The sequence below is a fragment of the Ambystoma mexicanum genome, chromosome 4p, assembly GCF_040938575.1.
Source record: "Ambystoma mexicanum isolate Mex_15411 chromosome 4p, UKY_AmexF1_1, whole genome shotgun sequence".
Classification (NCBI taxonomy): domain Eukaryota; kingdom Metazoa; phylum Chordata; class Amphibia; order Caudata; family Ambystomatidae; genus Ambystoma; species Ambystoma mexicanum.
The window spans coordinates 1,129,909,665-1,130,486,380 of record NC_090927.1 but is presented as its reverse complement, the minus strand read 5'-3'; the positions used below and the strand labels follow the sequence as shown (position 1 = coordinate 1,130,486,380).

Sequence of the window (576,716 nt, the reverse complement as noted above, 5' to 3'; positions counted from 1 at the left end):
TGCAGGTGCTGAGACAATTCGAGTTCTATAACACCCGACAAGCTAGATGGGCACACTTTTTTGCTCAATTTGATTTCAACATCACCTATATACCTGGATCTCAAAACCAGTTGGCCGACGCTTTATCTCGTCTCAGTGACTACTGTTCCAATGAAGATTCATTAAAAAAATTTATGTTCCCCCAGACTAAGCTCATCCCTTTACTCTCATCCTTTTTACAACAAGTTTGAGTAGCCTCTATCGAACCTATTAGTGCTAAGGACCTATTCAGGAATACCCATTATGTAGAGAAAGAAGGACTCTACTTGGTAGAAGGGAGATTGTTCTTACCCACTCGGAAATTAAGAAGATCAGCGCTTACGTGGTGTCACGACTCAAGAACGGCCGGACATCGCGGTCTGAAAGGAACGATGGATCTCCTTAAACGATCTTTCTATTGGCCAAGCATGAAGGAAGATACTGCTCAATATCTTCAATCCTGTACCACTTGCCTCCGGAGCAAGTTTCAGACACAAAAACCTTTGGGACTGCTGGAGCCTAATCCAGTACCGCCGGGTCGATGGATCCACATCTCCACGGACATTATCGTGGACTTGCCAGTTTCGCAGGGGTGTTCCTGTATAATGGTGACAGTGGACTCATTCTCGAAGTTAGCTCACTTTTCTCCCTTGCCTGGGGTATCTACAGCAGCTGAAATGGCCAATGTTTTCCTCAAAGATGTGTTCCGCCTCCACGGCCTACCTACTAAGATAATCTTAGATCGAGGGAGTCAGTATACTTCTCGCTTCTGGAGGGCTTTATGTGAAGGTCTGGGCATAGAGAGGGCTCTATCATCAGGTTTCCATCCCCAGACCAATGGGCAGACGGAGCACCTCAATGGCACCCTGGAGCAATACCTCCGTTGTTTTATCAACCAGCAACAGGACAACTGGGTGGCATTGCTGCCAACTGCAGAGTTTGCTTATAATAATTCCATTCACACAGCCCTGGGGATAAGCCTGTTTTTCTGCACCTATGGTTATCACCCTCATTCCATCTTGCTGTCCTTCAGGATCAGTTCAAAGGTCCCATCCGTTGAAGCCTCCTTCGCTCTGATTCAGGAAGCCCATGGTAAGACCAGGATTAGCCTCCAGGAGGCTTGTGACCGGAATAAGTCCCAGGCCGACAAACATCGCAGGCCGGTACCAGATTGGAGGGTAGGGTCTAAGGTTATGCTCTCCACCAAATATTTGCCCCGTTGGGTACACCCCTCCAAGCTGTCTCCTAGATATATAGGAGCCTATGAGATAACATATAAGGTTAATTCTGTGACATTTTGTCTCAAGCTTCCTAACGGCCTGCAACGCATTCATCCGGTATTTCACTCCTCTCAGCTATGCACATTTCGACCAGACCTATGGGGCCGCACCTCCAGCAAAGTAAAGGTACCTCCTAACCCTTCCAGTGATGAGTATGAAGTTGCCCAGATATGTGATTCTAGATATCATCGAGGAAGACTGGAATACTTAGTTAACCGGAAGGGATACCCTTGGTCTGAAAACTCTTGGGAGCCCAAATCCAAGGTGCAGGCCCCTCTCTTGGTGCGGAGAAAGAAAGAGGCGAAGGGACGGGAGTCTCTGTATGTACTGTGGGGCCTCCACACATTTATTAAGAGACTGTCTGGATGTACCACCCAGAAGATCGGGAAACGAGCGCCCTCGGTAGGCGGTAGGACAAACTACCGAGGGGCTTCTGCAAGTCCTTATACCACTCTTTCCGTGACATCATCAATGATGGCTGAGGAGTCCCGGCTCATAGTTTTGACTGTAAGATTAAAGGTGGGTGATAAATAAATTGATTCCTAAGCCCTATTGGACTGCGCGGCAGCAGGGAATTATATAGACTCTCTATGGGCTGACAAGATGGGCCTGTCGAGAGTAGCCAAGAAGGTAGATCAAAAGGTGGAAGGGGTGGACGGTGAACCTTTGAGCTCCGGTCCCATTACGCATACCACAGATGAACTTAAAGTGATTATTCAACAACACTCAGAAAGACTATCTTTTGACATAATACATGCGGCTCATTTTCCTCTCATTTTCAGCATAGGCTGGCTCCGGAAGCACAATCCCACAATCAATTGGACCAAGAACATGTTAAGCTTTCACTCCACCTATTGTAAATCGAACTGTCTTCCAGAACCCAAGTTCGAAACCATCAAAACTGTGTGTTGTGCTTTGACCAGTGCCATACATTGTCTACCAAGTTATCTGGTAGAGTACTCAGGAGTAGTAACAGAAAAGAGCCCATTGGAACTCCCCCCTCATAGGGCTGAAGACTGTAGCATTGTTCCCACACTCCGGGCATTAGTTCCCTTTGGCAGAATGTTTCCCCTATCCTTGGGTGAAAAGAGGATCCTCAGAGACAACTTGGATAATGACCTTATCAACGGATTAATAAGACCCTCCAAGTCCCCTGCAGGGGCATCGTTCTTCATACCCAAGAGAGATTCCAAGGATTTGAGACCTTGCATAGATTACAGAGGCCTTAATAAGGTAAACATTAGAGATCGTTACCCCATGCCACTCATAGCCGAGATAATGCAGGCCGTCCGGGGAATCTACAATATACATCAAATTAGACCTTCGGAACGCATACCATCTGCTCCGAGTCAAGGTGGGGGAGGAGTGGAAGACGGATTTCCATACTCCTTTCGGTCTCTTTGAATATCAGGTAATGCCTTTTGGTCTCGTCAATGCCCCGTCCATATTTCAGAGATTTATGGACCGTCTATTTTCAGATCTACTATGTCAAACTACCATCATATATCTTGATGACATATTGATCTTTTCACGCAATCCGGTAGAACATGAGGAACACGTCCAGGAAGTCTTTAGCAGGCTGCGAGAAAATCACCTATCTGTGAAATTAAAAAAATGTGTCTTCTTCGTCTCTTCCATCACATACTTGGGATTTATCCTTTCGGATCAAGGCATCATGATGGATCCTGAGAAGGTAGCCGCCATTCTCGAATGGCCTTCCCCCACTATGGTCAAAGAAGTTCAGAAGTTCCTTGGTCTTGCCAATTTTTACTGAAAGTTTATACCCGGATTCTCCCAGATGGTTTTGCCAATCACCTCATTACTTAAGAAGTCTTCCACTCCATTTCGATGGTCGCAAGCAGCAGAAGACAGTTTTAGTCATCTGAAGCACTCCTTTTGTTCTGCGCCTGTTTTGCGTCAGCCTGACCAATTTCAACCTTTCATTTTGGAAACAGATGCATCCTCCGCAGCAGTGGGAGCTGCCCTTCTGCAGATGTATGAAGACAAAGAACATCCTATAGCCTACTTCTCTAAGACGCTCAATGCCAGTCAAAAGAATTACTATGTGATAGAAAGGGAACTGCTGGCAATGAAGTTGGCTTGCTTAGAATGGAGGGATTTACTCCAAGGAGGAGAACACCCATTCACTATCCGCATTGACCACAAGAATTTGCAGGTGCTGAGACAATTCGAGTGCTATAACACCCGACAAGCTAGATGGGCCCACTTTTTTGCTCAATTTGATTTCAACATCACCTATATACCTGGATCTCAAAACCTGTTGGCCGACGCTTTATCTCGTCTCAGTGACTACTGTTCCAATGAAGATTCATTAAAAAAATTCATGTTCCCCCAGACTAAGCGCATCTCTTTACTCTCATCCGTTTTACAACAAGTAAGAGTAGCCTCAATCGAACCTATTAGTGCTAAGGACCTACTCAGGAATACCCATTATGTAGAGAAAGAAGGACTCTACTTGGTAGAAGGGAGATTGTTCTTACCCACTCGGAAATTAAGAAGATCAGCGCTTACGTGGTGTCATGACTCAAGAACGGCCGGACATCGCGGTCTGAAAGGAACGATGGATCTCCTTAAAAGATCTTTCTATTGGCCAAGCATGAAGGAAGATACTGCTCAATATCTTCAATCCTGTACCAATTGCCTCCGGAGCAAGTATCAGACACAAAAACCTTTGGGAGTGCTGGAGCCTAGTCCAGTACTGCTGGGTCCATGGATCCACATCTCCACGGACTTTATCGTGGACTTGCCAGTTTCGCAGGGGTGTTCCTGTATAATGGTGACAGTGGACTCATTCTCGAAGTTAGCTCACTTTTCTCCCTTGCCTGGGGTACCCACAGCAGCTGAAATGGCTGAGGATTTCCTCAAAGATGTGTTCCGCCTCCACGGCCTACCTACTAAGATAATCTCAGATCGAGGGAGTCAGTATACTTCTCGCTTCTGGAGGACTTTATGTGAAGGTCGGGGCATAGAGAGGGCTCTATCATCAGGTTTCCATCCCCAGACCAATGGGCAGACAGAGCGCCTCAATGGCACCCTGGAGCAATACCTCAGTTGTTTTATCAACCAGCAACAGGACTACTGGGTGGCATTGCTGCCAACTGCGGAGTTTGCTTATAATAATTCCATTCACACAGCCCTGGGGATAAGTGTGTTTTTCTGCACCTATGGTTATCACCCTCGTTCCATCGTGCCGTCCTTCAGGGTCAGTTCCAAGGTCCCATCCATTGAAGCCTCCTCGCTCCGATCCAGGAAGCCCATGGTAAGGCCAGGATTAGCCTCCAGGAGGCTTGTGACCGGAATAAGTCCCAGGCCGACAAACATCGCAGGCCGGTACCAGATTTGAGGGTAGGGTCTAAGGTTATGCTCTCCACCAAATATTTGCCATGTTAGGTACACCCCTCCAAGCTGTCTCCTAGATATACAGGACCCTATGAGATAACATATAAGGTTAATCCTGTGACATTTCGTCTCAAGCTTCCTAACGGCCTGTGACGCATTCATCCGGTATTTCACTCCTCTCAGCTATGCACATTTCGACCAGACCTATGGGGCTGCACCTCTAGCAAAGTAAAGGTACCTCCTAACCCTTCCAGTGATGAGTATGAAGTTGGCCAGATATGTGATTCTAGATATCATTGAGGAAAACTGGAATACTTAGTTAACTGGAAGGGATACCCTTGGTCTGAAAACTCTTGGGAGCGCAAATCCAAAGTGCGGGCCCCTCTCTTGGTGCAGAGATTTCACCGATGTCACCCAGGCGCGCCAGGGGAGCGGGTCTCTGGAGGGGGCATACTGTCATGCCCTTAGGGAGGTGGAGAGTTTGGAACAGGTGGAGACGGTGCTTCCATTAATTCCCCCCCCAGGTTATCACACGCTTCTGTCTGCGGTCTAGTTGTTTTTGCAATACAACCGCAGCCGGAAGTATTTCCCCAGTTCCTTCCCGACGGCGGACACGTTGCAACGTTCCTGGATTTCCTCCTGTGTTGTTATGCTCCTTGGTGATTTCTCCTTTGCGGTGCTTATCATTCTCTGGATAGCTTCTCTCCTCTTCTGCTGCCTTCTTCCGTTCATTTGTGCTTGCACCATTCCGTTAGCAGAACTTATTTGCCTGTGTCCTTACCTCCTCCTGCTAATCTCCCGATCAAGCACTCACCTCCTGAAGGGTAGCCAATTCCCTTAAGTTGCCCTTTCTGAGACGGACAACACTTCCACCTTTGGGGTTTTTTGTGCCTAAAGGCTTTTTCCCCATTCCCAGGCGGCTACGGGAGTGGAGTCACCGATCCACTTACTCCTAGTGGTCACGGTGGCTTCCTTCTGTGGCAGGCCATACCTAAATTGAAAAAAAGGAGATACCGGTACGGAGAGGGAAAAAGAAGTCGGACTCCAAGTGGATATCTTCAGGTGAGGAGGAAGGGGAGACGGTGTACTCAGAGGAAGAGGAGGACATTTCCGACCCTGTTGATAGAAGGGGGCACTTTGGGGTTGAAGATAGGGTAGAAAGGCAATAGTTTCCAAAGCAATGTTGAAGTTCAAGGATGTACTTTCAAATGTATGGAGTGGGGTCTTAAATTGTCAATAGGGCTCTTAAAACCAGGCCATGAGGACAAAACCAGTGCACGTTTCATCTTACTGCTTGGGTGGCTTGACAGTGTTGAGCAGGACTTATTGGCACTTTCCAATTGGCCGAGTTGGTTTCCAAACTTTTGAGTTGGGTGTAGCCAATGGATCGAGTGGGTTTAGGGATGGTTGAATTGGTTTGACGCGGTCCAACAATGACATGTGGTTCTGTAGTAGTAATCGGTTTGAATCGGTTGAACAACAGGCAGTCAGTGGTTCAGTCGGCAGCACAAAATGGTTGGGTCGGTTTGACCGGGTCCATTGATGTGATACTATTCTGCAGTGGCAATCGGTTTAAAGATGTCTGGAGTGTAGGCAGGCGATCCTTTAGTCAGCGGCTCAAAGCGTTTATTAAAGTTATGTCATAGGCAGCTCTGTTTGTCTAGCAGCGACTCAAAAGCAAACTGAAAGCAGTCAAGTTAGTTGAAAATCTGTACTAGGCCCTGACCTGTTCCTTTGCTTCTTTGTCCTGTCTAGGGTGTCCAGGGATATGGTGAGTCCTTCTTCTGCCCTTCTGACCAGAAAAGGCCTTGTTCAAATAGAAAGTCACTTCAAATGGTCCTCTAAAGTAGGCGAGAGGAGGGTATTGCTCCGTCCTTGTAGTTCATTATATTGACCTCTATTGCCGTGGACTTTGGGCAGACTGTACCCCAACAAAGTCTGAATTGAAGGCTTCTTCCACTGGTGTTGAAGGAAGATGATTCCATTAAGGGAGGAGTTACCCCCCTTATATAGTCACCTTCCAACAGCAGAGTGGTCAATTTCAACACTGGCTGCTGCAAAAAAAATCTCTGCTTGTTGATACCAGTCCCATTGTGCTTTGTTTGCAGGAAGTGTGGAGAGGGCACATGCAGTGTGAGTGGCGCAAGAAATTACAATATGGTGGAACACCTCTCTTGGCTGTAACATTTCTTCTGGGCTACTCTAACTCCTCCTTCTCCCTGGCTGCCATACCCAAAGATACTCAAGTAATTACCACCCTGGTGTGACCACTATGTTGCCCTCTTAGGGCTTTCTTTTGTAGCAATGGTGCCCGCCTTACGCCCTGCATTTATCTAGTGTTCTATGGGGAGCGTGTCAAGGCTTCCAAGAAAGAACAAAGGGAGGCTCTAGGGTTATACCCAAATAGTATTCTTTGGTGAAGTACAGTACCAGTCAGTAGTACACAAAACTCTGACAGTTGAATGAATTGCGAGAAACCAGGTTGGCAAAAAAATGACATCAAAAGGTTTTCAAGCAGTGGCACAGACGGCCTCAAGAACATACACAGTCTCAAAGATAGTGCAAGGGTTTTTATTACATTTTCTGGGGGTGGTCAAGCTAATGGTCACCCCTCTCCCTCTCATCTTCTCTTGGGGTCTCTCCAACCTAGCCCAGGCATCCCTAATCTGCAAGATGATAGGGGAGGAAGGATAGCTCATGGGCAGCGCGTTTGCTTTGGAAGCAAGACAACGCAGTGCAACACAGGTTCCAATCCTGATCCCACACTTAGAAACCATTCACTGGTATTAAGTGCGTTATAAATTAACAATAAATAAATATATATATGCTAACTAGAGGTCTGTAACCACTACTGTCTGGCATCTTCCCTGGTTAGCAGTGAGGGTCTGTCTATCTGGTGTCCTCTGGGGTTCCTCTAGGGGTGCCCTAACCTAACACTCTCCAGGTTTGTCTATGGGACTTAATGGTTTTCCTGTGCCAATCAGAAACAGTGTGGTAAGTTCTCTCACTTCCTTACTCCCTTTCTCTTCTTTCCCCGATATTACTACTCCTCTCTCGTCCCTCTCGCACTCTCCTCCAATACCCCCTCTCTCCTCTCCTTTTCATCTTCTGGCCGTCTCTACTGTCCTTCCTTCTCACTCTATCTCCCCCTAGCTCCTCATCTTCTCATCATGCCTCACTCTAGTACCCCCCCTCATTCTGTAACTCAAGGAAATGGTGCCCTGCTCAACCTTCCAGGGATCGGACAGGGATATGATGACCTGCTCACCTTCCTTACTAACCCCACTCTCTCTCACCTCACCACTACACACAATCCTTTGTCTACACCTCTACACCTAACCTTACCACTCTCTCTGCCTTTATCTTGCAGCTAACTTCGTCCCCCTTTTCACTTCCCCTTAGCCACTACTCCTTCTGCCGCCTTGCACTCTCTTTGCACCCTCATACCACACACTCTCTCACTTTCACTCTCCCTCTAATTCCCCTACACCCCTTCCTATATCGCTCTAGCTTTATTGATCTCTCTCTCTCTCTCTCTTTCTCTCTCCCCCTCTCTCTCTCTCTCTCTCTCTCTCTCTCTCTCTCTCTCTTCCTCTATTTCCCATTCACTTTTGACACACTCTCCTCAAACTACACTTTGCAGCACAACTGGAAACACTCTCTCTCTTACAAATACCACACCTGTACGTTGCTCAAACTCTGCCACCAACTCTTCAGCACTGCGCTCCTCCGTCTACACACCACCTGCCCTCTCGGTCCACCTCCACAACTCCTCGACTCCTGCAACCCACATTCTGAATTTCACTGGCTCTCCTTTTATGCTGTTTGCCTTCTGGTTCTAACCCCTCCCCCACCAATTGGTCCAGCACTCCACTGACTCAGTGGGCCTGTTGTCTGTGCCTGTCTTTCCCCAAGGGGCTGGTTTACACAGGAAAAAGGCTTTTAAAACAACTTAAAGTCCGTCCCTTTTTTCCAGCAAAGTTTTTCTAAATGTCTTTGATGGTTTCTCTGCTGTTTCTCTGGCATGCTGTGGGTCTGAACATTTGTTTTTCTTTTGCTGCTTTGAGTTGTTTGCCTTTCTGAAGCTGTGGGTGTTATCTGTGCATGATGACTCTGCAAGTCCATCTAAGTGGTCACGTTTCGGGTTTCTCACTCGTGTTGTTCTGGTCCGGGTTTTCTTCGTTGCTCGCAATTTCAATGTGGGAGTTGAGAGAAGAAAAAGAACATTTGCCACAAACAGTACTGGGTGGCATTGTGTGAAAGTGAGTGGTACCATCTGTGGCATGCATGGCACATGAGGGGGCTTCAAAGACTGGGACTTTGCCAACTCTCACTCCCCAAGTCTGGGACAGGGATGGCTCTGACTTTAGTCCTAACCCTGTCACATACTGCCACCCTTTTTCCATAGCCCCCTCCTCCTTCACCTATTTTTGACCCTTTCCCGGATGTTGTTTGGGTCCTTCTCACCTCACAAACACGTTGGCACTGTTAGGAGGGCATGGTATCAACAGTAAGACATACACAAGTGACCACAGTTCAAGGGGGTTTATTGAACTTTCACAAAAGGGTGATAAACACCTATCTAAACCTAAATCTACAGATGGGAACAAGCAACGACCATCAAATAATACTAATGCAGTCCTAGAGGGGTCTTGTCAAAATAAAATGGCCAATACTAAAAAAAAAATCTATTGCCAATCCTTACCGTTAATTTACAAATCGTGTGGGGGAATGTTCATGGAAAAGAAAGAAGTGTTCACAAAATGATATGTCAGGATGTTCGGGTCGTTGGCCTCCCTTCCCCACTTTTTCAGCATGGGGCAAAGAGGTTCACTGGAGCAAAGCACACACTCTGGCTTCTTCGACACAAGGATATTGTTCTATTTCCAGCAACTGGGGCCTTCAGTTCCCAAGTCTCTTTTCTCATCAAAGTCTCTTGATTCAGAGGGCCTGATGTACAAAAAATAAGATACACACTTTTTTTCTTCTTACAAGTATTTAACACGGGTGCTTTACCCTAGAGCCCCCCTCAGCCGAGCTCAGATCCCTGTTATTTTACTATTGGTAATGCAGATCCCCCTCTTCCGGGCTCAGAGCCCTGGTATCGCAAAGTTCAGAGAATATAGGTTTTCTCGTGTGACTCTCGGTTCACCCCGGATTCTCCTCAGCCGGGCTCAGATCCTTCCCCTTTTCTAATTAGTCTCCCTTAGCTGGGCTCGGACCAATACTTTTTACAAAGTTCAGAGAATATTCGTTTTCTTGGGTGACTCACAGTTCACCCCGGACACCCCTCAGCCGGGCTCAGATCCTTTTTCCAGTTAGTCTCACTCAGCCAGGCTCAGACCAATCGTAGGTTTCCTTGGTTTATTGAAGAATTTTGAATGTGCACAGGATTTAGGTTGACCCGTTTCATGACCATTTCAATACAAACTTCAGTTTTTACAATATAGTCACCATTCAGTTGGATACCTAACAGAGACCTTCGAATGAGCACCCACGAGGCGCCGGACCACTCTGTATATGGTATCTCGCTTGGCTTCCCCAAAGTTCATTCACTACTTTGGTTACCAATTATATCCACGTCGCTCATCACATGTGTTTCACACACTGTCCTCTTTAGATTCCTTCATACAATGTTGCTGCTTGCAACCTTGGTTCAAACACAAGCTGGTTTGGTATCAGTCTCTCCGACTCACTGGCTGTGCTATCTTTACTGACGCTGCTTTTTTATAGGCACCAAGGACAGTACCACGGCAGCAAGCGTTCCTCCCTGTCTTGGTTATCGACGCGGGAGAGCCCTGAGTACCTTCGATGCACAGTGTAGTTTTTCAGGTGCTTCTCATCTCTGGGTCTTGCTCAGTGATCCAATGGTACCTCAGCAGAACTGTCTGTCTATCTACCCCCCATGTAGCTGGCCATGGGTATAGAAGAGGTTAATCAACAGGGTCTGGATATTATTAGGGTGCTTAGTTGGCTGGAGCACAGTAACTAACTGGTAGGATGGTTTCCTCCCGTTGCTTTGGGCCGGAGTAAAATACCCAAAACTGTTCATCACCAGGTCTACCCTGAGGTTGGTCTCAATTATGATCATCTTATTCGTGCGGACACCCAGTAGTTGTAGGCACTATGACCCTCATAAGCATTTTCCCATGTTGATGTTGGAGTTGGTGGGCATGCCTGATTGGTCAGTGCATGGAAGGTCATACCCCAGGACACTGCTATTCTCTGATAGTACTCTGCTGGGGTAGAAATTGAGAGAATCTTCAGCTCTTGTGCCCCCATATTCTCACTTCTCCAAGGAGGTGGTCTCTCTCCTGTTAGCGGCCTTGTATTGGGCCTGAACGATCCCACAATGACAACATGTGTCACAGATGGCCTCAAGAACACTTAAAGTCTCAAAGGCAGTTCAATGTTTTTATTACATTTTAAGGGGGTGGCCCAGCTAATCCCTCTTTCTCTCATCTATCCAAGGGCTCCCTCCACGCTATCCAAGGTTCTCTAATACCCAAAATGATGGTCCCTAGAGATTTGTAACGGCCAGCATTGAGCACTTAAATGCAGAAGCCGTATCTATCTGGCTCCACAGGTTCTTCTAACACTTGCCAGGTTGTCTATGGGACTTATTTTTTGTTTTGTGCAGTCGCAAACACCCTGGTCCATTCTCTCACTTCCTTACTCCGTTTCTCTCCTTCCCCTGATCTTACTACTCCTCCCTCCTCTCTCTCCAATCTCCTCCAATGCCCATTCTCCTGCCCTCTCTCCTCTCTTAGTCACCTTCCATCCCTCTATCTTGTCCCACCAATGTTCCTCACTTTCACGCTATTTCCTCCTATCACTTCTCCTTCTCAAAATTCCTCACTCTATTTCTCTCACCCAGTGGTGTCGCCAGGAATCAAATTTAGGAGAGGCACAGAGGGGGCCAAAGACAAAAGTAGGGGGGCACAGAAAAAGTAGGGGGAGAACATGATCACTGGTCGTCTTGGATAGGAGGGGACAAGGGGGGGCACAGGGTTTCACAGGGGGGGGCCTCAGCCCCCCCCAGTGATGCCACTGCTCTCACCCCACCTCAATCTGCTACTCTCACCCCTCCTCCTCCTTATGCTACTCAGGGATATGGTACACTGCTCACCCTTCTGTACCAATCTCTCTCACCTCTCCCCAATCTGCACTTCTGTGCCCTAACTTTACCATAGTCTATCTGCCTATGTATTGCAACTACCTTCACCCCTATGCTTCACTCCACCCTCACCACTGCTCCCACTACTACCTTGCACTCTCTCAGCACCTTCATACCACACCCTCTCTCTCTCACACCCCTCCCTCTAACTTTCTTTCTCTCTCACTTACCTTTTATAACCCCTTCACACTTCACTACACAACACAACTGGTACCACTCTCACTCCCAAATACCCCGCCTGCACTCTGCTCTAACTCTGACACCAACTCTCAGCATTCCACTCCCATGTCTGTCCTACACCGGGTCTGTTGGTCCAACTCTACCTTCACACCTCCTGACTTCATGCCTGCAACCCCACACTGGCCCTCGTTACGACCCTGGCGGAAATCGAAAAACGATGGCGGAAATGCAATACCGCCATCGAATAGCGCTCGGTGCGATTATGACCCGTCACCGTAAAGTACGATGCCATTAGCGACACCGTAGTGAACGCCAACGCTAACTGCACCAAGTACGCGCATGCGCGCCATGCGAAACCGTAATTACCACCATGGCGCAACGGTACGCGAATTCTGACCCTAGCGGACATTTACCTAACGCCATCAAGCATGGCGGAAAGTACCATTCCGCCATGGTGAGAAGTACGGCATCGCGAACCAACCGTAAAAGGCCCTACTGAGTGCCCGTACACCACTCCCTGGCCACATTGCACAACTCCTCGTAGGTGCAATGAAGTCACACAATGCAACCAGTGAAATGTACAAGTCACCCATGCATGCCAACGAACAAATGAATGTAGGGGCTCCAAGTGCCTTGTGAGTGGCCATCCATATTTGCCATGGCACCATTGCCGTACTGATGCAGCACAGGCATGTGAAGGTTCAAGTACAGCAACATGAACTGAAATATGAGACAAACAAAAACAGGCCCCCCATCGCTTGACACCAGCGTAAGGCAACATTCAAAGCAGTATCCTGAGTGAGACTGCCCCAGCCCTGTACTCCTGCCAGTAAACAAACCAACCATCAGCATAAGCATGTACCACACAAGTTGGCAGAGTGACGGAGCAGCCAGGCTCATCTCAAGAGGGGCCAATGGGAGCTGCAGGGCACAGATGGCACGAATACAGAAGCTATTCCAATGGACATGACCTCAGTCTCCCTCCAAGAAACGCACGCAAACACAGGCACCTGTGACCAGCCATATTCTGATAATCACATCATTCCACCAATCCACCTGGCTGACCGGCATCTGTTACACAAAAGCTAATCCCCCGCCTCTGAGCATGACATCATTAAAACAGTCATAATGGCAGCCCCTATCCCTGACCTCACTGGGCTTCGTAGGCAAACGCGCCCGGTACAGTACCACGCAACTATACTCAGAAGCCGGAACCCAATGCAGATCTTCTCACAATACATCGCTCCACAAATAGGAATATGCTACATTACTTGCAAAGAATAACGCTACACGGTCAATATCATAATCAAAATTTAATGCACAACAAAATCACCAAGCCCATACAGCTATTAGGTCATGAACTCCAAAATATATTTCATCATTGTGGGCTGCATCCGCAATAAATGACCAGCCTCTTCTTGTGTGACGCCCTGTTCCTTCATGGTACACAGGGGCTACATTCACGTTCAAAAAGGCAACATGGAAGCGCCTAGAACCGCAGGGCCGTCCCATTAGGTAGGCACTAGTCCAGCTGAAAGGTCGATATGTTGCTCCTAGCCACTAGTACTGCGTAAGGGCATGTGGCCCATTGGCGATCGTCCCATAAGATCATAATGGTGCTCCACTGATTAACACGAAGCAGCAGGTGTCGGGAGTAAAAGCCATCTGCAGGAGTGGCATACAGATGGCAGCGGCAAAAGGGGAGGAGATACCTGTCACCCAAATGAAATGAAAAAGAATAGTATGGGCATCAGAACTTCATTTGAATTACTCACTTCAATGATCACACTAAACCCACAGCCATATGCATGCTAGCCCACTCCAAAGGATTATTCCCACCCAAAAACCACTTGCGAATCATAACTATATAAATCGAGGTGAAAACACTATTACAAACGAGTGTTTGTGTGCATGCGTCTGTTAAAACAGAATCCATTAGATGGGATTAGTAACGTGCATAGACACAAGTGTTTGAAGGCGCGTCGAGACAGGGAGGGTTCAACAAGGGCAGATAGACAATGGTCCCACTATGGCAGCCCTGCATCACATAGCGCAGGGGAAGTGGATAGATTCCAAAAAGCCATGTACATGGCAAACTCTCTATTAAATCATCTGTCCATGCATCCATACATCATTCCCTCATCCCGGTATGAAAACGCCTGATTATTTACTCACATAACATGTGAAATTTCCATTGAGTCTGTGCGTAATGCAGTCTGCAAAATCCACTGTGCTCCAGCCCGGAATTCCAGTGTTGTGAAGTAACATGTATTTGGGAACGTCCTGCCTTATCGTCCACTACACTATTGCGCATCCCATACTATTCAGTACAGTGCTGCATGAGGGTCCACCGTTAATCGAGTACTACATTCCACTGACCCTTCACAAGTTTGTTCGCGACTGCAAAGATAGTATGTGAAACAATGGGACCATAGCAGAATGAACATATGAACCAATATTTCACTGCCATCGGGGTTAAATACATGATTGCAATAGCAAGATGCCATGCGTCGAATTGCAGCGTTGTGTGCGGCTATACAGCCTGAAAACACATAAATTGCACACCCAACCCCCTCCCACAACCACACCCACTCCAAAATGCTACCGGCAGGACTAGCGATGTTGGCCCTGGGGGACCTGATAGCACTGCAAGTACTCCAACTTCAAGAAGAAGACGAACACCAACTACTACAACAACCGGCCGCACAGAGGAGACGCAGGAGGAGGAGGAGGGCAAGGCAGGGCCAGCAAGGCCCACCAGCACAGCCACTACCACCACGCAGGCAGCCCGCAATCCCACGCCTCCGAGCACATCCGTTCAACCTCACTGATGAGCAGATCCACACCCTCTACCGTTTGGACCGGGACACCATAACCGCCATTGTGGACATGACACACGCTGACCTTGTCAGCATGATAGATAGCCCAACCGCCATCCCACCCCTACTGAAGGTGGTGTCTGTACTCCACTTCCTGGCCACAGGCACCTACCAGCACACAGTCGGACAGTTGCATGGCATTTCACAGCCACTGTTGTCACGGACACTATTGCAAGTGCTCGATGCCCTCCTGAAGCACGCAGACCACTACATCTCTCTACCACGCTCGGAGCAGGAAATTACGAACACAAAAGTGGGATTCCATGCACTTGCCGGCATACCGGGTTGCATTGGTGCCATCGACTGCACCCATGTGGAATTGGTTGTCCCACATGCCATGGAGGCCCAGTACCGCAACCGAAAACAATATCATTCTCTTAATGTACAAATGGTGTGTGACTCCAACAGGATCATTACACATTGTTGTGCCCGATTTCCTGGATCAACCCATGATTCTATGGTCTTGAGGAACTCTACAATACCACGCTACATGGAGCGACACGCAGGGAACAGATCCTGGCTACTCGGTGAGTCTCATTTCATGCATGATAATGTGGGGTATGTGATGCGGCAATGACCTGGCAGGAAGGGTGGGGGAGATGCGTACGTAGCAATGTCATTCCACAAACATCCTTTATTGTCCACATACAGGTGATGCCGGGTATCCACTGAAGAGATGGCTCCTTACACCACTCCGGAACCCACAGAACCAGCATGAGGAGGAGTACAACCATGCCCACTCACGTACCCGTGTAGTCATAGAACAGGCATTCGGCCTACTGAAGGGTCGTTTCCGCTGCCTCAGCAGGTCTGGCGGGGCACTCCTGTACCGCCATGAGAAGGTTGCAAAGATGGTCATGGCATGTGTCATGCTACACAACATGTGCGTACGTAGAAATGTGCCCATGCCCCCTGACGCAGAACTGCAAGCACCTGAAGATGGTCATGATGAGGGTGGGGATGTGGCAGCACCTCAAGGAGTCCGCGAGGCACAGGAGGGCCGTGAAATTTGTCAGATTATCATAGATTCATGCTTCTAGCACTCACGCCTGGTGGCTGATACATGGACACGGGACTTGTGGCACTGTGTGTGTCTGGAACATGCACAATATGGACTGTACGCCTATAAAGGCCTCGTACACAAAGATCAATGTCCACACATCTCATTGGATGATTGTGAAATGTTTATAGCATATGTGAAATTATGTTACACACCCCATCGACCCGCCACCCAAGTAAGCCCAACACACCCCCTCCCCCCTCCTACCTCCCCCCCGAACACCAGTGTCCAAAGATGCTCATTGTCAGTGGGCAGACGCTATTGCAAGCCCCCTCTCCGGGTATCAGGGGCACCCCTGCCTGTGGAGCGCAGGTTCCTCCCAGATCTACGTTGGGGGCTGCCCTGGACGGAACTTGCAACGGATGATGTCTCTGCCTGCTCACGTCCATGCATGTCCCTAAGGGTTTGTGAGAGCTCAGTGAGCACACGGCGCACAGCGGCAAGTTCAGCACATACGTCTTTGGACGTCGCATGCAGTTCCCCCCTCAGGCTCTCGGTGCTTCTCTCCATTTGTACTCTCAGGCTCTCGGTGCTTCTCTCCATTTGTACCCTCAGGCTCTCGGTGCTTCTCTCCATTTGTGCCCTAAGTGTCTCAGTAGATGTTTCTATGGCTGCCTTAGTACCCCCACATTCATCAGCATGGTCCTTGAGGAGCGTGGCCAGTTGCTGCTGTTGCACGATCACCTGGTCGAGGGACTGTTGCCTCTGCTGGGCCATGCCCATTTGCGGTGGTGTCACAGAGGGGCTGATCACCTCATGTTGCCTTGACACAGGGCTTGTGGGGGATGGCCAGTCGTCGTCTTGTGGGTGCCCCTGCGTGGTATCCTCATGGTGTACGGGATGAAACAAACAGGGGGATTGAGACAGGTCATGGATGGATCCTACATCGACATCACCGTTTTCTATGTCGGAGCATGCTGCCATTAATGCAGTGTCACCTATGGTGCTGCTGCCACCAGAAGCAGTGCCTTCTGTGGCATCCATTGGGGGGACCTGTGGTGGTGCTGTTGTGGGCATGCTGGCTGCTGGGGTGCCTGTTGAAGTCCCCTCCTGTGTGCTGCCACTTGATTTGTGCTGCTGCTGTGTCTTGATCCGTGCAGCTGAGGTGGAGGGTCTTTGGCCGTTGGTCTTGGCCCTCTTTGCAGGTGTGCTGGTAGGGGTGTCCTGGAGCTCGTCGTTTGAATCGGACCCTGTGGTGGAGTAAAGGAGGGCGAGCGTTATTAATGGGTCTGTGGAAATTGGAATGGCAATGTATCACATGCATTGGGGTGGTACCTTAGGGTGATTTGGGTCAGGGCCTTGGAGGTGGTTTCATTTTTGTGTGGATTGAGGATGCAGTTGTTTTGCAGCCTGCAGTTAGGGTGTGCCTGCTGCACGTGTAGAGGGTGTTTTTAGGATTTTTAATTATTTATGTATTTAATGTGACTTTTAAAGTGCGCTATCAGGCCAATGTATGTGGACGTTCTCCTGGACATGTGTTTCTGTTGCACTATGTGGACACATGGTACTTCACATGATTGGACATTGTGGATTTAGCATTGTTTTATTTGGCCCACCTACCTGATTCTTCGGATGTCTGCACTCCTTTCTCCATCCCTCCGACTCCCTCTATACTCTCCATTCCAATGGTGGAGGCACAGATTTCTTCCCAGGGGGTCAACTTGATGGGTGATTCCGATCCTCCCCCGGTAGCTGTGGCAATGTTACGGTTGGCGGATAGTATGCTCCGTACGCGTATCCGCAAGTCGTCCCATCGCTTTCTGCATTGCTGTGGGTTGCGGGGTGCGGTCCCCACCGCACTTACCCGCTGTGCCACCAGGGCCCATATGGCCTTCTTGTTCGCAAGTGCCGTCCTGGTCATTTGCGTCGAGAAGACGACGGCAGCATTCTCCTGGAGGGTCTCTGTGAGCACGGTGAGTTCCTCAGGGGAGAAGTGGACCTGCCGCTTGCGGTCGCACGCTTTTTTCGCTACTTTTCCCATTTTTATTGTTTTCACTAGGGTGGATGACGGGTTGGGATGTGTCTCAGGGTAGTATTTTTAATGGTTGTGTGGGAATTCTGATTTTATAGGTGTACGGCGTGCTGTTTCCCGTTCCGGGACCATGTTTTTACTTCCGTTTCCGTATATTTACGGTCACCGTATTTTCCGATTGCCGCTCATTACGGTGACCGCTATGATGGGTGGCGGAATTGCACCTAGGGCGCCGTAGGACGGCGGTGAGGGGCAATTTGGGGACATTTCCGCCATCGCGGACTTTGCACTTCCGCCATGGCGTAGTGCTCGTGCCCGATGGGTCAGAATTAGCCGCACTTTACTCCGTCATGCAATGGCGGAAACGCTATTTACGCTATGGCGGTCAGGTCAGTTACTTTCCGCCAGGGTCGTAATGAGGGCCACTGTCTTTTACTTGCTTCCCCTGCGTGCTTTCTAATTCTAACCTTCCCCCACCCATTGGTTGATTTGATTGTATTCTTATAAAGCGCTGCTAACCCAAAGGCCTCTACACAAAAACAAAAACTTACAAACAACATGAATGGAATAAATAACAGAATAAATACATAGGAACAGACCACAGACAAAAACATCAGGGGGATAAGTAAATAAGGAAGCATTAGGGAGAAATGTAAGTAAAACACTACGAATCATAAAAAAAGAAAATTGAGGGATCCATTAGAACAAGGCACATCAAGTTACTACTAAAGAAATAGAAAAACAGTAAATTAGACAATAACCTCAAGATTCGTAGAGCCATAGGCAAATATTTACAAAGTTTCAAATACATGGGCTGGGTACCAGCTCCACATCCCACCAAAATACAGTCACTATTCCCTTGGGAACACCAATTGGCCCAGTCAATTCTGCGCAAGAGTTTCAAATCAGAGGAGCGCATTACGCCAGGCCCCGTCCTTGCACGTAGCCAGGCAAGGACTTTTTACGGAGTGCGTCGCTGGGTTAATTCTTAGGTGATCTGGGGACATTACAAATAATAAAGTTCCAATTGCCCAACACAAGGACCTTAATGTCTTCATTCTCCACAGATGACATGTTAGATTTCCTAAGGCGCACTGTCCTTAGGTCTGTCTTTTTAGGCTTCTGCGACTCCTGATAGCCAGCTGAACGTGCTGGCACAGATACAGTGGAGGATTCCGGCAGAGCCATTCTGGGATCCTGTGGTGACTTATTCACTAAAGGAGAGAGGGAGGATGATGCATCTTTACGAGGGAGGCACAGGTCAACTCCGACACCAGTACATGGGGCCTTCGTCGGGTGAGCAGGATTACCGACTTCTTTATGAAGAGGATCTGTCTGAGTAGAGCAGGTTACTTTAACCGTAGGCCACACGCTCATGAATGGAATGTTATCTGCTTCAAGCCGATCAGTTTGAGAGGAGCAGGACACTTTAATATTAGACGACACAGTCATAGATGGAGCATTGCCTGCATGCACATTTCTAAAGAAGAAAAACGCATGATATTTTTCTGCAGAACTATCTCAGGACGCGAGCCAGGTGTCAAAATCCTCCGAGGTGTTACAGTTATTCAGCTCAGTTACGAGAGTCTCTTTCCAAAGTCTCCAGTGCTCAAACATAGAAATCATATCAGTGTTCTTCACTGAGACAGAGGGCAAAGGCGAAGTGGGGGTAATATTGTTCATACTCCCCCCTGGGGAATGGGGAGCCAATATGGTGCAGGGTGGCCAATCCCCATTGGTTTCAGAGATTGAGGAAGGCACTTGGTAAATCTTGTTGGTGTTGTCTTTACAACTAAGCATTTCCGGTGTGGTCGAAGTAAGTGGGCCGGGGTTGTTAACCTTCAAAATAGAGCTCTTAACACTGGGCCTCATTCCGAGTTGGGTGGTAAGGGAAAAATGATGACGGTAAAGGAATACCGGCATCGTTTCCCTTTACGGGCCATTCTGACCCACCACACCGTTATTTACGGCGTCGTAAAGTACGATGCCGTAAATAGCGGTTTAGTGGCACGCGCACGACACGCCATGCCGTAATTAGCAGCATGGCGTAAACCGGAGCTGATCCCAAGTAAAGCGGACATGGAAAAAACGGCCTCCACAAGACCGCAAAGTACCTTACCGCCATGGAGTAAATACCGGCATCGCTGAGAAGGTGTAAAGGACCCTGAGCAGTGTTTCCAAGAGGAACAGGTGCACTCAATCAGCACAGGTGGAGGCAATGGAGTCTGGCACAGCACAAAAGGAGCACACCCACACACCACACCCCCTCCCACACCAAAATGATACCGATTGTAGCAGCATTTCTGGAGCTGGCGGCCCTGCTTGCAAGGCAAGAACAACTACAACAGCAACAACAACAACCACAGCCACCACCACAGAGGATACACAGGAGGAGAAGGAGGGTGAGACAGGGCCAGCATGCCCTACCGGTGCGGCCACCATTACCACGCCGGCAGCCCCCAATCCCCCGCATCAGAGCCACCCCCTTCAACCTCACACCAGAGCAGATCCACACCCTGTACCGGCTTGACTGGGACACCATTACCAGCATAGTGGACATGATACATGATGATATCGTGAGCCGCATAGAAATACGCACTGCCAACCCCCCTCAACTGAAGGTAGTGTCTGTTCTCCACTTCCTTGCCACAGGCACCTACCAGCATACAGTGGGGCAAATGCATGGCATTTCACAGCCCATATTTTCACGGATACTCAAAGAAGTGTTGGATGCCCTCCTCACCCACACAAGGGAATACATATCCCTACCCCAGACTCCCCAGGAGATCTACGACACCAAAGCTGCCTTCTATGCTCTGGCAGGCATGCCAAATTGCATAGGTGCCCTCGACTGCACCCACGTTGAATTGGTGGTCCCGCATGCCATGGAGGTGCCGTATCGCAACCGCAAGCAATACCACTCCATCAATGTCCAGATGGTGTGTAATGCCAGTAAATCCATCACACATTGCAATGCCCGATACCCCGGATCAACTCATGACTCCTTGGTTCTGCGGAACTCAACACTACCACGCTACATGGAGCAACATGCCGGACGTCGTGCCTGGCTGCTTGGTGAGTCATCTGAATGGGCCATGGCGTTGCTTTGGGGCTGTGAGTAGTTCTGGGAAGGGGGGGGGTTCATACTCTACCTGCCTGGGAAGGGTGGGATGCATGCTCATCCCAGTAATCATCTGCGGCCATGCATGACCAGTACAATTTTCAAAAATTAGGGCACACACGATTACCTCTTTTCCACTTCCATGCAGGTGATGCTGGCTACCCTCTGAAGCCGTGGCTCATGACCCCCGTCCGCAACCCACAGAACAGGCACGAGGAGGACTACAACAGATCCCATAACCGTACATGCGTGGTGATAGAGCAGACCTTCAGGCTCTTGAAGGCACGATTTCGTAGCCTCAGCCGTTCAGGTGGGGCACTCATGTACAGCCACGAGAAGGTGTCCAAGATCACCATGGCATGTGTAATGCTACACAACATGTGCATCCGTCGGAACGTGCCACTGCCCCCTGACGTGGAAGTGCCACCACCAGATGACGATGAGGGGGAGGAGGTAGGAATGGCAGGACAGCAGCCGGGTCCCGATGCACAGGAGGGACGTTCTGTGCGTCAAGCATTGATTGGACAATATTTCTGACTCACAAGTCAGCTGAGGGTTTCAGGATGAGAGGACATTGGCCACGGGGTGTGGGGATACATGTACACCATGTACTGTGCGACATTAAAATACACAAGCAAAATGATCAATGTCCACTCTGTTTTAGTGAGTGAACAACCAGTGTATTATAAATTTATTTCTGAAAGTGTACAACAAAACCACCACCCTCACCCCCCTCCCCCCAACTCCCAATAACACACCCTCACCCCCTCCCCCTCCCCCCAACTCCCAATAACACACCCTCACCCCCCTCCCCCTCCCCCCAACTCCCAATAACACCCCCTCACCCCCCTCCCCCTCCCAAATGTGTGTGCCAGGATGTTCATTGGCCACTTCCGGAGCCAGGGGGATTCATGTTCTGGCGGCGGAGTGTCCGCATTGACCGGCGGACAGGGCTGGTCTGTGTGGATGAACTTTGTGATGGTGGGTACTCCCACTGGGGCTGTGGTCTTGGGTGTGCTGCCTCCAGGGCATCAGCAATCCGGCCCAGCACCTCACAGAGGCGGTTGGTGTTTGAAGTGATTACCTCACCCAGGGCCTGCAGGTCATTGTGGCATTGTGATTGCGATTGACGGTTGTCCCGTAGGAAGTCCTCCAGCAGGGCTGTGATGCGCTGCCCGTGCACTCCATCCGTGGATGGTGTGGCAGATGTGGTAGCCAGCCGTGGTGTTGACCGTGCAGGGCTCTGTGGGCTTTCGGCAGGGGAGGAGGATACAGGACAGGCAGGTGGTGCTCCTTGGCCTGTAAGGATTGGGGTGTCACTCTCCCCAGAGTCGCTGAGTGCGACTTGTGTGTGAGATGGTGTTTCCGGGCTGTACGCTGTGTCACATGTCTCCCCCACGTCAGATAGGTGAACCGATGTAGGGCTCTCCGGCCCGTCGATGAGGCACATGGCAGCGTGCTCCCCTGCCACACTGGATTCCTCCGAGTGGACTGTGGGGTATGTGTCCGTTCCCAGTGCAGGCATGGGTAGGGGTGTGGGTGGGTTTTGTGCAGCCTCCATGGGGGTTGCTGGTGCAGATGGTGTTGCCTGTGGCCTCCTCCTTCCTACAGGCTTCCGCTGTCCCCTGCCTGTGGCCCTGGAGGTGGAGGGCTGGGTGGCTTCATGGCCCTCAGTTTCATGTCCGCTGCCTGTGGGGTGGAAGAGAGAGATGGCATTAGCTATGATTTGGGGGTCAGCATTGCTTCAAGGCTATGGTATGAGAATGGTGTTGCAGCGTTTGGGTGACATTTGGGTGGTGAGTGGGACATAGATCTGGGCTAGGATGGTAAATGCATGCAGGTGTCTGGGTCAATCAAGCTGGCAGAGTACTGTGCTGACTCACAGTGACTGCCTCTTTGTGTGCTATGGGCAGTATGGGTTGTAGCCTTGCAAGTGGCATCAGCCTGGGTCTCACTTGTTACGGCATGATTGGGGGGGGGGGCATATGTGACATGACTGCTTGCCCATCCCTTGGCGGTGGCTTAAATTGGGAATGCATTTACTGTCTTCACTCATGACACTCACCTCCATCTGCGGATGACGGGGCACCGCACTCCATCTCGCCGACCCCCTCGATGGATTCAGGGCCCATCATGTCGGCACAAGTTTGCTCCCAGGGCATCATCTTGATTGGAGATGCTGGGCCTCCTCCTGTCTCCAGGGCCTGGGTCCTGTTGGCCGATAGGATGGCCCGCACCCTGAGACGGAGGTCGTCCCATCTTTTGCGGCAGTCCCTTGTTGTGCGGGGGGTGTTGCCGACAGCGCTCGCCCTCTGGGCAACCAGGTCCAATATTTGTTTTTTTCTTGCTATGGTGGCCTTGCGCATATCAGAGCTGAACACCACTTCTGCATTGGCATGCAGGGTGTCTACCAGGACCTGTAGCTCATCCTGTGTAAAGCGCTCCTTGCGGAGGCGTGCGGCTCCTTTTTTGAGTGCTTTCGGCATGATGTAGGTGAATGCTGGAATGTCTCAGGTTCAGAATCTTCCTCCGGGTCCTGTATCAAGGGGATGGCAATGGATTGTGTTTTTAAAGATGGCCGCCGCGCTCCTTCCCGTTCCTGTGCGATGATGTAATTTCCGTATCCGTTAATTAGCGGTGACCGTAATTTACGGTGTCCGTAAATTACGGTCACCGCTAATAACGGACAGCAGAGCTTCGGTGGCGGTGTTGTAACGACCGTCTCGCTTCATGCCGCTAAGGGGTTTTACGGGCCCTTTAGCGGTATGCCACGAGGGGATTTACCGGCATGCCGGAAAGCTTGTGCCCGCGAAGTCGGAATGGCCTGTAAATTGCGGCGTTCTACCAGACCGGACTCGGTCTTTCCGCCATGCCGGTAAAAACCCATACTTACCGCATACCTCGGAATGAGGCCCACTGACTTTGCCATGAGCTGAGTGACTTTTATTGGATATGCCCATAGTTACTGGGCTCCTTGAGAGAGGGGCCGGACCGCCATCAGAGATCATGCAGGGCTCCTCGGGAGAGCCCAGGGAGTCTGGCAATGGCTTAAAATGCCTTGTACGAATGCGCTCTCTTCTATGACAGCTATAGGCTAGGACTTCAGCAAGACGGTCTTTTTTATGGGCTGGCATGGAGACCGGTGAATCAGCCATAGAGTTAATTGAAATGTCATACAGCAAGACTGCAGCTACTGACCAAGCGCAGTGTGCTTTTAAAGTGAAAGAAAAAGAAAATGCTGTTTAAAAACAAGCGGTCACTGACTATGAAACAGTGAAAGTATACCTGCAGGCAATAGACGAGGCAGCCGTAGGCTCAGAGCACCAGACCAAACTTTTCGTGGGTGCAACAGGGCACGGCAGAACACGGCGAAACGAAGCACAAGAACAGTCCCCCTCCAGGACTTCACCAGTGCTCACCAAACTCTGTGGGCCAGTGTGTGCCTGCCGTTCACAGAGGACTTGGGCTACACAGTTAAAAAGCTTAAAAAAACCTGTAAGCCTCTTTCCGTTTTCCAGCATGGTTTTTCGTAACAATCTCTGATAGCATCTCTACTGTCTCTCTTTCATGGTGTGTGTCTAAAAGTTTGTTTGCCTGGTAATCCACTCCTGACAGTGTCTCCTCCTGACAAGGTCATGATTCTGACCCTGTCTCACCAGTAAAGGTAAATAGTCCCACAGGCCACCATATCAAACCATATATTGCATATATTTATTTATTTATCTGCCACCAAACATTGGGGTTGTGCAATTATATATAACTAGTAGAAGTACCGGTTCTCTGAACGTGTTCTGTAGACAGACATGATAACATTGATCCTGTAGGTTGCTGTTCCGATTCGCTTATCGCTTGATGTGCTTTGCACCCTGAAGTAAACTGCACTGAGAAAGTGCGCGTATGCCTGGCTGACATACCCCGGAGCAGACATTGGGGAAGGTGAGAGTTGGTGTGCTGCTGCATACTGGGACCTTCTGTTCTCTCTCCCCATCTGCGCCTCACCCTGGCATGGTGCAGTTTGTTGCAGCGCATTGCGGTGCAAATATCTCGAGAACCTTGCATCCTAGGGCCTTAAAACAATGTATTTGAGGTCACACAGGGACCTCATGTTTTGTTCCTCATGTTTGAACTGTTTGAGAAACAACATATTTTGTTTCCCTTCCCAGTGAACATGGTTTACAGCTTTGTCGGCATGCACCAACTCGCAAAAATCCTCTGGAAAAGTTATTTCACCTGATACAGCAAACATTTTTGTTTCCTTTACCGCTGAACATGTTTTGCAGTATTGTAAAGCTTGTTTAGAAACAACATTTTTTGTTTCCCTTCCCGGTGAACCTGGTTTACGGCATTGTGGGCAGGCACCATCTCGCAAAAATCCTCTGGAAAAATAATTTAACATGATGTGCCAATATGTGTAAACTTCTGGAATGCTACCTGCCTTCCCCTCTCAGGTCCGTTCATCTCTCATACATTGTTTTTCTTTCAATTCCCAGTAAACATGGTTTACTGCTTCGTTGGCAGGCCATAAACCAATAAACAAATTCTTACTTTTGCTGAAATCCTGGGAAAGGAGTGGGGTGTCCAAATGTAACATAGTGTGAAGGCATAACGAAACAAGACACAGACAACAGATTCAAAGTTCAGACAAAATACTTATATTAATTAATGATAGTCTGTGTCCTTGATTTCAACTTAAAATTCTGTCTGTGTCTGTGTCCAAAACCTATGCTTGCCCTCACATCGAAAGATACATAAAGTGTAAGGATGTCAGCAACCACAAAAATAGTGATCAAAATAAAGATCTCAGATTCTTCCAGCTCCTGGGCATGTAGTATAGCCATTCTTTAAGTTCAAAGCACCTTCCAAACCAAACCTCGATGATCCTTTCCCCAAGTGTATCAAAGTCTCAACAAGGATCTTGGGGTTCACTTCCCCAAGTTCAACACAGTTCCAAAATACGGCCTTGGAGTTCCCTTCCCCAAGTTTAACATAGTTCCAAAATTATATTCAGTTCTCTTGTTTTTCAGTTTATGTCCACACCAACTTTGCAGTTCAAATAGGGCTTTCCATTCTAGGCACAGTTGTCGGACCATGCGGTCCACCCATCACAGGTCACGCAACCGAAAAACCCTTGGTACTTCATTATAGTCACTGGTTCTTTTTAAAGTTCCTTGTAGGCACAGGCTATCTCTTTATACCTGCATCATTTAGCTATTTGCAGCACTTTCGTCTTTGGCAGCCTTCTAGGCTCTGCCTCCACATGACTTTAACAACGTTCACTGTGGGGAGACTTTCCTTGACTCCTCAACACACTTTCACACTTTTTTAATAATTTTGTCTTCCTTGTACTTCTCACCGGTTTTCAAAAACCCTGGTTACTGGCTCTCCTTTATTTCTTATTCTTGCAATGTTCATTGACTTCTTGATTCGACTTTCATTATTGTCTGAATTTTATTTCACTTTCCTTTCATTCACCCCATAGGTTACACGTGCTTCATGCAACTTTACTTCGGTCCGGCATTGAAAATTGCAGGTAATATTAAGCAGCTTCTTTGGGTCTCATAAAACTCTCCTTTGGTCTCTTGACCCAACAAACATTTGCCTTTCTGCAATCGGCATCCACGCATGCCCGAACCCAAGCCCCTGGAATCCCCGTCATGACTTTCCCTCCCCATCATTCACCGCTATCCGGCAACTCCTCTGGGTGCCTTCGGTTCTCTTCTTGGCGTTCGCTCGCTCCCCGTCGCCCCCACCGAGAGCTTCGGCAAGCCCGGGACACCGTCTCCTGCATGCTGGGCTCTCTCTCCCAGATGGACTTCGGCAACCTGGGTTCTCTCTCCCAGCTGGATTCCGGCAACCGTGGTTCTCTCTCCCAGCTACATTCTCTGTGCTTCTGATTTATTTCTCCTTATACACACCTGTGGCGTGGCAATTGGCTTCAGGTGTAAGTCCTTTGCCTGACCCCAATTTATGGGAGTTGACTGACGTGTATACTGATGTTTCACAGCACTCTTCCTCATCTCAGTGCTAGAGTAGTAAAGTCACATGTCAGTGTGTACTGCTCCTAAACGCTTCTTCCTCGCCCCAGTACTAAAGTGGGTTAGACATGGGGAAATGCTTTACTCTAGGGTTGGTTCTCAGAAGTAAAAGGGGGATACCATGTCTCTCCTCTGGCTATTCTCTCCCCAATCCCCAATGGCCCTCCACCCATGTGATCCTCCCTCACTTCTCCAACCCCAATGTCAGGATCCAAAAGTGTGGCCATTCCCTTGCGAAGTGAGAAGAGGATCCAAGGGAAGCAGGTGTGAGGAAACCTTCACGATTCTCACATACCCTTCCCCTATGTGGGTTGGACCAGGATATTTCACAGGCAAACCCAGAAAGAAAGGCTACGGGACTGCTTTTCTGTGGTGTCCCCCAGGGATCGGCGCTCTCTCCCATACTTTTCAATATGTACATCCGTCCCCTCCTCCTTCTTATATTGTCACTTTAGTTCAAATACTACTCTTATGCCGATGATACGCAGATCCTGGTTCGGCTTGACCTTCCCAGGGCCCACACAGTGTCTCGGCTACAGGGCTGCTTGGAAGATCTTGGCACCTGGATGACCGCAAATTGGTTAAAACTCAATGGATCAAAAACTGAGGTGATGGTGGTGGGCACCTCCAGCCCCCACTCTTTCTGGACCTTGAAGTTGTGGCCTATTTCATTAGGTAGCTGCCCTACGCCAGCGACCTCAGTTAAAAATCTGGGTGTCCTGCTTTCATCTTCTCTCTGCATGGCACCTCAAGTAGCTGCCGTATGCAAGTCTAGGCATTTTAAATTGCGTATCCTCCGCAAGGTGATACCCTTCATTCCCATTAAACATTGTGCTCCCATGGTTGCTGCTTTGGTTCTGAGCACCAAAGACTACTGTAACTCTCTTTATCTGGGCCAGCCGAGTTACCTCACTAAGCGCCTTCAATTGCTTCAAAACTCTGCTGCTTGGGCAGAGATGTGTTCCCCCCTGCCCGCGTACCCATGTGACCCTGCTTCTCAGACAACTACATTGGCTGCCGATTGAGAAGCATATTCTTTTAAAATCTTTGTGTTTGGTACACAGTGCCTTCTATCAACAGAGGGCTGAATACATACAGGAAACATTTTCCTGTTATGTGCCATCCCGGCTTCTGCGCTCTCAGTCAGCTCTACTGATTTCTGTTCCTCGAGTCTCCCAGATTGGCGGCCGCGCTTTTTTCGTGATGGCCGCAAAAACCTGGAACAGTCTTCCTCTGCATCTCTGCGCTATTGATAATCATCTGGCCTTCCGCTGTGCTCTAAAGGCTTGTCTGTTCTAGTTCCTCCCGCTGCTGCACCTTCTGCTCCTTTCAGCGCCAAGAGACCTCCGGGTGAATGTGTGCTTTAGAAATGTTTCTAGCATACCATAACATACCTTGCTTTCGGCCTTTCCGGTGTTCCAATGAGAAGCAATATGGTTGGAGGTCCAAGAACCACTGCATCACTCTACGGTTAGATTCCTTTCTCCGACTAATACACACCAAGGGGGGGGGGGTGATTGGTTATTAATCGGAACCTGAGACCCAATAAATAATACTTCAAATGTATCACTGCCCACTTGATTGCCAATTCCTCCTACTTGATGACTGAGTCGTTTTTCTTCCTGTGGAACAGCTTCCTACTGATGTACAAAATTGGGTGCTCCAAACTGTCATGATTTTGAGACAGGACAGCTCCTAACCCCATTAAAGAAGCATCAGTTTGAAGGATAATCTCTTTGGTGAAATCAGCTATTTTCAAAATGGGACTCTGGCATAGGGCTTGTTTTAGGGTCGTAGAACAGATCTTGTCTTCCTCCTCCCATCTGATCTTTTGGGGCTCAGCTTTTTTCAATGTATTCATGAATCGTGTTGTTTTACTGGAAAAACCTGGGATGAATCGGTGGTAAAAACTGATTAGCCCCAAAAAGGCCCTCTGGCCGTTCTTGCTTTTTGGAATGGGGGTATCGAGAACAACTCTCACCCTCTCCTATTGTGGTTGTACCGTACCATTTCCGACAATGTATTTAATCTCAATTGGTCCAGTTTACATTTTCTGGTGTAGCGGTAAGCCCTGCCTTTCTTAACACTCTCATGACTTTGGAAAGGTGTACAAATGATCTTCCTATGTCTTGCTATGTATTGTAAGGAAGGCATGGTAGCAACAGTAAGACAGACACAAGTGACCACAGTTCAAGGATGTTTATTGAACTTCAAAAAGGGTTTGAAAAATGCCTATCTAATCCTAAATCTACACATGGGAGCAGGCTACGACCATCAAATAATAATAACGCAGTCTCGTAGTGGGACCTATGTGATGGCTGCGACCCCCATAATGCGATGGCCAAAAATGCTGACTGAAAAAAAATCTAAACCCTCTTTACAGCACATACATATGCGGGGGGACACCCCCTGGAACTCCCTATATTACTATTATATCATATAACCCCCACATATACATGTGGTGTAAGGGGGTCTAAAAAAAGTCAGAATTTCGTCCGTCGCAATTATGAGGGCGACATTTTGGGCCATTAACCTCATAGTGTCTTGTCAAAATAAAAAGGCCTTTACTAATAAACCTATTACCAATCCTTACCTCTAAATAGCAATAGTGTAGGAAACAATGTTATGAAAAGAAAGTGGTGTTCATAAAATGATATGTCAGGATGCTCAGGCCGTTGGCCTCCCTTACCCATATTTTCAGCACGGGACAAGGCGGTACACTCAAGCTTAGCACAGTTTCTGGTTTGTCTAGCACAAGGATGCAGTTCAATCATTTGCATCAGGGCCTATCGTGCCCAAGTCTCTTTACCTTTAGTCTTTTCATTCAGAGGGCCTGATGAGAAAAGCAAACAATACGTTATTTTTCTCTTCCAGACTATCACAAATACTCAAGTACTTAGGCAATTCGCTATTCACCTCGGACCCCCATCAGCCGGGCTCAGATCCTTTCACCACAATGTTTGTACATTATTCATGCATCTAATTCCTCGCAAGGTTTTCTTTTTCTAATGACGCACAGTTCACCCCAGATCCCCACAGTCGGGTTTAGATTTCACATCCCCTCGGTCGGGCTCAGATTCCTTTCAACACAATGTTCATAACTTTACACATACTTGCTTTAACCAAAAGCTTTTAGCGGATCTCCCTCTGCCGGGCTTGGACCAACTTCCTATACGATTTCATCAACTATCGAAGACTTTCCAATATGCATACGGTCTTGCTTGACATGATGCAGGACCACTTTGATTTCGCAATTCTTTATCAATTTCAGCATTGCCCACCTTTCAGCTGGTTACCAAACAAAGACTTTTGAATGAGCACCCACATGGTGCCGGACCACGGTGTCTATGGTATCTTCTTTCGGCTTTAAGGTTCAATCACTCATCCACTGATTAATTTTCATTATACAATGTGGCCGCTTGCAACCTTGGCTTCCACACAGACCAGTCTGGTATCAGTCTCCACAACACACCAGCTGTGCTGCCTTCCCCGGCGCTGCTTTGTTTTAGGAGCCAAGGACAGTACCATGGCAGAAAACAATTCTCTCCGCCTTGACTATCGACGTGGAAGAGTCCCAGGTACCTACAGTGGTTGAAGTGTACGAAACGAAGTAGTGCAACTATGTTCCCTGCTTTCCTGCCCCTGCTTCCCACAAACCCCATTGCCACAACCCCTCCCACACACAATACTCCCACCCCAAACACTTGCACCTGCTGTTTAAGGGAACGATCAGTGCAGTTCAGTGAAGGTGAAGGTTTCAACTTCTTCCTACACTTTTATTTTAAAACAAAACCATTCCGGAACAGTTTCTTTTTAAAATAAAATTATAGGAGCTGTACAAGGTAATTTAAAAAAGTATAGGAGCACTTCTCCCGACCGCTCCCGCTCACTTCGACCACTGGGTACCTCGACATACTATGTAATGTTCTTCAGCCTTGATACCTGGTCTTACATTTCCTATTCTCCAAGGTAGCGGTCTTTCCTTGAAAAGGTCAAGGGCACTTCACTTCTTGCAATACTCTTCGGGTTTGCTGTCTTTCACCTGTATCAAACTGCCATATTGGAACCACTGCTTCCTTGTGTGATTTGCCTTGCTCAGTGTGTGCTATCGTGCTCCGCCTTTTATCCATGTGGGGAAGTGTGATGGAAGTCAGGTGTGTGTTAGTGTCAGTGATTGCCTGAACCTGCCTGACCATTGTATTGGGACATGTCAGGGATACGGCTTGGGTGTTAGTCTGTTTTCTTTCACTGTGAGCTGTCCATGGCAAAGTGTTTGTGTTGGGAAAGGGGGGGGATTCCTAAGTATCCTACCTGGTAGCATGGGAAAAGGTGTTACAGAGAAGGGGATACCGGGTCTCGCCATCCAGTGTCCCACTTCCACTCCCGGAGGACCCCTCACCCAGGTGATCCTCCCGCACTGGTCCACCCCCAGGAACTGGATCCAAAAGCGATGGCCGTGTCCTGGCCACCTAGATGACATATCCACGGGGACCAGCGGCTGAGACACAATCAGGTTTCTCACAGTATCACAATGGGCCTCATTATGGTAAATACTTACGTGTCCTGTGGCAACCTGCCGGTAGCACCGGCACGGTTACCACCGGACCCGTAAGTATTTAAAGGCGGCTGACATCCCGGTGCCACCAGGAGATTACAACCCAGGCGGTGCAAAAAGCCAGGCGCTGATACATTTGAAGTCCCCATTCCCATACTCTATGGGAGTGAGGACCACAGAAGCACCGGCACCGTTGCTAACCATGCGGGTGCTACCGTCACCGGTCTGCCTACTGTGGCGATGTGGCTGGCAGGTTCAGACCCATCAGGCACGGTGGCTCTGGCAGGCAGACCTGTAATATGCCGGCCCGGAAAAAATAGTGCCGGTAAGCTTACCGGCTACCTTATTTGCAAACTGGCAAGGTTCAAAATGAGGCCCAATGTCATCTATATAGCCTCCTCAAAAATCTGAGTATGTGCTGTAAGATTTTGTCCATCAACCTCTGAAATTTTGCGGGAGCACCATGTAGACCAAAGGGCAGGACTTTGAAATTTAATAATCGTATGGGAGTACCAAAGTCAGTTTTCTCTTTATCAGGTCCATACAACGGAATCTGACAATATCCTTTCATTAGATCTATTGTTGACAGATAGATAGAATTACCCAGCCAATCAATCAGATCGTCTATACGGGGCATTGGGTAAGTGTCAAAGGCAGAGATGACATTCACATTTCTAAAGTCTATATAAAACCTTCATCTCCCATCGGGTTTTGCCACCAAGACAAACGGGGAGGACCAAGGACTATTGGAGCATGATCTTCACTTCCTGGATGATGGAGTTTTTCCAGGCTTCGGATAATCAGTAAGGTTTTTAGTGTACCACTTTGCCTGCCGGAGTACGGATATGATGATAAATATCCATTACTCTTGTGGGTTCCTCTTTAAACACATCAGAGAATTGTTCTATAAGGTCATACAGATATTTTTAACAGTTGTTACTAAGATTGGGTGGAATTAAGGTATTGTTAGTTGTATTTTCTGCTAATAGTCAGGATAGTATTGCAGCCTGGGATTCTGAAGGATTTTTTTCCCCTTCCTTTAAAAAGTTTATGTGGTAGACTTGGATCTTAAGACAGTGGTCTGGCTGTGAGATCTTATGATTATACACACACCCATTTGTTTCAGAAGCACACATGGTCCATGCCACTTAGATATAAGTATATTTTCAGAAGTGGACAACAGTATGATATGATATGATAGGTTATTTATAATGCGCTTATTACCCAGGGGTTTCCAAGCGCGGTCTCGGGATCGAACCTGTGTTGCTCCGTATCGTCTTGCTTCCAAGTCAAGCACGTTGCCACTGAGCTATCGTCCCGAGACAAGTACCAGTGAACCCATAGACGTAGGACCCTTTAAGACGATGTAGCAATACTTAGAGATGGATGGGGATGCAGAATGTTCTCAAACATCAATAATCAAACCGACTCAGGAAGTTGCCAAAACTTGGTTTTATTTGCAATTATCTAAAACAGGGAGTCACAACAGACATCAACGGATGTTCGCTCGATTTCTCTCAAAGCATTCTATAAAAAACACAACTTTTATTGTCAAAACTCATCATTAACGACATCACACTACGTGGCAAACTACCAAAACCTACTTGGGGATGTGATAGGCTCTCAAGGAACATCTAAGTATACATTCCATACTAACGGGGGAAGTGATTAGGTCTTTAACATCAGGTGGACAACTAAGCCCTCCTCTAGTGCAAGTCATCTTCATCATCACAAAATATATGACGATCAATTGGTTATACAAACTATAGGGCTCTTTGATACGTGGCTCTCTACAATTGGCTGGCATGCCTGTACCCTTCTGGAATATTCCACACGCTAGCAGCACGCAGGCTAGCACTCCAGGTGCAGGGAGGGTCGGCGTGATCATGCCCCCCCTCCCAATTAGCCCAACATCTATCAGCACTCTTGCAGTTTGCCAGTCAATTAAGGCTTTGAACTTGGCCTAGCAGAAGCCCTCTTTGCCTGAGAATAAAAGGGAGTATAGACATAGTTTTTCTTCTGGTTTCGGTGTAGCTTGACCCAATGTATATTTTGATCTGACCATGTGACTGGAGACCACGTTTTCAAGCTCTTTGCTGTATTTAATACTATTAAATTATGAACTCTTGACACCTTCAGTGTTTTTCCATTCCATCTCACAGAGGTTTGTTTCTTTCTCACGTTCATGTAACTACTGGATGGACAACCAGGCTCACGGTGGCCTCGACTTCTTGGTGCTGGGCCAGCCAAGCCTTTCTTGAATTTCTCCTTCGCCATCATCTACTTTCCAACTGCGCCACGCTGAAACCCTTTCCAATCACAGGGTTTCAAGCCTTTCTAAAATGCATCATGGAACATCCAGATTCTATACATTTCTTTGTATATACGTTGGCGCGTCGCTGCAAATTATTCACTATGTAGCCAGCCTTAGGATCACTTTGTCTACTTGCGTTGCTGCATCTGTTCAAGTGTATACTGATTTTGCATTTTCTTCAGCATTACTGTAACATGAGCAGCTTCATCTGAAGCCCAAAATGTTGCTCATCTTTAACACGTCCTCTACAGATCTTATAGAATGTTTATGTCCTTTCGCCTCATGCATCTTTTCAGGGTGCGTCATTTCTGCTTCATTTGATGTCACTGTTAGTCCCAAAATGAGTTACTGCGAGTAAATGAAGAATATACCAGTCACAAAACAAATATATAACAATATTTTATTCTTGCTTCAAGCGGGTCTCTAGTTCCGCTATGTCCGCGAACAGCCATAGAGAAACTGAACATTCATATGGGGGTCAGACAGTCTTAAGTACTCTTCAAAGATGGCTTTGGTTGCTGGAATAATACATAGTATGCACCCACGTAAAAGGGGCATTTATCATGGCAACATGTGATACATTGCTCTGTGTCACCTCTGTACAATTTACTGTCTCAGAGCACTAAGGTTCATCTTGTTCCCAACGCACAGAAACATTCCTGGCCACTCTTATCTGTGTTTTCTCTCCTTCCAAGAAGGACACTTTGCATTCGGCTCAGTACTTCAATTAGCCCTACAAAGGATGTGCATGGTATGCCATGTTTCCTAAATATGGTCGCACAATTAGCTTCGGCAAGCTTGAGACAGGTAGAGACATAAACTATTCTTTATCTCTCTCTCTGTCCGTGTCTGCGTGCTCAAGGTTTGTAGCTGGTAAATTCCATTAGCCAAGCATTCTTTACAGAGATGCATTCACCAGCCTTTTGGGCTGTGATAATTTTTCTGCAGGCAACATGAAAAATGATAAGTGAGTAGAATAACCAAAATGGAGTCTGAGGACCACACTTCAATGTGTGCGCCTCGGCTAACTCAAAATGACACAAAATTGATGTATTTTCACAAACCCTACTTTTAGCCGAAGCTAACAAATTGAAGTCATAAATCATACGACATAAGACATAAGACACAACCCACAATGGCTATGTGTTTTTTTTCCACTTTATTTTTATTGAAAGATTGCAACAAAAGAAAAACAAGTCCCCCAAAAGACAGAGCCACTCAACAACTAAACCCCCTCCATTATCCCCCCACCCTAACCCTCCCACCACCCCCCCAAACTACGGGTTGACTAGGCTCATGAAAATCCTCAGTGATGCAAACTAAGAGCATGGACTGAACACACAACGCATCTGTACTTTTAGGCCAAGCTGGCGGCGGAGTCTCCGCGTACACCCAAGCACATTGCCACTGGTAAAACAATCCGCAATCCCTCCCTGGCGACATGACATATAGAACTACAAAACAGTTCATAGTTTCAGGTATTCACAGTCCGCACTGAGTATAACCACAGTTCAATCCTGCAAAAAAGATGACATAGAATCATTGACAATAGCAGAGAGTTTCTCGTACTCAAAAATAGCGATCAACTTGGTAAACCATTCTGTCTTGAAGTGCCCAGAACTTACCGTTCGTGCAGTTAACGACGGACAGCAGTCATCTGAGGTCAAGAGGCCTGCACCCTTATCCAGTGAAGAAACTGGTTACGGCACCCTGCCCCGAGGCAGATGGAGAGCTCGGCGTTCACTTACCTAAGGTGAGGGCGTTAACCTTTGGGGTTCTACAGGAGAAGAGAAAGGGAAGAGGAGAGAGGCACCCAATAACCCCAGTTCATTAATCCCATATTTTCTATCTGCAGACATCTTACTCTTCGAGTCAGACATACAGTGCACAGAGGTCCAGCCCAAAGAGAGCCAACCGTGTGTTACACATCACCTTTGAAGATACGGCATTCACCCAGTCAAGACCGGCGCCTCTGCGGGAATCAGGTGAGCGTTACAGAACACAAAGCCTACTGCAAAACTCCCACCCAGGCGCTATGGAAACCTCGGATACCGACCAGCTAGTCCAGTTACTTGGGGAACTAAGAGCAGAAGTGCATGCAGCCCGTCAGGAAACAAATGCTCTAAGAAGGGAACTGATTATTTCCAAGGAGCGAACAGACGATCTCGCTAGACAATTGCTACAGTCACAAGCCGGACAAACTCCGTTACCCGCATCAGGGGCAAATCTTCCTTCAACATCCTCTACGAACCCAGTGCAGATCAACCTACCTGGGAATGTCCCTATGGCTCCGCCCGAACGATTTTCTGGTGACCCAAAGAGGTTTGCAGTATTTATTAATCAGTGCCGGTTGCACTTCTTATGCCGGCCAGCAGCCTTTCCAACTGATCAAGCTAAGGTAGCTTTCGTGCTTTCGTACCTTAGTGGCAATGCGGCAGACTGGTCGATCCCTCTAGTTAATCAAGATGATCCGGTTCTCCATGATTTTCAAGCTTTTCAGCTCAGTATGGAAAAACTGTTTGCAAGACATTCACAGGGGCAGGCCTTGGACAATGAGCTCCTTTCATTGCGACAGGGTAATCAAGACCTTTTGGCTTATATTGCGTCTTTCAACAGACTGATAGTGGAAACTCGATGGCCTGAGGACAAAAGGATTACGCTGTTTTATAGAGGTCTACGTGGAGAGCTCAAAGATGTGTTAGCCCAAGTAGTGAATCCCCCGCAAGACTGTTCGGACTATATTGACTTAGTCGTTCAAATTGACCACAGACTGCAGAACAGGAAGGCCGATCGTTCCAAGTTTGATGCTCGAGTATTTTCCAAACCACCAACTCCTACCAAAGGAGTAGACTCCGGGGAACCCATGCAAATAGGGGGCCTGAAAGGACCACTAACACAAAAGGAGCGGGAAAGGAGAAAACAGCTGCAATTATGCCTCTATTGCGGAAACTCGGGGCACTTTCTTCGAGACTGTCCGGTGAAACCAGCCAAGAAGGCAGTAGGAGCTGCAGTTACCAGGGTCACAAACTCTGAGCAGGGAAACGACCTCGCCCGACAAGAATAGAGGTCCTCTTGCCGAGCGTTAAAACCAGTTCAGTGACCTCACATTTCGTGATACCTATGGTCCTCATTAGCCCTGAACAATCGGATCGATTACATGCGATTGAAGCTTACGTCGACAGCGGTGCCATCGGCAATTATGTGGATCATGAAATGGTTTTGAGGATGAATCTGACTCTTTGTCCAAAGGCTGTAAAGGACGTCATTACTACGGTGGATGGTACGGAGATAGCCTCCGGACCAGTAACGCATACCACCCAAGAAGTGACGCTAGTAAGTCAAGATGGACACCATGAGAAGATCGTGTTCGATGTGATCAAGGCCCCTCAGTTCCAGATTATTCTAGGAATTCCTTGGTTAGAGAAGCACAATCCTCAGATCGATTGGCGAGCAAGAACGGTTCAGTTTCCAGAATGTGTCTCTACTTGTCACCCTCGACCTGGTGTTGCACTGGCAGCAATTTCCTCGGAGGCTCCCCAGTTACCTCCTGAATACCTAGAATTCCAAGATGTTTTCCGGAAGGATCAGGCTAACTCTCTACCTCCTCATAGGTCTTATGACTGCCAGATAGACCTGATACCTGGATCTACTCCTCCTTGTAGTAGAATGTATGCCCTCACCGAGCCTGAGAATCTTCACCTCCGACAATACCTGGATCAATACCTAGCGAATGGGTTTATTCGTCCTTCCAAGTCCCCTGCTTCCTCAGCTTTGTTCTTCGTTCCAAAAAAAGAAGGGGACCTTAGAACTTGTATAGATTATCGCGCCCTGAACCAGATCACCGTTAAGAATAGATATCCGTTACCTTTGATCCCTGAACTCCTGGACCAAGTCAGAAAAGCATGCATATACACAAAGCTGGATCTTAGAGGAGCCTACCACTTGGTACGAGTAAAAGAGGGCGATGAATGGAAGACGGCCTTCCGCACCAAGTATGGGCTATTTGAATATCAGGTCATGCCCTTCGGACTTTGCAATGCCCCGACCGCCTTTCAATATTTTATGAACGATGTCCTCAGAGAGCTCATAGATGTGTGTGTTGTTGTTTACATTGACGACATCCTCGTTTATTCTTCATCGGAAACTGAACATCGGAAACACGTGAAAATGGTCCTCGAGAGATTGCGTCAACACAAACTTTTCGCTAAGTTGGAAAAATGTGTTTTCAACGTGACTGAAGTTGAATTCTTGGGATTCATATTATCACCTAGCGGAGTGCGTATGGATTCAAAGAAGGTCGATGCAATTCTCAAATGGCCATCGCCATCCTCCGTAAAAAAGGTGTTCAAAGCATGTTAGGCTTCGCTAACTTTTACCGCAGGTTTATCCCCGAATTCTCTCGAATAGTCCAGCCCATCACCGCCTTGTTAAAGAAAAACAAACGTTTTGAATGGTCTACCGAGGCGGAACAAGCTTTCCAGAATTTGAAGACTAGATTTATCTCTGCACCGATCTTAAAACATCCTCGCCCAGAACTCCCCTACATCGTTGAAACTGATGCTTCGAGCCTTGCCATGGGGGCAGTTCTATCACAAAAGGACCCGGTAACCAATCAGTTGCATCCCGTGGCATTTTGGTCCCGCAAATTCTCGCCTCCTGAAATCAATTACACTATTACTGATAAGGAACTGCTAGCTATCAAGTCCGCCTTTAAGGCTTGGCGGCATTATCTTCTGGGGGCCCGACACACCGTTACTGTGATTACAGATCACCGAAACCTGCAATATTTGAAAACCGCAAAAGCTCAATCCTCTAGGCAACTCCGTTGGGCACTATTCTTTGCCGAGTTTGACTTCATAATTACCTATCGACCTGGTACAAAAAACGGTAAAGCTGATGCCCTTTCTCGGATGGGAGTGGAAGAACATTTGATCAATCCTAAACCTGTACCTTTCATTGCCGAACAAAGAATTCTAGGTATAATCGCCACACAATCCATAGAGGAAGTTAAGGATAAAGCCAGGCTACTGGTAACTCCAGCAGACATACAGAATTGGCATCTGCAGGGAAAGGACTTTACGGTGAAGGACAACCTATTATATTTCCAAGAACGGTTATACCTGCCCAGCACAGATTTACAGAAAAAGGTAATCTCTTGTTATCACGATTCTTTAATGGAAGGACATCCCGGTATGACCAAGACCTCGGAAAAGATCAAGCGCTACTTCTGGTGGCCGTCTTGGAAAAAAGATATCAGAGACTTTATAATGTCCTGTGGAGTATGCGCCCAAAACAAGAGTCAAAAGGAAAAACCAGCCGGCATCTTACGCCCTATTGACATCCCGCCTCGCCCTTGGCATACGCTTTCTATGGACTTCATCACCGATCTACCTCCATGCTCCGGATACAATACGATCCTAGTAATCGTGGACCTATTCTCCAAGATGGCGCATGTCATTCCACTCAAAGGCTTACCAACAGCAGCAACTCTGGCCCGAGAATTTCTCGAAAACATCGTCCGACTGCACGGTTTTCCTTCAGTTCTAATTTCGGATCGAGGTAGTCAATTTATTTCTCATTTTTGGCGAAGTTGCTGTCGGTCGGCTCAAATTGATGTGAGACTTTCGACCAGCCACCACCCTCAAACCGACGGACAAACCGAGAGGACCAATCAAACTCTGGAACAGTATTTGCGCTGCATGCTACAACAAACTGAAAAAACTTGGAAAGATATCCTTTGGATAGCCGAATATGCCTACAATAACTCTGTCCACTCGGGAACTGGGAAGACCCCGTTTTTTCTTTTATACGGTAGTTTCCCTCGAACCTCGGAGTTGGATCCACTCCAAGATCTTGGAACACCAGCAGTAGACCACCTGCATTCTACAATCACCCAAGCCTTTAAGGAAGCCGTTTCTCACCTTCAAAGGGCTAAAGAACAATACAAGAAAGGAGCAGACCAACATCGGAAGGAAGCCCCCCAATATCAAGTAGGAGATCAAGTCTGGTTATCCACCAAATATCTACCTCTAAAAGGACCACGCACATTCAACCCAAGATACCTTGGTCCCTATTCCATCACTACCATAGTAAATCCAGTAGCGGTCAAGTTGGACTTGCCCCCTCACATGAAGATACATCCGGTCTTCCACGTCTCTCTATTAAAACCCGTGCAACCTCAAACCCGACTAACTACATCTCCAAAACCTATTCTAGTTGATGGAGAACTCGAGTTTGAAGTCAAAAGCATCCTGGATTCCAAGATCTCCAAATCTAAACTATTTTACCTGATTGACTGGAAAGGCTACGGTCCCCAAGAAAGATCCTGGGAACCTACAGAATATGTCCACGCGCCTCGTCTAATCAAAAGATTTCATCCAACATTTCCTAACAAGCCCAAACCCCCGGAGAAGCCCGGTTTGGGAGGGGCCTTGAGGGGGGGTGCTGTCATGATCTCTGCTTCCAAAAGATCAGGACTTGCCCGACTCCCTTGGAAGCAGACCCATAACCCCGGTTCCGAGTGCCAGCCAGTCCCAATTGGGACCTATTGGACCCTGTCCTGGCGCCAGTGGCACCAGTCTCATAAAGATGCCCAGTCCCAGCGCTGGAAGCGCCGGGCTCATAATGCTTGGGTGGACTTACCTGCAGCAGACCATGCTGCTTACTTACCTGCCAGTTGAACCCCTGATCCTCTTCTGTTTGGGACTACTTTTCCTGTTGGGTGGGGCAGGAGCCACTCCCTAGGTTCAGAACACTGGAACTCTTCTGGAAAGCAGGAACTCTTTTCTTACCTAGGCGTGGCTGTGGAAGGAGACACCTAAGCACTACAGGAGGCTATTTAAACCACACCGATGCATGAATCTTGCTTTGTGTTATTCTGCATTCTCTGCAGCAGAACGCTCATCGTGTCTTCTGCTTCTGATCCTGGGCCTAAGGGAACAAAGGCTTACCATCCTGGAATCCAGTCTTCAGCAGCACCTGTAAAGACAAAGAAAGAACAGGTTAGCACTACGGTCTTCAGTGGCAGCGCATCTCTTACCTGGTCCATCGGCTGTCACCAACGCCTCGCGCTGCATTCCGGCATCTGAAAGACAAAGGCTTACCTACTCTTCGCATGCTCCGGAGGTCTTCACACTGCATTCCGGCATCTGAAAGACAAAAGCTTACCAGCTCTTCGCACGCTCCGGAGGCCTTCGGCGCTGCATCCCGCATCTGAAAGACAAAAGAAGGTGCGTTTAAAGACATTGGGCAACTTTATTACTCACGTGCCATTACTCCTTCCCACGCCGAATCCAGTGGGTATTCCAGCACCCTTCAGCTTCTCTAAAGCTCCGAACTTGTACCTGCAAGATAAAAGGGACAGTTAGTGCGCATCGTGAAGCAGGCTACAAGTGCTTACTTACGTGCTTCCAGGCGCTTCTATTCCTCACGCGGGTTCGATCCTCAACTCTCATCAGCCCGCCATCCGCCATCGCCGGAACCCTGCAAAACAAGAGATATCATTACAAAAGACTTTTAAGACATTTGAAGTGCCCAGAATTTACCGTTCGTGCAGTTAACGACGGACAGCAGTCATCTGAGGTCAAGAGGCCTGCACCCTTATCCAGTGAAGAAACTGGTTACGGCACCCTGCCCCGAGGCAGATGGAGAGCTCGGCGTTCACTTACCTAAGGTGAGGGCGTTAACCTTTGGGGTTCTACAGGAGAAGAGAAAGGGAAGAGGAGAGAGGCACCCAATAACCCCAGTTCATTAATCCCATATTTTCTATCTGCAGACATCTTACTCTTCGAGTCAGACATACAGTGCACAGAGGTCCAGCCCAAAGAGAGCCAACCGTGTGTTACACATCACCTTTGAAGATACGGCATTCACCCAGTCAAGACCGGCGCATCTGCGGGAATCAGGTGAGCGTTACAATGGCCCCCATTACCCTCGAGAAGGAACCCACCTCCTTATCTGGCAAGGGAGTGCCCAGAAGCACCTCGAGTGGGTGCAGGGAAGGACATGTTCCCAGGATATCTTTAATCCAGCTAAGAACCTCTGCCCAGTATGAGCGAATAACCGGGCACTCCCACCACATGTGAAACCAGGTACCTTTGTTGGAACACAATCTGGGACACCATGGGGACGCTTCCACAAACATCTTGGAAAGGGCCACCGGAGGACGATGCCAAGAGTGCAAAATCTTAAAATTATGCTCCGTGGCCACCGTATACAGCCCCCCAGGAGGCATCGACCTAAACACCGACTGCCAAGTTCGATCATCCAAGGACAAGCCCTACCACTCCTCGCAGACACGTCTGAATGACTGCCTTCCTGTTAGATTAGAAGAAATAAGCACATTATAGATCTTGGAAAGGGATCCTTTCCTAGACTTGGCCTCTGCAAAAACCCTCTCAAACGGGGTTAAGGGGCGCGACAAGTCAGCCATCCACCGCGCCTGGGTGAGGATACCCTTTAGCCTCAGATACTCAAAGACTGTGAGCGGCTTGCTCTCAAACACCTCCGCCATTCGGTCGAATTCCAAGAAGGAACCCTTGCAAAACAACTGAGCAGCCCTCTCCAACCCCTGATCAGACCAAGACTGCGTTTCCCGGAAACCCTTCCTGTCCAGCTCAATCGGGGGACCCCACAAGGATGACAGGGGAGAAGGCCAAGAAGCAAGAAGCCTATTGTCGTTAGATGGCTTCCAAACCGACCACAAGATAGCAAGAACCGGGTGTGACGGTGTGACTTAACAGGCCCTGGGATAGAGCTCGCGGGAGCCCACAAAAGGTCCCTAACTTTTCTTGGATGAACTTGAACATCTTCCACATACGTCCAGTATGTTCGTAGATCGTCCCTCAAATGCTCCAGCATAACTCGCAGCTGAGCTGCTTTAAAATACCCTTGAAAGTCTGGGAAACCAAAACCCCCAAAGGACTTGGGGAGGGTGAAGGTAGCCAAGCTTACTCTGGGTCTCCTCCCATTCCAAATAAAACAAAGGACACGAGATTGTAAAGAGGCAAATAAGGAATCTGGCACCAGACAGGGAAGGGACATGAAAAGATAGAGAAGCCACGGGAGAATATTCATCTTAACCACCACCATTCGCCTAAACCATTAAAGAGTCAAGGGGGCCCACCTTAAGAGATCGCCCTGGATTTTTGTCTGAAGGGGTGGAAAGTTTAGCTCAAACACCTTGCCTAGGTCCCTGGGAATATTAACGCCCAAATATCTGGTAGATTCCCTCTCCACACGCACCCCATATACTTCCTTTCTTCCCTCGATTTCAAGATCCGCCCCCCCCCATCGGCATGATACATGACTTAGACAAATTGACCTTTAACCCAGAGAAAGACCCAAAATGACGAATAAGACCCAACAGCCATGGGAGAGCCACGCGGATATTTGTCAGATACCCTAAAATATCATCCGCAAACAAGGACAGTTTGAATTCATGGTCTCCACAATGTACCCTCGTAAGTCCCCTGTCAGCCCTAATTGAAATGGCAAAAGGCTCCATTGCCAACGCATATAACAAAGGGGGGAGGGGACACCCCTGCCGAGTGCCCCGGGAGAGCAAGAACCCCGTGGACATGCAGCCATTGACCAACACCCTAGCAGAGGGACCATTGTACAACGCAGCGATCCACTTACAAAAATTAACCCCAAAGCCTATTTTCCACAATACCCTCCCCATGTAAAGCCATTCAACATGGTCGAAGGCCTTCTCAGAGTCCAACGACAAGAGATAGGCCACAAAGGCGCCGTCGAGGAAGGTGAGCGCCGAAAGATCCTGGTAGATTTTAATTTGAACGCCTTTCCAGTCAATGGGACCCTTCCTGCGTGCTAAGTCCAAGATCTTGGCTTTTTCAGCATAGTAGTGAAATTTCACAAGAACCGTACGGGGCTCACCTGCACATCCCCCAGCTCTGTGGGCCCTGTCAATTGTGGGTTCGCTAGTATATTCACCATCAAAGAGACTACTCACAATCGCCTTGACCCCTCTCACGATGTCCGCCTGAGACTCCCCCTCTAGTTCCGGCATACCAAAGAACCTCAGATTGGAGCGCCGTTCCCTATTTTCTAAGTCGTCCAGCTTGAGGGTGACCTTCTCCTCCCACCTCTCAAGCTCAGCCAACCTCATATCAAATTGTGTCTCAAAGAGGTCTGCAGAGGACTGGTTGGCTACAAGTGCCTGAACACGATCTTCCACTGCGTCAAACTTCTAATACAGAGAATCCAGGCGTTTGTTGACATCTGCTCTAAAGCCTTGTATCTCCTCCAGCAGGACTGCCATGTTGCGGCCCACTCACAGGGCATCTGATGCCTCCAACTGGGCCCCAGCCTGCATGGTGACCTTCTCCGCCTTTTCCGCTACTACACTCCGGTATTTTTGTAGGACCCGCGCCCAGTCCATCCAGGGGGGGTCAAGGGGGCACTCCAGGCAACAAAGGAGAAGGAAGCAAAAAAAATAAATAAAAATGAAGGGGCAGTTGTGCCAAGGTCTCCGGCCCGGCCTGGATGGCCTCTACCCTCCACCTACTCCGTCACACCAGGAACGAGGTCCAGGCCCCGAACGACGGCACACACAGCTTAGGGTAAGGCAAGGTAAGCACATCCAGGCTACACTCACCACCGCCGCCCAGATCGAGCCTCCAGGATGCCGTCACCCTCTCCAACAGGGCGCTGCCAAAAGTCACGGGGAGCCTCCCTGAACTCCCTAGGGGGCTCGCTGCACACGAACCCTTGTCCAGGCCCAGCGGTCCGCTTCAGCCTCTACCGTTCCCGAACCCCCAGGGAGAGGGGAGGGAATCCCCTGTTGCGGGCTTCTCCAAGCAGGTCCTGGCCGCGGGCACAGCTCCAGCCGCGCTCTGAGCGCCGGCCGCACCGGAGCACTGGAGCCTTCACCTGGGTTCAAGAGGCAGCTCCACCACCTACTTCACACGCTTCCCGGGGGGCGCAGGGAGGCAGCCGCCGCTCCAAATACCAATACTCCGGTCCCACAGTCTGGACCAAGAGCCCGCCTCTGGAGCTGCACCTCCCCCAGCGCAGGGCCAACGTCTCCCGTGTGGTGCGCCCGCCGGAGAAAAACAGCAGGCCTTGCATGCCTCAGGATGAATACTGCTCAACCGCAGTCCTCCAGGTCAACGGAGCTCCGGAAACGCACACCTCCGACTCACCCCAGGTTCAGCCTGCCTTCATGGGGGTCGGAGTCCAACTTCAACGGGGCTGGGAGCTCAAACCCCAAAGTTTTAGCGCCCCGGGACCGAGACCCACCGAGAGAAGTCAACACATCTCGGCGCCCCTTGGCGGCTGCCACAATGGCTATGTTAATGTTAATGTTAAAGGATATTTGTACCTATCACCACCGGAGTGGTCCCCTGGCTCTCTGGCGGGTCTGAAAAAAAGGGAGGAGTCGGGGGGGCAGTTAGTGGGATGAGCTGGAGTGCAAGAGAGCAGTGATGTTCTGTTGGCGGCCTCAGCCCGGAATTCTGTTGGCTGGGTTTAGGGTGTTATACTGTCGGAAGACGTTGTGTGCTGTTTTGTGGGTCTATGTGTGCTTTGTTTTGTTTTTGCAGTTTAGTGAAGTTTGTGCAGATTGTTGTGTTGTAGGTTTGTGGTTGTGTTTGGTTAGAGTTTGAGAGGTGTATGCTGTCAGTCAAGAATAGGATCAATTTAAAAACCCTCTCCCTCATGCACAAATGCCTTTCTAATTCGGCCTCGGATTATCTAGCATGCCCATTCTCCAGAAACACCTCAGACCAACCTACCAGCCGTTCACGCCCACTGCCTCAAAGTGCCAAGATTCAATCTTCAGAATGCTGGTGGTAGTAGCTTTCCTGTGCTTGCGACCAAACTTTGGAACACTCTGCCGGTTGACCTAAGATCTGAAGTGTCCTACTTTGGCTTTAGAAAAAATGCAAAAACATGGCTATTCTCCCAAGAAACCTACCTGCTGCACTAATTACCACCTTGTAAATATCTGTAATGTCTTCTTTTTAACCACTGTACTTGATGTTTCTTACTTTGTACCTATGTAATGATGCAATGCACCCTGATACCTCAGGGTCTGGTGTGCTATATAAATAAATAAACAAACAAACAAACATACATCATCATTATCACATATATCAATAGCCATAAATGTCTAATCTCTACATCCTGCATGATCAAGGCATTCGTCCTATCTCTAGAGCAGCAGTTACCTAATAAAGAACCTAAAACCGGTAGGCACTCTATGCAACAGCAACAGAACAAGAATATTCCAACAAAAATGGCATGTGCAGAGAATATCTTCCAACCTCAGGTTCTGAATATTATCCAAGCCCATGTCCTAATGTCCCAATCTCCTTCATTGACATGAATTTCAGAACTTAATGTATGCAATCTTTTGATAGCCTGGAATACAGTAGGGAGGAGTCAGGTGAATAAACACAGCATGGTGATCCGACCATTTTCCAAACTCCTCCATGCTCAGCTAACATGACATCCAAGACCATTCTATTTTGAAGAGCTACTAGATTAATAACCCTTTGTTCTAATGTCATATTAAACATTATATCAGTTGTTTCATTAATAGTATCCAGTGTTTTCCCCTTCAATCAAACAGCCATCTGAGTAGCCAGTAGCACCAGATAGGGTTCTTACCAGGGAGACTGGATTTCTGCTCAAAATCTTTTATGAGGACGTAGTTGCCAGGTCGAATGCAGTGACCAGGTTCCACATATTTATCGGGCAGTGCTGCACGAAACTGTTGGTGAATCAAACGCAAATAATCAGACAATAGTGGGTACTCGATATCGGGCAACCTTTTAGGTCTAGGTGCATTCCATACATTAGCAGGTCTCCCCATCACTATTTCATAGGGAGAAAGTCTGGTTCTTGCCTGAGCAGTGGTTCTCATAGATAACTGCGCTAATGGTAGGGCATCGGGCCATTTCAGTTTGCTATGTGCACACACCTTTGCTAGCTTGATCTTAAGAATGCTGTTATGGCATTCAATTAAACCGGCACTCTGAGGATGTCTTGTGGAATGGAATCGCTTCTTAATCTGTAGCCCCTCACATACCTATCGTATGATAGCAGCAATAAAATTAGGTCCATTATTGGACCATATTACTCTAGGGATCCAAATCTAGGAAAGTATTCTTTTAGCATGACTTTTGCAGTGGACATGGCAGTATGGTCCTTCAAAGGGAAAGCCTCCACCCATTTGCTAAATGTACATATCACTACTAACACATACTTGTAGTTTTGGAAGTGTTCCATTTCAATGAAGTCAAAATGAATCACTTAGAATGGCATGGAAGGAGGTCCAAAACCCTTAGGTGCCGGTGTTCCCTTTCCAATGTTGTGTTGTAGACAGATCATACAGTTCTGAACTAGTCAATCTGCAATCTTGGGAATATTTTCATTATTCCAAACTAGGTCTAGATGTTTACAAATACCTTTTGCACTAATGTAAGCTGGCCCATGTGCCATAGTTACTACAGCTGTTACATAAGCGTTGGGCAGCATCCATCTCTGCTTCTCGTGATCAACCCAACAACCATCATTATCTAACCCTGCAGGGCCAGAACCCCACAGTTCAATTTCTTCAGCTGTGGCTTCGGCCTGAATTTCTTTCACGCTACAAATTCCCTCTTCCATCATCCCATTCTTGGAAACCCACCTAGCAGAATCCAACACATACATTCCTGATTGAGTGTCCGTGGCAGTTTGTTTGGCTATCTTGTCTGCAAATGTGTTCCCCCTCCCAATATCGTCAGTCACTCTCTGGTGTGCTGCGCATTTCATTATGGCTAGTTGTTTAGGGAGAGCCAATGCTGATAATAGATGTATTATCAAAGGACCATATTGAATTTTAGTACCATGAGATGTAAAAAATCCCCTCTCGGCCCATAATCTCTCAAAGTTATCAGGTGTACTGACTGTCAGTATAAACATTTACTCCCAGCCCCTGGGATATCTCACACACTCTAGTCAAAGCAACTATTTCTGCAGCCTGGGCAGAATTGTGAGGAATTCTCCTGCTTTCGATAACTGTGCCTAAGGTGGTAATTGCATAAGCGGCGGTAGAAGTGCCATATGGGAGTTTGAAACATGAACCATCACAAAATATTTACCCGTCAGGCGATGGCAAGGGTGTGTCACTCAAGTCAATTCTCCCTTTGGTGTCATGTTCAGTGACATAAAAAAATCATGGGTCGTGTCATTATTACCATCCTCCTTTAGAGGAGGTAAAAGTTCGGCCGGATTCCAAGAACAGCATCTCTTAATTTTGATGTGGGGTGCAAATAGAATAAGCTTGTATCTCGTGAGCCGGGCAGATGTGAGATGCTGAGTCTGCATTCTATTCGGTAGTATATCTACTGAGTGAGGCACTATCACGGTTAAGGAGTGACCCAAAGCCATGCCTTCACTTTGTTTTACTGAGGCGGCGGCAGCGGCCACAGCTTTGAGACATTTCGGTAAAGCGCATACAACAGGGTCTAACGTGGAGGAAAAATAGCTGCATGGCCTGTTCCTTCCTCCATGTTCCTGTGTCAAAACGACCAAAGCACAACCGTCTCTCTCATGCACAAATAATACAAACTCCTTGCTATAATTTGGTGTGCCCAATACTGGTGCGGCACATAGCACAGTTTTGAGCAGATCAAAAGCATTTTGACAATCTGTATCCCAAGGTAGAGGTAATGGTATGTCTTTTCTTGTCAATGTCAACAAAGGTTTAATCAAAAGTGAAAAATGTGGAATCCATTGGCTGAAATAGGAAGCCATTCCAATAAAAGCCCTAACTTCTTTCTGTGTGTTTGGTATCATCATATCAGAGATGTTTTGTATTCTTTCAGGCGGAAGGTGCCTTCCTTCCTTCGACAGGAGATAGCTTAGAGAGGCAACCTCCTGTTGACAATATTGACATTTCTTCAAAGAGGTTTTATGACCATTATCGGCTAAATGCTTTAATAACAAAATAGTACCCTCCTTACAAGCACTTTCTGAATACGCAGCAATAAGTAAGTCATCAATGTATTGCACAAGTATACACGAAGAAGGTATTTCCAGCATGTCTAGCTGTTCCTTGAGGGCCCTGCTGTAAATGCTAGGACTCTTAAGTGTACCCTTGCAGTATTCATGTGAAAGTAAAGGAGCGTCCTCCAAGGGAGAAAGCAAATAAGTACCTGCTATCTGGGTGAATGGGGATGCTAAAAAATGCATTTTTCAAGTCAATGGGCCTCATTACAAATCAGGCGGTCCGGAAATAACGGTGGCGGTAAACCCGCCGCCACCGTTGTTACTGGACCGCCTGATCCCTACTCCTGCAGGCGGGAGGTGATGTTCCCGCCAGGTTTGACCTGGCGGGTTTAACACCGCCCGCCTGCAGGCGGACGAGGAAACACCGGCAGCATTACAAGATGCTGCCGGTGTTTCCATGATCCCCATTCCCATTGAGTCCTATAGAACTCAATGGGAATGGGGATTAACACCATTCCGCATCCGTGATTCCCGGGAAACCGGAGTTGCAATGCCCCGGTAATTCCGGGAATCACGGAGGCAGAATGGTAATACGAGTCCGCCGGTAACCAGGCGGTTTTACCGCCTCAGTTACCGCCGGACTCGTAATGAGGCCCAGTGACTGAGAAATACACTGCTGTTGCAGGAATCATATTCAGAATTGTGGTGATGTTGGGAACAATGGGAAACTGTGGTGCAACTACCTTGTTAATCGCTCGAAGGTCAATAACAAAACGGTAGGGTAAAGCATTGTCACCTTTCTTATAAACAGGCAAAACAGGGCTATTTCATGCGATACCAGAGATTTCTTCTATCACACCTTGATGTATTAAATCAGAGACAATACTTTTAAGTGCCTGCTCACCAGCGATTCAAACTTTATACTGTGGAATGCGAGGCAATGTAATACCGGTTTTTAAAACAATACTCACAGGTTCAACATCTAGAATTCCTACATCATTGTCATTCATCGCCCATAAATGTGTAGGTATCTGGTGTAGCTCACTGGGTAAAGGTAAAGCCTTGAATTGTGAGGTGGAATTCTGCTGGGAAGAGATGGTCAAGTATACTCCACCTGGAGAGCAGTAAATCACTGCGCGCAATTTCTTCAATAAATTCAATCCCAGCAGATTTTCACCTCAATTGGTTGTCCATAAGAATGGACATGAGTCAGTGAATGGTGCTAAAGAAATCGGCACCGGTTTAGAGACCGGGCTTACTACTGGGGTACCAGAGAACCCCACTGATACATTTTGTTGCCTTGACAGGGGAATATCCGGAACCGTTACATGGTCAATAGAGCATTTGTGCGCTCCCATGTCCACAAAAAATGTGTGCATCCTATCCCCAACTTTCATTTCTATGTAGGATACTTTCTGGTCTACGGGGATAGGAGTAGGTTCCAGACCCTGCTTCGGGCTGTCCTAACGAAACAAAACATAGTCAGATGTAAAGGCTTCAGAAAAATATCTGTGTGTAGCGTTGTGAAAAACGTTTGTTCTTCTAGTATTTTGTTGCCCATCTTGATTCCCCACATTGTTATCATATTGCTGGTTTTGGGAAAACTGATTTCTTTTCGGTCCTTGCATGCCATTGCCACGTGCTCTCGGCCTTCTACCTGGCATTCCATTTGCCTTTTGCTGGAGGATCGGCAATTGTGCCCTCCTGCTTACAATTTACACATTGGTTTACATTTACAGTCCCTGTTTGTGGGGTAAACTATCCTCTCTGTTGAGCAGTTCTCTTGCTGCAAGAGCACCCTAGTTTTTATGTCAACCTTTTTCTTTTCAATCTATTCTCGTAATACTGAGCCTTATGTAAAATTTTGGATTGCAACTTAGTCAGCCGTGATTTGAGACTGAATGTCGGGCAGTAGCCCTCGCACAAATGTATCAACAAACAATATTTTTCCTTGTTCTGTATGCAAATCCCTACTGAAATCCTCACCACTGAAATCCAAAAACACTTGCTCAAATCTGTTAAAATACTCTGTGGCTCCCTCTGTCTTCCCCTGCATGCATGTATGCGGTTAATTTGTCCCAAATTATTCTTTTCTCAGGCACCAAAGTCTTAAGTTTGGTTACAATGTGATTCAGTAATATCGATATGTTCTGTGGAGGTTTCTTGACTGCTTTTCTTGACCTATCAGCTATTTTGAGTGCAGCCCATGTATCGCTCATAACTGGTACATCGTCTACAGATCTAACCTGTTTCCATAAATCTGCCTGCAACATGACAGGAAATAACAGGTCTATGGGCCTCATTACACGGACGGCGGTAAGGGTTTACCGGTACCGGTAAGGGCACCGGTAAACCCTTACCGCCTTACTACGAGGTCCCTTTGCGGGTAGGTACTTTAACGCCTGCTGTTAAGCAGGCGTTAAAAATCAACCTGCAAATGGACCAGGGTGCTAATTACGGTACCGCAATTTGCGGCACCGTAATAAGCGCCTTCCCCATTCCCATAGAGCCCTATGGGGCAAAAATGGCAATGGGGAAGGGCAATGGGGGAAGGGGGAATTACCGCCCAGCCAACCTTGGAATAGGGCGGTAATTCCCCTTTCCACCAAGGCAGTGCCGGTATTTTACCGGCATGGACCAAGGTGCTAATAGCACCTTGGTCCTCCGCCTACCGTGTAATGAGGCCCTATGTCTCCTAAAATGAAAGCCGACGAGTTCAATACAGACTCTATTTCTTTATTCTTCTAATGTCAGGGATAGACTGTTTAAGAGTGTTCACTTCCTGTCTTGAAAATGGGACATGCACAAATTCCGAGATATTGTGTGCGGGGTAATTGTTGTAGCAGCGCCGTTAATGTCTGCTTCCTCTTTCTGGGGCACAAGAGTAGGCAGAACTTCTCTCATGGTAGCTGCACAGTGGGAATCACAGATCGTTTATTAAGAAGCAAAGCTAAATTGAGGGACAAGGAGGTTAGGGGAGTGTCATTTGAAAACGTTTGTTTGCATATGACCATAATATCTGCAAGACAACAATTTATTTTTAAGACATTCGTCTTGCAAATATTCAACAAGAACCTGTAATACCTTTCTTTGTATGGAGGGAGAATATTGACTAAAGTGACATGAATGTTTATAGGGGAGATAGAGGCATCTGTAATCCATGTAAGTGCGTCTCTCGTGCAAATGTGCATTTCTTCACTAACAGTTTTTGGTGCGGTTGAAAATCTTTCTTGGACATAGGATGGTTGTTGTATCCCTCTATCTAATTTTAAATGGTACAGCTGATCTAGTTCACGTTTAAAAGAAAATCATTTTGACATGTGTTCCCGTATTTTCAATGGTGTGTCTCTAGTACATGACAAGAAATTAAAATCCTGCAACTCCTGTAGGACGGCGGAATCGGTAAGATCGCCCCAAATCTGAGTATTGTCCCATTTGTTCTAGTAATACCTTTTGTTCAGGGACACCTCCATGATCTGTCAAGGAGCCTGAAGTGGCTGTTTCGTCACCGTCCTGTATATATAATTCTGCCCATTGCTGTAAAGCCTTTCTCTGCCCAAGGGGTACTGCACTACGGGTTACAGCCCTCTGATCGGTAGGCGCTAAAAGAGGAGTGTCGGAAGTGGCAGAGGTTGCTGGTGGAAAAACCGGGAGTAATTCCTGTGCTGGCCAACGTCAGATCGTGTATTGGGTGCTGGTAATGGTGGCTGTGCTGGTGTAGCAGGTGGAGGGACATACAGAGGAGGTGCGGTAGGAGTCGTTCACCTTTCATTCAGTAGTTTGCTTATTAATTCATCAGATGCATGCAATTCTTTTGACAGGTATATTTTCTGTACTTCTAATTGGAATCCTCTTTCCATTCCCCTCTCAGCCTCATTTTGCTTCTGTTGATCGTGCGCTAGTCCCTTTTCAGCTTCGGTAATGTGTCTTTGTGCACATTTCTCCCTACCTTTGAGGCATTGGGTGGCTTCTTTTCGCAAATCCCTAACCGCATCAAAGGCAGCAGGCCTCGCTTTCTTCCTCAACAGTACTGACTCTGGGAAAATGGAATCTCAATTATTGGGAGGAGGTTTGGGGAACTGGTGGTGGTATATGAGTGCTAGTCCTCTGGAAGATTGCACAAGCCTGAATAATGTTTTTAATGTCAGCATGAATTCTGGGTCAGCAAAATGTATTTGTTATTTGAGCCTGAGTTTTGGACTGTCCCAGATGGCCCCCTGCCAGATGTGAATGTGCTATTTCTTGGACCACCTGTTTGTGACTTTTAGGGAAAACCAACTAGGTTTTTGTTCAGGCATCTAAAGTGGTGTCTCCTCTATATAGAAGTCCATGTTTCAAAAAGAAAAAAGACCCCCCTATTTGGCTCAGACAGGATTTGTGAGAATGCTTCAGTCAACAAGGGATTGTTCAGGGTTGGGAGAGCCATCAGATGTTTCATCGGCCTCTCCAAAGCCTTGCATTCCTCTATCTGTTCCTTCCATCCCAGATTCCTCCTTAAGTCTAGGGAACATCACTTTCTCCATTATCCCTTGGACAATCGTAATCCCTTGCTGAATGTGGAATGGGTCCTTCGTATGATTTTGTAACAACACCTTAACATCACGTCTAAAGTCTGGGTCTATAACTCCATCTAATTCATCAATCCCAAACCTCCATGCCAGCCCGCACTTGGCTGCTAGTCTGATGTATGTATCAGGTGGTGGAATGAGTATCAAATCAGTGGTTATTAGTCGTCTTTCACCTGGAAGAATAGTCTAGTCCCTGCTGCTACAAATATCAAACCCAATAAACCCCTTAGTGACTACTGAGGGGTCTGATGCTTTAGCACTTAGATTTTTCAAGTTTTAGGCTCCCCCAAATTGTATCGGTTGAGCCGCATCCCACCACTGACACCATTTGTGAAGGCATCATGAAGCAAGACACAGATACCAGAGTCAATGGTCAAACTGTCAGAACACATGCATTGTGGACCCTATGGAGCCGCTGGTGCCGTGCATACAGCATGATTCTATGATGGCTTAGATGGCTAATAACTGCGCAGTCTAGTGTTTTCCAAGGTGGCCACTGGCGCCCTATGCGTCTGCAACCCAGCAAAATATAGGATCAGTGGAACACCACAGCTCCACATCTCAACAGGTATTTACCTGCATCCTTGACGCTCCCTTGTCGAATTTCCCTTCCTGCAATATCCTTGCTCCTCCTCTCTCTCATTTTCTCCTGCCTTGCCATTATTTGTTGCCTTGTTCAGTCTGGCATTTCCCCTCCCCAGCTGTCATAGCCTGACTTCAGCTAATAACAATAAGATAGAGACTGGTCTGACAGTTCAGAAAACTGAAAAGATTTGGATTTAAATTATTCAGTACTGCTAAAATGAATTTATTAGTTAACACAACATATCAAAAAAAGAAATGAATAAACTACATGTTAAAACACAACACACTTTTGATTAGTTCATTAATTTGGAATCTCAGCAATGATGAAATGGATAACAATGTACACACAAATGTACTTTAGATTCTAAACATGATTGGTTTCTAGTTCACTAACATGAGAACAAGAAGTAGTGTGTGAACCTATTAGTCTTTTAAATCTGTTATCACTGTGCCAAACATCACAGGTTATCATCTCAACATGTTTCTGTTAAAAAATAATTAGTGTTGAACATTCATCAGGAGTTTCATTACCCAAAGATATAGATTAATTCGCTGTGGTGATTGGAATCATTCACAATGAGTGTTGCTTGTAAGTACTCTTGGTCTGTCAGATAAAAACAAACATGAATAGTGTGAGCGATGATTGCTATTCTGGCTCTATAATTAGAGCATAAAACCTCTTTAGGTAGATTCATTACCTGCATCGGTTCTGTGGGGGCAATCAACACCGTTTTCAGTTGGTGTGAGGACCAAGCTGTGTCCTGTGTCGTGCCTGTTAGGGAGAAAAGCATAAACATATGCCTTTACATTACGTAAGGCTACCAGGGTTATAAACCCGTACTGTGACAGAAACCTTGTTTTTTGTTTAGACTGATTATGATCATGATGTACTCACCTATTGGTGGTGTTGTTGTAAGGGTACTCCGCTGTTGTTGTGCTTGGCGTTGGTAGCGCATGCTACTAAAATTATGTGATGGTGCCTAGTTAGTTTGTCTGTCTCTCATGCTTCAGACGAAATGTTCTAGCATATAGCGACGATTATGCAACCACATAGGCCTACAGAACCCCTCCACTTTCTGCCCACCAATATGCAGCCATTCCCCAGAATTGCAGGTGTTTGAACACAGAGTACTTGCATACCTAGCCAAATTGGAAAGAGACAAACCTAAACCATTTCAAAACCTGTCCCGAATCGAGAGAGAAGCCATGGAAATGCTGGCCAAGAACCAGAAGATTATTATTAAGAAATCAGACAAAGGAGGAGGCATTGTGGTCCTAAATAGGGAGGACTATGTCAATGAGTGCTGCAACCAACTCAGTAATACCAACTACTAGACATGACTGCAAGAGGACCCAACCAAATATCTGCAGGTGAACATCGCGACCAAAGTATCCAAGGCGCACGAAAGAGGATGGATTTCAAAACAAGAAGCGGAATTCCTCAATAACAAAAAACCTGCCATACCCACATTTTACTGCCCCCCCCAAAGATACATAAAACATTGGACAAACCACCAGAGAGACCAATAGTGTCTGGCATTAACTCAGTGTTAGAACTATTATCAACATTCGTGGACCACTATCTCAAAGGATACGTGGGAAAAAATGAAGTCCTACCTCAAAGACACTACAGAGGCCATCAGACAGTTTGAAAATCTGGAATTTAACCTGACAACTTCTGTACTCATAGGGCTCAACATAGTCGCATTGTATACTAATATCCGACAACAAGCTATGATAGATATGATGGAAGAAATGTTGCTCACAAGAACTGATGTGGACCCATTTCCCACATCATTCATCCTATGGTGCATTGAGCTAGCACTAAGAAGCAATTATTTTGAATTTGAAAGCACATTTTACCAGCAACCAGACGGCACAGCAACGGGTGCCACCATGGCACGAAGCCTAGCCACCCTGTAAGTCGAAACCTTCGAAAAAATCCATATTTATAATGACACCAATCCATTCAAAAGACACATCAAGAAGTTGACACGGTATATCAACGATATACTCATCATTTGGGAGGGCTCTAAACAACAAACCAATGAGTTTTTCAACTGGGTCAACTCCCTCAATCTACATTTAAAATTCACAATGACAGTGAATAACCAGAATAGCAACTTTCTGGAACTCACCATCTTCCACCAAGACGGCAAATTAACAGTAAAACCATATCATAAACCAACAGACAAAAACTCATTATTGGATTACAAAAGCCATCATGTCAAACATCTATGTGACAACCTGCCCTTTGGTCAGTTCCTTAGACTGAAAAGGAACAGCTCACAGAACATCACTTTTGAGGAAGAGGCCCAGATACTCAAGACCAAACTCCGAAAGAAAAGCTACCCCAAGAAAATGATTAAGAGGGCGTCCAAAAGGGCTAGCAACAATAACAGGGAGGCCCTCCTCGAAGGTAAAAGAGAGAAACCACAAGATGAAAGACTAGTGTGTGTGAGCATGTTCACTGATCTGAGCCTTAAAATCAGGAATATCATCCAGAAACACTTTAGAATTTTCAGCACAACTAAGAAACCCCTTGAACCACCAGTCTTTGCGTACAAAAAGACTACCTCTATTGGCAGCAGAGTCAGCAACAGCAAGCTAAGATCAGATCCAGTTCCAACACAGAGCTTGACTACACTCTGGGGGATGGGAAGACCAACAGGACACCACCCGTGTGGTAACTGTGGAGTGTGCAAACTAACAAAAAAAAGCAAGGAAGTGGGCATCGTAACTAACAGAAAATTAGACCAGAGGATGTTCGCTAACTAAAATACAGACCATGTAATTTACTTAATCAAATGTCCATGTGGATTACCCTATGTGGGAAAAACAAATAGAAAAATAAAAACCAGGATAATAGAACACTGCAGCTGTCTAAAGAATAAAACAAAAAAGAGCCCATGGTGAAGCATTTCATGGACAAGGACCATGGGCACGAAGACTTAACATGGACAGTACTGTAAGTGTTCAAAGGTGACAACTCAGCACATATGGAAAATCTGCTATTTTAAAAAAGAGCAGGCGATGATTTACATCTTGGGAAGTGACTCCAGAGGACTGAACGAGGCCATCGAATGGCATAAAATAAAAGTCTGACCTGGGCCTGGCACAGAATAGATTCCTGTACATAGACACAGACCAATTACGGCTCCATGCACCTATGAGCCACCAGTTACTGGAGATCCCAATGGAAGATGAACAGTACCACTCACCAGCCACCAGTTTTCCAACTAGTTTAGATCAGTATGTCTTGATGGAGAACAAATGGTGCACCTATTTACTCATGATACTGCCCTACTCTATTTAGGCATTGGAGCGTATCCTAGGTAACCACACCTTTTCACGGATCGCAGTAAGGACACAACCTGAAATGACGGAGAGAGCGAGCTGCAATCATTCTACACTAAAGGGACTATTAGACTCCAAATCAGAAGGAAGACCTGCCCCTCATGACAAATGATTATAAAATACACATTCCAATTTACAGCGGATTCGCACACTCCAAGATGGCACCCACTCTGGAACATGGCCTAACAACATAGAGAATGTACTCAGCACGCTCTCTTTAGTGATCTGGTAACCTAGCAACCAATGCTTGTTGCCCGTAGACACAGCAAGAGCAACAACGCGTGGGAACCATCGCAGTTACAGCAGGACCTCTAGAGCAGATTGTACGACATTGGGCTCGATGACACGCGCACATCCATGATCCCCAATCCACAACGTAATGGAATACAAGAGAATCTACTAACAATAAAAAGGTAACGCACCGAGGAGCACTCCAAATGCATGCTTTAGAATACTGAGCATGGACTACACACATCTTTACTATCCCAATCTACTCTGCTAGTAGCTTTGTTTCCCAACAGCTGACCTGTTTGGATACAGACGCACAAGTAAAAGCGCTAACCAAGAAGGAATCCAAGTGAAAACGGTTCTCACCGACGTGAGAGAGTGTGCACCCTGCCTCATCAGTTAGGAAGCACAAAAGAATGCTTGGCACAAAAGGTAATATCCACCTAACTATCTTGTTTCAGTCGATTTCGTCACTAAACATTTCGTCTGAAGCATGAGAAGCAGACAAACTAACTAGGCACCATCACAGAATTTTTGTAGCAGGCAGTACCAACGCCTAGCACAACACCCGCGCAGTACTCTTACAACAACACCAATAGGTGGGTACATCATGATCATAATAAGTCTAAGTAAAAAAACAAGGTTTCTGACAGTACGGGTTTATAACCATGGTAGCTTAATGTAGGCGAATGTAAAGGCATATGTTTATGCTTTTCTCCCTAACAGGCACGACACAGGACACAGCTTGGTCCTCACAACAACTGAAAACAGTGTTGATCGGCCCCACAGAACCGATGCAGGTAATCAGTATACCTACAGATGTTTTATGCTATAATTATAGAGCCAGAATAGAATCTTAGCAATCATAGCTCATACTATTCACATTTGTTTTTGTCTGAAAGGCCAAGCGTACTTACAAGCAACACTCATTGTGAATGAGTCCAATCACCACAGCAAATTAATCTATATCTTTGGGTGATGAAACTCCTGATGAATGTTCAACACTAATTTTTTTTTAACAGAAACATGTTGAGATGATAACCTGTGATGTTTTGCACAGTGATAACAGATTTAGAAGACTAATAAGTTCACACACTACTTCTTGTTCTCATGTTAGTGATCTAGAGGCCAATCATGTTTAGAATCTAAAGTACATTTGTGTGTACATTGTTCCCCATTTCATCATCGCTGAGATTGTAAATTAACGTACTAATAAAAAGTGTGTTGTGTTTTAACATGTAGTATATTTATTTCTTTTTCATATGTTGTGTTAACTAATACATTCATTTTAGCAGTACTGAATGATTTAAAATCCATATCTTTTCAGTTTCCTGAACTGTCAGAACAGTCTCTATCTTATTGTTATTAGAAGATATATGTTCCTGGAAATAGATAGAGACAGCACTTTGTAATTTGTTCTATGAGTGCACACCGAGGCTCCTCCATATTTCTGAATAGCCTGACTTCAGCCATTCATTCTTTTATGCCTCATTTTGTCCCTTCTACTCAAACTCCCTTTATTCATCCTCCTGCTACTCCAGACATATCTCCATTCTCCTGCCCTGCACCTGCTGCTAGCTGCTTTCCAGCAGCCTACAACTGAGAGTCATTATAGTACATGTGTCTTGACGCTACAACTCTTCAACCATCAGGGGGAATCTGCACAAGGGTATTTTCAGGGCTTGCCCCTTTTCCCCTCATTTGCACCTGACAGCTGGACTCTTCCTTGCTCACCCGTTTCACAGGAAGATCAAGAGAAGGGAACTGAACGCTTGGTCTGCATCCACATTGTACAAGAATCGCTATATGCACAACACAGGGGTCTTAATTCTCACACAAACAAAATACTTTTATTAACTTAAATGTCAGGATGGGAAAAGGCCTAACTTGCCCTATCGTAAGGTGGGTTTCCCTAAGTAAAGAAACAAATGATCGTCTGTGTCCTTGAGTTAAACTTACAAATCTGTCTCTGTCCAAAACCTATGCTTGCCCTAATATCTAAAGAGACATAAAATGTAGGGATATCAGCAACCACACAAATAGTGTTCTAAATATAGATCTGAGCTTCTTCCAGCTCCTCAGCTTGTAGTATAGCACTTCTTCAAGTTCAAAGCACCTTTCAAACCAAACCTCACAGATCGTTTCCCCAAGGGTAACACAGTCTCAACAAGGACCTTGTGGTTCCCTTCCCCATGTTCAACACAGTTCCAAAATAAGGCCCCGGATTCCATTTCCCATGTTTAGCACAGTTCCAAAATGATATTCAGTTCTCTTGGTTGCCAGTAAGCTTTCCACACCAACTTTTCAGTTCAAATAGGGCTTTCCGATCTAGGCGCTGTTGTCGGACCACATGGTCCACACATCACAGGTCAGGCAACCGAAAAAACATTGCCACTTCATTATAGTCACTGGTTCTCTTTAAAGATCTTTGCATGCATAAGCTCCCTGTTTATACCTGCAACATTTCGTTATTTGCAGCACTTTCCTCTCTGGCAGCCTTCTGGGCTCTGCCTCCACGTTACTTTAACAACATTCACTGTGGGGAGACTTTCATTGACTCCTCAACACACTTTCACACTTTGCAATAGTTTTGTATTCATTGTACTTTTCACTTGGTTTCAAAAAGCCCTGGTTACTGGCTTTCCTTTAAATATTATTCTCACAATGTTCATTGACTTCTTGATTCGACTTTCATTATTGTCAGAATTGTATTTCACTTTCCTTTCATTCACCTGATAGCTTTCACGTGCTTCACACAACCTTTCTTCAGTTCGGCATTCAAAATTGCAGATACAATTAATTTCATGTGTTTCACATAACTTTACTTTAGTTCGGTATCTAAAAATTGCAGGTAATTCAGCAGCTTGTTCAGGTTTCATAAAACTCTCCTTTGGTCTCTTGACCCCAAAAAACATTTGCCTTTCTCCAATTGGCATCTTCGCATGCCCGAACCCAAGCCACTGGAGTGCTCTGGCGTGACTTTCCCTCACCGTCACTCACCGGTATCTGGCAACTCCTCTGGGTGCCTTCGGTTCTCTCCTTGGCGTTTGCTCACTCCCTGTTGTCCCGTCGGGAGCTTTGGCGAGCCTGACTCGCCTTATCCGAACCTTCCTGCTGTACGCTGCAGCTCCCTGGAGTATTTAGTGTCCCCCAGCTCCATCGGGGTACATGCAGCTCCTACCTTTCAGGTCTCTGACCCTTCTCGCAGCCCAGTTCGGCTGCCCCGTCTCTCCGCTTGTCCTGCAATCCCTGGTGCCCTTTTCACCGAGCAGGCTCCTTTCTCCGCACGGGACATTGTCTCCTGCATGCTGCGCTCCCTCTCCCAGCTGGATTCCGGCAACCTGGGTTCTCTCTCTGAGGTGGAATCCAGGAACCTGTATTCTCTCTCCTAGCTGGATTCTCTGTCCTTCTGCTTTATTTTCTTTATGTACACCTTTGGCCTGGCAATTGTTTTCAGGTGTAAGCCCTTTTCCTGACCTTAATTAGTGGGACTTGCCTGAGTTGTATACTGATGTTTCACATCCCTCTTCCTCGTCGTAGTACTAGAGTTGTAAAATGACAGGTCATTATGTACTGCTCCTAGTCACCTCTTCCTTATCACAGCACTAAAGTGGTTGAGACATTTATAGCCTATAAAGACCGTGGGAGGGTAGGGTTTATTCTCAGAAGTAAAAGGGGGCTACCATGTCTCTCCTGTGGATATCCTCTCCCCAATCTACAAGGAACCTCCACGCAGGTGATCCTCCCTTGCTTCTCCACCCCCAGGGTCAGGACCCAAAAGCGATGGCCTTTCCCTGGCCACCTGAGAATAGGATCCAAGGGGAGTAGGTGTGAGGAACCCTCAGGTTTCTCACAGTAGCCAGTAACGTCCAGAGGGTCCTAACAGTAAGTATGCCAAATTTGGTGCAGATTGGTGAAACGGTGTGGAATTATATAAGGAGCAACGCTTCACCAAGCCACATACCCACAAATCCTGCCACAAACCACATAAAAATGTTGACTTATATATATATATATATATATATATGTATATATATATATATATATATATATATATATATATATATATATATATATATTTGTGTCAGGGTTGCCTATGGTTAAACGCAGCCCAAGGCTGTTTTCAGGAATGCACTTGTTACTTTGTAACTGCCATGTTTCCAAAATACAGGGAAGCTGCTGGGGGTTTCAATAGACAGTCCCGGCAGGGTTACATGTTTGCACCATACTTTTCAGCATGGAGCATTATATGAAAGTGAGCCTGAATAGCAGACCTCAATTTGTGAGGCAGAATTACCAGCATCGTTTTGTTTAACAAAAGTCAAAAAACCACAGGATAGCCTACCAACACAAATGGAATTTTGTCACATGCCTTCCAGCCAAAAATGGCCCACTGCAAAACTTTGGATTTTCCGCCTACATAGCCATTAACCACCTGAGAGGCCTGTGATATGGCTGCAACTTGCGAACTGCCCAAAACACAACAAATGCCTCTTTCTCAATTATGGCCCAGCTTGCCTCCAATAAGGTGGTTCAGAGGGTTAAACTCTCATTGCTGCGATCTGTGTTTGATCTGCAGGTCACAGGTTCAAATCCCAGTAAATGAGTACCAATTTCGATTGGGTAATAATAATAATGTATGTAAATATGTCCTATGTAAAGCACTTTAGATTAAAGCAATATATAAAAATCACATTATTATTGTTACAACAAATTATTATTTTAGTCAGTGGCGTGCTAATGCAGGCAAAGGTATGGTCGACCCCTTCTGAGTTTAGCCGTGCTAAAACTGCTCTAGTTCCAAAACTGCAGCTGTGTGGCTGGATAATGAATTACTATCCATAAACCAGGATCTTTGGAACTGGCTCTGCTCAAACTTTCATTTAGATTCTCAAAGGCTGTCTAGCAGGCAGGAGTCCAATTGACTTTGTTTGGCATCTTCTTTTAAAATCATTCAAGCGGCGGGCAGTGGATCCATACCCCTTGATCAAAGACCATTAGTACCCAGTGAGGCAAAGCAATGCTCCCACCTAGGTTTGAGTGGTAGGAATGTTCCAATCATGGACCATGTGCATGTATCATTGAGGATGCACTTTCTTACTGCCACCCACAGGTGAGTCACAGTAAACCTCACTATCTAGCATTGTGAAGCCTTTTTTTTAAACGTTTCTATTGATTTCATACAACAATTAACAACAGAAAGCAAAACAACGTTCAAAAACTCCATGATTCTCCAAAAACCCATCCCCCACCCAACGACCCTAATACATTTACCTTCCATAAACTCCTTTCAGCTATGTGGATTCAGGGCCTGAAGTCTCAGATTCTGATCTCGCTGCAGAAAGCAGGTTTTGTTTATACCGACCCCATATGTCCTTAGGTCTTCAGCTCTCATGTGCCAACAATCTGTAATCTGACTGCCCACCATGACAAAACATAATGTACTACACATTATGGTGGTCCTCTCTCCCACACTATCGCTATCCACTCTTTTGCCAAATGTAGCAATAGCCCAGTCATGGGTATTATATGCCCTGGTAAATCCTTTGTATATCCCAATAAATCCCAATAAGGCTACCAGCGATGTAAGATCTATTCTCTCCCCAGCAATCTCACTCAATACTTGAAGCACCTCTATCCATAAACCCATAACTGGTTGGCAGTACCAAAAAAGATGTATAAAGTCAGCCGGTGCATTGGGTGCATCGCAAACAACCATTAGAACTATACAGGAAAAAGTGTATAACTATACAGGGAAACATTACTAATGGTTACTGGTGTATAGTAAGTTTGACGCAAATACTTAAAATGCAATAATTTATAACAGCAATTGAGGACGATATTCCTAGTTTGCCCACAGACGTATTGCCAAATATTGGCTTTTGAAAACTCTGATGAAGTTTCCCACCCCAGGCGGGCCGTCTCCACCCATCCCACCTTATTCGCTATAACTCTTTAGTATAGGTCGAAGACCAGTTTCCCAGTGGCCTCAGCTAATATGACATAGTGAAGTAGCGGTGCAGTATCCGGTGCTCTCGTGAAGGAGACAAACAATTCACGTTTCATAGTCTAATGTATAAAATAACATCCAATGATGAAATGTCACCCAACTCCTTAAGCCTTTCCAAGGTAATAAACTGGTCTTGAGGATGTAGAACCTCCGGAGGAGGTCTCTCTCACGGGGTGGGGACCACAGTGGAATAATACGCGGGAGCCAAAGGTGTGACACAACCTTCCTTTATTAAAAATTGGCGGCAACTGCCGCAACCCATCCCTGTCCCTCCCCTTCCCCTGACGTCACGTCCTGGACGTCGTATGTTGAGACCGCAACGGCGGCCGGCCCCCCACACAACGATCTGGGTGGGCTGACATCTCCCCCCTTTTTAACGTGAAAAAACCCTCCTGTCCTCTTACCCCATTTCTCTGATGAGACGAAGCGGTTTGATGTGGCTTCTCTGGGGCCGTCTCACTTTACTCGGGGTCACCCCTTCCCCTACACGTGTTACAGGGTGACTTTCAGCTTCCGACTCCTCACCGTCTCCGTGGTACGGTTCCTCCTGTGGGCAGCATTCTTCACTGTCTCTGCCCCATTCCCACCGATCTTCTTGGTTCGGTGTTACCCGTTTAAACTGTGAGCTATTTCGTGTTACCGACGTGCAGTCGCTTCTCTGTGCCGTGACCATCGTCCCTTTCTTGTGCGTCACGATGAGAGGGGTAGGTGCGAAAGTGGCTTCCTCTTTTCTGTTCTTTGGTTGTCTGAGCCATACTTCGTCACCAGGCTGCATTGGATTCTCACGAGCCCTTAGCTTCCTGTCCATTACTTCCTTCATTTGAGCCTTGCTTTTCTCATCATTGATTCTTGCCTCTTGTTCCAGGCTGGTCGGTTCCTTTGGTCTCGGATCCTCTGGTAATCTTGCGGTGATTGATCTCCGGAATAGCAGATCTGCCGGGCATATCCCAGTCGTGCTGTGGGGTGTATGTCTGTACTCTCTGAGCAAGTGATTGAGGGCCTGCTCAAATGGTTTGTTTTGGATGTGGGCGATCTGTAGGGTTCTCTTGACATTGGCCATTAACATTTCGACCATGCCGTTTGCCTGCAGCTATTGAGGGGTTATCCGTTGGTGTTGGAATCCCATGTATTTTGCAAATTTTTGGAACTCATGACTTATGAATGTGGGACCGTTGTCCGATTTTATGACCTTGGGAATCCTATAGGCTGACACCATTTGGTCGAGTGCAGGGATGACGCTTGAGGTTGCGCTGCTTTCCACGATCTGTGCGTCAGGGTATCGTGAGTGTTCATCCATGAGTACCACTACATGTGTACCATCGCTCAGCGGTCCGAATAAGTCCACTGCGAGCTGCTCCCACACTTTGTTCGGAAGTGGCGACATTTGTAGCGGATTTGGGTGCGGAGGTGGAGCTACCTGTGCGCAAATTTGGCAGCCCCCACGATGGTGTCTACCAGGCGGTCAAGCTGGGGGAACCACACCTTTTGTCGGAGGAGTCGTTTCGTGGCCGCTACCCCGATGTCCTTCGTGGGCCACATGTACCGTCCTCTCCCGGAGAGTCCTTGGAACGACGACTTTGCAACCTTTCAGCAGTACCTTGTCTTCCACCACCGTTAGATCGTCACATACTTGGTGCAGCCATTTGATGTCTTCCTTGATTTCGTCCGTTTCTGATTTTACTAGCTGCCTCATGAGGGCCTTCTTGTTTGTCTGCAGGCAGTGCCTTGCTAATCGTATCGCCGGGTCCGATTCCGAATGCTCTCCTATTTCTGCCCAACCTACTGGCAGCGGTTGCAGGTGGTGTATGACGTAGTTGATGTATGCATCTGCGATGGAGGGTCGAGATGCGGTCGATGTCGTGGGGTGACGGGAAAGATAGTCGGCCGGATTTGCTTCTTTCCCGGGCTGATGTCTTACTGTGAATTGGTAGTCTTGCAGTCTGAGGCCCCATCTGGCGATTCTCGGCGGCATTGTGGCTTTGGGATTGCCATAGATGGTAAGTAGAGCCTGGTAATCTGTGACTATCGTGAACTTCTTCCCGAACAGGAATAGGTGGAAATACTTGCAAGCCCATACTACTGTCAGACTCTCCTTTTCTGCTTGCGAGTATGCCTGTTCTGTGGTCGTTAGACTCCTGCTGGCGTAGGCTACTATGTGAACGTTGTGTGGTTCCTCTGGACTCTTTAGCGTCAGTAAAGTGCCGAAGCCCACCGGGCTGGCATCCATGATTACTTCAGTGCCTCGGCTGGCATCGAAATATGCCATGTCCTTTGCCTGCAATATGGCGCTCCGGATAGCTTCGAATGTCTCTTGGCACTCCTTCGACCAGATGAATGGTGCTTCTTTACGCATGAGCAGTCGGAGCGGATTGCTTACCGTGGCATAGTCTTTCAGATATCTGGAGGAATAGCCAGCCAGGCCTAAGAATGAGCGCAGATCCGTCGTGTTCACAGGGGGGGATGCAGAGTTCAGAGCTTCCACTTTTTCCGGATCTGGCCTCATGCCCTTCTCCAAGAAGATGTGACTGAAAAACCTTAAAGATCCCTTTGAGAATTCACACTTTGCTTTGTTAAGTGTTAGGCCGGCTTCCTCCATTGCCTGACACACTCTGTGGAGTGCCCTGTTATGTTCTTCCTGAGTTTTGCTGTAAACGCGGACGTCATCTGAATAATTCAGGCAGTTTGGGACGTGTCGAATTACCTTGTGAATTTCTTCCTGGAAGATTTCAGCGGCAGATGAAATGCCAAAACTGAGCCTTTTGTATTGAAAAAGGCCGAGGTGAGTCACAAATGTGGTGATGTATCGGGGTTCAGCTGCAATTTCAATCTGGTGGTAACCTTTTGTCAAGTCTAGTTTCGAGAAGACTCTTGATCCATGGTGGGCTGACAGAGGAAATACGTCTTGGAATCTGTTTAGTTTAGATTCTACTGTTTCATACACTGTACGTAACCCCTCTCACTGGTTAGTGGCACCTCTGGGATATGCACAATAGGGAGCAGAGGAGAATGTAGTATACTGTCCTTCAATTTGTTCTCTATCCTATGCCATGCCATGCATATATACAATATTCCTCTTCTTGGGTGAGTGGGGAGGTCTTTTAAGCATCACTGCTCTAAGTAGCAAAGGTGTGGCCAGAGCCTTCTCAATTTGCACATGTGGCCTCTGTCAGCGGCACAGGGCCTCGGCGCACCTGCTTTCAGCTATTGGGTTACCCTGACCCCTGATGGCCTGGATGAGTTGTGTTGATGCAGCTCCAGGACTCCAGAGATAGTTACTGGAAGAGTTGTCTGGTTGTTGTGTTGTGGGAGGTTAACTCAGGGTTGTGTTGTGAATACATACTCATACAACTTATGTCATTTTTAATGGGAAGGGCAGTGGGGTTATTGTTGCAGCTGTTGGGGGGATTTTAGTTGCAGAGCAGTGGGGATAGCAGTTAGGGGATAGCAGTTATTAGGTTGGAGATTTCTGTCACTGGAGACACAAATTCTTGAAATGTTGGTTCATGGCAAGATCATTTTTGGGATGTGGTGAATGGTGCGCAGCTGCAGTACTTTGAAATATAGGGGAAATAAAATTCAATGCAGAATAAGAAATCAACCATCTATGACCATTTCATCTAACTCATTATTTTCTATCATATCTGCCTCGATCATTTGCTTTCATTGAAATCATTAGAGTTAAAAAATCTTATCAGGGATAATAGGAAGCGCATGTACTGAGTACTAAAATCTGTACTAGGGAATTTCACGAGATAACCAGGTCTAGTGCCTAGCCTTCTACTCTCTGAAATAATCTGTGTGTACAGTTTAAAGGATTGTCTTTGTTGCTGTGTTGCAATCCAGTCTTTATTCCAAAGCGTATGTTTCACCCATGTTGGGTTGTTTATTAAAATTTCCTCTGTGACATTCAAATCTTTTAATATCTTATCACAGATTAGTTTCCATTCTATGAGGACTGGCTCAGATTTTCAATGCTCCCTTAATCATAGCAAATTCCCTCACTGGTTTCTCTTGTATGCATTTCCTATATAATGCCAAACTTTTCCACGTGTCCATCGCAACCCCAGCTCCATTCTTATCACCTGTATTGGTATTGATTTAGGCAGTCTGAATAATTTCTTCCAAATTAGCCCTTCTAATACTGACCATACTGTTGCTGAAAAAGCAAAAAAAGTTTCCGTGCCATAGGTCAGTATCGGTACCACTTTCATCCGGTAAAATGGCACCACGGGTTCCAAGGAAAAGGTCCCACATTTTCTCAGGATTTTACATCCCTGTGCTGCCAGATTTGCAGCTTTATGTCTGCAGCACGGTTTCCCTTGGGGCATCTCTAACACTATTATTTAGCTGCATCCCCAAGTACACCAGTGTATTAACATTCATACGCACTTTTTTTTCCAAGGTACCATGAGCATTTAGTCCTCTTCCCTGTCCCCGGCGGTTGGAAAATCAAGATTCTTGATTTCGATACATTGATTTTTAACCCATTCTCATCCGTATAGCTTTGTAACGCATTTTATTGCCTTTGCAGACCTATTAGGGTCTAGTCAATCAACACCAGGTCATCATCGGCGTATAGCAATCTGCTCACCAAATAACCATCAATTGTAGGTGGAAGGCTTCTTACCGATTGCATTTGTTTACGAAGATCTGAAGTAAATAGGTTAAACAACTCTGGTGCTAATGTACAACCTTGATTCAGTCCCTTTTTAATAGGGATCCTCCCTGACAATGTTCCCTTCTCATCCAACTTCACCCTTAGGGATGTATCCGAAAACAGGTCCATAATTGGATGGAGGATTTCAGTTGGTCACTCCCATGCTTTTAATTTCACCCAAAGCCTATTTCTGTTGATAGTATCAAAAGCCTGGGTCAGATCTATAAATGCTAAATACGTTTTTTTCTTTGTTTTAATCCCTCAGAGTTTTAATATATTGATCAGAAATACATTTAGTGATGTTCCCATCTCCTTCACAAACCCTGCTTGTAAGGGATCAAAGTTCTGCAAATCAATTGTCCACTTCTTTTAGCACCAAGTTCGCAAACATTTTACCTGCTACATCAAGTAAGGCGATCGGCCTGTAATTTTTCGGTTTGCTCCTATCACCCTTTTTAAAGATGGGAACTATTATTGTTGTTTTCCAAGAGCTAGATACCCTTTTGTGTCTTCTTACCATGCAGAATAATTCCAGCAAGAAAGATGCCCAACCTTCCCCATTCTTTTTTAACATTGTATTTGTCATACCGTCTGGGCTTGGGGCTCTAGGGTTACATGCTTTCTTTATTAAGTTCACAATATCCTCTCTTCCCAATTATTTCAACCATACCACCTTATTTTTTCCATCCATTTTTTTCTACTACCCCCTTCGGGCCATCATATAGGTCTGTAAAATGTTCTATCCACCATGCAGCTGGTATTGTGTTCATCAATAATGCTGCCTGTATTCGTATTCATTGAATTAATCAAGTGGCAGATTTCCCTTGTGTTTTTAGATTACCTTTTAGAAAGTATCTTTTCTGCATCGTGCTGCAAGATCCAATGCTTTCTAACTTTCATCCAGTTTTTGCACCACTCTTTTAGCTTCTTTATTTTTAAATTCTTTATCAGCTCAGTATCATTTAGCTTCTTTAATTTGTTCAGGCTTGCCTTTAACTCTCTTTTTTTCCCTTGCCACCTCTACATCACATATTTGCTCATGGGCAAAGGTTTTTGTTAAGCCTGTTTTCCTTGGCACATTAAACTGTGTCAATATGGCAGTATATTCCCCACCTACCCTCGCTTGTTCTTCCTACCCACCATTATTTTCACTTAGAAGCTCCATAGTCAACCAAGTGATTTTCTTCTTATTCATCAACACTCTATTACCACTCGGCACTACCCCAACCTCTACTGGGTACCTCTCATTGTTCCTACCAAACCAGATGTTAAATGTTAAAGGATAGTTCCGGGACTTTTTTTTTATTGTCCCTACGGTTCGGCCATGTGTTTTTAAGCATAAATCGGTAGATTGTAGAAAACTTTCCTATGGACCTTACCCGACTTTTCGTCCATTAACGCACTCGAAATCAGCCGCCATTTTCTGATAATACTATCATTTCCCCCCATCGCCCTGGCTCACCTGCTTTTGCGGCACTAAATCAAATCCCCCGCCCCTGAAACAGACTTTATCAAAACATTCATATTCCCCGCCTCTATCCGTGATGTGACTGTGCTGCGTAGGCAAACGCGCCCAGGCGTCTTCTACGCGACTCCACACAGAACCCGGAAACAAACACAGATCAGCTCACAACACAGCGCGCCACAATTCGGAATATGAAACTGTACTTTTAAATCAAACCGCAAGATTGTAAATTTGGTAAAGTACATTTATTTGACATCAAATGTTTAGAGAATATTCAGCGATTTGCATTTTTATTTGCTCACGTTCCAAAAAGTTCGTTTTGAGGCACGCGATGTTCCTTTGCTGTACACAGGGTCTTAGATCATCTCACAATATAGCACCACAATTCGGAATATGAAACTGTGGTTTAAAAGCAAACGGCAAGATTGTACATTTGGCAAAGTACATTTATTGGACATCAAATGTTTAGAGAATATTCAGCGATTTGCATTTTTCTTTGCTGTCGATCCAAAATAGTTCGTCTTGAGGCAAGCGATGTTCGTGTGCAGTACACAGGGTGTTGGTTTACGATAAAATAAGCTCTTCGGTCGCACTGATAATCGCATGGCTGTTCCAACAACGAGGCACTAGGCCACCACAATGGTCTGTATGTTGCATCTAGCCGTTAGTACCGCGTAAGGGCATACTTGTACTTGGCGATTGTCCCATAAAATGGTTAGGGTGGAAACGTTGTTCACGCGGAGAAGCAACTGGCGGTTGTAAAAGCCATCCGCCGGTGTCTGGTACTCGTGACACATACAATAATGAAGGATGTACCTGTTTTAAAAACATAAAAAATGAAATTAGTCTCACCATCAGATCTTTATTAAAATTATTCATTTTATATATTCGGTCGGGAAATTATTTCATAGCTAGGACAGTGCAACTTGGTATTATATGTAAAGGGGGGGCCGTAGGATACTGAGACAGTCCCCCAGTGCAGGGGTTGACAGGGAGGCAGTGCAGGTGGAGAGTGGAAGGGCCCAGGACCGAGGTCGCAGACAGTGGACCAGTTGTAGCAGGGGAGAGGGAGAGAGAAAGCAGAAGCAAAGAGGAAGGTTTTGAGGTGCTTCCGTAAAAGGAGATGGTTCTCCTCAAGATAGTGCGCGGTACAAAACAATATGCCACACAGAACGAACAAGTACAATTTAACCTGTCTTTAAAGCTACTGTATAGTAATTAAATTGCGGTATAAACTCATCTAAAGAGTTACTTACATTATATTTGCATTTTCCATTGTGTCTGTGCGTAGGGCAGCCCCGAAATACCACTCCTTCTATGCCGACGTTATTTCTTCTAATGAACGAACATTAAATGGCTTTCGTTTCTGAAATTATATTCATTATCGTTTACGTTATTGCACCACACCACCAAAAAGAAGTCTTTCGGGATGGTCCCGGCCTGTCAAGGTCAAATAACAATAGAACCTTATACTGAGTCGTGGGCCATTCCGGCACCCGAGCAAATAATCAAAGCAGCTGACCTTCACTTTGAACGAGCACACATTCCTAGTTAGCTACATTCAGTGTAAGGCCATCTCACAGGACTTGAAATTTACACTCCATCTTTGCATTTTGTCTGCGTGCATTTGCAGCCCCAGAGAACCATAAATACGGAGACATTCTATATTTTTTGAAAAATGATTTATATTACTGTTTGGTTAAATTTAATGCGCAAATGAACAAGGTTGGATAGACACATTGCATGTACACTGAGCAATCACTTTTATTTACACAATACATAGCTACACATATTCAATGGGCCTGCGACATGAGGAGACTCCAGAGCAAAGTCACAGGTGACACCCGGGTGGTTCGCACAACTGGACGGTGAAGGGAGGGGCAAGGGTGGAGAGACACATTGCATGTACACTGAGCAATCACTTTTATTTACACATTACATAGATACACATATTCAATGGGCCTGCAACATGAGGAGACTCGAGAGAACAGACAATCAAATTACAATCATTTAAACCGTGATGTGTATTTCTCAATGAGCTCTGCTTTAGGTGGACATGGAACAGAGGCAATGTTGGGTGGCAATGCAGTTGTCCCCTGCACAGGTTCGTTCACAACTCCATGTATGTGCCTATCTAGGACATCAACAATAAGTCTCTCAATAAACTCATATTGCATATCCTCAAACACTGGTTTGATCACCCATTGTTTACTTCTTTTAGTGAAGGCCTTATTGTAGCGAAGGGTCCCTAAAGTTCCGGTCGTCCTACTTTGTTGACGGCCAACATTATGGTTATGTGTCAAGACCGCTAGAAGAGTCCGATTTATCATGCCCTCCATGCCAAAATGCAATCGTTTTGGCCTGTACTTTAGGCACATATTGTGGAACACCTCCAAATCTCCTGTGTGGCAGAATTCAGTGAGTCCCCTCAAATCTCTTGTTATAGTTTTATCAAATACAATCTTTTCAATGGCTTTGTGAGTGGGTGATGAAGGAATCAACCACTTCTTCTTCCGTGCCTCCTCTGTGGACAAATGGCCATGTTCACAATTGTGGAAATGTTGGTTTGTGGTCCAGCGGTGAAAGTTGCTACAGTGTAGCATTACTGACCGCCATTTTTCCAGTAGAATTTCCAACGACCCTCCACATGTTTTTGAGCTCCACCAAAGATGGTTGCTGATTGACTTGGACCACTGTGAAATACCTTGCATATCTTTTTTTTTACCTGCAGCCGACATTTTTTTATTGATTGTTTTTGCAAGATGCCATACGTCAAATTGGTGATTTATATTTTTGTACTCTTCTCTCATTGTCTTGGCAATTGAAACGTGTCTGTCCGTGGCTATCAGGTCGATCACCATTCCCCGCGATTGTAGTTCTTGCAATGATGCTACAAAGCCAACTTTCTCCATGGCCACTGAGGATGTACTTTGTGACACCTGCACGACCACCGAACTCACAATTTTCTTACTTTCCATGTCCTGAAAGTGGTAGGTGCAGTACTTGGCTGAAAATCCTGGGCTGTCGCACTGTCCATCACCGGCTAGCCTGAACCGTTTGCCCGCGAATGTACTATCAATAGACATTTTTTCCATTCTCCAAGCTTCGCTAATGGCTGGAAATAGATAATCGGTTTGGTATTTGTAGAACTGAGTTTTCGCAATGAAATGGATTCCCACAAACTGAAAGAAAGACTCTAACTTTTTAAAACTTGAACCACTAAAAAGTGCAGCCGCTGCACAAAGTAGATTGCCTGCTGGCAGTTGCCCCAGCATGGGTTGTGCAGACCATGAAAAAGGATGATATTTTGTACAGGTGGCATGTATTTTAAGGTTAGTGCCTCGAATTGCACAAGTCACATTAATCAATGGCTCCCCACATACTTCTCCACCAACCGAATGCCCACATTTCATACGAATAATAATATCAATCAAACAACTATCGAATACAATGAATTTGGCCTCTTTCCTTATACTGTCACTCTGCATCCCAGCTGGTTCGGCCTGTAACGTTGAGGACATGTCACTCACATGAAAGGTAGAATCTCTGATATCGTCTTCCGCTATGTTCAGTGATATTGATGGTGTTTCATTGTCGTCCACTTCATTCTCTTCCATAGCAACATCTGTTCCTTCTCCGGCGATGGGTGAATAAAACAATTTCTTCAACTTTCTCGCGGTCTTAGTTTTTGCGGGTGTGGATTCTGTGAATTGATCTCCGACTGCATCCGAACTACCAGGAGGACATTCACTATCAATGGCTGGTGCTGGTATAGCTCCGTTGTCAATCACTTCATATTCTTCCCATTGGCACGATGCATCTCCAGTCTCAAGTCCCTGCCAAAAGGTTTGACAAGCAACATCTCTCGTTCGCTTCACTGTCTGTGTAGATCTAGTTCGTACACCCACTCGCAACTAGAGGACAGATTGGAAAAGGGATGTTCAGTTTAAACACAACTTACAGTATTGAACTATTAACAGTGAAAAACAACATAATATAGTGACCAGGACACTAACCTTCTTTTGCTTTCTTTTCTTTGAAACTTTCTTGCCTCGAACTTCAACATCAGGACGCTGTTGCTCCGACTCGTGTGTGCATGTCTCCACTTCCTCTTGCGCTGCAACGACTATATTTTCATGATAAGCACATCCATCACGCACTGACGCTCCATCGACTCCCTGAAACATAGAACTTTCATTAGTATGTATAATAATATTGAAAACACAAAATGTACTTGGGGACCAATACCCACGTACATCTCAATAGCAAAACACGAATAAACGCTTTGTGTAGAACATTCAAACGACAATTATTCACGCATTGTTGATCTACTTAGATGGAACTGTCAAGATCCATACCTCGGGCTCCTCATAGACTTCCATTGATGAAATTATTGAAGATGATGCTTTAGTAACTCCCTGAAACACAGTAATTGCATTAGTATGGTTTTCTATTTTGTTAAAAAGAACATAAACTTTGTGCAGGCGTCAACGGCTCATCTAAATAGACCTGCAGAAATGATCAGTTGTCTAAAATAAATAATGGATATCTAAATATGATTCGATTTGCTCGATCGTTGGAAGTGTCACCACCCAGAGATCTGCATCAACTACTAGGGGTGATGTTCTTGTAGAAGAAGCTCCGTCATCTCCCTGAAACATAGTACTTGCGTTAATAAAGAAGGAAGTATAGCGGATGTAATCACGTCATATGATTTCGCTTGATCGAACTGTCAGTATCCATACCTCAAAATGCATAAGAACATCAAGGGACGATGTAACTGCAGTGCACACTTCTGCAAGCTGTTGCGCTGACCCGTAACTGCATGCTCCCCCTTCTTCTTGGACTAATGCTCCTTCGACTCCCTGAAACATAGGACTTTCATTAGTAATGAACACAATATTGAAAAAAGAAGACACATAGGAGGGCAACGACAGAAGGACATACCAATGGCTAAAAACGAAAGAAACATTGTGTGTAACAATCACGCTAGAAGAATGCAAGATCTGATGATCTCCATCGATGGAACTGTCCGGAAACGTACCTCGAGCATCTGAGTGACATCAACGGTTGTCGTCAATGCGTTGGACTCCTCAGCATCTCCCTGAAAGACAGTTCTTGCATTATTTTGGATAACAATAATTATAACTGAAAACAAAGACTAGAGGACGAGTACAAGGGTGTACCATTAGGTAAAATAATTACACGATAAATTAAAACTATTGATTTACATGCCTAAAACAAGTCAGTGGCAGAATAGCTAAGTAAGATTACCCGATAGGCGCTTGAAGTGGCTGATGACTGCAATATCGACACGGATGGAGAATCTTCCGCCTTCATATTGAGTGGATACATAAATGGGGAAATTATTGTTAGCTAATGCTACACACTACCGCAAGGCCGAGAGCTAAATCCGTAAACTTGACTCACCAGTGGAGGGATGTGGACGAATAGAGTGGGAATAGCGGTTGAGAGCAATTTTCGCTTTGCTCGCGGTGTGTTCTTCTTTATTAGCAATGATGTGGAGTACATGTCTGAGCTAAAGTGCCTGCTGCAGATGCGGTATCGATCACCCCTCTTGTCCGCAAAGACTTCTAGGACTCTACTTTCAAGCTCAGACTGTGGATATCCGCAATATCGGACCCATTCTCTTATCTGATCTATTGTCTTAGGGAAAACATGCATTATAGTACCTTCAGATTTATTATGGGTCTTCGAAGGGCAACCGCCAATGGAACAGGCAGGCATTGTGGAAAGTTCTGAAAAGTAAAGATCAACAATTCTCTATGAATACCAATGTGTTAAAAAATTAAATGACACATAAAAGGTTCAATGCAAGGTTCGTTTTGGTTCTTGGAACTATACACGTTATTCACATGCGGATAAGTATTTGAATAACTTTAAAAAAATAGAAAAATAATTTGACTAAACTCAGAACATGTGACTAGTTCCTTGCATGTACTGTCTTGAACGAAAAGAAAACATGGATGCAATTTGATGACTACTAGCAAATAGATATAAATTAAAAAATTGGACGCAAAATGATTATGGTACATGGCCTTACCTTGACGAACAAACAGTTAGATGCAGGGATCAGAGTAGTTTCTTGTCGTCGAACAGGGAGCAGTTCACAGGTTGCAAACTGACGAGTTTCCTCGAAGTGGTCACGGAAGTTCGCAGAGACGAAGAGCGGATAACCAGCACCTTCACGGGTTGACTAGCAAAGCGCAAAGAAGTTCTCATTAGAAATATGAAGTGGGTTATAAAGAATTCGAAACAGGGGTGTGTTTGTGAATGAATGACGTGTATATGTCGTGGCATTATGCGGTTTGCAGGGGGGCGTCCAGCGTGAGGGGGGATGCTTGGCAGGAGACACGGGGTCTGGAGGTAGACATGGGAACAACAACCCATGCTCTATAGACCACTTTGAAGTGTACATGGTCTTTGGCACCTCTTGGCCTTTATTGCTCCCTGACAGCTCCACTTGCCAGCACAAGTACCCCGGTGCGAACTGCCTTTGATAGGGCGGGGGGTGGATTGGGGCGGTGGTCGTGCAGACAAGACACAGGAAGACTCCTGAATGGAGACACACTTATGTGGATTGCAGGGGGGCATCCAGCGTGAGGGGGGATGCTTGGCAGGAGACACGGGGTCTGGAGGTAGACATGGGAACAACAACCCATGCTCTATAGACCACTTTGAAGTGTACATGGTCTTTGGCACCTCTTGGCCTTTATCGCTCCCTGACAGCTCCACTTGCCAGCACAAGTACCCCGGTGCGAACTGCCTTTGATAGGGCGGGGGGTGGATTGGGGCGGTGGTCGTGCAGACAAGACACAGGAAGACTCCTGAATGGAGACACACTTATGTGGATTGCAGGGGGGCGTCCAGCGTGAGGGGGGATGCTTGGCAGGAGACACGGGGTCTGGAGGTAGACATGGGAACAACAACCCATGCTCTATAGACCACTTTGAAGTGTACATGGTCTTTGGCACCTCTTGGCCTTTATCGCTCCCTGACAGCTCCACTTGCCAGCACAAGTACCCCGGTGCGAACTGCCTTTGATAGGGCGGGGGGTGGATTGGGGCGGTGGTCGTGCAGACAAGACTCGTTTGCCGCAGGGCCTCACCAAGGAGAGGCCATCTAACTGCATGTAAGAGGCAGGCTGCAGGATCTAGTACATGGAAGGCAGGGGGGTGAGTTTATAAATACCTCACCCTCCCAGGAGAATATATGGGTGCAGTTCACCCTGGAGACCCTGGATGCCTAGGCAGTTAGTCAGCAGCAGGCTGGCCTGTGGTGGCAAGGCGGCACGGGCCAGAGGGGGTCATCTCTGTACCCGGTGCCCAAAAGGATGATTTATTATGATCAACCATATTGATTATTTACCTATAACCACGTTTTGTATCAATAAAATCCAACGGCCTTTTATTGCCAACGCTTGAACAAAGTGGTGTGGTAAGTATTTTTGGGGGAGGAGGCAAGGCCGGGAGGCTTGATGCCAACCCGCAACATAACATATGTATGTCTGCTGCATATGGGTTCAACGGTTATGTGGATTGAAGGTGGGCGGCCAGCGTGAGGGAGGATGCTGGCCGGAGACATGTGGTGTGACAAGACAAGGCACAGGAAGACTATTCAATGGAGACACACTAGATTCATTTAAAAAATCAAAACAACCATTGTTAAAATATATGTTGGGTTTTATTTTAGATCTTAATTTCAATTGAACATAAATAATAAACATTACACATTGTAAAGTTCCGGTTGCAGAACATCCAGGGAAAATCCGCGGTATTGTCCACTGTCGCTGGGGAAATGTTGTCTAATGGCAAGTACCGCACAGGCAGGTATTACTCTCCGAACGCGGTGTCCGAGCCTCCCGTGAAGCCACCAAGTGAAGCAACGATAGGCCACCAGCCTGTACCACCTGTGAAAAAGAAAGATGCAAACTGTATTAAAATGACAAAACTTTCTTATCACTGTCGATTCAGGTAAAAAATGTCATTCTGCTTTGAAAAAAATTCTATCTAGAAAATGCAGAATATGGAACCAATTTACATGCATTCGAATGATATGTAGATGTAATTTTATATGTGGGAGACGACCATGAAATAGTAGTGGCATCACTGACATCAAAACCAGAGTATACTTACTCGTTACTCGGATTACGCGGACGAACAGTGCCGCGAAGTTCGTGCATAAGCACCATCATCATCCTCAACACGGTCCGTGAGAGGCAGGCTTCCCTGAACTCTGGCAGCTCGGTGATGCATTGCGGGCTTGGCTCGCCTTCCGAAATGTAGGCCGAGCACCCGGAATTTTCACGGCAGCAGCAGTTCTCCTCCTCAGTTGGCATTAGCTCGCACCGATTGCACGTGCACCAGGTGGAGACGCCGTCCATGCGACATGGTCCAGGCTCTTCATCCGTTGACTGGTCCTCCCAACTGCCGTCCGAACCCCCATCGTTTTCGCGTGCTTGCCTTTCCAGTAGTTCCTCCTTGGTGTACTCGGGCTCGTACATATACGGCATTATTGTAGCCATTGTGTGGTAAAGAAAGTAAAATAATTTACAGAGATGATACAGGTGTTCACAAGGCCTAGAAGCGGCGAAGGTAGCTGACCAGAGCACAGAAACGAGTCACAGAATACTCAAAGTAACACAGAGAGAGGAATGGAATCGAAAATCTGCTGCTGTGTGTTGTGAAACAGTGTGTTTATACTTATTGAGGAAAGAGGCGTCCTGCCATTTCCATGGCGACACTTCATTAGCTGAGGCGCAGCGATTGTTGACACGAAACGTGCTTTGGCGTTGCAAAATGGGCGGTACGCGTCTGCTGATGTCAGGCTCAGGGGCGGGGGATTTGATTTAGTGCCGCAAAAGCAGGTGAGCCAGGGCGATGGGGGGAAATGATAGGATTATCAGAAAATGGCAGCTGATTTCGAGTGCGTTAATGGACGAAAACTCGGGTAAGGTCCATAGGAAAGTTTTCTACGATCTACCGATTTATGCTTAAAAACACATGGCCGAACCGTAGGGACAATAAAAAAAAAGTCCCGGAACTATCCTTTAACTTTAAAATGTTATGATCCCTCTGATTTGTATCAATAACCTTAAGCGTTTGGATGCCTGATAGTCTATTTTCAGAGACAAAAATGTAATCAAGTACCTGTTTTTCCTTATTCCTCTTCCAAGTTGATTTTGCCAGTTTGTCCCCTGTTACTTGACCATTTAGCATATGGTTGTTTCTAGATCTTAGTTCTTTACACCAATTAATCCTCTCTTCTCAGTACCTGATAATGTGACACTATCTTCAGATGTTAACTCATTACAATGGTCAAAATACTGTATATTTAGGTCTCCACACACTATTACTGATACATTCGTCCCTTTTTATAGAGACGCGTCTATCAACCCCAAGACTATGGATTAAAAATCCTCAAAACCCTTTGCCTCATTATTCCAATACAGATTAAACAAAGTGGTCAATGCCACCGAATTACGCTTAAAACCCTCCATCTTTAATGTTCAAATTTGGTTGTATGGGTCTATTACTGTTATACCACTTGTATTTTTGTATGGCAGTCAACAGCCCAGCCATATGTCTCCCTTTAGGTCCTCTTATAACCTTGTTTAAATAGATTGTGTATCCTTTTAGTATTGGGGTTTTAGATAGCCAAGTCTCTTGAAGACATATTATGTCTATTTTTCCCCAGTCAAGTTTTGATTTTCCGCACAAATGTCCAAATCCTCTTGTATTCCAACTTCCCAGGGAGCCTTCCTGGTGTTTGATTTCCGGGCTTAATTATGTCTCTCTCCTTCTTATTGGTCATTTTTCTTGCCAATCACTCGACCCCTCCCCTTCTTTGCCTCATCTCCTCATTTGATGCCTGGTACATCTCCCCCAAGCCAATGCATACCTAAGCACTCACAGGCCTTCTTCGGCTCAGTGAAGAACCATGACTTGCCATTCTCCATCAGCTTCAGTTTTGCAGGGTACAGCAGCATACATTTAATCTCTAGTCCCATTAGGTACCTTTTCAGTGCCTTTATGCACTTCACTGTTGTAATCCACCAATATCAGCAGTTTTAAATTTCCATATTGGATAGGTCCTGCACACATTGCAGTCTGTAATACCGCATCCCGGTCTCTTAAGCCAATTAACCTACCCACAACTGATGGAGGTGGAGTCCCAAGTGTGGGCCTGACTATCTGGTACCCTGTTTGAGCTATTTCAAAAGACAAAATCTGTGACAGACCACCAGGTGTGAACAGGTTTCTAATACATTTTTCATGAAAAAACTCAATGCTCGGTCCCTCTGCCCCTCGGGCAAGCCAACTAACTTAACTTTGCTCTGAGAGCACCCCTCTGCATCCACTGTGCCTTATTGCAGGCTTTTCATTATAGTTTCTAGACCCTTCACGTTAGCCTTGTGATTGCATACTGCAGATTACAGTTCCTTCACTCTTCATTCTGCTGTTGCAACCCTGTCACTTTCATCATGCCACCTGAGAGCGATGTGACATAATTTTCCACAGCCTATATCATGCCTGCCAATACGTCCTTAGAGTCCAGTACTGCTGCCAAACCATTGGCTGGAAAAGCCTGACTCTCTTCCATCGCTGATCCAAAACAAAATACCGTTGTTCCAGTTTCCTCAACAGTGCCTCTCTGCTGATTAGGCTTTCCACTTGATGCTGCAGTGTATTCCGCCACCCTAGGTGACCACCTTTCCCTGCTATGCCTATTTCCCTTGCTCTTTTTATGGTGCTCAGCACAATAGCACCTTCTCCGGGCTCCAATTTCATGGTGATTCATTTACAGGACTCACCTAGATTTTGTGCAAATGTGCGCCGTTCCTCCTGGAACATCACTAATGTCATCATTGCTTTATGAATGCACATTCAGGATCATCAGATTTTCAGTCGCTTGGAGCTCATGAATAAACCCGGCCTACAAGTCATCCTGGGTATTGTTTGGTTATCCACTCTGAATTCCTGCAGGATTGAGGTGGTTTATTGGACCTTCCACCTTACCCATTGGGGCACCAATCTATTTTGCAAGCAATAAATCCAGCCTACTCTGGTCATGCATTGACTACTGTGGGCTTAACCAGATCACGTTTAAGAATCACTATCCTGTGCCTATCATTCCCAATCTTATCGAGAAAGTCTGAGATGTCTTATTGTTCAGCATGCCAGTTTTCTGGGGAGTGGACAATCCGGTACAGTTCTGAGGAGGTGTGTAGATGATTGCTTTTAAGAAAACGTGCAGCCATTTCAAGTACAGTCATGCCTTTAAACACTTTGTTGGTCATTCCAAGGTTGGTGCTAGGGGAAAAACAATGCTGTTAAAGGATTACCGGCATCGCTTACCGCTACGGGCTATTCTGACCAGCCAGACCGCTATTAGCGGCATCGTAAAGTACGGTGGCTCTAATAGCAGCAGGGGCGTGGGCACGCGAGCCATCATGCTGGCAATAGCGGCATGCCGTAAACTGGAGGAGATCACAAGTGAAGCGGACATGCAAATAACGGCATCATGAACGCGTTAAAAGTGGTTACCGGCATGCCGTAAATACCGGCATCTCTGACCTATTGCAAAATGCCTTAAGCAGTATTCCCAACTGCCACAGGTGCACACAATCAGCACAGGTGGAGGCAATGGAGTCCGTCCCAGTACAAAAGGAGCACATCCACACACCACACCCCCTCCCACACCAAGATGATTCCTATAGTAGTAGCATTACTGGAGCTGGAGGACATGCTTGGATTGCCACAACATCAACAACAACAACAACAACAACAGCCAGCACCACAGAGGAGACGCAGGGGGAGAAGAAGGGTGAGACAGGCCCAGCATGCCCCATCAGTGCAGCCACCGTTACCACGCAGGCAGCCCCCAATCCCTCGCATCACAGCCAGTCCTTTCAACCTAACCCCTGAGCAGATCCACACTCTGTACCGTGTGGACCGGGACACCATCACCACCATTGTGGACATGATACACACCGACATTGTCAGCCTCATTGAAATATGCACCGCCATCCCCCCTCTACTGAAGGTAGTGTCTGTGCTCCACTTCCTTGCCACAGACACCTACCAGCACACAGTGGGGCACATGCATGGCATATCACAACCCTTATTTTCTCGGATTCTGAACCAAGTGCTGGATGCCCTCCTCAAGCACACAAGGGACTACATATTCCTACCACGGACTCCCCAGGAGATATTTGATACAAAAGTTGTCTTCCATGCACTGGCAGGAATGCCAACTTGTGTAGGTGCCCTCGACTGCACCCACGTGGAGTTGGCGCTCCCGCATGCCATGGAGGTGATGTACCGCAACCGCAAGCAATACCACTCCATCAATGTGCAGATGGTATGCGATGCCAGCAAGATCATCACACATTGTTGTGCCCGATATCCCGGGTCAACTCATGACTCTATGGTCCTGCGGAACTCCACGCTATCACGCTTCATGGAGCGATATGCTGGACAACGTGCCTGACTGCTTGGTAAGTTGCAGGACTGGCACATGGCATTGAAATGGGGGGAGAGATGCACACAACAACATGCTGCCAATGTTGATGTGACTGCACGATGTGTATATCACTGAACACTGTGCCCCAAAACATCACAAACGCTATATGACACCCAAATCCGTAGGAATGAAGTAAGGTCGACACCTATCACTACATGACTAATAGGAAACCACCCCACATCCCACAACACGTGCACCACTGATATGCGTCCCTCACTCTCCGTAACGCCATCCAGCACCATGCAGTGCACATTCAATATGTTGCTGTCTCCAGCAAATCACCACACAGGACAAGCATCCCTGGGAGTGCATTGAACTGAACCAACTAGGGAATCCACTGTCTGCCACAGGGCCGCCACACCCACAGGAGTGCTGCATGTCACCATGAGAATGAACAGCGCTGATTGGCCAATATTGCACAGACTAATGCCAACGCTCCCTCTAAGTAAATCTCACAGAACACAACACATCACAAATTTGACATGAACACAGTATGTGTACACGATGCATGTGCTACAAGACGTCAGTGTGCACCATGTATCATCTTGAAGATGCAACCCACAACATTATTTCATGGCACAGGACACATTGAGGGACTGAAGATGGCGTAAATACATCCAGGGACATGTGCATGTGGCCAACGATAATCTGCAGGCATGTGTGACCAGTACAGCTGTCCATCATGAATCGCCTAACATTTACCTTTCATTGCCTCTCATGCAGGTGATAGTGGCTATCCCTTGAAACCGTGGCTCCTCACCCCTGTCCGAAAACCTACAGAACCGGCACGAGGAGGACTACAATCGTTCCCATACCCGCACCCGTGTGGTCATCGAGCAGACCGTTGGCCTGTTGAAGGCACTATTTCACTGCCTCAGCCGGTCGGGTGGGGCACTCCTCTACAGGCATGAGAAGGTGGCCAAGATCATCATGACATGTGTCATGCTGCACAATATGTGTATCCGCCGGAACGTGGCCCTGCCCCCTGATATTGAACTGCTACCACGTGATGATCATGAAGATGATGTGGCTGGACATCATCTTGGTGCCGATGCACAGGAGGGACGTGCTGTGCGCCAGTCACTGATAGCACAATATTTCTGACACACATGGCAGCAGAGGGTGACATGATAGTTGGACAGAGGGCACAGGGTGTGGTGGTACATGTACACTATGCACTGTATATGAATAAATGACACATGCGCAATGAAGAATGTCCACTCAGGTCTTGATTTTCACACAACGGGTGTATTAAATATAACAATGATAACAAAAGTGGAAAAACGCTCCACCACCCTAACCCCCCTCCCGCTCCCCCACAACTCTCCCACACACCCTCCCGCCCCTTCCACCCTCCCCCCACAACTCCACCACACACCCTCACCCCCTCCCCATCCCCCCACAACTCCCCCACACACCCTCACCCCCCTCCTCCTCGCCCCACAACTCCCCCACACATGTCCCATTGAGTCACCAATGCCTACATGAGGCTGTGCTGATTATCAATTGGCACTCCCTGGTCCAGGTGGCGGCATGTCTTGCCAGCGCAGGGTACGTGCCGACCTGCGGAGCGGGCTCGTGTGGGTCGAACTGGATGATGACGGTGTGGCTGCCTGCTGGGATTGGGTAGCCGGATGCCCTGCCTCCATGGCATCTGCTATGCAGCTGTAACGCTCACCTGAATCCCTCGGAGGCGCAGGTCCGGGCTTGGAGATTTCAGTGTCTTCTAGGGTCACGCGCAGGCCTCTGGTAACACCCTGGATAGACCCTCTCCTCACCGTAATTTTGACCTGGAGGGTGAGGTGTCTGCAAGCAGGAGAACAAGGGGTTAATGTATGTCTGGTTGGCCAATCTGACCTTCCCCTTTTCTGGACTCCCCACGTTACTCGTAGGCTGAATATGCTCACCTTATATAGGTGAAAGCGGAGCTCTCCATCCTGCGTCTGTGCAGGGGTGCTGATGCCAGTTGCTTCACTGGTTAATTGCCCAGCCTCTTGATTGCAGAGGATGAAGTCAGGGAGCAAGGCCGTCGTTAGCTGCACGAACGGTGATTGCTTGAATATGGAGTTTTATTTATATGACCCCTTAAATGTCTCTCGCCATTGCAGGTCCAGTATGTAGATAAGGTAAGCGAGAAGAATGCCGGAGCTCGTGAAGGCACGTAAGTAAAAGAATGTTATTCGAAGTTAAATGCACTTCTTAATGTCTCTTTTCCCTTTCGAAGTTAAATGCACTTCTTAATGTCTCTTTTCCCTTTTTCAGGTAGCCGTAGCAATCGGCGTGGAGATGGACGCCGAGGTACGTGCCGGAGAATGGGCAAGCCGATGACAGCTAGAAGGCACGTGAGTAGTGATGGCGTACTGTGCCCCTAATGATGTCCTTCTTGTTTTAGCAGGTGCGGACAAACAGCGTCTGACGAAGATCGAGGCGTACGTGGCACAGGTGAGTAGAATAATCACGGAGGTTCACTAACCAATGTCCTTTGTTTCCGCAGGATTGCCGGAGTATGACGAGTGCGGCACGCGGCCTCAGGATGCTCCGATGGACGAGGTAAGTGCTGCGCTGGTTTTGTCTTGTCCTAACCTGGTGTCCTTGTTCACTTTCAGACGCTGCTGAAGACTGAAGACTGATCTTCCGGGAGGTAAGACTGAAGATTTCTTATTCACAGATGCAGAAGCTGAAGATTCTCTGGAGCTGACACGGTGAGCGTCCTGCTGCTAGTGCAGAATAACGCGAAGCACGTTGCACTGATCGGGTGTGGTTTAAATAGGCCACTGGAGTGCTTAGGTGTCTCCTTCCACAGCCTCGCCCAGACAAGAAAGAAGTTCCAGCTTCCAGAACAGTTCCAGTATCCAGTCCCAGGGAGTGGTGCTGGCCACACCCAGAAGGTAAAGTAGTTCCAGCCAGGAATGGATGAGGATATCATCCTACAAGTAAGTGAGCAGCATGGTCTGCAGCAGGTAGGTCCACCCAAGCACCATTCCTCTCAATATGAGCCCGGCGCCTCCTGTGCCGGGACTGGGTTCCCTTATGAGCCTGGCGCCACTGGCGCCAGGACAAGGTCCAAAAGGCCCCTGTGGGGACCGGCAGGTGCCTGGAATGGAAGTTGTGACCCTGCTTCCAAGGATGTTGGGCTGGGTCTGACTCCTTGGAGACAGCGGTCATGACAGCACCCCCCTTCAAGGCCCCTCCCAAGCTTGTCTTCTCCGGAGGCTTTGGCTTGTTGGGAAAAGTTCGATGAAACTTCCTGACTAGACGAGGTGCATGGACATATTCTGAAGGCTCCCAAGATCTCTCCTGGGGGCCAAATCCCTTCCAATCAATCAGGTAGTACAGTTTCGATTTGGAAATTTTGGAATCCAAGATGTTTCGAATTTCAAATTAGAGTTCTCCATCCACCTGGATTGGCTCTGGAGGATTAGTCAAACGGGTTCCGGGTTGCATAGGTTTAAGGAGAGAAACATGGAAAACGGGATGTATCTTCATCCGAGTAGGTAGCTCCAATTTCACAGCCACCGGATTTATCACAGCCGTGATCGTGTAGGGTCCTAAATATCTTGGGTTGAAGGTGCGTGGTCCTTTTAGGGATAAATGCTTCGTGGACAGCCAGACTTGATCTCCTACTTGGTATTGAGGGGCCTCTTTTCGATGTTGATCCGCTCCTTTCTTATATATTTCCTTGGCTCGTTGAAGGTGAGCTGTGGCTTCCTTAAATGCTTGAGTTATTGTCGCATGCAGATGGTCTACAGCGGGCGTTCCGAGAGCTTGAGGTGGATCCAAATTAGAGGTTCGAGGATGACTTCCATACAGCAGAAAGAAAGGGGTTTTTCCAGTTCCTGAATGGATTGAATTGTTGTAGGCGTATTCAGCAATCCAAAGGACATCCTTCCAAGTGCCCTCCGATTGTTGCAACATACAGCGTAGATATTGTTCCAGAGTTTGGTTAGTCCTCTCAGTCTGCCCGTCAGTTTGGGGGTGATGGCTGGTGGAAAGTCGTACATCAATTTGCGCTAAACGACAACAACTTCGCCAAAAATGGGAAATAAATTGGCTCCCTCGATCGGAGATTAACACTGAAGGGAACCCGTGCAACCGGACGATGTTTTCAAGGAATTCTCGGGCCAAAACGGGAGCTGTTGGTAAACCTTTCAGTGGAATAAAATGAGCCATTTTTGAAAAAAGGTCCACGATTACTAGAATTGTGTTGTATCCGGAGCAGAAGGGTAAATCCGTGATAAAATCCATTGAGAGAGTATGCCAAGGGCATGGTGGAATGTCTATTGGGTGTAGCAGACCTGCTGGTCTTTCCTTTTGACTCTTGTTTTGTGCGCAAATGCCGCAAGAAGCCACAAAATCTTTAATGTCTTTTCTCCAAGTCGGCCACCAAAAATGTCTTGATTTTCTCTAGGGTTTTGCCCACCCCTGGATGTCCTTCTATTAGAGAATCATGGTAGCAGGTGATGACCTGCTTCTGTAAGTCAACACATGGCAAATATAGTCTTCCTTGGAAATACAATAGATTCTGATCTATCGTAAAATCTTTCCCTTTCAGTTGCCAATTCAATGAATCTTCAGGAGTTATTAGTTGACTGACTTTTGCTTCGATATCTTCAAGGGATAGCGTGTTGATTACTCCCAGTATCTTTTGTTCGGGGATTATTGGTACCGGCTCTGAATTAGCTGAGTGTTCGTCTACCCCTATTCGGTAAAGGGCATCTGCTTTTCCGTTCTTATTCCCTGGCCGATACGTGATCACAAAATCAAATTCCGCGAAGAATAATGCCCAGCGGAGTTGTCTCGAAGATTGGGCCTTGGCTGACTTCAGATACTGGAGGTTGCGATGATCAGTGATTACAGTGACTGTGTGCCGGGCTCCCAGGAGATAATGCCGCCAGGCCTTAAAGGCGGACTTAATTGCCAGAAGTTCTTTGTCCGTAATTGTATAGTTGATTTCGGGGGCCGAAAATTTGCGGGACCAAAATGCCACAGGGTGTAATTGGTGTGTTTCGGGATCTCTTTGTGATAGCACAGCCCCCATTGCGAGGCTGGATGCGTCTGTCTCGACGATAAACGGAAGTTCTGGACGAGGATGCTTTAAGACTGGAGCGGAGACAAATTTAGCTTTCAATTCTTGGAAGGCTTGTTCGGCCTCTGGAGTCCACTCGAATTTTTTATTCTTTTTCAGAAGGGCCGTGATGGGTTGAACTACTCGGGAAAATTCTGGAATGAACCTCCGGTAAAAATTAGCGAAGCCCAACATGCTCTGTACTCCTTTCACGGAAGTTGGGGACGGCCATTTGGTGATAGCGTCCACCTTTCTTGAGTCCATGTGAACTCCATTGGGTGACAAGATGAACCCCAAGAAATCGACTTCCTTTACATGAAAAGTACACTTCTCCAATTTAGCAAACAAACGGTGTTGGCGAAGTCTCTGTAGAACCGCTGTGACATGTCTTTGGTGCTCAGCTTCTGAGGATGAGTATACCAGGATATCATCGATATAAACAATTACGCATACATCAAGAAGTTCTCGGAAAACGTCATTCATAAAGAACTGAAAGGCGGCCGGTGCGTTACATAGTCCAAAGGGCATTACTTGATACTCAAACAATCCGTATTTAGTGCGAAAGGCCGTCTTCCATTCGTCACCCTCCTTAATGCGTACCAAGTGGTAAGCTCCTCTGAGATCTAACTTTGTGTATATGCAGGCTCCTTTAACTTGGTCCAATAATTCAGGAATCAGAGGCAAAGGATATCTATTTTTGACTGTAATCTGGTTCAGGGCGCGATAAATCGATACATGTTCTCAGGTCACCTTCTTTTTTCGGAACGAAGAACAAAGCTGAAGAAACTGGAGATTTCGAGGGACGAATGAATCCATTAGCCAGGTACTGGTCCAGGTATTGCCTGAGATGGAGATTTTCTGGCTCAGTGAGAGCATATATTCTACTGCACGGAGGAGTAGATCCAGGTATTAGGTCTATCTGGCAGTCGTATGACCGATGCGGGGGCAAGGTATTGGCCTGATCTTTCTGGAAGACGTCGCGGAACTCTTGGTATTCTGGAGGCAATTGGGGGCTCTCGGAAGCGATGGCTGCTAGCCTGATATCGGGTCGAGGGTAGCAAGTTGGGGCGCATTCTGGAAACCGGATTACCTTGGCTCGCCAGTCTATCTGAGGATTGTGCTTTTCCAACCAAGGAATACCCAGGATTACTTGAAACTGCGGGGCCTTGATCACATCAAACACGATCTTCTCCCGATGTCCATCTTGGCATAGCAACATCACTTCCATGGTGGTGTGAGAAACCGGTCCGGAAGCTATTTCTGTACCATCCACTGTAGTGATTATGTCTTTAACCATCTTAGAACATAGAGGAAGATTCATCCTGGTTGCCATATCTTGATCTACATAGTTACCGATCGCTCCGCTATCAATGTATGCTTTAATTGCATGCATGCGATCTGGTCGATCTGGACTTATGAGGACCATAGGCATTACCAAATGCGAGGTCAAGGAACTGGTTTTAACGCTCTGCAAGCGGACCTCTACACTTGTCGGGCGAGGTCGTTTCCCGATTCTAGTTTTTTAACATTCTTATCGGAAGCTCCTACAGCCTTCTTGACCGGTTTCACTGAACAATCACGAAGGAAATGTCCGGAATTCCCACAGTAGAGGCACAGCTGTAATTGTCTTCTCCTTTCCCGTTCCTTTTGGGTTAATGGTCCTTTAACAACCCCTATCTGCATGGGCTCCACGGAATCAGTTCCTTTAGCGGAGCTCTGAGGTCTTGAAAATTTTTGGGTTTCAAATCTGGAACGATCGGTCTTCCTGTTCTGTAGCCGGTGATCTAATTGGACTACTAGGTCAATATAATCGGAACAATCTTGCGGGGGATTCATCACCTGTGCTAAGACATCTTTAAGTTCTCCACGCAGCCCTCTGTAGAAAAGCGTGATTCTCTTATCCTCAGGCCACCTAGTCTCAACCACCAGTCTGTTAAAAGATGCTATGTATGCTAGGAGATCCTGATTCCCTTGTCTTAGTGATAGGAGTTCATTGTCCAAGGCCTGCCCCTGTGAGTGTCTTGCGAACAACTTTTCCATACTGGTCTGGAAATCTTGAAAGTTATGGAGGATCGGATCATCTTGTGTCACAAGAGGAACGGACCAATCTGCAGCACTACCGCTAAGATAGGAAAGTACGAACGCTACTTTGGTTTGGTCAGTTGGGAATGCGGCGGGTCTACACAGAAAGTGCAAGCGGCATTGATTGATGAATACTGCAAACCGTTTTGGATCACCTGAAAAACGTTCAGGCGGGGCCAAAGGCACATTCCCTGGCAGATTAATTTGCACCGGATTATTTGAGGTTGTAGGAGTGTAGCTCCCTCCCGAGGCAGGCAGAGGCGTCTGTCCCGCTTGTGTGTGCAACAACTGTCTGGCCAGATCATCCGTTCGTTCTTTTGAAACGATCAACTCCCTTCGTAAAGCATTTGTCTCTTGGCGGGATGCCTGTACTTCAGCTCTCAGTGCCCCAAGCAATTGGGCCAACTGATCTGTGTCCGAGGTTTCCATTGCGCCTGGGTGGGAATTTTGCGGTAGGCTTCGCGTTCTGTAACGCTCACCTGAATCCCTCGGAGGCGCAGGTCCGGGCTTGGAGATTTCAGTGTCTTCTAGGGTCACGCGCAGGCCTCTGGTAACACCCTGGATAGACCCTCTCCTCACCGTAATTTTGACCTGGAGGGTGAGGTGTCTGCAAGCAGGAGAACAAGGGGTTAATGTATGTCTGGTTGGCCAATCTGACCTTCCCCTTTTCTGGACTCCCCACGTTACTCGTAGGCTAAATATGCTCACCTTATATTGGTGAAAGCGGAGCTCTCCATCCTGCGTCTGTGCAGGGGTGCTGATGCCAGTTGCTTCACTGGTTAATTGCCCAGCCTCTTGATTGCAGAGGATGAAGTCAGGGAGCAAGGCCGTCGTTAGCTGCACGAACGGTGATTGCTTGAATATGGAGTTTTATTTATATGACCCCTTAAATGTCTCTCGCCATTGCAGGTCCAGTATGTAGATAAGGTAAGCGAGAAGAATGCCAGAGCTCGTGAAGGCACGTAAGTAAAAGAATGTTATTCGAAGTTAAATGCACTTCTTAATGTCTCTTTTCCCTTTCGAAGTTAAATGCACTTCTTAATGTCTCTTTTCCCTTTTTCAGGTAGCCGTAGCAATCGGCGTGGAGATGGACGCCGAGGTACGTGCCGGAGAATGGGCAAGCCGATGACAGCTAGAAGGCACGTGAGTAGTGATGGCGTACTGTGCCCCTAATGATGTCCTTCTTGTTTTAGCAGGTGCGGACAAACAGCGCCTGACGAAGATCGAGGCGTACGTGGCACAGGTGAGTAGAATAATCACGGAGGTTCACTAACCAATGTCCTTTGTTTCCGCAGGATTGCTAGTGCAGAATAACGCGAAGCACGTTGCACTGATCGGGTGTGGTTTAAATAGGCCACTGGAGTGCTTAGGTGTCTCCTTCCACAGCCTCGCCCAGACAAGAAAGAAGTTCCAGCTTCCAGAACAGTTCCAGTATCCAGTCCCAGGGAGTGGTGCTGGCCACACCCAGAAGGTAAAGTAGTTCCAGCCAGGAATGGATGAGGATATCATCCTACAAGTAAGTGAGCAGCATGGTCTGCAGCAGGTAGGTCCACCCAAGCACCATTCCTCTCAATATGAGCCCGGCGCTTCCTGTGCCGGGACTGGGTTCCCTTATGAGCCTGGCGCCACTGGCGCCAGGACAAGGTCCAAAAGGCCCCTGTGGGGACCGGCTGGTGCCTGGAATGGAAGTTGTGACCCTGCTTCCAAGGATGTTGGGCTGGGTCTGACTCCTTGGAGACAGCGGTCATGACAGCAGCCTAAGACCTGGCGGAGGGCCGAGACCTCCTCGCAGAGGCGGCTGCTGTTATCTGCAATGGATTTGTCCATGGAGGCAGTGCTCTCCGTGATCGACCTGCCTAGAGAGGCAAAGTTCTCATGCCACTCCTGCCAGTCTGTTGTCCTCGAGAAACTGCTGCACAAGGGCAGTTAGCTGTTCTGACCGCTGCGGCCCTGCGGGTGCATTTTGAGGTTGATGCTCCCTGGCTGTCCTGCTCAGCCTCCACACTTGGCAAAATGGGACTGATGTTCCCTTCCATCTGCTCCTGACCAGACTGCTCCGGGGTGGTGGCGTGGTCACTTTCGAGGGACGATATTTGGGGGATTCCGGTGGACAGGACGTTCGGACCACTTCCAAAGCATTGTCTTCAACGGTCACCCAGATGTCATCCTGCGGGTCGTCCACAGCCAGGGGTGCTGTGGCTGCCACCTCCCCAGCCAAACTGGACTCCTCTGAATGTGGTGCCTCGCCTGATTCCTCAGGATGGCCAATGGGTGGTGGTGGTGCTTTGCCCTCTATGGGCCTTGGCGGCACTGGTCTAATGGCTACCTGGGGTGTCTTGCCTGTTGGTGCACGGCGGCCCCTGGGCTGTCCCCTCGAGGTCAAAAGGGCGGTCTGCGTCATCCCGGGACCTCTTCCGGGGTGTTGTCTTGGCAGGGGTTGCGTCCTGCCCATCGCTGTCATGGTCAGAGCCTGTGAGGGTCGAAGAGAGGGACGGCATGAGTGATGTTTTGATAGGCATCATACATACATCTGGACAATTGATCATCCACACAATTGGGGGTAATAGGCATTTGTGTTTGGATGAGCATGTTGTTTGATACATGGGTGGGTTATGCAGGCATACGTCAGCGTCACTCATGTTGGCCAAGAGCTATGCTATCTGACATGCACATTATTTGGGGCCTGCCCGCTGTGTGACTCATGCCCTTTACATCTTTGTGTGGTATGTGTCAGGTACGCCATTGCCTTGCAGCAGGCATCTGCATGTGTCTGTGATGCGTCCGCCTACTTTGCTGGGAGTGTGTGTGTTGGACCATGGCTTGACTCTTTGGACTGACATATTGGTTGACTTTCATCAGACTCGTCATTACCATGTTTAGTTAGGACACTCACCTCCATCACCCGATGTGGCGCCACACTCCATCTCGCCAACACCTTCGATCCCCTCCATCCCGATCATGCTGGCGCAGATGTCCTCCCATGGGGTGAACTGGATTGGTGAGCTGGGACCTCCTCCTGTTCCCATTGCCTGGCTCCTGTTCACTGAGAGAATATTTCGAACTCTAAGTCGCAGGTCGTCCCAGCGTGATGGCAGTCTTTGAATGTGTGTGGGGTGTTCCCAACAGCACTGACCTTCTGAGCAACAAGTGCCCAGATCGCCTTTTTTTAAGTATTGCCTCCCTCTTCATGTTGTTTGAGAAAACTATCCCAGCATGCTCCTGCAGTGTGTCAACCAGCATCTGCAGCTCATCCTCATTAAATCTCTCCTTCCGCAGGCGGGCAGCTCCCTTCTTCAGTGCCTTGGGCATAGTGTTGTGATAGTAGGATGTTTTCACGACAACAGCAGAGTCCAACGGGTCCTGTGTGGTGAGCGTGGCGATGGATTGTGTTTTTAAAGAGGGCCGCTGCGCTCCTTCCCGTTCCTGTGCGATGACGCTACTTCCGGTTCCGCTTATTAGCGGTGACCGTTATTAGCGGTCATCGCTAATAACGGTCACCGATAATGCCGCATTGGACCTTGCCGGTAGTGGTATCTGCGCTATGTTTGATGCCGCTAAGGGCATTTAAGGTGCCTTTAACGGCATGGCGGTAATGACCTTGCCGGCATGGCGCAAAGCTCGTGCCCCCGAAGCCGTAATAGTCCTCTATTAGTGGACTGATGACTGCCCGGACACGCTATTTACACCATGCCGGTAAGGACTGTTACTTACCTCCAAACTCGGAATGAGGGCCTTTATCACGCTTGTGTTCATGACTTTTGTGGGGTTTACATAGCCGTGTGCTTGGATGATAAACTGATCTATTTCTAAAATAGAAAAGATCATATCAACTATGTACTTGCGGTACTACACTTGTTATGAAAACACTGCTTATATACTAAACTGTTGAAATGGCATTAACATATAAAAGAGTTTGTGGGATATCCTTTTACCCCAGTGGGATATAAATGGACCGGGAAGGTTCAAGCTCTCCTGGAGTGATCCACATCTACCAATCTCAAAGATCTCCATTGATTCCTGTATTCGCCGAACTTTTAGCAATGATTTGTTAAGATTTCTCGCAGCTGGCTCAACCTTTAAATCAACTGACTTAGAATCCATTCCCTTCATTTTGCAACTGGCCATGCAGGAAACTTTTGCCAATCTCAAGAAAATCTTTCTGTCCGGCACCCATTTTGGTCAAACTTTATACTTACAAGCCATTCGTTTTAGAAGCAAATGCCTCCAGGTGTGCCCCTGGCGATGTCCTGTGACCGATCACTCATGAAAACTGAACAAAGCGGAGAGTGTCAGAATGCACCAAAGTATCAACCGAAAAGGATACAATATTCAAAAGGATACAGGAGGTAGGGTCTTCCGGATCCCTGTTCACCCGACTTGATAGTCGTGAAGTCAACAAAGACCTTCCAAATGATACAACCCTCTGGCTGATAAAACAGGCAGAGCGATGGATCACTGGAAAGGGCGTGGGTAAGGTATAGTAATCCAGCCTAGGACAAATTAAAGTATCATGAATAACTGCTCCAACCTGAGTATGATGAGTTAGATAATGACAGGAATGATCACACTGACCTGTATCTCTGGGTAGAACAATCCAGAAGTCTCTTGATGGATTTGAAATGAAGAACAAAACGACAGGGAAGGGAAAATTAGTAAGGGAGACTTATCCCGGACGGAACGAGGCTCACGCTAGATACGGGTTGAATTCACCACAGGATAGCGTCCAAAGTTCAGTTCAAAGTCACTTCCAATAATCCTTGAAAGGCTTCCTTCCCACTTAGGGATCAATCATTCTGTTAATTCCACAGATGCAGGAGTTAGAAGAAAATAGTGTTTGAAGACAACGTGAGCGTGTGGATTTACACGCGGGCAGGAATCGCGCAGCCTGGGCCAGCCGCGTGTGAAGACAACGTGCGCGTGTGGATTTACACGCGGGCAGGGTTCGCGCAGCCTTGGCCAGCCGCACTTGAAGACGAAGAGCGCGTGTGGATTTTACACGCGGGCAGGATTCACGCAGCCTGGGCCAGCCGCACTTGAAGACGAAGAGCGCGTGTGGATGTTACACGCGGGCAGGATTTACGCAGCCTTGGCCAGCCGCGTATGAAGACAAAGAGCGCGTGTGGACTTTACACGCGGGCAGGATTCACGCAGCCTGGGCCGGCCGCACTTGAAGACGAAGAGCGCGTGTGGATGTTACACGCGGGCAGGATTTACGCAGCCTTGGCCAGCCGCGTATGAAGACAAAGAGCGCGTGTGGACTTTACACGCGGGCAGGATTCACGCAGCCTGGGCCGGCCGCACTTGAAGACGAAGAGCGCGTGTGGATGTTACACGCGGGCAGGATTTACGCAGCCTTGGCCAGCCGCGTATGAAGACAAAGAGCGCGTGTGGATTTTACACGCGGGCAGGATTCACGCAGCCTGGGCCGGCCGCACTTGCAGACGAAGAGCGCGTGTGGAATAGCACTCGAAGGGATAGCTCCAGGAATCAGCGTGTGGCGGAACACACGCTATCGAAGGCCCAAAAGTAGCTGTAGGAATATACCAGGATGTAGATCAGAGGTTCAGCTACACGACGCCAATAGAGACGATCAGAAGCAGCGAGTGAAGTTTCTACGCTGCTTAAATACGTGATACCGTAGTTCACGTGACGAAGCAAAAGTCACGTGAAGTTAGCGACGTGAAAAGTGTAAACGTCGTTTTCCCGGTAACGTATCGAATAGCCTCCATTTGGAGTAGAACGGTCTAGCTGTTCTACGAGCGTAGCGTCCAGCATGCATGACAGAGAGCAACTATGCCATTTATGATCAAGAGCTTCTGGCCATCAAAGACAGATTCACTCAATGGCGCCATCTGTTGGAAGGAGCTCTACACCCTATAAATCCATATAAGTACTTACGGACCATAAGAATCAGACATTTTTAGAAGTCCGAAGTCTTATCCCCCTGCACGCCCACTGAATGCTGTTTTCACCCAATTAATTTACAAATGCCCCTTGTCATCACAGCTCAACAAAAGTGAAAGTTGATTCCTTGTCCACCACCAGTCCAAAAATCCCACAAACCTTGTGGATTCTCTTCCCTTTCGGCAGCCCGTTCAATTATCCACCACTGGGCCACTGCCAGGGGTAGAGAAGCAACTCACTGTATTGTTGTGAGTTTTCAATGTAATTCATCTCGTTAACAACACCTGCGCTACTCCCAAATCCAGAAGGCACATTACACATGCAAGATCAACAGTACTTACGCCCACCAGACGCCTCAAGTGATCTCACAATTCAAAGCTTTGTGGACATCCCAGACATAGCAAGATGAAGCAAATGGTTGCTTGTTTCGATGGTCCCACGTGGAAAAGGATATTGAAGTTTATGTACAGGAATGTGCAGAGCAAAAGGAAAATCGACAAACACTCATTGGCTCCCTGGATTATAACTATGGGTTTTATCATTGAGTTATTTCAGTACTGTGAGAGCACTGTTATCTGTGCAGTTATCAACACCTATTTCATTCCACTCACAATCCTACCCTCTGGAGAAATCCCTGCTCCTCTGTTTGTACAACACATCATTCACTTGCATGTCTTGCTTGACAAAGTGGTCTTGAGTTAGGGAGCTCAGTTCATAGCAAATTGTGGCATGCCCTGGCTGAGTATCTAGGTTTCTAAGTACACCACAACACTACTTTCAACCCACAAACTGATGGCCAAAGGTAACAGACTAACCAAGTTATAGAACATATCTGTGCTGTTTCACATCAAAAGTCCACGGCAACTGGAATTAACTCCTTTCATAGAGCAAATTTGCCTACAACAGCCATCATCACATACCCACTGACAAATGTTTCGATTGCCTGAACAGTTGCCAAACACACGTGTTCCCTGTCCCACTGGCTGGAACCATTCCCTTCACAGCAGCACACGAGTTAGCCAAGAAAATGTTATCCATCCACCACACAACTCAGCATACACTAGAACATGTTGAAGATACCTTCAAGAATCTGGCTGATCATGAGAACCAGCTCCTAGCTGTTCTGTCCACAATCACGTTTGGCTATAAACAAAGCACATCCAGATCTCAAAATGTCACCACAAGCTCACGCTCAGCTTCTTGGTCCTTTTAGGATCCTAAAACCTGTTTCTCTGGTAGCTGCCAAATTGCACAGCCCCAATAATTGGGGAATAAATCCTGCCTTTCATGTGTCCCATCTTAATCCTGCATGTCCTACAAATCAGCACACTACTCACACACTTCCTGTTTACGGTTGTGCTGCTCCTGAAATTGTATGGTTCTTGGTTCACACAAGCGAGGGCGCAAGCACAAATACCAACTTCACTGGCATTTCCTCGGCCCGAAGAATGCGCTTGTGTACCTGCCCTTCCTGTTTTGTCTCTGCGACTTTGTAGGCTCTTCTGTCAGTTCAATTCCCAGTACCCAGCATACTGTCTGGACTTACCTCAGGCTCTCTCACAGTTCCATAGCTCGTAGGTCTTGGTGCACCATGGAGGCCCCACAGGGATTAACTCTATGTATGCTTCTTAGCAAGTGCCCAGCTATCAGCAGAAACATAGCCCACTGGTGTATGCAGCCATCTACAGCAGCTGTCTCTCTGCTCACTCCCTTCACCTCTCAAAGACAATTGTATCTTGTTGGCCTGTTGAACCCTAATTCTTGCCTGTCATCTCTTGTGATTCCTTCCGCCAGTGTGGTTACGTGCTAGACTGTCTAGCTTTGGTAAGCCTGGGGTCTGCAAAGAGTTTGAGCACCTCAACGGTAAGTAACTCAAGGTGAGCCCATTTGTTTATTGGTACTTAGCTCTCTCTCCAGTCCCAGAGATGTTCGATTGCGTAAGGTTATGCCACAGCGCTGCCTGCCTCTACAGTCAATCCTCGAGAGAAGACACCCACTCCTGCCTTGCACAGTTACAGCTCATGTGCCTTTCTGATACACCTCATTGTCTTCTGGGAAATGTTTGTATGGGAAGGTTTCTGCCGGCTCACATCAGTTCCTGTGTGGTACTGGTGTGGTATTGGTGAGTAAGAAGCCTGACATGTGCTGCAAAAAACGTTTGCCCGCCTAATTTACTCTTCCACCCATTGGCTGAGCAAATTAAAGGGCAAATCTGTTGCACGCTTCTTCCTTTCAGGATGAACTGTCAACACATGGACCAGCCTGCCCCAGGAAATACGTTGGACAGGTGGCGAGAGCCTTGACATCTTCACAGACATGGGAGGACTGGTTTTCTTCAGAGGGGCTTCATTTCAAAGAAGAGATGCTAACTGGGGTGGCTTCCTTAAGAGAGGCCTTTATCAAGGAGACCCTTTGATCTGTCAGAGCCAGGAGATCGTCTGGTGATAATATAGCAAAAGAGAGAACACTTGTTAAAATGACAGTGGTAGAGAACGGGTAGGTGGCGTGTCAGCGTAAAAATCCCCTAACTGGATTTCACATCTGTATTCTTTGCAATTATCTTGGGTGAATTTTGGGACAATCTGGCTTGCAATCGTAATGAAATTTAACCAGTTCAAAGGGCCCTATTAAGGTTGGAGATAAGCATTTGAGAACAGTGGGAAACTCGTTCCTCACACACCTCTGAGGGGCAAGATGTGTGACCTATTGCAAGACCAAACCCTGCCTGCTGGTGAAGAGACTGGTGCCAAGGGGTCTACTGCCATGTTTTGTGGAAAGCCTGCTGTCCGTAACATTTGGGGACGCCTTAGGCCCAGGTAGAGCATGAAAGGACCCTAAAGCTTCCAGATACTCAGTACTGCAACTCACAGTGTTTTCAACGTCCACTGGCTTCACCCCATTGCGCATTCCGTTGCTCACAGCAACTTTTCAACAAAGAAGAATATGAACCTGTCTTGCGATTGGCCGCCCTCAGACCCCTGACTGAACGGCCTTATGATTATTGCAACTGGTTGCCTTCTGTGCCCGAACCGCCTGCAACACCTAGACGAAATCTTCTGCTGCAAGAATGAGCGCCAAGAAGTCAGATGGATGCTGTTGAGCCTGTTTGAAGAGACAAAGGGCAGCAAACTTGTGTACTAAATGCCCCATGCCAAGGCTTTCTGGGCACCTAAACCCCTGGTCTTTATCTTGCGCCCCAGAGATTTGTTAGATCTCACTTTCCTACCTTACTCCAAGACATTTTTAAAAGTATACAATTTTCTTTTGTGTTTTTATTGTTCTAGCTGTGCTGACCTGAATTGCTTTCCATTCTGCACTATAATACACAGTGCTATAGTCTTACTTTTACTTTATTGTGATACAATCCTAAATTAGGATTTTACACAAATGCAAAAATCATAAAAAACATAAAAACACATGATAATGACACAATAAAACACAATACGAAGGAGGAGAAAACAGCAATATAACATAAAACAACCCATAACATATCATATCATATTGAATCCTAACCTAGGCATATGATGTGTACTTGCCTTACAGGAGTGGGTCTTTAATGTTTTATTAGGGGCATACTTTTACAGAATCTTGCTTGGACATTTCTGTTTTTTGGTATTTGCTGTACTATTGTTGCTTGGATGCTTCTGCTGCTGACTCATCTCTTGGAAGATAGAGATGAAGGAACAATACAATTCACTTTTTATCTATTGTTACCTTCATAACTGGGGCACTACTTGGCTAATTTCTAGAACCGGCCTTGGGCTTAGGGTTTAGAAGACCTTGCTTTCCCCGTGTACTGCAGCTGGAAAGATTTGGCTGTGTTCCAAAATTGTGCATTGTATGTAGGAGAAGACAATCCTGCTATGAGCGTTTTCCCCTCAAACACAAAGATCCCAAAAAAGGAACTTCGGCTCTTATCATGAATAGGAACATTGTAATATGCATCAAAACTGGAGTTTTTCGATGGAATATTTACCGATAAAATTGTATTGAAAAAACTCATCGAAATATTTTTTATTTGACGGGTCCACCCTACTAACTACCCCTTCCCTATAATTATAATTGTTCTTTTATAAAACGCTTAATATCGGCGACCAATATTTAAGTGCAAGCCCGGGATTCGAACATGTGTTGCTATGTGTTGTCTTGCTTCCAAGACAAACGCGTTGCCCCTGAGTTTACCTCCCCGACCTATATTTGTATACCTAGCCTAACCTCCCTACCCCTTTTAGCCCCTTACCCCGCTCTATATTTCGATGAGTTTTTACGATGGACTTTTTTTGGTCAAAATTCCATCGAAAAAACTCCTGTTGGCAAAACGACACTATACCCTACTCTCCTGGGTAGAGAAACAAGGAAAGAAGCTGCCTTGTCATGGTCCCAGAATTGAACATGAAGTAGATGAATGGACACTGCCACTCTCTTTTCCTGCACAAATTGAGATTCCTAACACAACAACTAATGATATAAAAGAATCATCTGCTTTGTTTAAAGGAAGAGCAGTGTCAAGTGTGTTCTTTAAAAAAAAAACATACATACAGAATAGGCAGTCTATGTTACGATTGAGTGTAATAATATAGAGACGTTTTGTGATGGGAGTTGTTTCATTTCAGTGTTTTTCGTTGATGGGAGCCTTACTCGGATAATAGTGATAGCTTTTTTGTTCAAATCTTGCACAGATATTCAGGGTCACACTAGGGGTCAGCAGGGACTACCAACACAAAATGTGCATTTCTAGAACGTAAGTACCAGTCGCTACAGTATTTGCTGTATTCTTCTAATTTGTCATATGCACTTTCATGACCAATTTTATATTCTCATGTGAGTCAAGACATTTCTCAGTCTGAGTGCATACATTGGATCTCTTCTAGGATAATGCTTTCAGGTGTCAGCAATGAAAGGGAACAAAATAGTAGCAATATGTTTCTTTCTCACAGGTGGAAATAATGTTGTCCTTTTGTATTCACACACATTTTCAGCATGCACTGTTTTTAATATCATGTATTATTTATTCGATAATAACGAGGATGGAGTGATATGTGCACTGCACACATCCAGGATTACATCAGAATACATTGCATTGCAGTACAAGACCCCTCAAACCTTTGTCGCATAAGGATCCAGGAAATGTCAGAATGACATAGCGAAGAAGCACAGGCCTCCACTTTTACATGCAGAGGTAGGTTTAGGTTTTCTGCTTCCTTAGCGGGCATTGCATGTCCATTGTCTGCAAGATAAAAGCTTTAAGCCCTTTTTCAGATATAAACCCCAGTATTAGAAATCTAGGAATCGACAAGAGTGGCATATTTTCAAATTTTCATAGGTATAAAAATAAAAAGTTATGTACATCTGTAAATTGAGGCTTGGCCACGGTAGAGGGCCTTAAATGAAGCTGTATGCACGCGTTGTGCGCTGGAGCTGGTGGAGTAAGTGGAGAATACTGCGTCTATGCAAATCATGATGCGACCTCTGAGTGGTGGATGTTGGCCAAGGTCAGCTGTGCCTGCATGGTGGGGTACGACCTTCTGGACTGGTACAAGAGATTTCCAAATACTGCGGTGATGATCAACACACCCAGCAGCACTCCTCCAAGGACTATGGTTTCCACAGGCGGGAGAGTCCCTCTGTCTGCAAGAAGAACAGATTGAGAAACTTTTAGTGTTTTTTTCTTCTTATCAAGGTGCTCTGATAGCAACTCTTACTGGTGAAGCCAAAAAAAGGAAGCAGGACGATTGATTGTAATCAAGATGAACAGAGCAACATGAACAAAGAAGGGCCTGCACCGGATTCTGCACCGGTAATTAGCGTTGTAACCCTTCATCTGAAACCTGGCTTCATGGCTCGTGGCAAGCCAACGTTCATGGCTGGGCAGAAACGTGATAAGCATTTTGGGAATAAGGCAGTGGTTGAAATGTTGTGGTCAGAGCACCATCTGACAGGGCTGCCAGAGAGGGATCACAGTTTAAAAATAGAGGTAGTCCATCTTGCAGCTTTCAACAATCACCTTTACTGCCCTCTCGCATATCCTTCCCCCCAGAATTCTTCGTCCTACCCCTCAAGGCTCATGACCGCGGGGTAGTTTTTGATAGCGGTCTCAACCTCATCCTGTTCATTACTACCCCACTGCTACCTGGGTCAACGTCTTGAACATCCATGAAATCTGGCAACACCATATCTGTTGCTCCGCCAAAACCATGATCTCCACTCTTCGCATCAGCGGGCTGGACTACTGCTTCAGTCTCCTGGTGTGATGCGCCTCTATTTATTTGTCCCTGTTACAAAATTATTGAATGTAGTAGCTCACACTATATTTAACCAACTTTGCTAGACTATGTGGGTTAACTCTCTATGCAGCACTGCCATCGTTTGCCAGACTCCTTTTCCAAACACAATCACAGTCACCTCACCCACCCGCACCAGTTTAGGTACCTATATCTCCCCCTGCTGCCCCTACTCCCTACATCATGTTCTCCATTCCCCTGCACCCCCCCGACCTCTGCATTCCTTGCATACGCTATACGCCCTCCTGATTCAGCTTTTGTACTCCCATTGCTCCTTACTACTGGATTTGTATGCCCCCTGCGATCAAGAGCTTCAGAACAGTCCATACATCTAAGATTACTTTAATAAAGCAACCCTTCACCCTGAAAGGAGACCCTGAGATGTACAGTCACATCATGTCCTTAGTCCCCCAACTCACCCCTACATGTACACAGTCACAAAGAACTAATGCTATATTGATGCTTTATTGTGCTCTGTGTGATGCGAACACATCCTTCCTCTACGACCAGCAACAACTGGTCTATGTATCCAGTTATCACATTGTTAAAACACCCAGTGATAGAAGTGATCCATGCACTGCTATTTATTTGTATGTAGTTTTCATACAAGCTCTATTTTCCTGTCTCTTTGTCTCAGATCAATATAAATATATTAGCTGTGAAGTTAGCGCAGTGAGTTAAGTGCTCATGTCTGTGTTCAGCCTGTAGGGAACATGTTTCAATCTGATTATGCTGAATCAGCCTTTCAGCCCTTCATGCTTCCAAGGTTTATAGTAACTGTGACAGAATGGATATATGGTGAGGGTGGAATAGCCAGAGCGTTTTTATAATATTCATGACCTCAGATTCAAAATATAATCATATGTGTCAAGCTGGTGACACATGCTTGGTTGTGGTATGGTGTATACTAAGATCACACAATTATACTGCCACAGCAAATGGATATCTTACAAGTGTCAGCCTTGTGAGAACGACTTCAGCTTGACAGACCTGATGTGTATTATCCACCTGACCTGGATGACCCCACAACGGCCATGTGGGATAATGTCCAGGAAGTTGCCTCTTAGAGCCTCCTGCAGTGAGGGAAACACCTTCCTCCCAGAGCACAGGCACCCTACCCAGCAGATCTCCAGGAAGTTGGTGCTTCAAAGGCGGCAATGAGATAACAATGCTATACTCACATTAGTGTGCTGGCCACAGCCATCCCATTGAAGTCAGCAGAAATTGGAAGTGGTCAGAGTTGGACTAGCCAGAGGGGAGAGGGAGGCTGGAAGAGGGGTTTCACCATCTTGTTTGATGTTAGGGCTCTCTACAACTTCCTTTCCACTGCCAAATTTACTGAAGGTCAAGACACTCTGGGTATGATGTCAGAAGGCAAATGACACTTGTTACAACACCCTGGATTGGATCCTATATAGCAGGCTTGCTTTGGGCCCACTGAGACATGTTGGCTTTATAGGGAAGAGGAACCCTCTCCTTCTTTTGTTCATCTTTGGACTCTTAATTCAAGAAAGATTCACTGGACATCTGATGGCAATAGTGTCTATTCCAGCATTTTCTGCCAGGGAGGTGAATACAAAAGGACTCCAAGGCAGAGGCAAGCTTTGCTCCCTAACCATCCCCACGGAACAGTAGGGGTGAACTGCTGTGGACCAGGGGCTTTCTACTGGCTGTTGCACTGGAAGCAGGATCCTGCTCGCTGGATCTGAAGGACCCCCTGTTGGTGCCAGCCATCTTCCTGGATTTGGGGACACAGAACCCTGTCCTGGGGTCCCTGGGAATTTCCTTCCTGCAACATGGAAGTCCATAAGTAGCTTGGGTTCTTTTTACTCACCTCAAGATGTCTGAGAGATGACTCTACTAAGCTCGATGCACTATGAGCTGCTACAGGTCCTGTGTGGCTGCTTTTGGCACTCTCCGAACCTTCGAAGTTCTTTCGGCGCATCAAGCCATTCAGACACTGGCTTGACCCATTAAGGATCCATAAAGGCAACTGAATCACACGCCGAATCGACCTGCTGGAAGCCATCCACTCACCTGTCTTGAATACGAACTCGACCCACCAGAAGCATCCTTTCACAGCCGACTCTACCGCTGTCCGGCCCCATTGGAAGCCATATGACATGTACTGACATTGACATGTATTGTGTATTGACATGTACTTACCGCATTGTTATGTTTTTTTATACTCTGTATGTAACGTAAGCTTAAGTAACTTTGTACCTGCTGCGCCCGGCTACCCTTGGGTTTTGTGCGCATTATCAAATAAACAAATCAAATCAATCAAATCATATACTCGTCCATCCTGAATGTTGACTCGACCAAATGGGAGCCCGTACAACAAACCGACTAGACAGTGACTCTCCATTGGCGGAGCACAATTCCAAATGTCTCGACATTGGTATGACCGCAGCAAAAACACCAAGAAGCTCAGCTCAACAGTGTTGAGCCCCTCAAAGACAAAAGGTAAGGTATTTGGAAGGGAACCTGTCCTCTGGGTCCATTTGAAAGGACCAAAGTGACGTTTAAGCCCCCATCTATACCGTCCAAAGACATATACTTGAAAAATGTACATTGCTGTTGAGTCTCCTTCCTGAAAACCCCTGCTTATCAACCCAGATTGCCGCTTTACATCAAAGGTCTTCAATCTCTATGTTTCTTTTACAGAGGTGGATTTTTCACGTTTTCAATTCGATAATTGCATTGCTTTCTTTTAAAGATCTTATTTTTCTCGAATGTTGACTGGGCATTATTTTATTTTGGATGAATTTTTCTAAAGTTGTTTGGATTGGTACTGTTATCAGCTCAAACAGCTCCTGAAGAGATATCCTGCCATCGGTCTGCTCTACCAAAAGAGGTGATGGAGGTATACCTGTCAGGCTGTGCCTGTTTAATCTTTATCATTGAGATCACTGCTGGTTTTGCAATAGGGTGGTGCTGAGAAGGCCGTTTAGCCACCACTCATCCCTCACTCCTGCAGAGCAGCAGTTATTTCATCAGAGTACCATGAAAAACTAGGCAAGAATGACCGCCCCCCCTTAAAATTGCAGCCCTTAGAAGCAGGAGTAATTTGGCACAAAGGCTATACAAAAACATGATATTCGTTTTCGTTCTTCTCTCGGAATTGTTATCAGTGTTAAAAATATTTGCTGTGCTATTTTCCCTAATCAATTTGTCTTGTAAACTAGCACTCACTTTGAAGGTGCAAAACCTTTTATTAGATTGTCTAACACTCAGAGGTTAAGAGGGAGTGCAAGTAGAAAGAAGAAATGTGTGAGGTTTATGGAGAGAGACAAAGTGGGTGTGAAAATATGACAAGAAAGAAAGAGAGAAGTGTTCTCATTTACCATAGAAAGTCTAATAGAAAACAAATATTTCTTTACTGTCTATGGACATGTGACCCAGAGTGTGGAGTCATGGGACATGAAATAGAAGATGACCAGAGAGGAAGTGTGGTGTGATGAGCAGGATGTGCAGCAGAAATCAACGCAGGAGAACGATGGAAGGCTATCGCAGTTCTAGCAAACTGAATCTGAACCTATCGTACAGTGCTCAGTTGTTGAGAGACCAGGTCACAGATGAACTGGTATGGGAAAGCCAGACAATGAGATTTCACAGTCAATGGAAAGGGTTTGGAGAATGTGACCCATCTGTCAACTGTGTAGAAAACAACCTCTGAGAGCGAAGGAGATGCTGTACCCTGAGAATCTCTGGTATTGGAGTGGTCACGGAAGTAGAGAGTCTGGAATGAGACTGCTGAGAAGAGTGGCTGGGGAATACAGAGGAATTGAGAGCTGCAGAAAGGGAGCTTAAGGCCATAACCTGGAAAAGATAACAAAAATGGGGGATATGTCATAAAAGGGACGGAGCTGAATTATTGGACGCTAATCGCTCCCTCTCCCCAACCAGTTATCTGCAAGTTTTAGGTAAGAAATCTGTCTGCATTAACCATGTGTGATGAAGAAGAGATATAACATTGGTGAGCTAAGTCACAGCTACTTGCTGGAACATCCAACAAGATAAAATTAAAATGGTTTTAATAGGGGCCCACTAGCAATGCTCCTGTAAGTATATCGATTTGAATTGATTAATGGTGCCTGTAATACACTGCTAAGCAAACTGCATCTAGGTACCAACAGCTGAGAGAATAACTGGTCTGAAGGAACATCAAATAATTACATCAAAATATTTGTTTGGACAGCTTTCCTAAAGGTAATAAATTACAAATATCAGACTGGAACGCATTCCAACACCTAGGACACTGGAGTGCAAATCCTCTTTCTCCTCTACATTTGAAATGGCTCCTGGTAGTGATCAGAGAGATTGTCTAGATGAACTAAAGAATCAGGAGGGTTGATAAAGGCAGGTTTATTCCACCACGTAAGATGGTGCGGAATCATCCAGAATGACCAAGTGTATTAGACTGAATGGGTGATTTGGCCAAATTGCGGCCGTTCGAAAATTCCGAACGGCCGAAAAGTTTGACCAAATCATCCATGCAGTCCAAAAGCCACAAAAAAAGAAGGAAAAAAAAGGAGGGCTGTGGGGGTGTCCCAAGCACAGTTGCTCACTATATTGTGAGCGGTGGCTGCAGTGTTGTCCCCCGAAGCCATCCCAAAAGACAAAAAAAAGGAAAGGACCCTGCGGCAAGGGTTCCCGATCATGGAAGTGAAAGGGAACAGGCGGTGCAGGGACACTGCGAGTCAGCGGCTGCAAGGTAAGGAGGGGTTTTGGGGATGGGAGGGATACTTCTGATTGGCTCACCCAGGGTGGAGCTATGGGCAGCATGGCTATACTGGGTTCTGCATTGTCTCGAACTGCTGTGTAATGTAGGAGAAGTTGAATAACCCCATCAGCTGAAGGGAAAAAAACCTTGTAAAAATAACCTGCATCGGGATGTGGGTGTTGGGTGACTCAGCTGGAGTGCTGCGAGGACTAGCAGCAATGAAAGGGAAAGAGCAAGTATGAGTCTTTCCCAGAATGACAGTGCATTGTCTAGAAGCAGTCCTGAGGTCACAGGTCCACCTTGTTTGGATTGTCGAATTTTCTCACACCATACATGGAGATCTCATACCATAAATGGAGAGACTCTTCCCGGAGCAAACAAATCACAAGACCCAAGGGGTTCGAACATCTCTGGCACAGAGTGCCAAGAGCATCCTTAGGACCGATCAGTCCTTGTGGGCAGGGACCGCCAGACATGTATGAGAATCTCTGGATTAGAAGTCAGGAGAGTACCTTAAAATGGGCATGACTTTGCACTTAGCCCAGGACACCAAACTGCAGTTTGCCAAAGTCCACTGGAGCTGGCAACCTAGGATTTCCACTCCACCAACTCCCATCACCACATGCTGCTTTCCACCAACAGTGGATGGTGCAAGTACAAAGAGTGAAGGGGTAGGCAGCGAGATAGACTCACAGCCCCAATCAGGGTCACAGGGTTGTGACCCCTGATAAGTTCTCTTGTGATTTGTGCAGTCTGAGAGAGGAGGAATCACAGAAGGCGTCACATCTTTTCTTCACGATTTTGTGCCTGGAGAATAGGAGTCTAGATCAAACACCTGGTCCTATTAGTGCCAACAAGGGGCATTGCCTGGCCGAGAGAAGAGACCACAGAACCCTCAGCATGTCACACAACATTTGGAGAGGAATCCAAAGGAAGAATGCAGAGATTTGAGAAGGAAATTAAACCCTACATTTGAGCAGCCTACTCGTGTCCTGGTGTTTCTTCCAAAGTCAATCCCACAAAGCGGTGGCAGAAGTGGTATCCAGAGAACACCATGGACGCCCTTGTGAATTCTTTAACCGAAGGCCAACAACAGTTACAACAGGCTTTCCAACTTCAGACGCAATAGTCACACACAGACAGGTATGCGTTCCATCAAGCCCTGCAACTGTTAGAAATACAGCAGACAGGGGCCAAAGCAATGTGACACAACTCATTGAGGTAGCACCATTCATTATGGTCCAATCTAATATTCCAATATCTGTCCTCCAGTCATATACCTTGGCAGGGGATACTATGCATTTCTTCATTGATTTAGAGATTGTGGCCCGGATCGCTTTATAGCCCCAAAACAGATGGGGAAAGTAAATGTCCCCCTTGATGACCAGGGTCACGAAGAGTGCTTCTTGAGCAGCTAATCGCACTAAGGACACACCTTCTGTGGTTATTAAAAAATCCATATTAGAAAGGATGGGTTTTGACGAGGAAACATGCCATCAGAAATTCCGAAGGACTGGCTCAACAATGGGGGGACCCTGCGGTATGTGTGTGATATAATCAATTCTTTGACTGTGTGCTTGTGGCTAGCTCAGGACCGGATTACCAGCAGGGGGGTGTATTTATACATTTCCTATTGAAATCCATCCTGTTTTTGAAGGACCCAACCAACCTCTAGCTTTAGCAGTAGAGGAAGTGTGTGGTAGCACCACAGGAGGTCCGGGTACGAGTTGGGAACTGCCTAATCCAGTACCGTTGCCACTAGTTATTAATGAACATGGTCCAACCTCAAATTGTTTTTTTCCTCTTTCGGGGTACATTCTGACATTGTTGTTGATAGCAGTAAGTCCAAATGTAGCCCCCCATTATTTAGTGGCCCTGCTGGGAATTCCCATCAGGATCAGTGTAATTTGATGGATGCTGAGTGTGCCTGGTCTGAGCTGCAAATGGGCCAAAATTGAGATTGTGGCTCTTACATCTCTTACATCTGATCTTAAAGTAGAAATGAGAGAATTGAGGCAACCAAATAGATGAACAAGTGGTTGTACCCCCAATATCAGCAGAACGAAGGGGGCTTCCATCTACTAGACAAAACCTTGTCCTAAAGGCTGTAAATAAAGCAATTAAGAAACATGCCAAAAACCATCCCAGTCCCATTGTGAGTACATCCAAATGGTTAAAGGTCCCTGAAGCTATTGCCACAGCTGTGCCAATTAACCTGAGGTCAAGTGCTGAATTGTAAATCCAATCCCGCGATCCCTTGGCACTGGCAAAAAACAATCGGAGGAGATTGTACGACCCAAGGAAGATGCTATATATTTAAGAAATGTACCAAAGTTACACCAGGTGGGGTGGGAAGACAGGGACAGCCTTATTAGCAAATCTGCCCACTGGTTAAGACATACATTACAGTACCTTTCCGTGATCAGATCAGATCTTTTAAACACTGGGCATTTCTGCCAAGATTCATATAGGGGGCTGGACTATATTGAATTGTCTTTGGTGAACGATTATTTGAGGGCGGGATTGCTGTCAATTGACGCCAGGACAATCTAAGTGACTGACTTGAAAATTGAAATAAGGGGAAGACCACAACCACTGATACAATCAAGAGGCAATAATTTCAGTGGAATGCAAACTATGGCCTCCTCAGTAATGGTTGCTCAGCCATCCTCAGTTTTGTCTCGACATCCCCTGCCCTCCCCACCAAGAGGCCTGGATGTAGCTAACACCCACGTTAAGAGTAGGCTTGTGTTATTCCATTAAGTGTTAAGGATGAGATTGCTCATCCTAGGTGAATGGGAATCTTCATTTGGCTCATTTTCTTAGCAGTTAAGTGGTTAAAGAAAATTAAAATGGCATCTTGGAATGTTGCGGGTCTCCTGAGACATCTGAATGACCCGGATTTGGTAACGTCCATTAGAGAATTTGATGTGGTGTGCTTTCAGGAGACATGGGCTGCTGAACAGTGCATGCTGGATGGTTTCAATCCCGGCATCCATACCTTTGAGTGGTGTAGGGTGACCAAGTGGGGAGCTATGTGTCTGGATAAATGTGCACTTAATGCCCATGTTTTTGAGGTTGAGACACAATCTCGCTATCTGCAGTGTTTATCTTTTGAGCTTAATCCCTAATTTACATTCTACAATTGTGACATCTGTAATAGGTCATATGGCACCAAGGGCATGGACACTTTGAATTGGCAGTAGGGGTTGGTGGTGGAACATCAGAAGCACAGGGGCAAATTACGCACTGTAGAAGCAGGCAATATGAATCTTCAATTAGAGCCCTGTGAAGAACTAGCCTAATTCAATGATGAAGATGTTATCTGGGGAATATCGGAATGTGTTGCCCCCATGAAGAAACCAAAATATAAATATGCACGTCAAACCACAGAACTACTCTTTCGAGTAGGGCTACAGTCTTGTAATGGACGGGACCCTCCAGATGCCCGCCATCCTCAACATATATTAGTGGTGACATGAATAGTCACACTGATTACATTGGGGTAAATTTGGACACCTGGGGCATGGTCACATCTTTTGAGGTGCACAACACAAGAGAAGAGATAGTGATCATCATTTGTTAGGTATGACTTTGGGTGTATATCTACCAAATAAAGTGTTACCCAGTGCCGCTCAGGAGATATATACATCCAATAATAGGCCTAAATTGAGATGGGGTGAAGCAGCATTAGTTAATAACTTCAATGAGTCATACCATCAAGCGATGCCAGATTTTGAGACTGTAAGGTTTGTTGGGCTTGAGGATATAAGTTTTATATTTAGGGCGGCCTCTCAAATGTTGGTTATTTTCAGTAAATGGCACACCAAACCGGTGAAGGAAATTAAGGATTTACAACTACAGAAAGAGGGTTGGTGTGACTGTGAATGCAGGGCCCGCCAAAGTTAGGCAATTGGGAGCACTAAAAAATAGAGCTTCCGGGTCTGCGAACGAAATCTACATATTAAGCAAAGAATATAAGAAAATTCTAGCCAAGAAAAAAGCACTATGCTTCTTGAACCTCTGAGACTTACTAAAAAAACTCCTTGGCCGATAAAGACACCAAGGAATTTTGGAAAATCGCGACAATGGGTCTGGCCGTGCTGCAAAACCCTGTGCAAGTGGCAATCACAGAAAGTGCATGGTTTGACCAGCTCTCAGGATTATATCAGGAGAATAGGTTAAACTTTGCCAGTCATTCGGAAATACTTAATGGCATTGGTCTTGCGTGTGCATATATCCCACCACTTACTATAAGCCTTGAGGAAGTGGCTCAGGCAATGAAATGCCAGGTCTCAGGGAAAGCCTTGCCCTGATTATATGCCAGCAGATTTGTTTAAAAGCAGACCAAAAATGTGGGTGCCGTATTTGCACAAGTTGCGAAATGTAATTTTGCGGACTGGTTTCAAACCCCCTGTTTGAGCCTTGTTGAAATCGTGCCCATATTTAAAAAGGAGGAGTGCGCTGACCCAGGTAATAATAGGCCGATTTAGTTGCTATTTATTAGTAGTAAAATCTTTGGTAAAATCTTAGTTACAAACCAAATTGGAAGGTTAGGTTGCTGAGCAGGATGCGATGATCCACTTGCAAGTGGGATTTGTAAAAGGCCTGAGCACTGTCGACCAAATCCTAAAACTAATTTATATTTATAAAAAATATGTGAACTTAAATAAGAGCAGCCTCCATCTTTTATTTGTTGGATTTAAAGGTCGCTTCTGACAGCATCCCAAAGCTCACCTTGTGAGGGGCCCTATTTAATAAGGGAGTTCCATTAGATTTGTTAAAAGCAATGATGGAGCTCTATGCCGACTCTCCAGCCAGACTAAGATGGGATCTTGGGGGTGAGACAACTGATACCATTAAAGTAATGAAGTGTGTCAAGCAAGGTGGCACGCTCGCCCCCCCCCCTTTTTTTGTTGTTGATGGGATGCTAGATGACTTCCCGATGGGGACCTCAGATGCTCCTATATTAGCAGGAGAGCAAATCGAAATCTTGTTCTTTTCTGACGATATTGTCCTCCTCTCACGCACTCCAATGGGTCTTAAGAAAAAGGTTGCACATTTTGTTACATTTTGACATTTAAAGGGCTTGTAGGTCAATGTTATGAAACCTAAATACATGAAGTGTGGTAGATCCGGGGGGGGGGCAGAGGGGGGCTGTTCCCATATGGTACCTGATATTAACGGGGCACGCATTGAAGAAGTCAGTAACTTTGACTACCTTGGCGTAAACATCTCCAATGATGGGAAGTGGGATAATCCTGTGACAAAGGCTGACCTCAGCTTGGGGATAAAATGTAATGGCATCTTGGCTTTTGCCAATAGAGCAAAGTGTAACTCTGTACCTCCAGCTGTGGAAATCTACAGAGCCCAAGTCTTGGCCGGAATCTTCACTGTGCATTAATCTGGGGTTCAACCAAGGTTGAAGCCGTGACGGTGACAGAAAACAACTTCTTGAAAAAGCTATTACAACTCCCGAGTAATACCCCTAGTGTTCCTTTACATATGGAATTGGGCCTCCTTTGTATATCAGACTTGATTGCCCTCAAGCCGATTTTATTATGGTTACGTATTTGGTCGGTGGAGTACCACCAGAAATTCTGTGATACGAGAGATGTGCTGTCTTAGAATAATGTGACTTCTCTCAGATGGTTTTGGCATATAAAGGAATTTGCTTATAGGTTGGATATGGACGAGCTTTGAACTAGCCCCAAGCTTATCGATGTGACATGTAACGCTACTGTTATTGATACAGATACAATTTATTTGGGGTGAATATGTCACAAAGTGCCATGATCTGTCTATGCGGTATGAATACCTAATGTGCAAAGACGATACACCTAATGTGTACTTATAGACGATCCTTTGAAGTGCACCCTACTATTAAAGATGCAGCTTGGAAATCTACCTCTGGCTACAATTAAAGCAAAGTGGGATGGCAAATAAATTGTCTCCTATATGTCCCTGTTGTCCCCTTGAGAGTGAAACCCTCCAGCATTTTCCCTTTTTCTGTCCACAATATAACGCTATCAGAGGAAGGAATTTAAAAGCTTGCCTGCAAAATCACGGTATGACCACAATGTTTGCTACTGAACATCTTTGCAAATGTGCTACATTTACTGATGTTATTTATGCAGTCTCAACCTTTATAGCCAGTGAATGGAAGAAGAGAGATTCTCTCCTGAGGATAGTGCAATAATTCATCAAAAAGGTTTTTAAAAGAATTTCTGCATTGTTTGTATATGATGTTTTTCTGTGTATTTCTCTTCCTGATGTATTTTATCTTGTATGTTGTTTTTAATTATTTCTTGTAGCATTTGCTCTATTGTGACACAATGTATAACTTTTATGTAATTCATTTCTGAATAAAGTTGTTATGAGGATGATGATGAGAATCCAGGATTTAGCTGATAAATGGCTGCAAACCCTGACCAAAATGGCTGACAAAATGGCCTTGAGGGGATCTCCCTGCCTGAAAGGCGATGAAGGGAGGAAACCAAGGGTGACAGAAGAAAAATGTATCACAGTTACCCCGAGGGCACAGCCCGAGTACACCTTTCTGCCATAGTGTCTGGTAGCGTTATGATTGGGGTGAATGAGACCATGTTTCCTGGCTGTGTTTTAAGAAGACAGAAGCAGAGTCAATGGAAATTGGAGCCTTTGATATATGCATCAGAGAAACCGCTAATGGCCCTTCTGGATGACAAACCCACCCAACCGCTCGGTGACAGCAGCAACCTACAAACAGCTGAGAGTGCTTAGGAGGCCATTTTTTATGGCTTTACTGCATATATGCAGAGTCAAAGAAGTACCAGACCTAAGATGTATTACTGCAGGTATTTGATCAAGCCATCAAGTTCAGGGCAGTGGTCCTACCATCTTTTCCTGTTCCAGTTGTGATTGGGTATGATGTGCCCAGGTTTATGACACTTGTGCTGTTGCTAGAGGATGGATGGCATAAACAAGCTTCCTTTGCAGTAGAGGACATTAGATCTTTTAACAAATCACCGCTCAAAAAGCAGAATAGAGTGGCGCCCAGAGAGGAAGGCTTGAAGGATGAATCACAATGAGGTCAGACAACCCAAACTAGCAGTTGCAACCAGAGGGGCACAGCTTATATAAGGCCCAAAACACAGATCCTAGCTTAGGGCACACTTGGGAACAAGAGGAACGAGGTTAAGAACCACGAGTGGAAGAACCCTGTTTTGTGAAGGAGAATGAGCTATACCCACAGTGGTCCCCAAGAGACATAGCCCTCCAACACAGCAGGTACTGGTACCAACAAGGTTTTGATTTTCCATGTTGCAGATGGCCCACAGACTATAAATGACACAACATAATGTACCATAAGATACCAAGAATCTTTACGCAACCACTTAGAAAATATGGGCTTAGTACCGTGTAGTCAATAATGATCCAGATGTTTCCTAAAGTATAATTTTTTAATTCATTCACTTATTCAAGCACAAGTCACAAAAAACATTTATTTTTAAAACACATATACACAACATAGCAGTGTACAATAATACAATTATTCCACCTCACAGAATCAAGCTCACAAATGCTTGATACAAAAAACACAGTGGCAACTTAATTTCTCTTGTTCCCCACTGTGTCAGTATAGCCCAATTTATATAAGTTTCTGTCCTCAGTGTTGCAAGTAACTGGACATTCTTCAGGGGCAGAAATGTGTCTTGTGCTTCAGGTAGTTCTTTTTCATTCCTCTACACACCAGATTCCTATATCTGTGAACATGTTTGGGTCCATTATCATAGCAAAATGGTAGCCGAGAAGTTTTCAAAATGAAAGCTGCTGTCCTTCTGTGCCAGCCGTTGGATTTCTTATTTGCATGGAATTTCCCATTTGAAGTGGAAGGCACTAGAGACAGATTGTCCCTGAGTTGCTTTGGGTGTCTCTGACTTAAAGAAAGCAGCTAGTACACACAAGAAATCCAACGGCTGGCACAGACGGAGAGCAGCTTTCATTTTGAAAACTTCTCGGCTACCATTTGGCTATCTGAAGAGACCCAAACATGGTGGGTCTGCCCAGGGAAATAATTATGAACCTGGCAACCAATTTTAGATACTCCATCCTGAAGCACATATACCAGGTTTTACAAATAAAGCAGCTTCAGACTTCTGTGTACCATCCCAAAACCAATGGAATGGATGAAGGATAAAATCAAACCATTAAACAAATGATCTGGAAGACCATCTGCCACACAGGAATGAATGGTGATTGATTTTCACCTCTTTTATTGATAACTCTGCATAGTACTCTATGATCTTCCATGGGATTCTCACCTTTTGAACTCATTTATGGACATAATCCTCTCACCCATTCCAATCACGCATCTTGCCAACTTATTAAACAAATTTGTATTTTTATTTTATTGGATTTGTATAGTGCTATACCCCAAAGTGCTTAACAAAAAAGCAATGGTACAAAGTATGTAATAACAAGTCCAAATGAAATAATTATAAGGAAAGTAGATGAGCCTTAAGGCTAGTGAGGAAAAGAGAGTAAGAGGGGAGGATCAAATGTCAAATGGGAGTTTGTTCCAAAACTTAGGGGCTAAGAGTGAAAAGGAGCAAAAGTAAGACTGAGCACAGGGAGTGTAGGCGACAGAGAGAAGAAATTGCTTCTAGGAACATAGAGAGTGAGAGTGGGAATAGAAAGAGGTCAGAGATGAAAGAGAGAGAGGAGCCATTCCGTGAAGACTTTTGAAAACAATACAAAGACAATGAAATAATAGGCGGGGTTGAAAGGATAGCCAACAAAGAGACTGAATAGAAACAATAGAGTCATAAGGGGGAGATGAAAGAGAAGAAAAATTGATGAGTTATAGATAGATGTAAGTGGAGCCAACCGATATAAGGAAGGTTAAGTAAAAGTGAGGAGCAGTAGAAGAGTCGGGAGACGATGAGAGAGGAACCAACATTTTTATGCTGTTAAAAGAGAGAAAGGGAAAAGCACGTCAGACTTCATAAAGATGATAAAAGTAGGAATGAGCCACAGAAGAAATGTGCGAGGAAAAGGATAGGGTGGAGTACAGAATGACTTCCAGGTTATGAGCAGAAGATGAAAGAGAAAGAGGAAAAGAGATGTAAGGAGGAGGGTGTGTGTAGCAGGGAACAAAATTGTCTTGGATTGGGTGAGATGTAGAAAATGTTCAGACATCCATGATTGAATGGACAGAAGACAGGAGGAAAGGTTTTAGTGAAAAGTATCAGAGTAACTGGAAAACAAGAGGTCAATTTGGGAATTGTCATCATAAAAGTGATGCAAAATACTGAAGGAATAAGTGTTGCCAGTGGGATTGTGTATAAAGAAAAGAGAGGAGGGCCAGGAACCGAGCCATGGGAACATGACATGAACCCAAAGCGCTGGTAGGCTTAATCATAAAGGAAATGAGCGAGTGTCCATAGATGAACACCATACAAAAACTCACAGGCCTCACATGCATGAAGGATCTGACCCACAGCAACACTCTGTCCACATAAAAGAGGGACACATTGCAGAGCATACTACAGGCTAGACGAGAGGTATTCTCTCACCTGCATGGCCATCACACCTGGACAGAAAACTGTATTAGAACCAAGCCAGAGGCGTGGTTCTAATACTGACTTTCCCAAGTTGAATACCCTGAGTTGAATAAGAAATTGCAGAAATGCTTTAGATGCTCCATAGGCCACTTGTGCTCCCAATTGTTCTGGCCCTCAAACCCAATGAAACCGTATGCTTCTGTATGGATTTCACAAAGCTAAAAGAGTATTTCCATATATTATTCCTATCTCATACTTCGTGTGGATGAGCTGATTGACAGGTTGGGACCAGCACAGTATATAAGCATGAACAACCTCACAATGGAATATTGGCAGATACCCCACCAGCTTCACGGCAGTGAGAAGACCATTTATACAACACCCGAGGCTTGTAGCAGTTCATAAACGTTGTCTTTGGGCTACAAGGGGTTCATGCAACCTTCCAACAGTTGATGGATCATCTACTCCTGAACCATGGGATCTATGCTGCTGCATATTTAGATGATTTCATTGTATAGAGTACTAGCTGAGAAGAAAACCTAAAACTCCTTGACAATCTATTTTCAACACTACAAACTGAAGGTGAACAGAAAACCATGATAGCTTCCACCCAAAACAAATATCCTAGATACTTCATCGTAGGCACGGTAGTCAAACCCCAAATACACAAGGTGTAAGCCAATTAGAAACTACCCTACCCAAGAACCCTTAAGGAAATACAGGCCATTCTGCAATTTATTGGTTATTATTGGTGCTTCATATCCCATTTCTCTATCACATTAGCCCCACTCACTGACCTTTTGAAGAAGCCACTGACCGGAACTTCAAGGCCCTGTTCCTCCTACAAAAATATGCTTTCAGACTAGGTTTGGGGGACATTTTCTCACAGCACTTTTGAAATTCAGGGTTAGGTCGTCCATGGAACAAGATACTTACCTGTAACTGTTGTTCTCCAGCATGGGTCTGGCATGGATTCACATGCTCATGAATATTCCCCGTCGTCAGGCTGGGAATCCTCGGTAAAGAAAAAATCAGTATCAGTTTTGTTTCTGATCTTTCTTTCTTAGTAGTAACCAATCACTGATCTCTGGGTCATACTGCCCCCAGCCAATGACTACCCTCTCCCTAAGCCCCGCCTCTGGCAGCCATCCTCAGATTTGGTAGCACGCCAAGTGGCAGTATGACCAAGTGAAGAGCCGCAGAGGGGTAGGTGGGAGGGTTCGCATGTAAATCCATGCCAGACCCATGCTGGAGAACAACAGTTACAGGTAAGTAACTTGTTCCTTCTCCAGCATGGGGTCTGGCATGGATTAACATGCTCATGAATAAAAAAATACATAGCAGTATACACATGCACAACCAAGGGGGGTGGCAACAGGCTCAACATTAAGCAATACAACAACTCAACATTAAGCATCTCTTACCTCCTCACCAGGCTCACCTTAAGCGAACAGGTTGCAGTAGAATCTTGTGAAGGTGTGCGTCGACCTCACGTAGCAGCCCTGCAGATGTCCAGCAGGGGCACACCAGACAGGAACGCCGTGGTAGCAGCGATCACTCTGGTCGAATGGGCTCTCGGACGGCCGGCAGCGGTCGGTTTGCCAACCGGTGACAATGCATGATGCTGCTGGAGAGCCATCTGGAAATGGAAGTCTTCAAGTGAGCCTTCCCTTGATTCACAGACCCAAAGTTCACAAATAGCTGTGACGTCTTCCGAAAACTCTTTGTGCGGTCCACATAGAACTTCAGCGCTCTAGCTACATCCAGCGAGTGCAAAGTCCTCTCGGCCGGCGTCGAAGGCGACGGGAAGAAAACTGGTAACACCAAGGGCTCGTTGAGGAGGAAGTCCGACGGCACCTTGGGCATGAAGGAGGGGTGCATCCTAAGCACTACCCTTGTGTCATGAAAAGTCAAGTATGGAGGCTTGCAAGATAGGGCCTGAATCTCTCCCACTCGTTGTGCAGAGGTGATGGCCACGAGGAACGCTGTCTTCCATGACCGGAACTTCAAGGGCACCGAATGCATAGGCTCGAATGGGGCTCCCATGAGCCTGGTCAGCACCACATTAAGTTCCCACGCCAGGGCAGGAGCCTTCACAGGCGGGAATGAACGGAATAGTCCCTTCATAAATTCCTTTACCAGGCGATGAGACCACAAGGACGCCCGTCCCGTAGTCCTGGTATATCGGGAGATGGCAGCCAGATGTATTTTTATGGAGGCGTGAGCCAGTCCAGCTTTGGCCAGCGACAGTAAGTACGGCAGCACTTGAGGGGCCGTAATCCGCAGAGGGTTAATCTTCTGTGCACGGCACCAGACAGAGAACCTCTTCCATTTATGACCGTAACACTTGAGAGTTGAGGACGCCCTGGCCTTTGCCAGAATCTCTCTGCAATCAGCCGGGATATCGTACCATCCAAACTCTAGCGCTGCAGGAGCCAGGCCTGCAAGTTCAGCGACTGTGGGTCGTGGTGTAGAATGGCGCCTCCTTCTCTGGAGAGGACATTGACAAGTCCAGAAGGTCCGGGAACCAGACCTGCCTTCGCCACGCCGGTGCGACGAGGATCATCCTGCACCTGGACTTCTTGAGCTGGCTGATGAGGCGGAGCAGCAACGGCAATGGAGGGAACGCGTATAGAAACAGGCCGTCCCAAGGGAACGAGAAAGCATCGCCCATGCTCCTCGGCTGTGGGAACCTGCTGGCAAACCTCTGGCACTTGGAGTTCGTCGCCGTCGTGAACAGGTCGATCTGGGGTTTGCCCCATATTTGGAAGAGTCGATCCACTTGATCCTGGCGCCGTTCCCACTCGTGGAACGAGCGCAGCTCCCTGCTGAGTGAGTCGGCGATGGTGTTTTTTATTCCTGCCAGGTGGAAGGGAACCAGAAACATCCCCTGGGCGACGGCCCAGTGCCACAGATCCTGGGCCTCCTTGGATAGGGCTGGGGATCTGGTGCCTCCCTGCTTCCATATGTAGAACATCGTGGTGGTGTTGTCGGTGAAGATCCTCACCAATTTGTCCTTGAGGGACGGGAGGAACGACTTGAGCGCCCAGAACACTGCACGGAGCTCCAAGATGTTGATGTGAAGAGCCCTCTCCTCCGGGAGACAAAGGCCTCTTGCGTGGAGATCTCCGGTGTGGGTCCCCCAACCCTCCAGAGAGGCGTCCGTAGTCACCGTCTCCTGAAACGCCGGGGTTTGAAAGTCCTCGTCGAGGCGGATCCTGTCCTCGAAGCAGTCCCCCGCCTGAAACCAGCGGGCATCGAGGAACTCCTGTAGCGGGCGAATCCGAAGTCTGCAAAGGGGTACAAGGTAGATGCATGAGGACATCATCCCGAGAAGGGACTTGATGGACCTCACCCTGGCCAGGTCCGGGGCTAACAGTCGCCGTACCTTGCCCAGGATGGTTTTGGTCCTCTCCTCTGAAGGGGAGGCCAATTGCTCCACTGTATCGAGCTTCGCCCACAAACGCGGATTAGCCAGTCATCCAGGTAGGGGTAGACGTGGATCCCCTGCAGGCGTAGCCCCGCCGCCACTGGTGCCAGGCACTTGGTGAAAACCCTGGGTGCCGACTTTAATCCGAACGGTAGGGCTCTGAATTGGTAGTGGCGTCCTTGAACCACAAACCTGAGGAACTTCCTGTGCCTTTTTAGAATGGGGATGTGGAAGTAAGCATCCTCCAGGTCCAGCGACGATAGGAAGTCGCCTTACTCCAGCTGTCCCAGTACGTGCTGGAGGGTGACCATCCTGAATTTCTGCGCCTTGATGTATTTGTTTAAATGACGCAGGTCTAGGATGGTGCGCCAACTGCCTGTCTTCTTCCTGACGAGGAAGTACCTTGAGTATACTCCGGAGCCCCGGACCCTCCTGGGGACGAGCTCGATGGCACCTTTCTTGAGCATCGCCTTTACCTCCAACAGCAGGGACGTGATTCTCCTTCCTGGCCACGGTAGGAATGCAAGGGCACTTCTTTAGGAATTCCAGCAAGTGCCCGTTGGCCAGGGTGTCCAACACCCAACGATCGGTGGAGATGGACTCCCACACCCTGACGAACTTCGTCAGTCGGCCTCCCACTGGGGTGCTTCAGTGGGGGCCCGACCACCCGGCCAGGTCAGTCTTGCTTGGAAGTGGCCTTGCCGCCTTGGCCTCTTTGGCGACGACAGTGGGAACCCCCTTGCTTGCCGCGACCTCTGTAGACCTCCTGGGAAGAGGAGCGGGCCGCCTGGCGGTGGGTGGAGGAGCCACTGCTGGATCCTTTGGAGGCACCCTGTCTGCCTCCACAGCTCCGAAAGGGCCATCGCTGCTGAAGCACCCCAAGGGCCCGGGCCATCTCCGAGTCGGTCTTGATGGCCTGTAGAGACTCATCCACCGCCTTACCAAAGAGGTTGTTGCCGTCGAACGGCATGTCCAACACTCTGGTCTGGACGTCCTGGCAAAAGTCTGTCGCCTTGAGCCATCCTCGTCGTCGGAGGCAAACTCTGTTGCCCAGTTGGCGAAATCCGGTATCGGCAATGTCCGTTGCCACCGTAATGGCGTGATCTGACGCCACCTCGCCCTCCTGCAGAATTTCTAGGGCCTCCACCCTTTTGTCATCAGGCAGGAAATCTAGCAGGGGAGCTCCCTGTCGTAGCGGGCCACGATCGCTAAGGCACTGGCCGCCTTAATCGTCGTCGCCACCGACGAGATGACTCGTCGTCCCATAGAGTCCAACTTCTTACCCTCACTGTCCGGCGGGGAAGTGGAAGTTGAAGCCGCTGCGCCCGCTGCCTTCTTCTTAGCCGCTGCTGAGACGACTGAGTCCGGCATGGGCTGGGCCCTGAGGCACAAGGGGGCGGCATTGGGGACTCAGTATTTCTTCTCGTACCTGTCCCTCTTGTCGGGTGTCGGGGCAGGGTTCTTGAGGACAGCAAAGCCCTCGTCCCAGATGTCGTTGAGTAAAGGCATCCCGAGGACCGTCTTCCTCTTAGCCTCTTGTCGTTGGTACAGAAACCCCTCCTTTTTCTGTTCTTTAGGGCATAGCTGGAAGAGCTCGGATGCCCTGGTTATCATGGCGTGGAAAGAGCCAACCTCGTCGGCTGGGGACGCCCGCAGGCGGGTGACGACAGGATGTCTGCTGTCTCATCACTGCCGTCGTCGTCCGTCCCCGTCGCCGTATCCGTCACCGTATCCTCTCCCGGCGAGTGGGATGAGGGGTCCACCGGCCTCGCGGGCACGAAGGGCGGAGAGGGGTGGACTCTCCTCCGCTTGTTCGGAGGGTTTCCCGACGGGCCTGGTTCTGGATCCTCCGTCGGGGTCCCTGGTAATCTCGTCCTTATCTGGGTACATAAGGATTGGATTGCCAACAAAATGGCCGCCGAGCTATCCTGGGGCTCGGGCAATGGCTGCGACGGACAGGATGGCCGCTCCACTGGGCCCTGTTCGTCGTCCTCGTCGCTATCTTCGATCACGTCAGCAGCGACCGTCCCCTGGTATCGAACCTTCTCGCACCTCTCGTTGAGGTTTATGAACCTCTCGTTGAGGCCTATGGACCTTTCTTTGACACCCCTCTCGGTCTCCACCAGTTCCTCCTCAGAGGCTGATTCCGAGTCTGTAACGGCCACCGCCCCCCCCCTCTTTTTCAGCCAGGGGCTCCGCGGGGGTCTTAGCGGTGGGCTGGAAAGAGGATTCCCTCCGCGGCGGCAGGGATACTCTGGGCCCAGAGGCTGTTTCCATTGGCGTAGTGTCAGCCGGCTCCGCCAGGGTCGCAGAGACCACTTCAGTAGAGGCCTTAGCCGGGTGGATCAAGGCCCTCACCACCTTAGGTGCATCCTGGGCCTTCCCTTGGGGGGAGGGTCAATGCCTCGCTCCCCCTTTGAGATCGACCGGGTCCGCTCCAGCAGCCTACCCGGGTTCTCGGACTTCCTCTTCCCCGAACCAGAGCGCTGGCTCGTGGTCGAACGTGCCGGGGAAGTAGCACCCTGCTTGGCAACCGAAGAGCCCAACCTTTCAGCGCTCCTGGAGCCCGCGGACTTGCGGTGCTTGGACTTCTGTTGGGCCCTCGTCGCCGGGGCGCCCTCAAAGAACTTAGAAGCCCGCTCAGACTTCTTCTTCGCCTTCTCACTTGCTGTGCCCTTCTCCAGCCAGATGGCGAGGCGGGAACGACGATCTTGTTTGGTCCGTTCCGAAAGGTTCTTGCAGAACGCACAGTCCTTCTCCACGTGCGTCTTGTCCCCATGGAGGCAGCAGAGACATCGCGAATGCTCGTCCTCCTTGAAAACGTTATACAATCCGCATCCAGGGCAGTTCCTGAACTGCTTGGATCCGGGCGTCGAGCTCCCTTTGTCCTGGGCCATGTCCGTTGAGGTAGGCCGCAGATCTTCCGGAATCCTCCAAGACGTGTAAACTCAACGAAAACTTCACCCTTGAGGGGCGTAGAAGAATTCCATAACGGGTCCCCGTTATCGGAAGTAGAAACGGTGGAGCTTGAGGCTTGATTAAACCAAAAAATGAGAAAATCTCCTGAAAAAGCGTGAAAACGCAGTAAAAAACTCGAGAGCTAAACGCGAGGACTCCCAACACTTGAGCGTGCGGTAAAAATCTGAGGATGGCTGCCAGAGGCGGGGCTTAGGGAGAGGGCAGTAATTGGCTGGGGGTAGTATGACCCAGAGATCAGTCATTGGTTACTACTAAGAAAGACAGATCAGAAACGAAACTGATACTGATTTTTTCTTTACCGAGGATTCCCAGCTTTACGACGGGGAATATTCATGAGCATGTGAATCCATGCCAGACCCCATGCTGGAGAAATTGAGGTTTCAGAGGCATGAGCGCTATACTCCTTGGTAGCTGTGGAATTATGTACTGCTTGGTTTCCCCCTCATTGCCTCCATGGATTTGGGTATGCTGCCATCTTTTCCCATTGTCTTTCTTGCGCAACTGCCACTGCTTAATCTTGCTGCTCCCAGCCTTACCCTGCACTGATCCCAAAGTTGTAGGCCTTGCCTTGCAATATCCTCAGAGTGCTCTGTCACTCCCTAGCACACGTGCCAGTCGCATTGCCCTACTCCCACTCTTAGAGCTCCCACATTCCCTGCTTTCTCGCGCTCCCTTGCTGGGTTCCCTGGGAGTGCTCCTCAACAGGTGGTTGCCAGCTAAAGCCACTCTCCTTGGAGCACACCGCATGGAATTCTGCAGCTGAAGACTTCTGCTCCACACCTGGTGTGAAAAGAGCTCTAAGATGCCAGGACTAAACAGACAGGTAAAGACAGAGATCCAACTAATACCAAAACGTTTGTGGAAAATGAAAATATTGGAAATCTTTTTCTGCTTTTGTGAATTGAGTCTGCTGTCATCACTTGAAAAATTGTGCAGGACAAATTAGTGAAAATATATACACAGAGAGCAAAGAGATCTTTTACGAGTATTAATAACTACACATATGGCACTGCACCACCATTTTATTTTATGTAACATGCTTTGCATTGACTGCTTCAAAGCCCATGGAAGAAGGTAGTCATTGTTTTTGTTTAGACAAAAGAGAAAGGTATTCTTGAGCAAATACTATTTTGTTGCTTTCAGTCAGTCAGTCGCCAACCCTATTCTTTTTAAATCCCTTGACGCACTGCTTGACTGCATCATGCCACATTAGAAGTCCCTTGAATATTAATAGATATTAGCAGAGGGAGATCGTTATTGACCACCTTTCAGCTAATCAGAATGTTCAGAGTGCAGTCAATATCTACAGGTATTGACCGCACTCTGAACGATTCTGACTTCAAAAGCACACAGGGAAACAACAATGTAATTTCCCAGCAACATTTCCTACATCAAAACACTCTCGGAGGACCTTTTTTGTGCAGGCATATTACTTTTACTTTCTTATAGAGAAACAGTTCATTTGTACATGACACCGAATGCATGGTCATGCTAATCCCACTTAGTTTAAGCAAGTTTACAACTAAAATGGTAATCTTGTTATTTAAATACTACAACATAAAATCAAATTTGATTTACTAACTTGGTTTGTCTATTTAATTTACTCACTATTAAAGTAATGATTTTTAGCACCAAAACTCCAAAACATGTTTTGCTTCTACTTTATCGCTTTGCATAATGCCCTGTTCCCAAACGTACAGGCCGTGGCTTGGACTCGGTCCATAACTTGGTAGCAGGTCATTAACCCACGATAATGACTCCTCCCTCATTCTATACGGCTGTTTTATCTTAATGATGTTATCCTTGTACTGTTGATTGCATCCACATACATGTTTATTTAGATCTTTTAAAGCAACTCTTATCCTTACTTATTAAATTGTGTTTTTTTATGTTCCTTTGTGATTTATAAAATGTCACACCACTGTCAGTCATTCATATTACGAGGACCAACCACATCTGCTGCCAACGTGGGCCTCTACAGAATGGTAAGTGAAATGAAACAGTAAACTGATGTGTAATCCCTGGGAAAAACGGCAGGCGGTGGACGACTGTTACATGAAACATCTGCTCAAAAAGCCAGTTTGAAACAGGAGACTTTTAAGGTGTTTACTGAAGATTAGATGGTGCTTGACACTTGCAAAGCATTGGGAAGAGGAAACCATAGCAAGGAAACCTTGGGTGTCAGGGGCTCTGCAGCCAAATAGCTCAAAACTATACTTCGGGGGCAACAATTAATCCAAGGCCTATGATCTCCATGAAATCTGGCAACACCATATCGCTCCGCCAAAACCATGATCTCCACTCTTCGCATCAGCGGGCTGGACTACTGCTTCAGTCTCCTGGTGTGATGCGCCTCTATTTATTTGTCCCTGTTAAAAAATTATTGAATGTAGTAGCTCACACTATATTTAACCAACTTTGCTAGACTATGTGGGTTAACTCTCTATGCAGCACTGCCATCGTTTGCCAGACTCCTTTTTCAAACACAATCACAGTCACCCCACCCACCCGCACCAGTTTAGGTACCTATATCTCCCCCTGCTGCCCCTACTCCCTACATCATGTTCTCCATTCCCCTGCACCCCCCCGACCTCTGCATTCCTTGCATACGCTATACGCCCTCCTGATTCAGCTTTTGTACACCCATTGCTCCTTACTACTGGATTTGTATGCCCCCTACGATCAAGAGTTTTAGAACAGTCCATACATCTAAGATTACTTTAATAAAGCAACCCTTCACCCTGAAAGGAGACCCAGAGATGTACAGTCACATCATGTCCTTAGTCCCCCAACTCACCCCTACATGTACACAGTCACAAAGAACTAATGCTATATTGATGCTTTATTGTGCTCTGTGTGATGCGAACACATCCTTCCTCTACGACCAGCAACAACTGGTCTATGTATCCAGTTATCACATTGCTAATAAAACACCCAGTGATAGAAGTGATCCAGGCACTGCTATTTATTTGTATGTACAGTTTTCATACAAGCTCTATTTTCCTGTCTCTTTGTCTCAGATCAATACAAATATATTAGCTGTGAAGTTAGGGCAGTGAGTTGAGTGCTCATGTCTGTGTTCAGCCTGTAGGGAACATGTTTCAATCTGATTATGCTGAATCAGCCTTTCAGCCCTTCATGCTTCCAAGGTTTATAGTAACTGTGACAGAATGGATATATCGTGAGGGTGGAATAGCCAGAGCATTTTTATAATATTCATGACCTCAGATTCAAAATATAATCATATGTGTCAAGCCTGGTGACACATGCTTGGTCGTGGCATGGTGTATACTAAGATCACACAATTATACTGCCACAGCAAATGGATATCTTACAAGTGTCAGCCTTGTGAGAACGACTTCAGCTTTGACAGACCTGATGTGTATTATCCACCTGACCTGGATTACCCCACAACGGCCATGTGGGATAATGTCCAGGGAGTTGCCTCTTAGAGCCTCCTGCAGTGAGGGAAACACCTTCCTCCCAGAGCACAGGAACCCTCCCCAGCAGATCTCCTGGGAATTGGTGCTTCAAAGGCGGCAATGAGATAACAATGCTATACTCACATTAGTGTGCTGGCCACTTTCATCCCATTGAAGTCAGCAAAAATTGGAAGTGGTCAGAGTTGGACTAGTCAGAGGGGAGAGGGAGGCTGGAAGAGGGGTTTCACCATTGTGTTTGATGTTAGGGCTCTCTACAACTTCCCTTTCCACTGCCAAATTTACTGAAGGTCAAGACACTCTGGCTATGGTGTCAGAACGCAAATGACACTTGTTACAACACCCTGATTGGATCCTATATAGCAGGCTTGCTTTGGGCCCACTGAGACATGTTGGCTTTATAGGGAAGAGGAACCCTTTCCTTTTGTTCATCTTTGGACTCTTAATTCAAGAAAGATTCACTGGACATCTGATGGCAACAGTGTCTATTCCAGCATTCTCTGCCAGGGCGGTGAAAACAAAACGACTCCAAGGCAGAGGCAAGCTTTGCTCCCTAACCATCCCCACGGAACAGTAGGGGTGAACTGCTGTGGACCAGGGGCTTTCTACTGGCTGTTGCACTGGAAGCAGGATCCTGCTAGCTGGATCTGAAGGACCCCCTGTTGGTGCCAGCCATCTTCCTGGATTTGGGGACACAGAACCGAAGGAATCACCATGTCCTGGAGTCCCTGGGATGTTCCTTCCTGCAACATGGAAGTCCATAAGTAGCTTGGGTTCTTTTTACTCACCTCAAGATGTCTGTGAGATGACTCTACTAAGCTCGATGCACTATGAACTGCTACAGGTCCTGTGTGGCTGCTTTTGGCACTCTCCGAACCTTCGAAGTTCTTTATGCACATCAAGCCATTCAGACACTGGCTTGACCCATTGCCACAGATGGCATCGATCAAACCGATAGCCAACTCATCTCCGTAAAGGCAACTGAATCACACGCCGAATCGACCTGCTGGAAGCCATCCACTCACCTGTCTTGAATACGAACTCGACCCACCAGAAGCATCCTTTCACAGCCGACTCTACCGCTGTCCGGCACCATTGGAAGCCATATACTCGTCCATCCTGAATGTTGACTCGACCAAATGGGAGCCCGTACAACAAACCGACTAGACAATGACTCTCCATTGCGGGAGCACAATTCCAAATGTCTCGACATTGGTATGACCACAGCAAAAACACCAAGAAGCTCAGCTCAACAGTGTTGAGCCCCTCAAAGACAAAAGGTAAGGTATTTGGAAGGGAACCTGTCCTCTGGGTCCATTTGAAAGGACCAAAGTGACGTTTAAGCCCCCTTCTATACCGTCCAAAGACATATACTTGAAAAATGTACATTGCTGTTGAGTCTCCTGCCTGAAAACCCCTGCTTATCAACCCAGATTGCAGCTTTACATCAAAGGTCTTCAATCTCTATGTTTCTTTTACGGAGGTGGATTTTTCACGTTTTCAATTCGATAATTGCAATGCTTTCTTTTAAAGATCTTATTTTTCTGGAATGTTGACTGGGCATTATTTTATTTTGGATGAATTTTTCTAAAGTTGTTTGGATTGGTACTGTTATCAGCTCAAAGAGCTCCTGAAGAGATATCCTGCCATCGGTCTGCTCTACCAAAAGAGGTGATGGAGGTATACCTGTCAGGCTGTGCCTGTTTAATTTTTATCATTGAGATCACTGCTGGTTTTGCAATAGGGTGGTGCTGAGAAGGCCGTTTAGCCACCACTCATCCCTCACTCCTGCAGAGCAGCAGTTATTTCATCAGAGTACCATGAAAAACTAGGCAAGAATGACTGGCCCCCTTAAAATTGCAGCCCTTAGAAGCAGGAGTAATTTGGCACAAAGGCTATACAAAAACATGATATTCGTTTTCGTTCTTCTCTCGGAATTGTTATCAGTGTTAAAAATATTTGCTCTGCTATTTTCCCTAGTCAATTTTTCTTGTAAACTAGCACTCACTTTGAAGGTGCAAAACCTTTTATTAGATTGTCTAACACTCAGAGGTTAAGAGGGAGTGCAAGTAGAAAGAAGAAATGTGTGAGGTTTATGGAGAGAGACAAAGTGGGTGTGAAAATATGACAAGAAAGAAAGAGAGAAGTGTTCTCATTTACCATAGAAAGTCTAATAGAAAACAAATATTTCTTTACTGTCTATGGACATGTGACCCAGAGCGTGGAGTCATAGGACATGAGATAGAAGATGACCAGAGAGGAAGTGTGGTGTGATGAGCAGGATGTGCAGCAGAAATCAATGCAGGGGAACGATGGAAGGCTATCGCAGTTCTAGCAAACTGAATCTGAACCTATCGTACAGTGCTCAGTTGTTGAGAGATCAGGTCACAGATGAACTGGTATGGGAAAGCCAGACAATGAGATTTCACAGTCAATGGAAAGGGTTGGGAGAATGTGACCCATCTGTCAACTATGTAGAAAACAACCTCTGAGAGCGAAGGAGATGCTGTACCCTGAGAATCTCTGGTATTGGAGTGGTCACGGAAGTAGAGAGTCTGGAATGAGACTGCTGAGAAGAGTGGCTGGGGAATACAGAGGAATTGAGAGCTGCAGAAAGGGAGCTTAAGGCCATAACCTGGAAAAGATAACAAATATGGGGGATATGTCATAAAAGGGACGGAGCTGAATTATTGGACGCTAATCGCTCCCTCTCCCCAACCAGTTATCTGCAAGTTTTAGGTAAGAAATCTGTCTGCATTAACCATGTGTGATGAAAAAGAGATATAACATTGGTGAGCCAAGTCACAGCTACTTGCTGGAACATCCAACAAGATAAAATGAAAATGGTTTTAATAGGGGCCCACTAGCAATGCTCCTGTAAGTATATCGATTTGAATTGATTAATGGTGCTTGTAATACACTGCTAAGCAAACTGCATCTAGGTACCAACAGCTGAGAGAATAACTGGTCTGAAGGAACATCAAATAATTACATCAAAATATTTGTTTGGACAGCTTTCCTAAAGGTAATAAATTACAAATATCAGACTGGAACGCATTCCAACACCTAGGACACTGGAGTGCACATCCTCTTTCTCCTCTACATTTGAAATGGCTTCTGGTAGTGATCAGAGAGATTGTCTAGATGAACTAAAGAATCAGGAGGGTTGATAAAGGCAGGTTTATTCCACCACGTAAAATGATGCGGAATCATCCAGAATGACCAAGTGTATTAGACTGAATGGGTGATTTGGCCAAATTGCGGCCGTTCGAAAATTCCGAACGGCCGAAAAGTTCGACCAAATCATCCATGCAGTCCAAAAGCCACAAAAAAAGAAGAAAAAAAAGGAGGGCTGCGGGGGTGTCCCAAGCACAGTTGCTCACTATATTGTGAGCGGTGGCTGCAGTGTTGTCCCCCGAAGCCATACCAAAAGACAAAAAAAAGGAAAGGACCCTGCGGCAAGGGTTCCCGATCATGGAAGTGAAAGGGAACAGGCGGTGCAGGGACACTGCGAGTCAGCGGCTGCAAGGTAAGGAGGGGTCTTGGGGATGGGAGGGATACTTCTGATTGGCTCACCCAGGGTGGAGCTATGGGCAGCATGGCTATACTGGGTTCTGCATTGTCTCGAACTGCTGTGTAATGTAGGAGAAGTTGAATAACCCCATCAGCTGAAGGGAAAAAAACCTTGTAAAAATAACCTGCATCGGGATGTGGGTGTTGGGTGACTCAGCTGGAGTGCTGCGAGGACTAGCGGCAATGAAAGGGAAAGAGCAAGTATCAGTCTTTCCCAGAATGACAGTGCATTGTCTAGAAGCAGTCCCGAGGTCACAAGTCCACCTTGTTTGGATTGTCGAATTTTCTCACACCATACATGGAGATCTCATACCATAAATGGAGAGACTCTTCCCGGAGCAAACAAATCACAAGACCCAAGGGGTTCGAACATCTCTGGCACAGAGTGCCAAGAGCATCCTCAGGACCGATCAGTCCTTGTGGGCAGGGACCGCCAGACATGTATGAGAATCTCTGGATTAGAAGTCAGGAGAGTACCTTAAAATGGGCATGACTTTGCACTTAGCCCAGGACACCAAACTGCAGTTTGCCAAAGTCCACTGGAGCTGGCAACCTAGGATTTCCACTCCACCAACTCCCATCACCACATGCTGCTTTCCACCAACAGTGGATGGTGCAAGTACAAAGAGTGAAGGGGTAGGCAGCGAGATAGACTCACGGCCCCAATCAGGGTCACAGGGTTGTGACCCCTGATAAGTTCTCTTGTGATTTGTGCAGTCTGAGAGAGGAGAAATCACAGAAGGCGTCACATCTTTTCTTCACGATTTTGTGCCTGGAGAATAGGAGTCTAGATCAAACACCTGGTCCTATTAGTGCCAACAAGGGGCATTGCCTGGCCGAGAGAAGAGACCACAGAACCCTCAGCATGTCACACCACATTTGGAGAGGAATCCAAAGGAAGAATGCAGAGATTTGAGAAGGAAATTAAACCCTACATTTGAGCAGCCTACTCGTGTCCTGGTGTTTCTTCCAAAGTCAATTCCACAAAGCGGTGGCAGAAGTGGTATCCAGAGAACACCATGGACGCCCTTGTGAATTCTTTAACCGAAGGCCAACAACAGTTACAACAGGCTTTCCAACTTCAGACGCAATAGTCACACACAGACAGGTATGCGTTCCATCAAGCCCTGCAACTGTTAGAGATACAGCAGACAGGGGCCAAAGCAATGTGACACAACTCATTGAGGTAGCGCCATTCATTATGGTCCAATCTAATATTCCAATATCTGTCCTCCATTCATATACCTTGGCAGGGGATACTATGCATTTCTTCATTGATTTAGAGATTGTGGCCCGGATCGCTTTATAGCCCCAAAACAGATGGGGAAAGTAAATGTCCCCCTTGATGACCAGGGTCCCGAAGAGTGCTTCTTGAGCAGCTAATCGCACTAAGGACACACCTTCTGTGGTTATTAAAAAATCCATATTAGAAAGGATGGGTTTTGACGAGGAAACATGCCATCAGAAATTCCGAAAGGACTGGCTCAACAATGGGGGGACCCTGCGGTATGTGTGTGATATAATCAATTCTTTGACTGTGTGCTTGTGGCTAGCTCAGGACCGGATTACCAGCAGGGGGGTGTATTTATACATTTCCTATTGAAATCCATCCTGTTTTTGAAGGACCCGACCAACCTCTAGCTTTAGCAGTAGAGGAAGTGTGTGGTAGCACCACAGGAGGTCCGGGTACGAGTTGGGAACTGCTTAATCCAGTACCGTTGCCACTAGTTATTAATGAACATGGTCCAACCTCAAATTGTTTTTTTCCTCCTTCGGGGTACATTCTGACATTGTTGTTGATAGCAGTAAGTCCAAATGTAGCCCCCCATTATTTAGTGGCCCTGCTGGGAATTCCCATCAGGATCAGTGTAATTTGATGGATGCTGAGTGTGCCTGGTGTGAGCTGCAAATGGGCCAAAATTGAGATTGTGGCTCTTACATCTCTTACATCTGATTTTAAAGTAGAAATGAGAGAATTGAGGCAAAAAATAGATGAACAAGTGGTTGTACCCCCAATATCAGCAGAACGAAGGGGGCTTCCATCTACTAGACAAAACCTTGTCCTAAAGGCTGTAAATAAAGCAATTAAGAAACATGCCAAAAACCATCCCAGTCCCATTGTGAGTACATCCAAATGGTTAAAGGTCCCTGAAGCTATTGCCACAGCTGTGCGAATTAACCTGAGGTCAAGTGCTGAATTGCTAAATCCAATCCCGTGATCCCTTGGCACTGGCAAAAAACAATCGGAGGAGATTGTACGCCCCAAGGAAGATGCTATATATTTAAGAAATGTACCAAAGTTACACCAGGTGGGGTGGGAAGACAGGGACAGCCTTATTAACAAATCTGCCCACTGGTTAAGACATACATTACAGTACCTTTCCGTGATCAGATCAGATCTTTTAAACACTGGGCATTTCTGCCAAGATTCATATAGGGGGCTGGACTATATTGAATTGTCTTTGGTGAACGATTATTTGAGGGCGGGATTGCTGTCAATTGACGCCAGGACAATCTAAGTGACTGACTTGAAAATTGAAATAAGGGGAAGACCACAACCACTGATACAATCAAGAGGCAATAATTTCAGTGGAATGCAAACTATGGCCTCCTCAGTAATGGTTGCTCAGCCATCCTCAGTTTTGTCTTGACATCCCCTGCCCTCCCCACCAAGAGGCCTGGATGTAGCTAACACCCACGTTAAGAGTAGGCTTGTGTTATTCCATTAAGTGTTAAGGATGAGATTGCTCATCCTAGGTGAATGGGAATCTTCATTTGGCTCATTTTCTTAGCAGTTAAGTGGTTAAAGAAAATTAAAATGGCATCTTGGAATGTTGCGGGTCTCCTGAGACATCTGAATGGCCCGGATTTGGTAACGTCCATTAGAGAATTTGATGTGGTGTGCTTTCAGGAGACATGGGCTGCTGAACAGTGCATGCTGGAAGGTTTCAATCCCGGCATCCATACCTTTGAGTGGTGTAGGGTGACCAAGTGGGGAGCTATGTGTCTGGATAAATGTGCACTTAATGCCCATGTTTTTGAGGTTGAGACACAATCTCGCTATCTGCAGTGTTTATCTTTTGAGCTTAATCCCTAATTTACATTCTGCAATTGTGACATCTGTAATAGGTCATATGGCACCAAGGGCATGGACACTTTGAATTGGCAGTAGGGGTTGGTGGTGGAACATCAGAAGCACAGGGGCAAATTACGCACTGTAGAAGCAGGCAATATGAATCTTCAATTAGAGCCCTGTGAAGAACTAGCCGAATTCAATGATGAAGAAGATGTTATCTGGGGAATATCGGAATGTGTTGCCCCCATGAAGAAACCAAAATATAAATATGCACGTCAAACCACAGAACTACTCTTTCGAGTAAGGCTACAGTCTTGTAATGGACGGGACCCTCCAGATGCCCGCCATCCTCAACATATATTAGTGGTGACATGAATAGTCACACTGATTACATTGGGGTAAATTTGGACACCTGGGGCATGGTCACATCTTTTGAGGTGCACAACACAAGAGAAGAGATAGTGATCATCATTTGTTAGGTATGACTTTGGGTGTATATCTACCAAATAAAGTGTTACCCAGTGCCGCTCAGGAGATTGTTGGGCTTGAGGATATAAGTTTTATATTTAGGGCGGCCTCTCAAATGTTGGTTATTTTCAGTAAATGGCACACCAAACCGGTGAAGGAAATTAAGGATTTACAACTACAGAAAGAGGGTTGGTGTGACTGTGAATGCAGGGCCCGCCAAAGTTAGGCAATTGGGAGCACTAAAAAATAGAGCTTCCGGGTCTGCGAACGAAATCTACATATTAAGCAAAGAATAAGAAAATTCTAGCCAAGAAAAAAGCACTATGCTTCTTGAACCTCTGAGACTTACTAAAAAAACTCCTTGGCCGATAAAGACACCAAGGAATTTTGGAAAATCGCGACAATGGGTCTGGCCGTGCTGCAAAACCCTGTGCAAGTGGCAATCACAGAAAGTGCATGGTTTGACCAGCTCTCAGGATTATATCAGGAGAATAGGTTAAACTTTGCCAGTCATTCGGAAATACTTAATGGCATTGGTCTTGCGTGTGCAGATATCCCACCACTTACTATAAGCCTTGAGGAAGTGGCTCAGGCAATGAAATGCCAGGTCTCAGGGAAAGCCTGTGCCCTGATTATATGCCAGCAGATTGCACAAGTTGCGAAATGTAATTTTGCGGACTGGTTTCAAACCCCCTGTTTGAGCCTTGTTGAAATCGTGCCCATATTTAAAAAGGAGGAGTGCGCTGACCCAGGTAATAATAGGCCGATTTAGTTGCTATTTGTTAGTAGGAAAATCTTTGGTAAAATCTTAGTTACAAACCAAATTGGAAGGTTAGGTTGCTGAGCAGGATGCGATGATCCACTTGCAAGTGGGATTTGTAAAAGGCCTGAGCACTGTCGACCAAATCCTAAAACTAATTTATATTTATAAAAAATATGTGAACTTAAATAAGAGCAGCCTCCATCTTTTATTTGTTGGATTTAAAGGTCGCTTCTGACAGCATCCCAAAGCTCACCTTGTGAGGGGCCCTATTTAATAAGGGAGTTCCATTAGATTTGTTAAAAGCAATGATGGAGCTCTATGCCGACTCTTCAGCCAGACTAAGATGGGATCTTGGGGGTGAGACAACTGATACCATTAAAGTAATGAAGTGTGTCAAGCAAGGTGGCACGCTCGCCCCCCCCCTTTTTTTGTTGTTGATGGGATGCTAGATGACTTCCCGATGGGGACCTCAGATGCTCCTATATTAGCAGGAGAGCAAATCGAAATCTTGTTCTTTTCTGACGATATTGTCCTCCTCTCACGCACTCCAATGGGTCTTAAGAAAAAGGTTGCACATTTTGTTACATTTTGACATTTAAAGGGCTTGTAGGTCAATGTTATGAAACCTAAATACATGAAGTGTGGTAGATCCGGGGGGGGGTGGGCAGAGGGGGGCTGTTCCCATATGGTACCTGATATTAACGGGGCACGCATTGAAGAAGTCAGTAACTTTGACTACCTTGGCGTAAACATCTCCAATGATGGGAAGTGGGATAATCCTGTGACAAAGGCTGACCTCAGATTGGGGATAAAATGTAATGGCATCCTGGCTTTTGCCAATAGAGCAAAGTGTAACTCTGTACCTCCAGCTGTGGAAATCTACAGAGCCCAAGCCTTGGCCGGAATCTTCACGGTGCATTAATCTGGGGTTCAACCAAGGTTGAAGCCCTGACGGTGACAGAAAACAACTTCTTGAAAAAGCTATTACAACTCCTGAGTAATACCCCTAGTGTTCCTTTACATATGGAATTGGGCCTCCTTTGTATATCAGACTTGATTGCCCTCAAGCCGATTTTATTATGGTTACGTATTTGGTCAGTGGAGTACCACCAGAAATTCTGTGATACGAGAGATGTGCTGTCTTAGAATAATGTGACTTCTCTCAGATGGTTTTGGCATATAAAGGAATTTGCTTATAGGTTGGATATGGACGAGCTTTGAACTAGCCCCAAGCTTATCGATGTGACATCTAACGCTACTGTTATTGATACAGATACAATTTATTTGGGGTGAATATGTCACTAAGTGCCATGATCTGTCTATGCGGAATGAATACCTAATATGCAAAGATACATTTATGATGGAAGAATATCTATCTCTCATAGACGATCCTTTGAAGTGCACCCTATTATTTAAGATGCAGCTTGGAAATCTACCTCTGGCTACAATTAAAGCAAAGTGGGATGGCAAATAAATTGTCTCCTATATGTCCCTGTTGTCCCCTTGAGAGTGAAACCCTCCAGCATTTTCTCTTTATCTGTCCACAATATAACGCTCTCAGAGGAAGGAATTTAAAAGCTTGCCTGCAAAATCACAGTATGACCACAATGTTTGCTACTGAACATCTTTGAAAATGTGCTACATTTACTGATGTTATTTATGCAGTCTCAACCTTTATAGCCAGTGAATGGAAGAAGAGAAATTCTCTCCTGAGGATAGTGCAATAATTCATCAAAAAGGTTTTTTTAAAAGAATTTCTGCATTGTTTGTATATGATGTTTTTCTGTGTATTTCTCTTCCTGATGTATTTTATCTTGTATGTTGTTTTTAATTATTTCTTGTAGCATTTGCTCTATTGTGACACAATGTATAACTTTTATGTAATTCATTTCTGAATAAAGTTGTTATGAGGATGATGATGAGAATCCAGGATTTAGCTGATAAATGGCTGCAAACCCTGACCAAAATGGCTGACAAAATGGCCTTGAGGGGAACTCCCTGCCTGAAAGGCGATGAAGGGAGGAAACCAAGAGTGACAGAAGGAAAAGGTATCACAGTTACCCCAAGGGCACAGCCCGAGTACACATTTCTGCCATAGTGTCTGGTAGCGTTATGATTGGGGTGAATGAGACAATGTTTCCTGGCTGTGTTCTAAGAAGACAGAAGCAGAGTCAATGGAAATTGGAGCCTTTGATATATGCATCAGAGAAACCGCTAATGGCCCTTCTGGATGACAAACCCACCCAACTGCTCGGTGACAGCAGCAGCCTACAGACCGCTGTGAGTGCTTAGGGGGCCATTTGTATGGCTTTACTGCATATATGCAGAGTCAAAGAAGTACCAGACCTAAGATGTATTGCTGCAGGTATTTGATCAAGCCATCAGGTTCAGGGCAGTGGTCCTACCATCTTTTCCTGTTCCAGTTGTGATTGGGTATGATGTGCCCAGGTTCATGACACTTGTGCTGTTGCTAGAGGATGGATGGCATAAACAAGCTTCCTTTGCAGGAGAGGACATTAGATCTTTTAACAAATCACCGTTTAAAAAGCAGAATAGAGTGGTGCCCAGAGAGGAAGGCTTGAAGGATGAATCACAATGAGGTCAGACAACCCAAACTAGTAGTTGCAACCAGAGGGGCACAGCTTATATAACACAGATTGTAGTTTAGGGCATACTTGGGAACAAGAGGAACGAGGTTAAGAACCACGAGTGGAAGAACCCTGTTTTGTGAAGGAGAATGAGCTATACCCACAGTGGTCCCCAAGAGACATAGCCCTCTAACACAGCAGGTACTAGTACCAACAAGGTTTTCATTTTCCATGTTGCGGATGGTCCACAGACTATAAATGACACAACATAATGTACCCTAAGATACCAAGTTTCGTTACGCAAACACTTAGAAAATATGGGCTGAGTACCGTGTAGTCAATAATGATCCAGATGTTTCCTGAAGTATAATTTTTTAATTCATTCACGTATTCAAGCACAAGTCACAAAAAAACATTTATTTTTAAAACACATATACACAACATAGCAGTGTATAATAATACAATTATTGCACCTCACCGAATCAAGTTCACAAATGCTTAATACAAAAAACACAGTGGCAACTTAATTTCTCTTGTTCCCCACTGTGTCAGTATAGCCCAACTTATATAGGTTTCTGTCCTCGGTGTTGCAAGTAACTGGACATTCTTCAGGGGCAGAAATGTGTCTTGTGCTTAAGGTAGTTTTTTTTCATTCCTCTACACACCAGATTCCTATATCCGTGAACATGTTTGGGTCTCTTCTCATAGCAAAATGGTAGCCGAGAAGTTTTCAAAATGAAAGCTGCTCTCCCTCTGTGCCAGCCGTTGGATTTCTTATTTGTGTGGAATTTCCCATTTGAAGTGGAAGGCACTGGAGACAGATTGTCCCTGAGTTGCTTTCAGTATCTCTGACTTAAAGAAAGCAGCTAGTACAAACAAGAAATCCAACGGCTAGCACAGAGGGAGAGCAGCTTTTATTTTGAAAACTTCTCGGCTACCATTTGGCTATGAGAAGAGACCCAAACATGGTGGGTCTGCCCAAGGAAATAATTATGAACCTGGCAACCAATTTTAGATACTCCGTCCTGAAGCACATATACCAGGTTTTACAAGTAAAGCAGCTTCAGACTTCTGTGTACCATCCCAAAACCAATGGAATGGATGAAGGATAAAATCAAACCATTAAACAAATGATCTGGAAGACCATCTGCCACACAGGAATGAATGGTGATTGATTTTCACCTCCTTTATTGATAACTGCATAGTACTCTATGATCTTCCATTGGATTCTCTTCTTTTGAACTCATTTATGGACATAATCCTCTCACCCATTCCAATCACGCATCTTGCCAACTTATTAAACAAATTTGTATTTTTATTTTATTGGATTTGTATAGGACTATACCCCAAAGTGCTTAACAAAAAAGCAATGGTACAAAGTATGTAATAACAAGTCCAAATGAAACAATTATAAGGAAAGTAGATGAGCCTTAAAGCTAGTGAGGAAAAGAGAGTAGGAGGAGAGGATCAAATGTCAAATGGGAGTTTGTTCCAAAACTTAGGGGCTAAGAGTGAAAAGGAGCAAAAGTAAGACTGAGCGCAGGGAGTGTAGGGGACAGAGAGAAGAAATTGTGTCTAGGAACATAGAGAGTGAGAGTGAGAATAGAAAGAGGTCAGAGATGAAAGAGAGAGAGGATTCATTCCGTGAAGACTTTTGAAAACAATACAAAGACAATGAAATAATAGGCGGGATTGAAAGGATAGCCAACGAAGAGACTGAATAGGAACAATAGAGTCATAAGGGGGAGATGAAAGAGAAGAAAAATTGCTGAGTTATAGATAGATGTAAGTGGAGCCAACCGATATAAGGGAGGTCAAGTAAAAGTGACGAGCAGTAGAAGAGTCGGGAGACGATGAGAGAGGAACCAACATTTTTATGCTGTTAAACGAGAGAAAAGGAAAAGCATGTCAGACTTTATAAAGATGATAAAAGTAGGAATGAGCCACAGAAGAAATGTGCGAGGAAAAGGATAGGGTGGAGTCCAGAATGACTTCCAGGTTATGAGCAGAAGATGAAAGAGAAAGAGGAAAAGAGATATAAGGAGGAGGGTGTGTGTTGCAGGGAAGAAAATTGTCTTGGATTGGGTGAGGTGTAGAAAATGTTCAGACATCCATGATTGAATGGACAGAAGCCAGGAGGAAATGTTTGAGTGAAAAGTATCAGAGTAACTGGGAAACAAGAGGTCAATTTGGGAATTGTCTGCATAAAAGTGATGCAAAATACTGAAGGAATAAGTGATGCCAGTGGGATTGTGTATAAAGAAAAGAGAGGAGGGCCAGGAACCGAGCCATGGGAACATGACATGAACCCAAAGCGCTGGTAGGCTTAATCATAAAGGAAATGAGCGAGTGTCCATAGATGAACACCATACAAAAACTCACAGGCCTCACATGCATGGAGGATCTGACCCACAGCAACACTCTGTCCACATAAAAGAGGGACACATTGCAGAGCATACTACAGGCTAGACGAGAGGTATTCTCTCACCTGCCTGGCCATCACACCTGGACAGAACACAGTATTAGAACCAAGCCAGAGGCGTGGTTCTAATACTGACTTTCCCAAGTTGAATACCCTGAGTTGAATAAGAAATTGCAGAAATGCTTTAGATGCTCCATAAGCCACTTGTGCTCCCAATTGTTCTGCCCCTCAAACACAATGAAACCGTATGCTTCTGTATGGATTTCACAAAGCTAAAAGAGTATTTCCATATATGATTCCTATCTCATACTTCGTGTGGATGAGCTGATTGACAGGTTGGGACCAGCACAGTATATAAGCATGAACAACCTCACAATGGAATATTGGCAGATACCCCACCAGCTTCACGGCAGTGAGAAGACCATTTATACAACACCCGAGGCTTGTAGCAGTTCATAAACGTTGTCTTTGGGCTACAAGGGGTGCATGCAACCTTCCAACAGTTGATGGATCATCTACTCCTGAACCATGGGATCTATGCTGCTGTATATTTAGATGATTTCATTGTATAGAGTACTAGCTGAGAAGAAAACCTAAAACTCCTTGACAATCTATTTTCAACACTACAAACTGAAGGTGAACAGAAAACCATGATAGCTTCCACCCAAAACAAATATCCTAGATACTTCATCGTAGGCACGGTAGTCAAACCCCAAATACACAAGGTGTAAGACAATTAGAAACTACCCTACCCAAGAACCCTTATGGAATACAGGCCATTCTGGAATTTATTGGTTATTATTGGTGCTTCATATCCCATTTCTCTTCCATATTAGCCCCACTCACTGACCTTTTAAAGAAGCCACTGACCGGAACTTCAAGGCCCTGTTCCTCCTACAAAAATATGCTTTCAGACTAGGTTTAGGGGACATTTTCTCAGAGCACTTTTGAAATTCAGGGTTAGGTCGTCCATATTGAGGTTTCAGAGGCATGAGCGCTATGCTCCTTGGTAGCTGTGCTGTGGAATTATGTACTGCTTGGTTTCCTCCTCATTGCCCCCATGGATTTGGGTATGCTGCCATCCTTTCCCGTTGTCCTTCTCTGCGCAACTGCCACTGCTTAATCTTGCTGCTCCCAGCCTTACCCTGGACTGATCCTAAAGTTGTAGGCCTTGCCTTGCAATATCCTCAGAGTGCTCTCTCACTCCCTAGCACACGTGCCAGTCGCATTGCCCTACTCCCACTCTTAGAGCTGCCACATTCCCTGCTTTCTCGCGCTCCCTTGCAGGGTTCCCTGGGAGTGCTCCTCAACAGGTGGTTGCCAGCTAAAGCCACTCTCCATGGAGCACACCACATGGAATTCTGCAGCTGAAGACTTCTGCTCCACACCTGGTGTGAAAAGAGCTCTAAGATGCCAGGACTAAACAGACTCAGTCCTCTGGGAACATAGAAAGAAAGGGCATTGCTGACAACTTTGCAGACTGGGAGACAGGTAAAGACAGAGATCCAACTGATACCAAAACGTTTGTGGAAAATGAAAATATTGGAAATCTTTTTCTGCTTTTGTGAATTGAGTCTGCTGTCATCACTTGAAAAATTGTGCAGGACAAATTAGTGAAAATAGATACATGGAGAGCAAAGAGGTCTTTTACGAGTATCAATAACTACACATATGGCACTCACCACCATTTTATTTTATGTAACATGCTTTGCATAGACTGCTTCAAAGCCCAAGATTAAAATCCACTACATGAGAAGAGGTGCGAGGTGGAACATCAACTATTGTTTGAATAAGGTACTTTTCAATACGAAAGTCTTCATGCTACCATGGAAGAAGGTAGTCATTGTTTTTGTTTATACAAAAGAGAAAGGTATTCTTGAGCAAAGACTATTTTGTTGCTTTCAGTCGACTGCCAACCCTATTCTTTTTAAATCCCTTGACGCACTGCTTGACTGCATCATGCCACATTAGAAGTCCCTTGAATATTAATAGATATTAGCAGAGGGAGATCGTTATTGACCACCTTTCAGCTAATCAGAATGTTCAGAGTGCAGTCAATATCTACAGGTATTGACCGCACTCTGAACGATTCTGACTTCAAAAGCACACAGGGAAACAACAATGTAATTTCCCAGCAACATTTCCTACATCAAAACACTCTCGGAGGACCTTTTTTGTGCAGGCATATTACTTTTACTTTCTTATAGAGAAACAGTTCATTTGTACATGACACCGAATGCATGGTCATGCTAATCCCACTTAGTTTAAGCAAGTTTACAACTAAAATGGTAATCTTGTTATTTAAATACTACAACATAAAATCAAATTTGATTTACTAACTTGGTTTGTCTATTTAATTTACTCACTATTAAAGTAATGATTTTTAGCACCAAAACTCCAAAACATGTTTTGCTTCTACTTTATCGCTTTGCATAATGCCCTGTTCCCAAACGTACAAGCCGTGGCTTGGACTCGGTCCATAACTTGGTAGCAGGTCATTAACCCACGATAATGACTCCTCCCTCATTCTATACGGCTGTTTTATCTTAATGATGTTATCCTTGTACTGTTGATTGCATCCACATACATGTTTATTTAGATCTTTTATAGCAAGTCTTATCCTTACTTATTAAATTGTGTTTTTTTATGTTCCTTTGTGATTTATAAAATGTCACACCACTGTCAGTCATTCATATTACGAGGACCAACCACATCTGCTGCCAACGTGGGCCTCTACAGAATGGTAAGTGAAATGAAACAGTAAACTGATGTGTAATCCCTGGGAAAAACGGCAGGCGGTGGACGACTGTTACATGAAACATCTGCTCAAAAAGCCAGTTTGAAACAGGAGACTTTTAAGGTGTTTACTGAAGATTAGATGGTGCTTGACACTTGCAAAGCATTGGGAAGAGGAAACCATAGCAAGGAAACCTTGGGTGTCAGGGGCTCTGCAGCCAAATAGCTCAAAACTATACTTCGGGGGCAACAATTAATCCAAGGCCTATGATCTCCATGAAATCTGGCAACACCATATCGCTCCGCCAAAACCATGATCTCCACTCTTCGCATCAGCGGGCTGGACTACTGCTTCAGTCTCCTGGTGTGATGCGCCTCTATTTATTTGTCCCTGTTAAAAAATTATTGAATGTAGTAGCTCACACTATATTTAACCAACTTTGCTAGACTATGTGGGTTAACTCTCTATGCAGCACTGCCATCGTTTGCCAGACTCCTTTTTCAAACACAATCACAGTCACCCCACCCACCCGCACCAGTTTTGGTACCTATATCTCCCCCTGCTGCCCCTACTCCCTACATCATGTTCTCCATTCCCCTGCACCCCCCCGACCTCTGCATTCCTTGCATACGCTATACGCCCTCCTGATTCAGCTTTTGTACTCCCATTGCTCCTTACTACTGGATTTGTATGCCCCCTACGATCAAGAGCTTTAGAACAGTCCATACATCTAAGATTACTTTAATAAAGCAACCCTTCCGCCTGAAAGGAGAACCAGAGATGTACAGTCACATCATGTCCTTAGTCCCCCAACTCACCCCTACATGTACACAGTCACAAAGAACTAATGCTATATTGATGCTTTATTGTGCTCTGTGTGATGCGAACACATCCTTCCTCTACGACCAGCAACAACTGGTCTATGTATCCAGTTATCACATTGCTAATAAAACACCCAGTGATAGAAGTGATCCAGGCACTGCTATTTATTTGTATGTACAGTTTTCATTCAAGCTCTATTTTCCTGTCTCTTTGTCTCAGATCAATACAAATATATTAGCTGTGAAGTTAGGGCAGTGAGTTGAGTGCTCATGTCTGTGTTCAGCCTGTAGGGAACATGTTTCAATCTGATTATGCTGAATCAGCCTTTCAGCCCTTCATGCTTCCAAGGTTTATAGTAACTGTGACAGAATGGATATATGGTGAGGGTGGAATAGCCAGAGCGTTTTTATAATATTCATGACCTCAGATTCAAAATATAATCATATGTGTCAAGCCTGGTGACACATGCTTGGTCGTGGCATGGTGTATACTAAGATCACACAATTATACTGCCACAGCAAATGGATATCTTACAAGTGTCAGCCTTGTGAGAACGACTTCAGCTTTGACAGACCTGATGTGTATTATCCACCTGACCTGGATTACCCCACAACGGCCATGTGGGATAATGTCCAGGGAGTTGCCTCTTAGAGCCTCCTGCAGTGAGGGAAACACCTTCCTCCCAGAGCACAGGAACCCTCCCCAGCAGATCTCCTGGGAATTGGTGCTTCAAAGGCGGCAATGAGATAACAATGCTATACTCACATTAGTGTGCTGGCCACTTCCATCCCATTGAAGTCAGCAAAAATTGGAAGTGGTCAGAGTTGGACTAGTCAGAGGGGAGAGGGAGGCTGGAAGAGGGGTTTCACCATTGTGTTTGATGTTAGGGCTCTCTACAACTTCCCTTTCCACTGCCAAATTTACTGAAGGTCAAGACACTCTGGCTATGGTGTCAGAACGCAAATGACACTTGTTACAACACCCTGATTGGATCCTATATAGCAGGCTTGCTTTGGGCCCACTGAGACATGTTGGCTTTATAGGGAAGAGGAACCCTCTCCTTTTGTTCATCTTTGGACTCTTAATTCAAGAAAGATTCACTGGACATCTGATGGCAACAGTGTCTATTCCAGCATTCTCTGCCAGGGCGGTGAAAACAAAACGACTCCAAGGCAGAGGCAAGCTTTGCTCCCTAACCATCCCCACGGAACAGTAGGGGTGAACTGCTGTGGACCAGGGGCTTTCTACTGGCTGTTGCACTGGAAGCAGGATCCTGCTCGCTGGATCTGAAGGACCCCCTGTTGGTGCCAGCCATCTTCCTGGATTTGGGGACACAGAACCGAAGGAATCACCATGTCCTGGAGTCCCTGGGATGTTCCTTCCTGCAACATGGAAGTCCATAAGTAGCTTGGGTTCTTTTTACTCACCTCAAGATGTCTGTGAGATGACTCTACTAAGCTCGATGCACTATGAACTGCTACAGGTCCTGTGTGGCTGCTTTTGGCACTCTCCGAACCTTCGAAGTTCTTTATGCACATCAAGCCATTCAGACACTGGCTTGACCCATTGCCACAGATGGCATCGATCAAACCGATAGCCAACTCGACTCCATAAAGGCAACTGAATCACACGCCGAATCGACCTGCTGGAAGCCATCCACTCACCTGTCTTGAATACGAACTCGACCCACCAGAAGCATCCTTTCACAGCCGACTCTACCGCTGTCCGGCACCATTGGAAGCCATATACTCGTCCATCCTGAATGTTGACTCGACCAAATGGGAGCCCGTACAACAAACCGACTAGACAATGACTCTCCATTGCGGGAGCACAATTCCAAATGTCTCGACATTGGTATGACCACAGCAAAAACACCAAGAAGCTCAGCTCAACAGTGTTGAGCCCCTCAAAGACAAAAGGTAAGGTATTTGGAAGGGAACCTGTCCTCTGGGTCCATTTGAAAGGACCAAAGTGACGTTTAAGCCCCCATCTATACCGTCCAAAGACATATACTTGAAAAATGTACATTGCTGTTGAGTCTCCTTCCTGAAAACCCCTGCTTATCAACCCAGATTGCCGCTTTACATCAAAGGTCTTCAATCTCTATGTTTCTTTTATGGAGGTGGATTTTTCACGTTTTCAATTCGATAATTGCAATGCTTTCTTTTAAAGATCTTATTTTTCTGGAATGTTGACTGGGCATTATTTTATTTTGGATGAATTTTTCTAAAGTTGTTTGGATTGGTACTGTTATCAGCTCAAAGAGCTCCTGAAGAGATATCCTGCCATCGGCCTGCTCTACCAAAAGAGGTGATGGAGGTATACCTGTCAGGCTGTGCCTGTTTAATCTTTATCATTGAGATCACTGCTGGTTTTGCAATAGGGTGGTGCTGAGAAGGCCGTTTAGCCACCACTCATCCCTCACTCCTGCAGAGCAGCAGTTATTTCATCAGAGTACCATGAAAAACTAGGCAAGAATGACCACCCCCCCAGCCCCCCCTCTTAAAATTGCAGCCCTTAGAAGAAGGAATAATTTGGCACAAAGGCTATACAAAAACATGATATTCGTTTTCGTTCTTCTCTCGGAATTGTTATCAGTGTTAAAAATATTTGCTCCGCTATTTTCCCTAGCCAATTTTTCTTGTAAACTAGCACTCACTTTGAAGGTGCAAAACCTTGTATTAGATTGTCTAACACTCAGAGGTTAAGAGGGAGTGCAAGTAGAAAGAAAAATGTGTGAGGCTAATGGAGAGAGACAAAGTGGGTTTGAAAATATGACAAGAAAGAAAGAGAGAAGTGTTCTCATTTACCATAGAAAGTCTAATAGAAAACAAATATTTCTTTACTGTCTATGGACATGTGACCCAGAGCGTGGAGTCATGGGACATGAAATAGAAGATGACCAGAGAGGAAGTGTGGTGTGATTAGCAGGATGTGCAGCAGAAATCAATGCAGGGGAACGATGGAAGGCTATCGCAGTTCTAGCAAACTGAATCTGAACCTATCGTACAGTGCTCAGTTGTTGAGAGACCAGGTCACAGATGAACTGGTATGGGAAAGCCAGACAATGAGATTTCACAGTCAATGGAAAGGGTTTGGAGAATGTGACCCATCTGTCAACTGTGTAGAAAACAACCTCTGAGAGCGAAGGAGATGCTGTACCCTGAGAATCTCTGGTATTGGAGTGGTCACGGAAGTAGAGAGTCTGGAATGAGACTGCTGAGAAGAGTGGCTGGGGAATACAGAGGGATTGAGAGCTGCAGAAAGGGAGCTTAAGGCCATAACCTGGAAAAGATAACAAATATGGGGGATATGTCATAAAAGGGACAGAGCTGAATTATTGGACGTTAATCGCTCCCTCTCCCCAACCAGTTATCTGCAAGTTTTAGGTAAGAAATCTGTCTGCATTAACCATATGTGATGAAAAAGAGATATAACATTGGTGAGCCAAGTCACAGTTACTTGCTGGAACATCCAACAAGATAAAATGAAAATGGTTTTAATAGGGGCCCACTAGCAATGCTCCTGTAAGCATATAGATTTGAATTGATTAATGGTGCTTGTAATTCACTGCTAACCAAACTGCATCTAGGTGCCAACAGCTGAGAGAATAACTGGTCTGAAGGAACATCAAATAATTACATCAAAATATTTGTTTGGACAGCTTTCCTAAAGGTAATAAATTACAAATATCAGACTGGAACGCATTCCAAAACCTCGGACACTGGAGTGCAAATCCTGTTTCTCCTCTACATTTGAAATGGCTTCTGGTAGTGATCAGAGAGATTGTCTAGATGAACTAAAGAATCAGGAGGGTTGATAAAGGCAGTTTTTTTTCCACCACGTAAGATGTTGCGGAATCATCCAAAATGACCAAGTGTATTAGACTGAATGGGTGATTTGGCCAAATCGCGGCCGTTCGAAAATTCCGAACGGCCGAAAAGTTCGACCAAATCACCCATGCAGTCCAAAAGCCACAAAAAAAAAGAAAAAAAAAAAGGAGGGCTGCGGGGGTGTCCCAAGCACAGTTGCTCACTATATTGTAAGCGGTGGCTGCGGTGTTGTCCCCCGAAGCCATCTCAAAAGACAAAAAAATGGAAAGGACCCCGCGGCAAGGGTTCCCGATCATGGAAGTGAAAGGGAACAGGTGGTGCAGGGACACTGCGAGTCAGCGGCTGCAAGGTAAGGAGGGGTTTTGGGGATGGGAGGGATACTTCTGATTGGCTCACCCAGGGTGGAGCTATGGGCAGCATGGCTATACTGGGTTCTGCATTGTCTCGAACTGCTGTGTAATGTAGGAGAAGTTGAAAAACCCCATCAGCTGAATGGGAAAAAACCTTGTAAAAAAAACCTGCATCGGGATGTGGGGGTTGGGTGACTCAGCTGGAGTGCTGCGAGGAATGAAAGGGAAAGAGCAAGTATGAGTCTTTCCTAGAATTACAGTGTATTGTCTAGAAGCAGTCCTGAAGTCACAGGTCCACCTTGTTTGGATTGTCGAATTTTCTCACACCATACATGGAGATCTCATACCATAAATGGAGGGACTCTTCCCGGAGCAAACAAATCACAAGACCCTGGGGGTTCGAACATCTCTGGCGAAGAGTGCCAAGAGCATCCTCAGGACCGATCAGTCATTGTGGGCAGGGACCACCACACATGTATGAGAACCTCTGGATTAGAAGTCAGGAGAGTACCTTAAAATAGGCATGACTTTGCACTTAGCCCAGGACACCAAACTGCGGTTTGCCAAAGTCCACTGGAGCGGGCAACCTAGGATTTTCACTCCACCAACTCCCATCACCACATGCTGCTTTCCACCATCAGTGGATGGTGCAAGTACAAATAGTGAAGGGGTAGGCAGCGAGATAAACTCACGGCCCCAATCAGGGTCACAGGGTTGTGACCCCTGATAAGTTCTCCTGTGATTTGTGCAGTCTGAGAGAGGAGGAATCACAGAAGGCGTCATATCTTTTCTTCAAGATTTTGTGCCTGGAGAATAGGAGTCTAGATCATAAACCTGGTCCTATTAGTGCCAACCAGGGGCATTGCCTGGCCGAGAGAAGAGACCACAGAACCCTCAGCATGTCACACCCCATTTGGAGAGGAATCCAAAGGAAGAATGCAGAGATTTCAGAAGGAAATTAAACCCTACATTTGAGCAGCCTGCTCGTGTCCTGGTGTTTCTTCCAAAGTACAATCCCACAAAGCGGTGGCAGAAGTGGTATCCAGAGAACACCACCGACGCCCTTGTGAATTCTTTAACCGAAGGCCAACAACAGTTACAACAGGCTTACCAACTTCAGATGCAATAGTCACACACAGACAGGCATGCGTTCCATCAAGCCCTGCAACTGTTAGGAATACAGCAGACAGGGGCCAAAGCAATGTGACACAACTCATTGAGGTAGCAGCATTCATTATGGTCCAATCTAATATTCCAATATCTGTCCTCCAGTCATATACCTTGGCAGGGGATACTATGCATTTCTTCATTGATTTAGAGATTGTGGCCCGGATCGCTTTACAGCCCCAAAACAGATGGGGAAAGTAAATGTCCCCCTTGATGACCAGGGCCACGAAGAGTGCTTCTTGAGCAGTTAATCCCACTAAGGACACACCTTCTGTGGTTATTAAAAAATCCATATTACAAAGGATGGGTTTTGACGAGGAAACATACCATCAGAAATTCCGAAAGGACCTGCTCAACAAGGGGGGGACCCTGCGGTATGTGTGTGATATAATCAATTCTTTGACTGTGTGCTTGTGGCTAGCTCAAGACCGGATTACCAGCAGGGGGGTGTATTTATACATTTCCTATTGAAATCCATCCTGGTTTTGAAGGACTCGACCATCCTCTAGCTTTAGCAGTAGAGGAAGTGTGTGGTAGCACCACAGGAGGTCCGGGTACGAGTTGGGAACTGCCTAATCCAGTACCGTTGCCACTAGTAATTATTCATGAACATGGTCCAACCTCAAATTGTTTTTTTCCTCCTTCGGGGTACATTCTGACATTGTTGTTGATAGCAGTAAGTCCAAATGTAGCCCCCCTATTATTTAGTGGCCCTGCTGGGAATTCCCATCAGGATCAGTGTAATTTGATGGATGCTGAGTGTGCCTGGTGTGAGCTGCAAATGGGCCAAAATTGAGATTGTGGCTCTTACATCTCTTACATCTGATCTTAAAGTAGAAATGAGAGAATTGAGGCAAAAAATAGATGAACAAGTGGTTGTACCCCCAATATCAGCAGAACGAAGGGGGGTTCCATCTACTAGACGAAATCTTGTCCTAAAGGCTGTAAATAAAGCAATTAAGAAACATGCCAAAAACCATCCCAGTCCCATTGTGAGTATATCCAAATGGTTAAAGGTCCCTGAAGCTATTGCCACAGCTGTGCGAATTAATCTGAGGTCAAGTGCTGAATTGCTAAATCCAATCCCGCGATCCCTTGGCACTGGCAAAAAACAATCGGAGGAGATTGTACGCCCCAAGGAAGATGCTATATATTTAAGAAATGTACCAAAGTTACACCAGGTGGGGTGGGAAGACAGGGACAGCCTTATTAACAAATCTGCCCACTGGTTAAGACATACAAAACAGTACCTTTCCGTGATCAGATCAGATCTTTTAAACACTGGGCATTTCTGCCAAGATTCATATAGGGGGCTGGACTATATTGAATTGTCTTTGGTGAACGATTATTTGAGGACGGGATTGCTGTCAATTGACGCCAGGACAATCTAAATGACTGACTTGAAAATTGAAATAAGGGGAAGACCACAACCACCAATACAATCAAGAAGCAATAATTTCAGTGCAATGCAAACTATGGCCTCCTCAGTAATGGTTGTTCAGCAATCCTCAGTTTTGTCTTGACTTCCCCTGCCCTCCCCACCAAGAGGCCTGGATGTAGCTAACACCCACGTTAAGAGTAGGCTTGCGTTATCCCATTAAGTGTTAAGGATGAGATTGCTCATCCTAGGTGAATGGGAATCTTCATTTGGCTCATTTTCTTAGCAGTTAAGTGGTTAAAGAAAATTAAAATGGCATCTTGGAATGTTGCGGGTCTCCTGAGACATCTGAATGACCCGGATTTGGTAACGTCCATTAGAGAATTTGATGTGGTGTGCTTTCAGGAGACATGGGCTGCTGAACAGTGCATGCTGGAAGGTTTCAATCCCAGCATCCATACCTTTGAGTGGTGTAGGGTGACCAAGTGGGGAGCTATGTGTCTGGATAAATGTGCACTTAATGCCCATGTTTTTGTGGTTGAGACACAATCTCGCTATCTGCAGTGTTTATCTTTTGAGCTTAATCCCTAATTTACATTCTGCAATTGTGACATCTGTAATAGGTCATATGTACCAAGGGCATGGACACTTTGAATTTGCAGTAGGGGTTGGTGGTGGAACACAGAAGCACAGGGGCAAATTACGCACTGTAGAAGCAGGCAATATGAATCTTCAATTAGAGCCCTGTGAAGAACTAGCCGAATTCAATGATGAAGAAGATGTTATCTGGGGAATATCGGAATGTGTTGCCCCCATGAAGAAACCAAAATATAAATATGCACGTCAAACCACAGAACTACTCTTTCGAGTAGGGCTACAGTCTTGTAATGGACGGGACCCTCCAGATGACCGCCATCCTCAACATATATTAGTGGTGACATGAATAGTCACACTGATTACATTGGGGTAAATTTGGACACCTGGGGCATGGTCACATCTTTTGAGGTGCACAACACAAGAGAAGAGATAGTGATCATCATTTGTTAGGTATGACTTTGGGTGTATATCTACCAAATAAAGTGTTACCCAGTGCCGCTCAGGAGATATATACATCCAATAATAGACATAAATTGAGATGGGGCGAAGCAGTATCAGTTAATAACTTCAATGAGTCATACCATCAAGCGATGCCAGATTTTGAGACTATAAGGTTTGTTGGGCTTGAGGATTAAAGTTTTATATTTAGGGCGGCCTCTCAAATGTTGGTTATTTTCAGTAAATGGCACACCAAACTGGTGAAGGAAATTAAGGATTTACAACTACAGAAAGAGGGTTGGTGTGACTGTGAATGCAGGGCCCGCCAAAGTTAGGCAATTGGGAGCACTAAAAAATAAGAGCTTCCGGGTCTGCGAACGAAATCTACATATTAAGCAAAGAATATAAGAAAATTCTAGCCAAGAAAAAAGCACTATGCTTCTTGAACCTCTGAGACTTACTAAAAAAACTCCTTGGCCGATAAAGACACCAAAGAATTTTGGAAAATCGCGACAATGGGTCTGGCCGTGCTGCAAAACCCTGTGCAAGTGGCAATCACAGAAAGTGCATGGTTTGACCAGCTCTCAGGATTATATCAGGAGAATAGGTTAAACTTTGCCAGTCATTCCGAAATACTTAATGGCATTGGTCTTGCGTGTGCAGATATCCCACCACTTACTATAAGCTTTGAGGAAGTGGCTCAGGCAATGAAATGCCAGGTCTCAGGGAAAGCCTGTGCCCTGATTATATGCCAGCAGATTTGTTTAAAAGCAGACCAAAATGTGGGTGCCGTATTTGCACAAGTTGTGAAATGTAACTTTGCGGACTGGTTTCAAACCCCCTGTTTGAGCCTTGTTGAAATTGTGCCCATATTTAAAAAGGAGGAGTGCGCTGACCCAGGTATTTATAGGCCGATTTAATTGCTATTTGTTAGTAGTAAAATCTTTGGTAAAATCTTAGTTACAAACCAAATTGGAAGGTTAGGTTGCTGAGCAGGATGCGATGATCCACTTGCAAGTGGGATTTGTAAAAGGCCTGAGCACTGTCGACCAAATCCTAAAACTAATTTATGAAAAATATGTGAACTTAAATAAGAGCAGCCTCCATCTTTTATTTGTTGGATTTAAAGGTCGCTTCTGACAGCATCCCAAAGCTCCCCTTGTGAGGGGCCCTATTTAATAAGGGAGTTCCATTACATTTGTTAAAAGCAATGATGGAGCTCTATGCCGACTCTTCAGCCAGACTAAGATGGGATCTTGGGGGTGAGACAACTGATACCATTAAAGTAATGAAGTGTGTCAAGCAAGGTGGCACGCTCGTCCCCTCCCCACCTTTTTTTGTTGTTGATGGGATGCTAGATGACTTCCCGATGGGGACCTCAGATGCTCCTATATTAGCAGGAGAGCAAATCGAAATCTTGTTCTTTTCTGACGATAGTGTCCTCCTCTCACGCACTCCAATGGGTCTTAAGAAAAAGGTTGCACTTTTTTTACATTTTGCATTTTGTTACATTTTGACATTTAAAGGGCTTGTAGGTCAATGTTATGAAACCTAAATACATGAAGTGTGGTAGATCCGGGGGGGGGGTGGGCAGAGGGGGGCTGTTCCCATATGGTACCTGATATTAACGGGGCACGCATTGAAGAAGTCAGTAACTTTGACTACCTTGGCGTACACATCTCCAATGATGGGAAGTGGGATAATCCTGTGACAAAGGCTGACCTCAGCTTGGGGATAAAATGTAATGGCATCCTGGCTTTTGCCAATAGAGCAAAGTGTAACTCTGTACCTCCAGCTGTGGAAATCTACAGAGCCCAAGTCTTGGCCGGAATCTTCACGGTTCATTAATCTGGGGTTAAACCAAGGTTGAAGCCCTGACGGTGACAGAAAACAACTTCTTGAAAAAGCTATTACAACTCCCAAGTAATACCCCTAGTGTTCCTTTACATATGGAATTGAGCCTCCTTTGTATATCAGACTTGATTGCCCTCAAGCCGATTTTATTATGGTTACGTATTTGGTCGGTGGAGTACCACCAGAAATTCTGTGATACGAGAGATGTGCTGTCTTAGAATAATGTGACTTCTCTCAGATGGTTTTGGCATATAAAGGAATTTGCTTATAGGTTGGATATGGACGAGCTTTGAACTAGCCCCAAGCTTATCGATGTGACATGTAACGCTACTGTTATTGATACAGATACAATTTATTTGGGGTGAATATGTCACTAAGTGCCATGATCTGTCTATGCGGTATGAATACCTAATGTGCAAAGACGATACACCTAATGAGTACTTATAGACGATCCTTTGAAGTGCACCCTACTATTAAAGATGCAGCTTGGAAATCTACCTCTGGCTACAATTAAAGCAAAGTGGGATGGCAAATAAATTGTCTCCTATATGTCCCTGTTGTCCCCTTGAGAGTGAAACCCTCCAGCATTTTCCCTTTTTCTGTCCACAATATAACGCTATCAGAGGAAGGAATTTAAAAGCTTGCCTGCAAAATCACGGTATGACCACAATGTTTCCTACTGAACATCTTTGCAAATGTGCTACATTTACTGATGTTATTTATGCAATCTCAACCTTTATAGTCAGTGAATGGAAGAAGAGAGATTCTCTCCTGAGGATAGTGCAATTATTCATCAAAAAGGTTTTTAAAAGAATTTCTGCATTGTTTATATATGATGTTTTTCTGTGTATTTCTCTTCCTGATGTATTTTATCTTGTATGTTGTTTTTAATTATTTCTTGTAGCATTTGCTCTATTGTGACACAATGTATAACTTTTATGTAATTCATTTCTGAATAAAGTTGTTATGAGGATGATGATGAGAATCCAGGATTTAGCTGATAAATGGCTGCAAACCCTGACCAAAATGGCTGACAAAATGGCCTTGAGGGGATCTCCCTGCCTGAAAGGCGATGAAGGGAGGAAACCAAGGGTGACAGAAGAAAAATGTATCACAGTTACCCCGAGGGCACAGCCCGAGTACACATTTCTGCCATAGTGTCTGGTAGCGTTATGATTGGGGTGAATGAGACCATGTTTCCTGGCTGTGTTTTAAGAAGACAGAAGCAGAGTCAATGGAAATTGGAGCCTTTGATATATGCATCAGAGAAACCGCTAATGGCCCTTCTGGATGACAAACCAACCCAACCGCTCGGTGACAGCAGCAACCTACAAACAGCTGTGAGTGCTTAGGAGGCCATTTTTTATGGCTTTACTGCATATATGCAGAGTCAAAGAAGTACCAGACCTAAGATGTATTACTGCAGGTATTTGATCAAGCCATCAAGTTCAGGGCAGTGGTCCTACCATCTTTTCCTGTTCTAGTTGTGATTGGGTATGATGTGCCCAGGTTTATGACACTTGTGCTGTTGCTAGAGGGTGGATGGCATAAACAAGCTTCCTTTACAGTAGAGGACATTAGATCTTTTAACAAATCACCGCTCAAAAAGCAGAATAGAGTGGCGCCCAGAGAGGAAGGCTTGAAGGATGAATCACAATGAGGTCAGACAACCCAAACTAGCAGTTGCAACCAGAGGGGCAGAGCTTATATAAGGCCCAAAACACAGATCCTAGCTTAGGGCACACTTGGGAACAAGAGGAACGAGGTTAAGAACCACGAGTGGAAGAACCCTGTTTTGTGAAGGAGAATGAGCTATACCCACAGGGGTCCCCAAGAGACATAGCCCTCTAACACAGCAGGTACTGGTACCAACAAGGTTTTGATTTTCCATGTTGCAGATGGCCCACAGACTATAAATGACACAACATAATGTACCATAAGATACCAAGTATCTTTACGCAACCACTTAGAAAATATGGGCTGAGTACCGTGTAGTCAATAATGATCCAGATGTTTCCTAAAGTATAATTTTTTAATTCATTCACTTATTCAAGCACAAGTCACAAAAAACATTTATTTTTTAAAACACATATACACAACATAGCAGTGTACAATAAAACAATTATTCCACCTCACAGAATCAAGCTCACAAATGCTTGATACAAAAAACACAGTGGCAACTTAATTTCTCTTGTTCCCCACTGTGTCAGTATAGCCCAATTTATGTAAGTTTCTGTCCTCAGTGTTGCAAGTAACTGGACATTCTTCAGGGGCAGAAATGTGTCTTGTGCTTCAGGTAGTTCTTTTTCATTCCTCTACACACCAGATTCCTATATCCGTGAACATGTTTGGGTCCATTATCATAGCAAAATGGTAGCCGAGAAGTTTTCAAAATGAAAGCTGCTGTCCTTCTGTGCCAGCCGTTGGATTTCTTATTTGCATGGAATTTCCCATTTGAAGTGGAAGGCACAAGAGACAGATTGTCCCTGAGTTGCTTTGGGTGTCTCTGACTTAAAGAAAGCAGCTAGTACAAACAAGAAATCCAACGGCTGGCACAGAGGGAGAGCAGCTTTCATTTTGAAAACTTCTCAGCTACCATTTGGCTATGAGAAGAGACCCAAACATGGTGGGTTTGCCCAAGGAAATAATTATGAACCTGGCAACCAATTTTAGATACTCCATCCTGAAGCACATATACCAGGTTTTACAAATAAAGCAGCTTCAGACTTCTGTGTACCATCCCAAAACCAATGGAATGGATGAAGGATAAAATCAAACCATTAAACAAATGATCTGGAAGACCATCTGCCACACAGGAATGAATGGTGATTGATTTTCACCTCTTTTATTGATAACTCTGCATAGTACTCTATGATCTTCCATGGGATTCTCACCTTTTGAACTCATTTATGGACATAATCCTCTCACCCATTCCAATCACGCATCTTGCCAACTTATTAAACAAATTTGTATTTTTATTTTATTGGATTTGTATAGTGCTATACCCCAAAGTGCTTAACAAAAAAGCAGTGGTACAAAGTATGTAATAACAAGTCCAAATGAAATAAATATAAGGAAAGTAGATGAGCCTTAAGGCTAGTGAGGAAAAGAGAGTAGGAGGGGAGGATCAAATGTCAAATGGGAGTTTGTTCCAAAACGTAGGGGCTAAGAGTGTACAGGGAGTGTAGGCGACAGAGAGAAGAAATTGCTTCTAGGAACATAGAGAGTGAGAGTGGGAATAGAAAGAGGTCAGAGATGAAAGAGAGAGAGGAGCCATTCCGTGAAGACTTTTGAAAACAATACAAAGACAATGAAATAATAGGCGGGGTTGAAAGGATAGCCAACAAAGAGACTGAATAGAAACAATAGAGTCATAAGGGGGAGATGAAAGAGAAGAAAAATTGATGAGTTATAGATAGATGTAAGTGGAGCCAACCGATATAAGGGAGGTTAAGTAAAAGTGACGAGCAGTAGAAGAGTCGGGAGACGATGAGAGAGGAACCAACATTTTTATGCTGTTAAAAGAGAGAAAGGGAAAAGCACGTCAGACTTCATAAAGATGATAAAAGTAGGAATGAGCCACAGAAGAAATGTGCGAGGAAAAGGATAGGGTGGAGTCCAGAATGACTTCCAGGTTATGAGCAGAAGATGAAAGAGAAAGAGGAAAAGAGATGTAAGGAGGAGGGTGTGTGTAGCAGGGAAGAAAATTGTCTTGGATTGGGTGAGATGTAGAAAATGTTCAGACATCCATGATTGAATGGACAGAAGACAGGAGGAAAGGTTTTAGTGAAAAGTATCAGAGTAACTGGAAAACAAGAGGTCCATTTGGGAATTGTCATCATAAAAGTGATGCAAAATACTGAAGGAATAAGTGTTGCCAGTGGGATTGTGTATAAAGAAAAGAGAGGAGGGCCAGGAACTGAGCCATGGGAACATGACATGAACCCAAAGCGCTGGTAGGCTTAATCATAAAGGAAATGAGCGAGTGTCCATAGATGAACACCATACAAAAACTCACAGGCCTCACATGCATGAAGGATCTGACCCACAGCAACACTCTGTCCACATAAAAGAGGGACACATTGCAGAGCATACTACAGGCTAGACGAGAGGTATTCTCTCACCTGCATGGCCATCACACCTGGACAGAAAACTGTATTAGAACCAAGCCAGAGGCGTGGTTCTAATACTGACTTTCCCAAGTTGAATACCCTGAGTTGAATAAGAAATTGCAGAAATGCTTTAGATGCTCCATAAGCCACTTGTGCTCCCAATTGTTCTGGCCCTCAAACCCAATGAAACTGTATGCTTCTGTATGGATTTCACAAAGCTAAAAGAGTATTTCCATATATTATTCCTATCTCATACTTCGTGTGGATGAGCTGATTGACAGGTTGGGACCAGCACAGTATATAAGCATGAACAACCTCACAATGGAATATTGGCAGATACCCCACCAGCTTCACGGCAGTGAGAAGACCATTTATACAACACCCGAGGCTTGTAGCAGTTCATAAACGTTGTCTGTGGGCTACAAGGGGTGCATGCAACCTTCCAACAGTTGATGGATCATCTACTCCTGAACCATGGGATCTATGCTGCTGCATATTTAGATGATTTCATTGTATAGAGTACTAGCTGAGAAGAAAACCTAAAACTCCTTGACAATCTATTTTCAACACTACAAACTGAAGGTGAACAGAAAACAATGTTGGCTTCCACCCAAAACAAATATCCTAGATACTTCATCGTAGGCACGGTTGTCACCAGGATTGGTGATATCCTCGTCAGAGAACGTATAATCCGATTCGCCACCCTCCCCTAACTCCTCACCTTCGTCTCTTCTTCCAGTACCCTTCTTCCCTTTACTTCTTGGTCGCTCCTTTTTTTTATGTAGGTAGGGGCGCCCACGGAAGGAAGCCACCGTGTACCCAAAAAGGGTTTCCGGTGCTTCCTCCCGGGAACGCCGGTAAGGCGAAAAAGCCAAAAGGCACAAAAAACCCCGAAGCGACCTGCGTGACTCTCCTTCGGAATGAGCTGGAATGTGTTGGAATGCAGTCGGCTGAAGCAGATACTCCGTGGTATTAGGATGAAGCTCCGAAGGAAGGTAGGCAGTCCTTAAACAGGCCGGGATCTGGTACACGGGGAATCACAGAGGAAGGTATCCGAATCAGAAGAAATCAGCAATCCAAGAAAACAGGCCTAGGTCTGGTACACAAAGAGGCTGGCAGGAGGAGAAAAAACAGGAAGGGCAGAAGGCAAGACAAGGGGAATAGGAAAAAGGACCCGATAGAATTCGGGTATCCAGCAGTGAGTGAGAGCAGGCGAAAAAGGCAGACAGCACTAACGGAGGAAACCGGAAGCGTTGCAACGCGTACACAACCCGGAAGGAGCTGTATTTATACTCCGGGCTGCGTAAGCGCGCATACGCACGGGCGGAACTGAAAGTGGGCGTGACAGGCTACCAGCGTGCACGGCCGGATAATGTCCGCGCCGCCAGCGGTTCCACAGGCGCCAAGTACCGCGTGGCATGACAGTATGCCCCCTCCCAAGGGACCCTCCCCCTGGTTTGCCCGGATGGAAAAAGTGGAATTTGCGCAACAGTGTAGGGGCAGAAATATGGGAGAGGGGTTCCCAGGAATTCTCAGAGGAGGGGAAGCCCTTCCATCGTACAAGGTATTCTAGTCTGCCTCTATGATATCTGGAGTCGCAAATTTGAGCTACCTCGTATTCTTCCGGAGTGGAATCCTGAGGAACATTAACTCCCTCAGCTTGACGCCTCCAGGTATCAACATGAAAGGGCTTAAGCTGAGACGCATGAAAGACAGGATGAACTCTGTTCAAGCTGGCAGGAAGTTTAAGACGGAAGGCCACAGGGTTGATCCTTTGTACAATCTTATAAGGCCCTAAAAACCTCGGGGATAGTTTGGATGGATGGGCCCAACGAGGTAAGTATCTCGTAGAAAGCATTACCCTGGAACCAACCTCCCAACCTGGCACGGGTTGACGATGTCTGTTGGCTTGGGACCTATAGCGTTCCTGCGCTGCCTGAAGGCTTTCCATAGCCTTCTTGTGTATCTCTTTAAGGCGGGTGAGTGAGGAATCTACAGATGGTATATTAGTAGAAAGACAGGAGATAGGAAGAATAGACCGGGGATGGTAGCCATAAGTACAGAAAAATGGACTAACCCCAAGAGCTGAGTGTACGGAATTGTTGTAGGAGAATTCGGCCAGAGCCAATAACGAGTGCCAGTTGTCTTGTTGGGAATTAGTAAAACACCTTAAGTATTGTTCCAGAGTTCCGTTTAGCCGTTCAGTTTGTCCATTAGACTGGGGGTGAAACCCCGACGTGAGAGCTCTTTCAATCCCCAGACGCTCACAGAGAGCCTTCCAGAAATGAGAGGTGTACTGACTTCCCCTGTCAGAGATGATCTTAGAGGGCATACCGTGCAGTCTAAAGATGTCTTGGAGAAATACTTCGGCCATGTTGGCTGCAGTGGGAACTCCGGGCAAAGGGGAAAAATGAGCCATTTTTGTGAAAGAGTCAACCACCACCATTATGCATGTGCACCCCTGTGAGATGGGAAGATCCACAATGAAATCAGTAGAGATTGAGCTCCAGGGGCCGTCAGGCACAGCACAAGGTTCGAGTAATCCTATAGGTCGTTGACGAGGGGATTTACTTCGGAGGCAGATGATACAGGATTGTACATAACGATCCACGTCCTCCCTCATTCTAGGCCAGTAGAAATGACGACGAAGGAATTCCAGGGTGCCTGTACCCCCCTGATGCCCAGCAAGTTTTGTGTCGTGACACCAGTTCAAGGCCATCTTGCGAAAGGCAGGCGTGGGTAGATAGAGTCTACCTTTGACCAGGTAAAGACCATCTCTGATTTCGTACGTAAAGCCTTTGGCATGTCTCTCTACTTCAAAGCGCCCTCCCGATTCATCTTTTACCTGACTGAGGAACGTCGAAACCATTCCGATGCTTCTGGGTCGGGGAAACATGTGTTCACGAGGAGACTCGGAATCGGGTAGGTAGTCACAACGCCGTGAAAGAGAGTCAGCCAACACATTCATCTTTCCTGGGATATAAGTGATGTGAAAATCGAATTGGGTGAAGAAATGAGCCCATCGGGCCTGTCGGGTGTTGTAGCACTCGAATTGCCTCAGAACTTGCAGGTTCTTGTGATCAGTCCGGATTGTAAATGGATACCTGCCTCCCTGAAGGAGATGCCGCCATTCCACACAAGCCGATTTCATTGCTAGTAATTTTCGTTCAATGACCGAGTAGTTTCTTTGACTGGCGTTAAGTGTCTTCGAGAAGTAGGCGACAGGATGCTCTACTCCCCGAACCTCTTGGAGAAGGACAGCTCCTATGGCAGCAGCAGAGGCGTCGGTCTCCAGAATGAAGGGCAGCTCCTGGTCAGGCTGTAGAAGTATGGGTGCGGCACAAAAAGCGTTCTTAAGATCCCCAAAGCTATCCTCGGCCTCAGCCGACCATCTGAACGGCTCAGAAGATTTCTTGAGGAGAGTAGTGATGGGCAGGATCTTCTGGGAGAAATTGGGAATGAACCTACGATAGAAGTTCGCCAGACCCAGGAATCTTTGAACTTCTTTCACTGAAGAGGGTGAAGGCCAGTCTAGGATGGATGACACCTTGTGGGGGTCCATTGAGATACCCTGACTGGACAAGATATAACCCAGATAAGGTATGGATGAAGCGGAGAAAACACATTTAGCAAGTTTAACTGACAGGTGATTGTTCTTAAGCCTAAGGAAAACTTCCTTGACATGTTCCTCGTGTTCTTTGGCATTGTTGGAAAAAATTAGAATATCGTCAAGATACACTAGAGTTGTTTGGCACAACAAATCGGAGAACAGTCTGTCCATAAACCGTTGAAAAATAGAAGGGGCATTAACCAACCCAAATGGCATGACCTGGTACTCAAAGAGCCCAAACGGAGTCCGGAAGGCAGTTTTCCATTCATCTCCTTTGTGTACTCGGAGAAGGTGGTAGGCGTTCCTTAAATCGAGCTTAGTAAATGTTGTTGCACCGTGGACGGCTTGTAAGATTTCAGTTATCAAAGGCATTGGATAACGGTCCTTAACAGTGACTTTATTTAAGCCTCGATAATCAATGCAAGGTCTTAGGTCCTTCGAATCTTTTTTGGAAACGAAAAACAAGGAAGCTCCAGCAGGAGACTTTGAAGGTCGGATCAGTCCATTAGCCATGTTATCGTCCAGATAACCTCTGAGATATTGCTTTTCCTCCAGTGACAGAGGAAACATCCTGCCGAATGGTACTAAAGCTCCTGGAGTTAGTTCGATGCAACAGTCCTCAGGCCGGTGTGGAGGTAGTTCAATAGGTATCTTTTCTGTCACCACCTCTGTGAACTCCCTTAGATAATGGGGCAAACAATGGACAGACTTGGTTTCACAACTATTAGATGTCTTGACAGTTTCGAATCTTGGCTCGGGTAAACATTCAGCTCTACAGAAGGAAGATTGAAAACTCAATAGATTTTTTGACCAGTCAATGCTGGGGTTGTGCTTGCGTAGCCAGCAGATTCCCAGAATGATGGGGAAGTGCGCGGCTCTGATGATGTCAAAAATAATTCTTTCCGTGTGCTGTTGTACCGACAAGGTGAGTTCCTCGGTGGTGTGGGTGATCATGCCTGAGCTCAGAGGTTCACCATCCACACCTTCAACCTTCTGGTCTTCCTGTTTGGCAATTCTTTTAAGACCTTTTTGTTTGGCCCAGTGAATGTCGATGAAGTTGCCGGCAGCACCACAATCCAGTAGAGCTAATGTAGTCACATCTGTAGACTCTAGTTTGAGGGTAACTGTGAGCACCATAAGACGAGAGTCTTCAGGGATTTCGGGAGATGACACAGATAGAGAAACGTAAGGACTAGGACCAGCCCCTCGGTAGTGAGTCCCAACACTTACCGAGGGCGAGCGTTTCCCGACCTTCTGGGTGGAACCTCCGGACAGTCTCGTAACATATGAGTAGAAGCTCCGCAATACATGCAAAGGCAGCCGTCCCTGCGCCGTTTGCGTTCCTCAGGGGTAAGCGGAGCACGCGCTGTCCCAATTTGCATGGGCTCCTCCTTGGAGGAGCGTGAGAAGGGTACAGAAGGAGACGGGTGTGTTTCCAGAAGAGGGGGAGCATATGTCTTGGTCTTTCTTCTTTCCATCCGTCGTTCGGTCAGGCGGAAATCTATCCGGAGGGTTGCCGTAAGTAGATCCGCAAAGGATACAGGTCTTTCTATCCTGGCTAGCTCATCCTTTAAGTCTTCTCTCAGACCTCGCCGAAAGATTGCATATTGAGCCTGTTCCTGCCACCCGGCTTCAGCTGCCACCTGTTTAAAAGTTGTAATGTAGGTTAGCAGATCCGAATTTCCTTGACGGATGTCCAGCAGATCCTCTGAAGCCAGGTAGGTACTTTCAGTACGTAGAAAGGTTTGTTGTATCAAGCCCTTGAAAGCATCATAATCCTGTAAGACTGGATCCGGCAGGTTCACCAACGGAGTAGCCCATGCCAGGGCATTACCTGACATGTGTGTTATCATAAACCCCACCTTGGCATGGTCCGAGGAAAAGGTCTGAGGGCGGAATGAGAAGTGCAAATGGCACGCATCCAAAAACTCTTTTACTTTTTTTGGAGTGCCATCAAACTTGCCCGACACAAGGGGGAGCGGTGGAAGGTCGGTGGAAGGTCGTTCTCTCTCTGTTATTCGTTGCTGAAGGGTGGCATTGGCGGCCTTGAGATTCTGCATTTCCATATTTAAGTTCTGGACTGCTGCTACAAGTTCCTGTACTTGCTGTGGTGTAGCCATCTCAACTTCAATTGGGCGTTGCAAACTGTCACCAGGATTGGTGATATCCTCGTCAGAGAACGTATAATCCGATTCGCCACCCTCCCCTAACTCCTCACCTTCGTCTCTTCTTCCAGTACCCTTCTTCCCTTTACTTCTTGGTCGCTCCTTTTTTTTATGTAGGTAAGGAAGCCGCGTGTACCCAAAAAGGGTTTCCGGTGCTTCCTCCCGGGAACGCCGGTAAGGGGAAAAAGCCGAAAGGCACAAAAAACCCCGAAGCGACCTGCGTGACTCTCCTTCGGAATGAGCTGGAATGTGCTGGAATACAGTCGGCTGAAGCAGATACTCCGTGGTATTAGGATGAAGCTCCGAAGGAAGGTAGGCAGTCCTTAAACAGGCCGGGATCTGGTACACGGGGAATCACAGAGGAAGGTATCCGAATCAGAAGAAATCAGCAATCCAAGAAAACAGGCCTAGGTCTGGTACACAAAGAGGCTGGCAGGAGGAGAAAAAACAGGAAGGGCAGAAGGCAAGACAAGGGGAATAGGAAAAAGGACCCGATAGAATTCGGGTATCCAGCAGTGAGTGAGAGCAGGCGAAAAAGGCAGACAGCACTAACGGAGGAAACTGGAAGCGTTGCAACGCGTACACAACCCGGAAGGAGCTGTATTTATACTCCGGGCCGCGTAAGCGCGCATACGCACGGGCGGAACTGAAAGTGGGCGTGATAGGCTACCAGCGTGCACGGCCGGATAATGTCCGCGCCGCCAGCGGTTCCACAGGCGCCAAGTACCGCGTGGCATGACAACGGTAGTCAAACCCCAAATACACAAGGTGTAAGCCAATTAGAAACTACCCTACCCAAGAACCCTTAAGGAAATACAGGCCATTCTGCAATTTATTGGTTATTATTGGTGCTTCATATCCCATTTCTCTTCCACATTAGCCCCACTCACTGACCTTTTGAAGAAGCCACTGACCGGAACTTCAAGGCCCTGTTCCTCCTACAAAAATATGCTTTCAGACTAGGTTTGGGGGACATTTTCTCACAGCACTTTTGAAATTCAGGGTTAGGTCGTCCATGGAACAAGATACTTACCTGTAACTGTTGTTCTCCAGCATGGGTCTGGCATGGATTCACATGCTCATGAATATTCCCCGTCGTCAGGCTGGGAATCCTCGGTAAAGAAAAAATCAGTATCAGTTTTGTTTCTGATCTTTCTTTCTTAGTAGTAACCAATCACTGATCTCTGGGTCATACTGCCCCCAGCCAATGACTGCCCTCTCCCTAAGCCCCGCCTCTGGGAGCCATCCTCAGATTTGGTAGCACGCCAAGTGGCAGTATGACCAAGTGAAGAGCCGCAGAGGGGTAGGTGGGAGGGTTCGCATGTGAATCCATGCCAGACCCATGCTGGAGAACAACAGTTACAGGTAAGTAACTTGTTCCTTCTCCAGCATGGGGTCTGGCATGGATTAACATGCTCATGAATAAAAGAATACATAGCAGTATACACATGCACAACCAAGGGGGGTGGCAACAGGCTCAACATTAAGCAATACAACAACTCAACATTAAGCATCTCTTACCTCCTCACCAGGCTCACCTTAAGCGAACAGGTTGCGCAGCACTGCTTGGCCGACCCTGGACTCCTCCCTGGAGTCCCGATCGACGCAGTAGAATCTTGTGAAGGTGTGCGTCGACCTCACGTAGCAGCCCTGCAGATGTCCAGCAGGGGCACACCAGACAGGAACGCCGTGGTAGCAGCGATCACTCTGGTCGAATGGGCTCTCGGACGGCCGGCAGCGGTCGGTTTGCCAACCGGTGACAATGCATGATGCTGCTGGAGAGCCATCTGGAAATGGAAGTCTTCAAGTGAGCCTTCCCTTGATTCACAGACCCAAAGTTCACAAATAGCTGTGACGTCTTCCGAAAACTCTTTGTGCAGTCCACATAGAACTTCAGCGCTCTAGCTACATCCAGCGAGTGCAAAGTCCTCTCGGCCGGCGTCGAAGGCGACGGGAAGAAAACTGGTAACACCAAGGGCTCGTTGAGGAGGAAGTCCGACGGCACCTTGGGCATGAAGGAGGGGTGCATCCTAAGCACTACCCTTGTGTCATGAAAAGTCAAGTATGGAGGCTTGCAAGATAGGGCCTGAATCTCTCCCACTCGTCGTGCAGAGGTGATGGCCACGAGGAACGCTGTCTTCCATGACCGGAACTTCAAGGGCACCGAATGCATAGGCTCGAATGGGGCTCCCATGAGCCTGGTCAGCACCACATTAAGTTCCCACGCCAGGGCAGGAGCCTTCACAGGCGGGAATAAACGGAATAGACCCTTCATAAATTCCTTTACCAGGCGATGAGACCACAAGGACGCCCGTCCCGTAGTCCTGGTATATCGGGAGATGGCAGCCAGATGTATTTTTATGGAGGCGTGAGCCAGTCCAGCTTTGGCCAGCGACAGTAAGTACGGCAGCACTTGAGGGGCCATAATCCACAGAGGGTTAATCTTCTGTGCACGGCACCAGACAGAGAACCTCTTCCATTTATGACCGTAACACTTGAGAGTTGAGGACGCCCTGGCCTTTGCAAGAACCTCTCTGCAATCAGCCGGGATATCGTACCATCCAAACTCTAGCGCTGCAGGAGCCAGGCCTGCAAGTTCAGCGACTGTGGGTCATGGTGTAGAATGGCGCCTCCTTTTCTGGAGAGGACATTGACAAGTCCAGAAGGTCCGGGAACCAGACCTGCCTTCGCCACGCCGGTGCGACGAGGATCATCCTGCACCTGGACTTCTTGAGCTGGCTGATGAGGCGGAGCAGCAACGGCAATGGAGGGAACGCGTATAGAAACAGGCCGTCCCAAGGGAACGAGAAAGCATCGCCCATGCTCCTCGGCTGTGGGAACCTGCTGGCAAACCTCTGGCACTTGGAGTTCGTCGCCGTCGTGAACAGGTCGATCTGGGGTTTGTCCCATCGTTGGAAGAGTCGATCCACTTGATCCTGGCGCCGTTCCCACTCGTGGAACGAGCGCAGCTCCCTGCTGAGTGAGTCGGCGATGGTGTTTTTTATTCCTGCCAGGTGGAAGGGAACCAGAAACATCCCCTGGGCGACGGCCCAGTGCCACAGATCCTGGGCCTCCTTGGATAGGGCTGGGGATCTGGTGCCTCCTTGCTTCCGTATGTAGAACATCGTGGTGGTGTTGTCGGTGAAGATCCTCACCAATTTGTCCTTGAGGGACGGGAGGAACGACTTGAGCGCCCAGAACACTGCACGGAGCTCCAAGATGTTGATGTGAAGAGACCTCTCCTCCGGGAGACAAAGGCCTCTTGCGTGGAGATCTCCGGTGTGGGTCCCCCAACCCTCCAAAGAGGCGTCCGTAGTCACCGTCTCCTGAAACGCCGGGGTTTGAAAGTCCTCGTCGAGGGGGATCCTGTCCTCGAAGCAGTCCCCCGCCTGAAACCAGCGGGCATCGAGGAACTCCTGTAGCGGGCGCATCCGAAGTCTGCAAAGGGGTACAAGGTAGATGCATGAGGACATCATCCCGAGAAGGGACTTGATGGACCTCACCCTGGCCAGGTCCGTGGCTAACAGTCGCCGTACCTTGCCCAGGATGGTTTTGGTCCTCTCCTCCGAAGGGGAGGCCAATTGCTCCACTGTATCGAGCTTCGCCCACAAACCCGGATTAGCCAGTCATCCAGGTAGGGGTAGACGTGGATCCCCTGCAGGCGTAGCCCCGCCGCCACTGGTGCCAGGCACTTGGTGAAAACCTTGGGTGCCGACTTTAATCCGAACGGTAGGGCTCTGAATTGGTAGTGGCGTCCTTGAACCACAAACCTGAGGAACTTCCTGTGCCTTTTTAGAATGGGGATGTGGAAGTAAGCATCCTCCAGGTCCAGCGACGATAGGAAGTCGCCTTACTCCAGCTGTCCCAGTACGTGCTGGAGGGTGACCATCCTGAATTTCTGCGCCTTGATGTATTTGTTTAAACGACGCAGGTCTAGGATGGTGCGCCAACTGCCTGTCTTCTTCCTGACGAGGAAGTACCTTGAGTATACTCCGGAGCCCCGGAGCCTCCTGGGGACGAGCTCGATGGCACCTTTCTTGAGCATCGCCTTTACCTCCAACAGCAGTGACGTGATTCTCCTTCCTGGCCACGGTAGGAATGCGAGGGCACTTCTTTAGGAATTCCAGCAAGTGCCCGTTGGCCAGGGTGTCCAACACCCAATGATCGGTGGAGATGGACTCCCACACCCTGACGAACTTCGTCAGTTGGCCTCCCACTGGGGTGCTTCAGTGGGGGCCCGACCACCCGGCCAGGTCAGTCTTGCTTGGAAGTGGCCTTGCCGCCTTGGCCTCCTTGGCGACGACAGTGGGAACCCCCTTGCTTGCCGCGACCTCTGTAGACCTCCTGGGAAGAGGAGCGGGCCGCCTGGCGGTGGGTGGAGGAGCCACTGCTGGATCCTTTGGAGGCACCCTGTCTGCCTCCACAGCTCCGAAAGGGCCATCGCTGCTGAAGCACCCCAAGGGCCCGGGCCATCTCCGAGTCGGTCTTGATGGCCTGTAGAGACTCATCCACCGCCTTACCAAAGAGGTTGTTGCCGTCGAACGGCATGTCCAACACTCTGGTCTGGACGTCCTGGCAAAAGTCTGTCGCCTTGAGCCATCCTCGTCGTCGGAGGCAAACTCTGTTGCCCAGTTGGCGAAATCCGGTATCGGCAATGTCCGTTGCCACCGTAATGGCGTGATCTGACGCCACCTCGCCCTCCTGCAGAATTTCTAGGGCCTCCGCCCTTTTGTCATCAGGCAGGAAATCTAGCAGGGGAGCTCCCTGTCGTAGCGGGCCACGATCGCTAAGGCACTGGCCGCCTTAATCGTCGCCGCCACCGACGAGATGACTCGTCGTCCCATAGAGTCCAACTTCTTACCCTCACTGTCCGGCGGGGAAGTGGAAGTTGAAGCCGCCGCGCCCGCTGCCTTCTTCTTAGCCGCTGCTGAGACGACTGAGTCCAGCATGGGCTGGGCCCTGAGGCACAAGGGGGCGGCATTGGGGACTCGGTACTTCTTCTCGTACCTGTCCCTCTTGGCGGGTGTCGTGGCAGGGTTCTTGAGGACAGCAAAGCCCTCGTCCCAGATGTCGTTGAGTAAAGGCACCGCGAGGACCGTCTTCCTCTTAGCCTCTCGTCGTTGGTACAGAAACCCCTCCTTTTTCTGTTCTTTAGGGCATAGCTGGAAGAGCTCGGATGCCCTGGTTATCATGGCGTGGAAAGAGCCAACCTCGTCGGCTGGGGACGCCCGCAGGGGGGTGACGACAGGATGTCTGCTGTGTCATCACCGCCGTCGTCGTCCGTCCCCGTCGCCGTATCCGTCGCCGTATCCTCTCCCGGCGAGTGGGATGAGGGGTCCACCGGCCTCGCGGGCACAAAGGGCGGAGAGGGGTGGACTCTCCTCCGCTTGTTCGGAGGGTTTCCCGACGGGCCTGGTTCTGGATCCTCCGTCGGGGTCCCTGGTAATCTCGTCCTTATCTGGGTACATAAGGATTGGATTGCCAACAAAATGGCCGCCGAGCTATCCTGGGGCTCGGGCAATGGCTGCGACGGACAGGATGGCCGCTCCACTGGGCCCTGTTCGTCGTCCTCGTCGCTATCTTCGATCACGTCAGCAGCAACCGTCCCCTGGTATCGAACCTTCTCGCACCTCTCGTTGAGGTTTATGAACCTCTCGTTGAGGCCTATGGACCTTTCTTTGACACCCCTCTCGGTCTCCACCAGTTCCTCCTCAGAGGCTGATTCCGAGTCTGTAACGGCCACCGCCCCCCCCCCTCTTTTTCAGCCGGGGGCTCCGCGGGGGTCTTAGCGGTGGGCTGGAAAGAGGATTCCCTCCGCGGCGGCAGGGATACTCTGGGCCCAGAGGCTGTTTCCATTGGTGTAGTCTCAGCCGGCTCCGCCAGGGTCGCAGAGACCACTTCGGTAGAGGCCTTAGCCGGGTGGATCAAGGCCCTCACCACCTTAGGTGCGTCCTGGGCCTTCCCTTGGGGGGAGGGTCAATGCCTCGCTCCCCCTTTGAGATCGACCGGGTCCGCTCCAGCAGCCTACCCGGGTTCTCGGACTTCCTCTTCCCCGAACCAGAGCGCTGGCTCGTGGTCGAACGTGCCGGGGAAGTAGCGCCCTGCTTGGCAACCGAAGAGCCCAACCTTTCAGCGCTCCTGGAGCCCGCGGACTTGCGGTGCTTGGCCTTCTGTTGGGCCCTCGTCGCCGGGGCGCCCTCAAAGGACTTAGAAGCCCGCTCAGACTTCTTCTTCGCCTTCTCACTTGCTGTGCCCTTCTCCAGCCAGATGGCGAGGCGGGAACGACGATCTTGTTTGGTCCGTTCCGAAAGGTTCTTGCAGAACGCACAGTCCTTCTCCACGTGCGTCTTGTCCCCATGGAGGCAGTAGAGACATCGCGAATGCTCGTCCTCCTTGAAAACGTTATACAATCCGCATCCAGGGCAGTTCCTGAACTGCTTGATCCGGGCGTCGAGCTCCCTTTGTCCTGGGCCATGTCCGTTGAGGTAGGCCGCAGATCTTCCGGAATCCTCCAAGAAGTGTAAACTCAACGAAAACTTCACCCTTGAGGGGCGTAGAAGAATTCCAAAACGGGTCCCCGTTATCGGAAGTAGAAACGGTGGAGCTTGAGGCTTGATTAAACCAAAAAATGAGAAAATCTCCTGAAAAAGCGTGAAAACGCAGTAAAAAACTCGAGAGCTAAACGCGAGGACTCCCAACACTTGAGCGTGCGGTAAAAATCTGAGGATGGCTGCCAGAGGCAGGGCTTAGGGAGAGGGCAGTAATTGGCTGGGGGTAGTATGACCCAGAGATCAGTCATTGGTTACTACTAAGAAAGACAGATCAGAAACGAAACTGATACTGATTTTTTCTTTACCGAGGATTCCCAGCTTGACGACGGGGAATATTCATGAGCATGTGAATCCATGCCAGACCCCATGCTGGAGAAATTGAGGTTTCAGAGGCATGAGCGCTATACTCCTTGGTAGCTGTGCTGTGGAATTATGTACTGCTTGGTTTCCCCCTCATTGCCCCCATGGATTTGGGTATGCTGCCATCTTTTCCCATTGTCTTTCTTGCGCAACTGCCACTGCTTAATCTTGCTGCTCCCAGCCTTACCCTGCACTGATCCCAAAGTTGTAGGCCTTGCCTTGCAATATCCTCAGAGTGCTCTCTCACTCCCTAGCACACGTGCCAGTCGCATTGCCCTACTCCCACTCTTAGAGCTGCCACATTCCCTGCTTTCTCGCGCTCCCTTGCTGGGTTCCCTGGGAGTGCTCCTCAACAGGTGGTTGCCAGCTAAAGCCACTCTCCTTGGAGCACACCACATGGAATTCTGCAGCTGAAGACTTCTGCTCCACACCTGGTGTGAAAAGAGCTCTAAGATGCCAGGACTAAACAGACTCAGTCCTCTGGGAACATAGAAAGAAAGGGCATTGCTGACAACTTTGCAGACTGGGAGACAGGTAAAGACAGAGATCCAACTAATACCAAAACGTTTGTGGAAAATGAAAATATTGGAAATCTTTTTCTGCTTTTGTGAATTGAGTCTGCTGTCATCACTTGAAAAATTGTGCAGGACAAATTAGTGAAAATATATACACAGAGAGCAAAGAGATCTTTTACGAGTATCAATAACTACACATATGGCACTGCACCACCATTTTATTTTATGTAACATGCTTTGCATTGACTGCTTCAAAGCCCAGGATTAAAATCCACTACATGAGAAGAGGTGCGAGGTGGAACATAAACTATAGTTTGAATAAGGTACTTTTCAATACGAAAGTCTTCATGCTACCATGGAAGAAGGTAGTCATTGTTTTTGTTTAGACAAAAGAGAAAGGTATTCTTGAGCAAAGACCATTTTGTTGCTTTCAGTCGACTGCCAACCCTATTCTTTTTAAATCCCTTGACGCACTGCTTGACTGCATCATGCCACATTAGAAGTCCCTTGAATATTAATAGATATTAGCAGAGGGAGATCGTTATTGACCACCTTTCAGCTAATCAGAATGTTCAGAGTGTAGTCAATATCTACAGGTATTGACCGCACTCTGAACGATTCTGACTTCAAAAGCACAGGGAAACAACAATGTAATTTCCCGGCAACATGTCCTACATCAAAACACTCTAGGAGGTCCTTTTTTTGCAGGCATATTACTTTTACTTTCTTATAGAGAAACAGTTCATTTGTACATGATACCCAATGCATGGTCATGCTAATCCCACTTAGTTTAAGCAAGTTTACAACTAAAATGGCAATCTTGTTATTTAAATACTACAACATAAAACCAAATTTGATTTACTAACTCGGTTTGTCTATTTAATTTACTCACTATTAAAGTAATGATTTTTACCACCAAAACTCCAAAACATGTTTTGCTTCTACCTTATCGCTTTGCATAATGCCCTGTTCCCAAACGTACAGGCCGTGGCTTGGACTCGGTCCATAACTTGGTAGCAGGTCATTAACCCACGATAATGACTCCTCCCTCATTCTACATGGCTGTTTTATCTTAATGATGTTATCCTTGTACTGTTGATTGCATCCACATACATGTTTATTTAGATCTTTCATAGCAAGTCTTATCCTTACTTATTAAGTTGTGTTTTGTTATGTTCCTTTGTGATTTATAAAATGTCACACCACTGTCAGCCATTCATATTACGAGGACCAACCACATACGCTGCCAACGTGGGCCTCTACAGAATGGTAAGTGAAATGAAACAGTAAACTGATGTGTGATCCCTTGAAAAACGGCATGGGGTGGACGACTGTCACATGAAACATCTGCTCAAAAAGCCAGTTTGAAACAGGAGACTTTTAAGGTGTTTACTGAAGATTAGATGGTGCCTGTCCCTTGCAATGCATTGGGAAGAGAAAACCATAGCAAGGAAACCTTGGATGTCAGGGGCTCTGAAACCAAATAGCTCAAAACTATACTTCGGGGGCAACAATTAATCCAAGGCCTATGATCTTTGCTTTTGGACAGTCTGTATCTCAGGTACTATTTGCAGACATAACTGAGGAAGGTTTCCCAGATTTCTTTGCAGGTGATCGGAACCAGCTCAAATCCATGCGGTTCTGACCTTCAAACTACTGACTAATGTAAGAGCTTGATGGCAGGGGTAATTTGATCTTGCTGGCTAGGGCATGCATTAGCCAGTCCACTTCACTAGCACACTTAGCAGTCTGTGTATTGCCTTGACAGGAAGGCCAGTGTGTAATGTGTTTTGCAAATCACAGAGTAACTGGCGATCTCACTTACAAAGTTGGTGCTATGCTCCTCGGGCAGGTAGAGGGACACATTCATAATGTATTTTTGATCTATGTTACAAGAGCTTCAAAACAAGATTTGGTCATTACATTTCACCTTTGCCTCTGTGGGGGAGGGATGGCATCTAAAAAGACTGGCTCAAGGAAAGGACAACCTCGGGTGACCAAGAGGTACCAAAGCTCATGTCAGCTATGCTGCATTCATCCCTCAATGTTAAACCCGCCATGAATAGGAGTTATAGCCTTGTCAGTGGAATAACATTGCCCACCGCACCCAGCTGAGAGTAATCAGTATAGATTTGAAAATTGCAGGCCATTACATTTAAATATATAGTTAGTAAAAAAAAAAAGAAATGAGGCAGATCAGATCCATGTAGGACCCCACATGAGAGTTTCAATTTTGAGGATCAGAGGTCCACCACTTTCCCTTGTGTGTACCTATCTGATGTGAAAGAAATGAGTCTTCAAAATGTAGCCTTTACTATTACTGTAGTTCCTGCAGCATACATTGCTCATCTTCAATTTCAGATTATTTGTGTGTAGCAGCCAAAGGACGCCATTTTCGATAACAGACAGTTCCAGATGCCATATTCCCTAATCAGGACAACACTCCTATTTCCCTCATGTGATTTCTTCTTCTCTGCTTCCTCGGCCTCTGTTCAGAAGCAAGGGATGCAGAGGAAGCCGGGTGAATTTGTCTTTGGCCTGCATGCACTCAGCTGCCGGCTTGTGACAGTGACAGGTTTACTGCACAGCATGGCACTGCTCCGACTGTTTCAGCTATCTTCTCTGCACTATTGTCGTTTGTTCATCCACTGTCCATCATCGCACTTCCCTGCATCAGATCAGCAAGTGCAGGGAAAACTGTGTAGGCACAGTGGACAAGCACAGCTCTTCAAGTAGATGGAACTAATGCTACATCATCCCCCTTTGTCCGTTTAATACAGGTAATATTGAATGAACCTTGCTGGTACATTTTTCTTGTGGTTGGCACACCCTTATCTCTTCCGACTTCAAGTCAATGCCTTCCATTTTAACTCCTCGTTTCTTATCATTAGTTGTGGCACAGGTGTGTTGCTTCGCGTGATCTTCCCTTTTTTCCTCAAGTTCACCTTTGCTTTCTTGTTGTGGGATGCTAAGTTCTCGCTGGGAATCATTGTGTTAGTTTCCATGGCTAGATCCATAGCCCATCACTTCCTTCCTCACGAGAGGCATTCTGCCTCCTTTGGTACATTGACAACTTGGACATGTTCCACGCTTTGCCTCCTTCAGTGACTATGGTGTTGTGATGTGTGATGATGGACTTCGTGGGTGCACTATATTTGGAGGAATTGTCTCTGTTCTTGTGTGGTGGGCTTATTTCGAATATGTCTCCGACATTAACATGCCTTCTCGACACTGCATTTACTTTGTCAAAGGTTACTCTGTTTTCTCCTGGTGTTCAATCCTTGGTGATGATTCTCTGAGACCATATGATCCTCATTTCTTTACTACTGTTAAAATGGTTAGTACATTCAGTGTCACAGCAGCAGGCAACAGCGGCAGGATATCTTTATTTTCTGATTAAGATCTTAAAAGAATCTGCTTAAAAATAAGGAGCGTCAATTCATTGAGGCTCAGTGGGATCCAGGGCTGGACTGGGAACCAAAAGTGGCCCTGGAATATTTTTTCAAAGTGGCCCCATATTTCACCCAGCGAGCGAGCATAGCGTGTGAGCCCAACTCTTCTATGAGCGGATTCAGAGTATCCTCCAAGAAAATGAAAATGAGTCAAAATGAGTGCATTTAAAGCAGCTTTTAAACATATATGGATTAAATGGTCATCTTTTAAATAAGTTACCAACAAGTACATCTTCAATGATAGAGGGACAAACCACAAGTGCAATATCGGTCTGAATAAAAGTAATCCTGGAGAGGTTATTTTCTCTCATTGTAGTCATGCGTTGTTTTTCAGGGCACAACTAGAGGATACATGTGGGTGGGCACACTTTTTTCCGAGGGTGGCTGCTACCCTGCTTGGGTGTTTTTGAGTCCGGAAAACTTGCTCAAGTGTTTGACTACAAGGATTTCACCTAGGTTATCATGTACCAAGTGCAGACGCTTACCCACAAGACCACATAACTGGGATTTTGTTTTACTAGGTATATTTCACTATAGATTGTTGGGATTAAAAGGTGGGCACCTTTTACACTTTGCCAGCGTACTTATGGGAAAATCTACCCTCTCATGTCATTTTTCTGGTGTTGATTAATGTTTTTTTAATGCCATTGCTCTTTGGTGTGATGCACTTTTTTCTAAGGGGAAAGGTCAATTGATCCAAACATGTATATTTCCCTTTAAGTTATGTACACTTACTGTGCGTATATTGATAGGTGCCAGCTTTTGATATTTGCGATCGGGCCAGAAGTCCCCACACCTAGTGATGTGAGGGAGCCGTACGCATCTCCTAGTTAAAACACCTCATTTTACTCCACATTTTGCAGCAGTAATGGGAAAAAAAGCCATATGATTTACAGGAAGATATAAAGATAACATCTCAGCAGCAGTCACCTAACCTTCTCAGTTGCCGTTGCAATGTTCTGTTATGGGATCCCCTGCTTCGCCTTTCAATTCCTGCATCCAGCCAAACAGTTGTGGCCTGCTCACCCCATCCAGTGAAGGCTCAGGGGGTACATTGATAAGGGTCCCTTCTCATTTTGTCTGCCACCCCAAAATAAAGCCTCTCTCCTGATATTGCCATATGGGTAAATGTTAACAGTGACAAATCATATACTGGACGTCTCATTGTATTGGTCTCCTGCCTTACTCATGGCAACGTGTTTTTAATGTAACTTCCTATGATACCTGTGTGTATTAAAGACTTATTCTGTGATATAAGTTTCTGTAATATCACGGGTCACCATTCATGCAAATAAGGGGTCCCGCACATCTTATGTAGTCCAGGGCCCAGAAAATCCTAGGGCCGGCCCTGGGCTGGGTAATAATTGTTCATGGAAATATTTTATGCAAAATGCTTTGTCGAAAGGGCTATGTTAACAACAATTCACTAACAAATGTACCAACACACTTGGGCGTCATTACTAGTCTCAGTACCAGAAAAGAAAATGTAAAGCTTGTGTCTATCAGTCTTTTTTTCAATTTCCTTTCAACCAACTCCAAGATGTCATATCGCCTTCACTCCGTCTGCGTAATGTTGCCACCAGGAGTATAATAGGTTAGAGAAGACTGAGGGTTAAGTAATGCAGTGTACAATAGATCTAATTCTAATGAAACCCGTGAGATGAATCAGTCCTCTCACACAAGCAGCTCAGTAATGAAGTAGGAGTCAGTAAATCAGACAGAGACGCATGAACTTTATGTTGTAGGTCAGGTTGCATGCACCTCAAAAGACGCCAGTCACCCTCAAAATCTCAATGAGATGGATTCCCCATTATACGATGTGCTCGGCCCTCAATAAACACCTCAGCATCCACATTACACACTCTTCTGCTCACATTATCATCTCACTCACATCTAAACCTAGGTGACCCTGAATGCATCTCTGATCTGATCCTCACACAGTTCTTTTGTAAAAAGACTCCTGATTGCACTACCACGGTATGGAGACAACACAATTAGCAAGTCAATTACAAAGAAAACCAACTACCTATTAAGTCCCATTCAGTGCCATCTAAGTCACCCTGAGGCCTCACGCACATACACATAGAAGTTCCATTTATACAGAGCTTGCTGTCACCTTGTAATGACTTCTTAGCACTGTAAATACCAGCTAGTGCTGGCCCTCTTCGATAGCAATCATGTCATAAACTTCTGAACGATGAAAGGAAGAGTCAGCCCTGATAATAATCAAAAGCTCCATAAAACCCCTGATAATACCCCACTTGCAAAGCACTGCTGAACATATACAATGTGCAATATCAATAAAGCTCACAACAAGAACCTTTTATGTAATGCACAGCCCGGTGTATGTTCTGTTGGAACTTACATGATGAGTTGGCTGTTATTAGGCTGTACAATAGTAAGCATTTTAAGCACCTCAGGAGAGTGAAAACCAGTCGTGCTTCAAACCTGTGGACTGCATGTAGATCGGTTGCACACGTCCCTCACTGTCCACCCTCCCCACAGCACGCCAAAGCACCCCAGGCAGGTTTCTGAGCCATAAACTCCATCTAGACACCACTGCCCACAACCACCCCATCTCCCCCTCGAAATGTTCCCTCTGATCACCTTTCTTGGTACAGAGAATCTTTGGGCAAGGACCTCCACTCCATTGACACAGGTGCACATGTGAATTCTATGCAGACCGTGCTCTGGCAAGATCAGCATCAGCTCCAGCCAGTAGTTTATAAGAACTTATGAGAAACGTAGTGAGATAATGGGAACAACACCAGTGACATGCTTATGTCGATATCTCAAAAAAAGTACGAGCATCAATAGAAAAGGATTTATCTCCGGTTAAACGAGCTGTTGCATTTAATGCCACAGTTTCCTCTACAGCTCCCCGTGCTGCTGGACAAGGAACCCACATGCTCTGCCAAAGGTCATACAATTTCACCCCAGGGCATTCTGGCTCACAGGCTACGTGGAAATCCAAGGCCTTATGCTAGATCTGGCACGCAGATGCCTGCTTCACGCCCTCCGACCTTCAGAATGCACCCACCGCTGCAGTGTGTCAAGAAAGGGTGCTGTCTACTGCACCACGAAAGGCAATGCATTAGAGAGCATTACATCATTTGAGCATTATATAATTTTTAAGATTAAATACAAACTTGTTGCAGGCTGACAACGGTCCTTTTATATGTCTGCAACACATCACCCTACTTCCACCCTCTGCCAGCTTCCGTGGCCATTCCCACAAGAAAGTAAATTTTCAGGACCCCCCCAACCCCCACACCCACACTGCGCCAGCGCTCCGCCAGGCGGGTCCTGACCTCCGCCACGTCTACACACATGGCAAGTGAGTGTACTGGATTTCAGAAGGCAGGCCAGAATAATGCGACTCACAGCGCTATGATCTTGAGTCAGTCATTCATTCTCCAGTCTAGTGCAAGGACAGCCTAGTATGTGCTCCAGCGGCAGAGTGTGGGCGTTTAGTGAGGAGGGTGACGGTCCCCCAGGGAGAAGGTCCCTGCTGCTTGCTACATGTCAGACACTGGAAGTCAAGTGCAGCTTATTACTGAGCTGCAATTGCAAACATGCATCCCATAATTATCCAGGCTTTGGGAGTCTGCAGAGTCGGTTTTGTCTACGGCCCAATAACAGGGCTCTGGGGAATTATTTGAAGGCTGGCCAGGCAGCGCAGCAGGTTAACTTTACTGACGATCTCACACTGCACGTTGATGATATATATCTCGAGTCGAGATGCATATCATCAACGTGCAGTGTGTGTCTCGCTTCTTACCTGACAATCGATCGATCTTGTGGCTTGCCATTGCCGGGCCTCATGCAGTCCGGACCAGCTGCCTGCCTGTAGTGCCTGCTAATGTGTGCACTCTGTGCAGCAGGCTGGGCTGCAGGTAGGGCACGTGCGGTTCCAATCTGGTGTCCAGCCCAGGAGGCCCTGCGCAGGGGCGGGCCCAGCCCAGATGCTGCCTGGGGAAAAATAAAATGACGGTGCCTCAGCCTAGGTCAGTGGTGGCAGCCAATTCAAGGCAAACCACCCAGGCGGAGTCACGCGATGTGTAACACATGTATCCTTCCGCTCAAAAAGAGGCCCTACAGGCCAGAGGCCTACCGGGGGATGTCCCGGTGTCCCGGTGGGGCAGACCAGCCCTGGTGGGATCTCCTTGACAAGACAGTGAGGGAGAATCATCCAAATAATTTCTGGGGGTTAGTAACAAGTGGGGTTGAGGGTGCCAAGGTGGGAGTTGTGGGCGCTATTGAGCCGGAACAATGGGTTATCCATTTCAAGGAAGTCTTTTCCGACCCAGTGGTGAGGGCACTTTTAAGTTCCCCAAGCTGTATAGTTGAGAGGGAGCTGTTTCAGGTGCCGATATTTTCTCTTGTTGAAATTGAGGCACAACTAGAAAACCCCAAAAAAAAGGTAAAGCAGGTGGCCCAGACAGGATTAGGCCGGAAGTATACTGTGAAGTGAGTGATTGGTGGCCACCTATTCTTGTCCGGTCTTTAACTCAAGTGCTGCTGTGAGCACCCCACCAGTTTCCTGGAAAAGCAGTTTAGGAGTCACTCTGTTTAAAAAAGGTGACATACTGGACCCTCATAATTACCACCCAATTGCGTTAATCGACGTTTCCAACAAGATTTTCGCTGGGCGCTTGGTAGCTAAATTGTATGAATTGGTTCTGGAAAATCATGTTATCCCAGATGCTCAGGTAGGTTTCCGTAAAGGGTTCTCCACTATCGATCAGTGTTTCATTCTAAATGAGATAGTGGAGAAATATGTAAAAAGAAGGAAATCCTGCCTGTTTACTGCTTTTCTGGAATTATCCAAAGCATTGAATTCTATTGGTCGAACATTATTTTGGAATAGCTTAAACATTATTGGGGTGCCTGCCGGGCTTTTGCAAGCTATTAAGGTTCTCTAAATGGATGTCATGGGTGTCCGTCAGATGTGATGGACATTACAGCTATTCAAGGGAATTTATCACTAAAGGGGGTCAAGCAAGGATGCACCCTGGAAGCTCTTTTATTTTCCTTATTTCTCTGCAATTTGAATCCCTCTGCTGCCTCGCTAGCTTTAATGCCTCTGTCATTCGATGGCATCCAATTTAGTGCGTTGTTATACGTAGACGACACAGTTTTGATAGATTTGACAGCCAAAGGATTGCAGGCGAGTTTGGAATATGCCAAAAGTTACTTTAAAGCACATGGTCTTATGCTGAACCTGGAGAAAAAGAAAGTTGTGGTTTTTGGTAAGAAAAATAATAATAATTGTAAATGGGTGCTTGAAAATGTTTCATTCGATGTAGTCAACAAATATAGATTTTTAAGTTTGATTTTTGCAAATAGTGGCACATAGAAAAGCCATATAAGTACAACCACTAAGCAGGAGGACTTCTGTGCTTTTAAATGCTTAGACAAATGTCTCCAGGTGATGCAGGCCAAGATTAATACGGCAGTTCTTAATGGTGCTGAAGTTTGGGGCTTGTCTTTGTGTAGGTGCTTAGAGAAGTTTCCAAGTGCGGAACTACGAAGGATTGTGGGTTTGCCTGCGAGTACCCGCGCAGATGCATTGCGATATGAATTGGGGCTGGTTAATATCTCTCTTTTAGCTGAGCCCCGGTCCCTGGACTTCTTCTTGTAGAGCCAGTATGTTACTCCCACAATTTCTGATCTTGGTGCCGCTTTGAGGGAGCTTTGCAGTCATTTTTCTAAAGTTTGTGACAGCTAATATAATTGTTGGACTAATTTGATGGTCCACTAAAAACTGACGGAACGCGGATGCACTGGGTGCCTTGTCAATCATACAGCAGGGCTGAAGAGATGGAATTGGGTGCTTTTCAGGAAAGAATAGGTAAGTAGTCTTCGTTAAAATGTTATGCTCCTGCTCCACAGTATCTGAATTCTGCTTCCAAAATAGTTAAAATTACATGCACCTGAAAGCCGCAGATTACTGTTAATAGCTCAAACTAATGTGTTACGGCTTAGAGCCAGAGCCGTATGGTTTGGGTTGGGAAAGATATGCCCCTGTGGTTTGGAATGTGAGAGGGATCTATTTAATTTTTTAACGGTTTGCAGGTTTTTAAGGAAACGTTGGCTTAGGCCTCTTTTTAACAGGAATAATATAAGAATATGTGCAGGGGAAATGTGCTTTTCTATGACTAACAATGATGGAATGTTTTTATCTGATGTAGCTAATATTATAAAGTATGCTTTTAAAGAAATTAAAGAACCTAGGAGTGTTGTATTTTAGCTTTGTTCGCTGTTTAACTGAGGGCATTTGAATTTGCTAACGATGCTGCATATTATGCTGGTGGTATGGTCGGTTTTGTATATATTGTTGTGATTTTAAATTTGTTAATGATGCTCTGTCCGAATACATTTTTTTATTTTGTACAACTGTGTGTCCATGAAGAGTTAAATTTAGTGTATGCATTTTGCCCTCTAAGTTTCGAATGGGGTAGTTCCTACAGTGGAGTTTTTCATTTTGTGTGCACAGAGATCGTCTTCTGCATTGCTTCATGACGGTCTGTACCATGTTCTCTGGCTTGTTGCATAGACTCCTGAATCATTCTGTCTGCTGTATCCACCTGTCAATTTCTACTTGAATGGTATTGCGTGGCTCAGAGAAGCCATATGCTGTTTTTCATTGAGTTCCACCATGTTGTACTATGCAAATTGGACTCTGTTGTCTGACACCATTGTTTCTGGACACCCTTCCCTGTGAAAGACTGTGGTAAGAGCCTCATTGGTTGTTGCTGTGGTTATTGCTTACATGACACTGGCCTCAACCCACTTTGAGGTGTAACCTACAAGAACTAGAGCATACGTTTGTTGAATGAGCATTTTTTCCAAAGGATCAATTAAATCTACTCACATTTTCTACCACGGAACTCGTGTTGGACTGATTTCATCGATGGGGTACCCATAATTAGGTGTTTGTCGTCTTCCTGACATGCCATACAAGCAGTCACGTACCCTTCCATTGCACTTCCCATGGCCGGCCATGAGTAATGCTCTTGCTTTCGATGCTTGGATAATGTGCTCCACTGGTGCCCTCATGGGCTGGGGACAGCATGTGTCAGAGTTTTGGAACATAAACACTGTGTTGCTCTTCTTTCTAAGCCTAGAACTTGGAAAAACAAAATTGCCCAAAGTGCCTTGCTCGGCCGACTCATGCAGCGTCACGCCGGTCAGTCAACGTTGGCACCGGCCGGTGCTCCACTGCTTGCTCTGCGTGCCAGAACAACTTTCGGGCAGCATAAGAAGGTACCGGAACCTACCGGCAGCGCTGTTCAATGAGTAGGTAGTGTATGCTTGCATTGCACTGTGCCATGCTTCGCTGTCTCTGTGTGCTTCTCTGCCAGTGACTCTTATTTCCCCACCCTACCTCCTTGTGCCTGCCCTTCTCCTTGGTCTCTGTCCTCTCCCCTTTTGTGTATGCGTTCCCCTATTTCATGTTCTGACTGCCTGCTTGTTACTGGGTCCTCTGCCTGTTCCATTGGACTTGTTTTTCTGGATTGTGCCTCACTTTGGACTCCTCACCTCTGACTATCTGTTATAAACTCGGTACGCTTCTGGCTTGGATACTCGCAAGGTCTGTCTACTGCCTTGATTTGGAACATTTTGTCTTCCTCCATTTCATGTAGTTCATGCTTGTGTCAACGTGACTTGTCCTTCCTTTCATTATTTGTTTTCTTTTTCTAGCGCCTTGTGCCGTTGGGCATGTTCCTTGATCTATGGACACAGTGCACTGAGGAGAAGCATTCAGTTACCAATTAGGTTCAAGCTAACCTTCTACTGCGGGTATCTAAGCGGGTAGATATTGTGTTATCACTCTGAATATCTACCTTTCCTTTCTGTGTACTGGCATCTCCCCTTCGTCATGCAGCCCAGGGGTTTAAGGCTTTGGAGCCGTTTCTTCCTTCCAACTTGTCACCTACAGCCTTGGAATATCTTGTATTCTTGAGCTTCTGGGTGATAGGTACATAGGTGGTCAGGGTTACCTCACGTATCCTGTACACAGTCCAACCTTCTACAACAGGTTACTGTGTACCTGACAGTAAGGTCCCAATGAGTGACACAGGAGGTATCAGCTTGTCGTTCCTGTGAAGCAATCCATTTTGTTGAGATAGTTCTGTGACTATTTTGCTATGTGGGTGCATGCATGGAGGCAGGACCTTCTTTGGGACCACCCTTTTTTGGTGCATGAGGCAATGAGCTGCACAGTGTGGTCATCTAGGGAGTGTTTTCCCCACTTGTGGTCTAGGATGCTAGCTTAAGTGGCTTTTTCTGCATCCTGAACAGTAACTACTATGCTGTCATTTGCATTGTAGTCTGTGTTGCCTGTAACTGGTAAGGGTTGTCTTGACAAGCAGTCGGCCTGTGTGTTCTGCTATCCTGGAGCGTACTCAACTGCAGACATGTATTCCTGTAGTTTGCCAGCGAACCAGGCCAAGCACTGGGTGATTTTGGTGTTGTTGCCTGAAGTTAAAATCTGAAGAAGCAGCTTGTGATCAGTTCGGTGAGGTGAAACATCTTTCACAAATGTGGTTTCTGAAGTGTTCGGTGGCCTAGGCATATTGAAGAATTTCATGTTCTATGACTGATTCATTTCTTTCTGATCCAAATAGTGCCCTGGATGCAAACACCACCGCTGAGTCCACATCCTTCCCATTCCTCATCATCATGGTGTCTAGACCATATACACTAGCATCCTTGATTATGATGGCAGGCTTATCCTGTATGAATGAGCATAGTGTGTGGGCACTCAGACTATTTGACTGTATGGTGTTGAGTGCTGCTTGGCACTGTTCTGACTGCTCATATGGGGCTCCTTTCCTGCAGAGATATTGGAGGAATTCTGTCTTGGCAGAGAATGCTTCTACAAACGTGATACCTAGGTAGCCTCAAGAATGAGCACAGATATGCCTTGTTGATGGGACTGGGGGAATTGGCAATAGCATCCAAGAGGGAGATTTCTGGGCGAATTCCAGAGGCAGATTCTGTGTAACCCCGATAGTCCACCTAAGGTTTCTCAAAGTTTCATTTTTTATTTCTGAGAATTAGCCCATTGTCTTCAATCTTTTGTTGTACTTTGATCAGAGCAAAACCATGAGAGTCGCTGTCCTGCCCATAGAGTAGAATATCTGTGGGTGATAGGCCGAAAGGCCTCCTGGTGTATTAGACCGTACCTTCTGGGGTGATGAAGGCTGTGTAGGGGTTGGACTCTGGATGAAAACTGACTAGATGGTATGCAGTATTTAGATCCAGTTTCGAAAAAAAGCTTAGCTTCTTGAGCCAGTAGTAGAAACTTGGTGATATTCTGCAATGGGTAGGAATCTGTGACTATGTTGGTGTTGAAACTGCAGAGGTCCACGCTTGGCCAGGAGCTTTGGCCGCTCTGTTTCTTCGAGGGTATGACAGGATTTAACTATACCATAGCTTTAACTGGTTAAATGCTGCCCTGCTGCAACATCTCATCGAGCAATTGTTCCAGTTCTTTGCGCACTGTCTGGGGAACTGGACATTCTTTGTGTTTGATACTAATGGCTCCAGGAAGTTGAACTATCTTGTGGATGTACTGACCAAGGGTGCCTGTTGATTTGCGTAAAGTAATGTGATAGTGAGCGAGTGGGTCTAAAACTCTTGCGTGCTGCTGGATGGAGAAGACTTATTATGTGGATTGTGGATCTAATGTGATTCCCAGAATCTCTGGTCATCCCAACCTAGGACTACTGGTCCTTTGGTCAACACAAAGACCTTCACTGTGGCCAACCAGTCTTTGAAACATACTGTGCTACGGCTATACCCAAATATGTCTATTTTGTGTCCTATCCCTGTGGGTCTGGTTCATGAAGTCTGATCCTACTTTGAGGGAATAACATAAAGTACTTAACTTGTGGCAGTATGGTGTTTTCAGATCCAGAGCCTGAAAGAATACTGGTCGGGGCGCTGTTGATCCTGATGTCGCAAAATAGTTTCCATCAGGGTCTGGCGTTGTCCCAGACGCACAATACCCGATTTGCAAGCCGTTCGATGGGTTCTTCATCGTCTGTAGTGTCTTATACAGCTGCTACTGTGTGAGATTGCCTACAGTTGTAAATAGTCACACATTTTACTATCTTGTGGCATTCTATGGATTCAGTACCTGCGGCAGGGCAAACCCTATCATTTGCAAGGGGATTGTGGCCTTAACAATGAAAGTACTCATATGTAGATTCTCTTCTTCTTTAGTCAGGAGGACATTTGCGTTGGTTTTCATCTGTAGGTCTGCAGTCCATGGATTGTCTTCCTCTATCCAGACATTGCTGCTTACCTGCACATGAATCTTCTTTGATTTGTTTGTTTGACTCCCTTGATGAAGAGTAGGGAGTGTTCAATAGTATTTGCAATTGTGATGGCTTGTTCAAGCATAGGGTCTTCACTTATTCACAAAGCTTCCTGTGTTTTGGGATTGTACCAAAGTTCTATCAAAATGATTTCACTTGACTTTTTCTGACATGTTTCAAACCGCGTATGTTCTCGGCAGTTCTTTCAAGGCAGTAACAAAGTCATCTACAGATTCTGATGGCAATTGCAATGTAATGTAAAACCTCTGACGTTCAAGCGCTATGTTGGGTACCTTGCCAAAACTGTTGTCTAATCTCGCTTTTGCGTGTTCAAATCCATTGCCATGTATAGATCCATCTAGTTTCTCAGCTGCATCTGGCAGAGCAAACAAACATTGGCCCGAGGTGCCCAAAGGTTTGAGAAGCAACGCAGACTTCCATTGAGGGGTGAATTCTAATCCATCAATAACTTCCAGAAAGGTGTGGAATTGTGCTCACGTCAGGTCAGTGGTTAACCGGGGATCTGAAGAAAAGTGGGTGGTGGAGTAACCCTGCGCATGCTACTGTAGTGCGCACAAGCACCAGAATACTAGATATAAGCTCGATGAGGCAACACACTTCAGGTGCAGATGACACTGTGCTCCACTGTGGAGGTCGTTGAAGCAATTGTATGGTTATTGCTCACCAGCATTTATTTAATGCGATACTTCAGTCTCTGGTACGCAGTGAGACGTCTAAGCATGAGCACTGCAGAGCAACCAACCATACTCTTGTTAGTGTTTGCTCGTTCACACCCCGTCATCACGCTCCTCTGTGTCATGTCAGGAAGCGGGGGGAAAGACGAGGAGGCATAGTGAGGTGAGCAAACCTCTTAAAGGAGCTGGAGCTGATGTTACATTGGAGCCATGAGGCTGTCGCTATGACAGGTCACCCACAACATTTGCTCTTTCAGTGAACAATAATGTGCAGGGAGGAGAGGGTCGATAAACTGAAGGAGGTGGCAGGTGAAGTGGCAGGACACCAAGGATTTTTGTGTGCAGCAAGGACAAGACACACAAGTCAGCTTTTCATAAGATGCGGACACATGGGGAGGATGACGGGAACCCAGGCCATACCTCCCAACCTTTTGTGTCACCAAAGCAGGTGAAAACAAGCAATTTTTCGTTTTGGCGGATGAGAGACCATATAAGTGAATGGGCTTATGAGGGACTTGGCGGGTGATTCAGCTGCTTGCAAGGCTGGTGACACCCGCCAAAAGTGGGTGAGTTGAGAGCTATGCCAGGTATTCTTTTTCTCCACATTATACATGACTGTTTTTCCAAAGAATCCTCTCCACCGCCCCTGCAATACTGGTCCATCAGGACAGCCCACATGATGGGCAAGGGACAAGAACATATGATTGTAAATGGGTGTCTATCAACAATCGGCATGTAGTTCACCTGAGGGATTCAGTGTGGCATCATAGACAATACAATATTTATTCTCGATATTTCTGACGCAGCTTAGAAACTGTCGATGGAATCCCTGCTGTTGATAGCTACCCTTCTACATCAATTATACATAGACTGGTAATCTGACAACTTCATGGGTAATTCCCCCCAATAAAAAGAACAATTAAACATGTTGCCTAATATTTACAATGCCCGGTTGAGGTGCATTCTGTGATGAATACGTAACATAGCAAGGGACATTATGCTACACAGCACCGACCAGTATTCAATCCTTTACCTTTTATACAAAAACACTACACACGTTCCCTCTAGCTATTCTTTTCCCTTCCCTCTCCCATAAATAGTGTGACAATTGGCAAAACCGCCCTGTTTCTACTTGTCAAGCCCTCCTAAAATATGTACCTACATTCCACAGTTTTTTCACCATTTAAACCTCGTAGAAATATGGAAGTTTTAAAAAGATGAAATGCAGAATTGGCAAATACACATGGCAGATGCAATAAAGATTACCCCTGCTAACTGCGCAGGGAGTATTAATTCTATTAAAGACTAGGAGGCGAGCATTATGCTTCAACTTCTTTATTTACTACCCTTCAGCAGTTTCAACAAAACTATTTCAACCAAACCAAGAATGTTCATATGTCCATATAACTTTCGTTCTCCTGAAACTACAAATCCCAAAGTCTCTGTAGTCCCTCCTTCCAGCTCAGCTATGACCACATCCTGTCCCTGAGCTCCTCCTCTCTTTTACGTGCTCTGAATGGCTTGTAACCAGAACTTTCTCGTCCCGCCAACCGAGCAAGGACTTTACGAACTCCAACAATTAACTTCACCACGGCTTAATCCTTCTAGTTCATCCTTCAATTATTCTTCTGCTCTTCCCCTAGAGAGAACATAAACATAACATCAGGGTGGCAGCTAGTTTGTCATCATATCCACACATTATTACCATACAATATGATTATCAAACTGTTGAGGGTGGGAACTAATGCTCGCCTCCTAGTCTTTAATAGAATTAATACTCCCTGCGCAGTTAGCAGGGGTAATCTTTATTCTATGACAAGACTGGAGGCGAGCATTATGCTTGTTCAAAGCTGTCCCAACACTGTGCTCGCTAAACTCTCAGATGGTTTAAGATAAAATACCCTGAACGTTCGATCATTCGCCCAGTCAGCAGCTGCCATAATATCCTGCAATGGAACTCCCGTCCTGTATGCTTTAGAAGCCATGGCCCCTCTCACTGAATGCGCCCCATACTGCTTCAAATCAATACCTGCTGCTAGCATCACCTCTTTAACCCATCTCGCTATGGTAGCTGTCTTTACCGCCTGAAAAGGCCTCCTGCGCGCTATTAGCAACTGATTTGCGTCTGTCGCTCTCACTTCTGCCGTCCTGGCTTCGTATTCTTTTATGCAACTAGCTACACACCACTTGTTATTATTTGGAAAATAGGGATAGTGCACTGAAGCTGTGTTCGACTTAGTCCTTTGTACTACTATAAAGGTCACCCCTTCTGGTCCAAATGTCCTTCTATTAATCTCTAATGCTCTAACGTCTGATACCCTCTTACAGGATATGAGACATAACAGCATCGCCAGTTTACCTGATAACTGCTTGAGAGACAAGTATCTATCTCTCGGCCAGCTTTCCAATAATTTCAATACTCTCGCCACGTCCCATAAAATTGTATATTTGGGAGCGGGTGGCGCTCTGAACTTAACTCCTCTAATAAGCCTGCATACTGCTGGGTGTTCGCCTGCTGGCACCCCTTCGATCGGACTGTGACCTGCCGAGATCGCTGATCTGTATACTCCGATAGTACGGAAAGCTTTCCCATCCTGCAACAGGTGTGCTAGGAAATTTAGAATAGCTACTACAGGTGCAGAAATGGGATGAAAACCTCTCCTTCTGCACCAATCCGTCCACCTGGCCCAAGCCGCGTCGTAGCTCCTCCTAGTTGATGGAGCCCAGGATTCGGCAATAAGTTCCGCCGCTTGCATCGAAATGCCCGGCAGTTCCCATCGTCTCCGGATATCCTGCAGGCGATGAGCGGGAGTGTCCCCCTCACTCTCAGAGGATGACACTGCCCAGCTGGGTCCGTGAGCAATCGCTCTCCTTCCGGAAGGACCCTCGGCAGATCTATCAGGTGTTCTATCAGCGTCGGGAACCACACCTGCGCTTTCCACAACGGTGCTACTAGTACTAGCTCCGCTCTGTCCCTCCGACACTTCGCCAGCACTCTGTTCAGCATCATAAACGGAGGGAATGCGTAATGCGTGCCGCCTGCCCATTCTTGTAGGAACGCGTCCGTACCTTTGACGTCTGGATCCAATCTCCAGCTGAAATAACTGGGTATCTGTGCATTCAGGCGCGACGCAAACAGGTCTGTCTGCAAAGGTCCCCATCTCTGGACCAACATCTGAAACACCTCTGGATCCAACCTCCAATCGCTGGAGTCCGTGAGGTATCGCGAGTTCCAATCTGCTACTACATTCAGCTCTCCGGGCAGATACTCCGCCGTCACTGATGTCCCTGTCCTCAGGCAATAATGCCAGAAGTCCTTTGCTCGCTCGGCTAGCATCCTGGACTTTGTCCCTCCTAAGTGGTTTATGTAGCGAACTGCTGAAATGTTGTCCATCTTCAGCAGGACGCAAGACTTCACTTTGTCTCTTGTGAACGTCTTTATCGCGAAAGAGCCCGCTAGGAGCTCTAGGCAGTTTATGTGGAGGCTGAGCTCCTCTACACTCCATTTGCCTCCAGTCTGCAACTCTCCGCACCGGGCACCCCATCCTAGACGACTGGCGTCCTATTCTATCACGAGGTCCGGCCGGTCTCTGAATATGGCACGCCCATTCCAGGCGTCCATATTCTGCAACCACGATTCCAGTTCCGTTATAGATTCCTGATCTAGTGGTATCGATTGATGATACCTCAACCCCTGCTGCAGGTGTCTTATCTTTAACCTCTGTAATGCTCTGTAGTGTAAGGGACCCGGAAAAATGGCTTGGATAGAGGCTGCTAGGAGGCCCACTACTCTCGCCAGGCTTCTTAGAGAAATCACTTTCTTCGCTAGACATGCTCTGATCTCTCTCTTGATGTCTCGTATTTTCCTCGCTGGCAGCTCCAGGGTGGCTTTCCTTGTATTCAGGATGAAGCCGAGAAAATCTAACCTCTGCGCCGGCTTTGTATCTGACTTCTCCTTGTTCACTAGGAACCCTAGGGACTGCAGCAGGTCTAGTTCCCACTTCGCCTGGTATTCCAGCGCCTGACGATCCTCTGCAAGAAGCAACACGTCGTCCAAGTATATAATCAGCCGAATGCCTTTCTCTCGAATGGCTGCGGCGACTGGTTTCATGAGCTTCGTGAACGCCCAAGGCGCCGACGACAGCCCGAATGGCATCGTCCTGAATTGCCAGAACTGCTTCTTCCAGCGAAAAGCTAGGAATCCCCTGAACTGCTCCTGTACTGGAATTGTAAGGTATGCGTCCTTCAGGTCTAGCCTGGTCAGCCAGTCCCCCTCTCTTAGGGAGTCTCTGAGCTGATGGATCCCCTCCATCTTGAAATGATGGTAGACTATCCATCCATTCAATTCTTTCAAATTGATCACTGGGCGTACTTTCTCTTTCCTGTGAACGAGAAACATATTGCTGATAAAGCTCGGGGCCCCGGGGCACCTTTCTATGGCCCTTTTCCTCTCTAACTGCGCTAGTTCGGCATTGAGAGCCTCCTGCTCCGCTTTCGCTAAGTGCGGGCGCTGGGGGATAGCGGTCTGTACTGGATCTTGAATAAACTCTAGCTGCAGACCTCTGACGGTTTGCAAAATCCAGGCATCGCTGGAAAGCGCACGCCAGTTTCCCCAGAACATACATGTCCTCCCTCCCACCGGAGGATAGGTTCTCGCTCTCACCTGGTGTAAACCCTTGACCCCCTCCGCAACTTCTTCCTCGTCGCCCTCTGGGGTTTCGACTTCTGGCTGGGAAGAACGTGTCTTGCTGCCTGTTCTCCCAATACTGTGCTCTGTAATTCGAGGGTCTTCTACCTCCTTGTTGGCGACCGGTCGAGCGACCCCTGTGTCGACCGGTCCCGGCAAAAACTCTCTGTGGGAAGATTCTTCTTATGGATGATTTCGCTTTCTCCAGTGAGGCGTAAGTGCCTACAAAGCGGCCCATTTCCTTTCCAAATGTCTCCCCAAACAGGAAACCTTGGGCGGCCTCTCCAGCCTCGTAGGATGCCAGGTCACTAAGCTTCGAGTCTATCTTTAGAAGCAGTCCTCTTCTTCTCTCGGAGGCTATGGCACAGTTCGCGTTACCTAGTAGGCAAACCGCTCTCTGCGCCCAACCTGCTAGGGCTTCTGGGTCCACCTCTTCGCCCGTGTCCCTTGCCCTCTCTGCTAGGTCCATGATCTTGGCGAGGGGACCGGCTAAGTCCAGGACTTTCTCCTGGCAGCTCTTCCAGGATCTGTCTATCCCCTTATGGGGATCTTTATTGGTCTTTGAGACAAAGGTGAGCATCTTAGGGTCCAACTCGGGAGCTTCCGCCACCTTCCCTGGTAGATCAGGTCGAGGGCACTCTGCTCGTAGACGCTGTCTCACTTCCTTACCTAAGGCCTTCCTCAGCCTCGCCGTCATATATTGAGCCACTCTTGGAGAAGGCTGCCAGTCGGATGATCTCGGATTTCTAATGGCATTCCGGATCGAACATATCGTCTTGCTCCTCCTCGAGGTGCTTTTCTTTGCGGGTCTTCTTCCCCCCGCTGGGCGTAGCCCAATCTTCCTCGACTGGGTCCTCCTGCTCTTGAGGAGGCAGAACTCCCTCCTCTGACTCTTCTTCTGAGTCGAGGTCATCATCTCCTTCGTTTTCTTCCCCAGGAGAGGGGGTCGCGAGGTCCGGCACGGCCTGACGCTGCAAATATGCTTTCTTAAGCTTCGCGAAGGCGTCGGCGAGCTCCGGGGCCTTATCATTCGCCCCATCCGAAGGGCCCTGGGGGTCTGCAGAGGCTTTTCTCTTGCGGGCCTGGATACTCCCCATATACCCTGTTCCTGAGGGTTCGATGGGCAAGCTGCGAGACCTCATGGTGCTTTCTTTAGGCTGATGAAGCATTGCTTCCAGGGTCTCCAGCCTCTCCTGTAAGGGTCTCACCCCTTGCGCCACTGCATCTACTAGGGAACTCCCCAGCACCTCCTTGAAACTGGCAGCCAGGTCAAGTGGCTGCTCTTCCTCGCTCCATTCGAATTCGGACATGACAAGGGGTGCTCTGTGCCTTGGTACCTGTGAGAAGGTGTCTTCGCTGCCCACTTCCTAGTAGCTGCTTGTCAGGGTTCCAAATTCCCTTTCTTTAAAATTGTTTTTTTTTTTTCTTTGTGGCTGCACCGGACTACTGAGATACTTCTTATGCCTGAGGTGGCTTTGGTTCACTGACAGTCTTTATGAGGCTTCTGCCTCGTGATGAGATCTATCTTATGCCTAAGGTGGCTTGGGTACACTGACCGTCTTTATGAGGCTTCCGCCTCGTGTGCGTGTGCTGTTAGCCCGCTCAATCCACACGGGAGCTGAAGCTGCCTGCTTCCTCCTTCAGCTCTCTTCGTATCAGCCTTTGGCGGCTGCCGCGCTCGGCGCTTGGCCCCGCCTCCGCGAGGGAGGGGCCAACGCTCCTTATCCGCCGCTCTGACGGCTGCCTGCGCCCGGCGCCTGGCCCTACCTCTGCGAGGGAGGGGGCCAGCGCCCGAGCGAAAACTGCGCTACCTCCCAGGGAGGGCCAGCGCGGGTTCTGGGAGCTCCGCGGCTCGCCGGCGTACCCCTGAAGTGCCGAGAATACGGCATGGGGCCAAGGCGGCCGCCGGAGCTCCTATAGCGTCCTCGGAGTGGTACGCCGTCCTAGGAGAAAACCCGAACCGACGCGCTCGTCTGCCGACGCCGTCCGAATATCGCTATGCGCTAGTAGAGCCTACGCTCGCGCTTCCTCATAAAACTCACTGAAACTATGACATATCAGAGTCGTTTGCTACCTAAAGCCAAATAATAATAATATCTAGACATCAGTTATCGCAATGCATATACACGTTAACTGGGAAGTAGAGAGAACGTGACTTATCTGCATGAAGAGCAGTAAAAGAAGAGGAGGAGCTCATGGACAGGATGTGGTCATAGCTGAGCTGGAAGGAGGGACTACAGAGACTTTGGGATTTGTAGTTTCAGGAGAACGAAAGTTATATGGACATATGAACATTCTTGGTTTGGTTGAAATAGTTTTGTTGAAACTGCTGAAGGGTAGTAAATAAAGAAGTTGAAGCATAATGCTCGCCTCCAATCTTGTCATAGAATCATTACAGCAACGCCCAAGCCTTGCTCGGAAGATCTGTCTAAAACTAAAAAGCAGAAAGGAAGAAAACACCAATGAATATGAAACCCAATTATGAAAAAGAACATTCCACAATGTGTTGTTAAAAAAAGATGCACATTGGTAAACAAATTAAAAAAGGAGAGGCTCTTCTGGGAGTTTGGTCTCTTCTGGGAACACGGAGATATGACTGATTGAATCAGTTTGGAAATCACTTTTAAAATAAAAGGAATAATTAGCATTCACCGAGAAACAACATTAATGTAGATAAAATGTTTTGTAAAGATGCAAACCCCTTCATTGCAAGTTCAGAAGAGTGGAAAATGGTATAGTAAATATCTCGCAGTAACCCCTTCTTTTTTGGCGGTTAACTGAATTACGGCGAGTTTTGCAGCACCACCAAATTCTGTCTTTGGTGGTGAAGTAGAAGATTTACCCAGTGTCGGAGGTAAATGTCTAACTTTTCCTCCCAAAACGGATTTATTCTGGCGGAATAAATGTTTGAGGCAAAGTAGGCCAAAAAAGTAGTCCTCCAGACTTCAAAAATGGGGATGAACACTGCTTGACCACCACTAGTAATCTTTCCAGTAAATCCAGAGAGCCGAGTGGAGATAACAGTAACCGAACTTGGCAGTTGTTCCATCGGAATAACTGCTGAACTGGTAACGAGGGGGAAAGAAAATCTGCTGACCATGACATGTCTTAAAACCGTTTATATTTTGTATTCGCACCCCGGGAAGGGCCATTAGCCAATCAGGTGGCTTGAACAGTGGGCGAAAATATACATTCTCTGCCTACCGTGCCAGCCACCAGAGCCACTTCCCTCGGTGGCGCCATTTTTTCTTTATGTGGGGAGGCTCCTCTCCCCCAAACCCTTCATTCAAACAATGATCTCTCTGTCACCCCCTCCCTCCACACTTACCTGTTGGACCGTAGCTTTCAGCTCTGGTTCACCCCACCTCCGCTCTGGCCGCTGCCATGGAAATGGAAAAGGGAATTAGTTCCTTTCCCCTATGGCGGCGGCCATCTTTTTTTCATGTTTCATTTTTTTCCGCTCAGGTTGATTGGCTGCACAAGCAGCACCTATCTCCTAAATGGGGGCAAAAAGTAAGCCTTCACACCCCAGATGAACCCCAAGGTGAGAATGGCTTTCATGCCCCTGCAGGTGGGCAGACATGGCGGGTAATGGCCCACAGCCCTCACCCAGGTCCTCGCGCATGTCTGCCCCCAGCCAGAGTGTTAAAGCCATATTCAACTGTTATGAAATCACCCCCTCCACCACGGCCCCCGTTCTCAGATCACATGAGTCATCACAATCTGCATCTCAATGTGGTGTTCCCCTTGTGCCTGTTCAAACACAAAAGATGCCCAGGGAATGTTTTAAAAGAGGCCCATAACACTGTATTGCCCTTAGCCAATGCCTCTTCTTGGACAAGGTAGTACAAGGCAGCTCAACAAGGTCCCACCAGCGGAGTGGCACAAAAGAGCCCTTACAGACTACAAGTCTAGACCCAGCAAAATGGTGCTTTGCGAAGGGTGGCAGAAATCTGAGTCCCGGATCAACTCTTAGAATATCCCGTTCTACACACATTTATGCACCACCGAGAATCAGGATTGTGTGCTTTTTTGTTGTGTTAGTTTAGCGAAACGTCTTCCTGTTTATACACCAACATTCTTCCCTCCTAAACTGGCTTTCCTCGAAGGACAAAATAAACCAAACACTATTTCATGATGTTTATCAAGGACATAAAAGACTAATAAATAGATGACGGCACATATTCAGCTTTCACCAGTGCAGCTCTTTCCTCTAGCAAAGTTGGCTGCACATGCTGCTTCTCTTGTTGCTTTTGCATTACAGATGCATGAAAGTTACCCTTGGTAAACAAGCCATATACGGTTTCATTGGAGTTCTAACACCCACTACCCCAGATTTAGGGGTTCTAAACGCACCTTTTGTGGACCTAGAGTTTCCCCCTAAACACACCCCATTGAGGTTTAGGCAGGCCCTTTTCTTTGGTGCCCTTGAGGATCTGCTCATGAATCTTTATTTTAGCGATAGTTTAATCTTTTTATTCACTTTGTACGATTCAGGCATGTTCAGAGAATGAGCTATACATCATGCCACTATTAGTTTCCGGTAATCTTCATAACTCGTAGTCCTAAGTTTCCTCAACACAGTACTTAATTCTGAAGGCACCGGTTTACTGACAGATTTCTGACAGGAGTCTGTTTTCAGTATTTATTTTTTTCTTTATATCCATCCGTGATATAAGAATATAGTAAAACCCCTAAAACCTCCTGACAGTTACCAAGGCAGAGGCGATCTGTTGATTAGTGAGGTAGAGGTGGATGTAAGTACTGTGATGTGGAAAAGTAGGACTAGGAGTAATGAAGATTACTGCTAAATAATCAGAGCATTAAAAGTAATCAGAGCATTAACCCCATGCCTCTCTATCTTGTCGCAGTACATGGAAAATCGTCCCTAAACGTATCACTCAAAACACAGAACACTTCAACACCTAGTAATATTTTACTGCTACATCCAGTGATCAAGCAAAGGAGGCTTGAAAACACCCTGTACCATTTGATGATAGCGCCAGTAGAGGCTTCATACCCTTGCCTGAGGTCCCGAAAGTCAGAAAGTGACTGTCTGTGTACCTGATGCAGACATTCTGAAGCCCAAAACATTTCTGGGGTTGCTTGTGTTTCGTGCAGAGGGGACCTGGCCTAGCAGTTCGGGCTGGGCTGCTACCATTGGCGGCAGTACCTGACTGATTTGCATATGGCTGGACCCCTTTTGCAATGGCACAGACAGGCTAAAAAACAGTGGTGTGTAAGGTTTCCCAGAGCAGTGCCAGTGGTTAAGATTTATTCAAAACCTTCCACCTATCCCTTTTTTGGTTGTAGTTTGTCACCCTATGTGTAAGAGGGTATGCTCAGACTTGGGTCCCTTGCTCACTGGGCCACAGGGGACCAAGCTGCACCTCACTGATGAGACCTAACCAGGTCAAAACATGTCTGGGGTTGCGTGTGATTCTGTGCAGAGGGGACCTGGCCTAGCAGTTAGGGCTGGGCTACTACCATTGGTGGCAGTACCTGACTGATTTGCCTATGGCTGGACCCATTTTGCAATGGCACAGATGGACTAAAAAATGGTGGCGTGGAAGGTTGCCCAGAGTAGTGCAAGTGGGCTAGATGTATTCAAAACCTTTCACCCATCACTTTTTTGGTTGTAGTTTGTCTCCCTCTGTGAGAGAGGTTATGCCCAGACGTGGGTCCCTTGCTCGCTGCACCATAGGAACCAAGCTGCACCTCACTGAGGAGGCCCAAAAAGGGCAAAACATTTCTGGAGTTGCTGCGTAGGCTCACTTCCGTTGAGTTCAACGGTGGGGAGCTGGAAGGGTCATAAATTAAGTGATTGCCTTTGTGCTTGCAGGACCGCTCTTGAAACAACCTCACACATTTTGTGTGCCCTAATTATGCCATTTTAGGATCTAAGTGGCTAAGTGGTTGAGGCCACTGTTACAGGGGGCAGGTATAAGCATCTTCAATAAATCCTTGTTTGGACCTACAATACAGCTGGCCCAGTGGTTGTCTTTGGGGTGGCTCAATTTATATGAAGATCATGGGCACTTGGGTGGTATCAGGTGGCTCCCTGAGGTCATGTAGTATATAACTCCACCCCCAGACTATTGTGTTTTAATAGCTCCACAGCTATAGTGCCACCTACTTTTACTGGTGAACACCGCTATTTGTAATCAAAAGGTTCCTGTATGAATATGATCATTGTAATATTAACATAAAACTTTCTCAGGGGGCAACAGAAACTCCATCAACATGGACTGAGGGGGACTGACCTTTACACAAAGTGGAACACTTTTGAAAGGCAAGACAGCTGCCCAACGACCATGGGGCTACTGCTATAGGTCCCCATGAGCAGACCAATGTGGATTTAAAGATGTGCTTTGATTGGAAATAGTGTGCACTCTCCGGCTTCCCTGCATGACTTCCTGTGGGCCTACAGCACAAGGGTTCACCAGAGACAAATTCTAAGCGAGGAGGTAAACAGAAGGGGAGGCAACTAGAGAGGTTTCAACTGAAATTAGGGACAACTGATCTTTTCTGCTGGCAGGATCTTCGATTTTGGCAGTGTCCGTACAGCCAATGCAAGTTTGACTTTCAAATACATCCCGGTTTCCAGCTTCAGTACATTCCTCCTGGTTCGGGACAAGCTGACCACCCAAGTTAAAGAGTAGTCAAAAATCTCGCCACCGTGGTGGTCTTTGGCATACTGATCGTGGTTATCCTCTGAGACAAGAGCGTCTTTATTTTTCACCAATGTGGTTGTGGCTCTTCCCAGGAATGCGTTGATTTCCTTAATCAAATTGTATGCATCACCTGTTATCATTGCGGGGCTATGAGGTCTAGGCTTGTCACCTATCTCGCAGTCTAAGGTGGGCAGTACCACTAGCCTCTGTTTTACGGTAAGAATTTTCCTCTTGATTGCACAGGACTATTTCCTTGTTGTGGAGGGTGAGGGGGCAGGTGAGACAGGGCTAGGGGGAGGGGAGACAACCACATCTGTCGCCACAGCTATTGTTGACATGTTGATGCAGGCAGGGTGTGGACAACAGAAGAAACGTGTCCAGATCAAGGTTCCAATGCGGGGGGCTTACATTTTCGCTTCATCCCTTCTGAATCTTCAATAGCTCTGTTGAGGATCACACTCTTGCTTGCAGATGCTCGGTGAAGGTTCCTTCATTGGACCCTGTCATACCTACCCCATATTGTTCATCTGACTTGATAACCTTCGGGATGGAGTAATTGTCAGAAACAGGGACGGGCGATGCCACAACAGCTTCGCTATTAAAGCCTACTGGATGTTCCCTCTTTAGAACCCAGGGGGAGGGGCCATCATTCAAGTTCCCAACTGTGAGTTCCTGTTTTGTCTCTGATTGTCTGCAGTGTTTGGTCATAGCCAGAACCATTCCTTGCCACCTCATTACAACATAATTTTAACTCAATGGATACTGAGCCTGATGAAACAACCAGAGCAAAGTCCTTTTCCAGACCCACTGTCACGTCCACCAGGGTGCACACTGATGCAAGCAACTACCCGCAGTCACTCGCAATCCAACAGAACCTTAAACACTCACATGCTCACACACGATTCCACAGGCAAAGGCAACGGTTCCCTACCAGTACGTTTGGTAGTTCAGGTGTTTACCGACCCTCCCTCCTCTGGCAACTGAAATGGAGGTACCCTTTCCTCTGGCGCAGTTATCGGCGCAATCGTCAAGGCAAAACGGACTAGGTGTCACGTGATCGGCAGCCAGTATCACGTGACTCTCCTGCATGTCGACCGTGGCTTCGTGGATCTGTCACATGACTGCTGCTGTTTTTTTAGAGCCCGCTGAGAACACGGAAACGGTGCTTCTCAGCTGCTTATTCAAGTACTGCGTGGCGCTTTGTATTCTACTGGATTTTCGGAACCTACGACTACGGACCTCTTTTGGATTTTGTTTCTGGCCTCTGCCCCTGAACTGTTACGTCGCCTTGGACATATCGATTGCCTTCCTCCTACCGACCTCAGACTTTGCTTAATGGTTTTCCTACGGATTTGTTTCAACGGATACCACATGGATTGACTCCCTTTTGATCCTGGTGTGTGTGTTTCCCATGGTTCACAACTTTATTGGCTCCTGCCAGACCGCAACATAACACCTGTCCGCTGGTTGTCATTTGAGACCCCTTTCATATTTCCTACCTGGTGCCAAGTCCCCTCTACTCCTTCTTTGCCAGTTCATATGCATCCTTAGGTAAGCAGTGTTTATATCACCTGTGTATTCTGTTTGCCATTATTGCACTGCTTGATTACTTGCCTATTGCCTTTCAGCGCTCAAGGGGTCTCTTCGGCAGTTCCTAGTTCCACCTTGACGACCTACCACTCACCTGTGGCTGCAAAGACTTCACAGGCAGTGATTATATTCTGCCTGTGAGGTACTTGGGGACGGAGGTATCACATAATCTGCACGACCATCAAGGTTTCAGAACACCCACGAACAGTACCTGGAGTGAGATCACGTCGTCAGCGCACTCAGATTCCAGCTCCTAGCTCCGATTATCTTCATTCAGGGCTGCCAAGCCACCTATCCAAGGCACCCAACCCATCTTGGATCCACCTGTTAAAGAGGTCCTCACTGTGAGATTATGTAATTGTGAACAGGTGCTCCTGGAGCTGGCAGTTACAAAATATTTCTCCAAGTTCTGCTGAAGGCCCAGGCGAAGGGAGGAGGGCTTCGAGGGGAGCCCTATCATGCCCAAACTACTGCCATGGAACCCGTTATCCCATCATTCAAATGATCACCAACCAGGACAGTGAAAGATTGCTGACCCCCGAAGAAACTGCCAAAAGCTATAATCTTGGCTATGCAAGATCCCCCCATGCCACTGCCCCTTGTGAGCTTAATGCTTATGCTCACTGCCAGATGACGCTGTCCCAGCCAGAGAACTGAAAGCAGCCCATTATGCCTGGCAAAACCCCTGATCCCCACATGGCGTCCACCGCACTGGTGGCATGTGAGCAATGTATAACGGGAATTCAACACTCCCTAGGAAGGACCCTAGAACACGCATCCAATGCCTCAGGGGGGACATGGCTAAGTGTCATGGTCATGGGGGGCTAGGAAGTGCCACAGTATTCCTCCATGGGGTACCCAAACTGTCAGCTAATAAGCGAGAACCAATGGATGCCCTACTGAACAAATGTTTATACTGGCTTCGTTCGACCAGGGGTTGTGCATTTGTCTCTAGGGACACTTTAGTGGGCTGCCATAGAATGAATATGGATGGTGGTAACCCCCATGATTCAGTGAAAATTGACTTTCGGGACCAGAAAGTGGCCAGCAGTGTTCTGGCCAGAGCAGGGGATTACCTCTGGTTTGCTAACAGTGGGATTGCAATCAGCAATAATCACCACAATTACAATATCAACATAAAACTTGTTCAGGGGCCTACAGAAACTCTTATCCATCAACACGGACTGAGGGGGACTGACCTTTACACAAAGTGGAACACTTTTGAAAGGCAAGACAGCTGCCCAACGACCATGGGACTACTGCTATAGGTCCCCATGAGTGGAACAATGTGGATTTAAAGATGTGCTTTGAGTGGAAACAGTGTGCACTCTCCAGCTTCCCTGCATCACTTCCCGGAAGCCTACAGCACAAGAGTTCAGTAGAGGCAATTCTAAGCGAGGAGGTAAACCCTCACCCAGCATCTAGGTGAGGGTTCACCTCCTCCGTACCCTGGAAATGTTGGTCTACCTAGATGCACACTAACCAATCATGTCCTATCTGGTGCGAATCTCACACCCTTGGGGTTAAGGCGAATCAGGAAGCAATGTGGGCTTGGGACTGCGGATCGTGTTGTGATCAAATATGTTTTTTTCCCCCTATTTCGGAACTGTTATGCCCTAGATTTTTGTTAATTTTCTCCCATTCTTCACTTATGACAAGATGTATTATGGAAACTTAAGCAAAGTTGTGTTAGGAAGTACCTTGATGTTCTCTAGGCCGAATAAAGTTATTTGATTGATTGTTTTGTAGTCGTTCACTGAGTTAACCAGCAATAAAATAGACATGTAATGAAACCCCAGCTGAGGTATTTTACACAATTATGAGGTCAGTGGGCAAACCCACTAAGCTACAGAAAGGGCTACATAGTTTGGAGATGGGTGGGAGTAAGGTGTTTAGAACAGGATAGTGCATGTCAGTACAGCAAGGAGGATAGATGAGTAGAGGAAGTTGAGGAAGTGGCACAGAGCAAAATGAGGTGGGAGAGAGGGAGAAGGAAGTGGTGGAGCCTGAGGGGAGGCGAGCAGAGAGGAGGTGAAAGAGGGTAAAAGGAGCTATAAGGAAGACGTAGGTGGAGTAAGAAAGGCAGCTATTCGGGGAAGGTTTTCCAGTAGAGTTCGTCTCGGGGTTAGTTGGTCTCACTAACCCAAGGGAAGAAGTCATCCCTTCCGAAGCTTCTCTTGTCGACCAGAAAAAGTAGTTTCAGCACATCAGCAGGGCTTCACCAGACAGTTCAACGGTCCAGGAGGATGCAGCAAGCTTCGTTCATGGTTTATTCGTCGGGTTGTTCTTCCCAGTGGTCAACACTGTCTTCAGTCCCAAAACCCTTGCCTTTCAAGCAGGTTTCTCCCATTCATGCACAGCTGTCACTCAAACAGCAGGGTGGCTGTCCTCCAAGGACAGCCAGCCAGCCAGCCAATTAGGACTGGGTGCATTTAGGCATTCCTAAAGACAAAGGACAGGGGAGTTTCGGAACCTCCCTCACTTCCTGCCCTTCCAGACACACTGGAGCCAAGGATAAATGGACAAAGGGCTCAAAGTTGGCTTGGTGCGCAGATAAAATCCCAAAAAAGGCCCCACAAACAGAAAATGGTGAAAGAAGAAGACAGGGCCATTTTGACCAAATGGTCACCCATGGGTGCTATACTGCAGCTGAGGATTCAGCCTGCGGTAGAAAACCACTGCCACCAGCCACTTAAAGAAGTGCAGGTAACATCAAAAATGTTACATGAGTAGGTAGGATAAGGGGCTACTAAGTAACCCCCCAGCACTTCACATAAGATGGCGTGTGCTGCATCTACAAAGAGAAAAAGTAAGTAAAGTCAATTTCACTTTACTGTTCTTGGGAACAGTAGTTCACACAAGAAAAGGTGTGTAAACCTTATGAAAAACCTAAAGGATTTCTCTGAGGCACTGCACTGAAGGTGCTGTGTGTTACCACACAAAAAAAGATGCCTGTGGAGTTTGTCAGACTCCAGAAACAAAGTAAACATATTGGGCCTCATTACGAGTCAGGCGTTAAGGGGTTAACGGCGCCGTAAACGGCGCCGACCCTTAACGCCTGATTACAAGGTCCCTTAGCGCCATGGTGATTTTAACGCCTGCTTTTTGCAGCCGTTAAAATCCATGGCGCTAAGGGACCATGGTGCTAATTACGCCACCGTAATTTACGGTGGCGTAATTAGCGCCTTCCCCACTCCCATTATGCCCTATGGGGCAAAAATGGGAATGGGGAAGGGTAAAATGGGGAAATGGGGATTTACCGCCCCACTCACCTTGGAATGGGGCGGTAAATCCGCCATCCACCATGGTGTAAACGTAGTTTACACCATGGTGGTAAGGGTACGACCCAGGCGGTAACTTACCGCCTGGGTCGTAATGAGGCCCATTATCTAAATCAGGTCAAAACACATGAGAGAGTGAGAAAAAGGGCTCACTCACTCCAAGGTTAAAATTAAAAAGTCCTAAAGTCCAGCAAAAGAGCTGGGGGTCTCTAAGGTTGAAGGGAATTAGCACAGAAGTTACTTACCCCTGGTAACGTTCTTTCGACTGGATGTTCCTCCCACTTATTACTCATCTGTGACACTTGTTGTCCATCTTCAGCTCCTTCAGAAAAATAAATCAGCAGAGGGCGCTGTGCGTTGATGGCATCAAATCGATGTCCCTCGAAGGCCTCTGTCGAGGATGATGTAATCGAAGGGCTATATAGCATGTGCATCGCCCGTTGGCCTCAGTTCTGTTTTTCCCCCTTTTGCAGCAGATATACCTGTAAAACACAGGAGTGACCGTACTCAGCCTTGATGGAACGTAAGCTGTAATAGAAATAGAAATTCTACTGAGGGGTAGGATGGGAGGGCGATGAGGAATACGTCGGAGGAACATCCAGTCAAAAGAACATTACCACGGGTAAGTAACTTGTTCTTCGAATGAATTGTGTCCTCCCACGTATTCCTCATATTTGACAGACTCCCAAAAGCAGTATTTGGTTTGGAGGAGGGAGTAGAATTAGACTTCAATTATTTTCATGGACAGAGTGAAGGACTCCCTTGCCAAAAGTACCCTCCTGACCAAGGGAAGAATCCAGGCAATAATGCTTAGTGAATGTGTGAATGGAAGATAGCGTTGACGCTACACCAATGTTTCTAATTGGTACGCCCCTTTGCAAGGCTGCAGATGTAGCCATGCCCCTGGTGGAATGGGGTCTTAAACCTTCAGGATGGTGTTTTCCTGCCAGCCTGTAACATTTGGATATAGCCAGAATTATCCACCTGGATAAGGTCTGTTTAGTAACAGCCTGACCCAGCTTATGTCCTGTATATCCAATGAAGAGTTGGTCAGCAATACGTAATTTAGACATTCTTGAAATGTAAAAGGTTAACGCTCTCTGGGGGTCTAACCTATGTATTCTTTCCTCATCCTTGCCAGGATGCGGTGGGGATGGAAAGAAGGTAGAACAAATGAAAATCAGAGATAATTTTGGGCAAAAAAGAAGGTTTGACCCTGAAAACAACCATATCCTTGTAGAAAATAGTAAATGGTGGCTTGGATGAAAGTCTCTGCAACTCACATACTCTACGGGCTGATGTCAGAGCTACCAATAGAAGAACCTTCAAGAACATGTGTGCAGATGTTCAAAGGGTGCACACATTAGGAATTTTAGAACCAGATTTACGTCCGATACTGCAACCTGGAAAGGAGATGGGGGAACACAGTGGTGAGCCCCTTTAAACAGTGTGTCACCAGTGTAAGTTTGAAATAGGAACATTCCTCCTTTGAGCGCTTGAAAATGGACAACGCTGCCAAGTAATAGTACCAATCTGGAGCCCTAGATTAGCTAAGGATAGAAGAAAGGATAAAACATCTGATGTGTTACATAGAAACGATCTACATTCTTTTCCTTGCACCAGTTGCAGAATTTATTCCAACGGCAACGTTACAAAGACTTAGGGCCTCATTACAAGTCCAGCGTTAACCGTGCCGGTAAAACTGGCAGGTTGCCACCAGACTTGTACAGTTTACCGGCACCTGGCTTGCCGGAAACACCGGGGCATTACAACCCCGGCGGTCTGGGAAGTGAGGCGCCGGTAAAATGTTGTTCCCCACTCCCATAGAGTCCGAAAGGACTCTATGGGAGTGGGGAACAAAGAAGCGCCGGCACCGTTAATAATGGTGCTTGTGCTTACTGTGGCTGCTGTGCCCGGCAGGGTTAGAGCTGCCGGGCACAGCGGCTCCGGCAGGCAGACATGTACTTTGCCAGCCCGGAAACAATGGTGCTGGTAAGCTTACCGGCACTGTTGTTTCCCTACCGGCAAAGTTGAAATGAGGGCCCTAGTTGCTGGCCTTCTAGGTTGTCGCATTCTTTGACGTGATGGTAACCGGCTTTGAGTATAGATGATACACGGGTGTCGCTTGCTGCTTGTTTACATCAGGCATACACAAAACACTCCTGGTGTCTGGTTTAAAACAGGGAGCAACTTGGATATTCCATTATTGGAAACACACAGGAGGATTGATATACTGCAGTTACCCTTAAAGAGGGTGGAGAGCGACCTGATTGGGCCCCCACTTATGAGTAATGGATCAAGTATAAATTTTATGTGGTGGTGGCTCTTGAAGATTTCATCATTCATTTGAAAGACAGTCTAGTCCTGAGGAAGACAAGCGCCGGCACTATTGTAGCTCTGGACGCCGGTTGGTCGAAACTAGGAGAAGGGAACGTCCATGTGAAGTAGGAAACCAATAAGATGATTGGGACCTCCTCTAGTAGACAAATGACTGTTCTATATGTTGCCCTTTCTCTGTATTGAATTTTTGAAGATATAACAGAGAAAAGTAAAGCATTGTAGGGCTTCAGACATGGTTTTTAGCATTGTTTTGGGGGGTTATTAGGTGAAGAAGTGTCCATGTAGTACCCAGGCTTTGGATCCCCCGTTCAGTATAGATTGAATTGCTTGTTTTGCACGGTATAACTAATTGTATCATTACGAGATTGAAAAGTATTTTTCTATGCATACATGCTTTTATGTTAGATTGAATGAGAACATGTTTTTTATGTAATTGAAAAGCAATTTTCGATGTATATGTGTTTTTCTGTCCAATTGAATGAGAACAATGGTTTTATGATATTATTATACAAATAAAACATGTGATTTTTGCAGAACTCTCTGTCCCGACTGCCTGGGTCCAGCTAAAGCCCTGTTTTGAATTAATGTTAGCTTCGTGAGATACCATGCTTGCAGTTTCATTGCTACTTATTCCCCAGGTGTCTGCGATAGGGGTGTTCCCACACATAGTTGAGACTTCTGGGTGAAAGCAACACTTCCATTACGTCATCTTGGAGGTCCCAATCCCTATATCTCAGCCTTTCAGAAACCAAGCGTAAAGGTTGAGTGTCTTGACCTCTGAATGAAGAACCCGACTCTCCTCTTGCGAGAGAAGGTCATCTCTTTGTGGAAGATGCATCGGAGGACAGATGAACATGTCCAGAAGTTCCGGGAACCTCGTCCTCCTGGCCCAATCCGGGGCAATTAGGATCATGTGTTTCCCTGAACCTTCTCTGCCTCCTGATTACATGAGGAAAGACGGGGACTGGAGGAAACGCATACGCATCTAGGCATCTCCTAGAGCTCCTCTTGGGGGAAATTCCCTGGAGCAATATCTTTTGCACTTCCGGTTGACCTTGGTCATAAACAGATCTACTTGAGGTGTTCCCCAAAGGGTGAAGATCTCTTGAAGGACTTCCTGAGCAGGTTCCTACTCATGGGAGACTGTGCTCTGCCTGCTCAGAGCATCTGCAGCCCTGTTCTCCCCCCCGGCTAAGTGAACTGCTGATAGGGAGATTCCTTCTTGAAATGCCCAGTACCCAAGCTGCATTGCCTCTCTGCACAGTGGTAGTGACCCTACACCTCCTCTCTTGTTGAGGTAGTACATGGCCACTGTGTTGTCCATCATTATCAGGACATTATTTCCCTGAACAGAGGGAAGAAAGGCTGTCAGAGCTAGTCTGATTGCCCTCAGCTCCAAAAGATTGATATGTAGTTTGGAATCCGATGGAGACCAAAGACCACTGACTGTCAGATTGTTGGCATGGGCTCCCCATCCCGTGAGTGAGGTGTCTGTTACTACTGTAATCTCTTGCCATGGTTGTCAAAAGGGTTCTCCCTTCAGAATATTGTCCTTGCAGGTCCCTCACAGAAGATCCTGAGAGACCCCGGTTGGAATATGAAGTCGGTCCAACATCTTTCCTCAGAACTTGGACCATTCAGTTCTTAGAACCCTTTTAAGGGATCTCATTCTCAGGTGGGCCTCTGGCATCAGAAAAATACAGAATATCATGAGGCCGAGCAACCTCAAAAAATCGAAGGCCGTGAAACAGTGGGCACTTTGAAATTTGGTTGACCATCTGTAGAATGTCTTGAGCCCTCACCTCGGGTGGCAAGCTCTTTCTTAAGGATATATCTAGAACAGCTCTGATGTACTGGAACGTTTGGGAAGGTGTCATATGGGACTTCTTGTAATTGAGGGAGAAGCCTAGTCTGTGAAGAGAGTGGCAGGTGACGTTGCGATGATCCCGGGCTTGTTTGGGAGAAGGTGCCCTGATTAGCCAATCGTACAGGTTGGGGTAGACGTGAATCCCCACTCTCCTGAGACTCGCTGCCACCACCGCCATCAGTTTTGTGAAAACCCTTGGGGCGGAGGTCAGCCCGAATGGCAGAACTTCAAATTGAAGATGAAAACGAGAACCGCAAACCTCTGGTGTTTTCGGTGCTTGAGATGGATTTGCACATGAAAATAAGCATCCTGAAGGTCCAATGACACACACCAATCCTGGTGTTGGAAGGCCTGAAGGATCTAAGAAAGTGCGACCATCTTGAACTTGTCCTTCTTGAGGAACTTGTTAAAGTATCTTAAATCCAAGATGGGTCTCAGTCCTTGGTCCTTCTTGGGTATAAAAAAAATAAGGGGAGTACCATCCCTTGTTCCTCTCCACTACAGGCACTGGTTCTATAGCACCTTTCTCTAGCAGGGCTAAAATTTCCTGCACAAGGAGCGGATCCAGAATCCTCAAAGAGTAGTTCCCCGGTGGATTGTTCTGAAGTCTCCTTATGAAAGGAAGGCAGTAACCGTGGGCTACAGCCCAAGCATCTGAAGTAATGTTTAGCCATTCTTCTAGATGCTGAGACAGTCTGCCCCCCACTGGAGAATCATGACTCAAGACCTCAGAGAGGTTTTGAGGCAGCTGATACAGTGGCTGTTGGTAAGGAGGCTGCTCCTTGAGCTAGCTTTGCACCTCTGCCTCGTATACCACGAGGAAATCTTTTCTTGTCCCTTTGACTGGCCATTCCTCTTGCCCTTCCAACTGAGTAGTAGCGAAAAGATCTACCCCTCCAAGGTTGCCGACTAGGACAAAAAGGTTGAGGTTGCCTAATAGCGGTGCCTAAAGATTTGGCTGCCGCCTTTGAGGTCTGCAACTTCTCAAGGCTCTTATCAGCCTTGTTGTCAAAAAGGTGAGACCCGTCAAAAGGCATGTTTCGAACCGTGCAAATCTGTGCATAATGGTGCTGGTAGCCATAGTTCTGCTGATACTATCCGCAGAATTCAAACCTGATTGAAGAGACTCATACATGGCCTCTCTGCCGTCTCTAAAAATATTTTAAAAGCTGTCTCTTTCATCCCCTTCAGGAATGTGCTCTGCTGCCATGGAAATACAATCCCATAGAGTGTACATAAACTTTGCGAGGGCACAAGTTGTGCTGGCAGATTTTAGTGCCATCCTCCCTGCAAAGAATACCTTCCTTGCCCATCCATCTACCCGTTTGTCATCCCTATCAGGAGGGATGGTAGGGTACGCCGCTTATTTGGAAATAGCAATAGCTGCCTGCACCACCAGATTCTCGGAGTGGGGTGTTTTGACAGGTTGTCAGGGTCACTACTGGAAGGGCGGCATTTCTTAGTTAAGTTCTTATCAACTGCCAGATTGGACTCTGGAGTCTCCCAGTTCCTAGACACCCTTTTCTGCAATGCCATATGGAAAGGCAAGATGGGATCTGATTGTGGACCTTTGTCAAGAATGTCAGTAAGGTCGTCCTGTTCATATGTTAATGGAGGCCTACTCCAACCCATGTTTTCCATCACCTTTGACATGAGCTGCCTGTAAGATGCATCTGCATGCCCCCAAGCCTTTGGCTTCCCAAATTCAAGTTCAGGCGAGGTATTTAGCCCACTTGCAGTTTGCAAATTGTCATAAAGGTCCTTTATTCTGGACTCTTCTGAGATGAAACTCTCGGGTACATTTGGTGTACCATATTGTAGGCCAAATGGGGCTTCATCATCATCGGACCTCTCCTCTTCTTCAAAAATCGAAGTAAGAGATTTAAAGAATTCTTTTTTAGGTAGTGGAGCATATATTTTGTCTGGAAGTACTGTTTTTGTCAAATTTGACTTCGACGCCACAGAAGCCGTCGATGCTTTGTTTTCATCGGCTCCTTAGTAGAAGGGCCGCTCAACCTCAACAGCACAGCTGGCAAGGGTGGCGTAGCTGGCGTCGAAGGCTTCGGTGTAGATGCCGATGTCGAGGGTTTGGCGAGCGTCGACGGTGCCGCTGGTGTCGAAGGTGTTGACGACCTCGACTTTTCCTTATGTCTCGAATGATCCTTCGATTAAATATTGGATTGAGGCCTAGAAGGTTCACGATGTGGATCAGGCCTTTTTCCAGGTTCGAGGGTGCACAGAATTTAGAACGAGACCTTTCCTTTCCGGCTTCTTTCGAAGGCTTGGTATGAGCATGGCATTTTTGTTTTTCAAATATCTAAAGCATTTCAGCCCTGAAGGCTTCCCACTCGGCTGCAGTGGATTTCTTAGTTGGACAACCATATCTTTTGGGGGAAGTGTACGATGACAAAGTCAACGAAGGCGACCTACGGTGCCTTCTCTTCGATTTCTTTGCGGACAAAGAAGAGTGTTGTGAGCCACTCCTCAACCTGGACCGCTTGGCCTTCTTCCTCTGAGAAAAGTCGCCTTCAGGGATCGGGTAAGAGATTTTGTAGGGGTTTTGCCTACCTTTAGCTTCCCCTTCCATTCCCTCAAGGCTTTTCCAGTCATGTTCTGGCACTTCCAACAGTCGAAGGTATCGCGGTCTGCTCCGAGGCACCACAAACAGGTACAGTGTGGATAAGTGAGGGACATTTTTGATCTGCAATCCCGACACTTCTTGAAGCCGGACCTCGGAGTCGATGATGAGGACATAGTAACGATAGATTGACAAAGACTAACAAAGACATCACTGTCGCGGAAAAACGTAACCGAGGCCAAAGGGTGCTGCGTGTGCTATATATGTCTTTGATGACATCATCCTCAACCAAGGCCTTCAAGGGACATCGACTTGACGCCATCGACGCACAGTGCCCTCTGCCAAAAATCTTTGCCGAAGCAGCTGAAGCTGGACAAAAAGTGTCAAAGATGAGGACTACGTGGGAGGACAAAATCCATTCGAAATGAGAATTCTCCCTAACACTCGTCCCTCCCAGACTAAGGGACAGAGGGATCTAATTCACTCCTGGATGAATCTCCTAATCCAGACAGTCATACTTTCTGGAGAGACCATCAGCATTTTGGTGATTACACCCTGACCTGTGTTCTATGGTGAAATCAAACCCTTGGAGGCTGATTGACCACCTTAACAATTTTGGATTCTCCCCCTCGATCTGCATTAACCATCCCAAAGGTTGGTGGTCCATCTGAATGATGAAAGCAGAACCATGCAAGTATGGCCTAAACTTCTTCAGAGACCACACAATGGCAAAACACTCACGTTCAATAGTTGCCCACCTTATCTCACGGTCCTTCAGTTACCTACTGATGAAGCAGATTGGGTGTTCCCTGCCTTTCTCATCCAGCTGACTCAGAACTGCACCTATACTGTATTGGAAGCATCTGTTTGGACAATGAAGGATTACTTGGAGTCAGAAGCTCTCAAGACTGGAGCTTGACAAAGGGCTTTCTTCAGTCCTTCAAAAGCCTTAATGCACTACTCATTCCACCTGGTCTTCTTGGGGAATTTGGGTGAGGAGATCACATTCAAGGGAGGAACTATGGTCCCATAGTTATCTATGAAGTTCCTGTAGTACCCAGTGAGACCTACGAAGGCTCTCCCTTGGGTCTGAGTAGTAGGAGTGGCCCAGTCTTGTACAGCTTGTATGTTGCAAAGCAATGACCTTATTTCACCTCCTCCTACCTCATGTCCGAAGTGGCGACCCCTTTACTCTGACCAGTTTGACATTTACCGGCCTTCATGGTCAGATGGGCCTGTTCCAGAGCCTGCAAAACATATACTAGGTGGTGAAGATGCTCCTCCCAAGTGGGGCTCAACACTGCAATGTCATCCAAGTATGCCACGCAGAAGTCCTCTTACCCATTCAGAACTTGATTCACCATCCTCTGAAATATAGCAGGTGCATTATTAGTCCAAAAGGCATAACCCTAAACTGGTGGGTGGAAAATGCAGTTTTCTCTTTGGCATGGTCTGTCAGAGCTATTTGCCAATAGCCTGAGGTCAGGTCAAATGTACTGAGAAATTTGTCTGAACCATGTTTGTCCACCAGTTCATGTGTCCTGGGTAAAGGATGGGCATCAGTCATGGTGACTGCATTAAAAGCTCCACAAAGAATCTCAACTCTGTGGTTCCTGCTTTTGGCATTAGTACAACTGGACTAGTCTATGGACTTGTAGATGGGTCAATAACCCCAAAATCAAGCATCTTCTTGACCTCTTCCTTTATGTGGGATCTTACATGTTCTGACATTCTGTAACCCCTGCTTTTGCCAGGGAGAGTGTTACCAGTGAGTAGATCATGCTGGCCCCAAGGAGTCAAGCCTGGTGTCAGTGAGAACAGGGAGGCAAACTGATTAAACAGAGCCTTGCACTCCTCCTGTTGTTGTAGAGTCAAATCTGAAGACAGTTTTACTCCTTCAATTGTCTAATCTGAGTGTTGTCCCCTGAGGAGATCAGGGAGAGGCTCACTCTCCTCCTCCTCCTCCTCTTGATAAGAGGCTAGAAGCAAAGCTCATAGTTCTGGTCTGGAAACATACGCCTTCAGATGGTTTGTGTGATAGACCCTTGGGGCCTCCTTGGGATTGCCCAAGTCCATTAAGTAATTGACCTCTCCAGGTTTACCACAATCTTGAAGGGTCCAAACCATTTGTCCTGTAAGGCCCTCTGCCTTGTAGGTACCATAACCAAAACAAGCTGGTCTGATTAAACTCCACCATGTTGGCCTTCTAGTCATGCTAGTGTTTGACCAGATACTGACCTGCTTTCAGGTTATCTGAAGCGTCTGTCATCATGAGTGCCATCCTCTTCCTGAGGCCTAGGACATAGTCAGTGACTGTCACTGGCTGTAGGGAAGGAGCACCCTCCAAACCTCCCTTGATCAGGGCCAAAGGGCCTCTGACTGGATGACCATAGAGAAGTTCAAAGGGGTTGAACCTAACCCCTGCCTGAGTGACTTTACTATAAGCAAAGAGAACAAACGGCAATAGAAGGTCCCACTTTCTTCTAAGGGGTTCCACTAAAGCACCTATCATGCTCTTTGTAGTTCTGTTAAACCTCTCCACCAATCCATTGGTTTGGGGATGGTAGGCTGTTGAGAACCTGTAGGTCACTCCACAGTTCTTCCATGTGGTCTGCATGTAGTGGTACATACGATTTGATCCCCTGTCAGAGATGACCTACTTAGGAAAATCTACCCTGGTAAAGATACCAAGGAGGGCCTTGGCCACTGCCTGAGCATTAACAGTTCTCAAAGGTATGGCTTCAGGATACCTGGTAGCATGGTCTACCACAACCAATATAGATCAGTTGCCTGAAGACGTTGGAGGGTCTAGGGCCAACAATGTCAATCTGCACCCTCTCAAAAGGGACTCCCACCACAGGGAGGGGCACTAAAGGTGCCACACTCTTGGACCCACTCTTATCAGATGTCTGACAAGTGTGGCAGCTATTACAGAATTTCTGTACATCAGCCCCCATGTTGGGCCAGTAAAAGTACAGAGATAGCCTCTCTTTGGTCCTCTCGAAACTCAAGTGGTTAGCCAAAGGACTCTCATGTGCTAACTGTAAGAACTTCTGTCTCACCTCCTGGGGCGCTAACACTACCAGTGTACTGGCAGTGCCCCAGGAGGTACCTCCCTGGGGTAGACTCAGTTGGTTCACTGTAGATGAGGCCATCAGCCCAGTAAAGCCTATGCTTCCCTGGCTCTTGCCCTTCCTGCTGGGAAGCAGTCTGCTGGCACAGACCTTCTAGAGAGGGACACTCTCTTTGTCCTCTGCTGAAGTCTTACCTAGAGGGTCCACCTTCTGCAAATGAGGTCTGCAGCTCAGGATGGTCTGAAGGATCCAGATCTCCAACGCAGGGAAGGTTTTCTTCCAGCTCTGTGTCACCAGTAGCTGTCTCTTCAGAGTTTAGTTGGTCCTCCCACACAGCCTCAGCTGGGAAAGGGGTCACTGGGGTGACCTGGGACTATCCTCTGGGGGGGTGTACTTGTCGTGTGAACAGGTTTAGGTTTAAGACATTTCTTTGTCCCAGAGACTTTAGATTTCTCTTTTGTGTCTTTCTTTTTCCTGGAAATGGACGGGTGGCCTTACTGTGGACTGGAGGTATTGGAAATCCCCTCAACCTCAAACTGAGCGTCTCTCAAGGTTGCCTCTTTGGCCAATCTTGTGTGCTCATGCTTCATTTTGCTGGGAGGCCTGGGGGCACTCGATACAACTCCAAGAATTGTCAAACCATTTCCCAACAGGACTCTCCCTGGTACTTCATTCTGTACACTAACAGGAATTCTAAAAGTCATTTCATTGTACTGGATGAGAGCTGGCAGAATAGGAACCATTTGGATAGGGCCTCTTGCAAGTTTAGTGGGACCTTTGGGTGCCTTAGCTACATCCTCAGGTTTGAACAAACTTTAATCTCCCACTGTAATGCTTGACCCAGTGTCTCTGATGGCAGGTGTCTCCTGACCATTTACAAGAATACTGTCTTTATAATATTCTTTTGTATTATCTGGTATCGAGTTGTACACATCCACCTTATGTTGTTGCCACAGACCCAGGAACACTAAAAAAACACTGTCTTGAACTCCAATGGGGTCTTCAGCCAGTAGTTGACATTGTGCAATTGCCATTTAGGCTTCTCCCTCTGGGATGAAGGCTGAGGAGGCAGTGTGGACCCCTGAAGGTTTACCCTTATATCTGGGATCCCCTTTCACATGATCTACAGACCTATATACAAAATATTTCCGAAATAATCTCTGGAATGGGGGTTTCTGTTGACCTCTCTCTGGTTTGGCACCAGAGATTTCATTAGACTTACCAGGTTTCCCATGGAATTTACCCTTTCTATGTTTGTGGCCCTCATTTGGATGGTTGGAATTAGAATTCTCTTTTTTTGTGAGTGGTCCTGTTGGCTACCCACAAGTCAGCAGCTTGTGCTAACTTTTTGGGATCAATCTCTTTTGAGTCAGCCAAATGCTGTCTCAGCTCAGGCAAGCAGGCATCAAAAATAGATTCTAACAAAAAAAGATTCCTCATTCCCTCAAAGGAGATCACTCTGTAACCCTTAAGTCAACCATCAAAGTTCTTCAAACATTCACATACCCTCGTAGCCCAAGGGGTACCACCAGTCTTTCTGAGGGTCCTAAACCTCTTAAGGTACTGGGAAGGAGTTTTCCCAAATCTGGCTATTAATGCCAGCTTCACCGATTCATAATCCTTCCTCTCAATGGCACCCAACTCCATTACATCATCACAGCCATTCAGGACGAGCCTAAACATGAGCCATGGAATTAAATCATTCTCACTGATTCCTTGAAGACCATAGGTGTATTCAAACTTACCCAGCCAATCCAACACATCAAGTTTGGATTCATACATGCAAAAAAGGTAGCAGGCTCCCCTCTCTATAAAAAACATGGCATGATAACCAATTCTGTTTTTTTTTCCACTTTGAGAGTCCGCAGCCATCGCTTTTTGCTCACTGTACTTTTCACAATAGAGGAATATCCATTTTCATATCAGTCTTTGTCCTGCCCACAAGGGCAGTCCAGCACCAAAATGCCGGGCAAACCTCCTTTGGACAAGAGTACCAACAGCAACCCCAAACTCGTGTTTCAGCCTTGTTGGGCCTCATCAGTGAGGTGGAGCGGTGCCTCTCTGAGCACAGTGAACAGAGGCTAGACCCAAATCAAGCAATTTAAGAGCTTGCTCGGAGCTGTAGGTCAGACACTGGCAGAGACCAGAGCAAGAGCGAGAGATTGAAGAGCTCACTGAGAGTTATACCGTAAACACTGAGAAAGACCAGACAGGAGAGAGATTGGACAGCTTGCTGAGAGCCATATCTCAGAAACGGGAGAGAGCAGATGAAGACGCTGGCCCGGAATGGTGACAAGCAGCTGAGTCCACATCTGGGTTCTCCCAGGTAACTTAAGGTGACCAACCCCAAGTTCCATTCAAAAATACAAAAAAGGTATCAGGCACCCCTCTCTAGAAAGAACATGGCATGATAACCAGTTCTGTGTTTTTTTTCCCACTTTACAAGTCCGCAGTCATCACTTTTTGCTCACTGTACTTTTCACAAAGGACGAATATCCATTTGCATATCAGTCTTTGTCCCGCCCACAAGGGCAGTCCAGCACCGAAATGCCAGGCAAACCTCCTTTGAACAAGAGTACCAACAGCAACCCCAAACACGTGTTTCAGCATTGTTGGGCCTCATCAGTGAGGTGGAGCTGTGCCTCTCTGAGCGCAGTGAGCAAGGGGTCCATGTTGGTCATCCTAAATTACCTGGGGGAACCCAGACAGCACTAAGACTAGACAGATACTGAAAAGTGACAGCATAAAAGAGTTTGTTGTCTATCAGTCCACCCATTGCAAGCACGACTCATTTGTGAAGTCTATAGAACCATTAATTGAGCAGGTATGGTTTAAGTGAAGACGTTATTTATTTTTCAAGAGTGACCTGGGTTCCTGTGTTCTTTCTAGGAGGTACCAGTCACAGAGACACGCAAATAGCCATTCGTCTTTTTATAAATTTCTTTTCTTTTTGTCTTAGCAATGGCCTATCTATTTTCACTCTTAGGTGTGTGTAAACATTGACTCCATCCCTATCCTGTCTCTGGACTGTGCATGGTCTTGACAAAGTTCCATTGGGCGTGGTTACTGAGAGTTTGGTTTTAATAGTGGGTATAAACAGTTTTTTGACAATGCTGAGATATATGTGTGACACAGTCTTAACCTGGGGATATTTAGTGGATGTCCAAGGGGAGTTGGGCTCCTCCACAAGGTAGTGGATGATGGACCAGTGGGCAGTATGGGCAGGATCCCCTGGTCACCCACACTTAGTTCCCGTCATGGGACAGGTGACAATCACATGCAGGCTTAAGATACCTTTCACCGTTCAAGAGCATTCAAAAAGGACCCACAAGCTCACACAGTAATATGTACACCCTCCCCAAGATAGTCAGAGAAAAATTAAATTTCCGTATTCACTCAGAACGTGTTCTGAAACCATAGAAGCACTTGCGATGCTCACCAGTGGTTTCAAAGCAGGTGTGGCTTTGCTGGGACTTGTAGATGCTAACAAGGAATCCAAAACGGTGGACTAATTTTTAATGCAGCTGTCCACCCGCCCCACAGTAAATCCATTACACAATCTTTACACGTGATCTAATACAGAAATCAAGCTAGACAAAACCTGGAGCCCTAAACATGTTGACCCACAAATGCAAATGCCAAAACATGATTGACCAAGTGGGGAGGGACACACAGAGTATTACGAGTCCATCTCAAAGCACAATAGCCCAGGTGTTTGGAGAAGGAGGTGGCTGAAGGAGTTTGGAGCAAGTTGTGGATTTAGGAAGGAGGTTATGGACGTAGTTTAGAGTGACACGGAAGGGAGAGGAGGAAGATGGGTGATCTGAGAAAGGAAATGATGGAGCAGAAGGAGGGGGTTGGTGGGAGTCAGAAGAAAGGTGGTTGAATATATCAGGAAGAGGCTGGGGACTTCAGGGGAAGGTGGTAGAGAACATCAGGAAGTGCTTGGCAGTCATCTGAAGGAATGTATGGAGTCAGCAGGAGGTTGGTGGAGAACATCAGAAGGTGGTTAGAAGTCCTCAGGTGGCGGTTGGTGGAAGAAACCAGTTGCAGGGGTATCAGAACACCAGGAAAAGGTGGTAGAAAAGTGTCAGAAGGGAGGGGGTGGGAGTCAGAGGAGTCAGAAGGAAATACAGGAGGTGAGCAAGGTGATCGCTAGTAAAAGCTGGAAGGAACGAAAGGTCATGCTTAAACTAAGGCAGGGGGATGTTGTGAGACCTTGATCTTAAGGGGTTAAATCCACATTGAAAATGAGCATGGGGTGCTGTTGAGGAGGAGCAGGACCAGAGGAGGAGTAGCGCGGTTGTGATGAGTACAGAAATCACGACCATAGGAACAGGAGGTGATAAAGCCCTTGCAAACTTGCTTGTGGAATCTGGAGAAGGCTAACTGAGTTGGCTTCTTTGTGAACCTAAGGAGATGCTCAAGGTTCGTCTACATGCTTGTGCCAGAGGCACAATGGCATCTACAAGAGCTATAAGGTGGACCAGATTTGGTCATATACCACCCTCTGCAAGCCGTTGGAAGTGACTGAGTGACATGGTGATCCTAAGCCCTTTTATTAGAGAACCCTCAAACTGTTGGACCATTTGGGAGTGTCCAGGCAATGTATGTTTGGTTTATTGTGATGAGACATTCTTGTTTAATTGTTTTGTTAGATTCCATCAGGGAAGGGATAAGGCGAAGTTATCCTGACCGTTCCAAGGAGGATATTCTTATATGGAACTTCATCTAAACAACCCAACTAAAAACAGAGTCCCATCAGAGGGCAGAGGGTAGAAAGAAGACTTAGTGAGCCTGATTGGGCAGACTAGCTTTGATGACCTTACCAGAAGAGAGGGAGGGGGGGATCTCTCCCTGTCCTCCAAAAACCACTCCCAATAAAGAGGAAATATAGTGAAAACATAAACCAGGTGTGGTATTGTCTGTTGATCAATTCCCATTTCCTAATTGTTTGGAACTTCAAATGACTACCATTGCCAATACTACGACTTAGATAGTTATACAACAATACTTAGATAATGAGAGGTTTTAATGGGTGTCAAAAAGGAAAATAATCAAAATGAATATTTTTGATACAAATTAATCTCATTTGAAAACTGCGGCACAACATCGTTTTGTTTCCGGCAAACATAGTTCCCCAAGTAAAAATAGACTCAGAAAGGATCAATGAAGAAACCAGAGTGATTATATAAATACATACATTGCTGCACGTGCTTAGATATTGTTGACTTTGAAGCTGGAAGATCCTGAGAAAAGAAGAAGCCACAAAGAGGAGAGAGACCTGCAAACCTGCTGAGTGCATTATCTTAGACACTGGTGGAAACCAGGTTGAAAGTAATAGAAAAGGCTGTATGCATTTTGAAGGCCTTACATCAGATGAGGGCTGAGAAAAAGAGAAAAATGAGCTGGCAGGCTACTCCGGCAATAGCTCAAGCTCTGGCAGCAGCCAGAGACAAAGAAGGAGGACAGCAAGGGAACCTGCTCTGGCTGCTATCTTTGGCCGAGTGGGATGATAACACAGACTACCAGCGACACAAGCAATGGAGAAGAAATACTTGCTGTACCATTCAAAATAATACCTTGTCAAGACTGGGAGATACTTGCTATGGCATCTGAAATAATACAGCTGAAGCAAGGGTGGAGTGGGGAATATTTGTTGGCAGAAGGAGAAAAGAAAAAAACTTGATTCTAAATCCCCGGGATTACAAAATCAAGAAGTGAGCCTGGGTGCTATATCTATGAGACTGTGTGCTAGATTAGGGCAAACTGATGAGGCCAGGGAGTCTTTTAAATATGACCTTACACAATTAGGACACCTTGAGAAACAGTGGTCCCTGTCTGTAAGTTATCATCAATCAATCAATTCTTTATCACGGGCCGAAAGCCCCATAAAAGTCCCCTTTTAAAACATAAGAGTTATACATTATAAGTTGTAATGGATTGGGCCCTACAAGTGTTCATCCTATCCTTTACCAAATAGCAGATTGGAGTCAAATGATGCACTGAGGCCTTAACATAATTTAGAACTAACCAATAGACTTGTGAAGCCTAGCGATACTCAGGAAACCTATCATAACTACAGAACTACAGCACTTTATACGAGGTATTCCCCATCCTAAGAGGCATAAACCTATCCGAACTACTGTCTCATGTTTGCTGCTGGACCTACATAATCACATGAGTTTATCCTCAGATTACTCGTGGTGGGAAACTGTGAATTCTAAACCTATGGAAGACCCTGGGGCACACTAAACCAGAAGACTGTATTTCTGACATGTGTTTGTTAGCAACGTTTGAAGACTCAATTTTTTACAAGGCGTAGCACTGGAACATTTGAATGTATCCAGTGACCATTCAGAAATCTATACCCTTGATACTTCTTTGTTGCCAGTATAAAATGTTATGACCGTGACCCCATTGCACCAGACCCTGAATGCTCTCCTTACGGGTTCCTTCTTTACCCCTGTAGTATTGAATGTAGCAATCACACCCCAGCAGGTGCAGCGTACATGGCCGGTGTTGGGGGCCTGCCCTGGACACCGGGCAGGCCCCATACACAGCTCGGGATCACCCGACCTGGTCCCTCAGTGCGGCGCTCATGCCGCAGATATATGGGTGGGGGTCACCCCCCACTCCGTATAACCGGAACGACCCACATGGCTGGGGGCAGCCAGCACACTGTGGCCCCGGCTCTGGGGGCACCAAGGCCGTGGTCGCACCAGTAGCCATGATCACATGGCGTTAGCAGCCTTCAAGGACAGCGTTTCCCAGCAGGGGCACCGTCCTCGTGCTGGTACCGCCCTCGGGCCCACAGCACGCGGTGTGGTACCCGCATGGTGCAGCAGAAAGAATGACACCGGAGTCCTTTGTTGGAGTGACTGCCAAGCCGGAAGCGGCTCGTATCTTTTATTAAGTTGGTCACGTGGCTACTGCCACGTGACCCATTACAACATCCTGGGAGCTACCATGCTCCCAGGAGGGGTGCCATGCAACATCACTCCTTTTTTTACAACAACAAAACAAAAAAACCTACACAACCACACACTAATACTTCTGTAACCACTCCACTAGTTGTTCACCCCTTTATTAACTTGGGTGAGTGGTTCTACTATCCCAAAACAAAAACACCAGTGAGAGCCCCTGGCACCACATGAAGCATTCCGCATGTGCGGGTGTGCACAACATCACATGGCCCCTCTGCCCCCACCCGGGCCATTTTAAGCAAGTCCGTGTCCGCCGTTCCGAGACTTCATGGGGATGTCAGTGATGATGTCCTTCCTCCGCCATCATGGAGTTGCAGGAGGCCAGCTTGAGTCCTCACCAATGTTCCCTTCGGACAGCCACACCAGAGTCACACAAAGAGAAAACCAGCAAAGTAGCACCTGGGGAGGCCCAGGGGACACATCGGCCAAGTCCACAGTCTGGAGGGCACCTGTGATGGGTTACTGGCACCTTGGCAGCAGGCTCCTTTGTTCCACTTCCTCTCCCTCATGGGCAGGTGTCATAAACCAAGAGGGCTGGGAAAACCGCACCTGGAGAGGGGGGGCAGGTACACTTACATCTGGGGGGGGGACCGCCACACGTGGCAGAGTTCCGAACAACAGGTCACCCATCACACTTCCTCCAACACCTGGGGCAGTTGGCAAGGAGACACTGGTGGCAGGATGTGTGGGCAACAGGCCTAAGAGGGCACACAAGCACTCGTGAGAGCTGTAACCCTCCCTGTGGAAACACCAAATTCACCACCACCGGGCCCGGGTTGTGCCTGGGGCCCTTGCTGTTACATGGCCCTTCAATTCCCTGCTGCTAGGGGGCCACAGGGCAATCAGCCATTCCTCTTCAGGGTGCCCCGGGCTTGCTTGCCCACCTGTTCATTTTGGATGTCTCCCCACTGTGCTTGATGTTGGTGTCGCTCCCTCATGATGGTAGAAGGAGCAGATGCCAGATAATGTGGGTTGGGCACCTGCTGTGCTACTGTGAGGCAGGGTACTGGTTGTGCCCCCTTATTTTTTGGTCGCTTGGGGGCTGCCTCCCACTGTTGTTCAACGTGTCCCATGTATTGTTTTTTTTTTTTCACCGCTGCAGCCCAGGGTTGTTTGGGCCACGCCCACCTCCTTTGTTCCGCCTCCCATTTCGGCCTGCATATATTTTTTTTATCTTTTGCGGGCCCAGTTGTTGTTGGGCCCGCCTCATTTTTTTTTCTTCTGCGGCGAACATCGCCCCTCTTTATTTCCGCGGCTTGTGGGTAGGGGAGGGGCAGCGCTTCCTCCTTGCGGTGCAGCCGCCAGCATGTTCCTTCTCCTCCGTGGGGAGGGGGCCGCCTTAGCTGTTTGGTGGGCTCAGCACTACCCCAGTGCTGCGGCCGACGCCGCTCATAGCTCGGGCCGCCTCATCTGTTCGGCGGCCCCCTTTTTTAGCTGACTCCATGGTTCCCTCCTCCGAGCGGGCTCTCTCCGGCTCCTGGCACTGCAGCCACACCCCCCATTGAGCACGGCCGAGGCCGCTACCGCTATGCACCTTCTTTCCGCGGCCGATGCCGCGGGGCATTTCTTCCCCTCACGGGGTCGGACAACTCCCTCATCACGGGGGAAAAGAGGGGAGGCAGATCTTCTCCTGCAGTGGTGGTGGGGGCAGAAATCCTTCCTCGTGCGGCCGAGGCCACAGTGGAGTCCTCCTCCTCCTCATGGGGTGAGCCGACCCACCCGATAAATATCACGGAGGATGCCGCCCATTCCTCCTTGGCGGCGTGCACCTCACCTCCCCCACCACGGGCAACAACCCGCATCCTCCCCCGTCGCAGGGGAAGGCCACAGTCTCCTCCTCACAGTGGGGGAAGGGAACCGCAGACAGGCCGCTGCTATCATCGCGCAGCTGCACAGCACCTTCTCGGGGGTACCAGGCGGCCCGTGTGAACATCCACGGGGCCCTGGCCCACCCCCAGTTCCATTGCCCATTCTGTGGCCGACGCCACACCTGGGCTCCAGCCCTCGTCGCCATTGTTGGGGGCCTGCCCTGGACACCGGGCAGGCCCCATACACAGGTCGGGATCACCCAATGTGGTCCCTCAGTGCGGCGCTCACGCCGTGGATACATGGTTGGGCTCACCCACCCACTCAGGATCACCGGAACGACCCACATGGCTGGGGGCACCCAGCACAATGCGGCCCCGGCTCTGGGGGCACCCAGGCCGGGGTCGCACCAGTAGCCAGGATAACATGGCGTTAGCAGCCTTCAGGGCTGGCGTTGCCCAGCAGGGGCACCGTCCTCGTGCTGGGCCCCGCCCTCGCGCCTACAGCACGCGGTGTGGCACCAGCATGGTGCAGCAGAAAGAATGACACCGGAGTCCTTTGTTGGAGTGACTGCCAAGCCGGAAGCGGCTCGCATCTTTTATTAAGTTGGTCACGTGGCTACTGCCACGTGATCCATTACAACATCCTGGGAGCTACCATGCTCCCAGGAGGTGTGCCATGCAACAGCCGGTAACGTCCCACTAGCCCGAGCCTAGGCAGGCCCGAGCGAAGTGAGGTCCTCTGCAAGGGCTGTGGGCAATTATCGGCCTGTACGCACCTCTGCTGGGTGTGATTGCTATTCGCACCCTGGAAGACGCCAGTCTCCAGAGGAAAAAAAGACTGCTGCCGCTATCGGAAAAGGGAATAAGGCCATTTTCCATTTCCATGGCGTTGGCCAGGCGTGTGAGGAGTGCTGGGACAGGAGCACAAAACCCCATCCAGCAGGTAAGTGGGGAGGGGGGACGAGGTGGGAAGGGGTTTGTTTTGTTTTGGGGCGACAACAGGGAGAGGCTCCTTGTTTCCTACCATATTAAAAAAAGATGCGCCACCCAGGGATGGGCCTCAGTTGGCTGGAAACAGCTGGTGAGGCACTGTGTATTCTCGCTGCTGTTCCAGCCACCTGATTGGCTGAGCGCCCTTCCCCAAGTGCGAATATTAAATTCCCTTGCGTCTGGTTCTACTTCCTGCTTCCATTGATTGTGTCTCCTCAATCTATGTTATGTATGCACTTTTCAATCCCAATTTCTTGTGATATAGATCGTGGTTAGCGATGTATATAACATTTTTACTGTATGCATGCTAGTGTACACACACAATTTGACATTTCTCCATGTACCTACTCAATCACCATTATCTGCTGTAACACACGCCGAATGGAAATTGTGCTACTATTTCTGTGTTTGTTTATTGTAATCTATTAAATACCAATACATTTTTGTCAAAAACAAAAAAAAACAGCATTATGAACGTACTTAAATCAGCTGCTCCGTCCTCGAGGTGCTTTCTCCTAATTGGACCATAAGAGATAGTATGAGTGGGCGCAGCATTCCTTTTCGCTCTGGCCATCCTGCTGTGATTGGTGCAATTCTGGAAAGCAAACAGCGTCCAAATATCATTAGCATCTAAGGTATTGGAAGGCAAACAACACAAAATGCATTCAATGTGAGGCCTGATAACATTGGAGGTTACACCAACCGTGACGTAACAATGATACCGACACTTGTAATGTGAGCTAATGCGATAGATACATGGGTCATGGCATCATCATGTACCCAATTACATATATTCTGGTGCCAGAAATGTGAGACTTTCAGGTTTGGTGTCCAGGTCTGTTGCACCACTTATTGATTCATGACATGATTGTTCTTAATGTATTTTGAAGTGCACGCTAAAGTGAAAACCTTCCCATAAAATAAGGAGCATGGTAATGAAGTTATTTGTATTTTATTTGGGATTTATATGGTGCCTTAAGCCAAAGCGCTGTACATAAAATCATGAAAAGAGTACGATAAAAAATGGAAAATGCAAGTAAGATGGGGCAATCAGCTTTGTCAATCAGAATGAAGAAGATAGGACTTCAGTGATACACGGAATAGAGAATATAGAGAAATGGAACGAAGAGAAAGTGGGAGGGCATTCTAGTACAAAGGAGCCAACAAAGAAAAAGAACAGAAACCTGATTGAGCACAGGGAGGACGAGACAAGAGGAAGAAATTGAGTGCAACAGCGGAGAGGACGAGATGGAGAATACAATGAAACAAGGAAAGAAAGTTAGATAGGTGCAAAGCCATATAGAGATTTAAAGACAAGGCACAGAAAGTTAAATTTAAGTTGGGACTGAAATGGGCACCTGTCAAGAATAAGAAGAGATGAGGCAATAGAGTCACGAGGAACAAGAAGCTACAGAAGACGAATGGAGGCATTAAACACAGATTTCAGACGGGCAAGGCGGGTGAGAGCAAGACCAAAGAGAGAAGCAGAAGAATAGAAAAGTTGTGAGAAAATTAGTGAGGAAATCAGCAGTTAAGAAGCATCAAAAGTCAAAAATGACGAGCTGTACGAATATTATATAGTTGAAAGTGACAGGCGCATGAGGATACAGAGATGTGATACTTAAAGGATAGATCAGAGTCTAGAAAAAATCTGAGGTTGCGATCTGTGGGAGAAATAGGAAGCTGAGATGGAGGAAATGAAATAAAGGAAGGAGGAAGAGGAGACAGAATTATATTAGCTGGGAAGAAAAGTACCTTAGTTTTTGCAGAATTTAACACAAGAAAATGCTCCGACATCCAGGAGTTGATGGCTGATAAGCATGTAGAAAGTTTATTATGAACTTCAGAAGTAAAGGATGGGAAGGACAGAAAGAGCTGTGTGTCGTCCGCATAGAAATGGTGAGACCAAAAGATGAAATAAGTTCAACCAATGGAGAGGTATAGCGAGAAAAGAGAAAGGGACGAGAACTGAGCCTTGAGGGACAACATGGACAAGTGGGAGTTTGTCAGAGATGATGACCCAGACCAGGAGACCGAGAATGTCCTTTGGGACAGGTATGACCTGAGCCACGAAAGAATTATGAATTCCCTGTATGACCTATTATAATCTGGTGCCTAGAAATCCGATAAATATCAATACGTCTTCACCGTCTGTTTTTGAACTGTGGAAATTACTCAGGCAGATCTAGGTAATTTTGCCCATTATGGAAATTATTAACAGTGGCCAGTTTTATTGACAGTGCCCCATTTTAAAAGCCATTTTAAAAGCCCACACTGTCGAATCAGCAACTTTCTTGACATGTATCATGCTGTGTATGTAGTATAAGAGGTAGCTTTTGGGACTGTGATACACTGCACATTGTAATGCTACCCCTTATGGAACCCCAAAGCTTCATTTAAACGTACAGTCCATTCCATTGGGAGACAAGGCCTTCCACCCTTCCCGCACTTTGCAACCCCTCATTCAGACAGGGGTCACCACAGGAATAAGTGCTGTTAATAGAAATACCTGCCTGTGTTCTATTGTAATCATTGGAATTTTTTCTAATAATTTGCCTTTAGACAATAACCCAATTTTTTTCGGCAATTTGGTTGAAGCCTTGCCATGGCGCTGCGGCCCACAGATCTTAAGTGTGTATCAATACAACCTTTAAAGTAACAATGCCACAGAAGGCAGCTACCTATACTACTGCAGTGCTTTGCAGGTGGGCCTACTAGCTATACAGTAATAAAGGTTTCATGCATTAGAATGGCCTGATCCCCCTTGCTTAGAGGTAAGCGAGTAAGGCGCATCTATTTTTGCGGACATTCATATTTGCATCTACAAGAATAAGTAGCAATGTTCTGACCCTTGTCCTTCAAAAAGATGTGGGTGCTGAGTCTTTGGTAATTTGTGTTATGTTACAAGTATTTGTATTGTACACACCTATTGGGGTTATGACGTTGTAGCTATAAAGGCTGTCTGGCATATGTATTTCTCTGCAGCTCTCACTTCGTCATGATGCAGAGACCTGAACCTGAGTAAAGGAGATTTGCAGTAGTGTATCTGTTGTGAGTAGTTCCTTGACAGTCTGCTTGTTGGACATTTAAGTGAAGGAGAGATGCCCTAATCTGACTTTTTGTTCAATGCATGCACTGCTAATCTCCATGATGTGCTTGTAGGCCATTGTGGACTCTGTGAGTTGGCCTCCTATGTGTTACTCTTGTTGCTTATACTTTGTCTCTGCTGTTTAGTTTTTTTCTCCAACAGAGAAGAAAACTGGATAGTGTGTCAGATGAGTTCCATGTTCCATAAATGCCAAATGATTGCCCATTACCTGTGTATCCTGAAAGGTGTATGTAAATTCCAGGATGATGCTGATGTTGAAATGTTGTGACTAGAGTGACCGTTGGTTTTGGCTCTGTTATAGATGCATTACTGGGGTTTAACAGCCTGATCGTACAATCTGTTTTACTGTTACTGCTGTTGGTGGGCAATATGCCATCTGATTAGCCTTGACATTGTGATGGGTGTGTGATAAGGTGGTGTAACAACTTGATTTGCGTGTTCTGTTTTTAGGTTATGTACTGTTGACGAGTGATAAATTGCCATTTGTACTGCCTTAGGCACTGTATAGGGTGCATGAGCTATTTGTGTTTGTGCTCTGGTGCATGCTCTTGTGTTGGCAATTTTGAGTTAGGGTTATGCCGGATACTGACTCTCCAGTGCTTTGTTGGGTCATATATTTGCAGCAGGTGCTCTGTTTTCGATGAGTACGGGAAAGGAGCCATATTTACTGTGCTCTAACACCTTGACATTTTGGTTCTGACGTTGGGGCTATTAGAATCTGTATCCTGTGAGGAACCTGAGGGTGTTCTCACAACTACTCCCTGTCAGGTATTGGCAACATTCAACCGTGTTGGGCCGCAATAAGGATAAAGCTGTTACTAAACGTGGGTGTACTGACTCTCGTGTATGCAAAGGATCCGTGGTTACTGTTCCTTTAAGACTTCGGCTGCCGGGAGCTTGGAGGTTGGCATGGAAACGTTGGCGTCCTGCCGGTACTTCCTGGTTTCACCTAGCACGCTGAGGAGCATTGCACACATCATGTGACCGCTTATTTAAGCCCCGCCTTTACATCATCCCGGCGCTTCAGAATCTTGTATTCCGACGGCGTTGCCTTTGTCCCTAGTATTCTTGCTTCTGTCCCTTGTTTCCCCTGTTTCTTTGGCTCTCCCATTGTTGACCTGGACTGCTCTATGGCTTGCTTTTGGAATCCCCGTCATTCTGTTGATCTTTCTGGCCTTGTCGACCACAGACCGCTATTGGAATTGCCTCGCCTTGCCCCTTGTACTTTTGCTGCCCGCATTGCTGCTCGACCACGGACCGCTATTGGAATTGCCTCGCCTTGCCCCTTGTACTTTTGCTGCCCGCTTTGCTGCTCGACCACGGAACGTTTTGGATTGCTAAATCACTCGCCCTGTTTACGGCGGAACCCTCACGAACCTCCGACTCTGCCGTTGCACGCATCCTTTCTTGGACTCTGCTGCCTGTTTTGGAATACTTCATGACTTTGGATTGCTAGAGTGTTCTTGCACACTCCGGTACACGGACTAGAGACTGCCTTGGTGTACCAATTAGGCATCCGCGTGCCGTCGGGTTAGGTTTGTGGATTTTGGACCTTTTAAGAGCCTTTTGAATTTCCTCTTGTTCCTCTTGTTTATTCATCTGGTGTACTCTGTTTGTGTCTGGACTGCCTCGAAGTTACTTACCCGGTTTCTACAGCCTTCCGGTGTCTCGCGATACTGAACAGGTTAGTGATTGGTTTTGTTCTTGTTAATCAAGTACTGCTACGAATTGCATTGTTCTTATCATTGCTCTTCTTGCAGTTGCCTGGGGTCTTCACCTGTGCTCCTGGGATACATCTTGTCGCAGTATCCTGTTCCCTGTTGTTCAGGGTTCGTCGTTGGTACTCCATCTTTTCGCCAATCCACTGTTCTGGTTGTTCAGTTCATCAACCAGTTTGGTAGATTGGCTAGAAGAATTCCTCGGCTACACTACGAGGGCAAGAGCGCGTCTGACACTCCCCTTGGATCTTCTATACAGTTGGCCTGGGAAAGTCCATCACTTTTGGATAAATGAGGAGGACCACCTGGATGGAGGGTCCCTGGGGATTGGAAGTGGGATGCCCTTAGGTAAGACACAGTATTCCACATCCTCCTTTCAGGAAGCAACCCCTATCCCACAAGTGGCTATAGGTTATTGTTCACCATGTACCCTGGTCTCTGAGAAGGGCATGCGATATTATCAGCCCAGACATGTTAGAAAAGAGGAGCAGAAGGATGGAGGATGAGTACCTTGGGACAAAACACAGTATCCTCCTTATTCTACTAACAACCTACCAAACCCTCCCACGAACTTTATGGGTCATTATAAGGCAGTTCCGTGTTATTTCCCTCTTGGGGTACCCAACAGTACCGAGAGTTATGAAAATGACACACTTCCCCACTCTAGTTCTGAGAAGAGGAAGAAGCAACTGAGAGTAATAGACACCACTTACGGTCACCACTTTGGTAGTGGAACAAAGAAGATGCATGAAGGTCAGGCATGTCCTTATAATCAGAGTCAGGCAGCTTTAATTAATGGAATAGAGCTGCAGTCCATTAATGGAACACAGGTGTATAAGAGGTGGACTACAGAAGCACAAGAAGAAGAACAGCAGCTGGGGAAGAGTGAGACACAACAGAAGGAGCTGTGCGGGAGCGCGAGAAGCTAAGATGCCAACCAAGATCCCGGGAGTCATGCAGGTGGGACTTTGAAAGGGAAGGCGGGCAGCAGGCGCTGCTGTGTAGCAGAGGCAGAGCTGCACACGAGAGCCAGCGTGTGCTGAACGAAGCACCCGGCAAACAGGTTTTCCCGATTGGGGAGAGGCCGCCCAGATAAGCTTCCGGGTCCTGTAACTGTGAGGGACACTGTAACCACCCGGGCGCTCCAAGGTACAGTAAATACAATAGAGGTCCACAACAATAAGCAAAGGTGCCTTCATTGAATACCGAATTGAATGAAACAAGCAAAGCTGCCTTTATTAAATACTGATTTGAATGAAACAAGCAAAACTGCACCTATTAAATACTGCATTGAATGAAACAAGTAAAGATGTGTTTATTGAACACTGAATTGAATAAAACAAGCTAAGTTGCATTTGTTAAAAAAAGCAACGACTATTACATTGAACATCAAACTGTTGAATTGAAAGAAAATAGGAAACTAAGTTGAATCAAGGATTCTAACTGCAGAGTTGAATTCAAGGCTGAGCAAGAGCTTGTTGTGGAAATGCATTTGAGAAACCACTTGTTTAGTCAAGTTGTAGAGCTACATTTAAGAAACTACTGGTTTAGCTGAATATTGAACTATTCAAAGAGACCCTGAAGTCCTGGTTGGGTAACCTGTAATGGGTGGACCGTATGGGCTAACAACTGCGCCAAGACCAGAGAACCCCTATAAACTAACAAGAAAGCTTGCTGTTGTATTGAAGGAAAGCTACCATTGGTGTTTGGCAGACTTGGGGAAGGGAGTCCCAAACTGTAGAGAATTGTTGAAACACAGTCTAAAGAACAAAGGTTCAAGATCCTTCATTTTGTGACATCCTTTGACATTGAACTTGGGGAAGGGATGTCTCAGACGTGCTGCACTGGAACTATATTGAACTTGGGGAAGGGCATCCTGACATTTACAAAAGTGTAGGACTGTATTACTTCAAGTCCAACAGAAGGTAAATTGAACATTGTGATAAACTGGTTGACATTTGGGGAAAAGAGGCTGAAAAATATGCCAGAGCTGGAAATAGCTCTGAACTTTACTTTTGGAACACTGCTTAGTTTATGGTTGAGACCCCTACACATGGTTGTGTCTCAGTTGTGAGGGCAAACATAGGTTTTGGACACAGCAGACTTTTCAGTTGAACCTAATGACACAGACGTTACTTAGTTTCTTTAGGTAGGGAAATCCCACCTTAGCATAGGGCAAGTATGTCCCTACTCCATCCTGACATTTCCTATAATAATAGCGTTTTTATACATTGAATCTGTTGTCTGTGTCTCCTTCCACTATGCCAACCTCACAATCCCTCTTTGCACTGTGTGGGTTCAATGGGAAAGTGTTATTGATGTATTTAGTGTGTTCTTCTCTAGTAGCTGCATTAGGTGAAATAGTATGTCCCATGCTGCTTCTTCAGTGCTTGGTTGTGTTTATGTAGCAGGTATTTTGATTGAGATTATTACCGTTTAGGGGTGACACGTTGCCATCTGCATGGGCTTTGGTGCTGCATTGGTTGTATTGCCTCACTGCATTTAGTGATGAGTTTGTAGCTTCGGTATTTAAAAACCAAACAGTTTTAAAAATGTAAAGTGTTTGTAATTGTAGGTATGTGTCATGTCCTGTGGGTCAGGTCCTTGGAATCTGGGAATTAGGGCGTCAGTGGTGGTCAGGGCACCAGTGGGGGCCCTTAGAGTGAGTGGGTCGTTTGCACCCAAGCCCATTTGGGGAAAATAATGATCATGACCTGGTAGAGGTTTTTCTTGTTGGGGAGTTCTGAAACGTGTTGTGAGAATGCGAAAGAGTGTTGGCCTATTTACTTTTATCTTAATTCCCTTAATTACAGTTTCCCTTCAGGGACTTGGTGTCCACCCAACTCAGGTTTGAGGAGTAAATACTGGGAACCTGTAGGGTTAGAATCTCCAGTCAAGAGAAATGTTTGACACTTTCTATTAACTGCTTTTCATTTTGTATCTGTCCTGAAGGTCAGGTCCCTGTATGGAGTCTCTGAATATCGGGCCTAAACTCTGAACTTCAATTCCTGTGTCGTCCAGAGTCTTTCGCTACCGATGTGTCCAAAGTAGCATTTAGGCTAGCTTACATTCTGGAGGAAGCAGCATTCTGGGGTTCAGTCCTGTTGGTGGCAAAGGAAGTCCTAGTGTTGATGAATTAAGCTAATTTCTAAACTGCCTTCAAGAAGATGTTTGACTGGAAAGAGGTCTCCCAAGAGGTTGATGGAGAATTATTCAATTTCAGGCCAGGGAGCGTGGATCTAGTAGGTTAACTTATCCACTTTAATTCTTTAGCTCTGGAAAACAGGTTGCCAGCAGAGAATTGGGCCTCCCTGTTCTATTGTGGGCTGAGGAATCAGTGGAAAGATTCTTTGGTGGTTGTTGTTGATAGACTTTCTTGTTTGCGAAGCCTTTATTGGTTTCGTTATGTAGTCAGTTTTCAGGTTGGGAGAGCAAAGGTCAGAGCGTAAGTGGGGTTCCCAGTAGTGAGGCCAGTTTCTAAATTGGAGAGACATACAGAGGAGTTAAACAATGGAGACTTTAGACCTCAAAGGAAGTCAGAAAGTGGGCATGCTCCCTTTGCCCAAGAGGACATAGAAAAAACGGAGAAGCGATAACCGCTGTGTATGTGGCAACAAGGTCAATGATTGCCAAAGGTGACTGCAGAAGTTCTAGCCCGCAACCCTTATGTCTCAGCAAGTCACCAATACCTACAGTTGGCTATCCTGCACATTATTCTAAATATATCCTTGTTTTTCTAAGGTGAGTGTTTATGTTGTGGAACGATAGATATAGACTTTGGAGCCACTAGAAACGTCATTGATTGGGGGTTTGCTAAGGCAGTGGGCATTCCCTACTGTTAAGGGCTCTGGCAGGGTCAGGCCCATGGGGTCAATCAGCATGCTTGAACATACAACACACAGAGACATGCTGGTGATTAACTGGCACACGTGCGGCCGTGCGCACCTTTTATAACTTGATGACACATGTCCCAAATGTCCCTACACACGTGACTTTAGCACGAACCCAGGAGTCACAACATCCCATGCCAAGGGTATCAAGCAAAACACAACATTGTACACTGACCATTAAACTTATTAACCATATACATTTGCATTTGGACCGGAATGTGGACCATAAATCGGTAACAAGACTATTTGGGGCACTGAGGGTCAGCAGTGCATATGGGCACACTTTATTAGTCCACTGATGCATTGTGGCGAAAGTAGGAAAAGCCAAACTTGGATATGCTGGGGGCCACATCTGTTGCAGGATGTCTGTGGTTTTCTTACACCATTCGTGAGCACCCTAGCCGCATGAGCACCTTCCTCCCGGAAGGCTGTAACCCGGTGTGGTAGGGGCCAGGACAAATGGTGGCCCGGGTCCTTTCCCCCAGGTGGGCAGCAATGATTTGAATGTGGCTGCAGGGCCGCTCCTTTTTTCTCTTCTGCCGGGGCACCTAGTCTCTGGCTTCATACCATGACGGAGACCACGCTGCTGTCTAACTCCCCCAGGCAGGAGTTAAATCCACCTGATGCAGCGTAGGCAGCGCCTCCTCTCCTCCAGTGGGAAACTTGCTGGGGAGGTGGGCCATCTTACCCTGGGGCCACGGAGACCGCTCTCACTCACTCACCCCCGCTTCCTGGCAGGAATTTTTCTTCACTGTGTGCGGCATCACATCTCTTTTCACTCCATACCACTTTCTTCCCCTGCCATTCCGGAGTCACCAGTGTTTGCAGGAGGATGCACTCCCCCCAGGTGCTGTGATATGTTCATTACTGCAGCAGGAGCCCTGCGAGTCCCGTTTGGCTGCAGCTCATGTGCTGCACAGACTATTGCTCCCGTAGGTGGGAGTTTCCTTTTAATTTTGCATTTTGCAGCGGCCCGAGCCACTCGACTCCAAGACTCCCCATGTGGGAGCGGTTGGCTGCGGCCGACGGCCACGCCATTTGTCTCCCCCAGGCAGGCGGCAAGGAAGGCTGCAGGACGTCCAAGCAGCGCCATGGTCTCTCTCCACTATGGGAGTACGCTCATCATATCTCAGCAGACCGTGCTGTACGGCCCAGGGCTCCCCATGTGGGAGCCCGACTGTGCACGCCAGGGTCGCCGGCGGCAGCGTGAGGTCCGACCAACTATGGCAGCAGCTGACCAGGCCACGCCGAAAGGGATTGTAGGCCCGATGTGCTGTGCCCAGTCCCCATGTGGGAGTGCACTTTGCCACACCCCAGCGGTGCCGCGGGGACAGGCTGCATCCTCTTCACCGTGATCGGCATACAGCCATATGCCATTCCCATCACAAGTTGTTAAGGGCTCCGGCAGGGCTGGAACCTGGAGTCAATCAGCATGCTTGAAAACGCAACACACAGAAACATGCTGGTGATTTACTGGCGCCCAGCCGACTGTGCGCGCCTTTTATTGACTTGATGACACGTGTCCCACATGTCCCTACACACGTGACTTTAGCACGAGCCCAGGAAGGGCCTAAGTCACAACACCTACCATATGAAGGGGCAAACTGTGCCAGTGCTATCACTAGATGGTACCCAACTCTTTTCTCGGCCAATCTGGGCCAATCACACTTGAAACCTTCACCTTAGGGTTGGAGGTGTTATGGGAGCTTAGGGCGGAGATAGTATTCAAGTGGATTGATGCTTCTCATTTGTGGGTAATTCTGGCATCCTATGGTTAACCTTGCATGATCCCAGCATAGATTAGGCTAACAGGACCATTGAATTCAAATCCATGTCCTGCTTGGAATGCTGTTTGGCAGCAAGGGTGAGAGGAAGTCAATACACCAAGAAGCTGAAGCAGGAGTCTAATTGGCAGAAGGTTCCGAATTCCATCACTGCCACAGTGCTATTGTAGGGGAACTTCCTACCTGCCATCTTGATTTCACAATACCGTCCTTATAATAGCAAGATTGAGCTGGAAGTCGGAGCCCCCATACAGTGTACCAGAATCTATGCATTTACAGGGAAAGGATATGTGTATTTGAAGAACCAGCTGGAGGAGAGACTTGTCAAGAGATGTATCAGAAAGTCTCAATCCCCAGCAGCGTGCCCTTGTTCTTTGTGCCCAGGAAGGGCAGTACCTTAAAGGGCCTGCATACACTATCGCCCACTTGATAAAATTACCATCAAGAATCGCTACCCTCCTCCACTAATTTTCCCCAATGTTGGGTCAAATTCAAAGTGCCAACTGGTTCACCAAGCAGAATTTATGTAGCGCATATCTCCTGGTCCACATTCGGGAGGTGAATGAGTAGAAGACGCCATTCAGAACCAGGTTTGGGCTCTATAAATATCAAATAATCCCTTTTGGTTTTTCTTATGCTTTAGCTGCCTTTTAGTTCTTCATCGGTGAGGCCCTTCAGGAGTTTCTGGATGTGTTCAGATTGGTCTATTTAGACAATATCCTCATCTACTCTCAAGACCTCATTCAACACCAGGGTGAGGTTAGGCAGTGTCAGGACAGCTCTGTGTCTAAACAGACAATCATACTCAAACTTAAAGCGCAATAAGGGTTTATTTGGGATTGGTGTACAGGATGAGGCCAAAGTAAGAAAGGGGGTAGTGAAAGTAACTAAAAAGTCTATCTCTCCGTCACTCGGCTTTCATTTGCAGAGGTCTCTCTTTGGGTCTTCCCAGTGTGGTTATAAAGGGGTTCTTGGACCCTATTTAGGGAACTCCAAACAATTGCATTTGGGCTGCTTGAAGGAAGCGTCACAGTTTCTCATGGAGAGGGATTTGCAACAGGCTGGGTTGATTGCCTCCTTAGGATTCTGGCTTACCACATAGAATTCCCATGCTTTACCTGGTTGTGGTCACAACTCTTCCTATCACCTCTCTATGATAATTTCCCTCCTTGGTGCTTCGTCACTCGCCCATTCCTCTTCCCAGCTCTACTGTCTGGTGCAATGACCAGACTGTCCCTCTCATACCTCCTGATGCTGTCTGTGTACCTGGCTTTCTCTAAAGTCTTCTCTGACTAAATAGCTCACCCAGTCGCCCCATCTCCCACCTTCCCCATCTTATATATCTCAACTGCCTCTGGTTCCAGCTCCTTCACCCTTCTTCTCTCCACATCCTCCCTCTTAAGCTCATTCCACTCCTCATCTTCTGGCTTCAAACTTCTCTCACTTTTTCCTTCTCTAGCTCATTATTAATCTCCTTGTATGAAAATAAAGTGCTCACCTGCTCAACCTCCCAAATAACCCCCTCTACTTCATTCTCATCGTCCACCTCTGGTAGGTCTTCATCACTCAACACTGTACCACTCTCCTCCTCAATCTCCTGGGTATCTGCTCTGATTATTTTCTTACTGTCTCCACCTTCCATTTCACATATCAGTTGCCTCACAAACATGGTACCTTCTTTTAAACAACTGATCATCTCTTCCTACCTACTCCTCCTCCATCTCTAACTCTTCTTCACTCCTCTGAGCTCCACCTCCTCCTGTCTGTATGGGTTTTCCAGTCTTCCCTTCTTGAGTGTCTTCCCTGACCACAGCTTTGGTACTTTCCTCCTCCCCTCCTTAGTCTCTCCCCTGTTATCTCCTTATGACTGCCCTCCTCCACCACCTTGCAGTCTCCTTCTACTACTCCAGTGGGCTCTACGCCTTATTCTCCTGTAGCCCTCCTTCAACTATCTAATCAATACATCTCCTACCCCCTCCACCAGGTCACCAATCTTCTGTTGCTTTTCCCAACTTCCTCCTTCAACATCTCAACATCCTCTAGCAACCTCCTGACGTTCTCCTTGACTCCTTCTCTGCAAAATTCTCCAATCGCCTTCAACCACAAGAAATCTTCGATTTTTCTCCTTTATATGTTTCCCAGCAACCTCCAGACACAACAGCTTAGATTTTATGAACACCTCTCCTTGCTCTTTCCCCATCTCCTCCAATGTAACATTAACTTGCACCTCTCATTCTCACCAGTATCCACCAGGGCAATTGTCCCCTCTTCCATTCCAGCTCTTCCTCATCTGTATCCTTCTCCAGACTCCTTCTGGCTTCCTCTGAACTCCTTCCACTTTATTATAGCTGGTTTTTAAGAAGTTGCCTGACAACCACCCATATACCAAATGAGAAGATGAAATCATTACTGATGCTGGGTTTTGTCATGTTTACCCAGGGGATGGAGATGGACTCACAGACGGTTCAAGCCATCTGAAACTGGCCAACTGTGTTTTGTGTTAAAGAAAGAAAAGGTTTCTAGAATTTGCTAACTTTTATCAGTGGTTCATTAAGGATTTTTCCCAGCTTGTGAGTGTGGTTAATAAACTATTGAGGGGTGGGGTAAAGTTTGCTTGAACTCCTGAGGCCAACAGGGCTTTCCAAAGGTTTACTGTCCGGACCAGTATCCTTTCACCTAATGTCACTCACTCCTACCTTATGGAGGCGGATACTTCAAACTTAGCTCTTGGAGCGGTACTTTCCCAATGACACCAGGAAACAGGGCAGCTCTATCCCATGGCCTTTTTTTCCAAGAATCTGTCAACAGCTGAAATAGTATATTATCTCTGACCAAGAGATCCTGGCTATCAAGTCAGCAATTGAGGAATAGAATCATTATCTAAAGTGTCACAGTTTCTCATGGAGAGGGATGTGCGACAGGCTGGGTTGATTGCCTCCTGAGGATTCTGGCTTACCAAATAGAACTCCCATGCTTTACCTGATTCTGGTCACACCTCTTCCTATCACCTCTCTGTGATAAATTCCCTCCTTGGTGCTTTATCACCATTTCATTCCTCTTTCCGTCTCTACTGTCTGGTGCAATGACCAGACATGTCCTCTCATTCCTCCTGATGCTGTCTGGGTACCTTTCATTCTCTAAAGCCTTCTCTGACTATATAGCGCACCCAGTCGCCCCGTCTCCCACCTTCCCCATCTTGTATATTTCAACTGGCTCTGGTTACAGATCCTTCACCCTTCTTCTCTCCTTATCCTCCCTCTTAAGCTCGTTCCAGTCCCCATCTTCTGGCTTCAAACTTCTCTCACTTTTTCCTCCTCTAGCTCATTATTCATCTCCTTTTCTGGAAACACGGTGCTCACCTGCATATACTCCCAAATAACCCCCTCTACTTCATTCTCATCTTCCACCTCTGGTAGGTCTTCTTCACTCACCACTGTACCACTCTCCTCCTGAAACTCCTGGGTATCTCCTCTGATTACTTACGTAATGTCTCCACCTTCCATTTCTCATATAAGTTCCCCCACAAACCTGTTATCTTTATTTAAATGACTGTTCATCTCTTCCTAGATACTCCTCCTCAGTCTTTACCTCTGTTTCACTCCTCTGAGCTTCACCCCCTCCTGCCTGTATGGGATTTCCAGTCTTCACTTCCTCAGTGTCTTACCTGACCACCGCTTTGGTACTTTCCTCCTCCCACTCAGTCTCTCCCCTGTAATCTCTGTATGACTCCCCTCCTCCACCACCTTTCTCTCTCCTTCTACTACTCCCCTGAGCTCTACTCCTTATTCTCCTGTAGCCCTCCTTCAACAACCTCCATCAATAAATCTCCTACCCCCTACACCAAGTCACCAATCCTCTCCTGCTTTTTCCAAACTTCCTCCTTCAACTTCTCAACATCCTCTAGCAACCTCCTGACCTTTCCTTGACGCAGAATCCTCCAATCGCCGTCAATAAGAAGAAATCTTCAATTATTTCCTTTATATTTTCCCCACCAACCTCCTGACACACCTTAGATTTTATGAACACCTGTCCTTGCTTTTTCTTCACCTCCTCCAATGTAACTTTAACTTCTCATTCTCATCACTATGCACCAGGGGTGTTGCCCCCTCTTGCCTTCCAGCTCTTCCTCTTCTGTCTCTTTCTCCAGACACTCTGGCTTCTTCCGCACTCCTCCCACTTTATTATAGCTGTTTTTTTCTGAAGTTGCCTGACAACCACCCATATACCAAACTTGAGAAGATGAAATCATCACTGATGCTGGTGTTTGTCATGTTTACCCATGAGATGGAGATGGACTCACATTAAGGATTTTTCCCATCTAGTGAGTATGATTAATAAACTATTGAGGGGTGGGGTAAAGTTGCTTGGACTCCTGAGGCCAAAAGTGCTTTCCAAAGGTTTACTGTCCGGACAAGTACTCTTTCACCTAATGTCACTCACTCCTACTTTATGGAGGCAGATACTTCAAACTTTCCCAACGGCACTAGGAAACAGGGCAACTCTATCCCATGGCCTTTTTTTCCAAGAAGCTGTCAACCATGAAATAGTAATACATCTCTGAACAAGAACTCCTGACTATAAGGTCAGCAATTGAGGAATGGAATCATTATCTAAAGAGAAAATTGTCACTATTCTAACGGACGACAGAAACCTGCTCTTCTAGAGATCAGCCAAAACCATGAGGTCAGGGAGCTAACCTGATTGTTATTGTTAGCTGAGCATGACTTTATGGTAACTTTCAAGTCGGGGAGTCTTATGGAAAGGCAGGGGCCTTATCGTGTCAGTTTCTGGGCAGCATGAATAGTGTGGCAGATGCCCCGGTTGCATTAAGTCCAGTGGAACATTTTGTGGCAGGAGGCACAAGGTTACAAGAAAATTCTCATCCAGAAATTCAAGACAGTATGACTTTGGCACACAGGCAGGATTGGGCCAGCAAGGACCCAGTTTGACAGATCAAGGATGGCCTCACTGATGTGGATTGCAATTTGCATCTGCCTACTGAGGGATTAAGGGAGTCAACCCTGAGAGCGCGCCATGAGTCAAACTTCTATGCCTATCAGTTTGGTGGGAGGCTATGCAAGGCAATTCCTTAAACTGCGTAAAGATGTGTGAAACCTGTGCTCAAGACAAATCAGAAGGGGGTATCCTGTAGGACTTTTAGTTCCTGCCACCCACTCCTCCATGACCTTGGCATACATGGATCTTCCTCCGGATAAAGGATGTTTACCCAACTTGCTGGTAGAGCATCTATTGACCAAAGCTGGACATGCCATCCCAGTGAAAGGAGCTGTAGAAAGCTTCCGACAGAATGTCGTTCTCCTACTCAAGTCATCTTGCATCAGGGGCCGCAATTTGTCCCAAGGTTTTGGTGAGCATTCAGTAAGGATTTAGGAATTAACTTCCATTTATCTTCGGGCTACCATCCCGCAACCATTGGCCAAACTAAGATAGCAAAGCAGGAGCTTGAAAAGTACCTCTGAAACTATCTCTAAATTGGGAAGAGTTGGGTGTATATCATCTGGCAAGCCAAATATATTTAAATCAACTCAACTAAAGATAGTACCTCGATACTCCCATTTCTCTGTAACTTAGGTTACCACCCATCTTTCCTTAGGGAGGTTGGGAGTGGGGAGGTCTCAAATCTGGATGCTGGAGAGAGGTTACTGCTGATGAGGGAAAAACATGCAGGGAGCAATTGCCGCTCTGTAGCTGTGAAAAGCGATGTTCAAGAGATTTGCAGACTGCTTTTGTCGCACTGGTCAGTGTTATCTGGTGGGGGGCGAGGCTGTTCTGGCTGTCTACTAAACATATTAGATTGAAGGGTAAAGACAAGCCTAGGCCCCGAAATTGAGATGGTGTTGAACTCTTTGACACTGAGGCTGAAATTACCCACAGGGTTGGAAGTTCATCGTGCTTTATATGTGAGTTTGTTGAATCTGCAGGGAAGGTGCCAGATTAGGTTATCCACCCCAGGGTGATCACTTGATCAATGAAGAGAACTTAGAGGACTATGAAGTATAGGCTGTTTTGAATGGTAGAAGACACTGGGGTTTACTAAAGTATTTGGTTGATTGGAAGGGCTACAGGCCTCAGCAAAGGTCTTGGGAACAGGTAGTGACATCTGTGATCTGAGTTTTATTGCCACGTTCCATCAGGCCAACCCGCTGAAACCCAGCCATGGGACAGGGTCTTGTGAAGGGGTGGTGTCATATCCTTAGGACATGTGGCTGTTTTGCATCAAGGCCTATTTGGGGAAAATAATGAGTATGGCCTGATCAAGGCTTTACTGAAGGTTAGTTCTGAAAGGGGTTGTAAGAATATGAAATAGTGTTGGCCTATTTAAATTCTCCTTAACTTCGTTAACTACATGTTCCCTTAAGGGGCCTGGTGTCCTCTCAACTCAAGATTGAGGAGAGAATGTTAGGAATCTGCAGTCTTAGAAGCTCCAGGATGCAAGAACCACAGTTGCGTTCTATAACAGCCTTTCCAATTTGGATGTGTCCTGAAGAAGAGGTCCTTGATCACCGTATGTGAATATTGAGCCTTGACTGCAGGCCCAGAAGAATAAAACTGGTTTGAGCTACTTTGAGGGTCATGAGTGCGGAATGAGTGTTGGGGGCGCTGTGAACGCTTAGTTGGCCTGGCTCCATGAATGTTAGATCAGTGTTCTAAACTTGGTTGCACGTTATATTGCGCTATAAAAATTACTTGCTGCCCCCTTACCCTGCCTCATATGAAGTGACAGTGGAGAGCACAGAGCTCTGTCCTCTGACCACTTCACTTTAGTACGATGAGCAGCGGAGGTCTGCTCTAGAAACATCAGCCACCAGGTGGCTGCTGAGCAGAATCCACAGAAGACTCTGATGCCCAGGCTCATCATTCTTCCACTCCAGCAGGAAACACTAGCACCAAGAAGCAGATTTCCCAAGTGTTAGTGTATCTAGGCTCAAAGACACTATTGCTTAGCTCAGAGAGGGAGGAGTCTTAAGCCCGAAGGCTTGTTGTATTTAAAGCGAGTTTCTAAATGATAGTTAGTCATTAGGTAAGTAAGAAACATTTAACAAGAATTTTCAGTGAACCAAAAGGGTGTAATGGCCTAGAAAAAGAAGAGAGGAATCAAAAGCTCTCCAAGAGACCCTACCAAGTTTGGAGGTCAGCTGCTGTAAATAGTTGAACTCATGTTCTGAACCAACAGAATTGGGAACTGTAAATTTAGAGGGAAACATCTACCCCAAAAGGTATCTGAAGGTTGAATCCCTATGACACAAGAGTTAAGAGTAATCTTTCAATTATCCTCTGATCACTTAACAGAGGAGTCCGAGTACAGTCCATGTGATGAGGCATCAAGGGTTGGTAAAGAGTGAAATCACGAGAGAATATGGACCTAGTTTATCGCTTCTGTTTTACAGATTTCTGGCACAGCTGATGGAGGTTTGCCTGATTTGTTGTTTTGTCTGATTTCTCCCTGCCACGGGTGTTTAGAATGCAGCACTAAGGAGAACCCTTTTGTAGGCTAGGCTCTCACCCGAGTCTGTGGGACCAGAAGCTCTTGCAGAGTTTGTCTCTTTGGGACCAGAAAACAGTGGAAATGTATTTTGCATCGGGTCTTATTGTTCAATCGTGAGGACACAGGTTCTAGTACAAGATTTGCAGTTTATGTAGTGTAGCAATAAATGTGTGATTTTGACTCTGTACCACAATATGTAAATACGTGCAATGCAAATATACAAACAACAACTAAACAGGATAACTGTATTATCATAACAAATAAGGCGGATTCTAACTTATTAGTGGCACGCCATATTGTTCAGTGCTCAAGTTCAACTAGAAAAGATATCCTTAGTGCTTTTATGCATAATCATGAGTTAATCCTTCAATTAGTGAAAAAGGTTTTTATTGGTGTTGTATATCAAAACCAGCTGTCAAGTATTTCATGCCACATAGCACATAGCACATTCTTAAGTCTATTCAGGTAATCCCAATTAGACGGGCTATGACTGAGTAACATTCATTTCTGTTCTTGATTCCAGAGCCAAACGGTGTAAGAGTTGTAATATGTGCAACTTATACTTTTCAAAAGATTCAGGTTCTGCTGTGTATGAATTCCTTGGGTCGGATTGGATTACTGTGTCAAAATGACCAGAGCACCGCCTGACTGCTGCACTGTTTCTTCACATTTCTGAAGGCAGACTCACTATAGTACTTAGTTTCGATGGCTGTCTTTAAGAAACACTTGAGCTACTCATAAGCTAGACTGCGCCCCATTCCTAAGTACCCTTTGATATTTAAGCAGACATCTCACATCTAGCTCAAAAAGGGCTTGCCAGGACTGTTTAAGAAATGTTTAGAGGCCAAGTTGAGACTGCCCACAGTGGGCGGGGACAGCCCCGCTCCCCCAGTAATGGTCACCATACATAATGTCGCCACAGCCTTTTCCCGGCGACTATATGTATGGCGACCATTTGTGTGGGGGTAATATTACCGGATACCATAAAATGTTGGCCATGTAATGTGTAAGTTGCACAAGTGTTCAGGCGGGTGGTAATTTGATCCTCTGGTAGTTGAGGCCAGTTAAGGCTGCAAAAGGTAGGCAGGAAACAGGAAATTTGACCAACAAGAGTAAAGAAGCAAAGGCTGCTGGAGGGAACCAAGGCTGCTACGGGGTCGGGCATTGGCCTGACCTTGTAAGTGATGTGTGGCATAATGGCTTGCCTTGCAGCCTCAGACCTAAGAATGCTGTAACCTGTCAATAAACTGAAAGCTCGGCCCAGAGCGAACATATAGTAAGAGGTCCTAGCACTATTGGCTATTATATATATATTTAATAATATTATATGTATTCCTGTTGTTGTATTGTAAAGCACTTTGGCGTAAAGCGCTATATAAACCTAATAAATACAAATACAAATATTAGCATATTGGTGAACCCATGCTGTTTTTATTTTTTTTTTTATTTTTATTGGTTGTATTACAAACCTTTAAAAAGAAAGAAGCAAGAAGAAAAGGAAAAAAGACAAAACCAAGCTATGCATTCTACGTTCATCTCAAATCAATACAAGTCCTCCTCCCATCATCTGGTTCCCATAACTTATACTAGATGCGGATCTCATGATCTCACAACGAGCGGGACCACCGGGCTATCGTGTAAACGTTCTTTTATAGCACGAAGGAAGGAAATCAAAGCATATAACTGTTCTGGTTCAGAGAGGATTGTGTGTCAAAGCGTTCTAAACATTATACCCACCATTATCAATATATCGGCCGCAGGCAGTATATCAGAAAGTTCATTCTTATTAACTTTTTGTTGAGAAGTTTTCTGATTCCTGCCCTGTGGGCAGAATGACTTTATGTGTGGCCATAACATCAAAAAAGGGGCATTCTATTTTTTCAAACTAAGTCGCTAAGATATTTTCTGGTCCCCTACATAACACAGCACACCAAATACTGGTGGTTGCTATCTGTCTACAAGTCATGCCACTGCCCCGCCTCACATGCCCTACCACAAACATATGCCCCATACTCACTGGCATACAAATCGCTGCTGTATTGTGACAGATCTGGACAGTGCAGTGCAGGAAGACATCATTATAGGAAAGTCCAACAAACTTGAACATCTGGATACGAAACATGGCCTCAGGACCAATTCCATTAATGATAATCGATAGTGTCTCATCAACTGCAATTTGTGAACAGCTGCATGAATAAAAAAAATATCAATTTGATAATGCATAAAAATTATGGTAAAAATAAAACACAGTTGCAATGCCAGACGTTCCGGCTTTTGTATCGGCTTTGGGAAAGAATTTGGCAGGTATTGCCATCATATGCCCTGAAACTCACCATTTGCCAGCTGTTGGCCAGATAGTACCATAATGTGCCCTGCATTGCCACGATATACCCAAATATTCACATTGCACAGGCTTTGCTATATTGCTATCAGATACCAGCCATTGTCATCATATACTCAAGTGCTACAATCATTGGCAGTTATTTCCCTTGAAAGTCAGGTACACCCACTATTGCATTCAGGTAGCTCAGGGGCAGTTATATGCATCACAACATGTGCTCTCTGCAGTAGAATGTTGTAATTACTTACTGGTAATCTTTATTTCTCCTGGTCCTACTCTTCCTAGGCCCAGTCCTTACTTATGAGATGTCACACCTCTCCTCCTGAAACCCTTTAAAAATGTCAAACCAAAGCTAATGTATGGCTTGTGCTCGTGCATCTAGCTATGTTGAAGGCTGGGTGCTATTACATATCCGACTCCCGTAAACTCCATGCAATTACATAGCAATATTATCTCCTAATGTTTTCGGGGCTGGGGTCAGTTCGATAAAGTAATAGGCCTCCTTCCCCACCTGACCTTTAAGGTCTCCTCGCAGGCTCTGAGATGGTTTGGTTCTGTATCTCAGCTGGTTCTAGTATGGATGTATATGTCTGTGCCTGTGTTTTATTCTGAGTAAGATTGGGCCAGCCTCTCCCTCCCGCCACAAGGGTGGTACGCGTTGAGCCAAAGGACTGTCCTTTACCTGCTTCACTTGCTTCATGTTACATGGATCTTGCTGGCCAGAGGCTTTATGGTTATTCTTAGCCTGGCATGCAGTCACACCTAGCTATAGGTGGGATAGGCACATTTGGATCTTAATGGGTACATGGGTCTTCCCGATTGGCTCCTGGGCCAGCTGGTGCATTGCTGATGCGCTTGCATGGCAATGTGTCAGTGGGGGTCATTACTAGATCCGCGGTAGGGGGTTAACGAGGCCGGTAGAGCTGACAGCCTCGTTAACCCCCTACCGCCTCATTACGAGTTCTCCTCGCGGGACCCGCTAAGGATGTCTTGTTTTACCAGGCGTCCTTAGCGGGTCCCGTGAGCAGACCAGCATGCTAACAACGGGCCTGTCATTAACGGGCCCGTTGTTAGCATGCTCCCCATTCCCATTGAGCCCTATGGGGGCTCGAATGGGAATGGGGATGGGTTCCTGGAATGGGGAAATACCTGGCCCTCCAAGGTCTTAATGGCCCGGTATTTCCCCATTCCAGGAACCCGGACCTGGTACCCGGAATGGGGGTAGCCATGCCGCTATTTGCAGCAAGGCTACCTCCAAGGTCGTAATGACCTCCAGTGTGTTTGGATTATAACAATCAGAGCACTGGAACATATGCTGTTGCTGATGGTCTGTGCAAGAAGGTGTAGCGTGTTTCATGTACAGTGATAAATTATCCGGAACATGTTACATTGCTACTCATTGATGAGATTGGCCTGTGTTAACCATGAACGACTCTTACCGGCATGCTGCATCTTCGCCTTTCATTTTCAATTCAGGATTGTGGCCATTTATCACTAAAGCCACTGCACACTCCACATGGTCAGGTTAGGTGGTGAATACCAAAATTAATATAGATCCACCAGGGACCTTTGCTCAGCACAGGCCCAGGGGAAAGGGAAGGGGGTCATTATTTTATCACACTTGTGGCTGTACCTGTGTATAACCATCTGTCCTCGCTGTGAAGGACCTCAGGGAAATGCTATTCGAGCAGGAATTCAACCTGCAACCTGTTCCAGAGTGCTCCATGTGTGGACACAAGACAAGTGATTTTGAGTAACCCAACTACTTCATTATCGAAACAAAGAATAATGGAATTCAGGTCACTGAGGAGAGAGGAAATAACTATAACTGAAATGGAAGGCAATTGGCAACTAAAATAGGCATGAGTTAGGTGGAGTCAACGTTCTCTCAGGTATTTATGTATTTATTTATTTTGACATTTATAGTAGCGCACTAAGCCCTTAGGCATCAAGGCATCAAGACATTTGCCACCCCACACCCAGAAAGTGCTGGCATGTCAATTGTAAGATGTTGGGAAAGAAAAGTCTGGCAAATAAATAATTTCACCATATAATTCCTAAAAGCAAAAGAGAATGTGAAATCCCAAAATATGAATCAGGTCAGCAGAAAGGTATTGGGTTCATGCTGTGCCCCACTCCAATGTCCAGTCCAATACGCAGCTCTTTGTCAAGTTTTCTGGGAACCCGAGAGCTTGTGTGAAGGGTCCTCAGGACCAACATATCATGGCTTGGCAGAGTCTTGAGATCTCTTCCAGATGTTGTAGACAGCAGTAGACCTACGTATATACTGGTCCAGTCACACAGGGACTCAGTATGGGGCTGAGTAATCCTCTGTCACATGACGACCTCTCTGATCTAAGGTCCTGGTCTCCAAGGCACTCCTTCCCCTCGTTTCTACTCCTGATGTAGCTGCCCTTTTGCACAGAAGGTTTGCACCCAGACATATTGCTTCCCACCATTGGAGTCTGCACTTGACAGACCTGGTCAGCCCTGTGTTCTCACTGGCAAGTAGCAGGCCTGTTCTCCATCCATCTCCAAAGGTCTTGAAACTCGGTATGCCCCACTATCTTCTCCCATCATCATTTCTGAAAGATAAGGATTCCTTCTCCAATGATCTTCAAGCCCCTCTTTCAAAGCTGCATAATAACACATTCTCCAGGTGATAACAATTCTCCTCCTTAATACGTAGTCTCCAACTTCTGCAATAACTCTTTCGCTCTAGATGATACCAATTCTCCTTCCAATATCCTCAGTGTAACTCTCTCTAGATGGATATTTCCTCCCCTCCAACATTCTCCTTGTAATTCTCTCCAGAGTGTAACACTCTCCCTCTAACTTCCTCAAGATAAGGTCTCCAAGATGTTAACTCTCACTCTAACCCCCTCCATATAACTCTAACAAGATGGTAACACCCCACCCACAAACCTCCCTGATCACTCTCCCTGCATCCTCCAACAATATAGCTCTCCCCAAGATGATACATCTCCTTCCAACTTCCTCAATCTCTCACCCTCCAACGTCCAACAGTCTCCTCAACATCCCTCCCCTTAAAAGTCCTTTTACTCCCCAATCACCTTACCGCAGCTCCTTTTTGTGAACTCCACACTCTCTGTCTGAGCAAGCTGGTTTTTATAGTTTAGTATCCCATCCCCTTGGGTGGTGCTCAGAACATGGAAAGCACCTATGTAGTATAGATAGGCCTGTCCTCTGATTAGACCATGTGTCTGTGGTCATGTTGGCTAAGAGGAGTTTAGCCCGAGCTTGCATTGAGGATTACTAACATATTGGATTCTACAAATGCTTCAGACATCTGCGGCTCTTTGCCCCCCCCCCCCCTTTGGAGCCCTGCTGACAAGTTTGTGTTGATCAAGGTACCTGTTTTCCCAATAGGTAAATCAAAAATAGAGATGATTTTGGTAAACATAAAAAGCTACTCATTTTACATGTGAAGATTTCATCACAGGAAAATTGCAACTTTGTTACCCCCACAATTTTAGCGGGGCCAGGAGAGATGTGTGTGTTTGTTGTAGCTCACACAGCCTGTAAGCTTCATTTTGTTTATGCGGCAGGATTCTGTATCTGCTGGACTCCTCCGATCTGCATAAGGCTGCTTCATTATCTTGAAGCTTTCCTCCCGCAGGTGTGCCCAGGAGAAAAATGTACTTCTGCACTTTCCAATGCACTCAAACCTCCGCAACATAGATTTCTTAAAGGGAGAGGTACCAATTCCTAAACTGGGTGTTTGGATCTGGCCTGTGTGCCGTAATGGCACTTTTGAAGCCCCATTGAGTTGAGGATTTCTTCAGGGGCCTCCAGCTAATCCAGTTATCATGGCTGTGTGTGAGTGCCATTGTGTCTGCTCCCTGACATAGTGTCAGAACCTGTGAGGGAGGCCTTGGAACCCCTGCATACCTCCTATGGGTCCAGCATCAACTACCCCAGGGTAGCGCCTTGCTCCTTTGACCACCCCACTGATGGTTCTCAGGCTTTGGTGGGGGGGGGACTTCATCAAAGAACCTATATATACGGAATCCTAAAAGCAGAGAAGGCAGACTGAGCTTTTCATTCTAGTGTGGATTAAACTCACTACCTGCCCCAGACCTGTGGACCAGAAGTCCACCAGTAGACCATGGATAGAATTGCATGGTCTACTGGCTAGCTTGTGAGTCTGGTGGGGATTCAACCCCCAATCAGTTCTGTGGCCATTGCTCTGAAGCCCAGCAGCAGCTCAGAGGGAAGCATGAGCTTGTGAAATTGACAAGGATTACACCCGCTACCTGACCTGAACCTGTGCCCCACAAGCTCAGCAGTAGACCATGGACCGGTCTGAGCTCATGGTTCTGGCAGGGATTCAACTCACAACCAGTCCAACGCCTATAGATCTGAAGCCCAGCAGCAGATCAGAGGGAGTACTGAGCTTGTGATATTGTCAGGGATTCAACATGCTACCTGTCTTGAACCCCACCTTATCTACAGACCCCCGGGTCCTGCACCCTCCCTTGTTGGTGAAATATCCACCCATCTCCTCGACAAAACCAAAACCAATTAGCAAATTATCATCCTAGGTGACCTTAATCTGAGATTTGGGGACCCTAAAGAGTCTACTGCATCTGACCTGGAGAGCGTACTAACTGACTTTGGCTTCACCATTTACATTCAAGAACCCACCCATACTAAAGGTAGGACCCCTGACTGGTTAGCCGGATCCAACTGTAATATCAATGTCCTCTCCAATACCCCCTGTTTAGGGTCCGACCACCACACCATTTCCTTCAATATTGAAGCAGCCCCGCGTGCCCCGACCTTGATAGCTCCAGCCTTCCCCACCATAAATAAAAGGGACATAACCAAGGAGAGACTTCTCCCATTGCTACTCCCATCTCTCAATGCTGCCACACACACCTGCACCAATCCCTACATCCTTAGTAGACACCTACAATCATAGTATGCTCACGGCTATAAATTCCATCGCCCCTACTAAACTCAGGAAGTCTAAACCATGTGCACATATCAACTCTTGGTTTACACCTCAGTTGAGAGTGCTCCGCAAAGCTAAACGTTGCGCTGAAAATCGCTAGCAAAGTCACCCCTCTGACGGTTTTATCCTCGCATCCCCCTCCTACAAAGATGCCACTATCACTGCTAAAAAGGGGTCCCTTAATAACCGCATCTTGCAAGCAGACTCAAACTCTAAAGAACTCTTCAAGATCTTAAAAGAACTCAAATCTCCAGCCACCCCCTTGACACTTGCATTAAAGACAGTAAATTGTGTGCTAACATCCAGTCCGCTCTACTGAATAAAATCTGTACTCTACAATCTAAAATCAAAGACAAACAAGAAAGTCTGAAGCTGGACAACCGTCCACCCACCCCTGTAAGGGTTGTCTCTCTAGATTCTCCCATTATTAAACCTTTTGCCTTCTCCTCACTCACTACTGCTGAGGTAGAAGACATCATCAAGAGAATCAAACCTTCAAACTTCCACGGTGATCCGTGCCCTGCTCCTATCATTAAGGAATCTGCCCACGACTTGGCCCCATTCATCATGGCCTTCATTAATTCCTCTTTTAAAACAGGCACTGTCCCTGACAACCTCAAGAACGCATGGGTGATCCCATTGCTTAAAAAAACATCCTTAGACCCAAGCATTCCCACTAACTTCAGTGCCATAACCACCGTCCCGGTCTTGCTTAAGATCTTAGACCGTGCGGTATACCTACAGATCCAAGACTACTTGGAATACAATAATCTCCTAGGTCTACAACAATCTGGATTCCGCCCTAGACATGGGACTGAAACGGCTCTGATAGACCTAAAAACCCAAATTGATTTCTTGAAAGACAATGGGAAACTAGCAATGCTACTTCTCCCAGACCTCTCTGCAGCTTTTGATCTGGTCAACCACCAAATCCTATGCCGGCACCTTCATTCTGCTGCTCACTTCTCGGACTCAGCCACGGCATGGATCAAATCCTTTCTGAGTAACAGATCCATGAGGGTCTTCTCACCCTCCGCAGACGCTGACCCCGCTTCAATTCACTGCGGCGTTCCCAAAGGTTCTTGCGTGTCACCTACACTTTATAACGTTTTCACTAAACCGCTCTTTGATGTACTTGATTATTTGGGTGTCTCCTATACCAACTATGCTGACGACACCCAGACACCCAGATACTCTTCCCCATCACTGGCGACTATTTAGTTGACATCAAGGCCTTGAACAACGTTTATCTGGTCATCCAGGCCTGGATGGCCCAACACGAACTATGCCTCAATGACAACAAGACGGAGCTCCTCATCTTGGGCTCCTCGCAGCGTCTTAGCAAACTAGATCCTTCCTACCAGTCATTTATCATAGATGGAAATACCATCAAAGTCTCCAAAGACACAAAAACATTAGGTTTTTACCTTGACGCCACTCTATCCTTGTCTTGTCAAACAAATGCAGTTAGATCAGCCTCTGTCTACACTTGTAAACTTATTGCAGCTTGTAGACTGTTTCTAACTACCCCGAACAGCGTCACCCTAGCCAAAATGCTCATGATGTCTAAAATTGATTATTGTAGTGCCCTCTACTTAGGGACCAGCCAAGGGAATCTGAATAAACTTCATATCACCCAGAACAATACCATTAGGGCAGCCCTAAACATTCCTAGAAACCACCACATTTCCGAATCCAGAACTAACCTACAGTGGCTACCGGTCAAGCAGAGAATCTCATTGAAAACTCTTGCCCTCACGCACAAATGCCTTGCCAACAAGGCCCCCCCTACCTCTGCAACGGTTCTCCCTCCATTCCTCCACCCGACCGCAAAGAACTGCCCAGATCGATAGCCTATCGATTCCAAGGTTCAAACTCCAAACAACGGGGGGCACAAGCTTCTCTGTCCTAGCCTCCAAGTTGTGGAACACCCTCCCTGTCACCATCAGATCTGAAGACTCATTTAACACCTTCAAATTGAAAACAAAATCTTGGCTCTTCGATCAGAATTGAGGCACTCCTTGACTTGTGCTATACGCCACGGCCTGTCAGCCTGATGCCTCTGACTACTTTGTTAATTTCTTAAACACGGCATATTTACCTGCCGAACTTATGTGTCACTATGACTATCGCTCCACTTTCTCTACCACACATCTATCCTTTGATCTCTGCTCGTTGTACATTTCCTGTCTCTATGCCTCACCTTGTCAACTGCTACTGTAATTTAGGGATATATCTATGTCTGCTTACTATTCATGTATATAACTATGTATGTATATAAGATATGTATGTATATTTGCTCAAGTTGCGCCCTGATGCCCCTGGGCCGGACGGTGCGCGTTATAAATAAAATAAAAAAAGTTAAAAAAAACAAAAAGTTCATTGGTAGGATATAGCTCATGATTCTGATAGGGATCCAACCCACAACAGGTCTCGTATCCATAGATATGAAACCCAGTAGCAGAACAGAGGGTGGACTGAGCTTGTGATTCAGGCAGGGATTAAACCCACTACTTGTCTAGAACAGGTTTCCCTAAAGCCCAACAGTGGAGCATGGGTAGGAGACTGCGCCTGTATTTCTGGCATGACTTCAAACTGCTATCTGTCCAGTACCCTTGTTGAGAAGTCAGCAGCAGACCAAAGGTAGGACTGAAATGTACATCCAGTGGGGATTTAACCTGCAACTAGCACATTGCTCTTAGATTTGACGGCCAGCAGCAAACTCAAGTCTGGTCAAACATCTGAAAATACTCTCTGTTCTCCAGCTCTGTTGACAGGACAATCACCAAAGGAGAACCTGTACAGCAGGTTTGTAGGTTCCCTGTACGAAAGACTGGACAATAAATCAAGTGTATTGTATTTATAAGGGGAAGGGGAGGTTGTATAGCTCCCCAGGGGCAGGACATGGCATTTGAAATTGTTTTGAAAAGGTTCCTGGATGAGAGGTGGAGCTGCACAAGTATTACAATTGAAGTGTTCGTCGAGTTAGAATTGGAGGCAGGGCTTTCTTGGTCTGGCAGCAAATATCCCTAGAACTTGCTGCCATCGAAGGACATTTCATCTTTCGTAGACACCGTATTCTTTAGAACAATAACAAAAAGAGAAAACAATTCCCTTAATAGCGTAATGGGAAATCTGCAGATGCCGGCACACCCGTTAGGTGTAACCTTTGTAGTGCGTAGAGTATCTCATAACTCTAGCACTGTTGTCCTACAGGAAAGTGCTGAGGTGTAACTTTGGTAGTATTTGAGCACTGCATAAATATAAACACAGCCATCAATCTAGAAGCACCCAGTGATAGTGATTGCATTTACAAAAAAACATTGATTTAATGGAGGTGAAGGCACTTTATACTGAACCAGCGCACATGTACCTTAGCTTTCAGTCCACTCAGTCAGATGGAAATCTGGATGCTTTATACAGCCTATTATGGCAACCTGGCACTTGTTGCTGCCTATGCAATCCTACATGTAGGCACCAGCGATGAAACGCTTCATAAAATGGGTTCCACGTGATAATGTCCCTGCAAAAAGGCTTTGTGACAAAAAAGTCGTCTCAAAAAGGCAGTGGTTTGCGGCAAAATTATCAATGTGAACCTGCGGTTGACACCCCCGCAACCTCCGTTTTACTTATGCAAGGAAAATTGGATGGCATACAGAAATCTTCCGCTGGACGAGCAAATGGAAAATCCAAGCAGAGCTGGGATTTTGAGTAAGGGCATATCTCACCCCTGGCGGAGCTAAAAAAAAGGCCCTAAAAAACAAGTGCTCTCCCCAGAAAACACACACTCCACCTATAAACCAAACCAAAAAGTGGTGAAACATTGTGTGTGTAAGGGTACCAGATTCCAAAAATATGATGCCAAAGGGCCCGGAAAACAAATACAAGTGTTGGGGGTGAAAGATAAAGACCCAATTACTATAAAGATAAACCAACAATCAGGCCCTAAAAATGGGCATCCTGTGGAGACTAAACCTGCAATTACACAGCTCCTAAACAATCCGTTAGGGTTAGTGAAGCTCCTCAAAAGTCTGACATTGTTTCTCACAATAGTTCGCATTGATCTGAAACAAACATTGCATTGCCAATCATCCTTCCTAGTTCCCTAAAAGATGGGGGAACTTGGGGCATTCTGGAGGAGACTAATCCATCGCCGTACAGCCTTCTCTAAATAGATCAGTTCTACTGTCTATTTTTAAGCAGTTGACATACCTAAAGTTCATCCAGTCCAGAGATATATTGAAAATCCAACTGCCACGATGGAACAGTAGCACAAATTGGGCATTGGTTGAGTTTGCATAAACTTTAATGGTTGCCTTGCTGAAAACGCACGCAGACACTCTTCTGAAGGCAGGATACACATTATTGGCATGGCAGAAAACTTCAGGACATAAGCCGGGTCCAGAGATAAACGCAGTGAAAACTACAGTGACTTTAATACAGCCCACAGAGAGAGAAGCACCAAGAGCATTGCAAAATCATAGCTCTCAGGCTGGGGATAAAACAGCGACCTCTTTCCTATGGAAGCCAACATGTACATACAATGGGGCCAACTGACAAGGAAATGCCACTTCAAATTTGAAATGGGTGTTATAGAACCCAGGTGGGCAGCGCTCCTTTATGTCACATCCTAAACGCCAGTCACTCCTGAAAGAGGCAGATTATCTCTACTGCAGGAAACATGCTGTAACAAGAGCTTCCATATCGACGGATATCAAATTTTATTTAACAACACCACACGGACTAAGAAGAGTCTGGCGAGGGGCGGCCTCGCTATAGGAGCTAGGGTACATTTAAAACTCTCACCACTCACCAAGGAAAACCAATCCCCGTACGTACTAATGGCTATATTGAAGACTTCTGAAATTTTAATCATTAACATCTATGATCCACTGGGAGGCTCACTGACTAAATCAATACAATCACTAATAACAGACGCGATACTCTGATGGTCGGAAATTTCATCGACTGGCCAAGTTGTGCTGGCAGGTGACTTTAACAGACAATTATTACACATACCTAACTGTAATAATCTGGGGCCAAATCACTCTTGTGGCAGACTTTGTTTGAATTCTTTGAACTGGAACTTCTTGGGATGATGCCAAGTAAAGATACAGAGCATTTATGTACGTGGGCAAATGGCATTGTCACTTCATTGATTGGTTATGTCATAGTAGACAGGGAAATGTGCTTGCTGTACAGTCCAATAGCGGTAACCCATAATAGGGTTAGTGACCACGGCGCATTATGCTGGTTAACAACCTTAAAAGATATATCGGAGACATCTCAAAAATGCACCAAAGTTACAACAAACTCAGTTGGCAAAAGACTATGCTGGGCACATAGTGCCATCAAATTAGTGAATGATACATTAATAAAAAAAAATTGGGAAAATGGTTAATTTATTAATATCAGCTGCATGTAACTGAAGAGAATTGATTAGGATGTTGATTCCACTTAAAATTAATTACAATAAAGCTCAGCCCCATAATTCTCACGATGGTAGACATAAACCCTTTGATGCATTTGTATTGGAAAGAAAGAGACAGTATTGTAGAGACAAGGCTGCTGTAAAAAAACATGTGGAGATATCTCCCGATTCCAAAAAGAAGATGGGGACAAATCTGGCCACAAAATACAGAAATTGGCTTAAACACATAAAGCATCTATTAGAACTGTAAATTGGCTGTATTTGTTCCTATGGTTGAGATTGGATAGTAAGGTTACATTTTGGCGCAATTCTAATACCTTTTGGAATGCAGCTTCTCAGATTGAATTAAATCCAATCTCACAGGAAACATGGACTAAACACATCCGAGAGCTCTATTCTCCAACTGGACGTGCAATGCCAGTGACAGAGTTGGGGGTGCCAATTGTCTGGTGTAAGGCGGATCTGCTATCAAGAGCTAAATTGGAACTTGAGATCACAGCAGATAATTTAGAAAGATTAATAATAAGATCTAAAGCTTCTCGAGCCCCAGGGCCAGATGACATACCCAACCTCATGTTCAAGGCTGATCCAACTCTTTGGGCTAGGATACTGGAATTATATTTTCTGAAAATACTCAAGAGCGGACAAATACCTGAGAGCTGGCGTCAGTCTATTTTGGTTCCTATTCTAAAGAAAGGGGACAGACTTATGCCTACGAACTATCGCCTCCTTGCGATGATGGACTCAAGCCAGAATCTATTTTGCTAATGTTCTATTGGAACAACTAAATACCTGGATGGAATCAAATAATATACTGGGCATACTCCCAACAGGATTTAGGAAGAAATATAATACAACTACCCACATAGCGGCATTACAGTACCTGCGGGCGATTCAGGCCAAAGAGAAGAATAAGCTCTATTGCTGCTATGTTGATTTTTCGAATGCTTTCGACTCGGTTTCCAGAAGCAGCCTATGGGACAAACTAAAAGACTGGGGCATTGACTCTGTCTTGCTCTATTACATCCAAATGCTCAATTCAAATACATCGGTAGCAGTCCGCCTTAACCAAGATGGGTCAATCTCAAAATATTTATCCACACATCAGGGGCTCAAACAGGGCTGCGCCTTGGGTCCCATTCTGTACAATCTTTATACGGCTGAAATGGATAAAGCCCTAAAGGTGCCCAGAAATGTTCCTCCAACCATAAACAGTGTCAAGATTATAAGCTTGGCGTATGCAGACAACATCATAATCTTTGATCAAACGCAGACTGGTCTTCAGCGTACACTAAACGCGCTAAACCAATATGCTAAAGAAAATGTTACAGTTATAAATAAATCTAAAACAAGAACCATGTGTCTGAAGGATTCCCAAACTAAACTTAGAAATTCACAGTGGCACCTGGATGGCACAGCATTGGGCACCGTCAAAGAAGTTCTGCACTTGGGCTTCCCGATATGGTCCATACCATCAGCCTCTCAATATGAAGATCATATAAGCACAAAAATATGGAGGAGATGGGCAGTCATAAAATCATGTGTGGAACATGGGGGCGGTAGCAATATTGAAGGATGTATCCAAGTATATAAAACTAGTATATGCCCGGCCATTCTTTATGCCATGGAGACCCTGTAAAACGTGGAAGTCGCTTGACTAGATAAGTTGGAGGCCAAACTGCTCTGCTCATTTATTAATATGCCCTGGGGGGTTCTAGTTGAGCCATTACGATTGGAGTATGGACTTCAACCACTGCACTCATGTTGGGCAATCAAAAGGGTTCTTCTATACCTTAAATTAGATAAGATGGCCCACTGTTCGAATAATCTTTTACAACTATTGAGCAACGACTTGGATAAAGGCTGCCCAAATAAATTTATCAAAGACTTGCATACCTTTACTGAAGATTATCTGTCCAAAATAGGGGATACTGTGGACACCATACGTGAGCCCCTGGACTGTATAACACACATAAAAAAGAAAAAAAATGAGATGGACATAGTTAGGGCGATAGACAGACTGCATAGTCTCAAGAGGTATAGAGAATATGCCTATCAGGGCTTCAAAAATGGTAAACCTAGAAGTTAACTAACAAAATGGTATAACCCAGAGCTTAGACAATTCACAATGCAACTCCAATTTAACATATTAGGTACAAAGGTGTTCACGAACAAGTAGAAAAAAATAGAGCAAGACGATATTTGTAGGCATTGTCTCACTGAAGTAGAGACAAGCAGACATATACTTACCTTGTGCATTGTCTTGAAGCCATTATATGTTAAAGGATACGGGGGATTTGTCAGACCAATAGAGAATATAAGTAGAGATCAATTCTGGTCTGCCTTGTCGGGAACCGTGGATCTCCATCTTCCTTGCAGTGCCGCGATTTTAATTGTCACAGCCCCTCTGGTGACTTCCAACCACTAGAGCGCGTATCTAGTTCCATGGCTTTTGCGTGCTGCATTACTCTTGGGCTCTTCCTTATCTGCGTGTTTTTGCAGAATTTGTCAAAAAGAGCCCTGTTCTCAGCATAGAGGTGTTGGACTCGATCTGTACTACAATAGGCCATAAAGGTTGGTGAATTTATGGGGATGTCAAACCCTGAGTGGAAAGGGAGATACCATGATCTACCAGTGAGTCTCCTTCCCTCCAACAAGGGTCCTCTCCCTCCAGGTCCAGGAGAATAGCTCAGGGGCAAAACGCTCACTTTGGAAGCAAGACGACTCAGAGAAACACAGGTTCGATCCCCCGGTTCATGCTTAGAAACCTCTGGGTATTAAGTGCGTTATAAATTACCAATTATAATTATATAAATTATCATTATAATTATATATGCTCCTCCCTCGGACAGCCACCCGCAGGGTCGGAATCACGTAATGGCTGCCCTTCCCTGGCCACATGGGAAGAGAGTTTCCCCGGAGATGAAGTGATGACATCGCCGGATTCATCACAGCTGCATCTAAGAGCGTATCAATTTATTAACTTCATCTCCTCTCCATCGTGTGAAAGAAATCACTTTTACATAGCGGTTCAATTTGATTTTGAGGAATTTATTACATGCACCAGACAAATTAAATTAAACTGTATTCGGGCGCAGATGACAACTAGTAATGAACACATGATAAAAGCAGGTGATGGATTGTGATCAGAAATTTAGATTATCTAAATAGGAAGGTTTTCAACCTTTTCCTGAAGAGGTCCAATGTCTAGCACATTCTGATCTCAAGTGGAAGTTGGTTCCAAATTTTGGCCCGAATACGCAGAATCTTCTGTCTCCTCTTGAGACACATTTGGATCGTGGAACACAAGTCAAAAATAAGTCTCCGAGTGGAGCTTCCTACTTGGATGATATTGCGTGATCTTCTCTGCAAGATAGTCAGGTGCTAGCCCTCTCAGACATTTATAGACCAAACAGGACACTTTAAATTAATCTTCTCCTTCAGTCTCAACCAGTGGAGGTATCTCTGCATCGGCAAGACATGATCCGGTTTCCTGAGGTTTCCTTTTACTCTAACTGCTTCTTTCTGAGCCTTCTGGAGTCTGGCTATTTGTTTGGATGGAATTCCTGCTAGAAGGCTATTGCAGTAGTACAGGTTAATCATAGCCCCCAACCCCCACCACCAGTGCCTTATCCTCTATAGGGATAAAAGGGAGCACATTCCTTAATACTCGCAATGCATAAAAAACAGCATTTACTTTTGCCCCTACCTGGGCTTCGCTGGCCAGGTTTTTTTTTAATAATGAAGTTGCTCCCCTAAAATCAAGGGGGAAGGCTCTGTCTCGCTGGCAGAATTTTATCCTTTGGGCCAAACAGTATAATCTCTGACTTGGATGTGTTCAACTGCAGGTGATTATGATTCATCCACTCGTTGAGCTCCTCCATACTTCGATTGATTCTCTCAAAGACATCATTGATGTCCTGGATCTCAATATATATCTGAGTATCGTCTGCGTATGAATGAAACCGCAGACCATACTTTTCAAAGATGTTGAACACTGGACGAAAATACAGATTGAAAATCAAGGGGGACAGGGAGGAGCCCTGCGGCACCCCACATTCCATATCCACCATTTCAGAAATGTAACCTTCCAGAATCACTCTTTTTGTCCTATCTTTAAGGAAGGATCAGAACCATTTTACTACATGTTCATACATCAACAGCACCGTGGACCCCCCTTAATCCACAGCCTCCAACAAGTCATCATGCACAGCTACAAGAGCTGTCTCCGTTCCATATTTGGGATGCAACTCAGAGTGTAACTTGTCTAGCAGCCTCTCTCTATCCACAAACGTCTGAAATTGGTTACAGACCACGTTTTCTAAAAATGTTGTCGGCCACATCAAATTCGCCACTGGCCGATCATTTTTCAGGACTTCTGGATCGAAATTTGGTTTATTATGCAAGGGTTTCACCAATGCTCTCTTTAGAGCTTTTGGGACCTGGCACCCTTGCAGTGACTTATTCACAAAAGTAGTGATGAAAGGCGTGATGTTCCTTGCCAGGAGTTTGGCTGTACATTCCGGCTTTACGCATGAGAGGTCCTTAGTGGATTTCAATTGACTAACAAGGGAGAACATCACTTTCTCATCCACTTTTTGGAAGTGGCATTGCATGTTTGTGGTGTGTTTATACACAGCTTTTGCCAAAGCACTAACAAAGACAATAGGAAAACAGTACAGGAAATGCAATAGTAGTTTGAAATCAAAAAAGATATGTAAATGGTGGGCACGCAAGTTGGGACAATGCCAGAAGAGTGGGACCGAACATGCCAAGTGTTATGAGCAATCAAAAAAAAATCGTAAAGCTGCTGACGAGTAAACTGTAAACCTAATTAGCATGAAATAAACAGCAAACATGATTAGGAAGAAACGAAGCCAAAAAAACATGTAAAAAATATGCAGAAAAATGAATGGAAATCCCAAACGGAGAGTTGATCATTTAAACGAAAGAAGTGTGCATTCACAGTACTGACCTGTCTTGAATAAAAGTATACTGGATCGCGTGCGATGGGTCATTTGTGGGAGTAGCCCAGCACTTTTCAAGTCGTATTATCAAATGGCCCGGGATCTGATAGACAAAAAATACAACATTTCAATTAATTATTTTTCATTATGATTTGGTTTATAAACAGAAACCTTTCACATGTTTTATGTTAAGGCAACATTTCATCAACTAATTAATAAAAAATTACATATGCAATTACCTCCAATTTGATAAGTACAAGAATAAAACATTTTTATAAAAGCAAGTTTATCTGCAATATTGTCTCTACATAATTAATGGCTTTCCCTAAGTTATTAGTGATAACTGATTTCCCGTCATGAAACGGTTACAGGAAGCCTCTACTGACGAGGTTGATGTTTTGTGTACACATTTCTTTTCTTAAAACGAAGGTTTGGGCACATTCCAATAATAAGTGTTTCAGATTTTCATTGCCGTGACCTCGGCGAAGTGTGCACTCTCGTTTGTCTCTTTCAATTTCGCATCTAGACCCAACAACCTCTAACGTTAGCAATACATTTGGACAAAATCGCAGAAACACTGCTCTGCATTGGGATAATCGTTCTATTTATGGGGGGAGACAGACACGACCTTTATGGATTTTTGCATGTTCTTGGTGTAGTGCATATGTTTTATGTCTGCTTTTAGTATTAATCCAGTCATAATAAAATAATACATTTTTTACCATATTAGGGGAAGTAATCAACATATCAAGGTGAAGCACAAGCCCATTAGTTAGGGCCGGACTATCTTTATTACATACAATTAGATCAATGTTAAATAAGAAAATATGAACAATTTATGGGCTATTATTTTCATCTGGGCAGTTAATTGCAGGTCTTTAGTTGTTTTTAACATTTCTCATTTGAATTGGTGATTGAGCAACACACCAAGTAAATAAACCTCTTCACTAATTCCAGCCTTGCATTCCTAGTAGACAAGCAAACTTAAAAGTTCTTATGGAACTGGAAAATCTTATCATGTTTTATTTGTGAGTATTTACTTGTAAATTGTGCTCCTCAGCGTGTGACTGCAACAGTTGCAGTATACGCTGCATCCCAATCATTGTCACATCAAAGAGTATAATGTCGTCAGCGTAAGCCAGCCACGACAATCTTACCTGGCCCATTTTTACAGGAAACGTGGAGGATCCCACTTCTGGGAGGAACACATGGTTCCATCCACAGACTGGTATTTCCTAAATCCATCTACAGTGGAGACCAGTTAGTGATTAATTGAAACTTTGCACCATACAGTTCAGAGACTGTTCATTGATTGTTTCCAAAGTTGTAGAGGATGCTGGAGTATGCCACAGTTAGTACTGTTAGCTGTGTGGCCATCTTTGAAGCGTCAATGCCCATGTCCACACTAAAGGCAACTAAGTTTCGAAGATTGGGTACTGTGGCGAACCAGAAGAAGGACTCAGATGACTAAAGGTCATTTTCAAGGAGTTTTATTAAAATAAAAGAACCAAAATGCCTAGCTAGCCCTATCGCTATGAGGGGAAACACTAAGAAGCACAAAATAAATGTAATGCTTGGTTGTAAAATTGTGTATATTGTGTAAGGTTTATTTATTAAACCAATTAACTTAATTAAGCAATGACTTGATAAAAAACAAAAACAATCATCCTTTCAGGCGCTGAGTTTTCCCCAAAGTCATGTTATCTCATACAGGGTATTTTCTTTTCACAAACTTTGTTTCACATGGGACAGCAGTCCACCCTGTCCTATCAGAGTTCTGTACCTTTTGTTGCTTTTTCAGCCTTAATTCAAAGTGTTCATCTCTCTTCCTAAATCCCCCTTTCATATGATATTTGCACACTTGGGTGTCTCAGGCTCAGGTAACCTTGATAGAGTTCCCAGCCAGCTCTTATTCACAATGTTCGTATCAATCCCCCTTTCACAGGGTATTTGCATACTCACATTTCTCAGGCTCCAGTAACCTTGATAGCTTTCCCAGCAGTTATTCTCAATTTTTTTATTTTGATCAGTCCCCCTTTCATAGGGTATTTGCACACTCATGTTTCTGAGGCTCCCATAACCTTGATAGCTTTCCCAGCCATTAATCACAATGTTCGTACCTTGTAACAATATACCCTCCATTGGGTTTCTCAGGCTCCCGTAATCCTGATAGCTTTCCCAGCTGTTATTCACAATGTTTGTATTTTGATCAATCCCCCTTTCATAGGGTATTTGCACACTGGCGTTTCTCAGTATCCTATAACCTTGAGAGGTTTCCCAGCTGTTATTCAAAATGTTCATATTTTTATCACTGCCCGTTTTATAGGATATTTGCACACTCTGGTTTCTCAGGCTCCCCTAACCTCGATAGCTTTCCCAGCCGTTAATCACAATGTTTGTGCCTTGTAACAATATGCTCTATGTTTGGTTTCTCAAGCTCCTGTAACCTCATCAGCTTTCCCAGCGGCTACTCTCAAAGGTGTGCAGAACTTGGGGACTCAGGCTCCCTCACATGATCTGGTCTCAGCATCCGTTACTGTCCTACCGGCCCACCACCACTCATTGGTGATTGCGCCACCAGATGTGACGTAGGAATTCCTGTCTCTGCTCCCTCTCCAACCTCGGCTCCTCGGCAGTGGTCGAAGTGTACGAAAAGAAGTAGTGGAACTATTTTCCCTGCTGGCCTGCACCCACTCCCCACAAACCCCATCATCACGACCCCTTCCACACACAATACACACACCCAGACACTTGCACCTGCTGTTGAAGGGAACGTTCAGTGCAGTGCACTGGAAGGGAAAGTTTCAACTTCTTCCTACACTTTTATTTTAAAACTAAACCATTCCAGAACGGTTTCTTTTTAAAATAAAAGTATAGGAGCTGTAAAAGGTCATTTAAAAAAGTAGAGGAGCACCGCTCCCGACCGCTCCCGCTCACTTCGACCACTGCTCCTCGGACAGGTAGAACGCCAACCCTCAGGCATTCGGCTCATGGCTTGCTCGGCCATCTTGCTGCCACTAGTTCCATGGCCCAGTGTGGCTCCACTCCTCCAGGACGTGAAGGCTGCGGACGCTCGCTTCTTTGTAGCTGTTCTCTTCCCTCCAGAGGAGTTTCCTCTTTTATACACATCACAGGAATAAACAGAACAGTGCCCTTCTTCACTGACAAAGGCGTTCAGGCTGTGTTCAGCATTGCCTGAAGCCAATACATGTAAGAAGAACCTTTGTAGAATATAGTCGTTGCAGGAGATATTAAAGCCTTTTCTGCATCCATATTTGCAGACAAGGTGGTTTGTACTGGGAGTTCTGCTATGGAATGGTAGTCCTTGTGTTCAAGACGGGGAGACACTCCCACCAAGGTCCCACTTGACCAGACCCCTACGGAGGGTCTTATGTAGCAGGCCCACCTAACTAGCCTCAAAGGGGGTGGCTCACCTCTGGGGAGAAGGGGTGAATTGTCCAGATTCGTTACAGCACCTTTTATTTCACAGTGCTGTGTTTAGGCAATGATTATGTTTTTATTGGCAAATAAAGCTATTCATTTGAATCATTTAGTAAGCTAACTATCTTTACAGTACTATAATAAATGATAAATGTTTCAGAAGCCATAAACACAGTCTCTTCATTTTAAATGTCGAGCACTGAAGAAATGCTTTGGAGTTTCCTCTAGTCTCCTACTGCTCTTGTTTTAAAAGTCTCAACTTGAATGGTTGCAGGTAAACTGATTCCTTCAGTGGACATATAATTTGCTGTCCCCTTTCCATATATGCAACCAAACCCCTACCTCTGTAACTGGCAGAAGTATTCTGACCCAATATATGCCTCTATGAGCACTGTGCCTGTATCTTAGCTGGCATTCCCATATCCCTGAATATATTTAGGATTATTCAATAAAAGCCGAATGACAACTCCGGACAATATACCTCCTGAATCTGATGGACTGTCAGTAACTTCTTCCACACCTGTTGTATCACATGAACAATACACGTGTTTCCCCTCTGCTCCATATTGTCCCACAATAGTTCAAACCTTCCCTGTATATTGGCAGTGCTCTAAGCCATTGCCTAAGTTCTCCTGTCTGAGAGTCATTCCATCGCGTAGCTTACTGTAAGTGGGCCGCTAAGAAGTACAATTTGGAATCCGGAAGGGACCGCTCCACCTTCCTTGTAGGGCCAATGTAGTGTGGCTAGTGCAACCCTACACCTATCATTCCGCCATACTAACTCTGTTATTTTTTAATTCAGCATTTTAAGGAAAACCTGTTTAATCATATAGGGGATATTAGAAAAGAAATACAATAGTCGAGGAATAATCACCATTTTGTGCAATGCTATTCTACCCATTAATGAGGGGCAACATTATGCAGAACTCAATAGCTTCCCCAATACATGAAAGTACCCTCCCACTGTTAATAATAATAATAATAATTATTATTATTATTATTATTATTGTATAATATAATTGTTATTGTTGTATAACTTACTTCTTTTGGTGCACTTCAGAGTCATGATTGTCATCGGTGTTGCAGGATAAATCCTTAGCTACTAAGTGGTTGGTGTCACTGCGCGTCAAACATGAGCTTAGCTTTATAGTCAGTGATGTAGCCAACTCTTGCCCCACCCACGCATCCCATCATGGTAGCTAATGCTGGATATCTCAGTCTGGCATTCAGCACCATTTTGGTTTCCGCCTAGCAGTGTACCCACCCCCACCCCCACCTTGCATGCTAGTCTCACTGCATCCTAGTCGTCAGTCAGTCAGGAAGTCCTCACACACACCTCAACTGATGTGTTCCTTCCTTTTTATAACTTGGAGTCAACAATAGGTATACAGTGTGGATGGTTAGAGCTATCTCCTCCACAGCTCAATCTGGCATTACGTGTCCTACAGTGGGAGATCTTTTACCACTCCCTCATACATTGATGCTTTTATGCCACCCTCCCCTGAGGAGCTTCCATTGGCCCCACCCCTGTACACAGGTGTTTTCTGAATGCATCACAATGCCCTGGGGAATGTTCCCTTAATGCACTGATATCTCTTGGATAAACTACTTGTCTTGGTCCCTTTGGCAGCTGCACACCTCCTTGCTCTCTTAAGCATGGCATACCCCTTGGTTCAAACCAGCCAGCCAACCAGCGTTATAAATGTTTCTAAATTTAGTGGGATTCCTTTCAAAAATATCCAAGACAAACCCAGTCATATTACCAGCCGTTTTCTTATGACGCATATGCACCTCTTGAGTTTCTGATTTATTCAATGACCCGACAGTATTCCCAGTGTTTTTGATTTTCTCAGTTCATATTTAACAGAGAGAAATTACACTGCATGACATTGTATGGGAGGTATCCTGAGAGCCCTCAGAATTGCGCATATGCAAATTGCAAAAGCATTAATGTGCAGAGCAAAACAGGGCAACATTCCAAGGGGCTCTTCTCGAGCTGGGCGGTATCCCAGCTGTAATACCGCCCAACTGTAATAACATTAGCACCCACCGGTCCGGCGGTATTACCGCTGCATCATGGGTTGGGCGCTTACGGTAAATCCCTGTTAGGGAGATTTCTCACACAAGTGCTTAATTCCCTCTACCTTAGAGCCCTCCATCTCTTTTGCTATATTTTGATGGCTTTGAACTTTTCATTTTTATTGTGTTTTTCTTTTGTGCTCTTTGGTTATGGAGTTTTAAAACAACTCCATAGGCATCATCTTTTTCTGTGTGCCACACAGCACCTTCAGTGCAGTGACACAGGGATGTCTTTCAGACTTAAATACCTTCTCTAGGGCTGACTACCGTCTCCCAGAGCATGTAAAGTTAAATTGACTTTACTAGTCTCTTTAAATTTACTGACCCAGCACACACTATCTTACTATAGCGTGCTGGAGGGGTTGCCTAACTTCCCCTGAGTCAAAACACTCATGTAACAGACAAATGTTACCCTTTCCTACTTTAAATGGCTGGTGGCAGTGGTTTGGATCAACTACCATGATTTTCCTGACCGCTAACAACGGTAGCTAAAAATCGGGTCAGCCATGTTTTTCAATAGGGCGCCCAAAACCTATCTGTAAAAACAGACTCTGGTCATCTTTTTTCACCATTTCTTTTAGGAAAGGACCTTCTTGTGTTTGTCTCTGCGTGCTAAACCAGGTTTGGTCCCTTTGACCGTTGGCCTTTGGCGGGCTTCAGTGCTGAAGCCCTCCTCTGGTGCCTGAGTGTCTGGGATGGACAGGATGTGAGGGAGGTGCCCGAAACTCTGTGTGCTTAGTCTCCTAGGAGACCTGAATGCACTCTGGCGTGATTGGCCGGCTGGCTGTCCAGCAAGGACAGCCACCCTGCTGTGTGAGTGACAGCCAGGCTGGAATGAATGGGGGAAAACTGTTTAAAAGCAGGTCTCTGGGACTTGGAAAGCAGAGTCGACCACTGGAACGAAAGAACCGTAGATGAGCTGAAGGAAGAGGACTGCTGCAACTCCTGGATGACCGGTGCAGCCCTGCTGCAGGTCCGAATCGCCTGAAACTCCAATCGACAGAGAAGCCCTTCAAGGTTAACTTCTTCCCTTGAGTTTGGTGGGAACAACCATCTCGTAAACCACCTGGACACCGTCCCCATCTGGTCGAATTTTCATCATAGTGCTGTTGAAAACCAGATAGCCAGAGGGAAGGAAACCAGCTTGTGGACTTTAAGGCACTCACACCTTAAACCGACGTCTTGCTAAGCTTTTGGCCTCATACCTGGGCAGTGCAGGAACCTCCCGACGTCCTCCTTCTTGTCCCCACGACTGAAGCTCAGGAACAGCAAGATCTGCTCGAACTACCAGGAACAACTGTCTCAGCTACAGCTCCTCTTCAATACAAAGGTACCGTGCAAACCGGCCCGGAAATCTTTTCGGCCATTGCAAGAGTTCATGGAAACTTTCTCAACTTCAAAGGCTTCTCCTTCACTAAACATTTGTCAAACTTTTCGCCTAGCCAAATTCTTCTAAACTCCGTGGCCAAAACTTAAACGTTATCTACCAGAACTGTGCTATCCTATACAAATACTCTGAACCATTGACTTTGGCCCAGGCCTATTGAGAAGAATTGATGGTTGTAGCTAACTGAAACCCTTTGCCCTGCCTATGAATGTATTTTGGCTGTCTATTCTTATAACGTTGTCTTTTTACCACTTTATTAAGCTGAAGTGCCATTTTACTCCCACTTCATGGGAGCTAAACTTGTTTATTTACATACCGGTTCTGTATTTGTGGTTTATTAGTGTGTGATATTGAGCTGCTCTTGCTAGTGTAATATTTTCTAACTAACTGAGTAAATAAGTGTATATTCTTTTACCAAGAAACCTTGAGTAAGGGTTTGTTTGAATCACTGTATTAGTTGGTCTTTTGTGTAACTTGTTCTATTGCTCACTTAAACTCTTGAGATAAGTCTGGCTGCTCAGCCATCGCTACCACTTTACTGTGTAGTACAGGCTTGTACCAAAGGGGAAATTGTGCTTACACTTGTAGTCTTAATTGCATGTAGTGTTCCCAAACGGTACTGCATGTGAGTCTGCCTAACAATCACCATTCCCCATTAGGTACATTGGATCCAATGGGGCATTTTTGGCGCTAGTGCTGCACTCTAATACAGCCGGTGGTAGTACCGCCAAAAACAGGGCACTAAGGGCTTGATCACGAGTTGGTCGGTATCCCAGCTGGGATACTGCCCAACTTTATTTGCGTTAGCGCCCACGAATCACGGGTTGCGCGCTTACTGTTAGTCCCCATTCCCCATTTGGTCCATTGCACCCAATGGGGAATATTCGGCACAATTACTGTGCAGTAATACCGCTGGCGGTAATTGCACCAAAAGTGGGAATTTTTCTGCCGTGGTTACCCCCAGATCCGGGTAAACACACCAGACTCCCGATTGGGCAGACCCTTAAATGCGGCCATAACACTGTTACCGCCCCATTTAAAGGCTACTGGCCAACTCGTGATCAGGTCCTAAATTGGATTTTGACCTCCAGAAAAAAAGCTGGAGTTAAACGGCCCATTTAGCGGCCAACTCGTGATAGGGCCAGCCCTTAAATGCAGCGGTAATAACGTTACCGCCGCATTTAAGTGCTACCACCCAACTCGTGATGATTCCCCTAGTGTTATGCTGTGAATATGCTGGTCATGATGAGAGACCTTTCGGAGGCAGTGGTTTTCACCAAACCTTTGTTGCTTGTAAACACATGCTAAGCACTTGCTATAACTATTTATACTTATTTTGCTGCTTTTAGCCCATGGCTAAAAATAATTGCCGTCTGAGGAATTTAACATCAGCCTTGCAAGAAAAGACTGTGTTTCCTGGCAGACGTATTTGCTTCACACAAAGAGCATGGGGGGAAAGGCATAAGGGACGGCTTTCAGAAACACGTCCAAACATGGTATGGCAGTGCCAAAGTGCGCTGTCAATTATTTGTTTTTTTCAGGTTCCCGTTAATAAAATGAACAAAGACTGCCTGTGAGGCAGGTATCTAATTTGAAACTGAACAATTACCTGGAAATGTAGAAAATTAGTTGCTGGAGGGCATCCCCGGCTCCCGCTATTCATGAGCCATCTCCTCCATGACAATTATTCTACTTTTGAGGCTGGGAAAAATATGAAAGGAACGACGGACTAAGTTACAAAACAGCCACTCACCTGACACCCATCCCCGTTGTTTTGCAGTGCAAGCTCTAATCGCTGCCATGAGCAACATATTTAATAGAGGAAATTGCATTTGTTCAGTTCCTTGTTTTAGCACGCCATATATTTCTGCATCAATTGTACTTGCTTTCTGGTGGTATGCGATAGTGACATAAAATATGTACAAATATAGTTTTGGTTGAAACCATCAAGTATTTAGAAATGTGGAAATGGAAAATGAACACTAATCTCACACAAGACAAGTGGTCTGGATGCTCTGTTCAGATGATAGGGCAGTGCTGATTGCCGATAGCAGCTTGCCAGTGTCTTCTAGTGTCACTGTCTGGCCCTGTGATCATGAACCCGAAGTGCAAAATCCTTCTAGAAGCAAAATTTGCAAAATCTGCGCTAACCATTTAGACATTAGACAGGTTTTTTAGATCTTTGGGGTCCGGGGTCGGGGGGGGGGGGGGGTTGTACAGGAATGGAGAAGGCAATTGAATAACAAGGACACTGACCAGAAGACCAGAATTGTCTGTTTTATAATCTGCCCATTTTAAATTACAGTTGCTATTTGGGACGTTTGACAATGTCCTTTTCCTGATCCTCAAGGTCTCCACAGAGGAGACCATGAGGGTGGCCCACTCTGTCCAATCAGAGCATGGTATTGCTGTAGGGAGGGTTCCCTGGTCACTCCCCAACACCTTGGTCAGGAAGCAGGGACACGTCACATGGGCCCTAGCAAAACATCTCCCTTTAAGCAAATCATTAAGACAGGTTTCAAGCAATATGTTATGTTAAAGGATATTTATACTGGGCACTATCACCACCGGAGTGGTCTCCAGGCGCTCTGGTCGATCTGAAAAGCAAGAGGGTAGGGTAAGTTACTAGGGCTGAGCGGGAAAGCAGAAGAGGGCTGTGATGTGCTGTTGGCAGCTTCTGTTCCATTTACACTGTTCGCTGTGCATAGGTGTGATTACTTCGGTCGGTAGTTGTCATGTGCTGTTGTGCGAGGCTATGAGTGGTTTGTTTTTCGTTGTGGTGTAGTGAAGTGTGTGCAGTTTGTTTTGCGATATAGGTATGGTTGTGTTATGTTTAGAATTTGAGAGGTGTAAGCAGAAAAATTCGATTTTTAGTAGGTTGGTTAGTGGTGGCACTCCATCTTACCTCCTGCCCTTTGGCGAGCTGTGGTACGCGTCTCTGCCAGTGTCGCGTTTTGTGGTGTGTTGGGGCTGTCAGCAGGGCTATTTGGTGGTGATGACTCCTCGACCCTCCCCTCCCCCCTGTGTCCTGGACAATGGGTTTCCACACTGCTTTGGCTCCATGGCATATCCTGGTGTGCAGCCGCCATCTCCTCCCCGGGTCCCTCGAGGGGACCAACACCCTGCACTTGTTGTGGTATGCTTTGGTCCTGCGTCTTGTAACATATTTATTCATTCCAAGGGGTGTGCTAGTTCTTTCGATTAGCATATCCATGACAACACAGTTGAGTACCGTGGAACACCCCGCTCTAATGCCAGTCTGCAATCTACTCAAGATACCAGACCGGTCCACCCAACTCTGCATTTTTTGCAACATAAAGGATGAAAAAAAATTTCCTGTGATGTTCAATATAGATAAAAACCTATAATGCCCTGGGATCCAGTGTATCTCCTTTCTTATATGCAGGTATCAAGATGGCAGAAAGGACCTTATCGAACAACCTACCCAACATTTTTGCCCACAGTCCTGCTTTAAAACCATGTTGGACAGACCATTGGGACCAGGTATTCTGGATGCTTTCAATCTTTTTATTTTTGTACACAATATCCTCCTCTTCTAAAGTAAACTCATTTTTGTTTGTGTACCTAATTTTCCTTAGGCTTGCTTAGATACTTCACCCATTGTGACTCACTAATGGGATTGATAATCCTTCTAGTCTTGGACCCCTTTGCCTCTCCCAGTACATGCCATGTATCCCGGCCATTCCCAAGGGTCTGTGCTTTAACCAAACCTTGCCATTCTTCCATTTTACACTTGCTCTTCCACCAGTAAACGTAAATCCTGCATTTATTCCTAATTTTTTTTTATAATGGCTATTGTAATTAGATTATTTATACGGCTACTTTGATTCTTGCGTACCTCCTGACGCATTTCGACTTTCTTGTCTCTAATACTATGATTGTGTGTTCCTTTAAAATTTGCCCTCACGCACTATTTGTGGAACAATAAAGTGCCCATTCTCCTTTGTAAACTCTGAGATCCATTGTTCGATCACTTCACTAGTCATTCGCTCAATATCAACAAGCAGAAGCTCGGCGTCCTTCACAATTGTTTCTTTGGTCCTGATTAATTAATTTCATTGCATCCTCTTCTGGGAGCACATAAGCCCACTTTTTGTAAAAGCCTCTCTTCTTCACTTCATAAACACGTGCATATGCTTATGTTGTTTGCTTTGGGCTGTAATGTACAGAGGTGAATAAACAATTCTTGCCTCCATCTCTCTGAAGAGCTACTGCCTGTTAGCGCCTCTTTCCTTTAATATCACTCTCTGAGCACCATAGAATTTGACAGAGTGAGGGACACTGGCGTGATAGTCTGAATAGTGCACTGCAAAATGGCGTTTTTTCATCTACTCGTCTGATTGCCAGAACGTGTCTTTGTGTACACTGCTTCATATGGCTTTCAAGTCTTCTCTACGTTGACGCTCTACAGTCCGTCTGTTTGTTTAGCCCATATTTACAAGTTATGCAGCCAGTGAAAGTGAAAAAATATTGGTTTCTCCAGCTAGGTGTCACCTTTTCTGTCCACAAAATAGCCGTGCACTACATCATCTTTTAAGCATGGTACGTTCTCTAGAAAATTCTGAGGTAAGGGCCCTACAACATCCTTACGTTTTCTGCATTGTGTAGTATTGCTTAATGTTTTTTCAATATTACATGTACTTCCCCTTCATGATAAATTTGAGCTGTAATGAACCATATCGTATCCACATCTTTTTTCGGAGTTTCTGCATGTAGGATACTATGTTGATGAATTTTTCTGGTCTTTAATTTCGAGGTATTTGTGTCTGCGCTGACAACCCTTAGGGTATCTAAGCACTCTGAGGGTCCCACTGTAATGAATAAATCAGAAAATCCAGAAAACTGAGGGGAACTAAAAACAGCAAAGATGTTATGCCATGTAGTTCTGGAGGAAGGAAGATACATAGGGAATCCGCCAGAACCTGAAAAGAACGTCCGACGGTTTATCTGATGCTTTCTCTAGGCACCAACGTGGGTAGCCCTTGAATTGATTACATGTGTCTCTCACTGTTAATTCACAATTGATATTAAGGTTGCATTTTTGTGGAGCTCTAAGTAAATTCCTAAAGGTATATTCCACTTAGTGTTTTTAAGTTGTGCACTAATTGCATGCAGAAGTGAGTTACATGAAGTTGGTTTCCTATATAGAGCTCACTCTAATATAAAATTATCAAACCTTGATCTTTCAAGTTAGCTATCAGTTAGCCTCAGTTATGCTCTCATATGAAAATTCTCCATTAACCAAGTTCTAATTGAAAAAACTCTAGATATTCATTCAATAATGCTTTCCAGAAGAAGAAGACATTGTCGATATAGCTGGGGCATACATTAATGTACTCTGAAAAGCCAAAAATCCTCCCCACCCGGCCAATTCCTCTTCCCACCACCCCAAATTCATATTTGCATAATGAAGTCATATGTTCCGAGGTGGGGGACTTCACTGGACGGTAATGGCCCTTGGGCCCCAAGTTGTACGCTGGTTCTGCACTTTCACCAGCCAGTAATGCCTCACCACAAAGGTACATTTAGCAATTACCACCACAGGCATGAAAGTCCAGATGCTAATGGGTTTGTTTTAAGGGAGCACGGCTTCACGGATCTGCTTGAGCCAAATTCTCTTAAAAACAAATAACAAAGATGGCCATAGGACAGGAGTCTCTTTTCTATGTCTATGGTGAGGGTAGCGATAGTGGACCAACGAGGGACCTGTTGAAGATGTAAGTGGGAGCTGTGGGTGGGGGCCTGGATAGGTGGCAATGGGGGTGATGAGGGGAACAGAAGGGCCTTTGGGGGCAGTTTTGGAGAAAGTGAGCAGGAAAGAAAATGGCAGCTGGGGAGAGGGGACTGTGGCCTTTGTGGAACAAACACTGGTCCCCTCATTGGCTGGTGTACCTTCCCAATTGTGAAATAGATGTAATCATTTATTCTAGCATTTGTTATCTCACACCGATTGATTGCGAGAGATGCTGTTTCGTGGTAAGTTGCTTTTTAGTGCTGGATGAGTCCCCATTGGGACAGGGGAGGATTATGGAAATTAATAGATGAAAGAAATGCAAAAAAGAAAATTGGAGGAGAAAGATGAAAGAACATTATAACATTAAAACAAAAAACAGCTATATAGCACTGAAAGAAAAAGGAATAAAAAGGAGAACGATAACTGAAGAAAAAGACACATAGGCGTAAAAGCAGTCTACAATATACAGATTCAGCACAAGGAAGACAGAACAAGAAACACGAGGGGCAGGGACGTCATTTGCGGGTTCCTTGCTACCCCTGTGGTTTCCTTTGCTACCCCTAAAATAATAAAATAAATTAAAGCTTTTTTATTTTAAATGTTAGGTTCTGGGCTGTGGCCAGCACCATGTGGCTCTTTGGTTCTGGAGGGGTTGGCTTGCTTGTTCAGGCCTCTTAAAAAACAGGGTATTCCACAAGTGTAACACTTTGAACAGTGACCCTAAATAAGAAAGTATAGTAATAACAAATAATCTTTCTGGAATTCTATACAATAATTACTAGACTCACTAAAGGTTTATTTTATGCAGACTTCAGGGGGTGAGTCAGTGATTTAGTCTGTTTTAAAACAGCTCAAATTCACAATGCAGACAAAAACTATAAGTATTTTGCTTTTCGCAAGTTGCTGTTACAGCATGTTTTTTTTCTGCCGCTGTCTCTCTTACGATCATCACAAGACATTCCATCTCGGTGTCCTCGGTCACTTGACAAAATCCTTGTACCTAAAGGCTTGTGTACAGTGTTAAAATGTTTGATCATAGCTCATTAAGTGGCCCTTGATTTCATTGTGCCATTAATTAACCCTCCCAATGACGTGTATTTTGCCAACCTGTGCTGCCTGAAAAGTAGATTCACGCAGGCTTGACATTTCTATTATATTATTATTATTATTATTATTATATTGACGCAGCTTACTGTCAGATATGGCCTATACCATCCCTCCTCTTTCAAGGTCACCATTAATGGCATTAATGGCAGAACTAAAGTATTCAGTATTTGATGATCCAGCTGACCTCAAAACTTTTATTAGATCCCTTAAATCAGAAAATATGGCTACATCGCTACCTTCTAACATACCAGTGACAATTTGCTGATAATCTACATAGTTAGCACATTATATCCTTTACTGTGCTTTGGGTGTTACAGAACTCATTCTTTGTAAACCTTCTGGGTGGGGGTGTTGGCTGGGTGCCTGTTTCTTCCCATGGGCCCCTGTTTGGCCCTTCTGGTGTCACACAGTCCTAATCCCAGTAGTATTTACTCTCCTTTCGTAAACTTGACTACCATTAGTGTGACCTCTTCCACTTTTCTCGTTTGAAACTATCCTGTTTTTGCTCACTCTACATTTTCTATACTCATCTAATAATTATGTCAAGCTTTACATCACCCCCTTTCATTTTGTGTTTTCGCCTTTTGTGCCGTATACAATATTAAATATGCAGCAGCCACATATCAATGTCACGTGTTGATGTTCAAATGCTTTGTCATTCCAGTGCCACTATTGTGTGATACTAATTTATGCGTCTATTACGTTTATTGGATATTTCTTTCTGATGTTTTTTAATCTGCTTAGAATCACATGCTGTGCATAGTCCGACATCCAGTGGTCACTGCGGAGTATTGTATCTTGTTTTTCGAAAGTCGAAAAGGGGACGTCGACATAGGCGTGTCTGTAATACTATAGTGACGTGTAGTGTACCCAAAATCCCTCACGCATCGATGTCCCTCAGATTGTTTTTTTCCACCCAGAATACTGGTCCCCTTATGTGGAGCTCGTAAGAGACATTGGGGGGTCATTTCGAGTATGGAGGTAGCCATGGAGCAATTAGCTCCATGGCTGCCTCCCATAACGTGACTGTGTCTGGCCGGTGTTGTGCAATGGGGACTTACCATCTAGTCCGACCCTGGTGGGACCGGTAAGTTCCCATTGCACAAACCATTCCCCATAGGGCTCAATGGGAATGGGGAGGGTGCAAATAACAGGCTTGCAAATGGCAAGCCCGTTATTTGCGCCCTGGTCCCTTAGCGATAGGGGATTACCGGCACCGGTCTCCTTACAGGTGCCCGGTACCCCTACCGCCCGACCCTTAATGACCACCATTGCCATTTATCATTTACCATTTACTCGACCCTTGGTGGATTTGTCAGTTATTATTAACTTATACCACCTCCAGCCCTCTTTCGACGGCCATTCAACTTCCCCGCCGAGTTAAGATCTTCGACGGCAGTGGTTTCGACGGAGGTGATCCTATCAGCACTGCCGAACACGTGGCCCGGCCTCGGCGGCCTACACAGTAGGGAGAGTGGGGGTTGGTGTGGACATTTCTGTTTCTTCTAGAATGCCTTTCCTTTTCCACCCCTTTCCTTCTGGGTCATTATCACTGGTTACGTCCTCAGCTATGGAGAGGACTCCTTTTAGATTTTGCCCACGTTGTAACAACAAATTTCCATGGAAGGACAAGCATAAGCGGTGTAACCGCTGCTTACCCCTCGACCACAACGAGGCCGGGTGTGCGGCCTGTAAACTCCTTCGTCAAAAAACTTTGAAGGGACACAGGGTCAAAAGGTGGGCAGCCTACGGCATGTCGAAGGCTGACTCCTCACCCGCGGTGGCCGCCGCCGAGTGTGACCATGGGGATAGTGATAACGCTACCTCCGGAATGGAGGTTGTTGACCTCTCATTGGAGCGCTCCCGCTCCATCGCGTCTGTCCCCGGCCGTGAAAAGCTCGGCTCTGGCCCTACTTATGGGGATGTACACCCCGGCGACGCTGACGCACACAGAAAAGTCACTAAACACACAACCCATGGCCATTCGTCGAGTAAATCGAAGAAGCCCTCAGCGCCAATGGAGACGCCGAATCAACCGGCTGCCTATGCCGACCGTAAGGGCCGGCAGCCCTCCCCGCAGCTGCATGCGTGCCTAGCGACTGGGCCGTCTTCAACTAAGGGCGCTACCACCAAAACATCCGTTGAAACACCTCGGAAGAGGGCGTCCGTCGAAGGTAAGGTTCCGGCTCCGCCCATAACTATTCACGACCAGCCCTCGACACAGAAGCTAGTCATGGAAAGCATAGCTAGAATAGTCTCCAAAGACTCGCAGAAACGGGTGGTGAAGGAGTCACCAAAGCCCGGTCAGGGAGACATCAAAATCTACGGAGGGTACGCCGGAACCTCCCCCCACGTCGAAGGGAAAACCCAGAGATACGTCCCCATCGCCGGGCCCACGAGAAGGTTTCTCTGGGGACTATGGGAGAGATCTCGACACCTAGAGGCGGAGGAGAAAGCCTTTCCGCCACTAGACCGTTCAGGGTTATCCCAGTGGACTAGGGAAAGATTTGATTCATGTATGGACAGGCTAGATAGGTTTGTGTCCACTTCTAAACACATTTCACCTAAAAGGCCAAGGGAGGTGCTCCCTGAAGACCCTAGGGCCAAATTCCCAAGACTTTTCGACCCACTTGAGGAAGAAATAGATACATATGACCTCACTGAAGAGGATCCACACTTTCAGGAAGAGGAAGAATTCCTTAATACTGAAGATCTACAAGACACTGGAGGGGACTTTGAGGAAGACCCAGACATATGTGAACCATAGCCCTGGCAGTCACCAGGGGCGTCCACAGACCCTGATGTTTTAGATCTGCCCTATCCTCAGACCGCGCCGGTCAGAGAACCTTCGCCTGTGGACGATCAACCCACATTCAATGCAATGCTACGCAAGGCGGCAACACATTTTCAAATTGATACGGGGGAGACTACCCCAGAAGTAGATTTTGTTGAAAGAATAATTAAGGAAAAGCCGCCTGCTAGCCAAGCCATACCCATTCTCACCTCAATCAAGAGACTCCTCGTTCCCTCTTTATCTACACATGCATTAGTTAGAGGTGTCAATCCAAGAATCGGGAAGCTTTTTCGCCCCTCACCTTCTGATCCCTTATATATTAGGGGTCATTCCATACCAGATTCCCTGGTAGTAACCACCACAAGGAAAAGGGCAAGGGTTCTGCTATCTACTACCTAAGCACCTCCGGACAAAGAGGGGAAGAAGCTTTATGCCTTAGGGAAGAGGACTACATCCTCGGCAGTTTTTGCCAAGCGTATTGCCAGCAATACAACTTTGTTGGCTAGCTACGCCGATGCCCAATGGGGACTGTTGCGCGAAGGCCTACAAGAAGTCCCAGAGCCCTTGCGAACCCCTTATTAGCCACTGTGACAGAAGGTACTCAGGTAAACCAAAGCATCATCAAGAACACCTTAGATGATGCGGAAACGGCTGGCCGTTCCCTATTCCAGGGCGTACTTCTTAAGCGACATGCTTGGCTCAGAAACTCAGGTTTCAAGCCAGAAACACAGGCGTCCCTCATCAGCAAACCCCTTGAAGACTCAAACTTGTTTGGTAAGGCAGTTGATGATGCACTGGAAACAGCTAAGAAGGAACACGAAACATTAAAAACCGTGGACCAAATCACAAGACCTCCTAATAAGCGAGGTTATGGCAACAGGCGCGTTTTTCATGGCCAACAACAAAATCAACAACAATACACCTCAGCCAGCAACTGGTCCTCCCTTCAGGGAACCAGCGGACAGTATGCTCAAAGAGGACAACCACCACCAAATGACCCAAAAGTTCGGGTCCCCTCCCATGCATCTCCGGTTGGGGGCCCGTTAACATCATTTCTGCAAGCATGGGAGGGAATTACCACACACCGTTGGGTACTGTCAACAATAGCCCATGGTTACTGCATCGAATGGTCCCCAACATTCAGACCCCCAAGGGGAAGACGTCTATCACTAGAACAACTCTCCATCCTTCTTCAGGAAGTCGAACTGCTGCTGGAAAAGGAAGCCATAGCGGTCGTGCCTCTATCACAGGTAAAGGAGGGTATTTATTCAGTGTACTTCCTTGTACCCAAAAAGGGTTTACCCATGCACCCTGTATTAGATCTGCGCCCAGCAAACAATTTTTTAAAACCTCGGAAATTTCCTATGGTGACTTTGCAGGAGGTAATCCCCCTGCTCACACAGGGGGATTACATGGCAACACTGGACATGAAAGATGCATACTTTCATATTTCAATGTTGCCAGCGCACAGGAAATACCTCAGGTTCATGATAGAAGGCAAACACTATCAGTTCAAAGTGCTACCCTTCGGCATAGCCTCAGCGCCAAGGGTATTCACGAGGTTACTGGCAGTGGCAGCGGCACACCTGCGCAGGTTGTCCATTCCGGTCTATCCTTACCTCAACAATTGGCTCATAACAGGGGATTCTTACGAAACATGCTTCTCAAATACCCAAAAGACTGTAGACCTCTTGTTCCACCTGGGCTTCTCCATCAACGATAAGAAGTCCAGTCTAGACCCCAGCCAAGTCAAGCAATTCCGAGGGGCTCTAATTGGAACAAAGGACGGCCTCGTCTTCCCCTCCAACGAGAGGGTCCAAAACATGCTGTTTCAGATCCCTCAATATGTAGCCGGTCGAGAGGTGACGGTACGCAAAGCCATGCGATTGCTAGGAATGATGGCGTCATGTATTTATTTGGTCCCTCGGGCATGCCTGCGCATGTGCCCAATGCAAGAGTGGCTCAACAGCCAGTGGTGTCAGGCCAGCGGACAATGGGACGATCTAGTGGTTGTCTCGCAAGCCTTGGTTCTCTCGCAGGGGTGGTGGTCGAGGGAAAACCTTGTGTTGGGGAAATCCTACGCCACCCCCACAGTGGATGTCACTCTAACCACAGACGCATCCCTCACAGGATGGGGGGGGGCTCACCTATCCCATCACACTGCACATGGAGTTTGGACTCCAAGTGTGGCGTCCAAACACATAAACCTGCTGGAATTGTTGGTGGTCTTCAAAGCACTGAAGGCCTTCCAGACACACAAACAAGGGAAAACAGTGCTGATCCTCACAGACAGCACCACGGCCATGTACTACCTGAACAAGCAAGGGGGCACTCACTCTCCAGGACTGTCCAAGCTATCCCAGAACATCTGGAACTGGGCTCTCAAACACAACATCTTCCTGTTATCTCAATATGTACCAGGGGAACTCAATCTTCTGGCAGACGGACTCAGCAGAGACTTCCCTCTGCCCGCAGAGTACGAATGGCGATTGCACAAAGACATCGTCTCCAACGGTTTCGCAGAATGGGGCTTCCCAGAGATTGACCTTTTCGCAACTCTGGAGAACACCCAATGCCAAGATTACGCCTCCAGGTACCACCAGAACCGCTCCAAGGGGAACGGTCTCTGGATAACATGGTCAGGGAAATTTGTCTACGCTTTTCCTCCGACTCCCCTTCTCAACAAGATAGTGCACAAGATGCACCAGGAACCAGTTACCATGATACTGGTGGCCCCCATGTGGGCCCGCCAACCCTGGTTCACTCATCTGATGGAGATGTTACTGTCTCCTCCAGTGAAACTACCCTGCCCGTACAACATGGTGTTACAGGACAGGGGCCAAACGCTGCATCCATGCCCACAGACCCTGAACTTGGCAGCCTAGCTCCTGAGGTCATAGAATTTGGACATTTGCAGCTCACTCAGAGATGCATGGACATTCTCAGAGAGGCAAGGAAACCGAACACTCGTTAGTGCTACGCTAGTAAGTGGAAACGGTTCGTCATCTGGTGTAACTCAAAGAGCATCAACCCTGTTGACTGCTCTCCCACACATATTGTTCTATACCTGACACACTTGCTGGACTCAGGGTTAGTCTTTAATTCTATTAAAGTTCACCTTGCTGCACTCTCCGCCTACACTACGTCTCAACATAAAGTGTCATAGTGGAAAGTTCCAGTTATTAATGCCTTCATGGAGGGAGTGAAAAGAATTCACCCTCCTATATCTAACACAGCTCCCGGATAGGACCTGAATGTTGTTTTAACCAGGCTAATGGGCCCCCCCTTCGAGCCCATGCATAAAGCGACTCTTAAGGATATCACTCCTAATACTGCTTTCTTGATAGCTATCACCTCCATTAGGAGAGTGAGTGAACCACAAGCACTCTCTATCTTAGATCCCTTTGTAACAGTTCACAAAGATAAGGTGGTTCTACGCAGACACCTTAGGTTTGCACCGAAATTAATTTCAAAGTTTCATGTCAACCAGTCTATAGAACTAGCAACGTTCTTTCAAAACCCATCAAACGTGGGCGAAAAATCCCTGCACACACTGGATGTGCGCAGAGCGGTCATGGTTTATATGGAAAGAACTCAACCACTAAGAAAGACTAATCAGTTTTTTGTCTCAGTGACGGCAGGAAGAGAAGGAGATGCAGTTTCCAAATCCACTATATCTAGATGGATTGTCCAGTGCATCACTCTCTGTTACACTCTTGCTAAGAGAGAACTGCCCTTCAAGCCTAGAGCACATTCTACTCAAGGCCCTGGGGCATCCATAGCATTCATTGCAAATGTTCTCCTTGAGCCCATTTGCAAGGCGGCAACCTGGAGTTCTGTACACACCTTTACAAAACACTATTGTCTAGAGGCCCATTCTAGATCTGATTCCCAGGTGGGACAAGCAGTACTAAGACATCTTATCTCTACTGTTCCTTCTCACAACCCACCTCCAACTCCGGGTACTGCTCGCTAGTCTATGCACAGCATGTGATTCTAAGCAGATTAACAAACATCAGAAGTCATGTGTTACTTACCGTAAAAGCATTTCTGATGGTTGTATCTGCTTATTCACATGCGCCCACCCTTCCTCCCCGCTCAGATGGAAGGAACATAGACGTCTTATTAATTTCTCGCTTTTCTGTACTCACTCATGTTGGTCATAAGGCTCCCTCATGGCAGAAAAATACAAACAGAGGGACCTCGACGCGTGAGGGATTTTGGGTACACTACACGTCACTATAGGGATAGTATTACAGACACGCTTATGTCGATGTCCCTTTTCCACTTTCGAAAAACAAGTTGCAATATTCTGCAGTGACCACTGAATGTCGGACTATGCACAGCATGTGAATCTAAGCTGATACAACCATCAGAAATGCTTTTACGGTAGGTAATGCATGTCATATTCCTTTAATGATGTTTAAATGATATTAAGGGTAGCAATAACCCGATAAAAAGACACAAGACAATATCCCACTTGAAGAAATTCAACCCTTAAGTTGCTTGTATCCAAGAAACCCATTTATCCATGCTTGAATCTATGAAACGTAAAACCGTTTGGGTGAGGAATGTTATTACTAGTCCAGATAATGGGAAAAGAAATGGCATAGCAATCTTAATTAACAAGAATCTGCCTCACAAAATTGTTTGTAAAGACTCTGTCAATATGAGAAGGTGAGTTTGGGTTAAATTACAAATAGGGGTACATGTAGTATCCATCATTAATACTTATGGGCCAACTAATCCTAATCCAGAATTTTGGGGTGTCATGTGACATGTCATTTTGCAGTGTAAATTTACTAATCTCATTGTTTGTGGTGATTTCAGTAATGCTATTGACCCTTTTATGTATAGGAGATCAAAATGTGTCTTTCAAAGTACACAATCTCATAAATCGTTTACTCTTTGTTTATCAGAAGTTGGGCTTGTAGATACATGGTGGCTGGCACATCCTACTTTTTACTTTTCATTAAATACTTTCATGTTTGGATTATATTTGCATGGCCAAGTGACTATCTAGAGCTATAATTAACACAGAAATCGCAAATATTGGCATATCTGATCATGCCCCTGTCATCATTACTTTCAACCTTCTGGATATTAAAAACTTCATAATGGATGGTGATTTGATAACTTACTATTACAAGATAAGCCGTTTCAACAATCTTTCTCCACTTTCTAACAACAGTTCTTTCATAATAATCACGATGAAGATACTTCCACGGTTAATAATTGGGATGCCTTTAATGCGGCTTTAAAGGGCCATGTCATTGCGTATGTGAGCAGGCAGAGAAAAGAACATAAAAAGTAATTAGATGCAGTGTTTCTTCAGCTCACTAACTCTGAGAAACAATATTATCGTTTTCCCATTGAAGCAGGGACGTCGTCGGGTTTTGTCTTTATGCTTCCAAATGAATAAAACATTAACTAAACAAGCTTTAGGCGCCATTCTAAAATACAAATATAAGATCTACCAATCTTCCAATACAGCCAGTAGAACACTTCAGCAAAAACTGTTACACAAAGTTAGATCTTAGTGTCCTGGACAATAAGATCACTATATGTGAAATTTATCAAGCCATTAAAGATTTACAGAAAGAGAAAACCCCAGATCCTGATGGATTATACATTGAATTCTTTAGTCAATTCTCTAAATTACTATCCTCCAAGCTGGAAGCAATCTTCATGTATCTTTCTAACAGAGGATTTTCATCTGGTACTTTCGCTGAAGCACTATTAATTCTCTTCCCAAAGTTTCAAAAAGACTCAAATCTCCAAAAGAACTACAGACCCATATTCCTAATTAACGTTGAAGGTAAGATATTTGCCAAAGTTCTCTCTAATGGAATTCAGTAGTTTATTTCCAAAATGATCAAATTTGATCAAGTTGGGTTTATTAAAGGAAGAGGTTTTTCAGTGAATGTTAGATTATTATTTGATGATTTTCATCAAAATTATAAAAATGATAGAGAAGGTCATGCTGCAATTGCTGTGAATGCCAAGAAGCATTTTGATAGGATTTATTGGAACTACCTTTTCCATGCATTGCAGTGGCACGGTTGTGGTGAATGGTTCATATCCCTTGGCAAACTTCAATATTCCGATCCTTGAACATCTATTTTTATCAATCGGCATTCCTCCTTTTTTTCCTCTCGAAAGGGCAACTATACAAGGGTGCCCCCTGTTTCCTATATTATATATCCTGTCTTTTGAACATTTCTTGGAACTTCTTAGAAACAATGTACTTATCCCAGGGATTAAATGTGGCGAAAGTGAAACTAAAATTGCTGCCTATGCTGACAACATATTTATACTTTTGAAAAACCCTAAATCTCATCTTCCTAACATTGAATACATTGGATCTCTTTTCTTCAGTCTCAGGGTATAAGCTCAAAAGGGATAAATCCGAGGTCCAGCCTCTTAATCCATTCTGTCTTAAACACAAACAAGACCCGTTTGGTCTCGAATGATGTAACAGTTCTTTTAAGTACCTTGGGCTACAATTTGCCTCATCAGTCTGCAGCACCATCAAACTTAATTTGCTTAGTAGACTTAGATACCTAATATCTGCCTAGTCGTCTCTATATTTGTCCTAATGGGGACATTTAGAAACTATTAAAATTATGCTATCAGCTATTGTTCTCTACTATCTGCAAATTCTCCCAGTTCCCCTTCCCTTTTTTAGATCCATTAACCCAATCCTGGTTAACTCTTTGTGTGGTGTAAGGAAAAAGAAGAGAAGTGCCATCAGTAAACTTAAGGCAGAGGGGTCAGATTTCCGGACTTTAAAGCTATCATGGTGCATTTTTGTTGAAACAGGCTCGCACATGGTTTTCACCTGGTGAAATTACTAATATCCCTACCTGGCTTACTCTAGAAAAGGAAATTATTTCCCCAATTAGTATCTGTGACCGTATGTATATTTCTGGGCAAGTCTCCTATAGATTTTCTTCTCCTATGAAGGCCTCTTCTAATGCTCTGAAAGTTTTCCTCTTCCCCTTCCCAAGATCTCCTTCCCTTTCATTTGCACCCTATTTATGACATAATAAATCAATTACTGTTAATTGGAGAACCATGTATCAGATGTTTTGGCTGAATAAAGGTATCAGGTACATTCATAAAGATTATCATGGAGCTAACATGAGATCCTTTCATGATTTTAGAGATAATTTCTCTTTACCTGTATCTGAACTCATTGTCGGAATAGAAATAATATTATGCCTCCTATTGTAATAGTTGTATGTGTATTGGCCTACGCCAAGTTGTCTAAACATCATGCGCGAACAAACTCCACGACAAGGTCTTGACCTTAGAGAAATAAATGTAAGCCGCCATCTTGGATTAAGCCGCCATTTTAGGTTCTCTTGTTATGCAGAAGTCACCCTGAACATCAAAATGGAGGCCAAATGACATTCTGAATAAGATTCTGGCAGCTGTGACCTCCGTACAACTGAATAATTAATATGCCTGCAGGCCACTTATTGGGGTCGCGAACAGAGACCTTGTCCTACTGTTGACCTATATGTAAATGTACTACTTATATCAGCGAAACTAATCGAAATGCATATATTAAAGTTTGACCTTGCAAGGAACCCTAAGACCAGAATTATATTTCGCAGAATTGTTAACCCGCAAGAGGGTTGGCCAAGGGCTGGACAAATTGTATAAAAGGCCCGGGTATTCCAATATGCGGTCTCTCACTAACACATCGAACCCTCGTTGAAGTTTGTTATGTTATACTGAGAGCCGAATAGCTATCCGTTTGTCAATTGACTTGGTAACTGTTGTAGCTTGAAATAAAGCACTTGTATGTTTCTTTGTAACCTGCGTTGGTGTGTTTCTTTTTGGGCTTCCCGGCCTCATATTATTTTCCTGTTTTCAGATCATCTTATACAATAATTTAATTAATGCATGCCTAGATACATTTGATAATTATTCTAATAATGAATTATCTGATGCCACTAGATTACAATGTTTAGCTATTGCTTCTGAGGTTAAAGTTGCTAAATTGTACAATTTGATGCTGCATATTAGATCACCAAATATGAAGTGGGTATTGGAATTGCAATGGGAAAGAGACTGTGGTGAGGTGTCTGATGAAAGGACATGGTCGCTGTTATCGTCCAAGGTAAAAACTATATTCACTTCAGCCAATATCTCACAAAGTCTATTTTTTTACATATAGCATATATAACCCTGATGAAATTACATAAATCTATACTGGGATTGATTGGAATTGTTGGTTGTGTAAGAACAGTCTAGGTCCTTTTAAACATATGTTATATGAATGTACGTATATTCATCCATTTTGGCAAGATGTTTGGAAACTTTTGAGAAATGTGTTCAAATTCAGTCTCCCCCTTTCTTTTACTAATATTCATTTGGGTAGAACTGCATTTAACAAACATGACATTGATGTTTCCTTTTTTTCTTTATGATCTTTTTATTGCTATTGCCATTAAGTTAATTACAGCAAACTGGAAACAATTTAAAAATGTCACAGTAAAAGATTGGCGGAATAATATCTGTCATGTACAAAGGCTCAAACAATGTACGGCAAGACCTCTTAACATGTCAGCTAAACATGATTTAAAATAGTTTCATTTTACCTTTCATAACATGTCTGCTCATGGCACATTAACATTTGATGACATTATACATCATACTAATTGATTCTCGAACGATTCTCTCATTGTGGTCTGTTGCACCTGAATGCTCTTAAACTAACTATATGTTTGCTTCTTTTAACCCCTCCCTATTTCACGATGTATCATGTTTGTCTTTTTTGCTTACTCTTTTCCCTGTTGGTCCCCCTTTTATTTATTCATCATTGCAGTAGTTATTATCGTCGTATTTGATAATTCTGCATACCAGATTTGGTATACATACTATCTTCGTCGTGTTTTCACATGCCCTTTTCAATATTTTCACAATGTTTTATTCATATGTTTAACTGTTTATTCTGACCAACTTGTATTTGATTGATCTGTTAGTCTTTGTTCCCATTTAGCATGGAAAGTATGTTTCCTAACTTTGTTTCACTCTGTAATGTATGACTATGACGCATGTACTAATGCCATATACATCCTGTTTCAATGTTTTCTTAATGTATCAATAATCTTAACACAATATATTGAACTCAAACATGCAAGTTAGCCTAACAAACGTAACATCTCTCCAAAATGCTTTTCTGTTTATTTTTTTAAACAACAAGCTCTACTTTTTACCTGACTAACTTTATTTGAGGAAATATATTTTTGTCGAAATCCTGTTTCTTTTCCCGTCATTTGGCCCATTTCAACATTTCACAAAAACTGGTTTTAAGGTGCTCCCTGAGAGGCTTGCACTTCGAGACTGAAGGGAAGGGTTGCGAACTAGGAAGGGCCCGTCAATCAGCGGTCAGTCATGTTTCTTTAAAATACAAGTCTTAAGGTTTCTGAACAAAAAATGAGTTGTAGGCAAAAAATACCAATGTTGAAATAAAGGCACAGGATGGATAGAGGCAGGGTTTCTTTTACGAATGATTGTGATTAATTGTATTTATTTTTTACAATATTGGTATTTTAGCAATTGTGAATAAACATGTATTTTGTCTATTACCTGTATGACTGGAAGTAGTTACATGAGATGATTGCCACTTAAAAGTGAGGAGCAATAGATTGGATTGATAGTTTGAAAACCGGGAAGCTCTCCTCAATCAAACATTATTTTCCCTGTAACCGTTTTTTATGTACTCTTTGCCAGGACAATTGGGCCAATCCTCTCTTTAAAATAATTCAATCCGATTCCTGGTAGACACCATATTAACAACAAAATCTACATGCACTGGCAAAGCCAAAAGGCCTGGCCATTTTTTTTAAAAAAAGTGTTTGTGTGTAGCATATGAAGATGTTTTGGTTGTAGGATTGTATTTCACTGTGTGGGGAGAGGATGCTGGGACCTGCCAAAATCTTCGGTAGGGAGGGGTACAGATATAATGGCCATGGGGAATTACTCACTGTTTCCCTTACTCAGATTTACAATGTTTACTGACAAGAAGTATGAAAACCTACTAGCGCATGTCACACACATATGGAACCACAGTATTAGTCCTCAGGAGGGTTATTATAGGTTTAATGGGACAGTATCACATTTATCGCCAAAGCTACTGTGTTTTAATCGTGGACTAATAACACAATTTCTCAGCAGTGCAGTAGTTTTGTAATGGTTCAATCCAGAAATTGTAATCATTGGTGCTATACAGCATAGGCACCTGGAGGTTTTAGCCGAGAGGCCCAGGACCAAATTGCATTGCAGTCTGAACCCCACTTGAATATTTTTAAGGAGGAGTGATTCGCATGGTATGGTGTGCACATCACTTGTCACAACACAAGCAAATGCCTGGCCAAGCTAGCTTTTTAAACTCATTTTCCATATAAAATTAAATGACACCATGAAGAAAGGTGCTATTGTTCTAGTACTTTACTGCTTGAAGTATTGTAGTGTATAAGTACTGTCACACACATTTGAAGTACTGTTGTCTTGAGTTGTATGTGTTTGTTTGGGTTGGTTCTTGGGAAGGTGAAAGGATGAATGGGTGATGATTGGGTGGGTGAATGAGTGAGAGCAAGGATGGATCTGTGAGTAGGTGGATGAATGGGTGGATAGATGGGTGAATGGATGGATTATTGGGTGGATGCATAAGTTGATAAATGGATGAATGGGCTGATGGATGAGTAAAATAATGCGTGTGTAAGATGTGTGTAGGGTGTGTGTGCATGTGTGAAATTAAAGCTCAGGAGACGATGGGTGATTGTGTAAATGGATGGATGCCATTGTGAGTGGGCAGAGATAAAGGTCTCTCTACGCCCTTTATAGCAGACCTGTAGAGGGCATGTTGCGCAACTAGCTGATTTGTGTGTGTGGTTGGTGCATTGCCTGGTCTGTGGGAAAGGGAGTCGGCCCCCGTAACCTATCTTCCTCTGCCAACAACACTGTTCCATCCAAAGGTGTGTCTTCCTGGTTGTGCTTAGCACTGTCCCAGCAGTTTAGTGATTTATTTGCTCATATTGTAGTTACATTATGCGATCACACTAATGTGCATAATTGAATGTGTGTGTGCATACGTGCGTGCATGTGTGTGCGTTTGTGTAGGTGTGAAGGCACATCTTACACGTTTTGTAGTTCTTTGGCAGAATTACACCTACCTAGCAGCTCAGGCCTCACTGCTGGACATGGTTCCAGTTTCCCTGGATGTAGCAGTCAGTTAGATACTGTTTCTAGCATCCCTTGGGTAAGTTTGTTGTATTTGAGTTTTTGAAGTGCTCATCTGAAACATGGAAATGAGGACATGCTGAATTCACACAGCAGACTTTGCAGAGCACCTATTCTGCAGGCTATTCCTTAGACGCAGCAAAATGCTTGGGAGCGTTGCTTTGCTTGAATACTGACTGCTTTGGACAAACATCATAGAATGCACGTAAACTGCAGCTAGGTGCAGCAGCAGCTACTCCAAGCAATGGGCGGTAGAAAGCCACTACTGCCACGCACACACGGAAAGTAGAGCTCATAGGCTGAGAAAAGGCTGCAGGATGCAGTAATGCACTGTGGCACAACTCTCCATTAAATGGCAGGAGAAGCGGCCATAACCCTGGCATTTGTCCAATTGTATCCCATATGTACATAGCCCATTACCTTTTCCCCCCCAGAAAAGTGTCACATGAGACCTGTTTGTTTGTTGGCATAAAAGGGCCGCAGATTTATTCCACAATAACAGAAACCAAAACCACACTGCACACATTGTGGAAAACATAACTCCTAAGATGCGGTGATTGCTCCGTGTCCAAAAGTAAACTGCTTCCCCCTTTCTTCCCCAAGCGTATAGGCCCAACTCTCCCAACCTTGGCGTCCGAGCCTCTCCTGCCCCTGCAGGTGCTCCTGGGCGGGGAGAGTGCTGTTTCCATGGGGGAAGCTGAGCCTTAGATGTTCCTCCCAGACGCCCCTGCCGCTTAGGCTCCCAAGGGGTGCTGGGTCTGAGAAGAGCGACGACCCTTCTCGCTTTCCCCTGGCTCATCCGGAGTCTGCCTCATGTGTTTGTCCGGGCAAACACCGCCACACCGCCTGCCGTCCTGCGACGCCGACGACCAGGCCCTTCTGCTTTCCTTATCCATAGGGTTGGTGGGTGGGAAAACGAAAAGCTCCTTAAAGTCCGTGCGGGGGTCTCCTGCGGAGCTGGCTGCTGATTTCCCCAGAGTTCCCGCTTGTTTATAAAGTAGAAGCCCCTCCCCTTTCTTTTGTCTACCCTTCGCGGGCTTTCCTAGGATTTGCCGCGCTTCCTCGCCTTTTCGCGGGCTTCTGTTGTTTTTGCCGCGCTGGGATTGGCTCCTCCCCTTTCATCCGTGAAGGGGAGGTTGGAGAGGGGACACTGCCCGAGTTATCGGAGTGCCTCCTCCATTTTGTGTTGCCTTCGTCGACACCTGTATAACCCTGGCATTTGTCCAATTGTATCCCATATGTACATAGCTCATTACCTTTCCCCCCCCAGAAAAGTGTCACATGAGACCTGTTTGTTTTTTGGCATAAAAGAGCCGCAGATTTATTCCACAATAACAGAAACCAAAACCACACTGCACACATTGTGGAATACATAACTCCTAAAATGCGGCGATTGCTCCGTGTCCAAAAGTAAACTGCTTCCCCCTTTCTTCCCCAAGCGAATAGGCCCAACTCTCCCAACCTTGGCGTCCGAGCCTCCCCTGCCCCTGCAGGTGCTCCTGGGCGGGGAGAGTGCCGTTTCCATGGGGGAAGCTGAGCCTTAGATGTTCCTCCCAGACGCCCCTGCCGCTTAGGCTCCCAAGGGGTGCTGGGTCTGAGAAGAGCGACGACCCTTCTCGCTTTCCCCTGGCTCATCCGGAGTCTGCCTCATGTGTTTGTCCGGGCAAACACCGCCACGCGTTGTGTGGGTTTACCGTCCACCGAGGCTCCCCCCTTCCTCTTACATTTCCAGGATTATAGTGCAAATATTCCAGAAGAATAGATCCATGCCCAGCAGGGTCAAGTGAACCCCGTCCTTGCAAAAGTATTCTGGTGATTTCAGGTTAATCAGCCGTGTCTGATCTGGCCAAAACCCCTGCCCTTACAGAATTTTGCCATAGCACAGTTTAATTTCCTCCTGGATTTCTCCACTGCTGCGTGCTTGTCCGCACCTCTCAATTCCTGTCTCGGGATGATTTCCGACCAAATAATTTCTGTTTCTCCCATCTGTCCTGCTAATTCCTGCAGAGAAAACATCATTTTGCGCATCAGCGCCCCCCTCCCCAAGCTTGTGAGGTCGTTACCCCCTAAGTGGATAACCAGTATGTCTGGCTTACGCCTGTTCTCCCCCAACCTAAGAACCTGTTCCTGCAGTTGGGCCCATCTCATCCCCGGCACCCCGTGCCACTCTATTGAGAACTCGCCCGCCGTCAGCTTTTCCTGTTCTTCAGACCAGCTTGCCCTTGCCCTAGATACAAAAGAGTGTCCTACCACCCAAACTGTTCTCTTCCTTCTTTGGGCAGCTGCTGGAGAAAAAAGGGGGGAAACATGTAACTTTACATTTTCTCGGGTCTAATGTACCGTTTGTAGCAACCTGATTTCCATCTCCCAATCTGCTTGATTGCCACTTCCCCCATGCCCACTGCTGCTGCCGAAGTCGCCGCCCCTATACGAAAAGAGTGTGTACCAAAAACCCCTTCCGTTTCCCCTATGGCTTCTAAAGCCAGCTCCATCACCCTTTTAAACTGGAAGTGACTTAGCGATGAACCATCCTGATGGATGAGCAGCGGGGCTTGCTTTACTGACGGTGGCCTCAAGCCGAGGTACCTTGTAACTGCACTGACTGGGCATATCGGGCTCCCTGCGATGAGCTGTAATGACACCGTGCAGCCTTTGCCATCCTGGTCTGTCTTAGACCTTTTTACCCATAACATTACTTGTTGCTCTGAACATTGTACATCCTGAATTTGCAAAAACTTAAGCCCTTTTGCGCCTTTGTTCTCAGGTTCTAATTCACTTACCTGAATGCCCCGAAAAATGCCAGGGTAAAAGCTGCTTTGAACAATGCTGTTTCGTAGGCCCCGTGGCATATCCCCCCGAGACAACATACCACTTTTTGCAACTTGTCTACATCAATGGGCCTCCTTTTCGTCCTTCTCCACTGTTATCTGTCTAGCCCACCCCTTCATTGCCATACTGATATAGTGTTCCTTAGTTGGATCGGTCTCCCCCTCCAGTTTGCTGAAATGAGCGATAGCTGCTAGATGGTGTGCCATCCAAGATCTTGACCTCCCCGCACGCCACCCCATCCCATGAAGGCCCTTACTGGCAAACCTTGATGGTTTACCCCTAGTACCTCCCGCTTGAAATTCTGGTAGCGTTCCCAGCCAGCTTTATACCTCCTTGTCGTGCCTGGTGCCAGAGCCGTCTAGATGAGGGCATTCAGATTACCCCAATCATGTCCCACCACTGAGCTTTGAACGGGGACATCACCTTCTCTGCTCCCGGGCAGTTCTCCTGAAATTTCCCCCACTGTAAACGAGAGAGAGCATCAGCTGCCACGTTCAGCACCCCAGGAATGTGTCTCGCTCGCACTTCAATATTTCCAGCCAACATGCATTTCTGCAACTCTCTTAGCAGCTGCAACACTCTTCTGCCACTGGCAGCCCCTTGGTTAATGACTTGGACCACTGCTAAGTTGTCCGACCAGAGTATGACTCTGCTGTTCGCCAGCTGTTCCCCCCACAGTTTGAATGCTACCACAATGGGGAAGAGTTCCAGCAGCGTGATGTCCTTTGTGACCCCTTTGCGCTGCCATTCTTGGGGCCATGCCTTCCCACACCATTTGTTACCCAAAATTGCACCGAACCCCTTTGCTCCTGATGCGTCTGTGACCAACTTATGCCTGCCCTCGCGACCATCTTGGCTGCGCCAGATCAACACCCCATTAAAGTTGTCCAGAAAGTTGTCCCACATTTCTAGGTCATCCCGCAACTCCGCCCCTAGCCTGACGTGTTGATTTGCATGTTGTAGGCCGACCATTTTTAGTTCCACATTCCTTGCAAATGTTCTGCCTACTGGGATGACTTTCCCTGCAAAATTAAGGTACCCGGCCAATACCTGCAGTTCCCTGAGGGTCGCCTTCTTCTTCCCTCTCAGCCCCCCGATGACCCCCTTCAATTTTGCTACTTTGTCCTGGGGCAGCCTGCATTCCCCCCTTCACAGAATCAATCTCAATCCCCAAGAAGGTAAGACATGTCACTGGGCTCAGCGTTTTCTCTCTGGCCAACGGTACCCCCATGACCTCCATCAGCCTCTCAAACGTGGCCATGAGGTTCTCGCATTCCCTAGACCCTTCACTCCCAATGAACAAAAAATCGTTCAGGTAATGGACTACAGCCCCTTCGTGGCATTCTTGCTTCACTGCGAACTCCAAAAAGCTGCTAAATGCTTCAAAATAGGCACAAGAAATGGCACACCCCATCGGTAAACATTTGTCATAGTAATACAGATTTTGCACCTTAAAGCCCAACAAGTGCTGGCCTTCTTCGTGAATGGGTAGCAACCGGAATGCTGACTCTATGTCTGATTTACCCATAAGGGCTCCCTTCCCGGCAGCCTTCACCACCTCCACGGCGTCCTCAAAAGATGTATAATGTACCCTGGCCCTTTCCTCGCTAATCCCATCATTGACTGACTCCCCTTCTGGGAAAGAGAGGTGATGGATCAACCGAAATTGCCCTGCTTCCTTCTTGGGCACCAGCCCCAGTGGAGATACCACTAAGTTTGGCATTGGAGGATGCTCAAATGGGCCAGCCACTCTGCCTAGCGCCACTTCTTTGGCCACTTTCTTGGCCACCACTTCCGGCAAGCCCAGCGCTGACCGCAGGTTGGCTGCCTCTTTGCCCTTTTTTCTCACTATACTCGGGATCTTGAAGCCCCACCTGAAACCTTCCCACAACATTCTGGCATCTTGATAATTATGATAAATATTTAACCATGGAGTCATTGCCTGTAGCTTAACCGGGGTTGGCAACCCCATTTTAATCATACCAATACATTTCTCATTCTGGATCAGTTTTGACATTGTGTTACCCGCATTAATCTTTTTTGACCTTGTCTCTACCCTTTGGACTACTCTTGCGCCTCCCCTCGCTGGAAGCGGTGCTGCATTCCTTGCTGTTGGCTCCACGAGGGTGCCTAAACCGGCACGCTTTACCAAAGGGGCAACCCTCTTCTGAATTGACCCTCCAGCATTCTGCTTGCTCCCCCTAGAAGCTGGATCTGTTGTTCCAGGAGGAGTGCCCGCGAAAGGACGCCCTCGCCCGCCGGGTGAAACCCCCCCTGCCCCTCCAAAACTGAGGTTTCTCAACTGCGGATTTCTCACTTCCCTCTCCCGTAAGCACCAATTTATCCAAAACCCCGTCCACGTCCATTTCATCCCATGATAAGGCTGGCCATACTTGCATTTTTAAACGGAATGCTCTATCATATTGCAGCCATCCTTCACCCCCTCTTTTCAAATAAATACTTTGAATGTAATGACCATAAACCAGCATTGACAATGCGTCCTGCGGGTATTTCTCCACCATTATTGACGTATACACAAAAAATGCCTGCAACCAATTATGCATAGTAGCTTCTGTCTTAGGTGATTCCTTCTCCCATTTTTCCTTTTCTTTCTCTGACAATTCCTTCAACCCATTACCCAAAGGCTCCATCCCAATGAGCTCTAGAATGTCTATGAACTCCTTCCTCCATACTTTCTCTTTGATTGATAATGGTATATGCCAAGACAGAGAATTAACCGCTACCCTCACCGGCGCGAAGCCCGGCATTGTTCTCCCATATTGCGTCATAGTACCCCACACTCCGTCCTGGTTGACAAAGGGACTAGGCCCCGGGGGTAAACCTGTATTCGCTACACCCTGTCCCCAACATGAGGGGGGTTGTGTTGCCACTCCTCCCCTTGCTAAATCTTGCTGGTTCCCTGAGGCAACCCCAATTATTGCACCAGTGCTTGTCGCCGGCATGGGTTGCTGACTTTGCGGGGTTTGGCCCGGAACGATACCCACATTGTCGCAACCAACCCCCGCCCCTGCACCTTGGTGGAGTGGCTGTTGTGCCGCTCCGCCTCTGCCTTGGGTGATTGGTTGCTGTGTTCCCATATTTGGAGTTGGCATTGTGGACCAGCCCCCCAGCCCTTGGCCCCCTGACCCTGCCACCCCCCCGGTGGCTTGGCCTGCTGATGCTGGCCATACACCCAGGTTCCCTGCACCCGAGCTCCCCATGGCGTGCTGATAACCCCCTGAGCACACTACCCCGGAGCCTGGTGCCACCCCGCATTGTTGCAATACAGCCGCCCCATTACCCAACTGGTTAAATGCATTTATGTTCCCGCTCAACATTTGACCACTCACACCATTCCCCCAAGCTTGCATACATTGCATCACCATACCTTTAACTGTTTCCAAGGATGTGGGGCCTTCGTCCCTCGCAGCCACCGGTCTGGTTGCAGGCGTGCTGGGTGCTCCCTGTCTCCTCGGTGTCCCCACAGGCTCGGGCGCCGGTACGGCCACAGCCTCCTGTATCCTCCCCTTGTTACTTGTCCCGGTAGCTCTAGCTTTCTTGTTTCTGGCCGCCTGCTCTTTGCTTGCCAAAGCCCTTTGTGTCATGACTCTTTTCCTCTTTCCGGTTGGCTCCTCTTCCTCACGTCCCTCTTCCTCCTGTTCCAGCACGTCCTCCTCATTTGGAAACATCAAGGGGGAAACCGGGCCCTCACTTGACCCTGGTTGGTCATCCTCTGCTTGAGAAGCCAGTGCCTCCATCCATCTGCTGCCGTGTTTAGCCACCACCAGCTTGGCCATGGAGATAAAAGCCTCCAAATCCATGCTTGGCGCTTTCTGCTGCCTGGTGCACCGATGCCCTGCTGCCCCCATGTCCACCTTTTTGCAGGGCACAATGCAGTCTGTTTCCCCTTGCTGCAACCCGTGATGCCTGCAGCAAGTCGTATTGGGGGCCCGCTGTCGCCTTGTGTGCTCAATAACACGTGTCCCAGTTTACTCGCACACCCCCACTTCTCGTGCACCTGCCGGGTTGTCTGGCCTCAGGACCCTGCCTGTTGCAAGTTCTTTTGGGACCGCTGGCACCCTCTGCCGCTGCCGGTCTCCTCGTGCCTCGGAATGCTCTCGCACCCCTACCTCCCTGAATGCGCGGGTAGGCTTTCCGTGTAGTATGGCCACCGGACGATGCCCGCCGCACGTTCCTTTGGAGGACCGCTGGCTCCTTCTGCTGTCGATAAGGCCGTAGGCTCGGCAACGTTGTTCCTTCGCTGTGTGGCGGGCGTTGCTCGCTCTCTCCCGGTCACGCTTTCTGCGGCTTCCTGGTTTCGGTGCTTCCTCCGGCTGGCGCGCTCACCTTCCTCACAGCTGGGCTGGCCTTCAATGCGCACCGCGGCTCCTCGGCTGCTCCCCGCTTCCGTGCCTCCCTTCTTTCTCCCGTGCTCACTCTCGCTCTCTTTGGGCGGGGGCTCCTCCGGTGTTCCTCTCCTCCAGCTCACGCCGCGAATCACTCAGCTGCTCCAAAAACAAAAAGCTCCTTAAAGTCCGTGCGGGGGTCTCCTGCGGAGCTGGCTGCTGATTTCCCTGGAGTTCCCGCTTGTTTATAAAGTAGAAGCCCATCCTCTTTCTTTTGTCTACCCTTCGCGGGCTTTCCTAGGATTTGCCATGCTTCCTCGCCTTTTCGCGTGCTTCTGTTGTTTTTGCCGCACTGGGCTTGGCTCCTCCCCTTTCATCCGTGAAGGGGAGGTTGGAGAGGGGACACTGCCCGAGTTATCGGGGTGCCTCCTCCATTTTGTGTTGCCTTCGTCGACACCTGTATGTACCCCCGTGACATCAGCCGGTGTGTGGTCTCCTCCCTTTGCGTCTCTCTGCATTCCCATGTGGTTGTTTTGCCCTGCAGGTCTTCTCTCCATTGTAGTCAAAAGCAAAACATAACAAAAACAAACATAAAGGAAAACACATCAATGTACCAAGCAGCAGGGAAACAAAACAGGCTTTTAAAAGCACTATTATAGAGCTTTAAAAAGGACCTACTCGTTCCGTATCACAGATTCGGCGACTGTCACCAGGGACCCGCCATCTTGTATCGTCAAGAGCTTTAGAGAGCTAACCCTCTATTTTGCCAGATGTAAAAAAACAATTATATCTGTTTAGTCTGCTTTTGAAGAATATACATCATTACACTGCAGCGTGAAATCACAAATTCGAAAATGTCGAAAAGCGTGCTGCAGTATAATCCCACATTCCCTAACGCGCTCCCCTACTTACCTTTTAGCGCCACCGACTCCCCTGTCTTCCTGCAACGCCAGTTCCCATCACTTACGTGGACGGGAACCGGCGCGGCAGGGACCTTTTTCTTTTTTCTCCTTTATTGTCTGGGAAGCAGGGGACACCCTTGCAACCCTTGATGTCATTATAGCGTACAAGGTTGCAGGGGACTCCACCGCAACCCCTGCTTGCCTTGTTTGCTATAATGGTCACGTATGTGGGTAATTGTTCAAAATCTTCAGCTGTACGAAATTTTAGTACAGCCGAAATTCCAACAATTATATAATATGTTTTTTTTCTTCTCAACATTTTCTACATATACCCATTTGTCAGCCTTTGGAGAAGCTCCACTGTTAAAATATGGACTTTGTATAATTGATTGTAAGATGTTGGTCACTTTTCTGTACATAACACTAGCCATGTTGCAGCCTCCATCAGTTATGCAAATCAGGCAAGACATGAAAAAATTGACTGTGGGATTAAGAGCCTACATTGCAAAAAGATGAACCAGCAATCTGTGGGTCAGGTTGCATAGAGCGTGGATGGCATGTTATGAGTAGTGGAGCTGTTAGGCATTGGGAATTGCCAGACAGCATGACCTTTTCCCAAGACCATAAAGAACCATAGACAAAGTTACATCAGCAGCCAAGCCTCCTTCATGGGAACATACAACCTCCCAGTACCAAACATCTGGTGCACACTAACAAGGATATATTGAGCCTCATTATGAGGTTGCGGGTCTGGTAACAACGGTACCGGTAAGTTTGCTGGTACCTTTGCTACTGGACCGGCAAACTACGAGTTCTGTTTGCGGGTGCCTTTTTCACCTGCCAGATCTGACCTGGCGGGAGGCCTTGCACCCACGAGCAGACCCTGTCAGATGAACCGGCACCATTCCTGAATGGTGCCGGTGCATCCGGCCTCCCCATTCCCATTGAGTCCAATGGGACTCAAATGGGAATGGGGACTAATATTTTCTGGCGCCCGGGAATAGGCAATTACCGGGTCCGCTGGGGCTGTAATGCCCTGGTAATTGCCCATTCCTGGGTGCCGGAAAAAAATTACTCCGGCGGCAAGTGGAAAAGAAATGTGTTACAATATAACAGTTTCATTTTGCAAATAAGTACAAACCAGAGTATTATATGGCATGTTCAAGGCCAGCTATAGTCTGTACAAGGCCAACTATATCTAGAATACATAGGAATCTTTTCATGACAGAAATCACCAACTTGTTGCCTCCTCAAGTGCAGGAACACAACTAATGATAAATAACTACAGTATTAAAAAACAGTTTCCAAAATAATGTGAGATTAGGAAGCCAAACAAGAGCAGAAAAAGTGAAAATCGTCTCCTCAAGTAGTCACATGGGAAGACAATCAGAATTAATTTATCAAGACTAATGATAAATGTCGGTACATTTACTATTAATTTGTGCTAGATTAAATCATATATACCCATGTGTAAATGCACAGAATGTACTAACTACCAAAAGACATTCGCCTTTGTATATTATTTGGTAGATAGCTCACAGGTCAAGCTCTTGTCTCTGACACAGGGCTTGCTTGCATCTCATAATTTGAAGGGCCATCAGGGTGACTCATCTCATCTTCCTTTTGAGGTCCACAAATCGAGTACCAATACATTGGGTAATCATAACAGATATTATCAGAGCTTAGAATCAGATGGAATATGACAAGAAGGATTATTTATAAACCTGATATTGATATTATATCAATACTTGTATATTGATGTTACATCAAATCCTCCAAGCACAATCTGATATTGGTTTGTGTTGCCCACGATGCTTTAATGTCTTCCCCTGTGACTAGTTTTCTGTGAATAGTCAAGTAACCTAATGTCACCAAAATCATAAGGGTTATGAAAGGGGATCGGGTGACCCTCAACCACTCAATAACATGACAATACGTATCATCAAATGATCTATGAGCCAGATGTGAAGATAGTGTACGTGTTATTTCAACAATCCCCCTGAAAGTGTGGTGCTATAGCATGCCAATAAACAATTATTGATGACATGCACAAGAACCCAATACTAAACTTGGCAAAAACTGAAGGCATTCATACAAATAATGCATCAGAACATAATATTGGTTGTAAAGGGACACAGGCGTAGCGATCGGCAACACATGGGTGGTAACTGGTAGCCCTAACTACCCCCAAATAATGCCCAAGAAAACGTGTTTTTAAAAAAAGATATCGTTTTTATCTCCAAATGCACGTTGCACAATAAAACATTGATTCAGTATCATGCCATATTTCACATCACCCCAATTTAATGTTCTGAGCCCTACATACGAGGGCAATGTGCAGATGGTATAACCTCTCAGTAAAACAACATTGTATAACCTGAAGAGGTTGGTTTCAGCTTGTAAGTGTCAGTGGCAGGTGATACAGCTAATTCTAATTTCTACCACGCCTTGTGGGTTGCTTGTGGCAAAGGGTTGGTGCTTCTGGAATATGCTGTTTTTGCTCACCTGAGGTTCACTATTGGTGAATTTGGTCTTTTTTGTTTAATGTACAGGAGTGTGTGAACTTGATTTTGGAGACAATTGCAGTGGTTTGCATGTGGCGTGGGAATGAGGTTGAAAGGGTATGATACTTTGAAATCCCTGCAGGAAATAGCCAAATAACAAAATTATTGGAATTATAATGGAATACATTTACACAGAAAATGTTGTGAAACCTTGAAAGTGCCTCTGAACAGAAGACATAAACATAAGCACCCTGATGGACACAATGGGACAGCCGAACAATGTTTAAGCTATTAAAAACATTTTGGTCAGCTTTCTTAAGAGTAAGCAAGAACATTGTGCAGACAAAAAGGCCTTGGTGTTCATGTCTGGCATTTTAATCTGTGTCTTTTTGTGTAAAGGACACCCTTAATCTTAAAATAAAATCAGGCAACCAAATAGTAACCAACATCAGCAAGATATGCCTTCATCGGGTCATAGAAAGAGACTGTGGCAATTGTGATCATCACAAGCTCTACCAGAAGATTCTGGTGCCCGGCTGTCTGGTGCCACTTTATATTGCGTTTTACATGAGGTCACGTGTAGATAGAACACATAAAAATAGGCAAAGAGTATTTTTTTACCATGTGAACTCTAACAAAGATGTTGTCTTCAAGTGTCAGAAAGGGAACTGTCGTCCACATGTCCTCAAAATCCTTATCTTTGTAGAGCATCATCGAAACAGAGAAATTCCCATCTTCTGTATTTAGTGTGATAGTTCTGCGGATAAAATACAAAATGGTTTATCCTTTTTGATCTCTGAGAACCAGATATGGTTAGCAATTAGATCCAAAACAGCACAGCTTCTTTGGTTACTGCATCTCTAGTTCCTGCAGTATCTTATTGGGTTTACACGGGAATACATATTACTTAATTGCCAAAGAGACACATGCCATGTGTCAGCATTATCAAAGTCAGAGACAGAGGGCCTGATCACGACTTTGGCGGTAACCCTTAAATCCGGCAGTAGCGGGTCCAAGGGTCCGCTATTACCACCGGTGGGAAATCCGCCGGCGGTAAGAGCGCGAAAATTCCCCATTGAGCTCAATGGGGAATGGGGCATTCCCGAATGGGCTCAATGGGGAATGGGGATTAATATTACCGCCGAACTCGTGATCCGGTGCTATTAACGCCGGGGAGTTCGGCGGTAGGGCTAATACCAACTGTTGACTCTTTCAAGCCTTAGGCCCCAGGTGGCTTTTGCCACTCCCACGTTCTTGCATCTGCACCTCCTTTAATACATAGCCAAGAAATGCACTTGGCTCCCGCCAATAATTTATTGGACTGGACTGGAAATTACAAAGTTACCCTGAAGCACCATTGCTGATTTGCAGCCATATAGTGCAAACCACAACCAATGCTGGTGATTAAAGTCCCATCCCAATGCATAAAGTAGACACCTTGGCTACTTCACTGCTCTTCAGAGCTGAAGAATAAGTTTCCTGCAAGCCAAGTGTATAATGGATCTTTTGTATCATGTTCTCCGTGGCCTCCACACGTTCTACTGAAAACAGACAGGGAGTGTGAAAATTTGCATGGGAAATTTCTTCCTACACAAGTATGTTCACGTTTGCTGTTGTAAATTAAGTGGCAACTAATCATAACTTCGATGATTTTGAAAATAAAAAATGCATGGAAGTGTCCCTTTAAAAATAAAGGCTCTATTTTGCACGAGGCTGCTTTAAGGACCCATTCCCTAATTGAATGGATGGTGTTACTGAAATTGTCCTTCTTAGAAAGAGTGGGGTAATTGTTTCTAGGGTCACAGGTCTAATGGAAATAGTTGGGTTGTTGACTTTTTCCTTTGCCAATGTGCCTCTGTGGGGTGGCTTAAAGGGCCAGTATGATTACTGTGTTCTCTTTGATTGTCCCGTAACCTATTCAGGGGGCTAAGTAGAGATGACCAAGGGATCCTTCCCACAGCATGACACCTCCTGCCCCCTCCGCCCCCCCCGGCCCATCATCCTTTAGTTTGTGGAGGTTCCTGTCCTCTTCGGCCACCCCACTAGAATTCCAAATAAACAGGCATGGGACCAATTATTTTAAGGAATATGTTTCAGCGTGCCTATCAAAATCGAAGACTGTTATCTGGGGCGCCACATGTGTTGCTGGAGAAAAGTTTCTAAACTGGGAGTTCCTAAATTTCACTTAGTCAGTGGTATTTGTTCTCACGTTAAGTACAATGGTTTCTTAAAATGTACACAATCCAATGACAGGTTTTCACTGTGGTGCCATTTTATAATCAGTTGAAGAGAAAGAAATTGGGCCCAAAATGTCAGGGAACAGAACACAATGTTTTGTAAATACTGATCGAAAGTCCTGAGAGACCCCTTAAATAGACAGTACTTCCACAGAGAATATTCAGTAATTTGGGACACTAGCAAAGATCCTTTGAGAGCATGTCGGCTGTAAACTGTTAATATCCTTGTGACATTCCCACCAAGGCCAGCCCCACATCGTCAGCATTCGGATGGTTGAAGATCACAGCGAGCAAGGTCTTCCGCGTGTAAAGGTATTCTGAATTCCCGCAAAGGGACCTCGTAATCAGGCGTTAAGGGTTTAACAGCGCCGACACCTTTTACGGCGCCGTTAAACCCTTAACGCCAGGGTCGTAATGAGGCCCAATGTCTCCATAATTTATCATGTTACAAGGGACCAATGGCCTCAATCTGATAGAGGCCACCTGACCACGCATCCGTGCCGCTGGATTCTGATGTGTGACCTCACGCTCTGTAGTTTAAGGAACAGAACCCTGGGTAAGGGTTTGTGAAACATGGGGGCCATTATTGCGCCATTTGTTTTTTTAAAGGACTCTGGGCCTCATTACACGGATGGCGGTAAAGGGTTTACCAGTACCGGTATTTTACCCGTACCGGTAAATCCTTACCGCCTTACTACGAGGTCCCTTTGCGGGTTGGGGAATTTAACGCCTGCTTTTTGCAGGCGTTAAAAACAAACCCGCAAAGGGACCAGGGAGCTAATTACGGTACCGCAATTAGCGTAATTAGCACCTTCCCCATTCCCATAGAGCCCTATGGGGCAAAAATGGGAATGGGGAAGGGCAATGGCGGAAGGGGGAATTACCGCCCCGCCAACCTTGTAATGGGGCGGTAATTCCCCTTTCCACCAAGGCAGTGCCGGTATTTTACCGGCATGAAACATGACGCTAATAGCGCCATGGTTCACCGCCATCCGTGTAATGAGGCCCTCTGCCTGCTTTCTCCCTGCATGGGAAAAGCAGACACAATCCATTGAAATTAGGCCTGAATGCAGGTATCAGAATGAGGATCCCTCCCTATTCTGGTTAAAGGTTTCGCTCTGGGCTTCTGCACCATGCAGGAACTTCTCATTCACTCCCATTTGAATGGGACACGAGCAGCCCAAAAGACAGAAAGCTTTTTTATGTGTTTTTTTTTAACTGTGTCTGACCTATTCAGAATGAGGCTTGAAATGTTAGCCATCAAGACATGTTTAACAAATGTTACAACATCAGACAGTTTCAATATCTCATCAGCCAGTGCAACTAAACAAAGCTACTTTAATTAAAAACATGTTAGTGTCATGTGTCAACATTTCTCTTCACAGAAATTCACAGCAGGAATGTCTATTGGTTGTGACAATTCATCATTGCATGGGAGATGACATGCTCCTTTAATCCACAGTCATATCCTCATTCAGGAGTGTGGACAGCAAGCTGTGTTTATGGCTTTTGCAGGGTTTCTAGTGATTTGCTATTTTACAGGCAGTGGGTATTTTTAGTAGTACACAATGCAATATTTTCTTTTCTACTATTTTATTCCGAATATAGCATTTTCCAAATAAATGATGATTTAACTCACTCAGTAGTTCGGGAAATCTTTATACCGATATACTATATGACTCTGCCAAAACCCCAGCCTTTAGGAAATGTCTGATCTACCTAACCAGCTTACTTACCATTGCCCTCCTATTCTCCAAGGATCCAAGAGGACAATCAGTGAATTCCCTTTCCTACTGTTCTATTGTCTGGTTCTAATGAGGTCACCTACACCTATCCTTTCCAGACAGAAATGTAAACAAAAGTTTCTAATTTACAGGAAGCAGCACTTTCTCCATCTCTTGCTATACCTTACATAAATATTTCATCAGTCAGCTTTGGGAATCCCACCCTTGTTACTGACACGTAACCAACTTGTGGTCAAGTGTCTACTTAAAGGATAGTGTCAAGCTCTTAAATTCTACTAAAATGTTGCGGCAGAGGGAATCCGGTGCTCTAGTCTGTCAGGCACTACCTGAGAAATGATACTTCACAATAGTCGCGCTTGTCAATTACCCAGCTTCACTCAATGACTCTGGCATTCTTTTTGATTATGTGCTATGTTAATTGGGTTTGTAAAGCCATCGCTGCCATTTCCACAAAGTCGTGGCCCTGATGACTTTCTCCAGCAAATTCCACTTCTGCCAGGTGCCTGTAACAGAAGCTCTCTCTTTTGCCAATAAATATAAATGATCAAACATAACCGTAATCTATTAATTCTAACATATATCATGTGCCCGGGTTTCTCTGAGTAAACCATCACCACAAACAACCCCGGGAACGATCATATCAACTCATTTGCAGCAATTGAATGTTTTCTTTTTACTGTTTTCTGGGTGCAGTTGGACGTCTACAAAGGTAAATTAAAGTTACTTTTCTGGTGACCGCATGCACATGGGTGGGAAGGAATGGTTTCATGAGCATTGGAAGGGGGAAAGCCCCAGTTAAGCACTAGCATGTTATGCAATGTGATGTTAAACGTTACATGAACAGTGCAATGTTTGTCATGTTCATGGCTTCTTTGCACTGAGAGCTGTTACAGAGGTGAGGTATTATTTATTCATGGTTGGGTACCCCTCAGGGAAGACTTCCCATTGGTGAAGCTGCTGTGCTACTTATCCAACACATGGGATTATCTACAGCTCCTCCTGTGACGAAGAGTTCCCAATGACCCATCTACTGTACGCTCTCTTCAAGTTAAGGACACTGTATGGTATCTCCATCCTCCCTGATTCTTGGCTACTTTCTCCCACAAATATCCTGTAAGCATGTGTCTCACACAAGCTGCCTGCAGGGATTCTCTGCTGTCCCTCCTCCTCCAGCCAAGAGTTGCTCGATGGTCCATGTGTCATTCACTCACTTAAACTGATGGGCACCCAACGGAATCCAACATCTCCTTGAATCTCATCTATTTTGCCCCACAGATACTGTGCAAATGTGTGTCTCAGACAAGCTGCCCCCAAGGATTCTCTGCTGCTGCTCCTCCTTCACTCGTGTCACCTGAGGACCAGTGTGTTGTCATCCACTTTCTACAAGAGAAGGGCGCTCAATGGTATCTCCCACTTCCCTAAATCTCAGCTACTTTCTTTCACAAATATTGTGTGTGCACGTGTTTTGCAAAAGCTGCCCCCACAGATTCTCTGCTCCTCCTCCATCCCTCCCAATGTGGCAAACTGACTCACTGGAAGTTGCACAGAGAATAATAGTGCAGTTCAAATCCCTGAGCAGCACCACATCTCACCACACTGGAGGTCTAGTATCGCCACAGGCTAGAATGGCCTGCAGGCACCTTCTGTGCATGGACCTCACACACTTTTTATGGACAAGGTGATAAAGGATGCGAGTAGGGCTTCTGTTAAGAAGCGGGCTGAGGAAACAAGAAAGGACCTTTTTAGTGTCGGGTCTAATATCCCCTTGCACCTACCCTATCCCAGAGAGACCCCAGGGAGAGCAGACCTACTGAGATGGGCGGTTCTGGCAAGTAACGGCACTACAGAAGACAATTCTTGGTTGGCATTGTTCTTGCTTGAGGCACAGACCAAGCACAGGTAAAAATCTGTGGAAACAGGGAAAAAGGGAAAACAGTGAGAAAGACCTCAAAAGACCTTCCCCTTCGTAGTGAAAGGAAGGAACAGTATCTTCCTGAAGTAATGGCTCAGGAAGCCACATGTAGGGGAAGACTCTAGTGGCCTTTGACTCCCAGGCCATGGACCAGGAACTCGGCTCCCAGACTCATACACTCAGGACATGTCTATACTGAAGACCTGGCTCTCAGCCACATTAATTTGTATTTTACATGCCAAACCTTCTGAGAACAAGATCAGAAAGGGTTGAAGCAGGATGGCTAACAGCAGAAGGGCAGCCGCATATGCCAGAAGCAGCTGCCTAAGAAAAGCTCAGAGGAATTGCAAAGCGGGATTGTGAGGGGCACCAGCAGCGGTAACCATGTATGTCCCAGTGACTGGCGTGCAGCGAAGACTTGCGGTTAAGTAAGAGGAGATATGTAGGGTGGGATAGATCCCTGGAGCGGAGTTGCCATGGGTAGGGGTTGAAGCGAGTGTGTCACGTGACACAGGGCTCTGGAGACAAGAACATGCTATTTGTAAGGCATTAGCCTTCGCTTCTGTAAGACTAAGAGTTCACCTACGGAGAACAATGACAGTGGCACTCCTGCCATTTTGCCGCTTAGTGTTCCAAACACTGGAGCATGTTCATGACACCTAAGAACCATTAATGGCCCATGTGTTGTTCACTCACTTAAAGACAATGGGCCTCATTACAAGTACTCCGGTCCGGAATTAACACTGCCGGTAAAACCATACCGGCACCGTTTCCATGTCCGCGCAATCATGACCCGCGGCCCCGGTAATAGCACCAACCTAAACCGCCACCGCGGAAATAGGGTTCCCGTTAAGTCCGTCTGCACGGAAACCCCTCCGTTACCGTCAACACAAAACACCGTGAGCATCACAACTAGCACGGACACGGAAATACCGGCAAAAAAATGGCGTAAATACCGTGATCACGGTGGCGGAACCGCCGCCACCGCGAACATGGCGTTATACACTGCCTGCTGAACTGAATCAGGGCACAGGTGCACCAAATCAGCCCAGCTGGACCTAGCAGGCCACTGGGAGCCTACAAAAGGGCCACACCCAGCCCAACACAACACAGAACCATGCAGGCAGCAGGTCTAGTAGCACTGGGACTGGGCCTACTCAACCAACAGGCAGCACTGCACATGGTGGCAGTAATGGCGCAGAGGAGGAGGCGTAGGCGGAGGAGGCGCAGGCGGCAACCAGCCAACCCTGCAGCTATGGCAAACCCCATTGCCCAGCCAGCCCGACCCTGCCGCCAGCCACCAATACCACGCATCAGGGCCTCACCCTGGAACCTCACCCCAGGACAGATCCACACCCTATACCGGCTGGACCGTGCAACAATCCTGCACATCACCGCCATGATTGTGGACAACATCAGCAGCCTAATTGACACCCCCACCGCCATCCCCCCCCTCTTGAAGGTTGTCTCAGTTCTGCATTTCCTTGTCACTGGCACCTATCAACACACGGTTGGTGAGCTGCACGGCATATCACAACCGTGTTTCTCAAAAATCCTGGTACAGGTACTGGATGCCCTGTTGCGCCATGTGTCGGAACACATAGCCCTACCCCGCACCCTCCCCGAGGTCATTGCCACCAAGTTGGCCTTCCATGCCATAGCAGGCATGCCAAAATGCATAGGCGCAGTTGACTGCACCCACGTCGAGCTGACAGTACCACATGCAATTGAGGCGGTGTTCCGCAATAGGAAACAGTATCACTCTTTGAATGTCCAGATGGTTTGTGATGCCATGCAACTGATTACACACTGCTGCGCACGTTTCCCAGGCTCATCACATGACTCAATGGTACTGCGGAATTCCACGTTGCCACGGTACATGGAACGCTATGCCGGACAAAGCACATGGCTATTGGGTGAGTACAGCTGACGATGCTACAACCCTGTCGGAGTGGTGTGTGTGTGTCCAGGCCAATGAGCATTGTGAGTGTGCCGCTGTGACCGCACATGCATCACCCCCCTTCCATCTACCAAATACACAGCGGATGCCAAACATCATGAAGGAAGACATGACAGGGCACCACAATGTGCCCGTGCACACGCTGCCACAGCCAATCCCCTCACTGTCCCATGAACCCTGTGCCACTGCAGACACCCACCCTCAATTGAAACACTGCCCCAAAAAGCATGAGAGGCGTGTAAATGAGACGACGTGTATTTACTACTTCCGTACAGTGGAGTCACTCTGCCATGTGTGGACAGCACTGCACCATGACATGCACACAATCAAATGTCACCCGCAGGGCACAGTAAACATGCAAGTTAATGTGTAGGCCCATATGCAGTCAGCGACATACTTCGTGATGCCCAAGACATACCTCCATACACTGCATGGTACATATGCATGAATGAATGATGATACACGAATGCACAGCAGCAGATGAGGACATGATGCCACAAACACTGACATGTTCCCCCATCTACATCCCATGTAGGTGATGCGGGATATGCACTCACGCCATGGATGATGACACCTGTACGGAGACCAAGGAACAGGCATGAAGAGGCATACAATAGGGCACATATCCGCACACGTGGAATGATTGAGAGGACATTTGGACTGCTGAAGGCCCGTTTCCGCTGTCTGAGCAGATCTGGCGGATCACTGCTGTACAGCCCAGTGAAGACGGGCAAAATCACGCTCGTATGTGCCATGCTGCACAATATATGCCTGCGCAGGAACATCCCAATGCCACCAGACGCAGATGAGGAAGATGGGGATGGGGATGGGATGGCACCGCCTCCCCCTGGGGGTCCACATGATGGCCAGAGAGCACGGGATGCCCTGATTCGCATTTACTTTTGAGTCACAGCACATTCACAGAAATGCACAAACATGGTGACGACAATGAATTAATAGTTGCACTGCAAAATAAATGATCAATGTCCACACATGTATGTCTTGATTTGAAATGGTGATGTATTGATGTGATAACAACAGGGAAGAAGGTGCATTGGTTAGGGAAGCCGTACACCCGGGGCCACCCACCACCCAAACGTGCCCACCCCCACCCAGAGCCCATTGTCCAAACCCCCAAAACTACCTACCCCACCACCCAAACGTGCCCACCCCCACCCAGAGCCCATTGTCCAAACCCCCAAAACTACCTACCCCACCACCCAAACGTGCCCACCCCTCTCACACCCTTGTAGTCCACATGTGTCCTGCACTGCCCCACACACATGCCATCACTTCCGCGTGCGCTTCTGTGCCTGTGCAACCTTGCCCGAAGGACCCGTTAGCCTACTCGAGCGCCTCCTTGGACTGGCAGTAGTGGAGCTGGATGGGGTGGTAGTGTTTGATGGGCCAGAATCTGGGATTGAGGGCATCCGTGCCAGATTTGCCTGTTGGCCAACCAACATGGCCTCTACAAGCCTGGAGGTGTGGTCGTTGCCCTCCCGCACATGGCGTGCAAGGGTCACTATGGTGCTCGCAAAGCGTCCAATGGACCTCGACAGGCGACGCACTGAGGCGCTGTAGCTCTCCCTCTGCAGCCTGGATTCCTCTAGCTGCCTCTCCACCAGCTGGGTGAGGGTAGCCTGCTGGTCCTCCATCCGCTGCATGCGGGCATTCAGTTCGGCCATGGATGGGGTGGGCGACCTCATGGGACTCCCCAGTGAAGTGGGGCTGAACCCCAGCTCATGGAAGGAGCCCAGGTCTTCCAATGTGGGCATCTGCCCCTGTGGCCCCGTTTCCGAGTGCTCTTGCGGGGCACTGTTATCACTGCAGGCCGCCCCCTCTGCAGTGCTGCTGCCTTCGGTGTTGTGTTGGGTGGCCATGATAGGTTCCCGTGGCACCTGTCTAGACTCAGCCAGTGTGGAGACGGTGGGGATGTCGGTGGTGGTGGTGTGCCGCACATCTGTAGTGGCTGGTAATGTGGCCAGAGGTGCAGAACTGCCGGCAGCATCCTCCTGTGTGGTGGCGGTGGCTAGTGTACTTGCCGATGCAGATTGGCTGGCCTGTTGTGCAGTATCACTGTCACTTGAAACGGCTGTGGGGACACAAAGGGCATGCAATTAGTGTTGTTGTGGTGGCAGATGGGTGCATCACATGCGTCATTAAGATTGCACATTGAATAGTGTTAGTCACATGCATCTGATTGCTGGTGTCTGCATTCAGTGATATTGGTTGCCATACGGATCATGATGGGTCCTTTGGCCCACACATGCACTGCCTGGGGGGGGGGGGTTGTTAATGGGTCCTTTGGCCCACACATGCACTGCCTGGGGGGGGTTGTTAATGGGTCCTTTGGCCCACACATGCACTGCCTGGGGGGGGGGGTTGTTAATGGGTCCTTTGGCCCACACATGCATTGCCTGGGGGGGGGTTGTTAATGGGTCCTTTGGCCCAGTACTCACAACTGCATATTTACATGTGGCATTCATGTTTGGGCACTTACCGGCATCTGCAGGTGGGCTCACTCCTGCCTCAGCCTGCCCGATCCCATGGATTCCCTCTAGGTGGAGGACGCTGCTGCAACGCTCCTCCCATGCTTGCAGCCTCAGTGGGGAAGGGGGTCCTCCGCCTGTCCCACTGCTGCGTTGGCGGTGCGTGGAAATGAGGTTGCGTACCCTCAGCCTCAGGTCGTCCCAACGCTTGTGGCAGTCCTTCACGCTCCTCACTGCCACGCCCACGGCGGTGCACTTGCGTGCAGCTTCGGCCCACACCTCCTTCCTCCGCTGCTGTGTGGCACGCCGTTGGTCGGCGCTGAACAGCATCTCAGCATTGTCCACAATGTGCTCCACCAAGACGGTTAGCTCCGCCTCGCTGAAGCGCTGTTTGCACTGCCTCTGAGCAGGAATCCTGGCAGACATGCTGGTGGTCCCTTTTGGCTTCTCAGAGTTAGGATTGTGCTTGTGCTGGCTCTGGATGGCAATGGATTGTGCTTTTATATGATGGCCGCCTCTCTGTTTCCTGTTTTGGCGATCATGGTATTTCCGGTTCCGTGTCCGTGGTGGCGGAGGCGGAAACGGGTTTAGCGCCACTTGTGGCTTCGTTATTTCCATTTCCGTGGGGTTTTCCGTGACGGCGGTAACAACGTTTCCGAGTCCGTGTGGTGCGCGCGACCGACAGCGTGTAATCGGATGGTTTTTCCGCAACCTTGCGGACACGGAAACGTTTTTACCGCCGTCACGGATTTTGCACGGTCCCGGACTGGCAGGTTGTAATGAGGCCCAATGAATGTGAAGTATCTCCTGCCTCCCACAATCACTGGCATTTTCTCATGACGTCTATATTTGTTACACAAAAGTGAAAGTCACCTGCGTGTGTCTCTCATGGTCACGCAAGCTACTCTCGCTGTCAGGGATTCCTTCTCCCTAGACTCACCTGATGGAACTTGTGTTATTCATCTACTTTACCATGAGGCAGCAAATTCACTCATCTGAGGGACACGATTGATCCCCAGTGACTTCACATACATTATCAAGTATTCAGCCTAATGAACCTGCTTGAGATCTGAAAAAGTTGTATCATGAACAATGTGCAGTCCTCATCCTTATAGGAAATTGCAGGTGCCTGCCTTATCTACTTTTTACAGAGTATGATTGGAAAGATCCTGAGCAATACCGAGTCAATTTCCCCCAGAATACCATTAACTCTGCCATGGCCCTGATTTCTCTGCAATATTTGATGATGTTATTAGTTCACCTATTTATGAAGTTGACAAAATGAAATGCATTTATCAATGTATTTATTGTTATTTTATGAGCCGCCAGCCATTGGCGCAGATGTCCATTAGCGCCCCAAGTGGATAATGCGGAAAAGGTGATGGGGAGGTGAATGAGAGGAAAACATGAACCTTTGAAGCCATAGAACATAATCACTATGTTCCGGGGAAAGGGGAGAGTGGGGAGAGCAATACATGCAGGTGAGAAAGAAACATGACAATAAGTGCAGGTAGGAGAAGCAGAACACGGTCCAGCATGATGTGCAGGCAAATATGCTCACATGGGTCAGTAGAGTCTGCAGTGTCCATGGTTCTTAGCCAACATCACAAACATGAATCAAAGGCAGCCTTAAAAAGGAATGTCTTCAACCAAGTCCTAACATTGTGATTTTTAAAGGAATAGAGATGTGATTCCGAAGGGATACTTAAGCAATGTTCAGCAGGTCTGTATTTTCCTCCTTCTTAGTGTCTTGTTTCTGAGAGCTCTAAAGAAAGGTGCATGGGGTCAACAGCATGAGCAAAAGCACTGCGATGCATCCCGGTCCCATTAACCAAATAATTTACTGGCTGGTGGAGCCCGCCCAAGTCCTTTCCAGACACCCTCAAGGTGAAGCAGGGGGTTTAGCCATAAAGGACAGTTCCTTGGGGTAACCCACAAGTCAGGAATGTGACTGACCTCCCTTGCAACTCCCTATCCTCAATGAAGGGGGACATCCACTCAAGGGCCCTCATTACAGGTCAGGCGGTGGACCATGGTGCTATTAGCACCATGGTCCATGCCGGATTCCCCCATGGTGGATGGCGGAATTACCGCCCCATTCCAAGTTGAGTGGGGCGGTAATTCCCCATTCACCATTTGCCCTTCCCCATTCCCATTTTTGCCCCATAGGGCATAATGGGGATGGGGAAGGCGCTAATTGCGGCACCGTAAATTACGGTGCCGTAATTAGCACCAAGGTCGCTTAGCGCCTTGGACTTTAACGCCTGCAAAAAGCAGGCGTTAAAATGTGAATCAGGCGTTAAGGGTTAACGGCGCCGACGGCGCCGTTAACCCTTAACGCCTGACTTGTAATGAGGGCCAAGGAGCTGAGCTTTGATTCCAAAGGTCTCGTTGAGGTGCTTGAATAGGGTTGCATTGTTGGCATTATCAATTGCTGCTGGCAGGCCAAACAGGATAGGAATTGCTCGAGTTCCATCATCCAGGAGTGCAGCAGTCCATCCCTTGTGAATAGTAATGCAAATTCTGACCCCCTGTCGGGACAGAAGCCAGATGTGTGCTCTTGCAATAGGTTATGAGTCTCGCTGTAGCAGAGCAGCTGTTGAGTAGCAATTCTGTCAATGATTTTCCCCTGGAAAGTAGTGTCTGCAGTATGTTGGTAGCTGGTCAGATTGGATGAGCTGTCCGATGGTTTCTTCGGGAGGGGGTGATGCGAGAGAAAGAAGCAGCCAGAGATGGAGTAGCTATTAACTAACATAGCCAGATTAGGTGCAAAGGACTCTAAATTCACTTTGATTCTGACAGGGGTAAAGAGGTTCTGAGGATGCTCTCATCTTCCTCACTGTTTTGATGATTTCATCTGGGATAGCATAGTCGAAGTAGATGCATGTGAGATAAGGATAAGGGGTTTATGCTGGGATACCCGGAGTAGTAGAACAAGAATGGTTTTTAAGACTGGATTGATATCATGTTCTGAAGGAAGAACAATTCTGAGCAAGATCTTAGGAGGCAAAAGGGACTGACGAGCTTCCTGGTGGTGAGGACAGCCCTTTGCAGATCTTGAACACTTCGGCATACATGCTAGGCAGCTGTATGATGCAATTGGGCAGAAAAGCTTTATTCTCTGATGTATATCTGCTGTAGTAGTCTCTGGAATACCTCAAGAAGTTCAGTTTGTCTTCCCGCCAACGAAACTCCCACCAGATGTGTTCCAAGGTCTGTTTCCTTGTTTTTTTTTTTTTTGGCTGAGGGCTGGAGTCGGGCTGGCCCGGGTTCTAGTGGTTGATATTGATACTTGTATCTGCTTAGAGTCATATGCTGTGCATAGGCCGATATCTAGTAGAAGCTGCAGAGCATTACAGTTTGTTTTTCAAAATTCGAAAATGGGCGTCGACACAGGGCGTGCCAGTAATACTATCCCTAGTGTGATGTCCACTGTACCCATGATCCCTCACGTGTCTAGGACCCTCAGATTGTATTTTTTCTGACATGAGGTAGCATGAGGAGTAGCGTGAGTACAGATTATCCAAGCAGATAGATAGATAGAAAGATAAGACTACAAGCATCCATGTGCCTTCTCTCAGAGGGGAGGAAGGGTGGGTCGCATGTGAATCTAAGCTGATACAAGCATCAGAAATACGATTACGGTGAGTAATGTATCCCTTCTGAGGCTTGTGGAATCTGCTTAGATCACATTCTGTGCATAGATTAGCGAGTAGTGTTAGAAGAAGGAGGTGGGATGTGAGAAGGCTCATGAGCAAATAAATGTCTTAGAACCGCTTGTCCCACTTGAGTATCTGTCTTGGAATGAGTGTCTATGCAGTAGCGCTGAGTAAAAGTGTGAATAGAGCTCCAAGTAGCTGCTTTGCAAATGGTGTCAAGGGTTACATTTGCAATGAAAACCAGAGTGGCCCCAATGCCTCTTGTAGAGTGGGCTCTTGGCGTGAAAGGCAGAGTTTTTTCAGAACGGGAGTAACACAGCTGGATACAATTTATAATCCACTTAGAGATGGCACCTTTAGAGACATGATCTCCCTCTCTCCCTGTAGCTACGGAGACAAACAGTTGGTCTGTTTTCCTTAGCGGCCTGGTCTTGTCTACATAGTATAGGACCGCCCTATGCACATCTAGGGTGTGTAGTTTCACCTCAGCAGAGCTTTGGGGTTCTTGGAAGAAAGCCGGAAGCTCAATGGACTTGTTAACGTGGAATTTAGAAATAAACTTAGGTGAAAACTTAGGGTGTGTTGGTAAAACCATTTTATCTTTATGAACAGTAAAGAAAGGATCATGCACTGACAGAGCCTGAATTTCACTGACGCTTCTTATCGATGTAATGGCTACTAAGAAGGCAGTTTTATATGTCAGGTGTTTAAGACTACTTTTATGCATGGGCTCGAATGGGGGGCCCATGAGTTTAGCCAGCACCACATTAAGGTCCCATCCTGGTGGTGGGTTAGAAATTGGAGGGTGGAGTAACTTTACCCCTCTATGAAGGCTTTAACCACTGGTACTTTCCACCATGATACCTTGTTATGGGAGGTGGTGTATGCTGACAGAGCTGCCAGGTGTACCTTTAGTGAATTAAATACCAACCCTACGTCCAGCAGGTGGAGCATGAAGGTGACAATAGTGGAAGGAGTGCAATCAACTGGGTTGATTTGCTTATTCTGGCACCAGATAACAAATCTTTTCCATTTGTCAAAATAACAGTGCCTAGTGTTGGTCTTCCTAGATTCCTTTAGGATGTCCATGCACCTCTGTGGTAAATTGAGGTGTCCAAACTCTATGGGCCTCATTACGACCCAGGCGGTAAGTTACCGCCTGGGTCGTACCTTTACCACCATGGCGTAAACTACGTTTACGCCATGGTGGTTGGCGGACTTACCGCCCCATTCCGAGGTTGGCGGGGCGGTAAGTCCCCAATCCCCATTTACCCTTCCCCATTCCCATTTTTGCCCCATAGGGCATAATGGGAGTGGGGAAGGCGTTAATTACGCCACCGTAAATTACGGTGGCGTAATTAACATCAAGGTCCCTTACCGCCATGGATTTTAACACCTGCTAAAAGCAGGTGTTAAAACCTCCATGGCGCTAAGGGACCTCGGAATCAGGCGGTAAGGGTCGGCGCTGTTTACGCCGCCGTAAACCCCTTACCGCCTGAGTCGTAATGAGGCCCAATGACTTCCGGATCCATGCTGCCAAATTCATAGAGCTGGGTTGAGGATGCACTGTTTGACCTTGGTGCTGGGATAGTAGGTTGTACCAGCACGAGAGTCTGATGGGTTTGCACGCTGCTAGCCTGCACAGGTGTGGGAACCACGGTTGTCTCGCCCACATGGGAGCAACTAGGATGAGCGTCATCGATTCTCTGTGCATCTTGTTGACCATCTTCCTCATTAGAGGAGTTGGTGGAGAAGCGTAAGCAAACATCCCTGACCAGTTCGTCCACAGGGCGTTCCCCTTGGAGCCTGGCTGAGGAAACCTGGATGCGAAGTCTGGGCATTGTCTGTTTTCGCTTGTGGCGAATAGGTCTATAGTGGGGAAACCCCACTTTGAGAAGATGTATTCTATACTTCTCTGTGTAGAGACCACTTGTGTTCTATTGGGAGAGGATCTCTGCTCAAGGTGTCTGCTAGTGAATTGAGATCCCCTGGAACATGTTGAGATGACAGGTAAATGTTCCGTCTGAGTGCCCATATCCACATTTTCTGGGCAAGCTTGGACCGATTTGGCGAATGAGTCCCTCCCTGCTTGTTTAGGTAGAACATCGCTGTTGTGCTGTCTGTTAAGATCTGCACTGACAGGTTTAATAGGTGGGGCTCGAACGCTCAAAGCGCTCTGAATACTGCCAGAAGCTCTAGCAGATTGATATGATTCTTGGCCACTGTGTGGGACCAGAGACCCTGAGCTGTGCAGTGAAGGAGGTGTGCTCCCCACCCTGAGAGGGATGCATCTGTAGTGACTACTGCCTCAACCTCTGGATCGTAAAAGGCTTTTCCCTTTGACAGGTTCTCTCTTGTCCACCAGTGAAGACTTTGTACCAGTGTTGGCAAAATGACCACTAGATCGTCCCACTGACCACTTGCCTGAGACCACTGTTTCGCCAACCATTCTTGCATGGGACGCATGCGCAGGAGTGCGTGGGGGACCAGGTAAATACATGACGCCATCATGCCTAGCAAACGCATCGCTTTGCGCACCGTTATCTGGCGACCAGACTTATATTGAGGAATCTGCAGTAGTATGTTCCGAATTCTTTCCTCTGATGGAAAGGCCAACCCCTCTTGAGTATTTAGTACAGCTCCTAGGAACTGTTTGGAGGTGCTTGGCACCAGGCTTGATTTTTTCTCGTTATGGAGAAACCCAATTCGAAGAGGAGGTCGATCGTTCTTTGAATGTTTGAACTGCAAATTGCTGGGGTCTCCCCCGTGATGAGCCAGTCGTCCAGGTAAGGGTACACTGGGATTGCCTCCCTGCATAGGTGTGCCACCACCACCGCCTGAATCTTGGTGAATACCCTTGGAGCCGAGGCTATACCGAAGGGCAGCACCTTGAACTGGTAGTGCTGACTGTCCACTTTGAAGCGCAAGAATCTTCTGTGCGCTGGGAACATGGAAATATGAAAATAGGCATCTTTCATGTCCAATGTTGCCATGTAATCTCCCTTTTTTAGGAGGGCGATTACCTCTTGGAGAGTAGTCATGCAAAACTTTTGGGGTTTGACATACTTGTTTGCAGGGCGTAAGTCTAAGACTGGGCACATTGTTAGATCTTTTTTTGGCACAAGGAAGTAAGTTGAATAAATACCGTTGTTTACCTGTTTGCCCGGGACGAGTTTGGTCGCGTCCTTTTCTAGAAGATTGACGATCTCCTCGAGGAGGATCTTCTGGTGGTCTAAGGAATGTACGTTTTGTCGCGGAGGGTGGTTTCGGGGACGCTCGAGCAGTTCTATGCAGTATCCTGCGGACACTGTGGACAGCACCCATATGTCTGATGTGATCCCTTCTCAAGCTTGGGTGAAATTGGTTATGCGTCCCCCTACTGGAGATGCGTGGGAAGGGACCCTGATCTCGGCGTCTGTCACGACCCTCAGCCCTGACCCCCAGTGGCAAGCCCACAAGCCAGGTGGAATCAGGGCTCAGATCTTTAATAAGGCCAGACATCCACTTTTCAAGCCCTCTTGGGGCCAGTCCTGGCGCCTTTAGCGCCAGGCTCATCAGTTGGGAGAGGCATCTGCTTAAGGGACTACTTTATTAAGGCTTTCAGCCAACATGGAGGTATCCACATAGCTGGGTTCCTAGAACCAAGCTATGCGGTCTAGTGCTTTGGGTGTGGTGGCCTAGGGACTACTTTACCTGGACTACTTTACAGTGGCTATTTAAACCACACCCAAACAGGAACACACGCTTCGCGTTACTTTGCTTCTAGCAACGTGACGCTCACCGTGTCCAGCTTCTCGCGAACCCGACGAATTCCGGACCTGCAGAAAAAACAAAGAAACATTGTTAGCAGCAGAATCTTACCTGCAATCTTCATCCATCTCTGCTCACAGCTCCTGGGCATCTCTGTTGGAGGAGTTCGCCGCCCAGATCGAGGGACCTGAGAAAAGGAGAAAGGCATTATTAACGGAGGTAGTAGAGACATTACAACCATAAAAGCACTTAAAGACTTACCTGGCTGGTTACTTCTCGACCGGCACTGCTCGGGAAACCCCATCTGCGCTGGGTACTCTCTGCGACCTACGAAAAGGGAAAAACACAGGTCAGTGAGGACAAGGCATCGCTGTGCTACGCAAAGCGCCTCCTTACCCCATCATAGCGCTATAGCGCGCCATCAACTCCCGGTGAGAACCAGCACATCCCGTTCTCCGAGTGGACACTCCACGCCCCTAGAGGAGATAAAAAGAGATATTAGAACAGACAAAAGGCATGCAAGAAATACGACGCCATTAATTGCAATAAGACCTACCTGAAAGACACTACAAGGGCCGCAGTCAGTGAAGTAACTGGACCGCCAGCGCCCACAAAAGCCAACGTGCCCCTGCCCCGAGAACAGGACAGAGAGCCCACCGATTCAGGCAACAAGGTGAGAAGAAAACCTGGAGGGGCTGGAAATATAAGGAGGTGCGGGATTAAACTGCTTACCTTGGTCACCCAGTCCTGACATAGTCTTCATTTTCCAGGCAGAATTCCCTTGACACTGAGACCACAGGGGAACCATCAGGAAGGGCATCAGCAACCAGCTGGCTGGGTGGCATCCCCGTGGATACCAGGTGAGCGTAACAGCATCACTGCTTTGCGGGAGGCATGCTGCCTCTGCTGGGGCTGCCTCTACCCTTACCACAACCCCTTTTGTTTCCCCTGTTGTAACTCTGGATAGACTGCTGGTTGTTACCCCATGGTGTGCCCTGCCCCTGAGAATAGTTGGAGCCTCTTTGTGAATTTTGGCCGCGTTGGTGACGAAAATTGACATTCCCTCTCTGATTAGGGGGTTTGTTGGTCAACTGTCCCAGGGATTTCAGAGTCTCATACTCATCTTTGGCATTTTTTAATGCGTCCTCTACCGCCTTGCCAAACAGTAGATCAGGCTCCATTGGCTTGTCTATTAAGGATACTTGTGTCTCGGGATTAAACCCTCACTGCCTTAACCAAGCATGCCTCTTAATAACAGTGCTCTCTGCTATCAGCCTGCCGGCGTTATCCACGGCATCAAAGGTTGCCTTAAGGATGCAACCGGACACGGCCCTCCCCTCCGACGCAACCTGTGCCAACTGGCTCTTTAGAGGTTCTGGTGCGGAGTCGATGAGTGCAGCAACTTGTTCCCACTGGTGGCAGTTGTAACTAGCCAGCAGAGTGGTGGAGTTGGCAATCCCTGCTTGGTAGACGGAAGTGGAGGCTACCTTCCTTCCCAACCCGTAGATCTTTTTGCTCTCCTTGTCGGGGGGAGCCTCAGACGATGATAGGAGCGTTCCCGCCCTCTTTCGGATATTAGTGACTACCAGAGAGTCAGGTTTCAGTTGCCCCCTTATGTACAGCGGGTCTGACTGGGCTGCCCTGAACAACTTTTCGATCCTGGGGTTTACTGCCCTGGTGAGGTTCGGATTGAGAAGGGAAGGATCAATTCTCCTTTGTATAGACTTGAGAATAGGGATGGCCTGGGCAATGGGTCTCTTTTCTCCCACTAGTTCCTCAGCGAAGTCCCTCTCATCCTGAGCTCCCTGAGTATCTATGAGGAAGTGTTCTGCCGCTCTAGACAAAACCTCATTTAGGAGAGGTTGGTTGTCGACTGGAGAGTCGGTAACCGGAGGTTCCTTGTCTACTGGGGAGTCTACTATGTAGACTTCTGGGTTATCTTCGTCCTCCTCTTGGTCCTCGTCATCCCAATAGTAGTCCACCCCAGTTCGGTCGTCCAACGTTGCCAATTCTGGATCCTCATCCTGTAGTGGATCCTCATTATACTGAGTGTATGGCTGTACGCAGAAAGGGTCAGAAGGCCGACTTTGCGTTGGTGCCTCAACTCGAGGTTTCTTACCAGGGTGCTGCGGGTCCCTAGACCCTGACGGAGTAGCCCCGTCAGGGGTATAAGAGAGGAAGTGATCTGGATTCTTGGCATAGAAGTCTGCTAGGGAAGACATACTAGACATAACTCTGTCTATGTCCTCACTAGACCATTCCCTTGAGCTGGGAATTACCCTCTCCTGGAGGGGTTTCCCTGCTATATCCTGACTGGACCTATGGGCTTGTGCAGGGGTCTTGGTTTGTTTAACAGAAGACTTCGAACTGTCTTTAAGTGTCTGTGGTGTAGAAGAAGGCTGAGAAGGTTTCTTCTGTTGTTTTCCCCCCTCCCCGTGAGTGGAAGAGTGCTTCACTGGTGTTTTCACCCTTTCGGAGATTTCCGACGTCTGCGTCGAGATTCGGGGTAGTGTCCCTTTCCTTAGAGTGAGGACATCGGGACACGGGCACAGGCGTCGAGCGGTCTGCTGACGCTGAATCCTGGAGTGCGGCCTGGGGATGGAGGTCGGCTTTGTCTTCGGACGATCGAAGCTCCATTACTTTGGTGAGTGAGGCACTCTTGGCAACAGTGGATGGTTGCCTGCTGTCGTGCGGCGATCTTGATCGAGAACGCCCAGAGGACACCGATTCGGTGGACCGTTCTCTGTGTGCTTCTTTCTGAGAACTCGACGTGCGCATTGAGTCTCGGTTGGACTTCGAGTGTTTAGTGGAAGTGGTGTGGGTAGCGCTCGTGTCGCTGGGTGTCTTCCCCATAGCTGCCCTGCCGGACAACCTTCCGAGGTCGGGGACCTGTGCTTGGCTGTCTTTCGGCGCCACGTTGCCCTCGCCGTCCGATAGTACGGCGTCGCTGCCATCACTGAAGACGCCCTCCGCTTCCATGGCCTCTCGTTGCCTGGCGTGGTGGGCCCAATGTTTGATCGAACGGTCCTTTAGAGTCTTAGCCTTGAACCGGCTACACGCTCTGCAGTTCGCCTTAGGGTGGTCCCTCAGCAAGCAGAGGTTACAGGTGGCGTGTCTGTCAACCCAGGGTACTTGCAGTTGCACTTGGGACAAAATTGGAAAGGGGTACCGTCCATACGCACCCTGTGGCAGCGGGCTAGTGTGTAGGAATATATATATGTAAATATATGTGAGTGAAGAGTATGTACCACTCCCCACTACTTGTACAGGGCCGAGGCCAGAGGCCTTCCGAGGCCCAAAGTCCATCATGTAGCTCTCAACTGTAGTTTTCTTCTCCGGTCCGGCGTCGAGCTTCAAATTCCGATGACTCGACGTGGGTAATGAAGAAAACGGGGAAAATATAATATTTAGCAAAATTATGGCTAAAGCCGGGGAACTGCGCGGGATGCTTCAGAAAAGTATGGCAGAAAAAAACGTTCTGAGGGTCCTAGACGCTTGAGGGATCATGGGTACAGTTGACGTCACACTAGGGATAGTATTACTGGCACGCCCTGTGTCGACGCCCATTTTCGAGTTTCAAAAAACATACTGTAAAACTCTGCAGCTTCCACTAAATGTCAGCCTATGCACAGCATGTGATGATCTAAGCAGATTCCACAAACCTCAGAAATATATATATATATCTCGTCGCCCTATAGTTAAGGTGTGTCGGACTCCCACAGGAACCCCTCAAATTTCTTTTGTTAATACATTTTGATTTCAATAACGGATTTGACCGAAATTACAAAAGTGATTAGAGACTTGCGTGCCCTCCCAGACTGCAATGTTTCCTAAAGATGCGTTAAAAATCAAAGAAAGTTATTAAGAAAACAAAAGAAATATTTTTTACAAAGTTGCAGCCTACTTCCCCTTCATTTTCCCATAGACAAACAAGGTCAATTTTTGCCAAAGCGCACGCACAGCCTAAACCGCTGGATGCATTTGGACCAAGTCCAAAACAACTTGGGCACGAAGCGTTGACTAGCAATCCATGCATGGTTTGGGGTTATTCCGTGCAGCAGTTATTTAAATATATGATAGAGAAGGGGGTGCCCTCTTCTCAAAATTGGATAGTTATATCTCCCATGGGGCATTGCAGGATCATGGTTTTCCGCAATTAAAAAGCTGCCATCTTGTTTTTCTCTCGATGTGAGAGATATTCGAGGTTCTAGCCGAGGATATGGAAACATGAAACGTGGTGTAAATCCATCCAGTAGTTTTTTTTAAAACGGCCCAAAGTAGGTTTAAAAAGATTAGTGATATCAGGGTTCGGTCCGCGGACTAACTTCCCTATTCGGTCCACGGACGGGCATCCGATTGGCCTAGAGGGCGACGTGATGTCCGCGGACATCAGACGCGCCCACTGATTGCATGGTGAAAAGCATGAAGAGCATTAGGTTTTTTGAAATGCCCGCAATGTTGGATTCGCGGACAGCCGCCATTGTCCGTGAACATCACAGTAAAAACATATTATAAAATACAACATTGCTTTTGTCAAACTTATCAAACAATCTCTGGGGAGTTGAGGGGTGATGAGGATGGGATGGGGATAAGGCTGTAAGAAGCCAAAACACAGGTGTTTTTCATCCCCGATGTCCGTGAACAGTCTGGAGGTTCGGGTACAGTCATGTGATGTTTGCGAACACATCAGATGTTCAGGGACATCTATGCCTATTTCGGCATTACAGGGTTGGTGAAAAGCAGTTTTTGGAGGGCTTATAACTTTGGCGCCACTCAATGGAACTGAATGAAAATTTTGAATTTTTTTTAGACCTCATTCTGAATGGTTTTGGAAAGTGTGGAGCTGTTTTGACAAGAGGGAACAAAATTAGAGCGGGGGTCCCAAAATATATGTAAAGGCTTATAGATTGTGGTGACATTAGACAAATCTGCACAAACGTTTGCAAAAAGATTTTAGATCTAGATATAAATGTTTTTTTAAAGTTTGGTGGGATTTTGCCAAGAAGGGGCTAAATTAGAGGGCGGGTCTCAAAATGCTTAGATGGCTTATAACTTTGTTGCCGTTTGACGAATGTGGATACAAGTTTTCAAAAAGATTATAGACCCAACCTTAAATGTTTGTGTAAAGTCTGAATGGAGTTTGTCAAGTGAGTGCTAAGTTATGTGACTATTGTATGTACATACATTTTGACACTTTTGAGAAAATAAAACATGGGCGGATTTCCAGCAAACTCGTGTAAGGAGCATTGGCAAGGACCTTAAAGCATGGTTTTGCAAATGTGCCGTGTTTTATTTTTTGAAAAGTGTCATAATGTAGGAAAAAAAACAAAATTGTGATATACCTTTGCTGACTGAGGTATAGCCTGTGGCCATGGGCAGTGGCCAGATTGTCTGGGTCATGGCATAAGGTCATGACCCAGACAATCTGGCTACTGGCCATGACCACGAGGGTCGACAAATGGTGTTAAAATGGCCAGGTCCCCCTGGGACCGGCTATGTGGTAAAGTTATTCAAAAGTGGGATAGGTTTGAAAGGGAAAAAAATGTGCTTGTGGTAATATGGTCATAGGGTTCTCTCTTAGCCTTCTGCAGGCTGCCATAGAAAGGGAAGAGGGGCTCTGTACGGAGCCCCACCTTCCCTTTCCATGGTTGCCATCTTGGTTAAGGAATTTCCTGGGGTAGGAAGAAAAATCCCTTTTTTTGCTAATGGCATCTTTGTTGTCTTGGGTGTTAGTCTTAGCAGTACACGGTGGTGGTGTGAGTTATGGTTGCTTAGCTTACCATAACTGGCGAATTTCTGAGGTTTTTTGGTTTTACATGTAACCATAATATCCCTTTAACAAAGTATTTTCATTGAATTTCATAGGTTTTTATTAGTGCAACTTGACCATAATGTCCCATTAACAAAGTTTTTTCAGTGAATATACATATATATATATAGTACATTGCAAGAAGAAGTTAAAATCATTTGAACTTTTTCACATAGAATTCACACAGTGTACATATAAAAACTTTTTTTTCATTCACAATTTTTACAAGTAACCAGAATTATTAAGAGTAAAATCATGTTTTATCAGATGTACAGAAACACTGGGCCTCATTACGAGGTTGTAGGTAAGGGAAAAACGATGCCGGTAAAGGATTACCAGCATCGCTTACCGCTCCGGTCTATTATGGCCCGCTAACGCGCTATTAGCGGCACCCGTAATAACGGTGCCTCTAATAGCGGCATGGGCGTGTAAACGCGCCCCTTCTGGGAGAAAATACCGGCATGCCGGTAATGGGAGGACATCACAACCCACACGGACATGCAAATACCGGCATCCTGAAGGCGGTAATCAGGGGCTGCACGATGCCGGACATACAGGCATCGCGGACCACCCGCAAACAGCAATCAGCAATCAAGCCAACTGCCACAGGTGCACACAATCACCACAGGTGGAGTCATTGGAGGCTGGGCCAGTATTAAATGAGTACACCCACACACCACACCCCTTCCTACACCAGAAATGCTACCACTAGCTGTTGCAATCATGGCGCTGGAAGACATACCTATACTGCTACAACTACAGCAACAACACCAACTACAACAGCAACTACAGCAGCAACCACAGGTAGCACAGCGGAGACACAGGAAGAAAAGGAGGGCGAGACAGGGCCAGCAATCACCACCAGCGCAGCCAGCCGTGCCTCATAGGCAGCCACCAATCCCTTGCATCAGACCCAGTCCAGTCAACCTAACCCCTGAGCAGATCCACACCCTGTACCGGTTGGACCGGGACACCATCACCACCATAGTGGACATGATACACAGCGACATTGGCAGCCTCATAGAAATACGCACTGCCATCTCCCCGCTACTAAAGGTGGTGTCTGTGCTCCACTTCCTGGCCACAGGCCCCTATCAACACACAGTAGGGCAGCTGCATGGCATTTCGCAACCACTATTTTCACGAATGCTGAACCAAGTGCTGGATGCCCTTGTGAAGCACGCAAGCACCCACATATCCCTACCACGGACTGCACAGGAGATAGCCAACACCAAAGTAGCTTCCCATGCACTGGCAGGCATGCCCAATTGTGTTGGTGCCCTGGACTGCACCCATGTGGAATTGGTAGTCCCCCATGCCATAGAGGCGGTGTGCCGCAATCGCAAGCAATACCATTCCATCAATGTGCAAATGGCATGTGACTCCGGCAATATCATCACACAATGCTGCGCCCGATTACCCGGATCAACATATGATGCCATGGTGCTGCATAACTCCACGCTACCCCGTCACATGGAGCAACATGCTTGACCACGTGCCTGGCTGCTTGGTGAGTAGCCTGAATGGGCTACTGATGTGTAGGGATGCATGCTCCACCTGGGTGTGAAAGTTGGGGGGATGCATACTCCACCTGGGTCGGAAGGGGGGGGGGAATGCATACTCCACCTGGGTGGGAAAGGGGGGGAGATGCATACTCCACCTGGGTGGCAATTGACAGTGATTGGAGAATGCATGCAGAGCTAGACACTCCTGACCTGAATCTCCCAAACCCAAAATGACACATCACTGGCAAACATTTTACCAATTATGCATATCGATGACAACAAGTAAGAGGCACAACCACGCCACCATGGGTATGTCAAGCAATGCATGACTGAACATGATTGCAACTGTGCCAATGTGGCTGGTGTGACCATGCACAGTGCATAATACACAGCATAAATGGGAGGCTAAACATTGTCATACTACCACAGTACATCCACCTCAGCATGCATTATTTCACCCTGCATTATCTATTGAACACCATCCAGACTACCACACCTCATAGCAGTATAGTATGCATCTAGTTAACATTCTTGCATACGTACAGGGACATGTGCATGTCCACACCAAATAGCTGCGGCCATGACTGTGCCTCCTGAAGGTGGCAGCTCAGAGTGACACACAACGATTTGTATTCGCTTGCAGGTGATGGAGGATATCCCTTGAGGCCGTGGCTACTTACCCCTGTGCAGAACCGCAGAACAGCCATGAAGAGGAGTACAATCGTGTTCACACCCGTACCCGTGTTGTGATTGAGCAGACCTTTGGCCCGTTGAAGGGGTGTTTCCGCTGCCTAAGCAGGTCTGGTGGGGCACTCCTTAATAGGCCTGAGAAGGTGGCAAAGATCACCATGGCCTGTGTCATGCTGCACAACATGTGTGTCCGGAGAAATGTACCGCTGCCACCTGACATTGACATGCATGCACCGGGTGAGGATGATGAGGATGGAGACGGAGGTGAAGTAGCCCCCCTACCAGTACGTGATGCACGGGATGGCCATGCAGTACGCCAGGCACTGATTCACGAATACTTCTGAACCACAGGGACTTTGATAGACATGTGTCATTGACACACTGGATCCATGTGGACATGCACACAGGGATTGTTGGGAATTGGCCACTGAACACCGTCACACATTAAATGGATACACACAAAATGAACAATGTCCAGCCATTGAATGTTTTTTCACACAACGGGTGTATTAGTTCAAACAGCAAAAATGTGACCACTCCCCCCCAACCCCCAGTGAACTCCCAAACCCACCCAACAAACCCCAAAAACCCGCAGTGAACTCCCAAACCCACCCAAAAAACTCCAAAAAAAACCAATATACTCCATAAAATGCTCCCCTTCACCCCCAACCATGTGCCCCACTCCCATTGTCTGCCCACACTACTTCCGGGACTTTTTGCTGTCCGGGGGCATCATCTCGGAGTGCCATGCACTCCTTCGGGTCTGGCGCACACGGCTGGTGGGGACTGAGGATGCAGGTGTGGTGGCTGTTGATGAGTCGGAGGCAGGTTCCACACCTGCTCCAAGGCGTGGCCGCTGAATGTGGAGCAGGATTGAAGTGAGTACTTGTGTTACTGCCCCCAGACAGTCCCTCATCAGCACTGCTGACGCATTCACAGCGGCTGTGTTTGCTGCAATGGCCACTGTGGTCCCCTCAATGGCAGTGGCGATTCCCCACCTGGTCTCCTCTCCATCGGCAATGTACTGCCACAGGAGGTCCAACATGGCCTCCTGTCGGGCCTCCACCCTTGACAGACGTGACTCCAGGGTGTTGGTGGGAGCTGGAGTGGTGGGTGGTGCACTCACGGGGCCTTCATTCTGGGTGCTGGCCTCCTCGATGGTGCTCAGGTCCCAGTCATGGAGGCAGGGATCAGCACTGCTGTAGGTGGTTGAGGGCTCGATATGGGGTGGGGGGTGGACAGGGGGCTTGGGCTGGGTGGACATGTCACTTCTGTGACTCCCTCCTGGTCCACATTGCCATCCAAGTCATCTTCGGGGGTGGCCGGCGCATTTAGGGACTCCCCTCCAACTGGTGTGGGTGTGGGCTGCTGGGTCTGAAGTGTGCCCGTCACACTGGCAGCAGGTGTTGTTGACTGTGTGTCAGCTCGATCAGGCACACTGCCTGTGGGTGTGGCCTGCTTGTCTGCCATGGAGGTGGTGGTGGCGGTAGCCCTTTTCTTTTGGTGGGACGTTCATGTCCTCGCGGTGTTCTCTTGCCTGGCATCTTCCTCAACAGTGCCTGGAGGATAGAAGAGATGCAGGGCATCAGTGATGGTGTTACATGCCAGAAGCATCCAATTGTGCTGTTCAATATTCATTCATTCCTGCATTCATGTCTTACAGGTGTGTCACACAGGGTGTTCTGAGGGGGCATTTTGGCATTCACTGCATGGCAGGTGGCATGCCGTTCATTTGGGGGTTGTGTGATGTGTTACATGGGCACGGTCCAGGTGTGTTGGCCGTGTGTTGGTTATGGGATTGGCACTCAGCTTGCATTTCTGTGTGGCAGGGTTTGGGCCGCTATCTGGACTTGGATATGTTAATGTGGGTGTTGGGACATGCATTGCCTTGCCTAGACTCTCTTCCACATCACTTGTGCTACGTCATAGTTTCCCCTACAGGGATCTGCAGGGTCACTCACTTCCTTCTGGGGATGATGCTGCACCCCTCTCCATCTCCCCGAATCCCTCGATGGACTCTGGATCTATGAAGCTGCTTGCGGTCTCCTCCCAGGGCATCATTTTTGCAGGAGAGTGGAGACCCCCGCCTGTGGCCATGGCCGTCCTCCTGTTGCTTGCCATGATGTTGCGGACCCTCAAGCGGAGGCCGTCCCACCTCTCACAGCAGTCCCTGACAGTACGTGGGGTGGTCCCCACAGCCGACACCTTGCGGGCTACCTCCTGCCAGATGTCCTTTTTCGTCTGCTGGACCTCACGCTTCATGTCATGGGATTTAATGAGGTCTGCATGTGCAGCAAGAGTGTCCGCTAACATATTCAATTCAGCGTCGGAGAAACGCTGTTTCCGCAGCCGGGGGGTGGTCTTCCGGGTAGCCTTGGGCATCTGCAAAGTAGTGCCACAGAGCTCAACAGGAATGAACTGGTGGTTAGGGAGGATTACAATGGTTTGTGTGTTTAAAGATGGCCGCCGGACCATTTCCCGTTCCGACGCGATGACGTTATTTCTGGGTCCGGTTTTACGAGCCCGGTATTAGCATGTTGGTATTACCGGGTCGGTATTTAGGGGTTCCTCCTAGGCGGTGCCGGTATCAGCGGGTCCCGTGATGGCGCTATCGGGGGGTTGGAGGGCCTTTTGTGGCATGCCGGTATGGCCATTACCGGCATGGGGGTTCACGCATGCTCGCACACTCGTAATCACCCGCTATTTGCGGGGTCATACGAGCACGGACCCGCTCGTTCCGCCATGCCGGTAATGACCCCGTTTTTACCACGCTACTCGTAATGAGGCCCACTGTATTTAGAAACTCATTGGTCTGCTTATGGCATAGGGCAGGGATCTAACAGTCCTATTACTAACCAAGACAGCAGTGGCCAGACGAAGACAGGCGAGTGAAGCAGATGGTGTTGAAGAGGAGGTGTCCACAGGCAAGGAAAGCACCCAGAAAGCACTTCATTACTGCAAGATGCTTCAAATCAAATTGTTGGAAGGGATAGGGTGAGGGACGGACACAAAGGAATAAGAGATTGTAGCTGATGTAATACAGTAACTTCCTTTTGTACACTGGCTGTTGGTTATTCGAAGCAAGTTCTCATTATTTGAAGCTAATTGCTTTCATGTAGAGTGTTTAAAATCGTAGGGCTGCCCACTTTTGAGTACAACTAAAATCTGGTCTTCCTTCGTTTATGCTTGTGACAGCGCTAAGCAGCAAAAGGCACCTGGCAAGATGCACTATGTAAAAATGCAGTATCATTACTAATGGGCATGCTGTAGGGATATTGTTCTGCAAAATGGCCACTTGGGACCATGCCCTTCCCCAAAGTTACAGGGGCCGATTCATGGAATTTTCGTGGCAGAAAATAGGGTACTTGAGCACGCAACTGCGTGCAAATCCTCATTCGTTGATTCATGGAATCGAATTCACAGTACTTTTCTTGGACTTGCGTGGAGTTTGCGCTGGCTCGGCACGTCTGTGCGAGCCGTCAAGGGCCTTGCATGAGACTCCAAGCAGAGCGTTGCCATGGCTTGCGCAGAGGGCTGGGGGCGGAACACCAAAAATGGGGAAGAAGGGGGCGGAACACCAAAAATGGGGAAGAAGTGGGCGTTCCAAAGGACGGCCTGCAGGAAGTCCCTTGCACGCCCACAATTGCATGGCGCGAGACGTATTCATGGATTTGAGCGTGCAACATCTCAGTTGGGTAATGGCCACGCAAGTCCTTCATACTCTGCCATCCGAAGGCAGGCGTAAGTACACTTGCGCGTAGGATTTTCAGCACGCAGGTGGGCTTGCATGTCGGATTTCAGGGTGTATGTACTCAATCGGGCTTACGATGTAATTTAGGGGTGCGCATAAGCAGTGAAGCAGGGTTCTGGAACTTTTTACGTGGGTTTGCACGCAGATTTCCTGAGTTATTGCCGAATTACAATGTTTCATACGCATATTGTCGGGTTGTTGGGTACAGTTACTGGGAACACTGTGCAGGGTCCCTGGGTCACAGGCCTGCTTACGGAGCACCACACGCACTGTTTGAAGGGTGCATGTATTCACGCCTGGGGGAGCACACAAAGGTAGCTGATCTGGCAGTTTTCTGCTTTGCATGTGGGTGTGTCAGAGGCGTTTTGGCCGCGACTAGCGAATACAGTTACTTTGTGCTGTCAATTCCATGAATATGCGTGGCACGCATTTTTCTTTCCGCACGCAGGCTCGCGCAGTGTCCTTCTCGGCCGCTTGTGCATGAAATTCCATGAATAAGCCCACAGTCTACATTGTAGACTGTATATGTGGGGCTGTGTGCAGAAGACTAGGTGCATGAAAAATGTTTGAGTTCACTGTATAGAAGATAAGTTTACATGTATTTGTTCATGACTCCCACGGTTAAGGGGTGGCTTCCGAGTCTCGCCAGCTGGAGTCACTAAACAATTCAGACAAATCTTAACACTTAAAACCTACAGGGAAGAAAGTAAATCTGAAATACTGTGAGTGGCATCATGGGCAAAGACCATAAATAGCAAAGCATATGAAATAATGGATCAGGTTTAAAATGACAATGCTTTGAGCTCTGTCTGTGTATCCCATTCAAAACTCAGACTAGCAAACTGTCCTTACCTGATGTCAACACTGATCCGGTTCTCCCCATTCGGCTGCTGCACCATATAGTTAATGGGGTACCGGCAAGCAAATGTAATATTGATGTATGACCTTGTGACAATATCCGAGGAGTTGCTGTGGATAGTGTTTATAAACACAATATGCGAATCATCAGACGCCTGTAATAAAAAAAAATGTATATGAGCAATATTTAGACACACTATGTGTGTTTAATCAGAACATGAAATGTGCCCTCCTGGAAAATATTTATAGAAATGGGCAGCGTGCATTTGTACTCCACAAATGTGTGCACAATGTTGAAAAGGACAGATTTGCATAATTTGTGCAGGACGCCTAATATGTTTCTTACAAATGGATGGTTTGTGCCATCCTGTTTCCTTGATATGATAGATTATTTATAACATGCTTAATACCCAGAGGTTTCTAAGAGTGGACCCGGGGAATCGAACCTGTGGTGCTCAGTGTCCTCTTGCTTTCAAAGCAAGCATGTTGCTCCTGAGCTATCCTCCCTTACCTTTCAGTCACTTACATCTCACACTATCTGTAGTCAGGAGATATGCCAGGTACGGGGGTGCTCTGCCAGTGCCCAGTAACAGTATCCCCCCAACCCCAGAAAACAAATGTCTAACTCAATCTTAAACTAACTGACTTCAAATCGGGGTACTAGCATCCTTCGGGAAATTCATAAAATAGCTGCCCTGCTAGTCGGGCCAAATTCGGAGTAATATCAAGAATTTCTCGAAACACCAATCAATATGTAAGAAGTAAGCATACAAAATGACACACAAAAACAAAATTACATCGAATTACGCAAGTATAAAAATACAGTTTACCTTTTTAAAAATGGCAAATTAATTTCAACACCACACATAAAATCAGTCCACATAACGTGCAATTCACATATGAGCTGATTCAAACTGACAGTGACTTTCAACTGGGTCAATGAGGTTAGTAGTTCTCTCATTTTCAATGCAAATTACGTATGATCCAACTGAAAGCTGGATACGATTTATGACCACAATGTTTTTTTTTCAACTCGACTGATAGGTCATGCGCAAATGATAAAGTGAAATTAGCAGTCATTTCAGAAATATGGTAGATGGAGAGAGGGGGTAGAGGGAGAGACATGAGAGAGGAGGGAGAGGGGGAGAGTGAGAGACGGCAACAGGGAGAGAGATGCCCAGAGTAGGGAAGGAGAGGCAATTGGACCGCTGATGAAAGGAGCTGCCAGAATCCTCTGCCTTCTCTGGACATCCCTATAATAGTCACACATAAACACATTTGCACTCGACTACGAAAACCTATCACTGCTGAACTCTGTGGCTCAGGTGGTTAAGGCCGTAGGACCCACACTATATACTGCAGTCCATCACAGCTGGATCAGTTGCACCCTCAAAATAATCGCAACTGCACAGAGAGCATTGGTGACCGAAAGAAGGTTACGATATGATAGGTTATTTATAACGCGCTTAATACCCAGAGGTTTCTAAGCGCAGAACCGGGGATCGAACCTGTGTTGCTCTGTATGGTTTTGCTTCCAAGGTAATACGTTGCCCCTGAGATATCCTCACGTTACAATTCGCTAGAATTACAACAGTCGCAACTAAATAAATATGCACTTGTATTCAAATTGCACCAAACCTGTTCCCTTTCTGATAAATCAGCTTCTAGAAGTATATTGCACGATTTGTGTTTGTTTGTGTATGTATTTACTGGTAGCTTGGTACACGACGGGTTGCTACAGTGAGACCAAGATCCACGGCAAAGCAAATAGGAAGCAGCAGATAACCAATGCGAATACGTGGCGATATGGAGATGGTGGAACATAACCGGGAAAATTAAAGCAGAGGATTGGAGCAAAGTATTTAAGCAGAAAGAGAAAGCAAATGTATCTTTAGGGAGCTTTTATCATTATAATAATAAAGTACAAAGAAAAAATAGCAGCCAACCAATCCTGGCACCAAAATTCCCTATAACAGCAGAGTGCTCCTCCTATACCCCTCTTAAGGTTTCCCCTCCACCATTTAATCCTGTTTGTCGCACCCAACTGTCCAGAGGGGAGCGTAAGGGCATTCCACCAAAGGCCTTTTTACTGCCAGCCTTAAAAACACCATAATAGGGACTCTCAATTAGGCCTGTACCAAAAAGCATAATTAGTATTCTGCTGAATATTGAATTGTTCATCAAATATTTGGCCAAATTCCAATATTAACCTGATTAGTTTTATTTTAATAAAATATGTGCCGAACTTGAAAAATACACTTTTAGAAACATTGAAGCACTAAATATGTGAACCCATGTTTCCTTTATTGCTCTTAATTTGAATCAGCATATAGGGCCTGATCAGGGGTTGGGCGGAGTGGTAAAAATGCGGCGGTAATGCTATTAACACTATATTAACGCTCCACCCAATCCCGAGTTTGAGCGGAAAGTGGGAAGTTTACCTTCAGCTTTTTCTTGAGGTAAACACCTCTCTTTCAGCCCATTTTCAGCGCAATTACCGCCGGTGCTATTACCGCCGGCAGAAATAGCGCCGAAAAGCCCCAAATAGTCCTATGGCCTCTGAATAAATGGGGATAAACAGCACCAACGGAACTCGGGATCCGGCTCAAATTGCGCCAGACCAAGTTATGGTAACGCTAATAGCATTGGGCAGCGCCCCCCCTGCAGTTATCGCTGGGATACCGCCCAACTCGTGATGAGGCCCATAATCTTTAGTTAAAGCATACAAGCCGGAAAATAACACATTCAATAATAAGCAGTGACTACATGTTTGGAAGGATGCTTCATATCAAAACCAGTACTCCTCAAAATGTCAGACATCATGAATACAAAGTGCTAGGATGTACTTTGATAATGGAAATGTGCAATTGCCAGTGGAAATCACACACATTGCAATCTCCTGGAAGCTGCAAAGCAGTTTAGAGCAAAAGGAATGTCAAAGCTTGCTTGCAACTCAAATAGAAATGTAAATATTGTTTCTGTCTGCTCGTGCAGGACACAATTCGAAGGTACATATGAGGTGAGTGCACTCCATCTCCTGGCTTGTGTTCCCCCCTCATAGGCCAAACGAGGCAGAGGACTCCTCCAGAGAGGCTGCTAGGGTAGGAGCAGGGGTGATCATGCTTGGGAAACGCTGACATGTGACTGAATCTGCCCAAATACTAAAAAGCTATATGAAGACACTTGGAGGTTGGGCAGTGACTCAATTCCACCACATCTCAATCTAGAGCCACCCACCCTACTTCCTTCGGAACACATTGCAGGATCCAAGGATCTATGGCATCTCTATTGCTCTTTCTCTCTTCAACATTCCACCCCACAACACCAGCTGTGACTGTGCTCTCAGTCTCGCTCTGACCACACAGAAAAGCGTTCTCTTCACTCACACTTATCCCACTGTGGCAGACTGGCCTGTAATGTTATCACCGAGAGTTCCTAACAAGCAAGTTCTCCCAAGAGGCCAATATGTGTTGGGAAAGGTTGGTTAAATCTTGCACTGCCTGACATGTAACTCAATCGTCTTTTGCCCATTTTACCTCGAAGAGGCAGCCCCCACCTCCTCCCCCCCATTGGAAGTCTTTCAGTTTCCAAGCATCCTTTCCTCCTACCAATTTCACCGACAGAGCATGGCTCTCTATGTCCCATACAAGCAGAGCCCTCACACCTATCTCTCTATAGGTGAAAGCGTAGACTCCCACAAGGGAACAGGAACACTTTCCCGACATAATGGGCCTCATTCCGACCCTGGCGTTAACCAAGGCGCTATTAGCGCCTTGGTTGACGCCGTTATCTTTCCGACTCCGCCATGGTGAATGGCAGAATTACCGCCCCATTCCAAGGTTGGCGGGGTCGGTAATTCCCCATTCACCAAGGGCCCTTCCCCATTCCCATTTTTGCCCCATAGGGCTCAATGGGAATGTGGAAGGCGCTAATTACGGCACCGTAAATTACGGTGCCGTAATTAGCTCCTAGGTCCCTTTGCGGGTTGGTTTTTTAACGCCTGCAAAAAGCAGGCGTTAAGTACCAACCCGCAAAGGGAACTCGGAGTAGGGCAGTAAGGGTTTAACGGCACCGGTCTCGTTAACGGTGACCGTTAACCCTTAACGCCCGACTCGGAATGACCCCCAATGTTTCACTGGAATGCATCTTAGATGGTGGCATGTCATTCTGCCTGGCATATGCGTGGCTACCTCAGCCCTACTGGTCTCCACTACTTGCAGTGAATTCTTCAGGTTTCTGCAGAGGCATTGTCCATGCTCAATGCTCACTCATTCTCACCACTGCTTTTCTCCAAAACAGACACAGATGTACCATAGCCTGATGTGTAATCAGGAATGCTCACGGACAAGGTTTCATTCCATTCTCCTTTGCCAACTGCACTCCATGTTTCCCTCACTGAGTTGTTGCAGTGCTTTCAATTGAGAAGACAAAGTATTCGGCTGGGCAGAATAGGACGCAACTATTCGGCCAAAGCTGAGTAGCTTTTTTCAGCCGGAATAAGGCCGAACTATTATTGAAGTTACATCGAGGGGAACTTACTTGGGTTCTCCACTATCACCGCCTTTGAGTATGTCTCGATAGCCTCAGCCCAGATCCAGCATCCAGCCAAACAGCAAAACAGACGGCAGCCCTTTTTGTGGCAGGGCTTATCCTGCCGTGAAAACTTCAATTACTGAAATTATTGAAGTTCAGTACACCCCATCTCAGAATTAACCAGCATATTTCACTCCAGAAATGTTGCAGGCTAGTCCAGAGTGAACTTGTTAACCTTAATAGTACACTTTTGACCTTCTCCTCGCCCTCCTTCTCCTCCTTTTCCTCCTCCTCCCAAGACCGTTGTGGCTCTTCAGCTTGCCCACTCTAGTCTGAGGCATAACATGGTTGCTAAGTCATTCAAGCATCACGTTCTATCTTCCTATAGTGCCATCACTTTTGAAATGGAAGAGTATGTGGGTCCTGAATCACAAATCACTTTGTTCCTCGTGAGCATCTCAGATTTGCACCTGCTACCTTATACCTGAGGCATAGAGCCTGACACGTGAGCATCTCGCGGGCAGCCTTGAGTAAATCTTTGATGATGGCAATCGCTTCTGAGCTTCTCAGTGGATCGCCAGGCAGTCCGAGATTTACCCTGGTTTGGGGGTTTTGTGAATCTGGTAAAAGAGATCAGGTGCAAATCAGAGCTGCTCACCAGTATGCACTCATTTTCTCGTTCCAATGTTTTTTACTCTGGCCATTAGACTGCATGTCAAGACGGCACAAAGCAAATGTTCTACTTGTGCAAAAGATTGCCCCACTGCGAATAAGATTTTAACAAATCTTTGCACTTATGCACATTTTCCCTGGCGCAAAAAGTGCACTGCACTGGTGCATTGATTCTGTAACAAGGGTCATGACGGCTGATAGGCAGTGCCAATGTTGGGGTCTTATTGTATTTATCATGGGAATTCCACCCGTATACCTTCCCCATTTTACCTGACAGACTGCATTCATTCATTCATCACAACATAAGGATTCATGGTGCTTTTTTCTCATCCATTTTATCATATCCAAGTTGTGTCTCCCCTCTCTTTCTTTCTGCAATCCAAAATCTTTCTTTTGGGGTTCCCCCAGATTTGTTGATCCCACCCACCGTGCTTGCGGAGTATGTGATCCCAGATGCAAAGATCATTAAGTAATTTGGGTGCATATCCTACAGATACCCAGACTGGTTCTCTTCCATTACCGTCAACATTCCATGCAGGTGTGTTGCAGGATGCCATTTCAAGCTGTGCAAGGCTGATTGAGCCATGATTGTCTGTTCAAAAGGAAACATTGCAAAGGACTGGTCTCAGGCTACATACCTCGGTTCTACGTTATTTCGCCACAGTATTTTTCATCGCGGGTTTTTTCATCACTGTCTTTTTTTCGAAAAACTCGTTTTTTGGGGGTTTTTTTTGGGGGGGGTTTACCCCCCAAGTACCCCCCCTTTTTTTATTCCCTTACACCCACAACCATATATTAAATTTTTTAACCCCCCCCAAAAAAAAAAAAAGAATTTTTTCCGAAAGAAAAACGGCGATGAAAAAACATGCGATGAAAAATACTGCGGTGAAATGCGTGTTTACCGATACCTCAATCTGATTCACACTCACGTGGAGCCTCTGACTTGAATCTACATCGCCCTCTGTCCAAGGCCACTTGCACCTCTCCATTTCCCACAGCGATATTTTTTTTTGATGGCCTCACGCCGCTTGCTGACATGATCACCGTGGAAATGTGGCTCAGAGGACTAATGCCTTCTCTGCAGTGATCTGTGCTTGACCTCATGGCCGCAGGATCTAATCCCAACAGGTGCACTCAGCTAAGGTTAATAAAATAAGTACCATTGATTTGTGAAATAATAAAAATCTGTTATTCAGCATCAAGAGACTTGTTGACGGTGACTGCCATATTTAGATTGGATACAGTATCCTCTGCAGTTTCAGAAGTTCTTCATTCACATGTAGCGGTCACTAAACCATGTGCGCAGTGTATTGTGTATAAAACCTGGTGTGGTGGGGCATCTCTCTGCACCTGCAATAATGAGGCTGGTGATGGGCACATATTGAAGTTGTTTAAAGTGCAGATAAGAAAAGTCTGAAGAGGAGTGATGTTAAGAAGAAAGAGCAGACACGCCCTAAACCTGAAAACAGAGAGCCTCAGGGGTTTAAGGTACCAGTATATGCCAAAACATGGAAGAGGTACAGAAGGTCAGACAGGGTGGAGAAGAGAGGAACTGAGGTGTCGGAGTGTCCCCCTTTGGTACGGGACCATTGTGATTTGTTGAGGAGGAAAGAGCATAACCACAAACAGAGACTCCAGGGTATTTAGTCACACCTGGTTTTTACTAATAACTTAACATATTTTGTCTCTACCCTCACAGATATAACGTTTATTTTTCCTTTGTTGGATATACTTATTTGCCAATGTACATTACCTATAATAAAACAACCACATTTTATTTAAAAATATATATTTATTTCCATTATGTACCATAAATCATATAGGAAACACTATTATATTATGACATAATGTGACTGTGTAAAACAAACATTGATTTTGTGTTACACGTGCACCTGAACGTCCTAGTTCAATTTAGGAAATGGTTTTGAATGTGAACATTTCACTGTTCAGCTATTCAATTATATCATTATTTCATCAAAATATTGTATTTACCTGGGCTACTTTCCTGTAGCTGTACTATAGCCCAAGGAGGAAAGTGTCCAAACAGGTTCTGAGGACAAAGCCATATCTCTAAGACAGGAAAGTGGTGGGAAATCTGAAGTTGGCCCTATGGAGGACCAAAGGTCACCAGCCACTTGATGTAGGCTTTGAGAGTTTGTCAACACAACCCATCCACCTCTTCTTATTTTGCTCGGGCCAAGCGTACAGGAGCAGGTAGGCTTGGAGTTCCAGGAGTGGAGTCACCTCTGGAGTCTCGGATACAATACAGAGGACCAGAATGTACAGAGAAAAGGGAAAAAAAGATGTGTGGGGTATACTCAAAATCCCCAAGACTGTGAGTGACTCTGAGTTGTCATTCCAGCTCAGGCAAGAAGCCCTTATCGAGATGTTTAAATCTGTGTGCCTGCCTCATATCGATCCTACTTGGCTTCATGATGATTGACTAATTAGTGGGCTGATGCAATCCCTGGGGGTTATAGGAACTGGACGACTTTGGGCCTGTAATATCTATGGAACTGCAACTGAATGCAACATATTGTTGCCTGCTGGGCTGAGAAGGCTGCAGTTTTGGCAGGTTCTTGGGTGCTTAGCTGCTACTTTCTTAAGAAGAGGACCAATTTGCTAAGTGTTATCGGTTCGATGTGCTTTGCTCGAAAACAATCCATCAAATCTGTTTGCAGCTAATATTGTTTTCTTTTGGTCTATTCTGCTGACAATATATGCAGGGGGAGACCCCTTGCAGCCCCCCACAGAACCGCCAACACTCCTTCAAAAAAACGAGTTGAAAACGAATTCAATGGATTCTTCCACGATAAAACCTCTCTCTCCTGTGTTATCAATTATTACATGTGTTATTGTTGACATATGTCTAGTTGTCAAAAGCTAAACAGATGTGCAATGTATCCCAAAGTATAAAAAAGGCCATGCACTGCAAAGAAGATACCCGTGGGTTTTATGCAATATAGGAGATGTTGTGATAATAGACAATACCCTGAAACTAGGAAAGTACTACATTAACTCTAACTATAGCCACAGAACAAACATGCACTAAAACATATAGACCTTTGAATGGTAAATACATTTTGGAAGTATGCAAGTGTGCAATAAACTCAATGAACTATACTACAAATGAGGTACAGAGAAAATCCTACATTCTGGGCCTCACTGCTCCTTAGTGAATATGTTTCTCCTCTTGTGGAATGGGTATTGGGCATTCCCAAAAGAAGCTGGCCAGCCTTCTGGTAACAAACCCACTACATGTGACTGGGAAATCACTCTGGAAAGGCTCCAGTTTACCAAGCAGTTTTTATTTTTATATATCTATTTTCCTCCTTTAGTAGTGCCTGGACTCCCACTTAAGATCAATCGAAGGAGCTTTCTGCTGGGGGGATGTATTAGAAGAGAATGATGGTCAAGCACGTAGTTAATGTGAAACTCTGGCCACGGTGAGAAACAAAGAGTCGGGTCTTAATTAAGGAACACCCTATTATGGAAGTCAGGGTACATCCCAAACACCAGCAGGTATATCTCAAACCCCATTTGGAGATGCATTGGCCACACGGATAGCTACCGTCTATGATAAACACTCTCAGTCTGCCTTGTGCATCAGCTGAAAGAGAATCTATTTGTGTTAGTGGATAGATCTTTAAACGCCCGCACTGAAAAACTATATACATTTTACTCGTCCTTAATCTATGTATGTCCACTTATGTATTGTCCCCGAAGCTGTTCCATTTACTCCCCTTCACAACCTGGTCAGAATGTCCCTCAAACTCACACCACTGAAAGAAGCTCACTGCTTCTCGTCAAATCTGATTTCTTATCTATTGTGCATTCTTTTGTGATCAAAAAAACATTGTTCCCCCTGTATATAAATAAACAAATGAAGGGGAAACACACTATAATGCTGAAAAAATAAGGAGAGAAAAGAATTGCTCAGAAAGGGGGATTCCGGTCGGTTGTGACTATTACAAGACAGATCTTAACCCCTTAAGTGCCAAGGACGAGTATGCTCGTCATTTTTGCATAGACTTGCATAATAGCCTGGCACCTAGAAGAAAAATGAAACCAGACATCTGGTGTTACAACCACTGGAGACACCATAGCTAGATTGCCTTACACTTAAAACATAATCTAATGTGATATAGTCTTACCTCTATCAGGATGTTCATGCAATCTGCAGGCAATTTGGGTCATTATACACTAGGGAACCAGGAGCCATGCTGTTGTAAGTTCAGCCCGGTATGTTGTGCTAGGACATGGCTATTCATACTGGATTGCCTACTAGGACGAACCAATGATGTGGCACTATCGACAGGTGATAACGGTCAGGTAGCAGCATTGGCGAGCAGTTGTTTTTTTTTTTTTTTTTAATTGGTTGGTTGGTAGTCAACCTTTCAATTTATTATCTAACACAAATTAATCACATTGAACATCAAAATGAATTCAAAATAAAATCAAACTCAAAATCAGTACCCAACAAAACCCTACAACCCCTCTCCTTGAGCATTTCATCATTTTACAACAACAGCAAAAGGTGGTAAAATCACAATTCATATTTGTACATCATCTGGATTATCATTTAAAAAATCAATCTAAAATAGGTTCGAATTACCACATCGTTAAAACCACTAGTAATCCACATGTGAAGAGGACGTTAGTTACATAACACACATATTTAAGGTGTACTTTCAGTTATCTCAAGATTTAGTGCTAACATAAATTGGACAGTAGCTATACGGACAGCTTGCAGAGGTGAGGAGAATATTCTAAACCAAAGTACATCTTTAGTTAAGCAGTTATAATTTTCATACAGTTTTTTAAAGAATGTACAGTGTAATTCTTTTAATGAGGAGCAACCTACTATCAAGTGTTTTAAAGTTTCCTCACACTCAGGTAATTGACAAAACCGACAAATATTTTCTTGTTTTGTTATTTGACCTCTTCGAGATAAAATTTCTCTGGTGGGCCATACATTAAGCCTAAATCGGAGACAGTTGTTTCTGAAGTGGGGCGAGGGGAATTTAAGTAAATAAGAGGCTGCAGTTCTCATTCTTTTCGTACCGAAAGGCAGACCGCTATAATCTTTATACCGCGAGCAAAACTCTAAAGTGCAAATCCAGTCATGCTGATATAGTTTTCTCTGAGCATGATTGGGATTAATTAAAAGCAATTCAATAGTAATGTCGGCTTCTACTAAAAGATTGGTAACAAAATTTCTCCACTTATTGGGAAAAAAATGTGTGGATTTTAGCATGTATATAGCCAATATATAAGATAAATCTGAACAATTTATACACAGCAAAAATTTCCTCATTAACGAACACAATTTCCACGCATAAAACACAAACATTGAAAGGACTCCTAGCTCATAACGTATCAAAGGCCCTGGAGTTGAATTCGGTAACTTAAAGACTGCTCGCCAAAATTTTCCCTCGAATCGATCCCAAAACACACGGTCTCTTGGTAATTTAGTTTCAGAGCCGTATGTTATTATCGGTAGAACTTTTTGGGCATAATATAAAAGTATCTGAGAACATGTAAATTTACCAAATTTATGCAAGAGGACTTTAGCTTGGCATATTAGTGTTTGCAACTTTTGTTTTATATCCTGGACATAGGGAATATCACACTTCAGATTGTTAATAATCACTCCTAAATATTTGTATTGTGGGGTAATAGAGATGAGCTCTTCTTGGAAAGTCCAGATGGACGATTTTAAGGGGCGACATTTTTTATTATGACATTGCATGATCTGTGTTTTGCTTAAATTAATAGCCATATGATTTCTTTGAACATACAGTGAAAGACCTTTTATCAGCCGCTGTAGACCTGACGGCGTTTTAGAGATTAAAATAAGATCATCCGCATATAATAACCATGCAATTTAATGAGACCCGAGTTTTGGAGCATCTGAGTTGATATCAATAAAATTCTTGCCCATGTCCAGTATAAACAGGTTAAAAATAGTGGCCGCCAGAATACAGCCCTGTTTCAGACCTCTTGCTGTCGGAATTTTAGTAGTTAGATGCCCGGCTAAAGTAGTTCTTATCTGAATTGCAGTATTTGTATGGAGAAGCGCAATCAGTTTAATTAGTGAACCGGGGCAGCCCATTTTAATCAATTTACTAATTAAAAGATGTCTATCGATTGAATCAAAGGCCTCTTTAAAATCCACGAAAGCTAAAAACAAGGTCTGATTAAGGCATTCACACTTAGCTTTAATCGCATTGATTGCTGTGATATTTATTGCCGTGCCCTTACCTGCAACAAATTTGGTTTGGAATACATCGGCATTACCAGAGGTTTCTATCCAAGACCGCAAATCTCTGAGAATCAACCGGGCAAAGATCTTGCCCGGTGTATCAAGAAGGGCAATCGGTCTATAATTTGAGGGGTCTTGTCTATTACCCTTCTTGAACACCGGGACAATAATAGAGAGAGACCATGATTTAGGCAATTGTTGAGTGCGCATGATTGTGGAGTAGAGTTGATATAAAATCTTTGCCCATAGATTCGGATCTTGCTTCATCATGTAATTAGAGATCCCATCTGGACCAGGGGCACGCGATCTACTAGATTTATTAATATAAAATAAAATGTCTGCTACTGAGAATTGCAAAGTAAAAACTCCTGGATCACACTGACTAAGTGGTGAAATTGTAGTCTCAGGACAGGCATATAAATTTGTGTAATGTTCAACCCATTGAGCCTCTGATTTGTAGTGAAATCTGCGTATTAGGGTTGGTCTTATTAATTAGTGCCCATATTTGCGCAGAGTTTTTTGACCCCATCTTTTGGAGCATACATTCTCCATCAGTTTGATAAAGAATAGATCGATGGGCCTTCATCCAATTTTTATGTTTTGTTTTCAATGATTTAAAGGCTTGCCATTTCACTTGGATAGGCAAAGCCAAAACTACCTTTTTTCCCTTCTAAACCAGGACTTTTGGCGCTGTACTTCCCTGTCATAAGAATACAAGGGAGAGTACATTGTCTTCGCCTTGTTTGTTGTACCGAATGTATGCAATAAGTCACTATACTCGAGTGACTTATTGGTGCCTGAGATCCTCTCATACACAATTGTCTGTTCAAATACCCTGGCGATTTTCGGCAAATTGTATTCAGTCCAGTGTAATCTATTCATACCTTTGTTTACTAATAAGGGGTGGTATGTATTATATATCTCCTTTTTTCCCTGTGAAGCCATACAGTGCCATTTCACATTCAATATGTTATGATCACTGTCCTCAGTGGAGATCACACAAAACAACTTAATATCGGAGAATAATTCACGATTAACATAAATGAAATCAATAATGGCACTAGAGTGTCCTTTTTTCCATGTGTTCTGTGGCGGGCTATCGGCCGAGCATGAACCATTTAACATAACCAAGTTTTTTGTCTCAATAAAAGTGTTCCAGGAGACCAGTCTGCTATCCATACGTTTATGGGGGGCATCCAGACAGTGCAAATTTAAATCGCCCGCCAGGATAACATGCGGGTATATAGGGAGTTTAATAATCTCTAACCATAACTCTTACAGATCTTTAAGAAATGTTTTGGTGGACATTGCAGCTGGATTCCAATATATATTTACTATCGCATATCTTTGTTCTCTTATTGTGATAATTATCAATTGATTATATCGATTTGGCGCAGACTGGTGTTCTAGAACAATTTCTGAGGACTTGTTTAAGGCCATAAGGAGACCGGACATGGGCCGACCTTTCACAGATCGTATTGCAGGATTAAAAACTATTTCAAAGTTGTCCCACACTGGCCGCTCCGTGAGCCAAGTTTCTTGAAATAAAATAACATCATGCTGCGATAACTTATTGGAACCATTCCTCAATAAGTGCCCGTGGCCTCGAGTGTTCCAACTTATCATGGACAAAGATGGCAGAGGATATTGAAAAGTAAGTTACGACTGCTTTGATACAGATTGAGATATTGGATGATAATTTTGGTTAATCGACTGAACACATAAACCCTGTCTCTGATTGGAGACATATGTCTGCATTGATGGATTTTGCACCGCAGAAATAGGAACTTGAGTTGTCACAGCAGTGAGAAGCTCGAACCCTAATTCATATATTTCTCGTTTAGCAAGCCACAAAGTGTTTAACACAACTCGTGAGGACACCCAAAACCGTGCAACAGAGAGATCATTATCGAAGATAAATTCCACCAAATCAATATCGGAGGATTGCAGATCGTCTAACGCAGGAATTTCAGCTAGTATTGCAAGTATACTAGAGCGATTTAAATCATACTTCGCATAAGGTATATCTCTGCATCGGATGATCAATGGATATAGCGTTTGTTTGGGTGATATTTTCGAGTTTTTTGGTGGTAAAGACGAAAACCTATTAGAGTGCAACCAGCTTGTACCCAGTGAGTGGTTTTGTTGTTGAGGAAGTGTATCAGCCCTTGCAACAGGACCAGCTGGATATCGGCTCAGATCAGTTATTTGTGAATGCATAGTATGCTGGTCAGCCTCTGACTTCGTATGTAATGTAGCATTTTTGTTCAAGTTGGTCATATATTCTTCCACCGCAGTTTTTATTACTTGTTGTATAGGCATTTCAGATGCACCAAATGTGAGTTGCTTGGTGGTAGGTGTATTAGCAGAATTAGTAGGAATTTTAAGGGGAGCAGACATTTTCTTTAAAGAAGAGAGCTCAGGGATCAGGGGCGTAATGAGTGACTGTGCCACATGATTCTTTTCTGTATGGACTGTTATATGGGGTATCTCCCGAATATTAGGATCCTTCAGCATCTCTACTTGGGCATTCAAGGGTCTTTGTTTAGACATATAGTAGTCGATCTCCTTTCTGATTTCATTCCGTCTGGCTTCAACATTCTTATCTGAGATCCTCTCAGGAGAACAAGGTGATGAAGCTGCAAGGGTAGCACCCTCTTTTATTTGTACCACCGCAAATTGGGGTACTAAGGGAAATGAAGCTTGTGTATTCACCACCCTATCATGTTCGGCAGCCTCAACCAGCGCGTCTAGTGGGTCATAAGCTATTATGTCGGCAGGGCAGGTCGTAAGCTTGTTACTAGCTTTCTTAGCATTAGCCAAGGTGCTATATTTTTTTTGTACTGCTTCCGCAGCCATGGTGGTGTTCTTCCTGGGCAAGGATAGGGTTTTAATGAAGGCCTTAGTTGCTCAGGTTGCCGTTTTTGTTATATCTTTAGCATTTTTTGTTTTTTTACAAACCAGGTTCTTTTTTGGCTTAAGTATTATTTTGCGTGGCTTAGATCCATTAAGTGAGAATATGTTAAACACTTGTTTGTCTCCAGGAACTACAGGGTCCGACAAAGATTTGTCCTTCGGATTTTCAATGTTTTGGGGCAGAGAAAAATCGTCGTGAATTACATTCGGAAAGGCAGGTAAGGTCTTAAACTTTATAGCTTGTGGTTGTGTAATAGGGTCGGTAGGCGGCTTGTCAAAAATTTGTGATTTGTCAAGGTTTGGATTTAGTTTTTTTCAGAGATTCGTTTCAATACTATGTTTAAGCGTTGCTTGCCAATGTAATAATTTCTCAATCTGTTTATCATGTGCCTGCAGTTTTCGGTCGAGTGTTTCAAACAGCTTAAAAAGAGAAGAAATGGCCAAATTCATGGCATGCAACGTGGTCTCAATCAGAATGGACGGAGAGATGACTGAAGGCAAAATAGGGTCATCAGGTGGTCTAGCCGAGATGTCAGGGACGCGTCTGGGAGTGGGGGCAGCAAATGAGGCGACCAAACTATGTGCTGTGTCTGAATATATGAAAGAAACTTCAGGTAGCTCTAATGAATTCCGACAATCATCCCCTTCCAAAAAGGAAGAGTTCGAGCTTAACTCAATTACTGCAGGCTGAGGATCCGATGAACCGCAGCAGCTTTCGATCAGGGGGAGTGGTGGGGGAGCATGACAGTCATGTAATAATGGACTCCCCCCACCAGCAAGACCTGAAGAATTCTAACATAGTGTTTGAGGCTCTAGATTTCTGTTGGAATTGGTGTTTGACCCTGGGGATCCAGGTGCTTCACATATTACAGGCATAGGGTGAAGCTCTTTTAAAAGAGGGATTACGCCCTCTTTAGTAAGAGTGTTATCAGAAACTCCCAAAAAGTTTTTTACATTCGAGCCTTGAGCGCCCGTGGTGAACTTAAAACAAGGGTCAATTGGTTTACCAGTGAAGTCACAGGATAAGGGTTTAGACTAAAAAAAGAAACGTTTTATATCAGCTGGAGATGTATGTCTATTGATGTTCGAGGCACTAGCAGGGTGATGCCTCCGGGGCGTACTGCCCATTTGTTTTCGCTTGTGTGTTTCGGCATTATCCTGAACCAAGATTGGCCCATTCAGAATTGCACTTCTTAGGGTACGCATGTCACCTTATAGTAATACTATCACAGAGTATAAATACAAATAGATAAGAATTATGATTAGACAAATAGGTACTAAAACAGGATAGGTAAGTGCTGCTTAAAAGAGAGGATCCAAGAGTAGGATAAAAAAAATTAAAAATGGAGAGTGGAACTGAATTCTTGCAAATGCGCCAAACAGTACCTTAATTATTTGCTTGTGCTGAATTTACATATAAAATCTTAGCCATCTAGGGAACGCCCGATGGCTTGAGGAGCAGCCTTAGTCCGTCTCTCCTCCCCAAAGACCGGCTAAACAGATAAATGAATTAATACTCTTAAAGGATGTTGAACAGACCGTAGTTGATCCGAATGGGGACAACAAGTGGCAGATACTTGTCCGCTGGCGGTGGTTAATCAGTACCTATCTTACCGCAGCCAACAGCCGACCACGCCGAACAGCCAAACAGCACCAGCCCTTACTGCCTCCAGGGCTTAACGCCGCAAGGGTGGTTGTGCCGGCTATTTCTGGCTGAGACCAGTCACGTGATACGTCACGTGGACGTGCAGAACCCCGCCTCCTCCAGGAAGCAGGGGGGCAGCAAGAGCACGGCTCGCAGTGCTGCAGGATGCGAAGATGTACAGATCACGTTGGAACGTTAATACGTTCAAAAGCACAAAGCGCTCCGCACACAGAGAATTATCCACCGGCGAGCAGTTACTGGGCTATCAGTTTGTTGCTGTGGATTTTTTCTGTCACTGTAGGGAGCAAAGAAATCATTGCAAAAGTGTAAGCGTTGAAGGCCATTTCCCTCTTGAGCTTGGTTCAGGGCAAAAAGATAGGGATTTTCAATTCTCCATTCACAGGGTCCATGTATGGCCCGCTAAGCAATGACATCCCAAAGGACTGTTTCATTGTCCAAGAACTACTTCTATGAGATGTGGCCGTGGAAATTCTCCACTCCTGTGATAACGACTTTGGTTACTTGGTATAGACTTTAGACCAAAGGGAATGATGTGCACTGGCAGAGGCATCTGCTGATCCTTTAAAAACTCCCAGTGCTAGCAGGTCACAAGAATGTGAGAATATGCACCTGTGGGTCTATGCAGCACTTCCAGATGTGAACTCGTAAAGGAGATCATCCTCAAATGCTTCCTCTTCACAGTTTGTTGTTGTCAAATGTAAGATCTGACCAAGTTAGCCCATGCTTTTTTCTGGCAAGGGGAGTAAAGGAGCAGGAGTATTTCATCTCCCGCTGCTCAGGCTTGGTACCTTCTCTGTGGCACCGTAACCAGACCCTCAGAGACCAGTAGACCCTATTGTAGAAGGATAACAGAGGAATGGTTGGAAATTACACATAGACCACAACCTACCATAGTGAGCATCCAATTTCCTTTGGCGGTACAAAGAGGCAGTTGGTGGAATTAGGGTCCGATAGTGCTTTGTTTGGCCCCTACAAGATCCAGGTTACAATGTCAGTAGAATAACGCTGGCTAGTGTCTCTGTTTCTGGTAATGCTATGGTGCAGTGTTTGCTTTTTGGGGTCCCTCACACACTTCTGCATTTTTCTCCCCTTGACTCCTTGCCCCATCTGCCTTGAAAACCTCTAATTCCCACCTTCACTCCCCCACCCACTTACAGTTGGCAGGTTCCTGCTCTGCTGTGTCGTGTTTTCCCAGTCGGTGGCACTCAGGGGGGCTGGTGCTTCAGATGAAGAAATAAAAGGAGAGACAGCTGCACTGCTATCATACCTCTTGGTGTGCCCGCCTCTCTTTTTTTCTTAATCACAGGCTCCCGGCAAAGGCCGCAGCCTGTGATTAAGAAACAAAAGGAGACGCCCCTGCTGCAAAACATTTGATAGAAATGCCTCCCAACGCCAGAGACCAAAGTGATTTCCAGTTCTGCACCCATGCTTTGGTCACACCCCTTGTTAGAGCCCACCTCTATTCCTCATTCCCCAAAAGCACTCCTTCTAGTACATGAAATGGTATGCAGTGATAAAATTGCGGCAAAAATGTCACCTGTACAAAAACACAGCAAAAGTGCTGTGGTTTGACCCGGTAAAGGTGTACCCCATGATACCATTTAAGGGCAGCAGGGTTTGCGGGGGTGTCCCCCACTCCCCTTAAATGGTAAAATGGGTCCGGGGGTTGCAGGGGTGTCCCCCGCATCCTTTACATGGATTGCGGCGGCAAAACCACAGCATTTTTGCCGCAATATTTTGTGCCAACGGCCATTGTTGCCGCGATTTTAACACATGGAACCAATTAAACGGCAGCAAAAAACTGTCAAGAAGATTGAATAAAACATTGTCAGAAAGACTGAACTTCGGCGTCTGACTTGTGAATGTTGAGTCTGGAAGTCACAACACGTCACAAGACTGTCATTTTGGAGAAATCACTCATCATACTCCTGCATGCCCCCAAACTATCACAATTGGAAATCCTTAAGAAAGCGGACACTCTCAAGCAGTCGGGGATATCCAGCAACCTTGACCTTTTCTTGGAGGAGGAACTTCTTTAGTTTGCCAATCATGCTTATGCTTTGCTGGGTTACTTTGCATATCTATCATCCTTCTTCACTTTACAACCGGAATGTCTCTTAGAAATAAGTTGCTTCGGCTCTTGGAAGATGCCAACCTTGCGTACACCTCTGCAAGCCGCTGCCCAAAGTGGGATCCATTTCATTGAGAATAGTTGAGTCTGTTAAGCCCGTTCCTCGATTGCTTTTATTAACCAAGATCATTGTTTCTCAAGCATTCATACTTCAAAATTTGTGACCTCCTTTTTCTTCCTCTGTCATATCCGTGTACCTCTTAAATGTTCATCCGGGCAGCGTACGCTCTTAGCTGCATGTTTCAATAGTTTGTGCTTCTTTTGTGCTAAGACTGAAGCAAGCACAATACATTCGAGCTTTCGTTTTTATAGCTCTTTAAACAGAAAGGATCAAAAGAATGACATTATTAAGACTTTAAAGTAGGATGATGCCGGAGAAATGACTGAGGCGATAAATGTGTCCAAGCGGAAACAAAGACAGAACCAAGCTTTTCTCAGAGCTCTAAATATTCTGAACCAAATTTCCATATGAATCAATGGATTCAGTTTTAAGACCTGTATGAAGTGAGCACAAGGAAAGAAAGAGCAGAGAGGCATGGGGCTCCTTTAGGTTTCGAGGAGGGAACAAAAGTGCCAATGCATTGTAAAAGGCTTGCCGCCGCTCTTGATCGTAGAGCTCATATCCTTCACGTGGAACATCACGAGATACATTTCTATTCTATTCTCTTATCTCTTCCAGTTCTATACTATTATTTGTCGACGTTCATAAGTGCTGGGATGCACTAATTGAGTCATATGAGCATTGTATTCAGGACTGGTGCTTCCTGTGTCTCTGTGACTCTAAACTACAATTGTGATGAGGTCTTTCATAGATGGGGGCCACATTAAGTGTTGGGCACATTTTTCATTGGTAATAGCGTGGGGGTGGAAAATTGCCCCTAACGTCGATGGTTTGTTTATGTTTGTTTATTTATTTGGTAATGCGCACCGAACCCTTAGGTAGCTGAGCACAGCTACCTGGGTGTATTCCTGAAAATCCAACCAATTATGCCTTTCTCACGGATACAGAATCCAGCGTGTGGTTATCCAATAGTACCAGGCAGTGCATTGCTTAAAGTTTTTTCTATCCCTTTTCACTTTCCATTTGAGGGTGGAAATGTACTGTGTGAAAGTAGTGGTCCGTACCACTACTGGACCTTTTTTTTTTAAATGCACTAAAGTTCCAATTGTGCCACCTTTATGCATTATCTCGGAAAAGGTGTTGAGGGTGTGTGCATCAGAGATGCCCACTATTTCACCCCCTTTCTATGTCCACCTTAAAAAGTATTTTTTCCTGTATTGAAAGGAAATATTTGCTTCCCTTTGATAAAGGAAAAACATTTTTTTCAAATGTGGGGAGGTTTTAAAATTAGCACCGCCACCTCTAGGATGGATGTACAGATTTTCAGGTAGAAAATCCAACTTCTAATAGGAGTGTATTTACCACCGGTAGTATTCCCTTGGAATACCACTGGGGATATATGCCTCCTAAATTGTAACTGGGAGGGAGATACAACAGATGATATTTGGCAATGGCAAATATAACCTATTTTATAGTTACTGTCCATCTCATGATGAGGCCATACATGTGATTTGCATTTAAGGATGTCAAGGGTTCTATTACAGTCAACGCATGTACAGAGAGAACATTATGGGCCTTGTTACGAGTTTGGGGGTGCCGGAAAAAAGTGGAGGTAATTCCATTACCCCCATTTTTCATGCACTGCCAAATTACAAGTTTTGGCAGAATTACCATCGGTTGAATTACTGAGTGGTAATTCTGCCGATTTTTGGAGGAAATGTGCTGGATGTACCTCCAGCATAATGATAGACATGTTGCTATATGTATTGACAGGTCGTACTGGCCGTTCACGTTGAGGACATGTACTGGGCATCTTTAGGTGCCTGTTTATCGCCTAAGCCTCTGGTAGTCCTCCCAGCAAATCTGAGTAGAACTGGAGTTCCAGGAGCCTGAGGCGGGCATGCAGCATGGACCAGGATGGATGATCTGGGCCCGCCCCCAGCGACGTCCAGGCCTTGATGCAGAATCCCACCTGTGGTCATTCCAGCACTTCTTCACCCCCCTGGTGTTGCTCTGGTACACCCTGTGCAAGCTGTTGTGCCTTGCTATCTTGGTCCAGGACTTTGCCCGTAATGCCACATCGCTGTGCAACTTGCTGCGACTAGTGAGGTTCCCATACTCAGTGAGCACCTCTGCCCCCATGACCTCCACCTCCTGTTGGGGGAAGTTGGGGTTTAACAAGCAAGGTGGTTGTGAGGAGACATCCTTCCTGGAAGAAGGAGAATCGCCCGGCGGTGTTGCAGCGGTTGGGGTGGTAGGTGCCGGCTGCATGGGGGCAGCAGCCATGGCTGGCGGTGAGTTACTCCACAGGTCCTATGTGGCTGGACATCCCCATCCTCCCCCATATCCTCGTCCGGAGTCGGGGGAGGTTGTGCGTGGGAGAACCCATGTTGTCCTCGGCTGGGGCACGGGGCACATTGCACAAGACACTGTGCACCAGTGACTGTGGGCCTGGCAGTGTCCTGCTCACCCATGCTGCACCCTCCACACGGTCTCCTCTGGTGGTGGATGTGCTTGTGTCTTCAGTGGTGACCTGCCTGCTGCTGCTCCTCGTGAGCTTCCTGCACAGACTCGAGGGTCCCTCCTGTGGGTCTGAGTCAGCCCTGCCTCTACAGCGTCTCCTGCTCCCCACTCTCCCATGTCAGCTGTTGACCATGGTTGGCCATCAGGTGATGAGGGAGGTCTATGGTTCCTAGGAACGTCCACTGCTGTCATGGCACCAGACTGAGCCGGGGGTTCTGGCATGTGTTGGTAGGCAATCCACATCTGGCTGGGTGCTTTTGCGACTTGCACACATGTATCAAGAGTGGTGCATGCAGGCAGCATAGATGCCACCATGCAAGGACGGTGGCATAGACACGCGCACACATGCAGATGCCCACAGGCACGCAAACATGCATTGTCATGTCCATGTCCCAGCTTTATGTGCCACCTCTAGTGGGAGGCAGCATTTGATGTTGCGCACATTGAACAGACAGGACAGTGCCCTTCTCTAGGCAAGATGTGCACATGCTGGGGACAGCTTGACCCTGTCAGTCAGGAATGTGATGCAGTGTACATACATGTGCCTCTGTCTGCTACTCTGGGACTCACATTTATCTGCATGTGCCATGTGTACCTATGAGTCGTGCCACCAAGTGTCACCTGTCTAAGATGTGTGTCATGCAGCAGACATGGTGCACTGGTGTGTATACCTGCTGTGATTGTCTTCATATCCACTCAGGAGGCTGTCTATTATTAGTGGCTGAGTGTGTTGTCTTTCACAGTGAATGTCATGTACACAGACAGGCTGATGTATGTTCAGAATCATGGAATTTACATTGTGGGATATAAGGTGTTGCAGTGTTTGCTGAGGCCTGGAGTTCTGAATGTCTGTGTGTCTAGTCTGCACAACTTGTGGGTCTGTCTTCATGCACATGTCACATGTTTGTGTGATGTTGCTGCAATATGGGTTTGATGTGTACGTATTCCATTTGGCATGTCCTGCATCTCCATGTGTGCACACGCATCATGGTGCTGTTACAGGTTACATGTGAAATGTGACTGTTGACTGTTTGTTGTGCTGCCTTGCATGTGGAAACATTGCTTGTGGTGGACGTGGAAACTGTTGGGTCACTCCTGCATGTGACATTGGTCTTCTGCAGCTATGTGCTTAAGGCACGGGTGTGAATGCGGGTGACTGGTATACTGATGCTGCTACACACGGGGGAGGGACAGCAACTCTGCTCAGCATTCAATGTCACTGGACTGATACGTGGATGTGTCGAATGGGTGCATGCCAACTGCTGGAGCAACTGAGGGGTGCCTGGTTCATTGGCATTGTGCTGGTTGGTTTGTGCAGTGATGTTGTATGTGCAATGTATGTGTGTGTAGGTGGCAACGTGTTGTCAATGTGTCTGGCACCAGCCCTCCACTTCCACACTCACTACTTTCATTCACACATTGGCCTGCCATGTCTCTGTGTCTTGCAAGTCATGACAGACAAGTGTTGGTGGCAAATAATTATTTTTTGTGTGCAGTACATACAATTGTCACATGTCATTGTGTGGTTCTGTACAAGGGGCTGGTGGGGGTGTGCAGGGGTGCATGGGAGGGAGTCCTATTGGGGGGTGTTCAGGATTTGGAGGCACATGTGGCACGAGGAACTGGGGGCAGCGGTGGGGGGGATCAGGGGAGGAATGACCCTCCACTTCTCATCCAGCCACTTCTTTTTATTTCACCCGAGGTGCATTGTTTGATGCCCAGGGCGTTGACTTGATCCGTGAACCTGAGTCTGAGGTGGCAGTCAGGCCCCTTCCTGGGTCTTGCACGTCACCTTTTGGCCTGTGGCTCAGCCTGTGATACCTAGTAGCCCAGGGAGGCAACATGGTGTTCCTCCTCAATGACTTGGCTGCCTCCAGGCTGAGTGGAACTCTGCTGTGTGGTTGGCCTGCATGCATGTTGTGGCACACAAGGTAGGGGGCCAGTGTCCTGTGCGGCCCTACCCACCATCTCACGTCTCCTCATGGGTGTGCCGTGCATCATCAGCAGCTGATCAAATCTCCCCAACACTCCCAGGTGTCCCTCAGTCACTGTGTCCTAAGATGTGCACAGCCCAAACATGTTCCTGTTAATGGAATCAAGGTGGCTGGACATGCCTGCAAGCTCCTGTGTTATGTTTCTACCGACCTCGGCCACAGTGTCGATCATGAGCTACTACTGCTGCAGGAACTCACGTAGCCACTCGGGTTGCTCCTCCCCACGATGGTCTGACAGTCTGTGGTGGTGGTGGTGCAGCCTGAGGGCTGGTTTTGAGACAAGCAGCAGCTCTGGCCCAGGCACTTGGGCACAGCACGGGTGAGGTGAAATGTGGCACATGTCTGTTGTTGGCGATTCTGCACGGCACTCCTCCTGTGTGGGGGAGATGTTGTCCCCCCACAGTCCACCTCCTCCTGGGCCTCCTGGGTGGTTTTGCTCCAGACAGCCAGGGGTTGTTCTCGCCCTTCACTGCTGTCGGAGCATTCAGCAGAGGCCCCTTCCTCCGTCTTCACGGCTGCAAAGTTGAACGAAAAGGGAACATGTCAGTCCCTGGCATAGAGTGGATGTGTGAATTACTGTTGCCACATGTTGCTATATGTTGGTTGGCATGCATGTGGCCCTTACACATCTTCCTATTGCACTGTCACCTCACTGTTGGCACCCATGCATGTATGGCCCCCATAGACGTATTCCTGCTGCAATTGGCGATGAGTGGTGCATATCTGGGCAAGGTGTTGATGTGTCAAGTATTTATGTGAGTCGGTATGGTGGTAGCCCCATGATTGTTCGCATGGCTGTGTGTGTGGGTGATGTTGTGTTGCCTAGGGTAGTTGTGTCCCCTGCCTCCATGTGCCTTGATGTCTACCTGCTGTTGAGGATGTTTGTGATCCTGTAGGTGCGTTATGGATTATGTTGCTGGTTGGCACTGCACAGGTGACACATGTAGCGTGATACAAATGTTCCTTTGGTTGTCAGTGAGACTTCAATGTGACTGTGCTGAGTCTTTTTTCTGTGGAGTCTGTGAAGTGGATGTGGGTGGGTGAGCAAAGGTGATGGCTTACCATGGAGGTCCGTGCCTGTTGCTATGACTCATAGGTCAGTGGACACCTCCTGCGGAATCAGGCTCAGGGTCTTCTCTTCTCTGGGTGCCAGTCACAACCCAGAGGCTGGTGGTTCTCCTCTGGAAGCTAGGGCAATGTGGAACCAGGTGTACTTCAGTTTGACGCTCCATTTCGCATCCAGCCACTTCTTTTTTATTTCACCCCAGGTGCTTTGTTCGATCCGCAGGGTGTTGACTTGATCCGTGAACCTGAGCCATTGTGCGCGTCGCTCACTCTGCATGGTGTGATGTCCAGGCAGCTGGAGCATGTGCGTCCGGTGGGTGTGGATGAACTCCACCATCAGGTGAAGTTCATCTCATGCCAGACTTCCTTTGTAGCTTCCATCTTTCTGGACACCACTTCCTCTACAACGATTGGGGCCACTTGTGTGATGGTATTTATTGATTGTGTATGGTGTAGGTGTGGGCGTTTGACTCTGATTGGGATGTGTGTGTCATTCATTTTGGTGTTTTTTTCCATGTGTACTGTATCTGTTGAATGTGTTTGCAGGTGATGTGATTGTCATGTGATCATGAGTGCATCATTTTCCTAGTGTGCACCTTGTTTACTGATTGTGGAACCGCGAGGTATTGATGGTGTCACATGTATTGTCACGCTGCTGTGAGTGTTTGTTAGGTTCGAGTCTTGGTATGTGCTGGAATGTGTATGTGTCTCTGTGTCACATGTTTCCCTGTGGGTGCTTGCATTGTGTTGACTGTATTGACATAGAAGGAGTAGTCCAGGTAGATATGTGGCATCTGGCGTATGTTCCACCCTGATGTGGCATAGTGTCCGAGTCGGAATGTCCGGCATGTAATGTGCATGCATCAATGGCGTGCTTTTCTTCTTCATTCTCCCTTTTCCGGCCATGTGGTAGGGGCGTTTCTGTGCATGTGTCCAGTGAATTGTGGGTCTGTCAGTTGGTGTTTGTGTGTGTGTGTGTGTGTGTCTATTTTTGGTGGGTGTGTCAGTGGGAGTGTACTTTCATTTGGGGGGGTGTCAGTGAGAGTGTCCTTTCATTTGGGCTGGTGTCGGTGGGTGTGTTCGTGTTTTGGTCAGGTGTGTAATGGGTGTTGTGAGTCGCAACGAGTGTGACGCCCAAAGAGAGTATGTTTAAAGGTATTTACAAAGCAAAATCGGATCTTGGGAGATGTGTTTTGGAGTGTTGTAAGTTAAACCATGGTGTTGGTGGTGTAAGTGTAGTACACAATACAGGTAAGTGTGTGGATTCATGCGGTGAAGGCAGGGATGTTTGGCAAACGTCTTTTTTCAGGTGGTATGTGCACATGTTTTCAGGAAAAACATTTTCAGGTGGTATGTGCACATGTTCGTCACATTTGACTTAGGTTTTCATTGCCATGTTCACTTATGTTGGCGTGTGTTCTGCCAACGGAAGTTACATGGGGTATTTTTGGATGTAAATGCTTTTTCTTGGTGAGTCAGGTTTGACTTACGTACGATTTTGTGCACAGTGGGAGATCCGCTAGATTTCAGTGTCTAAATCTGCCGATTTGGATGCAACTTACACTGTACACAGGCCTAAAATACTTTTATCATAACATCTGGAGAAAAAAGTAATAGTTAGTGAATTTGGCCCATAGATACTTCATGCAGCCACTGTCCATATATGCTTCACAATAGTTTTGTGCACTGTGTACCAATACCCAATTATTTTTCTCAATCTAATTTTACTGTGTTGCTAGCTGTGTGATATTATTCATTCTATGGCCCAATCAGGACATTCCTCCACTCTCTTCTTCGATCACTGGTTGTGTCCTTAGTTTCTATAGGAATGAGCCCACAACATACAAAATAACAATAACTGAATAACATATTATATTTTTTCATCTTGATCTTGCAATCAGTACATAACTGTAGCCCCTATTTTTTTTCTTTGTCCAGAAAGCCTAGTATTAAAAATACTCTGGGCCAGGAAATGGGCGATCCACAAGGACATCATCACCGCACCATCACAGTCCACCTGCTCTGGCGGGGCGCGCTAAGCAACATGCAAATAAAAAGGGGTAATACAGGAGATGGGGCCACACCCTGAGTTCCTTGATGTTAATAAGGCACAGCACACCAGAGGGGGAGTTTAGTTACCCTTGTGGGTTTTTATATAAAATATTGTTAACTTTTTAAAGCCAGCAAAACATCCTCTTTCTTCATACCAGCCCCGTACAACAATTCAGTTTTCCTCTTCAGCGTTTAATAATACATTCATCAGAGTAATAGCTAGTCATTTCACAAATCCATCAATAAATAAACTTACAGCAACTTCCTATACACTCCGCCTACGGCCCGCATACTTTCCTTCTTAACCTCTGCTTCATCACAACCCATTGCCTGCATTAAACCCTCTCAAACCCCTTAGCAGCTGCAGTCTTCTCTAACCCGAAACATTTCCCTTTTTCCAGTCATCACAGTCACATAACATGTCACTCCACACACAGTATCTTTTGGTCCTCTGTCATCAGGTCAGTCCTGGATCCTGTCTGTCCCGCTCTGCCGCGTGTGGTGCTACAGATATCTTTTCTGTGGCTGTGGCAGCCATATTCCTTGTTAGGGCTTTGGAAGCCTAAGTCCTTATGATATGGGTGGTGTCGTCACAGTGCTTTGAGAGCTTTGTGCTTAAAACGGGCCTTGGGAGCCCTTGGTTCCTCTGTGGTGATGCTGTGGTTGCAGGGCTTTAGAATCCCACTCCATGGCAGTGGTGTCATTTTGTTGGGGCTCTGTCAGCGCTAAATTTCTTGTTGCGGTTTACCACCCCATGCCGCCTGCTGGCAGCGCAGCAGTTATATTTCCTCTTTTCCTCCGTGGTGGTGTTTTAATTTTAATAGGGCTCTGCCATCCCTAACTGTTAGTTTGGGCTTTTGAGCCCTTGATCTCCCAGCTAGAAGATGCAGGGTTCAATTTCCGCTGTGGAGGTCCGGAATCGGCAAGAGTCTTTGTTGGACTCCACCCAGGCCTGCCTACCTGGGTGTAGTTGGATTCCCAATGGTGCACATCATGTTGAGCCCCGGCCACTTAGGATGTTTTGGCCAGGGTTCGAGGTAAGTGCTGCTCTCCCGCTCTCCCTGTCTGGCCTCGGGGAGAACGGACACCACGTAGGCTCCACGGTGGTGCTGACCGTCTTGCTGGTGCCACCCGGGTCTTCTTTTTCTTCACCGCCTGCCCCACCTGGCCATGGGGCGGGTGGGCTATCCCCGGCATGGCTATGCTCTTCACCCGGCTGCACCGCGCATGCGGCCCAGGACTTCACCTACCTCGGGACTGCCCGGACTGGCCCCATGGCAGCCTGTAGCCACAGGCCATGCTTCAGTCCGGGTCACGGCGACAGTTAGCCACCAGGCGGGCCATTGCCTCCCAGTCCATGCTCTCGCTTGGGGTCAGTCCCGCACACGCGGCCCCAGTCGCATGCGGCCTGGGCTGTTTCCTCTCCCCTGCCGGGCTGCCGCTGACAGATGCAGGCCAGCTCAGCAAGTTCAGGGAGCCCTGGGGGGGGGCTACTCAATGCAGCGACCCCCCAGGCAGCGTTAATCTTATTTTTCGTCTTTTTCACGTTTCACTCCCTCCTCAACTGTCACCTCTAACATTTGTATTGTCTCCAGAACGTTCCCGTAGTAAGTCTATTGTTGTGGGCACGGGGAACCTGCCCATGGTCCCACAGTCCAATGTTCCAGGTGTCCCCCATGGTGCGGAACGTGGTACAGTCAGGTAAGTCCCAGTGAAAACCTTAAACATGCACATTGAATAAAAACCTCTAATAAAGCTCCTGTGTCCTGTGATTATTTCTACTTTCATCAATGCATATCCCCCTTAGCTAACAGGGCCCATATGGGCCGGGGGTTAAATAACCCTTCCATTACTTGTTGCACCAATGCCTAGGATAAACTGCCTGGCTGCTACAAGTATCGTTGTTAACCAATGAAATGTATGCTTGCTTGGATCTCCAGCTCCGTCCCTTAGGGCCCGAAAGGAGGCACACGTCTTGTGTTTTCAAGATGGTATGGGTAATCAATTCTTCCAGTATGCCATAGATTTGAGTTCAACATTATTTGGTAGTTCGGCTGCTCCACAGGACTTGAATCATGCCACTGTGCTGATCTGAACCCCTCCCAAGCGCGTGCATTTGTGTGCAACTTTAAGCCTTGTCTGCAGTGTCCAATGGCAGTTTTGGAACATCTTAAATTGTGCTAGTTGTTACCTCACTTTTAGACTCCTTCCCGGTGTTTTAGGTTGTTTCTGACACATCTTCCACATAAGCCATGCAATATTTCTGTTATTATTTATCCGTCATATAAATCAGTTGTGTTTTGTCATGTGCGTCCCCACCAGTATACCACATATTTGGGAAATTGGCCTTCTGCCTCCTGCCGTTTTTCCTCTTGTGTATTACTGATGTATGTTCAGTGGATCCAAATCGGAATAGCTATAGTGTCAAGCGGGGGATATGTTGCATGTGTTCCAATTTCTGTTAAATGTTTTCTTTTTACCGATTCACTTGTTCCAAATGATTGGTTTGTTATTTATTTGGATTTTCTCATGCCCCCCTGAGTGTAAGAGTGGATGTATTGTTATTAAGTTATAAGCCCCGTGCCCCACTGTCCTGTTCATTTTAATCACGGGTTGTAGTACTGCATGTTTTATTTTCAGGAAAGTAGATCTAGGCAATTACCTTCCTATGCAGCACTATCTTCCAGCACTACCTGTATCCTTTTCCTCATTTCGATACCTGGTGCATGCCCCTCCGGTGAGACAGTAAATCTGCCTCTGTAGCCGGCCTCTTTATTCCCCAGTCTCATACCTCCCACTGCCCCTCTGGTATACATGTGTGCCTTGGAAATACTTAGCTTAGTGGCATGCCAGATAAATTGTCTAATTCCATCAAGCTATACCCCCATCGGATTCTGCAATAATGAGTATTGCGAGCATTATGCGCTTTCAGCATGCTTGTTTTTTTAAAAAATTGCCCCTCATCAATAGCTATTATATTTTCAGTTTAGTTATGTCAGTCGTGATATTTTCCCATACATCTTTTCAGTTGTTTATTTTTGTTATGTCTAGTTATTTCTATGCTTTCAATTATGCTATTTGTTCAAAGTTAAAGTTTATACATGATTTTTTAAAATAACGGGCTTGTCTGTGACAAAGTTTTAAAGTAATTCCTAATTTTCTAACAAGCAAGTCAACGGTGTTTAAGTTATTTAAGATGTTAAAGTAATCTTTCAGATGTATTGTACTATGGACATCTTGCTTATCTTATTTTTATGTCAAACATGGTTGTGTCTGTAAAATATAGAAGTAATTTAGTGGCCCATATTGTTTTCTAAACAGCTATAGACAACACTATTTGAGATTAAAACAACTTTTGTAAAATAAAATATTTTGAAACTTATGTATATCTGTATAAACAACAAGCACAGAATATTCAGGCATTTTAGAAAAAGTTAGGATTGTTTCTGGAATAATAGAAATCTTTTTTAATTTTTTTTTTTATTTATCCTTGTCTTAATTGAGTATACAATTTTTGTAAGATTTTGAGTCCAATGTCTTGGAGATTAATAGAGTGAATAAAATGTCATGTTTCATCATGATAAGAGTATCCTGATTCCTCTTCGGATCTGTGTTCTTAGTCAGTTTTCTGGGGTATCAGTGGCCACATTGTCTAAGCTCAGGCTTTGAAAGTGTCTTACAACTGCAATTACTGATTTAGTTGAATTGCCACTCATTAGCTGGTTCCACAAATGTGTTTCATCAAGGATGTAGGAATCTTTGAATAGGTGCCCCATATGAATCTGTCTGTTTGTAGTTGTGCCTTTACACGTCAAGTGCCTTACTGTTTCCACAATGTGTTCTCTGTTGGAGAAGCGGCATGAGTTGGTAGTTGAGATTCCTCTTATCGCTAAGATCTCATTTGTTTTTAGCAGGTTTAACCTGGCTGTTAAAAAGGTTGCTCTAATGCCTTTATTGGGAAACTTTGCCAGGTATTCTACTCTGACATGGACCTTTTGTAGGTTCGCTGGTAGGTGGTGAGTTAGTTTGGTTTTTCCACCTCCTGCAGTGTTTATATCCAGTCCCAAGCTTTTAATCAGGTTTTTAATTCGTTTAGGTTATCGTCAGCCTCTTTCTCCGAGCTTCCAACCTCCTGGAGCAGGACTCAGTTTTTCCGCATCCTCTCTGTCAGCATCTTGTTGGATCCTTTTTTTATTTCGTCTTGAATTATCTCAAACAGTTTGAGTTTAGAGATTTGGGCTTCGCAGAATAGCATCAGCCCATTTAGAAGCACCGTTGCTTTTAAGGAAACCAGACTCAGTTCTCTCCTTGCTGAAGCCATCGGCGTAGATGATGGTAAATTCAGGATTTTTTTCCAGAACCCCTCCAGTCGTAGCCATATGTTATCTGGAATAGCTGGCATCGCTTCTGTACCCAAGGTGATTGCCGGGATTGCTTTTGCTTTGTAGAAAAGCGGCCATATTTTCTGTCAGTTGTCTTTGTTTGCGTTGTTAAGCATTTTATTTTGGCCCAGAGGGTTTCTTGCATTGCTTTTTCTTTGGGGTTACAATTGAGTTTTACTCCCAGGTATGTGAAAGATGTAACTTTTTCCACCCCTTTTCCTTTTATCTCTTTGTGTTTACAGGATTTCTCCATAATCATGATTTCTGTTTTGTTGATATTGGTTTCAAGATCGTTTTCTCTTATGTATTCTTGTAAGGAGTCAAGTCTGCGTTGGAGGCCAAAGGCCGTTTGATCAAGCAGAATAATGTCGTTTGCATAGAGTAAACAGCTGATTTTATCATTGCCTAGCTTTGGAGGGAACGCTCTTATCTTGTTTTCATGTTCTCCAATGTCTCCCGTGTAGGCGTTATATAAGGCTGGGGCTAATGGGCAGCACTGTTTAACGCCTCTCGAGGTCTTTATTTCTTTTGACAGTTGGCCCGCGCTGTTAAGGCAAACTCGCATTGAGGTGTCAGAATAGAGACATTTGATCGGTTCTAACATCGAGTCGGGCAACTGCACGTTGTTAGCTTGTCCCAAAGCTTCTCCCTGTTTACTCGATCAAAAGCTTGGCTTAGATCCACAAAAGCTAAGAATATTCTGGGTCCACCCTCCAGGATTTTTGCCTTCATGATACTCAGTACAAAAATGTTTACTTGGCTTCCTCAATTTTTAATAAACCCCGACTGATGTGGATCCATGTGCTCTGAAGATTTCGCCCATGAGTGGAATTCTACCAAAAGTAAAGATCCAAATAGTTTCTTAGGACGTCTAACAATGCTATATGGCAGTAGTTCTCTGGATTCTCTTTTTCGTTCTTCTTGTAGATGGGTACTATGTGTGCTGTTTTCCACGAGGTCGGAATGGACGGAGTCCTGACACAGGTGTCGAAAATGTCAGATATCTGAATATAGAAATCTGTTTCTAACTTCTAAATACAATTCAAATGTTTGACAAAATAGTGATAAAGTAATTTCTATTTGTTTTCCATTGCTTAACCATAAATAACATGTAAAACATTCTAAATTATTTCCAAAAAGGTATTTAAAATAATGTTAGAATTTAAAATAATGAGGACTGGTTGTTGTTAGGAAAGATTTCATTTATGTGTAATTTTCCCTCCATGTATGGACCCCCCAAACTTTTTGCTTTTGTTTGGCTATCCTAACCTGACTTTTTCCAGTGGAGCCCAGCCTTCAGCTGAACTCCCCTGGACATTTGCTCACTTGTTATGGGGAAACTGACACAGCTTTCAGTCTGTCAGTACTGAGAAACATTGTTTCCTTTAGTCTTTGACTATGTTGCCATTTCTTGGTAACTTTTTAACAGTGCACAATGTACCTTCCAGTACCATGGCTAGGGTCCCTTTTTGTTTTATGGCCTTAGGCACCCTCGAACGATTTATAGGTGATTGTACGAGTGTGCCTCGGACGAACTGGTGGCAGCAGTTACTTTTCATAATGTTTTACTTCTTTTTACTGAGTTAAACTGCGTTTACCACGTTTGGCTCAAGACTGTGGCCAGGTCTGAAAATGGCAGAGCCACAAAGTCTTTTGTTCTGTCCCATGGCCATTTTGTCCCTTTTCTTCACCCAGGTTGAGTAACCCGGATGTTCCTTAGTTCGGCATGCAGCCTCCGCAAAATCTGATCTCTTTCGCAGGCTTCTGCCTGTCAAGTATGTGTGGCCAGGAAGTGGACTGGGACTGTCACATCCCAATCCACACCATTGGTGTCAGGATGTCAGAAGGGCCTGAATGACTGAGACCACTGTGGGCCATGATTGGTCCATGTCTGGGATGCCTGAAAGAGAGCAGATCTTCTATTGGAAGTCCTCGATTTTGGCACAAACCTAATCTTGGATAAGAAAAGGGCCTCTGCAGCAATTCCATGTCGATCACCTGTGTTCTCACCGAACTACAGAAGGAGGCAAGTCTCCTACAAGAATAAACAGACTTGTGAAACTGCCAGAGACGCTTTGAAAGGTTTTGGCACCCTTCGCCCTCTGCTGTCCTATTGGACCCCTAATTTCTTATTTGATCAAGAAGGCCTGCCAAGGCGCTTTGGCCCTTTGGTGTAGTGGGATCAGCTACTCTCAGTGCCCCCTGCTTACCCACCGTACAAGTCCCTTCAGAAGTGTTACTGGGCCATCCAGCGAACTGTCCAGCTCTCCATCAGGCTAACCTGCAGCACTGCCACTGTCTCGAGTGCAGATCCGAGACTTGGGACATCGCTTGCTTGTAGTCCCATGCATTCTCCCGCCAGATTTTGCAGACCTATCTCCTCTGGGTCTCGAATTAGGAGAATGCATAACGCTGCCCGCATCCACGATTCCCCTGTCACTACCTGGTGGTGACTGTCACTATAGATCTGCTGCTATTCTGCTCTCCTGTGCCCTGAAGCAAGCGGCACTGGAAATTCTTCTTCATACCTCCTTTGGAAGCTGAGAAAAGGCAACTGTCCTGTCACAGACAATCGTTCTCCACTGCAGCTGCTGAGAGAGTGCCGCGAAACTGCAGGACTCGAACCTACTAGCCACCTCGACTAAACTGCCAATGTTTGGTCCGTACTGTGCCGGTGGTCGGTGAGTACTTGCATAATTTACCGGCCCCCTGGCACAGCCGATCATTTTTACGCACAAGTATCCCCTAAAGATTTTCGAACTTGGCTGGGTTAGCCTGCGCTCCCTAGCTATTCTCGCCATTTGCACACTGCTTTGCCACCAAGGGTAGGGCCTCCTCGAATAGTGGGAACTTATTCTTCATCGCCTCAAGCCCGTTCCTGACTTGCTACAGCCCTTCCAAGAAGACCCGTTCTTTGTTCATCTGCACGATTGTGCGTTTTTATGCACAACTGTACTGTTGAGCACAAGGCTTTCGTCTTCTTAGGGGTGGACTCGAAAGTTAGGGAATGAACTTTGAAGAAGTGCCTAATGCCCTTTGTGTGTTAAACTAACCCTCTCTTCACAGGTTGTGGGTGTATTTTATCCCTGAACTGTATTAGCAAATGTAATTTATATATATTGTATAGAACACCCTCTCCTACCCCCATCCCATACCCTTCCACTTCTCTCCTATCCCTACCTATTCTATGGTGCTCTCTGTCTCTCCCATCTTTTCAGCAACAAAAGTTCGGTTTGCCCTGGTGACTGGTAGCAGACTCGGCAATCAAAAACCATAAACCAAGAAGGAAGTACTGCTACGTGGGGGTTCTACCAAAGCAGATTCAAATTCTGAGAAAAAAGATTTGTATTCTGGGGAACCCTTTTTGATTACTAGTGGAACTTATACAGACGTGAATAGCCTATAATGATGACCAGAAAGAAACACAAAGGGAAAGTCTGCATAGTAAATAAAGTTAATTGTAATGAAAAAAGCAAGTGGTTCTCTTGTATACACTTGTACATATCAAGAAGGGGTGTGCTTTGAACAGACAATTAGTATAGTAAGCATCAACACAAAAAAACATACAAAATACAGTGAGTCCCTAAACAAACGTGGTTAACTAGAGCCAAAAACAGACAGGACAACCAGTGCGTCAAACAAATAATGAGTCTCTCTATGTATTATTAGTGAATTATAACCTGAAATTAGGAAAAACAAGAAAAAGAATGACTTTTTTTATATGTAATATATATAGTACAATGTCAATTAGTTTGCATTGATTACTCAGATACCCAGTCTCTGTTACAGTGAATGTCCTGATAACCATATATCAAAAATCCTCTGGGCAGGTGTCATATCTGTGGCAGTGAGAAATCTAGTCATAAAATGCCATACCTTCAATAAATGGACGGCAATTGTCTAATGCATAAAAACCTCTAACATGCATTGGCCAAAAACAGATGCCTTAGTGTGCATCAGCCAAAAAATAGGTGCCAGCGTTGCAGGGAGTGGGATCCTGGTTCAGTTTGTAGATGGTTGTAGAACATAAGGCAGGTGTCCGTCTGGGATCCCTCTAGTTAGGCTTGTTGAACCCCCTAGTATTTTAAAATTGCATTGTGAAACCTAGCCCTTTTCCCCACTATAGAGGACTCTCAGACGTAGATGTGTTTTTCCTCCATTATTTAAATTTCATTGTGAAGTAGTGCCATTCTGTGGGCTTGCGACTTAGCAAAGCATTCATCTAGCAATCTTTTCTACCACTATCTAAGCCCTTGTCGTCTTGTCCAATTTCTACAATTGTCTCGTCTCTCTCTGTCCTCATCTGCTTGCGCCCCTCCTTGTCTGTGTCCTGTTCTCCCCACAGCCTCTCCTACCCCCCTCCCATACCCTTCCAGTTCTCTCCTATCCCTATCTATTCTATGGTGCTCTCTGTCTCTCCCATCTTTTCTAACTGCTTCTCTATCGACTATCCTTCTGTCCTCACTAAATCTGGTAGGAAGAAGTTTAAAAAGGACATCCTGGTCTCCAGCCCAGGCCTCCCTATCGCTGATACCTATACCAGTGCTTCCTCCAGGCAAACTCTCACCGACATCCTCTTTGTGGTTCCCTTGCCAGACCTATGGACTCTACATATGGTCTCTCTGCTCTCTCCCTTCTCTTCTTCTCCCATTAATGGTGGCACCCGCTGCCCTCCTTCCACTCCTCTAAGGTCATCATTAATGTTTACTTGAATGGTACCGTCTTGGTCCAAGGCCCTCAAGCCAACCTTACCCTCTTTGATAGATGCTTCCTGCACCTCATCAATTTCCTTTCTTCTCCTGCTGTCCCCTCCCTCACCTCCACGGCTTCCTCACCTTCCTCTGCTGTCTCCTCCTTTGCGACCTTGCTCTCTCCTCCTTCCTCTTCTGCCCCCCCACTCTCTGTTCTCCCCTCTGGCCCGACTCACTCTGCAGGGCATACTCTGTATGTTCTGATCTCTTCAGACCTTCTCCTTTCGATCCCTCTCACCACTTGTCTCTCCTGGAGTGATCATTTTCTCCTTTCATCCCAGCTTACCCTCTCTACCCCTCAGGCCAAGCCAACTCCTGCACTGCCACCTACCTTCATGGTTATCTGACCCATGAAGCGTGTGTCCATTGAGGTTTTCGCTGCCGCTTTCTCAACCCCCCAAACTCCCTTGTCTGACTCACACCCTGACACAGCCCTTTCCATGCTTAACTGTGCTATATCTTACACTCTCGATGTTCTTGCCCCTGTCATGAGGATCCGCATGAAGCCCAAAGCCAAGTGCAACTCTTGGTATGACTCAGATCTCGTCACCCTGAAACGCAAGTGCAGGGCGGCTGAGAGGAAATGGCGTGCTTCCGGTACACCCTCTGATAAACTGGCCTGCCGCCTACTCCAAAGGCAATACCGACTCTCTGTCCACATCCCCTCTGTGGCATCTAACAACTCGGCCAAACTCTTTAAAATCTGCAAGGAGCTGGCCAATCCAGCTGCAGTCGCCACCTCTCCTGTCCCCTCCCAGGCCCTGGCTTCTCATTTAATCTCTAAAACTCAGGACATCATGTCCTCTCTCTCTTCCTCTCCCCCTCTTCCCTCTACTACCTGCTCTTCCTCTGGCCCTTCTTTGGCCACCTCTACTCCCTCCTTCTCTGCCTTTCCTCTGTTCTCCCCAGATGAGGTTTCTAGACAAGTCCGATCAATGAAAGTCTTGTCAAAACAGGTTCACCCCTGTTCCTCCAAAACTATCAAGGACCACATTGACACCCTGGCTTCTGCTCTGGCTGACTTCTGCAACTACTCCTTTGCCACTGCAGTCTTCTCTTCCCCCCTGAAGCACTCCCTTATGCAGCCTCTTCTTAAGAAACCCTCGCCGACCCTTCCTGCCCGGCTAACTATCACCCAATCTCCATTGCTCCTTTCCTGGGCAAACTCTTGGAAAAGCTGGCCATCTCCCAGCTTAATCTTCACACAGAATCTTTTGGATGTCTCCATGACCATCAGTCTGGCTTCAGAACTGCCAGAAGCACAGAAACTGCTCTCCTGAACATCAGCGAAGACCTGCTCTCCAACCTTGACTCCACCACATCCTGTGTCCTCATCTTACTTGATCTCTCTCCTTCCTTTTACAAGGTCAATCATGCCATCCTGCTCAACCGTCTCCATGATAACCTGGGTATCACTGATCAGGCCCTGGCTTGGCTGACTTCTTTCCTCTACGATCGACCCTCCCAGGTCCAACTTGGGTCCTCCTCTCCTCTATTTGTATCTCTTCCTGTGGTGTTCCCCAGGGGTCTAACCTTCCCCAGGGGTCTAACTTCTCTCCCTAGCTTTTCAACTAATACCTGGCACTTCTTGCCCACTGCATTGCCGCACTCTGCCCCAACTTTCAGTGCTATGCGGATGACACTCAACTCATTTTCAGGCTCCCTTCCGCAACCTCTTTTCCTTCTCTCATCTCTGACTGTCTATCTGATATCCAGGAGTGGTGTGCCAACAATGATCTCTGCCTTAATGCCAGTAAGACTGAGATTTGCCTCATCGGCACACCTGCTCCCTCCTTTCCTGTCACTCTCTGGCCAGCCTCTCTTGGCCCTCTTCCTGCTCCCACCTGTGAGGCTAAAAACGTCGGGGTCATCTTCGACTCCACACTCTCCTCTCCTCACATCTCTGACGTCTCTAAGAAGTCACACCACCAGCTGCACCACCTCAGAGGTATTCTTCCTTTCCTCTCCTTCCCCCAGAAGCACACTGTCTCCAGAGCTCTGGTTCTCTCTAGGCTGGACTACTGCAACAGCCTCTTTCTTAATCTACCTGTCTCTACTCTGTGCCCTCTGCAACTCATCCAAAACAGGACTGCAAGACTTGTCCTTGGCCTCAAGCCCAGGGATCGTATCTCTCCAGGACTGAAATCTTTGCACTGGCTCCCAGCGGTGATGGGGATTAAGTTCAAAACCCTCTGCATTGTCCCCAAGGCCTTCTGGGGCCTGGGGCCTCAATACCTCCAACTCTCTCTTCCTAAATATCTTCCATCTCAAGCTCTTCGCTCATCCGCCTCCAACTCCCTCAGGGTCAGTCGCTTCTCCAAGCAGCAAGTTGGTGGCAGATCTCCTTCTTCTGCTGGGGCCTCCCTCTGGAACAGCCTCCCTGCCACTCTGAAACTTGAGGAGAACCATCTCCGGTTCCGGAAGCACCTCAAGACCTTCCGCTTTGCTTCTGCTTTCTCTCTTCCTCTCCCCTGCTGAACTCCTGGCTGAAATTGACACTACACTGGTTACCTGGCTAGCCTCTGTTCTCGGGCCCAGGTCCCCTCCCTGCCAGTTGCACACCTGTACTGCCCCCTGGCAACCCTTGCCCTCGTGGACTGTTTCTGTATCCCTACAGCCCCCAACCAGAACTTGACACCTGATGTCTGCACTTACCCTTGCACTTGCCACCAGCTGGCCGCACTTTTTATTTATTGTCTTATTATGTTACTGTTTATCCTATGCACTGCCCCCTATCCCTCTTCCCCTCAGACTTCTCTCCTTCCCCTGCACTTGCACAATCTCAATGTCACCTGGCCTAGTAAGATCGTTGTCTCTGTCTTCCCTCTGTTCCCCCTCCCTTGCCTCATCACGCCTTGAAACACTTGTTTATGGGTGCGTTATAAATGCCATATCATATCATACTTCACTGACCTGATCACCACCATGTCCTTTACGCACACCAAGAACATCTTCCTAGGCGACTTCAACCTCCCAGGCAACAAGGCCACCAAACCAATTAAGGAAGCTCTCCTTGGTCTTCTCGACACCCTAAGCATCACATGGAGCACACAAAAGACCCAACATACGAGAAAGGTAACGTCCGTGACCTAATCATCGCTGCACTGTCTTCCCTCCACTATAGCTCTCCTCTCCAACTTGACTGGTCTGACCACCTAGCCGTGCCTTTCAACCCATCAGACAAACCTTCAGGTCCTTCAAGAACTTCCTGGTTAAAGCACTCACCAAAGACCTCACCAACCTCCACCTTACATGGAACGAAAACCCTCAACCAAACTGTAACTCTCTACTGGAAGCACTCAACACTACCCGTTCAGCCTCCATCGACAGACACTCGCCTCTGAAACAACGCACCTCTAAACCAAAACCATCAGCACCCGGGTACACGCAAGAACTCAACCTCAGCAAAAGAGTCAAAAGGAAACAACAGAAAACCTGCTGCCACTCCATGACCGCATCTGACCTGGCACACCTCAAGTAATTGTAAGCAACCCGCTGGCAAATTCATCAACACAGCCAAGGCCTCCTACTATCAGAACACCATAGTAGAAGCCGACAACAAAAGCAGAGCCCTCTTCAAAGTGGTCAGGCACTGCATCAACCCAGTACCCACACCTGTCATACCACACTTGATTGAAAAATCAACCGCCATCAACACCTTCTTTATTGACAAAATCAGACAAAAGATTTGCTGGTAAATAGACACAAGCTCTGCATCCACAGAGATACGTCATGTCCCTTCTCACGAAATCTCCACACCCTGGCCAACATTTAAATACTCTCAACCGATGACCGGGTAGAAAATCTGTCTGTCCTCAAAGCCATATCATATAAAGACAACAGGCAACAGATGCTTTCTTCTAGTGTTGTCTCAAAAGCAGAAGGCTGGCATTATGTTCATTGCTCTTTTGTGGTCTTCATCGGATTGGTTTCCAATGGCTCAAGGAATGTCCTGTGACATTCCTATTTCATTACCAAGGGTCAGGAATAAAAGCTCTGAAAAAGCAGTGGGACTACCATCCTTTTCACAGGTTTCCTATCCTCTTAATGGCGAACATCATTGGTGTAGATGGACCTCAGAAGCTATTTTGACGACAACTTTGGAGTTCACAAACAAGCGGTAGGCCCCTAGCGCCATTCAAGCTTACCAGGTGGTACGGGGAACCAGGGTTCATTAGTGAAAGGAAAGGAGTGTCAATCACATTCAGATGGATGTTATCCATGTGGAAAGTTTGTTAGCCACAGTAACCTCTTCTTCAGCTTCTCATGCTATTAATTTTTACAGATCCGATATTTCCTCGTTTCATAGACTGGTTAATGGTTGACAAATCTGACTGTACCTTTTAATGTGTCACCTTCTGAAAAGAAATAAGGTAGCTTTACCTCCTAAACCTAGGTATTTCTGTCTCTGGGATGTAAATGTGTTGATATCCATGTTCAGAAGATGACAGATAATTGATTTTCAATTCAGGAACTGTCAGGTAATTTGTGGATGTTAATATGCTATTTTTCTTTCAGTTAGGCGTTTCATGTATTTGTATTTGCATGTAGTTTATTTGTATAGCGCGCCTGGCCCAAAGGCATCTGGGCGCATATCTTAGGTTACAAAATGTTACAGTGACATAGTATACACCAATGGGAACAGTGAAATAGCAAAACACAGAATATACTTACAGGCTAATTACATACAGGATAATTACATTGTATTAACATTGGACTTTACAATTAGTATACTTTTTAGTATACTAGTAGGAGAATTTAGAGGTCAATCGGTGGTGGAATTGTGGCTGATGAGACCGGGGGTTTATACTTCTTGATCAATAAGCCACAATTTGGCTTTGCTTTTGAAGGAGTGGAAGGAAGGTTCAGATCTAAGAGGGTTGGGAAGTGAATTCTATAGTTTGGAGGCAAGAACCGGGAAGCTAGTCCTGCCAGCTTTCTGAAGCTTGAATCTGGGTAGGGAAAGACTATGAGCTTGGACAGCTCTCTGAGGGCAGCAAAAGGTGTGAGGTATGAACCGGCGCACCAGATAGTTAGGAGCCTGGTTGGTAAGACATTTGTGCATAAGAGCAAGCGATTTGAGGAAGACTCTCTGGGCTACTGAGAGCCAGGGTAGGCTGCGTCTAGTGTCAGATATGTGCTGATTCCTGGGAATATTCAGTGCTGCCCTGATAACATTGTTTTGGGTGAACTGCAGCTTGCTGAGATTTCGTTGACTCGTCCATAGGTACATTGCATTACAGTAGTGAGGTTTTGACGTAATAAGGGTTCTAGCCAGGGTAATGCAGTTAGAGGTGGGGAGGAATGGACGGCAGGCTGTGATAAGTTTGCACGTGTAAGCGGATGTTGAAATAACGGCATTCGTTTGTCTAAATAGTGATAATGTAGAATCAAGGTAGGTACCAAGGGTTTTAGTAGCATTGGATACTTTGATGGTGTTGCCATCAATGATGAAGGATTTGAAGATGGGATCTAGTTTATTAAGTCGGTGGTGGTAACCCAGGATGAGGAGCTCTGTTTTATCGCCGTTAAGACAGAGCTCGTGTTGAGCCATCCAGGCCTGAATGACCAGATAGACATCACTTAAGGCTTTAGTGTCCAGAGTGTGGTCTCCTGTGTTAAGTATGAGTATCTGGGTGTCATCTGCATAGTTCTTGTAGGTAACACCCAGATAGCCAAGAATATCGAAGAGTGGTTTTGTGAACGCACTGTAGAGTGTGGGTGAAACGTAGGATCCCTGAGGGACCTCGCAAGGGACTGGAGAGGGTTCAGCAGAGGGAGAAGACCCTCATGGATCTATTGGCCAGGAAGGAATTAATCCACATGGTAGCTTTGTCTGAAAAGTCTGCTGCCGATTTCAGATGCCGGCAGAGAATTTGGTGGGTAACCAAATCAAAGGCGGACGATAAATCAAGTAATAGTAAGAGGGTCAGTTTACCGTTGTCTTCTAAATCCTCGATTTGGGTTTTTTAAATTAATGAGGGCAGTTTCAGTTCCGTGCCTTGGCCTGAAGCCGGACTGTTTGAGACCCAATAGTTTGTTGGTCTCCAGATAGTCCTGGATCTGTAGATAGGCAGCTCGGTCCAGAGTTTTAGCAAAAAGGGAACAGTGGTGATGGGCCTGTATTTGGTGGGTATGCTAGGGTCAAAGGACGTTTTTTAAGAAGGGGAATGACCCATGCATACTTAAGGTTATCGAGGACTATGCCTGAAATGAATGAGGAGTTAATAAAGGCAGTGATAAATGGGGAGCACTGCTGTTGTAGATGAGTGTCCAAGCTAGAAATTATATTAAATAGTGTAGCAGAAGAGAGTATGCTGCTCTCTTGTGCTACACTATTCAATATCATTTCTAGCTTGGACACTCATCCACAACAGTAGGTCTCCCTCTATCCAGTACACCATTTTTAAGAAACCCAAAGTCACCATGCTGGGTAAATGGGGCATGGACATAGTGAGGTGAGTTCTATGCAGTATGGAGCCGTTGATGACAATTGGGCAGAGCAACAGTGTGCTACGTGTGGCATCAATGTGAGAAACAATTAACATGAGTACGATCTGAAGGTGCACGGAGGTGTGCTATATGGACATAGAAGCACCCAGGTCTCAACTAAAGGTAAGTAGCTAGGGCGTGAAGGTGTTTACAGAAGCGCAGAAAGGCAGTTTGGTCTAGCAAAAATAGGCAACAGTAAACAAAGCATCACGCTAGCAAACAAGAAGGATAGAGCAACATAGTAGGTCAAGAGCAAATAGTGCTCCAGCTGATACCGATTAATACAGGAGTTCAGCTCAGCGTACATACTACGACTTGCTGACAAACAATTGGGAGCGCGGAGCAGGTATCAATTACATGCTACAGTGAAGAGTGTGGATGAGGCATAGATCAATGATGTGTGTAAGCAGAGGCCACAGACAATCAGCAGATGTGTATGAGAGATGAATTATCAAAAATCATACAAGATTGACATTGGGCCTCATTCTGAGATTGGAGGTAGCTATGGAGCTATTTGCGCCATGGCTGCCTTCAACACCGGGTCCGGCACCGGTCTTGTTCAATGGGGATTTACCGGTGCATTCCGACCCTGGAGGGACCGGTAAGCCCCCATTGAACAAACCATTCCCCATTCCCATTTGAGCCCTCATAGGGCTCAATGGGAATGGTGAGGGCGCTCATAACGGGCTCGCGACTAGCAAGCCCGTTATTACCACCCTAGTCCCTTAGCGGGACCCGTAAGGGGCGTGTGGTCAGAACACACGTTCCTTACGGTTCCCGCTAAGGGACCTCGGAATTGGGCGGTAAGGGATTACTGGCACCGGTCTCCTTACCGATACCGGTAATCCCTTACTGCCCAACACATAATGACCCCCATAGTCTAGGTAGCTCTAAAGAAAATGCAAAGTGTACATTAAAGCAGTGAAGGAAGGTGCAGTAATGACCTTAGGGTAGGAAGAAAGGAGGCCTATAGTATCACTGCAATAGTAAGTTTTAAAGGCTCCTACTAATCCTATTAGATACTACTAAGAGCCATAGGTCACATATATCATGAAATTAGCATGCATGGTAGCAGAAACACAGCAATAATAAAGATGCAAGATATGTCAGGAATTAACATGAAAAACGCTTGGTTGTTGCCGCACCGTCTGGGTAGTTGGAACTCGAATAGTGTTACAAGAATATAGTACAATATGAAAGTCAATATGAAGCGCACATATTGTTAACTAACAGGTGTGAAGACAGATATAAATGGCACCGAATAAATGAGTGAAGCAATTAATGTTGCAGAGGGTAAAATGCAGAAATGGCCATGCGACTTCATATGGTTGTGAGCGAGGTCGATAGAGCACGAGTAGTTAGTGTAAGAGCCGATATGTTCCTTACAATCAAGCGTGCTTATAGAGAAAATGGTAGTCGTGGCTGAGGTAATGTCAGTGGCTGATGTCAGTGTCTTATATTGCTCAGGCAGGTGGTGTGGATGGTATTAGTTTTAGTGTGTCTTGTACGACAAAGACAGGTTTGACTTTGATCAACTTTTCTTATTTTGAGGGGATTCCTTCGTTATGTGCGGTTAAATGTTTGCAGGCTTATGATGACTAGATTGATAGTATGGCAATCTCCTGTGAGAATTATTCATCCTTTTTCTGAAACCTCATTGTCCATGCAGTCTCTTCTCCCACACTAGCTAGGTGAGTTAGTTGGGACATGCGTTTGGCACGTATTGGTGTTTCAGTGTTTAGGGTTCATGCAGCAACGGTGTCATCCTGTCCAAGACCTTTTGGTTGGGGGCGTGGCTTGAAGGCATTCTCAGGTCAGCTGGTTGGCTGTGGGAACACGTATTTCCTACTTTTTACTGCAAGTCTATTGTTCATATTGCTAATGTTGTTCTTGCAAAACGTTGACCTTGCATGCCAGGAAGCCTCTGGGCCATGCAATAGAATACTCATTGTTCCGAGTAATCTATGAGGGAGAGTCTGGATTCTATTAATGGCATGGCGGCAAGTATTGTCCTACCCACCTTACCCTCCTGGTTTGTCTTTATTGCCATGTACAGCTGCGAACCAGTACAGAACCACCTCCCAAGAAAATTGGAGATATGTCCAAACTAAAGAGATGTTTAATAATACACCTTAACAATTAAAATAAGATCAAATAAAAGATTTTGCACCTTTTGAAAGCGGTTTCTTCACTTTTTCAGTGCTTGATTGCCTGTTAAAACTGTGGTATCTCATTTGTGAACACGACCCAGGCTCAAATATCCTCTGCAAAGTGTCCTAGACCTTGTCAATGACATTGAAAGTAACACACTTCCCTAACATTTAACAAATCTATTCCCGAAAATAATTAGAGTCAGGTGCTTGAGCTTCTGCTGAATCTGCAAGACCCCACAATGTTGGACTGATCTTTAAAAGTAAATCCTTCCTCTTCTCCTCTGCAATGGATTCATTTTCATCCCCTAAAAATATAAATGCCATTTGTGCTCAGCTACTGATATCCGTAGGGTACAAGTTTGACTCTACAGCTTGGTATGCTTGCATTGAGCAGCTGTTCCCTACTGGTATGGCCCCTCAGACGGATCACTGCCATATTTCAAGAACAAAACCTATATTTTTTGGTCTACTGAAGTGGTCATGTAGTTATGTCTAGGAAGTTGGTACGGGAGCATTCCACTTCATCTGGTTAAAAACTAATTGCAGTGGGGTCCATCCCCTGGAATTGGGATGCAACAGAGACCTTGGACCAAACTTTAGGGTCCCCAACTGCACCCATAGATCCTGCCCATCATCATCGGTGCCATCGTCATCTGATTCTCTGAAAGGTCTTCAACTGGGATAAGATAAACATCGAATTCAGACATGCTCTTGATCTGAGATATGATGTTCCTGCCTCCCTCCTCCCACCACTGGATGCTCCCTGCCACCCAAGAGTATCTACTTTACTCTTCATAACTGGGTTGACATATGCTTGGACACCCAAGCAAAGGGCATACAGGTAAGGGCAATCTTAAAGCCTTTGCTCCGAGCCTCTTTGCTTCTGTACCTCTGAGCCTTTCTACCACCTCCTCTCCTGCTCCGTTTGGTAATACCTAACATCCAACATGTACATAGCCAGCTACACCAGAACATTAATGTACTAAAATGCATTTTCTCTTCATCTTCTTCCTAACTAAAATCCACCCCGTACATTGCCAGCACAAAAATGCATTCTATCTTAATCCTCCTCGTCCTGATAATCTCTCCTTATGCTCTCTCCAATGACACTATATCCCCCACCTTTCCTATCCCTATCACAAAACTCATAACTCACCACTCTCACATCATCTCCATACCACCCCCTTGTAACAGACAACGCCAGCCAACAGACTGCTATACACCTGTCACCTACCCACCCTCTCCTCTGAAAATAAACTCCTCTACTCCTCCCTGCCACATCAACAGAACATTGTACTATGGAACACTCATTCTTTTTGTAAAGAGACTTCCTTCATCACTGATTACTTTCACTCTAGCTCTCCTTCCCTTGATCTCCTTGCTATCACTGAAACCTGAATCTCTTCCTCCAATACTACTACCCTAGCAGCGCTTAATGACACCAATGTTTCCATCTCTAACTCTCCTCATTTGACGAGCAAAGACGGTGGTGTCAGGCACCTATTTTCTTCCAACCTTAACCTCTTGCACAACCCCAAAGCCACATCCCCCTTAGCTCCTTTGAATTTGCACTCTCAACTACTTTTTCAGAAAGATTTAATAAGGCACAAGCCACAGCAGGTACCTAACATTTGATTTCTCTCTCAAACTAAAGGTACATTTTACTAACTAGTCTTAATATTATGGTGTAACATATTTACATTACCCTACTATGCAAGTGTGACCATAAAGACCGGAAAACCTTAAAAACAGAATATGCCCATAAGAGGTTAAAAACTAATATGCAAAAGTAGCTCCATGGACAGCCAAATTATCTTCCCTGCCCACTCTTACACTTTGACTCTACCACACATCTTATGATTCTAACTTCCCCCAAGGGCACGTTTCGAGGCAAACTTGACTATGCCTGCCTTGGCTCTATGAAAGGTTACCAGACTTGTACCTACAACTTCTTGTTCAATGTTTGTTGTAATATGAATAACTTGGAAGCACCAAAATTTCTCTGACTCATGCTCCATGATTCATGGGTTATTTGTGCCAAAAAAAACGGGATTTGTGCGCCATTCTGCCCGCAAATCCCTGTTTTACAAATGGGGTTTTGCAGGCAGAATGGTGCACAAATCCTGTTTTTTTTTCGGCGCAAATAATCCATGAATCAGGGCCTTGGTGCTTTAGCCAAACGCGTTACCAACACTGTGTTACCCAAATGTCAGCTCTAATAGTGGATACTGACTGTAAATAATGACTCCTTATATGTGCAACCTCATCCCAAGCTTCTTATTCTTTTTGCATATGTCACACAAGCACTTTGGAGTGGTACCCTTGTAAATTAATGCATCATAAAACTCAAATATTAATTTGTCCTCTAAGGATTTGAGTACATAAATGTCATGCTCAGAGTCTCCTACGCTACCATTGCTAGCATTATCCTATGAATGGAGAGCAACATTGCAATGTAATTTACCTGGCCTGCAAGGGATAATGGATATGGACTATGCCTGGCATTATTTGTGTATAGAAATGGGGTAACAAATATTCCGACAGCTAGAATGCTTTTCACACAATCTGCATATTTTCCATGTTTTCAGAGTTCCATTTGGCATAGAGCTCAACAAATTGTATGGTAACTCACTTTCATACAAAAAGGTTTCATCAAGCACTTGTATATATAATAAAAGGGTGGGGTATGTTGCAAGCAATCTTGTATGCTCTTCAAAATAATTGTGCACATCCAGATTCATGCCATTTTCTTAAACTGGACATAATATCATGGTGAGCCTTTAAACATATTTTGCTTGCAAAGTATTTTGGATATGCAAATATCCCACTAAGTGTTTTGCTGATACAGACCTTAACTTTTTACAGAGCCCTGCCTGGATAGGAAACTCTAGAAACAGGAAAGGGAACTGCATCTTTTCTTTCTTTTTATACTGAGCTGCTGAGGGCATTTCTGTGTTTATTACCTCTAGCATCCCCACACATCATGTTTAACTGATAACAATGAATTGCAGAAGAAGGGAGAAGAAGGCAATCAATCTGTTGTACCTCTGTGCGTTGTTGCTATTCACTTATAAGGCAAATATATGTGGTTTCCTTCAACGGGGCTCCATAAGAAACCTCCATAAGGGTCTTGTTGAATTTTCTCTAGGCTGTTGTGAAGAAGGGTGGGCAAAATTGTAATCCTAGCCGGTCAGATAGCACAATGAGCTATGCTCTCACCCCTGATTTTTGTGTGCAGCCTGCTCCGGCAGGTTTGAATCCCGGCAGAGTCAACTCAGCCTTTCATCCTTCTGAGGTTCATTAATTGAGTACCACTCAGTGAGATAATTACTGTTATTTCAGTGCACTGAGACCTATGGGTGTGTAGCGCTATATAAGAAATATATTATTATTATTATTATTATTATTATTATTATTATTATTATTATCTGTATTATGTGCTCTGTCATTTCACTTTCTTTGTCAGGGTTACAAGCAAGGTTTCGATAAGATTTTACTCCCTACTTGGAATCACATGATTTTTCAGGGAATAAAAAAGTAATTAGGTTTGCCAGTTGGGACACTTCATACTTATAAAAAGATGATATTTCTTAAAATTCCTCTTGAGATCGGGCCGTAATATTGTTAGAGTTCCTTACTATGTCAATGCTGTGATAGTCACTGATTAAAAAAAAATCAGTGGGGCTTTGCTGGTAGAATTAGGGGGAATGTGAAAGGAAACCTTTGGACCATGAATTCCTTTACCGACTGCAAAACCAAATGGTCGGTATACATAATCAAATGTCCCTGTGACCTTATCTATGTAGGTAAATCCAAAAGGGAAATAAGGCAACGCATTTGCGAACACTGTTCTTGTGTGCGTAACCAAGTAGCGGACAAACCCCTGGTGGCACATTTCAAAGCCAAAAATCATACCCACAATTATATCTTCTGGGCAATACTACAAACAGTGGGCAATCCCTTTCGCGGAGGCGACAGAGATCTTGCCCTGCGCAAACTCGAGCAGAAATGGATCCATCGTTTAGACTCTGTAAAACAGGGCCTTAACATTTCAATTGAATGGAACCTCTTTTTTTAACAAATAGAGCAATTACTGCAGTATTGTGTCAACCTGTGGGGTCTCCAGCACTTGTAACTACATCAAAATAAGCATAAGGACAAAATGTGCCAACATTGATTTACTGGTGATATATGCTACATTGCCAAGAAACCTTTCTTTGCCTTGTTTTTTTGAATACCACATCATGCACGTGGCAGATGTAAAAATGTTAAAATCAATGGATCTCTGTTTATTGATGCTACTCTAACCACCTGTACAGCGACAATCTGCACTATGTACCATAGTTTCAAGCATGTTTGCCCTTTTTCGGCTGTCAAAACCATTCTCAACGTTTTGCATCTTATCATAGACAATTGGCCCCTGACTAACGCCTCCATGACACCGCAATTGCACTCGTTCTGTTTATTCCAACGAGTCATCCCACAGAGACACTACACCCCTGACACTTGCGCAGTGCTGCCCGGTCGCTTTCTTAACACATAAAGCGCCCCGCAGACACGCATGCGCACAACCGGCTCCCTGTTTTCCAGCAGTGACTCAGCTCCTTTCGGACCGGGTAAGGTTTCCCTGCGGCCGCACAGCTCCTCACTTCCTTGAACCTCTCTCATGTGCATTCTGTACTTGCTAATGCCGTCTAAGGCATTTTTCTACCACAGCAACTATCTTGCGGTTGCAAAACCCTTTTGTAATACCTTGCCTTTGCACATTTTCGAGGCTACATACTTTGAATCACTCACTCAGCCACCACACGCACCAATAGTTCTCTTGGTGTACGTGATGATACAATTCAATGAGGTTTTTAACCGCTACATGTTTTTGATCATCGCCACCACTAATAGTGTATAACCAGCTGTGAAACACCTCATATTAATAGGTATTTAGAGACCTATGCCCTATTTAAATTAAGCACAGCCTTTTTGCACTATCAATCATCTAATGCACCCCAGTGGTTGACGCTACCTCCTGATTCATCTCCGTCTCATTATTGTTTATACTCCGCTCCTGGCATCTGACTTTTGCAGATTGCTCCCCAGCTGCATTTAGCAACTGGTAAATAAAGACCTCAGTCAAGGCGTCTACTTACCTGAACATGGTAGGTTCCCTCCCTTGCAGTTCCCTCTCTCCATACTTCGGCATCACCTCACAACTCTCAAACTAACACAGTCCCCTTTCAAACCTATAGGTGGATGCCCATCCAATCTAACATCGTTCTGACCACGACTAACCTAACCATCCTGAAGACAGTCGGTACAACCTAGCAGCGCTGCTCTACTCTACACAGCCACTGCCTTTGCCATCAATATACCAAACCAGAAACACCAACCTGTGTGTCGACAATGTTAACGTATTGTCATCTTAAGCAATACATGAAATAAATTGTCACTCTGCCTACTAACCCACGAATGTGCAGATTACCATGTGCTCAAGAATGCATATTCCTAGTGCAACGGCACTTTCTGTAAATATGTCTTTTTTGTTAGTGTAAATAAATCCTATTTTTGACATTCCTGTATCTCAAGGTGTTTTGTCTTTGAGCTAGCAGCCATCTAGCTCTGCTGCATTGTCTTGGTGACCCCATGTCACGCCTATGTCTAGGGTAGCCTTTGACTCTAGCTCTCTTTCTCATTGTTCTCCAGGATCCAGCCATCCTGACCCTTCGGAAGTGTCCCTGGACCACCCTGTTGACTAACCAGATCTCCTGTGAGCTACCTCACCAGAACCATTGCTGTTCTGTGGTTGCACCCGCAACTTTGGTAGTTGACAGAATGTGCCACAAGTCGCTTTCCCTATGAATTTCAATGTCCTAGCAAACAGGGACCAGTCCTAGAGAAGTTCTGTAACTGTGACTGGAAAGGCATGTGCGGTCACCTGTGTGCAGAGACTGTCGCTTGAACTCCCCTTCCCCAGTCCTGTGAAGTATCCTGAAGAGGCCTGCATCAATGAATCTTGAATTTCATCCTCACCATGGGTTGCATCTTGCATCTGTAACCAACCAGAATAATCCTTGCACTTTCAATAACTGGGAAACTCACCCATCAAGTCATCTGAGAAAACTGGAGTCAGGGAGGTAAGTAAACGCAAAGCATTTGCCCCCCCCCCGTGCTCTCCTGAATTACATTGGGAATAAGTCCCTTTGTTTCCTAACCTGGCACTGCCTTTTGGTCATCGAACCTGGGTAGTAGCTCCTGAAATATAAAAGAACACTTACTTACTATTGAAGAGTATTTTGATCCATCACCAACACAAATACATTATAATTTATCTACAGATACTCCACTCTGCTGAGAAACATTGTGGCTCCTGTGTCTTTTGGGCACAAATCCCCATTCTTCTTAGTGATTTAACTGCTTCAGTTAGGGAACTTAATTTGTTAATTGGTTCCATCATCACTGCATTTAATCTAGTTACTTGCTTGTTGAATAAGTTACTTTGAAGGCATTTATGAAACTATGGTGAATGTATATATCTTTATTATAAGAGTATTGTGGGACAAAATAACCTGTTAGTTTTATTTTCTAGTACGAGCAAACGGCTTAGAATAAATAACTGCATTTGTATACTCACCTGTCTTAATTCAATTATTGTTTGCTGCCTGGTGTGGACCCATTGAGCGCCCTTAGCCCTGCTAACCCTTTCCTGAGAATAGCCTTGACTGCTCTCCAAGGCCACCTTGATTGGGTTTTGGCTAACTTCTCAGAGTTCAGTGTTCACTATAACTAGGGTCACCTCCTAAAATCTGTCCTCCAGGCTAGATGCTATAAATCCATCTTAACAAGTTGGTGCTCTGTGGTGAGGGTAAGGTGTGGGTACCCAGTGTTGCTCACTACTGTAGTTCTATCATTCTCCGTACACAGAACACTGAGATATAAAAGTAATAGGCTATGTTGCAGTTGCCTACTCTTATTAGAAAATGTACCAAGACTACTCTTGCTGCTCTAATAGTATATCATTTAAAAAAGCTATTTCTAGACAAATGATTGCCATCCTCTGCTGTGAAGACTTGATGTATACAAAGATTGACAGATTACCAAGAATCTAGGATTGTTCCTTTACTTGTAGGTAATGATGCAGTGGATGCTGGGACAGGTCCCAGCAATAGCAATGGGCTTTCAATTACTGCTACTATTGAGAACACAGAGGAGGAAGAGGAGAGGTCTTCTCATGTTTCTATGTCAACCTCAGAAGCTGAGGCCATATATGAGTTGCAGAAGGAAAGGCGTAGACTCAGAGAGAAGGAGTTGGAGTTTAACATGTCTAAGCTTGAGTTTGACAGGGTTGAGAAACAGAACGACAGAGAATACCAGCTGGAATTGTCCAGAATGATATGATATGATAAGTCATTTATCACGCGCCTGTACACAAGTGTTTCTAGGCACGAATGTAAGGGTCACATGGCTCCTCCAAAGGTTCTGGGAGGGGCTTTGGGTCCTCGTCTCATCCAAGATTGCCTAAGAATCTGTTGTATGTATGATGAGAAAAATGATTGCTCAGCAGAATACCTCATTCTAGCTAACGTGCCATTATGGAAATGTCTAAGGCTAACAGTAAAGATGTTGGCAAACTGAAACAGGTTCTACTCGTAAAGTCCGGGAAAGCTCCTGTTCACTGCCTAAAGAGATTTAGAGAATAAAAGAAGAAAGCAAGTAATACTTGGATGTCATTTGTGATTGATTGGTCGAAGAACCTAATCAGTTAGAAAGAGGGCCACAGGGTAAAAGCATGATCAATTTGGTCATGCTGGAACATATTTTTGCCTATTGTTCCCCTGTGTTAAAGCAGCACTTAGCAGATTCAAAGGAGTTGGATCCTAATAAACTGGCCATTGCTGCTGATCTTTGAGTTATCCATACAGTGTCCCATAAGGACAAACATGTTTCTGGTAAACATGAGGAGGGGAAAAGGCAGAAAGAGGAAGAGGGTGTGTATACTGATAAAACCTCTGCCCATAAGGCCCACAAAAGTTTTATAAGGGTGGTAAGCCACATGATTTTGTCAACGTTAGTGGGACTCCCAAGCATAAAAGTGGACACTCTAAGCCTCCATATACAAAGGTTAAGTGGATTTTGTGCTGCCTGTAGAGCAAGCGACCATGTGTAGGGGGCCCAAGATGTAAGCGTAAAACCTTGGGGCTCTACTCTGTGAATCAGGAACTTCTTTACGAAGAGGAAGGAATTATCACAGGGGTATCTGTGTCTTCAGACTCCTTAAACTGTGGTGAAGGATCATCTCAAGTAGATTTAGTTTCCCTGGGAACCTGTGATTCTAGAATCGCTGGCGCTTCTGCTCCCATACCTGTTACCCCTCAGAATGATTCTATTGAGGATAGTGTACTGCTAGATGGTGTAAGTGCCTCTACTAATATGAACAGTGGGTCCAGTCCAACTGTGGCATATTCAACATGGTAAACCCAAAGGCTCCTGCCAGAGCTCCTATGGTGACTACCAAGTTGACTGATGGTCCCTCTATCAACTTCCCAGAAAATGCCTGTCCCTTTAGCTTTCAGAAAGGAAGAGGTCAGGGCACCTGTCAGTGTGAGGAGAAAAGTTCCACAAAAGGTTCTGTCAGAGTTAAAACTCAAAGAGCTAGGTCTTGAGGAGAACTCTGCAGACTTTTCCAGCACTAGGGCTCAACACCAGGCTGCATTACCCAAGCCTTAGAACACGCTTAAGCTAAAGGGGGCACCTAAGGTTAGAGGAGAATGACAACATCAAGGAAGAGGGAAAGAGAATATTCCCCCTGCCACACCTACAAGTGAGGTTGAGGTAGTTGGCCAAATCCCTGAACACGATGATAAAGAGGGATTGTCAGAAACTCCCTTCTCCTTTGAGCCCGCTGCAATGTCAAACTTCCTTGCAGAAGAGGGTGTATTAGTGAGCGCCAGCAAGCAAAACCATCACTTAAAGGCCTGTGGAAAAAGAACTGCTTCCAGTTGGAGGATGGATCTTCTGAGCAGCAAAGAATCCAAACGAAAGGTGGGTTACTAGTTAGTAAGGCATAAGCCCACATAACTCACTGGACACTAGAGGAGACCATAAGAGGTTGGTGGTCCCTCGGGATGCATGGCCCTTCCTCCTGCAGTTGGTATATGAGGTTCCCCTTGCAATTCATCTTGATATCAAGATAAACCAAGAGAGGTCTCCCATGCAATCATGCTGGGCCAATATGGGGGTGTCAGTGGAAACCAACTACAGGGGTTAGTCTTCTTGTCAGCACTCAGGCAACAGTGGAACAGGAATTCAGACTCCATCAGCACCTTTGCCAGTAGTGGGTGCATCCTTTTTATAGGGGCTAACTTAGTTATTCCTCTCAGTCCTTGTACATCCTCAGGCAATATGCTTATCCTAATGGATGTGAATCAGATCACCAGGTATCATGAAGCTAACCCACTCATAGTGAATGCAAAGTCCGTTACTATAGCTTTACTAGCCACCTTCAGCAGGGGTAGCTTCCCTGAAAGAGGTGTGTCTGCCACAGATAGCAGCTTCAAGTATAGGTATAGCAAGGTCATGTGTAAGTAAGATGAGGTGCTTATTATTTGTCATCCCCATGTCCTCCACAGTTATCTGGTCTGACTGAGAGATTCATTGGGACTCTCAAAAGTATGATTAGAGCACATGAGGAGCCCCAAAGAGGCAGTGGGACATTCTTCTGTGATGGTTACTCTACTTGCATGATTTTATCCTGAGGTTTGAAAGAGAAGCCCTGCTCCTGGTTCCAGGAAGCGAGGCCGATAACTCTGTACCTCTCCCTGACCTGTTCCAGAACAGTCATATGGTATCATTGAGGATGGCCTTGAGTCTTCTTAACTGACTCTACAACAGCAAGAGGAGGTGAAATGTTGGCTGGGACAATTTCTCCCCTTGTTAACCCTAACTCCAGACTCAGCACCTTGGTGTGAACATGACCTGGTCACTGAAAATGTGGGCCTATTTGGTTTAGGAGATGTAGTAGTTCATACCAAGTCAGATCTAACATCAAGTCTGAGGTCAACAAGATATTGGATCATGGGATGATAGAGCCATCGAGTAGTCCTTGGTCCAGCCCATTGGTTTTGGTACCAAAAGCAGGAACATCTGTCTTAAGATATTGTGTGTACTACAGAGCTCTAAATGCTGTCACTAAGACAGCAAGACCTCTTCCATGAACTCATGAGTTGGTGGACATGCTGAACACTGCCAAGTACCTCAGCACATTTGACCTTACAGCAGGGTATTGGCCAACATCCCTGACACAAAATGCCAAGGAAAAGACAGCATTCTCAACACCTGAGGGACTTTACCAATTCAGGATAATACCCTTTGGCTTAAAGAATGCACCTGTCATTTTCCAAACGTTAGTCAACCATGTCCTGAATGGGTTAGATGAATTCTGCCTGGCATATATATCTGGACGATATTGCAGTTTTCAGCCCTACTTGAGAATGTCATGTAGGACACCTCAGGATTGTGCTGCAGGCTCTTCAGCTTGCACACGTGACCATAAAGGCAATCAAATGCCATATTGGACAAGGCCCAGTGATCTACCTTGGCCATGAGGTTGGTGGGGGCAAGATTCAGCCTCTACCCGGTGCAGTACAAGCTGTACAAGAAAGATAAACCTGTACAACCCAAACCCAGGTGAGAGCTTTTCTAGACCGCAATGGGTATTTCAGGAATTTTATGGCAGAATATGGCTCCATAGATGCCCCTCTCATTGCCCTCACAACCCATAAGAAACCAAAGAAAGTTCCTTAGTCTGAGGATTGTGAGAAAGCCTTCCAAAGCCTGAATGCTTCGCTTTGTTTGGCCCTGTTCTCAGAGTGCCTGATTACCAGAGACATTTTATTGTGCAGACAGATGTCTCTGACAATGGGATAGGTGATGTCATTTCACAGTTAGATGACAAAGGAAGGGAACATCCTAGATGTTTTATTAGCCGCCAGTTTAAGCACAGAGAGCCCAGGTGGGCGACTGTGGAGAAGGAGTGTTTCTCTATAGTGTGGCCCGTTAGGAAGCTGGCACCCTACCTCTTCACTGGGCAGACTGAGCATAAGCCCCTAAAGTGGCTAATGAACATGAAGGGAGAAAATCCTAAATTGATAAGGTGATAGCCCTTAAGGCAACATAGCAATGCTAATGAACAGTCCAGGATGTTAAACCGACTGGAACAGGAAATCCACCTAGGGGTAGATTACATCCCCTTGTCCCCAATCTGGGAAGGGGGGTGATTGCTAGGAACGATTTATCTTTTTGCAACTTTCCATTCATATTTTCAATGGACCCCCAATCTGTTTGCTTTGTTTTTGAACCTGTGTTGACTTTTTGAAGGGAGGTAAAGCCTTCAGCTACACTTCCCCTACACTTCCCCTACCTTATTGCTAATTTGTTATGGGGAAACTGATCAGCCCTCTGAGTATCAGTACTGGGAAGCTATGTTTGCCTTTTGAATTTTTGACTTTTTAACATTGGACACAGCATCTTACAATGCAGTGCAATGGGGATACTTTTGTAAAACCCATGCTTTTTGAACTTGGGATTGTTGGGTATCTTTATACATGCCTAAGGACAAGCAGGTTGCAGCAGATCCATTTTTGGTTTGTGTGAAGTGGGCACCACTGATAGCGTACTTGCAACCTTTTTTCTTATATAATAATCAAAGTTATTAGGTCTGCACCGGAAACCCACATGCACCTAGGGTTATCAACATGCAAAATACATTTTGACAAGAGATCTGTCAGAAACTGAGTGAACCATCCACTGGACTAGCCTTATAGCAGTGTTTTTAACATATCCCATCTATTAACAATAGGTTTAAACTACTGTTTTGTAGCAGTTAAGAATTTTAAACTAATATTTTTTTTATTTTTAAAGAGAACAGGATTCTATTGTGAAAAGATCTGATGCATTTTGGATAACATCATTTTTCAAGGATCTGAAACAATCAAGAAATGGAAAGATAGAAGATATACAAACATACACATGCATTGTCGTTGTGGTCATGACACATAGTTCTCGTCACCATAATATACCTGACTGTATGTATTGCTAAAATAATAGCAGATACATTTTTACCATTTTTGCATTCTTTTTTGTGTGAACATGCGCGTTTACTGTGTATGTCCACTAAATGTGGCTAGTGTTATAAAATGGCAGTGCCATGAGATCTTCACTTGTTCTTTGACCATTGTAGTTTGGCCTTATTCCTGGCTTGCCAGGTCTGGAACTCCCTTATAAGGCCAAGCTTTTGCCCGGGAAAGCTGATGCTTTTATGGGCTAGTGATGCCTTTATGTGTATGTGGCCCAGGAAGGGGTGTTGAACTGTCGGGCCCATTCCACATCCATGGTGCCAGAGTGTCTGGGTGTTAGGCATGAGTGAAACCAGTAGTTGTTCCTAACTGGACAGATCCTTCGCATTTGTTGGATTTGCTTCCACCTTGAGTTTTGGATGATCGGAGGACTCCTGCAGCCATTTTATTTGTGCATCCATGTTTTTATCTCTGCAATGGAGTACTTTGATAGCTACTATGGGAACTCTTGACGTCTTGGACTGGTTAATGAGCTCGCCTAATAATCACATACAATATTTTTGTTTTTTCAGCCTATATGTGCGGTAAAAGTGCTATAAGATACAGCTTTTACACTGATTTGTAATGAATTCCATTGGTTGGGAAGGGGAAATTACCTTCTTAACTCTTTGGAGATTGTAGCTCACTAACTAGGAATGCTCACAGAGTGGCTTACCTTGTTAATCACTTGCGCACCCAGGAGAATAATGTGCACATGAAGGCCAACCATTTCCACATTTAGAGAAAAATAACTATTGGAACCATTATCCACCATCATTATAACCTGTGCTTCCGCTGGCTTCCCCTCTTTCACTCTCTTGCTCCGCTTACTTGGAACCCCCTCCACTCCGCAATTCGAAAGACAGTCTATATTGCTGTATTCAAAACAAAATTGAAAGCCCACCTCCACACTTCTGAGTTATGCTCCTAATTCACCTCTCCAGTCTTACCACTTTCATCTTCCCTCAACGATAAGCCCCTCCCTTTTCTCTATCACACTAGCACTTAAAAGTTTGAGGTCACAGCTCATGCGTAGGTGGCTAGACTGCCTACCCCCTAATACATACTTGTTGTCACTGACCTTTACTTGTCTTGAGTTTGTCCAGCGTGTTGTTCCTGGTATATGTCTAATATACCCTTTCTCAAATCTGTTCATTCTGCCAATAAGATTCTACCCATTATAAGAGGCTCACTGCCTCCCATGTATCTGCTATATTACATTTTGAACACTCCTTTCTGACCCAAAAGAGCTTGTTTCCCTGTATGTTTGTATGCAAAAACATTGTAAATTACCAGGGCAGTATATCCATTATTCCTGGGGAATAAGGCAGGAGACTCAGTTCACAAGTCTCCAGGCGACACACACAGAATCGGCCTGGCCCTGGTGTCACAAGGCGTAGGAAAGGCACTGCACCTCTTAAGAAGAGGATTTCCATTTCTCCAGCCAGCTTATTCCTCACACCCTCTGGAACAAATATTTTCTTTTCAGTAACCAGCAGGATTCTAGAAATGGTTCTACTAAAAGAAGCATCACATGACTTCAACAAAGCTTCTTACCAAATACACTCTCCATACCATCTGTAACTGGTGGGTCTACAAAGTCCATGAACTCATTACGTGTATCATCAGGGTCTTCATTAGCCTCCTTGGCTATAACAGCCTCACGTTCTGCCATGCTAGACCTGTTGGATCCCTTCGCCCATGCCTCCATAACATTCCTATCATTGCCTCCAGAAAACACATGAACTACACTAGATTTTCCCCAGGGAGTGGTGGACTGGGCAAGATGGATCGCTGGTGGGCCTCTGCAACACAAGCTTCTTTTGTAGGTGGACCCTGGTTTTCTGCTCCTTTAATATCTGGCATGCCTCCTATCCCCTTCCTTTAAGCTCTCCTCTTCCACTCACCTTTGAAGAAAAGAATGTGTTAGAAAGCTTCCAGTATGTTATTCCTCATCTTAATAAATATTAGAGGGCAACTTTTTGTTATATTTAATTGTTTTTTAACTGTGCTTTAAAATTCACAATTGGGAACCATTTGCAAGTTGTCCTGTGTGAGAGCCCTCCAACCCCTATTTAAAGGGGGTTGGCTTGCATGCAAGTATAATATGGGGGCAGCTTGGAAAAACATTTGCAGGGCCCATGATGGTTCCCAGTCCTGCCCTGCCCCAACAGAGATCTTCTGATAGCCCACACTAGTCTCCTTCGTATTCTCGGGTAAAATGGAGGAACACCTCTCATGGGTTTCTAATACTATCCACCTTTGCACTGCTTCCTAGAACTCTGCAGCACCCTACAAGGTATTTTCCTTTAATGGATCAAGCATGGAGGTTTCTGAGGGAACACCTCTGTAATGCATATCAAATGACAAGGGAAATGAAAATATGGCACTTTATTTTTCTTATGTACAGACGTTAGAAAAAGGAGTAGATTTAAGGGGGCAGCAGTTAAATGGTGTAGGATTAATGCTGATTAGCCAAAGGATCTATGACTTACTAAAGCCCAAAGGATCATGGGGAAATCGATAATTATTTTCATTTTGTATATGCACCTTCTAAATGCTGTCTGTGGGATTAAATTAAAATATTATTTTGCATAGCAGGAGTCGTCTGTGCCATGCCATATAATCTAGCAGTTTTGTTTTGTTCAAAATGACTGACAGACCTGTGAGCACATGCTTTTTGTGGGTTTGCTGGGGAATGTCACTGAAGGGATTCTAGACATCTTGGATTGTGGAAACGCCAGTTTCAGAATATGGTCTAAAACTCAATATAATGAAATGTCAATGTAAGAAACAATAAATAACATTAATTTTGAAAAGATGTTTGGATCTTAACCTGTTTTTGCCAAAAACCAACAAGGTTGGGATTTGGATATGGTTAAAATAAGTATGATTTATTTCAATTCTGTTTACTAGTTACTAATGCATGGATTGTGTGGTGTTTATCTTTGCAATCTTAACTCTTGTTATAGATTCTTAAAGAATTCCAGGCCTGAATTTGGTAATAGCTGGCATTTGGGATTACTAGCATTTGGGATTACTAGCATTTGGGATTGTTTTATTCAAGCACATTTTAGCCAAAATGTCTTTGTAGGTAGAAAAGTCCATCTCCTGCTTTGGGCGATGCCCTATGCTTTCTGCTCTCTTCACAAGGGACTTACATGTTAGTCTGAAAAGTCCGATTTTTATGGAGCCAAAACCATAGGCGCTATTAGAATAAGCTGTACACAATACACAGGGGATCATTTGGTAAGAAATGCAAACTACATCCTGGGGGCTGTCAAACGGTATTACCCAAATTGTTCGTTTGCAATTGTTCGAATGCACAATTGACCGAATTTAAAGGGTCACAATTGACCTTTCCACAATTGACCGCACATATATATATATATATATATATATCGCTTTGGTTATATATATATATATATATATATATATATATATATATATATATATATATATATATATATATATATATATATATGGGTTTGGGACGGGTTTGGGTTGGGTGGAGGGTTGCGGGGGGTTTCCCCCGCATATATGTTACAATTGACCTTCACAATTCGGTCAATTGTGAAAAGGTCAATTGTAATTCGAGCAATTGTCAAACGAACAATTCGTATACATCCCATCAAACGCTTGCACTGACGTGCTGGCGGACCCGTGCATGTCATTTTAAAAATCTGCGAGGATGAGTGCAAAGGAAAAGGTAAAAACATGCAAAATCACCTTTTATTCTTTCATTTAACGTTTAACGTTCCACCTTGTAAAAAAGTCAACGCCAGATGCAGAATACACTTCGTAGACAGCATTTGCCTATGAATTCCTATGGAATCTGCGTGCTTTCAGCAGGTGCTAAGTGGAAGGGAGATACCATTCCATTTGCGCCTTAATGAAAATCTCATGCATGTTTAAAACGAAAAGTACTTGGAGACGAAGGAAGAAAGCACAGCAAAGATTTTAACTATGCTTTGTGCACCTTCTCCGCCTTTAAAGGAATCAAAAAAGAGTTAGAACAGGAAAAGAAGGCAAAAGAGCATTAGGGCTTGTTTTTATGCCTTAATGTTCAGCAGTGCCCCATGTAAAATAATCCTGACAGTGGGCATCATCATGAGTTGGGCGATAGCCCTTAAATGCAGCAGTACAGCTATTACCGCCACATTTAAGGGTTGGCCCGATCACACGTTGAGTGCTAAATGGGCTGTTTTACCTCCAGCTTTTTGCTGTTTTTGGTGCAATTATCGCCTGCTCTGTTACCGTGCAATATTTGTGTGAAAATGCCTCATTGGGTCCAATAGACCCAATGGGGAATGGGGATTTACCATGAAACGCCCAACCCGAGCTCCAGCACTAATAACGCCGGCCTGGGTGACGCTAACGTAATTACAGTTGGGCAGTATTACCGCCAGGATACTGCCCAACTCGTGCTGAGGCTTAGTGTCTTCTTAATTCGCTCATGGGAGCCTCAGATAGAAAGTGCTAATTTGACCAACAGTGCGTGGATTCTTCATGAATAGAGGAGAAGCTCCATTGCATATGATGCAGCAGGTCTGTCCCGCCACAAAGCTCCAAAATTCTCATATCTGCAAATTAGATATACATTATCAAAATGTATTTTATGTTAGCATTATGACGGGTGAATTCCATCACAACATAAGATTGCATGCTACCAGTCCTTCTTTTGTACAAAGAATCATCATAATTGTGGCCATCGGCAGAATTCAGTCCACACTGGTCCGAAGACGCCAACAAGTTCACCATAAGAGCCAGGAACCATCTCCCTTCATATCTATTCAGCCCTTTGGTAGCGCAGTTAGAACTAAGTATCATGTGTGTACGTTACCGTAATCGTTCCGCAGTCTGTAAAATTAGTCTTAATGCTGAACACATAGACAGATCCAATTTCAGTGCCACGACATTCTGGATCATTCAGGTGAAGGTCCCAGATCTGGAAAAGGAAGCAACATTGGATATTTGCACTGCCCATAGCTGACCATTAGGTCATTATTCACTTAACAATCCAACAACAGCAAATTTAAAAACATGAATTAAATTACAGGCAAAAAACGAAAAGAAGTTTAATTTCAACAAAAACTAGCATTTAAAAAAAACCTTAAGAGGAAATTAACTACATTTTGGGAATAGATTATAGAATAATAGTTTGTATTATTATGTAGAGCTTGACGCTGAATTCCTCCTGCTTCTTTTTACCCAATTTAATGGTACTCACCTTACAGCCTTTGCAACTATTGATGGAGAAAGGCTGTGAAGGTCATGGGATTACAGACGTCTCTGAGTGCAAAGGGCAATTGGGCCTATTTCTCCACTTTCAGCACAAGTTCTGTATTACCGAAGGACCCGTAAATGTTAGCAATGCCCCGTTTATAAAACGTGCCCCTGTGCAAAGTTATTGTCCACCTATTCTAAAAGGGGTGCCCTCGCACTTGTGATAGGCTCATGCACGTGAGGGTATCCCCAGAGGATTTATGTATACTTAAATTGTGCACCATATGCAGAGGCATGGGCAACTGGGGTTGCATGGTTTAGTTCAGAAGGGATGTGACCAAGCAATTTGGGCTGGACTGCTCCTTTTGGGGTGGGATCAAGCCTGGTTTGCATATGGTCTTTCCCCTTCTGTAAAGGATTGGCAGGCGAAGAACCATGGTCTGGAGGGTTGCCCAGAGTGATGTCAGATGTTAAGATTAATTCTAAACCTTCCAGCCATCATCTATTTTTGTTGTCCCTCTTCTGACCCGACATGGCCCTGTTTATGCTTGTTTGGCAACTCAAATGTTGCAAACTACTCCTCCCACCTGTTGCTCTCCAATACTGAGTTGCTTTGCAGACTTCCTGCCTATGATCATACACTGCCCTGGAGGAGTCCCTGGCTTGCATTGATTTTTTTATTAGTTCATTAACTTAATTTTACCATAAAACATTGTGCAGCTCTTTTACTCATGTTTAGATTTAAATGATCTTAATTCCAGTCTCATTGTCATTTCACCAGCTTTCCAATCATGTACTTTTTCTGCTTTGAATATGTGTAGGTATTGCCCGCTCAGCCTACATTTGGCACTTGGTTCCGAAAGCATTGAAAAGCGAAGCAATGCCCTGCTTTGGAACCCCATCTTCCCCCTTCCATAGGAGCCTGCTGCTCTATTGCCCCGTGCCTACTAGATCCTCTTGCATGGAACTTGTTCCTGCATCCAGTTTTGCTCTGAGTTAGACTTTGCCCTGATGCCTTGCTGCAGTGTGTTTTGGCCTTATGTCCTGTGCTATTCTGCACCCAGACGTGATTGCTGTTGTCCCTAGTAGCCGAAAGCTCCAAACCTTCAGCACAAATGATTATACTGGGAGACTTCAATCTCGGGTTTAATGACCCTCTTGACACCCCTGCCATTGCCCTGGCCACGGCATTAGAGGAGCATGGCCTCCTTCAACTCTGTTCCAAACCCACCCACTCGAAAGGCAGAATCCTTGACTGGGTAACCGCCCTCAATTGCAACATCACCCTAAAGGACCCTGTACAGCTCATCTGGACGGATCACCACTTCCTCCCCCTTGACATTAATATCAACAACCTAGTGCACAAAAGGCCTATTATTGCTCCGGCCTGCCTAACTAGGAAAAAGAGCAACATCACAGCTGAAGCCTTAATGCCTCTGGTGACCCCCATTCTGAATGCCCTACCAACTACAACTGACTTAAACTCGCTGGTTAACGCCTATAATGAATCCATGGCTAAAGCTATCGACACCATTGCCCCATTAAAAATGCGCAAAGGGAAACCTAAAGCGCACCTGAATACGTGGTACACCCCAGAGCTCAAACTTCTCCGTCTTCAAAAAAGCAAACTTGAATCACTATGGAAATCGGTGCCTTCAGTAGACAATAGAACTAACCTTACCAATATCTCCACCCTCTACAAAAATGAGATCACACGTGCTAAGAAAGAATCTCTTAATTCCAGGATCTCACAGGCAGGCTCCAGCACTAAAGAGCTCTTTAACATCTTAAAGGAATTAGAAAATCCCACTCCTCCCGAAGATACCTGCACAAAGGATAAACCTAGGTGCACAGGGATCCAGAATGCCCTTGCCAACAAAATTTCAGGGCTCCAAACTAAAATTGGAAACAAACGGCAACAGCTCACTCATGACACCACCTCCAGATCCACCCATCCCCCACTCACCGCCACTAGCTCAGGCTTCACCTTCAAAAAGGTTACCATACCTGAAGTACAAAAAATTATAGCATCCTTGAAACCCTCGAACTGCAAGGGGGACAGTTGCCCCGCACAGATCATCAAGGATGCTGCCAGGGATCTCTCCCCCTTCATCACCAAATTAATAAACTTGTCTTTTTCTAACAACATGGTCCCAAGTAATCTGAAACAATCCTGGGTCCTACCCTTGCTAAAAAAACAGACCCTCGACCCAGACATACCCACAAATTACAGACCCATTACCACTGTCCCATTTTTACTAAAGATTCTTGACAGAGTGGCCTATTTACAAATTCAGGATTACCTTGAAACTAACCTATTACTAGGTACTCGCCAATCTGGCTTTCGTCCCCAACATGGGACGGAAACGGCCCTTGTTGATCTCAAGAGCCAGATAGACGAAATCAAAGATAAAGGGAGGGCTGCCATGCTGCTTCTCCTCGACCTCTCCGCTGCCTTTGACCTGGTTGACCACAAAATCTTGTGCAACCACTTATCATCGGCAGCACACTTCTCCCACTCGGCGGTCACATGGATCCAATCCTTCCTGGACAACAGGACCATGCGAGTCTTCTCACCCATAGCAGCAGCCGACCCTATTCCCATTTCCTGCGGTGTCCCACAAGGATCTTGTGTTTCACCCACTTTGTATAATATATTTACAAAGCCCCTATTCGATAAACTGGACCATCTGGGTGTCACCTACACCAACTACGCAGATGACACCCAGATACTCCTCACTTTATCAGGCAACTACAACGCGGACGCCAACAGGATCGGTGAAGTCTTTTCCATCATTCAGGCATGGATGGCCACACATGGCCTCTGCCTGAACGATGACAAGACTGAACTGCTCCTTGTCGGCTCACCCAATACTATCCGGAATCTCAGCCCTAGCTACTCTAGTTTCATTATTGACGGCAACACCATTCCCACTGCCAAAAGTGTAAAAACTCTTGGTTTCTATCTAGACACTAACACCAACTTCGCCAAACAAATTAATATGACCGCCTCAGCCACTGCTTACACTGGGAAACTAATCAGAGCCTGCAGACCCTTGATATCCCCCAACAATTGCCTTACTCTAGCCAGAGCACTTATACAATCCAAACTGGATTATTGCAACAGCCTGTATGTAGGTGCCAATAAAACGGTTGTCAATAAATTGCAAGTTCTACAAAACAATGCACTCCGTGCCGCCCTTAATATTCCCAGAAGAGAACATATCTCAGCCACAAGAATCACATGCAAATGGCTCTGCATCCAACAAAAAATAGACCTAAAAACTATCTGCCTCACCTACAAAGCTCTTAACCACCTGGCCCCACCTTATTTAACCGATAAATTCACCTTAAGACAGAATATTAGAACCACCAGATCCTCTAATACACTACAACTGACAGTGCCCAAATACTCCCTTAAAAGAGCCGGTGGATCCAGCTTCCCAGTTCTAGCCTCACAATTATGGAACACTATTCCATTGGACATCAAATCTACCCCTACATTTCAACCTTTCAGAACTAAGATCATCACCTGGTTACTCAACAAATAACTAGCACTGTATGTATGTATGTATCCGCTACAATGTTACTAATTCTACTATAACTGCTTTCATAACTGCTTTTGTAACTATACATATGCTGCACAAATGTACAAATGTTCCTACCTATGCCTGTAACCTGATGCTTAAGCGCCCATATACCTCTGGGTCAGGAGCGCTATACAAAATAAATAAACAAACAAACAAACTTATGCAGCTGTATTACCGGCTTAGACACCACCCACCTCAAACTATGAAAACTATGAAATAGCTGCTGCAACTTCAAAAACTGAGAACCAGAAAGGATAGAGAAGAAGGGGGAGGCTGCTTCAGCTGCTCTCCATCTAACTTTGTTGGCTGCATTGTCTGAAGATTCAAATAGGGTAGGAAACGGTCTCCTGAACACTGAGTACCCAGTAAGTTCCTTCCCTGCTCTGCGAGAAGGACCTGCAGTAGAGCTCAGCTCCTGTCTGCTCTACACCCCTATGTTACCTCCTGGCCAAACTTGACGTAACTAACCTCACCCTAGACCTTGACAAAGCCAGTATCCCCCCTTAAGTACTGGTCAGATAACCCCAACAGGTCTCTAAAAACAGCATAAATAAGTGAAGGTGCTGTAAATGAGCCCCAAACGCTGAGCATCAATATTCAAGTTGTGTATCATTTGAACGATGTGCTTGACTTGTGTGAAATGTATACATAAGTTTATAGTTAACAGTGAAGCCTAGGGACTGTTCTGAAAAAATACAGCGTGCTGTCATAAACATTATTTTGTGTTGAAGTTCAATTGTACAGAATTTCATTTGAGCAGTTTCAATTTCCTCTATATATATAGGATATTCCCTGCATATTTTGAACTGGTTGCATTCATTCTGCCTGTATTCATATTCAATCTGATTTAAAGTGTTCCCCACTGAACTGTCTAAATACAACTTTCATATCATCTTGCCAATGTCTTGCGTGAGGGGTCAGAAATGAGAGACAGAGACAAAATGGCTGTGTTTTCAACATCAGACATCTTTATTAAAAGAAAAGGCAGTAGGATATACAAAATAAAGTTTCTACGAAACTAAAACTGAAGATCATTCTGTGTCTTCTTGTCAAAATTATATAAACTGTCCGTGTGTCCAAAACAATTCTGACTCACACTCTAAAAATGAACAACTAAGTAGTGTAAGGAAAATGTGTCTCTGACCTTTGTTATACCAAAATGTTCAAAAGGTATAAAAACAAATAAATTAATCCAACAAAATGGTTTCTCCAAAATAGAAGTCCTTGGATCCAGAGTGCACTTCCCATCCCCTGGAATATTTCTGGTAGGATGGCAAAATGTCTTTTCCCAAATATTGTTTCCTTTAAGGAGGGCAAGAAAGTCTCTTTCAAGTAACATTCAAGGCTAGCAGAATTGCCTCTTTTACACAACTGTTGTTTCAAAGATGTCACAAGTGTCTTTTAGTTTCCTCTGGTTCCCTGGTATACTTTCCTCCCAGGTATCTTGATACAATATCTCTTTCTTTCATACACTTTAAGTGGACTCCACGGTGTATTTTCCTGCCAGGTGATCTGTGGGTTCCACAGATCCCCTGGTGTATTCTCCTGCCAGATATCTTCCCTCAAAAAGCTTACTGCCTGATATATCCTATTTATAAGGTCTTCTTTCCGTGTTATCTTTATTTTCTGGTATAGCGCAGTTGTACTCCTGTACTGTCCTGTACTGTGTCGTCCCGGGAGTATAGCTCAGCGGCAACGTGCGCGCCTTGGAAGGAAGACGACACGAAGCAACACAGGTTCGATGCCCGGGTCCGCGCTTAGAAACCTCTGGGTGTGTTTAAGCGTGTTATAAATATGCAACTAAGACAAAAAAAAAACACAATTACGCATCCAAAAAACAAACAATTCCTGTAACAGTGCCTCAATGCCTGTGGGCTGTGTGAGCGCTGTAAAAAATAAAAAATAAAATAAAATTTTTCATTGATTCAGGATTTAACTTATCCCATGCTTCCCCATAAGGACCTCTCACATATGAAGACTTCTTCAAGTTCTCTTTATTTACTTCTTCACCAGTACTTATTTGCTTATGGCAATGCTTGATCTAAGTTTCCCTATATGAACTTCTCATATATGGAGACTTGCGCACATTTTGTCTTTCAGCTTCTTCCTTAACATTCATCTGTGTATTATCACATTTGCTCCAGCTTTCCCCATATTGAAATTTCAGGCATGAGGAATTGTGCTAATTCAATCTTTTGAATTCACATGGTTGGTATTCGAAATAGTAATTCAATTGTCTGTGCAACTGTTTGTGCGCCATGGGGTTCCCACTCTCTCTGGGCCAACTCATCGCTATCTCATGGTGTTCCCAACCTCCTGTAGGCCACTGCGGCGAAGTCACAATGTGGATTGGCGTCCCTCATTTGAGAGGCCCGCTTTCAGTTCTTCCCTCAGTCTCCGTTCCACTCGCCGGTCAAGTGGCTGCATTTCTGTTCGACCGCATTCTGCACAGCTTCTCCTCTGCTGCTGGTGCCCTCGTGGCTTCACCTTCGAGCCTGCCACGCTCCTCTGGGTCTCTCGCCACTCCGGTGCGGGTTGCTGATAAGTAGCAGCTTGGGAGCACCTGCCTGCTTCAGCCCGGTCTGCTCCCGAGCATCTGACTTCTCTGGTGTTTCTGCCTCTCGCTTCGCCCAAGCCACGTCTCCTCTCTCTGACTTACTGCCAGTAAAACCTGTCTTTAAATGTCCCATGCAGCTGATTCACCATGCAACAACTAGTCTGCACGTTTTGCCTAGGGTTTCTTTCAATCCTCATTAACACCTTCTCCCGTTTCTTCATCTCAGTACCTGAGGCACTATGGAAGTTGGAGACCAGAGAATGAACAGGACTTCTAAAGAGATTTTGTTTGGGCTTTTTAACCTAGTACAACATCCTCAGAGATAGGGGATGTGCTTTGTTTTTTATGCACATATAAGGTGTGAATGGCTATTTGTTCAGAATGGCAATAGGCCATCAGCAGTTTAGGTGGCATAGTGATGTTTCCAAAAGCGGGGAGAATACTGCATCCCTCCCAAAGCAGTCACCACCTCCTCTCTGCAGTCCTCTCCACCCACATGATCCTCCCTCATAATACCACCCCAGGGGTCAGGATCAGGCAGAGGCTGCCGTCCCCTATCCATGTGGGAGGAGCACACCATCAGTGATTCAGTGATGACTCTGCAGGATTCATCACACTCGCCTGAGTGAGCTACTATTATTCTGACTTGCTGCATATCATTTACCTTAGATGTTAATTTGCATTGATGTATGATATCTGCATTTACCTTGCATTCTACTCTTCCGATTTATTTTGACTAAAATTAAGTTTTGACCGGCATCCCTGGCTGGGATTGTGTGTGTAACCACAAAAAGAGAGAGCTGTCAATGTTTGCAATATTGTATGTTCTCTCATGTGCACTGAGCTTCAGCATTACTGAGCAGAACCACACCGCAGCCATGATTACTAATATGAGGATGCTAGACCACGAGGTGCCACGATTGGTTTGTAAGAATTGCAACAGACCAGAATGATGTTACCTGGTAAGTTGTTCCCTACTCAGGATAGGCCCGACCATGGCTGGAAACCGTGTGACACCTCATGCATGAAGGCGAGGCTTGTTCTTGCCTGTGAACCAGAATATATACCACGTGGATATCTGTTTCCAGGCTTTGACTCATGAAGTATGATGGGGCGATCCACTGCAGGTGGAGACCGTACCACATGAGTAAGAAGAACAACATTGTACAGGCATAACATTATGCTGTTAGCCTTTCCCTTTAGGTCAGAGAATGTTCCGATAGGGGTGCATCGTTTAAATATAGCGTACTACATGTATATTACTGCACTATGCTTGATTGTCACTGTGTGAAGCCCAATACAAAATAGGAAATCCATGTTCCTGGGCCATGTTTTCGGGATGGGATACTCTGCTGGTTTCTGTCTGTTTCTCTACACCTGCATAGTAATACAGCTGACTCTGTTGTGGTTCTCGTGTGGACTTTCCTGGCGTTTTTCACAATATATAAGTGAGAACCATGCACCCACATGCTGGAGTCAGCTTCAACCAATCTGGGTGCAGGATTTTCATTAACAGTAATGGGCCATAAAAGGCCTGCGACAGGGAATGCATGTCATACAATATTTGCATGACGATGGTTTTTAAATCAACTTTCCCTTTCTAGTTCTCTGGTTTTGAACCAGCCTACTTCATGATCATTAGGTCTCATGGTTTTCAAATATGCAGGGTATTAGCTGCATTGTCACACAGCCATGACAGTTAAAAGGACACGCGGTCTGTTGAGTTTAACTTGTTTCCTCATTGTCAGACTCTGAATACTTTTCTCCTGGAAGAAAGATTTGTGGAACCTATGCTGATCTGTCCTAAGAATGGTTGCAGCATGTCTTCCTTCCCCAAAGCATCCTGATCAGAGCAATCCCACTAGGAAACTGATAAAGTTAGTACTAGCCACAAGAACACAGCACCTATCATTGGCAAGACTGTTTAGGAGCTATTGCAATATTTCTATAAACGAATTGACTGAGACTGAAAAAACCCTCCCTCCAGGGAGTACTTCCCCTGATATGACTCTTCACCCTTTAAAACAACCCTTTCCTGTGACAGTGGTTGATATGCCATCCTCCTTGGCTTACAGCGTGCTCCAGATGTTCACTTATTTATTATGCCACTTACCAGTTTCCCTGCCAAATCTTTATTTAAAACTTTTAGATGCAATGCAATGCGAAAGGGTAAACAGACAGTTCACATTATCCTTTTGCCCAGGGACAAAACCACCCTAATTGGTAGTGCCTCTCCCCAAGAGACCTCAAGACTTGGCTAGTTCCACCAACAACCATAATTTCACTTGCCTCCACTAGCCAATATCGCCTAACCTAACATTTGCCACAATCACAGCTAATACCCACACCATCTCACCCACCGTCCCTCTCTTTCCTACGTGCCCCCTCTCTCATACCCCTCACCCTTCCTGTCCACCTTTTCTTGCTATTCCTTTCTGTCTTGATGGGCCGGCAAAGGATAAAGTCTATGGGCCTCATTATAACCCAGGCGGGACGGGGTTAACGGCGCCGGTAAAGGTGCCGGCGCCGTCAACCCCGTCCCGCCTGATTACGAGGTCCCCTTGAGGACCCGGTCTGTACGTCTGATTACTGGGTCCCGCGAGGGGAGGAGGGAGCAAACAACGGGCTGCTTGTAATCGGCCCGTTGTTTGCTCCCTCGCCCATTCCCATTCAGCCCTATGGGGGCTGAAATGGGAATGGGGAAGGTCCGGGTTCCTAGAAGGAGGAATTACCGGGCCCTCCGAACTCGGAATGGCCTGGTAATTCCTCATTCTGGGAACCCGGATGCGATTTCGGCGGCAGCCTTGCCGCCAATAGCGGCATGGTTACCGCTGAGGTCGTAATGAGGCCCTATGTCTTCCTCGCACCACCCACTGACACCCTGCCCTTTCTCCTACTATCCTTGCCCAGCCCTGTGTCTCAGCACTTGAATGTATTGGCTGCAGCACCTGTGAACAACACAAATTCAAGACAATGGGCCTCATTACATGGTAGGCGGTAAGGGTTTACCGGTACCGGTATTTTACCGGTACCGGTAAACCCTTACCGCCTTACCAACCGCCTAACCAACCCGCAAAGGGACCAGGGAGCTAATTGCGGTACCGCAAGGCTCTGCCGGTATTTTACCGGCATGGACCAAGGTGCTAATAGCACCTTGATCCACCGCCATCCGTGTAATGAGGCCCAATAACTGTAAATATTCTGGACAAATGACATTTATGGACACACATTTTTGACAAATCTTTATATTATAGACACAACTTCTTGCAAAGCCTGCACCCCAATAATACAATATCTAAACGCATACAGTGAAGAAAATCAGCAGGTGACAGCGCATTTCATTTTATCCCTAGGTGCCTTAATATTTTAAAACTATGTTGAGGGCATTTTTACGGTTCAAACAGTCTAGAACTGGCACAATGTTCAGCAGCTCCGTGCCTAAGCAAAGTCTAGCCCATGGGAGGCACAAGGATGCCAAAAGTCCAATTGGGAATGAAAAGGACTAACTGGTGGCAAGTTAGGGGCAAAGTGCAAACCCGAAGATTGAAGGACACACCAAATATCCACCACAAGAAGGCGTGATCCAGAGGCAACCAAGAGACAAAACAGAGTTGAAGAAGGAAGAAGAAATATTATACACCAAACCAGGGGTGAGAATCAAAATGAAAACATATCAATGCTACAGGAGAAAATGTGATGCAAGGAACCTTCACTGAGGTCTCCCAAATACTGAAAATAGGCAAAAGGGCTACAGTTCATGGCAGGCTCAGAGGAATCATGGTTTATTTTAGGAATTGTAGTTTTTTCTTCTGGTAATGCTACTGTAATATTGAACAGCAGAGACTTAAACACTCTGTGAGCCAAGAGCCAACCAATAGTTTTGGGATAATGTTTGTTTGTTTATTTGTAACTCGCGCCAGGACCCGAGGGTATCAAGGCACATGATACATGAATATTTTCAGCTTAGGGTTACATGCTCACAGCGATACACAGATATAACAGAGTCAAAGTTTGATTACAGCAACAAAATATATACATGCAGTAAGTAAATTGGAGGACATGGAAGGAGAGGTGCAGCATGATATAGGGCCTCATTACGGGCCCGAGTCTGTGGTCCCTGAATGGGGAAATGCCGGGCCATTCATCTTTGGAGGGCCTGGTATTTCCCCATTCAGGGAACCCAGACCAGGACCATCCCCATTCCCATTGAGCCCCCATAGGGCTCAATGGGAATGGGGAGCATGCTAACAACGGGCCCATTAATGACGGGCCCGTTGTTAGCATTCTGGTCCCCTAGCGGTACCGGCAAAGGACGTCTGGTCTGACCAGAGGTCCAGAGCGGGTACCGCAAGGGGGCCTCGTAATAGGGCAGAATGGGTTTAACGGCGCCGGCACCTTTACCGGCGCCGTTAAACTCATTCCGCCAGGGTTGTAAGGAGGCCCATTGTCTATTTACAGTCTATTGTCTATTTACAGTGCAAATGAATAGGGATAGTAGGACAGTAGCTGGCGTATATTTAGTGGTCGTTATGTGCATTAGTTAGGAATTTATGATACACATGAGAATTTCGTTCCCCACGACTGTGATATCTGACAAGGTCCTAGTCGCACATCGTAACAAAGCACCACATCGTACAATACCCAAGAAAATGTACTTAATACAACACACACACACACCCTAGCACAGTGCAAGCACATCACTGCAAAGAGGAATGGGATAAGAGGGGGAGATAATGACCAAGGTTTGTGAATGGACATTAGAGAGAAGGGTTAAAGGCGAACAGAAGTCTGAGCTGTGTGATGTGAGCAGAGGTGTGCATAACGCTGTATATGTGTCATGTGGTGCCCAGTGTACGTTTTGTGGTGTGAATAGTCTGTGTTGGGTTGTGGATCTTGTGGCGTGAGCCTTCCATGTTATTACACGTTTCTGTAATGTGGTATGTGTGATAACTGGTATGTTGAATATAAACATTGTGGGGTATGTGGGTTGGGTAGTGTCTGAGTTGTGTATTATGTGTGGTTTGTTGTGTGAATGTGTTTTGTTAACCTTGCCTTTCAGTTTCTCCCAGTTCATTTTGCGGCTGCGTACCACCAAAATCCTGTTTCTCTTTTGGCTTCCCATCTCTATCAGGCACCCTCTACTAGGATGTTAGTGTGTCTGCTCCTTTCACACATTTCCACCAGCATAAGGTGCAGTATTAAGGCAGTGATTTTATGAGATTGACGGGGGAAATGGTAACTCAGACAACTTAAGGGCATTTACGTTGTCTCCACATTGCCCACAAAACACTCAGGGGCACGTTGAGAGCAATTAGGTAGAGTAGTATGAGACAAACTTAATACAAATTCTCATCTTCATGAAAAACATGTCACTTCGCCACAAGACGGAGAAAAAACAAAATGTAAAGGTGTGGCCGAATTTGATTGGTCGACCAAAAGGCACAGTGGCCAGAAAAAGACAAGCAGAGAATAGCTCTCTGTGTGTTTGACGACAGCCACACCAATTTGTGTTGGGATTCCCTACCTGGAGTGGAAGGTGGAGGAAAAGGGACAAAATAAGCGGTATTAGAACCGCTACTTCAGATGGATAATTCGTCAGGTTGAAAATGCGCCCATCAGTGCCATTGATCATGTTGAAAACATAGGGAGGGGAAAGGTAGAAGATGAGATAAAAGTTAAGTCAAACTACTAAGGTCGGGGAAGATCATATTCTATTAACTCTAATAAAAGGAACCAACTGATTCAGAAGATGTGTAGGGGTGAGCACAGTGCCTAAGAGGAGGATTTGCCATAGCATAAGCGTAAGAATCAACCCAAACAAATACCAATTTTTCTTTTTTCCAAAGAGAGAGCAGAGGCAAATAATTCTCTTTGGACTGAGGTAATACACAAATTGTTAGGCATAGATAACTCAGGAAAAGGAAAAGGTTCCCAGTCTCCTAAACCACATGACTAATATGGCAAAGGTCTGAGGGGAGTTTTCTTAAATTTCAGCATACGCTTATCGTTCTGGAAGGCTCAACCTGAGGCACAGAAAAATGAAGATAGGCTTGTATCCAGAAGAATCCCATAAGGTAGTGGGTCTGCCTAAGATACAGAACATTTTGTATCTAGGAGCCACCATAACTTACCCTCCCATTCAGGTGACCAATCAGACGAAGCAGGCTCTCTGTAAAAGGAAGTATGACCATGGCATACAAGTTACATCTAAAGTAACAACTCCAGCTAGGAACAGGACCAAAAGAAATTCCAATGGTTATCTTGCTCAGCAGCCAAGCACAGATCAGAAATTGCTTCCAGCTGTAGAAGACTTACAAGCCCTGAAGATGACTCGTATGATGAAAGCATATGTCGCTTAATGTGCAGAAGCTGCAGAAATGAGATTGACGCAAGTTGATAAAACAGCAGAGGACAAGTGTAAAGTTTCAACTTCTTTGCTTCCTTTCTCTTTTTACTCTTCCGCCTGTTGTCTGCAGCACTTCTTCTGGATTTATGCTGTTTGCCCACTTTTCTTCCTGCAGGCCTTTCCATCTCACAGGCAGCTCTTCTTATCATGCTTTCCTGATGTATGGTGCCTTTGTCGTTGCTGCTTCTTTTTTGGGATCTTCTTCCTTTGCTGTGTGATTTTGTGGGCCTGCATTTGTTGTACACTGTCCTTTTAGACAATGAGGTAAACATCGTGTATCTGTTTTCAGCTGACAGGAAGTGGTTTTTCTAACGGCCTGGAAAGATTCCAGTTGGATACATCAGCCACTGGACTTTCCCATCCCACCCCCTATTTGTGCAATGGTAGCCATGTCAAGTCTATGACAGAACCCCCTTTACAGATCAGTGTACTAGGCTTGGCCAAGGAGGAAGTACAAGTCAAATGTATCATACAGTGCTAATTCCACTAATTATTGTGACCACCTCATGGAATCTTGTTTAATCAATTTAGGGCAGACAGGTCCCTGGCTGAGACTCGTGCACAATATTACATCCTGAATGCTTCATTTTCTCATTGCACTTACAACACACCAGTGAGCTACACAATTTCACTTGTAGCAATTTCCTAAAAAAGATACTGTGGGCCTCATTACAAGTATGGCAGTGTGCTAAAAAAAAACGCTGGTAACGGGGCGGTAATTCTGTTACTGCCACATTACTGCACCGCCGTACTAAAGGTTTGGCGGTGAGGTGGAGGATTTTCCTTCAGCAAAAACCTGAGGGAAATTCGCTACCTTACTGCCAATCAGCAAAATCGTCGAAATTGCTGCCGGTGGTAATTCCACCAAAATCCCTATGGAGTCCTATGGACTCCAAAAAAACTGGGACTAACGCTGCCTACCTCTGCTTGTAATCCCACGGTAAATCCGCGGGATCAAATGGCGGTAACGGTAAATCCATTTGGCGTTAGTCAGGCAGCTTTACCATGGGAATACTGCCAAACTTGTAATGAGGCCCAAGTCACACTAGAACTCCCAAAGTGCAGTGTCCTGCTATTCATTGAGGACAATGGATTGCTCCCATGGATTGGCTTTCAGTATCACCACTCCTTGGCATCTGCTCCCAGACTCCTCAACTTCCTTCTCTGTTTGCATCATTTATTTTCCTACCTGTCATTTGGTTTCAGGTATATGTTCCTCATTCCCTGAACCTGTCACCAGTTCCACATCTCTCTGTAGAGTTGCTATGTGGGCTTAATCCTCGCTGCACTGGCTTCTTCTTGGGTACTTTGTTCTCAACATTTCTCATTGCATTGCATCCCATTCCATTGTAGTGCGTGAAAGGGTTCTCAGGGCCAACCAGGTAGGTGGCCCAAACAGAAGATTTTTACAGGGCATCAGTCCTTCTCAGTGTTCTTCTCAAAGCCCTCTTTTCTTTTCTGAATCAAGCATTCTTATTAAAAGAATGATTTATTTCATTACATTCCTTTGCTAGGATTTGAAAGAACGCTGCAGTGTCTCAAATCACTAGGAAGACATGATTAAAGCAGCCTTTTAGTGATGTGTAAAACACGTGCCTCCCTGGCCAAAAATTACCCAAACGTGTCTCTCTCTCTGCAGTCAGGAGATAGCACCTCTTAATGAAACGAAAGAGTAATTTGCCCTAGGTATTCTGCACTGTGTTACATTATGCTTTGTGCTATACCTATCTGTTAGGGTGAATGTGTTACACATATCCAAAGCCATCTTAAATTGAATGAATGCTTTTGATTTACAACTTCCATCAGCTTTTAGGCAGGTGTCCTCTCCCCCACCACGCTCTTGTTTAGACTTCCTCATTCTCCCTCACTGCATCTAAACCTAAACTTGCATTGGCCTTTGTCTTTCCTTTGTTAATTCTTCTTTCCCAATGCTGATTATGTATCCGAATTTGAATTTCGTATTTTATAAAGGGCATTTGTAATTTTTCATTTATTTTATGTGCCTTCAGTAACACCTCCCTTTAACCTTTTTTTTCTGGCCCTGATTGTTTACTTGTTTTTTTGTACACTGTCCTTCTGCATTAATGTTGGTATTACCTCCTCCCAGTCCCCCATACACACATGTACACACTCCTGTTAGGCTTCGACTTCTTTTGTATCATTGTGTTTCAAAAATGTTGATACAAATTGTGACACATGGACCAATGGTAAACGCTCATCTTTAATTGATTATATTTTTGCTGGCCCGCCAGTAAAGACATCTATGGAACAGTGCATCCTGGTAAAAACTTCACCCAGTGAAAGCTGTCTTTCGGTTCTACTTTTCATAATTCTCTTCCTATCGAGGGTGGTTTTGCGCAAACTAACTCCAGTGGGAATGAGATCCTCTGGTCTGAGGCAATTCTTAGTAGATTTTAACAATTATTTACGACCTTTCTGCTGTTCGCTGAAGAATTAATGGACTGCAATCACAATGATTTAGGTGGCACTTACTAAACCTCTGGATAAGGCAATGAAATGCAGGGTTATTGTCTCTGCTGAGAAAAAAACATAATAACATCTAATAGAAATAAGTTAGCCCATCGGAAAGTACCAAGGAATGTTAGAAGATCCACACATCTCACTTCTTTGGCCAAATCTGGATTGCAGGCACAGCAGCATACTAAATATAGGAACTGGTTGCGCCCCTGCAAAAATGAAGTTGGCAATGCTAGTTGGCGCCTTATCTTTCTATGCACAGCTCCCACGAGAATCGGGAATACTGGCATTTTTATAGACAACCTCTTTCTGAAGGGCGACATTAAGGAGATTAATCCCGTTTTGGAACTTCATTGGAAAATCTATATAAAAAAACTATAATACAATGCGACCTATGATCGCTCCCAAGTGACTTTTTTTAGTCAGTGTGTGGATGGACCTTTTCCATTTGACCTTGATGATTTTCTGAAAGTAATTATTAAACCTTAAGTCCTCCAGAGCTCCAGGCCCTGATCACATTACCAATGTAGTTGTTAAGCGTAATCTGGAGAAATGGGCTGTATTGTTGTATATCATGGTTAATTCCATCTGGAAGGATGGTACTGTCCCGCAGAGTAAGGGGCAAATCCATCATTATGCCAATTTTGAAAAAAGGTGAAAGATTGGAACTTTGCAACTACTGTCTTTTGGCGATGCTAGATACAAGTTGTAACATATTCTGCACGTTGTTGTTCTGCAAATTAAATCACTGGATTACAGAGAAAACAATACATTTTACCAGCAAACAGGCTTTAGATCTGGACATTGCACTATTGATAATCTCTGGACATCGCATGATTTGACGGCAGAGACCTACATACTGGAAGGGGCTTGTATCTCTGTTATATTAACTATGCCAGAGCATTCGACTTGTCGTCATGGGGAGAATTTGGGCTAAATAACAATGTTGGGATGCCCTTCTTCATTTTATTAAATTGATGTACACTAATATGTACAGTAATATCACTGTGAAAGTACGTCTTGATACCAGTGGTATGCTAACTAGATCTATTGATACCAAACTGGAATTAAAGCAAGGCTGTGTCTGAGACCCTGTGCTATATAATCTTTATGTGGCTGACATGGACCTTGCTTTTAAGAATGTACATAATTATTCACCCAAAACTGGCAATGAACACATACTGTGGCTCTCCTATGCTGATGACGCAGTGATACTCGATCATACTCCCATTGGTGTACAGAGATCTGAATGGGCCCTTCATGATTATGTTAATAAGAATCTTACACTTACACATTAACATAAGCAAAACTAAAGTTATGTATATTGGAGGTAAGACAAGTAAAAGGAATATGTTCAAATGGAAATTGGGTGGTGTGCACCTGGAAGTAGTTAAAACCTATCATTATCTGGGTGTTCATATTGTCAATTCTCCTCCCCAATCCTTCTATGAGATGGCCCTCCATGGCAGAGTTATTTGCAATGGAATATTATTAAGAGCTTCTTTGCAATGAAATGTAGACTCTCAATCAAGGGCTTTTTACAGGTCAATAAGCTGAGTGTGATACCAGATATTCTATATGGCTTAAAGGTTTTAAATGAAAAACATCTTTTGTGGTTAGACAAACTGAAGGGGAAACTATGAAGAGGAGGGTTGAGTATTCCCCGGACTGTCCGAATTGAAGCTATTAGATGTGAGTTGCGTATCACCTGGCCATTAACGCTGTGGAAAATACAATGTTAAAATTTTTATTTTAAGATCATGTTTCTGGCTGATATAAATCATACTTTAATGGCCTTCATTGCTGTTGATTTTTAGATGCATCACAGCAATTCCTTCTTATTAGGATTAGAAATGATGGTCAAATAATGTCTTCAGAGTATTAGCTGGGTCACCCTCATAACAGAGAATACTATATTTGCATTTGGTTCACAAAGTTAAAAGCAAACATTTTGGAATGGGACTTAATTAAGAACCTTGAGGCTCTTTGTTCTAAAAAGAGATATAAAACGTTCTCGACTCAAAGCTTTGCGCTAGGTAAGCCTTGCATCCATTTACTTAAATTTTGTGATAAATATTTAAGACTTTTTTGCTTTATCTTCAGTTTTAATGTATTACTTACTCAGGAGATTACCGGGCCCTGGAAGGGCATTCCCCTCGAGCAGAGAAAATGATGTTTCTGCCCTGTTTCACTGCCTTACTATTATACAGGACACAATAGTGTGCTTAGTTGTTTGTCGAGGGTATTGTCTGATTAATTATAGCCTACTCTACCCTACACTCGACTGAGTCTTTGGTTATATAAGATGCAGCATATTATAAATGGAAAAGGTTTATTAATTGCGCTAAGATCTAAGTTTGCACAGTTCCTTTTTTATTGAATTATGTTTTATTTTTTATTTATACTAGGAAAAAGCTAATATCTTTCTTTTGGTCTTATTGAGTATGTATGTGGTGTTTTGGAACTTTTTAATTGTCGGTAACGTTGTGATATATTATCGTAGTGCCTAGTACCACCTAGGTTGCAAAGAATTAGTATTACAAAATAGAGCAGTACAGAGGCTCAGAAGCAAGATATCTGGTTGCCATGGTAACTATGAAGGATCAGTCATAAATGGTCAGATCACAACATTTTATTTTCTGTCTTCTCTCGCAGTTCCAACAAATGAGTGGGCGTTTCTCAATGATATAGCCAACGAGTTTTAGTGATCCTTAAGATAGTTCTGCCTTTGTTCTCCTGTGTGGTGTTCTCCAGAGAGCAATGTTAGGAGGTAGGTGAGGGGGAGGGGGGAAGGGGTGGTAATGGCACTGGGACTGGTCCCTTTTGGCCTGGTTGAACACTTTGTGCTCCCATTGCCTCCCCCCCTTCCCTCAGGGGTTGAGCCGTACGTGGGCGGAATGTCAATCTGCTTGCGAGCTGGATTCTGGGATGTTCACTGGTGAACGTGTTTGCTCAGGCACCACCTCTATAAATGCCGTCTGAATATTGATTGCAGCCTGGCAAACACACAACCCCACGTGTATGCATCTCTCTGGTCGTCCCGGTGAGTCCCACAGCTTGTCTGTGGTACCTTCCCCTGCCCACTTGGCCCAGGTCCGCAATTGGCCTGTCGGTCTAGCCTTAAATGGTGCTTGGCTGGACTGGGCATAGTGACTCTGCTGCAAGCACCCACACAGACATCTTCCGTCGATAGCACAAGATTTAAGTGCTTAGATTGGGGGTGTACTGTTCTGAGTTTTAATCCTGTTTTTGGTTTGTGATCACATTAACTCACAGCAAATACAGTATGCAGTAACACGTTGGACACCGAATTGCTTGCTCCAGCATTCCTTTTCAGAGTTTCAATTTTACATTTGGGAAGTCATGTAAGCACGTTGTTCTATGTGTTTGTATCAAGTCTAGGAATACATCATATTTGCGTAGCTTGTAGGCTCTCTTTCACAGAAAAAAGGCTAGCCGGAGTGTGTAGCTCAGAAAGTCATGTGCTGCTAATTAGCATGCCTACAGTTGCCAAGGGTTTTTCAACATAAGCTGATTGTAGTGTTGGGTTTTCGAGGGGAATGCTCAGGTTCGAAACACACCTCAAGTCACCTCTGCACAAGATTTGATGCTGGGGGGTCCCTTTTGCTAGTACTTCTTTGCTCTTGGGCGCAGCGGGTGGCTATTTTTAGATGACGGGATGTGAAGGTGTTTTACCTAGAGGCGAGATTATTAGGTCTTCATCGATGGCCGCAGAGTTTGCTTCCTTTGCCCAACTTGAGCCCTTCTCTATACTTTCAGGGTACTTGGACCATAACTGAAGACTCACTCCAGAGGCCAGAAAGAGGCAAAGGACCAGCCAGTGTTTGTTTAAAGTCTTTGGGAGGGTATTATCTGAGTGCAGAGAATGCATGAAAGGTGTTGCAGCCCTTTGTTTTCCGCACGCTGGAGCCTGAATGTCTGCCCTAGGTGATCCCAACCTCCTCGGTGGGTATATTTTGAGGTGGGTTCGAGGAAGGCGTGAAGGTTGGCTGAGCAGAAAGCCCTCTTGGTGTTTAATAGAAGGTCTGTAAAGCCGAGATAGCAGAGCTGTCCCAAAGAGACCATTTTTGGAAAGCATTTGGATCATTGTGCAAGCTGACAAGCGCGGGAGTTCCTTTGAAAGTGCTGAAATTAGGGAAGTATTCTTTAGGACAGCTGTTGCTGGAAGACAATGTTTTTAATTGTTTGCAGCACATAAGTGGTATTCTGGCAGGTTGGCAAAGAAGCACCAGCATAGTATATTCTGGAAGTGGAAAAGGTCCCTGTGAAGCCAGGGACATTTAAACTGGTGGATTTTCCTTTTCTTCTTGCTGCAGAAGAATTTCGTCTCAGCGCCAATTGGATGCACGTGCTCAGTTCACTCTCCATGAGGACCTAGGTTTGAAATCGTGAGACGGAGAAATCAGCTGAAGAGTTAAGAGAGGTTCTCTCAGGAGTTTTAATCGACCAATTGACAATTTTTGAGAATATATCAATCGATTGTATTTTTTCTTTCAATGCGTATTACTTTAGATTCCCAGGAATGTATACATGCGAACAGCACGGGTTCCGAAACCACCAATTTGCGATAATCTAATCAATCGATCGCCCAAAATTCAAGTGCCTGGCGGCAATAAATCTAACACACTCTTCTCTGTGTGACATCAGCATGCCAGACCCAAGTGCCCTTGTCACAACGTCAGTGCACAAACGACCGCTGTATTCAATGTCTTGACGTTTCACCATGGAAATCGCAAGATGTCTTTGCGCTCAATAAGTAGCATCAAACTCTTTCTCCTTGACAACATTATAGTTTCTCCTGCCTTTCTGTCTAATCTGAGACCAGTACATAGTTTCATGTGCAAATGATTACTTTGCATCTGTGTTTGCACTATGGTATATTTTATCTAATCTAACTAATGTATTTTGTTTAATACATAATTGACTATACATTGATTTTCTCTATAGAGTGCTGTCTCTTCTCCATTTTTTAAAAAAATACCATTTACAATTTGTTTTTATTTGTTTAGTGTGTTTCAGTATAACATTTTACACAACTATACAGTACGATAATTACCAATACAATTGGCCTCATTACGAGTTTGGAGGTAGCCATGCCCTTAATAAGGGCATGGCTCCCCCCAAACCGGGTCCGGGTTCCCTGAATGGGGAAATACCGGGCCATTCCGACCTTGGAGGGCCGGTATTTCCCCATCCAGGGAACCCAGACCCAGTCCATCCCCATTCCCATTTAAGCCCCCAAAGGGCACAATGGGAATGGGGAGCATGCTAATAGCATGAAGAACATGATTAAAGCAGCCTTTTAGTGATGTGTAAAACACGTGCCTCCCTGGCCAAAAATTACCCAAACGTGTCTCTCTCTCTGCAGTCAGGAGATAGCACCTCTTAATGAAACGAAAGAGTAATTTGCCCTAGGTATTCTGCACTGTGTTACATTATGCTTTGTGCTATACCTATCTGTTAGGGTGAATGTGTTACACATATCCAAAGGCATCTTAAATTGAATGAATGCTTTTGATTTACAACTTCCATCAGCTTTTAGGCAGGTGTCCTCTCCCCCACCACGCTCTTGTTTAGACTTCCTCATTCTCCCTCACTGCATCTAGACCTAAACTTGCATTGTTAATTCTTCTTTCCCAATGCTGATTATGTATCCGAATTTGAATTTCGTATTTTATAAAGGACATTTGTAATTTTTCATTTATTTTATGTGCCTTCAGTAACACCTCCCTTTAACCTTTTTTTTCTGGCCCTGATTGTTTACTTGTTTTTTTGTACACTGTCCTTCTGCATTAATGTTGGTGTTACCTCCTCCCGGTCCCCCATACACACATGTACACACTCCTGTTAGGCTTCGACTTCTTTTGTATCATTGTGTTTCAAAAATGTTGATACAAATTGTGACACATGGACCAATGGTAAAAGCTCATCTTTAATTGATTATATTTTTGCTGGCCCGCCAGTAAAGACATCTATGGAACAGTGCATCCTCGTAAAAACTTCACCCAGTGAAAGCTGTCTTTCGGTTCTACTTTTCATAATTCTCTTCCTATCGAGGGTGGTTTTGCGCAAACTAACTCCAGTGGGAATGAGATCCTCTGGTCTGAGGCAATTCTTAGTAGATTTTAACAATTATTTACGACCTTTCTGCTGTTCGCTGAAGAATTAATGGACTGCAATCACAATGATTTAGGTGGCACTTACTAAACCTCTGGATAAGGCAATGAAATGCAGGGTTATTGTCTCTGCTGAGAAAAAAACATAACAACATCTAATAGAAATAAGTTAGCCCATCGGAAAGTACCAAGGAATGTTAGAAGATCCACACATCTCACTTCTTTGGCCAAATCTGGATTGCAGGCACAGCAGCATACTAAATATAGGAACTGGCTGCGCCCCTGAAAAAATGTAGTTGGCAATGCTAGTTGGCGCCTTATCTTTCTATGCACAGCTCCCACGCGAATCGGGAATTCTGGCATTTTTATAGACAACCTCTTTCTGAAGGGCGACATTAAGGAGATTAATCCCGTTTTGGAACTTCATTGGAAAACCCATATAAAAAAACTATAATACAATGCGACCTATGATCACTCCCAAGTGACTTTTTTTAGTCAGTGTGTGGATGGACCTTTTCCATTTGACCTTGATGATTTTCTGAAAGTAATTATTAAACCTTAAATCCTCCAGAGCTCCAGGCCCTGATCACATTGCCAATGTAGTTGTTAAGCGTAATCTGGAGAAATGGGCTGCATTGTTGTATACCATGGTTAATTCCATCTGGAAGGATGGTACTGTCCCGCAGAGTAAGGGGCAAATCCATCATTATGCGAATTTTGAAAAAAGGTGAAAGATTGGAACTTTGCAACTAATGTCTTTTGGCGATGCTAGATACAAGTTGTAACATATTCTGCACGTTGTTGTTCTGCAAATTAAATCACTGGATTACAGAGAAAACAATACATTTTACCAGCAAACAGGCTTTAGATCTGGACATTGCACTATTGATAATCTCTGGACATCGCATGATTTGACGGCAGAGATCTACATACTGGAAGGGGCTTGTATCTCTGTTATATTAACTATGCCAGAGCATTCAACTTGTCGTCATGGGGAGAATTTGGGCTAAATAACAATGTTGGGATGCCCTTCTTCATTTTATTAAATTGATGTACACTAATATGTACATTAATATCACTGTGAAAGTACGTCTTGATACCAGTGGTATGCTAACTAGATCTATTGATACCAATCTGGAATTAAAGCAAGGCTGTGTCTGAGACCCTGCGCTATATAATCTTTATGTGGCTGACATGGACCTTGCTTTTAAGAATGTACATAATTATTCACCCAAAACTGGCAATGAACACATACTGTGGCTCTCCTATGCTGATGACGCAGTGATACTCGATCATACTCCCATTGGTCTACAGAGATCTGAATGGGCACTTCATGATTATGTTAATAAGAATCTTACACTTACACATTAACATAAGCAAAACTAAAGTTATGTATATTGGAGGTAAGACAAGTAAAAGGAATATGTTCAAATGGAAATTGGATGGTGTGCACCTGGAAGTAGTTAAAACCTATCATTATCTGGGTGTTCATATTGTCAATTCTCCTCCCCAATCCTTCTATGAGATGGCCCTCCGTGGCAGAGTTATTTGCAATGGAATATTATTAAGAGCTTCTTTGCAATGAAATGTAGACTCTCAATCAAGGGCTTTTTACAGGTCAATAAGCTGAGTGTGATACCAGATATTCTATATGGCTTAAAGGTTTTAAATGAAAAACATCTTTTGTGGTTAGACAAACTGAAGGGGAAACTATGAAGAGGAGGGTTGAGTATTCCCCGGACTGTCCGAATTGAAGCTATTAGATGTGAGTTGCGTATCACCTGGCCATTAACGCTCTGGAGAATACAATGTTAAAATTTTTATTTTAAGATCATGTTTCTGGCTGATATAAATCATACTTTAATGGCCTTCATTGCTGCTGATTTGTAGATGCATCGTAGCAATTCCTCCTTCTTAGGATTAGAAATGATGGTCAAATAATGTCTTCAGAGTATTAGCTGGGTCACCCCCATAACAGAGAATACTATATTTGCAACTTGGTTCACAAAGTTAAAAGCAAACATTTTGGAATGGGACTTAATTAAGAACCTTGAGGCTCTTTGTTCTAAAAAGAGATATAAAACGTTCTCGACTCAAAGCTTTGCGCTAGGTAAGCCTTGCATCCATTTACTTACATTTTGTGATACATATTTAAGACTTTTTTGCTTTATCTTCAGTTTTAATGTATTACTTACTCAGGAGATTACCGGGCTCCGAAGGGCATTCCCCTCGAGCAGAGAAAATGATGTTTCTGCCCTGTTTCACTGCCTTACTATTATACAGGACACAATAGTGTGCTTAGTTGTTTGTCGAGGGTATTGTCTGATTAATTATGGCCTACTCTACTCTACACTCGACTGAGTCTTTGGTTATATAAGATGCAGCATATTATATATGGAAAAGGTTTATTAATTGCGCTAAGATCTAAGTTTGCACAGTTCCTTTTTTATTGAATTATGTTTTATTTTTTATTTATACTAGGAAAAAGCTAATATCTTTCTTTTGGTCTTATTGAGTATGTATGTGGTGTTTTGGAACTTTTTAATTGTCGGTAACGTTGTGATATATTATCGTAGTGCCGTTAGCACCACCTAGGTTGCAAAGAATTAGTATTACAAAATAGAGCAGTACAGAGGCTCAGAAGCAAGATATCTGGTTGCCATGGTAACTTTGAAGGATCAGTCATAAATGGTCAGATCACAACATTTTATTTTCTGTCTTCTCTCGCAGTTCCTACAAATGAGTGGGCGTTTCTCAATGATATAGCCAACGAGTTTTAGTGATCCTTAAGATAGTTCTGCCTTTGTTCTCCTGTGTGGTGTTCTCCAGAGAGCAATGTTAGGAGGTAGGTGAGGGGGAGGGGGGGAAGGGGTGGTAATGGCACTGGGACTGGTCCCTTTTGGCCTGGTTGAACACTTTGTGCTCCCATTGCCTCCCCCCCTTCCCTCAGGGGTTGAGCCATACGTGGGCGGAATGTCAATCTGCTTGCCAGCTGGATTCTGGGATGTTCACTGGTGAACGTGTTTGCTCAGGCACCACCTCTATAAATGCCGTCTGAATATTGATTGCAGCCTGGCAAACACACAACCCCACGTGTATGCATCTCTCTGGTCGTCCCGGTGAGTCCCACAGCTTGTCTGTGGTACCTTCCCCTGCCCATTTGGCCCAGGTCCGCAATTGGCCTGTCGGTCTAGCCTTAAATGGTGCTTGGCTGGACTGGGCATAGTGACTCTGCTGCAAGCACCCACACAGACATCTTCCGTCGATAGCACAAGATTTAAGTGCTTAGATTGGGGGTGTACTGTTCTGAGTTTTAATCCTGTTTTTGGTTTGTGATCACATTAACTCACAGCAAATACAGTATGCAGTAACACGTTGGACACCGAATTGCTTGCTCCAGCATTCCTTTTCAGAGTTTCAATTTTACATTTGGGAAGTCATGTAAGCACGTTGTTCTATGTGTTTGTATCAAGTCTAGGAATACATCATATTTGCGTAGCTTGTAGGCTCTCTTTCACAGAAAAAAGGCTAGCCGGAGTGTGTAGCTCAGAAATTCATGTGCTGCTAATTAGCATGCCTACAGTTGCCAAGGGTTTTTCAACATAAGCTGATTGTAGTGTTGGGTTTTCGAGGGGAATGCTCAGGTTCGAAACACACCTCAAGTCACCTCTGCACAAGATTTGATGCTGAGAGGTCCCTTTTGCTAGTACTTCTTTGCTCTTGGGCGCAGCGGGTGGCTATTTTTAGATGACGGGATGTGAAGGTGTTTTACCTAGAGGCGAGATTATTAGGTCTTCATCGATGGGCGCAGAGTTTGCTTCCTTTGCCCTTCGTTTTCCGCACGCTGGAGCCTGAATGTCTGCCCTAGGTGATCCCAACCTCCTCGGTAGGTATATTTTGAGGTGGGTTCGAGGAAGGCGTGAAGGTTGGCTGAGCAGAAAGCCCTCTTGGTGTTTAATAGAAGGTCTGTAAAGCAGAGATAACAGAGCTGTCCCAAAGAGACCATTTTTGGAAAGCATTTGGATCATTGTGCAAGCTGACAAGCGCGGGAGTTCCTTTGAAAGTGCTGAAATTAGGGAAGTATTCTTTAGGACAGCTGTTGCTGGAAGACAATGTTTTTAATTGTTTGCAGCACATAAGTGGTATTCTGGCAGGTTGGCAAAGAAGCACCAGCATAGTATATTCTGGAAGTGGAAAAGGTCCCTGTGAAGCCAGGGACATTTAAACTGGTGGATTTTCCTTTTCTTCTTGCTGCAGAAGAATTTCGTCTCAGCACCAATTGGATGCACGTGCTCAGTTCACTCTCCATGAGGACCTAGGTTTGAAATCGTGAGATGGAGAAATCAGCTGAAGAGTTAAGAGAGGTTCTCTCAGGAGTTTTAATCGACCAATTGACAATTTTTGAGAATATATCAATCGATTGTATTTTTTCTTTCAATGCGTATTACTTTAGATTTCTAGGAATGTATACATGCGAACAGCACGGGTTCCGAAACCACCAATTTGCGATAATCGAATCAATCGATCGCCCAAAATTCAAGTGCCTGGCGGCAATAAATCTAACACACTCTTCTCTGTGTGACATCAGCATGCCAGACCCAAGTGCCCTTGTCACAACGTCAGTGCACAAACGACCGCTGTATTCAATGTCTTGACGTTTCACCATGGAAATCACAAGATGTCTTTGCGCTCAATAAGTAGCATCAAACTCTTTCTCCTTGACAACATTATAGTTTCTCCTGCCTTTCTGTCTGTCAATTTTATTTCTGGTCTTCAAGACATGCTTTTTTTGCTCTATTTGGCTACCAACAGTGACAAATACAACAATGTTACCTGCACTACTTAAATGACTTTTCTCAACATGTGCTTCGAATTTCCATCATTGACAGATGTGTTTGCTGCACCAGATATAAACACTAATCTGAGACCAGTACATAGTTTCATGTGCAAATGATTACTTTGCATCTGTGTTTGCACTATGGTATATTTTATCTAATCTAACTAATGTATTTTGTTTAATACATAATTGACTATACATTGATTTTCTCTATAGAGTGTTGTCTCTTCTCCATTTTAAAAAAAATACCATTTACAATTTGTTTTTATTTTTTTAGTGTGTTTCAGTATAACATTTTACACAACTATACAGTACGATAATTACCAATACAATTGGCCTCATTACGAGTTTGGAGGTAGCCATGCCCTTAATAAGGGCATGGCTCCCCCCAAACCGGGTACGGGTTCCCTGAATGGGGAAATACCGGGCCATTCCGACCTTGGAGGGCCGGTATTTCCCCATCCAGGGAACCCAGACCCAGTCCATCCCCATTCCCATTTGAGCCCCCAAAGGGCACAATGGGAATGGGGAGCATGCTAATAACGGGCCCGTTAATGACGGGCCCGTTGTTAGCATGCTGGGCCGCTCACGGCACCCGCTAAGGACGTCTGATAAAACCAAGCGTCCTGAGCGGGCCTCATAATGGGGCGGTAAGGGGTTAACGGCTCCAGTACCTTTACTGGTGCTGTTAACCCCTTACCGCCCTCCTCATAATGAGGCCCTATGTATTTTTATAGTACAAATACGAATTTCATTATAGAGTAATAATCTCATTCAGTCAGTAAATTGCTTTACATTACATTCTATATTCAATAGATTAAGACATCAAAAGAAATACATTAAACACATGCATAAAATCATGTAAACAGTTTAAAATAGAATAAAGTAAAATTAAAGTAAAATCATCCGTGTGTTCAGTTCTTAGATTATGATCGACTTTAAGGTCGAATATGTCGACCAAGTCACTTCATTTTGTTGCATAGACTACTCTTCCAGTTTACTTTCCCTCTAAGGTCTGTTTTCATACTTTCATTTGCGTTTAAGCCCACCTTGGCCTCGTCCCTAGATAGTTTATTTTCGACTCTTAACCACACCCAATGCAAATTCAAATGCAGGGATCTGCTTTGGGTGTTGAGGCACCGCAGCCAGAACGACTTAGTCGTAATGGTATGCAACAGATGCACATACCTGCCTAATTATCGCATATAAGTAGGTCCTAATGCAGAGCACGCCGTTAAAACGTGTTTCGGAGTTTCCATAGCCATTTGATTAATACAAATTCGACAATAACGCTCAGCCTTCGGAATCTTAGATCTCCTACCCTTCACTGAAAGTACAGGGAGACAAAAATGCTTCCATCCCCAATCCAAAAGGGCGATTTTCTTAACTAGTTTTTTTTAAATCATACAACCCCCGCTCCCAATTCGGCGTCCAGCCCAATTCCTCAAAGAATCTAACTATGTTTGCTTCATAACTTGATTTCACTTCTTTTGAACCTGCATCAAGACCAATATAAAATCGGAAATGCGTTTCAGAGCTGGTCCATGACTGTAAATACAGGAAGGCTCGTTTCTAAAGGACTGTAGCATACAAGGAAAGCAGCCCAATCTCCAATGGGAGAATATCCATGGGTACACAAGCAGGCAATCCCAATGCTTTCCTCCAGTATTGCCCCTCAATTTGCTGCAGCCAGACATTTCCAGTCAAATGACAAGCTTTCCAAACCATATATTATGGCAGGTAGTAGGCACTGTAGGTAAAGTCTTTTTGTACCCTCATATGTGCCCCCAGTGCCTCTCATGAATCTATAAATCAGCAGTGCCTTCTGAGTTGCCTTCTTAACACAGACAGTCTTACATACCGGGTAGCCTAATTGAGCATTCAATTCAACACCAAGATATTTGTACTCAGCCACATACTCATTTATCTCTTTATTGACTATCAAACGAGGTTGAGGCAGCTCTTTTGGTGAAAATAACATCAATGTGGTCTTAGTTCCATTCATGTGCATAGAGTTTTCTGCTGCGTAGCTCCATAGTGCAGTGGCTGAACGACTTAGTCCTGCAAAGGTGTGGGCCATCAGTACCAAGTCGTCCGCATAGGCCAGGATCTCGATGTGCACACTGTGGATCGTTGGAGAGCAGCTTCCCACTTTAGCCAGAGTTTTGGGCAAATCTATGAGGTACAGATTGAATAGTAAGGGGACCATGGCACAACCCTGTTTAACCCCTCTACCAATGGGGATGGGTGCATTGAGGCTCCCTGGCCAACCAGTCTCACCCTGTGTTATTGGTGTGGAGTAATTTCGGAAAATACAGTATGTCATCAGGACATCCTAGTAATTTCAATTTACTCCATAGCCTTGTCCTATCTATGGAATCAAAGGCGCAACTAAAGTCCACAAACAGGGTATATAGTACCGGTGAGTTGGTATTCTGTGTTCTCTCAATAAGGTGGCCCATCAGCCTAAGGTTGTGGGATGTTCAGTACCCAGCACGAAAACCACTCTGAAACCTGTCTAGTAGTCTAAAACTTTCAGCGCAACACTGCAAGCCCTTCAACAGAAATGTTGAAAATAACTTCCCTGTGCAGTCTAGCATAGACAACAGGCGATAGCTGCACAGGGATAATAAGGATCCCTTCTTAAAAACAGGAATCAATATCGAAGTGCGCCAAGATGATGGTATTCTGCCAATACGATTTACAAATGAAGCATCTTTATGTATATTTAATTATAAATCTACATATTCCTTCCCCACAGTTTTTGGTTCCTCAAACATTGTGGCCGGTATTCAGGGGTTCATGTATTTTAATTTTTTATTTTTTGTGCATGTATAAAGCGCTCTAAACCATTAGGAATCAATGCGCTGGTTACAGTATGATAAGATATGATATAGCAGCACCTGTACACAAGTGTTTCAAGGAGCGACAAGGCAAGGGAGGGGGAACAGAGGGAAGACAGAGACAATGATCTTACTAGGCCAGGTGACATTGAGATCGCGCAAGTGCAGGGGAGTATGAGGGGGAAAGTGTAGGGGAAAAAGGGAGGGGGCAGTGCAGTATGTAGGATAAAAAGTAAAAAAATAAATAAAAAATAAATAACAATAAATAAAATAATAAATATAAGTGCGTCCAGCTGGTGGCAAGTGCAAGGGTATGAGCAGACATCAGGTGTCAAGTGCTGGTAGGGGACTGTAGGAATACAGAAACAGCCCCCAAGTGCAAGGGTTGCCAGGAGGGCAGTGTGGGTGTGCAACTGACGGGGGGGACTTGGGCCCGAGATCAAAGGGTAGGCAGGTAACCAGTGCACTCTCGGTTTCAGCCAGGCGATCAGCAGGGGAGAGGAAACCTCAAGTTCTACAATCCTTGGAGTGTAGGAACAGTCGTCAGGTCCGTTGGGCCTTCTTCTTTGCCCAGTACCAGTTCCACATCAGTCATGTTCCTGGATCACAAAACATAATTATCTCGACGTCCTGATTACGAAACTATTGAAGATCGGGCCTATCCCAAGATGTTTCCCCACACGATTTTTGTAGCTCAAGCAGTCAGTCTTTTGGAAGAAGTCCGGATGCAAACCCAAACCTCTGAGCTCTGGAAGGATATTTCAAGGAAGAACCAATGCAATCTAAGAACCAAGGATGGATATTTGTTCAAAGATAACACTCTAGTCATTCCCACACAGAAACTACAACAAAGGATAACAAACCTCTGCCACGATACCCTCCACTCCGGACATCGTGGCATCACCAACACTCTCCGTCTTATACAAAGACAATTTTGGTGGCCTAGAATGAAGACTGACGTACAACTGTACATCCGAGCCTGCTCTATCTGCAGTCAAAACAAACACGATAACAAGAGACCGGCGGGTCTCCTACTGAAACCTACACTACCGACAAGGCCATTTGAATCATTGTTACAGACTTCATTGTGGAATTACCACCTTCCAGGGGATACACGACTATCATGGTCACCATTGACTTGTTCACTCATATGGCTCATTTTACACCCCTGTACAAACTACCATCCTCCTCAGAACTTGCTGGAATCTTCCGGGAATACATTTTCCGCTTTCATGGACTTCCTTCCAAGATCATATCAGACCGAGGACCTCAATACGTCTCACAATTCTGGAAACATCTCTGTCGCATTCTAGGAATCCAATGTGCTCTTTCATTTGGTTTTCACCCACAAACTAACGGAGCTACGGAATGTGTAAATCAGACCCTACAACAAGACCTTCGTTGTTTCGCCACCAAGGTACAGGATGATTGGTCGCTACTTATACCTGTGGCTGAATTCGCCTACAACAATTCTGATCACTCAGCAGTCAAGACCAGCCCCTTCTATTGCAGTCAAGGATTCCACCCGTCAGTTTTACCTTCTGTTCTTCCACATCCTACACCAGTACCTACCGTCGACTCCTGGATAGAAACTCTCATCAACATACACAAGGAAGCCAAAGAACATTAAGCGTTATGTGGATTCCAAGAGAAGACCAGGGCCTTCTTATTCAGTCGGTGATCAAGTCTGGTTGTCCTCAAAACTACTACCATGACATTTACGACCAAACAAATTGGCCCCCCGGTACTATGGGCCATTTTCCATAAAAGAAGTCATCAACCCAGTCTCATTCCGGCTCAAGCTACCAGACTCCTGGAAGAAAATTCACCCAGTTTTTTCACACTTCTTTATTGAAACCCTACATCCGATCCTCCCGGAAATCCTGCAGACCCAGTCCCATGGTTGTGTACGACCAACTGGAATATGAAGTATCCAGAATATGCGATTCCAGGTATAAACAGGTTCAACTTCAATACCTGGTTGAGTGGAAAGGATATCCTCCTAGTGAAAGAACCTGGGAACCACTTTCTAACCTGAACACCCCTCGATTGCTCTGAAGATATCATCTCATACACCCAGGCAAACCTGGTGGAACAGGTTTTCGGAGGAGGCATGCTGTCATGACCCAAAGAACGCGCCCCTTCTGGACTTCCTGGTCCTTATCGCGGCAGGGCTTGCATTCATTGTTTCTCCCAACATGGCCGTATCATGTGACACGCCTCGCACCAGCCTTCACAGCGGATGTAGTACGTCCCATAAATATGCCAAGCCCCTGCGGCCCCGTGCGTCTCAACGCTATCAACAGGTAGTGACTAGACGTGTACTTCGCAGCTTGGCGAACCCTTCTGTTATCCAAGTTCCTGGACCCTTATTCCCACTCCTTCCACCCTCTCCTTTCCACCCTGTTCCTGGAATCCACGTATCCTTGCGACCGCTTCTTCCTTCCTGGACGTCCTGAGCCCGCGAGTATCCTGGAACGCTGAACGCACGCTGGAGTCGGAAGAGACTCGTGCCGGCTTGTACAAAACCCGATCCGCCTGCAAGAAGAATCTTCCAGCTGATCCCTGCAAGAAGCGATCTCAGGTGAGACGGGGGAGATTCACGACACTCCTAGGCTAATTTTGATGAGGAAGATGATGATAGATTGACGGTCCTACCATCAAGTATTTCTCCCCCATTGCTTAGGTTTTTTGTCAGACTGTGTTTTTGAAACTCTCTGGCACTGGGTCGCTGTCCTAGGCCAAGGTCTTCTCTGTTCCCACTCAGCGTTCAGCTTCTCCCAGTCTCTCAAAAGGATTTTGGGCTTTTCTCTTTCCATGGTTTGCTCTATATCAGGGTCTGAGATCCAGCCCTCAGCAGGAAGTGTTCTTTCGGGCATGCGTTTGGCATGGGCAGTTGAGTCCCCCTGGATAAGCCGACGGCTGAGGGTTGACTGTCATGTTCTTTCATTCCCACTGGGGAATGAGCAGGGAAGCTTTAGTAATGCACTTGCTTTTCAGCACTGTCCGGAATTTCCGTGGTTTCCCTGTAGGAATCTCTCTCTAGCTCTAATGGCAGTTTTGAACTGCTCTGCAGGTGCTGTTTCTGGATGCCACTTGCATCTATTTGTAAGAAAAAAAGTTGGCAAACAGGCAGAGAGAGCTCATGTTTGTACTGTAACCTGGTACCTGGATCAAATTTAAACCGAAAAATGCCCTCGGCCGGTGTAGAATTACAGGAAAGATGTGCCTGTGTCTACCTGTAAAAGGGTTTGTTTGATGGTGGCAGATGGGCCTTCCCTATTTGGGAAGTGGAGGGGTGCCAGCTTTAGTCTGTTTCACCCCCAGACTGAAAGATGGCAGCTGTAACTCACTGAGTACAGGTCAGTGAAAAAAGATGATTTAATGCACACAGAAGGCTCGTAGGGAATCCTCAGTATACGTTCCCCAGGTAGCACATCAAAGGGAGCGGTCCCAACAACCTCTTGGGTGCCAAAGAAGGTCCAGAACATGTGATTTTACCACAATATTTTTTTTCCACATGCCAGTGATGTCTCTACAGTAGATATGAGCAGGACGGGAGGCTGCTGGGTGGAGGATAAGGGATTGGGGGTACAGAGGTAGTGTATCCACAGGAAAACATACCCTATCCCATTATCCATAATACCCAACAGGAAACCCTTTTCTGAATGTGGTGGGTGGAGTGGATAAGACAGTGAAAAATGGGAAGAGTGCACAGGGGCCTTATGTTAACGGGGCTGGGTGGAGGACCACTAAACGTTAGCAGCACCTAGAGAGGAGCACAACGAGTATAGTTATTACCCAGATATTTCAGAGGAGGTTAAGACCTACACGAGAGGTTCTGAGCATTTTAAGACTGAACCAACACCATAATTTTCAATCCTTATGGATCAATGGCCATGGATGCATGTGGTAGTAGACACACATTTTCACCACTAAATTGGCACTTGTTCAAAAGCATAGATGGCCCTAGGAAAGCAGACCGTGAGATGGTGTTGGATGGACCACACAAGTCACTGAAAGCGCACACAGGTGCAGGCAGATAGTGAGCACAAAGATGCAGACGCAGGCCAAGAGAGATCCACTGCTGACAGAAATGGCACAGGATCTGGTACTTAGGTTTGGTATGCCACAGTCAGCTAGTGTAATGCCCATCATTTAAATGTGCTGTAAATTTTACTGGATAATGCGGCATCACTATGTGTGCACTCTGGATGACTATCTGATAATGTCCCACAGCCATGCATGGGGAAGGATATTGGCTGTGAATGACCCGTAGCTGGATATGCTGCATGTGACTGGCCACAAAGGTGTATCAGTGACTAGTGATAAATAAGTGGTTCCTCTTTCTGTTCTTCCCTGTTTTGGACTTTGTAGACTTAACTAACACACTCTTCATCCTCGTACTTTGCCCAACTGCCATCGGCTTCTGCTCAAAAGCTGGTATTGCCTTTCAGCTAGAGTTTCCCCCTTTCCGGTTGGCCTTTCTGGTTTGCACCACTGAGCAGCCTTGAGCTTGAAACTTATATCACTTGGGGAAATGCACAACAACAATCCCAAAAAGAAACATAGCCATACAAAAGGAAGAAATAGCCAGATAAAATACACGCCTACTCACAGATACCCACTCGCCCACAGAGAGGCAACATCCATATGCACACAAGTACAAAGCCTGCCAAAATATACAAAAAACATCACCATTTGTACGAACAGAGCCTGACAATATCCATCCGCAGGGCCAGGCTCTTCCTTTGTGAGTATGCAGACAAACTACACATAATCGGTTAAGGGACAGATTCAACAATTCGCCCACCTACTAGGATTACTTCACAATGCCAATATATATACAAGGTGTTGCTATGTCAGCTACGGCTAATTTGGAATCAACGTTGGTGGAGATTTTGGTGGGTGATGAGTCAGAGGAAAATGAAAACTGCCAACTATCTAGAAGTGCAAATTGCAGGGAAAAAAAGGGGACTATGGCTCTTAATAGTAAATCTCTGGCACCTGAGGTGGTTGAGGTAACGTGAGCCCCCCTCCGCCCCCCCCCCCCATTGCAAAGCTCCCTAAGCGTAATCTGACCAAAGGGGCGAGAAAGAGGTTGGCCAGGAAAGCTAAAAAACTGGCACTTAAATCTGGGAACCTCACTTCCTGGCTGGTTGGAGCAACAAACCCTAATGATAAGAAACTGGAGAAGGGTAGCTCGGAATCTAGCTTAAGCGATTTAAAAGCGGAAGAGATGGACTCCACCATTGATATTAGCATAGTCTCCTCTGAAGCTTCTAATACCAAATTTTTGAATGTTAGAAGCAGCCCCCCTGCCCATCCTTGAATGACTAAAAAGTTAGGAGGAGACAAATTCAATGGAAAAAATGTTTAACTGCCCAAAAAATCATTTACCATCTCTGCTGGATGGAAAAGATTAAACAAGCCCATAAACAGAAGTCTACTACTTGAGATTCTCTTCTCCCAACTTTCGCTGAGATTGGTGAAAAGTAGCGACTTTAAGTTTGTGGAGCCTCTTTCAATGACCTTGACTAAAGTGCACTGTTACTCTGAGGCAGTAGTTTCCCTTATTAGGATTGCGAAATCAGAACTGAAAAAATATGGCTATGAAATAGATGCTTCCGCTGCCTCTTAGAAGCAGACTAAATTCCAAGAACCTCATAATGTGAAATTAGGGCAGGCCCCCAAGGTGAAAAAAGATGTTAATATGGATGCGGTTACTAAATCACATTGGGAATGTCTGTGCTCCTTCTTGCCAACCATGAATAACCAAGGATGAACTAAATTAGCTATATCTTCTTGGAATACTTGTGGTCATAGCCATCTTCTTAGTAGCAATGGATCATACCACCTATTAAGGGACTCTGAAATAATTTTTCTACAGGAGACATGGCTTTTATATCAACCAGTCTTTGATGGTTACACCACATATTTCAGGGAGGCTAGAAGGGGCTCTTACGGCCGACCTTTTGGCGGTTTGGCAATATTGGTGTGCAATAGCATACCCTCCTTGGAACTCAGCTATGTGGATATCTGCCCCTATACATTAATGGTTGAGATTCAAATAGAGGGCGGGTCAAAAATAACCCTGATAAATACATATGATCCCCCTGGGGATAGTCATACATTGGACATACAACTCAACATTTTTCAGTCTCTTGCCGAAAATCAGGATGATGATGATGTTGAAATTAATGTTATATTAGGTGGAGACCTGAATGCCAACAATGTATATGATTGCTCTAATATAGGAGAACATGAGAAAGGCAAAGATTCTAATCTTAAATCTGATAGGCGGAGGACCTTTATTGCTGATGTCGATTTGTATATGGCAAATGGTGTTAATAGAGGAAAGCTTGGACTAGAAACAACATGGTCTAATGGACATCAAAACTCTACCATTGATTATATTCTTCTTAATGCCTAACTTTTTGAACATGTGTCACAATTTATAGTTCAACCGACCTCCTTTAGTGATCATCCTAAACTATCCTGTATGTTGAAGGTAAAGTCCTCAGGGACAAATCTGGTAGACTAGGTTGGGGAAGTTGAGGTATTGGGCAATGGAAATAGATTGGGATGGTCTGACCATAACCTTAAAAAAGCTAATAGTTGGTGCCAATGCCTGCTGCTCAAAGATATGACTAAGATGACTGCAGATGAGGCGTTGATTGAATTGCGACCTGTATGCATGCTATGATGCCTATGGGATGTAAACAACTCCCTCATCCTTGCCCCCTATGACAAGATAATTAATGCAGAAAAGAAAAAGATGCGTAAAGCGATCAAAGCTATTGGATATACTAATTCCCAGCTGGCATGCTACGCCCTGGAAAGGTGAAAAATAAGGAACAGATATAGGAACTGGCTATTCAGATATAGAGCCTCTAATGATAACATCTGCTGGCAAGCTATGGTTAAAATTCTCTTGACAGGTGATACGAAAAAACTCTGGGCAAACTTCAGAATACTGTCTGGGAAAAATAATCAAGACTTAGCCTGCTGTATGGACAGCAAAACTTTGGTTCAACATCTTGAGGAAAAATGTAAGGGTGAATTGTCCGGGTTGGTAATAAAAACCTATTAAAAACCTTCTGCTGAAACGTGATGATGTTATTGACATAATTAAGAAATTAAAACATCTTGAGCCCCCGGACCGGATGGCCTATACAATATCATCATCAAGCAGAATCCTGACACCTGGGCTGATACCTTGCTTATTATCTTTCATAAAATACTTGATACTGGTGTCCTACCTAAATTCTGGAACACATCCATTACAATCCCTATCTTTAAGAGTGGAAACCGTAATGTGCCTGCAAACTACCGATTGCTTGCACTTACGTATGTACCCAGTAACATATTTTGTACATTAGTTCTTCGTGAAATAAATCTATGGATAGCAAATAATAACATCTTGGATAAGGCCCAAACTGGGTTCCGCAAGGGCTATTCTACGATTGATAATGTTTTGCTGGTAAACACAGTAGTAGAGCAGGCTCATATTAAATCGGAATTACCTCTTTATATTCTGTATGTTGATTTTTCCTCAGCCTTTGATATGGTAATAAGAAGCCGGCAATGGGAGAAACTAGAGGCAATGGGTATGCCGGCCCATTTATTATACATATGCAAACTGATTTATGAAAATAATACCACCAGATTAAGACTGAATGTCTGACTTAATATCTATTAAGCGGGGCGTTCGACAAGGATGTGCATAGGCGCCAATATTCTTCAATCTATTCATGGCTGATTTCTGAAAGATATTAATTGCAAAAATTAATGCTTTCCCTAGGATTGGAAACACCAAATTGGGCTGGATCTGCTATGCAGATGACATTGTTATCTTTGACAACACTTATGTCGGGATCTGCAATAGTGCTAGGGCTGTCTGCTGTTATGCGGATGAGAATGGTCTTAAAATTACCATTACCAAAACCCAATTTATGGCCATTGGGAATGGGTGAAGTAATAGAACGACTATTTCTTGTAATATTGGACTCATTAAAAGAGTTAATGCCTATAAATATCTGGGCTATGAGGTAGTGTCTGGAAAAAGTGGGATGAATAACAATTTTCAGGAGAACAAGAGGGCTAAGATTCTTTCAACTCTAGGAGCAGTACTTGCATTCTCAAAAATAACTGTGGGATACAGCCTATGTGGAATTAGTACCATCTATAGACAGAAATTGGTGTCTGCCTTTCTCTATGGTCTTGAGGCTTCATACTGCGATTGGTCTCAGTGGGCAGACAAAATTGAAGGGCTTATATGGCGCAAATTTATGGGGCTAACCAACTACACTCTTATTGAGGCAATTAGGCTAGAGATGGGTCTTATTTCCCTCTCTACCCTGATTAACCTGAATAGAGCAAAGCTCTATATTAAGATTATGTTCTCTTTACCAGACTCTTTCCTTACGATCCTTCGTTCCCCGTTGGAGACTAGCACCAATGTGGCAATTACTAAATTCAAAACAATGAATGAGAACTTCTTTGGGAAGCTATGTTTGACACCAAGATGGGAAGACGGTGAAGGTGCAATGCTCAAATCCTTAAAAAATGCGGCTGAGAAGCAAGACTGGGTAAACAGCCATGAAAAAGTTGCTAGTATGAAATCTCTAAGCTACTTTTCTAGGATGTATTTTAACTATAAGGAGCCACAAGAATATCTAATGCTCCTCCCATCCTTGATAACGCGGAGGCTGTTTATGAACAGCCGCTTAAACCGTCTTGATGTCTTAGGAGTTAAAGGGCATGGACTGGAATGCCATCTCACGAAAGAACTTGCAAACTGTTCTGTAATAAGCTAGAAACAGAGACGGCAAGACATGTGCTTACAAACTGTCCAATGATGAAATCCATGTATGCTCATTACTACCTCAAATTCGTAAAGGATCTGAATGACATAACCCAGGAATATTTCTGGTTAAATTGCTTGTCTGGATATAGTCGTAGTAGGATCATCGCTATAACACAAGTATGGAAATGTGTACATAAGCAACTATGGAAATTTGAAAGCGACGTGAAATTATTGGAGGAATGGAGTAAAAGCCTTTGTTCCTAACAACGAGTATACCTCATATGCTGTGCAATGAACATAGGATCCATTCATGTCTGTATTGCTCCTTGGGATCTGATTGATAACTAATGACATTTCTTTATTATCATTACAAATGGATCGTCTTAGATGAATTGTCATGTACTGGTATTTTTACTAAGGATATGTAAATGTGCTCTATTTTGTAGCCTGATATCCTTTTTTATATAATTTTTGGTAACGGCTAAATATGTGGAAATAATTTTTCTACTTTTAGAAATTCTTTTCTTCTTTTCTGTTGTATTTCTATTTAAGAATGTGTTAAAGTTTGTTTATTAAACTATATACACAATAAAAAAATTAAAAAAATGCCATTCTGTCACACAATCCTCCCTTACATGCAAAACTAGCCCGTACGCGTTCACCAAATGGATTATCCTTGCGATGTACTTTCTTCATCTGAAAAGGATCTAAAGCTATGCTGATCTGAATATTTTCATGAAATACTTCTAATTTAGGAGTTTTCATGCATTACCCAGTTCCCTCATACTGGATCTCATTTTCAATTCAAACATAAGACGCACAGAGGATACCAATTCTATTTACCTTTAGGTGTAAGATGTCCCCTCCATGCAATTGTCAATTTTTCCACCACATACTCCAAAAAATAAGACAGAAAACAAAACAAAGGTTGCCCTTACTCTTCCCCATTCCACTTTGTTGGTGGCAAAGTGTAAATGCCCCCTGCAGTTAGAGATTGGAGGTAGCATTTAAAATGAATTCCTACGGGATCCACCTGCTTCTAACAGGAAGTCATTTAAGGCAGATTTCGAAGGAATCCACTGCATTACCACCAGCAGGAAAAGCCATGCTGGTGGTAAGGCAGCCTATTTTGTCTGGCAGAGCATGAAATGGAGGTGGATGTAGTATGTCACCCCAAAAAACGCACACAAATCTGACAAATCAGAGTAGGCAGTCAGAGCCGTGTTTTTACCACTTTTCCAGTCCAAGTCACCTGGAAATTAGCACTCCCTGAGGTGTTTGACCTCGGAAAGAGGAAGTGCATTTTCAAACCTATGACTGGGAAGAGCAAAGAAACATGAGACTTAAGCTGAAAGATCTGAGCCATCATGCTGACTGGCTTCATTTGTCATCAACCAGGATTCTTAGTAACCTGAAGGGGCAGAGAGTGTGCCTGTCTCCTTAGCTCCTTTCAGGAGGAAGCAACACCAAGGCAGGGGTAGTAGTGGTTGTTTTGTCCCATGCAAGAGGACTGGACGTCGGATGGATGGACTCCCTCTCACTCATTCAGCCGCACACATAGCAGACAGAGACGTATTTATTATCTATCCTCTCGCAAGTCCCCCTCTCACTCCCCTGCTCCTCCTCTCCCCCCCCCTAATATATTATGCTCCTCACCTCCTTCTCCTCTCTTAAGGACTTCTCCTCTTAAGGTGGTTCATTGCTGTTCCCATATACAGCATCTCCACTCCACATATTACCTTGTTGCTATCAGCTGTGATGCTTTTATAACCCCTCCGGAACTGATGTTCTTCCCTCTCTTCTCTTGTTCTTCCTCACTCTTTACTGAATGCAATACTTCTTCTGCAGCTCAGTTTTGTCGTTTGAAACCTGACGCACAGCTTGTGATCTCCCAGTCTTCTTACTGTGTGGAGACCGTGGTTCCGTTTGTGGTTATAATTGTGGGATACTCTTGGCATCAATGAGGGTCTGACTTTTCCAGTTTCCCTTGCTTCTCTGTATTTCCTTCATCTGGTGCTAATTCCTTGACTCTCGCTCCCCTCCTCTTTTTACTCTTCTGATGGACTCTTAACTGAAGAAGTGGGTTTTCTGTTCTTGGTAGAGGATGATTTTGTGCTAGTTCTTGCACTAGAAACGGGTGTCTGCATCATTTAATGTCCACGTCGAGAGTTCTTTTGTGACCTGAATCTCCAAGGCAACTTTTAGTTTGTGTGGCCCGGCTACTGTGTCGTGATCTGGACAATTGTCCTTGTGACAATTCATGAACATCCGTTTCACATCAGCAGCAACTTCTTCCGTGTCTCAATGTTTACTGTTCTTCATTTTTTACCTTTGATGGTCCATACATCCATTGTTCTTTTGCTTCTTGGACACTATGTTCATTTTGGAATCCCCTTGACGTGGCCTCTCTGGGTTTGTAAGTAAGTCAGTCCTGTTCCGATACAACATTTATCATTTCAACGTGCTGTTGGGTATTTGCAAAACCATTTGCTGGGTGTTTGATTGTCTCTTTTGTGTCTCCCCTTATTTCCTTTTTGCTGTATCTTGGTTCTGTAGAGATCAGTGATGATTCACCGCTGGTCGGAATTACCAAAGGTGTAGCTGCTGTAGGGTCTGCTTTACTTTTGCTTCCTTGTTCTCGCGTATACACTGCCATTATAATGGGTGTTTAATCGGACAGTGGAGAAATTGGTAAGTTACTAATAGTTGTCATTAGATGCACTGCTCTATGTGCAGAAAACAGACGCTGAAGCACTCTTCCAGGAGCTTTCTAATGTACCTGCCTTTTAGTTTCACTGGTGAGTTCGATCTACTTCTCTTGGCTACAGCAAGTGTGGTGTCGAAATACTCTTTATTACTGGGGCACACTTTTCCGCTGGTGCGCTCTGTGTCCTCTGGGTCTGTGGCACTGTGCCGGGACCTGAGCAGGTGGTCAAGTTGCGGAGTGCCTGGGCGGGTTGCCATCACTTTTGCTCAGGGACCAGCTGGTGGAAGGTTTTCCCCGGGCGGGCGGATTCCTTCTAGTGGGGTTTCTGGGGAGCTGGAGTGCCTGGCTGCTGTAGTGTCTGGAACGCCTTGTAGTGGGTGGAGGTGCTGCTGGAGCAGCAGAGCGGATCCCAATAAGGGATGCAGGTCCGTATATTCTTCCGGGCGTGGCGGAGGGCCCGTCTTCGTTTCATTTCCTTTTCTCAGCGCACTTTGCCTTCTGACTTTCTCCTTGGCGGATTTGACGGCGAAGGATGGGGCAGAGAGCCGGGTGGCAAAGGGCCGCTGGCACTGGAGCAGGAGTCAGCAGAGGTCTTGTGGAGGGCGGATTGCCCTTTGTTATTATTATTTTTGTTTCCCCTTTTTTTCGGAGAGTGGGGTGCGTTTGTATTACTACTTCGAGCTGGGATCGGCGGATGCTAGGTTCAGGGGGGGAGTACCCTTCTTCAGTAGTTGCAACGGACTGCTGTCTTCATTTGTTGTGGCAGACTGCCATCTTCATTTTTTGTGGTGGACTGGGGTCTACATTTGTGGTGGTGGACTGCCATCTTCCTTTATGGCAGCGAACTGCTGTTTTCTCTAGTTGCAGAGGACTGCCGTCTTCTTTAGTTGCGGCATACTTCCGTCTTCATTTATTGTGGTGGATCGCCATCTTCCTTTGTGGCAGCGGACTGCCATCTTCCATTGTGGCAGCGGACTGCTGTTTTCTCTAGTTGCGGCAGACTGCCGTCTTTATTTGTTGTGGTGGATCACTGTCTTCTCTATTTGCGGCAGACAGCCGTCTTCATTGATTGCGGCAGACTGACATCTTCTTTAGTTGCGGCGCACTCCTGTCTTGTGTGGTACTCGGTTCCTGTCATCACCAGTGGTTTTGTCCATGCAACGGGATTGGACATCGGGTGGAGGGACTAATTCGACTATACACATAACAGACGGAGATGGAACCAACGTAACAGCAACCTTGTTTATTCTATATCCTCTCGAAAGTCCCACCCTTACCCCCTTGCTCATCCTCTTCCCCTTCCCGGATATCTCATGCACCACCCTTCCTTCTCCTCTTAAGGTGGTCTGTTGCTGTTCCCATATACAACAGTGACCACTGTTGGGGGTCGCCTGCCATGGTCATCCGGCAGGCGCCCCGGGGCGCTATCTCTGCTAGCGCACTGCAGGCCCACGATGTGTGGGGTGGGGGCCTGCCATGGACATCCGGCATGGCCCCGGGTGCCAGGGCCTCTGGCACCCTGGCGTGGGGTCACAGCCTGCCAGGCCTCTGACCGAGGGAACCTCGACTGCCATCCTGGCATGCGGGTCCCTCAGTGTCTGGGCGTGCAGGCCTGCGCCTCCACGTGTAGGCCTGGGGCCTACATGGATAATGAGACACGGACTCAGTCGTTCCTCTTTGGGAGTCTGCAGCCGTTCTGTCTCACGTGCCTGCAGGGGCTCCTTTTATTAGCTTGGGCCATGACACAGTCATGGCCCATCTTAAAGGGGCCATACACGTGAGGAAAGCACATCCCCCTTAAAGGGGCAACACACACAAAGGAGGGTCCCACCTAACACTCCTCCTTTTTCATAACGAACAAGAACAAACAATATCGAAACATACGGGCTTCCCACCCGTTACAAAATGATAACATTCTTGTCGGTTTAGAACTTGTGGGGTAGGCAAATAACAAGATGTGCCACCGCCACATACTTGGCTTACTCAAACAATTAAAGACCTAACACCCACTAGTTACCGACTTAACACACATTAGCCTATTTCTAAATACACTCAACAAGTGACAGTCGTGACAGGTGGGCTGCCAGAGGGGCACAGGCCACTCTACCACAGTTTGCAAAACCCTTTATTCACCTGGGGCTCCGAACGGTAACATGCAAACAAACGCTGTGGTTGGCGGCTGGTATTACATGAACCCCCGCCACTGTGGGATCACAGCCTCACCTTATTGCTCACTATTGAGACCACTTAAAGCATGTAGTTACTATGCAGGTCCATAGCATTAAAACATAAGATTCCTGAGTCCTTTTTAAACAATTGCGGGGGAGCAGGAAACCAGTCCATTTCCCATCAGCGTCCGTTCAGGAGACTCTTCCCGAGTTCAGGTCCACCGATGGTATAGGTCGCAGCCGGCAAAGCCGCACCTGGCAGGTACCAGGGGCCACATCGGCACAGTCACTTTGATGCTCAGAGCAGGGTAGCGAGATGCATGTCGCCTCTAGACTGTTCCCGATGTTGTCGACAAGGCACGGTGTAGTCGGTCGGGCCCAGGGTGAAAGGATATCCCTCACCCCTTTTCCTCATGATACTCCCCCCCCCCAGTCAAGAGTGTTTCTTTCCTCATTTCCTTCCGGGGGCACGGGCACCTGAGGGCGCACAGGCACTCACGATGAGCTGCAACCCACGTCCTGCCCGTTGCCCCGTCTCTCGGTGTTGTTCTGGGCAGACCCAAGGTGTCTCGGAGCTCAGGGTGGCAGGTGATCCCTCCCCCATGCCCACGTTGGCTTGATCTTACAACGGCCAGGCATGTTGAATGACCCCAGTGTCAGCAGTCCAGGAACTTCCTACGGTGTCGAGGCCACCTATGAGCAGGCAGGGTCGTTGCAGTGGTAGGGAGTCAGGGACACCAGTGGGGCCACCTAAATGACGCCGGTATCAGAGTGATGGGCCATCGGCGGCCTGGTTCTCTCCATGGCGAGGGGAGGCTGTCCCAAGACTCCGTGGCAGTGTGGGGTGCCTCCTGTCCACTGCCTGAGTGTCCTCGCATGCACTGTACGTGCATGATCCTCGGCCTGATGATGCGGGTGATATGGGCTCACGGGGTGTTGAGGCCACCTTCACTGAGGACAGGTTGATGCATGCCGCGGGGTGTCCCGTTTTCCTAATGGTGCTGGGCAGGAAAGCATTAACCTATGTTCTTGTCAAGAGCTGGTGCTGCTACCGCTTGGCGGGGATTCCATGCAGGTGATGTAGCCCCTTTTCTCGAGATGATGGCACAGGGCCCGACACCACCCAGGTCTGGGATTTGTGCGCGGTCTTCCCGCCAGCACAGCAGATCGCCCTCTCCCATGATGGAAGTACTGCCACACTCACTGCACTCATTCCTGTTGCCATTAGGGCTTTGCATGTGGCCGTCAGCAGCGATGTGTAGGTGAACAGATTTCTGCCTCCGTGGTCTTGCGCCTGCCTCGCCTTCCGAGCCAAGATTACACTGTGTGCAGCAAGAAGATGATTGCGCAGTCGTCTGCGGGAGTTGCCTTCTTTTGTTGTGGCACAGCGCTGCCGGACGGGACAAGGGATGGATCCTCCCCCGGCCGCGCGGCATGGGGAACGCCACCGGGGCACAGTGAGGGCTCTGGGCCACATAACTTTGCCGCCGAAGCACCCCCCACCTCCTTACCAGCAGTTGGCCCCAGATCACGATATGGGAGGGGCAGCAGTCAATCCCTCTGCTCCGGTGGAGGTGCCGGGGCAGCCGGCGCTCACCCGAGGCGTACTCTGGGTGTTTTCGTTTATTATTTTCTTTTTTTTTTTTTTATATACGGCGGCATGTGCCACGTTACGGCGCTCCACAGCATGGAGGAGCATGCTGGGGCAGGGCGTGTCCCGCCCCTCCACACGGCGAGTCCACCACCTCCATCTTCCTGTTCGCCATGGCCGACGGGCCGGCCTCCTCCCTGCACGCAGCGGGTGCTGCGGGGAGCCGCTCTTGGATCCCCACACACACACAGCCGGTGTCACGGGCACAGGCCACGCTGCGGATCTTCACCCTGGCCGCACGAACACCCTCTTTTATGAGGACCGCGGCCAGGAGAACGGGACCGCCATCAGGGCGCTGGGATGGCCCACCCCTCTCTTCCCCACGGGACCAGGGCAACAAAGGGCCTCGGTGTGCGGCGGATGCCGCAGGGGAGCGGAGCGTCACTCTCCCCTCTCGTGTCGGGAGATGCAGCACCAGTGGGGTGGGCCGATGAGACAAACATCCCGGCCGCACGAGCACCCCCTCTCAGAGGGCCGCGGCCGGGGATAATCCAGGGCGGGGCTCTCACTTCTTTCTCCTCTCCCCGCAAGGCCAGGGGAGCGTACCGCTCTCCGCGGCGGATGTCGTTGGGGGGAGGGGCCTCACCCTCTCCCCGCAGGAACCTTCTGTTCTTCGCGGCAACCGCCGCTCTCGTTCTTCTCTTCGCGGCCGCCGCCGCTTTCGTTTTTTCTTTGCGGCGGAACGCCGCGGGGTGTGTGTCCCACCGCAGGGCAGCCCGGGCCCACATCGCCCAGGCTGTGGCGGTGAGGCGCAGGCCACGCTGGACCCGCGGTGGGGTCGGACGCTCCTCTTTCCCCCTCCACCACTTACTGGCAGCAGGGGGCCACGCGGACTCGTGGTCCTCGTCGCCATTGTTGGGGGTCGCCTGCCATGGTCATCCGGCAGGCGCCCCGGGGCGCTATCTCTGCTAGCGCACTGCAGGCCCACGATGTGTGGGGTGGGGGCCTGCCATGGACATCCGGCATGGCCCCGGGTGCCAGGGCCTCTGGCACCCTGGCGTGGGGTCACAGCCTGCCAGGCCTCTGACCGAGGGAACCTCGACTGCCATCCTGGCATGCGGGTCCCTCAGTGTCTGGGCGTGCAGGCCTGCGCCTCCACGTGTAGGCCTGGGGCCTACATGGATAATGAGACACGGACTCAGTCGTTCCTCTTTGGGAGTCTGCAGCCGTTCTGTCTCACGTGCCTGCAGGGGCTCCTTTTATTAGCTTGGGCCATGACACAGTCATGGCCCATCTTAAAGGGGCCATACACGTGAGGAAAGCACATCCCCCTTAAAGGGGCAACACACACAAAGGAGGGTCCCACCTAACAACCACTTCTCTTTTCAAGCATCCCAAATAGCGTGTTTTTCAGCTTTTCTTTTTTTGAAGCGTCGGCTAATTATCTCCTGCTGGGTTATCTCATCTGCTACTAACCTGTTAATGAGACGCACTGTAGATGGTTAACCTAAGTTCCCAGGAGATGTTCCTTGATCCTCTAGGGGCACAGCATTTAATGAAGAAGGGAGGTGTTGGAAGCATTAGCTGGCACACGTTGCAGGTTAAATGACTGATGAGAAAAACATGTACTTATAAACACTGATACCTTACTAAGAGGTGACGTCCCAAGCTTCTTGCTCTCCCAATTCCCAATGCAAAGGCAACATTTTGAAAGAAAGGTATGCCACCGTTTTTTACAGAGCGATTCATTGGCCAATCAGTAAGACTTGACTTAAACCGACTGAGTAACTTCAAAACGAGTACTTCCTTCGGGTTGCCAGTTCGCGTCGGCTTTAGAGCATTTATGCTGGGCGAACCTTTCACTTCCAGAATGGCAACCCACATCACCTTGCCTAGGACTGATTACCCAAGCTTCGCAGCATGCAATGTGGGTGAACCTTGCTCTTCTGGTTTCCTGAAGTTATTTACTTCTGGGGAAGCGTGTCTGTGTGTCTCTTCCGGAAAACATTGCCATGATTCATTTTGGGTGACCTACGTTCATTTCACCAACTTTATAATAATTCCTTACTAGTAACCATCATATTTTCCACTCATTCAATACTTTTCAATGAAAATTAACCTCCGGGATAATCCCTTCCAGTTCACAGTGCAGCGTGCATCGAGTTAGTGAACACTGCAGTCTCATTGACAGACCCTGTTCTTGTACCAGCCCTATTGTATTCTGCTGGAGAGCCACTGCTTAGTCCCCTGAGAGCCCCAGTCATGGTGACTGTAGGTGGCCCACTGATGCATTCTATCTTCAACAGGCTGCTTATAGGTGTTTCCATTCTCTGTCTACAATTTATTTAGAATCCTCCTTTAACTCCTTGCCTGCAACCCAAAGAAGCAAAGTTCCTTCCTGATAGTTAATTTGTCCTAACCATAGGAACTTAGTATTTATGGTTTGAGTGGGTAAGTGGCAATGCTGTATATTCAAAGAAAGAAGACCCTGTGCGTGGCACAGGAACTTAACTATGCCTTTGACCACCAGTCCTCACCTGTGCTATGCACCTTTGAGCCTTCTGCCAAAGCATGAGACCATCCAGCGTGCTTCTGCTGGTCTACCACCAAGAAGCTTTTTCCCTCTAGGTCCCCCTATAGGTGCCTTGTGGTGCCATCACAAACCTGTCAACCTCTAAGATCCCAAGAAAGAGACCAAAACAGTGAATTATGAAGAAATGGTGCCAGAGATTATTATTTAGAAAGTTAGCTTTTAATTGAATATTGTCACGACTTCTAGAGTATCAGAGGCAAGAGGGGTCAGGAGTTCCTCCTATGTGTTAGTTGGCACAAATGAAGCACCTGAGTAGTCTAAAGCCTGATTGGCTGTCATGGAGGTTGTTGGTTGCTTCTATATAGGTTTGAAGTTGGTGAGTCATTGCCCCTATAAGGGTCTTGATTGGGAAGGAGATCTCAAAATAGGGTGTGGGTTTACTTACTCCCTGGCACTCTATGGTTCGTTTTCGCAGGGTTTCATAACAAGTCAATTTCTTGCAACATACTCTTTGTTCTTTGTTCGATAAATCAATTTGTGACTCCTAGGATATCAGTTAGGAAGGAATCGATTCAGTGTTGGATATACGCAGGTTTTCATCAGCATGTAGTACAGTTTGATCTTACGAAGTGCATGGAAAATGTGCACGAAGCAAAGGTTTAAAAGCATGTCAGGGATGCTTGACTTTTGGGAGGTTGATGAGCTGGAGTGAAAGGGGACTGTTGTATTTTGTCAGGGATTGAGCCAGAATTGTGCATCTTTCCCTCAAAGAAGAATGGTGGTATCGCCCCCTGAGGATTTCAAAACAACATCATGTGCTTTTTTATAGGGATGCAGTGGCTGGGCCTACAGTCCTTGGCCATGTAGACACACTGCATTAGAATGCGTCTGCCATGGGCCATCGGAATTGGCAGTCAGGGCAGTAGACAAAAGTGGACCACATCCCTTCGCCACCTGGGGAAAATATAACCCTTCCACGTGCTTCCTCTTGAAAGGAGCCTATCATCTCCTAGAGCCCATATTTGCAATAGTAGCTTCACCTGCACTCATCTGGGTGCCAACAGGTTCAGCAGGAAGCCCCGGTTTGCACGTGCCAATAGGTAGGTTCTGGGAGAGGGAAAAAAGGGAAGACAAAGGGATGGCCAAACTGGAACTCAATGACTCAAAGGTCAAATACATGGCCTGGACCACTGGCACTTGTACCCTATTCTACAAGGAGTCCACGGGCTAAAGGGATGAAAGTTCCAGCCGTCGGACTCAAAACCAACCAGACAGCATTAGTGTTTCACGATTTTAACAGTAATGATGGGACTGCTTTCTTAAATATGTGCTATTTACCCCCACCTCTATATCCTGACACTCCCTTTTCCTCCGACCTTGCTATTATTATTTTTTGCCTGTTTTAAGGTGACAAAGGCAAACAATCCAGCCCCAGCAGGACAGAGGGCACAAATGTGGGCAAAGGTAAAAACAAGCGGGTAAGGACTGCCAGAGAGAGTTGGCAGAAGGAGATTAAGTCAAAGGAAAATAAATAAGAAAAACTGGAGAGAAATACAGGGCATTACTTAACAACTAGAAGCCTACTTGGAAAGCATAATAAAATATAACAAAAGAAAAATCAGCATTTGTAAATAATAATAATACAGGTAAAACGAGTGCAGCGTAGATCATACATGGACAATATAAGAAAGGGTTCAACACGTCCCAAAAACCAAACAACAACATAGCCAAATAGACAGAGCTCAGCACAGAGCCTCCCTGTAGCAGAGCAGCAGAAATCAAGCATCTGGGATGAGTATAAGTTACTGGACTGCCTGTATGACATCATTCGTTATGGCATCAGGAAGATGTATTTCTTTCAATGTTGTTATGGATACCCCTGCCGAGTTTGAATGGCTTTAAAGAGATCATGCATACACTCAGCCTTCAGGTCCTGATTTTTTTCCGTTTTGTCAGGGACCAAGGCATACTTTCTGGATCCTACCATCAAAGTATGGGAACATGATTTTACAGTCTTGTGCAGGGTCGTGTTGCACATTCTTCATTTTTTTCGGTTCCTACATGTCACACAATTCTTAAACATCTTGTTGGTTTGATTTAGGGCATTATTTCTATTTGAGACACAGAGGACTTTTTTGATTTGCAAACCGCTTTGTTGCCCTCTCGCGGGTTTTACAGCACATTGTTTCTTGTCACATTCAATGCCATTTCAGATTAAATTGCAGATTTCATACCATCCTTTACATTAGAGCATTTTACAGACCACACCACTTGCTTGCAGCCCTAACTGGCAGCTTTGTTTTCTTAATGGACTTGTGATACCTGGTCTAGGGTTCCAGAGATTTTGGAAAATAACCTTTTAGGTTGATGATGTGGAAAAGTCTCCGTCACAGGAGCATAGTGGAGCACAGAGAAGGATTTTTGGATCAATTAATTTTAGACTTCCTTAAGAATTCTACGTGGAATCGAGACATTTGCACCCTTGCCTTGGGCTAGGCCCAGCAGCTATTTCAGATGGTGTTATCAGGAACCATAACATGAATTTGAATTGCCAGCACCGAAGTTCACGGCCAAAGATAAGTATCATGTTCCTGTTGATGTAACCTCTGTGAGTGGGTGAGGATATAAATTGGATAATAACTAGAAATCCCAAATTGTCTCTAAATTCTCCTGCATATTTCTCTGTGGACAGTCGACTACTAGGAGAATCCTTTGAGATAGGAATTGGATGTGCGTGCCTTAGTTGATCATTTCATCTCAGAATGTTGAGGTTTAGGCTGGTTTTCAGTAGACCAGGATCACGATAAAGTGCGACGTTTGGTCTACCGGGACAGAGCATAGTCATTTTGTCAGGAAGATTTATTGCAAGATTTCTGATGAGGGCCTGGGAACACCAACCAATAGAGTAAATGCTCTTAGAAGGGGAGAAGGGTTGCACCGAGTTTTAGCTTACATGCAATGCACTATAAGAGATGTACATACATTGTGTTACTGAAAATATACTATATATATATATATTTATATATTCAGTAAAAAAACGCTGTTAAAGGGATGATATGGTTAAGTTGCGCCACTAAAAACCTATGAAATTCAGTAAAAAAACTTTGTTAAAGGGACGTTATGGTTCCAAGTAAAACCGAAAACCCACTGAAATTTGCCAGTTATGGTAAGTTAAGCAACCATAACTCGCGCCACCACCAAGCACTGCTAAGACTAACACCCAGGACATCAAAGATGACATCTGAAATATATATATACTCAGTGGGCGAAGTGTATGAAAAGAAGTAGTGGAGCTATGTTCCCTACTGGCCTGCACCGCTCCCCACAAACCCCATTGATGCACCCCGTCCCATGCACAATACAAACCCCAAAGCACACGCGCCTGATGTTTAAGCGAACATCCAGTGCAGTGCACTGAAAGTGCAGGTTTCAACGTGTTCCTACACCTTTTTTTTAAAACGAAACCGTTCCGGAACGGTTTCTTTTTAAAATAAAAGTATAGGAATGGTAAAACCTATTTAAAAGAAGTAGAGGAGCACCGCTCCCGACCGCTCCCGCCCACTTCGACCACTGTATATACTCTATATACTCTACATATTAGCAATCAAGCTCACTCTATCACACACAGCCACAGCAACTATTCACCTTATCTAACGGCCTGCCGGCCCCAATGCTCTTTTGAGGAAGACATTGCACCCATCCTCTCTGCTAACTCTAAGCCCACTTCAAAAATCATAATCATTGGTGACCTAAACTTAGGGTACAGCGATCACACTGATGCCAATGCCTGCACTATATCCAACGCCTTTCATATCGCAGGCTTCACACAGCGCATTATGATATCCACCGACCACAAAGGCGAGATCCTTGACTGGCTTGCCGACCTTAACTGTGGCATGTCAATCCTATCCAAAACTCCCTGCCCCTGATCAGACCATAACATGATCACCTTCCAGCTACCTACACCTCAGACACAGCACACCAAGCTTCCCATGCTGCCCGCAGTACCAACAGGAAGTGCCAGAAAAATAACCTAACTAATATCCTGCCCTTAAACCTCTCATTGAGCAAACCAACCCGTCCAGTAACCCTACCACCTTGGTTAACAATTACAACCAAACCCTGGCATTAGCCATGGACTCAGCAGCCCCACTTACTAATCGTAAAGCCAAACCCATCGCACACATCAACAGTTGGTTTACCCCTGATCTGAAAAAGCTACGCACATCGAAACGTTCAGCAGAAACATTGTAGAGAAACAATCCTACCCAGTTGAACAAAAGCCAACTCCTCACCACAACAAAGGCATACAAACAGTCCACCCTCCAAGCCAAAGTACCACATACAACGATAGTATCTCCGAAGCTAATTCCAGCACACACAACCTGTACTCCATACTACGGGAACTATAATCCCCATCCCCATCCAATTCCAACTGCACCAAAGATATCACTTGGTGCACTAAGATACAGCACACATTAGTGAGCAAAATCTCCATGCTACAAGAAAATATAATGCAAAAGAAAAACTACCCACCCACAATGCCATCACCAACTCCAAACCCCAAATCAATGGGTTCAATACCCCTCTCTTTAAGTTCAAGTCTGCCGCCAATAGTGATGTCTTCACAATCATAAAGGGTCTCAAACCATCAATATGTCAAGGGGACATCTGCCCTGCCCCAATCATCAGAGACTGTGCCGAAGCCCTAGCACCATTCATATCCTCCCTTGTCAATGCCTCCTTTTCTTCAGGGGTTGTGCCAGCTAACCAAGAAGATGCCTGGGTACTACAGCGTTTATAAAAGCCTACATTAGACTCTGACATCCCGACAAATTATCGTCCTATCACCACTGGACCCTTCCTGCTGAAAATATTGGACGGAGCAGCATATCTCCAAATCCAACAGCACCTCAAATCCCACAACCTTCTAGGCCTACACCAATCTGGTTTCAGACCAGGCCACGGAATGGAATCAGCCCTCCTCGACTTAAAAATTCAACTTTACGAATCCAAAGACATGGGCAAATCAGCCTCCCTCTTACAATTGGACCTCTCAGCCACCTTTGATCTGGCAGACTGTCAGCAATTACAGGAGAGGAACCAGGACTCACCTGTGGTTTCTTAATTGTCTTCTTTTTGGATGGCGGCTTGTCATTTTTTTTGGTAGTTCGAGTCTCGTGCAGAAATGGGCGAGCCTCCCCCGACGCCACCCTACTGGTTATGGAACCGACAGGCTAACCCAGGGGAAACTGGCCAGTACCAGGAAAAACCCACAAGCGGTAAAACCTGTGCGGTTACTGGATCTCTGTGTCTCGGAATGGCAGGTCCAGGAAACTGTCCACACTGAAGAAAAGGTAAGTGTAGTTCCGATCTGGCCAGTGTAGAATCCCGCTCTACTGCTACATAGGATAATGCAGCCAGGAAAGAACAGTGAAAGCTGAAAGGCAGCAAAGCCGTAGGGTAGAACAGCGCAGCCAGGAAAGCAACGCGGGCTGGAGGCAGCGAAGCGGCAGGGAGAAACAGCACGGCCAGGAAAGCAGTGCAGCTGGAGGCAACGAGCAGCAGGAAGGACAGCGCAGCCTGGAAGGCAGTGCGAGTCAGAGAGGAAGGTATGAAGGGAATGGGAAGTGCTGAGCACGGAAAAGGCAGAGACTTAACCGAGCGTTAAAACGCACAGTCTCTTACTAGCCAGTGATTATATGATGATGTGTGGGGAAGGCCAAAAAGACTGGACCGCTGATACAATTGAGTCCCACAGTGGCGGCTGCCATGTAGGAAGAAGAAATGGCTGCCGCCAGACGACGACAAACCTTCCATGCAGTCCAAAATGGGCGAAAGGAAGGAGTCATGACACGGACCACCAAATACTCTGCCAACACCTCCACTCGGCAACCCACTTCTCACCTGAGGCCACTACTTGGATCTCCTCCTTCCTTTCCAACAGAACTATGAGAGTCTTCTCTACATCTGACTCTGCCTCTCCCACCCCTGTCACTTGTGGCATCCTCCAAGGATCATGCATGTCTCTCACACTATACAACATTTTTACCAAACCCCTCTTCGACTTACTCGATGCTCAAGGAATCTGCTATACAAACTATGCTGACGATAATCAGCTACTCCTTCTTATAAAAGGTGACTACCCCACTGATGCCGACACTCTGACAATGGTATACCAAACTATCCAAACCTGGATGGTGAATCACATGCTGTGCCTCAACAATGAGAAAACTGAGCTGCTTTTGGTTGGTTCTCAATCCCTCCTAAACAAACTAGAGACGGCATACAAATCCTTCAACATTGATGGCACTGCCATCAACATCTGCAGCAATGTCATAACTCTTGGGGCATATCTCGACTCCACCCTCTCACTATCCAGGCAAGTCAACACCATTGCCTCCTCAGCAGCATTCACCACAAAACATATTTATGCATGCAGACCCTTCCTCTCCACAGAAAGCTGCCTCATCTTTGCAAGAGCCTTGATAGTTCCAGGTTGGACTATTGCAACGCCCTTTTCGCAGGCACCTCTGCCGGAAACATCGACAAATTTCAAAATATACACAATAATGCTCTAAGGGCTTCACTGAACATAGCAAAAAAAGAGCATATCTCCCGAGCCAGAAAATATGCACATTGGTTGCCTATCCGCGAGAGAATCCGCTTAAAATAACTCACCATAACCCACAAATGCATCTTACTCTGCTCCAAAATACCTCACAGACAAATTCACCAAATCTTTTGCCACCAGACTCACTCGATAGTCCCACACGAATCGTCTCCTCACCTCCAAATTTCGACTGAAAAGAGCAGGCAGAGCCAGCTTCCCGACAATCACTGCTAAGAACTGGAACGCACTACCACCTAACCTGAGACTGGAACACTCCTATTGGGCCTTCCACAAGCAGCTCAAAACATTACTCTTTTCCCAAGGAACCTAGAGTCATGCATTCCCTCCTCACCCAACTCTATGAATTATCAAGCTAACTAATGTATGTAACAAGCGCCTTGACGCACAAGGGTTTAGTGCGCCATATAAATGTGAAGAAAAAAAAATGTATATGCAAAGTTAAGCATCAAGAAATATGTAAATTACAGTACTTTAAAAATAGTAATCATTTATTAAAAACCATTACGGTGTGCATAAAAACCTTTAACGCAATCAAAATCAGTATTTAACACAATTTTACAGATACGTTACATTTTCTAGTACTTATAAGTAATTAAGAGAAGTTATAACAGTTTATCTTGTCTGGCAGGGTAGGATGCACAAACAGTTAGACTAAAGAGATATAAAGGTAAAGATGGAAAACATCTCACGTGTGTCCAAATAAAGTCTTTCATCCTCGTATCACAGGTTGGTTGCCAGTATTTGCCGCTAAGCTTGATACAGACTTTCCTGGGTCCCAGACCCTTGACTATCCAACGTTAAAGAATAAAGACTTGACTCTTTGAAGTCTCTCCAAAATAGACATCTCTGTTGCATCCACCAGGTGTAAATACAAGTATAGCTTCTCAAGGGTATGGAGTTGGAGTCAGGAATCCCTGTTCATATCTACTATTTCCAAGGCCCCTTCTCCAACTTCAAACCTGCACCCCCGGTGAACTCTTCTTTTAGGTTCCTCTCTTCATTGAGCTCTGTCTCGGTCTTGTACCTCCTCCTGCCTCTGCCATTTGCATTGAGCCAATTCAGCCACCTTATTGCTTCCTAATCTTGCTGTTTCTACCACCACCTCCTCCAGTTGTTATATCCTATGTCTTGGAGTCCTCACCCCCTGAAACTACCACCTCTTCTAGATATTAATCACTCTTCTGACTCTTCATCCCCTCCCTCAAATGTTACACCTCCTTACACTCATCACCACAACCAGAAATAACCACCCCCTCCAACTGTTTAGCACCTCCGCTTCACTCCTTCTGCCCATCTCCCCTCCAACAACCTTCCCTACTCCAGTTCTTGTATACTGCTCCAGACTCTTCAAATTGCCAGCAATATTCTGCTCCAGCAACCCACAAACCTTGAATGAGAGTCCTGGTTTATATGGGGAAGTAATGCCACTCCTTGCACAGGTCTTTCCTTCAGTATCTGCATCTACGCAGTGTGTAGCAGGGGCTGGGATGGGCTGATCTGTGATTGAGCAATGTGGATCTGGTTATGTGTGGTGATAAGGAGCTAGCCAAAGTGTATATCAAGGCCAACAGCCATTTTGGATCTTAGAACTGGTCTGTACTTGTGACTAATCCCTTTCTTACTCCCGTCACTGCCCTCAGTATTGCCTACCCGAGACTGGGTCAGTCCATCTCCCAGCATGGGAATCAGAAGCCAAGAAAGCTTTGGTAAGCCAGAGGAGCCAACCACTTCCTGCATGAGGAAAAGTTAACACTGCATCCATGGTGGGCAGAACAGGGGTGGGTGGACAATGATTATTTGCTATGTGACCAGCAAATCAGTTAGCTCCACGTTCTATGGAAAATACTGATACATTTGGCAGACTCCAGGGGAACTGCAGGAAGAAAATCTTCAAGCTGGCAATGATACAATGTGGGATCCCATCAGAGGAGATCCTGACTGAGATCTTTGGAAGAAGAAATGAAGAGTTGGAGCCAAGCCCTGCAATAGCATAGAAATGAAGACCTCCAGGATATGGACAAGGCTGCTCAAGGAGTTCAATAAAGTCCAGGGGTTGCAGATGTAGTGCTGGTGTCCAAATTCTGTTTTGTTTGTGGTAGTGTCTATAGGCAGAGTCCATGGATATGGCTGGGTGAAGAACAACTGTTTGTGACATTAGAAGGCCTCCCAAAGCAACCCAGGAAAAGCTCGCAGCAGCGGGGAAGCACAGAAGTGTCACAAAATGAACAAGTCAAGACATAGGGTTGCAGGACAGGATGTAGGTGGGTCAAGGCCAAGATATCTCATTTTGGGGCAGGCACATTTGAGTAAAGGGAAGAAGGCTGCTCAGTTCTAGCAGAGGCAAAAGGAGCTTCCATGCCCAACCCAATGTTGAACATAGTTGAGGAACTTCCAGGACAGTATACAATGCTGCAGTGTAGGAGGATCGAGCTGATTGCGATGGATCAGAAAGAGTAAGAACCTGACGCAGAATTCCCTTCGACAGAGAGGAAGTGTTTTGCCTTCATGTGGTTCAGGAGTCAGCTGCACAGCCAGCAATGAGTATTCTCAGCATCAACCTCTCTTCCTCAGTTACTTGCACAACACAAAGTTTCAGGTAGGTTCTGGCAGCAAATGCAGCAGCCTTTTCAATCATATACAAACACAGCCCCAGCCCACCGATCACCATTTATGCACCCGATATGGATATGGATTGACCTGTGATTGAGGTATCTGGAAGACCCTCATCTTGTCTAAACCAGATTCCATTCATTCAAGGAAGCATGTGGGAGTTCAGAGTCAGAACTCACATAGACAAACATTGAAACAATTGGCTGTTGCCACTATAAAGATACAACAGGGTGGACCACAAAGAAAATAGCCAAGTCACAGAGCTTCAAAACGACTTGGGAGCCATTTTGCTCATTTTAAGGGACCAAATGGCTACACAAACTGTACAAATAGTACACCAAGGAGCAACGCAAATAAAGGTGAATAGCTCCATCTAGCCTGTGACCCAACACACTTTCTGGGTAAGAAAACCCACCCAAAGACAATTGGGTACTTCAGGAGTACCCTATCAAAGTAGACTTATGGTAGACTAAGAGTAGCACATTGAAAATTAGTTGCAGTCTTCAGCAATAAGACGACACCTGGTATAGGGCACTGGAACACAGAATCAAGCTATGGTGGTAAGTGAAGTGAATATGGTACCCTGCTGCATGTATGGGTGTAGGCTAGAGACAGTGCCCTACCGTGATTGATCAATTGATGAGCAGAGAACAGAAGATACCCCTCACATGTCGGCTGGGTTTGAAATATCATCAGTCTGAATATCATAAATGTTAATGAAATGTGCAGTTCCACCAAATAAACTACTTTTGCCCACATACATTTCTGCTTCGCATTTACACTACATAGCATGCATTATCAATGTATTTGTGTCACTTACATCAATTGGGGGGTTCTTCGTCAGAAAGAAGGTGCTCGGAATCTCCACCTCAATGAGGTCTTTGGTGCAGATAACAGTCTCGTTAATTTCTGTGTGAACATTAAGATTGTTGTAAGTCAACCTGCGGATTTGCATCGCTTCCCTGAAAGAAGTTCTGATCACAATACATGGTCATTACATTATCCTAGGCTTGCACTATCTTTAAAACCATTAGAATTTTCCCTGGTTTGATCTACACGGTACCTGCAAATGACGAAAACAAAACGGAAATGACATTGAATCATGCAAACAAATAACTTGCATAAATACCAGGATATGTTAAACGGAGACTCAAAAATGCAAACATCAGCATTTTAAAGAAGACAAGTGCACACTTATTTATTTGTAATTATCTAAATACTTATGCATTGTTTTAAATATCTCTTAAACGTTTCTATATCCTTATTCCGCCATTTTTTGTTGCTGTTTTGCTTGATACAAGCCATTCCCATGATAATCCCATGGGAATGGAAAACAGAAAAGTGCTGAAATTGAGGAAGAGGGAAAAGGAAGGTTTGACATTAGGAAGTATGTAGCGGAAAGGACTAAATGGTGGATTTGACAATATGAGGAGGGCTCGAGAAGCCTGTCATAGTCGTGTTTGTCTTTCCACAGAAAAAGGTGGGATTACTGTGAGTAAAATGCAAGGTTCAAGAGGATATTGAAATGTGTTACAGAAAGAAGCGGAGGGAAATGATAGTAGGAGCGGGTCAAGGGTCACTTTGACTGTAGCAGGAAAGTGGTGAAACCAAAAAAGGTGGGGGTGCACATGAAGAGTTGCAGGGCGTCTCTGGAAGACATATAAATTGTAAGGTGTTTTCCTCCTAGCTTGAGAATCAAAAGATGCTGCATTTGGGCTGGAATAGAATTGAATCATGGGAAGAAGAAAGATAAAAATATTAGGGAAGGGTGAGATGTTACTTGGACATTAGAAGGAAGATGGGAAGTTCAAAAATACGAAGAATTATGGAAGGCATTTTAATTTTAAGGTTTTTAAGTCTTATCGTAGTAATGAAAAGACTTTTCTTTTCCATAGAAACTATTTTCACAGTAAGGAAGTCTGCATCATGTCCCGTGGGAAATTCCTGATCTTGCGGGAATGACAGAGGGAGAAACAAAAAAGGGGAAACACTGGCCAGTGGGCAAATGTGTTTTACTTAATCTGAATTGGTGCAAAATAGTAGCTGACACAATGGCCATGGTTATTTATTACTAAAGGGAATACGGGCCACAGTCTATTGCCCTAATTGGTTCCAAGTGGTGGGCCACCGCAGAAGGTCATCATCAGTGGGACATGGTTAATTACTAGTATAGGGGATAAAAACCATGGCCGCAGACCGATATCACTGCCCATGGTCTGAGACCATGGCCAGTGGGTCACAATCTTTCACCCTAATTGGTGCAAAGTTGCAGATATGACATCCAAAGGCCATGGCCAGTGGATCATGGTTATTCACTAGGAAAAGGTATATGGGCCACAGCCATAAGGCATGACCACTGGTCAACCATCCATGGTCTTTAATTGTAATTGTTGCAAAGTGGCCAGATGGACATAGTTATTTACTGCTACATGTGGGGTAAGATATAGCATAACAAAATCCTTGAAATTCAGTCAAACACTTTAGTTAAGAGACAGTTAAGATGATAATAAAGAGCTTTATCACCAGGTAGGGAGTATTGTACTTGTCCTCTTATACGGCCCGGGAAGCACTAGCCAACTCAATATAACACATGATTTGATAGATTAGAAGGAAAGATGCTTCTTTCTTTACTGTGTGTACCTGGTCCAGTACCGGTTGAGGCCCTGATTGATGGCCTTGGGCTGACATCCATCAGGGCCCACTGGTTGATCCAGCAATGCAAGTTTTATATAAAGTTATGTGCCCTCTCTTCTGATGGGGCTTGTCTTTTATTTATTTATTTAGTGAGCATTTGTTAGGCTCCTATACAACCAATGGTGCTTCAAGGCACCACAAGGCATAGTGGGGTGGGGGGTAAATAACAATGGCAACAGTAAATGTACAATTGTGGTCCTAATCGGCCTTGTGACATTCAGACGTGCAAGTGCAATGAAGAGAAAGGTGGGGATAGGGAGGTAGGGGGGTGGGTGGGAGAGGAGGTAAGGAAAAGTGCTGGTGGGAGCCCGGGAGGGAAGTGCCAAGGGTTGCCAATGGAGGAGGCTACCAGCTAAGTGCTTGGGTGGAGTAATCCCAGGACTGGCAGGTACAGCAACCAGGGGGCGTGCAAGGGCAGTGGTGGGGGGTGCTGGTGCCGACTGGGTGGAAGGCCTTGTAACATGTGAGAATTCATGAAGGACCAGGACACCATCTCAGCAGCAGTGGGGTGATTAGCAGGGGAGGGAGAGGGAAAGAGGTAGAGAAAGACAGAGTTTTGAGAAGTTTATGGAACTAAAGGAGGTCTGGCTCAAGTCTGATAGGGGAAGGGAGACTGTTCCAAAGAGAGGCACCAGCCAAGGAGAGAGACCTGCCCCCCCACTCTCTGCTTGGAGAAGCATTTGACAAGCATAGAGTTGGAGTTAGAGGAGCAGAGGGCTATGGCAGGGATGTATTTAGGGAGAGAAAGTTGGAGATATTGTGGTGCCAGGCTGCAGAAAGCCTTGTGAATGATGCAGAGGGTCTTAAGTTGATCCTTGCGGCCACAGGGAGCTAGTGGAGGGATTTTAGGGCTGGAGAGATATGGTCCCTGGGCTTGAGGCCAAGGATAAGTCCCATAGCCCTATTCTGGATTAGATGAAGGGGGCATAGCGATGAAAGGGGGAGATTGAGGAAGAGGCTGGTGGCCACTCATATGTATAATAAAACTCTAAATCCTTTTTGCATGGTTTGCAAATCACAGCCTTGAATCATTTAGAAAACATCGGAATGCCCTTAGATCAAGCCTTATCCCTCCCCAATGTCTATATCATTCTGAAAAATAAAACTAGAGTATGGGATTGTTCGAAAAATATGGCTAAATTGAGTCTTTATAAGTGATACGTACAATACTGCACTCAGGGCTTTACACCAAATGTTCCCTGCACATATCTCACAAAAATGTGTTCACTGAAATTGAGGAGATTTATCGTCTATCTTTGCCTCAATATTTTGTCCACTTTAGAGTACATTGGAGGCTGGCGAGACATTCCATATGACAAAAGACACTGTCCTCTCTGCCACCAAGCAATGGAAACCAGTCGCCATGTCCTTACTTCCTGAAGTGTCTTAAGAAAGAATTACATCAAGGGCTATAATCATTTCATTGAACATGAAGGGAGCATGATTTCACATCAATTCTGGAGCGCGATATACGGGGCAGAATCATTGGTGATCACATCGGCTGCCTTCTATATTTGTAAAGTTGCATTAGAGGTTAGCACTATTTGAAGCTGCACCTTAAATACATAATTGCACTTGCCACTTTATCATTATTATCACCAGAATACTATCCTCTAATTCGTTGTTGACATTCTGATACCATTGATTTAAGGGCTTCTTGCTGTTTTATTTTAAGAAGAAAATCCTATTGTAATTGCTATACATTTTTACTTATTTTTCAATGTAATTCTGTAATTTCGATCTTATGGTTCTTTTTAGTTTGGGCTATTAGGTGGCGCTGAAAGTGGTACCTTTAAAGCCGAAATTATTGTCAATAAAATTAGAGCTTTTATATAAGCGCTTGAAATAGGGGCTTTGACACCCATTGCTAAGTAAAATCTATAGGATGTTCCTCCTATTCCCACCCATTTTCTCTCCAACCACACCTCTTTTTGCATTCTTTGGCTCAATTTGTATTGTGTGGTGAATTTGTCAGCCATTTTTACTTCCACAATTGGCGGCCCCCATATGTTAATGTTATTTAAAAGATATTTGACTTGATTGATGTGTTAAAATATATTTACTGCAGCTTTCAAGTTATGTCACACATTTTACAATATTTTTTATTTTTTTAAAACAAGGTACTGTAATAGTTTCATTTGGTTTAAGATGTCTCTGAAAATGTACATCTAGTGACTGGTGGGTGATCGGTTTAGTGTTTTTAATGTATGGAGCACCTGATTGGCTGTGCAATTAGTGATGTGATTGGATGTGCAGTGGTTTGTTTGTACAAGTATGCCATTTTGTTTCTGGTAAGCCATTTTCTTTGTACATATTTTATTTTGCTTAATGTTTTTTAAATGTGCTTTAATTTAATGCTGGTGGTGGCTTGGTTGGCCTAATGTTATTCAACTGCCGCTGGCACTCAATTTGTTTTTTTAATGTTCATGATAATTTGTGTCAGTGGCTTTAAGCCGCCGCCAACATTGAATTTGTTTTGCTAACGTTAGAAATATGTGCCGCTTGTGGATTAATGTTGTTAACCCGCTGCTGGCTCCTATTTGCAATGTCAGTCAAACTAATGTAATCTCGGTTTGGCTTGGCTTTCCCGATCCCGCCGCCGACTTTCACTTGTTTTACTAATGTTGCATATATTTGCCAGCTGGAGATTTATGTTGTTAACCTGCCGCCAGTACATGTTTGCAACATTAGTGAAAAAAAGTGAATGTCGTTGCCGGCTTGGCTTGCCCGAGGCTGCTGTAGCCGACTTTGACTTTGTTTTACTAACGTTGCAAATATCTGCCGGCGGTGGATTAATGTTGCTAACCCGCCGACAGCACATGTTTGCAATGTTAGTGAAACAAAGTATTGCTGATATCTCATAAGATTAAAGCTTATCTCAGTGGCCATGAACAAGAACAAGTGTCAGGAACAAGAATGTAACAAGAAGAAGATGACTAATTCCACAGCCATGGACACTGGCAGGTTGCCTGGCAAATTGTCTCAGTCAGGAAATCCACCACTTGGTCACAGCACTCCACATGAAACGAAATGTTGCAGCACGTGCAGCTGTTGTAACCCATCAAGTGATGCCAAACTGTTCTGGGGTGAGCCTATTTCAGTTAATGCATGGCAGAGTTGCAAACATGTTGGCTTTGCTGAACCTGTTCTGCACTTAAAGGAAAGCTGTGTATAGTAATCATTCGTTCTAGCTGTTCACACCCATCGTTTGGTGTGAGAGAAGCTTTGCGGCAAAACCTTGATGGCGCAGGTATTGGTGGCAGAGGGCCAGCTGTAGCATCCTTTCCACTCACATTACCTCCTGTGCAATCAGGAAATACCCCCTCCCCAAAACTGATAATGCCTGTCCAAGCCCTTGTCATGTAATGAAATCCAGCCCTCTTCCATAGTGGCCACAATACTTGCTTGTATCCTCTGCAGAGACACCATGAGCCTTGGTTGCCTGTACTTCTCTGTGGACGAGCTCTGCCCGCTCTCTCCATGATCCAGCCCTCGCTGCTGCCATCCGCTGTGCATGCCGAAGCGGCATGGCAGTATGTGACTGCTTTGTACATAGGGGTAGGGTGCACAGCTTTGGCATTGTTGACTATGTATGCAAAGTCAATGGAGAGGACACTACAGCATGCCGAGCTGCACTGATGCTATGCTATGTTATTGGTAGATTTATGAAGCACCAAAGTTAACCATAAGGGCCTCTTCATACTGTAGAGATTTAACACAGACTTGCTCTTAGCAGTTCTTATGTAGATTAGACTCAGACATGAAGGTTAGCATGATGACTTGAAATAAAAGTTCTTGAGTTTAGTTTTTGCAAAACATTATTTGCGCTCATTACATAGGGGGCTCAGGTAGGCAGGTTTGGAAGGCTATGGCCGCAATGAGCTGCCCCGGTGCCCCTCTTTCCTGTACATGAGGATACTGAGTAGTTCACTGAATTACCGGATCACCACCAAAAATGGAGGACGGGCAATCTCTCCAGCCTAAGACCATGTGGAAACAGTGGCCTTCACTTTCTCTTCCGACTCCCTGCAGCTGGAATCATGCTCGGCCAAGGAGCTACTTAAAGATATTCTGATAAACCTGATAAACAATGAGGCCCTCTCAGAAAGCAGGCATGAGGACTCCTAGAGACAGCCTTCTTTTTTAGTATCAGAGACTTTAGTCTCCAGGTTGCCACTTCAGCAACCTATCGAAATTGTCAGGAAAGAAATCAAATTCCAAGGCTTAGGGGTGGATTGTGTCACCCAAGAAGATGCTGCACTTTATCAGCAAGAAGTCCTGCTGGTAGACACACACTGCATGCTTCATTTAACCTTATTATGGAAGCATGACCCAGTATAAATTCAACATTTATCAATATGTACCCTGGCTGGCCTCCCTGTGAACAGTTTCTTTGTACAAAAGTAGCCTCCTTATAGCATGGGAGGCAAAGCGTGGATATGGACAACACCAAATGTCTGCCTCATGAATTGAAACAAATTGAATTAGACTTTTAAGCAAATCTTTTTTCACAGTCAGTTTCCACGACTTTCCCAACGGATTTCTAATTGTTTGCCTTCTGCTGTGTCAGTTTAAAAACAGAATTTGCAATACAGGTCAGTGACAAAGGTTTACATTTAGAATGAAGGTATTATTTATTTCGTATTGGCAACAATGCTTGGCTGGTGTGATTTAAAGGTGTTAATGAGGTCTGTCTTCAGCCACTTTATTTGTAAACACTAGGAGTTTAAACATTTGCCGAAAATGTGAGCGAGTTTAAACTTTTGCCAAATATGTTAGCGCCCCTCTGCTGAAATGACAAATGCCCATGGTGTTTCTTTTGTATAGTGTAAGGAAGGCATTGTATCAAAGCAAAACAGACAAAGGTGATCACAGTTCAAGGGTGTTTATTAAACTGTAAAATGGGTGTGATAAACGCCTAATGTAAACCTAAATCTAAGATGAGAACATCAAATAATAATAATACAGTCCCACTGGAGTCCTACTGGAAAATGACCTATACTAAAAAACCTATTGCCAATCCTTACTGCTATGCTACAAATTAGAGTGGGATAATGTTCACAAGAAAAGAAAGTCGTTTTCACAAAATGATAGGTCAGGATGTTATGGCCAGGCTCTCCATGCCCCACGGTTTTAGCACAAAACAAGGCGGGACTCATTCGCACAGCACACTTCTGGGCTTCTCTGACACAAGCTTACAGTTCCTTTTCTCTAGATCAGGGCCTTCTGTACCCAAGTCTCTTCTCATGGAAAATCTCTTGCTTCAGAGGGCCTGATATGCAAAACAAAAGTTCCTTCTGTTAACCTTCGCATCGGGCTCTGATCCTTCTTTCAACGCCAGCCTCCCAAAGCACTTGCCAATTTAAACGGAGGCTTCAGAAAGGCGATCTCGTCTTGCTGGGTCACTCTGTTAGCCTATGGCGAGCGGGTTTCCTGAAACCCCAGTTCGCACGCGGTTCCCCTCAGCCGGGTGTAAATGCCTGTCTCACAATTCCCTCAGTTGGGTTCACAATTTCACAATCGTCAAAACCTCTGCAATGTGTCAAGGACTTTCGATTGTACAAGGTATTCGGCTTGACCCTTGTATGACCACCTTGACACCTCATGTTGGCCTTCTCTACGGCCTCTTGGTACTTGTAGTTTCACTACCATTTTAGTTCAACACAGTCTCTTTGTTCAGGAGAGGGGTACCAGCCAGAGACATCTGAACGAGCACCAACGTGGCACCGGACCACTCTATCTCTGGTACCAAGTTTATTTGCAAAAGACCTCGGTATCTTAATCTTCTTAATGTTGCCACTGAAACCTTGAGTTTAACACAGTGCGGCCCACTATCAGGTTCTTCCAACTCACCCGCTGTGCTGAACTAGTGGGCGGTTCTTTTGCCGCTGGAGTCAAGGACGGTACCACGATGGCAACCGCATCTCCCCGCCCTAGGGTTCCGTGTACCGTTGACATCCATCCCACCATTCGCCAGCTGCGATTCCCGGTCTTATGTTTATTGTTTCTCTGAGGTTCGCGGGTCTGGGTTGAAAAGGGCAGGGGCAACTTTTTCCTTGTCATCCTTTCAGGCCTTGCTGCCTTTCTCCTCTGTTTGAACTGCCATCCTGGAATAGCTGCTTCCTCGTGCGTTCGGCCTTGCTCAGAGTGTGCTCTTGTGCTCTGCCTTATCCCAGTGGAGAAGGGAAAGGGCAGTCAGGTGTGTGTAGTTATCGACAATTGCCTGACTCTGCCTGACCCTTGTGTTGGGACATGTCAGGTAAACAGCTCTGGTTTTAGTTTGTTGTTGCTCACGATGTGAGAAAGTGTTTGTGTTGGAAAAGGGGGGTAGAGTTTCTAAATATCCTACTGGGCAGGATGGGTAAAGGTGTCATAATGAAGATGATACAGTGTCTCACCCCTCGGTGTCCCACTTCCACTCCCTGAAGACCCCCATCCAGGTGATCCTCCCGCACTGGTCCCCGGGGACTAGCGGGTGAGATACTTTTAGGTTTCTCACAGTAGGCATAGGAAAGGCTCTTACCAGGCACTGCCATAGTAGTATTAGCTGGAAGCTGATGGTAGCAGGTGCAAAGCCCAAAACACATCCTGTTGGAATCTTTGGTCTGCTATATCAAGCCTCACTATCAAACGATGTGCTTGAAGTTGTTGACAGTGTTTTCTTCAAAGCAGTCATTGATATTATTTGAAATAAAAACAATATATCCAAACGTTCATTGTCAAACCTAATGTTTAGCATGCATACAATATCAATATATATTTAAATACGTTTTTGCCACGACAATTAACAAACATTAATATTCTTCACAATACTAAAATTAAATTGCCAAAATAATTGACTTTGCCAATGCTCGTTTGTTTTGTTTGTAAAACAGAAAACCTCTGAACTTTATGTGTAATAATGTGAAATAATGTATGTGATTAACGTTTTTAATATACCAATGTCTTATACATTACATGTGAAGAGATTGTTTGTGTAAAGCAAAAGGTTGATTTATTTAATCAAACGCACTTAATAAAAACAAAACAAAAAATGTAAGGTGTAAAAATGTATCACAACAAAACTCATGGAATTCTACGTTTGTTGGAAGTGACAACAACCGTAACTCTAAGTCCCCCCTGTTGATGTCACAGTCTCAGGTTAAATGTAATTGCTGATCCCATGATATCATATATGATATGATATGCTATATGATATGATATATTTATAACGCGCCTATACACAAGTGTTTCATCCATCTGTGATATCATGTGCTTGCTAAACGAATGAGCAATAGATGTGGGGAACTCCTAGTTAAGCTGACAGTTTTCATAATTTTTGTTGTGATAAAAACTGTTTCACCTTAACTGTGTTTTAACTAAAGTTTTTTTCATCGATCCTATAAATACAGGATTTGATGCCAATTACTGTGGCCAGCACTTGGTCCTGTGGCATTACCAAGGGATTACAAGTGGTGTTATGGCAGTGTAAATCCCCATTTCTGGAATCCATAGTACTCCATATGGATGTGTGCTGGATTTACAGTGAGTGGTAATATTGCATAGTAAATCCACTGATTTTTGGAGGTAAAATGGAGGATTTACTTCGAGCATTTTGCTGCATGTGAGTTCTTCACTTAAACTCCAAGCTCGGAATTCAGCAGTAAAAGTGGTGGTAATTCAGTTAGTGCCAAGAAAAGTGAAGGTAACAAAATTACAGCACCTTTTTTACAGCATCACCAAACTCGTAAAGAGGGCCACCACATACATCATGAGGGCATAGTGTGGCCATTTCCTTCACACCTATTTATACCTACTCAAGGAGGCATTTCCTGTTTAAATTTGCAGAATAAATTGAGAAATATCTAACTTGGGGTTTCTGTCCAAGGTCAAGCTCTCTTCTTAGTTGACAAAAAACACGCCTACTACCTCTCTCCATAAACAGAGGAAAGTGGCAATGGCTAGAATTCTACAACTGTTTTTTTTATCTGATAACACATTAGTCAAAACACAACTGCATTTCCTTTTATTCTGCCAGCAATAAGCCAGTCTCAGAAAAAAATGTGTTTCCCCTCTTCTGTGTAATGTGAGTATTTCCAACTATTTTATTGCTTTTCGCTTATTGATTACTCTTCCTGATAGGCATATTGTAAATGCACTCATACTTTATACGAAAAAGCTATATCTGCATTAGCAATGCTGTGATGTATTGGATAAATGATCTGCACTTTAGTGCTCCAGTAATTTACAAAGAACGGTCTAGTACCTCTTACTAGGCACGTGGCACTGATTATTAGTACTTTAAATTGAAAGGGCGCTTTATATTGGTAAGATGTTTGGTGATGCACTGGAATAGCGACCTTGCACCTTCCTAAATCTGCATTAAATATCTATATAGAACTAGCTGTTCTTGGGATATCATACGCAAATCTAAGGCTGTCTCTTGTTCTTTCCTACTTACTCTCTATCGCTGCACTCTCTCTTCTCTCTATGTCTCAGAGTTGTGTTGTAGGGTATGCATTCGCAAGAGCCATCCCAACCATTGCTCACAGCAGCTCGTTAAGTGGGATGGGGTAATTTCTCTATGTTCAAAAGTAGAAATAAACAGCAGAGACAGAGGAATCCAATGAGGTTGGAACTGGACTAGTGTTAGGAGACATACATTGTCCTTGTGTGTGACCTGCAGGAATGATTTCAAGAGGTAAGCAACATGCAGGTGGTCTAATGCTTAAATGTACACATAGTTGAGAGAATTTGGATACATTTTTCCTCTGACATTAGTTGTAGGAAGACAGTGCTATTGCCACTGAAGGAGGATAGGGTCGATATCGGAAACTCGTTGGGAAGACACAATAAAGAAGATTGTGGAAATATTCATTTTTCTTTCTTGTTAACAGTATAAAAATGTCATGTTCTGTATGAAAAAGTAAGATGAATGTCTAGTATTTACATTTTGATTCAAGCATGAGTTTTTCGCTTTAACTTTGAGCAAGTAATTTTTGTTTTAAGACATTTATTTGTTGAAAGAATTTGAATTTGATTTTTATATGGTGTGTCGATTAACTGTCTTTTGAAGATAATTTGGAATTGTCTGAGGACTGTGCCCTTTAGAAGAGTGCATCAGGGCTTCTCTTTGGGTTAATGAGACGTGTTGTATATGTTTATTGGAATTCTATGAAGCCTACGATAAAACCCAGTTGCATCATAAGTTTAAATATTAGTGAATTAGCTTAATAGGCTCTGCACCCCCACAGATAGTGTCTGCATTAATGCCACCATCACCCTGAAGGCACATTTTCCATAGCTAGCCCCACAACATATTTTGCATAGCTGCACACATATTACCTATCTCACATACGCTGCAGACTACCTGCAGAATTAGAATGCAGCTATCCCCCATCATAAATCTGGCATAGCTGCACACATACCTAGTGCACAAGCGCACTATTTATCTCTCTGACCATTTACACTTACCTGGACTGCGGTCCCCGAGGCCGTTTAACCTAGAGCGTGTTGAGATCATACTAATGGTGAAAGGTGCTAAACAAATGGCCATTAGCATTACATAACATAGCATATGAGGGCGGTGAGAGGGGCATGGGCCTAAGCCCTGAGTAGGCTAGCCCACAGCTATAACAGTGGACTGAGATCTTGTCCAAGATTCCACTGCTGCCACCACATGTTGAGACAGGTTTTCTCAGCCCAGTATTTAGGGAGTGAGAGCTACTGATACTGTGCTTGGCTGCATGGCTTCTTGCAAGCTTTCCCTGGCTCACCTTGTGGTAGCAATGGCTGAGCAGTGAAGGTCAATGCTAAGTAGGGGTGCAGAGCGGTATCAAGATACAGCACTATTGGTAGTTAATCCACAAAGATTAGCTTGCGCAGTGGTTGATGAGTATTCACACTTTCCGAACAAGTCATGGCACGCCTCCATATCTTGCCTGGACAATGGAAGAAAATGCTAAACATACAAAAATATGCCCACCCTGAACCTCATGGTAGAATGGTAGGCCCTACATAAATAATTCATACCATTTTAAAGTAAGCATTGTCAACCATTCCTTGTGGATTCTCCTTGAAGTATTTGACATTCATTTTTTTAGAAAATAATCCTCCCATGTTCAGGAAATACTCTTAAAGTCCTGAGTAATCCAGGTGTGTCATATAGCTTGTTCGAAAGCGCTCAATACTCATCAACTACTGTGCATGCTTATTTTTGTCAGTTAACTATGAATAATACTTTCTGGCACCTAATAGCGGTTTACACATTAGCATAATATCATATGAAGGATTAGAAAGTCTCACAGATAAAAAGAGTGGAAACAATTGTTTTTCCAGAGAAGAGGCAGACTACATATTGAAAGTAATGAAAGGCACTATGGATACTCAGACACTAATTGATCTTACCAAAAAACAGAAACTCCTAGAATACCTTGGTTTTGAAATAAATTCAAAATTGCATATGCATATGGAGCAACACCTCACAAAGGATCCTTGGGTATCACTGATCAGGCTCTGGCCTGGCTGACCTCTTTCCTCTCAGATCAACCCTCCCAGGTCCACCTTGGGTCCTTCCTTTCATCTATCTTCCTCTCTACCTGTGGTGTTCCCCAGGGGTCTAACCTCTCGCCCGATCTTTTCAACCAATACCTGGCAACTCTCACCCACTGCATTGCCACTTTCTGCTCAGATTTCCAGTGCTACGCTGACGACACTCAACTCATTTTCAGGCTGCCCTCTGCCACCTCCTCTCCCTCTCTCTTCTCTGATTGCCTAACTGCCATTCAAGATTGGTGTGCCGCCAATGATCTTTGTCTGAATGCCAGCAAGATGGAGATCCTCCTCATTGGCACACCTTCGCCATCTTTTCCCCTCGCTCTCTGGCCGGCCTCCCTTGGCCCTCCTCCTACCCCCACCTGCGAGGCTAAGAACCTCAGGGTCATCTTTGACTCCACCCTTTCCTTCTCTGCCCACATATCTGAGGTCTCTAAAAAGTCAAATTTCCGACTACACCTCCTCAGAGGTACTCTGCCTTTCCTCTCCTTCCCCCAGAAGCTCATGGTATCCCAAGCTCTGGTTCTCTCTAGCTTGGACTATTGTAACAGCCTCTTTCTAAATCTACCTGCCTCTACTCTCCGCCCTCTCCAACTAATCCAGAACAGGACTGCAAGACTTGTCCTTGGCCTCAAGCCCTGGGATCGTATCTCTCCAGCTCTGAAATCTCTCCACTGGCTCCCAGTTGATGCAGGGATTAAATTCAAAACCCTCTGCATTGTCCACAAGGCTTTCTGGGGCCTGGGTCCAAAATACCTTCAGCTATCCGTCTGCAAATACCTCCCCTCTCGAGCTCTTCGCTCCTCTACCTCCAACTCCCTCATGGTCAGACGTTTTTCAAAGAAACAAGCTGGGGTAGATCTCTGTCTTCAGCTGGGGGCTCCGTCTGGAACAGCCTCCCTGCCTCTCTAAAACTTGAGGAGAACCATCTCCGGTTCCGGAAGCACCTCAAAACCTACCTCTTTTCTTCTGCCTTCGCTCCCCCTACCCCCTGCTGATCTGTGTTCTCTTGGCACTGTGCACCTGGCCACCCTCTATCCTTCTGGCCCAGGTACCTGCTCACCCTGCCACCCTCCAGCACTGCCTCCGGGCCCCCCCTTGCACCGGGGTCTGTATCTGTACCCATACAGCCCCCCCATTTTTCTTCCTGCACTTATCAGACCTACCCTGTCTGCTGGCTTAAACCTAGCACTTGCAAACTGCTGGCTGCATTACCACTGTTTGTTGCCTTTATTATTTATTTATTGTTATTTATCTGTTTCTCCTCTGCTTCGCACTTTCCACTTCTCCTCCCTTCCATGCACTTTTCACCTCCCCCCTCTCCCATGCACTTGCGCGTTCTCAATGTCACTGGGCCTAGTAAGAGTGCTGTTTTGTTCTCCCCTGTTCCCCTCCCTTGCCTTGTCGTGCTCTGAAACACTTGTGTACGAGCGCGATAGAAATAAAATATCAATTAAAAAAAAAACTCTCCCCACCCCAGGAAACTCCCAGGAGGAGACTCCGGGGAACCATGTTTCAAACAGGTACACCCATAAACAAAAGGGCCAGCCTCACACCAAGGCGTTGAAAACCAAAAGGCTTTTGAAGCTAGAGCCTTGGAAAGGGGGCAGTGTTAGAAAAGTGAGACAGAGCAAACGAGTTTCCATCTTGGTGTTCTGTGGGCCTCTCTTTCCTTCCTGTCTCCTCAATTCCCTACAGAGAAGAGCACTTTGGGCAAGAAGGAAAAAGTCCCTTGTCACCTTGACAGTGCTTGGACCCCTTAAAGCAGGCTTGCTTTTACCCATTCCCCTGTGACCTTTTACTTTTTAAGTAAGGTGCCCCCCACTTGTTCTTTGATTCCTTTGGATCCTTAAAAGAAGAACAGAAGAATTTGTTTGGACCCTGTTGGGAGAGCAGTGCTTTCCAGGCCTCTTTCAGAGGTAAATACACGTGGTCCAAGGCAGACGCAAGCACTGCTCCCTACCCATCACAAGGTAACATTGGGGGTGACTGATGCTGGAACAAGACCTGCACTCACTGTCAGCTTCATTGGTACCCAGGACCTTCGCTTGAGGTGAAGGACTTCTACAGGAGCCAGCTAGCCTCCCCAGACTGGGAATTAAGAGAAAAAAGACTAATCATGTCCCGAGCCCCTGAATTGGCACTCACAGCATGAAGAAACCAAAGCAGCTGGATTACTGGATTCTGCCACAGCAAACAATCCTAGAAAACTAGTTGGCCACATTAAAACTCCTTTAAATCATCAGTACCCACGGTGCTGCTTTTGGCATTCTCTACAAACCTCTTCAAACCACTGTTTTGCATGTATCAAACCAGCATGACTCCACATCCTACCAGCAGAGCATGTCACCTGTTTGGTTCAAGCACCAGCTCGCTGCTCAGCACGACTTCAAACTGCCACTTCTTTAAACATCACATCGGACTACCAGGATCTCTACACTGAACTTCTCCGGACCGCAACTCAAACCGCTGGAAGCATTGTGTCACTCAGTGACATGATCCAGTAGTAACCATCGTCTCAAACCAGCTCAACGCTTGAACCAACAGGGGTAGGCTCATTGAACTGCAATGCTCGAATGCCATCTTTGAACCGCACAGAGCTATGCTTCGAACTGACTCAATGCTGACCCGCCACCATCATGCGCCACCTTAGACAGCATCTGAAGCCTGGTTCAACATTGTCAAACCACCAAAGAACAGGTCAAGGTACTTTTGTAACGTCAGCACCCATGGTGCACCCATTGTCCACCCATTTGCAGCTATCATAAAAATACACAGTGACAGTGTTGCAATTTCCTGCTTCCACCCCGGCTACATTACACAGTGCTTGCTACATCTCCATTCTGCCTTTTCTATGATCTTTCTATATGGATGGGTTTTGGTACTGTTTTTATAATCAGTTATTATTGCCTCCTGGTGTGTTTAATAAAAGTACATATATTCTTATAGGACATTCCTTTATTTTGGATTATTGTAATATTGATGTTTGGTTGCTCCTGTTATCACATTCACACCACCCTTAATAGAATAGCCAGCCCTCGGCCGCCAGCCCATTTTCGCACAATAGGCAAAGGCGGAATATCTCTTCACTGTGGCTGTTTCACCTTTATGATTGTGATCGCTGTTAGTTTGTAATAGCGTAAGGGCTGAGTAGCCAGTTTAGCCACTACTCTCCTTGTACTCCTGCAGGGTAGTAGTTATTTGGTCGCAGACAAGTATACTGCTTATATATCAAGTGGCTGAAGGCACCACTTAGTTAAGCCATTTTTATTTACCAGTAGCGCATTTAGAGCTCCAATTAAGTCAATGGGCCTCATTACAAGGTTGCCGATACCAGGATACTGGCATCCTTTAACACTGTTACTGGCACTCGGTCTGATGAAATTACTGCTGGATTACGAGTGCCGGTAAGTGATGTTAATCCCCATTCCATGGTGCTCCATAGGACTCCATGTGGGGATTTGCCCATAATATCGCCAGGTCTTAGCTGGATGTAACTCACCTGCCCCACTGGAAAAGTTTTACTTTGCCAGTGCAGTAACATGCCAGTAAATGGAATTACTGGCACGTTATTACTGCACCGGCAAAGTCATAATGACCCCCAAACCTGAAAAAGACTGATTATAAATAACACTGGCAGGTGCTTCGAGCACAACATTTGATGTTGCTGCATGAAAAAGCTAGCTCAAAGCGATCTCAGGAGGATGTGTTTCGTGGGGGGGGGGGCAGGAATTGATATATCCCATCTCCCTCCTAGCAGTATTCCAATGCAATAGTTCGGGTTTATATGTGGCCCTTTAGAGCCACCTAATAACCAAAACAAAATAATTGTATAACTTCAAATAGGAACTTGAGGATAAAAAATTATGCAAACTCAAAAGAAATAGGATTAGCCACTTCTATGTAAATGCAAGGATGAAAACATATAACAAATCTGAACCAACACATTACTATCAAAATGCTGTTCCAGCTTCACATGTATGGATGTTTACCAAAGAGATACAACTTCAAGTGATACAATTTTGAGAACACCTAATGACGCACATATTCTGAGAAACCAAGTACTAGTACAAGTACAGCATCTGCAAATAATGCATAGCTTTATTTAGTCAGAGATCCAGGGTGTTAATACGCAGGGATAGGATAAAGAAGTGGACACAGCAATGTACAAACATGTCAACAGACCAAAAGAGTTCAGTAATAAATATTCAATTAAAAAACTTTGTTAAAGGGACGTTATGGTAAAATTGCACTAATAAAAACCTATGAAATTCAATGAAAAGACTTTGTTAAAGGGACGTTATTGTTACAAGTAAAACCGAAAAACCTCAGAAATCCGCCAGTTATGGTAAGATAAGCAACCATAACCCACGCCACCACCATACACTGCTAAGACTAACACCCAGGACATCAAAGATGACATCACAAATGTCATTGATGAAATCACTGATGACATCCCATATCTGCCCTTCTTGTTTTTGTTCACTGACATATCTAGGCCAGGTGGTTTTGTTCACTGACAGTCAGAATATTAAAATTCAAAAGGTGCTGTATATCTAGATGTTAACCTTGTCATAGGTTCTTAAAGTACTTTCCTTAGGGTTTGGTGTCAGCTCATAGTGCACACAAATGGGGCAATAGGCAGGCCTCAAACACGCAATTCATGTGTATACATCAATATAAAGTTTAATGCTATTAACATTTTCAGATGATCCTGTTTCTTTCTTCCTTACTTTAGTTTCCCTGTATGTGCCTCTGATGTGCATGCATTGTGGGTCTTCATATGCATTGTTTGCATTAGCGCATGTGTGTGGTAAGTATTGAATTGTTAGCTAGTTATTACATGTTTAACATTACACAATCACACCTGCCATCTGGTTACCAACATTATAAACACAACCCGTTATAGGGACTTTTCATCAAAATTTATTTCACATGTGATGATGTCATCACTGATGTCATCAATGACATTTGTGATGTCAACTTTGATATCCTGGGTGTTAGTCTTAGCAGTGCATGGTGGTGGCGCGAGTTATGGTTGCTTAACTTACCATAATTGGTGAATTTCTGAGGTTTTTTGGTTTTACTTGTAACTATAACGTCCCTTTAACAAAGTTTTTTCATTGAATTTCATAGGTTTTTATTATTGTAACTTAACCATAACTTCCCTTTGACAATGATTTTTCATTGAATTTCAGAGGTTTTTATTAGTGCAACAGAACCATAACGTCTCTTTAACAAAGCTTTTTTCAGAGAATTTCATGGGTTTTTACCAGTGTATGATAATATACTTACCCAATATAGTAACATTTTTGTCCAACTCTGCCATTTCCCACCTTCTAGCATCATTTTTAACACTTCTATACTTTTTCCACTGTTTTTGCTTCTGTCAACACCCTCTGACGTCATTGCGGACCTTCCGGACAGTGCCACGTGACCATACACTCGCGTGCGGCATGATGACGTGTCCATGAACGCGTTTGCACTTTGCGTTCGGGTCCTTGCTTCGAGGACAGTTCATAACTGCATTTTCTACTGATCTAGGAACTTTCAAGCTCAAAATGTACCCTTGCACAGCTCCTACACCTATTCTTACTCATTATCCATTAGCAATCTAGTACAAAGCACATACTTGGAAGAACAGTAGCAAAACTGCTATTTATATTAAAAATGGCATCCACTATTGCCATCCCTCCTCCCCAAGAGCCACCACCACTCAGCTTTGTACTCAGTCACGGATTACCTGGACATTAATCCTACAGGACCACCTCGATGTGCCGCCACACCAAATCCAATCACCGCAATGCTCTTAGAAAGATTGTTCGTTTCTTAGCAAGTAGTAGGCTGTCTTCCTCCACATCATCTTCCTCGTCCAATGCTGTAACCACACAGCCTACTTCTGTGGGACACAAAATCCCACCAGCAATCTTGCAAGCAATAAAAGAGGCTGTGGATCCATATTTTTCGAAGACAACAGTCCTCTGTATATACTGCAACACACCACTCTGCTTGGGGAAGCGATTTGGAAATGCTTTTGAAGCTGTAATTAAGGAGCATGAGAAACGCTAATAAATACATAATGAGGGCTCCAGACCATTATCCTCCATTCCAGGCCCTGCGATGGGGATAAAGGCCATTAGCACCCCTGGTATCCAAAACGGGAACCCAGGGAGCTAAAAAATAGATGTTTCTTCCTGCAGCGCGACGCCTACCGCATCCCGCTGTAGGAAGGAAAATCCTTTTCCAAGATGGCCACCAGGGAAAGGGAAGGCCGGCTCCATACAGAGCCCCTCTTCCCATTCATGGCTGCCTGCAGAAGGCGAAGGGAGAACCCTATGACCCTACTAGCACAAGCACATTTTTTCCCTTTCAAACCTATCCAACTTTCGAATAACTCTACCACACAGCTGGTCCCAGGTGGACATGGCCACTTTATCCCCATTGGTCGTCCCTTATGGTCATGGTCAGTAGCCAGATTGTCTGGGTCATGACCTTATGCCATGACCCAGACAATCTGGCCACCTCCCATGGCCACAGGCTATACCTCAGTCACCAAAGATATATCACTATTTTTTGTACCTACATTATGACAATTGTCAAAAAATAAAACACGGGCACATTTGCAAAACCATGCTTTCAGGTCCTTGCCAATGCTCCTTACACGAGATTGCTTGAAATCAGCCCATGTTTTATTTTTTCAAAAGTGTCAAAATGTATGTACATACAATAGTCATATCACTTAGCCCCCACTTAACAAAATCCATTCAGACTTTACACAAACATTCAAGGTTGGGTCTATAATCTTTATGAAAACTTTTGTCCACATTCGTCAAACAACAACAAAGTTTTAAGCCATCTAAAAATGTTGAGACCCACCTCTAATTTAGCCCCCTCTTGAGAAAATCCCACCAATCTTTACAAAAACATTTATGTCTAGATTTAAAAACGTTTTTGCAAACCTTTGTGCAGATTCGTCAAATGGCACCACATTTATAAGCCTTTACAATATTTTGGGACCCCCCTCTAATTTTGCCCCCTCTTGACAGAATCCCACCTTCAAGTTTATTGTTAAGCTTCCAGGCAGACCTATTGTTACATTGTTAGGCTCACTTTTTGAACATCTTTCTAAATGTATTGATACTTTAAATCCACTTGTTTTTGTGATTGTAAATGTTTCTTGGAATAAAAATATTCATCAAACTATAATACAGATTGCATATCAAAAACAAAACATAACCCATTACTGCATATCAAATAATTCAATCACCATTTCACCTTAAGTTATTTAGAAAAAGCAAAAAGTAACATAAAACAGACATTTTACATGATTTAACGTGCAGCAACTTCTCCACTTAAAAACCCCCTTACGTAATTCATAGCAGCCTTCAAATACAACAACAGGGCCCAGGCCATCAGTTTAGTTTCTGCCTTTAATTAAAAAAAAGACATTGATGGCAAATTTGGCGCAGATTGGTGTGTTTCATAACCTGCAAAATGGTCTGGTTTCTCATTTTCTCATAGCCCGGGTGGCTCTGATTTTCGTTTGGGGCACCACACACAGGGCAGCTTGGATCATCTGGGTAGCCCACCCAGTTCACTGTATTGCCTCTCAGCCGTAGGCAGTCGAATCGTGCCCTTGTAATGAGCCAACTTTGGTGATTTTCCCTTGCCCATGCAAGATACGGCTGCAGAGTTAATGTCCCACTTATTGTACTGATGAAAACTATCTGCTTGCGACAGGGATGCTACATTCATACATATGGCCATGGTTTCCCTTGTTACCGCTTCCTTACACCTGTTTTTACTTTGTCCTCATATTTGAGGGATACTAAAAAAAAGGTGCAACTTATACATGAGGTACCTTGGGAAGAGGGTATTTTACCACACTTAATGTGGTTTCCCTATATACTTCTGTTGATAATTCTATTGGATAAAAAGCATGTGCATTTTTTCTCAATACTACATCTTTGAGTTGTCTCACCATACCGAAGTGATGTGATGAATGACATTTGTGATGTCATCTTTGATGTTCTGGCTGTTAGCAGTGCACGCCAGTGGCGCGAGTTATGGTTGCTTAGCTTACCATAACTGGCGAATTTCTGGGGGTTTGCAGTTTTACTTGTAACCATAATGTCCCTTTAAGAAAGTTTTTTTGTTGAATTTCCAGGGTTATTATTAGTTGAACGTAACTATATCATCCCTTTAACAACGTTTTTTCACTGAATTTCATAGGTTTTTATTGGTGCAACGTAACCATAACGTCACTGAATTACATTGGATTTTACCATTGAATCCTAATTTTCTACAACTTCCTAGTATGCTACTTACCCCCCAATATAGCAGCATTCTCGGCCGATGTAGAAAGTTTGAACTTAAAACTGCTAGCAACATTTTTAAGACTTTTATAAACGTTTAGCAACTTTTTCCACTGTTTTTTGTTCACTGATGTTCACGAACGTCTGACGCCATCGCATACTTTCCGGACAATGTCACATGACCACACGCGCGCAGCATGATGACGTGTTTGCGAAGGGCTCGGCACTGGTCTGTGCTTTGCAAACAGTTTGAAACTGCATTTTTAGCTGATCTAGGAGGTTTTAAGCTGAAAATGTACCCTTGCACAGCTCCTACACCTATTCTTACTGATTATCCATCTGCAATCTAGGACAGAGCACATGATTGGAAGAATATTAGTAGAACTGATATTTATCTTCAAAAATGTAATCAGCAATTGCCATCCCTCCTCCCCAGGAGTCACCACCACCAGCTGGAAGGCCTAGACAACGAAAGAAGTGCAATGATGCTGAAAACAAATAAGAGGACTAGGAAGATGAAGTAGAAGAAATGCCTACCTCTAGCACCCAGAGAGAATAATGGGTGTGGCAGTCCTTTACCAATGGTGCAGGTGTACCAAAGGCTAAGGCTACCAAGGTGAGATGCACTCAGTCGTGGACAACCTAGGCAGTACTCCTACGGGACCACCTCATTGCACCGCCACACCAACTCCAACCACCGGAAAGCTCTCAGAAAGGTTGTTCCTTTCTCAGGAAGTAGGATGCTGTCTTTCTCTACCTCATCTTCCTCAACCAATACTGCCACCACACAGGATACTCCTGTGGGGCAGAAAATCCCAACAGCTACCTTGTAAGCCATATAAGAGGCTGTTGATCCATATCTTTCTAAGACAACAGTACTGTGTATACACTGCAACACACCACTCTGCATGGGAGAGCAGTTTTGATGTGCTTTCGAGGCTGTAATCAAGGAGCATGCAAAACACTGCCCCAACCTTAGATTTAACGCACAACATCTTCCCCTGTCCACTTGCCCCTCCATATCTGGGGTTGGGGTCCTTTCCCTTATTTCTCTTCCCTACCTTACTTTCTAGCCTATCCTGCAAAAAAAGAAAAACAAAATACTAAACCAAAAAACACAATAAAAGGTTCCTTTAGGAACCACCTTTCACAGTTTAAAAATAGAAGTAAAAAGATACGTTTATAGATACTCATCTACTTTATATTTTTCTGTAAAGTAGTTAGACTCAATAAAATTCTCCAACATTCACATTAGCATTTTATACTATGCTAATGGAAATAATGGACAATTGTATACTAGAGAAAAGGAAAAAAGCACAGAAATATTTTTCTGTCCTAAATACTTTCCTCTAGCTTACAGTAAGGACCATAATCCATGGCCCTTTATGACTATCTGCAGTTTCTGCAGTCCCCTCTCTAGGCCAGGCATTATTAAAAAACCTGGATTGCACATGCACACCATCACACAAGACAACCCTTCTACCCTTTGTACTGTTATGTTTGTAGCACTCCCTCATTGCCTGCTTTGAAACAGTTACACATATATCCACCAATCAGTTAAAAAAAACTCTACATATTACCCTATCAACATATTAAACTTCCACACACCAACTGCCACTTACACATTTTTTACAAATCCTTTGCATATGCATTTCCCTTGCTTATCCCACAATAATTTACACACTGCTGCTATAAAAGCAGATATGCATTGTGCAGTAAAAGAAGTACATGAATGGAAAGAGGACTAGGGATTGGCAAGTGCTCATAGGAGCCCAGAATGAAAGTGCCAAGGGATGCCAGGTTGGGAGGCTACTAGCTATCTGCTGTGGCAGAGGAGTCCCAGGGGTGTGGTATACGGCCGCCAGGCAGTAGAGTTGCAAGGGCAGTGCTGAAGGGGGGTTGAGTGGTGTACTGGTGTCGACTAGATATAGGGCCTGGAACCTGTGAGGTGAGGTTCATGAGGGGCCAGGCACCCAGCCTCAGTGCAGTGGTATGAGTTAGCATGGCAGGGAATAAGTAAAACAGGAACACAAGAGCAGTTTTCAGATGTTTCCGGAACCTAAGGAAGTCCAGCTCAAGTATAAGAGGAGCAGGAAGGCTGTTCAAAAGAGAGATAACAGCTGAAGACAGAGACATGCCTCCTGCTCTGTTTCAAAAAGCGTTTGACAAGCAGAGTATTGGAGTTACAGCAGCAGAGGGCTCTAGCAAGGCAGTATTTAGGAAAACAAAGTTGGACATATTGTAGTCCTTGTAGTTAGCAGGAGCCAATGTACACATTTTAGGGCTGCAGCAATACAATTCCTGGGCTTGAGGCCAAGGATACATTTTGAGCCCTATTCTACATTAGCCGAAGAGGGCATAGACAACAAAGGTGGAGGTTAAGGTGTAGTCTGTTGCATTAGTCCAGTCTACATAGGACATGACCCCAAAGTTTTTGTCTTCACAGGATGGTGAGAGTAGAGGGCCCAAAGACAGCGGCCAGAGGGTAAGAGAAAAACGGGGCACAGGTGTCACAATAAGAAAGATCTCTGCCTTACTTACATTGAGACAGAGTTGTTAGCCACACGCAATGCCTTGATGGTGGTCAGACAATCAGGGATACCAAATGAGGAGAACAAATTAGTTCAGAGCAGTTTAAGGAAAGCTGTGTGTTATTAACATAGCACTGGAAATGAGAAAAAAAGAAGGACATCCGGTGAGCAAGAGGGACGAAATAGATATAGAAGAGACAAGATCATAGGACAAAACCCTGGGGTACTCTGCAGGTACACAGTGATGTGATGGAGTACAATCAGCCCAGTTGCAGCTCGGAAGGGTGGTTAGTGAGGAAAACAAATCAGCCAGCCTAGTGACCGGTCCATGATGCTAAAGGTATCATGTAACCGTTTAATGAGGATACAATGGTTCACTGTGTGAAAGGCAGAGGAGACATCAAGGAGCACTACCCTCAATTGTACTACAATCATAAATACCATATACACTTTAATTATATCATTCCACCATATTACAAATACTGTATACTCCCCCTACAGTACCTATAATTACAATATACATATTACTATACTATGTGTTGCCAGTGGCCACAACCACCACAATAGAATTAAACCATATAGCAAGTACGTACAATACACCTTCAAATAACAAAACTCACCCAAAGCCCTATGCCATCCCCATAATGTTCACAGACAGTAAGAATTGAGCGTGGACTCGGCAGCACCTGCATACCCTTTTTTTCCTCTATACAAACAGCTCCATATCATCTTTATTCCACTCCCCGACCCTTATCAGGCCCTTGTTTGGCCACCAAAGAATACCAAATGTGTTTTCCAATCAGTTTGTTCACAGCGTTGTCTGCGGACATGGTCGGCACCTGCACGCCCTTTTTTCACCTATAAAAACAGCTCCATATCATCTTTATTCCACTCCCCCACCCTTTCCAGACCCTCTTTCGGCCACCAAATAACCCCAAATGTGGTATCCAGACGTTTCCCCCACTGCGCTACCTGCGGACAATGGCGGCTGTCTGCGGATCCAATATGGCAACCGTTTAAAAAAAACATGACGCCCCTCACGCTTTTGAGCATCCAATCAGTAGGTGCGTACGATGTCCGCGGACATCACGCCAGACCCCTATTTGTCCAGTGGGTGTCCGCGAACCCAAATAGGGAAGTGGGTCCACGGACCAGACCCAGATATCACAATTTCTTTTAACCTACTTTTGGGCTGTTTTAAAAAAACGATTGAGCAGATTAACACCAAATTTACAAAAGCACACTTTCGGGACCAAGCCACGGCTCCTGAAACAAATTTGGTGAAAGTCCGCCCAGCGATTTGAGCTGTAGGCATGAGCAAAATTTTTTTCCATTGCATCTATGAGGATTTCCCAAGGTTTTGGGACCCTCCATACAACTTTGTCCCCCTTAATGAAACCGTACCAAACTTGGCAGAATCACTCGGCGGGGCCATATACTTTTTTTGCATATACTTTTTTTGCAAGGTTTGGTGAGGATTCATCCATGCAGGTTAAGGTTATAAGCCGCCCACAAAGTGCTCTTTCTATGAGTTGAGCAATTTAACCATAACTACAGTGCCACTACTGCAGGCCCTGTAGTAAATTCAGTGAGAAGACTTTGTTAAAAGGATGTAATGGCTAAATTGCACTAATAAAAACCTGTGAAATTCAGTGAAAAAACATTTGCGGATATTATACGTGTGACCCACTTGCACAAACAATAACCCTGACTATGGAAAAATAACCCCCAGAATATGCAAAAATAACACTGAATATGCAAACAAACATTCAAAGCCACCATCCCCAGCTCCCCAATTTCACATGGTGTCCTCTATCCCCCTCCTCACCTCTAGCCTAATCCCATTTCATTCTTTATCCTCTTCCAAAAGGCATTTCTACCAATTTTTCATTTATCGCATTGAACAAAACAAAATGGTGGCTTTTAATTACAAAAAAACACTCTGCTACAAAGCACCATGGGAGTCATAGCTATAATTTTGAGAGAAGGAGGCACCCCCCTACTCTGTTAAATATTTTTTAAACTACTGGATGTAATAACCGCAGAACCCTCCTCCACCCCCTAACCCCCCAGAAATCAAGTCAACGGTTCATGCCCAAGTTGTTTCGTACCTGGTCCTATTCCATCTAGTGGTTTGGGCTGTGCGCTGGAGCAACATTTGGACTTTTTCTCTATGGGAAAATGAATGGTGATTTGGCTGAATTAGCGTTTTTTAACTTTCTTATTTATTTTTTTATTTTTTATTGGATCTTTCCAAAAATGTCTAGTTTGCAAAATGCCAGCCAAATCCATCATTTGAGTCAAAGGTTGTCAGCAATTCTTTTTTCATGTTTCCTATGTATCTCTATACTCAACTTAACGATAGTGTGGCAACTGTTGCACTATTATATATATATTAAGTGAAAAAACATTAGTCAAGAGAGATTGAAGGTGATCAGATTTAGCGTGAAAATACATAGCAACAAAACCTTTGAAATTCACTGAACAAACCTTTAGTTTGAAAACAGTTACAAAACAATATGTTGAACAAAACCTTTCAGACTTAGTTAAATAGACGTTAAGGTGAACATGTAACACAACAAACCGTTGAAAATCGGAGGACAGTTTAGGCAAAGCCACCTTAATTACCCGTCCCCTGTTGCGCAGCATATGACCAGAATGATGACATCAGCGATTACATTGCTGATGACATCACTGAAGTCACCAGATGAGTGGCCACAGTACATGTTGCACCAATAGGTTTCTTTGAGGCCCATTAGCCACGGCCTTCGGCCATGGCAAGTTGCCATGACCTTTGGCCTCGGCCACTGTCCATGTTTCACGAACAGCATTCTTTGGGTCCACTAGCCGTGGCCTTCGGCCATGATCAGTGAACACAGCTTTCGGCCGTGGCCACTGAACATATTGCACCAGTAGGTTTCTTTGGAGCCCACTAGACATGGCCACTAATTACATCACACATGACATCGCTGCTGACATCATTGATGGGGTCACTAATGACATCATACCTGACATCACTCACAGGTTTGATTATTTATTTATTTATTTACCGGATATTTGTAAGGTGCCCATACAGCAATACATTTTGAAATATGACCACTCTGTTTTTTTGCATAACATATATGCATATAGTTCATACTTATACAGTACATTGTATTCTGCCATTGTTTCTTTAAATGTAGTGTACAGTGCACAATCGCATACATATATTACAATGAAGAGCAGTATATAAGCATTATGTACTTTGGAAGGTAATCTCATATTGGAATGCAAATTCATAGTTTATTTTCAGAAGAAATGACAAAAAATATTAGTAGTACAATTGCTTCATCTATCATTAAATATTAACTTTCTATGCTTCATTCCTTCTTATTCTTGCAATAATTTCACAGTAATCATTTCCAATAACAAAAATTCCTTCGGTACAGTGGCAGTTCACTGAATCCCACAATCACAGGAAGAAATGCTTGGAATTAAAAAGTCTTCAACATCTTCCTCTCGCCACCTGCTCTTTCTTATCCCCATGGCGGGTGCCCCTTCCTTACCCTCCCAACCCTTCCTTTCCTTTCCTTGTGTGTCATGTTAGAAAACACCCAAAAAATACAAAACAACAAAAAACTAAAAAAAGATCTTTTCAGAGCCACTTTTCACAGTTTAAAAATAGAAGTGCCAATGAAATGCTGCAGGGCCCTGGGCATTTTTAGAAGTCCGCAGACATTAAGATTTTTGGAGTATTGTGCTATCAAAACCATTTCACTCTTCTCCGGGAGGAAGTGGTGGCTCTGAAAAGAGCCTTTTTGTGGGGGGGTTTTGTGTTTCCAAAACTTCAAGTGGTCAACACCTACTAGAAAAAGGATCGATATACTTCCAAAAAGGGTCGCAGTGCATTTTATATATTTCGCAGAAAAATCTGATTCCCAGCATCAGTAAGATGGACTCCATCTCTGTGAAAAATGTTTGTGCTACGAAACATATTTTCATTGTGAAAAGAGGACACGCCACATCTCTCAAAAAAGCGCAAACAGCCTTGTTGACATTGCGCCTCGCTTTCTCCATTTGTGGACCAAATGAAGAAGAACGCAGCCACTTTTGTCTCTGCGCAATACGAGAAAAAATTACTCCAGAGTTTGGAAACATGTCCGTGACTTTTCCAAGTCCTTCTTTCATGGCAAACTGCAAGGAGATTCCAGAGACATGTCCTAAACTGTTCCCTCCACAATGAATAATAATCTTGTCTGGATGATGGTGTGTCATCAAAGTGGCACAAAGTAGAACAAAATCCAGCCACTTCATTCCCTGCACTCCATGCCAGTGCACATGCACATGAGAGAATCCAAGATGTGCAGCCACTCCACAGCGCTCTGCATGCACCTCCAACCAATTTATCCATGAGTCACCCAAAATCCAGACACTCTGCCTTCTGAAAGACACAGGCATAGCTATCTGCTCTCCTCTCAGGAAACAGACTTTCTGCCAAAGTCTCGCCTTACACATCACACCCAGTAAACCTCATTGACCAATACCTTAGCCTGCACAGGCTCATTTGCATTCCTGCCAGCCTCAAAATCCCTGTATGTAACCCGTACAGTGCCCGCAGACAAATCGTGAAATCTGTGGAAGTGGGGAAAGAAAATGTAAGCCGTGTACTCCATTTAATCTTTGATGGTGGCTCTGAAAAGAGCCTTTTTTTTTAAAGGTGCTTCTAAAGAAACACCCTTCATTTTGTTATTTTGTTCCCACTTATTTTCCTCCAGTTGTCTTCACATTATCCTCTGTAAAGCATTCCTTATATTTTCAAATAACATGGCATTTCCCAATATGGATAAAGAAATGCCATTTGCTTTGAAATAATGACCATTAACAAAATCAATATTGTCATTATTACAAGACAACATCCGAGCTCTAAACATGAAAACAGCCATGCCTTTGTTAACCAAACACCTTGCACCATTTTGCTGGGGACAGAAAACATTACAATTGTCCCATACTACCCTCGGTAACATTTCTGAAAAAATAACCTTGGCACTTGGAAGAACCACCATCACTGCCTGAACCAATTTTTCAAGTGCACTCAACAAACTAGGAGCACAGATGTATCCCAAATGAACAGCACCCAAATGCAGTACCACTACATCTGGATCGTTCCACATAGAGAAACTCTTACAAACTCCAACCACTGCCTGCATATTGGAGCTAGGCACAGTTGACCACAAAACCTCCACGCCTTCATAACCAAAACTGGCAGCCATATCTTTAGACATAGCATACCTCTCTAAAACATTTACTAACAAATCTCCAACTACAAACACCCTCACTTTCTTCACCTCTGCCATCTTCACTACACACAGCCTCTCTTCCTACAAAGAACAACTCCAACACCTGATTGGCCAATCCCCACAGTCCCCTTTCCATGCCAGCCATGCTGAGAAGCCCTGTATGTGGCACGCCCTGTCCGTGAACTACTGCAGTGTCCGCCGACCCCGCAACACAGGGGCAGCCCATTTTCCCTTTCCACATCACTGTCTGCACCACTCTCTTATTGGCTACACATAAGTGTCACACACACATCCACCAATCACATCCAAGAACTCTATATCTAACTCTGTCATCACAATTCAGCAGTTTAGATGAACTGTTCATCACTCTGAGTACAAGTCTCATGTGAGTGCAAAGCACCTACAGCTAAAACTACTGTAAAACTCTCCAAGATTTCTTCTACCAGATTCATCCACATCTACATACATCAATACAAACAACAGGTATGAACATTTTGTTTACAGTACATTTGCAACTCTTTTATAAATGTATATGAACAGGGTACCTACCATTGACCCTGCATGATCTGCAAAAAAAGCAAACTGTAATTTCATCTATCTCCTATAACCAAGTTCAGTTACAAATCTGTCTGCTTTCCAAATTTTAATTTGCCCATATTACTCATTGCAATGTCCAAACTATTATTCTCTTATTTCCTTTTGTCATTTTCACAACCACTTGCCCCTTAACACACTATTATGAAATTCCTAGAATGCACACAAAACAGGAAACCAGCTTGTATCTTACCAAAGTATTGCAAGTACATAAAATGCCTTTATTTAAACAGAGTGCCTGACACTTGCCATTCTTGCAAAACCAAAAAAAATGCAAGTATGCATTCAGAACAGTGCTAATAGAAATGTGGATAAAAAGTCAAAGAACTGAAAGGTTTCCAGCACTCATGTAGCAAGCATCTATGCACACAAAAATGAATGGAATTCCACACACAAAAACATTCTCCATTTCAATCTATACATCTTTCCAAGCATTTTTTCTCTCCCTACTATAACTTCCACTAATCTATTACCACACTAAACCGTGCAACAGGAACACACACTTTCAAAGGTGCACCTCATAGGACACACCTATAAATACTCCACTAACCCCCGTAGCAATGATGCTGATGCTCCAAAATCCCCATTCATATACAAAGCTATTCCCTTTAACACATACAGTACCTCTTCCTAGAAGGAAATCCTTCTGCAAATGTAACTAATCTATTCTTCAAGTGAAATTACTGTGCCATTAACACACATACATACTAACTTCCTTCTTTCACAATTGCATTGAAGACCACACTCCTGAAAACCAGTAGCGTCGGATGGACAAGACAGAACCCAGAAGAAACCTACTCTTTGCATCCAATAAAGTAAGTGCAATTAGTGATTGCACCTCAGCAGGTGCACACTTTGTATTGTCATCTGAACACCAGTATAGTAACACACAAATACGATAATAGCCTTCCCAACCTGAAGTAACAGCCCATTCCACAATCACACGCCTCTACATACATGACTACCATCATACTCAGACACGCATGCACAATGCACACATACATTGCACAATGTCCCAAACCACACTTTCTTTTTTACTACAACAAACACCAAAGAATGCCTACCAAAAAGCAACTCTGTTGAAAGCAACGCAGAAATAGAGCAAATAAAACTAAAAGTGTATAAAATAGGCATCCGCCTCTAGCAAGATTTATACAAAAAATTCAAACAAAACAGCTAATACAATCGCTAAGCGAAACTAAAGCAGCTTGCAGGAAAGAAACTTTGACTCCTCTTTCAAAATGTAAAACTAAACAGAAAGGTATTAAAAAGACTGCAGCTACCACTAGTGCTATCACTGCACCTATAAATCTTGATGTAGCCACACGTAAGCATACCAAAATATTATTTTATAAAAAGGTTTCCGCCACAGAGTCCTTTAGAACCTTATAAAAACAGGGGTGAAATCATGCTCAACCCTTAAAACCTACCGCAGAAAACTAATCCTGGAAGCTCTCATAGACAGTGCAATCCTTCTCAAAAGGAAATTATTTATATTAGTTTTAAACAGAATGAAACCACTAACAAAACTAATTACAAAACTACAAGGACTTCTCAACAAACAGAATATCAACAAAGATAGCTTTGCAAACATCTGTGCGAGTGGCGTCACACCACCAGCACAGAACCATATTTCAATGAAGACGCATACAAACAAAAGCAAACAAACCCAATTGCTATACATAGCAGTGGACGAGGGTATGAAAAGGTTAATAATACCATCATGGAACAAGAAATGCTAAATATCCCCTGCAAACTTAGCATCAGCTCTCCATTCCACTGAACCAATACATCCAGTCTACAAATGGCCGTGCACATCAATGTGTAATGTACCCCAAAAATCTTTCACTTCTCTACGCCAGTTCCTCAATCAGTATGTGAAAGGCAAAGAAAATTAAAAATAAAATTATTGCAAACTATGGACTCCTGTCCAGTGCGCAAATACACAGGACTCCAAGGACATTCTGGACCTACTTGGAAAAGCACCTTTCGCCATATCAAAATGATAGGAACACACCATTCAACTGTAAGAAATCTTGTTCATAAACTGTACTATGCCAAAGGTCCTGCTTTAGCACTGGCCAATTTAAATAAAATTCTTCTACATGGTTCAGCCAAAGAACTACTCGAAGAAATAGAGCACATCCAGAGAACATAATTTGGAAGCGAAACCCACTTACAAAATTCAATACCTTTAGAAAAGAGTAGCAACAACTTTACAGATGGCAACCTTCTACTACACACATACAAAAAAAGGAATACTAAAGTTTAAAAGCACATCTGCTGAAGTACCAAACCATGTGTGTGTGTGTGTGTGCTGCTGCAGGACTTTTTATAAAAATAGCACAAAAACTGTAGACATAATGTACAAAATAGAAGACAATAAAGAATCCAAGTGGTTCCAATTAGCTCTCTATCTTATAGCAGAAAACGAATTCGAAATTCCTAACCCCTCAATACTTTGCAGATACTGCACTGCAAAACTTGACAACAACCAAATACCTTCACGTGCTATCACTAATAACGTGGAAATATTCCCACTGCCAAAACCACTGCAACAACTTAACTTGTATGAGAGCATTATAATTCAAACAGTGCACCCATTTTAAGCAATAATATGCCTTCAACCAAAAACAGCAGGACTACATTCCTCTGAATTACTGAAAGGCCTTCGTGGCAAAGTAGTTTATTTGCCATTAGATCTCAAAGAAAATGTACACACTGGGAGTGCAACGTCCAATAGGTCAATCTGGACTTACATAAAGTTAGAGAAGCCCTGCAATATCTAAAAGACAACAATGAATACAACAAAGAAATAAACATTGAAGAAAACCTGAGGGAAACCACCAAAATAATTCAAGACTCGTCAATAACTGGCCAATTTCAAATTCTACATCCTACTACAGAATACAGTATTTTAGACCATTATAGAATTCACCCATTGCACTCTAAAGACACCATAGAGGATGCACTGGAAACTTACCAAATGCGGCAAGCCAAAGGTTCTCCAATCAGCATATGGGAAAAATGTGTAGAAGCGCAAGCCTTTCCTCTACTCTTTCCTACTGGAAAAGGAGGAAGGTACGATGAAAGACCCACACAAATAATACCATCAGAATACTGCTCTTTACGAATGTATTCTGAAGACCCCAGATTCAGACAAAACATGGAATACATATTCCACCTTCTCTTTGAAAGTGAACTAGCAACTCTATGCTACAGAGTTGCACACACATTGAAATCAGGTAGCAATTTTCAAAATATGTCTGCTACGCAATTACTACAAAAGGTGCAAGAAAAAGATTAAGTTTTAAAGTCAAGCATTACAAATCTTTTAGCAAAAATGCGTGGTACAAAAGAATACTGGTTCCGATGACACGCAGAAGTACGCTGTACTATAAGAAACCTTGGCCCACCCACATGATTTGTGAAATTAAGTTGTGCAGAGTATGCATGGGAAGATTTGCACGATTTCCTACGCATAGCAAAGAAAACAAATATATGCATAAAAACACCAGGCAAACTCGGCTCTCTTGATCCTGTAAATGTATCAAGATATTTCCATTTTCACTTTATTGCCATGCTACACTTCATTTGTAATAAAACAGTTCCTCCCCTCGGAGAAGTGCAACACTTCTTTTGGAGAAAGGAATACCAAGCCAGAGGAACACCACACATCCACATGCTTTTGTGGATTAAAGATGCTCCTAGATTTGGTCAGGAGAGTGATGCCATGTTTTGCAGTTCCTTCAGAAATATGTCACTTGTGAAATCCCTTCACAAACTACACATAGTGACCTACATGCACACATTTTACAATTTCAAAGACACAAGTGTGGCAAGTATTGTCAGCACAAATATTAAAACAAAGGGAAATACTACACCAAATGCTGCTTTGGTTTCCCTAAACCAGTTTCAACAACAGGACAAGTGAACACCTTCATGTCTTCATTTAGACATAGTGTCAAAGGTAAATCACCTAAGAACACACACTGCGTAAAAAGAACAGAAGGATCAAAGCACATCAATGATTACAATGCAATCATTGCCCTCGTATGGAATGCAAATATAGATGTGCAATACATTGCAGACAATTCCACTGCAGTTGCACGATATGTCACAGCCTACTTAACCAAAGCAGAGAAAACAGAGCTCAAAGACCTCTGGGATGACATATCATCTGACAAAGCACTGTCACAGAAATTGTACAGCTTTGGCATAAAAATGCTCTCCCATAGAGAATGTGGCTGCTACGAAGCTGCAGACTGTTTAACCGGTACTGCCTTGTATGAGAAAACTGAAAACATAGTATGGCTAAGCCTTGGTCCTGCTAAATCCAGAAAAAGAGTTCTCAAATCATATGAAGACATCGATACAATACCCAAAAAGGATCCCAACAGCCAAGACATTTTGAAAAACAACTTACTAGACAAATCCTAAACAAAACAGGAGTACCCCTTTGGAAACCATGCCTCTATACCACATAGCCCAAAACTTCACATGCAAAAATAATATTAAACCAGATGAGAAGAAAGGTGGATACAGAGTCGAAAACTGTGAAAACAGCCTAGTGAAACTTACCAAACGCAGCCTAATTAATCATATGAAATTGTCATTAAAATCTCCTCAATATAAAGAACTGTATTACATGGCCTTACTACAACTTTTTAAACCGTGGAGAATAGAAGATTTATTAGATACCCATGTCTCCTATGAAGATGCTTTCAAAGCAAATGAAAGCACTATAACAGATATCGATTTTATGCAGTACAAAACCATGTTACACAATGAACAGCAACAAGAAGAACTCCAGGCACAACTAAATATAGACACTACTGACAGCAGTCAACCTTCTCAAACAGGAATCCAAGAACCACTTGGACAGCTACCCATAGCAAATGAGGCAGAATTAGCCATGACTGAAGTAGAAACACCATGTGCCAGTATGAAGGGTCTACAGAAGACTTTGCTATACTCAAATCACAATTAAACAATGAACAGCATAGCATTTTCCTAGAAATAACTAAACAAATTGAAAATGGTATGCAGCACGAAACTAAAACTTGTGCCTGTCAAGATTACACACCTATACTGCTATATGTGAGTGGTCAAGCTGGTTCAGGGAAAACATTTTTAATAAAAATCATCAGCAAGTACCTCTAACAACTGCAAAAACAACAAACTGTCAGCTGTTGTAACTGACCCCACAGGTTTAGCTGCCTACAACATAGGCGGTGTCACTTTACACCAATTGCTACTCCTTCCAGTAGAACACCAAAACAAATTAGACTTCTACAAACTTTCACCAGATGCTGCAATGGAACAAAGCAGAGTTTTGAAACAAATGAAAATGCTCCTAATAGATGAGGTGAGAATGGTCTCCAAACTAATGCTGACTTTGATTCACCTGAGATTACAAGAGGTCCTCAAAATAGACTAAGAAGAACTCTTTGGAGGAAAACACATTAATGTTTTCAGAGATCTTCTTTAATTAACACCAGTTAAAGGTGAACCTATTTTTAAAACCTTAGGGCACAAACTATGCCGTAAAACTCTTGGCAGTATAGGAAATGTCAATCTTTGGCAACATTTCCAATACAAAGAATTAACTGAAAACATGCGTCAGTCTGCAGACCTCACCTATGCCAACATTTTAAAAAGTATTAGAGTTGGTGAACTATCTAAAGAAGCACAATCTATATTAAATACTATGCACATCCATGCACTCTACGGGCATAACTCATGTGCTACTGATGTCATGGAACAATTATCACACAAAAATGTAAACTATATGTCCTTGATGCCAACTCTTGCAAGCTGTGCAAAATTCAATGAAACAATGTTGAAAAAAGAAATGCAGCCAATAGTTCAAATTTACTCCACAGATAAACTGGACGTGCACAGAATGACACTACCCATGTGTGAACAAGCCACAGCACGGCTAAATATCTTAGAAAACTCTATCTCTAACACAGCTAGTTTAGAGAACATATTAGAATTGTTTTTAAACTGTAGAGTAATGCTCAAAAGTAACCTTGACATGGAGCAAGGACTAGTTAATGGAGCACTTGGTACAGTTGTTGGCTTTCAAACATACCCACGTGACAACAACATTCAGTTTGTCAATATTCACTTTGGCAAACTGTCAGAAGTTAAAAGGCTAGGACGCTAGACAGCCCGATTCCTTCTTTTCAAAGACATGTATGTACACAGAGAACAATTCTCTCTATCTCTAGCATATGCAGTGACCATTCATAAATCACAAGGTCTTACTCTAGAAAAAGCATTGATAGATATTGGCAGCACAGTGTTTAAAGAAGGCATGAGATATGTAGCACTGTCATGCCTACGTACACTTGAAGGACTATTTCTAGTAACTTTGATGCAAGTAAAGTAAACGCTGATATTCCTTGGATTTTAGAATACAATAGACTATGTGGACTCTACGCACCCCATTTCAAAACCTACCCTGTTCCTCAAAAAGAAAATGTTTATAAAAGAAAATTAGTTCATACTCAAATTATACAGGATCTCACAACAATACCTCCAAAGAAATTAAAAGAAGCTAATACTTCATCAATGACCACAACCAAAGAAGGATCTACTGCACAAAGAAAAGCAACTACCTCTTCAAAGAAACAATGTGCACTTCCATCAAATGACTTAGACACAGAACTGTATGGTCCATTCAAATTTTCCAATATAACTGGTGTAAATTGCTATGCAAATGTAGTAATCAATATTCTATTCCAATTGCCACCAATTGTTGAAAACATTTACTTAAACTGGACAGACCAATTATGTTTGCAAATGTTAGTCCTTCACAGAAATGCAACTAACAATCCTGACAACACACAGTGTTTCTGGAATACGGCAGGAAATGGACTACTGTGCTGGAATGGTCAGATTCACTATAAACAAACAGGAAGATCCACACAAATGTCTAATGTACTTACTACAAGTACTGGAAAACAAAAACATACCTATAAATGAAATCTTGTAGATTTCATGCATGTGGAAAATAGGGGTGTACCGAATAGTACATTTACTATTCGGCCGAATACCGAATAGTTGGCCAAAATATTCGGCCGGAACCGAATAGTGAGCCGAATAGTAGTTTACTAATAGAAAGGTGTCAATATATGTATAGAAATATTTCTTTTGAAATCCAAACATAGGAACATTGCCTTACTTGGTTTTACAAAATAAAACAGATGGAAAGAACTTGATATTGCTGTACTATGCATATAAAAAAATAATTCATTCAGAGTGCCACCCTTTAATGAGCTATGCAGCAGTAATTTTGAACATATGTAAATGGCTTTACATAAGTGTGTAGGAAGATGCACACTGCCCCTAGAAGCAACAACAAACAAGCATTGGCAATGCCAACAGTTTGAGCTTCTGAGTAGGCATGAGAAAGGCACTTGCCAGGCACTCCCGAAGTGGTATTAACTGGCTATTGATGGTTGCAGGTGCAAAAGGGTGCGAGTACCTGGCTATATAAAGACAGTGCATAACAAGCCAAAACTGTTGGCTTTGCCAATGCTTGTTTTAACAGAACTTCAGTGAAGGACATGCATAATGCTTATATAGATCATAACTAAGCTTTAGAAGGGGAGTTTTATTATCTTTGAGGACAGAGCTTTTGCCACCAACTTTTAAAAAAATGTTTTAGTTTAATAGAATCTAGAAACGTGTGTTGTCAGGGAAACAAGAACAGCAAGTTTGCTGCTCGTCTGCAAGTCATTTTGGCATGTGAGGCAAATTCGTTTTCTTCCTGGTTTCTTGGGGGAGGGGGCAGAGTGGGTCGAAAAGATTATGGAGTCACCACCATAAACTATTTCTAAGGTGTAACCTGCCTGGAATGGCAGTGTATTTGAAAAGTTCAAGACATTTTCACAAAAGCATTCCTACATGTAGGCCCACTGGCGCTGTACAGTTAAAACCCACCAAGTGCGAATGAAAGGATGTGCACAACAGGGTACTAGTTGTCTATGTTCCTGAAAAGAAATGTTTGTGACACTGCAGCCTTTGAAGATGCGCTTTGAAGCCAGCGCACAATCTTATATTTGTTTGAAATCCTGATCAGGCACCGGTCGTTTATTTATTAGTGTCAACTCTTGTTGGCCATACGCCTGCACAAAAACTGCATTTCACAGCAGCAGCCTCAAAGAAGAAGGGGGAGGGGAAACGACCATTGTCCATTCGCAGGCTGAGAGAGTCATCTCCAAATTATAATTACACAACTGACCAATGCGTCATACAAGCAGGGCTGGGCAGCATCCCTACCCTATCCTAGAGCTTTTGACAAAAGAATTGTTTGTTGCCGAAATGCCCCTGCGTTAAAACATGAATAAAAGGCAGTCAGTAGCCAAAAGACAATTAGGTGTGTCAGGTTTGGGGCATAGCACTTGCTTCTTTGTGAAAGGCATGGCAACATCAGCTGTTTACAATCACTGAACTGCCTGCAGCTTGCCTGATGCAGCAGTGAGTGGAAAAGGAGAATGTGGACTGGTGGGTGACCCTGCAGTCACCTCCCCGCAGGTGGTCGGCCAGACATCTCTTTTCCTGTTCAACAGGTCAGGAGAACCTGATGGCTTCCGCAATGAGCAAACAAAAGCGCTGGTTAAGTACACCTTTATGGTCTTTGTTCCCAAAGAGTGGGGGCGGGCTGGGCACCTTTGTGCCTCTGAAGTGAGCTGCCTGTGGCTCATAAAAGACACCTGCAGCCTACTGGAGCTCGGGACTGTGAGGGGCAAGGGCATTATTTGTTAAGTAGAGAAGGCGCCTTTATTAGTATTTTAAATCGTGTTGTGTAAATGGAAGCAGACAGAAGCTCTGATTCTGACATGGTTGCTGTCTTGCTTCTGCCGGGTCTCGCTGTGAGCTCCTCATGATGGGGGATGGTGGCAAGACTGTCCTTCGGGAGCAGACAGAGCAGTCACTGCAGATGGCCCCGGGTCAGCCGAAGATGATCTGCAGTCATGTCCTGCGCTGTGTACTCGCTTTTCATTAATAGAGCAGGGAGGGGCCCAGGCTGCTCCAGAGGCGCTGAGAAAGGAGGCGGTGAGAAATGCCCAACCCAGCACCAGAGAGCTCCACAGCCAACACACTGAGTACGGGACTGGAGCCTGCACTCCCCTCTTCACCAGCGCTGGAAATTAATGTGTCTCTCTATTTAGGTTTCTCTTGCTACTTGTGGACTCTCGGGATGTGAATGAATGAGGGCTCCTTCTTATATTTGCGGGCAAGATATTCTTGCACTTATATTATTGCACCCGGTCATGTCCTTTATTAAATGATAGTCAGTCGAAGCTTCGTGCTGGATGCCTATTTCACGAGAACCTCCCACATAAGCTTTAGTGCAACTAACCCACATGTTTGCACGTTGGTAAATACTTTTCACACAATCCAGAAGGGTGTGTGTGTTGGTGCCTCCCTCGAGGTCAAAGAACAACTTGTTTGTCTGTTTTGTTTGCCCCTTGTAGCACTCGCACATGGTTCTCTGCGCTTTAGTTTGATCTGATTTCGCAGTGAGAGCTGGTTTTCACGTGTGTTTGCTTTACTCTGTCTGCGTGAGCTGTTTCTCTTTTTTTCGTTTGATCCCTCCTCAAAGTTATTTCTCGGGTTTCCCCTTGCTTCGGTGTGTCTCTGGCCTATTCCTCTCTTTTCGCTTTTTTTCGTGGCATAATGAGCTGTTTCTCTGTTTTGCCTTGGCTACGCTGTCTTTTGGGGCCTCTCGGTGATATTGCTTTGCAATGATGTCGCAGTTGTTGTGCGTGCTGGACTCTGATGTCACTAGACACTTACGTTTTTTCGATCCGACATTGACATTACACGTTCGTTTCTGAGTATTGTGTTTCATTGTCGGTTCCACGTGCTGGAGTGCGATATCTTTTTTTCTGGTAACCCAACGGTCTCTGCTGTTGCAATGCCAAAGCCGATTTCACAATGCTGTGTTCGTGTGTGTCATTCAACATTCTGCTGTCACAGCTCTTTCGTTCCGTGGCATTGCTGTGCTGAGATGACACGCGACCGTTTCTTCTCTGCGCCTTCGCTTTCATCGCACCCCAGTAGATGTGTTTGTTGTCTCTAGGGGTGTAACTTCGGCTACGAGTGAGGAGTCCAGTAAACATTCTGCCGAAACCGAATAGTGGATTTTCAGCCGAATGTCTGCCGAATACTCACTCGAAGCCGAAGTTCGGTACACCCCTAGTGGAAACATACATGCACTCTCTGCAGCCATGTGGCAGAGGAACAAGTCCCTAATGAATGTGTATGTATCAATACCTAACTGTGAATCCATTCCATTTCAGCAGCTTGTACAAAATGCAAACCATGGCAGATTATGTACTACTTGCATTTCCGATAATCGTTCCACCTCACAAATACAGTCACATAGTGAATACGTAATAGTAATGCTTTTGCGTTACAATGCAGATGGTACCAAAAACAACTGCAAGCTGACTGGATTCACACATGGACAAGTATCACTTGGCAAGAAAACCTTCACAACAGTAGGCATAATCTACCACGCAAGAGCCACAACCAATGCAGGTCACTACACTGCATACATAAAAAAAATGTGGATGGTTCGAATGTAATGATTCTTCCATTACTCTAAAACTGAGATTACCAGCAAATCTTGTAAATGCTTACTTTAAATTCTTTAAACCAAAATGTATTCTCTAATCTCAGTATGAACATCTACAAAATGTCTTCAATAAACTTTAAATCCATAAAATAATAGAATAAGGCAACAGCTATCTAACAGTGAAAAACTATAAACAGTTAGAATACTCCAACTGGTATCTAACTACCCCAAAATTCTGAAAAAACCAAACAGATAAATGAATACTGCTAAAATGAAACAAGAAATAAACAATTAGAATACGCCAACTGGTATTTAACTGCAATAATAGTACCACTACTTCCAAACCAAAAACCATAGACCTATTCAATTCTTCCTACTGAAATCAACCACCGAAAAAGATTGAACCATAACGTAGAACTTTTCTTTTTTTATCCTGCATGGATTTTTTTTTTCCACAGACCCAATGATTATAAGAACAAACACAGGAACTGAGCAAATTGGACAGAAAACTGGTTTGAAGCATAGTACTTGTAAAGTACTACCTATGAGGGTCGACAAAGTACAGAAATGTCTGCTATGCAATGCAATAACTCATTACAAACTACCTACACTAACATGTGATCTTTTCTTTTATCACAGAGAATGAAAAAAAATGGGCCTCATTACACGGTAGGCGGTAAACCATGGCGCTATTAGCGCCATGGTTCATGCCGGTAATTCACCGGTACTGCCTTGAAGGAAAGGGGAATTACTGCCCTATTCCAAGGTTGGGAAGATGGTAATTCCTCCTTCCTCCATTGCCCTTCCCCAATCCCATTTTTGCCCCATAGGGCATAATGGGAATGGAGAAGCTGCTAATTACGGTACCGCAAATTGCAGTACCGTAAGTAGCACCCTGGTCCCTTTGCGGGTTGGATTTTTAACGCCTGCGAAAAGCAGGTGTTAAATTCCCCAACACGCAAAGGGACCTCGTAGTAAGGCGGTAAGGATTTACTGGTACCGGTAAAATACCGGTACCGGTAAACCCTTACCGCCTACCGTGTAATGAGGCCCAATGACTGCTCCATTTTCCCATACCATGCAAAAAACTGCATACAGCCTCAACAAAGCAAACAGTAAGTATGCAATGATTGCAGTCACAACCACTGCAAAATAACACACCCATGCAAGCAAACACCTGACCACTGACCACAACCCAAAATGTTTGCTTGCATGGGTGTGTTATGCTGAGGTGGTTGTGGCCAGGGCCTAGAGTCTTGGGTGTATGGCCTCCGGCCTATGGTCTTCATCCATGCACTCAAGACTCTAGGCCGTGGCCACAACCAGAGCAGCATAACACACCCATGCAAGCAAACACCTGCCCACTAACCACAACCCAAAAACATAACACAGCCACCTCAAGATCTATCCACTTCGATTAACATCCCAAAACAATAATTGCAGCCAATGCACAAACTCTTCAATACATACCCTCTTCACCCAATACTCTACTAACTAACCAAAACCAATACATCAAGCATAGTAAAATACCCAGTAGTGTGGCCAGTGTTTAGTATGTCTGCGGACAACCGCAGTGTCCGTGGACACCGCCATCACATCATGGCCTTCTTGCACCTAAACAAATACAGCAATCGACCGATCTCTCACTTCCCCACCCTCTCTTGCCACTTTTCCACACCAACACACTCCCCAAAATTTGATTTCTGCTCTGTTCCACGCCGCGCTCTCCGTGGATATCTGCGGTTCCAACATGGCAGGCGCATCGGGAAACTGTGACACACCTCACGCTTCACTCCAACCAATCAGCCAACACGTTGCTTGTCTGCGGACATGACGCCGACTCACTAGCCAATCAGTGTTCTGTCCGCGGAGCGAACAGGAAAGTGTTTCCACAGGGCGGGCCCAGATATCACTATTTTTATTTTACCTACTTTTTGGTCATTTTAAAAAAAACTACAGGACAGATTTCCACCAAATTTACAAAAGCACGCTTTCGGGACCAAGCTGCTGTTCCTGCCGCAAATTTGGTGAAAATCCATTCAGCGGTTTCGGCTGTAGGTGTGAGCAAAGGTTTTCTCCATTCAGTCTATGGGAAAAAAATGTTTGGTACCCTTCTATAACTTCCCCCCCCCACCCCTTGACGAAACCTCGCCAAACTTCAGAGTGGGCCATGTACTTTTTTTGCAAAGTTTGGTGAGGATTCGTCCAGGGGGAGCAAAGTTATAAGCAACGGAAATACATTTTACTCACGTCTACAGCCCAAATCGCTGGATGGATTTTCACCAAATTTGCGGCAGGAGCAACGGTTTGGTCCCGAAAGTGTGCTTTTGCAAATTTGGTGTAAATCCGTCCAGTCGTTTTTTTTTTAAATGACCAAAATGTAGGTAACATTAGATGTTTGGGGCCATCTATGCTTATTTGTACATTACAGGGTTGGCGAAAAGCAGTTTTTGGATGGCTTATAACATTGGTACCACTCAATGACACTGCATGACATTTTGGAATTTCATTCTTGACCTGATTCTGAATGGTCTGAAAAGTGTGGTGCTGTTTTGTCAAGAGGGAACAAAATTAGAGGGGGGGTCCCAAAATATTTTAAAGGCATATAAATGTGGTGCCATTTGACAAATCTGCACAAAGGTTTGCAGAAAGATTGTGTATCTAGATATGAATGATTTTGCAAAGTTATGTGGGATTTTGTCAAGAGGGGGCTAAATTATAGGTGTCTCAACATTTTTAGATGGCTTCTAACTTTGTTACTGTTTGACAAATCTGGACACATGTTTTCAGAATGATTAGAGACCCAACCTTGAATGTTTGTGCAAAGTCTGAAGGGATATTGTCAATTGGGGGCTAAGTTATATGACTATTGTAGGTAAGTACATTTTGACACTTTAGAAAAAATAAAACATTTGTGCGGATTTCCAGAAAACTCGTGTAAGGAGCATTGGAAAGGAGGTGAAAGCATGGTTTTGCAAATGTGTCTGTGTTTTATTATTTGAAAACTGTCATAATGTAGATACAAAAAATAGTGATATACCTTTGGTGACTGAGGGTTAGCCTGGGGCCATGGGCAGTGGCCAGATTGTCCGGGTCATGGCAAAAGGTCATGACCCGGACAATCTGGCTACTGGCCATGACAACATGGGACTACCAATGGGGAGAAAGTGGCCATGTCCACCTGGGACCGGCTATGTGGTAACATTTTTCAAAATTGGCATAGCTTTCAAAGGGAAAAATAAATGTGCTTGTGCTAATATGGTCATAGGGTTCTCTCTTTTCCTTTTTTTTTAGCAGTCAGGGTTACTGCTTTGGCAACCCAGGGTGCTAATGGCCTTCATCCCTCATTGCAGCGGCTGGAACGGAGGATAACGGTCGGAGCCCTCGTTATCCACCCTGGCTTCGTTTGGGCTGATAACTTGGGCTGGTGGGCCGTTATCCCCCGTTCCAGTCGTTATTCCCATTAGCATAGCACAAAATGCTAATGGAAATGTTGGAAAATCGTATTGAGTCTATGTACTTTACTGAGAAATGTAAAGTAGATGGAGTCTATAAGATGTGTTTTAAGTTTTATTTTTTACCTGTGAAAGGTGGTTCCTAAAGGAACCTTTTTTTTCAAAAAAGAATTTCAGGAGAGTTTAGACGTAAGGTGAGGGGGGAAATAGGGGCAGAGGCACCAAGCACTAATATGGAGGGGGCAGGTGGACAGGGGAAGATGGTGCACGTCATTTACATTTTACATCTAAGTAGGGGGCAGTGTTTCTCATGCTCCTTGATTACAGCTTCAAAAGCAATTTGAAATTGCTCCCCCCTGCAGAGGGGTGTGTTGCATTATATACAGAGGACTGGTGTCTTCGAAACAACATTCCACTCAGTGCATTTCACTTTGGTAGCTTTAGCCTTTGGTACATTCCCAACAGTGGTAACGAACTGCCACACCCATAATTCTCTCTTGGTGCTAGAGGTAGGCACTTCCTCTACCTCATCTTCTTGGTCCTCTTCATTACCTTTGGAAGTACTGCACTTTTTTGTTGTGTAGGTCCTCCAGCTGGTGGTGGTTCTGGTGGCAATAGCTGATGCCATTTTTAAGATAAATAGCAGTTTTGCTAATATTCTTTCAAGTATGTGCTATGTACTCGATTGTTAATGGATAATGATTAAGAATAGGTGTAGGAGCTGTGCAAGGGGTACATTTTGTGCTTGAAAGTTCCTAGATCAGTAGAAAATGCAGTTCTGAACTGTCCGTGAAGCATGGACCCAATCGCGCAGTGTGGGCGCATTCACAAACACGTCCTCATGCCGTGCATGAGTGCATGGTCACGTGACACTATTCGGAATGTCCGCGATGACGTCAGACGTTTGCGAACGTCAACGGACACAAAAACAGTGGAACAAGTTGGGAAATGGCAGAGTTTTAAGGTGAAACGTATATTGGACTCACATTTTGCTACATTAGGGTAATTATGATATTAGTAAGTTGTAGGAAATTAGCATGCACTAGTAATAATCCATGAAATTAACTGAAAAAACTTTGTTAAAAAGAAGTTATGGTTAAGTTGCACTAATAAAACCCTATGAAATTCAGTGATAAAATGTTGTTAAAGGGACGTTATGATTACAAGTAAAACCGAAAAACCTCAGAAATTCACCAGTTATGGTAAGCTAAGCAACCATAACTAGCGCCACCACTGTGCACTTCTAAGACTAACACCCAGGACATCAAAGATGACATCACAAATGTAAATGTAAGTAGGTGGGTGATGGGTTAAAAAAAGAAATGGAACAGAGGGCGGGGAGGGAGATGGCGGTGGGTAGAGCTGGTCGTCAGGTGGCTTGGACCAAGGCCTTGCACCGGTGGTTCAAGCCCACGTTCCTAGCCACCTGATTGGCTTGCTCCCCTACCCAGGGTGCTAATGGGCAATTGTATACTAGAGAAAAATATAAAAGGACAAAAGCAAATTTCTGTCCCAAATGCTTTTCCCTAGAATACAATAAGGACCATAATCGATGAACATGTATAGCTATCCACTGCCTCCACTGTCCCCTTTCCAGGACATGGATCATTAAAAGACCTGGATGGCACGTGTGCACCTTCGCACAGGGCAGCCCTTATCCCCTTTTTAATTTTAGATTTGTAACACTCCCTCAATGCCTGCTTTCAGTCACATTCATCCACCATTCACTTCCAAAAACTATACATATAACCCTATGACCATATTCAGCTTCCATAGACCAACTGCCACTTAACAATCTTCTACAAATCTTTTGCATCTGCATTTCGGATGCCAAGGTGGAATGCCACTGGCTAACTACTGGAGGAAAGGAGTCCCAAGTGTGGGGTGCATCTTAACTGTAACATGCCTTTAACAAAGTTTTTTCTGTCAATTTAATAGGTTTTTATAAGTGAAAATGTTTCATGGTCTTACATCACTGTATATAAGTTATTAATAATTCCTCTTTTCATATATACGAAAGAACTATAAACCTCCTTTAAGAAACATATTGTTTGCAACACATACTAATGTCTGTCGTTATCAGCAGTGTGTGCTAGGGATGTAATTCATCGTTCAATTGCCTACGGCATAACGCTCCACCATAACCTCAGCCACTCCAAACCACCCCTATAATTCACTACACCTCCCATGCATCCTAGCTCTGTGTACACCATACCCTAATAATGTAACCAACAGCCAGTGCTCATGGCTTGCAGCCATAGCCAGTGTCCAAATCCATGGGGCATGGGCTTCGGCTATGCTGCATTCCCCAATAAGCAAATCAGAGTACACATTTGCGTTTGCCGAGGGACAGGCCCACTACCCAAACACCTAATGTATATCACTGGTTGTTCTACTTACAGTCTTATGCTTTGGAAAAATAAAACACAAGACAAATTTTCAAAAAGGTGCTTTTAGATCCTTGCTAATGCTGGTTGCGCATGTTTGTTGTAATCTAGTTCACCACTGCAGACTGTAAACGCAAGCAGAATATTTTTTCCCATTCAAACCTACCGCTTCGGCCATGCCACATGCTCCAATAAGCAAATTACAGTACACCTTTCTCCTTGTTGACGGCCAGACCCATTGCCCAGACACTAATATTATATCACTGTTTTGTGTACTTACATTTTCACACTTTACAACAAATGAAATATATGACATATTTGCGAGAAAACATTTTGAAGTTCTTGCTGACCCTCCTCATGCATATTTGCTGCAATCCCATCCAGCATTTCAACCTGTACCCACAAGCAGATTTTTTTCCCATTCAAATCTATCCCAATTTAGAAAAACTTTACCACATAGCCGGACCCTGGTGGCCATGCTCACTTTAACCCCATTGCTAGTCCCTCGTGGTCATGGGAAGTAGCCGATTGTCTGGGTCATCGCCTTAGGCCATTACCCGTACAATCTGCCCACTGCCCATGGCCACAGGCTATACCTCAGTCACAAAAGGTATATCACTTTTTTTTGTACCTACATTATGACACTTAATAAAACACAGACACATTTACAAAACCATGCTTTCAGGTCCTTGCCAATACTCCTTGCACGAGTTTGCTGCAAATCTGCATGTTTTATTTTTTGAAAAGTGTCAAAATGTACATACATAAAATAGTCATATAACTTATCCCCCACTTGACAAAATCCATTCAGACTTTCCACAAACATTCAAGGTTGGGTCTAGAATCTGTTTGAAAAGTGTTCTGCAAATTCATCAAACGGGAATAAAGTTATAGGCCATCTAAAAAAGTTGAGACCACCCCTCTAGTTTTGCCCCCCTTGACAGAATCCCACCAAACTTTGCAAGAACGTCTATATCTAGAGCTATAATCGTTTTGGAAACGTTTGTGCAGATTTGTCAAATGACACCATAGTTATAAGCCTTTACAATATTTTGGCACCCCACTCTATTTTTGTTCCCTCTTGACAAAACAGCACCACACTTTCCAAAGCCGTTCAGAATCATGTCTAAAATGAAATTTCAAAATGCCATGAAGTTTCATTTAGTGGCGCCAAAGTTATAAGCCATCCAAAAACTGCTTTTCACCAACCCTGGAATGCACAAATAAACATAGATGCCCCCAAACTTTTAATATGTTTGCAGACATCACAGGACTGTCCCAGATTTTTTGCAGACATCGGGGAAGAAAAATGCCAGTTGTTTGACTTTTTAAGGCCATATCCCATTCCATCCTCATCACACCTCACCTCCCCAGACATTTTTTGACAAGAGCAATGTTGTGTTTTTTTTATGTTTTCGCAGTAATGTGAGAGGTTATTATGTGCCTACGTTGTGAGCATACAGAACTTTAGTCTTCTTTCTACATACTCTTACCCCGACTGTGCCATTAGGGGTTTCTGTTTTGCTCCTTTGAACTTTTAGAATTGTTTCAACTTGTGATTGTTATTATTGGTGCACACTCCTCTTTATAAGAGTTTCCCAACCCTCCCACAAATTTGGCTGTGGGATTTGGGAGTCCACCCTACACATCAATCCCCCAGCGCACCCTAAAACTACTAGCTCACTATTTTCCTCCACTCCAATGGCATCAGAATGAGACATGAGTAAGACCACAGAGTGTTGCAGTAGAAACCCAAATCATAGTTATTAACGGCTTTGAAACAGGATACAAATATATGGATTATTCACTTTATTGCAAGGAGAAGCATGTAACAAACAGGATACCTTTCCCTGGCATATTGGTGACCTCCCACAGTCCCGGCGTAGTGGAGGGTACTGTAGCCACATGTCCTGGGAGTCTTAAAGACTTTAAGAATCAAAGTGCATGGAATAAAATGAGCAATCGCAATGGTTGCTTAGCAATCAAGAGCCCACCCATGCGACCAGATGTGTGACTAGTTCCATAGAAGGAGATCAGCAGGAGCCCACCACGATGCAGCTTTTATTTCCCTGCTCGGACCTCAAGATCAACAAAACAACAGTGTATTAACCAAGATAAGTAAAGTTAAAACAAAACAAAATGTATGTTTGCATGGCCTGCTTGTTTGAATGCATTGTATTTCACTTTCTTCTGAGTTCAAGTTTTGTAATGTATGTGTGTGTGCATGTATTGAACTTCTTCGTGCAAGATTTGCAATGTGGGTGTGCACCTGTGTTTGTGCTAGTCTGTTTGTCTGACTGACTTGTGTGCACCAGTGAACAAATGCAATGAGCCATGAGTGGGTGGGTTTGGCTGGGCTCGGCGGGCAGGTGAAATGGAGCGAAAAGTTATTTACAGTGACAATTACTTGCACAGATTCACGCTGTAGAGTGATTCATGATATCAGAGAGTATGGCTTAATATTCATGAAAGTAATTTACAGTGACCATTGATTTTGGCCACAGATTCATGAAAGTCAATTTCAGTGACCATTACTGGCATAGATTTTGGCCGCCAATTGATAAAGTAATTTCCAGTGACCATTACTACATCTGTTTTGGCTGCACCTTAATGAAAGTGATTTTCAGTGGCCCATATTGATATAAATTGTGACCAAAGCTTCCTAAGATTGATTTACCGTAGTGAAAGTACTGGCATAGATGGTTGTTGCAGCTTCATGAAAGTGATTTACAGCAAACATAGTGGCATAGACTGTGACCACAGCTTCATGAAAGTAATTTAAAGTGACTGTTACTGGCAAAGATTGTGGCCTCAGCTTCTTGAAAGTGATTTACAGTAGCAATGATAGTAATTATCATGGCCACAGCTGTATCAAAAGGAATTGCAATTATAATGCTGCCCTATCTTGTGGGCACAGGTATCACGAAAAATGTTGTTAAACGCTCCTGTGTACAGCTGGTGCAATTTCATCTACAGCTTTCATTCATTTTACTGTAGAGAATAAATTGTAAATTGTATTGGAGTTCATTTAGCTCCTTTGCATAAATTGCCCAGAGGGGACTGCTTCTGTTTGAACTTACATGTTAACAGGTCCACTCTGGGCAATTTACATCATTTGCACTGCAAAGTGCAAATAGAAAGTGTAAAAAGACGGCGGAAGCCACTTTACACTTCTCTTTTGCACTCTGCAGTGCAAGTAGAGTAAACACTGCCTACCATGTACATTTGGCAGACAGCGTTTACAATGATTTCCTACAGAAACCATTTGCTAGTGCAAAAACCAGGCATATTCCATAGCGAATCATTGGTTTTACACCAGCATAAAAATCTTATGCTGGCATGAAACCAATTTGTTTTCCAAGGTGGAGGGCAAACGGGAGGCGGAAGCGTAACTCCCCTTCCAGAACCACCCTGCGCCTTCAGAAACAATGAAAATACCCTGGAGCACAAATGGAGGCGTTAAGAAAAGGGTAACATTGTTATACATGCCTTAACCCCTTAATATACTCTCTGAGGGGCTCCAAAATGAGCCCCATTGTCTTTTACCATATGTTCTCAAACATTGTACTGCAAAATGTACCAATTCAAAAATATTATTTTAAAGGTTTCTCAGGTCGAGAACCCCAACCCCTGACCGCCTGCTCCATTACCCAGGATGCTTAACTAAGAACTGTTGCTCACAATAATTGTTGGGAGATGTTAAATCTCTTACAATAACAATTCTTACCGGCCACCTCGGACCTTGAATCATTACAATGTTAGTGCCCCTCAGGAGCAGCCTGCACCCCTGGCATGGAAAGCTTCCTCTGCACCACTGGCAGGCCCATAATACTTTTCCTGGCTATGCACAGTGGTGGCTGGTACATTTGAGGGTGAGGAGCATCCCCCTTGTTTCTACACTAGGTGAAAGGTGTAAGGTTTGATTCAAAATGTACTTCCATCTTTCACTTAGTGCAGTGCTCTGCCTGCACACTAAAGTAGTAGAATCATTATGCACATTTTTCATGTGGGGGGACCAAGGCCGGCCCGGGAGTCTGTGGTACAGCCTGTGCTTCTTCTTCTTTGAGGTGCTTGGGTGGGCCCTCAGCAGGGCTTGCAAGGGAGCCCCCCGGTTTTATGTATCTGGTCTCTGCACTGCCAAAGTCCCCACCCAGACCTGTCTGCTTTCAGATTGGCCAGACCTTGCAGTTCAACACATGCCTCAGTCAGCCTGCAAGTCAACTGCAGGCACGGCCTGGGGGTGGAGGGGGTACAGAATCTTTACTGCTCTATGAGCCACTTCGGGTTGCAGACTTGCAAGGTCCTAGACCACCCAGAGAGCATTGACCTCCCTTCTTTCTGGGCATGGCAGGGCAGGCTAAAATCATATGGGAGAGGGAAGTCAACAGAACATAGTAGCAACTGGCCATCATTTGAGGCCTAATGAAGCGGGACATTTTATGGCAGGTTGGTATATTGTAAGGTGGGCATGCTGTAGGTCTACCGTGACATGCCTACTGGGCATAATGGAAATGTGCAATGATCTGCTAAGTGGGCATTATGTCATTTGATAACTAGGCATACATAGTACTGGGAGGATAGCTCATGAGTTAATGTCTCATATCTGACATGGAACCGACCAGCCGATTGCAATGTCTATTCAGTGCCCCCTGAAGACCAACGTACGGAAGGAAGGCTGTATAAAGAAGGTCGCCTCCCATACATAGGTCTTTAGGAGGCGCACCCTGGAGGGAAACTGGAAGAGTGCTCTGAGCGCTGGAGGTAAGAGTGGGTCAGAGGGAATTTGGCAGAGAGGCCATGCAGCAGGTGGGAGGTACGGTGGAACAACCCCGAAATTGAAAGGGAACAGGTGGGGGAATGCACAGGTCTGAGCTTGTGGGGTTGGCCTTCTTGGCTGCCTTACGCAAAGTCTTTTTTTTGTGCACAGGGTTTAGACCCCAAACTGCAGCCAGCACTTCACAAGTTTAAATCCGGGCAGGGCAGAGACTATACTCCTGAGATTGATAAATTACATACCATTGGGTATTAGAACAGCTATTACTATGATTCTTCGAGCCAGGTGAATCTGACATGAAGCTCTTTATGAAAAAACAAATATATATTATGATGTAAACTGGTAATAATAATAATTTCACATTTATATAGCGCCTATCGACCTTGGAAGGATGAAAGACTGAGTTTGGCCCTACGTGGATTCGAACCAGCGTTAGGGAGCTCTGCACGGATGTCAAAGCGAGCACTCTACTCGATGTGCCACTTGACCAACAATGATGTTCTACGTGGCTCGCTACATACCAGAAATGATGTGTTAACTAAGCATAATGCACATTGGTAATGATGAGCTAGATACTTTCAGATATAGATACAAATGGAGAAAACGATATTCATCAAAATATTTGGTGGCTTGTACCTTGCAACTTTCACATTTCTTTGTTGAGTAATACCAAGGCCTCCAGTCTTTTCCAAGCAGCAACATTTTTCACCTAATCAGGTGTTTGCCAACGTTTCATTTGTATTCCTACCGACAGATGGTAATTTTAAACTTCACTAATATGGCTTACAGTGGTGTAAGTGTTCCCATGTTGTTTTGAACTTCCGTTAAGGTTGGTGGTTATACAATGGAACCGGGAAGCTAGAGTCCGAATTTCTTGTAAGGGGTAGAGAGGTGGGTTTCTGAATTGCGGTGTGAGAATTTTGATCCGGGAGGTTTGCCGATAGGTGTGGGAGTAAAGACTGGTAACTGTGAAGGGGGCTTGACCAATGGACTTTAATGGAACCCTAAACTGTGATAAGGTTCCTTGTTAAAATATGTAGGCAAATGGAGCAGTGTTGGGTCACACAATGTAGAAGGAAGATGGCCAAGAACGAATGCCCAACACATTGGGCCTCATTACACGGTAGGCGGTAAGGGTTTACCGGTACCGGTAAGGGCACCGGTACCGGTAAACCCTTACCGCCTTACCACGACTTCCCTTTGCGGGACCCGACCTTAATGGCTGGTTTTACCAGCCGTTAAAGTAGGGTGCCGCAAAGGGACCTTGGTGCTAATTACGGTACCGCAATTTGCGGTACCGTAATTAACACCTTCCACATTCCCATTATGCCCTATGGTGGCAAAAATGGGAATGGGGAAGGGCCTTGGTGAATGGGGAATTACTGGCCCCGCTCACCTTGGAGTAGGCCGGTAATTCCGCCATCCACCAAGGCGGACACGTTAAAATACCGGCGGCAACCATGGCGCTCATAGCGCCATGGTTACCGCACAACGTGTAATGAGGCCCATTGTATTGGGTTTGGAAAGGATGCTGAATTTACATAGGAAATATAGTAACCGTGTTTTAGACGCATAGGGCCTCATTCAAACTTAGGAAGCAAGATGTATATGTGTGGAAGAGGTGTATTACATGACAACGCATTTCATGTTACAAACGTTTTCTCAAGACAAACAATGTGAATGAACCGTGACATTAACTTCATACCATGGGAACAGCTGGGGTATCCAATATGCATCAAACGTGTCAAAACTGTGAAAGGAATGGGGCTCGGGTGAAAGAAAACATGCAGGCAGCTGAGAAGAGAAAGAAAAGAAAGACAAGCGGGAATAGTGTGATGATAGAAAAATGCAACATGGAAGTGTGATGTCATCAGTGTGCTTAGGGACTGTGCCATAGGGGCCTCATAGTTAAGGTGGCGTAGCTTCCAACACCTACCTAAGTTCAGGGGTTTTATGTCATTAAATCAGCACCATAAAGTCACTTGAACTCAGAAATATTTCACTGACTTTCAAGGGTTTCGTTGCATCAGATTGTTTCACCCTAACAGTGCTTAAACTAAAGTTTCTTTCACTGAATTTCAAGGGTTCTGTTATACTGAATGTATTCACCTTAAATGTTAAAGCTTAACGGTTTAGTTATGCTATACCTCCCACCTCCTGTAAATCTGCCTTCTTTCTGATGACATATCTGATGTCATATCATTTGTTACCAATACGTGTTCTTTAGCTACGCTACATTGGGACTATCAAGAATGTCATCTTTTTCGTGTGCACTATATACGAAGGGTTTACTAATGGTGTACTGTGGTGAGATGCGGTTAGTGGTGGACTGTGATGAGGAAGACTACAGAGGGGCAGTTGGCGATTGTGATAAGGAAGATTGAGTTGGTGGTAGTGGGGGTCTGTGACGAGGAATGGTGAAGTGCTGGTAGTGGGGGACTGGGACAAGGAGGAATGAGGTGGTGGTAGTGGAAGACTGTGACGAAGAATAGTGAGTTGGTAGTAGTGGGTAACTGTGATGGGAAAGAGGTACATGGTAGTAGTGAGCTACTGTGGTGAGGAAGAGATGATGTGCTGGTAGTGGGGGACTGTGACGAGGAAAAGTGACATGGTAGTAGTGTGGTACTTTGATGAGGAATAGTGAAGAGGTGCTAGTGGGGGGCTGTGACAAGGAAGAGTGAGGTGGGGTTAGTGGGGGAATTTGTCTAGGAAGAGTGAGGTAGGCTAGTAGGTCATTATAACAAGGAAAAGGGAGATAGGATTTGTGGCGGACTGTGACAAGGAAGAGTTAGGTGTGGGACTGGTGGACTGTGACGAGGAAGAGTGAGGTGTGGGACTGGTGGACTGGGATGAGGAAGAGTGAGGTAGAGGTAGTCGGGGACTGTGATGAGGAAAAGTGAGGTTGGGGCATTGGAGGACTGGAACAAGGAAGACTGAGGTGGAAGTAGTGGGAGTCTATGATGAGGAAGAATGAGAAGAATGAGATGGAGTAGTGGAGGAATGTGGTGAGGATGAGTAGGTGGGGGAGTAGGGGACTGTGATGAGGAAGACTGAGGTGGGCAAGTGGGGAATGTGACAAGGAAGAGTAAGGTGTGGATTGTGACAGGGGAGTGAGGTGAGAGTTGTGGGACACTGTGATGAGGAAGAGTGAGGTGGGGGTAGTGAGGGCCCATGACAAGGAAGAGTGGGGTGTGGTAGAGGGTGCCTGGGGGACTGTGATGAGGAAGAGTGAGGCGGGGTTAGTGGGGGTCTGTGATGTTGAGAAGCGAGATGAGGATAGTGGGCGGCAGTGACTAGGAAGAGTAAGGGGGTGGGTGGACATTGTGACAAGGAAGATTGAGGTTGGAGTAGTGGGGGATTATGACAAGGAAGAGGAATGTGGGAGTAAAGGTAAGATTACTATTGGATACTGAGGCAAGAAAGAAGGATATGGGGGTATTGGTAAGATTACTAATCAGTACTGGCGTGAGGAAGAGGGATGTAGGGGTAAAGATAGGATTACTAATTAGGTACTGAAATTAGGGAGAAGAATGTGGGGGGTATATAGGAAAGATTACTATTCAGTAATGGGATGAGGAAGAGAGATGTGGTGGTAGCAGAAGACTGTGATGAGGAAGAGTGGCATGGTGGTAGTGGGGAACTATGACAGTGAAGAGTGATGTGGTGGTGGGTGGTCTATGAAGAGAAAGAGTGATGTGGTGGTAGTGGGGGACTGTGGTGAGGAAGAGTGAAGTGGTGGTAGTGAGGGACAGTGAAAAGGAATATTGAGTTTTGGTAATGGGGTACTGTGGTGAGTAAGGGTGATGTGGTGGTAGTGGGGAACTATGAAGAGGAAAGGTGATGTGGTAGTGAGGGGCTGTGGCAAGGAAGAGTGAAGTGGTGGTAGTGAGGGACAGTGACAACGAATAGTGAGTTGTGGTAGTGGGTACTGTGGTGAGGATGTATGACATGGTGGTAGTGGGAGACTGTGACGAGGAATAGTGAGTTGGTGGTAGTGGGGGAAAGTGATGTGCGAGAGTAACATGGTGGTAGTGGGGAACTATGATGAAGAAGAATGATGTGGTGGTAGTGAGGAGCTGTGACAAGGAATGGTGATGTTGTGGTAGTGTGGTACTGTGATGAGGAATAGTGAATCAGTGCTCGTGGGGAATTGTGTTTACGAAGAGTGGTGTGGTCGTAGAGTGTACTGTAATGATGAATAGTGAATCGGTGCTAGTGGGGCACTGTGACAAGGAAGAGTGAGGTGGGGTTAGTGGAGGACTGTGTGTGTCTAGGAAGAGTGAGGTGGGGTACTGGTGGACTGTGTCTAGGAAGAGTGAGGTGCGGTACTGGTGGACTGTGATGAGGAGGGGTGAGGTAGGGTAGTCAGGGACTGTGATAAGGAAGAGTGAGGTTGGGGCAGTCAATGACTAACAAGGAAGACTGAGGTGGAAGTAGTGGGAGTCTATGATGAGGAAGAGTGAGGTGGGGCAGAGGGGGAATGTGACAAGGAAGAGTAAGGTGTGGATTGTGACAGGGGAGTGAGGTGAGAGTTGTGGGACACCGTGATGAGGAAGAGTGAGGTGGGGGTAGTGAGGGCCCATGACAAGGAAGAGTGGGGTGTGGTAGAGGGTGCCTGGGGGACTGTGATGAGGAAGAGTGAGGCGGGGTTAGTGGGGGTCTGTGATGTTGAGAAGCGAGATGAGGATAGTGGGCGGCAGTGACTAGGAAGAGTAAGGGGGTGGGTGTGGACATTGTGACAAGGAAGATTGAGGTTGGAGTAGTGGGGGATTATGACAAGGAAGAGGAATGTGGGAGTAAAGGTAAGATTACTATTGGATACTGAGGCAAGAAAGAAGGATATGGGGGTATTGGTAAGATTACTAATCAGTACTGGCGTGAGGAAGAGGGATGTAGGGGTAAAGATAGGATTACTAATTAGGTACTGAAATTAGGAAGAAGAATGTGGGGGTATATAGGAAAGATTACTATTCAGTAATGGGATGAGGAAGAGAGATGTGGTGGTAGCAGAAGACTGTGATGAGGAAGAGTGGCATGGTGGTAGTGGGGAACTATGACAGTGAAGAGTGATGTGGTGGTGGGTGGTCTATGAAGAGAAAGAGTGATGTGGTGGTAGTGGGGGACTGTGGTGAGGAAGAGTGAAGTGGTGGTAGTGAGGGACAGTGAAAAGGAATAGTGAGTTTTGGTAATGGGGTACTGTGGTGAGGAAGGGTGATGTGGTGGTAGTGGGGAACTATGAAGAGGAAAGGTGATGTGGTAGTGAGGGGCTGTGGCAAGGAAGAGTGAAGTGGTGGTAGTGAGGGACAGTGACAACGAATAGTGAGTTGTGATAGTGGGTACTGTGGTGAGGATGTATGACATGGTGGTAGTGGGAGACTGTGACGAGGAATAGTGAGTTGGTGGTAGTGGGGGAATGTGATGTGCGAGAGTAACATGGTGGTAGTGGGGAACTATGATGAAGAAGAATGATGTGGTGGTAGTGAGGAGCTGTGACAAGGAATGGTGATGTTGTGGTAGTGTGGTACTGTGATGAGGAATAGTGAATCAGTACTCGTGGGGAATTGTGTTTACGAAGAGTGGTGTGGTCGTAGAGTGTACTGTAATAATGAATAGTGAATCGGTGCTAGTGGGGCACTGGGACAAGGAAGAGTGAGGTGGGGTTAGTGGAGGACTGTGTGTGTCTAGGAAGAGTGAGGTGGGGTACTGGTGGACTGTGTCTAGGAAGAGTGAGGTGCGGTACTGGTGGACTGTGATGAGGAGGGGTGAGGTAGGGTAGTCAGGGACTGTGATAAGGAAGAGTGAGGTTGGGGCAGTCAATGACTGTAACAAGGAAGACTGAGGTGGAAGTAGTGGGAGTCTATGATGAGGAAGAGTGAGGTGGGGCAGAGGGGGACTGTGACCAGGAAGATTTAGGTGTGGATTGTGACAAGGGAGTGAAGTGGGAGAAGGGGGATACTGTCCTGAGGAAGAGTGAGGTGAAGTAGTGGGGGACTATGATGGGGAAGTGTGAGGTGGCGGTACTGAAGGGCTATGACAAGGAAGAGTGAGGAGTGGTAGAGGGTGCCTGGGTGACTTTGATGAGGAAGAGTGAGGTGGGGTAGTGGGGGACTTTGACACGGAGGAGTGTGGTGGAGTTAGTGGGGGACTGTGATGTTGAGGAGCGAGATGTGGATAGTGGGCGCAGTGACTAGGAAGAATAAGGGGTGGGTGGACATTGTGACAAGGAAGAGTGAAGTTGGAGTAGTGAGGGATTATGACGAGGAAGATGAATGTGGGAGTAAAGGTAAGATTACCATTGGATACTGGGGTGAGGAAGAGGGATGTAGGAGTAAAGGTAGGATTACTAATTAGGTACTGGGATGAGGAAGAAGGATGTGGGGTATATAGGTAAAATTACTATTCAGTACTGGGATGAGGAAGAGGGATGTAGGGGTTCAGGTAGAATTACTAATTAAATACTGTGACGAAAAGTAGGAGAGGTGATAATGAAGGTATCTCCCCTCTAATGTCAGGATTGAATCGAGATCTTTACTGTTTAGTCACACGAAAAGCTTGTCCAGTCAAAACAGGATAGATTAAACAAGCATCGGCTTCCCGTAGTCATTTGTTGCACACTTTTCTGAATCTAATTAAGCAATTATACGCTTTTTGAACACTTTTAAAACACCCAAATCACAAAGAGCCCACTACTACACTCGCCCCGCACATTTTAAATTAATTTAGGAAGCAATCTCTGTAATTTTGTTTATATAAAAAAAACACTGATTACTTCCAAAATGAACTTAAAACACTCTTCCTCCCTTAACTAGCAATCGCTGAGATTGCCACATCTCAATAAATTATACTTTTACCGTATTTACCATTTTATTTGCCACTCAAAATTCAGATCTAGATCTCAGAAAACACTTGAAAATAAATTAAATGAAACTACACAATCCCCAAGTCCCAAACCTTCACAAATCATCCTTTCTTCTTCTTCTTAATTATCGGAGGCGTGGGCGGACCCAGGCAGGCGCTTCCCCATCCTATAGGATGATGTGCCAAATCATCCTTTCTTACACTGTGAGTGTTGCCCTATAATATATCAACCACAAAGTTATGGTGCATTTATAAGGCTTGGGGGGGACAAACATTTACACCAGAAATGTGAAAGCATAATTAGTCATGTGTGCCAAGTCACACACACAGCACACACAGCACAGCGCCACCTAGTAGCCATCACTTTAACTTCTCCAGTTCAGAGCCAAATGGGCAATGCATTGTGGGTATGCAAATTACCTTAAATGTCCAGCCTTTACTCCATTAAAATGTCTTTTCCCATAAGGCCGTGTTTGTTTTTGCAAAGCATTTTTCAACCCAACACCATCAGTTCTTACGGATTTAGACTACTACATAGATGTTGCATCCTAATTAGCGATCACCAGTCACATGATCTGAATCCTTGTGGTTGGAGCATTGACAAGGATTCAGAATATACTGCATGGGTGATCATTATAAAGGGGCTAGTTAGTTTAATTTAGTTTTCTCAACAGAGAAAACAAATGGCAGGTACCTGCTGTGCCCTGTGGATGCTTAAAAAGGTGGTAACTGTCTGTGTGAGCTGCTAACTGTTAGGAAAGATTTTGTAATTGTAGGTAATTTTCCTTCCATGTGGCAACCCCTAAACTTTTTGCTGTTGTTTTTCACCTTGTTCTCGACTTTGCCAGAGAAGTGCAGCCTTCTGCCACACTCCTCTGGGCTTTCGCTCCTTTCTTACGGGGAAACAGACATGCCCTTAAGACAGTCAGTACCGGGAAACTCTGTTTTCCGTAGTTTCTTTTATCATGTTGCGGCTTTCGTGCAACATGACACAAGAGGGCACTGTAAGCTAAGTTACAGCTCTCTTGGGTCTCTAGCCTTCTACAGGCCCTAGATACTCGTTTAGGATTTCTCGCGCTTAACCCAAAATGGTGGCCTGGCTCCCAAAATGGCCAGACCACGAGGCTCCTTTGTCCTGTCCGCTGACCGTCTTGCTCCCTTCACCTTCCCCAGGTCGAGCCGACCCGGGGCCTTCCTTATTTGGGCACACGGATGCTTTCGCGGGCTTCTACATGTCTTGTGTGTGCCTCCAGGATGTGGGCTGGGATGTCTGGTCCCAATACACATCCTGGGTGCCAGAGAGTCTAGGGTGGTGGGAATGCCTGGGACCACCGTGGTCCGTGATTGGTCCACGAATGGTGTGAGTGTTGATGAGCGGATCTCCCATCGGGTCCCCTCCGTTTTGGCGCGAAGGGAACCGTGGATAAGAGGGGGCTGGAAACACCACTACCATGTCGATCTCCTGAGTTCTCACGAACGAAGGAATACAGGAGCCAAGTATCCTGCAACCAAGAGGCTGAACCGAGGAATCGCTGGTGACCCGCTGAAGGACGGCTCCTCTGCACTGCTGTTGCCTTGTGAAACCCTTTTCACCTTTGATCGAACCAGAAGGCCTGTACTGGTACTTCGACCCTTGGAATAGCGGGGACAGCTATTCTCGGCATCTTCACCATCTCCTGCTAGTAAGCCTTCGGAAGCGTCTCTGGGCCATCCAGCAGACTGACCAGCCTACACAGGAGTCTTGCTCTGTAACAGCCACCAGGTTGTGTAGTATTTCGAGTCCTTGTCACTCTCACACGCTTTGTACACTTGGCGTTCCCAGGTCTGAAGTGAGTAGTGTACATTTGGCTCAGATACACACGGCCGCTCCGTTGCCCTGCTGTGGTAACAAACTGTGCGGGTTTCTTCGATTGGGACGTCTTTTACTCAACTCTGCTGCTGCAGACTCAACACGACGAGACGTTCCCTGCTCTTCTGAACCTGCCAGCGACTGAAACTGACGCGGAGAAGCCTGGGTCTGCTTGCAACGGGGACCGGTGAGTAGCATAGCTAGGAACTGGTTGCCCTCCTGCAGGAGCCCATAGCTTTTCCCCGCTGTGTCAAAACAGCACCCTTTTCCGTACTCGCGCTCTGCTTCTACCAACAGTGGAGGCTGCGCTTGAGTCGCGGAACTTGTTCTTCTTCATTTGTGCACTAAACTGAACTGCCTGATTTCCCTCGAAGAGACTCCCCTTTTGCCCGTTGGCACCAGCGTGTGCAGGTACTTTTGAGCACAAGGCTCCACTCTTCGCAGGGCTCGGACTTCCTGTTAGTTAGGTGCCTCTGAAGGCGGACTGGGTCTAAGCATTATTTCGCACTGCCTGTTTTCCTTCCCTTTTAGGTGGACTACACATATCGTGCATCTAAAGCTTGAGACTTGTTGTATTTGTATATATATTGTATTGGTATGATATGTGTTGGTTTACTAGAGTTGTATTGTAATTTCCCGCTACGGTCACTGTTTTAAAGGCCTTAGAATAAATGTGTATATATTTTTAATATAACACCTGTTTGGAGTAGTTTGTAAGTGTCCTTGCTTTGTGTGCTCATTGCGGGCTTTCAGTCACCCTGACCCCTCTTGAGACCTAGTCTTGACCGCCGCGATCGCTACCTTGATTGGTCTGGCTCGTCCAGAGGTTACCCTGTTCCCAGTAATTAGGTTGGCCTTCTGAACTTCTGCGCTACCAGGACAGAGTTCAGAAATCCGTTTTAACAAATTGGTGGCAGCGGTGGGATACGACTGAAGGTATCCAGTGTTGCGCACGAACTAAGGCATTTCAAGATATTCCTACCAGGACACGTAGTGAATTTTTATAGTATAACTTTAAAAAGGCCATAGTACTATCTAACAGTATTGAAACAAATACCTTGTTAACTTTAAATGCTTCCAAATAAGAAACATTGAAAAAGATGTGTGCGGAGAGAGCTGTTTCCTCTCAAGGCACGAAATTGGATATGATCCAAAGAATCGTGGCGTGGCAAGAAGCGCAGCTTGACGCTATAACTTCTGAGGACAGTGCGGAAGGAGGTGGGGCTGCTCTCACTGGTAGAACCTACGGTTCTGCCGCTGCACTGATCCACCGCGACCACGAGGACAGGGAGGATGAGATGTCTAATGTTTCCTCTGCCAGTGCTGATGGGGAGGCTATGCTTGAATTCAAGAAGCAAGAGCTGTGGTTTAGGCAGAAGGAGCTTGAATTCAGCATAGCCAAACTAAAAATCGAACAGGCAGAAAAACAGAAAGACAGGGATCACCAGTTGGAACTGGCCAAGCTTCAGGTTGCAAATGGGTCCAAGGGTCCTGGACATGGGTCTGGGGCCTCCTCTCATCCACGGTTTCCGAAAGATCTGCTCAGTGTGTATGAGGAAAGGAATGACATTATGGACTGGCTGAATGCGTTTGAGTAGGCATGCGAAGTTCAACAAGTTGACAATGCTGAAAAGATTGCCTGGTTACTCAGCAGACTGCCCCATTCTGGCTGTAGTGCCATTATGGAAATGTCGAAGGCTGAGCGAGCTGATTTTGCAATGTTAAAGCAAACTCTCATTTTAAAGTTTGGGAAGACTCCGGCCCAATATTTGAAACGATTCAGAGAGTATAAGAAAAAGGAAGGTGGTACTTGGGTATCTTATGTCACTGAATCCTTGAAAAACTTAACTGGCTGGGTCGAAGGTTATAAGGTTTCTACCTTCGAAGGCATGATAAATCTTGTCATGCTGGAACACATTTTTGCATCTTCTTCCCCGGAGCTTAAGCAGCATTTGGCCGATTCGAAGGAGATAGATCCTAAGAAGCTGGCCATTGCAGCAGACCTATGGGTGTCACATCGAGTGTCCCCTAAGGACAAAACTCATCCTGGTAAGCAGGAGGAAGAGAAAAAGTCCAAAGATAAGGAGGGTGGAGAATCTGATAAATGTTCTTCTCATAAGGGCCACAAAAAGAAAAATAAGGGTAAGACACAAGAGAACTCACAGGGTAGTGGAGGTCAGCCTCCGAAACAGAACTCTGGTTACAATAAGCCTCCCTATGTAAACAGACCCATTGGATCTTGTTTTGCTTGTGGAGCAACTGACCACGTGAAGGGGGATCCCCGGTGTAAGGTTAGACCTTTGGGGGTCCACTCCGCTAATCTGGCCTTCTCCTCCTACGAGGAAGAAGAGATTACAGGAGCATCCTTCTCCTCAGACTCATTTCCCAGCGGGATAGAGGCTGAGGTAGTTTTAGTTTCCCTGGGTTCCTGGGAGCCTAAAGTCGCAGAGGCATATGCTAGGATTCCAGATAATACCAAGCACTACTTTAAAGACAGTGTGCTGATCAATGGAGTAGATACTCCAGCTCTTAGGGATAGTGGGTGCAGTCGAACTGTAGTGGATTCTACCTTGGTAGACTCAGAGGAAGTTGCCAGAGCTACTCTGATGCCCACTAAATTGGCTGACGGCCCACTCCGTATGTTCCCAGTAATACCTGTAAATCTTACTTTAAATGGTACAGCAGTCAGGATTCCAGTGAGCATTCAGAGAAACGTCCCGGGAAAGGTCTTGTTAGGTAATGATCTCAGAGCTTTAGGGCTTGTAGGAGACACTGCCGAAAGACCCTACACAGGGTCTCAAGCACGGCCAGCATTGGCCAAGACCAATACGCCGCCCCAGCCGAAGGCGAAACCCAAGGCGAAAGGAGTCAACAAGTCAAGACGAGGGAAAGAGAACATTCCCCCAAGCTCGCCTACCACTGCGGTGGAGGAAGTTGGTCAATCGCCCGGGCCTGACGAGGAGGTGGTGATGCCTGAAGTATTTGACCCCAACGACCATCCTGAACTAAAAGACTTGTTAGTTGAAGGAGGTCCTGATAGGGACGAATTCAGTAAAGGCCAACGTGAGTGCCCATCTCTGGAAGGCCTAAGGAGACAGGCCTGCTCCCAGCTTGAGAGTGAACCTCCTGGGACGCATAGGATTTATTGGGAAGGTGGACTCCTGTATAGTGAGCCCACAGAGTCTACAGAAGGAGACCATAGGAGGTTGGTGGTTCCCCTTGCTGTTAGGCCCTTCCTCCTGCAGTTGGCGCATGAAGTGCCCCTTGCTGGTCACCTTGGTATTAAGAGGACCAAGCAAAGGTTATCCATGCACTTCTACTGGCCCAAGATGGGGGTGCAAGTAGAAAGTCACTGTAGGAGTTGTGCCTCCTGCCAGTTATCTGGTAAGGTTGGCTCGACAATCCAAGCTCCGTTGGTACCGCTCCCAGTTGTGGGGGTACCATTTGAAAGGGTAGGGATCGACATCGTTGGTCCCCTTGACCCGCAAACATCCTCAGGCAATAGGTTTATCCTGGTGCTGGTCGACCATGCAACCAGATATCCTGAGGCACTCCCATTGAAAACTGTAACTGCCAAGTCAGTTGCAAAAGCTTTACTTGGCATATTTACTAGGGTTGGCTTCCCTAAAGAAGTTGTGTCGGATCGTGGCAGCAACTTTATGTCGAAGTATATGCAGGCTATGTGGAAAGAATGTGGGGTCACCTACAAGTTCTCTTCTGCATACCACCCCCAGACCAATAGTCTGGTGGAACGTTTCAACAGAATGTTAAAAAGCATGATTGGGGCTCTGGAAGAACCTCAGAGAAGAAAATGGGATCTTATTTTACCATGCTTACTGTTTGCCTACCGAGAGGTACCACAGGAGGGTGTTGGCTTCAGCCCCTTCGAACGTCTGTTCGGTCATCCTGTACGGGGACCCTTAGCCGTAGTCAAAGAGGGATGGGAGATGCCCACTCCCCCGGTTACAACCAACGTAGTTGATTATGTGCTAGGGCTCAGAAAACGGATGGTACTTCTGATGGGCTTGGCTAGTGATAAATTGAAGGCAGGACAAGCGCTGGTGAAACATTGGTACGACCAGAAAGCTTCCCTCATCAACTTTACACCTGGTCAGCAAGTTCTGATCATGAATCCCATAAGGCCTCGAGCTTTACAGGACAAATGGTCAGGCCCTTACACAGTGGTGGAGCCCCTGGTTGAGGTTAACTATTTAGTGGACCTTGGAAGGCCTGGACAGGCTCCAAAAGTGTTTCATGTGAATAGGCTGAAGGCTTTCGTCCCAAGAGTCGAAATCGCAGCACTGCTACTGGCTTCAGATGTTGAGGAAGAGGAGTCTGAACCTCTCCCCGACCTGTTCCAAAGCAGTCCTTCAGATAGCTCCTTTGAGGGTGTCCGAGTGGCCTCTCACCTGACTTCTGATCAGCAGGCTGAGGTGAAAAGTTTGCTTAGGCAGTTTTCCCCCCTGTTTTCACAGTCGCCTGGTTTGACACCTTGGTGCAAACATAACATAGACACAGGAGACAGTGTACCTACCAAAAGTAGGGGATACAGGATGTCAGACAAAGTACGGTCTTATATTAAGACCGAGGTCAACAAGATGTTAGACCTTGGGGTGATTGAACCTTCTAGTAGTCCTTGGTCCAGCCCTGTGGTTTTGGTTCCAAAGGCAGGCACTTCTGAATTGAGGTTCTGCGTGGACTACAGGGCTCTGAATGCTGTCACCAAGACAGATGCACAACCCTTGCCTCGAACAGATGAGCTGGTGGATACTTTGGGTGCCTCCAGGTACCTCAGCATGTTTGACCTCACTGCTGGCTATTGGCAAATAGCTTTAGCAGAGCATGCCAAGGAGAAGACAGCGTTTTCTACTCCAGACGGCCTTTACCATTTCCGGGTAATGCCGTTCGGGTTGAAGAATGCACCTGCCACTTTCCAGAGGCTTGTGAATCATGTTTTGAATGGGTTGGACGAATTCTGTCTTGCATATCTGGACGATATAGCAGTTTTCAGTGCCACCTGGGAAGACCATGTGAAACACCTCGGGATTGTGCTCCAGGCTCTTCAGAAAGCACACTTGACCATAAAGGCTAGTAAATGCCAGATTGGACAAGGCTCAGTGGTTTACCTTGGACATGAAGTAGGCGGAGGGAGGATACAGCCTCTACCCAGTAAAGTACAAGCAGTACAAGACTGGCCTATCCCCACTACACAAACCCAAGTGAGAGCCTTCTTAGGACTCACGGGGTATTACCGCAATTTTGTGGCAGACTATGGCACCATAGCTGCCCCTCTGACTGCCCTCACAACTCCGAAGAAACCCAAGAAGGTAACTTGGACCGACGAGTGTGAGAAGGCCTTCAATGGCTTAAAAGACTCCTTGTGCCAGGCCCCTGTCCTCAGGGCCCCTGATTATCAGCAGACGGACGCCTCTGACACTGGGATAGGAGCTGTACTATGACAAGTAGATGAGAAGGGTAAGGAAAACCCTATTGGTTTTATTAGCCGCCAGCTTAAGGACAGAGAGCTCAGATGGTCCACGGTAGAGAAAGAATGTTTCTCTGTTGTGTGGGCCCTAAGGAAGCTGAGGCCCTACCTCTATGGGACCCACTTCACTGTGCAAACTGACCATAAGCCCTTAAAGTGGCTAATGAACATGAAGGGGGAGAATCCAAAGTTGCTTAGGTGGTCCATAAGTCTACAAGGCTTCGACTTCACTATTGAGCATAGGCCAGGTGTCCAACATAGCAATGCTGATGGGTTGTCCAGAATGTTTAACCGACCTGAACAAGAGACTCATCCAGGGGTGGATTAGTTCCCCCTGTCCATAGTCTGGGAAGGGCGAGTGTTAGGAAGGATTTCGTAATTGTAGGTAATTTTCCTTCCATGTGGCAACCCCTAAACTTTTTGCTGTTGTTTTTCACCTTGTTCTCGACTTTGCCAGAGAAGTGCAGCCTTCTGCCGCACTCCTCTGGGCTTTCGCTCCTTTCTTACGGGGAAACTGACATGCCCTTAAGACAGTCAGTACCGGGAAACGCTGTTTTCTGTAGTTTCTTTTATCATGTTGCGGCTTTCGTGCAACATGACACAAGAGGGCACTGTAAGCTAAGTTACAGCTCTCTTGGGTCTCTAGCCTTCTAGAGGCCCTAGATACTCGTTTAGGATTGTAACTGATTGGTGCAAGTGATTCACGGACGGGAATGGTGGCAGCGATCGTTTCTTGTGTTTTGAGCTCCTTTTGGCGTTCTAAGCGCGTTTCTCGCGCTTAACCCAAAATGGTGGCCTGGCTCCCAAAATGGCCAGACCACGAGGCTCCTTTGTCCTGTCCACTGACCGTCTTGCTCCCTTCACCTTCCCCAGGTCGAGCCGACCCGGGGCCTTCCTTATTTGGGCATGTACTTTCCCGCGAAACACGGATGCTTTCGCGGGCTTCTACATGTCTTGTGTGTGCCTCCAGGATGTGGGCTGGGATGTCTGGTCCCAATACACATCCTGGGTGCCAGAGAGTCTAGGGTGTTGTGAATGCCTGGGACCACCGTGGTCCGTGATTGGTCCACGAATGGTGTGAGTGTTGATGAGCGGATCTCCCATTGGGTCCCCTCCGTTTTGGCGCGAAGGGAACCGTGGATAAGAGGGGGCTGGAAACACCACTACCATGTTGATCTCCTGAGTTCTCACGAACGATGGAATACAGGAGCCAAGTATCCTGCAACCAAGAGGCTGAACTGAGGAATCGCTGGTGACCCGCTGAAGGACTGCTCCTCTGCACTGCTGTCGCCTTGTGAAACTCTTTTCACCTTTGATCGAACCAGAAGGCCTGTACTGGTACTTCGACCCTTGGAATAGCGGGGACAGCTATTCTCGGCATCTTCACCATCTCCTGCTAGTAAGCCTTCGGAAGCGTCTCTGGGCCATCCAGCAGACTGACCAGCCTACACAGGAGTCTTGCTCTGTAACCGCCGCCAGGTTGTGTAGTATTTCGAGTCCTTGTCACTCTCACACGCTTCGTACACTTGGCGTTCCCAGGTCTGAAGTGAGTAGTGTACATTTGGCTCAGATACACAGGGCCGCTCCGTTGCCCTGCTGTGTTAACAAACTGCGATTGGGACGTCTTTTACTCAACTCTGCTGCTGCATACTCAACACGACGACGAGACGTTCCCTGCTCTTCTGAACCTGCCAGCGACTGAAACTGACGCGGAGAAGCCTGGGTCTGCTTGCACCGGGGACCAGTGAGTAGCATAGCTAGGAACTGGTCGCCCTCCTGCAGGAGCCCATAGCTTTTCCCCGCTGTGTCAAAACAGCACCCTTTTCCGTACTTGCGCTCTGCTTCTGCCCACAGTGGAGGCTGCGCTTGAGTCGCGGAACTTGTTCTTCTTCATTCGTGCACTAAACTGAACTACCTGATTTCCCTCGAAGAGACTCCCATTTTGCCCGTTGGCACCAGCGTGTGCAGGTACTTTTGAGCACAAGGCTCCACTCTTCGCAGGGCTCGACTTCCTGTTAGTAAGGTGCCTCTGAAGGCGGACTGGGTCTAAGCATTATTTCGCACTGCCTGTTTTCCTTCCCTTTTAGGTGGACTACATATTTCGTGCATCTAACGCTTGAGACTTGTTGTATTTGTATATATATTGTATTGGTATGGTATTTGTTGGTTTACTAGAGTTGTATTGTAATTTCTCGCTACGGTCATTGTTCTAAAGGCCTTGGAATAAATGTGTATATATTTTTAATATAACACCTGTTTGGAGTAGTTTGTAAGTGTCCTTGCTTTGTGTGCTCATTGCGGGCTTTCAGTCACCCTCACCCCTCTTGAGACCTAGTCTTGACCGCCGCGATCGCTACCTTGATTGGTCTGGCTCGTCCAGAGTTTACCCTGTTCCAAGTAATTAGGTTGGCCTTCTGAACTTCTGCGCCACCAGGACAGAGTTCAGAATCCGTCTTAACACTAACGCCTTCTCAGCAGCACTCAAGGAAAATTGGGCAAGTGCACTTGTGCACAGATTAGAGGACGCATACGTGAGGACTCCCTCAGTCTCCTTTTCAGCTGGTAGTGGACGCTAGCTTGTTTGACTGAAGAAGGTGCTGTTTTGAAATGTTTCAGAGTTACCTTTGGCTCCCAATCCAACTCCGACAACCACACAACCACAGAGCGTATGTGTAAGGGCCCACACTGTGCTGTGTTCATGTTTATCTAGTCAGAGACGCCTCTGTGATGTAAGGGCATGTCGTAAAAATGGCCATGCATTTATAATCTATGAAATCAGGCGCCAAAGCTGCCAAGTGAGCACATGTCCGTGAGGAATCGAAGCACCTCAGTCAGTCCTGTGTTTTTTAGGCAACGCCATTCAGTTTCAGCTTCTGAGGAGAGTTACATGAAGCAAACAGCTTCACTAGAACATTGTATTACAATGTGCAACGCATGCACATAAGGCTAGGAGGATTTACGTTTACAGGAATAAATCACATGTTTTTAAGTGATATAATTCATTAAAGTATAGAGACAAAGTTCTGCTCTGTCGGTGTTGGGTAAACTAAGACTGCAATACTCGACCGTGTTCAATGAATACAGTTGGACAATAAACTCATAATTGGGCAAACATCAGCGCCCCCCTGCTCTACGCCCAGACTCTTATGAGGAAAGCGAAGCAGAAAATGCAAAAATCCCAAGTACGCTAATGCTTGGGAGTGTGACGGAAAATGCGCCCTGCAGTGCATGTGACCTTCTGGCACACACTCCATCTTCTTTTGCCGAACAACAGTTCACGCTCACTCAACTTCACAGCACGGGCCACCCAGGAGTAAAATGCTCTTTTTGTAATTAGTTCCTCTTGGTCAGTAAATGCTATTGTCCTTATGTGCTCAGCTGTCAATGTAACAACTTCATCCCGACTACTAACGTGTACCATTATAGTAAATGAGCCAATGTGTTGCTTATTGAAAATCATGTAACTACACTAAATTCATACTTTTAAAAGTAATAATAGTTAAAGAACAACGTCTCGCTCCGAGTAAAAGCTGTATTTTCTCCCCCGTGCGCATAATCCTTTAAAGACAGGGTCACCTTATAACAGCACCGAGCTTTGCTGTTACTTCCCTTTGACAAGAGTCATTGTTATTCAGTTAAGGTAATCCAATGTTATAAATCCCAGAATACAAGTGCAATGAAAGCCCAGGACGGGGCATGGCGTCCCTGATGACACAGAGACACCTGCTAACCGTACTTTGAAGTGAATTGAGATGGAAATGGAACACTACAAACACGTTTGGGTCCTTTGTAAGCAGGCCAAATTGGTCGGCTTCCTCAAAATTCCGAACCTTTCCATTGGACAAGCAACTTCATAGGGCTGGGGTCTGCAACGGGCAGCTCTCCAGATGCTTTGGACTAGGACTCCCATGGTCCCTCACCATTGACTATGCCCGCTAGGACTGATAGTAGCTGTAGTCCATAACATCTGGAGAGCCAAAAGTTGCAGACACCTGGCGTAAGGCAGCGACAGCCTATGTCCACATGGACACGGCCCAGGAATATGACGTTTCCAAGTGTCTTAAGGTGACAGAAATCACATTCTCCAGAACAGTATCCAGAACATTCAGACAGTCGTTTCACCGATGGTGAAGAACCCGCAGGGGCAATTCCTGGAGGCCGAATGAAGTGGAACTAACCTTATCAATTCTCCCCTTTTCCCTAGATAATGTTTCTGCGCTTAAAACTCTGGGAGAAATTGGCAGACAGACCTTCGTAGCGAGGACCCTTAGACGGCCCATGGCGTTGTGTGTGTGCGACTCTCAGCACTAGGTGTACCTTCCCCTCCAGCACACGAATTGAACCTAAGGATAGGCACCTAGGAACAGATCATAACTACACCGGACCAGTCCGTTCTAGGCTATCACCTACACAACAACCGCTGTGAAGCAAAGCATGCGCCAAACCCAAGAGCTCAGCAAGACCTACACTCCGTCGGTGAACCAAAGGTTTACTAAGGACCTGACAGTTAGCCATAGAGCAGAGAGCAATCTCACCTCAACGGCTTCCAGACGTCTTCTGGCTGGGTGGACCTATCCCGGCCCACCTCTTGGGATTCATTCAGATTAAAATTAGGAGCTGTCCTACTAAAATGCAGAGCATCAAAGACCAGTTTATAAAAGCATTGCTCAAATTGTATTTTATTTATTTATTGGTCACTTGTTAGGTGCTTACACAATTCGCAAAACTGTTTCAAAGCGCCCACAGGGCAACAGGGTGGCGACAGAGAAAGGTAGACAATGAATTACAACTAAGATAACTAATTGAATCAATAGTACAAACAAATCATGAGAATAAAAGGGAGCGGAGACGAACCTAATATGCCTTGTGAGTGTTCAGAACGTGCAAGTGCAGAGGGGAGGGGGCAAGGGATAGGTGATGTGGTGCTCATGGAGAAATGCTAAGAAGGGAAAAACGTACGTGGAAACTCCCGTGGGGAGGGTGAGCCTAAGCAAGTGCAGTAAAATAGACAGCAGCTGGGATGAGAGATATGGGGGTTCAAGGCCTGAGGATACATGAGGGCCCTGCACATTAGTCACGCTACTGTATGATTGGCAGGGAAGAGAAGATGAGAAAGAAGAGGTAAAGAGAAAGGTCTTGAGGCTTTTTTGGAACTTCAGGAGGTCCTGCTCAAGACGTAGATGGGGTAGGAGGTTATTCCACAGAAGGGAGCCCGCCGAGGAAAGGGATCAACCACCAGCTCTCTGTTTAGCCAACCGCATCACACGCAGGGAGTTGGTGCCAGAGGAACGCAGGCGTCTAGAAGGAGATCACTGAAATGTCAGTGATGGGTGTTTGTGTGGGTCACAATAACACATGATGTTGTGTCTAGTTCTGGACTGCACTGGGGAATAAGGAAGTTCAGGGGACAACTTGTCACAAGCACAAAAGACAATCCTGGACAGGAGTGTACGTGCCGGAAGTGCATACTAAAGGGGATTTGAAGTAAGGTGTGGGGAGGGAAATAGGTTTTGCCCGAGTTCTACACATTACAAAAAACAGTTGGGGATCTGGTCAAACACACCAAAAAGAAGAAAACGGTGAAAAACGGCAATAGCTTGTCACCAAGATTTTCACCGGGCACTTCCCAACAGGGACCTCTGCATTCATGCAAGAACCGAAGGACACTCCACCAGCCTCTCAAATAGGTCTTAGCTGGAGGTTATTTGTGTGGTCATGAGATGCACCCTAGAGGTGTCGCTCAATTTTTACTTGAAACTGTCACATGATTTAAAAAATGTCACCATCAGCCGCTCCCACCCCCTCAACCCCCCTCCCCCGCCCTTCTGCTTCTTGGAAAGATTACAGTCCTGCGCCAGATGTGAACAATGCAGTTCGTTGCGGAAGAGCCAGCAGAAACAATCGCACCAGCCTAACACTGTAGGGTCATTATTCGGGGCCTGCCCTCACAATTTCTATTTGGAAACACAGGAATGTAAAACACCGCGACACGGGGGCGACAATGAAACTCTCAAGAGCAGTACTTCTAGCAAAGCTTCTCAAAAGGAAAAGAAAAAAAACACAGGCAGCTGCGTCATCATTTTCTGAACCTGAGGCAGAGATTCTGATATACACCATCAAACAGCCTGCATTCACTCACCAGCAAATTTATATTACACTTTGCCATAACTTGTCACTGAGGTTTCGGCGTGGTTTTAAGGTAGATTAGTGTTCCCTAAAACAACCCAAACTCACATTATAGGGCATACGCGATGGTCGACGATTCGAGGCACTCACCTTCCGCAATGTCCGTATCGGCTGCAGCGGGAAGGGTGAGCAGAGCCGCGGCCTGCACGACTGCGAGGGCCATGTTGCACAGCGCCATAGATGCGGAAATCCCCACAGACGCCGGACGCTGCTTCGCTCGCCTTGCCCTCTCTCCTGAACTAACCCTATTCCACCCCAAACGAGCAGCTAACCAAAAAAAAAAACAAAAAAAAACACCTGACTGTCTATTTTTTTCACTCCATTTCTTTTCGTGTGTCCCTTTCACGCCGATAAGTGCCCCTCAGCGAGGCCTATATACGTGGTGCGACAAAGGGATTCCTGAGGCGCCCAGAGACGGCCGCTGGAGACCGGGCCTGTGCTCACACAACAAAAGTTTACACGCCGCTTTTTTTTAAGACCGAATTGCCCCATAGGGGAATAGAGGCGAAAAACAGCACATTTTTGGTGCTCTGCTATAGCAGCCGCCCCAGACACATGTTATTTATTGGCCTGCCGTGGGACCCCCGTAACTCGCCCAGTTCATTTAGCCAGCCACAGGGTTTTATCTTTGTCCGGTCAACTCTGCAGGCCATTAAGCGGGGGCCGCATCGCCTTTGCCTTCCTTGGAAGCCATAAATTGCGTTAAGAGTCAAGCGGGCATTGTGCTGGCCCCGGAGAAAGACAGGCGTCCCTCTAAATGCGGTCTACGGAGGACGTGTATGCGCTGGAGAGGGTGTTGGATCGGCCCAGACACCTGATGTACGGATACAGTTTGATGTGATATCGACTACGTCAACTGAGACGAATTTAAAAAATCAATTCAACGCGTACCCCTCCCCACCCCTCCTTCAGCCCCCAACGCCTATACGTGGCTAATGAGAGGGGCCTCCGAGAACAGCAGGAACCGAGTGATACGCTATCCCTCAAAGGGCTTGAAACCACTCAAGTCGACCTAGCGCCTTTTTTCAAATTTATTTGAAGGGAAGCAGGTCTCCGATTTAGTGTTTTTGACTCCTAGAAATTCTGGTACTAGGAAATCGCAGGAATGAGAGAAGATGGTATGGGAATAGACTATTATGAGCTCCCTAAGCTGCAGGAAGCGTTATTTCTGCTCCCAAAAGCGCGCACGACAAGGGGCCCCCAGCCGCGCCTCAAGTGAACTCTGTACTATGCGAGGAGTCTCTCATCAACTCCACCTGCTTAGACCTTAGATAGCTTCCCTCTATGTTCTTTTCCACCCTCTCTCACACACTCACACTCTCTCTCCTCATCTGTCTCTCTTGTACTCCTTTTTCTCCCCTCCTGTTCATCAGTTCTCCCTCTTTCCTCTCCCACCTACTCCCTCTGTCCATCTCCCGGTTTCTATCCCTTAGCCAGTTTTTGGCTGTTGTTGTGTCGGATTTCTATCTTCCTTCTTTCCCTCAATATGTGTTTCTTCTCCTCCATGGAACCCCTCTCTCTCTCTTTTCTTTCCATGCTCTCTCTCTCTCATCTTGAATGCCTCCCATCTTTAGCTGTCTTTGACACTTTTCCATGAATCCTATTCCCGGCTCTCTTTTTCCTTTCCTTCTCCGTCTCATACTTGTTCTTTCTCTTCTTTTAGTTCTTTATGTTCCCTTCTTGCTTTCTCTTTTCTATTCTTTGTCTTTTCACATACTCCTTGGTTCCCCTTTTCTATTGTGCTTGTTCTTTTTCGTTCTCTTTCTCACTCTTAGACTCATTATGAGTCCCCAAAACGTTATACGGGGATCTCAGCATGTTGTAATCACCATTGCTACATGCCGACCCTTTTGGGGGTCTCTACATTATTAAGGATTTACCCCCATACTGGCGGTAATGGATGCAGATTTCAGAAATATTGCAGGCAGCATTTCCCAAAAAACGACATGTTGCATTTTCGATGTAAAAAAAAAAAGAAGACATTTTCGCCATTGTTTTGGGGAGATACATGGATCTGGGAGAGCAGCGACTCATGCCGCTATTCGGAATGAGCCTTGAGGTACAAAATCCAAACTTTCCAATTCTACACATAACATCCTATCAGTAACAAGCAAACATCCATAAAACACACAACTAGAGCAAGTTCTCCCTGTGGTGCATCTAAGACATACAACATAAATCATTACTTAGAAAGCAACAGCAAGATCATAAAGTGCTCTTCTACTATTTTTAGTAATGATATGACTTGGTATGATAGGTTATTTATAACGCGCTTAGTACCCAGAGGTTTCTAAGCGCGGCCCCGAGGATCGAAGCTGTGCGGTTCCATGTCGTCTTGCTTCTAAAGCCAGCACGTTGCTCCTGAGCTATCCTCCCAAAACTCTGACGCGTGCCTATATCTAGCCCTCTTTTCGTGGGGTTCATCCTGCGGAATATGTTTCCTTCACTGAAGGGATGGGTTAGCGCCTTCCTCCTCTAGCTGAAATAAAATTTGAAAAGTCTAGGGGACCGGGGTTATTATTTTCACCTCTACCTTTTTTGGTGGAGGCAAACATTTTAGGATTTTTTAATGAGTTATTTGAACTCATAGGCAGGCAGTATGCTCAGTGAATGCGGATTGCAGTAGCCCCCCCCCCATATGGATCATATGTTGAGCAGTAAAACAGGCAGTATTGAAAATGCCACCTGGTTTTACAATTACTGCCGCACTCATTGTTCTCAATTGTATTTGCAATGTTCGCTATTTAAGAACATACGCCCTTTAAAGTGGGCGGTCCAGTCTGCAGGGCAGGATTGTAGCTTTACTTCTCCTTCCCTGTCTCTGTGACGGGTTAGTGTCCTACTTTCGTGAGCAGAACATGTAAGCAGGCAAAAACACCACGTTAGGATTCATATGATATGATTGAATATTCATAACGCACTTAATATCCAGAGGTTTCTAAGCGCGGACCGCGGATCGAAGCTGTGTTGCTCCATGTCATCTTGCTTTCAAGGCGAGCACATTGCCCCTGAGCTATCCTCCCGAGACCAAGCTTGCTCTCTCCAACCCCCAGTCAAACATAATCAGTGGTGCCAGATTATGATATGATAGGTTATTTATAACGCGCTTAATACCCAGAGGTTTCTAAGCGTGGACCCTGGGGATCGATGCTGTGTTGCTCCGTGTTGTCTTGCTTCCAAGGCGAGCACAGTTGCCCCTGAGCTATCCCCCCTAGAAAGGGAAGAAAGTAATGTTCAACTTTTGCATGCAACGTGTATGGCAAGTTGCAAAATATTTGCACTATATGCTGGGATGAATCTCCAAAGGGGTTAGAACATGAAGAACTTGTGCTGGTTTTGTGCAAATTATGGGGCACCTACTGTGTGCTTCTGACAAGTTGCACCTGAATGTTGCTCATGGGGAGATGGGAGGGCGGGGGTTGGGAGGTTGATGGAATTCCAGTGCATCCTCGATTCCTAGAACATTGTGCTCAGACATGTACTCCCCCTGTCACTCTCTCTAGCCTGTACGAAACATGTGCAGCCGAAGCAGGGTAGTGCCAAGGCAGCCAGAGGGCATTTCAGTCTGAGTCGGCGACCTTCAGCAGTGTATCATGGAGTGCTACTGGCACTCCCTTAATCCAAACTATAAGAGAAATCGTAAGTGTCTATCTCTTCCTATGATTTCAGGATTTTCAAAGTGAGAAATGCCATGTTAGGACAACTTCTCTCCTACTTGGTAATACCCAATTTGATCAAAGCTTTATAGAAACTGCCCTTAGAAGGGATGTCTACTCTAACCAGAGGGTTTTCCACAAGATAAGTTTTGAGCAGTACCGTGTTGAGTTACCCAAAGAGCTCACGAACCTTCCAACGGCGAATTATCTGATGATGTCAGTAGTGCACTTTCTCTGCTAACATTTCACTAATCTCGGGAGGATAGCTCAAGAGCAATGTGCTCGCCTTGGAAGCAAGACAACACGAGCAATACAGGTTCGATCCCTGGGCCTGCGCTTAGAAACCTCTGAGTAGTAAGTGCGTTATAAATATCATATCATATCAATAGGGCTGAGGAACGTCATGGTCAGAGGCATTGTTAGGTGGGGGTGGCTATAGCCCTGGGTCTTTTGGTTGTAGCCCCGGATAGAAGCTGGGGGGTTACAACCAAAAAGGCTAGCTAGCCCCCAGTCCCGACACTGCCAAAATTAGCATAGCCCCGGATCCTTTCCAGACCTAGCAAACACCCCTGCGAATGGCTCACTGTTGCTGGGCTGTGGATGACATTAGCCTCAATCCGGGGCCACTAAGGTTTGTCTTCAAAAAGTTGTATCAAAGTATGCCAGGTTATGATATCATGATTAAAATTAAACTTTTTAGACTAAGCCCGAGGGCTGTAGCTGGAGTTATGGGTCTTGAAGTCCAAGTTAAAGGCCTGACCACAATGAGGGCATTTAACAAGGTCTTCAATGCCCATAACGCCCTGTGCGGCCCGAGAGCATGGTCTGTAAAGCTATTATGTCTCATGGAAGGGAGGGGGGCTATAAAAAAGGGAATTATCATGCAATGGTTGCCGGGACATGGCATACATACATAACGTACTGAGGGGAGGGGTGGGACTAAAAAAGGAGCCCAGCGAAGATTTTATCCAGTAAGTGTGGGCAAAGCCATACGCCCCCACCTCAGTAAGGTAAGGAGAGGGGTTTGGAGAGGGGTTTGGTACACGGGCAGTGTCTGTCAGGTGCAGGCCGGGGGGTGCTTTTAGTTCATGCATAAACCTTAAATAGGTTCTAATTAGTGGCTATAACAGACTGTGCACTGAATGTCCTAATTTCTTCCAATGAGTGAGAAAATGTTGACATTGGGGGTTCTGGGGAATATCATAATGGCATTTGTACATATCAAAATTGTTACTTTATGCTTGTAAACTTGGATTACTCAGGTAAGTGTGTCTCCCTGATGGCACATGCTGACATTTCAATGGCGAAGGAGAACAAGAGTGAGGAAAGGAGCAACCCTGCCAAGTGCCCCATGTCAACTGAAAGATCTTAGAGGTGATACCATTTGTCCACGTCCAACAAAAAGGAACATATGTACAGCAGTTAAATCACAGAAATAAAAAACACTCTTTATCTTTGAAAATCCAGAAACACAAAAACAATTTTTTATCGTGATTTGGTTATATATTTAAACTTTCACATTACATTTCATAAAAGAAGCATCACAAAATTACTTTATGTCTACTTACACATCACACTAGCAAAAATTTAAAGTAAAAATTAGCAGGAGAAAAGATATTATCCAATTAAAACCAGAATCCTGTCAATTCATAGATATACACAAATCTGTTTAAATGAACATACTCATAACTCCCATCATTATATCATTAAAATCCGCATTCCACATAAAACGTCCATACACACGGGGAGCCCGAGAGCGCCAAATGGGAAAGCAGATTCAGGCAGAAACAACGCGGCATTGCGGAAAACAACCGCGTTGTTTCTGCCTGAATCTGCTTTCCCATTTGGGGCTCTCGGGCTCCCCACAGGGAGCCCGAGAGCCCCAAATGGGAAAGCAGATTTAGGCAGTAACAACGCAGCATTTAGCATTTCCCATTTGGGGCTCTCTGAGAGCCCCAAATGGGAAATCAGCTGTAGGCAGAAACACTATGCGGCATGTAAACACAGCCGCGTTGTGTTTCTGCCTGCTGTGGCTTTCACTTTGGGTCTCCGGTGCTCCCTGGGAGCACCGGAGACCAAAAGTGAAAGCCACAGCAGGTAGAAACACAACGCGGTTGTGTTGGAAAACGCTGCAGTTTTTCTTTCCGAGCTTCTCAGGCTCCTCCAAGCCGGAGGAGCCTGAGAAACTTGGAAAGAAAAACCACAGCGTTTTCCAACACAATAACATTGTATTTATGTTTGCGGTCGCTTCAAAAGCGACCGCAAACATAAATACAATGTTTTTAAAGCTGCAGTTTTATTTCTAAGTTTTCCGGGCTCCTCCAGCCCGGAAAACGTAGAAAAAAAATGCAGCTAGTGCTTTTAAAAAAAAAAAATAAATAGCACTTACCGAGATTCAGCTGCAGCTTTCCTGCTCTGGTCTCCGGTCCCCGTCCTCCGCGTACATCACTAATGAAGGGAAAGCCACCCAGCGGTAGCTTTTGTTTACTACAGCTGGCTGGCTTTTCCTTCATTAGTGCCGCAAAAGCAAAAGCCAGCACAGGAGGGCATCCATTTCAAAAAATGGATGCGCCCATGTGCTTGCTTTTGCGAATTTTGAGCTTGAATAGCTCAAAATTTTACATAGGAAGTTTTAAAAAAGAGAATGCTAGTATTTTTTTTTTATGTTGCCTATCTATTTTTTAAATAACATTTTTTACTAGACCATGCCTTTAATCCCTGGTTTTCTGAACATCCATTCACTCTCGAGGTGCCTCTCTTTTCTCGGGTGCGGTTATATCGAGCACTGTGTAAGACTTCGCGGAGGAGGTAAGGGTTTCCTGTCGCTTCCTTGTATACTCACCTTGCTACCCTTTATTTATAGATTCTGTTCCGTTACTTTCTTCGACTACATTTCCGCCTTGTATATCTGTTACAATCTGCCTGTCCTTTCTTGCCCACTTTGTCTTGCCGATACTGTCAGGCGAAACCGCTTATCTCTCGAGTGCTCCCTCCTTCCCCTGCATCAGGCAAGACGCCTTACCTTTACACCTGGCTACTTTCCACTCCGGCCAGGCAGCATATCTCCACGGCTGCATTCCACTCCGGCCAGGCAGCGGATCTCCATGGCTGCATTTGTCACAGGTTTCCCCTTTTCTCCCCTGTTTTCTCTGTTTTGCGGAGTCCTTTGTCTGGGTTTTCTTCCGAGCAGTTCGGGTCTTGTACAAGCCCGCTCGGCCGTCTTCGGATTCCAGGATTCGTTCAGCTTCTTTGTCTGGGATCTATGGAAACTCCAGGAAGCTTGGAATGGAGGCAGCACACAGAGGCGGTCTGTGCGGAACGCGGAAGAAACAGGATCAAGGAAGATAGAAGGAAAGGAGAAAGAGGAAGGACCGGGAACCAGGAAGCAACACAGTTCAGGAGAACGAACTACAGAGCACGTCAGGCCACAGCTATCGGTAGCGTTGAGACGCGCGGAACCGCAGGGGAGTGGCTAATTTATAGAACGTGCTGCATAGGACGTAAAGGTCGATAGACTGCGTTCCGTGTATACGGCCATGTTGGGTGTACTACAGTGAGTAACCCCCGATGTGCCAGGGACCAGGAAGACCAGAAAGGGCGTGATCGACGGATCATGACAGCATGCCCCCTTCTAAAACCCGTTCCACCGGGTTTAGCTGGATGAATTCGGTGGAACCTTCTGAGCAATCTGGGGGAGTTCAAATTTGAGACTGGTTCCCAGGTACGTTTGCTGGGTGGATAACCTTTCCATTCCACCAGGTATTGAAGTTTGCCTCGTCTATATTGGGAATCACAAATACGAGAAACTTCATATTCCAGCTGGTCATTGACAAGCACCGGACTAGTTCTAAGAGTAGTCCGGGTAGTTTGGATGAAAGGCTTCAACAGGGATTTGTGAAAAACTGGATGTATCTTCTTCCAGGAGTCCGGGAGTTGGAGTCGAAAGACCACAGGATTGATGATCTCTTTTATAGAGAAGGGTCCATAATACCGGGGAGCCAACTTATTCGGTCTGAGATGTTGGGGTAGAAGTTTCGAGGATAGCCATACTTTATCCCAAATGGAGCATGAAGGCCCTGGTCTTCTCCTTGAATCTGCATAGTGTTTGGTTTGGATTCGCGCTCTTTCGAGATGTTCCTTGGCTTCTCTCTGAACATTTATGAGTGTTTCAATCCAGGAATAGACAGTAGGAACAGGTGTAGGGTGTGGAAGAACAGAAGGAAAGACCGAAGGGTGAAATCCTTGGCTGCAGAAAAAAGGGCTGGTGTTAACAGCCGAATGGTCCGAATTATTGTATGCAAATTCGGCTACTGGTACTAAAAGTGACCAATCATCCTGGACTTTGGTAGAGAAACAACGAAGATATTGTTCAAGGGTTTGATTTACTCGTTCTGTGACACCGTTGGTTTGGGGATGATATCCCGAGGAGAGAGCTCATTGAATCCCTAGTATCCTGCAGAGGTATTTCCAGAATTTAGATATATACTGGGGTCCTTTGTCCGATATGATCTTGGAAGGAAGTCCATGCAGTCGGAAGACGTGTTCCAGGAAAATACCAGCAAGTTCTGAGGAGGATGGTCATTTATACAGAGGAGTAAAGTGAGCCATATGAGTGAATAGATCAATGGTGACCATGATAGTGGTATAACCTCTAGAAGGCGGCAATTCCACAATGAAGTCTGTAGCAATGATTTCCCAAGGTCTGGTTGGTGGTGTAGGCTGTAATAAGAGACCTGCTGGTTTCTGGTTATCATTTTTGTTCGGATTACAGACGGAGCAAGATTGAATATACAGTTGTACATCGGTCTTCATCTAGGGCCACCAAAAGTGTCTTTGTATTAGACGGAGGGTGTTGGAAATACCACGATGACCGGAATGAAGAGTGTCATGGCAGAGATTTATTATTCTTTGTTGTAATTTTTGTGTAGGAATGACCAGATTGGTATCTTTGAACAAGTATCCGTCCTTGACTCTCAAGTTCCATTGATTCCTTTCTGAAATTCCTTTCAAAAGTTCCGAAGTCTGAGTTTGCATACAAATCTCTTCCAGGAGGTTGTTTGCTTGAGCTACGAATATGGTATGAGGAAACATCTTGGCATACGTTCGATCTTCCGGAGGTTCATAGTCTGGACGACGAGAAAGTGCATCAGCTATTACATTTTGGGTTCCAGGGACGTGGTGAATCTGAAACTGATATTGGGCAAAAAAGAAGGCCCACCGAGCTTGGCGACTATTCCTACATTCCAGGGCTTGCAACACTTGTAGGTTTCGATGATCCGTGCGGACATGAAATTTGGCTCCTAGAAGTAAATGACGCCATTCTGTGAAGGCTTGACGGATGGCTAGCAGCTCTTTCCCTAGGACGGAGTAATGGGTTTCACTAGGAGTTAATGTCCGAGAAAGGTAGGCGATGGGATGTTCCAAGCTATCCTCGAATTGCTGTTTTAGGACGGCTCCAATGCCGTAATTGGAGGTGTCTGTTTCCACTATGAATGGTCGAATAACATCAGGCTGAGCAAGAATGTGAGCTTGTGTAAATTCAGACTTTAACTGTTGGAAGGCTTTCTCTTGGGCCATGGTCCAATGGAAGGGAACATCTTTTTTCAATAAGGCAATTATTGGTTGGACAATCTCAGAAAAAGAAGGTATGAATTTCCTATAGAAATTAGCCAAGCCCAGGAAGGATTGTATCTGTTTCACCGAGACGGGGCTAGGCCAGGATAAAATAGCCTTAACCTTGGATTGATCCATACCGATACCATCGGGAGTAAGGACAAACTCTAGGTAGTGAACAGTAGAAGTATGGAAGATGCATTTCTCGGCCTTCACCAGGAGTTTATTTTCGCGTAAGCGTTGTAATACTGCTTTCACATGTTCTTCGTGCTTGAGAGGGTCCTTCGAAAATATTAGAATATCGTACAGATAGACAATCACAAAAAGGAACAGCATGTCCGAGAATACACGATTCATGAAACGTTGGAACACCGCTGGGGCATTAGCAAGTCCAAAGGGTATGACTAAGTATTCAAAATGCCCAAAGGGTGTTCTAAAGGCTGTCTTCCACTCGTCACCTGCCCTGATACAAATCAAATGATAGGCGCCCCTGAGATCTAGCCTAGTGAACACAACTGCACCTCTTACTTCCTCCAGGATGTCTGAGATCAAGGGCAACGGATAGCGGTCCTTGAGAGTACATTGATTTAGACCTCGATAATCCAGACACAGTCTGAGTTCTTTAGTGTCTTTTTTAGGAACGAAGAACAGGGAGGCCCCTGATGGAGATTTAGGTGGTCGTATGGTGCCATTTGCAAGATTTGTATCCATGTATTCATGAAGGGCTTTCTTTTCAGGTTCTGATAGGATGAACATCCTTCCAAAAGGAATCACCGCAGAGGGTTCAGTTTCAATAGAACAATCTTCAGGTCTGTGGGGAGGTAAGGCCTGAACAATGGCAGAGGAGAAAACATCGGAACATTCCTGGTAAGCCTCCGGAACCCGCATGATATTTGAGACTGAGATTGTGTTCTGATGAGTTGTAGGAAATCCCTTCGATGGTGTAGGATCAAGGTCTGGATGTAAGCAGTGGGACATACAAAACTCAGAACCCAGGAACAAGGATCCCGCTGCCCAATTGATATAGGGGTTGTGTCTTTGAAGCCAGGGCATTCCCAAAACCATGGGGTAATGGGCTGACTTGATGATGTCAAATCTTATCCTTTCTCGATGTTGATTTATAGCAAGCTCGATCTCCTTGGTCTGCAGGGTTATAGGTCCAGAAGAAAGGGGTCTTCCATCAATGGCTTCTACAGGTTGCATGATAGTCCAGGATGCGTAAGGAATATGGTGTTTTAGGACCCATTCATGATCTATGAATACCCCCATAGCTCCACAGTCGACCAGTGCCAGGATGGGGTATATTTCTTTCTTGGATGTTGTTAAGAAGGCCTGTAAGATTACCAAGGAATTATGTCCAGGAGAGTTCAAGGATGGAATAGAGGTGGAGCAGACATCTCTCTCCCGAACCTGCGCTCCGTTTAGGATCGGGAGCTGGCGTTTCCCGAGCGCTGTGGGGGGGGCAATCAGACATTCTCTTACTAAATGTTTGTCGGATGCACAATACATACATAATCCAGTATGAATCCTTCTGATCCTCTCTTGGGGGGTAATGGGTCCACGGAAGCCCCCTAATTGCATAGGTTCAGGCTCATTGCTTGGAGTAGAAATGCCTTCTGAGCTCGAAAGGGTTCCAATGGGGTTTTTCTGGAGTGGTAACTTGGTTTTCTTTTTTTTTGCCTTTCTCTCCTGAATGCGAAAGTCAATCTGTAGAGCGAGATCCATTAGGGCTTGAAAGGAACCCGGGCGAGCCACTCTGGCTAGTTCGTCCTTGATCTCTTCATTTAGCCCTCTTCGAAATAAAGTAAAACAAGCTTCAGAGGACCAATCCGCTTCCTTAGCCAGCTGTTTGAAGAGTGTGACAAACGAGAGCAAATCCTGGGTACCCTGATGAAAGTCGAGTAAACGTTCCTGGGCACTGTAAACTTGTTCCAGGCGTTCGAACATGGGCTTGAGGGCCTCTATAAAGCCGTCATAGGGAGACCGCCAGGGGGCGCGGAGCATGCTGGACGTGTGAGACCAGCGCTCCTCCACCACCGCAGGGCCTAGCACTCTGAGCCAATCCCCGGCCGGGAGTTTGGAGTAACCCCGATGGGAACGTGCGCCCCCGCGGCAGCGGCCCAACGAATCGAGCGCCCCTCCGAAAGTGGATATAGCCTGGCCCCGATCTGAGGCCCCGCTCGCCGAACAACAGAGAGGACACCTTTTCGGAGGCCGTGCAGCAGAGCCACTGAGGGCGTCACCTCTCGCGGTGCCCCAGGCCTCGGCCGGACCTGCCGCGGAACCTGGAGCAGCCGATCGTCGTCTCCGCGGCCATGGCCGGCGCCCATAACACTGAGAGGGGGACGCTGCAGGACGCCCCCCACCGTGCGCAGACGCCGAGCAGGCCCCAGAGCTCTGCCTCGGTGGCGTGTGGACATCGCACGGGGCCAGGGACGAGTGGGGCGCCCTGGTGGGAGCCCCACGCCACCAAGAACTGCTCCGGTGCGGACAACTAGCAACAGGTCAGGACTCCGGGAGCCTCCCGACCCATCCCCCGCGCATGGGGGCCTACTTTAAGAGGAGCCCCCAGTGAAGGGGTCTGAGCCCACAATGGACGTGTGGAGGCCCTCGACGGCCCGGAGAAGGTGAGGAGCGCAGGGGGGAGAATTGATACTCGGCAGACTGGGTTTGGCCCCCCCCAGCGCCCTCTGGGCACGGACCAGCGCAACTCACCCCATAAAAGCTGGCACGGCCCTCCCCCTTGGAGTACAGAGGTCCCCCCGGAACATTTCAGCCGTGACGCATCTGGGGAAACAGGCCCCAATCACAATCCTAGCCCCCCTCGTGAGGACCGGAGCCATCACTTGCAAGCTTGCCTCCGCAGAAGTGGGGAGGGCCCAAGACGACCAGAGGAAACCTCAAGGCATTAAGGCAGGGTGAGAGGCGCCCCCGCCCCCACCCATACTCCAAAGGGCACCCAGAGACCGGAGCCCTGGAACCAACTCAACCCACGTGCGCAATCCCCTCCCTCCAACGCTTCCGCCGGTCCAACGCACCCCTCGGTGATCCACACAGAGTCACCATGCCTTCAAGTGCCGACCCCCCCCCCCACAGTGCTAACGAAGGACGACCTCAAGGACATCCTCCAGGAGATAAAAGCGATTTGAATGGACATACAAGCCTCTATAGTTGATCTCAGGGGGAGAGTGGAGACGCTCGAAGAAAAAATTGAGGGAATGGAAAAGAACCACCTCCAAATGGACCTGTTAGACATGAAATACAAAGCGAGGCTAACAGACCTAGAAATCAGAGAGGAGGATATAGCCCTGAAAATGGACGACCTAGAGAACAGAGAACGCCGAAACAACCTGCGCATTATGGGTGTGACTCAACAGAGAGGTGAGACTGCCGCAGACGTGGGGAGAAAGGTTCAGGGCCTCATCAACCAACTCTTCACACTCGAGGGGGGCAAGGAAGTCCAGCTGGAAAGAGCCCACCGAGGGGGAGGTGGAGCGATGGGCGGCCCAAGGTCCATAGTTGTGCGCTTCCTCCGCTACAGAGAGAAAATGGAGGTCCTCGAGAAAGCGAGAAGGCTGGAGAGTTTCTTGTTCGAAGGAGACACAGTGAGGATTTACCAGGACCTCTCGGCTTTCACTCTTACCCGCAGAAGAGAGTGCCAGCCACTCATCCAGTGGCTCACCAGCCAAGACATAAGATACAGGTGGTCCTTCCCATTCGCCTCGTCTTTTGAACGCTCAGGAGTGGACTATAGAGTAACCAACGGCAAGGAGGCATCCCAAGTGCTGCAGGTACTCAAAGGGGGTACCCCAGAGGAAGGAAACGAGATGGAGGTGCAAGAGCCTCGGAGCGCTGTGAGGGAACCGGAGGGCCCCTCGTCCACAACGAAGAAGATAAAGGGGCGAAGGAAATTCAAGAAACTTAACACCCCCACAACAGAAGTCGAAGGGGACTAAGTGATCAGAGGCTTGCTATTAGTGAGACTGAGAGATTGAATCAAACAGCCCTGGCCGGGAGCGCAGGGGGGGAGAACTGATACTCGGCGGACTGGGTTTGCCCCCCCGGCGCCCTCCGGGCATGGGCCAGCGCAACTCACCCCATAAAAGCTGGCACGGCCCTCTCCCTTGGAGTACAGTGGTCCCCCCGGAAAATTTCAGCCGTGACGCATCTGGGAAAACAGGCCCCAATCACAATCCTAGCCCCCCTCGTGAGGACCGGAGCCATCACTTGCAAGCTTGCCTCCGCGGAAGCGGGGAGGACCCAAGACGACCAGAGTAAACCTCAAGGCATTAAGGCAGGGTGAGAGGCGCCCCCCGCCCTCACCCATACTCCAAAGGGCACCCAGAGAGCGGAGCCCTGGAACCAACTCATCCCACATGCGCAATCCACTCCCTCCAACGCTTCCGCTGGTCCGACGCACCCCTCGGTGATCCACACAGAGTCACCATGCCTTCAAGTGCCGACCCCCCACCCCGCAGTGCTAACGAAGGACGACCTCAAGGACATCCTCCAGGAGATAAAAGCGATTTGAACGGACATACAAGCCTCTATAGTTGATCTCAGGGGGAGAGTGGAGACGCTCGAGGAAAAAATGGAGGGAATGGAAAACAACCACCTCCAAATGGACCTGTTAGACATGAAATACGAAGCGAGGCTAACAGACCTAGAAATCAGAGAGGATGATATAGCCCTGAAAATGGACGACCTGGAGAACAAAGAACGCCGAAACAACCTGCACATTATGGGTGTGACTCAACAGAGAGGTGAGACTGCCGCAGACGTGGGGAGAAAGGTTCAGGGCCTCATCAACCAACTCTTCACACTCGAGGGGGGCAAGGAAGTCCAGCTGGAAAGAGCCCACCGAGGGGGAGGTGGAGCGATGGGCGGCCCAAGGTCCATAGTTGTGCGCTTCCTCCGCTACAGAGAGAAAATGGAGGTCCTCGAGAAAGCGAGAAGGCTGGAGAGTTTCTTGTTCGAAGGAGACACAGTGAGGATTTACCAAGACCTCTCGGCTTTCACTCTTACCCGCAGAAGAGAGTGCCGGCCACTCACCCAGTGGCTCACTAGCCAAGACATAAGATACAGGTGGTCCTTCCCATTCGCCTTGTCTTTTGAACGCTCTGGAGTGGACTATAGAGTAACCAGCGGCAAGGAGGCATCCCAAGTGCTGCAGGTACTCAAAGGGGATACCCCGGAGGAAGGAAACGAGATGGAGGTGCAAGAGCCTCGGAGCGCTGTGAGGGAACCAGAGGGCCCCTGGTCCACAAAGAAGAAGATAATGGGCCAAAGGAAATTCAAGAAACGTAATACCCCCACAACGGAAGCCGAAGGGGACTAAGTGATCAGAGGCTCGCTATTAGTGAGACTGAGAGATTGAATCAAACAGCCCCGGCCGGGGACGCTGAGCTTAACAAGGGGGCTGCGGTGGATGGACTTGCATTCACCCTGGTGGCTTGCCCGTTGGCAGGCGTCATGATAAAGAGGGGGAGGGGGGAGGAGGGAAGGGAGGAAGTTGGGGTTGGGGATCTTGGGGACCCACACAGTCTCAAAACCACATTTGAAGGTGGCAGCAAGCACAGATCCGGGAAGAAGGTATACACAAGACAAGGACCCAATGGCTGACAATGAGAATAGGGGCCGGGCTGAGTCACTGAGAATTGGCTCACTCAATGTAAAGGGTCTGAACTCCCCAGCAAAGCGCTCCCTCTTGGGGAGGGAAATGAAGAACGCTAGAATAGATATCCTCTTCGTACAGGAAAGTAGAACAGTCATGGGAGAGGAGAGGGCCATCCCGGGAGCACACGTGGGCCAGACCTTCTGGGCATCCGCTCCCACGAAACGGAGTGGAGTCGGGATCATCCTGCAGAGAAACCAGAGACTCACAGAGGTAACCAGGTGGGGAAGGGAAGATGGTAGAGCCATGATTATATCAGGTGACTTGCACAACTCCAGGGTCTCCCTAGCAGCGATCTATTGTCCTAATGTGGGCCAGGTTGAATTTCTCAAAGAGGCGATGGGAGAGATAATGGCCAGGACAGAGGGGCTCCTTATACTGGGTGGAGACTTTAACATGTGGGCAAATCAGGAATTACATCATAGTGGAGGGGCCATCCCGTTAGGCAGCCGAGGGGGTAGACCCCAGGGGAAATTCCGGGAGCTAATGTGGGGCTATGGGCTCGTGGACACATGGAGGGAATTGCATCCGGAGGGTAAAGGATACACCTTCTACTCAGTGGTCCATGGCACCAGAACGAGAATAGATTATCTTTTCATGGGGCACCAGAACATGAGCCGAGTGCAGTCCTGCATCATCCGCCCGGTTAGCTGGTCGGACCACGATATGGTCTGGGCAGATATTAGTGTATTGGATCTGAAACCCAGAGAATCCCTGTGGAAATGCAATGACTTCCTGCTAAGGGATGTGGTTTTTAAGGAGGAGATGGAGAAGGCGATCAATGAATATTTTGAACTCAATAACACGGGTGAAGTCAACATAGAGACAGTCTGGGAGGCAGCAAAGGCGACCTGGAGGGGTGTTCTGATTAGAGAGGGGGCTTCCAAAAAAAGGACCAGGACTCTCCTAGCTCATAGGCTACGGGCGGAGATAATAGCATTGGAGGGATCTGAAGGGAAGAGGGTTGAGGAGAGGGAAAGGGACTTGGGGGATGCAAGAGAGAAAAGGCAAGAGCTGAGAGCATTGGAGATGGGGAAAATTGTAGCGGGCCTCCAACACCTTCGCCAAAGGTATTATGAGAGAGGGGGATAAGGGCGACGCCATGCTGGCGGCCAAACTCCGGGGCCAACGGAGAGATAGATGGGTGTCAAGGATCTCATGCAGGGATGAGGGGACAAAAACGGATCCCGAGGGAATAGTGGAGGAATTCGTGGGGTTCTATGAGACTCTCTACGGGAGGGAAGGAGAAGTGGAGGCGGAGGCACTGGGAGCATACCTCGGAGGAGTAACATTACCTGTGATGACCCCCCCAGAGGTGTCAGCTTTAGACACCCCAATAATGAGCGAGGAGGTACCCCGGGGGCAATATCGGGCAGGGCCCCCGGGGAGGATGGATTTACCGCAGGCTTCTATAAGGTCTTTGGAGGCCTACTAGCGGGGTTTCTGGCGGGCCTATTCACAAATATCATGAGGACCGGGAGGGCGCCTCCGTCTTTTGGCAAAGCACTGATAACAGTGATCCCGAAGGAGGGCGAAGATCCAACAGACTGCCGGTCATATAGACCAATCTCCCTCCTGAATGTGGACGCTAAACTGTTCACCAGGATCATAGCCACGAGACTAGACAGCCATATGCCGGTGCTCATCCACTCCGACCAGGTGGGCTTCATACAGGGGAGACAGGGGGCAGACACCCTCCGAAAGACCCTGCATCTGATGAGGGAAGCGGCCCCGAAGGGAGACAACCCTCTCTTGGTGGCCATCGACGCCGAAAAGGCATTTGACAGGGTGGACTGGGAGTTTCTACACAGAGTCCTTGTCAAACTGGGCTTTGGCGAGGGAATCAGGTGAACCATTAAGGCCTTATACACAGACCCCTCTCCTAGAGTCACGGTGAATGGTCGCCTTTCACGAACATTCAGCCTTCAAAGGGGGACGAGGCAGGGCTGCCCCCTCTCCCCAATCCTGTTCGCCATGACGATGGAAATACTCACGGAGTACATCAGATGTGCCCCGATGGTCCGCGGTATTGATGTTGGAGGTCGGACCTTGAAGCTCGGCCTCTATGCAGATGACATACTGCTCCACCTGAGGGAACCTACTAGCTCAGTCCCGGCGGCCGTTCGGGTTATTGAACGGTTCGGCCAATTCTCAGGCTTCAGGATGAACATAGGGAAGTCAATGATCTTCCCCTTTGCCCCAGACGCAGACAGGGACCTCACAGAGCTGTCCCCCCTGGCGTTCCAAATTCGTACCGAAGGGATTAAAAACCTGGGGATCAACATCATCCAGCCCCACGAAGATCTAAGCCAGGCAAATTACCCCCCGCTGTTTGACAATTTATTTAAAGATTTTGAGACATGGGGTAAGGGGCAAATCTCGTGGATGGGAAGGATAAACGCTGTAAAGATGAACCTTCTCCCCAGGGTCCTGTACGTATTCCAGATGCTCCCTTTGGAAGCCCCAGACGCACTTCTTAAAGAAGCCAAAAAACGTATAACGAGATTCATATGGCAAGGCCAGAGACCCAGAATAGGTTACGAAAAACACTCACCCTCCGCAAGGATAGAGGGGGGGTCGGCCTCCCAGACTTACGAACTTACCACAGAGCAGCCCAGCTCAGAACCCTGGCCCCCCACCTCAGAGGACCCCAACAAACAATGGGTCTTTCTCGAAAACTCCCTCCTGAGCCCGGTCACAGTGGGTGAGTGGTTATGGGTCCCGATGAAAAAGCTGCCAAGGAGAATCAGGGATCACCCAATACTAGTAACAATGTGGAAGGCGTTGGAGGTTAAGGGACACAGTGAGAAGGTGACCACTTGGCCCTCCCCCATGAGTCACATCTGGTCCACACCAGTTTTAGAGGAAATCCCAGGCCATGAACACCATCAGCCCTGGTTTGACGCGGGCCTATGCAGAGTTGGTCAGTTGCTCAGGGAGGAGTCCTTTATAAGCATCCAGGAGCTTGAAGAATCCTTGGGAATAGGTAGGCTCACCCCACTCCTCTACCTGAGACTCAAGGGAATCCTAATGAAACCAAAACTAAAGCCCAAATTACAAAGAAAACTCACCCCATTTGAAAAAACTTAGATACCCATGTAGAAATGAGAGGCCTCATCTCACTCCTTTACTCTGCCCTTTTAACCCCCCGGGAGGGAAACACCAAAAGCCTCAGGGGGAAATGGGAAAGAGACTTGGGTTGTAGGATCAGAGACGGTCTCTGGGGGCGACTCTCTAGTAGATCATTTGAGACCTCGATCTCCTGCCAATACAAAACCCATGCTGTCAAACTCCTGCACAGATGGCAGTATGACCCGATCACACTTTCTAGGATGTTCCCAGACGTAATCCCCCTTTGCTGGCACGGGTGTGGGGAAAGGGCAAACTATTGGCACATGTGGTGGACATGCGGGAAGGTCCAAACTTACTGGGCTGAAGTCCTTAGCTGGCTGAAAGAGGCGGGAGAAGGTGTGCTCCGACTGGACCCGATATTGATACTGTTTGGCCTGCAGCATAAGGATGACCACTGAGAAAAATTACCGGACCTCTCGCACTCACTACTGTTGGCAGCCAGAGCGGCCCGCGCTAGAACGTGGAAGAGGCCCGCCCTCCCCTCGAAGAAAGCATGGGTGATGATTGCCAAAGACATATTCCTTATGGAAAGACTTACTGCGGCTTTACATGGTTCAAGTACCCAAATAGAGACAGACTGGCTGCAATTTCAAGAGGTGTTTGACAATACATAGGCCACGTCCTGAGACCCTCAAGCGTCCTTGGCCCGGCCCAAAAACAAGCCCCGACATGGAATGAATGGCCTTGGAACCTGGAAAGCCGGTCGACCACTGGTGGAGAAAACCCGGATTGACGCTGCCCTATGCCGCATCATTTCTATAAGTAGACAGCAGCGCTCGAGATACTGTGTGGGGTGGGGGGGAAGGGAGCGGGGGGAAAAATGCAGGGAATAATGGCTTATAGTTTGATTTGTTGAGGGCGATTGCCCAAACCTTGTAATTTGCATACCTATGCTGTTGTTGTCCAAAAATCAATAAAAATTGAATTTAAAATAAAAATAAAGCCGTCGTAGTCATCCAGGAGAGCATCACCAGAGTTAACTAATGGGGTGGCCCAGGTCAAGGCATTCCTGGAAAGATGCAAAATAATAAAGCCCCCTTTAGCCCTGGGCGTAGAAAAATAATAAGGCTTAAATGTAAAGTGGACCAAACAAGAATCTAGGAATCCACAAAGGCTCTTTGCTGAATCGTCGTACTTGTCAACGACACCACCTAGAATTACACTCTCCTTCGTGGCGGAATCACGGGATAACACCAATTGTTTTAACGCAGCGTTTTCCGCCTTTAAGTTTTGCACTTCGGTCGTCAGCTCTTGCATGCCACGCATAAGATCCTGGACGGCCACTTCCATGTCTGTATCGAGATCGGTTAGGTGGCGTCTCAATCTGTCACAGGTTTCCCCTTTTCTCACCTGTTTTCTCTGTTTTGCAGAGTCCTTTGTCTGGGTTTTCTTCTGAGCAGTTCGGGTCTTGTACAAGCCCGCTCGGCCGTCTTCGGATTCCAGGATTCGTTCAGCTTCTTCGTCCTGGATCTATGGAAACTCCAGGAAGCTTGGAATGGAGGCAGCACACGGAGGCGGTCTGCGCGGAACAAGGCAGAAACAGGATCAAGGAAGATAGAAGGAAAGGAGAAGGAGGAAGGCCCGGGAACCAGGAAGCAACACAGTTCAGGAGAACGAACTACGGAGCACGTCAGGCCACAGCTATCGGTAGCGTTGAGACGCGCGGAACTGCAGGGGAGTGGCTAATTTATAGAACGTGCTGCATAGGACGTAAAGGTTGATAGACCGTGTTCCATGTATACAGCCATGTTGGGTGTACTACAGCAAGTAACCCTCGATGTGCCAGGGACCAGGAAGACCAGAAAGGGCGTGATCAACGGATCATGACAGCATTCCACTTTGGTCAGACAGCGGACCTCCACTGCTGCATTTCTCCGTAATCCAGAGACTGCCACTGCATAAGTTTCACTGGTCCTGTCTCCTGCCTCCTAGTAGTGACTATCAGGATTTGGAATGGTTTAACCTGTTCCAAGCGGCTATATCGAACTACTCTCGGATCTTATACTTACCAATCTCAAAAGTCTCTGCCATTTACAAGGAGGAAGATACATCACACTCAGGGCTTTTTCTGCCAACTGGCTTTTTCCCTGCTTTAGGACTGGTTCCTTGGGGGTCTCTGAGACTTGGTTTCTTCTGATCACGACAGCCTCTGAGGAGCCACGCCCCTATTTGCATCACAAGAAGGACAGAAAGGAGAAGAAGACAAGAAAGCTGCGCAAAAAGATACTGAACAGTCAATCGATTCAACAGAAGAGAGAGGTGAGGAGGAGTTAAGGGAAGGGTTTAAAAGCATTGACCAGCCTGACACAATGTCTCTCCACATGTCTGCCTCTATGCACTTCCCTTATGACTTATAATATTGCAAACTGGATTTGTAAAAATGTGCACTGTTTCTCTATGCTGTTTGTGGCTACAGGTGACCTAGTAATGTGTGTTTTTATGTTAGATGTATATTCATTCCAACGTAGCTTTACCTTGCAACGGGTTTCTCAAAAAGGAACAGCCCAGAAGGGGCCGTTTGCATGCACTTGTTCTTGGCGCATTACAAAATTCTATGGGGAATGCAGTCAGCTAGTCCCTGATAGACTGAATGCTCAAGGCTCCATGAGGACTGCAGTTCATTCAGACGATGATGAACTATGGATAGCGGTCCACTCTTTTCCACACCCTCGGAGCAGGAGTAAACACTGGTGAGGTGCCAGTGCTGGCCTGTCTGAGGAAGAAGCTGATGCAGTCAGTGCCAGGCCTACAATGCCGGAAGTGGGACCAACCAATGTTGGAAGTGCCTGAATTCCTCCCACTGCTCTGATTTAGAAGAGAGAGGGGAGACTGGCACCTTAATGGCAGTGATTCTACAGAATGTCTTCATTATCCCTGGAAAGAGAGTGACAACTCTTGTTGGAGATTGAGGAATGCAGAATGTCACCCAGAATACTCACTGAGGGAGCGAGAACTCTTGTGATGCTTCTTCTCCTTCTTCTCTTTCCATTCACATTTATGCGAGCTGGAGTCTTCTTGATGTTTGTCCTTGAGAGAGTGATGTTCCACCCGTCTCCTCCATAGATCGGGCTTTCTTGATCGTGAGCTCAGAAGCAGGAGACTTGGAGGGGGTGTGATTCCTGCCATTGAGGAGGAAGGTCTTCAACAAAGAGGCATGCTCCTGGAGGGTCAATGTATAGACTGGCCGAACTTTGGTCTTCCTCAAGCAATCCCTACTTTGCGATTCAGCGTTAAGAGAAAATGATTGTGGTGATCCTTAGCAGTGTAATGAGTGCAATAAAAAAGGAAACTAAGTCATTGGGCACCAGTGGCTATATGCATACGGCCCTGACACCACGTCTGGCTTCATGGCACGCGCTGCAGTTGAGTGGAGCCGACGCAGAGCTGCATGGTACCCCCTGATGGATGAAACATTTCCAAAGACAGCTGGTGCTAGAAAATCCATAGCTAAGATGAGGAACGAATCCATTAGACACATTGGGTCTCATTACGACCCTGGCGTTAAAGGTTTAACGGCGCCGTAAAAGGTGTTGGCGCTGTTAAACTCTTAACGCCTGATTACGAGGTCCCCTTGCGGGACCCAACCTTAACGGCTGGTTTTTCCAGCCGTTAAAGTAGGGACCCGCAAAGGGACTTTGGTGCTAATAACGGTACCGCAAATTGCGGTACCGTTATTAGCGCCTTCCCCATTCCCATTGAGCCCTATGGGGCAAAAATGGGAATGGGGAAGGGCCATGGCGGCATGGGGAATTACCGCCCAACCAACCTCGGAATGGGGTGGTAATTCCCCATTCCGCCATGGCGGGCACCGGCATGGACCATGGTGCTAATAGCACCATGGTCCTCCGCCTGGGTCGTAATGAGGCCTATTCAATGGATGCAGTATTGGCAAGTGGCATTATGTGCCTGGTGTGGCATTAACATGAACCCAGTGTAATCAGATATTTTTAAAGTTGGTCAGTCTGTGTCATTTGGGCAATATGTTGGGATCCTTAGACCCACATCAGAGTTTGTGTAATGTCGGCATGTGTTGGGACATACAAACCTTATGTCCCTCATTATGATGTGCACATTGGAGTTATGTCTTGGAGAGGGTTTTTGTATTGTTATATCCGGGGCTATGTGCACCTGCATGGTTAACTTTCTGGAACATTGATATTTGAGCATATGGAGTTGTGCCTGTGTTTTGTGTGCGGGAGGGCGGGGGGGGGGCGTGTGTGCGTGCATGGGTGTCTGCGTGTGTGCGATGCAGAGTTTGTGTTTTGATTTGCATTTATACAGAAATGAAGGTCAATTCACATAACAAATTAGCTTGACAGTATATATATCATGGTAGAAACATGTTGATCAAAAACTAGTATGGGGTAATTTTCTTAAATCATAAATTGCATGGAGGAGACTACTTCTGTTTGCACCTTTGGCAAAAAAAGGCCATTTATGCAATTTTAATTATTTCCACAATGTAGTTAAAAAGTAAATAGTAAAACACGTTCATAACATTCTTTACTTTTCACTTTTACCCAGTGTATCTGAAAAAGTCTAAATGCCCCCACAATTAACGATTGTGGGAGCCATCAACAATCGATTTCATTGAAGTGTGTTTGCTTTTACCAGATAAAAGTCAGATGGATAACATATGCATGCTGGCAGAAAATCAAGGGGATTTGGTATGGGATCTGGAAGAACAGGTAACTGACTTCACCTGCTAAAACACAATCATACGGGCGTAAAAAGCTCTCACTGCCATTATTTCCACTTCGCATGACTTGGAAAAGGACCCCTTTGATGATAGTTTTATTTTACCCATCTTGAATGTAAGCCTACAAGGTCCAGCATGCAAATTAATAACCTACAAAAAAACTCGTACGGAGTCCAGGTGAAACGAAAAGCATGAGAAGGTCATTGTTTCGCACAGCTTCTCGTTTCTTATGTACCGCCATCATTTCTAATAGTCCAACAAGTTACACTTAATTCTAATGAAAGAAGTGCCACAGCAATGGTCACTGGCAATTACTTGTTCCCGCCACTTATCACTTTTCATTGTCAATGGTCTGCTGCTGAGATGTGTTCAAAAGATAAGACTTCATTGGGAGGCCACGTGCAGCCACAGCTGTTTCCTTTGAGGTGAGAGAGGCTCTACTGTGATTGGCAAATGATTCATCATCAACAGTTGGGGTGCAAGATGAGGCGCTCCAAGTAACATTCCTGCATGCTTTTTGAGCCTTTGGCGTCAGCACATATCTAGTGAAGATTCCTGCTGTTTTATAACCTCACTGTCTGCCCGTTTGGAACAAGAAATCTAAAAGAATCTGGAAACAGGAGTCAGAGACTGCAGCTCTCCTAGGCTATCCCCCATTGAAGGGGGACACCTCGGTGGCAGAGCTCATGGTTTCATGCAGAGAGAATTACTAGTCTCCTTGCTCACGTGGCCTTTGTGGAGGCATACCTCCTGGATGACTTTCAGGCAGCATTTATAAAGGCATGTTTCTGCGTCACTTTTCTATTACTCACAGACGGTAGGTCTGTCTTGGAGAGCCCTAGATAACCAACATCGGCAGAATTAATCAGCAACTTGTGGCATCTTATTGGACAAGTAGCGGCCATGAAAGTACACGGGGAATTCTGCAAATCGGCACTGGCCGGATATAACTAAAAGAAGTCTTTAAAGGTATCTTCTGATATTGAAAGGGTACAGGCAACAGCTGACACTTTTCTGGGAAGATGCAACAGACAATGCAGCAGAACAACATGTTCAAGAACGAGAGATGACAGCCAGCGGAAGAACCCAAAACGCTTTGCAGAAGCAGCAGAACATTCTATTTTTGGAAATGAAAAGAATTATTGTAGGCCTATTTACTTTTCACTGATTCATACAGCAAAAGGGGTGCTCAAAGACAGCTTCACAGGTGCCACCTGGGAATTTCTGGTGCAAGCAGAAATGGTGATGCAGAATCAAAAGGCCAGCAAAATACTCACTGATTTGTATGACACTGATCTTCATGCAAATCGTTTGGAACTGCAGATGGCAATATTTCATGATGAACTGAAACTACAAGGCCTGAGCATTCATTCACTAAAAGATGAAGTCAAATATATTAACACCAGATCAAACATTACAATTTCTGCTGCCAAAATATGTCAAATCTGTGTGGTTACTACTAACTGTACGAGTAAAAATATGCTCAGCAGAACGATCCTTCTTTTCACTGATGAGACTGAAGACTTATTTGAGGTCAATAATGCCATAAGCATGATTTCGATTCTAAATTGTCACTCTGATATACCGGAACGTTTAGACATGAGCACTGTTATGGGTGAAAGTATTAGGCAGGCAACTGTACGTGAAAACACATTTGCACACAGAAATTGTCTATACTACTTGTAATTGAAATACATTCAGCATCATCATGAGCTGGACGGTATCCCGACTGGGTGTCAGGCTCCTGTTGACTGGCGCAGAGGCAGCACAAACACCTGCCTCCCCGTTGGGTCTTAGCACCTGGGAATGTAAACCACAGGCCACCTTGACCCGCCGGGGAAAGAGGGTTAGGGTCCGTTGGTTTGGATGGGTAGAGGGAGTTCAGGATAACCGGAAAGAGGGTTAGGAGGCTGTTATGGATAGGTAGGGGGTTTTAGGGAAACATGCTCCTCGGCTCCTGTGCGCTGCTCCGATGGACGTATTCCGCCCATGCACTCATGCACCTCACTCACAATGTGTGCCCTTCAAAGGGGAGCCTTTGTACTGGAGCTCAAGAACCAGGACACTATGACATTAAAGTGCTGACTATCGTAGCTGCTCCGCTACTAACTATAGTATTGCCACAGTAATGACACCTGCATTAACACATGCAGCACATTTTCTCAAATTGCGTGCGTGATCACCAACCCCCTTGCATTATACTCATACAGGGTACAAACATATAACAGCACTTAGCTCCGATTGCTGGCTGGTGGCTCAGATCCTCCTGACTTGTTCGTGTTGCTCAGCCAAAGGACACTCAAGCTTTCACTGCAAAATACCAAAACACATTGTCAGTGCGGAGTGACTTCACTCCGAGTTGCTTAATTAGTTTTTCCACGCATTAAGTGCGTGGGCAGTTAGTCACAGTATTGCCCCAAATCATGCAGGGTCTATGTGCTGGTTCCCAGACTGCAGGGGACTCGTGCACGATGCTTCTCGTGCCTTTGCCCCAGTCTGCAGTAAGGTGTCTAAACCGTAATCCCAACCAGAAGTACAGCCGAAATCGTCGTGGCCTCCCAACTGCGTTTGCGTTCCCAACAAGTAGTTTTAAAAGAGAAACTTATCTTTTGATTGTGCGCGGGGCCTGGGGTGTTCAGGCGGGAGCTTGTGCCCCGCGTAGGCGTGCCTGCCGGAGCTCGGGTGGAACACGTCTTCTCTCCTCTGCATCCGGAATTGCGAGCGTCGCTCCGATGGCGCGGCTGACGTAAAGCGCATTAGCGCGGGCATGGCATTTCCTGACAGCAGGCTCGTGCAAGGCACGGCCTGCTGGGAGATGTAGTCCAAGGCGGTTCTCCATCCCAGAGTCTTCTTTCTGCAAAAGGGATGGAGAACCCGCCTTGAATACTGGGTAGGGCATTTCAGGGGGGTTCTCACCCCGTCTGCAGCCCCCACAGTGGCTGCTACCTGCCTTCTGGCCCCAACACGTGGCTCAGCACTGACAGTACACCCGCTCCCTCACGCAGGTCCTGGTTTAGCGGGATATCTATGATGGAATTGGCGAAGGAGTCGAGGAGCATGAACGTTTTGTGCTGGTTCCCAGGATTGATCCTCAGGGCCGTACCCTTCCCAGTCTATGAGGTACCATAGCTTTCCCAGTCTAAAACGTGAATCCAAGCCAGCCTTTACCTCGTATTCCGGATAACCATCCACCAACATGGGTGGAGGCCTTTTTGTTTTTACAGAAGCCGGGGCTGATTTTAATAAGGCCACATGAAATACTGGATGTACCTTCATATGTTGTGGTAACGATAGTCGGACTGCCACTGGATTGATGATTGACGTGACCGGCAACGGGCCAATGAAACGAGGTTGAAATTTGCGAGGTCCCTGTAGGTGGAGGTTTCGAGTTGACAGCCACACCCTATCCCCTATCTTGTAGGGTGGGCTAACTCTCCGTTTCTTGTCTGCATAGTGTTTATATGATGATTTTGCTGAGTTCAAGGTATGTTGTATGGACTGCCAAAGGGTTTCAAGCTGTCTTTTTCATTCCTGCGCAGCTGGAACGTCTGGTACAACAGCCTGTGGTAATGGCTGGAAACGTGGGTGGTATCCATATGAACCAAAAAATGGTGTTACCTTGGTTGACGATTGGACAGCGTTATTATACGCTAGATCCGCCAGCCAGATGACCTCCGCCCTGGTGTTATCTTTGTCTTGAATGAGACAATGCAGGTATTACTCCGTCTGGTTTAAGCGTTCCGTTTGCTTATCCGTTTCTTGATGGTAGGCAGTGGACAAACGTATACTCATTCCTACAGTACTACAAAATGCTTGCCAAAAACTTGAAGTGAATTGTGGTCCTCGGTCCGAGACTACACTATATGGGATTCCATGCAGTCGGACTATGTTCTGCAGGAACAGATCGGCCAGTTCACTAGCTGTTGGCGTGCCCTTACAGGGTACGAAGTGGGCCATCTTGGTGAGGTATTCCACGACTACAAGAATGGATGTGAATCCGTGGCTAGGGGGTCAACTCCACTATCAGATCTAAAGAAATGGTGTGCCAAGGAGTTGGTGAAGTTGGCAGTGGTTGCAAATGTCCCGCCGGTTTCTTATGCTCGGTTTTGTTTCTCATACAAGTATCACAGTTGGAAATGAAATGTTGCACATCCTTCCTCATACCAGGCCACCAGAAATGCCTCTTTAGCAGTTCCATGGTTTTCGCCATGCCAGGATGACCTACAAATGGCGAGTCATGACACCACTGAATTGCTTTTTGTTGAAGTGGGGTAGTGGGTATGTATAGGGCCGTTTTGAAAAAGGGCAATCCATCCTTGATTGTCCGATCTGAATCCTGCGCCGTCCATTGCACTAAATCTTGTACGGACATAGCTTTCCGGATATTTTCAAACATATTGTCTACTACAATGCTTCCTACAATACAACTTGGTTTTATTATTGGTTTGACTTCTTCCTTTGGTTCTGTGTGTTCAGTGTTGGGTTCGGGATATCGTGACAAAATGTCCGCTTTCCTATTGTCTATCCCCGGACGATATGTTACAACAAAGTCAAACTCCAAAAAGTACATGGCCCATCGTAGTTGTCTGGGGCTAAGGGCCTTGGCCGACTTCAAGAATTGTAAGTTACGATGGTCGGGAAATATGGTGATGGTGTGCCGGGCCCCCATGAGGTAATGGCGCCATTCCCCGAAGGCTGCCTTGATGGCTAACAGCTCCTTGTCAGCTATTACGTAATTCCGCTCTGCGGGTAACAATGTCCTGGAGTAATAGGCTACGGGGTGCAACTGTCCGTTGTCACGCTGTGACAGGATGGCGCCAATGGCATAACTCGATGCATCAGTCTCTACCACATAGGGTTTGGTTGGGTCTGGATGCATGAGAACTGGAGCTGTGATGAATGTATCCTTCAGGGCTTGGAACCCTGCTTCTGCCTCTGCATCCCGCTGAAATGGTATTCCCTTTCGTAAGAGACGGGTAATAGGCTGAACCTTTTTGGCAAATCCCTCTATGAAGCGGCGGTAGAAGTTCTCGAAGCCTAGCACCGTCTGAACGTCCTTTACAGAGGTCGGGGATGGCCAGTCGATGATAGCTTGAACCTTCTTCTGGTCCATATTCACTCCTTGGGGTGACAAAACGAATCCCATAAACTCTACTGTGGATTGATGGAACTCACATTTTTCTAATTTGGCGTAGAGCTGGTGTTCCCTCATTCTCTGCAACACTGCCCTCACATGGCCCCGGTGTTCTTCCATACTTTGTGAATAGATTAGTATATCGTCAATGTACACCACTGCGAATACATCCAGATATCCTCGTAGGACCTCATCTAAGAAGTGTTGAAACGCGGCAGAGGCGTTGCAAAATCCAAAGGGCATAACCTGGTACTCGTATAGGCCGAATTTTGTGCGGAAAGCTGTCTTCCACTCATCCCCTTGTCTTACTCGCACTAGGTGATATGCCCCTCGCAAATCAAGTTTCGTATACACCGTCGAACCACGCACCTGGTCCAACAACACTGGAATCAAAGGAAGAGGGTAGCGGTTTTTGATAGTAATGTGGTTAACCGCTCTGTAGTCAATACATGTCCTGAGTTCACTGGATTTTTGGGCACGAAAAACAAGGGCGATGAGACCGGGGACGTGGAATGCCTAATAAATCCATTTGCCAAGTTGGTGTCAATGTATTCTTTTAGATGTTCATTTTCTGCCTCCGTGAGGGCATAAATTCTACTGCAGGGGAGAACCACACCATCCTCGAGATCAATCCTACAGCCAAATGATTGGTGTGGGGGCAAAGTCTCAGCCGCCACTTTACTAAAAACATCCCAGTAATCTTCATATACTTCCGGCAACACTGTCTCCACGCCTCCTATGAAGTGTGACAAATCTCCCGGTATTCCGCAGATCCTACGGCAATGTCTTGACTGGAACTGCAACGTTCCCGCACTCCAGTTGACGGTAGGGTTGTTGAGCCTTAACCATGGTAAACCCAAAATGAAGCCGAACTGTGGAGCGGCGATAACATCAAATTTTATTGTCTCTTGATGAAACTTTCCGCAATCCAGGCGTAAGGGTTGGGTTTGCTGTGTAATGGGTCCTGAGATTAGGAGTGAACCGTCCACCGATTTAACTTCTTCTTTCTGTGACTTGTTGCTTAATAGAAGACCCAATCTTAGCGCTACCTGCTCATCTACAAAGTTGCCCGTAGCTCCAGAATCTACCATTAATGCCACAGGAATGCGTTTACCTTGCCAACTTAAATAGCCTAAAAGCATGACATGTGCTGCCTAGTTGTGATGAGTATTGGCCAGTAGTCTCGGGGTGTTTTTAGTTTCGCTCGCCCTAGCCACCCTCATGGGCGAGCTGCAGCGTTTCCCGAACCCCCTTCTTTAGATGGTTTAGCAAAACATTCACGCACAAAGTGGCCGGCTTTACCGCAGTACAAGCATCATTTTTCTCGCCTTCTTTTATCCCTTTCCTCCTTGGACAACGGGCCCCGAACCGTCCCGATCTGCATGGGTTCGTCAGTAGCCCTTTCCACCGCTTTGTAGGTTTTCTGCTGATCCAGTCATGCCAAGGGTTTAGTATCCCACTTACATTTATCTTGCCGGCGTTCGTTCTGCCATTGATCCAGGCGGAGTGCTAAATCTATCATCGTAGAGCAGGTTTGAGGCTGCGGGTCCACCTGAGCAATGAGGTCTTTTAGATCTTCCCTGAGGCCTTGATAAAACAGAGCCATTCTTTTGTCCTGTGGCCAATCAGTCTCCATAGCCAATCGGTTGAAGGCTGTCACGTAAGACACTAGGTCTCTGCTTTCTTGCTTTAAAGTTAGTAATTCCCTGTTCTTAATCAAGGACGCAGAGTGTCGATTAAATATTTTGCCGAACTCCTCCAGGAACATGTCCCAACTGTATAGCAGGGCGTCATCTTTACGAACCAAGGGTGTGGCCCAAAAATCAGCATCTCCAGTGAGGTAGGAGATTACAAACGCTGTGCGCTTGGGCTGTCCTGAACACAGCAGGTTTAGTCAAAAAGTGCAATTGGCACTGCATGATGAATTGGTTAAAATGTTGGGGGTCTCCATGGTACCTCTCTGGGGCAGCTAAGGGTAAGGGTGGCTCTGTGGACACCTGCACCTGCACTGGGGTTGGTGGGGGTGCTCTGGTTAAGGGGGTTGTTTTGGCCTGAGTTTGAATCGTCAAGTTGTGTACTTGCCCCGCCAGGTCTTGATAATCCTGTCTAGTTGCGGCCAATTCCGCCTTTAGTTCTTGAAGCAGGGTCACTACGTCAGCCATGGTTGTACTGCCCGGGCGCCTAGTATACGTGGGCTCGCAATTCTGTCAGGCTCCTGTTGACTGGCGCAGAGGCAGAACAAACACCTGCCTCCCTGTTGGGTCTTAGCACCTGGGAATGTAAACCACAGGCCACCTTGACCCGCCGGGGAAAGAGGGTTAGGGTCCGTTGGTTTGGATGGGTAGAGGGAGTTCAGGATAACCGGAAAGAGGGTTAGGAGGCTGTTATGGATAGGTAGGGGGTTTTAGGGAAACATGCTCCTCGGCTCCTGTGCGCTGCTCCGATGGACGTACTCCGCCCATGCATTCATGCACCTCACTCACACTGTGTGCCCTTCAAAGGGGAGTCTTTGTACTGGAGCTCCAGAACCAGGACACTATGACATGAAAGTGCTGACTATCGTAGCTGCTCCGCTACTAACTATAGTATTGCCACAGTAATAACACCTGCATTAACTCATGCAGCACATATTCTCAAATTGCGCGCGTGATCACCAACCCCCTTGCATTATACTCATACAGGGTACAAACATATAACAGCACTTAGCTCTGATTGCTGGCTGGTGCCTCAGATCCCCCTGACTTGTTTGTGTTGCGCAGCCAAAGGACACTCAAGCTTTCACTGCAAAATACCAAAACACATTGTCAGTGCGGGCGAAAACAATCCTGGTGCCTAGCACATGGATAGAAACAAACTCGTAGTTGACTTCACTGCGAGTTACTTAATTAGTTTTTCCACGCATTAAGTGCGTGGGCAGTTAGTCACAGTATTGCCCCAAATCATGCAGGGTCTATGTGCTTGTTCCCAGACTGCAGGGGACTCGTGCGTGATGCTTCTCGGGCCTCTGCCCCAGTCTGCCGTACGGTGTCTAAACTGTAATCCCAACCGGAAGTACAGCCGAAATCGTTATGGCCTCCCAACTGCGTTTGCGTTCCCAACAAGTAGTTTTAAAAGAGAAACTTATCTTTTGATTGTGCGCGGTGCCTGGGGTGTTCAGGCGGGAGCTTGTGCCCCGCGTAGGCGTGCCTGCCGGAGCTCGGGTGGAACACGTCTTCTCCACTCTGCATCCGGAATTGCGAGCGTCGCTCCGATGGCGCGGCTCGCGTATGCGCATTAGCGCGGGCGTGGCATTTCCTAACAGCAGGCTCGTGCAAGGCACGGCCTGCTGGGAGATGTAGTTCCAAGGCGGTTCTCCATCCCAGAGTCTTCTTTCTGCAAAAGGGGAGGAGAACCCACCTTAAATACTGGGTAGGGCATTTCAGGGGGGTTCTCACCCCTTCTGCAGCCCCCACAGTGGCTGCTACCTGCCTTCTGGCCCCAACACGTGGCTCAGCCCTGACACTGGGATACCACCCAACTGTATTTGCGTTACCATCCACCTGCCTGGAGGTATTAGTGCCGGATCATGGGTTGGGCGGTAAACGTAATTCTCCATTCCCCACTTCGTTCATTCATCCCAATGGTATTTATGGCGTAATTAGCGCGCGCTAATAGCGCTTGCACCAGATAATTGGCATTTTTCTGGCGCAGTTACTCAATACCCCAGACTCATGTTTGGTCGGACCCTTAAATGTGGCGGTAATAGCGTTACCGCCGCATTTAAGGGCTACTGCCCAACTTGTGATGAGGCCCATTGTATTTACATTTGGAATGCTTTTTTGCACTGTTCTCCTGAATGAAATGCAGAGAATTATGCTATGCCCATTAAGACACCTTGCAACAGAATTCTATGTTTTCACTAAATACTTGTTGGCGCAAATGTTGATACTTTTACAACATAATGGGTTAAGGATTCAGTATCTGCTAAATTAAAAAAGTCACCCCGTACTGAAAATCAAGTCGGCGCGTATGCCAAGCACCACACTTTTGTGAGAAGGTTTTAATTCCGGTTTCAGCATTCCATACAAGGGACCTCGATTGGGAGGTGGACAGAAAACTAGTCATCTGTGGAGGGGCATGTTGGTGTGGTAGTAAAACGTTAAACAATGATTTTGCCTTTGGAAATTGTTCCAGTGAAGGTGAATGGCTGATTTGGTTCCATTTATAGTCTTTTACAGAGGGTGCATCAGTAAATTGACTATATCAATAGAGAGGACTCCACAATGACCTACTCCACGGTAGATCAAGCAATTGGGATGGTGATGGATAATGGTGTTGGAGCGGAAATGACAAAATGTGACATCAAGTTGACATTTTGCCTATTGCCAGTAAGCCTGAGTGACTTCTTCCTGCTAATTGGTCGGATCTGGGTGGCTGTGTCCATGGGCTGCCCGGTGGCATGAGTGGTGTTTGAATGTACAGGACTGTAGCACATTTTTCAGGATGTGGCTCTGGTTCTCGGGGGTCCCGCTGGTGCCAGATAAAACAGAAGGACCAGAAGGCGTGCTCATGTTTTAGACATCGAGCTGTACTCTCTGACTTTGGAATACAGGTTGCCACTAGGCAAACTGGTTAGACTGAGTTAATTTTTCAACATAGAAGCAGGAACCAGGAATTGTAATGTTTGGGCGATTCAACAATTACTAGGGCGCTGCATCTTGCATTTAAAGTGATCACCCCAAGGAGATAATTTTGCAAGCACCTGCTGCTGACCCTGCGTGGTAAAAACATCCCCACCACAAAGTTGGGGTGACGACCAACATAAGACAGGACCTGGCAGTGTGTCAAACATTTCAGTCTTTCTACAATGGAATGTCCATGTGGCTCCCATCTGATCTGGTCTAATGGTGGATGGCCATTTTCGGAATTGCAGTATGAGCCACATGAACACCAGACACAACCAGAACTGAGACCAATTGTAGCGGGCGCTGATGGTGTCTTTGATCCTTTAGCTATTTACGTGGATAGGATACTACAACCCCTTGCTCAAGCAATCCCTACATATTTGTGGGATACTACTGACTTCCTTAATAGGAAATGACTGCCTTATTATCTGATTGTCCACTTTTTTCATTAGAAGTGTGTAGTCTCTATACCTCGATCACTCATACCGAAAGGATTGAGGCCATAAAGTGGATGCCCCTACACTCAGGGGAAGTTAGAGCTAACAAACAATTAATCACAGAATTATTGAATAGCATTCATTATAACAACTATTTCAGATATCTGGGGATGTTATATGCACAAGCATCAGGGACATCAATGGGGTCAGAATTGGCCCCTGCATATGCCAATATATTTATGTATCACTTTGAAAAAACATTCATCCTGGATCATGCACATTGGGCGAATAAAATATTAATATGGCGAAGGTACATCGATGATATTTTTGACATCTGGTGTGGTACACAACAAGAACTTACTTCTTTCTTCAATTATCTAAAGCAGGTACATACACAAATCAAATTTACCTTAGAAATTGGATTACCCAGACTTACTTTCCTGGATGTTAGCCTTGAAATAAGAGGGGGAATGGTGACCACAACAGTATTCCACAAACCTAGCTTCCATCCCAAAGCTATGATGAAGAGTCTCCCCTATAGTCAAATGTTAAGACTCAAGATAATTGTTTCAGACCCATTGGATCTAGACACAGAATGCTCAGACCTTAGTAATACATTCAGAAAAAGAGGATATCCAGATGAGGTTTTGGGTGAGGCACGCACAAGATCTGAATTGGTACCTAAAGAGACCCTTTTTTTACCCAGACAGAAGACCAGAGAGGTACCTTTACTTTTTGTATCTAAATTCCCGAGACAGAGTTTCCAAATTAACAATATACTAAAGAGAAACTGGAACATTTTACATCATGATCCAATGTTACATAAGCAATTTCCTAAACCCCCTATGACGGTATATAAAAAGGGTTCCAACTTGAATGACAAACTGGTAAGAGCAGAGAGACCACTGAAGGACAGACAAACTCTGTTGAGTATGAAAAAGAAGGGGACATTCCCATGTCTCTCATGCTGTCACTGCAACAACATATTGACAGGGAAGACCATTTCCCATCCACACACAGACAGAAAATTCCACTTCAGTATTTTGCCACCTGTTTAACACCTTGTGTCATATATATGATCAAATGCCCATGTGACATTCTGTATGTAGGCCAAACGGCTTGACCCGTAAAAGAAAGATGGACAGAACACAAGTCTAATGTGTTGGTTCAACCACTGTGCATAGACCATTGATCAATCCTCTCCTTAATATACAATGTTATCAATAGGTATCAGTTTTCTTTCCAATTTTTTGCAAATGAGAGTTTTCAACGAATTCTTCACGTTCAAATTTAATTTCAATTGGTGGTTAATATGCTCCTGCCAACACGTGTTTCGACCTTACAGGTTAAGCGTAAGTGCTATATAATAACACATCATTATCATTTGGTCATGAACGTCTGCTTGCAATCACAGTAATTTGGTAATATGGGCCTATACACACTGATCATAACGATACATATGGCGATCAGGTATGAAATGTACATCACATTATAGTGATACCGTAACCATAGTAGTGTACAATGCTATGTGATGCCACTTCCTGTTTTGTCAACGGGTGAAAGGTCGTGTTCCATCACTTCCCGCGATATCACTTTGGGGTGGGGTCAAATGACATCACTTACTGTGATGTCGTCAGGGGTCAAGGGTCGTGTGATGTCACTTCCGCTACCCCTGGCATTTTGGTGAAATGACGTCCCTGATGACCATGCCTAAAAAAGGGTGCAGTATTAGAAATGTTCCTGATAGTGGAGGTACTGTGTGTGCAGGGGCAGAACTTTGCAACAGACAAGTGCTGTTGTGGTGGAACACTAAAGTCACGTATCAGTGGTGAACAGGTGCAATGTCTGAGATGGAACAGTGGACAACAGTATAAATGCTACATTATCTCATTCACAGTAACAGATTTTCCTTGGAACCCCTGTTCGGTAACAGTAACGCAGTAACTGCTGCCACCATATTGTCCATCTAGCACACCTAGAGAAACCAAAAATCCTCTGAGTGTCAGTCTAGGGCAAAACAAAAGGTGTACCCCATTGTACTGCATTTTAAGATTGTACAATGATAAACAGTTATCAAAGTGATACAAAGTCATGAAAGGTAGTAACAAAGTAACAAGGCCAAGGAAAACAATGTTTCCCAATACTGACAACATGAAGGATATGTCAGTTTCCCCATGACAGAGGAACAAAAGCCAGTGTGGTGAAGCTGAAGGCTTCAATGCACTGTAAAAAGAGCAGGTCAGAATCAAAAATAAAAGCAAAACGTCTGGGGGTCCATAGAAATGGAAAGAAAGGTGCTGTAAAGAGAAATCTTTGCTAACATAAGGGAAGGGACAGTGTCCAAAAGGTAGAAGAGTTGACCAAGCTAGTTGATGCTACAAGCGATTGAGTCTAGCGGGTTACTCGAGGGAAGGGAGAGAGTCGGGCATGGTGTAAGGCGTATGAATGGAGTAGCACAAAAGCAGGTCCATAGGAAAGGCAAGGGAAAGGAGGTGGGTATTTCTTACCTTGGTAATTCAGCTTGTAAGGTTCTGAAAAGCCCCAAGGAGCTTTTGCTCTCCTTGGGAGAAAAGGGGCAAACATGGAAGGGAGCTGGAACAGTTGGAGCAGCCCTTTGCTTAGTCCTTGGCTGGGCTAACCTGGGAGAATGCCTGAAGATGAGCTATCCAGTCACATGTGCGGCTAGCATGGACCAATCAGGGCCTATGAGGGCAGGCAATGAAGGAACAAACCCATCAAAGCAAAGCAATTGATAAATTCAGGAAGCACCAACAACTGTGCGACAACTGTGGCTAAATGGAGCAAGAAGCTCCTTAAACGAGTTTAAGGGCCTGATTCACAGAAGCCTTATATAATGGCGCAATCCCATTGGAAAATGCTCTGAGAATCAGGCCCTAAATGCGCTCAATTGTAGAAACCCCCTAAAACAACTGAATATTGATCCTTTGCCTTAATGTAACCCAGATATCTGCCTGTCTTTCACCAACCAAACCTTTGCAGGGTGGCATGCACAACCTCTGATTCACCCCTAATAGGAAGGAATGTGCACTGTATTTACTCACAGATAGACCTAGCTCACTGAGGCCTTTCTTTAACATACCTAGAAAAAGCATTGTCCCACCATATCCGAAGGGGCATGAAACTTCGCTCCCCCGTACGTAGCCTTCACTCTCCATCACTGAACTAGTCAGGGTAACCTCCCCCCTCTTGATCCTCTGATCCGTTTTATTTTTTTGAATCCACAGTTTAAATACAATGTCATCACACCAAACATTCTGGGACCTCAAACGTGGCGGGCCTTTAACTCCCACCACTGCAGAAACCCGAATACCCCAAAGAACGTTGATGCAATCAGTTCCTGAAACATTAACCTTTCCCATTCTGATATGCACACTCCAAACAGTGTAATAAATTAACCGTAATTGGAGATATACCATTGGTGCAAGCCATTAACTCCCACCATCCCAGACACCATGAATACCCCCCAAAAGATTGATGCAATAAGCACCGGAAACATTCAACTTTCCATTCTGATTTGCAAACTTCCAACAATTCATGAAGCAAACATTGTTACAAATCAACCCTAATGGGACATTTACCATCCCTGCTTCTACCCTTCCGTCTATCCCAGCCCTCAGACACTCATCTGGGCATTTCTCCACGGGAAGGTTTGTAGCCCCCAAAATGACTTTTAGTAAAAAAATCTATCCCTGCGAGTTTAGCTAAATTGTCACAACTGAGCACCCCTTCTCAATGAGGCCAACTTATAGTCTACCACATCATCCCTCCTTTTGGCTTACAATCACCTGCTCTGTATATCTGGCAGCCCACCACTTTCCTGAAGTTCTCGTCACTTCTAGCGGTAGGTTTTGCCGGTGGGCACAGCCAATAATTCTTCATTCAGCTCAATGACCTTCAGATGCCTAACTCCCACACTTAGTGAAGAACAGGCAGGGGAAATCCTTATATGGACCTCTAGTGCCCGGGAAAGCAGATGCTTTTGGCAGGTTACTGGAGGGCTGTGTGTTTGCTGTCAGGATGTGGGTGGGGACTGTCTAGTCCCAATCCACAAACTGGTGCCAGTGTGTCTGAGTGGTATGCATGAGCCTTGCCGCCATTGGTGCTGATTGGACCACTGCTGGGGTGTGTGTGTGGACCAGGTCTGTCATTTGCTAGTGGGAGTTTCAGCGCCTACCTGGACGAAACCGAAGGAGCCAAGACTCCTGTCCATCTTCAAGACCTGCAAGAAGACCAGCGACCTGTTAGAAGAAGGCCTGGTGACCAAATTCTGCTGCTGTCCTGGGAAAGCCCTGTCTTGTAGGTGATCTTCAGCAGTCCTGCAAAGGAGCTGCGACCAGTGGCGTGGAAAGACCATCCATTCTCAATGTCAGCTCGGAGTCTTACGAAGAGGAGCCTTCGGAAGGGCCCCTGGATCGGTCCTGTCCTGAGAAGAGCCCTGCTTCGAATTCTGCAACATTTCCCAAATGGAAGACCTTGCACCAGCATTCAACAGTGGCCAGAGAACTGCTCAAACCTGCAATACTTGGGGATCACGGTCTGGGGCTGACGGTGGGAAAAGCAACCTCGGACCCTCTTCAGCAGATCTGCCAAGTCGCATGAAGAATCTGAGTACGTGGTGGGTTGTAGCAATACTTACCTGAATCCCTAACGCCCTTTTAAAGGTTTAGGTAACGTTTATAAACTTTTGTATAACACTGGCTTTGTCATTGCTTGTTCACACAAGAACTCTGAAAGTTGGGAATACATTTGTTAGCTCAGTTAACTTGTCCACTGCCACTTGTAACTGTTCATTGGACCACAGAGACCCTAACATCAGTTTGTCCAGCTTCACAAAACTGCATGGAACTTTGCTGAACTTTTGGGCACAAGGACCCATACATTTTAGGGATGGACTTCTGAAGTTAGGATTGTAGCTCTGTGGACCAGTAGTGCTAACACTAATCTGTACCTTCCATTACAGGGATTTTATCTATTTTTAGTGTTCTGTGATATTATTAACCATTTATAGTCATTAGTCATTGTGTTATTTGGCCATAAGTAAAGAAGTATTTTTATACCGGTTTGTCTTAGTGTGTTCCCTGACTTTGTCAACGTGTATGCGCATTGTGGACCCTTTACAAGCTCACCACCTCTTGAGACTTAGCCTAGACCACTCGCTTTGCTACCTTGAACTGGTTTGGCTACAGCTCCCAGAGTTGTCCCAGTCACAATACTAGTTGGGCCTTCTATACCTCTGTCCACCAGGCCAGAGTATAGAAAATCGGTCTCAGCCCTAACACTCTTGCAGCCCTCTATCTCACCCCCTGCTCCCATGCTCTCGATTTCTAACCCTCCCCTACTCCATTGCAGACTCTACCCCACATACTTAGAACTTGCCCGCACCTCCTACTCTATTATTCAACATGAGGTACAAGCAAACTAAAGTAACATTTTGCTTCAAGTTGTATTCCTGCCCAATGCCTGTTGCTCTCTAAACACATTGGCTGATCTGCATTCCTGCTCCCACCTAAGCATACTATTTAATTTGAATCCAGGTGTATTTTAACACTGCATTTGTTTTGAATCGAGGTGCACATTGATACTGCAGTTGCTCTGAATGTAGGTGCATTTTAATTCTGCAATTGCTTTGAATTTAGGTCCATATTAATACTGCAATTGCTTTGAAATTAGGTGCATTTTAATACTGCAATTGCTTTGATTCTAGGCATATTTTAATACTGTATTTGTTTTGAATTAGGTGTATATTAATACCGAAATTGATTTGAATCTAGGGGCAATGTAATACTGTGATCATGCATAGCCACAATTCCAAGGCCAGAGGTGCTCTTTGGAGGACCCAAAACAAGCCCTCCTCCCCTCCCTACCACCCCCTACTCCTCCCGCCCTTCCACCCCTGCCTTCCCTTCAAGTCCTGTCAACATTCACCCCATATCTCCACCTCCCATCTCATTCCCAGCACCCCTCTTAACTCTCTGCCACCTCCGATCCCCCCTCATCACCCAGCCTTCCCATCTCTAAGCATAGCCCGCTCAGCCCTAGCAAAGACTCCCCAATCAGCAGCCCTGCCAACTCTCACACATACACCTCAGGCATGCTCACAGCACTCAAAACCCAGAAGCCATGCTCACCCTAATATCACATCCCACCTTTCATCTCCTAATCTCCCTCTAAGAACTCATGCAGCTGTGATCTCCTATACCCTGACATCCTCCCCCTTTTCCTAACCCTATCCATCCACTGTTCGGCTCCCCTGCCAACTCTCCAAGGTTTGCCCCGCCCCCTCCAAACTCAAAGTCCCCCCCACCTTCCTGTGCACTCTTCCCCATCCCTGTCCACCCCCAGCATCTACTCCCCCCGCACTCCTAGAAACGCTCCTCCCTTGCTATGCCCTTCTAGTATCACCCCTCCACTTACCCCAGGCACACCCCTGCCCAGCTTTCCTCTCCCTTAAATCCCCCTTAGGAGCTTGACTCCCCAGCATTCTCTTCCCCCACACCTAACCCCCCCACATTTCCCCTGCCATTCACACTGCCATCCTCTCCACCTCCTCTCATGCATACTCACCAATACCACATCCATCACCAAAAACAAACACATTATATTCGATTTTATCTCTTCTGAAAACCCAGTCATCCTCTTCATTACTGAAACATGGTTCTCCCACTACTTCCTACCCCAAAGCACACAAGGCTTTCCCCTCTGAATACTCCCTGGTTGTACACAATAGATCCAGCAGAGCAGGGGGGCTAGCCATACTATACAAACAACACCAAACAGTCGTTCGCACTGAGAATCAACCCTGCAATGTGGACTGTAAATATCTGCTAGTTAAATTCCAATTTTTCTCCCCATTGACCCACAGCTTCCTACTCCTTAACAGACCCACTGGCTATAATAGAAACTTTGCAGACTAGGAGCCTCCTGATCTCTCACCCTTCACTTACCCCGCTGAGACCTCAACATCTGGTTTGACACCACCAACCCCACGTCCCGTCTGCTCATCGACAACTTGGAAGCCCTCAACATGACCTTACTTGTATCAGGACCCACCCACATAGCAGGGCATACCCTTGATGCTGTATTCAGCACCACTGATTCGATCTCCCCACCCTTCACCTGCCCCTAGTATGGACAGATCACTCTGCCATCTTCTTCTCACTTATGACCCCCTCCCTCCTTCCACCCCGCCTCACCTTCTGCAAACCTTCCCCTCTGCCCCCTTTGGAACAAGGTCACTGTTTCCCCCCACTCTCCTTCCCCAAGGAGGGATACCATCCATCCACCTCTTTGACCGATGGCTCTCTGATGCCCTCACCCCGCTCACCCCTTTCAGATTTTCCTCCCACAGAGCAGGCTCTTCTCCAAAGTGGTTCACACCCTCCCTCAAATCCCTCAAAACCCTCAACCACCACCTGGAACATAAATGGCGAATTGCTCTGTCCCTGCTTAACAAAGCCAACCTTACCAGGTAGATCAGGGCCTAAAGGGATGAAGTAAGGAAAGCCAAAAGATCTTTCTATGGTTCTTGAATCTCCAATGCCCTCAACCCCAGTGGGGAACTCCATAAGATCATCGCAGAATTCAATGCACCTCTCTGCTTTTGCCCTCTACCCCTCACTCCCAATCACTCTGTGATGCCCTGTCAGATCACGTTTATAACATCGCCATCTAAAGGAACCTCACCATCAGAACTAGATTTGCAACCTTCCAGCTGCTTGCCCACTCCATCTATCACCCTCTTGTCCCCCCCACAGCCACTCTTTCACTCCTTCTCCTCAACTCCCATCGGGAATTCCTGAAGCTACTCTCAAGTAGCTGCCCCTCAGGATCTCCTGGAGACCCCTAACTGCCTCACTCCTCAAAAACATCCTCTCCTCCACTTGCCAGGCACCATCGCTAGATCAATAATTACCCTTTCTCTAACATCTGGCATTTTCTCAGCAGCTTTCAGAACCTCAGTCAAATCTTACTTAAAAATCCCTCCCTTGACCCCCTCCTCCCATCTAACTACCGCCAAATTTCCAACAACCGCTTCATTGCCAAACTCACGGCATATTCCCAACTCTCACAGAATCCTCTTCACAGAATCCCACGGCCTCCTCAACCTTGCCCAATCATGCTTCAGACCTCTCCATGGAACTGAATCCTCCCTTGTCTCCATCTGGGATGACATGAAGAGAACAGCAGACTCAGAAGGATGTACTGCCCTCATCTTCTTTGACCTCTCAGCAGCATTTGAAAAAATAGACTATGTCACACTCACCGACAGACTCCATTCACTAGGCATCGGGGACTCTGTTTAAAGATGGAATTCCTCTTTCCTCTCTAACCGCTTGCAGATTACTATCTTCCTCCCTCCCTTCTCCTCTCCCCCACCCTGTCTCCCAGGGGGTCCCCCAGCAAGGTCCCCTTCATCCCCCTCCTCTTCAACCTCTACCTAAGCCCCCTTCCCGTGCTTATTTGCTCCCACAACCTTACCTGCTACAACTACGCCAACAACAATCAGATCATTATCAAGATTCCTAATTCACCGGCCTCTGCCCACCCAGACCTTGCCTCCTGCCTCATGGATATCGACCACTGGATGACTACCAACCACCTCCTCCTCAATCCTGGCAAAAATGAAATCCTGATTTGTTGCAAGACAGCGTTCCTCCACCACCCCTCCTCTGCTCGTCCTCCCTATGTCCCCCTGCAGCATTCACCTCAGTAAAGAACCTGGGATGCACCCTCAGCTTGAAAATGTCACTCTCTCGCCACATCAATGCTGTCTCCAGATCTTTCCACTTTCAGGAGACCGCAGAGTAGTCTTTATGGAATCTAAGCTAATTGAAGAACATTAGCCAAGGTTTGAATCTGAAAGAACTTGGAGTGCAGCTAGTTATGAAATCTAGAAGAATGATGATGGTAACCTCCCCACGGAACCTAGGAGCATGTAGAATTTAAACTCTAAAATAAGTTGACTTATAGTTTAGTGACCATGTACATCCTGGGTCACTGTTTAGAATGTAAACAATGCATTTAACCGCTCACTCTTCATGCATAGGTAAATTAGCCGAAGGCACAGCCGCAGACCCTCGCACATCCGCCATTATACACCACTTGAAGACACTTCACACATCATCTCAGCATAAGAATTCAGCTACCGTTCACTACAAAAATGTGATAAGTGGCTGCACACATAATCTTGCTCCCACTCTCACATACCCCTCTAGACGACTTATGACCACCCATCCACTGCAAGCTCGACATGGGTGGCTTGCAGGGACTTGGCCACTCCTCATCACCCATCCACATGCAAGCTCGACACACGGTGGCTTGCCGGGACTTGGCCACTCCTCATATCATCGTACCGGTCAATATGCACAAATGGATACTAGCACCTCCTCAAATCTCTCCACATACCTGGACTTTGGTCCTGCCCTGAGGGCGTTCAACCTACAGTGCCTCATTACGACCCTGGCGGTAAGTGAAAAACGATGCCGGTAAAGGAGTACCGGCATCCCTTTACCGCTAGGGCTGATTATGAACCGAGATAGTGCTTTCAGCGGCACCGTAATCAACAGTGCCGCTAACTGCGCCGGGGGCGCAGGCACGCGACCTCCCACGCCATAAATACCGGCATGGCGCAAAATGGGGATGAGTACGAGTCAAGCGGACATGCTCTTAACGCCCTTGTGAAGGCCGTAAAGTACCATACCGCCATGGTGCTAACACCGCCATCGCGGACCAACCGTAAACGGCCATGTGCAGTATTCCAAAGTGACACAGGTGCACATAATCAGCACAGGTGGAGGCAATACAGACTGGCCAAGCACAAAAGGAGCACACCCCACCCCTTCCCACACCCAGTCACACTTCACAATGATCCCAATAGGACTAGCAATGTTGGGGCTGGAGGACCTGATTGCAATGGAAGTGCTACAACAACAACAACAACAAGCACAACAGGTAGCACAGAGGAGACGAAGGAGGAGAAGGAGGGCAAGGCAGGGCCAGCAAGCCCCACCAGCACAGCCAGTGCCACCACGCAGGCAGACCCCAATCCCACGCATCAGAGTCAGTCCATTCAACCTCACCGCTGAGCAGATCCACACCCTGTACCGTTTGGACCAGGACACCATCACCACCATTGTGGACATGATACATGACGACATTGTCAGCATGATTGAAACACGCACCGCCATCCCCCCCTACTGAAAGTAGTGTCCATGCTCCACTTCCTTGCCACAGGCACCTATCAGCACACAGTGGGGCACTTGCATGGCATTTCACAACCATTATTCTCACGTACGCTGAACCAAGTGCTTAATGCCCTCCTCCAGCACACAGAGGACCACATTACTTTACCACGGTCTGCCCAGGAGATCTCAAACACCAAAGTTGGTTTCCATGCACTGGCCGGCATACCTGGTTGCATTGGTGCCATCGACTCCACCCATGTGGAATTGGTGATCCCACATGCCATTGAGTGAGCGTACCGCGACCGTAAGATATACCACTCAATCAACATGCAAATGGTATGTGACTCGAACAGGATCATCACACATTGTTGTGCCCGATTCCCCGGATCAACCCATGATTCAATGGTCCTGCGGAACTCCACAATACCACGCTACATGGAGCGACATGCAGGGCAGAGATCCTGGCTACTCGGTGAGTCGCATGTCATGGCCATGGTAATGTGAAGTGTGTAGGTGATTGAGGTACAGATGCATACTCTACCTGGCTGATATTGGGGGGGGGGGAAGATGCATACTTTACCTGGCTGATATTGGGGGGGGGTGAGATGCATACTCTACCTGGCTGATATTGGGGGGGGAGAGATGCATACTCTACCTGTCTAATATTGGGGGGGGAGATGCATACTCTACCTGGCTGATATTGGGGGGGGGAAAGATGCATACTCTACCTGGCTGATATTGGGGGGGGGAGATGCATACTCTACCTGGCTGATATTGGGGGGAGAGATGCATACTCTACCTGGCTGATATTGGGGGGGGGATGCATACTCTACCTGGCTGATATTGGGGGGAGGGGAGATGCATACTCTACCTGGCTGCGAGTACCTGAGGGAATGGTGCAAGCTCATACCCCAAAGCAGGCCAGACTTGAGCTCACACCAGACCACATAATGCGAGATGTAAGCACCCCTACCATGTGAATGAAGCTGTGTACCAACCATTCCACAGCCATCTGCATGTCCACTATACCAAATCAGACCGCATCCACCCTCAACGAAATGCAGCTACATGCAATGACTTCAGACAATACACAGCACCAAACACCATCTACTGAAAGGCCTGTCCCCCATCACTGCGTAAAAAGGAGTCACATGACGGTAAAAAACATCAATACACCACTACACTGACACAGAGGCCCACCTAAATAGCATAACACCTACTGAATTGCTCAGAGATATCATCATGAGGCTGACAGCAATGGTGCCAGGATGAAAGCATTGATAACACTGGACATCAGCCAGATCACCAAAACAACCATTGTGGACTAACACAGTGCATGGGCACTCACAAGGTACTGGACCCGCCTGCGCACACTAGTTGATGGCATGCTAAACAGTCTATAAGAGGAATACACATATAGCAGTCACATCGTGTGACTCCATTCAGGCGTTGAAATGGGGTTCAAAGTAAGAGAGGAATGCATGCCATGGTGTCACTTGATGAGGTAAAATCTGATGTTATGACTAACACGTACATTGTTTTCCACATACAGGTGATGCAGGCTATCCCTTGAAGAGATGGCTCCGTACCCCAGTCCGGAACCCACAAAACCGGCACGAGGAGGACTATAATCGTGCACATACACAAACCCGTGTGGTGATTGCGCAGACATTTGGTGGGGCACTCCTGTACCGTCATGAGAAGGTTGCTAAGATCGTCATGGCATGTGTAATGCTACACAATATGTGCATCAGACGGAATGTGCCCCTGCCCCCTGAAGCTGAACTTCAACCACCTGACGAAGAGGATGAGGAGGGTGGGGATGGTGCAGTACCTCAGGGAGGAAGTGATGCACAGGAGGGACGTGCCATGCGTCAGACTCTGATACACCAATGCTTCTAGCACACTTGGACGGGGCTTGTAACATGGTGATGGCACTTGGGGCACTGGGTGTGTCTGGGACATGCACAGTGTGGACTGTTCAACAATAAAGCACATGTACGCAATGAACAATGTCCACACATGTGATTTGTGCATAACCAAAAAGTGTATTGAAATAAGAAATGTAAGTGAACACACCCACTCCCCCCCTCAACTCCCCAAAACACCCACTCCCCCCTCCCCCATCCCCTCCCCAAAACACCCACTCCCCCCTCCCCCCTCAACTCCCCAACACACCCACTCCCCCCTCCCCCCTCAACTCCCCACTCCTCCTTCAACTCCCAAAAACATGTTGTGGATGCCTGTGCTAAAGTGCATCATGTGGGATTGTTCCACAGGGCGGCCTCTATTGGCACCCCCCTCTCCCAGCACCCGGTGCACTCCTGTCTGTACGCCTTAGGTTCCTGCCCGATCTGCGGACGGGGCTGGTTCAGGTAGAACTGGCAGCCGAGGAGGAACTGGGCTGCTCACAAGGATGCATGTCCCTCATAGTTTGAACAAGCTCCGAGAGTACGTGCCGCACCTCGGCTATTTCAGCACATATATCCTTGGAGGTGGATCTATGGCTGCCTTTACAGTTTCTGCACAATCGCGCATTTCTCCCCTTGCGCTGGCGCATTCTGCCACATGCTGTGTCAAGAGGGAGGACAGTTGTTCTTGCCGCGTGATGATTTCATGCATCGGGTAAAGTGTTTTTTGGCCTGTGGTGCTGCTACTGGCATGTCCATTGAGCTGCTCCCATCCTGGACATCTGCCACTGGGAATGGAGTGGTCGGCCATGAGTCATCAGGGGATTGCTCCTGTGTGCCATTGTCATTCTGCTGGCTGCATGGGGACAGGTAGGGGGAATGAAGGGGGGGAATGGAGGGATCCACAACAACATCAACATCCCCTTCTTCATTGTCTGAACTGGCAGCGGTGGCAGCAGTCTCCCCAATCGTGCTGCTTCCTGCAGACCCGGTGCCTTCAGTAGACACCACTGGGCAGATGGTTGTCGTTAGTGGTGCCGTAGGGCCTGAGTTGCTGCACATCAGTGCCGTGGACTGTGATGTGCTTGTTGATTTTGGCTGCTGTGGGTGTTTGATTTTGGCACCAGAGGTGGAGGGACGGTGTTTTGGGTCTTCGGACCTGCCCTTCTTGGCAGGTGTAGTGCCAGTGTCTTCGTCAGCACTGTCCAAATGAGAGCCTGTGGTAGACCAAAGGAGGGAAAGGGTTAGTGATGGGTCTGCGGACATTGAGCAGGCATTGAGATGGCAGCATTCATTTTGATTACTACATGGTGCACATTGGAGGCAGTGACATACAGGTCGTCTCCCTCTTAGGTGGTAGGGGCATGGAGGCATGTGGGTGGCTACAGAAAGGGTGTGCATGTGTATAATGAATGTGTACAAGGTGGAGGTCAGCACTGCCTTTAGGCAGTCTTCTGCTAATGTGTCATGGTGACCCTGTTAGGCATCATTGCACTCCCCACAAATCTGGTCTTGAGTGAGTTTTGCATGGCTGGATTTAAGGCACCTACCTGCGTCGCCTGATGTCGGTGCTCCTCTCTCCATATCTCCGACCCCCTCTATGCTCTCTGTGCCTATGGTTGCGGCACATATCTCCTCCCACGGCTGCATTTTGATGGGCGAATCAGCTCCTCCGCCAGTCGCCATCCCCATATTTCTATTTGTTGACAGTATACTCCTGACGCGGCGACGTAGATCGTCCCACCTTTTTCTGCACTGTCTTGCATTTCGGGGTGTAGTGCCAACTGCACTGACCCTCTGGGCTACCATTGCCATATGGCCTTCTTCCTCATGATCGCCGGTCTGTTCATCTCTGTTGAGAATACCACATCGGCATGCTCTTGAAGGGATTCAGCCAACATATTTAGCTCCTCCCTAGAAAAGCGCTCCTGCCGCAGCCGATCTCCGTTTTTTTTCAGAACTTTAGGCATTCTGATGATTGATGGGTGTAGGAGAAGGTTTGTAGAGGTTGTGGGGGTCAGGTGTCCACTGATTGAAGAGGATGGCAATGGATTGTGTTTTTAAAGATGGCCGCCGTGCTCTTTCCTGTTCCTGTGCGGTGATGCAACTTCCGGATCCGCTTATTCCTGCTATTTGTGGTCACCGCTATTAGCGGTAACTGCTAATATCGATAGCTAGGGTGGCGGACGTGCTATTTGCACGGCACACGATGCCGGTAAGTGGCGTTTCTACGACTTTACCGGCATGGCAGTGTTTGCATTACCAGCATGGTGCAATGCTCGTGCCCGAGATGTCGTAATGTGCCGCTTTTAGCGGTATCTGGCCAGCACGGACACATTAATTGCGCCATGCCGGTAATGACAGTTACTTACCGCCAGGGTCGTAATGAGGGTCACAGTGTGTTGTGATCATACCTATGGTGAAAGGTGCTTTACAAATGACGCATTACATTACATGTATTAGTTAACTGTGAGGGCCTTTTTAGCATGTACAGCAATGGAGCCAAGGATGTGGAAACCTTTGAAAGCATACCTGCCCCAATAGTTGGCTTTTTATCAAATAGCTGGCTTTGCATCGGTTCTTTACTCATTATCCAGCCTAAAAGGGGACTTGCAGCATCAGTGGAACTTCCATTGTGCTGTGTGAGGATGTTTGGGATGGGGAATGGCATGAGTCACACGTATAGCATTCCGGCTGATTGGTGACACCACATATGCGCAGCACAAAGAGACCTCATGTAGATGATGTCACGGTTGGAATGGTTTTTAGGATTCTAAAGATGTCAGGACCAATACTAAGGAGGGATTGTTAGGGTCTCAATGCGTAAATGCGAGTTCATTGTTGTCCATCGATGAGAAAGAACTGTTGGCAGATGAAAAATGGACGAACAGTAAAACTTATCCTAAACATTGACATTTGTTGCATTTAAGGATAGTCTACAAGCGGCAAGGAAGAAGAGCTATCTGGTCTAGCGGCAAGGAAGAAGAGCTATCTGGTCTAGCGGCAAGGAAGAAGAGCTATCTGGTCTAGTGGGAAGGAAGAAGAGCTATCTGGTCTCGCAGCAAGGAAGAAGAGCTATCTGGTCTAGCGGGAAGGAAGAAGAGCTATCTGGTCTAGCAGGAAGGAAGAAGAGCTATCTGGTCTAGCAGCAAGGAAGAAGAGCTATCTGGTCTAGCGGCAAGGAAGAAGAGCTATCTGGTCTGCAAGTGCGCATGTAGGCCATAGCAAAGGCCGAAGGTTGGAAACAAAATAGGCCCCGGAATGAGCCTAAAGGGGGGGGACCTGGAGCCGAGGAAGGTGGGGGGACTCTGTTTAGGCATAGAAGGAGGTGTAGGGTACTTATGTGGTAGCGAACTGAGAGGGACGTTTACGCATGTATGGTAATGGGGCCAAAAATGGAAAACCTGTGAAAACATACCTGCCTCAATAAAGTGGCCTTTTGTCAAAAAATGTACTTTGCATGGGTCTTTATTCAAAGGTCCGCCTTGGCACCCACCGCCTCTGCTACCTTTCAAGAGAACATGATAATCACCAAAGACTGTGATTGCAGACTCCCACCCCATCTTTCTCAACACTGTCTCATGGGAGAGCACGCCCTTCCGTTGGGAGTAGTATATGAAGGGAGAGATGACCCAACTATGACTGTTTACACTGCAGGTTCAGATGATGCATTCTCTTAAGCAAGTGAGGACTGTGAAATGCAGTTGCGCGTTTCAGCATCCCCCTGTGCCTTGCCCATCAGATAAGCAGAGAGGCAGGAGGCTTCCCTACTCCACTGTTGGTGGCCGAAGCTCATGCCAAGGCATGCATTTTCGTTGGGAGGCAGGAGAGTGAGACCTGGCGGCTTGAGAAGGACATTGAAAGAGTAGGACAGGGCTTGGTCCTTACCACGATGGTGTAACTCTAGCAAGCCAGATTAGTTTGCACTGCAATGGAAGCACGCGCTTTCATGGGACAACCTGTAAGGTCAACCCTTTTCCAATGAGGCATCTGTGGCATAGGATTGGTAGAGGGAGTGGGTCACGTTTGGGGCGCCCCTTCTCCCCCATAATGACACCTTTGTTCTTCCATTACTCATATACCTGGTACGCCACCGCCCATGGCCAACAGGGTAACGCGGCTGGCAAGAGCAGTAATTCCTGCGAAGCACAGCTTCTCAAAGTGAAAAACACAGGAAGCTGTGGCATCATTTTCTTGTCCCGGGACAGAATACTTGGCACCCCATCAAACCACCTGTCCGCACTCACCAGCTTTTAGATTACAATTTGACTTAACGTATTTATTCACAGCATGCTTTTTATGTTTAGCTAACTATTGCCTAAAAACAACACTAAAAAGCATATTTTCTGGCATGCCTGGTCGATATATTAGTAGGATACGAGACCGCCATCACTTGTGCAGTGGGAGATCTACTCAGGGGCAAGATAGCGCTGACAGTGGGAATATAATGTTTGGGTATCTGTTCTATACTTTTGGAAAATCTCCCAAAATCATAAGATGGTTTGTTTTAGCACTGAATCCTCTGAGTATTACACAATTTTAGCTTTTCCAAGAAACATTCCCGAATGAGGATCAACAAAAGTATACACATTCAAAACGTAATTGTACTTCAGTTGAATAGTTTGAATGATCCCAGAGTCAAGTGTTCTCTAAGTCTCTGTGATGGGGTCAGAGGTTTACTTCCTGCTAAAATGTGAAGGACTGTTTCTATTCACTCAACTTAAGTGGGGAAAACGCAGCGTCTATTCTTTCGCCGCCCTTTCACCAAACGTCCTATGCATGCGTCCACAAGAATGGCTCCGTGATAACATGGCTGGGGACCAATGAAGAGTTTACGTTCCCAGCTGTTACCAGGCGGAGAGCAGAAGCCCAGTGTTTGCTCAGCAGCCGTGGTCCCAATCAGCACCGCCATGAATAAGTTATGGGGCCTCAGGATGTGGGGTCATCGTCCACACAAAGAGATCATTGCCGATACATACTGTGAAACTGTTTACGAGACCAGGCTCGGCCTTTGAATGAGTGGAGGGCTGGTCAAGGATACCCTCTCGATGACCAGAAGCGTCTCCCAGCTGTTGATCAGGAAGGGCTTGGTGAAAGGATCTACGTTGGGGGGGGGAATGAGGGTGCTGGGGGGTGCACAATCTTCACAGGGCTGGGGTACTTCCCCTTGGGACTTAACATCTTACGGTAAGGGCTACGAGCCCATTCCCCCCGCCCCCCCTTGCCTGCTTTGGTTCAGCCATGCCTGCATACATTGAAAACTCAATTCGCACATTGCAGTTAGAGATACCGTTCCTCTATGCCACGGCAGGGATCCAGCTGGCATGTAAGGCAATACAGCACGACTTGAAGTACAGCCCCAACATGTTGGTGTCTGCCAGTTTTTTGTGTGAAAATGGGCACGTTTTTTGTCCAAAGTGGGGCATTCTTATGATTTACTTCCCTGTTGAACTAGTAGTTTTGACCAGTTTTACTGAACACGTATTTTAAAAACTGCACATTTTGCAAAACATTTTAAACGAACAAAAAACTCCCCCTTGGGGATTAATCAAGCAGTTTGTTACAGAAGGAACCCATTGCCATTTGCGTTTGTGAGCCACTTTTCTGCTGGTACCTGAGCCAATTTCTTTGTCCCACTACTGACAAGCATTTTATCCCAAACACCACAATCAGGGCAACAATGAAACTCCAGGGGGCATTCAGCGTGTTCTAATGTATACTCCTTCATGTGCATGCTGCAGCACTGTTGGTCACATGACTCTTCCTCTCTCATTCCTGACTGTCTGCTATTCAGGCATGCTGCACTGCTAACGATCTCTGCCTTAATGCCAGTAAGACTGAGATCCTTCTGATTGGGACTCCAGCCCCTTCCTTCCCTCCCACACTCTGGCCCCCCTTCACGGGACCCCTCCCTTCAGCCTCCTGTGAGGCACAAAACCTTGGCGTCATCTTCGACTCTTCTCTCTCCTTCTCTCCTCACATCACAGACCTTGCCAAGAAGGCCCACTTTCAGCTGCATTCTCCCTTTCCTCACCTTCCCCCAGAAACTCAATGTCTCCAGAGCTCTGGTCCTCTCCAGGCTGGACTACTGCAATAGCCTCTGCCTCAACCTGCCTAACTCCTCTCTTTGCCCTTCAACTAATCCAGAATAGGAATACAAGACTTATCCTTGGCCTCAAGCCCAGGGACCGCATCTCTCCAACCCTAATATTTCTCCATTGGTTCCCGGTTGCTGCAAATATCTAGTTCAAGACCCGCTGCATCATCCATAAGGCTTTCTGGGGCCTGGGACCCAGCTACGTCCAACTGCCTCTCCCTAAATACCTTCCTCCTAGAGACCTTCACTCTTCTAGCTGTAACTCTCTGCAGATGAGACGCTTCTCCAAGCAGCGAGTGTTTCAGGGGGAGGGAGGGTCTCTCTCCTCCGGAGGGGCATCCCTCTGGAATGGCCTCCCTGCCCCTCTGAGATTTAAGCCAGATCTCCTTAAGTTCCGGAAGCTTCTCAAGAGCTTCGTTTTCTCTTCCTCCTTCCCTCTCCCACTCCCCTGCTAAAGTTCCCCTCTACCTCTTGACTGGCTGGCTGGTTCCTTCAGATTCTCACAGGGCACCTGGCCCTCCCCGTCCAGTGTTCTCCTGTACAAATTGCGCCCTGATGCCCCCGGGCCTGATGGTGTGCGCGTTATAAATAAACAAATACAAATACATGTCTCATCTGCCCCCCCATCTGCACTTGCCCTTGGGGCACCCTTGACCCTGCACTAGCCTGTCTGGGCCTGCTGCCCCTGAGCCCTTCCAGACCCGTTTCCTCGCACTTAGCGCATGAGCCTTCTGCCCCTGCACTCTCTTCTCCCCAAGCTCTGTCCACCTTGCCTCACTTGGCACTCGCTTAACCCTCCGGCACTCCCCCCCTCTCCCCTGCACTTCTGTTTACTGCACTTGCACGATCCAAATGTCACAAGACCTAGTTGGACCGTTTTACATTTTGACACCCCCCCCTCTTGTCTTGTTGCACCTTGAAAAATATTGGGCCTCATTACAAGTCTGCCGGTCCGGAATCAACGTTGCCGGTAGAACGTACTGGCAATGTTTTCCGAACCGGCATATTCTGACCCACGATGGCGGAAACACCATCACTGCAAAGTGACCACCACGGTGCTACCGCACCCAGTAGTACCATGACTGCAAACAGCGGGACGACTCGGCAGAGCTCCCTGAATTACCGGCATGGCATAATACTGGGTACATTACGAGTACCATGTACACGGAAACACTGCCATAAAATTGGTGGTAGCACTGTGAACACTGCCTCTGTAATACCGGCACCGCGGACTAGGCGTTAAACAGTGCACTGGGAACCCACCCCACCTTCCAACACAACCATGCTGGCAGTCAGCCTAGCAGCAATTGGGATGGGGAACCTGCAAGCAGCAGTGGAGTTAGAAGCAGCACTGAAGCAGAGTAGGAGGTGGCGTAGCCGCAGGAGACAAATGAGGAAATCGGTGGCCATCCCAAACATCAATGTACAGCAGGTACCACTCCGCAGGCAGCCACCAATACCCCGCATCAGGGCCTCACCTTGGAACATGACCCCAAGTCAAATATACACATTATACTCTCTTGACAGGGCCAAAATATTATCAATTGTCACCCTCATCAAAGAAGACATCAGCATCATCATCAACATCTGGACTGCTTTCCCACCCCTGCTGATGGTAGTCTTGGTACTGCACTTTCATGCCAATGGAAGCTATCAGCACATGGTTGGGGAGCTGCACGGGCTGTCACAACCCTGTTTTTCAAGGATGCTCTTCCAGGTAATGGACATGCTGATGCGCCATGTGTCACACCACATTGCCCTACCCAGAACCCCTGAAAAGGTCAATGCAACCAAAGTGGCATTCCATGCCCTGGCCAGCATGCCCAATGTCATTGGCGCATTAGATTGTACGCATGTGGAGTTGACTGTCAAAGGGTACGTGGCACGTTATGCGGGAGAGAGGGCCTGGCTGTTGGGTGACTTTAACTACCAATGCATGACCTGTGTGTATTGTGGAGGAGGGGGGGGGGGCAATAGACTACCACCACAGTGTCCCTGGCTTTCGGCTGAGTAGAACTACCAACGCATGACCTGTGTGTATTGGGGGGGTGGTAATAGACTACTAGCACAGTGTCCCTGGCTTTTGGGTGGGTTGAACTACCAATGCATGACCTGTGTGTATTGAGGGGGGCAATAGACAACCACAGGAGTTCACCCAGCTTTCCGCTGCAAAAGGCAAATGGCATTATGCCATGTCACGGGAATACATACCCTGGCTAATTTAAAAAATACCTTAGCCATGGAGTGGCACAACATACAATGCCAACATGTGGGCGCGAGTATCTCTACTGGTGAAGAAGTAGCAGTTACATTGTGCAGTGCGCAGTAGTTACCTCAATGACGTGGGCTGCGTCTGCCTGACGAAGATCTTGCCAGTGCCTTACAATACATGAGGCACCTACTACATCTGAACCTAGCATTGTGTAAATTGCAATGAATGAGACATATAGTTGCCTAGCAGCACATCAGAAATGGAGACATCGGACGAAACAGGCTCTGCAGGAATGTGTGACCCCAGTGTGCAGAATAGAATTGTCCTTCAAAGTCATACCAGATCACCATCTATGGGTTGTACTGAGTTATGTGCTGATCTCATACAGACAGTCTGTACATGCTATTATTTGGAAAAAAATACCACAAACAAAAACATGTCTCCTTACTGTCACTCCCATGCAGGTGATGCCGGATATGCACTCACGCCATGGGTCATGACACCAATCCGACGGCCACAGAATACGCATGAGGAGGCCTACAACCGGGCACACATAAGGACACGGGCCGTGATCGAGCGGACCTTCGGACTGCTGAAGGCCAGGTTCCGCTGCCTCAGCCAATCCGGCAGGGCATTACAGTTCAGCCCTGTGAAGGTAGGCAAAATTGTGCTGGCATGTGCAATTCTGCACAATATGTGCATACGCAGGAACATTCCACTACCCCCGGACAGGGAGCCAGCAGATGAGTATGAAGAGGATGATGACGATGGTGATGGGATGGGTGTACAACCAGGCCGGCGTGCCATTGTTGGACTTCATGCACGGGGAGCACTTATTGACAAATATTTCTGATGAACTTCCAATGTACATTATGCACATTAGTTTGTTACACTTACATTAGATAAATCATACACACAAGGAAGAAGGTTGTCCACTCGTAATTCACATTTGCAAACCAGTGTATTAAAAAAGAGCAAATAGGAACAGGTGCAATAAGAGGAAATGCCCACACGTGACCTGCCCAGGCCCCAAGACACAATGGTATCATGTCTAACTTCAATGTCTCAGGGTGCACCCTCAATGGACCACCCCACCTCCCCAACGTATCCACCCACTGCCCAGGCACCAACTAGCCATCCCAACTATCGACCACCCCCATCTCCCCAACGTACCCACCATTCGCGCAGGCCCCAACTAGGTATCCCCACTATGGACCACCCCCACCTCCCCAATGTACCCACCCACCGCCCAGCCACAAGACACAATGGTATCATGTCTAACTTCAATGTCTCAGGGTGCACCCTATTTTTTTCCACGCTTGGGCCCATGAATGTCCCTTGGTGTGGGGCCAGACAGCCGCGTGGACATCCTCCTAGGGCTGCCTACCAGGGGGCTTGATGAAGTGGTGCTGGTGGAGGGCAAAGCGGTGTTCGGTCGGGGCAGTTGGTTCATAATGGCCATTTTCTCTGCAATGTTCGATTGCACGCTGGTGCCCTCACGTACCCTTCTGGACATCAACATGTTTGATGTTGCACAAAGGCCAATGGCACGAGACAGCCTGTGGACTACCTTTTCATTGCTCTACTGCTGCAACCGTGCCTCCTCACGTTCGAGCCTTGATTCCTCAAAGTGTTCCTCAAGGTGTTGCTCCACAAGTCTGGCTAGTGTGTCCTGACGTTGTTCTATTCGCTGCATGCGAGTGGACAATTCCTGCAGCGATGGCGTAGGGAGCGCATTGGACTCTGGAAGCCCATTTCACTGAATGTGCCCAGTTGATCTAGCGTGGAGGTGCACCCCTCATTTACCGACCCTAGTGCCTCACTGGAATGATGATCTTGTGGGTTTTCTGCACCATCAGATTCGGGCAGGTGTGGAGGTGCTGCTGCACTGGAAGGTGTACTTGGAGTGGCAGCAGGGGGTATTTCCTGTAGTGTCGGCAGATTTGCAGGTGCTGCAGGGGGATTTTCTGACAGCGCCAGCAGGTTTGCAGGTGCTGCAGGGGGATTTTCCAGTGGTGCTGGCAGGTTTGCAGGCGCTGCAGGGGTGGTGGTCTCCTGAGCACGGAGCACCGGGACCGTAGTTGCACCACGGGTGTCGGAAGTGCCTGCGCCGGAGGGCAATGGTCGTCTTCGACGATGGGCACATCCAGTCCCCCTTGATATCCCCTGATGACCCCCATCGCTGTCAGATGATGTTCCTGTAGGGGATTATGAGGCATGCTGATAGTAGTGTCACAGGATGTATGGTACAATCACATGCAACGCACTCCTCAAGCATCATTTGACTGCGGATACATGCATTGATGTGCGCGGCGGTCATGTGTGTGTGTCTGGAGTTTCTCTTTGGTGCACACATCTACCTGGGCGGGGGGGCACATGGGGGTACTGGGTGTGCTATGCTTGATGGGGAATGTGATATGTGGCTCTCTGTGCATAGCTGGGGGCAAATGGGGGTACTGGGTGTGCTAGGCTTGATGGGGAATGTGATATGTGGTTCTCTGTGCATTGCTGCGTGGACATGTGGGTACTGGGTGTGCTAGGCTTGATAGGGAATGTGATATTTGGCTCTCTGAGCATTACTGGGGGGCACATGGGGGTACTGGGTGTGCTGGGCTTGATGGAGAATGTGATATGTGTCTCTCTGTGCATTTGTTGGGGGGCATGTGGAGGTACTGGGTGTGCTAGGCTTGATGGGGAATGTGATATGTGGCTCTCTGTGCATTATTGGGGGGGTAGGTATAACTTGATTCACATTCATGGCTTTGCACTTTCTGTTCTTACCAGCATCGCCAGGTGTCACTGCTACGGCCTTGGCTCCGCCGACTCCTCCTATTCCTTCAATGTGCAGCATGCTGCTACACCTCTCCTCCCACCGTAGCAGCTTCAGTGGGGAATGTGGTCCGTCTCCTGTGGCACTGCATTGCTGACTGTAGGCTGCCAGTATGTTCCGGACCCACAGCCGCAGGTCATCCCACCTCTTGTGGCAGTCTTTTACCGAAGAGGAGGGTCACCCCCACGGCTGACACCTTCTGGGCAGCCTCTGCCCATATGGCCTTTAGCCTCTGCTGTATGGTGCACCTCTGGTCTGCGCTGAACCCCCTGCATTGTCGACTATGTGCTCGACAAGCATGGTGAGTTCCGCCTCACTGAAGCTGGTTTTCCTCTGCCGGCTCACTGGGATCCTCAATGTCCTCTTCCTCTGTGTTTTTGCCTGTCACAGAAGCTGTGGGCCTTGTGATACCAGAGGATTGCATTGGATTGTGATTTATGTAATGGCTGCCACTCTCTTTCTGGTTTCCGCAGTAACGATATTTCCGGCACCATTATTTCCACCTCTGCTATGTCCGGCATGCACAAGGCAGATACGGATGTACCGCAGGGATTTTTGCCGGTGCTTCCGTCTCTGTCAGTGTTACTGTACAGGCGGTGGCACCGGTTCCACACTTTGCTGAAGCGCGCACCCGTGAAGCCGTGATTCGACTTATTTCCGCTCTCCATGCGGTGATGGAACCAGTGTCACCGCCATCACGGTAACACCGGATTTCGGGCACCTAACATGTAATGAGGCCCAATGTGTATATGCGCATTATAAAAACGCAATAAATTAAATAAATAAATAATAATGGGCATCTGGGTCATATTACCGAAGTTTGCACAAGTGCAAAGATAAAGCAAATCTTGTTTGCACCTCTTTTGTTCTAGGCCATAGTAAATAAACATGTGAGCAAGAGGGCAACAAAAAGAGCAATGTTCTTGCACATTGTTTGCTGCTTATATAAAAGGAAGAGGAAGACTGAACTCACACCTTTCATATTGGCAAAATGGGCCATTGTTTATATGTTCTGTTTTGGCTTTCACATAAAAAAAAGTAAAATCTGCCAATTGTTTTTGTTTATTAGCCTTGATACAAAATATTTCAAATTGTAGAGTACACATTAGGAGCAAAAAATTGATTGCTTCCGTTCCTAGCATAAAAAACATCACACAAATAAAACATCAAAACAATTTAGAGGATGCGCTTTTTTCACTTGCTTGATCAGAGAAATGTGCAGATCACTATATTCGCAAAAGGGGACATTTGAATATCTAGGGAGTGGGTGGGGCGTGCACTAGACCAAATGATGCTCTGGACTAGAGGTGGGCTAGCCGGGCGAGGCCCGGGCTGCCAGGGCTCCAACGGGGGCTCCAGCCTGACCCTCCTTTTGGGCGGTACTCCTAGATGCCACGGGGCTGCCGCGGGCCCCACCATGGCTGCTCAGTGGACAGGGCAACACAAAATATGGGCATTTCTCTCCATTTTGATTGCACTGTGCGGGCAAAATGAAAAGTAATGCCCATACATGACTAAAAATTAAACGCATCCCTGATGGTGGCTCGGATGGCGAGAGGGCACCAGGGCCGCAAATTAGGCATATTCAGCATGTGGTGAAGTTGACCCAAAAGGTAGTGTGCTCCTTGAAGAGGAGTCATTTCTTTTGAAAAGGTTGGCGTGTCATGATATCTGAAAGAAAGGGGCGTGTGGCAGGTGAAAGAATGGGTTGGATGAAGAAAGGGCTGTGGCAAAGGATAAGGCACACGGCACAGGAACGTATAGAAACGTGTTTAAAGTAGTGCGTTTTTGACTGGCCACCAGGGGGCGCACGGATGAGCAACCTCCCCGTGTGAGCTCTCCCCTTAAAGGTCTGTAATGTGAATTGAGCCCCCACATTACGCCCCCCCCAGACCTACAGCGGTGGAGCAGACGTTGGAAGACCCCCTCACCAACTCACGAAAAACCAGACGAAAATCGGATAAAAAAAAAACGGAGAAATCCACAGCCGAAGTTTCCCGCCCGTGAGGAGAAAGAAAGCCCAGGGAGAGCGGGGCCTACGCAGCTTTACATTGAGAAGCCGCGGACGAACTTCCAGTGCCCGAAGTCTCCCGTGGGTGTGCACGGCATCCTGACGCCCCTCCTACCTCCCCCCAAGGATATTTGACTGCAGTTCTCAAAGCGATTCACCTGCAGGGCGAGGGGTCCAGTGTCGTCTACCTGGTGACCCCGCATTGAAGAGCCCTCCCCTCGGGCCCCGCTGGGGACCCAAAGCATCTCTCCAGCAAACAAGGTGGGTCCCCAGCCTCTGACCGCACCATGTCCACAGCAAAACCTCCACCCAGAGCGGTCCAGCGTGAGCACTTCAACGCTGGCAGGTGTGTCCTAGGTGGCTGCCTAGGCCGCGCACGGCTGCGGCCTCCGCGCTACATCACACGCCGCCTGCCGGAGCAGTGAAGTGGAAGTGGCCTCAAACACCCAAGTCACGGGAGCGCAACATCTACCTGCTCTCCCCCAACGAAAGCACGATGCAAGGGCACGAACGTAATGAACGCCCTGAGGCCTGCATATGTTTCTGAAAGTGCCAGATCTATACACAGCATTCTCCTAATGAAACCCTGCACGCAGGACCGTCCAAGCAGCACAGCGCACCACACTGGCCCTGCGAATCATACATAAAGTGGACCATTGGTGTGGAAAAGAGCAGAGCCCCAATCCTAGGAATGCCAAGGGAGCCCCACTAGGAGGAATCAAGTACAAACCGCAGCAATTCAGAAGCGGTAAGTGGTGTTCCCCAAAAGACTACACTTCCGCACGGCACAAGGCTGCCCTGGGCCTCCCATAGGCATCCCGGAGCACTGCGGCCCATCCCAACCCAGCAGCCAAATACTCCCCATTGCCTGTGGTACCTCGGACCTACGGTCACTCACAATAACCCACAAGTACCACCAACCAGAGAACACTGAATTATAAATAGACTGTGCATGGGACTGTGATTCCGTACGACCACCCCCCTGTGAGAGGCCTCCCCGGATGAACCCCTAGGAGGATAAGCCCCCCAGCACTTCAGACCACCTATTGAATCCTTAAAACACCCCACCAGCCTCGCAACGAACCGCACGACCATCTGACCACTTGGGTCTGCCCTGTTGCCACCGAATCACGCAGCCCCAAAGAGGGTAAGGCCCCCGACCTAGGGGCGTGTGCCTCCTCTAACCCAGGAACCATTCTATGAACATAAAAAGCAGGCTAGCTAGATATGCCTACGTCCCATCCTCCACGGCCCCCGAACAGAAAATCACAATGTCAACAGATGCCACGGAAGCGGGGGCCGCCGCCACTAAAGGGGACATTGCTGCATTGTTAAGTGCGATAAAGAACATGGGAGCCAACCTAGGTGGAAAGATTGACAGGATTACCCAGAGAATTGACAACTTTGAAGCGAGACTGGAAGGTGTTGAGAACAATCAGGCCTTGATTGACACCCTTGAAACCCAAACGGACATAAGGATACGTAACATTGAAAAAAGGGAGGAGGAGATACTCCTGAAAATGGACGATTTAGAAAACAGAGAAAGAAGGAATAACCTTCGTTTTTTTGCAGAATACCGGAGCACGAGGGAGAAACCGAAGACAATCTCAAAAGCACGATACATGACATCATAAAAATTCTAATGGCAGATGAAGAGATAGACAAGCCAAAAACTGAACAAATTCACAGAGCAGGTGGACCTCCCGGCGGCCCGAGTTCGGTCCTCGCAAGATTTCACCGATACCAAGACAGAAATAGGATCCTCCCGAAGGCCAGATCTGGATGCTCACTCACAATGGGGGGTGCCCAAATTACTATCTTCCAGGATCTGTCGTCACTCACGCTGGCGCTGAGGCGCCTCTGCAGCCCCTTGACGAAATGGCTCAAAGAACAGGGCACGAGATACAGGTGGGGATACCCCTTTTCCCTCACCTTCGAACACGGAAGCAGATAAAAATAACCCTTCGGTCCGAGGAGGAGATCAAGGACTGCATTAGGGACATTCTCGGAACAGGCCCAAGAGAAGGCGACAGAGGTGAAACTGAACAAGCTGGAATGCAATGGGAACTCGAGGGCCCTAGAAGAAAAAGAGTGAAAGGATCAAGAAAATATAGGCGCCCTAACAACAAGCCCGAAAACAGAAAATGAAGATGAATCTCATGAACCTTGCAAACCAACAGGTTGAAATCCACGGCTGAAAAGTTCGGAAACAGACACCCACCGGGACAGAGCGCCATGAACGCTGCTGGGACCGGAGCAGAGCCCCCCCCCCCTGAAGTAAGGGGGGAAACGAACTTCCGAAGAAAGGGCCGGAGAATGCACGTATCGTTACACCTTTGTTTGTTTTTTATTGTTACTTTTGAAATATATGATGTTGGGGGTAAGGGGGACGGGAAAGGGGATCAATCTTATGTTAAAATGATATACTTGATTGGGACCGTGAGGCAACAGTCCCCACTGGTGGTCCAATACTGGACTGAACATTTTCATCAAGTCCAAGTCGGACGCCGTCAAAGGGTGGAAAATGTCACATCCTCAGTTCCTGGGTTCACTCGAACGCCATCAACTCAGAAAGGGAGGGGAGGTGGAGGGAAGGGAGAAAAGAAACTTGGAAAAGGTAGTAGCACCATCTGAACTAATCCGAAATATCAACGACAATACGGGACTGAGAGATCGAACAATTGTCTGGCCGCTGCAAGTGAGCAATTTCCCAAACATAACCAACAATGGCATCACCTGATGAGCTCAAAGTGAGGGACTTGCTCAGAGTAGGGACCAACAATGTGAAGGGCTTGAACTCACCAACCAAGTGGTCATTGGTGTCTAGGGAATTTCGTAGATCCAATATTGACATACTCCTCCTGCAGGAGACAAAGTTTGCCAAGGGAGAGGAGCGAAGCATCCTGGGGAAGCGGGGAGGCCTGGAGTTCTGGGGTTCGGGCCCACTCAGGAAAGGAGGTGTCGGAATCCTACTCAGGAAAGGAATCAAATGTGAGGTGGATAAGACATGGTCCGATGTTGGAGGCCGTACTCTCCTGATAACGGGAAAAATAGCAAAAGTACAAGTAACAATCGCCACTGTATACTCACCCAACACTGGACAGGCTGCATTCCTTGAGAAAACAATCCCTAAAATAATGTTAGAAGCCACAGGGCACATCGTCCTGGGAGGTGACTTTAACCAATGGGCTGATCCGACCAAAGACTGGAAACCAAGTAAACCCGAAACGAGAAACCAATATAAGGTAGCTCGCACCAAACTGACTGAAATAATGGACCTGTATGACATGAAAGATGTGTGGAGAGTTATACACCTTCTATTCGAACCCCCACAACACATTTACGCATATTGACTACATATATCTCACAAGCGACCTCACAACCGCCGCACAACAGTCAGACATCATCCCGATAACATGGTCAGATCACGATATGGTACTAGTGGATATTAACTGGGCGGACTTGCCTGTCACGGGAGGGAAGTGGCGGTGTAACGAGAGCCTCTGGAAGGATGCGGTCTTCAAAACTGTAGTGGAGACCGAAATTGACGAACACTTTAAAATGAATAATAACGGGGAAGTTTCCAAACAAATGATCTGGGAGGCTGGGAAGGCCACATGGAGAGTTATTTTAATACGAGAGGGCTCCTCTAAGAACAGGGAGTGAAAGATCATAGAACATAGGCTACGGACTGAAATACGCCAACTAGAGGGAGAGATAAGGAAAGACCCTGAGGTAGACCCTGATAAAATGAAAACAGCCCAACGAAAAAGGGAGGAACTACGGTTGTTGGAATACGACCAAGTAGTACGCAAATTGCAGTTTCTAAAACAGAAATTTTATGAAAAAGGGGACAAGGCTGACGCTCTTTTAGCCACCAGACTTAGAGAGCAAACAGCGGAGCGCAAGGTAAACGAAATAATAGAGGACTCCACCCCCTCGGCTCACACTCCCCACACCATCCTAGAGTCCTTTGCCAATTTCAATGAGAACCTATACACCTCTGAAATAACTCCTGGTCAGTTAGATATAAACTCCTATCTATCTCCAATCATCATGCCCACAATAACGTATGCAGAAGCCAAGCTCCTTGACTCTCCAATCATTGAACAGGAAATCCAAGATGCAATTAAAAGGCTAACTTTGGGCAAATCTCCGGGGGAAGATGGTTACACTGCTGGCTTTTATAAAACTTTTAATAAGCAACTAACACCTTTCCTAACGGAACTATTCAACGAAATAATAGAGACAGGGGCGGCACCAGACTCCTTTAAAAGAGCACTGATAACAGTAATCCCCAAGGAAGGGAGAGACCCTAAACACTGTGGATCATACCGTCCTATTTCCCTCCTTAATCTTGATGCCAAAATCTATGCTAGGGTACTAGCTGCTAGACTGGAAACACTAATGCCCCACCTAATTCATCCGGAGCAGGTCAGGTTTATACTGGGGAGACAAGGGGCCGATACCATGCGGCACACAACCTCCCCGGCGACCCTGTCCTTTTGTCAATAGATGCAGAGAAGGCCTTTGATAGAGTAGAGTGGGAATTTCTAGGAGCAGTCCTGCAGAAGGTTGGAATAGGCCCAAGAACTAGAAAGGGTATACTCCAGATGGTTCTAACTGAAACGCAAGACTAGACAGGGATGCCCCCTTTCTGCAATTCTATTTGCACTTTCCTTAGAACCCCTGGCACAAAAAATGAGAGCTGACCCTAAAATAGAGGGAATGCGACTAGGGGCAACGGAATACAAAGTAGCAATCTATGCAGATGACATTCTCCTACACATAACTAACCCCTTAGAATCCGTCCCCCACGTTCTCAACTTAATTGACGAATATGGCCAATTTTCCGGGTTTAAAGTAAATAGGACCAAGTCCATTCTGTTACCCCTCCAGGGACCCACAGAAGGGAATGACGCAAAAGTTTCTCCCACTAGGCCTTAAACTGGAACATACCACATTGCAATATCTGGGCATACAGATCACCAAAACCCTGAATGACCTATTTGAAGCCAATTTCCCCCCACTCCACCAGCGATTCGCAGCCGATCTTAAAAAATGGAACAAACTCACGATTTTCTGGCTAGGGCGAATGAATGCTATCAAGATGGTATGCCTCCCCCGATTCCTGTACCCCTTCCAAATGTTACCAGTTGAGATACCAAAAGGGTTCTTTATTGAAGCCAAAAAGATTATGATAAAATTCATATGGCAGGGGAAGAAAGCAACAATCCCATACAATACATTAACCCACCCCAAGGACAAGGGAGGGGTGGGGCTCCCCGACCTGAGAACTTACTACAAAGCCACCCAGTTGCGCGTCCTAATTCCACACCTCAGAGATCGCAAAAACCTCCAATGGGTGCAAATGGACAACCACTATCTGTCTCCAGCCATGGTATCGGAATGGCTATGGACCCCACATAAAAAGGTATAACGAAAAATCAAAGGTCACCCTATATTGAGCACCATATGGAGTATATGTTGTACAGGCAAAGAAATGCGCAACATCACTACCTGGCCATCCCCGCTCAGCTACTTATGGTCACCCGGCATAAATAATCATATACCCAATGTGGGAAGGTCTCAATCATGGTATGAGGCGGGCTTGAAGAGAGTGGGGCAGTTGCAGAGAAAAGACATGTTCATCACTCTACCAGACCTGACTGAAGCGTTGGGTATAGGCACTCTATCCACATTCCAGTATATCCAACTGAAAGGTGTGCTAACGAAGCTAGAATGGAAAGACAAACTGAAGAGAGACCTTACCCCATTCGAGAAAATCTTAGACTCTAAATCTGAAATGAAAGGCCCCATATCTGCAATGTACCAATAATTAATAGCTGCAGGAGACAGATCCACGGATCCTCTGAGAGCGAGATGGGAAAAAGACATTGGGGAAGAGATACACTCCGACCAATGGGAAACAATGCGTAGAGCTGCCTCCAAAACATCCATATCCAGTCAATACAAACTTCATGCCATTAAACTCCTACACAGGTGGCAATACGATCCCC

The 576,716-nt window shown here is 46.0% G+C and overlaps 1 protein-coding gene across 1 annotated transcript; it reads right to left on the bottom strand.

Annotated features, from left to right (window-relative positions):
* Nucleotides 1-100,362: 100,362 nt before the first annotated feature.
* Nucleotides 100,363-512,783, bottom strand: LOC138453673 (alpha-tectorin-like). Its single transcript, XM_069606719.1, has 9 exons — nt 512,513-512,783; nt 441,709-441,797; nt 384,606-384,710; nt 323,997-324,157; nt 294,259-294,394; nt 255,246-255,340; nt 239,538-239,706; nt 219,993-220,107; nt 100,363-101,007 (listed from the first exon to the last, which is right to left on the bottom strand). Exons 1-9 carry the CDS (start codon nt 512,598-512,600, stop codon nt 100,835-100,837), a joined length of 1,131 nt encoding a protein of 376 aa, XP_069462820.1. The 5' UTR covers nt 512,601-512,783; the 3' UTR covers nt 100,363-100,834.
* Between the last annotated feature and the right edge of the window lie 63,933 nt (nt 512,784-576,716).

Excerpts from the sequence above, each read along its gene's own strand:
- LOC138453673 (XM_069606719.1), bottom strand. The coding sequence starts at position 512,600 with ATGGCGCTGTGCAACATGGCCCTCGCAGTCGTGCAGGCCGCGGCTCTG. Across the intron at positions 294,395-323,996 it reads CGGATCAGTGTTGACATCAG|AACTATCACACTAAATACAG; the intron begins GTAAGGACAGTT and ends TTTTATCCGCAG. Across the intron at positions 101,008-219,992 it reads GGACGGAGCAGCTGATTTAA|ACAGAGGGACTCTCCCGCCT; the intron begins GTACGTTCATAA and ends TTCTTCTTGCAG.